The sequence below is a fragment of the Elephas maximus genome, chromosome 5, assembly GCF_024166365.1.
Source record: "Elephas maximus indicus isolate mEleMax1 chromosome 5, mEleMax1 primary haplotype, whole genome shotgun sequence".
In the NCBI taxonomy this organism is placed as follows: domain Eukaryota; kingdom Metazoa; phylum Chordata; class Mammalia; order Proboscidea; family Elephantidae; genus Elephas; species Elephas maximus.
Window position 1 is genome coordinate 136,364,221 of NC_064823.1, and position 509,092 is coordinate 136,873,312.

At 41.2% G+C, this 509,092-nt stretch overlaps 2 protein-coding genes across 7 annotated transcripts; one reads left to right on the top strand and one right to left on the bottom strand.

Annotated features, from left to right (window-relative positions):
* Positions 1–75,220: 75,220 nt before the first annotated feature.
* Positions 75,221–85,335, top strand: CCKAR (cholecystokinin A receptor). The gene is made up of 5 exons (XM_049886409.1): positions 75,221–75,393; positions 76,062–76,313; positions 79,854–80,115; positions 83,459–83,586; positions 84,803–85,335. The coding sequence occupies exons 1-5, from the start codon at positions 75,282–75,284 to the stop codon at positions 85,333–85,335; spliced, it is 1,287 nt and encodes a 428-aa protein (XP_049742366.1). The 5' UTR covers positions 75,221–75,281.
* Positions 85,336–151,761: 66,426 nt separating this feature from the next.
* Positions 151,762–429,097, bottom strand: RBPJ (recombination signal binding protein for immunoglobulin kappa J region). 6 transcript variants are annotated; one of them, XM_049886406.1, is made up of 12 exons: positions 428,982–429,097; positions 225,185–225,362; positions 190,036–190,074; positions 180,600–180,695; positions 173,669–173,834; positions 163,889–164,063; positions 159,038–159,175; positions 158,770–158,882; positions 156,638–156,778; positions 155,420–155,575; positions 154,954–155,057; positions 151,762–154,777 (listed from the first exon to the last, which is right to left on the bottom strand). In XM_049886406.1, the coding sequence occupies exons 2-12, from the start codon at positions 225,199–225,201 to the stop codon at positions 154,462–154,464; spliced, it is 1,461 nt and encodes a 486-aa protein (XP_049742363.1). In that variant the 5' UTR covers positions 225,202–225,362; positions 428,982–429,097; the 3' UTR covers positions 151,762–154,461. The 6 variants fall into 6 exon arrangements, with proteins under 6 accessions (XP_049742363.1, XP_049742362.1, XP_049742360.1 ...); XM_049886405.1 differs by lacking the exon at positions 428,982–429,097 and adding an exon at positions 271,014–271,064; XM_049886403.1 differs by lacking the exon at positions 225,185–225,362.
* Between the last annotated feature and the right edge of the window lie 79,995 nt (positions 429,098–509,092).

Here is a 509,092-nt window from a genome sequence, read left to right on the forward strand (position 1 = left end):
GTGTTACCACGATGCTGGAAGCTATGTCACTGGTATTTCAAATACCAGCAGGGTCTCACCCATGTTAGACAGGTTTCAGCAGAGCTTTCAGACTAAGACAGACTAGGAAGAAAGGTCTGGAGATCTCCTTCCAGTAATTAGTTGATGAAAACCCTATGGATCACAACAGTATGTTGTTTGGTATAGTGCTGGAAGATAAACCTCTAGGTTGGAAGCCCGTTGCCATTGAGCTCTTTCTGATTTATGGCGACTCTATGTGTGTAGAGTACAATTGCACTCCATAGAGTTTGTTTGTTTGTTTGTTTTTTAATAATTTATTTTATTTTTGTTGTTGTTGAGAACATACACAACAGAACATACATCAATTCAACAATTTCTATATGTACAGTTCAGTGACATTGATTACATTCTTCGAGTTGTGCAACCATTTTCACCTTCCTTTTCTGAGTTGTTCCTCCCCCATTAATATAAACTCACTGGTCCCTAAGTTTCCTATCTAATCTTTTGAGTTGCCATTGTCAATTTGATCTCATAGATAGATCTTGAAAGATCATAACATTCAAGGCAGATGTTCTTTACTAGTTAAGCTAAACTGTTGTCTGGTTTGAGAAGACTTCAGTGCATATTTTTTATTTAAGATCTAAAAATTATCCCAGGGCAATAGTTTCAGGGGTTCACCCAGTCTCTGTGACTCCAGAAAATCCATATTTCACAAGGTTTTGAAATTCTGTTTTGCGTTTTCCCCCCTTTGATCAGGATTCTTCTATAGAATCTTTGATCAAAATATTAAGTAACAGTAGCCAGGAACCATCCAGTTCTTCTGGTCTCATGGCAAAGGGGGCAGTTGTTTATGGAGGCCATTAGCCTCACATGCCATCTCTGCATCCTATTCCTGACGCTTCTTCTCCCACTGTTGGTCCCGGGGCTTCAAACTGGTTCATTCTCAGGTGATGCTAATGCTGCTCGTTAGGGACCAATTCTGAGATCACTAGTAGAGCAGTGGTTCTCAAAATTTATACATAAGAAACTCCTGGGTATCTTGTTAAACTATAGATTCTGATTCAGTATATCTGGGGTAGAAATGCAATTCTCAGCAGGGGGTTGAACCTAAAGTACTGGTTCGAAGCCCTGGTTGCTCCAGGCAAATAGAGACCAATAGTACCTTGGATGGTCGCTTGCAAGATTTTAAGACCCCAGGCACTACACAATGAACTATGAGGTAGAACAGAAATACTAAGCACCATATTAGGTCAATTAATTGGGATGTCCCATGAAACCATGGCCCTAAACTTCCAAACCAGGAAACCAAGTTCCAAGAGGTGTTTAGTTGTACCCAAGTAGCCTCAGCAGCTTTTTTATTTTTCTTTTGTCATTGTTGTAAATATATCTATCGCCCAACTTTTACTAATTCAACTTTTTACAGATGTACCACTTATTGACAGCAATTACATTAATCGCCTGTGCAATCCTACCCTTAATGTGATCTTTCCATCACTGTAAACCAAAGCTCACTATTCCATAAGCAATAGCCCTCCCTAACCACCTCCCTTTCACCCCCAGTAACCACTAATAAACTTTGGTGTCTACACATTTTTTATATAAGCAAGGTCTTACAATATTTCTTCTTTCATGATTTACTTATTTCAGTCACCCTAATGTCTTCAAGCTCCATCCATATTGTAGCATGTATCAAGACTTCATTTCTCTTACTGACTGAATAGTATACCATTATAAGTATGTATCACATTTTGTTTATCCATTTGTTTGTCGATGGGCATTTAGGTTGTTTCCACCTTTTGGCTACTGTGAATAGTGCTGCAATGAACATTGGTGTACAAGTCTGAGTCTCTGCTTTCAAGTCTTTTGAGTATATACCTAAGAGTGGAATTGCTAAATCATATGGTTGTTCTATTTTTAGTTTTTTGAGGAACCGTCACACTATTTTCCACAACGGATATACCATTTTACATTCCCACCAACAATAGATAAGGGCTCCAATTTCCCCACATCCTTGCCAATGTTTGTTTTCTACTGTTTTTTTTTTTAATTGTAGCTGCCCTAGTAGGAGTGAAATGGTATCTCATTGTGGTTTTGATTTGTAACTTTGTGACTCCTAATGATGTTGAGCATCTTTTCCTGTGTTTGGTGGCCATTTGAACGTCCCCTTTGGTGAAATATCTATTCAAGTCCTTTGCCCATTTTTTGATTGGGTTATTTGTCTTTTTGTTGTTAAGTCATCAAAGTTTTACATATATTTCAGCTATTAGACTGTTACTGGGTTATGGTTTCTGAAGATATTCTCCCAGTCAGTATGTTACCTTTTCACTTTTTTGATAAAGTCTTTTGATGAACAAAAGTTTTTAATTTTCATGAGGTAGAAGATGCCATAGAGTTTTCAAGGCTGTGACCTTTCAGAAGCAAATCTCCACGGCCTTCTTTTGAGGTATCTCTGAGTGGACTCAAATCACCAACTCTTCAACTTAGTAGTTGAGCACTTAACCTAGGTTGGAAGGCACTCAAAATATACGTGGCCACAACTATAGACTTGAGCATACCAACAATTATGAAGATGGTGCAACATTTTGCTCTGTTACATAGAACATCGCCCTAAGTCGAAGCTGACTCAATGGCAGCTAACAACAACAACCACAATTTACATTTGGAGTCTGGGAGAGAATGTGTTAGGTTTTCTGACCTCTGCAGTACAGAAGACACACTAGAAGGAGATTGGAAGGGGCGCTGACTGCCAGTCCACCATATCCACCATAGAGGAGTAAGACAAGACTCTGCCCTGGCAGAGTTTGCTCTAGAAGGAGAAGAGATTATAAACACACAAGTAGAGTAGCAGGTGCTAATTGCACAACAAAAGCATGTAGAGATTATGATGAAAGAACAGCACAGGATGCAATCGACACTTTGATGATGAGTTACATGAGCCTGTGTGGAGCTCATAAGTGAAAATCCTAATCCTTACTAATTTTTATTTTCCATTCCCCAAGGTAGGGTTCTAGTGTAAACTCACAATCCCAGTGGTGAGGAAAAGGGATGGTAAAAAATGTTACCTGCAGATGGTTGCTGACATTCTGCTCAAACCTCTACTCTCAACTTCAGGAACAACCTGTCTGCTGTTGGATACTGGCAGGGAGGTATCATAGATTGAATTATGTCCCCCCAAAATATGTGTCAACTTGGCTAGGCCGTGATTCCCAGTATTGTGTAATTGTCTACTATTTTGTTATCTAATGTGATTTTCCTATGTGCTGTAAATCCTACTTCTATGATGTAAATGAGGCAGGATTAGAGGCAGTTATGTTAATGAGGCAGGGCTCAATCTACAAGATTAGGTCATGTCTTAAATCAATCTCTTTTGAGATATAAAAGAGGGAATTGGGCAGAGAGATAGGAGGACCTCATACTACCAAGAAAACAGCATCAGAAACAGAGCATGTCCTGTGGACCTGAGGTTCCTGTGAGGAAAATTTCCTAGACCAGAGGAAGATTGATGACAAGGACTTTCCACCAAGGCAGACAGAGAGAGAAAGACTTCCCCTAGAGTTGTTGACCTGAGTTTGGACTTCTAGCCTCCTAGACTGTGAAAGAATAAATTTGTCTCGGTTAAAACCATCCACTTGTGGTATTTCTGTTATAGCAACACTTGATAACTAAGACAGGAGGCAAGAGAGCTTTGCTCAATAGCTCCTTTTTTATTAATTTAAAATATATAATAAAAGGTAACCATTTTGAACACTCACTAAGAACCAGGTAACCTGCTAAATGCTTTACGTGTAGATCTCCTTTAAGCCTCAGCTCAGTATTATCTGCCCTTTACAGATGAGGAGATTAAGTCTTTGTTGTTGTTACTGTCATTAATTGCTCTGGAATCTACTCCAACTCACTGCAAGCTTATATATTACAAAAGGAAACCTTGTCTGGTCATGCACCATTCTCAAAATCTTTGGTGTGTTTGAGCCCATTGTTGTGGCTGTTGTGTCAATCCCTCTCATGGCGGGCTTCTTTCATTTTTACTGACCCTCTTCTTTATCAAACATGATGTCATTTTCTAGTGATTGTTCCCTACTGATGACATGTCCAAAGTAAGCAAGACAAAATCTCTCCATCCCAACTTCTAAGGAGCTGTACTTCCTCCAAGGCTGTTTTGTTCATTCTTTTAGAAGTCTAATGTATATTTAATATTCTTTGCCAACATCACAATTCGAATGTGTCAATTCTTCTTCTATCTTCCTTTTTCATTGTCCAGCTTTCATATGCATATAAAGCAATTGAAAAGACCATGGCTTGGTCATCAAAATGACAACTTTGCTTTTTAGTTCTAAACCCTGGTGGCGTGGTGGTTAACAGTTCAGCTGCTAACCAAAAAGGTAGGCAGTTGAAATCCACCAGGCACTCCCTGGAAACCATATGAGGCGGTTCTACTCTTCCCTCTAGGGTAACTGAGTTTTTGGGTTTTTTTGCAAAAGATTTTCCCAATGAAATATGTCATTTGATTTCTTGACTGCTGCTTCCATGGCCATTGTTTAAAACTTGTTATTGTTGTTGTAAAGTACTATCAAGTCGATTTTCAACTCATAGAGACCCCATGTGACAGAGTAGAACTGTCCCATAGGATTCTCCAGGCCGCTATCTTTCTGGGAGCAGACTGTCAGGTCTTTTCTCCCGAGGAACCACTGAGTGGGTTCTGTTACCACCTTCTGGTTATCAGTTGAGCACTTAACAACTGCATCACCAGAGGTTCTCATGACTTACTGGAGATCTAACTGCAGCAAACAAGAGAATCAGGATTTGGATCCCGGCTGTTTCTAACGTCTGAGTTCTTACCTGTGGTATCAGGAAGATCAAGATCCTCTGTCTTTCTGACCCATCCGAGATTCTAGCTCCTAAGTACATGGAGAATCACAACACTGCTGGTAAAACCTTTCAACCAACATCTTACCTTTTTTATCTGAAACTTATTTTTGTCTTATTGCCTTTTGAAATTTTACCTGTAAGACCATTTGAAGCTAATTTGAATCTTGGTACACTTTCAGTCATCCAGCTGTGCATGTTTTATACAGTCTTGTTTTTTGGCTATTCCTAGCTTTTTCCAATTTCTTCATTAGTTTTCTAGAGGAATTTCTTTCCATGTATCCTTTGCATGGCCACTTGGAACTTAACTTTCATTTCAGAGGGGGGAAAAAAAACCAATTGCTGTCGAGTTGATCCTGACTCATGGTACCCTCGTGTGTGTCAGAACAGAACTGTGCTCCATAGGGTTTTCAATGGCTGGATTTGGGGAAGCAGAATGGCAGTCCTTTTTTTCCAAGGTGCTTCTGGATGGACTTGAACCTACGACCTTTCAGTTAGCAGCTGAGAATATTAACCATTTGCATTACCCAGAGAAGGATCAAAGTAAAGCCATGTGCTTTAGCCTTTCAGATATTCACTTAACAAATACTTCTTGGGTGTTTTTCACATACCAGGCTCTGCCTAGACACTGGGGATTCAGCACCAAACAGCACCATCAAGGACTCTGCTCTTATTGTGTTTACATTCCGTGATGGAAATGACAGTAAGCACATAACCAAATTAAAAAAAAAAAAAAACAAGATAGTTTAGTTAATCATGGTTGTTTCAAACAAAACATGGTGACAGGGTAGAGGTCTCTGATATGTGGATTGGATGGTGAGGTGGTGATATTCAGCAAAGCTGGCCCAGGCTACTTAGCCTTTGACATCAAATTATGTTCTCCATCCAAGTAAGCAATACGTATTTAAAGATGGTTCTTGCCTGGTCACGTGAACAGACACAGAGCCAAGGAAAGGAAGCCCAAGCTGCTGGTGATTAGGGGTGTCGAGGCTACAACCAGCAAAGATTCAGAAGACTGATGAGTAGATATGGATAAGAACAGTCTTTTCTCATTTGGTACCGTCTCTGCTTTAGTATGTTTTTTTCTCCCCTATTTTCTGGGCACCAGGGATATCTTTGTTAAATTTCCAGATGTATGAGAGTGAATCCTTAAAACTCCAAGTTATGTGTGGATGTTCTTCCCATTAGTAGTAATCAGTGGAACTCAGGGCCATGTGTTCCAGACCCTGCTGTTACATTGAAAATTTTTGAATGATTGTTTTGATGAGTATTTACATTTAAAATGCACCTCATTATGCCCTCAATATGCTGGCTTCTGATTACAAGCTGCAGCTGAACTGCTTCAGTCCTTTCTTTTACATGATCCTTTCAACTGATTTTTGATGATATGAGTTGTACTATTTCATCTCCAACTAAGCTATGTTTACTCATTAATCATCAAAATCTGTGGCTTAAATTTCCAATTACATTCTGGATAGAAACAAATTGTTCCTTGATGACAATACAGGCTTGAGTTTGACTGGGTCTCTCATTGTAAATCCTGAATGACAAAAAATTCAGGCAGTCATATGATATATGCAAACATCTATATATTTGTCATTATGGAGCCAAAACACCCAGACAATTGGCTGTTGCTGTTTTTTCTCCATTTTCCTCCAGAGGATTCAGTACAGACGTAGCCAAGGAAATCTTTGAATCTTAAATGCTCAATTTTCATGGCAGACTAGAAATTTCTACAACCAACGTGAGTCATCAGGCTTTTCTCAGAAAGAACAGCTACTCCAACAACCCAGACCTCAATTTTGCTAATCCATTTTCTTTAGGAATTCTTTGACCTTAATTTTGAATGTAACCTTTACTCTTTAAAATGAGTTTCTGAGGTTTAAACATGAAATGGAAATATTGAACGAAGAAAACCTAAAACAAGTAAATAATTAGGATTTTTATAGCTTTAGCACTCAGTCCAGCATTCTCCTTCCTTTTAAGGCCAAGCAAAACAAAAGAGAAGCAAGTGGAAAAATCAAACCCTTGGAGAATAATGTACCATCTGACAACATGTCCGGTGATCTCATGAAGCCTGGGAAAAGCACTGCTAAGACTTTTCTCTTCTTCCAGATTTGGATTTACTCCAAAGGAATCATGCCAGTTGACACTCTCTAAGTTTGAAGTAAAGGAGATAAGTGCCTTTGCTGGAGCCACCAGACGCTTCTGAGCTTGTTGTGAAATGGTGCCATGTAGTCTGATGGATGGAGACCTGGCATAGAATCAGGGATCCAGGTTCTCATTTAGCTACTCACTTGGTATGCAGTTCACTGAGTCTCAGTATCTTACCTAAAAAACATGATATGGCTACACAAGATGATCTCTAAAGATCCTTCATCCAAAATTTATCATGGTACAGAGCCAACAAGGAGTCCAGTGTCTCAACAATGCTGCGTTTTAAGGAGATATTTGGTAATATGATGAAAGAATCAAGTATTAAAGAGAATCTGTTGACTTTTCTAGTATTTCACTAGGTATTAAATTTCATGAATATACAAAGAATTATTACATAGATTAATATTAGTAACGATGATTAAGCCAGGGACAAAAGGCAATGACTATAGTAGGTCAAAATAACACATTATATACTCTGGAATGGTAACACCTCTTACTGTCCAGCTGTAGTTCAATTAGATTTACAGAACAACAAGAAAATTAAAAAAACGAAAAACATAGTGCACCAGGGCTGTATCTAAATACCAACAATACATTTCAAGAGATTTCAAACATTCTCTCAATCAACTAGATATTTAATCCTCACGTTGTCAGTCTTCTCAATTATTAAAGCATTAGATCTCATGATTCCATAATCAAAATGACTTAAACTTTCTTGTCCTCAGTTTTCTTCTCTGTAAAATAAGGGGTTTGGGCAAAATAACTCTAGTATATTCTCAACCTCTAAAATTCTGAAAGTCTGGATTTTTGAATAGTTTGAAAATCTGGACTCTAATTAATTAAATTCAACCAATCTGAAGAATCTATGTTATCAGCTTTGCATACATAGAGCGATTTTCTGTCTTTGCATAAATAAGCTTCTATTAAGCTCAGGAATATCTTGCCAGCAAGCAAAACAGTTTCATTTTAGGGTTATCAAGGACACTTTATGTTCTATGCCCTTCCTTCCCTTCTGCATTCCCCCCAAAAAGCCCTCTCCTGCTTCTTGACTTTATAGAATAAGAGATTCACCTTTTTAACTTAAGACTTTATCTTCTGGTGAGCTACAAATGAATCTGGGAAGGTCACCCATTAAACAGTTTCAGTCATTTTTACCTTTGTTTGAATGAATTTTTTCTTTTTCAATTTGACCCTGTCTTGTCATAAAGGGTCACTGGGTTGTCATAAAGGATTTGAAGCTGCTTGCTGGGAATCAGTTCAGCAGATGCATTTCTGAAATCAGATTTGATGAAAGCCCATGGGAATGAGAGGAGAACTCAGGAAGGAGAGTGCCACCAACCCCGAAAGCTCTATGTAAGTTGCAAAATGTTGTAAAAACATTAGAGATCACCATTAATAACAGGGAGGCTGATTGCTTAAAGATAAACCATGTCCATTTCCCAATATTTCAGCGTCCACTATTTCAATGGGTCAGGTCATTCTCCAGGCTTCTTATGGGGCTTAATGTTCCTCGTCTAATTCTTTGGATACATTATTAGAAAAAGAAATTTATTTGTAATTTACTTTTTACCTCGCTCATGTTGCTTTCCTATTTCCTCAATAGCACAAAATTCCGTTAGCTACAGTGCTGTCTGGGACCACTATTTGCACAGTCTCATAATCTCTCCTATTTCCTGGAAATGCAAAGAACCATTTTCTGTCTTTGCTCAAATAGATGTCTATTAAGCTCAGGAAAGACAACATGACTTTAATTTGAAATGTCTCTCAACGTGGCCAGACCTGATTGCAGCAAAATGGATAGTTCTGTCATTATCAGCAAAGAAAAACCATAGATCATTTTCAAAGATACAAGTTTTAGCCAAACACAAGAAATTCAAGAGACATTTGCCAATTGTACTATTTTGTTATTGTTGTTAGGTGTTGTCGAGTTGGTTCTGACTCATAGTGACCCTATGGACAACAGAACAAAATGCTGCCCAGTCCTGTGACGTTCTTACAATCGTTGCTATGTTTGAGACTATTGTTGCAGCCACTGTGTCAATCCACCTTGTTGAGGGTCTGCCTCTATTTCGCTGACCATCTACCAAGAACAATGCCCTTCTCCAGGGACTGGTCTTGCCTGATAACATGTCCAAAGTATGTGAGATGAGGTCTCACCATCCTCGCTTCTAAGGAGCGTTCTGGCTGTACTACCAAAACAGATTGGCTCATTCTTCTGGCAGCCTATGGCATATTCAATATTTTTTGCCAACACCATAATTTAAATGCATCAGTTGTACTATACAGATAACCTTTTTTTTTAGGACTCGAAGATAACATGTTCTTAAGAGAAGAGGAGGAGAGAAAAAGAAAGTGTTCGATCCTAAGGATTATGCTGAAACTCCCACCTTACTACAAGATACCAACCCAAGGAGATCCCACCCAGTCAGAGGAAGCTGGCTTCTTGGGGTATGTTGTCTAAGCCAACCTATTAAAGTCTAATCTTGAACATAAAATGAAACTATTAACACTTTTACCATTATGTAACTATTGGCCTGAATCAGTTCTCTCCAAACAGGTTGTGCAATACCTCAGGGTTCTGACTTACGGCGACCCCATGTGTGTCAGGGTAGAACTGTGCTCCATAGGTTTTTCAGTGGCTGGTTTTTCAGAAATAGATTGCCAGGCCTTCCTTCTGAGGCACTTCTGGGTGGACTCGAACCTCCAAATTTTCTGATAGCATCCAAGTGTGTTAACCACTTGCATGATTGAAGGACTTCAAAGGTGAACATTAAACATCTGATTTTTATGTATTTATCTTACAAAGATAAAATTAAGCTTTAGTGATATTTGGTTTAAGGGCTGCTGGCACTCAAGCCACGTATCTGGGAGCCATGTTGCACACTTCGTGGGAGGTGCCCTGAGGGAAGAGTGTGAGTTTCGTGGAAACTTCAAGCATTTCCCTCTCAGCAGTTCGAGACATACCTACCTGGGCCAGGGGAAGTGGATTTACAGATTGTGTCCTCATGGTTCAATTGATCTACCCTCACAAAGCAGACAAGTGCCTTAAGAAGATGTTTGCAAAGGAAAAGTAGATGAACTATATAGTACTGATATAAGAGCACAACACAAAATGTAAGAGCACAAATGCAACAAAGAAAAGCTGCTATTTTGCAACCCCTGGAACAAGCCCTTTGCCAACCACATGACAAAATAAAAATGCTACACAAACAATGGCATGGCTAGAAATTGGCCAAAATTACTTGATAATATCAATAAGTCTATTTGAAGTAAGGGCTTTACATCCAGTCTTATTAATGATGACTCTCCCCTTAAATATATCTTGTGATCAGAATGTTAGTTATTGATAATATGGAGGCATTACAATTTACAGAACCCAGAAAAAATCCAGCAAACAGAACACAAAATACTCCTACTACTCTTCCAGTAATATTTAAAGCCATGTGATATCAGTCTAGTACTGTACATTTAGATAAATATTTCTTTCTTAAGATGGAAAACAAACAAGTCACACACTACTGAGAAAATACTTGTTATTCTCAGTGTGGCGAAAATGGCTGAAACTATACACTAAAAACAAAATGGGTACAAGCAAATACAAACAAATACACATACATCAGCCACAAATACTGTTGGAAGATATACAAAAAATGTGGCTACAAAATTGACCAAATCAGTATTAGCACAAGTTAAACAGGGGAGTTTGTTATCCTGTTGGAAGAAGACACAGGTGTTGCTGACTGATGCACTTCACTTGACAGGGTTTGTGAGGTTCCATGTTGGTAATGCACACAGAGAAAACCTTTTGATGTGTGCATGTGAACCTCTATGAGAAGGTGTCCAGAAGACCAACACTGTCAATAATGATTGACTTCCATTTAAAAAAACGAAAAATGACATTTTCATTAAATGTGTTAGTGTAACTTCTGATGGGGACTTTGATAGAAATAAATAAAAAGATTCTGAGAAAGTCTGCAAAGATAGCACCTGCTGTGGTAGAATTTATACAATATGATTTAGCAAGAAGAGGAGGAACCACAAAAATCTTTGGAGCCTGTGATGGACTGAATTATTGGTTCTAATTCTTTGTTCTTCTGCTAGGAAGTTATACATCTACACTGTTGGCATGGAGTCATGGTGAGGAGAGTGTTCTTCCCACCTTTGACTTTGAGCTTGGCATGGAACTTCTTTGACCAATAAGATGTTAGAGGCAGAGGCTTACAACATGTTTGCCAATTTGGTTGGCCCTGCTCATTTCTGCTGTTGCATGAAAAGAATATGTCCTGGGTTTCTGCTGCCCCATCAGTCTGGGCTTGGAATAAGACTCACTCAGCAGGAGGGTAAGAATGGTTGTACAACTTGAAGAATGTAATCAATCTCACTGAATTATATGTGTAGAAATTGTTGAATTGGTGTATGTTATGCTGTACATATTCTCAACAATAACAAAAAATAAAATAAATTAAAACAGACAAACAAAAATGTCTTCAGGATGCTTCTGAATTCATTCCATGAAGCCAGGAAAACCCTGATACCAAAACCAGGCAAAGACACCAAAAAAGAAAGAAAAGAAAATTACAGACCAATATCTCTCATGAATATAAATGCAAAATTCTCAACAAAATTCTAGCCAATAGAATTCAACATCATATCAAAAAGATAATACACCACAACCAAGAAGTATTCATACCAGGTATGCAAAGATGGTTCAACATTAGAAAATCAATCAATGTAATCCACCACACAAATAAAAGGAAAGAAAATCGCCACATGATCATCTCAATTGATGCAGACCAGGCACTGAACAAAGCCCAACATCTATTCCTGATAAAAAAAACTCTCAATAAAATAGGTATACAAGGGAAATTTCTCAACATAGTAAAGGGCATCTATGCAAAACCAATGGCCAACACCATTCTTAATGCAGAAAGCCTGAAAACATTCCCCTTGAGAACAGGAACAAGACAAGGATATCCTTTATTACCACTCCTGTTTAACATTCTGCTGAAAGTCCTAGCTAGAGCAATAAGGCAAGAAACAGAAATAAGGGGCATTCAATTGATAACAAAAAAGTTAAACTGTCCCTATTTGTGGATGATATGATACTATACATAGAAAACTCAAAAGACTCCTCAAGAAAACTACTGCAACTAATAGAAAGATTCAGCAGAGTAGCAGGATACAAGATAAACAAAAAAATCAGTTGGATTCCTATACACCAATAAAGGGAATGATGAAAAGGAAATCAGGAAAACAATACCATTTATAATAGCCCTTACAAAAATAAAATAGGAATAAATCTAACCAGGGATGTAAAAGACCTGTACAAAGAAAACTACAAAACATCACTGCAAGACACCAAAAGAGATCTATATAACTGGAAAAACATAACATGCTCATGGTTAGGCAGGCTCAACATTGTGAAAATGTCAATACTACTCAAAGTGATTTACAAATACAATGAGATCCCAATCCAAATACCAACAACATTCTTTAAAGAGATGGGAAAACTAATCATTAACTTCGTATGGAAAGGGAGGAAGCCCTGTATAACCAAAGCACTATTGAAGAAGAAAAATAAAGTAGGAGGACTCACACCACCTGACCTCAGAACCTACTGTACAGCTACACTGCTTGAAATAGCCTGCTACTGGTACAATGACAGTTGCATTGACCAATGGAACAGAATTGAGAACCTAGACGTAAATCCATCTACCTACGGTCACCTAATCTTTGACAGGTGCTCAAAGTCCATCAAATGGGGAAAAGACAGTCTTTTTAACAAATGGTGCTGGCAAAACTGGATGTCCATCTGCAAAACAAATGAAACAGGACCCATACCTCACACCATATACAAAGACTAATTCAAATGGATTAAAGACCTAAATATAAAGCCAAAAACTATGAAGGTCATAGAAGAAAACATAGGATCAACACTAGAGGCCCTACTACATGGCATTAACAAGATACAAACCATAACCAATAGCTCACAAACTCCAGAAGATAAGCTAGATAACTGGAATCTTCTAAAAATTCAACACTTATGCTCATCAAAAGACTTCACCTGTTTACAATAGCAAAAAGCTGGAAGCAACCAAGGGGTCCATCAACGGATGAATGGTTTAATAAATTGTGGTATATTCACACAATGGAATACTATGCATCGATAAAGAACTGTGACGAATCTGTGAAACATTTCATAACATGGAGGAACCTGGAAGGCATTATAAATGCTGAGCGAAATTAGTCAGAGGCAAAAGGACAAATATTGTATAAGACCACTATTATAAGATCTTCAGAAATACTATAAACTGAGAAGAACACATACTTTTGGGGTTACGAGGCGGGGAGGGAGGGGGGTGGGAGAGGGTTTTTTACTGATTAGTTAGTAGATAAGAACTACTTTAGGTGAAGGGAAGAACAATACCCAATACACGGAAGGTCAGCTCAACTGGACTGAACTAAAAGCAAAGAAGTTTCCGGGATAAACTGAATGCTTCGAAGGTCAGTGGAGCAAGGGCGGGGGTTTGGGGACCATGGTTTAAGGGGACTTCTAAGTCAATTGGCAAAATAATTCTATTATGAAAACATTCTGCATCCCACTTTGAAATGTGGCGTCTGGGGTCTTAAATGCTAACAAGCGGCCATCTAAGATGCATCAATTGGTCTCAACCCTCCTGGATCAAAGGAGAATGAAGAACACCAACATCACATGATAACTAAGAGCCCAAGAGACAGAAAGGGCCACATGAACCAGAGACTTACATCATCCTGAGACCAGAAGAACTAGATGGTGCCCAGCCACAACCGATGACTGTCCTGACAGGGAGCACAACAGAGAACCCCTGAGGGAGCAGGAGATCAGTGGGATGCAGACCCCAAATTCTCATAAAAAGACCATACTTAATGGTCTGACTGAGACTAGAGGAATCCCGGCGGTCATGGTCCCCAAACCTTCTGTTGGCCCAGGACAGAAACCATTCCCGAAGACAACTCATCAGACATGGAAGGGACTGGACAATGGGTTGGAGAGAGATGCTGATGAAGAATGAGCTACTTGTATCAGGTGGACACTTGAGACTGTGTTGGCATCTCCTGTCTGGAGGGAGGATGGGAGGGTAGAGAGGGTTGGAAGCTGGCAAAATTGTCACAGAAGGAGAGACTGGAAGGGCTGACTCATTAGGGGGAGAGCAAGTGGGACTATGGAGTAAGGTGTATATAAACTTATATGCGACAGTTTGACTTGATTTGTAAACGCTCACTTGAAGCTCAATAAAAATTAAAAAAAAAAAAAAAAGACTTCACCAAGAGTTAAAAAAAAAAAAAAACTACAGACTGGAAAAAAATTTGGCTATTACAAATCAGACAAAGGTCTAATCTCTAAAATCTACGAGAAAATCCAACGGCTCTACAACAAAAGACAAATAATCCAGTTAAAAAATGAGCAAAGGATATGAACAGACAACTCACCAAAGAAGACCTTAAAGCAGCCAACAGGCACATGAGGAAACGCTTGGCATCACCAGCCATTAGAGAAATGCAAATCAAAACCGCGATGAGATACCATCTCTCCCCAGCATCACTGGCACAAATCAAAAAAGCAGAAAATAACAAATGTGAGAGAGGCCGTAGGGAGATCAGAACTCTTATGCCCTGCTGGTGGGAATGCAAAATGATACGACCGTTTTGGAAAACGTTATGGCGCTTCCTTGGAAGCTAGAAATAGAAATACCGTATGATCCAGCAATCCCACTCCTAGGAATATATCCTAGGGAAATAAAAGTCATCACATGAATAGACATATGCACACCCATGTTCACTGCAGCATTATTCAAAATAGCAAGAAGATGGAAACAGCCTAGATGACCATCAACAGATGAATGAATAAAAAAACTATGGTACTTACATACAATGGAGTATTACCCAGCAATAAAGAACAATGATGAATCTGTGAAGCACCTTATAACAAGGATAAATCTGGAGGGCATTATGCTGAGCGAAATAAGTCAATCACAAAAGGACAAATATTGTATGAGACCACTATATAAAAACCCCTGAGAAGGTTTATACGCAAAAAAAAACAATCTTTGATGGTTGTCAGGGAGGGGAAGGGTGGGGATGGAAGAACACTAAATAGACAACAGATAAGTGGTAACTCTGGTGAGGGGTAAGACAGTACACAGTGCTGGGGAAGTCAGCACTACTTGTACAAGGCCGGGTCATGGAAGCTCCATAGACACGTCCAAACTCCCTGACGGATGGAATTGCTGGGCTGAGGGCTGTGGGGACCATGGTCTCTGGGAACGTCTAGCTCAAAAAGAAAATGCTTTACGTTCTACTTTAGTGAGCAGTGTCTGGGGTCTTAAAAGCCTGTGAGTGGCCATCTAGGGTACTCCACTGGTCTCACTACTTAGGGAGCAAGGAATAATGAAGAAAACTAAAGATACAAGGGAAAGATTAGTCCAAAGGACTAGTGGACCACGTCTATCACAGCCTCCATCAGACTGAGTCCAGTACAGCTAAACGGTGCCCGGCTACCACCACTGACTGCTCTGACAGGGATCACAATAAAGGGCCCTGGGCAGAGCTGGAGAAAAACGTAGAACAAAATTCTTTTTTTTTTTTTTAAATTCTAACTCAGAAAGAAAGACCAAACTTGCTGGGCCAACAGAGATTGGAGAAACCGTGAGAGTATGGCCTCCAGACACCCTTTCAGCTCAGTAATGAAGTCACTCCTTAGGTTCACCCTTCAGCCAAAGATTAGACAGGCCCATATAACAAAACGAGACTAAAGAGGTGCACCAGCCCAGGGGCAAGGGCTAGAGGGCAGGAGGGAGCAGACAAGCTGGTAATAGGGAACCCAAGGCTGAGAAGCAAGAGTATTGGCATGTCATGGGTTTGTTAACCAATGTCATAAAACAATACATTTACTGTTTGATGAGAAACTAGTTTGTTCTGTAAACCTTCATCTAAAGTACAATTTTTAAAAAATGTACAAAAAAAGTAAATTAGGGCAATAATAGCAACATACCTCTCATAGAGTTGCAAGCATTAAATGACTTAATTCATGTAAACTCCTTTATAGTGTTATAGGAATTGCTCGATACATTTTAGTTACTACTATGAATTCAAATTATATGTTCTCTAAATTTATTCATTTCTGTGGATTCAAATTTCATTCTTTAATTCCACAAACTTTTAAAAATTTAAAGTTCTTTTTGACTATATATTAAAAAAAAAAAAAAAAAAGATTATTTTACCAATAGGGATGGCACCATCAGGATAGTTTCAAGTCCACTCACCTTAAAATGCCTTTTTTGTTACATCTGTGAGTTCACATCTATGCCCTTCTTCACCAACGTTTTTATTTCTTCCTCTGTACCTTGTTCTGCACCTGGAGAGATCCTGATTCAATTGATCTGAAGAGCGTCCAAAGCATGGTTATTTTTTTCATGAGCTCACAGCTGCCCTGCTCACTGTTACAGTCTCCAGATTCCAGTAAAAGAGTTTGCATTCTTTTGCATAGTGAAAGATCTCATCACTCATTTCTCCCACCACAGGCGAATCCCAATTTATGACCTATAACAAAACAAATAACAAGCAGATGCTTTGAAATTATTCATTTTTCTTAAAGACTTCAAACATCCCAGTCAAATTCTTAGACCAGGCCCATGGCCAAGTACTCAGGCTTTTTGTAAGGAGGCAGCTTTTCCTACCCAGCAGTTTAATGGGACACAAGGGGTTATGGTGGGTTAGGGGGAGGGCAAATTCTATCTCTCTTTCAGAACAAACCTAGCGGGGATGTGACTTATTTTTACTTATATTTTTATTCTTCTTTGAGTCACTGCAATAAACACTGCCACCTCCCCAGTTTTGTTGAAACTTTGTCGTAACTTAGCTTGAGTAATGCTTGTTGAGCTAAATCTCCCTTCTCAGCCTCATCTGTTTAGTTTATTATCTCTTCTTTCTCTTGCCCTGCTTGATTTAAGCCTTTCTCAAGACTCAGTCCTTGGCCCTTGTTTTGCTTCCTTACACAATCCCTCAGAGGTTACTTATGATCAGATCTTTAGCAATTACATCCGTCCTTTATTCTAAATATTATTCTTGGTGCTGAGGATGCAATGGAGAGTTTAAATCAACCCCTAACTAAGAGGGCTCATTAGACTTATCAGTGAAGACAACCTGTCTTAGTCATCTAGTGCTGCTGTAACAGAAATACCACAAGTGGCTTTAACAAAACCAAACCCAGTGCTGTCAAGTTGATTCCAACTCCTAGCAACTCTATAGGACAGAGTAGAACTGCCCATAGAGTTTCCATGGAGCACCTGGTGAGTTAGAACTGCTGACCCTTTGGTTAGCAACCATAGCACTTAACCACTATACCACCAGGGTTTCCAGATTTAACAAAGAGAAGTTTATTCCCTCACAGTCCAGTAGGCTAGAAGTCCACATGCAGGGTGCCAGCTCTCTCTGTTGGCTCCGGAGGAAGGTCCTTGTGATGCATCAGTTTTCCTTTGGTCTGGAAGCATCTCAGTGCAGGAAACTTAGGTCCAAAGGATGTGCTCTGCTCCTGGCACTGCTTTCTTGGTGATATGAGGTCTCCATGTCTCTGTGCTCACTTCTCTCTTTTATATCTCAAAAGAGATTGGCTTAAGACACTACCTAATCTTGTGGACCTCACCAATGTAACTGTCGCTAATCCATCTTATTACATCATAATGATAGGATTTACAACATACAGGGAAATCACATTAGAAGATAAAATGGTAGACAATCATACAAGGGAATCATGACCTAGTCAAGCTGACAGATATTTAGGTGGGGGGGGGGGACACAATTCAACCTATGATACCACCTTATTCAAAAAAAGGCATGGTCCCAAGTGTATAAATGCAAAATTGCCTTGAAGAAAGGGATGGAACTCTGAAAGATAGGAGATTAGAGAAGCTCTGATATTTGAGCTGGAGTCTGAAGGATGAGTAGGTGAAAGAGTGTGCAAAGGTCTTGGGACCTCCCATCTGGTTTGTGAACTCCTTGAAGAGAAACACTGGATATCCAAACTTCAGCATCAAGCTCACTTCAGAAGCTGAGCAAATATCTACTGATAGGTTAATTATAAGATTTGTTCGAAATAAGATTTCTGAGGTTTCTTACTTTTATGTTTAAATTTATTTCTGAGATTTTGTCTGTTGTTTTTGCCAGGCCAGCATATCTCCCCTGAGCAGAGGAACCTCTTGTCCCCCTCTGATAGTGTGATACTGATAGATCTGCTGGTCACAGTACCCCCACCCCTCAGCCACTCCCCTGTGGAATGGCCCCGGTCTCCCATTTACCTGGCCACAAAAGCACTTTGAAGGTGGGAAAGTGATCAGGTTGAGCCAAATGCAGCCCTTCTCTGGGGAGTTTCCATCTAAAGTTGAAGGAAAGAGAGGTGAAGAATGTAAACCTGGAGTTTCTGGTGACTCTCTTCCCTCTTACATGGAGAAAGCTCATCTTTACCAAGCGAGGATAAACAAAGAGGCCAGAAAATATGACAGACAGGCAATGTAGAGTCTTGGCTCATTGGGGTCCAGTATGAATGTGAGATGCCCCTGGAGCTGCCCTGATTACTGCAAGACTCATTTTACTTTTCTGAACTACTCCAGTTACAGGAACCACAATTAGCTTTACATAAATTGGAGTTAAAATTCTGACTCCTGCAACTGATAGAGTCCTGACTAGTACAAGCTGGCTTAACTCCTATTCACATATTTTTTTTTTGGGGGGGGGGGGGGAGGGTGTATAGCAGAGTTCCTGGGTGGTGCAAACGGCTAAGCATCGGGTTACTAACCAAAAGATGGGTGGTTCAAGCCCACCTAAAGACACCTCAGAAGACCTGGTGATATACTTCCAAAAGGTCACAGCCTTGAAAACCCTATGGAGCACAGTTCTACTCTGCATACATGGGGTCACCAGGAGTTGGAATTGACTCAACAGCAGCTGGTTTGGTTTTGGGTTTTGGAATTTGTCTTTAATGAATATGAAATTTGGTTGCTATTATTTATTATGCATAAAATTAAATGCTACACCATGGGAGATATAGAGCTGAAAAAGAAGTGACTGTTACTGCCATAACGTTCACAATCAGTAGGAGAAATAGTCAATAAATCATTATAATACAGTATGACAGGAGCAACAACAAAATTATATACTGAATACAGTAATTTTACTATTACATTGTAATTGCAATTTCATCTTGTCATTTATAATTTGTGGAGAACAAATACTTAGATGGCAACTAACAATAACGGTACTTTGAAGGCATTTGACTCTGATCTATCAATACTCCAAATGTGTAGAAGGGATACAACTTTTTAAATCTTACAATTAGCCTTTCTTATTCTATTGTATTTCCATTCCTAATGTCAAACCAGGAAGCCAATCAGTATGCCTTTTTCTTAGACTCTGAGTAAAATTTGTTTTAGAGAAGGAAGGTGTAGGAAACACATTGTTTCAACTTTTCCCTTCTTTTGCAATGAGTAGACTGGCTTTTATACTTTTGTCATACATTGTTGCTGTTTTTGTTATTAGCTGCCATTGAATAAACCCCTGACTCATGACAGTTCCTTACACAACAGAATAAAACGCTATGTGGCCCTGTTCCATCCCATGATGGGTTGTGGATCAGACCATTGCAATCCATAGCATTTTCATTGGCTGATTTTAGAAAGTAGATAGCCAGACTTTTTTTCCTAGTCTGTCTTAGTCTGAAAGCTCCGCTGACACCTGTTCAACATCATAGCAACACATAAACTTCCATGGACAGATGGATGGTAGGTGCACATAAAGTACATTGGCCAGGAATGGAACCTGGGTCTCCCTCATGCAAGGTGAGAATTCTACCACTGAACCGCCACTACCCTCCTCTTCATGCGTTGCCATCCTTTTAAACCATTTTCCTTGGGTCCTTCTCTAGTTGTCTCCAATCCTTTCTAAAATTGACATAATGCTCTACTTCAGGGTAAGACAATACTTACCATCTTGCTTGTGATTGCCCTGTAGATATACTCAGTGCCAGGCTGGATGTGGCCAAGAGCACTGAGGCAGAACAGAGGAGTCCTGAAGAGCTGCCAAAAACAACAACAATCCTATTGCCATCAGGTTAATTCCAATTCATGGCAACCCCATGAGTTACAGAGTAAAACTGCTCCACAAGGTTTTCTTGGCTGCAATCTTTACAGAATCAGATCACCAGGCCTTTCTTCCACAGCACCACGGGGAGGCTTCAATGCACCAACCTTAAAGGTAGTAGTGGAGCACAAACCGTTAGGACCTCCCAAGGACATGAAGAACTGTATTTTGTCTCTTGTAGCCTGTGTGGTCTGGGGCAAGATACTAATATCTGTGAGTCTCAGTTTTCTTATCAGTTAAATGGGCATGATAATACTGCCTACCTTATGGATTCCACAGTGCCTGTCCTAGTCATCTAGTGCTGCTATAAGAGAAATACCACAAGTGGATGGATTTAACAAGCAGAAGTTTATTCTCTCACAGTCTAGTAGGCTAGAAGTCCAAATTTAGGGCATCAGCTCCAGGGGAAGGCTCTCTCTGTCAGCTCTGGAGGAAGGTCCTTGTCATCAATACTGTCCTGGACTAGGAGTTCTCTGCGCAGGAACCCTAGGTCCAAAGGACATACCCTGCTCCTGGTGCTGCTTCCTTGGTGGTATGAGGTCCCCCTGTCTCTCTGCTCCCTTCTCTCTTTTGTATCTCAAAAGAGATTGGCTCAAGACTCTATCCAATTTTGTAGATTGAGTCCTGCCTCATTAACATAAGACTGCTGCCTATCCCACTTCATTAACATCATAAAGGTAGGACTTACATCACTTAGGAAAACCACATCAGATGGCAAAATGGCAGACGATCACGCAATACTGGGAATCATCGCCTAGCCAAATTGATACACATATTTTTTGGGGACAAAATTCATGACAGTGCCTGTTTAATAACACATGTCCAACAAACGCCAGCTGCTATCTTTATATAAGATTAGCTCCAGCTTTTGTTCCACAAAGATGCCATGCGTCTATTTGTCCTTGTGACCATCAAAACTTTCCCAACCTGAGACATTGCAATTTGTTTTCCACACATACACACACAAAAAAACATCTCCCTTGTTCCTTGTTCAGAGCTTTAATTTTTATTTTTGATGGATTATTTTCTCTTTGGTAAAGGTGACTTTGAATTATATTTATTTTCCCCAATGTGTTAACAGGGCTCAGTGGAGTAATCAACAAGCAGTATAAACATGCTTTAAAATGTTTTCATCCACATAATAAGAACTAAATCATTTTGAGCACTAACTCATAGAGTACCAATCAGAATAATTCTCCAGGGTGACTTTCAGCCACCTGTCAGTCTACTTGTACCACATCTTCTTGACTTAATGAGGAAAATCATTATCATCATCAGATTTTTATTAACTGCCTGAAGCAGTGCTAAGGAGGGAGATAGTAGGAGAGATGGAGAGAAACAGAAAGACCTGGTGTTGCTTCTCTAGGAGCTTGCAGAAAGACGGAGACAGACATTGGGGATATTACACTTTGATAGACCATATAGGTAGCAAGGAATAAAACAAAACATCCTCCAAATGGATATTTGGCCGATGGAGTATGTTCATCAAAAACAGGCAAGGATCTCAATCAAGGAACTTGAATTCAAGAATAACGTATTGAACTGCCTTTTAAAATGAAAGCCAAGTTTGAGGATATTCACTTCAAGGTACTGTTCACACCAAACCCTGTTTTAGGTCTGCAGTTCGAATCCACCAGGTACTCCTTGGAAAACATATGGGGCAGTTCTACTCTGTCCTATAGGGTTGCTATAAGTCAGAACCAACTAGATGGCACCTAACAACAACAACAAGATAATGAAAAGGTCTTGGGTGATTTTAATTACAAGATTGGCCCTATAGTATTAGCCTGAATATCCAACCCAGGATAATATTAAAATTATCATATTCTTATCCTATTTAAGGCTCTTCTCCCAACCACAGGTTGGATGTCAGCAGTTGAGGAGGGAACTTGGCTGGCTGCTTCTTATTTCCCTTCCTGCCCCTCTCCTTCCCACACCAAATGGGCCTCTGATTTTTGCAGGGCTGAAGGAGTGGGTGAGGTGAGGGTAAGGAGACAGAAAAGGCCATAGCTGTTTGGCATAGATCTAATCCGGCAATGGTGCCCTATAGGGGTCAGAATGCATTAGTCAGACTTCCATTAACTGTAATAACAAATCAAATCAGTTGTCATCAGGTTGATTCCAGCTCATAGCAACCCCATCACATGGGTGTCAAAGTAGAACTATGACCCTTAGGGTTTTCAATGGCTGTGGCCTTCTTAGGGTTACTATGAGTAGGAGTCGACTGGACTGCAAAGGGTTTGCTTTTGGTTTGGACCTTTCAGTGACTGAGGTGCCTCTGGTTGAAAGTGAACCTCTAAGCTTTTGTTTAGCAGCTGAGCATACTAACTGTTTGTACCACAACCTCCAAATTAGAATGACTTAGCAATGAAAGCTTATCTCTCTCATACGGCAGGCAACATGGATCAGGGTTTCAATGTGCATTTGTATTTTGAGTTGGGTGGTGGTAGTAGTGCTCTCTACAGTCATTCAAAGCCCCCACTTCCTTCAGCTTATGGTTTCCCTATTTTCTAGGACCTCATCCTGCCCTGCCCTTGGTAGGAAAAGAGAGAAAGTACGGAGGATTCATGGGAGGTATTTCAGGTCCCTACCCACACTCCATTGGCTGTAACCTAGTCACATGGTCCCACCAAACTGCAAGGGCATCTGGGAAATATGACCTAACTTTATGTCTGGGAGTTGGAATGTGTAGTTTTGTCTCCACTCACTGTAAGGAGATTCTCCAAGCTGATTCTTTCTCTTGTGGGGTGCTTTCAGGTGTGAATGACCCGTGCTTACCTTGCTTACTGGGTCTTCCTCCCTGTCAGGGATTGTAAATTTGAAAAAGGCTTTGCTTATGAAGGAAAGTGCTATGGGTTTGGGAGATGGACAGACGCCAGCCATACCTAGAAGCAGAATCTTTGATGTGGTGAAAAATTATAAAATTGTTCACTACAGGTGACCTGGTAAGCAAGGTAAGCACTGTGTTTGCCTTGTCTATTGGATAATCTGCCCCTAGGTGCTTTCATGAATTCCCTAGAGATGTTCCGTATGATTCCATCCTTAGCCCCTCCTCTGACTGTTGTTGCTGTTGTTAGATGCCATTGAGTCAGTTCCAACTCATAGGGACCCTATGTACAACAGAACGAAACACTGCCCCATCCTGCACCATCCTCACAATCATTGTTATGCTTGAGCCCATTGTTGTGGCCACTGTGTCAGTTTCAAATAACTTTCCAGCTCACATGACCCTCGTATATAAAAATTTAGTATAGGTGCAGCGTATAGCCCATTGTGAAAGTTAAAAATGGGGCAGAAGGGAAAACTTAGAATTCTGGACACAGGTCTTCTTTTCCTGACACTGCCGAAATAGCCTATTTTGTGCTTTTCCTTTACTTCCAAGAGAGATTTTCCTCATGAATTATAGAGCTAAAGGTGCAGGGAAGCTTGAGTCTCCATTTAAAGACCTACAGATGCATTGAATCAAGATTGTTAAAAGGACTGCTCTGGTTTGTAGCAAGTAGTCTGTAGTCCCAGCATTTTGCAAAGTCCTTGTCTCAGAGAAGACACTAAAAAAATTGGTTAAATATAATTTGTTCTAAAAATAGCCAACAGAGAATAAGAATACCTTTATGCATTTTTTTTTATGCATATGTTTCTGAAAGAAATGTGTGGACTTGGGTAATAAGTCTTCAAATGTTTTTAAAGGATTAATAGAATAGAGGTTAGAGTTTGCTTATATAGATATCAAAGACATAACTGTTGTTGTTAGGTGCCGTCGAGTCGATTCTGACTCATAGGCGACTCTACGTACAACAGAAAGAAGCACTGCCCAGTCCTGTGCCATTCTCACAACCCTTGTTATGCTTGATTCCATCATTTCAGCCACCATGTCAATCCATCTTGTTGAGGGTCTTCTTTTTTGCTGACCCTGTACGAAGCATGATATCCTTCTTCAGGGACTGGTCCCTTCTGATAACACGTCCAAAGTATGTGAGACATAGTTTCACCATCCTTGCTGCTGAGGAGCATTCTGGCTGCACTTCTTCCAAGACAGATTTGTTCATTCTTTGGCAGTCCATGGTATAGTCAATATTCTTTGCCAACACCACAATACAAAGGAGTTAGTTCTTCTTTGGTCTTCCTTATTCATTGTCTAGTTTTCACATGCATATGAGGTGACTGAAAACGCCATGACTTCAGTCAGGCAGACCTTAGACTTCAAGGTGACATCTTTGCTTTTCAACACTTTAAAGAGGTCTTTTGCAGGAGATTTGCCCAAGGCAATGTGTCTTTTGATTTCTTGGCTGCTGCTTCCATGGGTGTTGATTGTGGATCCAAGTAAAATGAAATCCTTGACAACTTCAGTCTTTTCTGCATTTATCATGATGTCATTTATTAGTCTAGTTGTGAGGTTTCTTGTTTTCTTTATAATTCTTCTTAAGCCTGTGGGCACTGGCCATCCACTCCCTCTGTTAGGGTCACATCACCTCTCCAGAGAGTCCTCTTGGGTGGGGTCCAAGGTAATCCCAAGATGAATCCTCCCAATTTGGCCTCTAATTTGTCCCCAGGAAGCAGCTGTGTGCCCATCAGTGAAGTACAGTTTACTCCTAGCATGGGCTTTGTTACCCAGATGCCTGACTGGAGAATTTTCCAGAAGTGGGTCAAATATAAATCCCCGTGTCTTCCGACTCCGGGGGACACATACCAAGCCCTCTTGAAACTTCCCGCGTTTGGCTTGAGGTAGAGAGGCAATATCCTTCTCTCAGCCCTCATTGAAGGAAGACAAAACGCACAGCATAAGACAACACTCTCTAAAGAAGACCCTCTCTCTTGACTCTTCAAGATCATCCATTTTGGGGTCAGAAGACAGGTTTTTCTGGCCAGACTTACTGGTCTGACAGAGACTGGAGAAATTCCGAGAGTATGGCCCCCAGACACCCTTTTAACTCAGTACTGAGTCATTCCTGAGGTTCACCCTTTAGCCAAAAGTTAGACAGGCCCATAAAACAAACAATAACACATGTACTTCAACCATGTACGTGAAACTGAATGAGCATACCAGCCCAGGGGCAAGGATGACAAGGCAGGAGGAGACAGGAAATCTGGACGAACGGAAGTGGGGAACCCAAGGTCCAAAAAGGGAGAGTGTTGACACGTCACGGGGTTGGCAACCAATGTTACAAAACAATAAGTGTATTAATTGTTAAATGAGGAACTAATTTGCTTGGTAAACTTTCATCTAAAGCACAATTAAAAAAAGAAGAGGAAGATAGTTTTTTTGCATAGATGATATGGCTTCTTGCTTTGGAATGGGGAGGCTCTCGATACATTGTCTTGGTTATGGTGAATTTGGCATGAAAAAGTTGTTGTTGTTGTGTGTACTTTTAATCTAGTCAGATTTGTCATTCTTTTGACGGTGCATCAAAAAAAATAATAAAACATTCTTCTCCCTGAGTGGTACAAATGGTTAAATCCTTGGGTTGCTAATTAAAAGTTTGGTGGTTCACCTCCATCCAGAGGTGCCTTATAAGAAAGCCCTGGGGATCTACTTCAGAAAAACCATTCATCGAAAGCCTATGAAGCCCAGTTTTACTTGGACACATATGAGGTCACCATAAGTCAGAAGTGACCCGGACTGCAACTTGTTGGGTTTTTTATTCTACTCCTTGTCTTAGAAATTTTGTTTCTCCTTCCAGCTCCTTCATTACTAACTGAGTGGCTAGGGGCAAGCTGTGTAATATGTCAGACAGCCTAAACGCCCAACGAAAAAGATCTTTTGCCTTCATTGCATTCTAGAATGACAATGACCAGCCTATTTCCAGACTGCAAAAAATAAATAAATAAAGGTAAATAAGCAAGGTGACAGTTTTAAACTCATGTTCGTAATTGGTAAATGGCTTTGAAGACTGGCCCCAACAAGAGAATGAATTTGCTAGATATCTAACCCGAACTTTCCCATTCATGTTCCCCTGTTACTCTGTAGGCAGAGTGCAGCTTATTTAAGGTAAACTAAGAGCTCCCAGGAGCCCTGGTGGTGTGGTGGTTTAGAGCTCGGCTGCTAACCAAAAGGTCGGCAGTTCAAATCCACCACCTACTCCTCAGAAACCCTATGGGGCAGTTCTACTCTGTCCTATTGGGTCACTATAAGTCGAAATCGACTTGACGGTGATGGGCTCCCAACAAAAATGAGGTTTAAATTTTACTTTAATTGAGCCACCTTCAAACCTAGTCCTGTATAAACATGGGCTAAATTGTAAAAGCCACTGACTGCTCCCTTGGAAATTCTTTTCTGACTATAAGGTGCCCTGGGGAGACTGATAATATGTTCTGAAACAAAGAAAATATATCCAGCTTGAATTGGGCAATCAGGTTCCTTGTCGGTGTTTGTATAACATTTAGCCCTGATATAACCAGAGAGTCCTGTCAAGTTTTCATACTCGAGGGCAGTGAAATGGGTGGTTCTGACTCATTGCCAAGCCAGCCCCTGGCACGTGTACTTAACATAACAGAACTGAGAGCCAAGCCTGTAACCTGCTGAGTGGTTTCTGTCACGTTGTTTTCTGCACAAAACATCTCTTTTCATTGGGAAGCTGGATGTGTTTGGAAAATGGTATCGCAGATAATTTTAGAGGCCAGTGATGGAAATACCAGCTATTTCAGATTTTATTGGCTTTAATCAAGCTTCTACCATGTGTTGGAGTGTGTACCAGGGCCCAGTAAGTAGATTCCCTCTCCCCAGCCTCAATTCAGGACTAATTAGAAATAAGACAAAGGAATCAGGCAGATTGGGTTGACCAGTAGCAGTGGCCGTGTCAGCGTAGAACTGTGCCCCATAGGATTTGCACCTTTTTTCTAGTATGCCTCTGAGCAGACTAGAACTGCCATCCTTTTGGTTAGCAGCCCAGTGTGTTAACTCTGCACCACCCAGGAACTCCTATGGTAGAAAAACGCTAACATATCTGCAGCCAAGTGGATTTCCTAATTCTGAACCACGGAATTAGACAGAAGCACCTTCTCAGCCCCAGACATCACTGAACCACCTCTTGCCTTCCCCCCTTAATGGCATAAGCCTGTAAAATTTAGAGCACACAAAGCAAAGAGAAAGGGAAGGTAGCTGAGCCTACCAGTCAGATATATTTTGTGTGTGCTCCTGGATGGAATGTGTGGACAGACAGGGAGAGGCCAGTTTCCTCAATCAGTGGAGGGAAGCAGCCAGGGTGGGGAAGAAGCATTCCCAGAATTGTGGCAGGACACAAGATGACACCTGAAGTTTTTGAGCAGATACACTGGCTACCCACCCCTACTTCCCAGTCCCACCAATGGTTGAGCCTAGTAGGCATCTCAGCATGAGAATCCTCCACACGGTGCCCCGGTGTAACCTGACAAGTATGGGTCCTGCCTGGTGCGACCCCTCGAATCAACTGAGAGACGCTAGGCCTTTGAAAAAGAGAAAGTAGACTTTATTGCAACCTAATCAAGCCAGGAGCTGAGAGTCTAAGTCTCCAGTCAAGCTCCCCGAGGTTGGGGATTCTAGGAGAGTTATAGGATTTGGGATAGGGAATTTACTCGTTATTCATAAAGTTTCTGAGAATAGGTGGGCAATTTCCCAAACTAATTAACATGTATGGGGGTGGGGTGGGCATGCAATATGGCTACTAGGGGTGCAATATAGCAACTGGGGGCGTGTGTTTTTTGGGGGGCATGTTACAAGAAGTTTATCTAAGGACAGCTTTGAGGCTTATTGCTCATGTCCGAATGGAGGGGGGCCGGCGGTGGGTAATGAAGCCATCTTGAGCAGAAGAGCAGTAAGATGGCCTTGGGCTGTTACACGGAATGCCTTATGAGGAACTTCACAGAGCCTGGGTATGCCGGGAAAAGGGGGAAGGAATAGTTAACCGTGTCGGTTATACCAGGCAACCACCGTCACTTGCTGGGAGCTGACTTGTTAAGAGGGAGCTCTTTCTATCCAGGTGCTGGGTGCTTTAACTTACATTATCTTTCAATCTTCCCAGCAACCTCCCTGCAGTCTGTGTGAGAAGGCTCCATGTTATTGAGATCTATGTTATCTCCCAAAATATGTGTGGAAGCCCTGTACTTGTAAATAGGAGCTGTTTGGAGGCAGGGGTTTTCTTTTGTTACGTTACAATGTCATACCAGAGTAGGGTGGGTCTTCTACCTAATCACTTCTGTTGTTATTGTTGTTAGTTGCCATGGCTCAGATTCATGACTTTATGTACAGGTAGATCTAACTGGGTCTCAGTTTGCTCATAAATAAAATGGTGACAACAATAGCACTTCTGATATGGGGTTACTGTGAAGGTTTAACGAGTAGATTCATACAAAATACTTGACGTAGCGCATGCTCTGTGAAGAGTGTGCAATGACTTAGCAAGAATCATATAATAATAATAGCTATGGTAATAATAAAGTAACTTTGTTAATTGTTAATAATCAGAACAATTTGGCTATGGAGCATTAGCTTCTGGCCCCCATGTTCCTGATTACAGAAGTTAAACCCTGCCCTTAGTAAGAGTTTCAGTAACAGCTGAAGGTTTGGCCAGTATTGTAGGCATTACTGCAGGCCACCAGGGCTCCATTTGGTCCCTGAGCCTTAGCCCTTTCTCTGATACAAGTGAACTAGAAAGCTTTTATTTCAGACTCTCTAAATGTCTGTTGTAGGGCGTGGTTAATTTGCTTTGATGGAGGTCAGGGAGATGTAATTTCTTCTCATAGTTTGTGAGGCTGCCAATGGAAAGTGTTAAAATGATGAAAGTTTTGGAAAATAGGATCTAGGGAAAAAGACCAACAAAATTCGTGTAATTTTCTTCAAAGAAAGAGGAAGAAACATCATAATTGCCTTCAAATAGGTGGAGGAACCATCTGGAATGGCTGTGAGTAGCTACTCTTTCTACCGATTAAGGGCAAATGGATTGAGCTGGGTGTATAGCAAAGGTTGTTACTGCAATAGAAACTTCTGGGGCAGCCCATGAGTCTTAATAACGAGTTACTAATGAGTCTTCAGCTTCTTTTCTTTTTCTTGGCTTCCTTGTTTCTATTGACAGTAAGAGCAATACATGCTTATATTTTTAAAATGTCAAAAAAATACAGAAAAGTGTGAAGGAAAAAGGTAAACTTCACCTGTAATCCCATTGCTCAGAGATAACCACCTTGATATTCTGAAGAATAGTCAGTCTTCCAGAACTTTTTTTTTATACATTTGCTCTTACAGGGGATCCTTGAAAAAAAGCCCCAAATTATATCTGATATCCTTGGCAGTCCCTGGAGAAGGACATCATGCTTGGCAGAGGACAGGGTCAGCGGAAAAGAGGAAGACCCTCAACAAGGTGGATTGACACAGTGGCTGCAACAATGGGCTCAAGCATAACAACGATTGTAAAGATGGTGCAGGACCGGGCAGTGTTTCGTTCTGTTGTGCATAGGGTCGCTATGAGTCGGAACCGACTCAATGGCACCTAACAACAACAACAACAATCCTTGGCATGACATTGTAATTCTGTTTCCTTCTCACAGAACACATGAAGTTCTTAAGCAAGGTATGCCTACCAAAGCCCTGCCTACCTTCCTCTAATAAAGAAAATAAGTGTAATCCACAAGACCCTAATTTAAAGTTCCTACTTAGCAACCTTGTCTATTTGCTCTTCTAATAAGTATTTTTCTCCTTAAATTGGGGAGAAACTTACTTCTTTTCATCCCAAATAAGGAAAAAGGAAGTTTTAACTGGATTTTTCCATCAGCCCCAGTTGCTACCCTGGGACAGAACTACCTTTCCATCTGCTGGTGGTCACCTGAGTCAGTCACAGAAGGTCACAGCTGGGAGTTGGCACCCAACTTTTCATCCTCAATCCAAGAATATCAACTACCCATTTCAAGATAATGGAGAAATATTAGTTTCCCATCTTCAGGCAAGGGTTGGAACAGTGTGGGGAACATAATCATAATAGCTAACACTTGTGTTGTTGTTATGTGCTGTCAAGTCAATTCCAACTCATAGTCACCCTATAGGACAGAGTAGAACTGTCCCATAGGGTTTCCAAGGCTGTAATATTTATGGGAGCAGATCGTCAAGTCTTTTCTCCCATAGAGCAACTGCTGGGTTTGAACAAGCTGACCTTTCTGCCACTAGCCACAGGGTTCCTTAGCTAATACTTATGTAGTATTTATTACGTGCTAGGTACTGCTCTACAAACTTTAGGCATAAGCTTATTGAACCCCTCCAAATACGAAAGGTAGAAAATATCATCCTCATTTTACAAATGAGCAAACAGAGGCCCAGAGGGGTTAAGGAGCTTGCCCAAGACCACAAAGCCAGTAAGTAGTAGAGCTGAGCTTTGAACCAAAGTAGTCTGGCTACAGAGTCTATGCACACAACCATTAAGCTAACAGCCTCTCAAATAGCATCTAAATATTCTTTGGGCATTGTATTTATAGAGAATAGAAAGCTTGAGAAATTCAGGTATAAAAGGCATATGAAATCTTTAAGTCTTGAAGATTTTTTATCTGAACAGTAAAAGAGAAGAAGCGCAGAATATGAGGGGAGGTGGAAAGAATTCAAGCAACAGAATTAGAAGGACTTAGGGGTGAATCTTGGTGCCGCCACTTCTAAGCTACATTACTTTGGAAACATTACCCCCTATCTCTAAGCCTCAGTTTGCTCATAGACCAAATAAGTTTAATAATACCTGTGTCCTAGGGTTGTTGACAAGATGAGATACTGCCTAGGCACCCATACCTTGTGCTGTGTCTTCTTAAACTCTGGCTCCTGTGTAACCATGTGCAATCACACTAACTGCTTGCTACTCACCCACATGCAGAACTCACATTTCTTTTAGTGTTCCCCCAAAGAATCCACCTGCACGGAAGTAAAGAGTGCAGACTTTACTGAAGGTGATGTAGGGGAAATGAGGACGGGCTTTGCATGACTTAATGCCTCCCTTCCCAACTCCCCTTCTCTGCTAAACTACCATAGGAATGGATGAGATATGAGTGGGGTAATGCTTTAAGATCTCCCCTTCTTTCTCTCTTTCTTTTTTGCTCCAACTCTATACAGCTCTCAGCCTTCGGCTCCCTCTTTCTCCTTCCAAATTTTTACCCAAAAAACTCCATCAAACATTTATTACCTTATTATTTTGACTCTAAGCCAACTCTGAATTGTAAACTCACATATGCAAACTTGACACACAGCTCAGCAAAGGGTTCTCCAGTTATTTTATCAAAAAGTGGTATCAGGACCTACTTAATTTGGTTGTCTGTTGCTGTTTCACAAACCATCCCAAAATTTACTGCCTTAAATTATTATCTCTTTCAAAATTCTATGGATTGACTGGGCTCAGCCAGGAGGTTCTTCTGTTCCACATGGTGTCCCCTGGGCTTCAATTGTTAGGATGCTGGAATGTCCAAGATAGTTTACTTACTTCTCTGGCAGTTGTTACTGGCTCTCTTATGGGAGCTCAACTGCAGCAACTCATTTCTCCATGTGGCCTCTCTACTTGCTTGGGCTTTTCATAACATGGAAACTGGGTTCCAGGAGGGAGCATTCCAAGTACTTGAAAGCAGAAGCTGTAGATCTTGTAAGGCATAGCCTTGGAAGTTCCACAGTTAAAACTTCCAGCACTTTCTACTGATTAAAGCTGCAAAGCCGGCTGACAATTGCTTTTTTCTGGCAACATGAAATATATTGCCTTTGGATTTCCTGTCAGATTTAAAATGTATCATGTAGATAATAAGAAACAATCTACAAAAGAAGGAAAGAGGATTTAAGTGGAGGAGTGGCAGAGAATTTACAGCCATCTTTAACTCATCACACCCACCATCTTGAATGTTGTTAGGTGCCATCGAGTTGATTCTGACTCATAGAAGCCCCATGCAACAAGTAGAACTGCCCCCATAGGATTTACTAGGCTGTAAAAAAAAATTTTTTTTTTTTTTTTAATCTTTAAGGGAGCAGATCACCAAATCTTTTTCCCATGGAGCCCTGGGTGGGTTTGAACCACAAATGTTTCAGTTAGCAGCCAAGAGTTTAACTGTTGCACTACCAGGGTTCCTTCTACAGACCCCACTGCTGCTTAAAGGCATATAACTCATCTTGAATAACAGCTATAAGTAACAAAATTTTTCTTCCATTACTTACTCAAAAAAAAAAAAAAAAACTCAAAGTGCTCACCATATATGTACCAGACTGAAGTTTTCTGATACTTTCTAAGTTTCTTGCAATGAAATGTGCATGTTGGTAGGTTACAGTGGTGGGAATGCAAAGGATGGAAAGTACTAGCTGGGAATAAACCCTAATTTTCATATCTGCATTAGAATCTCTCTTTTGCTCAATCTTAGGTCATAAACTCCAAAGCAGTTAAGATCACGATTATCAGATGGCCCTTCTTTACCTCCTCCCCATTTATGGGAGATGGCCCATCCCTTTTTTTTTTTTTTTTTCATTCACCCTAGAGTGGGACAGAGTGGCTGAGAGATCCCTACATCTGCCCTGCTTGCAAGCACAGAACCACCTGAATCATACCCATCAGCAAATCTCTGTGCCCATGCCCTGATTTCCCCTCTTTTTTTCATTTGTAAATTGCTATTATCATCTAGGAAACCCTGGTGGTGTAGTGGTTAAGTGCTACAGCTGCTAACCTAAAGGTTGGCAGTTCAAATCCATCAGGCGCTCCTTGAAAACTCTTTGGGGCAGAGAGGGTCGCCGTGAGTCAGAATTGATTCGATGGCAATGGGTTTTTTTTTTTTTTTTTTGGTTATTATCATCTAAATGATGCATTTTCAATCAGACAGAAAATCAAAAGGCAATATATTTTATGTTGCCAGTAAAAAGCAATTGTCAGACTCTGGCTAACCACGAGAGCTGAGTTTAAACGTTCCCCAGTAGCAGTAATGAAAAGGAATAAAGAGAATTCTTTTTAAGTGGCCCATGTCTGCCTCCATTTTATCAAAAATACATTCAGCAATAGCCTTGTAATTAGAGCTGAGGGAGCTGGAGGAAAGATCTACAGTGACCTAAGTCATTCTTCCTCCTAATTAAGTGAATCTCCTAAGTCTAGACACAGATTAACTTATATTTCTCTAAAAGACAGAAAGTAATTTGGACAATAAAAATAATTAAACTTTCCAAATATGTAAGAGCAATTCTAAAGAGACTGGGAAAAACAAAAGCCTCTTCTGTGGAAATATAAATAATCTTCTGGAGCAGAATAGAGCTGGGTTTTAGAAAACTCTGAGAGGACTGAAATACCTCCATTTTGGACCCCAAGTTGTGAGATCTCCAATGTCCCAATGTGTTTTATTCAGTTGGCTTTGGCTTTATGCATGTGCAGATTTTAAAGGGGGCAAATGACATCATGGGGTGATCAGTTAAATTGTTCATGTTTTGCGTGACTTCAGAGGGATTGGACTTTTAAATAGTTGAATCTATTGATCTAGTCCTTTGTGATTTCTTTGACTCAGAAAGTCCTTCCTCATCCCAAGATTGGTTCAATATTTGTCTATATTTTCTTCTAGTCCTTTGAGGGTTCCCTTATTTTACAGTTAACTCTACCTCTTCAATTCCTAAAAATTGTTTCAAAGCGTTGTTGTTGTTAGCTCGTTGTCAGCTGCCATAGAGTCAACTCTGACTCGTGATGACCTTATGCACGATAGAAAAAAACATTGCTCAGTTCAGCATGTTTGAGGCCATTGTTGCAGCTATTGTGCCAATCCATTTCACTGAGGGTCTCCCGTGCCCTTGTTGGCCTTCTACTTCACCAAACATGATGTCCTCATCTAGCAATCGATCCTCCCTGATGACATGTCCAAAGCAAGCAAGTTGGACAATGTTCTTATGATCCATAAGGTTTTCAATGGCTAATATTCAGAAGTAGATCACCAGCCCTTTCTTCCTAGTCTGTCTTAGTCTGAAAGATCCACTGAAACCTCTCCATTGTGAATGACCCTGCAGATATTTGAAATGCTGGTGGCATAGCTTCCAACATCATTAAAACATTAAAAATCATTAAAGCATTGTAGGGGACATTTATTATGTTTTTGGTTGACCAGCAACTTTGGTGCATCTTTTCTCCATAGTAGAAGCCAGAAACTGGATATCCCAGCATGTGACCTAGGCTCCACCAATCAGAAAGCTCCACATGAAATAATCAATTTAGAAAACAGTGATAAGCAGAAGTAGGTGTCTCCAGAAATCCATTCTGGGGAGGGTGGTTGTACAGGCCTCAGATTTCAGAGCCGGTGATGGTAGAGGTTCTGTTGGTACCTACCACTCTTCGTCTGATTACATAGTGAGGTCTAGGGGTTCCTATCTCATCATGATTCTGTCAGGGAGCAGTAGGGTACCTACTAGAGCTGGCCTGTGCTGTAATCTGGGCATTGTTCCTGGTTACATAGTCTCCATGGCTGATTCCTGGCCTCTTAGAGAGTCTTAGGGCTAAACGATATCCTTTAATAATTTTTTAAAATAATATTTGATTGTGTTTTCAGTGAAAATTTACACAGCAAAGTACGTTCACATTTGACAGTTTCTATATAAATTGTGGAAACTGTGATGGTGTAGTAGTTAAGAGCTACAGCTGCTAACCGAAAGGTCAACAGTTCAGATCCACCAGGCTCTCCTTGGAAACTCTATGGGGCAGTTCTACTCTGTCCTATAGGGTCGCTGTGAGTCGGAATCAACTCCATGGCAGTGGGTTTGGCTTTTTCTTTTTTTTTTTTTTAAATACAAATTGTTGGCTGATTTATACTTTTCACATATGTTGATTTCTCTTTAATTGCATTCTGCTTGTTCTGTGTCCAGTGCTCTAGTTTCCCTGCTCCATTATCATCTCATCTTTGCTTGAGAGTAATTATTGACTTTTGGTCTCATATAGGTGGTTTTTTAACGGAGCACTGCACTCATGGGAAATATCCTTTATTTTGTGTGCCAATCTGTTATTTTGCTAAATATGCCTTAATAATTTCATAATTTCTTTTTTTGCTTAAACTGGGTAGTTTTTTCTTGCCTGCAACCAAGAGCACCAATTGATGCAAATATGCTGTGAAGTAAAATTTGACCTTAATTGTTTTTTCCCAAATAACTAATCAATTGCCCCTTGTGAATTGCTGAATAATGCTAATAACCTATCCCTCCCCCTTTCCAATGAGCTTGAAACGCCATCTTATTTTCTTAAGTACGCCGAGGTCTGTTTCTGGGCTCTCAATTGTGTTTGACTGCTCAGCGGCCAGTTAAGTCGTCTGGAAAAGAAAGGGAAGCAGACAATCACAAATCTTGTTCTGGACTGTGGTGGTGAATCTCTGCTTTCTGATTCCACCTACAGGTAATTGTGTTCTTGCCTTGACTGCTATTCATATCCTTTACAGTAATGTGATTTTTACATTCTGAGTCATTACTCTAATTTTTTTCCTTAAACAAAGCCAACTGTGGAGATGCCTAACCCACTCCATACTTGTGCTAAGCAAACATCCTGATGGAAATTAGAGACACCTGTTAGTTATTCAGCTGTTTGGGGCTAGCAAATAAAAATTTGGGTGACGAACAAAATTTTCCCATTTCATTGTGTAGAAGAGGTGTAGACAGCGCTCTCTCTTCTTTCCCTGGTAGGGAGGAAATTAAGCAACAAGTATATTTAACCAGTAATGCTATGATAAAAGGAGCCTGATCGTACAATGGTTAACCATTCATCTGCTAACCAAAAGGTTGGAGGTTTGAAGCCACCCAGCAGCTCCATGGGAGAAAGACTTGGTGATCTGCTTCCATAAAGATTACAGCCAAGAAAACTCTGTGGGGCAGTTCTACTCTGTGACATGGGGCTGCTATGAATCGGATTCAACTCAATGGCACCTAATGACAACAACAACAAAGACCTTATGATAAAGTGGATGATGATCAGGGGCTTCTTGTTCCCACTGCCTCATTCTCCACTTTAACCAGGTGCTCTCGCATAAACTCCCACAAGCCTCAGGCTAGAGATGTAGAGTCTTAATGTGGGCATCATAAGAACCAGGTTCAAATCCCAGTTCTACCACTAACTAGCTGTGCAACCTAGGGGCAGCAGGCTCTGTGTGCAGGACAAGAGCTATAGCAGTGCCTAGAGTAGAAAAGACACATCAAAGACTAGAGTCTGGTGAGGTCAGTGCCTGATTCCTGCACTCTGATCTGGACGCTTGAGAGCCCAAGCCAGCCATGGGTCAGCGCAGATGGCTAAATGAAGGCAGCAAGAAATGCAACCCATCACAAAGGGATAAGGCAAGAGGGAGAAGGAGGAGGTCAGCAGGACTAACAGGAAGGACAAAGATACTTGGAGAAGTATAAACATAGTTAACTGACTTGTCTGTCAGTTTGTCATACTGTGGTGGCCACTGGTATTTCAAATACCAGCAGGGTCACTTATAGTGGTCAGGTTTCAGTGGAGCTTCCAGACTATGACAAACTAGGAAGAAGGGCCTGGAAATCTACTCTGAAAATTAGCCAGTGAAAACCCTATGGATAACACTATCAGTCTTGGAGGAAACACATTCAAAATGCTCCTAAGAAGCAAGGATGGAGAGGCTTTGTCTTGCTTACTTTGGACATGTCATCAGGAAAGACCGAATTCTACAAAAGAACATCATATTTGGTGAAGCAGAGGGTCAGCAAAACTGAGAGAACCCCTCCATGAGAAGGGCTGGCACAATAGCTGCAACAACGGGCTCAAACATACCAACAATTTAAGGATGGCACAGGACCAGGCAATGTTTCATTCTGTGTACATAAGTCAAAGCCTGCTTGATGGCAAGTAACAACAATAGCAAAGGGCAAAGGAAGGCTGGCCAGAGGGAGCAGTTTTGTTATGGCTCTAGTCATCTATGCTGCCTGCCTGCTTCCCTGAAAGCCAAGCCTGCATGATCTGGGTTGGGTGGCAGCTTCCCCGGATCCAGGCCAGCCAAGTCTCTCATTCCTATGCAGTTATGGAGTTGATGCTGACCAGGCAGTCAGCTCACATCCACCAGCAGCTAGAGTCTGGAATTTGTTTGCAGGACAGGTGTCTGGTGCGCCTGGGAAAGCTCTGGCCCACCAGGCCAGCTTCTGGTCATAGCCTTCTCTATACTTGCTCCATTCAGGTGTTATGGATTGAATTGTATCCCGCCCAAAATATGTGTCAGCTTGGCTAGGCCATGATTCCCAGTATTGTGTGGTTGTCCTCCATTTTATGATTTGATGTAATTTTCCCATGTGTTGTAAATCTCTGCCTGTGGCTAATAAGGCTAGATTAGGTTATGTTAAAGAGGATTAGGGTAGGATGAAGGACCCTTACTCAGGTCATATCCCTGATCTGGTGTAACGGGAGTTTCCCTGGAGTGTGGTCTGCATCACCTTTTATTTTACAAGAGATAGAAGGAGAGAGAAGTGAGCAGAGAGATAGGGGGACCTCTTACCACCAAGAAGGAAGTGCTGGGAGCAGAGCATGTCCTTTGGACCAGGGGGTCCCTGTGCTGAGAAACTCCTAGACTGGAGGAAGATTGATGACAAGGACCTTCCCCCAGAGCTGAGAGAGAAAGAAAGGCTTCCTCTGGTACTGGCACCCTGAATTCGGACTTCTAGCCTCCTATACTGTGAGAGAATAAGTTTGTTTTTTAAAGCCATCCACTAGTGGTACTTCTGTTATAGCAGCACTAGATGACTAAGGCATCAGGTTAGGCCTTCTGCATCACCTCCATGATTTTCATTAGGGTTACCCACTTGGAACTTGACCCCTGCTTGTCTGCTGAAGCTAGACCTTCTGGCCTATGTGTTCCACCACTGCTTGGGGTCCTGCTCTAGATTGGACATCTTCATTTTGCTACTAACATACATTTGCCCTCTTCTGGTTTTTCTCTGAAGAAACAACTAACTCCTCCTTCATTCTTTGTCCTTATTCCATGAGTGAACTTAACTCTACCCCAGCTCTAGAGTGGGCATGTGACTTGGAGTTGGCCAAACAGGCATTATATTTCCCTGACCATACTAATGAGTAAAGGAATGGGCAAGTCACCCAACCAGAGCCAATGATATATAATTAGGCTTCTTCCAGGACCTTCTGGAGAGGGGTGCACACTCTTCTCTGCTGGTTATAAACCTGGGAGAATGTGGGTTTGGAGCTGCTGGCAGCCATCTTGCCACCAAGTAAAGCCTAAGAATAAAGCAAATATACAGCACAGTAGAGCTTAGAGATGGGGGAAACTGGATTGTACTGACATCATTTGAATCTCGGGATCAAGTCATATTTAAAACCAATATATTCTCGGACATTTCTGTTTCATGAGACAATAAATTCCCTGTTTTGCTTAAGGCAATTTGAGTCTGTTTTTATTTCTTGAAACCCAGAATCCTGATGAATACTTGGGTCTTCTTCACCCCTTAGTTATCTAGCACTGCTATAACAGAAATACCACAAGAGGATGGCTTCAACAAACAGAAGTTTATTCTCTCACAGTTTAGTAGGCTAGAAGTCCAAATACAAGGCACCAGCTCCAGGGAAAGGCTTTCTTTCTCTGTTGGCTCTGGAGGAAGGTCTTTGTCATCAATCTTTGCCTAGACTAGGAGCTCATCCACACCGGAAACCCAGGTCCAAAGGATGTGCTTTGCTCCCAGCACTGCTTTCTTGGTGGTATTAAGTCCTCCAGTCTCTCTGCTCACTTCTCTCTTTGATACCTCAAAAGAGATTGGCTTAAATTGTAGATTAATCTTATGGATTGAGTTTACATAACTGCCGCTTATCCCATCTCATTAACATCATAGAGATAGGATTGACAACACATGGGAAAATAACATCAGATGACAAAATGGTGGATAATCACACAATACTGGGAATCACGGCCCAGCCAAGTTGACAGATATTTTGGGGGACACAATTCAACCCATGACAACCCCCAAATCAGCCTTGCCAATGTCTTGCTTCTGAGGTCAATAATGCCTACAGTTTTTTTTGTGCGTGTGATTGGGCCTCTCCTCTGGATCCCAATGTCACTTGTGATTGCCTTGATGTGGCGGACGTCCGTCCGTTACTTTTGACTGCCTAGAATTTGTATATCTCACCCTGTCTATTCAGAGGGTTCCCTCTCTCCGATCCCTGGTCAGTTATTCCAGCTACAGCATGATACAAAGATGCAGGACAGTATTCATAGCAGCAGGGCAAAGTTGAGTCCAGTAGCCACAGTGGCAGTGGTAGCCCAACTGGAAAGTTCCTAAGTAGTTCCTGGCAGTGTTTTCTGTACTGTTTCCAGCTTGTTCTCTAAACATGTCATCATGTCTGTCTGAAACATAATATTCTTCTAATGACTTCCTTTTTTGCCCAAGTTTGTCAAAATTAGTTTTTGTTGCTTGCGATCAACAACCCTGATGAAGTACTTCCCATACAAAATTTAATGTCACAATGGCTCTCTGGATACTAAATTTTATATGGAAAATGAAGGAGTTCAAGAAGAAGCAAGCTAGAACAGAGATAAGCAATGTTTTTCTCCTGAATGAAATACCACTTGAAACTGAACCCAGAAATTCATACTGCTCACTGGGGGCCCACATCTAAGATAGCTTAATGAGTCAATGAGAGCGATCTCCTTAATGAGCGCCTTAATCTCAATAAGCTTCACTCTCCCTGTCTGAAAAGTAGGGATAAGACTGTGAACCTTGCAAGGTTTACGGTTTTGTGAGACCTGAATCTCCCACTAGATTGTATGAGCAGCCATTATGACTTTCCTGTTTACTGTTGTATCCTTCACCCAAGTAATGTTTAGAACTTGGTAGGTGCTGTGTAGATATTTCCTGAATAAGTTTATAAGACACTTAATTGGCCCTCTATAGGAAATAGCTATTACAATACAAGGCTATTAGGTCCATCCAGTTCAGCCCCAGGATTATCATTCAAGTGTGGTGGATATCTGTTCTTTCTTTCTTTCTTTTTTTTTTTTGTTGTTGCCATCAAATTGATTCTGACTCAGGATGGCCCCATGTATTACAGAGTAGAAGTGCTCCATAGGGTTTTCTTGGCTGTAATATTTATGGAAGCAAATCACTAGGACTTTCTTCCACAGCATCGCTGAGTGGGTTTGAACCACCAACCTTTCATTAGCAGTTGAGTGCAAACCATTTGTACCACCCAGGGACCTTGGTGAATATTTAAGGTAAGGATAGCTTCCAAGAAAAATTCCTAGTTTAGAGGTAGGGCATCAAAAGAGTCAAACCTTCTCTTTGGGTTTTCTAAACAACTATGATATAAGTGATTATATTAGTTAGGACACGAAAATTTAGCTGCTGTAACAACAACCTAAAAAAAAAAATCAACTTAAAAAAAACATTCTTTTCTAACTCATGCGAAGTCTTATACAAGTCAAATGACTCTACTGGACAGGTTACCTTCAAAAGTTACTCAAGATCCAAGCTCCTTCCATCATGTGACTCCATCATCTTTGGAGACCTTAGCTTCTCGCAATGAAGCTGGAAAGCAAAACATCATTGAGGATGATATAGGATGTTTTTTTGAGACTTGGAATGGCGCCTATCACTTCTTCTTACATCTCACTGCCCAGAACTCATCACATGACCCCAGTGTACCTACAAGGGAAGTTAGGGAATAAAGTCTTTCCACGTGCCCAGGAAAGGTACATTGGATTGGTAAACAGCTATTTAGTCTCAGCCAGAGTGGTTTTTCAGCATAAAGAATCCTTGATCTGAAAAGGAACCATCCCAGGAGTATGGAACTGAGTGAAAAAAGATGCTCAACAAACTGCCAAAGGGACAGAGGGTGACAGGAGGTAGGATGAGCCAGCAACTTACAATGGAGGACAATCCAAGATCACACTGACCGAATGTATTGTTGTTGTTGTTATTAGGTGCCATTGAGTTGGTTCTGACTCGTAGTGACGCTATTTACAACAGAATGAAACACTGCCCAGTCCTGCACTATCCTCATAACCATTGCTATGCTTGAGCCCATTGTTGCAGACAATGTGTCAACCCATCTCGTTGAGGGTCTTCCTCTTTTTTGGTGAACCTCTACTTTACCAAGCATGATGTACTTCTCCAGGGACCGGTCCCTCTGACAACATGTCCAAAGTACGTGAGACGAAGTCTCACCATCCTCACTTCCAAGGAGCACCCGGGCTATACTTCATCGAAGACAGATTTGCTCATTCTGACATTCCATGGTGTATGGTTAATATACTAATGTATTACCAGAATGTAATTTTTAAAATTCAGTGAAATTAAAACAATTATAAACATTGACCAACAGCCTATGCTGAATATTCTTTTTGGGTGGTATGTCTATGAAAATTTCCAGAATAGATAAAGTATTATTATGTTTTAGGTTTGTTTTTGTTTTTTCCAACTCTTTGAGCATGGGAAGTCCCTTATGTTACCCGATTAGGGTCCGTGCCCTGCAGCAGTTGAGCCAATGAAACATATTCCACGTCAGAAAGAGTGAAAAAGTTTATTAAGGAGATGTATACATCACTGGGGACCCGGCAGAAAGACAGGCTGTCTCTTTGGAGTCCCAAAGAGCACTTTCACATTAGAGCTTGTATAGAATCCTACAAGGTTTACAGGTGTCTTTGTAGTCCCCTGCCAGACATTTCTTTATTAGGCTAAAGATATACATATCTGTTACTTGGGCTCCAACTTTCCTGTGGCGGTTGTATGCCACAGGCATTCCAGACAGAACAAAAGGTTATTTGCATCAGTTTAAAACAAAGAACAAAGTCATTAACATTTAGTCAAAACAAAGTCATTAACAAAGGTATGTGAAGGAGGCAGGCAGAGGAAGAACAACTTATAGATTTATCATGGTATGTTAAGCTATCAGTTGTCCGTTTTGAAAAAGGAGAAAACATGCTGGGTGGTATTGGAGTCACACTTATGAGGGATAACTTGGATATAAGCAAAGTTCCTCAGCATAGAAGCCAGAGGGTCAAGAGAGGGAAATAGCAATGATTTTAGGGAAAGCTGATTTCAGATTCTTAGTAGGTGTATGATAGAAAAATGTAAGAAGAAGATGAGTCAGAAATTACCACTATTGCCTAGTGCCTGTTTGTGCTGCAATGTTGTTAGGTGCCGTTGAGTCTATTCCAACTCATAGCAACTTTATGTACAACACAACAAAACACTGCCTGGTCCTGCGCCATCCTTAACAATCATTGCTATGCTTGAGCCCTTTATTGCAGACATTGTGTCAACCCATCTCTTTGAGGGTTTTCCTCTCTTTCTCTGACATTCTACCAAGTACGATGTCCTTCACCAGGGAATGGTCCCTCCTGATAACATGTCCAAAGTATGCATGATGAAGTTTCACCCTCTTCACTTCTACGGAGCATTCTGGCTGTACTTCTTCCAAGAACAGAGGTTCACTCTCAAAGGCTTCATGATGTCTTTCTAGGGCAGAAATGCTCACTGCTGGTGTGGCACTTGGGACCAATATGCCCCCTGCCTGAGCAGCTCTTGGGGCAGGAATGCCCCCTGCTGATGCAGCTTTTGAACAGTTCTTCTCTTGCTCATGACAGCTCTTGTCCTATTCTTCTCTGAGCTCAGCATCTTAGCTCTGCTCCACTCTGCTGCCATTGTCGGGGTCTGCTGGTTGTCTCCACTGTTTCTGGCACCATTGCTGCCAATCCACAACCCTTGTGTTATAGCTGTCTTACCCAGGTCTGGGAGGATTTCCGGTGCAGGGCTTCTATGTCCCAATGGATGGACTTGTCAATTCCTCTCAGCTCTCAGCCAAGAAGCTCCAAAATCTCTGTTTTGGCCCTTCATATAGGGCATTTCTTGTCAATTTCAAGGCAAGGCTCAAAGTCCAATCTATCCCTCTAGCTGGATTGGAACAACCAACTCAAGCCTTGTCAATTACTGGGGCACACTGAGAAAAAGTAACAAACCTTCAAATTGCTTAAAGCTTACCGGAAATGTCAACCAACTCAGGAAATTCCCGTCCAAGTTGTTCTTTTCCACAAACCCAGGACAAAAAGGCCACATAAAGGAATCCATTACATTACTTATTCAATCTTTTTACTGAGCAAATAATCTGAGAAGCCAGGCTATATGAAAAAGAACAGGGCGTCAGGATTGGAGGAAGACTCATTAACAACCTGCAATATGCGGATGACACAAACTTGTTTGCTGAAAGTGAAGAGGACTTGATGCATCTACTGATGAAGGCCAAAAACTACAGCCTTTGGTATGGATGACACCTCAACATAAAGAAAACAAAAATCCTCACAACTGGACCAATAAACAATACCATGATAAATGGAGAAAAGATTGAATTTATCAAGAATTTCATTTTATTTGAATCCACAATCAACATCCATGGAAGCAGCAGTCAAGAAAACAAACGATTTATTGCATTGATTAAACCTTCTGCAAAAGACCTCTTTAAAGTGTTAAAAAGCAAAGCTGTCACTATGAGGACTACAGTGCACCTGACCCAAGCCATGGTATTTTCAATAGCCTCACACGCATGTGAAAGCTGGATAATGAATAAGGAAGACCGAAGAACTGATGCCTTTGAATTATGGTGTTGGCGAAGATTGCTGAATCTACCATGGACTTCCAGAAGAACGAACAAATCTGTTCTGGAAGATGTACAGTCAGAATGCTCCTTAGAAACAAGGATGGCCAGACTTATGTCTTACATACTTTGGACATGTTATCAGGACGGACCATTCCCTGGAGAAGGACATCATACTTGTCAAGTAGAGAGTCAGTGAAAAAGAAGAAGACCCTCAACAAGATGGATTGACACAGTGGCTGCAACAATGGGCTCAGGCAATAACAACGAGTGTAAGGATGGCACGGGACCGGCAGTGTTTCGTTCTGTTGTACATAAAGTCACTGTGAGTCGGAACAGAGTCGAAGGCACGTGACAAAAACAACAAGTCTTATTTATTGTTTTTTTTTTTTTAATGTAGGTAAAAGAAAACTTACCCACAAAGGAAGCACACAGCACATGATAGGTGCACATATTTGAAAGCACCTAGAAATGTGCCATTTATATTGAACCAGACAGTCTACTATGTGCTTGGCATGGCTTATGTCATTTAACCATAACAACAACATTATGGGATTGATGCTATTATTGTTCGTATTTTCCAGAGGAGGAAAGCAAGGTCGAGAAAGATTCAGTAACTTGCCCAAAGCCACACAGCTAAAAAGCAGTGTAGCTGGGATTTGAACCCAAGCAGTCTGATTCCTGTGCTTTTAACTTTGCATTGCTTATAATGCATACTTCTGGAACATAGGTATATTACAATGGTGGTTCAAAAATATGCAAATATATTACTGCTGGAACAGAACAGGGAATCAGAAATTTATTTCAGAGAGATTTAGGAAATATGATTAAGGAGGGATTTCAAATCAGATAAATAAGAGTGAATTGCTATTCAATAAATTGTGTTAGAACAATTGGCTACCAACTTAGAAAATTTACTTAAATTCCTACTTCATACTATATGGAAAGAAAAACAAATGCTAAAAAAAAGTACTAAAAAAATAGAAAAGTCAATTATTGTGGAAGATTTTCTTAAAGATGGAGTGAAACTAAGAAGGCCATTATACCAGGAAAAATTGACAAATTCGACTGCATAAAAATGGGGAAAATCTTTTTCGAAAATTATAGTTAAATGGCAAATCACAGATCATAATAATATAAAGCTTCTACGAAATCCATTTAAAAACTCAATTCAATAGAAACATGGCCAAAAGATACATCAAGGCAATTCACTGACAAAGAAGTAATGGTTAATAAATATCAGATAGGCCCAAACTCCTAGTAAAAGGCATAAATTTAAAATAGCAACAAGATGCTATGTTCCACCTGTTGCCAGGCAAATAAGTAAAAAATTGACTACCTCCAGTGTTGGCAAGCGTGTTGAGAAATAGGCACTCTCATACATTTTGGTGGCAGTAAAAACCAATAAAGCCTTTTTGGAACATCATTTGGCAGCATCTATCAAAAATATGGAGCCCTGGTGGTATGGTGGTTAAGAGCTAGGGCTGCTAACAAAAGGTTGGTGGTTCAAATCCACCAGCTGCTCCTTGGAAGCCCTATGAGGCAGTTCTACTCTGACCTGTAGGCTCGCTACCAGTTGGAATCAACTCAGCGGCAGCAGATTTGGTTTCAGTTTCTTTTATCAAAAACAGAAGGAGCCCTGGTGGCACAGTGGCTAAGCACTTGGCTGCTTTCTCCACTGGGAGAGAGATGTGGCAGTCACCTACCATAAAGGTTACAGTCTTGGAAACCATTTGGGGCAGTTCTACTCTGTCCTGTAGAGTTGCTATGAGTCGGAATCTATTTTACGACAATGGGTTTGGTTTCGTATCAAAAATATGTGTTTAATCCTATGACCCAGAAATTCCACTTGTGTAAATTGAACCTTCATAAATACTAGTGCCAGTATGTAAAGAAACGTGTATGTGATATTTATAGCATCACCGTTTATAATTATAGAAAATACACAATTTAAATACCCATCAGTTAGAGAATGGTTAAAGAAATTATGATATAATGAGACAATGAATGATTATGTAGCCTTTAGAAAGAATGATCTGGAAAGTATCTATCATATATACTCTTAAGTAAAAATAATGACCATTGCAGAACAGTTTAAAATAGTCCCAATGGAGTAGAATTTGAGAATGAGGGAGAGGAATATTTTCTTTTTGTGAATATGTTCTGTTTTATTTTTTCCAAAGAGCATGTTTAAAACTATTTTTTTTAAAGACCTGGAAAGATTCGAATATAAATTGCTATCGCTAATTGTTTCTGGAGAGTTGGGCTGGGAAAAGTAAGTTAATATAGGGTGGGATTATGTTTTCAATTTTACATTCTGTATTGTTTGAAGTGTTCACTGTAAGCATTATTACTTTTGTAATTAAAAGCATCTTAGAGAACAAAAACTTAAAAAAAAATAAAAAGCAAAAAAGTACCCGTAAGGTCAGCAGCTTTTACTGGTTTTCTTTCATCTCTGTCTCTACAAATAGAGAGAATGGTTGCGGGTATTTAGAAGCTGAACATACTTAGATGAACCAGGCTTGATGGCATTTATTCTAAGGTACTCAGGGAATGGGAAGGTATTACTGCAAAGCCATTAACTATTCTTTTTTAGTTCTTCGGGAGGATAAAGGAAGCCCTTGAAAAATGAGAAAAGGTCAGTATCCTACTTAAAATGAGAAAAGGCTGACCTTGGGTCTCACAGGCTGGGAATTTTTAACTGTTTTATCATTGGAAAGATATTAGAGATCTTTAACAAGTACAAAAACCGCTGCTGGGAAGGGCCTGAGGGTCTAGCAGGGGAAAGGAGGTGGCAGGGAAGGGAGTAACATCATAATAAAATGTCCCCTTAGGCTTTCCAGTCACACTCAGATGGGTGGAGCTGCTAGTCCTCTGAAGGTGGCTCTGAGAAGGGTCAAACAACTGGTCTTGGAGACAGGTGAGCTGGGTCACGTCAGCTCTGCCGCTTATGGCCATGTACAGGTATGACCAGGACGTAGCAGCAGAAACCCGGCTCCCCTGGCTTAAGGCAGAAGTAGAGCTTCTTGGCTGTCACAACCAAAACTTCTAGCTGCATCCAGGTTATAAAGAAGCTGACTCTCTGCTGCTTGGCATTTTTCTGCATCAACTCCATTTTCAGTCTACTCTTTTCTCCTGTGGCCCCTCCTCAAGTTTCGTGTTCAACTAAAAGAAGTTCCTCTCCAGGTCACTCCCAAGATGAGCTTTGGTTGGTTCTAGAGAGTCACTGACCAATTCAGTGGTGTTCAGATGGTGTCTCACTCTAATATCCACTTCTGGAACCAATGGTCAAACTCAGCTTCCAAAGCACCTCATACCCTAAGAGTGGGAAAACCCATTGCTGTTGAGTCGATTTCGACTCAGAGTAGAACTGTCCCACCCCATAGGTTTCCCAAGGCTGTAATCTTTAGGGAAGCAGACTGACTGCCACATCTTTCTCCTACAGAGCGGCTGGTGGGATCAAACCCACAAACTTTTGGTTAGCAGCCGAGCACTTAACCACTGTGCCACCAGGGCTCCTGAGAGTGGGGAACTTGATTCCAATAAATAAAGGCATAGTATCAGAAAAGGGGGATGCTAACAAACAGCAAATGTCCACTACAATCACATTAGGAAAATCACCAAAAATAACTAAGCCTCAATTTCCTGCTTGTAAAATGGTGGTAAAATGCTCATCTCGTGAAACTCTTGAGAGGATTAAAGTAATGCGCATGAAAGCACTTGTGATTCACAAAGTACTATTCAAATATAAGACATTAACATTGCTATTGCCCTTGACTGACAAGAAGAAAAATCCAAGTGAGCAAAGAAAAAAAAAAAAAAAAAGGAGACAGACATGGATCCAGAAAAAAGTCATGTCATTCACAAAGGACATGAACGTGCAGTGGAAAAATGAACCGGAGTGTCTTAGACCGGGTGTTCTAGAGAAGCAAAACCTGTGAAGTGTATACACATATAGAGAGAGAGATTTAGATCAAGGATCTAAATTGATTGAATTGTGTCCCACCAAAATATGTGTCAACTTGGGTAGGCCAGGATTCTCAGTATTGTTTGACTGTCCACCGTTTTGTCATCTGATATGATTTTCCTGTGTGTTGTAAATCCTACTTCTATGATGTTAATGAGGCAGGATTAGAGGCAGTTATATTAACGAGGCAGGACTTAATCTACAAGATTAGGTTGTGTATTAAATCAATCTCTTTTGAGATATAGATGAGAGAAGCGAGCAGATAGACAAGGGGATCTCATACCGCCAAGAAACAAGAGCCAGGAGAATGGCACGTTCTTTGGACCCGGGCTCCCTGCACTGAGAAGCTCCTAGTCCAGGGGAAGATTGATGACAAAGACCTTCCCCGAAAGCCAAGAGAAGGAGAAAACTTTCTCCTGGAGCTGGCACCCTGAATTTGGACTTCTAGCCTCCTAAACGGAGGAAATAAATTTCTCTTTGTTAAAGCCATCCACTTCTGATATAGCAGCACTAGATAACTAAGACAAGAGGTAACATAACAAATTGTTTAAGAATTATTCCTGACTTTGGCAGAGAAATTATCTGCAGGCTGGGAACAAGGGATATCTCAGCATCCTTAGATGAAGCCGGGGGTGTGGAAGAGCAGCAGCAAACAGTGGTGGGAACTCAGAACAAGCTCTAATGACAGACTTCGGTGCCGTTTTGTAGACAAGAAAAATGCTGATCTCTTTTCTCAAATAAAGGCTTATTCTGCCTGCCAGTGTTCACTGGCTCCCTGAACAGCCTTGGGCCGGCACTACACACAATCAGAGAGATAAAGGCATTAAAGTTTGTTTTATGGGAAGCAAACATTTACTCAACACTTAACTTGTTAATGGTTTCATGGGCAGGGTAATTAAATAATGCTCCCTTCTCCAGAGAGAGTAGGGCTTTTTCACTCCAGTGGTAGAATGGTGCCTCAGTTAGAATGGCAGCTTGGAAGGCAGAGCCCTGGGGTTTAAATCTCACCTCTGCCCATTCCTACCTGTTGAGGATTTCATTTTACTTGAATCCACAATCAATGCCCATGGAAGCAGCAATGAAGAAATCAAATGATGTAGTGCATTGGGCAAATCTGTTGTCAAAGACCTCTTTAAAGAGTTAAAAAGCAAAGATGTCACTTTGAGGACTAAGGTGCTCCTGACCCAGTAACCTAATAGGTATTCAAAAGTTGAACAATGAATAAGGAAGATGAAGAAGAATTGATGCATTTGAATTATGGCGTCGGCGAAGAATACTGAATATGTAATGGACTCCCAGAAGAATGAACAAGCCTGTCTTGGAAGAAGTACAGCCAGAAGGCTCCTTGGAAATGGGGATGGCGAGACTTTGTCTCACATACTTTGGACATGTTATCAGGAGGGATCAGTTCCTGAAGAAGGACATCAGTTGGTAAAGTAGAGGGTCAGCGAAAAAGAGGAAGATCTTCAATGAGATGGATGGACACCGTAGCCGCAACAATGAGTTCAAGCATAATGAGTGTGAGGATGGCGCAGGACCTCACAATATTTCATTCTGTTGTGCATAGGGTTGATATGAGTTGAGACTGATTTGATGGCACCTAACAACAACAACAATACCAAAAGGTAGATGCTATTGACATTTTACATATTACCCAAATAAAATAGAGCCACCTTAAAAGAAGCACAAATATGACCTGTTGGCTTTTAAAGCAACGTAAATTTTTACTGAAGGTCTTATAGAGGTGGAAGCAGGACGGGGAAGGCAGTGAACCTGGTGGCAAAGAAGGAACCACACATTGCACAACCCACTGCCAATGCTTTATTCATAACTCAAAATCCCACTCATCAAAGAGTCACCCGTCTCATCTCCTGTCCTCCCTCTCCATAAAGCCCAACTCTCAGCCACCTCACACTTCTCTCTTCTCTACTCCCACATCTTTTCCTCCCTTGTAGTAGGTAGTCCAATATCTTTCTTCTTTCTTTTTCCAAGGAATTATTCATTTTTACACCATATGTTAAATTAGTTTCAGGTGAATGGTAGTATAATCCCAAATTCTTATGTTTATTCTGGTTTAAATATAAGTCCTGCAGGTCTTTCCAGAGGACCTGGGCCCTTTATTCCTATTTGCCTCAGTTTTGTACTTGCTTCTCTACATGGTTTCTGACTGAAACAAACATTTCCCTTACAGTCCACAAATCCCTTTCCTGATTTTTTTTTCTACCACTTAAGTTAATGGTGACTCTACCAGTTGCCGTCAACTCAACTCTGACTCATGGCGACCCCCTGTGCGTTAGAGCAGAACCATGCTCCATAGGGTTTTCAAGGCTGATTTTTCAGAAGCCGACTGCTAGGCCTTCCTTTAAAGGTACCTCTGGGTAGATTCGCACCACCAACCTTGGTTAGCAGCCAAGTGTATTAATCGTTTGCACCACCTAGGGACCCCATGACTCTACTACTCACTCTGAAATCACCAGACTCTTTCGATCTCCTCCTACATCTTCCTTTTTACTCTCAACATCAGAAATTGGTGGTTCCTCACTGTGTAACAGGACTTCTGTCATCCTAACTCTTCAGTTTACAGTGATTAGTTTTTCAATACCTCCTTGGAGCCATTTAGAATAGATTCATAACCTCATCCCTTTTAAAAAGAAGTCACTTACAATTCCTGTAGCCCACAGTATTAAAAGACGAAGCCTTTAAATACAAATGTGATAGCTTCTCCTTACAATAATGAAGTTACCTCTGTGCTTATAGCAGTAGGGGTAAAGGCCTATTCTACACCAAGACCACATTCCTAAATATCCTTTGCTGTTTGGCTTTATATTTATACCAATAAACCAAAAAGAAAACAAACCCATTGCTGTCGAGTCAACTTCAACTCATAGCGACTCTACAGGACAGAGTACAACTGTTACGTGTGGTTTCCAAGGAGCAGCTGGTGGATTCGAACTGCCAACCTTTTGGTTAGCAGGCAAACTCTTAACCACTGTGCCACTCGGTCCCATATACCAATAAAACCAAAAACCAAACCCATTGGCATTGAGTTGACTCTGACTCATAGTGGCCCTGAGGACAGAGTAGAACTGTCCCATAGTTTCTAAGAAGTGCCTGGTGGATTCAAATGGCCGACCTTTTGGCTAGTAGCCGTAGCTCTTAACCACAACTCTACCAGGGTTTCCAGCCATATACCAATAGTTACTGTGAAATAGTAATGCAAACCATGTATTTACACAGGCTAATGGATTTCTTCAAACTTCTGCTTTGTGACCTGTGTGTTCAAATTATTCACTTTATTAATCACTCCATGATTCAGATTTCTCCCCAGTAAGAATTCTCTGCTTCTCAGTAAGTTTGAGCAATGACAAAAGACATTGCGGACTTCAGAGGTTTCCCTCTGCTGTGAATGTTTCAGTGTTAAAACAAGGAATTTACACTCACTTTAAGTTTTGTTTATTCCACAGCATGAATTATCTGATACGATTAAGGAGTGAATATAAGGTGTTCCCACATTCCTTATGTGTTTACCAGAACCAAAACCTTTTGCCGTCAAGTCGATTCTGACTCGTATTTACACTGTAGGACAGAGTAGAACTGCCCCACAGGATTACTAAGGCTGTAAGCTTTACAGAAGCAGACTGCCACATCTTTCTCCTGCACAACCTGGTGAATTCGAACAGCTGACCTTTTGGTTAGCAGCTGAAAACTTAACTACCGCGCCACTACGAATTACTTGATGTCTAATAAAGACTTCTCTGTATTCATTATTCACACAAACTTTCTCTCCAGTGCAAAGTCTATAATGCTGATGGATGCGGGAGTTCTCGGCTTAAAAAACTTCCTACAACCATTACATTCATAGGACTTTTCTCCAACATGAGTTCTCTCATATTAGGTAAGGCTGGAGTCACGGCCGAAGGCCTTGCCATAGTCATTTTATTCATAGATTCTATCTTCATTATTAATTCTTTTTTATCCCATAAGGTCTTAACATTTGCTAAAAGCCTTTCTACTCCCATTATATTCACAGGCTTGATTCACAGTATGAATTCTCCAATAGAGTGTAAACATGGAACATTGGCTAAAAGTCTTTTCAGATTTATTAAATTCATAGCATTTTCCCCCATCCCTTAACACTGAGTGAGGTGAGAGTCATGGCTAAAGAATTCCCTACATGCATACAGGTTTTTATTCCATTATGAATTCTGTGATGCTGGTAAATTTTTGCTTATTGGCAAAGGTCTTCCCATAATCCTTACTCTCACAGGATTTTCCCCTAGCATGAAATTACTGATTTTAAGCAAAAGAATTAAAAGCCTGTCATGGATTGAATTGTGTCCCCCCAAAATATGTGTCAACTTGGCTAGGCCATGATTCTTGGTTTTCTGTGGTTCTCCTCCATTTTATGATTGTAATTTTATGTTAAAGGGGATTAGGGTGGGATTGTAACACCCTTACTAAGGTCACATCCCCATTCCAATATAAAGGGACTTTCCCTGCAGTGTGGCCTGCACCACCTTTTATCTTACAAGAGATAAAAGGAAAGAGAAGCATGTAGAGAGTGGGGAACCCGTACTACCAAGATAGCAGTGCCTGGAGCAGAGTGTGTCCTTTGGACCCATGGTTCCTGTGCTTAGATGCTCCCAGACCAAGGAAAGACTGACGAATCACAAGGACCTTCCTCCAGAGCCGACAGAGAGAGAAAGCCTTCCCCTGGAGCCAGCGCCCTGAATTAGGATTTCTAGCCTACTGGACTGTGAGAGAATAAACTTCTCTTTGTTAAGCCATTCACTTGTGGTATTTTTGTTATAGCAGCACTAGATGACCAAGATAAAGCCTTTTCAGATTCACTACATTTCAAGGTTTTCCTTCTTACATAGGTGAGTTTAAGTTTTATCATGTTTCTTTTAAAACTTTGACTGTATGAATGATCTTGGTGCCTTGTGTGTGTGTGGAAAAGGTAAGAAGGAACTGCAGATGAAAACATCCCCCAGACTTGTTATACTTATATTCTTTTCCCAGGAGAAATTTTGTTATGGCTTACTTTGTGCTCAAATTGATCATCCCCTTCCCATTTACTTTTTCAAACAAAATTATCTTAAATTATGTTTTGCAAGTTTTTTCTATCATTAACTTCTTGGATCATTCTTGATTGAAAAGCCCAACTCTAGAGTTCACCTCTTTACCAGAGAACCACGTTGGCCAATGTTTCCCTCTTTGTCTGAGGCTAGCTTTAGAGAATGTACTTCTAGTGGGACACAAAATCAGAGCTGAAAAATCACAATGACAGTGGCCATAAACCCCACAGCCATAACGATTCATAGGGTAAGGCTATGTTTGCATCATCTTCTGAGGCAGCCATGGGAGTGTGCCTCTGTAATCTCCTTTTAAGAGAGAACCTACCATGAGAAATATAGTAGCTGACAGTCTCCAGTGACTTCACCTTCAGAATCCACTCAATGACTGAACACAGTGGCGTTACTGGAGTCTAGCCATTCCTGCCCAATAGGTGACTCCTTCAAAGGGCAACATTTGCCCTGGGCCTCCACATCAGCTCATCGTTAGTTGCTGTTGGGTCAGCCTCTACTCATGGTGATCTTATGTACAACAGAATGAAACGTTGCCCAGTCCTGCACCATCTTCATGATTGTTGGTATGCTCAAGCCCATTATGGTCATTGTACCTTTTGAGTGTCTTCCAATCTAGGAGGCTCACCTTCTAGCACTATATCAGACAATATTCTGTTGTGATCCATAGGATTTTCACATAACGGTTTTCAGAAGTAGATCGTCATGCCTTTCTTCCTAGACTGTCTTAGTCTGGAAGTTCCACTGAAACCTGTCCAGCATAGGTGACCCTGCTGGTATTTGAAATGCTGGTGGCATCACTTCCAACATTATAGAAACATGCAAGCCACCACAGTATGGCAAACTGGCAGATGTGTGGTGGCCACATCAGCTTAGCCAAAACTTTTTCAGAGCAATACTGCATACTAAAGCTCTTCTTATCCAATCCTCCTTCCTTCCCTCTCTTTCTTCACAGATGTCAGACCTTCCTCCTCCTCCGCCTCCTCCTCCCTTTTATCCTATAAGCATTTCCCCAGTAAGTCTTCTGTACTTTTAATTCCATCTTGGTATCTGCTTCTTGGAAGAACCAAACTGACACATCTCCTAAGGCCCAACTCCAAAGCTCCCATGTCTTTGTATTTTGCTTTGAAAAGGGCTCCCACTTGCCCTTTTCACCTCCCCAGTCCCCCTCGATATCTTCTTAAGTAGTGTCATCTGGCCTTTCTTGGTTTCTTTAATTCTTTTCCCCACCCCTCACCCTTGTGAAACCCATTCAAATCACAATAATTGATCAAGCAGGCAAAGAATCCTTGCTCATTTCAGATGTGTTATATTGTGTGTGTGTGTGTTGAGCACTGCAAATATTCATAATGCATTTTCTTCTTCCTCTATCACATGAAGATAAGGAACCCAAGACTAAAAAAGGTGAAGTAACTTGGCCAAGGCCACATGCTGAGCTTTCAATTCCAGGTCTTGGTAACTAAAAAGCCTATGATATTTCAAGAAAACCATGCACACCATATGTGCATGAGTGTATTTGTTGAGAGCCCAGTGAGTGTTTACTCTAAGATGCAAATGCACCTGGAGAAGGAGGAGGGGAGAATCATATAAAGGCTCTATTTGCTAGGGCAAAATGGTAAATGTCGTGTTATATATAATTTACAGCAACAACAACAAAAAAGAGGCTAAAGTTGCTACCTCCTTAGCCATGAGACCAGAATAACTGGATGGTACCCACTACCATTACTGAACATTTTGATGAAGGAATCAGTAGTTGAATTCTGATCAAAATGGGGAAACTGTGGAATAGATTTTCAAATTCTTACAGAGTACAGACTTACTGGACCTATTGAGACTGGAGGAACCATCAAATTTATCACTCTGAGAAAACCTTCAAACCAGGAACCAAAATTATCCCCTGAATCCATCCTTAAACCAAACAAAACAGTTTAGCTAAATTAGTAAAGAATGTTCACTACGACCATTATACTCTTTTAAAGAATTATCTATATGAGATCGAATTGTCAACAATAACTCTAAAGCATAGATGAGAATTTTAGGGGGTAGTGAGTCTAAGTCAATGTTAGGGAAACAACATGGGTGAGAATAGGGAGAATGGTGACACAACCTGATGAATGTAACCAATGATATTTGTCTTAGTTATCTACTGCTGTTATAACAAAAATACCACAAGCAGATAGCTTTAACAGAGATTTAATCTCTAACAGTCTAGTAGACCAGAAGTCTGAATTCCGAGCGCCATCACTGGGGAAGGCTTTCTCTCTTGCTGTCAGCTCCAAAGGAAGGTACTAATTGACAGTCTTCGCCTGGTCTAGGAAATTCTTCTTGCAGGAACCCTGGGTGCAAGGGGGATGCACTCTGCTCCCAGTTCTGCTTTCTTAATGATATGAGGTCCACCTGTCTCTCTGCTGGCTTCTCTTTTATATCTCAAAAGAGACTGGTTTAAAACACAACCTAATCTTGTAGATTGTGTCCTGCCTCATTAACATACCTGCCACTAATCCCACCCCAACAACACAGAGAAAGGATTTACAATGGGAAAATCACATCAGATGACAAAATGGTGAATGATCACACAATACTGGGATTCATGGCCTAGCCAAGTAGACACAATTTTGGGGGACACAATTCAATCCATGACAGTATTGAACTGTACATGCAGAAATTGATGAATGTGTTCTGCTATGTATATCTTCACCAATATTTAAAAAAAAAAAAAAGACTTCGTATGAGAAACTGAGGATCCCCCCTGGGAAAAAACTTTTCCTTAGCTAGAGTCAGGTGCACAGATGTGATCCAAGTTTAACAGGGTCAGAATGGAGGGAGAGTCTGTGACCAGCATGGGATCCCATGGTCACTCCCATAGGCTGCCGTCTGGCCCAGCCCCCAGAGATTTATGCCTGAGTCCTGGGATGAAGGAATTATAATAAGCTGGCTTTCAAAAAGATTAAAACACCCAGTGTTAGCATATCCAGTTTTAATAAAGCAAAGAAGAAAAACATCCAGAGCACAGACCCAGGGTGGAAAATGTTAATCCCAAATAAAGCCCCTTTCAATGCAGCCAGGAGCAAGTGGAGGCTGGCATAGTCAGAAGAGTCAGTTCCTGCAAGGAAGGGAAATTGCCAATAGACAGGAGCTGGAGGAGGGCAAAGGGGATAAAGAGGTAAATATTCAAGGGAGCTGCTGCCCACCACCCCTAAGGTGCTAGCGTGACAAAGGTTAGGCCCTAGAATATTCAGCGCCCTATAAAAACCCCTCTATGCTCTCTCTAAGAGACAAGAATCATTCCATACCACTGTTTTCCTCCTGTTTCTTTTGTTTTTCTCATTTAAAAGGGAAGTTGTTTGGAGAGCTTTGTCTTTGAATGCAATCCCCAGCTTGGCGTGGTGACTAGTGAGCAGAGTGTGTTCAGTAAGTGAATGAAAGCTTTTCTATTTAATAAAAATAACAGAGGCACACGCACATTCTAGATGATTTGGAAATTAAAGGAAAGACGAGACCACTCCCATCTCCCAAGTTCCTCCACTAAAGAAAAGTAAAATTTCCCAGTGTGTTTTAAGATCTGTGCATATACTTCTACTTCATGGCTGAACTTATCCTTCAGATTCTATATTGATTTTTTTATTGCAGTAAAAATATACATAACACAACATCTGGCAATACTACATATTTCACATGTACAATTCAGTGACAGCAACTACATGAGCCATGTTGTACAAACAGATTTTATATCGATTGTTAAAAAGAGTCAGCTCCTTGAACCAAGACAATGCCCTTAAAGATCTTTGGGTGATCCAGTAAATTGCTGCTAGGTTTGCCTTGGTCCCTGTATTTTCCCTTCTTTCCCAACATCTTCCTAACTCAGGCCCCCTTTTCTTACCACTGTCTCTAATTCAGTGGGTCCAAGCATTGATGGCTAGGAAGAAAATGTTAGAAGTTCTATTTCTATATTTCAGCCTTTACACACTCCCACAAAATTTATAAATAAATGAATAGGCCCATAAGCGGGGTATATGCTCAAAATTTTTTACTAATGGGGAACAGGTGAAAAAAAACTGGATGCCTTTTTATTTTCTCATGTTTCAAACTTTCCAGATTCTGTAAGGATATTCATTCTTTTTCGTTTTTTCATTCACCAAATATTTATTGAGCGCCTGCTCTGTGCTACCACTGTTCCAGGCATGGGAATACATCAGTTGGGTTCACAAATTCCTTGTCCTCATAGAATTTACTGGGAGAAATGTTGTTGTTAGCTGCTATCAAGTTGGCTCCAACTCAAGATGACCCCATGTACAGCAGAACAAAACATTGTCTGGTCCTGCTGCATCTTCATGGTGGTTGGCATGCTCCTGTGTATTTTCAGTACATTCCAACCTAGGAAGCTCATCTTCCAGCACTATATTAGACAATATTCTTTTGTGATCCATAGGGTTTCCATTGGCCAATTTTCAGAAATAGATCACCAGGCCTTTCTTCCTAGTCTGTCTTAGTCTGGAAGCTCTGCTGAAACCTGTCCACCATGGGTGTCCCTGCTGGTGTTTGAAATATTGGTGGCATCATTTCAATGAACAGACAGATGGGTGGTAGGAGAAATAGATAGTAAAAAAAGGAATATTCAAAGATGTTATATAGTGAAAGGTACAATTTAAAAAAATGAAGCAGGCCAAGGGGCTAAGTTGGCAGGAGATGCTGTTTTAGATTGGGTGATTAGAGAAGGCCTCTCAGAGAAGACAGTTTTTAAGCACGAGTTTTAAACAGAGTGAGGGAGGGAGCCAAGCAAGTCCAATACAGACTACTATAACAAAGGGACCCTACAATGCAGCTGCCAAAACAAGATAGACATTTATTTCTCTCTCATCTAACAGACAAAATATAAGTAATCCAGGGCTGGTACGACAAGGACATGGAATCTTTCTCTGGTGGATCTACCATCCCCTAGAGCAGGGCTTGGCAAACTATGGCCCACTCAAGGGCTAAATACAGTCAACTGCCTATTCTTGTAAATAAAGCTTTATTGGAACGCTGCCATGCCCATCCATTTACATATCTTCTATGGCTTCCTTTATGCTCAGGCTGAGTTGAACATTTGGGACAGAGACAGTAAAGCTGAAAATCTTTTACAGAAAAAGTTTGGCAATCCCTGCTTTAGGTCATTGTTTGGAGAACACATGTGAAAATGTCACTTTTCCCTAGCAAGAAGTTAGCTTCGCTGAAGTTAGCTTCACCCAGCAAAGAGAGGCACAGGCCGTTTACCTGTCCTCAATTTGTAGAGGGTCATTCAGAGGGGCTGTGGAGTAAGAATGTTCTGTAGCCCCTTGCGATGGTTAAGATTGTGCGTCAACTTGGGCAGGCCATGATTCTCACTCTTCATATGTGATCATTCCCGTGATGGGACCTGCTATGAGTTGCCAATCAGTTGAAAGGGAATTTCCTAGGGGGTATGGCCTGTATCTGAATATAAGCAGGCATTCTGGCTTTTTACTCACTCTGGATCCCGAGGATGCCTCCTGTTCACCTGACCTCCGGTTTTGGAAACTTGAACCATCAGTTTATCTGCTAATCTCGGGATTCATTCAATCTTCACCAACCTGCCAATCTTGGGTTTGCCAGCCCCTGTGGCTATGTGATCGGGAGAAACCTCAATCCTGATCCGCGGACTTGGGATGTTCCAGCCTCTACAATAACATGAGCCGTTTCTTTGATATAAATCTCTTGATATGTATATTTATACGCATTACTGGTTTTGCTTCTCTAGAGAATCCAGCCTAAGACACCCCTGTATTAGTTTCCCTGGGCTGCCATAATATATTACCACAAATTGTGTGGCTTAACACAACAGAAATTTATTCTGTCACAATTCTAGAGGCTAGAAGTCCGAATTCAGGGAGTCAGAAGGGCCATGTTCTCTCTGAAGGCACTAGAAAAGATCCCTCTTTGTCTCTCCCAGCTTCTGGTAACACCAGGCATTCCTTGGCTTGTGGCAGCATGGCTCCAGTCTCTGCTTCCATCTTCACAGGGCTGCCTTCCTCTGTGTCTGTGTGTCTCTCCATGATTCTTCTCTTTTTATAAGGGCACCACTCATATTGGAGTAGGGTCCAGCCTTCTCCAGTATGACCTCGTGTTAACTGATTTCACCTACAAAGGTGCTATTTCCAAATAAAGCCACATTCACAGGTACCAGAGACTTGAACGTATCTTTTTGGGAGCACAAACCAACCCCTATGCCCTCATTCCCCTTCCCCCTGCCCTCCCATAATGGGATTTTGCCTCATAATCCTACTTGGTCACCATCCCCAGATACACCATCATCTTCCACATTGGCCCTTCCTCCTTACATCTCTCTGGTCTACAGCTCCACAGCGAAAAGTAGTGAGGCCTGAGCTGTGGACACAAAGGAGCTTCTGGAGTGCCGAGTCAGTTCAGAAAGGGCCATGGCTAGAAGGACTATCCGAGCTGTGAAGCCATGAGCAATTAACTTCCTGAAATGAAGAAATTTCAGCAGGCATGTCAGGGAGAGAGCCCCCCCACCAGCAGGGTAGGAGGGGACAGAGGGGACTGGTGGGGCAGTTCTCCTGGAACTACCATCTCCAGCAAGGAAACACCAGCAGATCTGGGGCCACATGGCCCTCCCAGCTCAGCTCACATGGACTGCTAATGTGGGCTGTGCTGACAGATCACGCCACTGCCCATGGGCCAAAGGCCCATTAGAAGAATGTGGATTTGCATGCTGTCAAAATTTCACAAAGAGAGAAAGACAAAAAGAGCCTCTTCTTTTCATCCCCTGTGTTTGTGAAATTTGACAAGAATGAAGCAACTCAAAAAACATAGTGATTTGTAGATATCCGACATACTCATATTTCATTGACGGGGCTGTGTTTAAACCCACAGATAAAATTTAAATAGCATGAGGCTTAAAATATTACATATAGATTATTCGAAGAGGCGGTAGGGCCTCTGCCAAATCTGGTTTTGGGTAGCAAGATTATTTTCCATCTTACAGCCTGTGTTATATCAGGATTCCTTGTCCTCCTCCCCTCATCTTGGTGTTGAATTAAAAAGAATACATAATTGGACACAAAGAAAGAAGGCACAATATGAGATGTCATTGTATTTGGGGTCTTATGGAGCCCCTGGGTGGCACAAATGGTTTATGCGCTTGGCTGCTAACCAAGAGGTTGGCAGTTCACGTCCACAAAGAGCTCCTCAGAACAAAGGCCTAGTGGTCTACTTCTAAAAAAAAAAAAAAAAAATCACCCATTGAAAACCTTACGGAGCACAGTTTTACTTTGACACACATGGGGCTGCCAGGAGTCGGAATGGACTTAAGGGCAACTGGTTAATCCTGCGCTGTGATGAATTACCTAGTATGGCCTTTCTGGCCGTGATCCTGTAACTCCCACCCAGGCGATTGGGCAGGGCTGTGCAAATAAGATAATTGTGGGATTGGTCAGTTTTGCCTTAAAAGAGAGCCAATTCCAGAGCAGAGAGAATAGCCTACCACCACCAAGGAAGGAGAGACCCGCAGGCTTCCAGGCCCATGGAGCAAGAAAGGTGAGTGCCTTTGAGCAGAGACAGAGGGCCAGGGAGAAGCCTACACCTGACCCACAAATCTGGGACTTGCCAGCCTCCACAACCACATGAGCCATTTCCTTTATACAGTTCTTGAGTTCCATGAGACGTTGCAGCAAATTAGGGAACCCAAAGACAGGAGGATAAGTACTGAGGGGAGAGGGAGTAGTTGATGTTAGAGATGACGGAGTGGTACAGCAGCTTGGAAAAGTTGGATTTTTTGGATGTCTTAGACCTCTACCTCATAGAAACCAGCTTTGTGCTGATCCTTATAAAAGAAATTATTCATTTAATTTCTATCTGAAAGCTCCTAGCTTTGTTCTCCCTCCTAATCACAACAATGTGAAAGTTTAGATAAAAGGAATCAGTTGTGGAAGGGGAGGCCTAGTAGGAACTCACAGGGAAAAGAAAGGAAGGGATGTGGATCACGCTGACCCATTTCTAAGAGCCAGGCACCGTACAAGTGAGCAAAGCAGCCTCAGGACATAGACAAGCACAGGATTTGGCACCTTCCTGGGAGTCCCCCAGATGCCAGCGCCCTCCTGGGTGTTCCACTTCCCCTACGCAAGACAGTCCTGAATGTGGTTTATGCTAAGGAGAAGATGACTGTTAAGAGCCCAGTGTGATCCCAATCCCAACCATCTACTTTTTTTTTTTTTAGTAGACTTTATTTTTTAGAGCAGTTTTAGATCTACAGAAAAATTGAGCGGAAAGTACACCATTCCCATATACTGCTTCCCCTTCACACACACAGTTTCTCTTATGATTAACATCTTGCATTCCTGTGGTACATTTGTTACAACTAATGAACCAATATTAATACATCATTATTAACTAAAGTCCATACTTTGCATTTGGGTTGACTCTTTGTGTTGTACAGCTCTGTGGGTCTTGACAAATGTATAATGTCACATGTCCACCTTTAGCGTGTCATGCAGAATAGTTTCACTGCCCTCAAAATGTGCTGTGTTTCGCCTATTCACCCCTCCCTCCTCCCTATAAACCCCTGGTAACTACTGATCTTTTTACTGCCTCTATAAAGTTTTGCATTTTCCAGAATGTCATATAGTTGGAATCATACCTTATACAGCTTTTCAGACTGGTTTCTTTCACGTAGTAATATGCATTCAAAGTTCCTCCCTGATTTTCCATAGCTTGATGTCTTAAACTGGGCTCTCTAGAGGAGCAAAGCCAGTGAGGCATATTATATATGCAAGTCCCAAATCCATGGGTTAGGCTCAGGCTGGAGGCTTCTCCTGACTCATGTGGTTTCAGGGGTTGATGAATCCAAAATTGACAAGTCAGAGGCAGGCTGCTGGCTCATGTCCCAAGAACTGGAGGTCGTAGGATGCAGGATCGAGGGAAAGAGCTTTGCCAGAACATCCATTGTATGGGTATGCCATGGTTTATCCATTTGCCTATTAAAGAACATCTTAGTTGGTTCCATTTTTTGGCAACTACGGGCAAAGTTGCTATAAACACTTATGTGCAGGTTTTTGTGAGACATAAGTTTTCAATTTATTTGGGTGAAACATCATTGCTGGATCAAATGGTAAGCCTATGTTTAGCTTTGAAACTGCCCACCTGTCTCCCAAAGTTGCTGTATCATTTTGCATTCCCACCAGGAATGAATGAGAGGTCCTGTTGCTCCACAACCTTGCCAGCATTTGGTGTTCCATCTAGTTTTGAACACAGATGAGATAGATTCATTGGAAATGCAGGCATTCAGAAACCAGGAGGGAGAGGCTTGGAGAGGATACATCTTCTAATACCCTTTAGGGAACATCCATCCATCCATCCATCCATCCACCCACCCACCCATTCACCCTCCTACCCACCCACCCCCCCCCACCCATCCATCCATCCATCCACTCATCCATCCATCCCTGCATGCATTCATGCTAGGCAAGCACTAAGAATGCACAGGCAGAAGGTAGAGTTTCTGTTCATGAGGAGTTTATCTAGTGGAGGAGACCAAGATATAGACACATGATTTAAATATGGTTTGATAGATGTATGTACATGGTGGGAAAGAGGTGCGTATGAGAGGAGACCAACTAAAACTGACTGGGAAGATCAAGGATGGCTTTGCCTCTAAGAGCCTCAGTTTCCTCACCTGGAAGTTCAGAGAAAATAGTTCTTCCTGCTCTACCTATTTTAGAGGCTTGAAGGGAGAATCAGGTTCACGAAAAAGGTCTATGACTTGTCACGCATATTCATACAGAAGGGCTTATGATCATTCAGATTCAGAAAGAGCTATTTGGTCTCTCAGAACAAATGGATATTTTTAAGAACAATGGTTTTGTAGGTAATATTAAGGGGAAGAGAGGGCAGGAAGTCTCTGCATCTTCCCAGGCTGAGGCTATTATAAAAAATGTTTTTATAAAATTTGCTTTAAAAGTTTTTTCAGTGAAAACAGGATTTTACATCTATTACAGGCTTTCTCCGGCTGTGCTAACAATTTGATTTCCACAACATTGACTGGAAGAGAAAAATAAAACAGACCTATTGTAGAAGTTATAGACTAAAAGCAGATGTGATGTTTTTCTACTACTCACCCCAAAAGACCTTTTGGGTTTCATTTTTGTTTTCCCACAGAAAGTACATCTATAACCAATGGGTAGAAGTTGAGGTTGAGCATTATTTTAGCTCATACATGAAAGAATCTTTTACAAATTAGCAATGGATAATAATCACCATCACTTTTGAACATTTATCATATGGCAGACACTGGGTCCAGCATTTTATAGTCAATATCTTACTTAATCCTAACAACCCTATAGTAGGTACTTGTGTAGTAAAGAATTTGGCCTTACCCAAAGAGAAAGTCTGGAATGTTATACCTAATAGGAGTGTCTTTATTTGCCTAAGAGTCTTGGGTCACACTGGATAGCCTAACAATGTGATTCAGGGAGAGAGGGTTGGCCATACCCATGTAGTCTTAGGGAGGGAGCTAGCCAGGCTAGAAAGACCAGCAATATAACTTAGGGTGGAGGCTTTGGGTCATGCAGTATCAGTCAACCTGGAGGCTGAGATCAACCACATGGGCAATCAATCATGCTTACATACGAAACCCCAATAAAAATTCTGAACACTGAGTCTCAAATGAGCTTCCTTGGTTGGCAATCCTCTGTGCTTATAGTCACATGTCAATACTAAGAGAGTAACACATTCCAACTCCATGGGGAGAGGACAATGGAAGCTCTGAGTTTGGAGCCCTCCTGGATTCTTTACTATATAACTCTTCCTTTGGGTGATCTTAATCTGTATCCTTTTTTCTGTAATAAACCGTAAGCATAATAGCTTTCAATGCGTTCTGTGAGTCTTTCTAGAGAATTAATGAACCCAACGGTCATTCTGGGAACCCTCTTCCTGACCTTATAGTTGGTGTCAGAAGTGGGGACTGTCTCGAAGACTGTGCACTCTACTATAGTTAGCTAAACTCTTGCAGTACATTTATACTTCCATTTTACTGATAAAGAATCTAAAGCTGAGAAGGATAAGTATTTATTCAAGTTGCCCAACAAGTCAACAGTAGTTCCAGGATTCCAACCCAGCTGTGTAAATTACAAAGGTAAGAGACAGAGAGAAAATATTGTAACATATATTGTAACACAGTTAATAAACGTTAACTATCATTTTTTTTATCAGAATATATTCAGAATATAGCAGCTCATAAATCAATGACAAAAAGAAAATGCATAGAAAAAATGAGCAAAAGAGGTGAGCAGGTGTTTCCTAAGAGAAAAAATGCAAATAATCAATAAAATACTAAAAGATTCTTAACATTGCTGGTAATCACAAAAGCAAAATAAACAATGAGATGCCATTTTTCATCCACTGGACCTGAGAAAATTGGAAATATCAATAAGATAATGGTTGACTGTGAATAAATAGGGATCTTGTACATTTAGGAAACACAAATTGGCAAGGCCGTTTTGCAGGAAAATTTGGTGCCGTCTTTTTTATTCTAAAACATGAACATATTCTATGACCAGGAAATTTCAGAGTTTAGGTGTCTCTTCTAGAGAAACGCCAGCTCACGTTGTTTGACAAGGTTGTACAAAAGGGTTCTCTGCAGCATTGTGGGCAACAGAAAAATTCTGGACTCAATCTAAAGCTTCTTAGTAGGAAAATGATAGCGTGGAACGTTATGGAATACCCACAGTAGTTTAAAAGTGTACGGCAGATCTGCACGGGCTGAAAAATCTCTATGATGATTCTTAAGTGAAAAAAGCAAGTTGCAGGGGAAAAAAAGATTCTCTGTATACTGCGAAATAGCAAATGGACAGGCAGAGTGGATCCCTATATATTGTGGACGGCAAGAAGAAAAAACGAATCATTTTTAGAGGAAATACAACCAGAAAGGATGTTCCTTAGTAAAGTTGCTGGCAAGACTCCAGCTTGCTTAGTTTGGATATGTCGTCAGGAAACTAGAAAAGGACATCATGGTTGGTAAATTAAAGGGTCAGGGAAAAAAGGGAAACCCTCAATGAGGTGGATTGACACAAGAGCCACAGCAATGGGCCCAGACATGTCAACAATCATCAAGACGGAGTAGGACCGGGCAACTTTTCATTCTGTTCTACATAAGGTCGCCATGAGTCAGAGCTGACTCGATGACAGCTAACGACAACTGAATTTTGAATCCAAGCTCTTATTACTGACAGGCGTAGAAGCTGCATTTTTTAAATCCTTAAATCTGACGTTTCCCCCTTTAATTTATCGGGACATGAGGGGGCTGAGATCAGGAGTTTCATTCTGGTCCTACTTTCTGTTATAATTAGGCCAGATCAGCATAATGGTGCTTAAACATTTCAGGGCATTTGGGTTTCCAATTGCTTTCATTTTTAGTCCAGTTAATGGATTCAGGAGTTGTTACAATCTCAAAATAGCAAACGGACACGTAGGATGGATCAGATGTCAGCCAGGCACAACTCTCTGAAAGTTTCCCGGAAAAGCCATTGCTGTCTTGCACCCACACCTCAGGATTTTAGTGACCTGCGGCTAGGCAGCAGGATCATCCTAGCGTAACTGGAGCGTGTGACTGAGAGCTGGTCACGGTGATAATGTAGTAGGGCATTTGGCTGGCTGAGCTGGGACACAGACCACTACCCCAGATAGGCTCATCCATCTGTTTGCATCCACTGCTAGTCCAGGGGGGCTTTTGTCATTTAACACTGGGAGGAGAAAGGCATTTAGGTGGAGAAGCACAGCAGGAGAGCTGGGAGACAGGGGACTCTGGCAGCGTGGAGGCATATGGTGGGCCTTCAGGCTGGATTTGAGGGCTAGAGCTGATGGGACTGTTTTACTGTTGGGACTGTGTTTTTAAACATTCCTTCTTTCCCCTTGTATTCCTGTATTTGTTTGTTTCTGTCATCCTAGACCCCCATGTGTCTGTCAGTTTGTCGTACTGTGGGGGCTTGCATGTTGCTGTGATGCTGGAAGCTATGCCACTGGGGTTCAGATACCAGCAGGGTCACCTTGAAGACTAAGGTGCGCCTGACCCAAGCCATGGCATTTTCAATCGCATCATATGCATGTGAAAGCTTGACAATGAATAAGGAAGACTGAAGAAGAATTGATGCCTTTGAATTGTGTTGTTGGCGAAGAATATTGAATGTACCATGGATTGCCAAAAGAACAAACAAATCTGTCTTGGAAGAAGTACAACCAGAATGCTCCTTAGAGGCAAGGATGGCGAGACTGCATCTTACATACTTTGGACATGTAGTCAGGAGGGGCCAGTCCCTGGAAAAGGACATCATGCTTCATAGAGTAGAGGGTCAGAGAAAGAGAGGATGACCCTCAACGAGATGCATTGACACAGTGGCTACAACAACGAGCTCAAGCATAACAACGATTGTAAAGATGGTGCAGGACCGGGCAGTGCTTCATTCTGTAGTGCATAGGGTCGCTATGAGTCAGAACTGACTTGATGGCACCTAACAACAACATCATCCTAGAGTGCGCCTTCTGTCTTTCAAGATCCTTTCCAAATGTTCATTCATTCAGTTCAATTAGTAAATATTTACTGAGAATCTTCTGTGTTCAGTGCACTGTCGTACAGGTCGGAGATACAATGGTGGGCAGAAATTGACATGGTTTTGGCTCCTCGGTCTTTCTTCTATCATAAGTCTTTCCAAAGTCTTCCCCAATAAGACATGATTTGTTTCACCTTGCAACTTCCTTAACAGGTTGTTTATATCTTTCTTATTGCAAGTCTAACTATTGGTATCTGTCTACTTATTTTATTCATTCTATCATATTATAAAGGAGCCCTGGTTAAAGCTCTCGGCTACTGACTGAAGGTCAGTGGTTCAAACCCACCCAGAGGCTCCATGGGAGAAAAGACCTGGTGATCTGCTCCAGGACAACCACGCACTATTGGGAATCATGGCCCAGGCGAATTGATACACACATTTTTGGGGGGACATAATTCAATCCATGACAAACCCTATGGGGAAATTCTACTCTGTCCTATAGGGTCATTATGAGTCAGAATCGACTCAACAGCACACAACATTCCCATGTAAGGGGAGAAGGGAAGCAATCTCTTACACCCTTCAGTTAACAATACTTTGTAAATTCAACATGATCATCATCTCTTTAAATAGAGGTTCTATCAAGTGATAAGAAAAGCATTAAGACAATAAATACCCTGTCTGGAATGTTCTCCCAGATAGTCACAAGGCTCATTCCTTCATTTCATTCAGATCTCTACTCAAATATCACCACCTCTAAAAGGCCTTCTCTGATCACCCATCATCTCTATGCCCTAACCCTCCCTAGCACTTACCACTATCTATCTGACATGATACTGTATTTGTTTATTGTATGGGGCTGTTCTACTCTGTCGTATAGGGTCACTATGAGTCAGAATAGACTCAAGAGCATACAACTATAACAAAAAAATACACACATATATATAGAGAGAGAGAGATTTACTTCAAGGAATTGGCTTGCATGACTAGGGGGGGGCTGTTGAGTTCAAACTCCATAGGTCAGGCAACAGGCTGGAGATTTCTATAGACTTGTGTTCCAAGATCCATAGGTCAGGCAATATGAAAAGTGCAGAGTAAAGTTCTGCCAAAACATCTGAAGTCTGGAGGCAGAATATGCTGTAGGGAAACTCCCTTTTCAACCCATTGATTGATTACATTACATTAGATTACATTATGGAACAGGTAAATTCATTACAATTTACATTAGATTACAGTATGGAATAGCAACTAGTCTAGTGTTTGGCCAAACAACTGGGAACCATAGCCTAGCCAAGTTGACACATAAAACTGACCATTACACACATTGAGATGTATAATGCCCCAGCAGGCTTCTCAGGTAAGTATTTTTATTGTTAACCCATTTTACAGGTGAAGAAATGAACAGTCAGAGAGGAAAAATTACTTGCTCAAAGTCCAGCCTCAGCTTGCTAAGGGACAGCCTTGTCAGATTGACTTGGCACTTGTCTTCTTCTGTAGCAAGGAAGAAAAACTAAACCAGTTGCTGTTCAGTCAATTCCGACTCATGACGACCCAGTGTGTGCAGAGAATAACTGATCCATAGGGTTTTCATGGCTGTGACTTGCAGAAGCAGAATCCCCAGGCCTATCTTCCAAGGTGCCCCTGCGTCGGTTGGAACTGCTGAACTGCCAACACTTCGGTTGTTTTTGTTGTTGTTAGGTGCCATCTGGTCAGTTCCAATTCATAGCAACTCTATGTACAACAGAATGAAACACTGCCCCAGTCCTGTGCTGTCCTCACAATTGTTATGCTTGAGCCCACCGTTGCAGCCACTTTGTCAATCCATTTGGTTGAGGGTCTTCATCTTCTTTTGCTGACCCTCTACTTTACCAAGCATAATGTCCTTTTCCAGGGACAGATCCCTCCTGATAACATGTCCAAAGTATGTGAGACAAAGTCTCACCATCCTTGCTTCTAAGGAACATTCTGGCTGTATTTCTTCCAAGACAGACTTGTTCATTCTTTTGTCAGCCCATGGTACATTCAACATTCTTCCCTAACACCACAGTTCCTCAAGGCATCACTTCTTCTTTGGTCTGCCTTATTCATTGTCCAGCTCTAATATGCGTATGAGGCAATTGAAAATACCATGGTTTGGGTCAGGTGCCCCTTAGTCCCTCAGTTAGTGGTCAAGAAATTGGTCATTTGTGTCACCCATGGACTCTATAACAAGGAGTGGGGTTTTGTTTATTGGAAAGGATCCACTATGATTTCTCAGGGAAGTGAGAGAAGGACTTCGGGGAGCCTGCACACTGTCATCTGTGGGGAGCAAGAGCTCACCAGGACATACCAAGCATCCATCCTCCCCAGGGTAAACCAGCTTGGCCATTGATGGTGAGGAGGGGAAACAAAAGTCCCAGATCATCACTTCTAGAAGCCTGAAAAGAAGAAAAAGTGAAAAACCCTAGCAGGTAGCAGTCTGGGCAAGCTTGGGAAATAAGGGTGAGAAATAGGCATTTAGAGAGCAACGTTTTTTGCAGCAGAATGGGGGGAAATTATAGGGAAACAGCAAGAGAATTTGGAGAAATGTCAGCCTGTCCTATAAATCGGGTCTCACACAACACTCACTTACCTGTTAACCACTTCCAGCTTCTGGACTGTATTTCTCTGAAAGTGACACAAAGTTGAGAATAAATCATGAGGGGCCCTGAGATTTACTCGTGTTATATTTATACTTCCTTATTTTTTTTTATTTAAACAAAATTTGTAATAAGCACATGATTAATGTCACAACCAGAAAAAATTACATATGAATCTTTTAAGTGTTTTAGAACAGTTGTGCTTTAAGACTGAGAATTCTTTTTATGACTATAAAAAAATAATTTAATATGGAAAAAATACATAAATAAATAAAAGACAGAGAATGGTTTCGAGAGCAGCTAACCATTTCTTTCTCAGGAACCCACTGAGATGGCGCGTTTTCTTTCTTTCTAGGGCAGTATTTGGCAGACAGGAGTTCCTGGAAGGTGCAAACAGTTAACATACTTGGCTGCTAACTGAAACGTTGGCAGTAGGAGTCCACCCAGAGGTGCCTGGGAAGAAAGGTCTGGTGATTTACTTCCAAAAAATCAACCATTGAAAACGCTACTCTGATACACATGAGTTAGAATTGACTAGATGTCAACTGGTTTTATTTGGCAGAGAAGAGAGTCCTCAAGGCCCAAAGGGTTGCAGGAAGCTCCTGAGCTTATACCCTGCCCTGTACTGTGTGTCTTCGGGGCTGAAGAGGTGTGGGAGTGTTGAAATGTTAAATCATACTAACTCAATTTAGTAATTTAGCAAATTTTCAGCCATTTGTCTGAAACTGTGCCCAGGGCAAAGGATAGGGCTCAAAGATGAGAGGGCACCTCCCTTTCACCCAGCATACCTATCACCCATTCCCTTGCTTGTCTCCCACTGCAGACTGAGAATTTCATGACAATCAGAATTCCATGTACTTTGCTCATGACTTCTCTGCAGCACCTAGCACAGTGCCTGGCACATAGGGGACAGTCAATAATATGTGTTGAGGAATGAAGCAAGGAAGACACCCTGGAAAGTTGTCAGTCTTTCCCCTCTGATGCCCTAAATTCCCTCCCATTGGAATTCCCTATTTCAGTTTAACTCATAACACAGCTCAAAAACTCAGAGTGAAGAATCCGGAGTTGGCCGGGGTGGGGGAGGGGGGGAATGTAATAGAGTCATAAATATTTATAATGAGCAAAGAAACATTGGCACCCCTAATTTTTCATTCTTTATTCATTCACATTACCAAGCACCTACTATTTGCCAGACATTGTCCTGGAGGTATTGTTGTTATTAATTACACTGTTCTGGAGGTGTTGTTATTAATTGCCATCGAGTCAGCTCTGACTCATTGTGACCTTGTGTATAACAGAATGAAACATTGTCCAGCCCTGTGCCACATTCATATTTGATATGTTTAAGCCCATTGTTGAGGTTATTATGTCAATCTGTCTCATTGAGAGTTTTTCTCATTTTCACTGACCCTCTACTTTACCAAACATGATGTTCTTTTCTAGTGATTGGTCTTTCCTGATGACATGTCCAAAGTGAGCAAGACAAAGTCTCTCCATCCTCATTTCTAAGGAGCATTCTGGTTGTATTTCTTCTAAGACTTATTTGTTCACTCTTCTGGCAGTCCATGGTATATTCAATATTCTTTGCCAACACCACAATTTAAATATATCAATTCTTCTTCTGCCTTCTTTTTTCATTGTCCAGCTTTTGCATGCATATGAGGGTCCTGGTGATACAAACCCTTAATATGGCCATGATAACCAACAACAACAAAAAAACCTGTTGCCATTGAGTTGATTCCGACTCATAGCGACCCTGTAGGACAGAGTAGAACTGCCCCATAGGGTTTCCTAGGCTGTAAATCTTTTGGAAGCAGGCTGCCACGTCTTTCACCCATGGAGCAGCTGGTGGGTTTAAACCATCAGCTTTTCAGTTAGCAGCCTACTGCTTAACCATTGCACCACCAGGGCTATTCATGGCCATGATAAGGTGGATAAATAGAACATTCCTAGAATTAATTTTACTAGTAGTATTTACACTAAATTATCATCTGAGTCTTATATTCCAGGCACTGTTCTAAGTGCTTTCCATGTATTACTTTGTTTGATCCTCACAACTCTATGAAGTAGGTAGCATTATTTATCCCCATTTTACAGATCAGCAAACTGAGACTCAGAAGGCTAAATAATTTGCTCACCATTCTGCAGCTGGCCAGTGGTGAAGACTAGGCTCAGGTTCCCACAGTCTGTACTTGGGCTCTTAATGGCTCCCGTGAAGCTTCCTGACAGAAGACCCTGAGATCACTGATCTCAGAACCACTACGGCTGCTGGATAAAAACTCAGATTCCTGGGTCTCAGGCTGAAGTTCCAGAATCTCTGGGAGGGGAGCCTGGAAATCCCCATTTTTTTACCCGCTACTCTGAGTGACATAGTGGTTAAGAGCTACGGCTGCTAACCAAAAGGTCAGCAGTTCAAAACCACCAGGTGCTCCTTGGAAACCCTATAGGGCAGTTCTGCTCTGTCCTTTAGGGTCGCTATGAGTCTATAAGCCGGAATCGACTTGAAGGCAATGGGTTTGGTTTTTTTACTCTGAGTGAGTCAGATATCCACTTAGATTTGTAAAATCCAGCACTCAATTACGTTGCCTCCTTGTGAGTTTATAAAGTCTCTAACACTTCCCTTCCTGCCAACCAATGAACAAGAAGAAAATGAAAAGACAAAGCAGGGAGGAAGGAAGGAAAGAACTTGTCCCAAATTGGGCTCTGTTTTGGTTCAGGGAGGGGACACCTTGAGTCCTCTGCCCTTCGGGCTCCTGGACCTGCAGCTGCAGAGCTCCTCTCAGTGATATCAGAGCAGCTGCTGATGGGATGGGGATGGATGAACTATGGCTGGTGATGTCTGCCCAGCTGTAGCAGTTTAAGCAGCCAGCTGCTGGGAACAGCAAACCCATTGCTACTGAGTCAGTTCCAGCTCATGGCAACCCCATGTGTTCCGTAGGGTTTTCTTGGCTGTAATCTTTATGAAAACAGAATCTCCAGGCCTTTCTTCCGTGGCAGTGGCATCACCAGGGGGATGTGGACCACACCAGGTGACACTGTCAGAGGCGGTGACACCAAGATGACTCTCTATAAATTTTTTTGTGCAACGTTTTAGCAGAAATTTTTTATTTTTTATAAAAATATCCCTGTAGTTAGTCATAACAACAAAAACATTTTTGCATAAACCCAGATTACATGCATCAATATACCTAATATACCTACAAAGCTAAAATTCTCGGCTAATTTACTTTTTGAACATTCTAATGTGCTCCAAGGAGCCTGGTGCTGCAGTGGTTAAAGTGCTCATCTGTGAACCGAAAGATCAGCAGTTGGAACCCATCAGCCACTCCACGGGAGAAAGATGTGGTAGACTGACTCCGTAAAGATTTACAGATGTGGAAACCCTATGGAGCAGTTCTACTCTGTCCCATAAGGTCGCTACCAGTCAGAGTTGACCGGATGGTAATGGGTTTTTTTTTTCTTCATTATTATCCAATCACAATGACTCTTCAAATCACATGACTTCATCTGCACGCTCTACAAGCGAGTGCTGTTGTTTCTGTTCCTGCTGGTGTTACTATAGTCATTGATTTTGTCAAATTTTCTGGCGTTTTAGCTACACTATCATCGTAATTAGTATTTGTGAATCTCTATCAATAACTTTTTGATAATAGTCATTAAAGGAAAAGGAGAAAAAAAAGGTTTCTGCTCAGTTACTAATAACGTTGTAAATAATAACATTGTAATTCAATACAGAAAGATTTTACAAAACAATTTTGTTGTTAGTATTCATATAATCTAAGAAATATTACATTTAAGCAACTTACAACTATATCGTGCACTATTCTATGATTAGAATTGATAATAAATATTACTAAGGATTCTGTATGGCCCAGTATTGGAGGGCCACAGTGTGGGGGTGGGGGGATACCATGAGTTATGGCACTGGGTGACACCAACCCTAGTGATGCCACTGTCCCATGGTGCCACTGGGTGGGTTCAAACCACCAACCTTTAGGTTAGTTGTTGTTAGGTGCCATCAAGTTGGCTCAGACTCATTGCACCACTCAAGGACCTACTGGGAACAGCAAGCAGTAGGGTGAAATGTAGCTGGACCCAGAGGTCAAAACTTGAATGTGTACCTCTACCCAAATCAGGACAAATGCTGGAGTAGGTTGGCTTCTAGTGGACAGGGTCTGTAGTCTGTCGGACCGGGAAGATTCACACAACAGGAGGCGTGGCAGGAAGAGGGGAGTAGACACAAGTGTCCCAGCTCCAAACAGACTACACGATCCTGGAAGAACCACAAAATGTCTCTTGCTGCTTCCAAACAGGCCAAGAACATTTCCACCTCAAGATGGGGCTTGCTGGGCCTGCAGTAGAGGTTAGGAGACCTATAGGCTGGTCCTCACCAGAAAATCACCTGGCCACTCTGGGTCTCAGTTATCTCATGAATAAAATGAAAATAATCATTATTATTAGACAGCTATTAATACTATGGAGTTCCTGGGTGGTGCAAATCATTTACATGTTCAACTGCAAACTGAAAGGTTGGAGACTGAAGTCCTCCCAGAGATGCCAAAAAAAAAAAACCCACCCATTGGAAACCCTATGGAACACAGTTCTACTCTGACACGAACGGATGGGGTGGCCACGAGTCAGAGTCAACTTCATGGCAACTCTTTTTTTGTTTTGTTTTATTAGTATTATTGTCTATGATTTAGCCCTGGTGGTGCAGTGATTAAGAGCTCAGCTGCTAACCAAAAGGTCAGCAGTTCAAATCCACCAGCTTGCCTTGGAAACCCTATGGGGCCATTCTACTCTGTCCTATGGGCTTGTTTTAAGTCAGAATCAACTCAACAGCAAACGGTTTGGTTTTGTTTTTGTTTTAATGATTTATTGAATTAAAGAACACCCAGGATTATGGACAAGGAAGAAATTGACGTGGCTGAGACCCTGATTTGGAATTTTAGCCTCTAGAACTGTGAAAAAATCAATTTTCCACCTTTAAAGCCACCCATGTGTGGTATTTGTGTTACAGCAGCACTAGGAAACTAAGCAACCCTTCATCACACCTCCCGGCTTTTCTCCCTTCTTAGCACTTAGCACTGTCTGAAATGGTTTTGCTCGTTATTTGCTTATGTGCTTATTGGCTCTCTCCAAGGCCCTCCTCCTTGCCCCTGCTTCATGGCAGAAAGAACTCAGCCAGTCTTGTTCACCTTTGTATCTCCTGTGCCTAGAAAAGTGCCCGGAAAATGGCCCTCGGCTAATATACTACAAAGGAATGCACGGACGAATAAATGAATGAATGAAAAAAATCTTACCAACTTTCTTGCAGTAAGGATCCAAGAGCCCCTATTCAAAAGCACCCCCTCTCCTTCCTCATTAACAAAGGCGGAGACCACGGGAATAACACTGTGGTTGGTAGCAACCACCAGCCAGCAGCTATATCCACACACGCTGCTGGGCATGGCTCCAAAGCTAAAAGGCACTAATTGCTTTTATATAAGGAGGTAGAAACACAGCTCCTCGATGTCCTTCCGTCCTTACAGTCTGCATTATCGTATCTGTTACTGTGTTAATTGTTCCTGTCTCACGCAGCCAGTTTGGGCTTTACTCTGGATATGGCTAGAATGGTGACAGGTTCCTATACAGGAAAGAGAGGTACAATGGAAGTGTGTGTGTGTGCATTTGCACGTGTGTGTATGCCTATGTGTGTACACATGGGTCCCTGTATCTGTGCATGTGTGTCCGTGTATGTGTGCATGAATGTGTCCATGTGTTTGTGCATTCATGTATCCATACATGCATGTGTTCATGCACGCATGTCTGTGTATGTGTGCACATGGGTCCCTGTGAGTGTCCATGCATGTGTGTTTCCGTGTGTCTGTGTCCATGTGTGTGTTTGTCCATGCATGTATCCACATGTGTATACACGTGTTTCCCTGTGTACATGTGTGTCCATGCGTGCATACGTACACATATGTGTGGCCATGCGTGTGTTCGTTTATGTGTGTGTGGAGTGTGTAAAAGCAGCTACACGCTGTAAAGGGTTAACTTGTAGTCGGGTTGCCTGTGCTCAGGGCCTTAAGATTGGCCCGGGAATGGGAGGGACTGGCCTGGAAGGTGGCGTGGGCTTGGCTTGCCATTAGCTGCCTCTCCCACGACAGGAGCACAAATGCCTGCCCAGCTGGACTGAGTATAGTGATCTGAAGGCGCCCATAGGAATGGCTGCAAAAGCCCACACCTGGAAATCACTCCCTCCCTGCCCCTCCACGGCCAGTTTCACATGGGAGCGTCTCAGGCCATTGGAGGAATGAGCCGAGAGTCAGCACTTCTGTAGCTCGCCAGCACTTGGTGGGAGGCAGCAGGCAAGGATGGATGTGGTTGACAGCTTTCTTGTGAATGGAAGCAACATCACCCCTCCCTGTGAACTCGGACTTGAAAATGAAACCCTTTTCTGCCTGGATCAGCCCCATTCTTCCAAAGGTAGGTGTCAGCCACTGATATTTTAATTCAGAAAACTAAGAAGTGGAGGGAGAAATCAGCAAAGAAAAGGCTGATAAAGAAAATCTAACAAAGTCATTCTAAAACAAGGCTGGGTAAAGTTACTGGTTCAGAAGTTTGGATGAGAGATCACAAAGCAGAGCAGAGCCAGAGATTCTTATTGTTCTCCACAGAAGAGGTGGGAATGACCGTGTAGCACTGGGGCGGAGCGGGGGGGAACAAAGGCCATGGGTTGACGAGTTGAAGTGTAGCAAGAAGGAAGTACAGGTGTCAAAGCCTGAAGTTACAAGCATGACAGAAAGGGTGCTGTCACAATCTAGCAGGTGCCTTTTCTTGGAGGAAACCCAGTGTGAAGAAGTGATTAAAGCGAAATAATGCTTAGCAGCTAGGAAAGAAAGCAATCGCTCTTCACTTGAGAAGCTTTGTTCTTAAGAAAAAGTGGCTGCCCAAGTGATCCTTTAATAAACCAACCTTTAGTATTGACTGGATTCACTCTATGCTTGTCCTACTTTGTTTCTGCAAAATGTCAGCACAGGCAGACTTGGGCTTGGTGATACATGCACTTCTGGGGGGAATTGGCAGGAAAGAACTAACTGCTAAGTCTTTAACATTCCCTGTCCTCACCTCCGTCCCTCCGTTCCTCTTTGCAGAGTGGCAGCCGGCGGTGCAGATTCTCTTGTATTCCTTGATATTCCTGCTCAGCGTGCTGGGAAACACACTGGTCATCACGGTGCTGATTCGGAACAAGAGGATGAGGACAGTCACCAACATCTTCCTGCTCTCCCTGGCTGTCAGCGACCTCATGCTTTGCCTCTTCTGCATGCCGTTTAACCTCATCCCCAACCTTCTCAAGGATTTCATCTTCGGCAGCGCTGTTTGCAAGACCACCACCTACTTCATGGGTAAGTGGCAGTCGGTGACTATTTCCGGAGTTGGACCCTGACCCCGCTCAGCCACAAACCTTCCCAAGCCCCTGACGGTCACAGCAGAGGAGCCATGCCTAGTGTTAAAATCCAGAACATCTGGCTGTGTGGGGCTGTGTGCAAGGATGTCTGTGCTGGCTCTCTGGCAGGCCAGTCTTCACATGTTCCCAGATGCTTTCTGGAAGCCAGTTTCTGCATGCCACACATGGATGAACCTTGGAAACCTCATATTGAGTAAAATAAGTCAGCCGCAAAAGGACAAATACTGTATGATCTCACTTAATAAAACAAGCAAATATACAGAAATCAAAGATTACTAGTGGCTACCTGGGGTGGCAGGGTAGGGGACAGGGGGAATTTTTACTTAGAGGGTGCTGAGTTTATGTTGACGGTGGTGGAATGGTTACACAATAGGAAGAATGTAGTCAATGTCGCTGAATTATGAGTGCAGAAATTGATGAATTGGCGAATGTTTTCTTGTGTATATTTTCACCAACTAAGAAAAAGAGTCTCTTTCTAAGACTGAAATAAGTAGGTATGAAAACACAGAAGAGGTTCGTTTTGCTTGCCTTCTGTTTGAAGGGAAGAGGAGCTCAAAAGTGATGTCGAGCAGCTCTGTCCCTTTCTGGAAACCATTGGTTGTCTACTCATTTCTACTCAAGTCATGGCTTTTGGGGTGGTGGGGGTGGTAGAGGAGGGCTGCCTGCTGTGTTGCTCTTGTTTTCTAGAAACAGGGGCGATTTGAAAACCAGTTTAAATATTCTCCAAGTTCCCTTCTCAGGACTCGCTTTCCAGATTGCTCTTCTGAGGGCTTGGACCACCTCAGACAGAGTGAGAGAGGCTTCTTTCCACCCCAGATGAGGAGTTGCATTCGCTCCTGGGGGCTGTGGGCGACTGAGCTGACCCTTGATTGGGTGAGATATGTGCAGCTCTGCCTGTGCCCATCAAAATGATGACAACCACAGAAATCACAAGCACTGATATTTTTCAGTACTTTTTATGCACCAGATAGTATACTAAGTGCCTTTACCCCCATGATCTTATTTGATTCTCAAGCATCCTATGAAGTAAGTACAGTTCTTTCTCCCAACTCACCGGAAGGAACAGAGGCACAGAGAGGCGAGTAATGTGTCCAAGAACACACAGGTGGTAGGTGACAGAGCTGGGATTGGAAGCCAGCTCAGTTAGTCCCTACAGTGGGAGTACACTGCCTCAGTTTACCTGCTGCTGTGGTTCTCCTGAGGCTGAACAGAAGCACATTGCTTGGTCCCCTCTGTCCACCCAATTGCCTTGTCCCTTGTCCATACTGAGAACTAGTTGGGGTGTGGGGAAGGTGGGAAATGAGGAGGTAGCTGTTTTTGTTTTGACCTAAGCCTTACAAAACATGCAGAGATGAGCTGGGCTAGGGTGGTCTTCAGAGACTGGAAACCTTTAAAAGCCTTTATTTTTCCCATTCGTGGAAGTGGGAGCAGGCACTGACAAAATGATGATGAATTACAGACCCGCGGGCCAGCGACAAATAGCCAGAACGTGTCGATCTGTGTCGATGTCCTCTGAAAATAGCAAAGGACTTACAAATGAAAAGGGGGCATTGTTAAATAATAAGGCAATAATAGTAACTAGCGTTGCACAGTGCTTTATGCTTTCCAGGCCCTTCAATACATACCTTACGGTAATATAATTTAAGAACCTTAACCAGAGTATGTGAGAGGAGATGTAAACCATGTGCTGATGTGACTGCCCAGTATGGTAAATGGGCTAAATGGCAAGTAAATTCTTCATTTTAAAACAGTTAATTTTATGTTATGTGAATTTCACCCCAATTAAAAAAGAATTATTTTAAACAGCCAAAAAGAAAAGCAAGGTAATTCTGCAAGTGTTTGCAATGCAATAATGATTTTATTGAATTTCTGATTCCAATGATTTAGACTCTTTCCTCAGTTTTGTGGTCTCCTTAATACTATTGCTAGCAGCTAACATTCATTAAACCCCTAACATGTGTCAAAAAAAAAAAAAAAAAAGAACGCTCGCCTGAAAGGAGTTTATAGTTACAGCGTGCCCATTACACAGATTTGGCTCTCTGAGGAGTTTTGGGCTATGCTTTCTAATCTAAACCTCACCGACTCCTTAGGGTAAAATCCCAGTAAAATGCAGAGAACCTGCCCTACATAAAAAAAATATGTGGTTTTATTTAATGATTTTGGAGCCACAGACTCCTCCAAAACTCCTTTTAAAAAGCTATGGAGACTCTCCCCGGGCGGAGGGGGGTGGATTTCTGCTCATCATTTCAGAAGATTAATTTATATCCATAAACATAGTGAGAATCTAAGGACGCCAGGCTAAGGACCTCTGCTCCCAAACTTATCCTTTGCTGTTGTAAGGTGCCATCGAGTCAGTTCCAACGCATAGCAACCTTACGTATAACAGAACGAAACTTTGCCCAATCCTGAACCATCCTCATAATCATTGCTAAGTTTGAGGCCATTATTGAGATCAGTCCTAAAGAAATTATGGTAAGAGATAATCAGAAGAATGAACAGAGTTAAACAGAGTTAAAAGGAATTTTAAGGTGATAAAACATTATTGTAATTATACACATAATACAAAAATTAGGAAATATTTAAGCTTTTTGACTAAAACCAAAAAAAAAAAAAAAAAAATCAAACCCATTGCTGTCAAGTTGATTCCAAGGAGTGCCTGGTGGATTCAAACTGCCAACCTTCTGGTTAACAGCTATAGCAGGGTTTCCAAGCTCTTCAACTAGACCTCAGTAAATCTCTCAAAGTAAGGTTTGTCTTTCCCACTCTAACAATGACCCATGCTCACTCTACAAAATACAGAAAAGCAGAAAGAATAAGAAGGAAGACCCTTACTGTCCCCTACCACCCACCCAGAGAGAAGCCTTTATTGACAATTGGAGTGCTTCTCCTTTGTCTTTTCTTACTGCGTGTGTGTGTGTGTGTGTTTAAACAAACTACATTTGGGAATTTAGAATTTTTCACTGTTGACAACAGTCTGTACTAGAAATTTTCATTAAGACTCTTAATACTTTCAGCTCAGATCCCAGCGACCTTTCAAGATCACAGACGCCTTTAAAATCTTAGGTTGGTAAGATAAACTTAACTATGGAGATCATGTTCAAAATTAGAGCTTTTCTCCAGGTTTCCCGACACATCTTCTGCGGGATAGGAGCATATTTCGTCCCCTCGGTAATTAATTAATGAGCACCTTTTCTGCCTCAGCAGGAGTTAGGTTGTAATCAAAGCTCAATAAACTTATCTAAAAGTTGGCAATGGGATATATTTGCAAATGCGTTGCTTTAGCTGCCTTAAATCCATTTTGGAACACAGCTGGGACTAAATCATTTTTCAAATAATACCCATACACTATTTATTTCTTTACCCGCTGAGAGTTTTCCTTTGATACCAAACCTGCCCAGATCAGATATGCTTAAGCTGGTGTGCAAATAAACATTGGATTTCACAGCTGACATTATCGGCTTCTTTGTTCCTTTCCCAGGCACCTCTGTGAGTGTATCCACCTTTAATCTGGTCGCCATATCTCTGGAGAGATACGGTGCGATTTGCAAACCCTTGCAGTCCCGGGTCTGGCAGACAAAGTCCCATGCCTTGAAGGTGATTGCCGCTACCTGGTGTCTCTCCTTTACCATCATGACTCCGTACCCAATTTATAGCAACTTGGTGCCTTTTACCAAAAATAACAACCAGACAGCGAACATGTGCCGCTTTCTGCTACCAAATGATGCTATGCAGCAGTCCTGGTAAGGCTACATAGTGGTTTTTTGTTATGTTTAATATATATATATGATTTGATATAATTCTTTCAGTATTATGAAAAGCTGAAATGTATTGCCCAGGGTGGCTTTAGGATCAGCTTCTAGGAGATTTTTTGAGGAAAGGTCAGCGTAACCTCTTCCTAGGATAATAGTTGTCTTAGCTACCCAGTGCTGTTGTAACAGAAATACCTCAAATGGGTGGCTTTAATGAAGAGAAATTTGTTTCCTCACAGTAAAGCAGGCTAGAAGTCCAAATTCAGGGCATCAGCTCCAGGGGAAGGCTTTCGCTCTCTGATGGCCTTCTCATCAATCTTTCCTGGGACTAGAAGCTTCTCTGCACAGGAACCCTGGGTCCAGAGGGCACGCTCTGGTTCAGGCACTGCTTTCTTGGTGGTATGAGGTTCCCCTGTCTCTCTGCTCGTTTCTCTCTTTTATATCTCAAGAGATTGCCTCAAAACACAATCCAACCTTGTAGATTGAGTCCTGCCTCATTAACACAACTGCCGCCCATCCTCCCTCATTAACATTACACAGGCAGGATTTACAACAGGTAGGAAAATCACACAATACCAGGAATCATGGCCCAGCCAAATGGACACGCACATTTTGGGGGGGGGGGCATAATTCAATCTACAACAATAGTGATAGCAAACACTTTGAGAGCTCCGTTCTAAATGCCATACATATATTCACTCATTTAACACTCTCAAAACTGTAGGGTAAGAACTGGTTGCCAGTGAATCAACTCCAATGTGTCAGCGTAGAACTGTGCCCCATAGGATTTTCAAAGGCTGATTTTTCAGAAGTAGATCACCACACCTTTCTTCCAAAGCACCTCTGGATGGACTCGAACCTCTAATCTTTTGGTTAGCAGCTGAGTGTGTTAGCCGTTTGAACCACCCACGTACTAATATTCTCTTCATTTTGCAGATGAGGAAACTGAGATAGAGAAAGGTTAAATAAGTTGCCCAAGGTCACATACCTTGTAAGTGGCAGAGTCTCTGTGCTTAACCACTGTGCAGAATACTTCCAAGTGATCACATGGGGATTTGGGCTAGATGACCTGGAGGGCCACAATTTTTTTTTTTAATTTTTATTGTGCTTTAAGTGGAAGTCCACAAACCAAGTCAGTCTCTCATATAAAACCTTATATATACTTTGCCATATACTCCCAGTTGCCCCCAATGAGACAGCACACTCCTTCTCTCCACCCTGTGCCTCCGTGTCCATTCAGCCAGCCCCTGTCCCCATCGGCCCCCACATCTCCCCTCCAGACAGGAGCTGCCCAGACAGTCCCATGAGTCCAACCGATCCAAGAAGCCCACTCCTCATCGGCATCACTTCTTATCCCATAGTCCAGTCCAATGCCTGTCCAAAGAGTTAGCTTCGAGAACGGTTCCTATCTTGGGCTAACAGAAGGTCTGGGGACCATGACCTCCAGGATCCCTCTGGCCTCAGTCAGACCATTAAGTCTGGTCTTTTTACTAGAATTTGGGGTCTGCATCCCAAGGCTCTGGAAAGCCACAATTTTCTAGAGAACTGACAATAGAATAGAGATGAATCCAAGTTCACATGATTTTTCTTAGAGCTGCAGCTGTGGTACTTACATGGAGCACTTTACCAGAAATAAAAAAGTAAGAGTCTAATACCTATTTCTTTGCTTACTAGCTGGGTGACCTTGGGTAAATTCACATAACCTCTCTGAGCTTCAAGTTCTTTATCTATAAAAGGAATTAACAACATGTATTTTTTATGTACCTCATTGGGTGGCTCTAAGTTTCACATGACATCATGTGTATGAAAATATCATTAAATATCTTTAAAAAAAAAAAAAGGCTATACAAACTCAAGGCATTATGTTTAATAATTCCAAGGAAGTTTTAGAAGCAGGGAGCTAGACATTCAGAAATGACTCAAAACTGAGATAATCTCTGCTTTCTTTGCCTTGCTCCTTTCCTTTCAGCCAAGGAACACACACACAAGAACTATATTGCATATGAGAGGGACATTTCCATGACTTGAAAAGGAATCCTATCAAAATATGTTCAACTGAAATGAGCAATGGCCCAGGCACCGTAAGCCTCTGACAATTTTATGGCCTAATCGTGCAACCTAACACATGCCAGACTGCTAAAGTGATTTCAGAGCCAGACTCCTAATGGAGGAGCCTGCAATTCTTCAGGACTCAAACATGTTTAGAGAAAACATAGCTCTGCCCCTCTAGGCACTGTAGAATGGGTCTGCTACTGTGCCAACTTCAAGGGGTTGTGGGGAATGGAGGCCTATGAGAATTTTTGAACTGTTCATGGGTCAGAAACAGCAAGAATGCAATATTCTACAAAACCAAGGAAGTGTTCCCTCATCCCTACCTAAGCATTTGGTTACTCTGTTGTTCTAAAGTTGACAAGTGGTATGTCCTAGAATCATGCTACTTGGGCTCTGTTATGGATTGAATTGTGTCCCCCAAAAATATGTGTTGTAAATCCTAACCTCTACGCCTACAGTTATAATACCATTTGGGAATGGGTTGTCTTTGTTATGTTAATGAGGAAGGATTAGTATAAGGTGTGTCTTGAGTCAAACTCTTTTGAAATATAAAAGAGAATAAACAAGGAGAGATGGGGGAAGATTGATACCAAGCCACATGGAGATCTCCAAGGAACTAGGAAACAAGATGAAGAGACAAGGATCTTCCCCCAGAGCCAACAGAGACAGAAAGCCTTCCCCTAGAGCTTGCTGTGTGAATTCGGACTTCTAGCCTCCTAAACTGAGAAAATAAATTTGTTTGTTAAAGCCACCCACTTGTAGTATTTCTGTTATAGCAGCACTAGATAACTAAGACAGGTTCGGATCCCACCTCAGCCACTTGCTAGCTGTGTGACTTTGGACAAGTTAGTTAAACTCTTTGGCTTTCAGTTTCCTTATCTGTAAAGTAAGTAGTATGATAATAGACCCTACCTAAAAAGTTATTGTGGGAACTAATGAAGTAATATACAGAAAATGCTTAGCCTACTGTCAGCACATATAACAAGCCCTCAATGAATGTAAGCTCTTATTTTTAGTATTTAGACTTGTTTCCGAAACAGAATTACAACCACCAAATTTTTCCAATTTAATTCGTTTTTTATAAGAGGCTTTACCTGAAAAAAGAAAATGAGTAAACAACTTCTAGTTACGGAAACCCCAGAGATGGAATTCCCCAAAATATTAAATACTAGTAAATAATGTGTTCGCCCAGATCTGTTAAAGATGAACCCTACTCATTCCTTCCCATTTGAATTTGAAAGACTGGTGTTGCTGGTTATTGAATTTATTTGTATTTTATTAGGCACACATTCCTGTTACTCATCCTCTTTCTTATTCCTGGAATTGTGATGATGGTGGCGTATGGATTAATCTCTTTGGAACTCTACCAAGGTATAAAATTTGATGCTAGCCAGAAGAAATCCGCTAAAGGTAACTATCTTTCAGCTGTATGCTTACGCCAAAAGATGATAAGGCTTGTTTTCTATAACTTAAATATACCCACTCAGAGTATATAAAAAGTACATTGAATATTTTTCAAAATATTCTTGTGATGCCCTGTTGCATAATGTCCAATCAAGAGGCCCAGTGTCTCTATTTCCTCATCTGCAAAATGGGAAAATAACACCTCCCAAAAGGTTCTGCGGAGAACAAAATGAGATATTATCCATTTAACCTAGTTATAAACTGAGAGCCCATATGTCCCAGACTTTCTGTAATATTGCATTAAAATATACATCCTTCAACAACCAAAGCTAATTGTAACTCTTGTCTTGTGTCTCTCCAAAGACATTATTTATAACCCGGCTTACTTATAATCCAGCCCAGCCTTTATCACCTTTTCCTCCATCTTCTATCCCCTTCTCTTTCATACTGTGGTTGTTACAAAGCCTCACTCCTTCATTCATTGCAATGCGCTATTTGCTAAAGCAGAAGCCCTGGTAGCTCAGTGGTTAAGAGCTACAGCTGCTAACCAAAAGGTCAGCAGTTCAAATCTACCAGCTGCTGCTTGGAAACCCTATGGGGCAGTTACCCTGTCCTATAGGGTTGCTGTGAGTCGGAATCAACTTGAAGGCAACAGGCTATTCACTAAAACTTTCCGTTGTTAGCATAACTTCTCCCCTTCTCATTCCATGCCATTGTTCAACTCTTTACTGTCTAGATAACTTGGCCTCTCTAGCTTCTCTTATTTTTTTCATTATCCAGATTCCTCACAGTAAAAGCAGTCTAAAGGCTTACCAGGCAAGCAGGAACCTCCCAGCTGGGGGCCAGAGAAAGGCAGAAGAAGAGTAGAAACACTCGTTCTTTAATACTTTTTGATCCTTTTAATTTACATGGATAGAAATTTTTTTTTTTTTTTTTTTGACTCATAGTGACCCAGGACAGAGTAACTGCCCCCATAGAGTTTCTGAGGAGCGCCTGGTGGATTTCAACTGCCCTCTTAGCCACTATGCCACCAGGGTTTCCTTTTCACTTTTAGTAGCTTTCCATTTGAAGGAAAGGACTAGCATAAATCAATACTTTCCCAGATCAGTGTAGGTCCAAGGTTGCCTGCCCTGTTCTTCATGTCAAGCCTGGTCTGGTCCCCTTGATGGAGGGGCGGGGGGGGCTCCATGCCTTTAATAAGCGATGTCGCTTGCCCACCCAGAAAGGAAGCTCAGCACCGGCAGCAGTGGCAGATACGAAGATAGCGACGGGTGTTACCTGCAGAAGTCCAAGCACCCCAGGAAGCTGGAGCTGCAGCAGCTGTCCACCTGCAGCAGCGGCAGGGTCAGCCGCATCAGGAGCAGCAGCTCCGCAGCCAACCTGATGGCCAAGAAGCGGGTGATCCGCATGCTCATCGTCATCGTGGTCCTCTTTTTCCTGTGCTGGATGCCCATCTTCAGCGCCAACACCTGGCGGGCGTATGACACAGCTTCTGCTGAGCGCCGCCTCTCGGGGACCCCCATTTCCTTCATCCTCCTGCTCTCCTACACGTCTTCTTGTGTCAACCCCATCATCTACTGCTTCATGAACAAAAGGTTCCGCCTCGGCTTCATGGCCACCTTCCCCTGCTGCCCCAACCCTGGTCCCGCAGGAGTGAGAGGAGACGTGGGGGAGGAGGAGGAAGGTAGGACCACGGGGGCCTCTCTGTCCAGGTACTCGTACAGTCACGTGAGTGCTTCTGCCCCGCCCCCCTGAGCTGTCCTGGGGCCCTCCACTGCAGAAGGAAGGAGTGGGAGCTGGGGGAGGAAGAAGAGGAGGAGGAATAGAAGAAAAAAGCAGGAGGGGGAGAAGAAGGGAAGCAGTGAAGGAGAAGGAAGGCTCCATTTCCAGGTGGAGGGATTTATTGTGCTTTTCCTCCATCATCTGGGTTCCAGAAGGGGAGCCCCTCTAGGGTAGGGCCATGACTTGGTTTTTAGGCAGTTGCAAGGCAGGCAATTTCCAATAGCATTAGCCATCAGAAGAACCTGAGCAGGCCAGTTAGGAGACGCCAACAGGGCTCATGCTGGAAATGTAATTGCCAAGCTCATGTTCCAATTGGAGACGTGGACCCTATTGAGCTTTAGAGGATTCTGGAACATTCAAGGTGGGTATTCACTCCCCATAGTGATGCATTTCTATGCTCTGCTTCTTCTGCTGGTGTAGGATTGTGGAGGCTCTCTGCCTCGGGGGAGCCGGCCATTCTTTCATGTACATACTGTAGCCACCCACCTCGTTGTGACCACAAAAAGGAAACTAAAGTGAAACTTCTGGCCATTTTCTGTAGTATGAGAACAGCCTGACTTTTTCTTCTTGAGGTCAGTCATGGACATCCAGTGACAAGGTTATGCTGTCCTCAGAACAGCACAAGAAATGTTGTCTGAAAGATGGAAATTGGAACTTATACTTCTAACAAGAAAAAAGAATAGGAGGCAAATAGCTGCATAGAATGTTATCTTAACGTGAGAAAGTACCAGAAAGGGCTTAGAAATGTTTTTTCCACTTAAATTATGTGTGTATATTGCTTAACTCCTCCTTTAAATGATGATATTAAACCCCGTGGCTTCTGTCCCTCAACTTAATTTCTTGTGCTCACGTGGCACTTCCTCCTTTTCCAGAAAGACCTTCAGGTACAAAGGAGATTTGCAAGTTATATGTACCTGGCCAAGCGTGGAAATACGTATAGTCAGGTCCAGAATAAAAACTGGCCAACTTGGACCCAGTCAACATACAGTGTTTGAATGTCAAAGCTGGCTATGTCTTTAGATACAATCTGTGTAATTTGTATTAACAGTACATGTGTAAACCGAATATATAAGTATGTTCTGTTCTTTATAAGTATACTTGTTGATGTGTTTAAAAAAAAAATGGATATTGGAATTCAGCAAGTTTTATCATTTTTTATTCCTTCACAACAGATGGTGTTGTGTTGCAAAACTAGTGTTGTTATCTCTCTAATTTAAAAATTTTAATTTTAAATAGGATATGAGCTATATATTTAGATTCCAGAAAGCACATTTCTAGACGAGTATGTGTCAGTCTGGTCTACTAGCACAGCTTTCTTTTGTCTAGAGCAATGTAATCCTATTTGCTTAAAGAAATTAACACAGACATTTTTGAGAGAGAAAAGTTTGCATGCTAGAGTAGGAAGGAAGGAAGGAACAAATGAACTAAGAAGGAAGGAATAGGGAGGGAGAGAGGGAGAAAAGGAAGGAAGGAAGCTCATCATAGCTTTCATGCCCCCAAGCATCTGAGAAGTGAACTTTCCTTTTTCTTGTTTTCAAGGCACTGTGATGGTCCATTAATCCAAGCCATGCACTTTGTGTGGCACACAAGGGCCAGTGATTCCAACTGTTGGGAAAAAAAATTGGATGTGGAAAAGGGGCAAAGGACAGGGAGTGTCAAGAAGTAATCATGAGTAGGGGAAGGGATGTTTGATTCTAGCAAGATGTATCACCATTTTGTTTTTTAGGGGGGGAAGTGGTCATGGGCTGAGAAGAAATTATTGAAGGCATGACTTTATTATAAAGGCCTGTCAAGCTAGATGTTAGTTTTTCTGTTTTTCATATTCAATTTAATTACATCTATAATTAGCTATGTCAAAGGTTTCAAGGTAATACTTCAACCAGCTAAAACATGCACTGCTAAAATGGTAACAATAAAAGGTGTAAGAAATAAACATGTCAAAAGAAAAAAGGAATAAAGTGTCTCCAGTACTTGAGTAAATCCTACAAGATCTATTTATTTTCCTGACTGAATATAAGCTTTCCATAGCATATATATGAAATAAATTACACTCCATATTATTGGGAACCTCTGGTACGTTAACCTTAAAATAGGTTGCCAGATTTAGCAAACAAAAATACAGGATGCCCACTTAAATTTTGATTTCAGATTAACAACTAATATATTTTTAGTATAAAACCAACCAACCAAACCCATTGCCATGGAGTTGATTCCCTCATAGCGACCCTATAGGACAGAGTAGAACTGCCCCATAGAGTTTCCAAGGAGCGCGTGGTGGGTTAGAACCACCAACCTTTTGGTTAGCAGACACTGCTCTTAACCACTATGCTACCAGGGTTTCCTTTTAAGTATAAGTATGTATGAAATAGTGCATGGGGCATACTTATAATGAAAATCTATTTGTTGTTTATCTAAATTTCAATCCTGTGGTTTTTGTTTTGTTTTTCTGGCAACCCTACTTAAAAATCATTTTTAAAAGTGTATAAAATTATAAATAAGATTTCCCAGATTTGGAGCAGTAAAATGCCTATTCACTGAATTTATTGGAGGCTCTTTCACAAATGGGCTTTTTCTTTTTTTTTTTTTTTAAGAAGAAAACAGCTATTAACTTTCATCATCTGTGCTTGACCATTGGGAATGATACCATCAACAGCTTGATTTTACTCTTACCAAAAAAAAAAAAATTTCTTTTTAACATAAGCTATTCTATTTTTTTTTTTTTTATTCTAAGTACTCTGTTGAGTCAACTGCCTTTATTTCATGCTAAGGTGGCTTGCTAATTTGAATTTGAAATAAAGTGGCCTGTAGAGTCCAGAACAGAAAATAAATTCATGAAGTTTCTGGTATTTTTCTAGTGTCTTCTGGTAGCTTCCACTCATCACCAGAGTGGTAAATTAGAACTTGAGCACTGGAATGAAGGGTGTATCTTTGACTTTTAATTAAACCCTGTGTCTCAATGGCTTCTGTGCCCTGGTTACCATGGTAATCTCTCATAATAACCTTGTATTGGTGAATAAGTAGTGTCTGTGTTTATGTGGTTCAGATACACATGTTTGTGTATACTTAACAATTGCCCCCTCCACCCAGTTAAAATGTAATCTTCAGGAGACAAGTGACAATAGCTGCTGAGTCTCCGTTGTATCTCTGTCCAGCGTTTGCCCAGCATTCTGCATACTGTGGGTGCTCGGTAAATGTTGGGACTGGCTTCCGCTGTACCTTCTATTCTGTGTTTTAGGGGAGGCTGTCTTTCAACCACGGCAGCGATTCTCAATAGGGGAGGCACACTCTTGGAGGAGGGGAATGGTATCGAAATTTCTAGGGGGCTTTTTCCAACTTGGGCCCCCTGGATGATACAAATGTTAACTCACTCGACTGCTAACCTAAAGGTTGGAGGTTCGAGTTCAACCAGAGGTGACTGAGAAGACAGACCTGGGGATCTACTTCTGATAAATTAGCCCTTGAAAACCCTGCGGGGCATAGTTCCACTCTGACACACATACACACATGGGGTTGCCGTGAGCAGGAATACGCTTAGCTGCAAGTTTGTTTTTTTTTTTTTTTTTTTCCCAACTCTGTGTATATCCCTTCCCCAAGATTCTGATGTGTGAGCCTCCTCTGTCAGCACTTCTTCTCCTTCTCACCTCTGGAGATGGGCAGTTTGCATGTCATCAGAGATGTTGCTAACGGAAGGTGCTGTGCCTGTGAGCAGTGTTAAGACACAGAGAAAAAGGGTGGAGACCCACTGGTCTTCAGCTTCCCTAGCCTTAGCTCCTCCCTGTCATCATTCCCTTTAAGGAGAACAGTAAAAAAAATCACCACACTTCTAACTCATGCTAAAGTACCCAACTCACTCATTGTTGCTGTTGCTGTTGGGTGTCATGGAGCTGATTTCGACTCATAGTGACCCCATGTGACAGAGTAGAACTGCCCCATGGGGTTTTCTAGGCTGTAATCTTCATGAGGGAGTCCTGGTGGCACAGTGGTTTAAGAGCTCGGCTGCTAACCAAAACGTGAGCAGTTTGAATCCACCAGCCGCCCCTTCAAATCGCATGGCGCAGTTGTACTCCGTCCTATAGGGCCGCTATGAGTTGGAATTGACTGGACAGCAACAGGTTTGGTTTTTTTGTTTGCTTTTTGTTGTTAATCTTTACAGCAGCAGATCGGAAACCCTGGTGGCATAGCCGTTAAGAGCTACGGCTGCTAACCAAAAGGTTGGCAGTTCAAATCCACCAGGCACTCCTTGGAAGCCATGTGGTGCAGTTCTACTCTGTCCTATAGGATCACTAGGAGTTGGAATCAATTCAACAGCAGTGGGTTTTTAGTGGTGGTGATGGGGAGCAGATCACCAGGTCTTCCTCTCATGGACCTGCTAGGTGGGTTCAAACTGCCACCCTTTCAGTTAGCAGTCAAGCACTTAACCGTTGTGCCACCAGGGCTCCTTACTCATTCATTAGAGCTGATAAATATTATCAAAGCCCACTTGACCCCTCAGCTGCGCTTTCTCCCCCTCTATTTACTCTCCTGCAGGGTCCCTCTGGGAGCCCTTCTGGGCCACCCTTGCCCACCATTACATCTACCAACTTCCAGCCCCTAACTCTCAGCCCTTCACATGGTGCTTCCCTCCCTCTGCTCCCTTGGACTGGACGTTTCTGACCTCTCTGGCTTCTTGGACCACTCTCAGCTGGAACAGAGATTCCAGGTTTCCTGAACTTCCCAGAGCCAGCTGTACAACTCCATGCATTCTAACTCCATGCCCCACCCAGGTCTTGGAAGTCCAGTGTGGGAGGAATTTTAGAGCCTTCATCATGCCCAAGAAGAGAGGTCACACAAGTATAAATTATATAGCCTATGGGGTCACTATGGTTGGAAATGACTTGCTGGCAACGGGTTTAGGTTTTTTTGCTTTTGGTAGCATTGTTCATAGCACATAACCCCAAACCCATTGCCATGAAGTCAGTTCCACTCACAGCAACCCTATAGAACAGAGTAGAACTGCCCCATAGGGTTTCCAAGGAGTGGCTTGTGGATTCAAACTGCCAGCTTTTTGGCTAGCAGCCATAGCTCTTAATCACTACGCCAGCAGGGCTCCCTTATAGCACATAAAAGGTGCTCAATAAATATCTGTGGGATGAATGAATGCATGAGTGGAGTTGTTCCTAAACGCTAGTCCTTTCTTGGCCACTTTGAGAAGGGCACACCATTCCTCCAGGGGCATCCCAAGCAGAGTGCACAGTAATGCTCGATAAAAGGTGCCGTTGACTGGGCATACCCATTCTGTTTCCAGTCGTCCACGCTGTAGGTGGTGTCCAGCAAATCTCGTTTTCAAGTGCCCTGACAGTTTTCAAAAACCCTCCTCTGTGGGTACAGAGTCTATCTTCTGGATGGAAAGTCCAGAAACCTATGTCCCAATCTTAGCACAGCCCGTAACTTGCTGTGTGGCCCCAGAAAGTCACACTCCCTCTCTGGGTATGTTTCCTCATGTGTAAAAGCAGAGGTTGCTGCTCCCACTCCGATAGTGTGTGACTCTGTGGGTCAGAATTTGCTAAGTTCTTTTTTTTTTTTATTAGCCCCCACTCTCCCTTAATGCCGTGAGCTTCCCATTGACTTCGCAGTCCAAGAAGCTCCCCGACACCCAAGCTCATAACTGCCTCTGAGGTAGGCTTGACCTTCAGGGCACCTCTGAGGAAGGCTGCCAGGGCTGAGGAAGAAAAGGGCCCAGAGAAGAATGTGTGAACTCCCAGCCTCTTCTAGGTCACATCAGCCCAGAGCAACCTGTAGAAGGCTGGTCTTTGAAACACGAATGAAATGTAGGCATAAAAATCTACTCAAAAAAGAAATTTATACTAGGATTGAGAGCAGTACCAACAGTTATTAAAGGCCTGCTATTTTTTATTTTATGTGTGTCTATCTGTCTTAAAAGAAGTACAGCCAGAATGCTCCTTAGAAGCAAGGGTGGTGAGACTTTGTCTTATGTACTTTGGGCATGTAGTCAGGAGGGGCCAGTTCCTGGAAAAGGACATCCTGCTTCATAGAGTAGAGGGTCAGAGAAAGAGAGGATGACCCTCAACGAGATGCACTGACACAGTGGCTACAACAGTGGGCTCAAGCATAACAACGATTGTGAGGATGGCACAGGACCAGACAGTGTTTCCTTCTGTTGTACAGAACTGACTCGACAGCACCTAACGACAACAACACATGTGACAGAACTCTTTCCTTCCATGTGGAAGGCTAGAGTTAGATTCCTGGCCAATGCACTCCACGTGCAAACGCCACCTGTCAGTCAGTAGAGGCTTGCATGTTGTTACGATGCTGAACAGGTTTCAGGGGAGCTTTCAGATTCAAATGGACTAGAAGAAAAGCCTGGTGAATATCACATATAAGTACTGTGCTCCTCTAAAAAATCGCCTGTATAAGGCCAAAGGGTCAGGAATTACTTTAAAACAAAGATGAGAATGTAAAGGGGCAGGGAAACTATATTAATGGAAACAGAACAACCAGAATGGAAACAATGAGAACTTTCACACCTTGTGAAGAATGTAACCAATGTCACTGAACAACTTGTGTAGAAATTGTTGAATGGGAACTTAAACTGCTGTATAAACCTTTACCAAAAACACAATAAAATATTATTTTAAAAAGACCTGGTGGCAAAAGGACAAATATTGTATAAGACCACTATTATAAGATCTTCAGAAATAGTATAAACTGAGAAGAACACATACTTTTGTGGTTACGAGGAGGGGAGGGAGGGAGGGTGGGAGAGGGTTATTTACTGATTAGTTAGTAGAAAAGAACTACTTTAGGTGAAGGGAAGGACAATACGCAATACACGGAAGGTCAGCTCAACTGGACTGGACCAAAAGCAAAGAGGTTTCCGGGTTAAACTGAATGCTTCGAAGGTCAGCGGAGCAAGGGCGGGGGTTTGGGGACTATGGCTTAAGAGGACTTCTAAGTCAATTGGCAAAATAATTCTATTATGAAAACATTCTGCATCCCACTTTGAAATGTGGCGTCTGGGGTCTTAAATGCTAACAAGCAGCCATCTAAGCTGCATCAATTGGTCTCAACCCTCCTGGATCAAAGGAGAATGAAGAACACCAAGCTCACACGATAACTATGAGCCCAAGAGACGGAAAGGGCCACATGAACCAGAGACTTACATCATCCTGAGACCAGAAGAACTAGATGGTTCCCAGCTACAACCGATGACTGCCCTACAGAGAATCCCTGAGGGAGCAGGGGAGCAGTGGGATGCAGACCCCAAATTCTCATAAGACCAGACTTAATGGTCTGACTGAGACTAGAAGGACCCCAGTGGTCATGGCCCCCAGACCTTCTGTTGCTCCAGGACAGGAACCACTCCTGAAGCCAACTCTTCAGACATGGATTGGACTGGACGATGGGTTGGAGAGGGATGCTGGTGAGGAGTGAGCTTCTTGGATCAGGTGGACACTTGAGACTACGTTGGCATCTCCTGCCTGGAGGGGAGATGAGAGGGTGGAGGGGGTTAGAAGCTGGCAAAAAGGACATGAAAAGAGAGAGTGGAGGGAGAGAGCAGGCTGTCTCATTAGGGGGAGAGTAACTGGGAGTGTATAGCAAGGTGTATATGGGTTTTTGTGTGAGAGACTGATTTGATTTGTAAACTTTCACTTAAAGCACAATAAAAATTATTTAAAAAAAAATAGCCTGTATGAGGCCTTATTGTCCACATTTCACAGGTGGAGGACATTGAGGTTCAGAGGGGGTGGTAACTTGTCCAAGGTCAAACAGCTAGTAAATGACAGGCAGGCTCTGCCCGCATTCCCATCGACCACCTGCAGTTAGGATTTAGGTGCCATTTATTAGTCTAAATAATCAATAGCTGGCTATTTTGTTTCCTGCCATGCTTTGCAGACCCTCTTCCTTGTGCCCTAACAACCCTAAGGATGAGAAATTCCTGCCTCTGCTGCCCTTGCACCTCCCCCAGGATGTCACGTCTTTCCTCTGAGCTCCTTGAATGTGGAGGGTTTGAAGGTATATTTTTGAACTTGTGTCCTGGACACTTCTATCCCTCTGTTTATTTTTAGAAGGAGGATAACACATCTTGCCATCTCACAGGAAAGCCGAGAGATAGTATCAGTAAAGGAACTTTTGTCTCTTTGGCTAATTATCAGTGGTATTGTTTTTTTTTTATTGAGGTGGACCTACTTTCTCAGAATCTTCATGTTGTTATCTGGTGCAGTCGAGTCGATTTTCAACTCATAGAAACCACATGTGACAGAGTAGAGCTGCTCTATGCAGTTTGCTAGGGTGTAACCTTTAGGGGAGGAGATTGCCAGGTCTTTCTCCCATGAAGCCACTGGGTGGGTTCAAACCGTTAACCTTTCAGTTAGCAGCCCAGCACTTCATCATTGTGCCACCAGGGCTCCTTAGAATCATCCTAGAAGAAACATACAGACCAACTTATCTACCAGCCTGCAAAGTAAAGCTTCCTGGTTTCCCTCCACCTGTTACCATCTTGTCAAGTCCCTCTTCCCCAGTGAAATATGCAGATTATAGTTACCCACAGGGCACAACTGGGATACCTGGGTATCCCCCACAACCTCAAACTCATCGTATCTGAAATGGGGTTAAGTGTCATACCCCAAGCCACTCCTGCTTCTAGTTCCCTCTGCCTGCTCCCAGACTCTCAAGCTCAAAATTGGTTCATCTTTTTGAAAAGATACTGTCAGGAAGTTGCTACCATCTATCTGTCAGCTTGCATGTTGCTATGATGCTGGAAGCTATGCCACTGGTATTTCAAATGCCAGCAGGATCACCCATAGTGGACAGGTTTCAGCAGAGCTTTCAGACTAAGACAGACCAGGAAAAAAAAAAAAGCCTGGAAATCTACTTACAAAACAGCCAATGACAACCCTGTGGATCACAACAGAATATTTTCTGATACACTAGTGGAAAATGAGCACCCCCCCCCCCGCCTCCGCCCAGGTTGGAAGGCACTCAAAATACATAGTGGCCACAACAATGGACTGGAGCACACCAATGGTCATGAAGATGGAGCAGGACTGGACAAAGTTTCGTTTTGTCGTACTTGGGGTTGCCACGAGTCAAAGCTGACTTGATAACGACCAACAACAACATCAAGAAATGGTCAAGAACAAGGACTTTGGATTCAGAAAGGCTTGGATTCATATCCCAGGCCCAACACTTACTAGCTGTGTGATATCAGGCAAATTACTCAACCCCCGAGCCTTGGTTTCCTCATCTGTAGTAGTCACCTCGTACGGTTTTTTGTGAGAATTTAATGGAAACATTTATGTAACAGGATATTAAAGGGACTTCTCCAGACTCAGAATTATCGAAGTGGACAGGAATACATGTTGTCCAACGTTCTAAAGAAAGAGACTAGATGCAATCCCATGATGCTAAGAGATAGTGGAAACCTATTCAACAACATATTCCTTCACCTTTCTCCTGCCCCTATAAATGTAAAGAAAAAAATCATTGCCGTCGAGTCAATTCTGACTCACAGCTACCCCATGTGTTACAGAACGGAACTGCTCCATAGAGTTTTCTTGCCTGTAATCTTTATGGAAACAGATCACCAAGCTTTTCTTCCAAGGTACCACTGGGTGGATTCAACCCACCAACATTTAATAGCCCAGCACAAACCCTTTGTGCAACCCAGTGACCTCCATAACATAAAGGAAAGAAAGAGAGGTTTTCTTCGAAGAGGATCATCAGCTGAATAGGCAGGAAATTCTGTGCCATTTTCCCCTTCCCTCATCATGGAAGCAAGCAAAGGAAAACTTCCAGAAATGTTTGGGGAAGGAGGAATTTTTTGTCAGGATGGAAAACTGATACCTCGTCCTTCCTTCCATGGGACCTGACCAATGGTTTGTTTCTTGTCTCACATGTTGAAAAGTGTTAAGACGCTGACTGAAGCAGATTTCCAATGATGAAGAGACAAGGTATATGGTTTCATGGACCAGGCAGATGCCGCATGAAGTAGCCAGGCCCGGTCATCCTGGGGCACAAAGAGGCCATGTGAAATGTACCACTAGAGCAGGAGCTGACTGGACTCAGAAGAGCTCAGCTAGAGGATGCATCACCCATATTGTAAAAAAAAAAAAAAAAAAAAAAAAAAAATTTTTTTTATTGTAAAACCATGCAATACTGGAGCCCCCCACAGTGTATACGTATAGGAGGGTGAGGGTCTCTGAAAAACCTACAAAATAGCCCCACAAGAGAAAGATCCAATATTCACACATCTGCCATGACAAGGGTCACTGGACCACTGAAGAAGAACCATAAACCGTGTCAGTTTTTCCCTTACCATTCAGCTCTCCTCTCATTTTCTAGAGAGGGACATAGAGCGAGGAAGAGAGAAAAGGAAGACCACCACCTTCTTCTCCACTGCAGGTGTCTCACCTGGGGCCTGACTGACATACAGGAAAGGAGAAAAGCTTCAAGCTGGGTGTGAAATGATAGGTTCAATATAGACGGTACTGAATGGAGCCCTGGTGGTGCAATGATTAAGCGCTGGGCTGCTAAACCAAAGGTTGGCAGTTCAAACTCACCAGCAGCTCCACAGGAAGAAAGATCCGGTGATTTGTAAAGATTACAGCCTGGGAAACCCTATGGGGCAGTTCTACTCTGCCTTATATGGTTGCTGTGAGTCAGAATCAACTCGATGGCACATAACAACTCAACAAAAAATACCTACAGGTAAAGTTGTTCTAATGAAAAGAGATGAAAAAGGTGGGAAAAAGATGGGAAAAGCTATGGAACCTGCTAGAGATAACATGGCAGGGAGGGAGAATACCTGACAAACAGGGATTGGAGACATAATATAGATTGGAGACATAGGTAGGAGAAAAACAAAGCTATTTCTTTATCATTCCAAACCTTTCAATAAACCAGTTGCTTATGAAGAGTGTCTGACAAACAGTAGGCGCTGAATGAATGCTAGCTATCATAAGCAATATCTAAGACACCTCTTTCAGTTATTAGCCCAGTCCTGCTATTTTCAATTTCTGTTGAGAAAATCCTCATAAAATTACCTTCGTAACCTATCACCCAGAAAGTCACAGTAGCTGTTCAGTAGGCCTCCCAAACCCCAATTCTCTCTTCCCTCCAATTTACCTAACTCTCTGGTATCAAACTGGTGTTTCCAATATAAGACTTTAATCATCTCACTCCCGGTCCAGCAATTCTCAATGGCTTTCCATTGCCTAGAAGCCCACCTTCCTTCACCTGGCATCAAGGTCCCCAGCTATTGGGAGTCAAGCTTCCTTTCCAAACTTCTGTCCTTACTGGTCAGTTTCCTCTTCTTTTCAGAACTGGATGGTCTGCTGTTCCCCCAGGCACCTCCTTGCACTCATGCCTCCCTCAGTTTGGGATGTCCTCCTCTCTTTAGCTCTTCCTGATAAAATCCTAACATTCCTTAGGCTCACCTCGCATGTTATCTTCCCCATAAAACCTACAAAATCCTCTACAGGAAAGAATTTTCCCCCTTCTGAACTCTCATAAGACTGTATTTGTATACTTCTGGTGGTCCACCCAAAAGCTTATCCCCCCCGCCACCCTACCCCTTCTTATTTGGTAATGGAACCCCAGGACATTCAGATACTGATGACATTGTGTTCAAGGAAAGTGTGTACAGCTCAAAGGGATAAATCATAATGGATCTGTGCTAGACATGATAATCTCATTTCCTTTTGCCAGTGATTGGTTAAGGGGTAAGTTTGTGCCCAGTTCTAGCCAATGGTGTTTAACAACATACCCCAAAATTTTATAAAAGCCCTAATTTTCAACATGGCTACTGATATCCATGGTATAAATATTCCCACTATAGCCCAAGTTACCAGTGTGATGTCATTGAACGTGGAGTTGGGAAGAAATGTGCAGTAGCATACCCTTTCACAGTATTTCCACCATATCCATTAAAAACCCATTGCCATCAAGTCAATTCTGACTCATAGCAACCCTATAGGACAGAGTAGAGCTGCCCCATAGAGTTTCCAAGGAGCACCTGGTGGATTTGAACTGCCGACCCTTTGATTAGCAGCCGTAGCATTTCCACCATACAGATACAATAAATGTAAATAACCCCAAAGCATACCTAGTAGTTGTTGTTGTTATGTGCCATTGAGTCGGTTCCTACCCATAGTGACCCTATAGGGCTGGGTAGAACTGCCCCATAGGCTTTCTAAGCAGCTGGTGGATTTGAACTGCCAACATTTTGGTTAGCAGCTGAGCTCTTAACCATTGCACCCACCAGGGCTTCACCTAGTAGTACACGTAGTAAAATAACTAGGAAGTGATGCATTTTGAGTATTTGTTCCCAAGTTTCCTGAAAATTTAACAATTAGCCCTTGTAAGCCATTGCAAACCAACTCCAGCACACCACTGCTTGTAGGCAATGAAATATAAAGAGAAGTCTACTAGGGATTTCTGGGTTTTTTCATCAGTTTTTGTTGTTCTGTGCTTTGGTAGCAAACAACTCCTAAATTCTAGTGGCTTACAACAACAAAGGATTAATTTTTTGTCATGTTACTTGTGCTTTGCAGACTGAACATGACACTTGTCTATGTGTTTTCTTTACTCCAGGATCTTGGCTGAAGAAGCTATTCCCTCGGGGACAGGCTATTCTTGTGACTGAGCAAAATGGGTAATGGCAGAACCAGTGATACTTCTTAGCTTCTATCAGAAGAAGCACGCATCACTTCCTCTTACATTCCATTGGCCAAAGCAAGTCACATGGCCAAGCCAGATGTCAATGGGACAGGAAGTATAATTTTTCCACAGAAAGGAATGCCAGTGAGGGGTGCCAGAAAGGAGTATAAGTATTTTTGAACAAGTGATATGATCTACCACTCTGGAGAATAATTTCTTGAAAGATAAAAGGGTGCAACATGCCAGAAGACTGGCTGATCCCTTCCTTCTTTCCTGGAGGTGATTGCAGCAGCCCCCTTACACTATGATAGGAAGACCAAGGGAGCCATAGAGAGGCCCACTCAGAGGCTGATATTGAACTGATCAGCCCCGAGTCAGCCTACCTCTGGGCTTCCTGTTGACAGAGTAAATCCCTATTGCTTAAACTCATTGTATTCTCTTATCTGCAACTGAAGATGTTTTTGCTTGTTTTAATTTATTTTATTTTTTGTTGTTGTTGAGAATATGTACAGCAGAGCATACACCAATTCAACAATTTCTACATATATAATTCAGTGAGATCGATTACACTCTTCAAGTTGTACAACCATTCTCACCCTCCTTTTCCAAATTTCTCCTCCCCCATTAACATAAACTCATTGCCCTCTAAGTTTCCTATAATATTCTGAGTTACTGTTGTCAATCTGATCCCACATAGGTAGTTCTTAAAAGAGTGTAATGTTTAAGGCAGGCATTCTTTACTAATTAAGCTAAATGGTTATTTGGTTTAAAGAAGACTTCAGAGGATATTTTTGGTTTAAGGTTTAAAGATTATCTCAGGGCAATAATTTCAGGGGTTCCTCCAACCTCGAGGGCTCCAGAAATTCTGAATTCCATGAGAATTTGAAATTCTGTTCTGAACTTTCCCCCTTTTGATCAAGATCTTCTATGGAATCTTTGAGCAAAATGTTCTGCAACAGAAGACATTTTACCTGACATAGTCTCAGCGTGATTTTCCACACTGCAGTGCCCAGTTCAGCTCATGACACTTTAAATGCTCAACAATTATTACCTAAAGGAAGGGTGTGTTGAATGAAAGAGTGAATGAATTCTTTATTTTTGCCCATGTCTTGAACTAGATTAATTTAATCTCCTATTGGATTATACTTCCCTTAAGAGCAGAGACTATCTTGGTCATCTCTATTCGAATCACCTGTTCTTCCTGATTGTGCCTACACAGTGAGTTGTACATGAAGCTGTTCAAAACACCTTTGATGAATGAACCGTTTATCTATAAAACAAAGTCTTTGAGCTAGATTAGTGGTTTTCAAATTTTCTTAACATGTTGTTAGTTGCTGTCAAGTTGATTCTGACTTTTGGCGACCCCATGTGTACAGACTGGAACTGCTCCATAGGATTTTCAAGTCTGCGATCTTCAGAAAGCAGATAGCCAAGCCTGTCTTCTGAGGTGCCTCTGGTTGGGTTCATATTACCAGTCTTTCAGCTAGTAGTCAATGCTTAACCATTCAGGGACTCTTCTTTTTTAGCACAGGGAAACCTTTATTTTTTCTCCCAAGCAATTTTGCATGGAAGCCCAAACTGTAAAAGAGATAACTGCACAGCTGTTCAAGTTGAAGGGATGGGGACTTTGAGTGACTTCCTTGAAACCCTAGTGGAATCCCTTGGGTTCCATAGAATGAAGTTTGGAAACCAATGATTTACCCCCATTTCAGGACCAAAAATGTTATCCTAAGAAGCCCTGGTGGTGCAACAGTTAAGCACTCTGCTGCTAATGAAAAGTTGGGCAGTTCAAACCTACCAGCAGCTCCCCTGGAGAAAAGACCTGGAAATCTGCTTCCATAAAGATTTCAACCTAGGAAACCCTATGGAGCAGTTCTACTCTGTCATACAGGATCACTACAAATTGGAATCAACTCAGTGGCACAGAACAATAGCAATGTAATCCTAGGGGCTACACCATCAATCTGACTTGCATCAGGGTTAGCCGGTGATTCAATGAAGCCTCACATGTTTAGGAATTTAATGTACAGACTTGCTGTGCTCTTGGCTCTGTCGAGTGAGCAGGCTACTTTCTGATAGGCTCTCAATTGTAAACACCTTCATGCATCATTCACGCCCATTCTGGTGTTGCTACAAAGCTCTCCCTGCGTGCTGCCCAGGCTCCCTTGTATTTAGGTGGTACCACGTGTCTAGTTCTCGCCGGTGGAATACAAGAAAGCATATCTTTCCCATGTTTTTTTCTCATGTTTTGATTCAGGACAACATTCCTCTTGGCAGCTGAATTGTCTAGCTATCATAGCCACAAAAGGTGAAGAGCACAGTTCATTGACTCAGATCTTGGAGGAGACCTATCTCCTCCAAAAGCAGAAATTCCATCTTTGGACTTTTTGTGAAACATAATCTTCCGTCTAGTTAAAGATATTATACATTTTTGACATCACACCTTTCAATGATCATTAACTAATGCAAATATGTGTTTGATATTTAGAAATCAACATTCTCAAAAGAAATAAACCATTAACTTTCAAAAAAAAAGAAAATAGACTCTCCCTGTGTGGTTTCCTGCCAGAAACACATTGGGCCCAGTGTGTGTCACCTGAGGGCTGGAGGGCTGTTCCCTCTCCAACAACCAGGGCAACTCCATGTCCCCAGCGTAGGAGTCAACCTTTCCCGGCTGGTCAGTCCAGGCAGTCATCACGGGGCTCCTCAATTCAGCTGGTGTGACTGCAGTTTTCAATCTTCCTAACTAAAAATAAAGGCTCCCTGAGATAATCTTTAAACTTCAAACCAAAAATATTCCTTGAAGCCTTCTTTAAACCAAACAATGTTGTCACTGTTGTATGTCATCAAGTCAGTTCTGACTCATAGTGACCCTCTAGGACAGAGTAAAACTACCCCATAGGGTTTCCTACACTGCAATCTTTATGGGAACAGATCGCCAGATCTTTCTCCCAAGGAGCTGCTGGGTGGATTTGAACTGGCTACCTGTTGGTTAGCAGCCAAGTGCTTTAACCATTGTACTACCAGGGCTCCTTAACCAAACAATAATTTCGCTTAATTAGTAAAGAATGTCTGCCTTGAGAATTGTGCTCTTTTAAGAACTAGCTAATTGACAACAGCAACTGGAAAGATTAGAAGGGAAACTTAGGGGGCAGTGAGTTTATGTTAATGGGGGAGGAACAATTTGGAAAAGAAGGGTGAGAAAGGTTGTACAACCTGAATGTAATCAATGTCACTGAATTGTACTGTTAGAAATTATTGAACAGGTGTATGTTCTGCGGTTATATTCTCAACAATAACAAAAGATAAATGAAATGAATAAATAAATAAAAGCTCCAACCTGGACTCTATGCCCCGGTTGGAGGACTTTGATTTCTTAGCTCCCCAATCTCCCCTGGGACAATTGACTCACTCTGGCCTAGGTCTACCCCAACCTCCCGGCATTTTGGTACCTCGGCCCTGGTGGAAGTCTTCCGAAGGCCCCTCCCACTGGGCTTTTTGTGACATTCACTTAGCCTATCAGCAAGACCTTTCCCCAAGCTTTGCACAGTCAGGGCCTCTGTTGCTAGTTCATACAACTCACATTCGTTTCCTGGAGAGGAAGGAGCGCCATGTTCCCACGGAGGCCCTGTGGTGAAGACTACAGAGACTTCCCCCTTGGACCACATCATTAGCTGTGCTGTCAGGAGAACCTGGTACAGTACTTCCTGCATGACTCCCCACCCTGAAGGGGTGAGGGCTCAAAGGCCCATTCTCATACCTAAAAGTCAGGACCAGCTCCAGCTGGTCAGAGAAGATGGGGCCTCAGAAATACTACTTTATGTGGCCCCAGCCCAGCTGGAACCTCTGAGAACTCAAGCTGAATTCTCACACCTGCTCCTAGATCTCTTCTCTCTCAACTGCTTCTGTCCTTCTCCCTCAGTCTCTGATTACGGTTACATCCCTCAAACCCAGAAGCAGCAGCTGCACTCAGCAAATAGCAAGTCAGGTGGCAAATAAACAAAATGGGCAAGTGGGAACTCAAATAACAGCTAAGGAGGTTTCAGCCCAGGCTGAAAAATTCTCCAGGGTTGGAGCCAACTGATCCCAAGACCTAATTCAGCAGGTGTTTTCTTGGGTGCCTTCCAGGTGTAGGGTTGCCAGAGAAAATACAAGATGCTGGTTAAATTTGAATTTCAGTTAAACCATGAATAATATTTAGTACAAGCGTGACCTGTGCAAGATTGTATTTCTGTTATGGCCACCCTATCCAGGGATTGTCTGAGAGGTAGGTGCAGTGGGTGCAGAGAAGCAAGGTCAGGCAATAGACTGAGAGATGAGAAATCAAACATAATCAAGGGCTACATGGTAGGCTGTGCACAGAAGACATGGCTGTCACATTGCAGGTGCTGAACCAATTTGGAAAGAAATAGCAAGAGAAGGAAGGAAAGAGTGGGGGGCGGGGCAGCAAGGACAAGCAGAAAGAGAAAGAATAGTGTGGACCACTTTCATCAGGGACAAGTGGAATGTGAAAATAACATTGCCTGTCTCTCACCCCCACCATTTCGTGGCTTCTAGACAGAGCAGGAATTGTACCCTCATCATTGTTATTTCTGCAGAGATACCCAGGCACATACCCTGGGAGCAGAAGTGCTCAAAACACATCTGATTTTAAAGAAGGGATGTTGTTGTTAGGTGCCGTCAAGTTGATTCCTTCTCATAGCAACCCCATGTGACAGAGTAAAACTGCCCCATAGAGTTTTCTAGCCTATTATCTTTATGGGAGCAGATTGCCAGGTCTTTCTCCCACGGAGCCACTGGGTGGGTTCAGAATGCCAACATTTTGGTTAGCAGCGGAGCGTTTAACCATTGCACCACCAGGGCACCATCCTATAACTGATAAACACGTGTGAAGTGACCCTCACCCTGCTCTCTCATCAGCCTCCAAATGGTACACAAGTGGGTCCAGATGGGGAGTAGGGGGAGGTGCCAGGTCCTGCCCCCTGCCAGGCACTGCACAGTGTAGGTTTGCTCACACCATCTATCCCTCTGGGTGAGCTGGGTCCTGTTGATCCACAGGACCCAGCCTGGTATTAGGCACCCTGCTCTCCATTGTTGTGGTTTGCACTCAGCCACTAATAAAAAGGTTGGCAGTTCAAACCCACCCAGCAGCACCATGGAAGAAAGGCCTGGCTATCTGCTTCTCTAAAAATTACAGCAAAGAAAACCCCGTGGATCAGTTCTACTCTGTAACACATGGGGTCGCCACGAGTCAGAATGGACTCCACGGCAACAGGTTTTGTTTTGGTTTGCTCCTTCATTGTGAGCAGGAACCAGCACCAGCGGAGGAAGAAAAAAGCTGCTGCCGTTCTCGCAGCCCTTTGGGTTCCCATTCCTCTTGTTTACCCAAGTGGGTGCGTGTGAACCAGCTGCTGATAGACTGCAAGATCAAAGCCAAAGGTGAGCAGCTCTGCACATGCGCTCTGTGTGGCAGCCTGGGAAATGCATTTAGGCTTGTTGTTGTCAGTTTTGATCAGTCAATTTCTTATTTTTAGCTTGGCAATAACAAAATATACTTATCAACTATTAAAATAACCTTTATTATTAAATTTCCTCTGGGAAACATAATCTTATTAAGGTGAGTCTAGCTCCTGGTCCCATTTTTCTGTATTTTTAAGGGGGATTTTTGAGAAATTTGTGCATATCAGATAGCTGCTAGGTTTTTTTATGGATGAGTGTTGGCTTCCTAGAGTCCCTGGGTGGTGCAAACAGTGAATGTGCTTGGCTGCTAACCAAAAGGTTGGTGGTTTGAATCCTCCTGGAGGTGCCTTGGAAGAAAGGCCTGGCAATCTACTTCCAAACCTTTGAAAACTCCATGGAGCGGTGCCCAGCTACCATTACTGGACATTTTGATCAAAGATTCTATAGAAGAATCCTGACCAAAACAGAAAAATGCTAGACAGAGTTTCAAATTCTCATGGAATCCAGCCCTGAAATAATCTTTAAGCCTTAAACCAAAAATATTCCCTGAAGTCTCCCTCAAAGCAAACAATGAAAAACAAACTCATTGCCATTGAGCTGATTCCGACATAGCAACCCTATAGGACAGGGTAGAACTGCCTTAAAAGATTTCAAGGAGTGGCTGGTGGATTTGAATTGCCAACCTTTTAATTAGCAACTGAGCTCTTAACTACTGCGTCACCAGGGCTCCATACCAAACAATAGTTTAGCTTAATTAATAAAGAATATCTGCCTTGAGCATTGTGCTCTTTTAACATCCATCTCTATGGGATCAAACTGACAACAGTAATTTGAAAGATTAGATAGAATTTAGGGGTCAGTGAGTTTATGTTAATGGGGGAGAAACAACTCAGAAAAGGAGGGTGAGAATGGTTGTACAACTCCAAGAATGTAATCACTGTCACTGAGCTGTACACGTGGAAATTGTTGAATTGGTGTATGTTCTGCTATGTACATTCTCAACAACAAAAATAAAATAAGTATATATAAAAAAGAAAACCCTATGGCGTACAGTTCTACTCTGACACACACAGAATCATCGTGAGTTGGAATGGATTCGACGACAACTGGTTTTTTGATTGGCATCTCAGCATCTGAACCAAAAATACAAAGATCCAGAGAGGAAGATGAAATTCGATCACTGACATCTCAGGGGTGTAGTGAGGTGGGGGCTTCGTATCCCAGAGTTCAGGGAGGGTGATAGGAAGGGGAGGAGGGAAGGAGCAATGAGGAGAGTCCTTTGCAGACTCATACATTTATGGAATAAAATGAAGGTATATGAAGAGTAACATGACCTAAAGACCCTGAGTCCCAATATAGATTCATTGTTCTAAAACTGAAAGGGGTTAGTGCAATGCTAGACACGTTGTGGTGTTAATAAAGGTGGCCTTCAGCACCGAGGCTGCCTGTGGAAATTATTCTTCAGACACTATTCATTCCCTCCACGCTATACCACCTCCATAAGGGGTATATACTTCCTTGCCTCATACAAACCAAACCCAGTGCCGTCAAGTCGATCCCGACTCATAGCGACCCTATATCCCCCCCCAAAATAAAACCAAACCTGTTGCTGCCAAGTCGATTTTGACAAATGGTGACCCCATATGTTTCAGAGTAGAACTGCTCCATAGGGTTTTCTTACGAGTCAAAATCGACTGGACAGCAATTTTTTTGTTTGTTTTTTTAATCTTTACAGAAGCACATCACCAGCCCTTTCTTCTGTGGCACTTTTAGGTGGGTTTGAAGTGCCAACCTTTAAGTTAGTAGCCAATCACAAATCACTTATACCACCCAGCGACCCTGGCTCATAGATACTGGAATTGGCCTTGTGACTTGCTTTGGCCAAAAGAATGAGGGTAGAAGTGTCAGAGGGCAAGTTTTGACCCTATGCCTCAATTGGGACTGGATGTTCTACTCACTCCTCAGTTTGCAACTGGTCTAAGGAGGATGAAAGACACCTGGAGCCAATCTGGACCTTACCTGCAGTTTGGAGCCAAGCCCAGCAGATCCTAGCGTAGATCAGCTGAACCCAAACTGACCAATGAACACGTGAGCAAGAAACAAATACTAACACATGTTACTGACTTGTGGGTGGTTTGTTACACGGCAATACAAGAATAATAGCTGACTGATACGCTGCCCTTTCCTTGTTTCCTACTACTTCTCCCCATGTGCCCCCATGCTTTTCCTTCTGCCTTTCCCCTGTCAAAAGCTTCCAACCTAAACAGGCTGAGGTCAAGCCCTTGCCTCATCCATTTTCAAGCACAGACTTCCCTCTCCCAAACATATGCTTTTAAAGTCACATGTCTCTTTGCAGAAAGACATTGCTATTGCTGCTGTTGTTACTTGCTGTTGAGTTGATTGTGTTGCAAAATAGAATTGCTCCATAGGGCTTGCAAGGCTGTGACCTTTCAGAAGCAGATCACCAGGCCTGTCTTCTGAGGTGCCTCTAGGTAGATTTGAACCACCAACCTTCCAGCTAGTAGCTGAGCACTTAACTGTTTGTACCACCCAGGAAATCCTACTTTGCTATTAGGATATCAGAAATCAACAAGAAAGTGAGAAAGGCTGAGGAAATCTTTCTTGGGTTTCCTGATTTCACACTCATAGCAACCTAGGGTGAGGCAGACCCCAGCGTATAGCTTATTTTTCAGGAAGGCTCAAAATTCTGCAAGAGGAGCTCAGCAAAAGCCATGCATCTGTCCCATTCTATCATTTGCCCTGAGAAACTTAAGCATGTTAGCACTTGTAGCTGGATGTATGAGGGCTCTCCTCCTCCCCAGCCCTCTCTTAAAGTTTGGCCCAATCCCCAGTCCAAATGGCAATATGTGTTCAGGAAGATGATTAATGCTAGCAAAGGCTCCAGAGAATCTCTCAGGGCCCTTCTGTTTATTAAATATAAAAACCCATGTTTAAATGTAATGTCAAAGGTACCACACAGACTAACATGATCCAAGACAGACTGCTGGCCTTCACCTTCCATAACTAGATGTTCTTCAAGTTTTGACTTCTGGGCTTAAAGCCTCTAAAGACTTTCCGGGAAGGCTCAAATTACTCAAGGAAGGGGTCAGTGGAGGCCAACAAAGCCCACCCATTTCTTTCCATCATTCATTCTTAATGGCAGAGGCTGTGGCTTTCATGTTGGGGCACAGGACAGAGTCGGGTTAATATCATGTGCTATAAAGGAAGCTACTCCCTGACTGCCTGGCCTGAGCTATGTTCTCCTATAGCACCCGGACTTCTCATGGTCATTCATTCATTAATCCCTTTACTAAGTAGTTATTAACCATTTACTATATGCCAGGTGGAAGCTGTGGTGGTGTAGTGGTTAAGAGCAATGGCTGCTAACCAAAAGGTTGGTAGTTCCAATTCACCAGGCCCTCCTTGGAAACCTTAGGGGGCAGTTCTACCCTCTTTAGGGTCTCTATGAGTCAGAATTGACTCAACGGCAATGGGTTTTGATTTGGTATATGCCAGGCATAAAGAACCCTGGTGGCACAATGGTTAAGCGCTCAGCTGCTAACCAAAAGATCAGCAGTTCAAACCCACCAGTAGCTCCACAGGAGAGGAGACCAGGCAATCTGCTCCTGTAGAGATTACAGCTTAGGAAGCCCTATGGGGCAGTTCAACTTTGTCATATAGAGTCACTATGAGTCAGAATTGACTCAATGGCACACAACAACACATAAGCCAGGCATAGCTCCATAAACTGGAGAACAAGACAATGCCCCAGGTCTCCTGGCTTACACTCTGAAGGTGGAGAGATAGAAAACACACAAGTAAACAAGTGAGTGGATTGATAACAATGACTGTGAAGAAAATAAAACATGGGGTTATGGACTGAATTGTATCCCCACAAATATGTGTTGGAATCCTGAATTCTAAGCCTGTGAATGTACTCTTTTCTAATACCTTTCCATAATGTAATCCAATGTGATGTGATCAATCAGTTGAGGTCATACCAGTGCAGGGTGGGTCCTAAACCTAATCTCTTCTGAGTTATATAGACAGCAGATTAGACACAAACATATGTGGGCACTAACAAAGGAAAACAGATACCATGTGAGGATTGTCAAGAACCAAGGAAGGCCCAGGGCTACCAACAAGGTAGGAATTGACATGGCCTAGACGTTGATTTGGGCTTTTATCCTCCATAACTGTGAGAAAATAAATTTCCTCTCTTTCAAGCCACCCATGTGCAGTATTTGTGTTACAAAAACACTAGAAAACTAAGATCTAGGGCAATGTGATATCAGCACATAAAAGGGGCTGCACTGAAATCAAAACTCATCTTGGAAGAAGTACAGCCAGAATGCTCATTAGAAGCAAGAAAGGTGAGACCAATGTACAAAACAATTTGTGTATTAATTGTTCAATGAGAAACTAATTTGCTCTGTAAACTGTCATAGAAAGCACAATAATAAAAAAAAAAAAAAGGGATTTTTATTCTTGATGACTGTACCCATTTCGGGTTGCTCAGGAAGCTGGAATAAAAGCTTTTTTTTTTTTTTTTTAATATTTTAAATTTTTATTGTGGTGAATATACATAACAAAACATTTCAACCATTTTTACATGTACAATTAAATGATATTAACTACATTCACCATGCATCAATCGCCCCTGTCCATTTCCAAATTTTATCATCATCCTTAACGAAAAGTCTGCACCAAATCCATCCACCTGTAGTCACCTGATCTTCGACAAGGGCCCAAAGTCCATCAAATGAGGAAAAGACAGTCTTTTTAGTAAATGGTGCTCGCAAAACTGCATGTCCCTCTGCAAAAAAAAAAAAAAAAAAAAAATGAAACAGGACCCATACCTCACATCATATACAAAACTAGTTCAAAGTGGATCAAAGACCTAAATATAAAACCAAAAACTATAAAGATCACAAAAGAAAAAATAGGATCAACACTAGAGGCCCTATTACACGGCATTAACAGGATACAAACCATAACTAACAACACACAAACTCCAGAAGATAAGCAAGATAACTGGGATCTTCTAAAAATTGAAAGACTTCACCAAAATAGTAAAAAGAGAGCCTGCAGACTGGGGGAAAAAAATTGGCTATGACAAATCTGACAAAGGTCTAATCTCTAAAATCTGCAGGAAAATCCAACACCTCTACAACAAAAAGACAATCAAATTAAAAAATAGGCAAAGGACATGAACAGCTACTTCACCAAAGATGACATTCAAGTGGCTAACAGACACATGAGGAAATGCTTTCAATCACCAGCCATTAAAAAAAAAACCCCGTTGCCATCGAGTTGAATCTGACTCATAGCGACCCTATAGGACAGAGTAGAACTGCCCATTAGGGTTTCCAAGGAGCACCTGGTGGATTTGAACTGCCAACCTTTTGGTCAACAGCCGTGGCTCTTAACCACTACACCACCAGGGTTTCCAACCAGCCATTAGAGAAATGCAAATCAAAACTACAATGAGATACCATCTCACCCCAGCATTACTGGCATGAATCAAAAAAAAAAATAATAATAATAATAACAAATGTTGGAGAGGCTGCAGGGAGATTGGAACTCTTATGCACTGCTGGTGGGAATGCAAAATGGTACAATTATTTTGGAAAACAATATGGCGCTTCCTTAGAAAACTAAGAATAGAAATACCATATGATCCAGCAATCCCACTCCTAGGAATACATCCTAGAGAAATAAGAGCCATCACGTGAATAGACATACACACACCCATGTTCATTGCAGCATTGTTCACAACAGCAAAAAGATGGAAACAACTTAGATGCCAATCAACAGATGAATGGATAAACAAACTATGGTACATACACCCAATGGAGTACTACCAGACAATAAAGAACAATGATGAATCTGCAAAGCATCTCACACACATGGATGAATCTGGAGGGCATTATGCTGAATGAAATAAGTCAATCACAAAAGGACCAATATTGTATAAGACCACTACTATAAAACTCATGAAAAGGTATACACACAAAAAGAAATAATCTTTGATGGTTACGAGGGAAGGGAGGGGTGAGGATGGAAACACACTAAATATACAATAGGCAAGTGGTAACTTTGGTGAAGGGTAAGACAGTACACAATACTGGGGAAGTCAGCGCAACTTGTACAAGGCAAGGTCATGGAAGCTTCATAGACACATCCAAATTCCCTGAGGGACCAAATTACTGGGCTGAGGGCTCTGGGGACCATGGTCTCAGGGAACATCTAGCTCAACTGGCATAACATAGTTTATAAAGAAAATGTTCTACATTCTACTTTCATGAGTAGTGTCTGGGGTCTTAAAAGCTTGTGAGCAGACATCTAAGATACCCAACTGGTCTCACCCCATCTGGAGCAAGGGAAAATGAAGAAAACCAAAGACACAAGGGAAAAATTAGTCCAGAGGACTAATGGGCCACAACTACCACGGCCTCAACCAGACTGAGTCTAGCACAACTAGACGGTGCCCGGCTACCACCACTGGTTGCTCTGACAGGGATCACAGTAGAGGGTCCTGGACAGAGTGGTAGAAAAATAAAACCCAGTGCCATCGAGTCGATTCTGATTCATAGTGATCCTATAGGACAGAGTAGAACTGTCCCATAGAGTTTCCAAGGAGTGCCTGGAGGATTCAAACTGCTGACCCTTTGGTTAGCAGCCGTAGCACTTAACCACTACACCACCAGGGTTTCCGGTAGAAAAATGTAGAACAAAATTCTAACTCACAACAAAGACCAGACTTAATGGCCTGACAGAGACTGGAGAAACCCCGAGAGTATGGCCCCCGGATGCCCCGGCAGCTCAGTAATGAAGTCACTCCTGAGGTTAACCCTACAGCCAAAGATTAGACAGGCCCATAAAACAAAACAAGACTAAAGGGGCACACCAGCCCAGGGGCAAGTACAAAAAGGCAAGAGAAAACAGGAAAGCTGGTAAAAGGGAATCCAACGTTAAGAAGGGAGAGACTGGACATGTCATGGGGTTGGTAACCAATGTCACAAAACAATATGTATACTAACTGTTTAATGAGAAGCTAGTTTGTTCTGTAAATCTTCATCTAAAATACAATAATAAAATAAAATTTTAAAAAAGAATATTGTTTACCAAAAAAGCAGAATAAAAGGTATTGCGTGTAGAATAGTTACAACTCCACATAAAAAAAAAAAAAAAAACCTGTACCATTTAAGCAATACCCTTCCATTTCCCCCTCCCACTCGCCCCAGGTAATCACTGCTGAGCTTTGGCCTCTACGCATTCTGCATATGAAATCAGAGCATCTTGCCTACCGCCCTGTAATACCTCTGTTTTGCACCTCAGTACACCTGATTTTAAACATCATTGAGAGGCCGTTTGTATCAGGATGGTGGAGTCCCTGGATGGTGCAAAGGTTAATGCCCTGAGCTCACCCAGAGGAGCCTCAGAAGAAAGGCCTGGTGATTTACTTCCAAAAAACCATCCACTGAGGACCCTGTGGAACACAGATCTACTCTGATGCTCCTGGGTGGCCAGGCGTCAGAGCTGGCTCAGGGGCAACTGGTTACTGGTATCAGGATAAACTAAGCCAGTGTGCTAGAATGTCACTTACATGATGGCAGCGACCCTGTGCACCGTTACCCTACGTGGCACAAAGTGGGCATTCAATATTAGTTAATTATTTATTCTGGAGGCCTGGGGGCTGCTGGTGGCGTAGTGGTTAAGAGCTAGGAGTGCTAACCAAAAGGTCAGCAGCTCAAATTCGCAAGGCGCTCCTTGGAAACCCTATGGAGCAGCTCTAATCTGTCCTTTACGGTCACTATGAGTTGGAATCGACTCGACAGCAACGGGTTTGGATTTTTGGTCAATGGCTGCTAACCAAAAGGTTGGCAGTTTGAACCCATCTTTTTGAAACATGTGGCAGTCTGCTTCTGTAAAGATTTACAGCCTTGGAAACCCTATGGGGCAGTTCTACTCTGTCCTGTAGGGTCACTATGAGTTGGAATCGGCTCAGTGGCAGTGGGTTTGGGTTTTTTGAGTTTTGGTGACACAACATTTAAGCACTTGGCTGGTAACCAAAAGATCATTGGTTTGAACCCATCCAGAAGTACCATGGAAGAAAAGAACTGGTGATCTGCTTCCTTAAAGAGTATAGCCCAAGAAACCCTATGGGCAGTTCTACCCCTTCACATAGGGTCACCATGCGTGGGAATCGACTTGATGGCAGCTGAGGATAACAATTGTTTATTATCTTAACAAATGCCATAAAGTAGAGAGATGCAAACAGACTTTGAAAAGGTGCTGTCCATGACGAGGATTGTAGGCCATGTTTCAGTTCATGTTTGTATCTGGAGCTTTTTGCCTTTCAGCCTTCATTCACTGCACCAAGGCTAACATGCACAGTGTCATGCCATACTCAGGGCCAAGTTCAAACTTGCTGCCATCTACTGGCCAACACTTGACATTATCTTTGCCTGAATGTGTTTAAATTTCAACTAAACCCGTGTGAAACTTAAAACATTTGCAGAAAGTTGTGGAATCGTGGTCCTTTATGAAGACTTGACAGTCATATTTCATTTTCAAAAGAATGAACACAAACTAGTCTTTTGGATGAATAGCGTTCATAAAAGTTTAGATAAGAAATTGGAACTCAATGAAATGTCCAATGAATCCATCAAGTTAGACACTTGTTGGATAAATGTGCTGGTACCTCTGGGTTTTAAGGCTCTTCTTTCAGGGTCTGTGAGGTTTGGGAAGAGGCGGGTCAAGTCTGAAGGATGGAGAGCATCTCCTGAAGACACCCAGGTCCAGAACTTAGAGATTCAGAAAAGCCTGGAAGGTGTGGTTGTCCACTCAATAGGAGATGTCAGGAAGGCCACCTTCCCCAGGCCCCACCAAAAAGGTCGTGTGTGCGTGTGTGTGTGTGTGTGCGCGCGTGCTACATTTTTTATATATGCATCTGCAACTGTCGTGGAGAGTTGCTTACAGAGGAGAACAATAGATCCCTTCACTCAGCCTCCCCCTGGAGGACAGTCTGGCCAATAAGTCCAACTGCCCCAGAAAGAAAACAGACACATTCACCCATGCAAAGCAGCTTTTTTTATTATTATTTTATTGTAGTAAAATTTTATGTATCATATTTGCTAATGTAATGTTTTCAAGTGTACAGTTTACTAAAATCATGGTGTACAACCATCACCAGGAATCATTGCCAAATTTCCTATCACCACAAACAGAAACTGACTGCTTCCTAAACAACTCCCCTTTCTCCCTCCCTCCCTCCCTCCCACCCCTGGTACCACTAAAAAACTCTATCCATTTGTCTATTCTAGATATTTCAGTTAAGTGGGGGCATACAACGTGTGTCCCTCTGTGACTGACTAACTTCACTCAGCGCATTCTCAGCGTTCAGCCCTGTTGTAGAGTGGGTCAGGACTTCGTTTCTTTTTATGGCTGAGTAGTATCCCATTGTGTGCGTGTACCGCATTTTGTTTATCCGTCATCTGTTGATGGACCCATGCACAGCTTTAATTTCCACAATTCTGCCAAGACTTGATGTGGCCCAGGAACGGCCATCAGGAAGCAGATGGTTCTGGAATGGGCCCTGGTTTTCAGACACTGGGGCACCCACAGTCTGGTGCACAGCCCGGGGGTTCCATCAGAGCTGCCTCTGCCTCATAGAGCCACACAAAGCCCACTCTGGCCAGGCGCAGGCAGGCCCACTGTGTTGCAGTCCAGGAAATATTTTCTTTTCTTAAAAATAGATTAAAAGTCTCTGAGCACTAATGTTGTCCTTTGAAACAGGTGTGCGTGTGTGTGTGTGTGTGTAATTTAATAGTCACCTCTTGGACAAAATCTTATGACAGGGAGCCTCAAAGTCTCCCCACCTCCAAAGTGACCTGTTGAAGAGTCTCCTTAGAGCTCATTCACTATACAAATTCATTTTATAAGTATTTATAAAGCCTTTACAGACACTGTTCTAGGCTCTGGGATGCAATGATGAACAAGACTGGCAAGGGTTGCCTCCTTTTGGATCTTACCCTCCAGTGGGGGAGACAGGCAATAAACAAGTGGGCACATGAGCAGTATGTGTCACACAGAAAATAAAACAGAGAATGAGATAAACAGTAAACGAGCTAGGGGCCAGGGGGGAGAGTGGCTGGGGTGTCATTTTTGAGGCGATAGTATTTGAGCAGCCATGCACACAAGTGGAGAAGAGTGATCCAGGTGAAGGGAACGTGGGGAGGAAAGCCCAAAAGTGCAAAACTCTTGGCATGTTTGAGGAGCCAAAGGAAAGCACTTCACTTTGATCCCCATAAGGAGCCTAAGAAGTAGGTACTATTATTACCACCATTTTACAGATGAAGATACAGACGGTCGGAGAGGTTAAGGAACTTACCCAAGGTTTTACAGCTGACAAATAGCAGAGCCAGGCAAGGAAGCCAGGCAGTCTGACTGTGGCGTCCATGCTTTTAAAGTGTTTGAATTTTATTGTCTGATGAGAAACAAGTGTCATGTTTTACCTAGACTGGGGACAGGGAATGTGGAGAAGCAGGGAAAAGACCAAGCCTGGGTCTCATTGTCTGTCTCATCCTAGACCAAAGATTTCTTAAGAGCAGTGACAACGTCAATCTTGCATACTGTTCTCCCCAGCACTTAGCACTGAGCCTGGTAGGTTGCAGGTACTCAATAAATAACTGTTCGATGGTTATGTGGTATATCTTTTGGGACCTTATGTTTTAAGAGGTGTAAATTTTGACCTCTTAAGGTTTAAGGACGCTGGGTGGCACAAATGGATTGCTCTTGACTACTAACCTAAAAGATGGTAGTTCGAACACACCCAACACATTGTGGAAAAACGCCTGGTGATCCGCTCCCTTAGAGATTACAGCCTATGGGGCAATTCTACTCTGTAACAGAAAGGGTCACCTCGAGTCAGTATGGACTCAATGGCAACAGGTTTGGTTTTTGTTTGAGCCAAAAGGAACTTTCTTGACTTGGTAAGGGAAGGGTTTGGACCTAGATTTGACTGTTTCCCCAACTGGATTTGGGGCTTCTATAGCGATAGTGAACCCAGGGGGCTCGGGTGGCACAGTGGTTAAGAGCTCAGATGCTAATCAAAAGGTCGGTGGTTTGATCCCACCAGCAGCTCCATGGGAGAAAGATGTGGCAGTCCGCTCCTGTAAAGATTACAGCCTAGGAAACACTGTGGGGCAGTTCTACTCTGTCACACGGAGTAGCTATGAGTCTATGAAATCAACTTACCGGCACCCAACAATAACAGCATAGTGATCTCAGAGCTCGGCGTACTTCCATGTCTAGGGTTTCCACTGTATTTATTTCATTCTCAGACAGGATGGTTGCAGCAACTTTAGCTTCAAGTTCTCAACTTCACACCCAAGGGAAAGAGGAAGCCACTTTCACAGGGGCTCCTGCCAGAGTCCTGGGAATCACTCTGATTGGACCAGCTTAGGTCATGTTACCAGCCCTAAGCCAATCTTCTCAGGCAGGGAAATGCAGCACTTTGATTGGCTTAGACCTGGGTTATGTGCTCCAACCCAGATGTATGAATGAAGCCCCACACAGACCACAAGGATGGGATAGGAGGGAGGAGAGATTCCCAGTGAAAGTCTGAGGCTATTGAAAAGAAGGGGAAAGGATACTGGGAAAGGAATACAAGTGATCTATACTGTCAGAAAGACAGTGATGGTAAAAACAACAATAATAATGGCAAATATTTACAGAGGGATAACTTCTACTAGGTACTATTCAAAGCACTTTACAAAAATTAACACAATCTTCATAACAATGCTATGAATAGGTAGTGACATTAGTCCTCACTTTACAGATAAAGAAACAGAGGCACGGAGAGATTTAAGTAACTTGCCCAAGTTTACACCATCAAAAAATGGCAGAACCGGGAATCCAACCCAAGCATCTAGCTACAGAGTTTGCACTCGGAAATAAAACATATGCAAAAACTGCTGCAGAAGTCCAGGAGGAACAAATGAGTGGGCAGCATCCTGCAGCTGTAGGGGCAGTGGTGGTTCAGGGGTAGAATTCTCGCCTTCCATGCGGGAGACCCAGGTTCAAGTCCAGATTAGTGCGTCTCAGGTGCGGCCACCACCGGTCTTTCAGCAGAGGCTCGCATGTTGCTGCCGAACAGGTTTCAGCAGCACTTCCAGACATACGAGGAAGAAAGGCTTGGTGATCTACTTCTGAAAATCAGCCAATGAAAAACCCTACGGATCACAACGGTCCAATCCACAACCAATCACGGGGAGAGCACAGGGCCGGACAGTTTTCATTCCATCGTGTATGGGCTGGCCATGAGTCAGGGGCCGACCTGACAGCAGCTAACAGCAACAACATCCTGCAGCTACGAAAACGTCTTGCGGCTGATAGCCGGTGCCAAGCAGAGCTCCGACACAGAGAAAGTGCTCGCTGAATATTTGTCCCATGACTGACATGCTGGTTTCACCATGTGCACTTAATATCTTCAGGCTGCAAGTGCCTTCATTTCTCGGAAAATGCTTTGTACTGCTTCTGTAGTCCCCCCAGGACAGAGGTTTATCGTGGATGCTGGCGTGCTTTTCTCTTTGGGGGGGAAGAATAAGTGATGTTGATTGAAAGAAACATCCTGTCCTCCTAAGAGAGGATTCTTATTCTTTTATTTACCTTAGATTTTTACTCTGAACGGCAATTCCAGAAACTGCTTTTCTGGGAAAGCATGATAATATTTCCCGTCTCTGCTCTTTTGGGAAAGTTTCTTCAGAGACGGAGTCTGTGCCACTTGCCAAATATCGGACAAGGGCACCAGGTCCCACGTGCTGTAGATTCACAGGTCTAAGCAGTGAGGTTTCTGTCCTGAGGATGCGGTCAAGAAAAGTACCAAGTGGCTTCCCTTGGTCTGGAACCAGTCCCTTCTCTGGCCAGGGCATCGGCTGAGTACCAGGGGGGCATTGTTCAAGCTTGGAATTAGCAGCTCTGCTGGTTGGTGTTACTCCTTTAAGTAATCCCTCTGCTTGGTCTGCAGTCCTGGCTCATGCAGTTAATGTGCTCAGCTGCTAAAGGTTGGAGGTTCAAGTCCACTCAGAGGTACCTAGAAAGAAAGGCCTGGTGATCTACTTCTGAAAAACCAGGCATTGAGAACCCTGTGAAGCACGGTTCTACCTGGCACAGGTGAGGCTGCCGTGAGTAGGAACAGATGCCGGTGCTGAGTTTGAGCTGCACCACCTGGGATGAGAAAACGACACACTGCATTCATTCGTTCATTCACCCATTCGTTCACTTATTCATCATTTCACTGATATTTATTTGAGCACTTACCAAGCGCTAGTTACTGTTTCAGGGGCAGGAGATGTGAAAAGAGAAGGACTAAGATTCTTCTACCACACACTTGTCCCACAAGACACCTAGTTATTCTCATACAAAGCTGAGACTGGTACCAGACATAAACCAAATAATCACACAAATAACTGAGACTACAGGAAGCTCAGAGAGCATATAATGAGAGAGCTGGTGGCGTTAGGGTGGTAGTGACTGGGGAGGGCTCACGGAGAAAGTAATACTGAAGTCGAGCTCTGTAGAGTGGGCAGGAGTTCAAGGTGAAGTGGGTGAAGTGGTTTGAGGGGAAAGGCATTCTAGACAGAGGGAAGGGACACAGCGAAGGCTCAGTGGGTTGCAGGGAGAACAGGGAGCAGGGAAGAGGAACTGACAGAGGCCGGAGCCCTGGTGGTGCAACAGTTAAGCACTCACTGCTAACTGTAAGGTCAGCAGTTGGAACCCATCCGGTGGCTCTGTGGGACGAAGATCTGGTGATCTGCTTCTGCAAAGATTACAACCTAGGAGACCCTATGGGGCAGTTCTACTCTGTCAAATAGGGTCACTATGAGTCAAAATCGACTCGACAGCACACAAGAACAGTGTGGGGAGGAGCGGGGGAGGGATGAGATGAAGTAGAGACAAGCAAGAACTTGTAGGACTTTTGGGAATTCAGTCTCAACACTCCAGCATTGACAAACCAGTAGTGGATAATGGCTTTAAGGGAAAGAGATGTGATTGGAATTTTATTTTAGAAGGTCTCACTGGCTATTTTGTGGGGAACCGCTTTGAGACTAAACAGAGTACACTGGGGAGAATAGTTAAAATGATACTAGAGACAAACATGTAAGACATGACAGTGACTTGAACAGGAGTGATGGCCTTGGAAATGGTAGCAATGGACAAAGTCAAGAAATATCTAGGAAGCCTACAAGACAGCCATGTAACCAGTGCATATCCAGAAGCGTATTTTCTACTCACTTCCTTCCACCCAGGGCAAATGTAATACCTTCATAGGTCTTATTGTTGTTGTTAGCTGCCATCAAATTGCCCCTAACTCATGGTGACCCTATGCACAATGGAACAAAATCCTGTCTGGTCCTGTGCCTCCGTGTGATCAGTTGTGGATTGAACTGTTGTGATCTATAAAGTTTTCATTGGCTGATTTTTAAGAGTAGTTTGCTAGGTCTCTCTTCCTAGTCCATCTTAGTCTGGAATTTCCACCGCAAACCTGTTCAGCATCATAGGAACACACAAGCCTCCACTGACAGATGGGTGGTGGTGTGCATGAGGTGCCCTGGCTAAAAACGGAATCCAGGCTAACCCCCACACGGAAGGCGGGAATTCATTGAACCACCAATGATCCCCTTCATAGGTTCTAAAATCCTTAGCTGTCAAGTTCATTTGACTCATGACAACCCCACGTGTTAGGACTTGTATTTTTTTGAAGCCCGTTCCCCACATTCATATCAAATACATTGAAACGTATCCATACCCATATGTGATATTATGCATTTGTCAAAACCCGTAGGACTATCTAACACAAGAGTGAACCCAAGCGCAGTGGTGGTTCAATGATAGAGCTTCCATCTTCCATGCAGAAAAGCTGGCTTCAATTCCTGGCCAACGCATTTTAAGCACAGTCACCACTTGCCTTTCAGAGGAGGCTTGCATGTTGCTATGATGCTTAATAGGTTTAAGCAGAGCTTCCAGACTAAGAGAGACTAGGAAGAAAGACCTGGCCATCTACTTCTGAAAGCCAGCCAATGAAAACCCCATGGATCATAACAGTCCTATCCCATTGTGCATGGGGTCACCACGAGTCAGGGATCAACTGGATGGCAGCTAACAACAGCAACAAGGTAATCTATAGACGTTAGTTAATCATAAATAATGTATCAATATTGGTCCACCAATTGTAACAAATGTGGCACAGGAATGCAAGATGCTCCGAGGAGAAATCCGGTGCAGGGGGAAGGGCATGTGGGAACTCTCTGTTTTATTCACAACTTTTCTGTAAACCGAAAACTGCTCTAAAAAATAAAGACTATTTAAAAATATGTACCCACATCCCACATTAAATGTAGTTTGGTAATTTAAAATATTGAAACGATTTTTATAATTTTGCTTTTGAAATTACTTGGCTACATGGATATTTAAAATGTTCAATTTGCAAATGATTACAGTTTCCTGGCAATCATCAGGCATTCCTCAAATTGTTGCCAAGTGAGGAAATCTAAGCTACAAGTTGTTTTCAAATATAATAAAAATGTTTGAGTATTGCACTGAACTATTAGTAAAGTTGACAATGTAATATTTTGTAAACATTTTGCAGCAGACATCTCTTGTGGATTGCCTCACCTTCTCTAACCCGTTGCTATGGAGTCGGTTTCAACCCATGGCGGCCCGTGCTTTACATAATAGAACTGCTCCATAGGGTTTTCTTGGCTGTAATCTTTCCAGGAGCAGATCATCAGGTCTTTTTTCCTAAGCACTACTGGGTGGGTTCCAACCACCAATTTCCAGGTTAGTAAAAAAACAAAAAAGGTTAGTAGTCAACCGCAAACTGTTTGTGCCACACCAGGGACCTTCGCCTTCTCAAGGGCCCCTCTTTTACTTTAGCCCTTGTCGTAACAACCAACTGGTGCAAGTGGAACCTGACAGCACTCCACCTGAGCTGCACTGTTTATCTCTCGTTTTCTGGGGCTTCTCTGCTGCCTCTGCATGAGATGCCCATGGGAACCCCACTCAGTCATTTTGACGTATTTGCAAAATTGGAAATGAGTTAACACCCAAATGGAAATGCTCAACCAATGAGGAAAAAACTCCGTAGATAAAGTCTGCCCTCTTCTAGCCCTCAAAGGGAAATTCTGAATTGCATTCCGCATGGCTTTCAGAATGGAAAAATCTACTGTGAAGACAAATGAGACACCCTTCCTTTCCTCAAGGGCCTTACTGTCTAGTGGGAGAAGCAAACACATAAGTAAATGTGCTACTATTTGGTAAATCCAGCCACATAGCTTTGGCCAAGGGATGGGGTTGGCTGCTTTCCTTCTAACCTATGGTTAAGAGGTGCTGGCCTCTTAATTCTGAGTAGCATTCTGCTTGGCCCTCAGGATGGCTCCCCTGAAGGGTGGAACCTCACTTGCCCATGGCAGTGATCAGCTTGATTAACGCACCTCTACAATGGTTTTTCCTTCCTGTTTTTTTTTCTTTCTCTTTTTTTTTATTGTAAGATTTTCATTGTTATTGCCATCAAGTCAGCCCCAACTCATGGTAACCCAGATTCATGACAATCCCATGCACAATGGAACTAAACGCTCCATTGTGCATGGAACTGGAGACTCTGTAATCCCCATGACAGACTGAGGATGGAGCCAATGTGATGTATCCTTCTGTTCATTTGTACTTCGCTAGCTGATTTTTGGAAGTAGATCACCAGGCCTTTCTTCCTAGTCTGTCTTAGTCTGGATGCTCCACTAAAACCAGTTCAACAGCATAGCAACATGCAAACCTCCAGTGGCTGTATATGAAGTACACCGGCGGGGAATCAAACACTGGTCTCCTTCATGGAAGGCAAGAAGATCAGCAAAAATTTATTAAGCACTTGCTATGTCCCTGGTACTGTAAGCTAGGGAATTTACGTGGGGTAGGTACTATTATTATTCTCAGTTAACTAAATGAGGAAATTGGCCATGTAGAACTTCAGGAACTTCACTAGGTCCCATAACTAAGGGCTAAAAGGCCAACACCTCTTAATCATAAGTATGAAAGAAAGCTGCTCATCCACCACTTTGCTGAAGATCTGTTGCTGGATTTACCAAATAGTAGCACATTTATTTATGTGTTTGCTTCTCCCACTAGACTATAAACTCCCTGAGGGGAGAGTATTTTGTTTGTCTCTTTAGTAGATTTTTTCTGAGCCTAGTTCAGAGCCTGACACACAGTAGCTGTCCAAATATCATTTAACACTTCACCAAAGATGATACAAGCCAGTTGCCATCAAGTTGATTCTGACTCATGGTGACCCCATGTGTGTCAGAGTAGAACTCTACTCCATCAAGTTTTCAATGGATGAGTTTTCAGAAGTAAATCACCGTGGAGTCTTGACCCAGAGACTCACTCTTTTGTAATTTATTCATATGCCTAGTTGGCATGGATGTTTTAGCACTTCAAGAACCTTCACATTACTTCCCTGATATTTGAAATAAGAGGTAGGAAGAGCTAAGGGGAAGGCCATCATCTCTTAGACAAGATAGTAAATCAGAAGCAATGCCACGTCCCGTAAGAGTTAAAGGATACAGGGTAGTGGCCTCCGTCATACCACCATGGAATTAATCTAAATGACCATACAAAAATCTGGTGGATCATGGTAGACGACAGCGGACACTAACGTAGTTCTGCTGCTGTTCTTCTTAGTTTCCTAGTGCTGCTGTAACACAGACATCATAAGTGGGTGGCTTTAAAGAACATAAATTTATTTTCTCACAGTTCTGAAGGATAAAAGTCCAAATCAGGGTATCAGCTGTATTGATTCCTTCCTTGTAGGTAGTCCTGGGCATTCCTCGGTTCCTTGGCTTGTAGACGATCTTCACACGGCATCTGTTTTCCCCTGTGTGTGTCTCTGTGCCTGATCTTCTCTTCGTATGACTCCGAAGTGATTAGATTTAGAGCCCACCTCACTCAGGTATGATCTAATTAACATAACAAAGAAAACTTATTTCCAAGCAGGATTAAATCCACAGGTATAGGGGTTAAGATCCCAACACATATTTGGGGTGACACAATTTAATTATAGATTATAGACACAATTATAGATTAAATTGTGGCACCCCTTCTGATGTGCCAGCAAACTGCTTTTGATCCTCTTTGCTCATAAGAATTGAAAAATACACATTTACCAGATCAACACCTGCGTACCAAGTGCCAGAGGCTGTGTAAATCTGTTCAGTAAACATACCACACATGACACGGGACCTACGATTGAGGCTTTCAATTAAAGGACTCATTGCTGGCAAAAACGTGTGGCAATGGGTGCCCAACCATGGGATCCACGGTTGCTACCAGTTGCCCACATGGTGACCAGACCAACTCAATAATGCACACTTGGATTCGTTTTTCTTTCTTCTCTGCTTCCCAGAGTTTTTGCTCTTCCCAGTATCAACTTCTAACACTTAAGATCATTCTCTAAGAAAGCTATTTGCACACAAGCCATTTTCTTAGCCTCTGATTTCTGAGGGAATGCAGGCTGAGACAATTTCATTAACACTTTTAATGATTTCATTTTTACAGTTTCCTTTTTGTGTTTTTGAGCCAAAGTTCTTTTTTTCAGATATAAAACATTTTTATAGGCCTTGAAGGAGCCCTGGTGCACAGTGGTTAAGCATTCGAATGGCTGCTAACTGAATGGTCAGTAGTTTGAACCCACCATCTACTCCACCGGAGAAAGATGCGACAGTCTACTTCCGTAAAGATTACAGCCTCGGGAACTTGATGGGGGCAGTTCTACTCTGTCTTATAGAGTTGTAATGAGTCAGAATCAAATTGACAGCAATGGAGACAGGCCTTGAAAACCTCATAATGACTGTTTATTAATTGAATTGAGTCCCCCCAAAAGATGTGTTGAAATCCTAACCCCTAGTCCCTGTGAATGTGAACTTGTCTGGAAATAGTGTCTTATCAGTTATCGGTTATGTTAACATGAGGTCATGCTAGAATAGGGTAGCTTCTAATCCAATCTGAGTGCTGTCCTTATACAAGAGAACATACACAGAGAGACTCATAGGAGGAATACTGTGATGTGGAAATTCATCTACAAGCCAAGGAATACCAAAAAATGTCTGGAGCTACCAGAGGCTGGAAGAGAGAAGGGCCTCCTTCCCCTAGAGTGGAAAGAGAGAGCATGGCCTTGCTGATATCCTGAATTCAGACTCCTAGCCTCCAGAAGTATGGGACAATACATTTCTGTTCTTATAAGCTGCCCATTTTGTGGTATTTTGTTACAACAGCCTTAGGAAACCATTATAGTGCCTTATGGGTTCAAATACATCAAAGATCATGAAGATGGTTGTAGGACCAAGCAACCATCAACAGTGTAGATTTCATTCTGATATACAAAAGGTCAACAACACAAGTCAGAGCCAACTCTATAGCAATTAACAATTACAACTTGGATAAAAGAGCCTGCTCTCCCAACCAAGCCAAATAGGGTCCCTACCCTTGCTCAGTGCCTGAGAAGTCTCAGTTAGTGACTGGAGAATCAAGAGAACCGACCATTTTTTCTGTTTGAAAAGATGGTGAGGTCCAGGGCTGGTGAAGTGGAGAGGGAGAGACCTCTCCTGGAGATATCTGTGAGAGTAATGAGCACTGGTTATATAGGTGGTCAACAATCAAAAACCCAGAAGAAAACATGGACACAAGAAAAAGCAAAAGCCACACACACAAGCCAAGCCCAAGGGCAAACCGAGGCACAAGGGAACCACTTGAAAAAAAACCCTGAACATGAAGACCCAAATCCAAGACAGATCAGCTGGCCTCTGAAAATCCAGAGGGGAAGGGCACCAAGGCCTAAGCCCTCCTGCTGCCCATCCTAGGTTTAGGCAGCCTTCCAGGTGTGGCCCTTGAAGGTTGATAAGAAGGCAAGAGTCTCCAAGGGAGGCAGCACCCAATGGGAGTCCCATGGCCATGATTAACAAGCCCTTTATCAAGTTACAAGGGTCAAAAGGGCCATTCACCCTAGGTCTTGCCTTCACACACGGCCACAAATCAGATCTTTGACATTACTTCCACATAAGGCTATATCCTATCATTTTTTATTCTGAGTATGACAAATTAAAAAAAAAAAAACAAAAAAACACAATTTTGAGAACACTGTTTTGGCATTTCTTCACTTTTTTTTTTTTTTTTAGGTTTAGTGAAGTGCAATTTATATCCAATAAAAAGTCTTTTTTGGTGTATAGTTCTACGGTTTGACAAACATATATAGTTGTGTAACCATAACCACAATCAAGATATGGAATATTTCCATCACCCCCAAAAGTTCCCTCGAGCCCTTTTGTACTCAATCTTTTCCTGCTCTGTCATCTTTCCCTATAGTTTTGCCTTTTCCAGATCATATAGTGGGATCACAGAGGAAGTAGCCTTTTGTGCCTGGTTTCTTCATTTAGCATAATGCCCTTGAGATCCAACCAATTGTTGCATGTATCAAAAAAAAAAAAAAAAAAATTTTTTTTTTTTTTTTATCAATAGTTTGTTTCTGTTTGTTGTTGATTAACATTACATTGTATGGTGTATTAGTTTCCTGTGGCTGCTGTGACAAATTACCACAGACTTGGTGGCTTAACACAAGAGAACTTTATTCTCCCGCAGTTCTGGAGGCCAAATCTGAAATCAAGGTGTCAGCAAGGAATCTTGCTCCCTCCAGTAGATCTAGGTGACATCTGGTTCCTGGTCTCTTCCAGCTTCTGTTGACTGTAGGCATTCCTTAGCTAGTGGTTGCATCACTTCAGATCCTGACTCTGCCTTCACATGGCCTTCTCCTCTCTTCCCTGTGTGTCTTCTAATGGGTACTTGTCATTGGATTTAGGGTCCACCTGTATAATACAGGAATTATCTCAAGATCCTTAATTTAATTATATCTGTAAAGATCCTTTTTCCAAATAAGGTCACATTCACAGGTTTGAGAGATTGAACACATACCTATCGTTCAACCCACCACATTTGGACATACCACAATGTATTTATTCTTTTGCCAGTCGATAGACATTTAAGTTGTTTCCAGTTTGAGGACATTATAAATAAAGCTGTTATAAATATCTACACTTTGAGAGCTAAGGTGTGCCTATCCCAAGCCATGACATTTTTGATTGCCTCATATGCATCTGAAAGCTGGTCAATGAATAAGGAAGACTGAAGAAGAATTGATGTCTTTGAATTATAGTGTTGGTGAAGAATATTGAACATACCATGGTTTGCCAGGAGAATGAACAAAACTGTCTTGGAAGAAGTTCAGCCAGAATCCTCCCTGGAAGCAAGAGTGGACAGTCTTCCTTTCACATACTTTGGACATGTTATCAGAAGGGACCAGTCCCTGGAGAAGGACATCATGCTTGGTAAAGTAGAGGGTCAGCGAAAAAGAGGAAGACCCTTGACGAGATGCATTGGCACAGTGGCTGCATCAATGGGCTCAAACACAGCAACGATTGTGAGGATGACGTAGGACGGGCAGTGTTTCATTCTGTCGTAGGTGGGGTTGCTATGAGTCAGAACTGACTCGACGGCACCTAACAACAACATAAACATCCACAGGTCTTTGCATAGACATATGTTTTCATTTCTCTTGGATGAAAGAAATGGGATTATGAGGTCATTTCTTTATTTTGTAATGTATGAGGCACCTTGAAAGACAGAGTGCCCAGTCCCTCTGTCTACCTCCAACTGACCATGTCCCAGGGGCCCCATCACCCAGTTCTCACCTCACCTCTGCTATGCCCTGGCATCAGGCAAGCTCTGACCAGCTGTTCCTTCCCTGCTGCTCCTGCTCCCTGTCCCAGCATTCCTGCACTTCAAGGGCCAAGGGCAAGGGCCGAGAACAATTATATAAATGGGTTTTATAGAGGAAGTGCCTGTGGATGGAATGGAGACCGACTCTCATTTCCTGGGGCCTGCTGCCAGACTCCAGGCTCAGTCACAGCCATTCCTCTTTCTGTCACAGTCCCTGGCTCTTGTGTCCACAGCAACTTCGGGAAACAACAAAAGGCATGTGTCATGTTGCTGTGACTGCTCCACCCCAGCCATTCCACCCTAGTCACGCTGACGTGAAGTAAAACATCAAGACACACCCGGCTGGGATGCAATTTTGTAATCAACCTATAACTTGATTATCTCCAAAATAAATGAACAATCGATACTGCTGATCCCTGCCAACTCCCCTGCGAAGACAAGGGACTTGGGTTGAGCCTGGCTTGTGTTTGGCAACAAATGTCCTCCTGTTGGCTCAAAGGAGTCTTCTGTTTAGTGTCAATATTTGCTCTGAAACCCTTTTTTATTTTTTTCATTATTTGCTTCTGCTTGTCCTTGCCCTGTGTGGGGGCACCCGGATGCTGGGGCCTTTATACTCGAACCTGTTCCCGTATCTGTGAGATCCTGCACACCTGTGTGACCCTCAAAGGCTGACTTATCTCACGCTGGTAAGGACACCTTCAAACTCCAGGAGATGAAAGAGCCAATGAGATTGTTCAGAAAAACAGCTTGCTGTTGACCTCACCTCTTCCCCAGGGAAGCCTCTCTTCTAACCCTGCAGGTGAGAAGGTGCCTGCTGGGGGCCAATGAGTCTGACATAGACTCTACCTCCTGACTCAGAGGCCCTTTGAATTCTATGCCCTTGACCTTCTGGCTATGTTGCCAGCAGTTACCCAGCTTACCACTGGTCATACTGTATAGAATGTAGTTGGAAACCTTGCTTTGTCTTTTCACCTACAGGACCCATTCCTTCCACTAAAAAGACCATCTCAGGAAAGAGAAGGTCATTGCTTAGGGGGCACTGGGCTTGTTAAGAGTGATGGAAAAACTTGGAAAATGAATAGTGGTGATTAACACGTCTGCTCTTTTTCTCTCCTTGGCTTCCCTTGTTGATGCAGGAGCGAAACCATGGCATAAAGCAAACAGGAAGAGGGACTCAAGTTGACTAAGTTGGATGTCACTGGCAGCACTATGCAAAGCAGCTCAAAGACCCTTTGGAGAGCCTCCGACCTCATTCAGCTTATAATTTCCCCTACAAAAATGAAAGGCTATGCAGTGTAGTAGAAGGAGTCATTGGTTTTTCAGTGACAGAATTCTCGCCTTCCCTGCAGGAGACCCGGATTTGATTCTTGGCCAATGCACCTCATGTGCAGCCGCCACCCCTCTGTCAGTGGAGGCTTGCATGTTCATATGATGCTGAACAGGTTTCAGCAGAGCTTCCAGACTAAGATAGACCAGGAAAAAAAGCCTGGCAATCTATTTCCAAAATCAGCCAGTGAAAATCCTATGGAGCACAAAGATCCAACCAATCATGGCGATGGTGCAGGACTGGGGAGTGTTTCGTTCGGCTGTAACACCATAAGTCAGGAGCCAGCTTGAGAGCAGCTAAAAAACAACACATAGGGGTAGAAACACAGGTTTCTGAAATCAGGCAAATTTTGGTTTATATCCCAGTTCTGCTGCTTCCTAGCTGTGGAATCTTAGGTAAGTTACTCAAGGCACTGCTTTCTCATCTGTAATTAGAAATAAAAATACCTGCTACTAAAGCTTGATGCTCTGGAAGCCAAGTGCAAAGAGTGTTTCAAAAATGAGGGAATGATCAGCTGTGTCAAGTAAACAAATAAAAGACCCGGGTTAGCAATACTTCAAAGCAACACTATAATAGTCTGCATCTGGCTAGCAAAATACAGATTTGCAAATCTCTTTTCTTTCTTTTTTAACAGCTTTTTTAAAACATCTCCTATGCCATCCTCATAATCACCAGAATGCTCGAGTCCATTGTTGCCATCCAACCTAGGGGGCTCATATTGCAGCACTATATTGTTAAACGTTTGGCTACTAACCGGAAGATTGGTGGTTCAAACCCACCCAGAGGTGCCTCGGAAGAAAGGCCTGGCAATCTGCTTCTGAAAGGTCATAATCTTGAAAAACCTACAGAATGCAGTTCTACTCTGCACACACGAAGTCATCACGCGTCAGAATCAACTTGACAGAATGGGAAAGCCTCCTACACTCTGTTTTCTCAGATTTCTCAGTAAGAGATCATTACTGTTATGTTACTTATTTGACACTTACTGCAATGACCAGATCTGGGCCATGCACCATTCTTCTTTGTGCAACCCTATGTCCCCGCTGACATAGAAAAAGAGCATAACCACTGCCATCATACATTCAGTTCAAATTCTGATTACTAGCTCTATGACTTTGGACAAGCTGCCTAGGTTTCCTAAGTCTCAATTTCCTCATCTGTAAAATGGGCTAACAATGGTACAGCTTCATAGAGCTGCTGGGAAGACTAAATGATATGCTATATATAAAGTACTTGGGACCGCATCTATACAAAACCAGCATCCAACATCATTCTTAATGGAGAGATGCTGAAAACATTCTTCTTGAGAATAGGAACAAGGCAAGGTTGCCCTTTAACACTATTCCTATTTAAGACTGTGCTGCAAGTCCCAGCTACAGCAGTAAGGCAAGAAAAAGAAATAAAGGGCATCCAAATTGGTAATGAAGAAGTAAAACTGTCCTTATTTGTGGATGATATAATACTATACACAGAAAACCCAAAAGACTTCGTAAGACAACTACTGGTGCTAATAGAAAGACTCAGCAGAGTAGCAGGATACAAGATAAACATACAAAAATCAGTTGGCTTTCTAAACAGCAATAAAGAGAATGACAAAAAGGAAATCAGGAAAAGAATACATTTATAATAGCCCCTAAAAAAATAAAATACTTAGGAATAAAACTAGCCAGGGATGTAAAAGACCTATACAAAGAAAACTACAAAACACCACCACAAGAAACCAAAAGAGATCTACATAAATGGAAAGACATACCATGCTCATGGATAGGTAGACTCAACATTGTGAAAATGTCGATTCTACCCAAAGTAATCCACAAATGCAAAGCAATCTTGATCCAAATACCAACAGCATTCTTTAAAGAGATGAAAAAACTAATCATTAGCTTTATATAGAAAGGGAAGAGGCCCCAGATAAGTAAAGCACTATTGAAGAAGAAGAAAAAAGTGGAAAGACTCACACTACCTGACCTCAGAATCTACTATACAGCTACGGTACTCAAAACAGCCTGGTACTGGTACAATGAAAGGCACATTGACCAATGGAACAGACTTGAGAGCCCAGATGTAAATCTGTCCACCTACAGTCACCTGATCTTCGACGAAGGCCTAAAGCCCATCAAATGGGGAATGGTGCTGGCAAAAGTGGATGTCCATCTGCAAAAAAAATAAAACAGGACCCATACCTCACAGCATACACAGAAAGTAATTCAAAATGGATCAAAGACCTAAATATAAAACCCAAAACCATAAATATCATAGAAGAAAAAATAGGGTCAATGCTAGAGGCCGTAATACACAACATTAACAGGATACAAACCATAACTAACAATACACGAACACTGGGAAGATGAGATAGATAACTGAGATTTTCTAAAAATTGAACACTTATGCTCATCAAAAGACTTCACCAAAAGAGTAAAAAAAGAATCTACAGTCTGGGAAAAAATTTGTGTCTATATGACTAATTTACAAAGGTCTAATCACTAATTTTTTTTTTAATCACTAAAATCTACAGGAAAATCCAACACCTCTACAAGAAAGGCAAATAATCCAATTAAAAAATGGGCAAAAGATATGAACAGACACTTCACTAAAGAAGACCTTGAAGAGTCTAACAGACACATGAGGAATTGCTCAAAATCACTAGCCATTAGAGAATGCAAATCAAAACCACAATTAGATACCATTTCACCCCGACATTATTGGCATTAAAAAAAAAAAAAAAACCCAGAAAATAACAAATGTTGGAGATACTGCAGGAGACTGCACTGCTGGTGGGAATGTAGAATGGTACAACCATTTTGGAAAATGATACAATGCCTCCTTAAAAAGCTAGAAATAGAAATACCACATTATCCAGCAATCCCACTCCTAGGAATATGTCCTAGAGAAATAAAAGTCATCACACGAATAGACACATGCACGCTCATATTCATTGCAGCATTGTTCACAATAGCAAAAAAGGAACAACCTAGTCGCCCATCAACAGATGAATAGATAAACAAAGCATGGTACATACACACAATGGAATATCAACCCAAAACCCACAATGGAATACTACACAACGATAAAGAACAGCAATGAATCTGCAAAGCATCTCACAATATGGATGAATCTGGAGGGCATTATGCTGAGTGAAATAAAGCCAATCACAAAAGGACAAGTATTGTATGAGACCACTACTATAAAAACTCATCAAAAGGTTTACACACAGGTAGGGGGCGGAGCCAAGATGGTGGGCTAGGCAGACGCTACCTCGGATCCCTCTTACAACAAAGACACGGAAAAACAAGTGAATCGATCACATACATAACAATCTACGAACCCTGAACAACAAACACAGATTTAGAGACGGAGAATGAACTAATACGGGGAAGCAGCGATTGTTTCCAGAGCCTGGAGCCAGCGTACCAGTCAGGTACGGCACAAGCACAGAGAGCGGCTCCACCCCCCAAACTAACCCCGGGAGGGGGACCAGCCGGTTCCACGGGCGGCGTGGGACGCAGCCGGTAGGAGAAGTCCCCGGGAGGCAGTGACTGGTCTTGGAGCAGAAAGAGCAGCGTCCGAGCCGGGGAACCGTCCCGCAGGGATTTGGACTGGACGCAGGTACGGCATAAACATGGAGAGTTGCTCCACACCCCTGAACTAACCCCGGGAAGGGGACCAGCCGGGTCGCGCGGGCGGCGTGGGACGCAGCCGGTAGGAGAAGTCCCTGGGAGGCAGCGACTGGTATTGGAGCAGGGAGAACAGCGTCCCAGCCGGGACACTCGGTCACGGCACAAGCACGGGGACCTGCTCCACCCATCTGAACTAACCCCGGGAGGAGGCCCAACTGGTTCTCGGAGGCGGCACGGCCACGCGGCTGGAGGGACGAGAAGTCCCCGGGAGGCAGCGACTGATTGTGGAGTCGAGAGTGCACCGTCCCAGTAGGGGAGCCTTGACGCTGGACGTGGGGCTGGAAGCGGAGGATCTGACCGTGACTCCAGCAGGCCAGACCCCCCAGGGGCAATCTCCACACAGCCAGCACACATAGGCGACGCACCCCGCGGGAATCTCAGATATAATAGTCATTCCAAGCAAGACAAGCAACTCTGGCTATATTCTGAGGTGCTACTCTCCTATCTCTCTGTTCCCTCCCCCACCCTCCCCAGGTGGCTTCATTAACATCTGAATAGCCTGAGCCAGAGGGAGAACTCTGATAGGGATCTGACTGCATTTTTTTTTTAGCGGATTTTCTGGAAAAACTAGTTCCCCAGTGATGGCTCGGAGACAACAATCCATATCAAACCACTTAAAGAAGCAGACCATGACAGCTTCTCCAACCCCCCAAACAAAAGAATCAAAATCTTTCCCAAATGAAGATACAATCTTGGAATTATCAGATACAGAATATCAAAAACTAATTTACAGAATGCTTAATGATATCACAAATGAAATTAGGATAACTGCAGAAAAAGCCAAGGAACACACTGATAAAACTGTTAAAGAACTCAAAAAGATTATTCAAGAACATAGTGGAAAAATTAATAAGTTGCAAGAATCCATAGAGAGACAACATGTAGAAATCCAAAAGGTTAACAATAAAATTACAGAATTAGACAACGCACTAGGAAGTCAGAGGAGCAGACTTGAGCAATTAGAATGCAGACTGGGACATCTGGAGGACCAGGGAATTGACACCAATATAGCTGAAAAAAAATCAGATAAAAGAATTAAAAAAAATGAAGAAACCCTAAGAATTATGTGGGACTCTATCAAGAAGGATAACCTGCGGGTGATTGGAGTCCCAGAACAGGGAGAGGGGACAGAAAACACAGAGAAAATAGTTGAAGAACTCCTGACACAAAACTTCCCTGACATCATGAAAGACGAAAGGATATCTATCCAAGATGCTCATCGAACCCCATTTAAGATTGATACAAAAAGAAAAACACCAAGACATATTATCATCAAACTCACCAAAACCAAAGATAAACAGAAAATTTTAAAAGCAGCCAGGGAGAAAAGAAAGGTTTCCTTCAAGGGAGAATCAGTAAGAATATGTTCTGACTACTCAGCAGAAACCATGCAGGCAAGAAGGGAATGGGACGACATATACAGAACACTGAAGGAGAAAAACTGCCAGCCAAGGATCATACATCCAGCAAAACTCTCTCTGAAATATGAAGGCGAAATTAAGATATTTACAGACAAACACAAGTTTAGAGAATTTGCAAAAACCAAACCAAAGCTACAAGAAATACTAAAGGATATTGTTTGGTCAGAGAACCAATAATATCAGATATCAGCACAACACAAGGTCACAAAACAGAACGTCCTGATATCAACTCAAATAGGGAAATCACAAAAACAAACAAATTAAGATTAATTAAAAAAAAAATACACATAACAGGGAATCATGGAAGTCAATAGGTAAAAGATCACAATAATCAAAAAGAGGGCTAAATACAGGAGGCATTGAACTGCCATATGGAGAGTGATACAAGGCGATATAGAACAATACAAGTTAGGTTTTTACTTAGAAAAATAGGGGTAAATAATAAGGTAACCACAAAAAGGTATAACAACTCTATAACTCAAGATAAAAACCAAGAAAAACGTAACGACTCAACTAACATAAAGTCAAGCACTATGAAAATGAGGATCTCACAATTTACTAAGAAAAACGCCTCAGCACAAAAAAGTATGTGGAAAAATGAAATTGTCAACAACACACATGAAAAGGCATCAAAATGACAGCACTAAAAACTTATTTATCTATAATTACCCTGAATGTAAATGGACTAAATGCACCAATAAAGAGACAGAGAGTCACAGACTGGATAAAGAAACACGATCCATCTATATGCTGCCTACAAGAGACACGCCTTAGACTTAGAGACACAAATAAACTAAAACTCAAAGGATGGAAAAAAGTATATCAAGCAAACAATAAGCAAAAAAGAAGAGGAGTAGCAATATTAATTTCTGACAAAATAGACTTTAGACTTAAATCCACCACAAAGGATAAAGAAGGACACTATATAATGATAAAAGGGACAATTGATCAGGAAGACATAACCATATTAAATATTTATGCACCCAATGACAGGGCTGCAAGATACATAAATCAAATTTTAACAGAATTGAAAAGCGAGAGAGATACCTCCACAATTATAGTAGGAGACTTCAACACACCACTTTCGGAGAAGGACAGGACATCCAGTAAGAAGCTCAACAGAGACACGGAAGATCTAATTACAACAATCAACCAACTTGACCTCATTGACTTATACAGAACTCTCCACCCAACTGCTGCAAAATATACTTTTTTTTCTAACGCACATGGAACATTCTCTAGAATAGACCACATATTAGGTCATAAAACAAACCTTTGCAGAGTCCAAAACATCGAAATATTACAAAGCATCTTCTCAGACCACAAGGCAATAAAACTAGAGATCAATAACAGAAAAACTAGGGAAAAGAAATCAAATACTTGGAAAATGAACAATACCCTCCTGAAAAAAGACTGGGTTATAGAAGACATCAAGGAGGGAATAAGGAAATTCATAGAAAGCAACGAGAATGAAAATACTTCCTATCAAAACCTCTGGGACACAGCAAAAGCAGTGCTCAGAGGCCAATTTATATCGATAAATGCACACATACAAAAAGAAGAAAGAGCCAAAAGCAGAGAACTGTCCCTACAACTTGAACAAATAGAAAGTGAGCAACAAAAGAATCCATCAGGCACCAGAAGAAAACAAATAATAAAAATTAGAGCTGAACTAAATGAATTAGAGAACAGAAAAACAATTGAAAGAATTAACAAAGCCAAAAGCTGGTTCTTTGAAAAAATTAACAAAATTGATAAACCATTGGCTAGACTGACTAAAGAAATACAGGAAAGGAAACAAATAACCCAAATAAGAAATGAGAAGGACCACATCACAACAGAACCAAATGAAATTAAAAGAATCATTTCAGATTATTATGAAAAATTGTACTCTAACAAATTTGAAAACCTAGAAGAAATGGATGAATTCCTGGAAAAACACTACCTACCTAAACTAACACATTCAGAAGTAGAACAACTAAATAGACCCATAACAAAAAAAGAGATTGAAACGGTAATCAAAAAACTCCCAACAAAAAAAAGCCCTGGCCCGGACGGCTTCACTGCAGAGTTCTACCAAACTTTCAGAGAAGAGTTAACACCACTACTACTAAAGGTATTCCAAAGCATAGAAAATGACGGAATACTACCCAACTCATTCTATGAAGCCACCATCTCCCTGATACCAAAACCAGGTAAAGACATTACAAAAAAAGAAAATTATAGACCTATATCCCTCATGAACATTGATGCAAAAACCCTCAACAAAATTCTAGCCAATAGAATCCAACAACACATCAAAAAAATAATTCACCCTGATCAAGTGGGATTTATACCAGGTATGCAAGGCTGGTTTAATATCAGAAAAACCATTAATGTAATCCATCACATAAATAAAACAAAAGACAAAAGCCACATGATCTTATCAATTGATGCAGAAAAGGCATTTGACAAAGTCCAACACCCATTCATGATAAAAACTCTTACCAAAATAGGAATTGAAGGAAAATTCCTCAACATAATAAAGGGCATCTATGCAAAGCCAACAGCCAATATCACTCTAAATGGAGAGAACCTGAAAGCATTTCCCTTGAGAACGGGAACCAGACAAGGATGCCCTTTATCACCGCTCTTATTCAACATCGTGTTGGAAGTCTTAGCCAGGGCAATTAGGCTAGACAAAGAAATAAAAGGTATCCGGATTGGCAAGGAAGAAGTAAAGTTATCACTATTTGCAGATGACATGATTATATACACAGAAAACCCTAAGGAATCCTCCAGAAAACTACTGAAACTAATAGAAGAGTTTGGCAGAGTCTCAGGTTATAAAATAAACATACAAAAATCACTTGGATTCCTCTACATCAACAAAAAGAACACCGAAGAGGAAATCACCAAATCAATACCATTCACAGTAGCCCCCAAGAAGATAAGATACTTAGGAATAAATCTTACCAAGGATGTAAAAGACCTGTACAAAGAAAACTACAAAGCTCTACTACAAGAAATTCAAAAGGACATACTTAAGTGGAAAAACATACCCTGCTCATGGATAGGAAGGCTTAACATAGTAAAAATGTCTATTCTACCAAAAGCCATCTATACATTTAATGCACTTCCAACCCAAATTCCAATGTCATATTTTAAGGGGATAGAGAAACAAATCACCAATTTCATATGGAAGGGAAAGAAGCCCCGGATAAGCAAAGCACTACTGAAAAAGAAGAAGAAAGTGGGAGGCCTCACCTTACCTGACTTCAGAACCTATTATACAGCCACAGTAGTCAAAACAGCCTGGTATTGGTACAACAGACACATAGACCAATGGAACAGAATTGAGAACCCAGACATAGATCCATCCACGTATGAGCAGCTGATATTTGACAAAGGACCAGTGTCAATTAACTGGGGAAAAGATAGCCTTTTTAATAAATGGTGCTGGCATAACTGGATATCCCTTTGCAAAAAAATGAAACAGGACCCATACCTCACACCATGCACAAAAACTAACTCCAAGTGGATCAAAGACCTAAACATAAAGACTAAAATGATAAAGATCATGGAAGAAAAAATTGGGACAACCCTAGGAGCCCTAATACAAGGTATAAACAGAATACAAAACATTACCAAAAATGATGAAGAGAAACCCGATAACTGGGAGCGCCTAAAAATCAAACACCTATGCTCATCTAAAGACTTCTCCAAAAGAGTAAAAAGACTACCTACAGACTGGGAAAGAATTTTCAGCTATGACATCTCCGACCAGCGCCTGATCTCTAAAATCTACATGATTCTGTCAAAACTCAACCACAAAAACACAAACAACCCAATCAAGAAGTGGGCAAAGGATATGAACACACATTTCACTAAAGAAGATATTCAGGCAGCCAACAGATACATGAGAAAATGCTCTCGATCATTAGCCATTAGAGAAATGCAAATTAAAACTACGATGAGATTCCATCTCACACCAGCAAGGCTGGCATTAATCCAAAAAACACAAAATAATAAATGTTGGAGAGGCTGCGGAGAGATTGGAACTCTCATACACTGCTGGTGGGAATGTAAAATGGTACAACCACTTTGGAAATCTATCTGGCGTTATCTTAAACAGTTAGAAATAGAACTACCATACAACCCAGAAATCCCACTCCTAGGAATATACCCTAGAGATACAAGAGCCTTCATACAAACAGATACATGCACACCCATGTTTATTGCAGCTCTGTTTACAATAGCAAAAAGCTGGAAGCAACCAAGGTGTCCATCAACGGATGAATGGGTAAATAAATTGTGGTATATTCACACAATGGAATACTACGCATCGATAAAGAACAGTGACGAATCTGTGAAACATTTCATAACATGGAGGAACCTGGAAGGCATTATGCTGAGCGAAATGAGTCAGAGGCAAAAGGACAAATATTGTATAAGACCACTATTATAAGATCTTGAGAAATAGTAAACCTGAGAAGAACACATACTTTTGTGGTTACGAGGGGGGGAGGGAGGGAGGGTGGGAGAGGGTTTTTTATTGATTAATCAGTAGATAAGAACTGCTTTAGGTGAAGGGAAAGACAACACTCAATACATGGAAGGTCAGCTCAATTGGACTGGACCAAAAGCAAAGAAGTTTCCGGAATAAACTGAATGCTTCAAAGGTCAGCGGAGCAAGGGCGGGGGTTTGGGGACTATGGCTTAAGGGGACTTCTAAGTCAATTAGCATAATAAACTCTATTATGAAAACATTCTGCATCCCACTTCGAAGTGTGGCGTCTGGGGTCTTAAATGCTAACAAGCGGCCATCTAAGATGCATCAATTGGTCTCAACCCACCTGGAGCAAAGGAAAATGAAGAACACCAAGGCCACACGACAACTAAGAGCCCAAGAGACAGAAAGGGCCACATGAACCAGAGACCTACATCATCCTGAGACCAGAAGAACTAGTTGGTGCCCGGCCACAATCGATGACTGCCCTGACAGGGAGCACAGCAGAGGACCCCTGAGGGAACAGGAGATCAGTGGGATGCAGACCCCAAATTCTCATAAAAAGACCAAACTTAATGGTCTGACTGAAACTGGAGGAATCCCGGCGGCCATGCTCCCCAGACCTTCAGTTGACACAGGACAGGAACCATTCCCGAAGACAACTCATCAGAAATGAAAGGGACTGGTCAGCGGGTGGGAGAGACGCTGATGAAGAGTGAGTTAATTATATCAGGTGGACACTTGAGATTGTGTTGGCAACTCTTGTCTGGAGGGGGGGTTGGGAGGATAGAGAGAGAGGGAAGCCGGCAAAATTGTCAAGAAAGGAGAGACTGAAAGGGCTGACTCAAGAGGGGGAGAGCAAGTGGGAGTAGGGAGTGAGATGTATGTAAACTTATATGTGACAGACTGATTGGATTTGTAAACGTTCACTTGAAGCTTAATAAAAGTTATTAAAAAAAAAAGGTTTACACACAAAAAGAAACAATCTTTGATGGTTACGAGGGAGGGGAGGGGTGGGGACAGAAAAACACTAGACAATAGATAAGTCTATTATAAGTGGTAACTTTGGTGAAGGGTAAGACAGTAGAGAATACAGGGAAGCTAGCACAACTTGTCCAAGGCAAGGTCATGGAAGCTCCATAGACACATCCAAGCTCCCTGAGGGACCAAATTAGTTGTCCGAGGGCTCTGGGGACCATGGTCTCAGGGAACATCAAGCTCAATTGGCATAACATAGTTTATAAAGAAAATGTTCTATATTCTACTTTCATGAGAAGTGTCTGGGGTCTTAAAAGCTTGTGAGCAGCCATCTAAGATACTCTGCTGGTCTCACCCCATTGCGGGCAAGGGAGAATGAAGAAAACAAAAGACAAAAGGGAAAGATTAGTCCAAAGGACTAACAGACCACAACTACCACAGCCTCTACCAGACGGAGTCCAGCACAACTACGTGGTACCCAGCTATCACCAGTGACTGCTCCGACAGGGATCACAATTGAGGGTCTTGGACGGAGCTGGATAAAAATGTAGAACAAAATTCTAACTCACAAAAAAAAGACCAGACTTGCTGGCCTGACAGAGACCGGAGAAACCCTGAGAGTATGGCCCCCGGACACCCTTTTAGCTGAGTAATAAAGTCACTCCTGAGTTTCACCCTTCAGCCAAAGATTAGGCAGGCCCATAAATCAGGTGAGACTAAATAGGCACACCAGCCCAGGGGGATGGATGAGAAGGCAGGAAGGGACAGGAAAGGTGGTAATGGGGAACCGCCAGTCAAGAAGGGGAGAGTGTTGACATGTTGTGGGGTTGGCAACCAATGTCACAGAACAATATGTGTATTAATTGTTTAATGAGAAGCTGGTTTGCTCTGTAAACCTCCACTAAAAGTAGAATAAAAATTTAAAAAAGATTACAGCCTTGGTAACCTAGGGAGCAGTTCTATTCTCTCTTTCAGAGCCTCTACGAAACGAGTCAGAATAGACTCAATGGCAAAAGGTTCGGTTTTTTGTTTGTTTACTCATCTCATATCCCTGGGAGGTGCAAATGGCTAAGCACCAAGCTGCTAACTGAAATGTTGGAGGTTCAAGTCTACCCAGAGGCACCTTGAAAGAAAGCCTTGGTGATCTAATTCCAAAAAATCAGCTACTGAAAACCATACGGCGCTGAGTTCTACTCTGACACACGTGGGGTTGTCACGAATTGGAGTCACCTTGACAGAAAGTGGCTTGGTTTTGGGTTTATTCATTTCGTATCTGATATCCCATTCCCTATTGTTAGTTGCCATGGAGTCAGTTCCAACTCATGGCGACCCTATATGGGCAGAGTAGAACTGCTCCACAGGGTTTTCAAGGTTGTGACCTTTTGGAAACAGATCACCAGGCCTGTCTTCTGAGGCGCCTCTGGGTAGGTTCAAACTGCCAAACTTTCAGTTAGTCGTTGAGCACTTAACCGTTTGCCCCGCACAGTCACCTCCCATCCCCTAGAAGGACCTTTTGGTTTGTTTGTTTGTTTGCCTTTTTTCATTTAGATTTAAGATCACACCCAACCCAGTACTGACTCATAGCCACCCTATAGGACAGTGTAGAACTGCCCCATAGAGTTTCCAAGGAGCACCTGGTGGATTCGAACTGCCGACCCTTTGGTTAGCAGCTGTAGCACTTAACCACTACCCCACCAGGTTTTCCTTAAGATCACACAGAGGGTAAGAAAACAGGGCCTTCCCAGAGCCAGGCCAAGGAGCCCTGCTCACACAACATTTAAGCACTCGGCTGCAAGATTGGCTGTTCAAATCCACCCCGTGGCACTGTAGGAGAAAAGACTGGGTGATACGCTTCGGTAGAAATGATAGCCTAGAAAACCCTATGGGGCAGTTCTACTCTGATACGTGGGGTCGCTGTGAGCCGGGATCAAATCCGCGGCAGCCACCAGCAACAGCAGAGCCAAGCCACAGAAAGGTCACTTTGCAGATAAGCTGCCCAGCCGAAGAGAGGAGTATGACACTCACACAGCTCCGAGTGTTGTCTCAGTCTGCGCAAGCTCACTAGCGGAGACGCCATTCATCTCCTTTTCGTGATAATTTAGTCTCCTTGAATTTACAGAATTGCTCTCGTGGGTAAGAGACCCCAATTAAAAATGAGTAGTTTTTTTTTCAAACCAAAGATTTTTGAGACCCAGGAGTGGGTCAATGTTCCTCTAGCTTTTGGGTGCAGCAATTTCATCCTGGATGCGGCAAGGCTCTGGGGTTTAGACATCGTTCTGTAACCCAAGGCTCTGAGCAGCCTGACTATGGTATGCGGACGAACATCTCAATTTTTAGAAAGGCCATATCATCAGCCCCGTGACGAGGGCCTGACAAGCCTGTTTGTGATTTGGTACCTAAGGACTTCTGAAGTGTAAAAGGATATTTTAACTCTGTGCTTAAAAAACAATACGGCTAATTCTAAAACCGCTATTAGTGACTTAATCGTAGACTTGGAAGACAACAACGCTAGTTAAAAAAAATCACTTTTACGGAGTGAAGAAGCACGTTGCTCTTTTCGTCCATTACTCCCATTTCTGCGTGAGTACACAATAAAAAAAAAATAGGCCCTCGATATTTAAAGTGTGGTTTCTAGATCGCCAGCCTCTGCATCACCTGGGTGCTTATCAGAAATGCAGAATCTCAGGACACGCTCCCACTGGGAAGTGGTAGGATTCTCACCTTCCATGTGCAAGATCTGGGTTCAGTTCTCAGCCAATGCACCTATGCACGGCCACTACTCACCCCCGTCTGTCAGTGGAAGTTTGCGTGTTGCTACCATGTTGAGCAGGTTTCAGCGGAGCTTCCAGACTAAGATGGACTAGAAGAAAGGCCTGGCGATCTACGTCCAAAAATCAACCAATGGAAACCCTGTGGATCACCAGGTAACTGATCATGGGGATGGTGCAGGGCCAGGCAGCACGGCATTCCCCTGTGCATGGGGCTGCCATGAGTCAGAGCTGACTGAACAGCAGCTAACAACCACCACCACAAAGGGAACTAATATAGTCAGTGTTTGTCACTCGTCTGAACTTCTTCCTGATGAGCTTTCCAGGGCAGGAAGTTCTCTTACTCATTTCTTGGTCCGCTGCAGTTCACAGCACCACACTCTGCCTGATGAGCAGTGCACCCAGGGGTCACCTCAAGGTAGCTGGACACAGATCCACAGAAAGACAACTAGGACAAGCATACATTACCCAGCAAGCTTCATATGACATGTTATGTGCACGGTTACCCACGGCAATGAACAGCGAGGTACTCATTATGTTGACATTGTTGTTGGGTGCCTTCGAGTCGATTCCAACTCATGGTGACCCCATGTGACAGAGTAGAACTGCCCAAGAGGGTTTTCTAGGCTTTATAAGAGCAGATTGTCAGATCTTTCCCCCGTGGAGCTGCTGAGTGAATTCAAACTGACAATTTTCAATTAGCAGCCGAGTGCTTAACTGTTGCACCACTTGGGCTCCTGTACACATTATGGTGTTGTGGTTGTTGAGTTGGTTCCAACTCATAGCAATCCTACGTACAACAGAACAAAACCGTACCATGTCCTGCCCCACCCTCGAAATCGTTGGTATGTTTGAGATCATTGTTGCAGCCACTGAGTCAATCTGTCTTGTTGAGGGTCTTCCTCTTTTTTGCTGACCCTCTACTTTACTAAGGATGATGTCCTTCTCCAGGACTGGTCCCTCCTGATAGTATGCTCAAAGCATGTGAGACAAAGTCTCACTATCCTCGCTTCTAAGAAGCATTCTGGCTATACTTTCTCCAAGATACATTTGTTCTTCTGGCATTCCATGCTATATTCAATATTTTTTACCAATACCATAATTGAAGGCATCAATTCCTCTTCTGTCTTTCTTATTCGTATCCAGCTTTTGCATGCCTATAAGGCGATTGAAAATACCATGGCTTGGGTCAGCCGCACCTTAGTCCTCAAAGTGACATCTTTGTTTTTTAATACTTTAAAGAGGCCTTTTGCAACAGATTTGCCCAATGCAATACGTCACTTGATTTCTTGTCTGCAGCTTCCACGGGCATTGATTGTAAATCCAAGTAAAATGAAATCCTTGACAACTTCAATATTTTTTCCATTTATCATGATGTTGCTTATTGGTCCACTTTTGATAGAGACAATAAAAAGATCAGTGGTTGCCAGGGTTTCAGAGGGAAGGGAGAGGGATGAATACGTAGAAAACAGGTCGTATTTAGGGCAGTGAAGTCATTATGTATGATACTGTAATGGTAGACACACGACACATCCATCATTAGAATATGTCTTAGTCATCTAGTGCTGCTATAACAAAAATACCACGGTGGATGGCTTTAAGAAACAGAAATTTATTTTCTCACAGTTTAGGAGTCCAGAAGTCTGAACTCAGGGTGCTGGCTTTAGGAGAAGGCTCTCTCTTTCTATCCATTCTGGGGGGAAGGCACTTTTCTCTTTTCAGCTTCTCTTGCTAGGTTCCTAGGCGATCATGTGGTATGTATCTTCCAGTCCATTTGTGCTTGCTCACTTAATCTGCTCTATTATACCATGAAAAGAATTGCCTTAAGACACACCCTACACTGATACGGCCTTATTAACATAACAAAGAAACCCCATTCCCAAATGAGATTATAACCATAAAAAAAAAAAAAAGTAGTTATTTAAAAAAAAAAAAAAGAAACCAACCCACTGCCATCGAGTCAATTCCGACCCATAGCGACCCATAGGACAGAGTAGAACTGCCCCATAGGGTCTCCAAGAAGTGCCTGGGGGATTCGAACTGCCAACCTTTTGGTTAGCAGCCGTAGGTCTTAACCACTACACCACCAGGGTTTTCACCACAGTTATAGGGGACACAATTCACTCTATAACACAAGAGAAACTCTTAGAACCATACAACACAAAGAGTGAACCCTAAGGTAAACTATGCACTTTAGTTAATTATGTATCAATATTGCTTCTTCAATTGTAACAAATGTACCATAGGAATGCAAGGTGTTAATAAAAGGAGAAACAGTTTGTAAGGGGGAGAAGGAATATGGGAGCTCCTTGTATTTTCTGTGAAATTTTTCTATAAACCTCAAACTGCTCTAAAAAATAAAGTGCATTATAAAAAAAAAAATTACATACTCTAACCGGTTAACCAGTTGCCATCAAGTCAGTTCTGACTGATGGCAATTCTGAGTGTATCAGAGTAGAACTGTGCTCTGTAGGGTTTGGTTTTGTTTTGTTTTGCTCCACAGGATTTTCAATGGCTGCATTTTCCCAAGTAGATTGCCAGGATTTTCTTCTGAGGTCCCTCTGAATGGACTTGAACCTCTAACCTTTCCATGAGCAACTGAGTGCGTTAATCATTTGCACAATCCAGGGACTCCTCAGTACCTCTAAAAACCAAACCCCAAGCCCATTGCTGTCGAGTCAATTCCGACTCATAGTGACCCTATAGGTCACAGCAGAACTGCCCCATAGAGTTTCCAAGGAGCACCTGGTGGATTTGAACCGCCGACCTTTAGTTAGCAGCTGTAGCACTTAACCACTACGCCACCAGGGTTTCCAAACCTCTAGGACACAATAATTCTCACCCATATGCACCCCTGGAGGCTGCTAGGGTCTTTTGATAGTCAAATTCCATTTTTCTTTGGGTTCTATACAAACCCATTGCCAACGAGTCAATTCCGACTCATAGAGATGCTATAGAACAGAGTAGAGCTGCCCTACAGGGTTTCCAAGGCTGTAAGTCTTTACAAAAGCACACTGCCACATCTTTCTTCCGTGGAGCAGCTGGTGCGTTTGAACTGCCAACCTTTTGTTTAGCAGCTGAATTCTTTAAGCACTCCAAGTGGTATCTTCAGTTTGAGCCCTTTAATGGGCACAAAATCCATTAATACATATTTATTTTTGCTTAAAAAAAAAAAAAAAATTTTTTTTTTTTGGCTCTCTTAGCTGGAAGGGAAGCGCCAAGTAACCAGGGCTTTGTTTGATTTATTGCTGTATTCCCAGTGCCTGCCTGTGGTGGAACTGAATTAACAAATCCAGCAAACATTCATTAATGACCAGTAAAGCGTAGAGGCCAGGAATCTTATCTCCCCTGGAAGGTTCCTCAGCATGGAAAGACATATGAGGTGTGGAGAAAAACTGCTCCCTCGTCTTGGTTACCTACTGCTGCTGTAACAGAAATACAAACAGATGACTTTAAAAAACAAAGATTTATTTCCTCACAGTTCAGGAAGTTAGAAGTTCAAATGCAGAGTATGGCTCTAGGGGAAAGTCTTTGTTTATTTCAGCTTCTAGTAGCCAGGAATCCTTGGAGTTCTGGGCTTGTAGATTCAGCTGCCTCCATTGTCATCAGATAGTGTCTGTCTTTCCCTTGTGTCTGATCTGCTCTTTTTATAACTCGGACATGTCCTACACTGACATGGCCTCATTCACATAAAGAAAACCCCATTTCCAAATAGGATTACATCCACAAGCATAGGGGTCTGGACTCCAACACATATTTTTGGGGGGCGGGGGTGGTGGGACATGGCTCAATCCCTAACATCCCCTAATAGACATGGTTGGGAATTCTACCCATCTTATCCTGGTAACCTCTGTATTTATATAAAATTACATTACAGTCATTGCAGTGGTCCCCTATGCTTCCGTTACGTGGGATGACTTGTCCTTGATGACAGAGACCCAGTCTCCCAGCTCCATGCCTTCCATCAGGCCATCCTCCTGCACCACCAGTGTTTCTCTACGTTGAAAGTCTGGACCTCTTCACTCTGAGAGTTGAAATGTGACCTCTCCTAGGCTCCCCCTAGATGGAAGCACTAGCTCCCAGCTCTTATCTCTACTAACACAGGTCCAGTGGGCCTGAGTTTGAATCATCCCCATTTTGCCACTTAATAGCTATGGAACCTTATAAACCCTTCTTACCTTTCCTTAATATCTTAATCTGTAAAATTAGGATAATAAGTTAACAGAAACTCACTTAAGTTAACCCAAACACAGGAGGGACATTATGAGGATAATGGGTTCTCTCTTGGAACCCAAGGGCAGGAATACAGTTGAGCCTCAGGAAAGTGTTGAAATTAGGAATGCTGCCACTTTTCTATGCTTTTCCTTGGGTGTCTGTTTCATTCTTCTCCCTGCAAACTGGTTCACATGTCAAAATAAGTCCAAGGTGATCTCCCAGGTTTGCTTGCTTCCCAGTCACCTACAGAACCTGACAGAAGTCTCTCCAGTGGCCTTTAGTCTACCAGCTATACTGGTGCTGAAAGGTGGGATGACAAAAGCGGGATCATAATTCCTGAGGCTCAGTCTGTGGAAGAAGCATTTCTAGAGAACATTAGAAGGCTAAGGGAGATGGGAAGAGTTGCGAAAGTGTAGTTCATGACCTGACCACCCTTTTCAAAAGCTGCCCGCTATCTTGACTCATAGGAATTTAAGGAATAAGAAATATTTCATGGAAAGCCCTCAGCACATAGGAGATATTTAACAATGTTATGGACTGAATCATGACCCTCAAAAACGTGTTAAAATTCTAACCCCTGTACCTGTAAATACAACCCCGTTTGGAAATAGAGGTTTTCTTTTGTTATATTAATGAGGCCATACCAGAGTAGGGTGGGTCCTAAACCTAATCACTTCTGAGTTATAAAAAGACCTGAATAGACAAAGAGACACACACACAAGAAGAAGAAAAACAAAACAAAACAAAAACACATACGATGGAGACAAATGTATCTAAGAACAGCAAGGCCAAGGATTGCTGCCAGCTACTAACTAGAAACTGAAACAGGCGAGGAAGGACCTGCCCCTAGAGCCACAGCCTGAATTCAGACTTCTAGTCTCCTGAACAGAAAATAAACTTCTGTTCTTTAAAGCTACCCACTTGTGGTATTTATGTTACGGCAGCACTAGGTAACTAAGACAAACGATGTATGTTTTCTGACAGAATCTACTGTTTGTAGCCCTCTAGAGTGGCCACCTGACATCCATTTCCCCATCTTAGCAAGACCTCAATTTCCTTTATGGGGTATCTCTTTCCCTACTGGTTGTAAATCTAGGTACCTGCTTCTCAACACAGGAAACAAAGAGCCCCTGGAGGCTCCTTCTACCCAAGCCTTCCTCTAAAAGCACAGGGACAGACATGTGACCCAGGCTAGCACAGCCAGCTGTTCTCACCTGGAAAACTGAATCTGGAGCAAGTGATTCAAAGATGGAAGAGAAGGAATGCATCCCAGTGCTTGCTCCCTGAGGAAGCCACTTCTATGATACAGCTTCCTAGCCTGCAAAAGCTGCCTTCGTTATTTCAAAGCATATCTCCAGTTATCCCTTCAATTCTGTGAGTGCCCACTATTTTTAATAAATCTCCCTTTCCAAAGCTAACCAGCCTTGGCTTCTGACTTTTAAATCTCTAACTCCAATGCTGGTGATTATATTGATGGTGACAATGTATTTTTTTTTTATAATTTTTATTGTGCTTTAAGTGAAAGTTTACAAATCCAATCAGTCTCTCACACAAAAACCCATATACACCTTGCTACCCACTCCCAACTACTCTCCCACTAATGAGACAGCCTGCTCTCCCTCCCCTCTTTTCGTGTCCATTTCGCCAGCTTCTAACGCCCTCCACCCTCTCATCTCCCCTCCAGGCAGCAGAGGCCAACATAGTCTCAAGATGGTGACAATGTATTTTTAACATTTAGGCATATTAAATAAAACCAGCTGTATCACCGTTTTCTGGAAGAGACAAGCAAAATCACGCCTGAGCACTAAGATCACGTTGATCCTGGAAGGCCCAAACCAAAGTGTGAATCAAGCACTTGAAGCTCAGGTAGCTTTTAACTTAGAACAGATTCATCCTCACTTGAGTTTCAGATCAGCTGCCATGGAGGTGGGAGTGTCACTGAGAAAACCACATGGAAAGCAAAATGAAGGGTGAGGGTCTTTAGGGTAAGTAGAGAAAAATACCAGCTTTTCTTTTTAAAAAGGCAGCACTGATATAAGTGTTGCGTATTGGAAACACCTAGTTTCAAGTCCTAGCTTTGCCATTATCTAGCTAGGAGATCTTCAGCAAATTATTTACTCTGCCAGGTTCCTCATCCATAAACAAGAGACTGAGTAATACTGATTTCATGGGGTTATTGTGAAAGCTAAACAAGAACCCAAGAACACATCTAGCAGAGTGCTGGTATGTAGTAGGAACTCAGTGAATACTACTATCCTTTCTTCCCAGTTGAAGAAGCTGAGATCCACGGAGGATAAATGATTTTGCCCAAAATCCATCCAGTAAAACACTGCACACTGGGAGACAGATTTAGAACCCAGGATTCCTACCTTAAGGCTTTCACCACATAAATATCGCAGCTGTATCCCTGCCATCAATATACTAACTTTGACTACTTGCCAAATATGCTGTTTCCAGCTCTCAACGACCAGATCAGATACTAGTACCATCTATGCCCTCAGCTGTGAAGTCAACCCTACAAAGCAATGAATTAACATTGACTATTTTTATGAGGTCATTCTGCTATTGTCACTTAGAACGTAGGCTGCTAGAAGGTGCTAGGAACCCAGTGACCACTCCCTAGCCATACAGAGTGAGTATGAGCGTGGTGGCAGAGGAGAAAACATCTCCAGTGCACATATATGACCACGCAGCAAGTTGTTTCTCGTTAATATTTCACTTGAGAACAAAGACAGTGTGATTTACTCTTTGTTTTCAGGGCAGTTACATGAAAACCACACACAATTGATATAACACCACAGTAGGAATTGGCAGGCCTCAAATAATTATAAGGAAAATTAGTTTCTGCAACATTTCATCCTGTTGGCACACCTCTTGATAGTCTGATGTCCATCCGCCTGGTGGGACGGTGTGATATTACCTATCAAGGGACCACTCTCCTAATAGACGCCAAGGCACTTTATAGGGCTGGGTCATTTTCCTCGCTGCTTGGGGCAGTAAGGATCTCTGACCCTGTCTTCCTTTACCACAGATTCCTCCAACCACTACAAATTATACCTTCCTCATTCACAAAAGTGGAAAGCTACCAATATTCAAGCCACTGAAAATAACTCATAGGCAGTCAATCTAGTTCAGGGATATACATCATGACAAAAAAAACAACCAAGAGCCAAAATACACACTGAGGTTTTTTTTTTTTTAATTTCCAAGAAAACAAATCATAGCTATGAGCTCTGCTAACAAACGTAGTGCTGTAGGCAATGAACAAAGTCCTTTAATACCTATGTATTATTTATTTAAGTATGACTCATGAGTACTATCATATTTGGTCTATAATATGCTGGATATAATAAACAGTAAATTTAGCTACTTTGTCTTGTCTTTTTGCTTCTGGATGACACACCTGGGCCTTGCACTGTCTGGCACACAGCAGGTGCTCAGTGGATACTTGCAGGATGAATGCAGTCTGTTGATAAAAGCTGTCCTATTTCCTTTCTGCAGTTGACATGCACGAAGTGATCACGCTGGTTGTTCAACTACGATCAAAGTCACAACTATTTTTCTTCCAAACTTTCCATTCCATCAGCTAAAAATCCGAGTGTTGCATTAAGATTTGAGTTGTACACTAGCAAGCTGCCATCTAAGATGCATCAATTGGTCTCAACCCACCTGGAGCAAAGAAGAATGAAGAACACCAAACACACAAGGTAATTATGAGCCCAAGAGACAGAAAGGGCTACATAAACCTGAGACTACACATCAGCCTGAGACCAGAAGAACTAGATGGTGTCCAGCTACAACCGATAACTGCCCTGACAGGGAACACAACAGAGAATCCCTGAGGGAGCAGGAGAGCAGTGGGATGCAGACCTTAAATTCTCATAAAAAGACCAGACTTAATGGTCTGACTGAGACTAAAAGGACCCGGGAGGTCATAATCCCCAGACCTTCTGTTAGCCCAAGACAGGAACCATTCCCAAAGCCAACTCTTCAGACAGGGAATGGACTGGACTAAGGGATAGAAAATGATACTGGTGAGGAGTGAGCTTCTTGGATCAAGTAGACACATGACTATGTGGGCAGCTCCTGTCTGGAGGGGAGATGAGAGGGCAAAGGGGGTCAGAAGCGGGATAAATGGTCACAGGGAATACAGGGTGGAGAGAAGGAGTGTGCTGTCTCATTAGGGGCAGAGCAACTAGGAGTATATAGCAAGGTGTATATAAATTTTGGTATGAGACTGACTTGATTCATAAACTTTAACTTAGAGCACAATAAAATTTTTTTTTTTAAATTGAGTTGTAGTGAGATGCAGACCTCAAATTCTCATAAAAAGAGACTTAATGGTCTGACTGAGACTGGGGGGACCCCAGAGGTCATGGTCGCTGGACCCCCTGTTAGCTCAACTGGATCCATTCCCAAAGCCAATTCTTCAAATAGGGGTTGGAATGGACTATCAGACACAAAATGATACTGGTGAAGTGTGAGCTTCTTGGCTCAAGCAGACACATGAAACTTCGTGGGCAGCTCCTGTCTGGAGGCGAGATGAGGAGGCAGAGGGGGACAGGAGGAGCTGGCTGGTCATGATGGAGAGGAGTGTGCTGTCTCATTGGGGGAGAGCAGCTAGGAGTACACAGCAAGTTGTGTGTAAGTTTTTGTATGAAAGACTGACTTGATTTGTGAACTTCCACTTAAAGCACATTAAAAAAAAAAAAAAAAAAGGAATTGTGAGGGTTTAGGGAGCAGGCGTTCATGGAGTGAGAACGCCAGACTTGGTGCTGTGTGATGAGGGAGGAGAGAGGGAGCAAGCAGCATGGCAGGAAGAAAGGAGTTGTTCTAGGAAAAAAGGTGTCAAACACGGCTCAGGAAGCCATTGTGGGAATAAGCGGGTCACACTCCTTATTCCTTTATATGATGAGGTTGGGGGGTCGGGGAGTGTGGACTGCTAGTTTGGGATTTCAAAAAATAGCGACCCCCTCTCCCCAAGCCTTTGTCCAGCACCAGTAGAAACGTATCAATTCAGTAAAGGTGCAAGAAATGACCGGCTGATGTTAGCTTTTACTGAATGAGGAGAATCCAGTATAGGTGTATGGAGATAGAAAGCAGGCACTATAAGCAATATGCTAGAAAAGCCCTGATGCACTGAAACCTCAGCCTTGTTCTCCTTGTTAGGTGCGATGAGTTGATTCCGATCCACAGCGACCCTACTGACAGATAACTGCCCCACAGGGGTTCCTAGCTGTCATCTTTAAAGCAGATGACTGGGTCTTTTTCCTGCAGAGCCACTGGATGGGTCTGAACCACCAACCTTTCAGTCAGTGGTCAAGAGTTTAACTGTTGTGCCACCAGGGCTCCTGAATTAAAGCTCATACTTAAAAAAATTCACAGGTTATCATGTTTTAAAGTACCACCCCCCCCCAAAGCAAAGATTCTGCAAATTCCAAAATAGTCCGTTTGTGTTTAGTATGATTTTTCTTGTTGTAGTTAAACCTCCCTTTTCTGTATTAGAGTATATTGGTATTTTGATTACCCATAAACAAGATTAGTAACGTGACCTCGTACACGTATAACACGACAGTTCTAATTAAGCACTTATTGAACACCTGGAGCCAAGCATGTAAAACGACCTTAGCCTTTCCATAGTCTGTCTAGTCTTATAGGGTCTCCTAAGACCTCTGGCTTACAGGCCCACCTGTTGGCCTTCTGCTTTAGGTTCTAGCCTCTAGGTCAAGATGAATCACTTCATTTGTACTTTATATTTTTTTTATACCTCAGCTTAATCTCTCTCCTACAATGGTCTTCTAGGGCTAAGCTTATTTTTTTAAAGGGTTATCTTTTAGGGTTTCCTTTTTAATGTATTCTTGTCTGTCTTGTTTTGGAGGGGGGGGTGTCTTCCTTCTGTGATGACTCCCCACTTTGCTAGATGTAGAACCTGATGTAGTTTGCTCTCTGCATTTTTCTAACTGGTGACCAGCTAAGGGTTAGTTCAATGACCAAAATAAAAAATGAACACTATATTTAATATATCTTTGATAAGACAGATTTCAGAAAATGATCATGCACTATTTACAATAAGGAGTTGCATTATATATATAATATATGCTGTATGTTCTTTTGTACACCGGACCAAATGACAACCTAATATCGGAAAAGCAAGCTGTTGCTAAACAATATTCTCCATTTTGTTGAGATCAGTTTTAAATGATCCAGAATTGGGAGACAGCCCCTTGAGTGACACAGCCCTTTTCCCCATTCACATGGGAGGAAAAAAAACTCTCCACCACATCCCTCTTTAAAGCACTACTTGGTTTTTTAGTTAAAAACATTAAAAAGGAAATTAGCACAGCTATCATTTTACGTGATGTTGATGGCAAGGCAAGGCTGTAAACACACAAACCGTAATATGGAATTTAATTTTATCTTTATGAAGTATTCTGAAATCAAAGATGGTAATACATGCATCAGGCATATCCAACAAAAGACTTTTACAATGGTTTACATTTCATTTTTTATTTATTCCTTGAAACTGCCCATATTGCAGGTTTTTCATGGATGAAATAATGGGATTGAGCAGATTCTTTTTTTTTTTTTCTACAAAATTATGGTATAAATTTGCTCAATTTTCTATCTTATTGCTAATAAACCTTACAGGCGCACAGTTTGTAAAATAAACCCCTTAAGGACTGAATGCGTAGAGCATGCTGCAAGGTACAAGAAATAAGCTAAAAATGAGCATATAAACCTACATCTGAACCAACACAGTACTGAATGCTGGCAAACATTTATCACGACACGGGGAAAAATTAATAAAAGAAGATACAGTTCAGTCCTGAAAGGGTTAAATAGAAACCCTAATATATTATTGTTTCTAACCACCCATCCCACATTACAGTGCTTGAAAACAAAGTCAAAAGTCTGGCACAGAAAGTTACACACATTTGTTCAGTACTCATCAGAAACACAGCTGCTTTTGAAATCAAAAGTAAGTAACTTGGTTAATAATTGAATAGCACTTTGTTTCCAAGAGAAATCCCCTATGGATTACCTGGTTCAACATGAATAGCTAGTTAGGTTTGTTCTTAAAAACTGCACTGGAAATGTTCTGTGAGGGCACAGATGGTACCAGTTTCACTGGGGAAAAAAAAAACAAAAAACTACCCAGTTATTGCAAATAAGCCTGAGAAGTGAGAGTGACAGATATTTCACTAATTGATCATATATGGGGGTGCCTTTAGTCGCCACAGTTTAAGTCAGCAGCAGGATAAGTATTTTGCTAGTGTTCAACTCTGAAATCATTTAAAATATAAAGGGCATTCAAAGGCCTTAAGCTTGCCTTCCCAGGCTGCGTGATAAGTTCAGTGGGGCTAATACCAACTCGCTGGATCACAGGCTCGGCGTCCGTGTACTGAAGCGTTCACCACCCCGACAGTCTCCACGCCGGCAGGCAGCCAGCATCTCTAAGAAAGCCATTCCTGGGGAAGGGGACATGCTCTATCTCAGCTGGAGGGCAAGGCTCCTGTCAATTATACACCAAAAATGATTCACAAATCCATGAAAAGGATTTTTTTTTTTTAAGCAGCTGACCAAAAAAAAAAAAAACTACTGATGAAGGATAAACTACTACAGACAAGTCATCCCACTCTTTAGCCTGTCGTCTGTAGAACGGCATTTTATGAAACAGATGGGGAAAATGCCTGGGAGTACACTCTTGGACTTTAAAAAAAAAAAAAAAACACCAGGAAAGGGTTTACAGCCTAATACTTCAAAATTATTTAAAATTAAAAAAAAGATATAAACGTTAAACTAAGTTCATTTTCATAAAGCCACGAACTTGGAAAAATTACTCTGAGCTGCAAAGCTTGGTATGGAATAGCTTGTTCTTAAAAAGCATCTCATCTGTTATCGGTTAATTTAATTTCTTAACTAAATACCAAACCTAGGAAGTGGGGGAAATGTGCGGCCTGTTAAAAGTAAAGCAGCACTGGAAGTATTTTCACACTCTGAACAAAAGCACTGTGTAATGACTGCTTCTGTGACTAACAGAGAGAATTAACTACTACTCATAAATAAGCAAGTCTGCGAGTAAAAGCCAGTAAACAGGTAAAACGAAGATAAGGCCACAATGAGTTCTGCCCTTGATCACTGAAACAGGTTTAAGGTGTGAGGCAGGATTAGTTCACAAGAGAGAAGCTAGTGACCAGAGCAGATTTGAAAAGAGAAGGCTAAACCGTATACTGAAGCCTACGGGTGGTACTTAAAACGCTTGCAGTAAGAGAAAACCACAATCATCTTGATTTAACCACCTACCATGTTTCACAAATGAATTTCACCTTAAAAACAGGAAAAAGTTAAAGATATTAGAAACTGCATTACAGTGGCATAGTCGGAGCAAAACAGTGAATGACCAAGACAGCAAAGTGAAATTAAAGAGAGAGAGAGATGTACTTACAGACTTTTTTTTTTAAGTCTGTAAGATGGAAACATGACCAAAAGAGCCCAGGACACCAGAATGACAAATGTTCTGTATGCAAACACTGTGGGAAATTATGGTTTTTGCATCCATAAGGTACTTGTGGCTCCTGTTTTATGGGACAGTAAAAGCTTACCGCAATCTAGAGGTAGTTTTTACTCTAAGAAGGATGATTGTATTACTAGACTGTGTCCCACAACTAAACGTAACCCAGTAAGTCTGCTGGAATTTCTAAGAAACCAAACAAAGGCATCATCGAAGTGTAGGAACGGGAGCAATGTACAAATGGCAGGCTTGGCGTGCAAGGCCAACACACATCTGAATGCAACCAAGCCCTAACTGAACAGGAAAGAAATGTTCTCTGAATGGGAGGCAATTGTGGGAACTGAGAGCACAGGATTGGAGATGCTCAGTACTAGGGAGAGAAAACAAAACAGGACAGAGAGAAGTGGAGAGAGAAGTTACACTTGCATTTTTATAATCTTACAACTATCTGTTTCTAAAGTACTGTACTGTCTTCCAGCTATTTTAGTTCATCACCTAATAAAGGCATGTTTTAAGATTATAATGATGGTTTGGCCTAGGCTACAAAAAAAAAAAACAAAACAGTAAAGGTACTAAAAACATGCTTTTGCTGAGATTTTCCTCATTATACAATAGGGCATGATCTACCAATTGGTAGCAAATACTTCTCATGACATTTTTCCATATGCCAACAAGGCAGAAAACACCCTGCTGAAATGAAATCATTGGGAAGATTCCAAGGTCAAAACAAAATGTTTAACTTACACATAATACAAGTTATGTACAAGATCAGGAGAGAAAAAAAAATCCTGAACAAATCCTGGAACACAAACGCATTTGTGTATGGAAAAAGGGGAGAGAACCCTTCAAATACCAACAGGTTCTGTGCCATTAACTCATTAATGACTACATGGGCACATTTAATTTCATGTAAATGGTAGAACCTCTTGAATTACCACCATAAATACATTTAAAATAAAATAAAAAAAGGAAAACACAGAAATAACAACAGTGTCTGCAAATAGAGACTAAGTTAACATACATTGCATGTATTGCAGGCAAGGCAGAGGCATTTTTTAAAGCTTTTGCACAGACTTCATATAATCTTAAAAGAAAGTATGCAGGCCTTTACAAGAATGGACTTGCTGAAATCCAAACAATTTCAATTCATGAAAAGTCATAACTTCAGCTTAAAAAACCAAACCAAACAAAAAAATGGTTCCGACCTTAGATCAAAAAAACCTGGAAGAGTATGGTGATTAGATTAAACCAACATGGTCAGGCTTGGAACCTGAATGTACTTTAGAGCCTGAGCTCAAAGTGGGCGCAAGGGGAACAACCTATTTGGTAACAAAAGGTGTACTATATACTGTAATATAAAAAAGGTATGGTGAACATGTACCTTTTACTAAAGCTTATACAAGTTCCTTGGTCCATAAAAACTATGTTAGGTGTGTCTTCTAGTTTGCTTAACTTTTATTCCAGCCACATTTCTATTTCTTGCTCATTCAAACAAAACTGAAAAACCAACCAACCAAATAAAAACAGCTGAAAAACACTGATTTCCAATAGAGTTTTTACATTTTGATGTGTTTTTTTTTTGTTTGTTTTACTGTGGCTTCTGCATTTCAAATCAGCATTTGCAGGTAACAGGGTTTCTGAATAGTATCACCTGATATGAAAAGTTTTCCCAAGAAACCACAAAAGAGTGTTCATTTTTTCTCTTTCCTTTTTTTTGTCAACTTTTTGCAGAAACTCAAGTCAGGTTAAGTCCTAGCAAGAAGACGGTAGTTAGGACACCACTGTTGCTGTTGATGCTGTGACATTGGTGGAATTTGTGCTGACGTTTGTGTAACTTCCCTCGCTGTTTGTGTTTGATTCATTAGGTGGCACTTGGCTTGAATTGGCTCGAAGGATCGCTCCTGCTGCACTGCAGTGCGGCCGTGGCCCTGGTTCTGGCGTGTAGGTAAAGGTAAGGCTGGTGGAATAAATGATTCCATCATTACGGACCAAAGTTACTGGAACTTGGACTGGCTGCCGGACCCATCTCCAACCTTCTCGGAATGCAGAAATGTCTGGGACAACACAGAGCATACTCTCTCCACATCTAAGGAAGAAAAATGAGTAACTTAAAAGCACTTTAAAACTCAAGGTAAACTTTAGAAATGAGATGTAAAACAAGGCTGCTTAATACATTCTTATCATTGTCAGGATTCACCAAGAAATCTCCTGTGTCCACCCTCCTCAAAAACTCCAGATGATGTAAGCGGTTATATCAAGTACCTGTACATAGTTTCAGCTTCCACGTCCCCAAACCACACTCGTAAATTTGGAGTGAAATTCTGTCCTGTTAGTTCAAGCATGGCGACGTCTCCACCGCCATTCAACTGAAATTCAAAGAAAATCAGAACGACACTGAGAAAAAAAAGCGTTGCATTTTTTCCTTAAAGTACACAAGTCAGCTTCTGATACAACTATCATTTGCAAATAATGATATTAATTAAAATGATTCTTTCAAATGACAAAGCTCAAAACTCTCAAGGTTAGAAACCAAGTTAAGTTTTCTTATACCTTTAAGCATATGCCTCATATTTTCATTTCTTATCAACAAATGGTGTGTAACAAAATTCCCCAATCACAAGGATTTGGAGCAAAATCATAATTATTTGGGGGAAAAAATTATGCTAAAAGTCATAGCTGAGAGCAGCTGCAGAGAGCTAAAAGCCAACTTGTGAATCAGCGATCTCACCTGAAGACTTTCTACGACTGGCACAGGTGTGACTGGGGCAAGGACAGGGCCCATCCCCTCGTAAAACGTATACTCCGCCTTGTCTGTACTAATGATTGTCCAGGAAGCCCCATCATTGATCATCTCTTTATTTGGTTCTTTTGGGCATGGAGTGGCCTTGTGAAGAAAGAATGTTTAGAATTTGAGTTTTATATACCTGTAGTATAAGGGAATTTTAGCAAAGTAATATTCACGGGCAGAATTCAGTAATAATTTACAGAAACTTTCCAAAGCATGGTGCTTTGCCAATCCCTAAAAAAACTCAGGCAGAGTACGGAAACCCTCCGTAGAGCAGCTTTTGTTGTAACACACAGTATTTCTGTGACATCACAGTGAGTAACAGTGACCATCTGGAATAACCATTTAAGAGTACACCAGTAACTGAACAATTTCTTTAATAAAAGATCAGTATCTATGTCGTCACAGCTGTTTACAACTCTTTATGGTCCCCTAGGAAAGAGAGACTGGAAGGGCCTCATGCTTAGAGCACAGGTAGATATCTGCACTTTCAGCAGGAGAGAGCCAAGATGGGCACTGGCAGGCCCAGCCCTAAAGGCCCAGCCCAGGGGCTCAGCACACTCCTCAGAGCTGGGCTGAGAATGACTGTGTGTACTCATCTCTCTGGGACACACCTCCAGCTGCTCATAAAGGTTCCGCATAAGACTACAACTATCCTGCTGAAACATCAGCTCACGTCATGTGTCCTCAGGAAAGCCTTCTGAGAAAAATGTAGTTTAAAAATAGCTTTTGAAACACATCATCATTACAATCTTGGAAGACCCCAATGTGAATCTGATGAAAATTACGAACCTCCCCCAGAAAAATGCATGCATCTATACACAATGTTCGCACACAATCTCAGAAGATTCACTGACCATCCCAAATCTTGTTTTTTGATATTCTGAGGGGGGTAACTCTGTCCCCCAGGTTAAGAACCCCGAAACTGTTTCTCTGAGAACCTTTTCATTCCTAACTGTGAGTTCTTCCCTGAGGTTAAGATGTATGTCATCTTTGTCTGAGGACCACGGGTGTTAAGAATTCCTGGAGCTGAGATAAATACCTGAGTACAGCTCCACATATCTGGATACAATTAACATCAAATGAGAGTCTCATGTTTCTATAAGCTGCTAACTTAACAGTCTGCACATTGCAGATTTCGCCAGTAATTTACGAACTCACCTGAAACTGGATTATTCTTTCTTGGGAAAGGCACAAATACATTCTTTCTGTATCCTTAAGGTAAAATGCACATTTATGGAGCTGTGACACAGGGTCGTCTGCATCCAGTAAGGCGGTCTGCTTGTCAACCTTCCTAATTATCTGTATGTCAACAATTAAAAAATAAAAGATTATCCACATAAAGGTGAGGATTTTCATCTGTCGCTATCAAAGCACACAGAAAGTACACAGCACACAGTAACACATCACAGCTGGGCCGGACACTCTGCCTTTCTAACAAGCTCCCAGGTGAGGCTGCTGCTGCTCATCTACTTTGAGTTAACAAGGTTCAGATGAGCTTGCCAGTAACATACAATGACATACATCCCAGCATCAGAGAGAAAACTGGCAGCATGCTCACAATCTCTAGAAACCTACTGTGGATGTGCTAGGTGATGCAGGCACTTATTGAAAGGAAAAACTGGATTAATGAGTCAATTAGAATTAATGGCGTTTACTGAGCGAGAAGCTGTTCATGAAAAGAAAAGCATCCCCTCAAAAGAGCTTGTTTAAGCAGAGCTAGTACAGGGTTTTTAAAGGCAGTTGGAGAATTGCTGCTTAGGGAAGTTACAGTGATTGGATCTGGGCTATGGCCTTAATTGAAGGGAAGGCTTTATCTATAAGGTGGGGATCGTCCAGTCCTTGGTTTCACAGGTATACTTGTCTGGTAGGAGTTGGCTGTGTCCAACATGGGTGTCAGACATTTTTAACTGTCAAGTTGTTCTTTTCGGAAAGTCTGTAGTTATAATCAGAGCCACATAGCTTTGGGTGTTAAAAATACTAAAAGATTACTTTTGGGTAAGGCAGGCTACTGGTACTTTACATAAGACTGTAAGTATAAACCGTATTGAAAGCACTGGGTCTGTGTCCCAAGTAGTTCATATGTAAACTGCTGCTGTCCCGTTTGTTTTAGAGTGAGTGCGGGGTGGGAGCCTCTGAAACTGCTTCTGTAATACAAGCATTTCCTGCCAAAGCAAATAACATCATCAGAAGAGGGCGGCAGACAATGAATGAGATGAGAAGAACTCAAGGAAACGTTCGTGTGGTTTGGTTTTGGTGTTTGCTTCTGTCTTTCTTTCCACTGGTCCATTCTTCCTTCCCTACAGAGCTCTTATTATTATAATTTGCCCCAGTTTCAAGGTTTCATAAATTTAATATTACTACATTTCACATATTTTAGCTTATCGAGATAGGAGATAAAAATCACCTTGTGCAAGCATAACATAGAAAAATAAAAAAGAAAAATATAAAAACAAAGAAATGATGTGATATTTACTTAAATGGTTATATATCAATACCCACTCTCTGCTGAAACAGCCCCAGCAAATATAAGCCAAGGAAACATTTCAGCACAGAGTTAAAAATTAAGCATGTCTGGGAACAGTAATACTAAATGTTCTTCCACTCCCCTAACCCCCTTAACCTGACCTTCGATCAAATTTGCTCGTCAGTCACTGACCTTCACCTTTAATACAACTAAGCTATATCCTGTTCCAGAAAAGGGGGTGAGAAACACGGGGTGGAGAGGACCTGTCGTTTTTATTTTTACAGAGAACAGTCGTTTTTACAGTTTCAAGATCTTCCTAGTGAACCAAAAGCCCCGAACACCACACCTCCTTTCCAGAGTAAGAAATACAAATGTTATGTAATTTTTAATAAACCTATCTTCTTGTGGGAGAATAAGCTAATAAAAATTATGCATATATTTTTAAATGAATGAGAATTTCTATGCTTTTGGAAAGTTGGCCCTACACTCGGATATAGCAAGGGCCGTAGAAAATGGAATACATCGTATCTGCCTTGGTTAAGAAAGCATAATGTGATTTGTAGTGCCCTCTATCGAACATTTTTAGGTATACGTGCAAAAACGAAATAAACCACTATATTAGAAATAGTGTAACAGGAAGTTATTAAAAATACATTTGTAAAAATTGGTTAATTGCCTTAAAGCATTTCTAAGATAAGGTGGGATTTGTGTCAATTATAAATAGCAGTAATTATTGACTAATGCCTTGTTACATCTGAATGTGGCTTTCTTGCCGTAAGAATTAATTTTTAGTACTCAAATCACTAAAGCCAAAGGGGGGCCATACCAATCTTGGGAGTGCCATGCCAGTAACTGAACACACGAGCTTGACTGTCTGTCCATAGTGGATGTAGCCATCGCGGACCGTAAACTCTTCTCCTTCTGATTCGTCATCATCCACTGCAGGGGGCGGACAAAGAGATCAAATTATCGACCTTTTAGAAATCATCACCTATGTATGAAAATGACACAATCTAATATAGCCGCATGTTTTTATCAAAAAGTATTTAACAGTTTCACACCAAAAGCATCCAATGCACGTTTTTTGTACTCACAGAGATGAATGTAGAATGCTCCCCACTGCTGTGAGCTGGCATGGAAATTACCTCCTTCTACATGCAAGTATCTGGTACTAACTGTCTGGGATCGAAGTCTATTAAACAGAGCCACCTTCGTCCCCGACGCAATGCACACTGCAAAGAAAAAGCGGCTCCGATTCATACGGTGTTTTGGTTTTTGTGCAGGGAAGGGGGGAACCCAGAAAGAACTTTTAGTTAGCAAGTTATGATCACTGGTATTCTGTATTATAATTTACCAGAGTAATTGGTTCTATTCTTTATTTAAATAAAAAAATAAACAACCTTGAATTTTTTGCCCTTCCAAGAAAATACAGATGCAAAAATAAAATCAAGGAAACTTTTTCTGCCAAACTAAGGATATAAATTATGTCCTTAAAAGTGATTTTAAAATGAGAGCTACATAGTATGTTTAATGTAGTGCTGTTCATTAGAGGGAAAACTACTTTAAAAATTAAAGAAAAGGTGCAACATTTATTTATTTATAATTGTTCTTGTTAGCTGCCTTTAGTTGGCCCTCAACTCATGGCGACCCCATGTGTGAAAGAGCAGAACTCCTTCAGAGTTTTCTTGCCTGTAATCCCTGTGGAGCCACTGCGTAGGCTCAAACTGCCAACCTTTAGGTTAGCAGCTGATTACAAATGCTTGCACCTCCTAGGCTCCTTCTTTTAAAATTATTAGTTTATAATTAGATATATTATTGTTTATAATTAAATAAATTATAAGGCCAGTTACCTATTCAAATGAATGATATGTATCTAAGTTCACTGATAAGAAAATATCTCCCTGGAATATCACTGAATGAAAAAGCAAGCTACACTGCACTGTGTAGACTGTGGCTCCATTCAGGTAAACGTATAATTTTAGTAAGATTGCAGGTGTTTCTATGTGCTGGCATCCAATCATATGGAATATACGCACAGAGAAGGGTCCAGAAGGATGTTTACCAAAGTTGATAGTAATTGCCTCTAGATATTGTGATTCTAGAGAACTCTGCTTTCTTCTAAATACCTTTTAAGTATTGTACTACCTGAAGTTTCATGACAGAGCACATCTACAGAAGCAAGAAAACCACCTAAAAACAAACTATGTTCTCTGACATCAAGAAACTTATATTCAAATACAAAGTTAAAGAGGGCAAGTAAAGCCCTGTGATCTTATATTTGTCTTCAAAATATCAGTCTGAATGCATGATATGTTTCCTGATAAAAGAGCACACCACCCACCACCTGTGAAGCAGGCTTTGCCCTCCCTTCAACAAAAAATAAACCAAAAGAATAAACAACTTTAAAACTGATCAAGCTCCTAGATTAACTTCCAAGTTACAGAAGATGTATTAAACTGTACCAAGGGAATGCAATCAGCAAAATCCAGTATGTGGAAATCTCTTATGGCCAAATGACTCAGTCTACTCAGCCTTTTGAATAAATACAGTTCGAGTGTGTGTGAGTAAGAGAGAAGAATGAATTCACATATTCACGGTCATGTCAACAAAATACATATAATATGTGGTGGACTTTATTTGAATTTTCATTCAAACAAACATAAAAAATGGCATTTTTCAATACTGGCTGGATATTTGATGAAACTAAGAAATTATTTCCTTGTATCGTTGCATATATGTGATCTGATATTGTGATTATAGTAAAAATCAAGAGATGCTACCTTTCAGTGAAAACCAGAAATATTTACAGACAATACGATGTCTGAGATTTACAATAAACTAAACTGGGGAGGGGAGTGGGGTGAGATGGGGTACAGGTGACGATGAAACAAGACTAGCTTGAAGATCACTACTGAATTTCCAGTACACGCACAAGAGGTTTTATTTAATTATGCAGCTCTGTCTACTTGGGCATAATGTTTGAAATTTTCTATAATATAAAGTCAAAAATAATGACTCGATTAAAACATCCAACATATAAAAATCTATACATTCAAAAATAAACCAGAAAAAAAGAAACCAGTGTGTTCATAATAAAAGGAAACAATAATAATAAAAACCTAAAGCCTCATTGGTCACCTCTGAAGAATACTATAGTATCAACTTGTTATTCTGCAAATTAGTAAAAGAAAAAAATCAAGCATTTATCTTGCTTTTCTTGGCAGACTACATGTGAGGTAACCAAATAGCTGGTATGGCAATGGTCCCCTTTGTAGAAAAAATTCAGTTAACAAATGCAGAAGTTATGAATAAAAAAACCAGGAAATCACCATTTTATAGCCCTGAATGAAATAATGGATTTAAGCAGTCATCATCAATGGCAATTAAAACCATTAGAAGTTGCTAAAGAGCTTTACAATGGATGATTAGGTTAACAACGATTGAATTTACTGCTCAGTCTTAATAAGACAAAAAGAGGGATAACCAGCTATCATACCTTCTGATCGGATGCAAATGGATGTACTCAGTACCAGCTGGTTTTAAAAGTCTCTAGGTCTAATTACCAGTTTATGGAAAACACGAGACACAGGGGGAAAAAAGCGCACTAACACCATCAGAAAGTAATCAGCCAAATCCAGAATATGGAAACCCCACAGGAAAAATGACCCAGTTCTTTTCAACAAATAAATGAGACAGAAGGAAAAAAAAAAAAAAAGATGAGGGTGGGGAAGAAGAAAAACTATTACCGATTAAAACGTGTAGACCTTGTTTGGATCCAGGTTTAACCAAATCGATGATTAAAAAATCAACTTAAAAAGACATTTTGACACAATTTGATAAATATGTATATGGACTGGATAGTAAATTCACTGCTGTCAAGTCAATTCTGATTCATAATTGCCCTACAGGACAGAACAGGTCTGCCCCATAGGGTTTCCAAGGCTGTAATCTTTTGGAAGCAGACTGCCACACCTTTCTCCCCTGGAGTGGCTGGCTGGTGGGTTTGAACTGCTGCCCTGCCCTTTCAGTTAGCAGCCGACTGCTTTAACCACTACGCCACCTTTAAAGAACTACTGTTAACTTTGTTAGGTGTTTAACTATGTTTAAAAAGAAAAGTCAACCATAAGGGTCTAATGTCTAAAATACATACTTCCCATAATTTAACAACAAAAAGACAATCCAAAGAATGGGCAAAGGACTTAGACGTTTTGCTAAAGGGGATATTCAAACGGTCAATAAGCACATGAAAAGATGCTCAAAGTCAGTAGCCATTAAAAAACAAACTCATAGCGACCCTAAACCAGACCCTAAACCAAACCCACTGCTGTCGAGTCAATTCCGGCTCACAGTGACCCTATAGGGCAGGGTAGAACTGCCCCATAGGGTTTCCAAGGAGCACCTGGGGGATTCGAACTGCAGACCTTTTAGTTAGGAGCTGTAGCCCTTAATCATTACACTATCACTCAAAACTATTAAGTTACCACCTCACCCCCATTAGAATGGAAATAAAAAAACCCAGGAAAACAACAGGTGTTGAAGTTGTAGAGAAACAGGAACCCTCATCCATTGCTGAAGGGAATGTAAAACAGCACAAGCACTGTGGGGAACAGTTCAGTGATCGTACGACCCAGGTATTCTACTCTTAGGTAAATACCCAAGAGGCTCAGGTACATCGATGTTCACTACAGCACTACTCCTAACGGCCAAAATGTGGAAATAACCTGCATGTCCATCGACAGCAGAATAAATGAATAAAATGTGGTAGACACATACAATGGACTATTACTCAGCCATAAAGAGAAATGGAGTCCTGAATCATGACACAACACAGATGAACCTTGAAAACATTATCCTGAGCAAAATAAGTCAGTTACAAAAGGACAGTCTATGATCTCACTTACATGAAATAAGCAAACATACAGAAACCAAAGATTATTAATGGTTATCATGGTGGGAGGAAGGGGAAAAGAAGTTTTTGTTTGGGGGCATTGAGTTTATGTTAATGGTGGTGGAGTAATTTGGAAAAGGATAGTGAGACTGGTTGTACAACTTAAAGAATGTAATCAATGTCACTGAATTATACATGTAGAAATTGTTCAACTGGTGTATTTTTGTGTGTGTGTATACTTCCACCACAATTTTTAAAAAAAGTCAATACTACAAAAATTTTGGTTAATGATAAGTTGTCTGACATTCACATTAAAATATTCCAGCAATTGAAGGAGGTGGTAGTGGTAATGGAGATAATGAAAAAGAACAGGTGAAACATGTTGAGGCTGGGTAGATCATTACACTATACTACTTTCTCCCTTTGATGTACACTTGAAAGTTTATAAAAAGTTTTTTAAAAGGGGGAATGAAGCATATAGTTCAAACAGACTAGTATATTACATCTTTGATAGTCAAAAAATTTGCTGATGAGATCTACAAAACTGTGTTTAGGTTTCCAGGATGGCACTCCAAACACTAATTGACATAATAACAATGGTTTCTCAAAGTTATACTTTTGATTTTCTAGGAGAATCAATTCTTTGTGTAATGGGGGCTGTCTTGGACTGCATCACTGACCCAAGATACTCAATGCCAACAGCACCCCTTGTAGTCACTACGACTACAAAAGGGGAAAGAGGAAAGGGAGAAAAAAAAAAACCTCCCATTTTTCCAAATGCCCCTAGGGAGCAGCAGGAAACCAACTCTGGTTGAGAACTTCACTAGACCAGACGTCCCTTTTCAGTTTAAAAAAAAAAAATCTTTTTTAACAATAAAGCAGCAATAATGATTTAATGTGACATTTTCAGATGAAGGGGCACAAGTATATCAGTAAAGTATAAACTGGCAATCAAAAAAGCAATTTTTAATTAAAAACAATAGTTTAATTTTTCTTCTTAAATCATAATGGGAGTTGGGGCAAAAAAGAGAGAGAGAGAGAACTCAAGAATACGTACAGTCGGCGTTTTTCAAGGACTGCTTCTTTTTGGAAGGTTTGGAGATGACTTTTATCCGCTTGCTGAGGAACACACCAATGTCATCACTGTTGCCATAGAACATCTTTACAGACAGCATGAAGTGTTTTCTCTTGTCTGAATCAGATATGTACAATGTTTTGGCCGTGCAATAGTTCTGTGGAAGAAAAGCAAAGTTTAATAGCACCAAAGCCTTGTTGGCTGTGCACTTTCAACTCAGAATGGTCATGTCCAAGTTTGATCAGGTTCAACTGCAACAATTCTAATAGACAGCTAATAAATTCTGCTGTAAAAATTACTGAGTCTGATATCTGAAAATAAAGTCCAAACTCTCCCTTTTATCAAGTCTGTACAAGGTGATCCATTTTTACCCTGTCAAAAAGACCATTTTTGAAAATAGTCCCTTTTTATTATAAAGAGCTCTACATCTGTTTCACAGAATTCTCATTCAATGTTACAAAGCGGTACATTTTAAAAACAGAATTTTTCTTTCTGCAAAGAAAAGATACCAATAAGGCTATGAGAATTCAATCAAATTAAGTAAAAGATTTTTTTAACAGTGGTCCTTCTTAAAACAGTACATATGATGTTTTACTTTACACAGCTGACTACTACAGTAGCTACCTGTAAGTCTAAAGGAAACAATGCTAGTCTAACTGAATGAGTATAAAATACCTTAAGCCAGAAAAAGGGATTATATGAGTATGATTTAAAGAAACATTTAATTAAAAAAAAAATTTGAGCCCAAATTGCTGGCCTTTTGGTTAGCAGCTGAGCAGTTTAACCACTATGACACCACGGCTCTACTAGGATAATCTGAAGTGCTGCTATACCTCAACTGTAACAACTCTTAAAATTCTCCTACCCCTCCCCCACCCCCTGAATTAGGAAGGGGACTAAATTATTAACCTCCTTTTTCTAGATAGGGTAAAAAAGGCTCAAGGACAGCCTAAGTATTTATAATATCTGAATTTATCATACTTCATAAATCTTCAAAAGGAGAACAGTTTTTTTTTTTTCTTTTTTTTAAAAAGACCAATGCTCAACTTCAAATTCAGGCTAAACGAGTTTCTATGACTACCTCTGCTCTGTGTTCCTTTTTAAAAGCAGGGCAGGGAGGACAGAACAAGATGGCGAAATGAGTAGATGCTCGCATTTACTCCCCAGCAACTAACTCACTGAACAATGAATAAAATCAAGCACAGACTGAGATCTCAGAACGCTGGACAACAGCTGAGCTGTAACAGTCATGGTGAGTCTAGAAGCGAGGTGGAGGAGGAGCAGGGACAACAGAGAAGCTAGGAGAACCTACCTGCTAACATGGGGAGCATTCGCTCATCAAAGCCATTTTAGGACATCGCTGGGTCACACCCCAAACAGTTCCCAAACATTTTGGGAACACAGAAAGGGAGCTAATCTGAGGAAGCTGTAGCCCGATTTTTTAAGGCGGCACAAATTGGCCGCGGGAGTTCGCAGACTGTGCAATTGGGAGAGGACGAAGGGAGACTGGTGCCGTGAGAGTGCTGTTGAATCTCGCTGAGGCCTGAGATGGGTGGGCACTAGGTCCAGGAGGAAGTACAAGGGCAGCAGGGCAAGGGGAATATCTCAGACTGAGGACACAGAGGGAAAAGGTTGGTTCTCTGCACACAGCAGGATACGTTGGGCCAGCCTGTGCAGGGGGCTGATGAGGGAAAAACATACAGAGCCTCAGGTAAGTCTAGCCCCACTGCTTACTTCAGCATCTTAGACCAGTTAAACCTCCCTTCCAGAGATCAAGCATCCAGAACTCCTGAATAAGCACTGAATGAAAAAAAAAACCTAAGGATAAGATGCCCTCTAGTGGTTCTCAAGAGAAGATATCAAGCCCACTGCCTCAGGTTCAATTCTGAATCACAGGGACCCTGCAGGGCAGAAGGGAGCTGCCCCATGGGGTTCCCAGCGCTTTGAGTCTTTGCGGATAAGGGCTTCCAAGTCTTTCTTCTGCAGAGCGGCTGGTGGGTGCAGGCCCTGGCCTTTTCTGTTGGCAGCCAGGTGCTTGGCCTTTGCACTACCAGAGTGTTCAATCTGAAAATTTCCCCACAAAAACCAGAATACAAAATTTAAAGTAAAAAACAAGATAACACAAGTTCAACAACAACAACAACAACAAAACAGTAAAACACATGAAATCACAAGACCAGAAAGACTAAGCAAAAGCAAGAGATGAAGATGAGAAACTTTCTCCTATGGAGACCACACTGATGAACAGAATTGATCATTTTCAGACTATGGTGCTAAAAGTTTTTAAAGAAAGCAAAAAGCACACAGAAAACAAACCTAGCAGAGATCAGGAAACAAATGGAAGAACAAACAATATGAGAGACTCGACAATGAAACTGAAAACATCAAAAAAACAAAGAGCACTACTGGAACTAAAGAATAAAGCAATTGAGTTATAAAACACAGAAGAAACACTCAACAATAGAGTCGGACAGAAGATAGAATACATGAACTAGAAGACAAAATAACTGAACTTATCAAGTCTTTAGAGGAACAAGAAAAAAGAAGAAAGAAAAGCAAGCAAACTCAAAAGGAAATATAGGATTCATTAAGAAAACTAATATTAGAATTACTGGAATCCCGGAGCACCATGACAATAACAAAGGCATAGAAACAATCTTCAGAGATGATCAGAGAGAATTTCCCAGACCTAAAGAGAGAAAAAAAAAAAAAAAATTTTTTTTTTTTTTAAAAGAGAGAACCAAGCCATCCCGAATGAGAAGGGACACAAAAAGATCAACTCTGTACCATATCCTAATAAAATTCTCAAAAATCAAAGACAAGGAGAGACTTTTGAAAGTGTAAGAGAAAAATGCAGTATACATGTCAAGTGTCTTTCATAAGAATCAACATAGGTTTCTCCACAGGAATTCTAGAGGCCATAGGACAATACAATGACATATATAAGATACTGAGTGAAAACAACTGCCGATTAAGAATTCTTTACTCAGCAAAGTTGTCATTCAAAAACAAGGGAGAAATCAAGACATTCCCAAACAAACAGAAGCTCTAGAAATTCACCACTACCAGACCAGCTTTGTAAGTATTACTCAAGACAGTACTGTAAAAGCAAGGACAAGAGCACTATATTAATACTCGTATCTATTTTTTTTATACCTGAGGAAAAAATAAATAAGAGACAGAAAGAGATCTTCAAAAAATGCAACAACACAGGCAATCATAAGGAGCAAGTACGATATTTTCAGGAACTGAACTCAATAATTAAATCCCACAAACAATACAATGTCAAGTTTGTAAGAAATACGCACAAAGTAAATGTATCAAATGTAGGTCGTATATTGATGTTAATGGAGACACACCAACAGAAATGGGGGAGGGAAAAGCATGTCAGGAGATTTATTATGTTAAGGTTGTATGTTAACTGTTGTTCATGTTAAACACTATTACCATTTTAAGTTGTGTAAGAGAATATATGGAGTAACCACTAAGCAATCACCAAGAAAAAACATTCAGAAGGAAGAAAGCAAAAAGGCTCATCACAAAAAAGCAGCCAAATACAAACAAAAACAGAAAAATCAGAGTAAAAAAACAAAGATAAAAACACTTAAAAAACATACCAAAATGAAAGGTGGAGGCACTTCATTTTTAGTAATAACCTTAAAAGTAAATGGTCTAAATGACCCATGTAAAAGACAGAGAGCGGCAGAAGGGACAAAAAAACATGATCCATCCTTTTGCTGTCTACAAGAAACACACCTTACACATAAGGAACAGACTAATAATAAAAGGATGGAAAAAAAACATTCCATGCAACCAGTAAACAAAAAAGAACAGGGCGGCCATACTGTTATCAGATGAAACAGACGTTAAATCAAAATCTGTTACAAGAGATAAAGGACATTACAAATAATAAAAGGGTCAATCAAGCAAAAAGACATAACCATTATAAATATATATGCATCTAACAGCAATGCACCAAAATACGTGAAACAAATACTGACTAATATGCAAAGAGAAATAGACAACTCCACAATAATAGTAGGGGACGTAGACACGCCACTTTCAATTACAAAAATATCTAGAAATAAGATCACTAAGGACACTGGGAACTTAAATAAAAGCATAAGCCAATTGGGACTAACTGGCTTAACACTCCACCCAGCATCTTAACAATACACATTCTTCTGCAGCACACATGGATCATTTTCCACAATAGACCATATGCTAGGACACAAAAAGAGTCTCAACAAATTAAAAAAAAAAAAAAAAGATTGAAATCATACAAAGCATCTTCTCTGACCATAACAGCATCGTCATGGATTGAACTGTGTCCCCCAAAAATATGTGTATCAATTTGGCTATGCCATGATTCCCAGTATTTTGTGACTGTCCATCTGATATGATTTTCCTATGTGTTGTAAATTCTATCACTATGATGGATTAGCGGCAGTCATACTGATGAGACCTACAAGACTAGATTGTGTCTCAAGCCAATCTTTTTTCAGATATACATAAGAGAAGCGAGTAGAGACATGGGGGGCCTCATACCACCAAGAAAGCAGCACTGGGAGCAGAGTGCATCCTTTGGACCTGGAGTCCCTGAGCCTAAGAAGCTCCTCGGCCAGGGAAAGATTGGTGACAAGGACCTTCCTCCAGAGCCAACAGAGAAAGTCTTCCCCTGGAGCTGACACCCTAAATTTGGACTTATACCCTACTAGGCTGTGAGAGAATAAATTTCTCTTTGTGAAAGCCATCCACTTGTGGTAATTCTGTTATAGCAACACTAGATAATTAAGAACTAGAAATCATAAATAGGAAAACAAATAAATGCATGGAAACTAAATAACACACTACCTAAAATCAAACGAAAATGAAAACACTGTGTATCAAAACCTTTGGGACAAAAGCAGTACTCAGAGGTAAAGTCAAAGCAATAAATGCCTACATTAAAAAAAGAAGATCCCAAATCATTAACTTTAACCCCAAATCATTAACTTTTTCTGATAGCAAAAGCCACCAGAAAAAAAGGAAATAATGAAGATCAGTACAGAAATAAACATAATAAAAAAATAGAATCAACAAAACCAGAAATTGGTTCTTTAAAAGGGTCAATAGAACAGACAAACCACAGGCTAGATTGACCAAAAAAAAAAAAAAAAAAAACGAAATGAAATTGGTGACATTACAACCAATCCAACAGAGATAAAAAGATCATAACTGATTACTATGAAACATGGTACTCCAACAAATTTGGAAACCGAGATGAAATGGACAAATTACCTAGAAACACACTACCTATCCAAACCAACACAAACAGAGGTAGAAAATTTAAATAGACCCATTACAAAAGCAGAGATTGATCATTTAAAAAAAAAAAAAAAAAAAGCCCCCCCCCCCCCCCCGGCCAGGACCAAATGTCTACACTAGAGAATTCTACCAAACATTCAGAGGAGAGATGATACCAAGAAATAAGACAGACTTGAAGAACTGATGCTTCTGAATTATGGTACTGGCGAAAAATATTGAATACACCATTGACTGCCAGAAGAACAAACAAATCTGTCTTGGAAGAAGTACAGCCAGGGCCCTCCTTGGAAGTGAGGATGACAGGACTTCGTCTCATGTACCTTGGACATATTATCAGGAGGGACCAGTCCCTGGAAAAGGACATTATGGTTGGTAAGGTACAGGGTCAACAAAAAAGAGGAAGACCCTTGATGAGATGGATTGACACAGTAGCTGTAATGATTGGCTCAAGCATAACGATTGTGGGATGGCATAGGGCCGGACAGTGTTTTGTTCTGTTGTACACAGGGCCACTATGAGTTAGAGCCAACTTGATGGCACCTAACAACAACATGAAATTGTTCTGCAACATTAAGACGAGTCTATAAAAATGGGCATTAATGTACTAAAGTGGATAGTAACAGGGTGCAAAATGAAATGTGTGTCTAAATGAAAGTCATTACATTCCAATGGGAAAGCTTAAAAATGTTGAGATCACGTAATTTGAGTATTAACATTAACGGATACGATCTATATCAGAAAAGAGAAAATACTGAAATCCAGCATAAATGATAAGATAGAGAGGCCAACGGGAAAGAAAAAAGAGCACAGAAGGTTAGGTCATAAGACCTATACACTAAGGCTTTTGCTTTGTTTGGGAAAAAACAACACACACACATTTCCTTGGAAAAAAAAGGAATTATGTCCTTAATTGGAAACCCTGGTGGCGTAGTGCTTAAGAGCTATGGCTGCTAACCAAAAGGTCAGCGGTTCAAATCCACCAGGTGCTGCCTGGAAACTGTATGGGGCAGATCAATTCTGTCCTTCGGGTCGCTAGGTGTTGGAATTGACTCAACAGCAATGGGTTTTGTTTTTATGTCCCTAATTATAAAAATCATGCCTCAGATGTCTTTACCATAACTATTGTTTTTAAAGAACTATGTGGCTATTGAACACAAACTACTTGATTCCACAAGAAAAAAAGAGAAAAGCCAACAACTAATGAAGTATTAAGGCTTTAATAAGTTAACAGAAACTAAAATTACATTTGCTTTACCATACTAAAAAAGGCTAAATTAGCTAAAGGAATTCTAAAACAGAAAATCACACATAGTAATCTCTATATAAATTAATACGAAAATAGTTTAACTTAAAAACAATTCCTTGAAAACATGATCTTTAGAAAATAAAAACGACCCTGAAATGAATAGCAGGTTTAATGCTGTAAAAAGAATACTCTAAGTAGAAAACAAAACAATGCTAAAAAGAGAGCTGTGGAGGGTGTAATATTTTAAATTAAGAAAAACACAAGTGTGCTAATTAGGGAAATGATTATTTTATAATTTACTTAGCTGCAACTATGTAAGAAATAAAGTTGAGGAAAAGAATATTTAACCCATTATAAACATCATTAAATGAAATCTCAGGTCCACAATGTTACCAACATATAGTCAAATGTCATGACCATAAACTTAAAGGTCCAGCTAAATATACTAGAATTTTGTTGTAATGAATATTTAAAATAAGTTCAAATACCTAATAATACAAAACGAATAGCCTTCTTTTTCAAAAATGACTAAGTGTATCATCCAGTGAACACAGTGCTAAAAGAAAACAGTATTTCTTTAAATGAATGGAGGTAAAGTGAAGCAGACCAGAGCAAAGTGTCTCTTTCTGAAGCGCAGTAGGCCACTGTTTGGGATTTGGGTACTGCTGGCCCAAATACACCATGTTCTTATATTTCATGCTCCCAGCACTGATTAGGTTTTTCTTTCAACCTGGAATGTCTTCTACTGACTCTCAACAAGTCTTATTTTGTACAGATTTCTCTACAAGCATTTTTCATAAAAATGAATTATTAACATACAAGTTTTGTTCACAGATAGTACACAATCCTATCGGTAGGTGTTTTAAATACAGCTAATGCTGTAGCTTTCAGATATTCGTCCCTCTTCTGCCAATTTCTAGGGCTTGGGGAAAAGTGTATAATGGTAGAAGTGGAAGAAACATATAATGGAAGATAGCATTATATCTCTGTCCATGCTGAGGCAGCCTTACTAGGTCTCCTGGGTGATGCAGTGGTTAAGAGCTCAGCTGCTAACCAAAAGGTCAGCAGTGTGAACCCACCACCCACTCCCTGAAAACCCTCTAGGGCAGTCCTGCTGTCTATGGGGCAGACTCAAAGGGCAACAGGTTAGGTCTCCTGGGAAAGGCTAAGAGTGATGCTGCTGGTTGGTTGGTTTGGTATTATTGTTGTCAGCTGCCTGCAGGTTCAGTTCTGGTTCGAAGCCCTGCTGAAAATTTGCATTTCTAACAACTTCCCTCCTGAAAATCTGCTTGTCTAACAAGTTCCCAGGAAGTGATACATAAGAATCACCTGGAGATCTTGTTAAAATGTAGGTTCTGATTCAGTGTACCTGAGCAAATGCAAATTCTCAGGAGGGAACTTGTTAGCAAATTCTAAGCAGGGGTTAGAAGCCCTGGTTGCTGGTCAAGTAGATTCCAACTCATGGCCACCCCATGTGTGCAGAGTAGAACTGCTCCATAGGGCTTTCAAGGCTATGACCTTTTGGAAGCAGACTGCCAGGTCTGTCTTCTGAGGAGACTCTGGGTAGTTTCAAACTGCCAAACTTTTGGCTAGTACTCGAATGCTTAACTGTCTGTGCCATCCAGAGGACTCCCTGTTTAGTATTACCTCTCTTAGAAGTACTGGAAGCTAGAATTGGTTAAAGGCAGAAATGAAGTTTGATTAAAGCAGTTATATATACTGGTGACTCAAATCCCTGACTTCTTGATACTATCTGATCTATAACCTACTGCGGTGGAGTCGATTTCGACTCACAGCAACCTTAGGACAGAGTAGAGCTGCCCCAAAGGGTTTCCAAGGCTCTAATCTTTACAGAAACAGACTGCCGCATCTTTCTCCCTCGGAGCTGCTGGTGGGTTCAAACCACCAACCTTTCAGGCAACAGCCAAGCACTTTAACCACTGTGCCACCAGCGCTCTTATGTGATCTCATCATTACTAAAAGGCTAAGTGGAAAGCTCTAGGCCATATTAAATCTGGGACTTTGTATTTAACAGGAATATGAGACACACTAAACTCGACTCAATGGCAACAGGTTTAGTTTTGGCTTTTTAAAATGTGTTATGACCCATTCTACCAGGCCACTACTTAAATCTATATTTTTAACTCAAAGGTCATAATTTAGAAATATTTTTACTACTCTACTTTTAAAAAAAAAATTAAACAACCTTTATCATAATGTTTTATCCCAAACCTAAAACACAGCAAGTCTTACTGATAAAAACTAGATACAAACAACCAAATTTCAAGGAGGTTGATATTAAGGTCTCTTAGTACTCACTTGTTATCTGTAAAATGACTAAAACTGGATTTGGTAGTACAAATCTTCTAGAGCTTACCACCGTCAACAATTACCCTCCAACCCCTATCTCTAGTGCCAAGTAGAATAAAACAAACACTAAGCTACTTAAACAGAGATGTACTGAAGGAAGAAAAGTTTTTTGTTTTATTTTTTTAAAAATTCATGCTGTCATGGAGATCAAAACTAACCAGTTGTCAAATTTTATATCAGGAGAAAATAATAGTTAAATTCTAAGTGAATAAAGAACTATTTCTGAATATTGATGGTACAGATTAAAATAAAATTAGTAAAACTAGTTGATAAATGTATTTCCCCAGCAAATTAATCAAAGAAAATCCTCTAAAAGTTTGCATAAAGCTGTTTGTGGTCATTCTTGTCTAAAGCATAGTTCTGCTCCACCCTGAAGCTAAGGAAAACATTTATGATCCTTATAACCCAAGTAAATGCTTCTAAGGTTTTGTCTGTAGCTCTTTGCTTCTAGTGTGAGACTTAGAGTGGAGTAAAACATTAGTAAACTATGTATTTCATAAAAATTTGAGTATCATGCCTCTACCAGACAGAAATGAGCAATTTGTCTCCTCAATTTATTATTGGCTTCTATTAGAAATCTCAGATTCACAGCCTGCTAAAACTTTTAGCAAGCTGGGAAGCTTACTGCACGCCACGTTTAGATGTAAATAGCTTGAGCTGCTCCACAAATCCAAAAATCAGTGGCTATTTGAGAGGTATATTCCTGGTTCTGATTTATGTACTTAAGAAATTGCTATCAGTAGCTATTGGAAAAAAAAAAAAAAAAAAACACCACCATGAAAACTATAATTTGGTACCTAGTGTGCCTTTAGGGAAGACCCAGCATAGTCTTGATTTACCTTTCCTTCCAAGTTCAGCTGCTGCATTTCTTGGTCACTATTTCCTATTCCAATAAATGCACAAGGTTGAGACTCTTGTTCAGAACAACCATCGCGTTCCATTTGTTCTTTTTTTTTCTTCCATCCACTGCCCATAAGATACACACAAGGAGGAGGGCAAAAAAACCTGAAGATGAAAAAACCATGCAATTAGATTCAAGAAAGCACTAACCACACTGAAATGTACTAAGTTAGCACCTGATGAAAACTTTTGGTAAAACCTTCCGTAACGCAAATTATCACTTCCACAGCACAGAAATCAAGACTTCCACAAAGACTACATTTGTCCAGGTGAGCTTCACCTCGATTGGAGTTGTGCGTTCATCTGGACTAGACACTTTTTAAGAATAGAGGGCTTCTCTTTAAATATTCAATTATTCAGAGTATATACTACTGGAGTTCAGCAAATTAGAGCTTCTCTGCCATGCTGCAAAACATGATACATCACCACAGAATCTGCAGTTACTAATTAAGGTCTACTCAAAACAATGTTTTTATTAATATTGACATTATTGTGATTGATATTATGTTTAACTTTATTTAGTAGTTAACCTAGAAAGTAGCATTAGAGCAACGCACAAGTAGAAGTTTTCAAAATATTAATAAAACTAAGTAAAATTAAAAGCAAAATACAACACTGGACAATGAGCTCTACGAGAGTAGTGCCGTGGTCTATATGTCTTATATCCCAATCACCAGGTACACCGTGAATGACTGAGAAATATTTTATGCTAAAAGAACAATACACCGTATTCTTTTAACTCACAGACTACCAACAAGTTTGTTTTGCTAGTTGCCAACAACCACCCCCTCACAGATACTTCCCACCTAGAATGACTTCCTTATAATCTTCTCTTGGTCAATTAAAGATAATAACAAAACTCTTGTTTCAAAGTCTAGTTCAAACCCCATATTTTACGTGGTTCAGACCATCAAACCAGTCCTTATGTAGGGTGTAATTCCCTCTGTGCTCAATTATACACACTGACTTGTACATTCTTTGACATTTATGCCATGTCTCTCCAAGGGTGAGAATATACTTAGTCAATCCGTACAGGAATTTCAGAACACTTAACTGTGCTTGCGCAGAACCTGTACATAGACTAAGGGGCAGTCGTTTGAACACAGCAAGGGGATAGAGTACGGTTGAAAATCAGGAAAGGTGAGTGTCAGGGTTGTATCCTTTCACCATACTTATTCAATCTGTATGCTGAGCAAATAATCCAAGAAGTTGGACTATGTGAAGAAGAACGTGGCATCAGGACTGGAGGAAGGCTCGTTAACAATCTGCGATATGCAGATGATACAACTTTGTTTGCTAAGAGCAAAGAGGACTTGAAACACTTAGTGATGAAGATCAAAGGCTAATCAAAGACTACAGCCTTCAGTATGGATTACGCCTCAACATAAGGAAAACAAAAATTCTCACTGGAGCAATAAGCAGCATCATGATAAATGGAGAAAATACTGAAGTTGTCAAGGATTTCATTTTACTTAGATCCACAATCAACGCCCCTGGAGGCAGCAGTCCAGAAATCAAATGATGTACTGCGTTGGCCAAATCTGCTGCAATAGGTCTATTTAAAGTGTTTGAAAAAGAAACAAACAAACAAAGCAAAGATGTCACTTTGAGGACTAAGGTGTGCCTGACCAAGCCATGGTATTTTCAATCGCCTCATATGCATGCAAAAGAAAACTGAACAATGAATAAGGAAGGCCAAAAAAGAATTGACGCATTTGAAAGCTGGTGTTGGCAAAGAATACTGAATATGTACCATGGGCTGACAGAAGAATGAATAAGTTTCTCTTCGAAGAAGTACAGCCAGAATGCTCCTTAGAAGCAAGGATGACAAGGCTTCATCTCACATACTTTGGACATGTTATCAGGTGGGACTAGTCCCTGGAGAAGGACATCATGCTTGGTAATCTTGGCAAGGTAGAGGCTCAGAGAAAAAGAGGAAGACCCTCAACGAGATGCACAGACACAGTGGCTTCAACAATGGGCTTAAACATTGCAACAATCATGAGAATGGTGCAGGATCAGGCAGTGTTTCCTTCTGTTGTACATGGGGGTCACTATGAGTTGAAACTGACTTGAATGCACCTAACAACAACTCTCCAAGAGGGGCTGAAACTTCAAAGCTTATAGTAGTCAGGAGGGCCCTGGTGGCACAGTGGTTAAGCACTCGGCCACTAACCAAAAGGCCAGCAGTTTGAACCCACCAGCCATTCTGTGGGAGAAAAATGTGGCAGTCTGCTTCGGTAAAGATTTACAGCCTTGGAAGCTCTAAGGGACAGTTCTACTTCGTCTTTAGGGTTGCCATGAGCTGTAATCAACTCAATGACAATGGATTATAGATCAGATACGTAGTGAGAAGCCAGGGATTTGACCCACCAGTGTAATCTAACTGCTTTAATTAAACTTCATTACTGCTCTTAACCAATCCAGCTTCCAGCACTTCTAATGGACGTAATACCACACACACATGCACACACACACATTCCTGTCCTTGTGGAACTTACAGTCTAATACAAGAGAGAGACAAAAAAAGATAACTGAGTAAAATAATGCGTATACTCTGTTAGCTGATGGTAAGTGCTGAGTGAAAAAAAGTAAAGCAGGGAAGGGCTACTTGAAATGCAGAAGACCCAGAATTGACCAGGAAAAGCTTCCTTAAGAAGGTGACTTTCAGTGAAGAGACCTGGAGCCATGTGACTATCCGGGGTGAGAGTGTTTCAGCAGAGCGAACAGCAAGTGCAAAGGTTCTAGGGTAGGACCACAATCAGCTGTAGGAAAACAATACAATCGGCTGGAGTGGAGAGAAAGAGGCGAGGGCAATAGGAGATGAAGCCAGAGAGGTTAATGAGGAAGTAGACCAAATAGGCCCTGGGGGTCAAGCTGACTGAGGAGGACAGCCTCTGGAGTCTTCTCATTATTGATCTCAACCAACTGATACGAATCAGAATAGTTTTTGTGCCTGCATATTGGTACTGAAGCCACTGACATAAACGTCACCATCATAATGGGCCCAGTTCCAGGTCACTCCAAGTTTGGAGGGATGCCTGGATTAGCTGGCTACTTCTGCAGTTGGTTCAGTTCAAGTCTACACCAGGGATCTTTGTGGCCTCTAATGCTGGGAGCCACCCATGGCACAGACTCAAAACACCTAAGCTGGCATACTCTCAGGAGGTTGAGAAGGCATCAATTTTGGAAACTTGTCTCTTGTTGGAGCCCTGGCTGTGTAGTGGTTAAGTGCTACGGCTGCTAACCAAAGAGATCAGCAGTCCAAATCTACCAGCCGCTCCTTGGAAACCCTTTGGGGCAGTTCTACTCTGTCCTATAGGGTTGCTATAAGTTGGAATAGACTCAAGGGGAATGAGTTTGGGTTTTGTTTGTCTCCTGTTGGTATTAGTCAATTGGTATAAACCTATAGGTCAGAGTAGAACTGACCCAAAGAGTTTCCAAGGAATGGCTGGTAGATCGGAACTGCCGATGTTTTGGTTAGCAGCTGAGCTCTTAACCACTGCACCACCAGGGAAATTGGTATACTAGCTATAAAAATCAAAAAGCTGTGCTTTAGTATAGCGCACCAAATGTAGTAGTCAAATCTCTTATGAGCTATTTATAAAAAAGTACTTTTATTGCACATCTGAAAAATATAAAGAGGGCTAAAACTATAAAAGACTGAATGGTGCTTATTTTCTCAAGAATACTGTGAGATAAAAGAATGTAACTAACAGAGTATAAAATTAGACAGGCTAATGGGAAATTCTTTGCCACTCAAGACACTGACCCCTTGGTCTCTCTTCAAAGTGCTTTCCAGTCATATAGTAAATGTGAGAAAAACTTTTAAAAAGACTCTTCAACAGTCTGAGATAGCCTTATTTAAGTCGCAATACAAGAAAGCAGTAAATACAAAATAATCTAAATATTGAGGTTATTTCTGTGATGTGATGATGAACTTATATTTTAAACAACCCAATGAATCAAATTTTCATTTCCACACATTTAAATAATAATACAATAATCAAACAGAATATAAACATGCACTCCCAAAAAAGAATACAGACAAAAGAAAGGAAATTGAAGAAAGCGAGTATAAGGGGGAAAAAAAGGCCACCTAATTAAAGAAAAATTAAAATTCATCTTTATGATGGTGTGTAAAATGGATGATTTTTAAAATTTGGACAGTTGGTTGATATGTGCTTTTTTTTTTTTTTTAACTTTGTGCCACTCAGTGAAATTTGAATTTTGAGAAAGAACTATTCTCCACACATTTATTCTAGAGAAAGCCTGACAAATGAGTGGCCAGCTTAGAGTTTACCAGCTGCTAAGAAAGGGTGATACCCCTATTAAACAATGTTCCCTTTATTCTCACATCCCTCAACAGCTAGAACTGAGCAACTATGACAATGCTTTTCTCTGCCACTTGGTGGCGATGGGCACACATTTAAAATTCCATTCACTTCATAGTTGACACAGTATTTTCAAAGAAAGATTCAACAACTTTTTCCTCAAAATTTGAGATGAGGTCTGGAAAATAACTTACAGATTCAAAGAAGCCTTTTTATTCTGCCCAATATATAACATAAGTTAGGTTAGACAAAATCCAAATTCACAACTCCACCTTTGCAGAAAAAATATTACTCTGATAATTACTCACTTCAAAAGTACCATATTTAGGAACTTTTTGTTCACCACAGTTACTTCAATTAATATACATTCTCAGTATGACTTCAGAAACATAGTTTAACTGTCCAAATGACTTCCTTTAACTGTCTCAACAGCAGCACTATTGCCTTCACCCCTGCTTAATTATGTCCCTAAAGACAAAGTTAATGTTAATAATGTTTAATGGTATATTTCTATCTTTAATGGAAAATTTCCTCTATACAAAATAATCTTTTTAAGAAAAGGTTATTTTTTAACCTGTGAAGATCTTCTTTGATGAAACATTAAAACTAACCACAACTGCTGATGAGATGCCGGGTGGGTAATGCAAATACATGTTGGTTATTGGACACAAAAGTTAACATCAAGAACAATCTAAAATTCGAGGAAAAAAATTTCTGACCAAATATTTCTAGCATCATTCACTGGAGTTACATGCCAAGAGGAGATGGCCAGTGTGGTCATGCCTCCAGGTCACCCTCATGCTTTATGCCTTAGCAGCTCTTCAGAAAGGCCTGGACCTACATTAACAAGAAGGCTGGCGGCGCCTCTTCCTCTTTCCACTTGTCCCCACCGCAAGCATGAGTAAGGTGCCACATCTCTTCCTTCAGCCCAGGAAGAAACCTCAGCTGGGCTTGCTAGTGATCCAGGGAGCAGTCCCTTACTACTAATACTTTAAAAACCAAATTCAGTCACTTTAATGGGCTTCCTCAAGTTACCTTACTGCTACTGAATCTGCAGTATCAACTTCTTAAAACAAGGAGTCATGATCTTGATTGGTTTCTATGTTCCAAATCATTTTAAGTATTATATATTAACATTCAACTAAATAAACAGAAAAGGAAAGAAGATAATTAAATAATCTGTTATTGTAAAGAAAACTGTAGATAACAACTCTATCCCATAACTTAGCTCCAAATCAAATGATTAAGTTTATTAAAAGATAAAATAATCAGAAATTTAGTAAACTGAATAACTTAATAAACTTGCTCAATGTTTTTAAAGATAAAACTATCCATTAAATAGCTTCACCTTTTCAGCTCAGATTGAGATGAATTTAAGTAAGGGACTTCCTAATTTTCACCTAGCATTTAAATTAATTTTAATAACAGATTTACATTTCCCCTTCTCTTATACATATGCTAAGATACCCTTTATCTCAAACTCTCTAACATTCCAGTCGTTCCTTTCAGCCCAGTCCCCAAATATGAGTTGTCTGTTATTCCTTCGCCTACTTCAGTTTAGTGCCTTTCTAAATAATCCAAAACATCCTTCATCTTCCCCTACAAGCAGGCTATCCTTGACCATGGAGTGCTTAACCAAAAATACTGCTAGACTAAGGGTCAAGAAACTATTAACAAGTAAATTCCAGAACACAAATGAAAAAAAAAAAAAAAGGAACAACAAAAATTCTCAACTGTAAAAAAAAAAAAGTTTTTAATGCTGAAGTTTATAAGATACTGTGGGAAAATGCTAACTACAAGGATGACTGTGGTCACTGTGAGCCAGGGGGTTTGAACCACCAACCTTTTGGTTAACAGCTGGGTGTTTTAATCACTGCACCACTAGGGTACCTACCAGCTCTGCTCTGTCACTATGAGTAGAAAATCGACTCGGTGGCACCTAACAACAACAATAACCTGATTTATAGGCAATTTTTGCAGTGCCCACATCCAGCTGGCATGAGAGAGTACCAGACCACTTTTGCTGTTCCTTCTTAACAATCTCAACAGACAGGTCAAGGTAGAGAGGACCACAAGCTCGCTCTTTACAATTGCTCCCTACTTCAACTCAAAAAGGGCTCAGGCCAGTTTTAGGATCAGGGATTTGTTTCGTCTTTTGTTTTTTTTAATGGTATTTTGGGGGTCACATTTGTTAATAAAAGTACATTCCCTACCAAAAGGAAAGCTACTTTTTGAAGGAACTAATTTATCGTGGAACTATTCAGAGGACATCAGGCAGCCCCAAAGAAAAATGACAAATTATTTCCTTTTGTGAAATCTTAGCCAGACCATCTTTACTAAAGGCTCCTTCTGGCTTGAATATGCCCCAATTCATTTGGTTTTTCTTCTTCCACAGAGTCAAATCCACTATTTCATTTTGTGCTTGCAAATTAACCCAATTAATAGAAAGGATTCTCTGAGGTGCATATTAACCCATCATTTGCAAATCATGTGACAGCTACAACAGAACTATCTACCAGAAAGACAATAATCTTACCTCTTTTCATTTCCATATGACTTCTGTGCGACTTTTGCATGAAGAATAAGTACTGTTTGATCCCCTCGTTCTTTTAAATAATTTCGCATAGCTTCCCTAAAATCAAATATAAATATTCTTATTACAGGGGTGAAATTTTTGATGATAGTTTTTCTTTATTACTATTGTCAATTAAATTACCTGTAATGAGAGGAATGCTTATGAATATTTCTTAAACAAGCAAAACTAAAAATAACAACAAAGCAAAACAAACCCATGAATTAAATGGAAAGAGTACTATACAGTGGAGCAATAAACAGGGCTAATTTTTATGCTTTTTTGTTTTATAAAAGAAGAAATTGTCCTTCATTCTGTGGAATTTATGATTTAACACAGTGAACTCACAACTGCAACTTCTAGAATAACTATAATTACCATGTACACTATTAATTTGGCCTGAAACTGTCATTTAAAAATTAATGACATGCAATACTTTTGTACTTTAATAACTTAGTTACCCCCAACAATCTCTCCCTCGGCTATTAGGATCAGTGTTTTCATGAATACAAAAGCCATAATAAATCATTAAGTCGCCGGATTTATAGCATGATTCTAAAATGACAATTCCTACATAAGAACAAAAAGGGGCTATCATTTATATACAAATACACAACTACCCTTAAAGATGTTACTAAATACATAACAAAATTTAATAAAGGCTATTTGAAACTAGAAACCCTGGTGGTGTAGAGGTTAAGAGCTACAGCTGCTAACCAAAAGGTTGGCAGTTTGAATCCATCAGGTACTTCTTGGAAACCATATGGGGCAGTCTGACTCTGTCCTACAGGGTTGCTAAGAGTCGGAATTGACTCAACGCCAACGGGTTTGTTTTTTTTTTTTTTTTTTTGAAAATAGTAAAAAACTGAGTTAATTTTGGAAAAAACACAAAGTTAATTCTTCAAGTACACACTATTCCAATTCCTTATTTGTTATGCAAATTTCAATAGAAGTTCAATTTTTTTTAAGTATATTTACTCATCAAAATATTTTGCTAAGCAGTATTATCTATTACAAAGAAAGAAAGTTCTGTACAAATCAAACTATCACACTTCTGAACTGGGAGAATCCTAATTCTTGAGAAGCTTGCGTACCACAAAGTTAAAAACAAGGAGATTGAAAAACAATCGCCAAGGAATATTTTTAAAAAATTAAACGCTATTTTATTGATATTATAAATAAGACAATGAATGTACAGTATTAAGAGGACTGAAATGCAATAATAGCAAGTTATTAAATGTGGGTAATTCTAGACTAATGAGTCACAAAAGCGGCCAACCAGCAACCTAACAGGAAAAGTGCTAATGGAGAGCACCAAAGACTTGGGATTCCTCTATTAAAACTACAAACTAAACAGGGCAAGTAATATGATCTATGTTCATCCCTGTTAAGTAGTGTATATTTAATTATTGATCTTAAGAGACTGATTGACACACACACACATTCCAATCTCCTCACCATTCTATGGTACCAAGGATACAAAACTTGGTTCTAGGCCATCTCTGTCACTTACAAATTAAGTAGCTGGGGCAACTCATTTAACCTCTAGTTTCCATATGTGGAAACGGGAGATAAAAATGCCTACCTAACACAAGGTGGTTGTGGGATTAAATGATATCACCTAGCTGACAACTGTATTTACTAACCGAAAACCTGTTACTGTGCAAGGCACTGCAAGTAACACTGGGATTGAGAACTGATCCCTAACACTGAGAAAAAGAATGTTTGGAAACCTAACAACGAATTATAATGAAACACATAACCTAAATAGAAGTATGTACACAAAGCACAAATAGAAGAATGCCTATGTAAAGGGAGGGATGGAGACAAAGAAACACATGCTAGGAAAAGCTTCTCAGAAGAGCTAAATCCTGAAGGAAGAGGAGTAGACAGAGGAAGTGGGAGGAGGAAAGCATCAGGCATTCAAGGGTCGGGAAGCAGTGAGCAATCCTGCACATGGAAGATTCAGGCTGAAGAGTAAGGTTGTAACCCAACAGTGGCTAATACTTCTTGAGTATTTGCTATGTGCCAGGCCCTGTATTAAGCACTTTAAATGTATTATTTCACTTAATCCTCATAATCCAAAAAGGTTTTTGTCATCACTATTTTGAAGGACTCGCCCAAGGTCTCACACTAAGTGGCAGTCCGGAGTTGAAACAAATTCTGCAAGATCCTAAAGTGAGCCACGGCAGTGAATAAAATTGACAAGATGAGTGGAGACAGATTGTGAGAGGCCTGTCCAATGCTTTTAAAGTGGATATTTGCAAACCGAAAATACTATGTATAAAAGTGTAGGTGAATTCAAACATCACTTACAGTAGATTACAAACAGTGGTAGCAAGTAATAAACTCTCTAAGAGATCTGGAGAGACATAATGTTCAAAACAAATTCCATCTCTTAGTAAATTGGGAAAATACCATCGTTCAATTTTATCTGTCTCATTACAGAAAAACACCACATTATGGAACTTGAATTTTCAATCTATACTAGAGGCAATGAAAAACTTTTAAGTTTTTTAAACATATAATTAATTTTTCTTTTTAATTAGTTAATTCTAGTGGCAGGAGTCCCTCAGTGGCACAAGTGATTAAGTGCTCAACTACTAGGTGGTTCGAACCCACCCAGAGGCACCTGGAAAGACAGGCTGGCGATCTGCTTCCAAAAGCTCACAGCTTTGAAAACTCTATTGAGCACAGTTCTATTCTGACACACATGGGGTCACCATGAGTCAGAACCGACTCAAGGGCAACTAACAATTCTAGTGATTAGAATTAGCTAACTCTAGTGGCTAGAACCAAAAAAACTAAAACCTCTGCCGTTGATTCTGACTCACAGCAACACTATCGGACAAAGTAGAACCGCCCCATATGGTTTCCAAGGCTGTAAATCTTTATGGAAGCTGACTGTCATATCTTTCTTCCTTAGAGAAGCTGGTAGGTTCAAACCACCAAACTTTTGGTTAGCAGCTGAGCACTTAACCACTACGCAAAACATACATAAGACAAACTAACGAAAAGGCCAACAAGCTAAGAAGGATGTTAACAGAAGGTAGTAGAAAAAAAAAAGTAGAAGGGAAGGAGAAATCTTTATATCTTTTGTTTTGGGGAGGTGGGTATATATTACATAATAATATATGTAATTAAACAGCAAAGCACCTGGAATGACAGCCCATATATGAAGAACCACTAGATTAAGGGAAACCAAAAATATTCTAACAGTAAGATGCCAGACTCTTTGTCTTTTAAGAAACAATAGGGGAAATTTTATCATTGGAAAAACATGCTCTAGGTGCTGAATACTTACTAGTAGAATTACTAGGCTGTATTACTGAATCGTTAAAAAGGTTAAATCACAACGAATTTAAAGTTAATACATTTGTTGGAACAGTTACTCAATTTCTGAGAATAAGTTTTGAAGCATATTCTTTATTAATTTCATTTTTAATGATTCCTTAAAACTATAAAATATTCATTACAAATTGAAACCAATGAAAAATTATTTGGCGACTATCATGGAGCACTGGGAAAGTGGGAGATTTTGTTTTTATCAACATTTTTTATTTTATCAATAATTTTACTAATATTAAATCTTGGCAATGCCATTCTAACCTTGTTGACAACACATGTAAACAATCACTGTCTTTGGGATTTTTTGGGCTGTGCTTAAGCTTTTTAACTCTCAAAGTTTTTTTTTTACACTACAAACAAATTCAGAGAAAGAATGCCAAAATGAAGGAGAGTCGTGAATGGTAAAATAAGCTCTGGTGCTGTCTGTAACGAGCCGACTTTTGCTAGTTTCGCCACTGGGGGGAAGAGAAGTCTGCAATGAAGTCTGAGAAGCAGGATCAAGCAAGTGGGCAAACCTGGTCCCAACAATCAAGGCAAGAGAGAATTTAAGGGAAAACAGTGAATGGTATTAAATAATACAAAATACTCAAGTAAAATAAAGATTAAAAATTTGGCCGTTACTTAATCGGACAACATAGTAAGAATCCTTTCAGTAGAGGCCGTGGTGAGGAAAGGCACTGAAGCAAGCTGCAAAATCAATGGGAGGCAAGAAGTGCAATGAGGACAGACCAGGCTTCTAAACAATCTTGGCTGTTAATGGAAAAAAACGAGGGAAGAACTGGAATAGGGAAATAACTGAGGGCTAGGGTAGAAAAGTTTGTTTCTTGGTAGAATTTTTTTTTTTTTAATTTGAAAAAATGTTTTTATTCATAAAAAGATGATATGGTGCTTAGGTGTCAGGGTCCTTGCCTGAGACTGTTATGGGAGCTATCAGTCTCCAACCTCACTGCTGGTATAAACTTCGTTATTTTACTAACGTTCACAGACGGTAAAATGACTCCTTCATTAGCCCTAGCTCTTTTCTACAGAAACTCTCTCACCTAATCAATAACTGCATCTACTGAACTACAAAATTAATGGCGCAGAGGTTAAGAGTTCAACTGCTAACAAAAAGGTCGGCAGTTCAAATACACTAGCAGCTCCTTAGAAACCCTATGGGGCAGTTCTATGTTCTATACAGGGTCGCTATGAGTCAGAATTGACTCGATGGTAAAGGGTTTAATTTTTTTAAAAACAGCTTTTATTACTGGTGCTTTTTTAAGGCTTATGATAAGCTACAAAGAAACACAAATAAGAGAAAGTGAAGATACAGGACCAAAAAAACCTAGTAGCTATCAAATTGGGTGCCTTTTAAGTGGCTGAAGTACAGCACATGCGGAATTCTGAAAAATGAGTTTGGACAGACAGGGTGGTGTGAGATTTGGTCATGCCCAAAGTGCCGTGTTAATTAAGTGTGGATTTGATCCATAGATTAGTGTTTCTCGAAGTAAATTCCTCGGAGTAAAATCTTCCTTAGTAACACAGTTCTGAGGCCCAATACATGTGGAAAACACTACCTACCGTATCTTCCTCTAGGGCACAAATTACAATAGTTTTTAGGTAACAATGTTTTCCAGTATCCTTTAAATACATTATTCTGAAAACAGAACCCTTTGCTTCCTCACCACTTACACACACCCCTACCCACTGGTCCAAGGGGTAAGTGATGTAAACCACAGCAGGGGTGGGTGGCGGAGGGGAGAAAGTGTTTTGAGTTGGGAGCTAATCATGGCCAGCCCCACCTGCAGCAGGTGAGAAATAAAGCTGACCACAAAGATGGGAAGTCAAGTCCAGCCAATCATCCTTACCACCAGGCTCAGCCCCTGCACTTCTCAAACTGGACTGTTGCTGCAAATTCCAAATAAAAGTTCAAATTGAACATTTCTGTCTTACAGTAAAGAAACCTATATAACTTGGTTGACTCAAGTATTTCTAATTTCCCACACACACACTTGAAGAGAAATACCGCTATAGGCCAAGGGTCAGCAAAGCATGCCGGCTGCCTGTTTTTGCACTTCATGGAAGCTAAGACTTAGGCTTTCACGTTTTTAAAGGGTTGTAAAAAAGAAAGAAAGAAAATGCAACAGAGACAGTATGTAGCCCTCAAAGCCTACAACAATACTACTATTTGGCTCCTTACAGAAAACATTTGCTGACTCCTAGTAGTTAGGAGCCCTGGTGGTGCCACGGTTAATGCACTCAGCAGCCAATCAAAAGGTCCGCCATTTGACTCATCAGCCGTTCTGCAGGAGAAAGATGTGGCAGCCTGCTTCAGTAAAGATTTACAGCCTTGGAAACTCTGTGGGGCAGTTCTACTCTGTTCTATAGGATTATTATAAGATCGCTATGGTCAGTATCACCTTGGTGGCAGTAGGTTTAGTATTGAGTTGAATTGTGTCCCATCAAATTTCATTGTGCATCCAGAACCTAGGAATGTGACCTTATTTGGAAATAGGATCCTTGCAGTTATAACCCTTGCAGATGAGGTTATACTGGTTTAGGGTAGGCCCTAATCCAATGACTGGTGTCCTTAGAAGAGAGAAATTTAGATACACATGGGGGGAAAGCCACGTGATGACTGAAGCAGAGACTGGAATGTTTGTTGCATCTAAGTTAAGGACCCCAAGGATTGCCAGCAGCCAGCAGAAGCTAGGAAGAGGCCAGAAAGGATTCTTCTTCCCTAGATCCCTTGAAGGGAAGGTGGACAGGCTGACATCTCGATTTCAAGTACTAACCTCTAGAATAGGAGAGAAAAAAAATTTTGTTTCAAGCTACACAGTTTGTGGTACTTTGTTTATGGCAACCCTAGGAAACTAACAGGGGGTCCCTGGTGGCACAGTGGTTAAATGCTCAACTGCTAATCTAAGGGTTAGGCAGTTCAAACCTACCAGCCGCTCTGTGGAAGAAATATGTGGCAGTCTGCTTTTGTAAACATTACAGCCTTATAAACCCTATGGGGCAGTTCTCTGTCCTGTAGGGTCGCTATGAGTTGGAATTGGCCCAACGGCAGTGAGGATGGTTTTGATATATATATAATATACCAAAAACTCATTGCTGTCGAGTTGATTCTGACTCATAGCAACCCTACAGGACAGAGTAGAACTGTTCCATAGAGTTTCCAAGGAGCACCTGGTAGATGCAAACTGCTGGTCTTTTGGTTAGCAGTCATAGCACTTAACCACTACAGCACCAGGGTTTCCATATATATATATATATATATATATATAGTCACTATGAGTCAGAATCAACTTGATGGCAACAGGTTTCGTGGGTTGTGTGTGTATGTATCTATATCTATATATATCTGGTAATTGAAAATATATTTATATAGGCCTGTGAGACAAGCTATATGTTCTCAGCCTACTTGATCTGCAGTATTTATGCAATGTATTTTAAAAGAATTTTTTTTTTTTAATTTTGAAATAATTTCAGGCTTACAGAAAAGTTGCAAGAATAGCACAAAGAATTTTCAGTTATCTTTCACCCAAGCTGGAAACCCTGGTGGCGTAGTGGTTAAGTGCTATGTCTGCTAACCAAAGGGTCAGCAGTTTGAATCTGCCAGGTGCTCCTTAGAAACTCTATGGGGCAGTTCTACTCTGTCCAATAGCGTCGCTATGAGTTGGAATCAACTCGACGGCACTGGGTTTGGTTTTTGGTTTGGTTTACCCAAGCTGCCCAAACGTTAACATTTTACCATATTTGCATATTATGGTTTTTTAAACCATTAAGAATAAGTTATAGACATAATGCTCATTTCCCCCCCAAATACTTCAGTGTTTATTTCTTAAAAACAAGGACCTTTTCTTACACAATCACAAAATAATGATCACAGATATGTAAGAACACAGTGCTTGGTAAAGCAGAGGGTCAGTGAAAAAAGAGACAGACCCTCAACCAGATGGACTGACGCAGTGTCTACAATAATGTGCTTGTGGATTGTGAGGATGGGGCGGGACTGGGCAGTTTTTCGTTCTGTTGTACACAGGGTCACTATGAGTTGGAATAGAACTGATGGCACCTAACAACTCCACAAATTTTATTCGAATTTTGCCAACTGTCCCACTATTGTCTTTTGTGGGGGAGAAGTAGGTGAGAAACTACTGCCTGAAGGCCAAATTCGGATAGCCACTAGTTTTTGTAAACAAAGTTATCTGGAACAGAGCCATGGTCGTTCATTTACATATTGCCTACATCTGCTTTGAGGATACAAGAAAGAGCAGAGCTGAGTAATCACAGCAGACTCTGTGGCCCACAAAGTCTAATATATTTACTATCTGGCCCTTTATGGAAAAGGTTTATCAACCCTAGCTTTATAGCAAAAGGAAAAAAACTTCCCTGGCTCAGAACAATTTATATTTAATTGTCATGTCTCTTTATTCTCCCTTAATATGGAATGATTCCTCAGTCTTTGTCTTTCCTGACCTTAAGATTTCTGAGGAGTAAATGCTATTTATTTTGTTGAATGTCCCTTGTTTTGTGTGTTTTCCTCGTGATTAGATTTAGCTTATGCATTTTTGGCAAGAATACCACTAAACTGATATTGTGTCCTTCTCAGGATACACATGATACTGATTTGTCCGTTACTGGTGATGTTAATTTAGATCACATATTAAGGTGGTGTCCTGCCATGTTTCTTCACTGTAAAATCACTATATCTTCCCTTTATAATCCATACAAATTTTGTGATGATACTCTTTGAGGCTGTGTAAATATCTTGTTTCTCCTGAGACTTTAGACCAATAGTTTCAGCATCTGTTAATGGTTTTTGCCTGAAAAAATTATCACTTCGGTGGATGTCAAATAGTTGATTTGCTAATTCTACCATTCATTCTACATTTCTTAGATGGCACTCTTCTGTAAAGAAAAGCCACTTTCTCTCCCCTATTTATTGATTCATTTATTTATCTCAGAAAATACGTCTAAACTGTCATTTTATTCTATGGGTTTTAGTCCATAACTACCATTACTTATTTTAATAATCAAATTGCCCTACATTTGAGCAGTAGAAGCACCTTCAAACTGGCTCTTGTATCTTTCTGACATGTCCTCACCACTCTGAGTACAATAGCTTTTTTTTTTTTTTTTAAATAGCAGTAATTTAGAACAACCTAAATGGACATCAACTTGAAATTTAGATTTAAAGAGTGATCCGAAGTCAAACGAAAACCATGGAACCATTAGAGAGAACAAGGCAGAAGATGCTCTGTTAATTAGGGTTAAAACGTGCAGAACAACAGTAGTGTGTGATCCCAGTAGAGTTTAAAAAGAAAAAGACAGACATATGCTTATAAATGCATACAATTTTCTTGAAAAAGAAAAGAAATCATTAACAATGCAGGGTTAAAATTAACTCTGGGACTGGTGATGTGGAACTGTGTCTCTTTTTACTTTACAACCTCTGGCTGTTAGAAATTCTGCATCATTTTCAAGACTAACCATTTTATAATTTACATTTTTAAATCAAAATGTGTATTTAAAATTAATTTACATAATTAGAACTAGAACAAGTATACTGTCATTGAATATGAGTAAAATTTGAGTGTAGAAATTCTGCATCATTTTCAAGACTAACCATTTTATAATTTACATTTTTAAATCAAAATGTGTATTTAAAATTAATTTACATAATTAGAACTAGAACAAGTATACTGTCATTGAATATGAGTAAAATTTGAGTGTTTTTTTTTTTTAAATACTTTTCAAAAAAATATTCATTAAATATCTTTCAACTCTCACCTGTAATCAACAAATTGTGATTGGCTAAATGTAGCTAGATACAGAAAGCTTTTTTACATTTTAACCCTTGTTATAGTCCCCATATAATACTCAAGATTAATTTTTGAAAAGGTTTCATTTTCCCTTTTGAACTATATATCCTCTTATCCTGTATTTTTTTGGGGAGGGGGGAATGACGGAATAAACTTAAGAACAACTTATGTAGTTGTTTCTAAAATGAAAGGACCTACAGTCTAATAAAATGTTTGAGTGAAAGGGTAACTAATACAATGCTTACCTAGTGAGTCGTTTAGGTTGAGGCCGCTCACCAAATTTCCTGGAAAAAACAAGAAAAGAAAGAGAAAAAAAAAAAAAAACTAAATAAACTGTATGATATACTCTCCACAGTAAGGTTTTTAAGTACCATGAAGTCTCTTTTATGACTTACACTTCAACACTACTGAAGAAAAGTGAAAATAGAAATCCTCCAGTAAACATCTGTACCCAGAACTAACAAAATGTGTATCCTAAAATGGCTCTTAAACAAAACCTATACACCCTAAACAGGCCTTAAGTGCCCACTCTGAGCAAGTAGCACACTCATCAGATGAGAATGACAGGTAGCATCAAGAGATGTTTCTCAAATGACAAATAACTGAAGACCTCCAGTCTGACAGTCTACAGCCCTCAGAAAAAACCTCAGAGCCCAAGAGGTGGTGTGGAGCACATCTAGGCTTGACTGACAAACAAGTCATATTATTATTTTTTTTTAATTATGTGACCCAGACCTCAAATTCATCGTTCCAATTGAATAGGTATATTTTAAAACTGCTGGCTATGCAAACTACAAGGTCCCTCACAAGAAACCATTATTGGGACTAAATGAAAATCAATCTCCAAAAATGAAAATATTAAGTTTAAAGATTAAAACACAAAGTTTGCCATTACATGAAAAATTTGAGACAGTTAATGCTATCACATAAAAAGTCCAACCAGTCTCACAATGACAAGAATGAAAGCTTAGGCTGGTAAAATTTCGGCTGACTATCTCAGAGCAGATCAAATAAAGGATGTTACTGAGGCTGAGATTCCAAGCCCCATCTTACCAGTAAGTAGCTTATGGGACCTCAGCAACTTAATGAATATCTGCCTCAACTTATCCATCGGCATTTCGGCAGATAATTCCCTAAAGTCCCCCTCCCCACATGAATATTTCCTGATTTTTCAATTCAGCACGGTTTCTACGTGTGTACACACCTAAAGATGTAATTACATGACATAACAATTGTAATAACAAAACTTCACCATAAGGAAAACTCTTGTTCTGACCTATGCTGACCAAGAAGATGTCCGAGGGTTTATTATTTTACTCATTAACAAATATTTCTTGAATATTAATATAGATAAAACATATACTGGGTTCTATCAGAGATGCAAAGATACTCCCAAAAATCTGATTAAGGTGTATGACAAGCACCAAAAGAGAAGATGGTGGTGGCAAAGGCTATTAATGGCAGCAGGTAATGCCTATTAATAGCAGCAACTACTACTGACAGATGTCTATCATGTGTCACGTACTATGCTATACATTTTTATACATTATCCTATTTAATTCTTTTTTTTAATAGTTCTTATTGTGCTTTAAATGAAAGTTTACAAATCAAGTCAGTCTCTCACACAAAAACCCATATACACCTTGCTACACACTCCCAATTACTCTCCCCCTTAATGAGACAGCCCGCTCTCTCCCTCCACTCTGCTCTCTCCCTCCACTCTCTTCTCGTGTCCATCCTATTCAATTCTTATAAAATAATCTTATAAGGCACATGTTGGCTTCATTTTGAAGATGCCCAATGTCGCAAAATAAATTAAAAGGCATGCAGAGTTGAGATTTAAACCCAGATGTTAACTACTTAACTACAGTTCACAGCCCATCAAAAAAGAAACACGTTAAATGGACTAGTAAGAGATCCCGGCGCTCAATATTCAAATGTAAATTTTGTTCTCTGGCGCCCTAAAATTCATTCAAAATTAGATCAACAGCCAAACACTGACTACAATATCTTTGTCTCATTCTTTTTAGGAAGTAGCTCATCAGATTAAATCTACAATTACACAGCATGCTTGTGCAACATCATCCCTCCATCCTGCTCCCAGAAACAACAGGAGCAAGAGAGCTCAATACATTTGCCTGCTGAGCCTAGACAGCACTTTGCACAAAACAATGTGTTGCTCTACCTACCAGCCTAAGCGTTATTATCGTTGTAGGCCACTTAGTCAACTGTGACTCACAGAGACCACACGTGATAGAGGAGAACTGCCCCACAGGGCTTCCTACGTTGTAATCTTTACAGGAGCAGATGGCCAGTTCTCTCGGCTAATGAGTGTGAACCCTGACCTTTCGGTTATCAGCCAAGAGCTTAACCACTGTGCCACAAGGACTAGGAATTGCTTAAATATTAAAAAGATCACACTGCTTCTGTAGTACATAATAAAGCATATCCACCAACTGTTGTATGCAATCCCAATTCTTTAATGCATACGATATCACATTCCTTTTTACCTCATTAAAACTAGTGGTGACTAACTACTGGCGTGGGAAAGGAACAAGAAAGTGGTTTTCTGAGAAAATTCAAGATAGCATGTAGTAGGTTCACAATGCACAATTCTACAGGTCACAATACAACTAAATTCTAATTATTTAATAAATATTCATGTCATCGTTGTTAGGTGCTGTTGAGTCAATTCCAACTCACAGTGACCCTATAGGACAGAGTAGAACTGCCCCACAGGGTTTCCAAGGAGAGGCTGGTGGATTTGAACTGCCGACCTTTAGGTTAGCAGCTGAACTCTTAACCACTACTGATAGGTCTACGTGTACCCAAACTGTCAAGTTATACCTTTTCTGTACCAAGAGATTTCTGAGATTCTAATCTACTACATGCGCATCCTATACTTACCAAAATCCACTCTCCACTAATATAATGTGAAACTAATAAACATCAAGAATTATCTACTTTAAAAAAAAAAAACTACTACAACAAAGGCGGCCCACAGTTAAGCATTATAGCAATTGAATGAAACTCATGAATATAACAGCCAAAACAGCCACTTCTCAGCAGAATGAGAGCAGCAGCTATCAATTAAGGTACAAATTTTTATCTTTATTTGCACTCTATTTAAAAAAAAAAAAAAAGTTGCCTACTGACATGATCTAGGGTTTTTTTTTTATGTTGACAAGTGAACCAAAAATACATTGGACCAACCAGCCAACTTTTGACCACTCTTAAGCAAAACAGTTCTTCAGAATAGGTATATGGCGTATTAACAATGATTTTAAATAAAACCTAAATCCTTAAGAACCCTCAAGACCCTTTTCATTTCATAAAATACCTAAATTAACCCCCTGCTGCAACAACAAAAAAAATCGGTACCATTCAATTTATCTTTTTGATAATTATGTATTGTCAACATCTCATTTTCGTTTAAGTAGGTTTCTCAAATGTTATACATATTATATAAAATGTAGTTTCTTTTAAATGTAATCACCAATACTGGTGCACATTTAAAGAATAGAAATTAGGATTCTGGGCACTTTTTTTTTTTTTTTTTTAAAGAAACAAGCAAAGGTTAGCTAATGTATGTGATTATACCTTAACCCACACCTTTTTCTTCTTGCTCAGTACACTTGCCCCTTGGATTGAGTGGGAACAAAAAAATATAAACATCTACTTACCATCATTATCAGTAATGCTCATATAATACTATAGCTCAAAAGTGTACCTATGTCATAAGCGTATTTTGAACTAGCAAATCCGTTTTACTGTAACCCACTAGCTTTCCCCTTCTATGATAACAGTGATCTTACTGACCGAAGGATTTGTGCACTAATTAAGTAGTCAGCACTACTAGGAGAATGCAGCTAAATCTGATTTTACGTACCTGGAAGTGTGAGGATTTTAAAAAGTTGCAGCCCCATCATTAAACATGGTACTTCCTACCTGAAAATAGTGCCCACACCTATGAGGTCCCGCATATTCTCCAATCTATTAGGATTTCCAAATAAATAAAACACCTGTACACACAATACACTTATATACACGTACTTCCTTTTGCTCACATACAAGGTGCCACACTGTTTTCCTCCACAGCAGATATTTGCTTCTGTAATCACCAGTCTGTCAAAGGAAGTGTATGACCACAAATATATTGAGGATGAATGTGATACAAGTTACCAAAACTTTACCACCTTAACACCTTTTCTGGCTAAAAAAAAAAAAAAAATACTCCACATGAGAAAACCAAGTCAACAATCACAAAGGGGGGAAAACAACACAAGGAAAAACTTTTCTGAATATAGAACAATTTAATAATTGCTGCCACAAAACAAACAAACAAACAAACAGATCTAACTAGAAAATTGTCTAGTAACAATATGAGAACTTCAGTTAAAAAAAAAAAAGGCTTAGCCGGCTTGAAAAGCAAGCTCAAGTCAGGGAAAAAGCTTTCTGCCTTTGGGTTGTGGAACTAAGTAATTTTCTCTATTTTTCTACATTTCACAAATTTTCTGCTTAATGCAGAAACAATATTAAAATAACGAGTTTTCGTTTTTTCATTAAGACAAGAAACACTGATGAAGGATTTGCAGGTGAGAAGTAGAAATGCATAAAAAAAAAATCCAAACTCATAATTTAACCAAATTTTACACCAAATCTGCTGTAACAGTATATAAATTTTATACAGTTCAAAAGGACTGGGATTTCTGAGCCATAACGTAAGATAGTGAAATGAAGCAGCATCTGATTGAGGAAAAAAACAAGGAAATCTGATCTATACCCTCCAGGCATTTACCCACCAGTAGGAAGGAATAGGTAATATACATTATTACTGTATTCTTTGATAATACATAATATGAAAGCAAGTGGTAGTGGGGAACTGTATAGTAATTTACTCATGCATTAGAAAGGGCAACACGTAAAGTTCTGTCCTTGTCTCCAGAGCCACTCATTCACCAAATACTTATTGAACAGCTTAGTACGAGTCAAACACAGCTACAAGTACTTGGTATACATGAGTGAACAAAACACACAAATCCGTGCCCTTACAGAACTTACATACTATTAGGACAAATGGACAAAAATGTATGTTCAAAGATGTTCATTTATATAATCTATGAAACAAAAATATTAGAAGTAACTGCAATATGGTACCTCTTTTCTGCTCAAAACTGGACTGGTGAGGTATAACCAAGATCCCTGGCTACCATAAAAGACGAGCAAGGCATGATGCACACTCTCCTGGACGACCACATTTAATAAACATGCTTCTGTGAGAACATTCTATGGGGCAGACTGCAAGGACATTCCATGCTTGCAGCTGACCCCATCAAGTAGAGGAGCACTCTTATTATGTGTACTGGGTAGAGACATTTGAATAACAGCGCTTTCTTTATTTTTAAACTCCCTCTATTCTACCTTTTCTTTTTCAATTAAAAAAACTTAACAACAGTCTGCAAGCAGCTGTGTAAAAGAGCAGGAAGAGTGGAAAGATATCAACAGGAGCAACTGAAACCATTATCTCCAGCTACCCCTGCATCTGGATTTTGGGTTGTCTCCGATATCACTACCATATTGGGTTAAGACTGCCTACGCAAAAATCCACACTTGGGAAAGGACTTGCCTGAGTTAAATCTCCAGAAGTCATAAACCCCACTACCCAGATGGCGCAACTGAGTTACCAGAATGCTGGTATCCATTATCATCGCGTATGAAGACGTTACATGAAAAGTACGCACCTTAAAATCCACGGTCTCAAAAAGTGGGGGCAATCAGACTTTGGGCAATCTTCTCCAATTTCATGTATCAAGAGACTGAAATGGACACATTAGCATCAAATGCCTCTTAATATGATGCATTAAAAGAACTGACAAAATGCATAAACCTGAATTTAAACATGAGGAAACATGAGACAAACTCAAACTGAGGGACAGTGGACAAAATAAAGGAACTGTATTTTTTTAATATGTGAAAGTCAGGAAAGACAAACAAAAACCTGGAGGAACTGATTCAGATTAAAGGAAATTAAAGACACAACAAGTGAATGCAACATACAATCCAGAATTTATTTTTGCCATAAAAGGCATTATTTAGACAACTGACAGAAACAAGATTAAAATAATGAGATCTGTAGGTTAAATAACAGGATACCAATTTTAATTTCCTAGTTTTGATCACTGTACTGTGGCTATGTAAGAAGCTGTCCTTGTTTTTAGAAATACTATAGTATTTACAAATAAAAGGGTATCGTATCTTCTTACCGTCAAACGATCCCGAGAAAAAAGTACCTCTGTGTGTGTGCGCACATGTATGAATGAATGTATGCAGCTTTTATAATATTATATCAGAATAAAAAGGTCACACCAGAGAAGCACCCATCTCTTGATCAAGATGCTGGCCTGGCCCTGCTTACTGAGGAACCTGGTGGTGACAAACCTATCAAAACACATTCATGGGAAGTGGCACATAAGAGACTCTATGGCCAACTTCCTGGCATAGCTTTCCTGTCTGTAAGACAATGATTTAAGAATGTCTTGCTGTAGATTTAAAGTTTGATAATACCCAGGGTTGGTGTACAAGTGGGGAAACAACAAACTCTTATTCACCACGGGTGGAAGTTTAAGTCTCTGCAACATTTTTGGAAGACATTTTGGCAATGTCCATTATAATTCAAAATGTGCAGTGATTTGATCTAACAATTATAAATTCTTGAAATTATACAGATAGCCAATCTGGGACTATGCAAAAACATGCATACAAAAATGTTCAATAAAACACCACCTGTATTAACAAGAAAAATTAAAAATCCTAAAAAAAAAAAAAATTTTTTTTTTTTTAGTGCAAAATAAGGAACAGATTGCTAGTTACATAGCACCTTCCAGGTGTGCCTATACACACTCAAACAGGTATCCAGTTAGAATTAATTACGAATGATGAATGAGATAAACACTTTTATCCCCCTCACCATGTGCATATATAAACACATATACACACAACCTACACAAGTTATTAGTGATAATGGTGGTCCGCAGCAAATATTACATTTTGCTTCAGAATGCATTATATAATTTGACAGGTGTTTTTCTTTAGTAATTACCCTTGGCTTAGTAGTAAATAGGGGCCCCAGTGGAGCAGTGGTTACAGTGCTTGGCTGCACACTGAAAAAGGTAGGTGGTTCGAACTCACCTGCTGCTCCACGGGAGAAAGACGAGACAGTCTGCTTTAGTAAGGATTTACAGCCTTGAAAACCCTAGGGGGCAGTTCTACTCTGCCCTACAGGTTTGCTATGAGTTGGGATCAACTTGACAGCAATGGGTTTGGTTTGGTTTGGCTTTGGGTAGTGGCTAATAACAAAATGAAATTGCACTCTTTAGGCATTAACTGCAAGGTTCCGGGGGGGGGGGGGGGGAGGCGGGTTGCACCAGTCTACAAACCTAAACACTGGTGGATCAAGCCTACCCAATGGCACCATGGAAGAAAGGTCTGCCAATCTGCTTCCGTAGAGATCATAGCCAAGAAAACCCTATGGAAAAGTCCTACTCTGTAACACATGGGATTGCCTTGGGTCAAAATTGACTCGATGGCAGTAGTTTTGATTTTTTGGTTTATGCATTAACTGAAGGCCATTCAAGCACCAACTCTAGAATATAAAACCCAAACCAAACCTGCTGCCATCAAGTTGATTCCGACTCATAGCGATCCTACAAGCAACTTAAAAACAGACAGAGGCATATAGGTTAAGAACTCACAAAAAGAAAATATGTCTCAGTAAGCAAATTTCACTAGGTGAAGCATTTCAGAAAAACATGCCAGAGTCAAATAAAAGAACCACGTTAACATGCTAATGGAAAACCTACACTTCCATAAAGGGAAATACAATGCAACTTAAAGAACTTTAAAGAGTTTTGAGTCTTAACTGTTTCATTTTCTCTAATAACTCCAGATACATCCCTTGATTTTAGGAACTGCCTATACAAACGGGAGAGTTTAGTCACAGTTCCTTGATCTTCATGATTTAGTTTGTGTTCTGCTTCTGCCTCTCTTATCTCCTCACCAGATGGACGAAGGAAAGACGATCTGTGTAAGAGGTAAGGCAGTGTCAAGACCTGAAAAGCACCTTCTGATGAGAACACATACGAAGCTCTATGGTATGTACAAACCATGGGAGAGGTAGTCAAGATTTGTGGTAAATGAATGGTATCATGAACTAGGCTTTAATGAGAACTAGTGGTGTGACCTAGAACAAGCAAGTTACTTAGCCTCTCTGTATCTCAGTTTCTTCAACTGAAAACAGATTAAAGTTCTTCAACATAGTGTCCTTACAAGAATTAGAAAGATTCATAAATGTAAAGCATTTAAGAGTGCCTAGCACCAAGTAAGCACGCAATAAAATACCACTACTCCCTGGGTGGTGCAATAGTAAACATGCTCGGCTGCTATCTGAAAGGTTGATGGTTCAAGTCCACCAAAAGGTACCTCACAAGAAAGACTTGACAATCTGATTCCCAAAAATCAGCCCCTGAAAACCCTATGGAGCATAGCTCTAATCTGACACACACGGGTTGCCATCAGGTGGCATCAACTCGCCAACAACTGGTATTGGTACTCCTTCAAGGCTGGGTTACTGTATGATATTTACTCTAATGAATATGGTGAAACTAAAATGGACCAGTCAAACATGTATATATTCGTATTGCCTTTTGAAGTTTTGGAGCCCTGGTGGCGTAGTGGATGAGAGCTTGGCTGCTAACCAAAAGATCAGCAGTTTGAATTCACCAGCCGCTCCTTGGATACCCTGTGGAGCAGTTCTACTCTGTTATATGAGTCAGAATCAACTTGACAACAGGTTTGATTTCTGAAGTTTTAGTGTTGCCTTAAACTATGGCTTAGAAAGGGAGGACTATTGTAAAAATGGCACTGAGGCGGTGTCTGATCTCTTCCAATCCCACAAGGAGGAAGGAGAACCAAGTTCAGCAGCTCAAGGCTGACTCCGATGAGGTGGAGGCCAGGTAAGCCTCCTCTCTCTGCCATCTTTACCGGTTCTGACACCAATCATCCCTTCCACAGTACCTTCTACTGGGTTCGAGAATTCATTGCAATGGCCAGAAAGAACTCATAGGTCAGAATCGCAATTAATCGAGTTTAAAAGAACAGTTACAATTCAGGCTCAGGATACACTTCTTCCATCAGGACAGCCTCTCCCCAGCTGTGCTCGCAGGCATGCCTCTCCCTGGCCCTCAGGCCTCTGCCCAAAGGCACTCAGCTTTCTCTCTCCTAAGGCTGGTAAGCCCACCATGCTGTTTCCTGCTCCTGGGCCTCTCCTTCCTTGGAGGTGGTGGGCTCCTCCTCTCTGCTCTGGAATTGGTTCTCTTTTAAGGCAAAAACTGACCAATTCCCTTGCTAGGCCAAAATTACCCTATCACACAATCACCTGGGTGGGAGTTACAAGCTCATGGCTAGAAAGGCCATACACAAAAGTAATCACACCACAACTATGTTCAGGTCAGGTGGCAGCACTTGCCCAGTAACACAGTCAGAACAGACAACAAGTTGGTTGCCAAAACAAACAAAAAAGGATCTGAGGAATTTTAGTGTTATGTATGTATCTGTAGATAAATGGCCTCTACCACCATCAAGACAGAGATGCAGGAGGAAAGAGGCGGCATGGTGAAGTTTGTCCTAGAATCTATACCTCCCTGGAAGGGCAGTCCAGACATAACCTACAAGCAACTCAAGAAAGACTGTTTGGGACTGAACATCTTCCACGGAAAATCTACAAGGCAATCATGGAAAACTGACTTGGTACATACAAGATGAAGTCACATATTTTTCTTCCTTGTACTCTCCCTCCTATTTCTCACCCCCACCTCAAATCATGAGCTGTAAGGACTTTTTTCTCTCTAGAATATTTCTGCTGAGATGTTGAAGCTGTCAATGGCAGTTAATACTGAATCTCTGAAGGCTAAGTAGCCGATCACTTGAAAACCTGTTTCAGGAAGAAGTAAGCCTGATGTTGATCAGAAGAGTTCTTAACTTTCATCTTTAAAATGCTTTTTCGAAGCATAGTTGTGCTATTTAAAAAAAAAAAAAAAGGCCAGCAAAAGTAAAATATTTCTTTTCCTTACCTAAATTGAAATTTATAAGCCCATAAGGCACACCCATTCCTAACAGAATTTCTTAACCTGTGCTCCATGAGTTCTTCTCTTGAAAATATACACAACATTTAGTACATAGTACATTTGGGGAGACAGCCACTGTTCACTACAGATGAACAACAATGTTTGGCACTGGTACAGATCAGATCCTCTAGAAGTGACCATCAATGATCCGTAAAAGGAAGGCTTGGTTACAGAAAAGGTCAATAGTAGTTTCAGAGGGAAAAAAAAAATAAGTCACATCTCACAGGGTTTCTCAGAATAAGTTCTTGCCCCAAAAGGGTTAACAGCTTGGAAAAATAAGTAACTTTCATTTTAAAAAATAACTATATTAAGTCGAAGGACCTCCCAGATTTAAAGGTGGACTCTCTAGAGTCCTAATATCTTAGAGGCAAAATATAGAGTCCTAATATCTTAGAGGCAAGTACCTGGTGAGGAATCAAATGACAACTTTGGTGATAACAGGCCAATCATTATTCTAGTAAGCTCCCATCACATGGAAGGAAATATCGAGTAAAAATGAAATGTTTCCCTCCAAAGTTCGGTTCGATGGGCCTGTCCCTAAATCAATCCTGATTTAGCTTCTGGAATGGAATAACCTCAGTTGCAATATCATGCAATTAAGATGCTGCAGTAAGGCCCATGACTTTTCCTTAATAAAGTGCACCCGAGAAAAGCAGTGATATTGCTAGACCACAGCAACAGTTTAAAGTACATGCTTGCTGACTTGAGATTATTGTTGCTGATGAAGTTCAAAAGTAGTCAAAACGCCAGTACACAATACTGGGGAAGCCAGCACAACTTGTCCAAGGCAAGGTCATGGAAGCTCCACAGACACATCCAAACTCCCTGAGGGACAGAATTACTGGGCTGAGGGCTGGGGATCATGGTCTCAGGGAACATCTAGCTCAACTGGCATAACATAGTTTATAAAGAAAATGTTCTACATCCTACTTTAGTGTCTGGGGCCTTAAAAGCTCGTGTGCGGCCATCTAAGATTCTCCATGGGTCACATCCCACCTGGAGCAAGGGAGAATGAAGAAAACCAAAGACACAAGAGAAAGGTTAGTCCAAAGAACTAATGGACCGCAAGTACCACAGCCTCCATCAGACTAAGTCCAGCACAACTAGATGGTACCCAGCTACCACCAGTGACTGTTCAGACAGGGATCACAATAGAAGGTCCCAGACAGAACTAGAGAAAAATGTAGAACAAAATCTTAACCCCCAGCTCACACAAAAAAAGACTTACTGGTCTGACAGAGACTGGAGAAACCCTGAGCGTATGGCCCCTGGACTCCCTTTTAACTCAGTACTGAAGTCACTCCTGGGTTCACCCTTCAGTGAAAGATTAGACAGGCCTATAAAACAAAACGAGACTAAAGGGGCACACCAGCTCAGGGGCAAGGAAGAGAAGGTAGGAGAGAACAGGAAAGCCAGTAACAGGGAACTCAAAGTCGGAAAGAGGAGAGTGTTGACATACTGTTGGGGGATAGCAACCAATGTCACAAAATGATATGTGTATTATTAATTGTTTAATGAGAAACTAATTTGCTCTGTACACCGTCATCTAAAATACAATTTAAAAAATAAAAGTCAAAATGCTATACCCCCAGATAGGTACAAATAGGTACCAAAAGGCATGTACAAGAATGTTCAAAGCATCACTAGATATAAAATCCCGAAACTAGAAACATCAAGTGACCACTGACAAAGGATTGGATAAAGTGCAGTATAATCACATAATGAAATGCTATTAGCGACGAAGTGAACTACTGCTGTGCATGCTTCAATTTGGACTACACTCATAGACATAATGTTTAACAGAAGGAGCCAAACAAAACAAGTACAAAACTTATGGTCCTATTTGTTGTTATTTGTATGAAGTTCAAAACACAGGCAAAACTAAGAAATCTAGCCACAATCTGGCTAAATCTGTAGTGTCAGATGGGATACAAATTACCTTTGAGGAGAAGGGGTAGAGAAGCTAAAAGAAAGCCGGTAATGTTCTGTTTCTTTATCCGGGCGATTATGGTCAGGCATGTATATTAACTTGGTGAAAATTCACTGTACTGTACATTTATGATGTGTGTACTTTTCGGTGGGTATATTACGTACATATGTATGTATATATAATGTACGTGTAATATATGTGTATATATATATACACGTTTTCAGAATGCATGGCTGGTTTTCAAAAAAAATTCTTTATTGGACTTTTCATACTGTCTTCATACTTTAACGTCAAAATTTTAGAAGGCAGTGAATTCTAGTTCTCTGCTATAACATTCCAGAATGTGTGTATTTCATATTAAGAAAAGTTACATTATTAAGTCCTAAAATAATTGGTTCTCTTCCTTCTCCACCCAAATCCTACTTCACAGATTGCAACGATCTCTCCTTCATGTTGTTAGACAGAATATTAGGGTCATCCATGGTCCTCTGTATGGCAAAATCATGTCTGAAAAGCATTTAAAAATAAACATGCAATGTTACAGAAATATGCTAAACATGTACTAGGATTCAGAATATTCCTGCTGATTTAAAAATCTGCTTCTTTTGCCTGTTTCACATAAAACTGATAGAAAGAGAAACTAATTGTTCTATTAGCTTCTGACTCCTTTTTTCCTTTTCCCTTCATTCACCATTCAGCAAACATTTACATGCCTATAATGTGGCAGACACTGTATTAGACACTGGCAGCACACAGCAGTGAATAGGAAATGGTCCCCACGTACATACTACAATAGCAGCTACTGGAGGGCAGGCATTGGGCTTGGTACTTTGCATGCATCTCACTTCGTACCCACATCAATCTTATAGAGAAGATGCTATTATTATCTTCACAACACAGATGAGGAAACCGGCTTAGAAACTACCTTGCCCAGGTTCACATATTGCAAAGCTTGGTTCAAAATCTAAGTATAATGTTCATGATTTCCCACACACTCTGCATTTAATTGCAGTTAAATTCAGGATACTAAAATTTGAAGAGGGTGACCAAGGTATTGCATGTGGGGAAAATACAACAAATTATCTAAAAAGTCTTTAAAGAAAATGAATTTTTATGATAGGATTGTAAAGTGCACTAATTGAACCTAAAATGATCTCTGGTGTAGCATAAATTTGGTTTGCTTCAGCTGGAAGCGGGGAGGGGCAAAAACCTGAAAGAAAACCTTTCACTCCTCTGCTTATCCTTCAGCTAACGGCTTTGGCTAATAACTTCCATCAGTGTAAAATGTAAATTTTTCTTTCATCGCTAGGCATTAAGAAAATACTTTCCAAAGCTTTAAATACATAAAATTCAGAAAATCTAAAGACATTTGCTGTGGGGACCATACCTTGGCTATTGTTCACACACACACACACACACAGATGTACAGACAAACATGTGTGTGTGCATATACGTTATGTTGTTAATCTGTGAGCCCCTTTCCGTAACAAACTATAACTCTTGCATTTTCCTTGCACAAGGAGACTGCATTACAACTGCAGTGTGGACTACGTGTCCTGACTTAGTGTTTACATTGTCCACCATAATTCTGAATTAAAAAGACCACAAATCCACAAAGACGTTTTCGTCAGTTTAACGAAGAGGTTTTTCACTCTTTTTTCTGTTGGTAGAAATTACACAGACACAGTACCAGCTCAACCTTCATCAAACCATGTTTGGCCAATTTCTTTAACAGCCAAACCTCTGACACACAGCTTGGTATTCCAAAGTATTTGAATTCAACAGTGCATCTGTCTTTTTAGTTTCCTTTTAAATAAAGCAGACTAGATGATTTATGGAGAGGATAGCCAAAATAAAGTCTAACGCACAAAAGAAAGATTATGATTCAGGTTTTATAAAGCATTAAGCTATTTCAAAGAAGGCTATCCCCAAGGGGAAAAAAAGCAAAGGTGGCAATTCCTGTTTTTTTTAAATATGTAAAACAGGACATTATGGACATCTTACATATGAGTTAAAAGGGAAAATATTTGATAAACTAAAACAATAAAATGATCAGAATCAAAATTCCTAACTCCGGGATGGGGAAGAAGAGATTTCAAAAAGGCTTTATATACCACTAACACCACTACATGAATAAGAAAATGCCTTTTTCAAATGGACTGGAAAAGAAATAGGAGAGGGAAGGAGTGTGCTGTCTCATTAGGGGGACAGCAATTAGGAGTATATAGCAAGGTGTTTATAAATTTTTGTATGAGAGTCCGACTTGATTTGTAAACTTTCACTTAAAGCACAATAAAAATTTTTTTTAAAAATGCCTTTTTGCTTGAGCGTTAATATCCAAAAGAGTAAATTTCTTTAAAAGTAACTATAAATTATAACTTAACATTATAGCTTCCTGTTATCACGTGTCATATTATAATGATCAAACCTACATTTGCGGTAAAGTAAAAAACCACTCTGAAAAAGTGATCTTAACCACAATTCAAAGCTTCAAGAATGGCTTTCTGCCAAAGTGTATCTGAGCCATTAACCTGTCAGGATTCCTTCAGGGACTTCTAGGACCGAAAAAGCAGGCAGCTGCACAGCAACTGATACACGCTCGCTCACGCCTCACACGTGGTCATGGGGATCCGGAAAGGAAATAAACACCACAGGGGCACAGGAGATGATGGTGCAAGATCTGACCGCAAGCTGTCTTGCCTTGGATTAAAAAAAAACCGTTGCCGTGGAGTCGATTCTGACTCATAGCGACCCCATGTGTTACAGGCTGTAACTGCTCCATAGGGTTTTCTTGGCGATCACCTCCACTGAAACAGATCACCGAGCCTTTCTTCCATGGTGCCACTGGGTGGGTCCCAACTGCCAACCTTTAGGTTAATAGTTAAATACAAACTGTTTGTACCACCCAAGGACCTGGGATGGTACTACAGGCAGCTTGATAGCCTCAACAACCACCTGAGGAGCCCTGCTCAGCACAAGCTTAGGAAAGATTTGGAATTGAAGATGGCCAGATCACCAGGAAATGATTAAAAGTACAAATCATCAGAGAGCTTACAGTGGTGAAGTACTACAAAAGGAGAGAAACTTTGGGAGTTGAGTAGGGATAGCAATGAGGAAGACAATAATAGGGCTTCTAATACGTACAGCTGGGACCATTTATGCTATGTATTTATTTATGTACTTATTTGCCATTTTGCTATGATACGAATTTAAATTAAGCAAGCTACGATAGTGTTGTGTTAGAATGACTAGTTAGGCTAGCTAGTAAATTACTAGCTACCTAGTCAATTGTTCTACATCAAATTGTTTGACTAGAAAACAGAAGAGTTTTCCTTTAAAGACTAGCTCTACTGGAACAACTTAATTCGTAATACTCCTCTCACCAACCGCTAACCATGCATGTTTCCTAAACATATGTGAAACCCCTTCACTACAGTACTAGCATTATTGACCCTTCCCTTATTCTTGGTCTCCACCACAAGCAATTCGTTGACAAATTCTGTCAATTGTTATTTCCAGATTATCTTCTATATCTCCATTCCCTGATTCCATAAGGTTAGACAGCCTCTATTAGTGCCTACTCCTGCAGCCCCCTACCAAAAACCAAACCCGCTGTGGTCAAATCTATTCCAATTCATAGCGACCCTACAGGAAAGAGTAGAACTGTCTGTCGCATAAGTTTTCCAGGGAGTGGCTGGAGGATTTGAACCGTTGACCTTTCGGTTAACAGCCGAGCTCTTAACTACTGCACCACCAGGGCTTCGTAACCCCCTAAACTGGCTTCAAATAGCAGAGTAGATGAGTAGTTAGTATTATTTTGGAAAGGCATTTGCAAAGACATATCTCCTTTATATGCTCTCATTTAATTCTCGTTAACAACCCTAAGAAGCAGGCATTATTCCTAACTTAGAAGGGAAAACTGAAGTTCAAAGTCACAAGGTAGCAGTTTCCCCTACTTCTGATAACACATGGATCCCACTAAGGTTTGATGATAAGGAGAGCTAGATAAGTATATTAAGAAATCATAACTTGATGATCCTTGCAGTCTCAAAATAATGATATTTTTTCTAATTCACTTTCCCATTAAGCAAACTACTTGTTATCTCCCGAAATTTTATTTAATGTTTCAGAAACAGTTTCTTAACCCATAAACTATTCCTCAGCAAAGCAAAACTACTGAAAGAAATACTGTTGTAATCCAACTAGAGAAAGTGAAGCAATGCCCTAAGGTTAAAAAAGCCACGACAATCTGATTGTGATAACAGCTCTAAAGTTTAGTCAAATCCAGAGTTTTAAAAAAATTATAACTAAGTACCCTAACATTCTACCACCCATCTGTCAGTTTGTTATACTGTAGAGGCTTACACGTTGCTGTGATGCTGGAAGCTATGCCCCCAGTATTTCAAATGCCAGCGGGATCATCCACGGTGGACAGGTTTCAGTGGAGCTTCCAGACTAAGACTAGGAAAAAGGACGTGGCCGTCTACTTCTGAAAAAATTGGCCAGTGAAAACCTTGTGGATAGCAACAGTAAACTGATACAGTGCTGGAAAGGAAGATGAGTTCCTCAGGTTGGAAGGCACTTAAAATACTGCTGGGGAAAGCTGCCTCCTCAAAGTAGAGTCAACCTTAACGACTTGGAGGGAGTAATGCTTTCGGGACCTTCATTTGCTGATGTGGCATGACTCAAAATGAGAAGATACAGTTGCAAACATCCATTAGTAATTGGAATGTGCATGTAGGAATCAGGAATTTAGAAAAATTGGAAGTCATCAAAAATGAAATCGAACTATTAAAGATCAATATTCTAGACATTAGTGAGCTGAAATGGACCGGTACTGGCCATTTTGATTGGACACTCATATGGTCTACTATGCCAGGAATGACAAATTGAAGAGGAATGGCATCACATTTATCGTCAAATAGAACATTTCAAGATCTATCCTCAAGTACAATGCTGTCAGGGATAGGATAACATCAATTGCTTACAAGGAAGACCAGGTAATACAACTATTATTCAAATTTATGCACCAACCACTAAGGCCATAGAAAAAATGAAGAAATGAAGAATTTTACCAACTTCTGCAGTCTGCAATTGACCAAACATGCAATCAAGATGCATTGAAAATTAGTGGTAATTGGAATGTAAAAGCTGGAAACACGGAAGGATCAGTAGTTACAAAATGTGGCCTTGGAGATAGAAATGACACAGGAGATCGCATGACAGAATTTTGGACGACCAATGACTTCTTCATTGCAAACACCTTTTTTCAAGAACATAAACGGCAACTACACACGTGGACCTTGCCGATGGAATACTCAGGAATCAAATAGACAACATTTGTGAAAACAGACATTGGAGAAGCTCAATATTATCAGTCAGAATAAGACCAGGGGTCCACGGTGGGACAGACCATCAACTTCTCATACACAAATTCAAGATGAAGCTGAAGAAAATTAGAACAAGTCCACGAAAGCCAAAGTACAACCTTGAGTATACCCTACCTGAATTTAGAGAACATCTGAAGAATGGATTCGATGCGTTGAATACCAATGACCAAACACCAGACAAGTTGTGGAGTGATATCAAGGACATCACACATGAAGAAAGCTAGAGGCCCAAGCAGCCATCTAAGATGCTTCAATTGGTCTCAACCTACCTGGAGCAAGGAAGAATGAAGAACACCAAAGACAATTATGAGCCTAAGAGACAGAAAGGATGATATAAACCAGGGACTACATCAGCCTGAGACCAGAAATACTAGATGGTGGCCAGCCACAAGCAATGACTGCCCTGACAGGGAACACAACAGAGACCCCCTGAGTGAGCAGGAGAGCAGTGGGATGCAGACCTCAAATTCTCGTAAAAAGGCCAGATTTAATGGTCAAACCAGGCCTAGAAGGACCCTGGAGGCCATGGTCCCCAGACCTTCTGATGGCCCAAGACAGGAACCATTCCCAAAGCCAACTCTTCAGGCAGGGATTGGTCTGGAATATGGGATGGAAAATGATACTGGTGAAGAACAAGCTTCTTGGATCACGCAGACACATGAGACTATGTTGGCATTTCCCGTCTGGAGGGGAGATGAGAGGGCAGAGGGGGCCAGAAGCTACCAGAATGGACACGAGGAGAGAGAGTGGACAGAAGAACTGTGCTATCTCATTAGAGGGAGAGCAGTTAGGCGTATATAGCAAGGTATATGTAAATTTTTGTAAGAGAGACTGACCTGATTTGTAAGCTTTCACTTAAAGCACAATAAGAATTAATTTTTTTTAAAAAGAAAGCTAGAGGTCATAAAAAAGACAGGGAAGAAAGAAAAGACCAAAATGGATGTCAGAAGAGACTCAGAAACTTGCTCTTGAAAGCAGAGTAGCTAAAGTGAATGGAAGAAATGATGAAGTAAAAGAGCTGAACAGAAAATTTCAAAGGGCAGCTCAAGAAAACTAGGTAAAGTATTATAACAACATATGTAAAGACCTGGAGTAAGAAAACCAAACACGAAGAACATGCTCCGCATCTCTCAAGCTGAAATAACTGAAGAGAAAAAATCAAGCCTCGAATTGCAATACTGAAGGATTCTATGGGCAAAAAATTAAATAATGCAGGATGTATCAAAAGAAGATAGAAGGAATACACAGAATCACACTACCAAAATGAATTTCGTCGACATTCAACCATATCAGGAGGTAGCATATGATCAAGAACCGATGGTACTGAGGGAACAAATCCAAGCTGCACTGAAGGCATTGGCAAAAAACAAGGCTCCAGGAATTGACAGAATATTGACTGAGATGTTTCAACGAATGGATGCAATGCTAGACGTGCTCACTTGTCACAACTGGACCAGTAAGCAACATCATGATTAACAGAGAAAATACTGAAGTTGTCAATGATTTCATAAATCGATGCCCATGGAAGGAACAGTCAAGAGATCAAACAACGTATTGCATTGGGCAAATGTGCTGCAAAAGACCTCTTTAAAGTGTTAAAAAGCAAAGATACCACTTTGAGGACTAAGATGCACCTGGCCCAAGCAATGGTATTTTCAATAACCTCATATGCATGAGATAGCTGGACAACGAATAATGAAGACCAAAGAACTGATGCCTTTGAATTATGGTGTTGGCGAAGAACATTGAATATACCGTGGACTGCCAAAAGAACAAATCTGTCTTCAAAAAAGTACAGCCAGAATGCTCCTTACAAGGACTCTGTCTTACATATTTTGGACATGTTATCAAGAGGGATCAGTCCCTGGAGAAGGACATCACGCTTGGTAAAACAGAGGGTCAGAGGTGAAGAGGAAGGCCCTCAGTGAGAAGGACTGACACAGTGGCTGCAACAATGGGCTCGAACACAGCAATGGTTGTAAGGATGGCGCAAGGCTGGGCAGTGCTTCATTCTGTTGTGTATGGGGTCACTGTGAGTCACAATCGACTCAATAGCACCTAACACTACCACCACCCCCCTGGAAATGAAGAAAGCTCCAACCTGTTTCCATAATAAACTGGAGTTGCACAGGTTTTTTTTAGGCTATAATTTTTATGCTGGCCATATTTTTCAATCTTACATGTTTTTTTAAAGGCAGAACTGCATATTAGAAAAATATGGCTACCAATGTCATGAAATAAGTTGTGTATAAATGGCTGAACGGTAAACTAATTTGTTCTGCAAACTTTCACCTGAGCAACAAGAAAATGTTCAAAAAGAAAAGAAAAATATGGTCAAAGCTATAAGCTTGTACTGGTCACTTTAAAGTTTAAGTGTACAATGTTAACATCAAGTTTTCAAAACAGCCTGTAAACAGTAGGCATTCACTAAATGAATGACACATAAAATAGCAAGTCATCTGTTTAAAGGGGGAAAAACAAAGGCAAAGAAAACAAAAATTATGATGGAATCTTAGTTCTCAAACTATATAATTATTTAGAGCATCTATTTTAATTAAGAAGCTCTTTTTTTTTTTTTTTAGTGGAACAGTGGTTAAATGCTCAGCTGTTAACCAAAGTCAGAGGTTCGAACCCAACAGCCGCACCATGGGAGAAAGATGTGGCAGTCTGCTTCCATAAAGATTCGCAGCCTTGGAAACCCTATGGGGCAGCTCTAGTCTGTTGTACGGGGTCACTATGAGTCGGAATCAACTTTACAGCAACAGGTACTTTGAATTAAATAATGATTATGAGCAAACTGATCTGAAATGCCTAATAAGTTATATTCCATAGTGAATAAAAATATACTGCCCCTACCCCCAATGAGCTAATATTAACTTCGCAAATTTCGCAATTACGGAAATCAACTACCATGAAGTCGATTCCAACTCCCGGCAACCACAAGTGTGTGAGAAAAGAACCGAGTTCCACAGTGTTTTCAGTGGCTGATTTTTCAGCAGTAGATCACCAGGCCTTTCTTGCAAGATGTCTCTGACAGACACCAACCTTTCAGTTAACAGCCAAGCATGATAACCGTTTGCACAAGGAAAGTGGGACTTATTTTACCAAATTCAAATAGCTAAAATGATAAAGATTCATTTCTTCTCATCTTATGAAACCATATATATTTTTCCCAGGGAGAATGTCCTGCACGGATACAATGCTACAGATTACAGTTAACTGCTCAGCTGTAGCAGTGTTCCTTAATAAGACATATTGACACTTCATAAAACCGATAATCCACTTTTTGACAGACCCTATGAAGAAGTGGCATCAAAGTCTAAATGGGGCAATGAACACCTGAGGGAGGTCTTTAGGAAGAATTTATGTTCCTTCACGTAGTTCTGTTTAAGTCTAACACTAATTTTGATCAGATAACTTGCATATACCATTTACAGGTCCTCCAGCAATTTCATCCGGGCAATTCTTTATCACAATAACAATAATTGACTGCTAAGATAAGGCCTGTTATGTTTAAGCCAGTAATAAAGATTTTTTTAAAAAACTAATTGCCACTGAGTCAATTCCAGCTCATGACAACCTCATAATTCAGAGCAGAACCGAGCTCCATAGGGTTTTCAGTGGTTATGCTCTTTCAGAACCAGACTGCCAGGACTTTCTTCCAAGGCACCTCTGTGTGCATTCAAACTGTCAGTCTTTCCGTTAGTAGCTAAGCGCTTAACTGTTTGTGCCACCCAGGAACTACACTGCTTTTAAAATACCCAGCTCCTGGGTATGAAGGGACGTTTCAGACTGAAAAATGAAATCCTGAATTCTACATATAAATTTGAACTTTGGAATAAAAATCAAGGGTGAAGGGAGTCATTCTAGTTGTTAATTTTTTAATGCCTTAGTTCTAGTATTCCTCAAGAATTAACCTTATTGTTTGGCCTTGAGACTTAATAAATTCTTGATTCTGAAAGAGAAATACCACTTGTTCTGGGTCAGCCCTAATAACTTCTGGACAACCTTCTAGGACCTATGTTTTATGCTAATTTCATAGCACAGTCCTGAACGACCAGAATTTGTCAGCTCACCTCTCATTTAACCTGCCTGGTTCACTGGCTCAAAAGCACTGTTTACATATTATTCTAAAAAGGCAGAATGTAGAGTAAAATTTCTCAGAGAGAGACAGACAGACAGACACAAGGGGAGAGAGAGAGGGGAAACAAACACAAGTGCCCAAGAGAGCAATGAAAGGAGGCAGGGGTGTCGAAGTCACCAAGTACGAGAGAGACAAAAGAGCGATGGAGTGTCTAGTGGCCATAAAAGGGCAACTGTCCACCTCCTAACAAACCAAATGTGGTCAGTCCCAAATATGGAAATGTTTTAGTTCAAAGCGGAGCTTTTCTTCTGCGGAATATGAGCATAGATCACAATCAGTCTTTCCCTATAAATAATCTCACACTTGGATACCTACCCATTGTGAGAAAAATGTGTTAAGTTATTACATAAACTATTGCCAAGCTTTGCTCCCCAAAGTTCAAGTCTTCCTAACAGAAAAATATTACACTACAGCCTTTTCACAGTTATTCTAGAACTTTTGTCTCCACATCTGTAAAATAACCGAAAACAAAACTAAACCCATTGCCATCAAATTGATTCCGACTCATAGCGACCCTACAGGATAGAGCACACCTGCCAGATAGGGTTTCCAAGGCTGTGATCTTCATGGAAGCTGACTGCCACATCTCCCGCAGAGTGGCTAGTGGGTTTGAACCACTGACCTTTCAGTTAGCAGCCCAGCACTGGTGACTAGTTGTGAAGACTGGGGTAAAGCATTTGGAGAGGAATACCTTTTAAGTACTCCCCCTGCAAAAAGAAAACCAAACCCACTGTCCTTGAGTCAATTCTGACTCCTGGAAACCCTACAAGACACAGTAGAACTGCCCTGTAGGGTTTCCAAGGAACAGCTGGCGAATCCGAACTGCTGACCTTCTGGTTCACAGCCAAGCTCCTAAGCACTGTGACTCCAGGGCTACCTTGTAAGTTGAAAAACTTTTTGCCATTGAGTTGGTCCTGACTCACAGCAACCCTGTAAGTACCAAAAACCCCCTGCCGTCAAGTCAATTTCAACTCAGGGAACCTACAGGACAGAGTCGAACTGCCCCATAGGGCTTCCAAGGAGCGCCTGGTGGATTTGAACTTCTGACCTTTCGGTTAGCAGCCATAGCTATTAACCACTACGCCACCAGGGTTTCTCCTGTAGGGGCAGTACTCATTAAATATTAGCTTCTATGTATTAGCTATTACGCACTCAGATTTTCTCTGCCTTTAAGACTCACCAACCCTCAACTCACAAAAGAGCTCAGAGATGACAAAACTGTAGAAACTAAGATTATTCAAAAAATAAGATTACTTTTTTATATATACAGTCATTCTCTCCATTTGTAAGTTAAGAGGTTGGTAAATAAGAGAACGGCCTGTTCCGCAATGACTGGATAGGCACAGGTCTTAAAAACCTAGTAGTATCAAAAACTGGGTTCATCTATTGAACAAAAATTTACTATGTACCTGCTATGACTAGTCATAGCACAAGAGTTAACAGGAGTCAACAAAACAAATAAAATCTGTTTACTTTGAAGGTGTTGGGAGATGGGGAGGTTGAGGGGTAGAGCACGTATTGAAAACTGTCACCATGCAGAGAAAACAACAGCATCTATTTCATATGTGAATGTAATCACATTTTATATAAATTTATGTTACTGCCCCAGGGATAGAATTTCTCACTCGCAAGTTAGTTTTTCACAGAAATTTCAACAATAAATGAGTTCACAAAGCCAAATTTCACGCACATTTAATTAATCTAGCTATACAGCTGCTACCACAGCACTTCTATATGCCTTATCATTGCCACTGCCCATTGTAATGATAATGATCAACAAAAGCACTCAGTCAAAGCAAGTGCTTTGAAAAGGTTCTCTCTCCAAAGTTCCCCACCCCAATAATTCTCCTCCCCACTCTAACAGCTTCTCCCCAAGATTCTTTATAACAAATAATTAGAGGGAGGAGCAGGATGAGGAGGCAATTATCCTCCCTGACCATTATTTCAGTCATTATTTTTAAATATATTATGTTGACATGATAGTGTTAAAGCAGTACCCAATGGCTTATGGTGGTCCATGAAAGGCTTATCTTACTTGCCGCTCCCGTCACCCATCAGCAAACAGCCTCATACAGCTCACTGGCCCTAAAGTGTTAAGACCCAGCGACATCACTGATTAGGTCTCTGTACTGAAACCTGTATTTCCTATTTATGCAATCGTGTAGCATGTCAGAAAAAGAATGCATGCACATCGTTCCTGTTCATCTACATACTCTCCTCTCAATCCCCTAACAGTTTAGTACTCCAAATAAACTGACCTCGCTGCATTTTTCCAAAAGGAACGGATTACCTGATTTTCACTGGATTTACTGACATGGCATATTCTACTTTTAAGCTAGGATCTTAAGATGGTGCTATCAAGTATTCTTTAAATAGATTCCCCAGCTCCCACAGATATCTATAATAGTATTGTTTTTAAGTACCTAATGCCAACAACACTATCATTTGCTCAAAACATTAAAAAACTTTTATCTTCAGAATCTAAAACAACTTAGGGCAGGGCCAAGATGGCGGCGTAGTCAGCAGCTTCCTGTGGTCCCTCTTAATACAGAAGACTCAAAAAAACAAGTGAACTGATGATATAGGATAACCTATGAGCCCTGAGGTATCAGACTGAACAGCAGCAGGGGGAGAGAGCGGGAGAGACGGTTCAGATGCAGCAAGGAGTTGCCAGACCTGACCGGGCCAGCACTGGCACCGGCACCCTGTAGGCCGGACCGGCTGGCGCACAAGGGGTGAGGCAGGCAGTGGCACTTGGGGCGCGTTTTCCACATTGGGAGAAGCTGAGCAGCTGAGAGTCTGCTTAAGCCTCCAGAACCAGCGAAAAAAGGGCACTAAATTGGTGAAAGATAAGTGCCAACATCTAACCTTTCACACAGATCAAAAAGAAAAAAAAAACCCTTTTGGGAAGTACCTCTCTCCCACTTACCTGCCTCTCCCCACTCTGCTTCAGCTTCAGCATTTGCTGCTCTCCCTGGGCCAGAAGTAGGACCCATCACAGGCCCTCAGCCATTCTCCCAGCTTTGGGGAAGAAATAAATTAACAAACAGGAAAAAAATAATCTGCCAGTTTCCCTAAGCCCGGAACTCAGGGCAGGCACAGCCCCTTTGCCTCAGCACAGGCATAAGGGGTACATGGACTTTGAATGCCTTTCACACCTGCATAGACCTGTGTGGGCCCATTTCAACAGCGTAGACGCTCCTTAACACAGTATAACAGGGTATATACCTGAAGTCTATTTTCATCTGCATCAGCTGTAAGGGGGAGTGGCAGATTTGCGACATTTGACACCACCCTGCCCATTAAGCAAGCAGGGTCCTAACCTACCCACGGAAACCCTAGTGGTATAGTGGTTAAGCGCTACAGCTGCTATCCAAAAGGTCAGCAGTTTGAATCTACCAGGTGGCTCCTTGGAAACTCTATGGGGCAGTTCTACTCTGTTCTATAAGATCGCTATGAGTTGGAATCGACTCAACAGCAGTGCGTTTGGTTTTGGTTTAATCTACCCACATCAGGGGCCTGAGGACTGGTGGCTAAACCTACTCTACTGAGCCACCCAAGACAGAAGTCTAAGAATAACTGGTGACTCCCAGTCCTTACAGCCAACAGCATTGGGTGCCCACAGTCTGGCTGCAAAACTCACCTAAGCATTCTAGGGAACACAGACACGTCTTCCACCCAGACACTCAGGGGCAGCAGCCAGCCCCCAACCTTGATTGGCACATGACCCCCTGCTGCAGCCAGATACCTGTGCCTACTCCAATCACCCCTATCCATCTAGGACTGTAGGTGAGACCCTGCACCACACACTCAGTGACCGAAGACCTGGACATGTCAGCTGAATCCACACAAGAAAAGTACATGGACTCCTGGGCTCACACGCCTATTAACAGCTCTAGCCATCTGGAGACAGGGCATGAGAGCTTCAAAGACACCAATAATCAAACTAGCTCACAAGACTAGCCTCTTTAGGTATATCAAAACAAAACAAGAAGCTAGGACATAGTAAGCAAAAATAAAATGAATATAATAAGTTATTGATAGCTCAGAGACAATAGTCAATAACAAATCACATAAAGAGGCAGACCATGATGGCTTCAGTAAGCCACCAAAACAAAGAATTAAAAAACCTTCTGGAGGAAGGTAACTTCTTGGAATTACCAGAGGTAAAATTTAAAAGATTAAAATACAGAGTTCTTCAAGAGATCAGGAAGGAGACCAGGCAAAACACAGAACAAGCCAAGGATCACACAGATAAAGCAGTTGAAGAAATTAAAAAGGGTATTCAAGAACATAATGAAAAATTTAATAGGCTGCAAGAATCCATAGAGAGACAGCAAACAGAATCCAAAGATTAACAATAAAATTTCAAGAGTTAGACAACTCAAAAGAAAGTCACAGGAGCAGTACTGAGGCAATGGAAGTCAGAATTATTGAGATTGAAGATAAGGCACTTGACACCAACTTATCTGAGGGAAAATCAGATGAAATAATCTTAAAAAATGAAGAAACCCTAAGAATTATGTGGGTCTCTATCAAGAGGAATAACCTACGAGTGATTTGAGTACCAGGAATAACCTACGAGTGATTTGAGTACCAGGAATAACCTACGAGTGATTTGAGTACCAGAACAAGGAGGATAACAGAAAATACAGAAATTGTTGAAGATTTGTTGGCAGAAAACTTCCCTGATATTGTGAAAGATGAGAAGATATCTATCCAAGATGCTCACTGAATCCCACACAAGGCAGATCCCAAAAGAAAGTCACTAAGATATATTATAGTCAAACTGGCCAAAATCAAAGATAAGGAGAGAATTTTAAGAGCAGCTAGGGACAAATGAAAAGTCACCTACAAAGGAGAGTCAGTAAGACTAAGCTTGGACTACTCAGCAGAAATCATGCAGGCAAGAAGGCAAAAGGGATGACATATAAAGCCTTGAAGGAAAAAAAATGCCAACCAAGAATCATATATCCAGCAAAACTGTCTCTCAAATATGATGACAAAATTAGGGCATTTCCAGATAAAACAGAAGTTATGGGAACTTGCAAAAACCAAACCAAAATTACAAGAAATACTAAAGGAAGTACTCAGGTTAGAAAATCAATAACATCAGAGAACATCTCAAGACTATAACACAGGACAGAGCAACCACATATCAATCCAGATAAGGAAGTCACAAAAATAAATCAAAGCTAAAACACTGAAAATAGGGAAACAGAGATGTTAGTATGAAAAAGACAACATTAAAACAAAAAACAGGGACTAAATAATGTAGTCATAGATCTATCACATGGAGAGGAAGTCAAGGCAATATCAAGAAACAAAAGATTGGTTCAAACTTAGAAAACTACAGGTAAATATTAAGGTAACCAAAAAGGAAACCAACAATCCTACACATGAAAATAAAAAAAAAAAAAACAAGAAAAACAAAGACTCAGCAAATGCTAAATCAACAATGAAAACGATGAAAAGGTATTACATAAAGAAAAACGACTGAGCACAGAAAATTAAGTAGAAGAAAGAAACTTTCAACAACACAAAAAAAGATATATAGAAATGACAGGCACTAAACTCATACCTATCAATAATTACGCTGAGTGTAAATGTACCAGTAAAGAGACAGAGAGTGGCAGAATGGATTGAAAAACATGATCCATCTATATGCTGCCTGTAAGAGACACACCCTAGACTTAGAGACAGAAACTAAAACTCAAAGGATGGAAAAAGTATATCAAGCAAACAACAATAAAAAAAAAACCAGGAGTGACAATATTGATTTCTGACAAAATAGGCTTTAAAGCTAAATCCACCACAAAGAATAAGGAAGGATACTATATAATGATTAAAGGGTCAAAACACCAGGAGGACATAACCAAAATAAATATTTATGTATCCAAAGACAGGGCTCCAAAATACATAAAACAAACTCTAACAGAATTGAAAAGAGAAATAGCTCCACAATAACAGTAGAAGACTTCAACACACAACTTTCAGCAAAGGACAGAATCTAAAACATCTTTTCAAAATAGTCTCAAAGTGGCTAATTTTCATTCTTGGAGGATAATTCTGATTTCTTTTTAACAACCAAAAGTATACTGGAATCATACCTAATAATTAAAGCAGTAACTAAGCCATGCTCTTTCTTCTAATCCTTTATGTGAGGTAGGGATGCCACCTCTGGTCCAAATGAATTAAACTATACTATTGTTGTTGCAGGAGCCCTGGTGGCACAGTGGTTAAGGGCTTGGCTGTTAACCAAAGGGTCAGCAGTTCGAATTCACCAGCCACTCCTTGGAAACCCTGTAAGGCAGTTCTATGCTGTCCTATAGGGTCGCTATGAGTCAGAATCGACTCGACCGCAACGGGTTTGGGGTTTTTTTTTTTTTTTGGGGGGGTTGTTGTTCCTATGAGGTGATGTTGATTCCAACTCATAGCAACCCCACATGACAGAATACTACTGCTTCATAGGGTTTTCCTGGCTGTAATCTTTACAGAAGAAGATCGCTGGGTCTTTATCCCAGAGAATGGCTAGGTGGGTTTGAAACCAATCTTTCAGTTAGCAGCAGAGCACTTACAGTTTGTACCAGCAGGGCTCCTTAAACTATAACCAAACCCAAAAGCCTGTTGCTGTTGAGTCAACACCGACTCATAGCGACCCTGTAGGACAGAGCAGAACTTCCCCCATAGGGTTTCCAAGGCTGTAAATCTTTATGGAACCAAAATGCCACGTCTTTCTCCGATGTAGCAGCTAGTGGGTTTGAACCGTCAAGCCTTCAGATAGCAGCTGAGCCCTTAACCACTGCACCATTAGGGGTCCTTTTAAAATTATACTCCAGGGACATAGTTACAGAGGCTTCCTAGACATATCCAAACAACTTGTGGGATTGGCTTATTGGGTCAAAAGGCTTGGGACCATAGTCTCTGGAGGCAATTTAGTCAACTGCATAACAGGTCACAAAGATAGTGATCTATATCCACATTTGGTGAGTAGCACCTGGGGTCTTAAAAGCTTGTCAGCGGCCATCTAAGATACAACTATAGGTCTCTACTCCTATGGAGCAAAAGAGAATGGAGAAAATCAAAGGCTCAAAGAAGAAACTAGTCCATAGGTCTAAAAGCCCACACTACCACAACTTCTTCAAACCTAAGACCAGAACTAGATGGTACCCAGCTACCACTACCAAAACTGTTCTGACCTGGGACACACAGAAAGTCTTAGATAGAATGGAAGAAAAATGTAGAACAAAACTCATATTCCTAAAAAAGGCCAGATTTACTGAACCAGTACATAACAGAGGCTAGAGGAACTCCCAAGACTATTACCCTAAGACACCCTTTCAACTTGGAATTGAAGCTATTTCTACAGGTCACCCTTCAGTCAAATAACAGCTTGACTGATAAACAATATCACCTGTGAGTACTGTGCTCCCTTAAACAATTAACTCTATAAGACTAAACAGTCAACAGTTAACCAAAAGGCAAAGATGAGCTGGTGTCTTAGTTACCTAGTGCTGCTGTAACAGAAATACCACAAAGTGGATGACTTTAACAAACAGAAATTTATTCTCTCACAGTTTAGGAGGCTAGGAGTCTGGCCAGGAACCAATTCCAGGGAAGGTTTTCTCTCTCTGTTGACTCTGGATGAAGGTCCTTGTCATCAATCTTCCCCTGCTCTATGAGCTTCTCAGGCATAGGTACCCTGAGTCCAAAGGACGTGCTCTGCTCCCATCGCTATTTTCTTGGTGATATGAGGTCCCCCCGTCTCTCTGCTCTTCTCTCTTTTATATCTCAAAACACAATCCAATCTTGTAGATTGAGTCTTGCCTCATGAACATAACTGCCACTAATCCTATCTCATCAACGTCACAGAGACAGAATTTACAACACACAGGGAAATCACATCAGATGACAAGATGGTGGATAATCACACAATACCGGGACTCATGGCCTAGCAAAATTGATATGCATATTTTTGGAGGACGCAAATCAGTCCATGGCAGTTGGCAAGGAGGGGAAAGGAAGCTATTATCAATGGAAAAAGAACAGACTGGTAATAAGAATTCTGACACATTATAAAAATTGTAACCAATGGCATGAAACCATCTGTATAAAAATTTTTAAAGGGGAACCTAATTTCCTGTGTAAACTTTCATCTAAAACATAATAAAATATATTGAAAAAATAAATACACAGGCAAACACACTTAAAAAAAAAAACTATGCTCTAGGAGACAAACTTATCGAAAAAAAAAGAAGACAAGTTGCTATCATGTATAATGATAACCAAAGAAAAGGGACACAGCTTTGAAGAAACAAATGCCACAAAGTATCAGAATGAAACCTTCCGCTCTCCACAGGATAACTGCCATGAGGTGAAAAGCGGAGAGGTTGGAAGCTAGTAAATCTGACTGAGGGGAAAAAAGAATCAAGCCTCCTATGATGAAAAGCCAAGCAATGCTATTGAAGAGCAGGATAATCTGAGATGTGACAAGGGGCAGCCAGGGCTGGGAGAATTTTTGGTAAACACAGTAAAAGAAAAAAGGAATTCAGCTCTCCCATCCTCAGAATTAACAGGCTCTCATTCACTGCTTCTACCTTTGACAACATATGCCTGCACACATAAGCACAAAGATGAGCATCCACCATCTGGGTAGTTAGCCCACTGCTTAGTTCAGTTACTACTTTCTTTACTATAATTTCAAAACGTAATTTCTAAGGATCATATTCAATTCAGACCAGGAACTATGCAAGTTTAGCTCGATTTCTAAAGAACTGGCGTAAAAATATCAACTATGTTTATCTTTTACCCTCTTCTTTTGGCAAAGAATTCTTCCATTTTTCTACTCCCAAGTGTAGAAAACTAATGTACAAATTCCATTGCTATGAAACAATTTACCAGAAGTCTTCATCCCGTTATTGTTTTCTAGGGAGGAGGAAGCTGTATTTTAGATACAATCTACCGTCCTACTTTGAAGCCTTGTATATTTTAAAATATTCACCAGAAACTGTGATCATCCTCAATCAACCTATAGAGCATATATCTACTGTTGAGGAAATTGTGGCAGGTGCAGCCACTAATTCAAGAAAAATAAAATTTTAAATGTTATTGAAATCCTCACAAAAACAGAAGCTTTAACATTCGACTATCTTAAATATACTAAATATATCTGATTTATTCTTAATTTTTTCAACATTAAAGTTTACATTTACCTTCTGAATTAAAGAAACACCTATTACCTGAAAAGGTCCTAACGTATAAAGAATGGGAAAATGAATTGCGTGGGTTTTAGGGTGTACCATCAGGTTTTTGTTTTTTTAACTGAATAGGTCACTTTCATCAATGTAAATTAAAGAGTAAATTCCTCTACAACTAGGAAATATTGTAGAGGTTTTACTTTTCTGAACCTTTAAATACTTGTCAGGACAAACAAAACACATATACATTCATAAAATAACATAACAAAACACAAAGTTTCAGAGATAATTAATTGTTCCCTACCATCAGAGAGAAGACTATTCATCTCATAGTACTGTCTGAAAGCTTCTGTGGCTGAGGTCACTTTGGCCATACGGTTTTATATGACCGGGTTTCACAAGGTTTCTCAGTTGATCATTAATAGAACTTCTGTCTTTATAAATATCTAAGAGAGTAATTAGCCAACTTTTTTGTATGACAATTCACAGTAAGAAAAACATTTTACAGTGCTATCCAGTACAAATATATATCAACATATCACTGAAACAAAGTTTTAGAAACCTGCATTGTAAAATACATTCAAGTCATTTTTTTTTCCCTATTTTATTTAATTTTTTTAAAAAGGGGGAAGAGGGAGGAAGCAACTTATTAAATTGAACCCAGGATGGGCTGGCAATGGCAGTTTAAAACCACTGATCTAGGAGTTGATAAACACCATGTACACCAAGAGACAACAGCATACTAGATCAACCTACCTGATAAAAGAGCCTTGGCCAATGCCATTCAAAAGCTACTGCTGCTGCTGCTATGTTCTATTCTCTTTTTCTTTCCTACATATTCTCCTGTAATAACCTTTACTCCAAACAAAAAGGATAGTAGGGGACCCTTGAAGGTAATGGCGATACCAATAGAATCCACAGACAATAGCTTATCCTGGTCGCTTCTCAGCAAGAGAAAGCAATATAAAACTGGTTTCACTTTTTAGGGACATCTGTCACTATGAGAGACATACGTTAAGTAGAACAAAATTAGTATCAACCAATACACGTATGTTTATTTGTTTATATGTTTATTTCAGTGTTTACTTTTTTAAAATTGAAAAAAGTTTTATAAAATAATGTTTCTATTAGACAAAATTGAATAACTACTATTGATACAATACATTGTAATTTATTTATTTTCTATATTAATGCATGTTTTAATGCTGCTTAGAACCCACTAAACTGATTTCTGGACCCACTAATAAGGACTGATATCTCCAATTTCCAAAACACAACTTTAGAAAACAAAAATTAATCTAACAGGATAAGAGGTCCATAGATCAATTACCAGCCTCTTTTTTAAAAAGTGCCCTTGAGACAATTCCAACTCATGGAGAACTGTCAGAGTACAGCTGTGTTCCATAAGGTTTCCAGTGACTGATTTTTTAGAAGTAGGACGCCTAGGCTTTCTTCCTAGCTACCTCGGAGTGCTCTCGAACCTTTCGGTAAGCAGCCAAGCGCATTAACCGTTTGCACCACCCAGGGCCTTCTTCCACTGATGAGGAAAATCCCAAAGAACTAAAAACATGAATCAAATAGTGATTGCTTATTTAACTCTAGGAAGAAGAGTAAGAGAAGGTGTTAAGACCCAGGATAAGAGGAAATATACTAGCATCTCCCCCCCACCCCCAAAAGAGTCCTGATTTCTTACATTTAATAATCATCACCACTGTCAATCTAACACTGGCTTCCTATATGCCCAGCCCTGCACTAAGTGTGTGTATAATTATTTTTATATATTATTTATACTACATTTTTACATAGTACTTATAAGGGAGCCCTGGTGGCATAGTGGCTAAAGTGCTCAGCTGCTAACCGAAAGGCTGGCAGTTCAAATCCATCTGCCACAGGAGAAAGATGTGGTAGTCTGCTTCCATAGAGGTGGTTGTTGTTAGGGGCTATGCAGTCAGTAGTAACTCAGCATTTCCAGGTACAAAAGAATGAAACATTGCCTGGTCCTACACCGTCTCCATTGCTATGCTTGAGCCCACTGATGCAGCCACTGTTCAATCCATGTTACTAAGGGTCTTCCTCTTTTTCACTGACCCTTCTACTTTACCAAGAATGATGTTCTTCTCCAGGGACTGGTTCCTCCTGATAACATGGCCAGAATACTTAAAACCTCACCATCCTCATTTCTAATGAGCACTCTGGCTGTACTTCTTCCAAGACAGATTTGTTTGTTCTTCTGGCAGTCCATGGTATGTACATTCAATATTCTTTCCCAACACCATAATTCCAAGGCATCAATTCTTCTCTGGTCTTCCTTATTCACTGTCCAGCTTTGGTACGCATATGAAACAACTGAAAATACCATGGCTTGGGTCAGGTGTGCCTTAGTCCTCAAAGTGGGATTGTTTTTTTTAACACTTTACAAGAAGTTTTTGCAGCAGATTTGCCCAATGCAATACATCACTTGATTTCTTGACTGTTGCTTCCATGGGCATTGATTGTGGATGCAAGTAAAATGAAATCATTGACAACTTCGATCTTTTTCTCCATTTACCACGACGTTGCTTACTGGTCCAGCTGTGAGCATTTTTGTTTTCTCTATACTGAGGTGTAATCCATACTGAGGAAACCCTGGTGGTGTAGTGGTTAAGTGCTATGGCTGCTAACCAAAATGTCTGCGGTTCGAATCCACCAGGCACTCCTTGGAAACTCTTTGGGGTAGTTCTACTCTTGTCTTATAGAGTCACTATGAGTGAGTTGGAATCAACTCGATGGCAATGGGTTTTTTAATTCATACTGAAGGCTGGAGTCTTTAAACTTCATCGGTAAGTGCTTCAAGTCCTCCTCATTTTCAGCAAGCAAGGTTATGTCTTCTGCATACTGCAGGTTGTTTACAAGTCTTCCACCAATCCTGATGCTGCATTCTTTTTCATATAGTTCAGCTTTTCAGATTAAGTCCTGGAAACCCTATAGGGCAGTTCTACTCTGTCCTGAAGGGTCACTATGAGTCAGAATTGACTCAACAGCAGTGAGTTTTATGTAGTAGTTACAAAATAATTACGTACTTTATATTTTAATATATAAATGTATTTTTATGTATTATTTTCCCCCTTCCCGCCCCCACCCTGTCATTCTTACAGCCTGTCAAGGTGAAAGAATGTTCAATTTGAAACACAGGTTAGTTGACCCCAGAGTCTTAACTACTAAGCTATAAACTCTTCCAAATGGAACATGAGTTCTTCAACTCCTGCTGTACTTTGAATACTTTGTAAACTTAAAACAAAACAGACAGATGATCAAGGGCTACCCCAGAAAGAAACTTCAAAGTTGAAGTAGCAAGTATTATAGAGAAGTATATTCTGTAGACAGTATAGGAATCAACCACCATTTCTAATCCATTATTTCAAGGATCTTCTAGGGGGCAGGTGCCATTGGACATAAAATACCTGGTTGAGCTGATTGCCTTGGGAAATAAGCAGCTGAATTTACCCTGAAACTTGAATAGACTACTGTCATTATGGACTTGAATTTAATATAAAGCAGTTTTTTCTTACATTTAATAACTAAATTTCATTAAGGATTTAACTGTTGACATGCCACAAGGGTCCTTCTATTAAATTATCTATCCATTATTTAAACTCTCCCTTCTCAACATATTTTCTTTAATTACCTAAAAGATACAGAATTTGAAGCCTGATGCAACATAAATAAACTCAGCATTTTCCTTGAGTTGTTTCCCTTCTATACTCTTAGAAGTATTTAGTAGTGAGCACAGAGTACAAAATTTGGAGGTTTTCAAGGTTTCAAATTATTACAAAATGGTTTTGACTACATCACTCAAATTAAGTTTTATGAACACAAAAACCTTACAGATTTTTGATGGCTAAGTAGGTATTATAAAGCCTGGAATTACCATTACTAAAAAAAAAAAACCCACAAATAACAGGACTACATGCCACAAACACATGAATGATTAACTGCACACATATATATTGGTGAATAGACCACCAGCATGGTATTAATAAGGAATCACTCATTTTCCTCTCAGTGAAAACTTTTTTGTAAAAAAATAAAAACAAGAACAAACTATAAATGGCCCAAATTATTATTGTGTTCGGTCAAATTAATACCCCAACTGAAGAATTTATCTAGCTGTTTCCTGTTCAGACTACCATCAAATGATAGCACTGCAGAGAAACTAGTCCATGACGTAACCCAGAAAGATAATTACAGACTAACACATGAATAACCCCTAAACTATTTGGTTAAATTATAATCCCAATAAAAAATCTGAAGAAAATATTAAAACCTAAGGAATATATCTACTCAGGTGCCTTCTATAACCACATCTCAAAAAGAAAAAATGAAAAGATTTAATTATAAAGCTTGTGGTGTATCTGTGTGTGTGCATATATACATAAAACAATATTGCCATAAGTCAATAACCACATTTGCAATCTAAATATTATAGTGTCTTAAAAAATGCAGTAATTGTAGAATTGTAGCTGTTCATTCTATCCATGACCTTGGGGGTCATTAGGATATTTCTAAAGCATACCTTTTAATCCACGCCATGGTACTTCAAGAACATGTTAAGGTAAGCCACAGTTTCGAACACTTCGATGCACCTCAAAACACCTCAGCCAGTGTATCTGTATCATTCTCCTTTTGAGATCATAATGGCTCCGAAGAACTATAATGCTTCCATTTGAATGATAGTCTCATAATTTCAATAACTTAAAAAACAAAAACAAAAAATAGGTCTTAAGTGTTGGTATGTTAAACTACTGGTGCACTGTGTTAACTGCTGCCATGACCAAAAAAAAAAAAAAAAAAACAAGCTGAAGCTACTACTATGTAACACAGTCGTTTTCAATGTGAACTCTTGTATGAATGGGACGGAGTACATGCTTAATGGTCAGTGACAGCCCTTGCTTTACGGAGATCTTACTTTAGAAACCTCACAAATCTCTTTGCCCCACCTATTTCTTCAGCTTTCTTTTCGAAGAATGAAAATAAGTTACAAAAGGGTCTGAACACTTGGTAGGTATCAGGTCAGTATCCAAACGACCAACTACATCCTACTCTGTTAAATGAGAGCTGGGAATCACCAACACACCTGTATAAAAGTGGATTACGGCAGGGGTTCCTTCCAACAACGCTCCTCCTGGTGTTAATGTTACTAAATCATTTTCATTCCAGGAAAGCCATTAAAGTGAAAAGAGCTTCAGTTGCTAAAGTATACAGTGTGCATATAACCAAGTTTTACTGCCTCTCTGTGATTGCCTTGCCAGGTATCTATCTGTCCTTCCCTCCTCACCCTATTTCACCTTTCTTACATAAAAACATAAAAAATATTTAATTATTAAAATGATACGTTAGGTATACCTATGTACACATATATCATTTAAAATCTACGAAGAATTTACAGTGCTTTTGTTTCAAGTTTGATACTATGTAATTACAATAAAGAATATTTAAGCTACAGAAAGAAAGTAAAAGGAACTGATAACTTATCAAGAGATACACACACATTTACTGGCATAAAACAATTAAAAGTACTTTAGAGTAAGTGATTAGGAAACTTTTAATTAAAAAAAAGTTAGTCATAAAAAGGATTTTCAAGAAAAGAAAGCAGATGGGAAAGGTTCTGCTATACTCCAGGTATGTGGAACAGCTCACATAAAGGCCAACAGGCAAGGAATGGAAGTTTCCCAGTTTAGGGCTAAAAAAGAGCATGTGCTGCGGAGAAAGTGGAAACAATTTCCTATTTCACAGGGTAGAATCAACTGATGAAAACTTTCAAGTTCATTGTGAGAACATATACTTCTGAGATGTGGGTTTATTACAGCTTACGTGGAATCCAGGGTCCCTAGGTGGTATAAATGGTTTGCACTTGATTGCTAACCTAAAGGTTGGAGGTTTAAACAAACTCACCCAGCGGTACCGTGGAAAACAGGCCTGGTGATCTGCTTCCATTAAGATGACAACCAAGAAAACTCTAGACAGCAGTTTTACTCAGCAACACAAGGGGTCACCATGAGTTGGAATCAACTCAATGGCAACTAACAACAACAATAGGGAATGCAGATTATAAAATACAGATCACTATTCAGAAAGCTGATAACAGTGGCAGAAGTGTATCTAGGAAAGAGCTCTACCAGAGTAGATGGAAAGAAATGAAGAACAGAAACAAGGACCCTAGACCAACAGAATCCCTGCAGCCACAATCATCTTTCTTAACTGATCATTTGACCAGTTAGTGCAACATCCTGCCCCCTTCCCCATTCCTGCTTAAAACCACTAATGGCTCTATATACGTACAGCACCTCCTACAAGGACATTCACATAGCTTCCTAGACTCTGCTCCTCCAAGCAAATGTAACCTTCACACAACTATCAGGTTAACACTCTTGAAGCACAGCTCTACCCTTGCACAGAAACAATAATGTTAACCACTGGGAAATGAGGCAAGATATAAATACATTTTTCAATCTTTAGATGTCACTACTTCCTTTCATCAGTTTATCTAAAGCCTAGGGTTGAAGTATGTTCTCATAACTTCATTCAATTTTTAGAACCCATTTTACAGATGAGAAAACAGACTCTATGGTCATGACTTACCTAAGAAAACAGAGTAAAAAAAAAAAAAACTAGAACTCAAATCTAGATTTTCTAGCTGAAATTCCAGCATACTTTCTACCATAATCTGAGATTACTGGAGGAAGGCAATGGTGCTGGAGCTAAATTGACAGCATGCTGACAGCCATGCTAAGCAGTTTACATTATTTGACTTCATTCTGATCTACTATCCATTAAGACTGGTTGTCTCCTTTTACAGGTGAGGAGACTGAGGCACAGAGAGATTAAAGTAACCTGCCCAACATCAGACATAAGGGACTGAAAGTGGTGGGATATATTCAATCTTCCATCTGTCTAATTCTAAAACCCATCCTTATATGGCTACAACAATCTATCTCCCAGAAGAAATCAAGTCCAACACAGTTTATTTTTCAACCTGGCTGATACAGCAATAATTTTATAAATGCTTCTTAAACACAATCAATGTATAAAACTGTTTTTAACTATGTTTTAGCAAGAGACTACACATTTACTAAATAGCTACCAAAAAGGATCAGAATCATCGTCACCGAAATTAGAAACTCCACTTGATTCCAACAAATGAAATCCAGTACTTCCATCAAGTTATACATTTGAAGATCTTTTAAGGTTGGCTTGAATAGCTAGCAATTAGTAATCTAGGTTTTAGGTGATAAAAAAAAAATGAGCACGAGAGGTATTTTCCTTAACAGGGTGCAATGCCAAGTTTTCCCAATTTGATCCTGTTTCATGGACTGATAACCAGTCTTCTCCTCATGGGAAGAGAAACCATCTATCAGCTGAAGGAAGTGAAGCTACTCAGTCAGGTTATCAGTGATGATAAACATAGAAAAGCAGATGCACAGCCCTCTACAATGCTTCAAAGCATGATTAAACTGAAGGAGTAACAAAAAGCACTAGGAAAAAATTAAACAGGAGACTCCCAAGCAACTACAAGATCCATTCACAGTGCATTCCAAAACTAACTACAGAACTGACAAACTGAACTACTACGCCAATGTCTGATAATAAATTAGATGAATCCAACAAGAAACCGATTTAACACCATTTTTTTTTTAACTGCCAAAAGAAACAAAATCTTAGAGCACTACTATTACTATACTTGAGGGTTCAAAACTATGACAGTTAAGAAATTAAATGGTCATTTTTTTTTTTTTTAAAGTATCTTCAACAATAACAATATAACTCTTCTGTATAACTCATTTTGAAGGAGCCCTGATGGCACAGTGTGTGGTTAAGTGCTTGACTGCTAACTAATGGACTGAACCCACCAGCTGCTTCACAGGAGAAAGCTATGGCAGTCTGCTTCCGTAACAATTTACAGCCTTGGAAACACTATGGGGGCAGTTCTACTCTCTCCTATGGATAGGGTCGCTATGACTCTGAATCAACTCGAAACAATGGGTTTGGTTTTTTGGGTGTATTGTAATTCATTTTAAAAGCATTAACGGTCAAATACTGAACTATAATAGGAACATCCATCAGAAATTCTGATGCGCATCTACATATCTTTTAATTGAAAGAAATTTAAACAAGTTTTGTCATTTGGAAACTATCTTGTTATATTAATTACAAAATGCAATCAGTGAAGCACTCAGCTATTAATCGAAAGGTTGGTGACGCAAATCCGCCCAGAGGAATCTCAGAAGAAAGACCTGGCAATCAACTTCTGAAAGGCGCACAGTTCTACTCTGACACACATGGGTTGCCTGAGTTGGAGTCGACTCAATGTCAACTTGTTTGGTTTTTGGCTTACTATCAAAAGTATGAAATCTCAATATACTAGGAATTTCAACTCTAGTTTTGCCAATGCTAATTAATATTTCAAATCTTTAGAGCTAAACCTGGTTTTGAGTAATTTTCAAAGACTCTTTTCTAGAATTATGAACTATTTTGACTCCCACCTTGATGTTGTTGTTAGGTGCCTTCAGTTCCAACTGATGGAGACCCTGTGTGTAACAGAACGAAATGTTGCCCCATCCTGTGCAATCTTGACAAAAGTAGGTATGTTTGAGCCAACTAATACAGCCACTGTGTCAATCCATCTCACTGAGGGTCTTCCTTTTTTTCACTGACCCTCTACCAAGCATGATAACCTTCTCCAGGGATTGATCCCTCCTGATAACACGTCTGAAGTAGGTGGGAAAGTCTCGCCATCCTTGCTTCTAAGGAGCATTGTGGGCATACTTTCTCCAAGACAGATCTGCTCATTCTTCTGGCAGTCCACAGTATGTTCAATATTCTTTGCCAATACATAATTCAAATATGTCAATTCTTCTTCAGTCTTCTTTTTCCTTGTCCTTTCTCATTTAAACACTGAGGGTAGCAAGGAGGTCAAGGACCTAGGACTACAAAACTATAGGTACTTAGAAGGGAGGATGGTGAGACTTCATCTTACATACTTTTGACACTTTTAGAGATTGAATTATGTCCCCCAAAATGTATGTTAATTTGGCTAGGCCATGATTTCCAGTATTGTGTGGTTGTCCTTCATTTTCTGATCTGATGTTAATTTTCCTATGTGTCGTAAATCCCAACCTCTATGTTAATGAGGCAGGATTAGAGGCCATTATGTTAATGAGGCGGGACACAATGTTCAGGGTTATGTTGTATCTTCAATCTCTTTTAAGACATAAAAGAAGCGAGTGGAGAGAGAGGGGGACCTTATTACCAACAAGAAAGAAGAGCCAGGTGCAGAGTGCATCCTTTGGACCCGGGGGTCCCTGTAGTCAGAAGCTCCTAGAGCAGGGGAAGACTGATGACAAAACCTCCCCCAGAGCTAGTGCCCTGAATTTGGACTTCTAGTCTCCTAAACAGTGAGAGAATAAATTTCTGTTTGTTAAAACCATCCACCTATAAAAATTATTAAAAAAAAAAAAAAAAAAAAAAACCATCCTCCTGTGGTATTTCTGTTATAGCCGCAATAAACTAAGGCAGACATGTTATCGGGAGGGACCAGTCCCTGAAGAAAGTCATCACGCTTGGTAAAGTAGAGAGGCAGCAAAAAAGGGGAAGACTGTCAACAAGATGGACTGACACAGCGACTGCAACAATGGGCTCAAACACATGGCAACAATTGTGAAGATGGCGCAGGACTAGGCAGTGCTTCGTTCTGTTGTACACAGGGTCACTATGAGTCAGAACCAACTCAATGGCACCTAATAAAAACAATCCAAAAGACACTTATGACCTAGCAATTCTAAAAGATGGAACAGCTAATTTTACTTGGGGGGGAACTCCAAAAGTAAGCTCTCTTTTTGAAACATATATCCTAATTTTCAGAAACATTAATATAAGCTTCTTATCATCAAAGTGGAGCCCTGGTGGCGCAATGTTTAAGAGTTCAGTTTGAATCCACCAGCCATTCTTTGGAAACCCTATGGGGCAGTTCTACCCCGTCCTATAGGGTCACTATGAGTCAGAATCAACTCAACAGCAATGGGTATCATCAAAGTGCCTGATGATGGTGCTCTCAGAGTAGCAAAAATCCTCGGTTCAACCAGGGACAATAGTGCATTTCTTTTTCTCAAGAATTCTAGATGGCTCAGTATGGAAAGGTGTAACTTAAATATAAATATACACATCCATACATACACACACAAACTATCCTTTTTCAAATGGATTAGCATTAGCAAACTTGAAACAAACACACATACTGCTGTCACCTCCCTAGGACCCCAAAGCTAGAAAGGTGGGAAAAGGGGAGAGGCAAGTGCAAGAACAAGTGGTTCAAAAGGGCTGAATAAAGGATGTTAGGGAAGGAAAAACAGTAGTAAAGTAAGTAAGCTCATCAACACCAAGTATTTATTCAAAACAAGCTAATCAACAGAAGCTTCTTTCCTTCCTCGGATTTGAGAAGGTACCAAGTAAGCAATGCTAAAAAGCCTGACTCAAATTTACATCTACTTTTTTGGTATATATTTATAAATATGTTTACAGGTGAACTGAGTCTCTCCTTTAGCTTAGCTGCTTAGGTGAGTTCATTTATTCTTTAAAATAAAACTGTGATTTTTTTTTTTTTTTAAAAAGATTATGAGGTTATGAGTGATAAAGAATGTGCCAATCAAGCCGTGGATGTGGAATCAGGTCACACAATTAGAAATTTACTAGATGTGTAACTTCTGATAAGTCATAACTTCTGTGGCAACAATACCAGGATAGAGCTGCAACAGTAACGCTTCAAAGAGATATTGCAAAGCACAGAAAACAATGTCTGCCACAGGTGGCATAAATGCTTATTGACTCGGAAGGCACAATTTGGTAAATAGTTACCGCTAATGCTGCAATTCTAAAATCAAAATACTATAAATTCTTTTCCCAAGAATTTTTAATTTAATGTCCGAGAAATGTTTTAAGTTAAAAAAAAAAAAGTTTCCACTCTCATTTTTATTCTGATTTTGTGAATGATGATTCAATCTGAGGCTTTAATTCATGCCTTCAAGTATACTCCTTTCTCTTAAATTCATTAGTTTGACAGTGACTTGAACATCTACAGTTATGTTAGTCCTTTTTTAAGCACTGGAGATGTATCAGTGTTCAAAACTAGACAAAAATCTTTGCCTCCATAGGACTTAAACTGTAATTAAAATGTTAGATGGTCATAAATACTATGGAGAAAATCAGAGCAGGAAAGAATTGGAAAGACAGGGGCTGGGGCAAAATTTTAAATAAGCCCTCATAGAGGTGATATCTGAGTGAAGATATGAGGGAGGTGGTGAAAGGGAGGACTGCACATAGAAGGAATAAACGGTAGGGCCAAGGGCACTGAAACAGGAACATGTTTCAGTAATATAGCTAGGAAACCAGTGTGGCTAGAACACGGTGATCGCAAGAGAGAGCAGTAGGAAGGAGATTGTCTACGTGTGCACGTTCTTAGGGGCAGCATAGAACGTGTAGGTCTTGAGCTTTTTTAGCCCAGGTCTTGAGCTAAAGAAGATCTCCATCTGAGCAGAGGAAGAACAGGCTGACCTTGGATGCTTTGTTGAGGAAGATATTGACGAGGCAAAAAGCAGGAGAAACCAGTTGGGAGGCTAGTGCAACAATTCAGGTTAAAGATGAGGGTGGCTAAGATCAGGATAGAAGCAACAGAAGTGTTCAGAGGGGAAGAAATTTCGGATATATTCTGAAGACAAAACAAACAAGATTTTCTGGCACACTGGAAGCATAGTTGAAGAAAAAGGAGAGTAATGATGACTCCAAGGTTTCTAGCCTAAGCAGCCCAACAGACAGAGATGCTACTTAGCTGAGATGGGGAAGACTTCAGGAAAATTGGAGGAGGAGGTACCAGGTTCAGTTTTGAACATAATAAACTGGATATGCTGTGACAGTCTAACAGAATTTATTACGGTTTATTAGAACTTTCTGTAAAGAGTAGGGAATGCGACCAGTCAAAATTAGTCTACCTCACAGTCCTCGTATGCAGTAGATTTTTAAAATCCTGATGAGTTAAAAGTATATATTGCTCATTAAACAAGTGATATACATTTCATAAAATAGGGACGAGTGGGTTGCCATCAAGTAGATGATACCTGCCAACTGTCAAACTGACTCAAATCCAGATAACTTTGTGGCAGTAATTTTCTAATTTAATTAAAAATATGAACAATAAGGGGAGAATAGGTATATCAGGGTGGTTCCTTTTTAATTCATCATTACCCAAAAGGTTGGTAGCATGAACCCACCAGCCGCTTCATGGGAGGAAGATGTGGCAATCCGCTTCCATAAAGATTACAGCCTCGGAACCCCTATGGAGGAGTTCTACTATGTCCTATAGGGTCACTATTGAGTCAGACTTGACTACATGGCAAAGGTTTCTTTTAATATCACTTAAGTTATTTCATCATATACAGGGGCTGTTTTTTTTTTTTTTATTTACCGAATAATTCAATTTTGTTTAAAGCAGTTCTTCAGTATTCTCTGTTTTGGGCACTTCAGTACATAATTTGATAAGTACTACTTAATCCTCACAATAAACCAATGATTATAATTTTAAAATCCTAGGTCTTCTAAGTCCAGTTAACTTTGTACTACATCTTTGAGCGTTATGTCTACCACCAAGAGGATAAGCATTTCAGGACATTCTTCCAAGTCATGACATATGTGAATTGTACAATTTACAAACAGTTAAGGCCTCAGCTGCTAACTGAAGGTTTGGCAGTTCAAACTCACCTGCGAGAGAAAGATGTGCTCCCATAAAGATCACAGCCTAGAAAATCCTATGGAGCAGTTCTACTCTGTCACATGAGGTCACTCTAAGTAGGAATCGACTCGACGGCACCCAACAACGAGATCTTCTATAACATCCTTATGGTAATAAACACTTTTCTAACTGTGGATCTAAACATGAGTACAATGGTTTGTAGATTTATAAAACTCAGTTTTATTGTATTCACTCCAATAACCAGGCAGTTTATTCTCCAATCACTTAAAAAACAAACAAACCCAAACACAGCTGATGGAAAGACATCAGCAGTGGATGGTAACTTGTTTTTTTCCTTATGTTTTGGTATATTTTCTAAATGTTCCCCTTGTTTTACCCCAAACTTATTTCTCATTCTATTTTTATCTTCATAAATGGCACCACCTATCTACCCAAATATTCGATTTCAATACCTTGAGCTTTCTCCTTCCCACCCTTATTCATCAAGTCTTACAGACTGATTTTAACTGTGTAGCACTGCCTGTGTCTGATGCCTCCCTTTTATTTCTAATGTCAATGCCCTCGTTAAGATCTTCCTTGCAGCATACTATCTTTGTTACAGCCTCATAACCAATCTCCCATCCTCAAAAATCCAGCCGTCAAAAACAAAAAAAACTAGGCTTCACAATTGTTGCTAGCTATTATTCTCCTGAAGGAAAGCTCAGGTGTAAAACCTGTTCAAAAAGCCCTCATTGTCTATTCGTCTAAAGTTCTCAGCATTGCATTAAAAAAAATACTTTGCAAACTGGTCCAACTTACCTTTCTGGATTTATCTTCCACAAGCACCTCCTGCTTCCTATACTCTGCACAGATTCTTTGTTCACTCTTTCCTCACCATACCCTAGGCTCTCCTGCTCCATCCTTTACTCATACTTCTCTACCTGGACAGAATTCAATTCCTGTTGCAATTTATTCATCAATTCTCACTATCGTTATATATAGATGGGTGTTAAGTTAATATGGGCTTTTGGAGAACATATGACAGCATCAAGACTTAAACATATATATTCTTCCTACCAGCTATTTCACTTCTAAACATCTGTCCTGCAAAAATATACAGGTACACAAAGATGTTTACTACAGTGTTGTTCCTAAATTAAAGAAGCATCTAGTTACATGCCAAATGGGAGAGACTGCTACAGCTGGACTAAACAAAAAGCTAAGAAGCTTCCTGAATACAACCAAATGCTTTGAAGGCCACAGTAGCATGGACAGGAGTGGGGGGTCTACGGTTTCAGGGGACATCTAAGTCAACTGGCATAACAAAATGTATTAAGAAAATGTTCTGCACCCCACTTTGGTGAGTGGCACCTGGAGTCTTAAAAACTAGCAGGCAGCCATCTAGGATGTATCAATTTGGTCTCAACCCACCTGGAGCAAAGCAGAATGAAGAACACCAAACACACAAGGTAAATATGAGCCCATAAGAGCCCACGAGACAGAAAGGGCCACATAAACCATAGACTCCATAGCCTGAGACCGGAAGAACTAGATGGTGCCCAGCTACCACCAATGACTGCCCTGACAGAGAACACAACAGAGAAGCCCTGATGGAGCAGGAGAATAGTGGGATGCAGATCTCAAATTCTCATAAAAAGACTGGACTTAATGGTCTGACTAAAACTGGATGGACCTCAGATATCGTGGCCTCCAGACCCCCTGTTAGCCCAAGACTGGAACCATTCCCAAAGCCAACTCTTCAGACAGGGATTGGACTGGACTATAAGACAGAAATTGATACTGGTGAGGAGTGAGCTTCTCAGCTCAAGAAGACACAAGAGACTAAACAGGCAGCTCCTGCCTGGGGGTGAGATAAGAAGGCAGAGGGAGACAGGAACTGGTTGAATGGACACAAGGAATACAGGGTAGAGAGGAGGAGTGTGTTGTTACATTAGGGCGAGAGCAGCTAGGGTTACATACAAAGATGTATATAAGTTTTTGTATGAGACTGACTTGAATTGTAAACTTTCACTTAAAACACAATTTTTAAAAAGGGGAGATTGCTATATACATTCTGTCTGTATTATGGACATAGACTACCGCACAGAAGTCCAGAAAAAATATTCCTAAATATATAATGATACCAAACCAAAACCAAACCCAGTGCTGTCGAGTTGATTCTGACTCATAGCGACCCTATAGGACAGAGAAGAACTGACCCACAGAGTTTCCAAGGAGCGCCTGGAGGATTCGAACTGCCAACCCTTTCGTTGGCAGCCGCAGCACTTAACCACTACGCCACCAGGGTTTCCAAATATATAATGATAAGAAATCAAAAATTATTAAATAGCAAACACAATATGTAACATACTAATGAAATATGAGCCCACTGATCCTGAAAAAAAAGGGGGGGCCACTCAAACTATAAACATGTATTTATATATGGATCTAAATATGCAGAAAATGGTCTGGAAAAATATATTACAAAATTTTAATGGTGGTTACCACTAGGGCAGTGGGGGTGGGGGGGAGGTGGAACTGGAGACTTCTAAATTATAACAATGAATATAGGAATATTTTCATGTATTATTGTACAGCATTTCAAATGGATTACAAATAGGCAAGAAGAGACCAAACACACACATACTCGCTCTCACTCACTCCTGATCTATTTGGTCTGATCTGGTTCCTGCTTTATTTACCCAATGATACAGAACTTAACTGAATAGAGGTAGTGAAACAGAGAAGGGGACACAGCCTATCTTGGCACAGCATTACCTTGGTCCCAGATTCCCTAAGAGCACTCACAGCTGCCAGTGACACACCGCAGGTCCAGCTCCAGCAGAGTCGAGAAAGTAGCCACATTCTGACTAGGCCACTACCCAGACTTAACTTTCCAGTGGCTTTTTATTTTCTTCCATTTAAAGGAATGTTTACGAACACTGGGCACTCTTGGTTTTTGAACAAACTCATTTCCAACAAGAAACATATCCTGAGCAGCAGGAAGGGCAAAGGACGGAGTCAGTACCCCAGCATTTCTGAACAACATCTCCTGCCTCCAGATCGCCAGTGTCACTGAAGTTTACCTTCATTGAACATAATTAAGATTTAAAAATATGAGGGGAAGAAGGAATCCTACACGAAGCCTTGGCTAAAACAGCCAGAATGAATCTCTCTCTCTTCTGCACCCGGACAATGCTTTTGAAATGTCTCTATGGCAACCATCGTGTTCTTTCTTACATTAGAGTCAGTTGTGAGTTTACCTGCATTTCCCACAACAGCACAAACTACTAAGGACCAGACTGTCCTAATTCAGCTTTTGTGTAACTTAAGAGGTCCAAAGTTCTTGCCTGTAACAGGTTTTCCAAGAAATGTCTCCTGAATAGAATTTGCTAAATAGTTCAGAGTATGGTACAGAAAAGTTCACAAATGAAATGCATTGAAATTTGGAGTAAAAAAGCCAATAAGCAATACCAAAGTCAAATGAGAACAATCAATAACTTTTAAATGGTGTTCCATTTAAACATATTTGGTTAAATGATAGCTTTGAGTTGGAAGAGAGAAAATAACCTCAAAAACCACATCATAGGTACAGGCAGAAAAGTATAAGAACTTTTGTTGCTGCTGTTCGTTGCCATCGAGTCAATTTCAACTCATGGCGACCAACGTCCATCTCTATGGTATCCTAAAGTTTGTTTGTATTCACCTTTAGGAGCCATGGTGGCACAGCATTTAAGCATCCACTGCTAACCCAGAGGTCGGCAGTTCAAATCCACCAGTCGCTCCTGGGAAACCCTATGGGGCAGCTCTACTCTGTCCTATAGGGTCGCCATGAGTCGGAATTGACGGCAACAGGTTTATGGGTTACATCTTGAGAGTTACATCTCGAGAGTGTAAATACACTTATATCCATTGCCGTTGAGTAGATTCCAACTCACAGGGATCCTACAGGGCAGAGTAGAAGTGCCCCATAGGTTTCCAAGGAGTGGCTGGTGGATTTGAACTGCCGACTTTTTGGTTAGCAGCCGAGCTCTTAACCACTGCGCCACCAGAGCTCCAAATACAATTATAACTTCCACATATGCCTTGGAATTTTTTAAATCAGTTTACTGTCTAAAGTCTTGGGAAAAATGAAAATATAAACTTCTCACTTTTTTTGTATATGTTTTCCTTGTGACCTGTACTTGATGGTAAAAACCAAATCCTGATTTCTGGTATTTTGTATTTAAGTAAAATAAAGATGTTAAATAATTTGAAGACATTACGCTTGCTGAAGACAGTCCTTGGTGTTACATTTTATGTCATGATCTAAAAAATACTGTAAATTATAAATGGCAACTACAAATTAGAGCTAATATTTATTACAGCCAGCCTTCCACATTTGCGGGTTCTGCACCTGCAGTGTCAACCAAACATGGATTGAAAAAAATTTTTTAAGAAGACTTTCTTCTTGTCATTATTTGCTGAACAATACAACTATTTACACAGCATTTATATTGTAATAAGTACTACAAGTAATCTACAGATGACTTAAAGTATACGGAAGGAAGTGCATAGGTTATATAAAAATACTATGCCATTTTATATAAGGGATTTGAGTATCTTGCATTTTTGTATCTGCAGATGTCCTGGAACCAACCCCCTTCAGTACTGAGGGACGACTGTAGTAAATTCAGCGTGTAAATACTAAATACTTTAAATGTATCTCCTTATTTATTTACTACAAGTGTTGCTGCGTGCCACTGAGTTGTGTCTGGCTCATAGTGACCCTGCAGGACACAGTAGAATTGCCCCATAGGGTTTCCAAGGCTGTAATATTTATGGAAGCAGACTGCTACATCCTTCTGTTGCAGAGTGGCTGATGGGTTCAAATCGTTGACCTTTTGGTTAGCAGCTGGCCACTTAACCACTGCATCACCAGGGCTCCTTTTACTACAAGTAGGTACAATAATTACTCTGATTTTATAAATAAGAAAGACTTTTAGAAGTGAAGTAACTTGCAGCAAGACATTTAAGTGGCAGAGCCAGAATTCAAAGACTGGTTCCAAAGCCAATACACACACACACCTGTTGCCAACTATGTTTTACATGCTGTGAGTTTCTTCATAGGCAACTAGTAATAGAGAAATGATGTTGATGTAAAAGAATACATCTTAACTCACTGACAACTTTTTCTAGCATGTTAATGTTTTGAAGCAACCAGGAACAAGCTCTCAGTTAAAAAAACAAACACCTTAGCAATAGATGATCTTTAAGGAAAAAAGCTGAAAATCTACATTCTTGTCTGTAGTGGCTGATTTAGAGGTGTCAAGAACTGCTATCCTTAAAAAAAAAAAAAAAAAGCCATTGAGTTGACTCCAAGTCATGGAGTCATGGGGACCACATGTCTTTCAGAGTATAAGTACAAGCAGGGTCTTCAATGTCTGTGACCTTTCCAAAGTAAATTGCCAGACCTTTCTTCCGAGGTGCCTCTAGGTGGACTGGAACCTCCAACCTTTCCATTAGCAGCCCACCACTAACCATTTGCACAAACTAAGGATTCCTTATACTTTCCACTAGGTTAGCCTATCCAACAAAGTTGCCAGTACAGATGAAGTAGCTACAAAAACATTTTCTCCTGTATTAAAACAATAGATTAATGAAGATGGCTACACATTGCATTAGATTTTTAATTTTAATGAAAATAGTCTCCTAGAAGCACTGCCCTTCCAGGACCTACAATTACAAGGGACACCTCACGGTCCAGGGTTTAAGACACAAATGAAAGACTGGCTCTAATACAAGTGTGGTACGATGGCTCACTTTTATACGGCCTTTCTTGCCATGGTATTATAACTCCCGCCCAAGTGGTTGGGTGAGGCTATGCAAATAAGGTAATTATGGCCCACCAAGGGGGACTGGTCAGTTTTGCCATTCCATTAGGCTTAAAATGGGCAATCGCCGAGGCAAGAAGAGAGGATCTCACCATTAAAGAAGCCAGGAGTGGAGTGCGTCCTTCGGACCTGAGATGCCTGGGCTGAGACCCTCCTGGACCAAAGACACAGAGGCCTGTAATGCCGGACAAGTGTCAGAAGCAGCAGCAGAGAAACAGGAGCAGCACAGGCAGAAGACCAGCAGGAGACAGCGCAGTGGGACCATGATGCGAGAAAGCTGAGTGCTTTGGGGCAGAAGGCTTGCTGGTGGAGTAGGGTGTCTCTGGGCATTTGGTAGAGCTAGGTTTCTGACCCACTAAGCTAGAGCTGAGCACCCTCAGGCCAAGGTTTACTGGCAGCTCACGGTGCCTCGGGGTGCTTATCCACAGAGCTAAAAGAGCTTTGTTTAACAGAGGCCAAGGGCCAGACAGAGGCCAATCTGCCGCTGCAGGCACAGCTAAGAAGAGGCTGTTCTAATGGAAAAACTGTATCCTGAGCGTTCCCGACCTGAACTGTAACTTGTTACTTCCCTAATAAACCCCATAATCATGAGTGTTGTCTCTGAGATCTGTGTGGCCACTGCAATGAATCATCAAACTCGGCAGAGAGGTAAGCAGAGAGTGCTGTGGGGGGACAGGTGGTGTCAGAGAGGAGGCATATCTGACCTCTGCCTCAAGCATGGGAATCAGCCTTGGGCTGTTCATCTTGATTCTCCTTCTCCCTTGTGATGTTTAAGAGGTCCAATGCCGCTCCCATACCATATTTACAACAAGGTACAAATGCTAGTCTTTTTTTAAATTAAGATTGCTATTGTTTTTAGATATTAATTGAAAACGGAGTGTCATGGATTTTGAGTTGCCTGTCCCAACTCTTGTTTTTCCCATAGCATTGTTACCTTTACCGCATGATTTTGCCGAACTCAAGATCTGTCAAGGTAAATACAGGGTAGAAACTCCCATACAGATTGGGTAAAACAGTCATCATGAACCTTCAGTATGTATGCTGTCTGTATGCATACGGGTAGGACTTACTAGAAAGCCATAAAAAAAATTTGGATTTTTTGTTTGATTTTAAATGATACATGATAAACTTCAATTCTACAGAGAAAATGACAGTGTATTAAAACTACTACCATAGGACAAAGATAGGGAATCAAGATTATCGGTGCTTTCAGTTTCAAACAATTTAGATGCACAAAGGTGAACATCAACTCTTTGATGAAAGTAGAAATGAGAAGAAAACACACATACAAATCAAAGCAGGCTCTTGGAGCACTTCTGCTTTGAAGAGAATAATTGGAAAAATTGATACTATGGAGAGTGACCCTACTGAGTAATCTACTGTATAAATTAAGACAATATGGCCTAGCCAGCATACATATATACTTCCAAGTATATTAACACACTACCTAAGACAGAGACTCAGTATAGAAAGACAAACAGCTTACAAAGAAAACAGGCCATACAAAGCAGATATTGATAGCTATGGTTGTCCCATATCAACTGTTCATAAATCAGTCTCTACAAAATTCTCTCGTGATACCTGGAGACATAACCATGTGGTCAGAAAACAGCACAGTGGTTAAAGCACTTGGCAGCTAACCAAAAGATTGGTGGTTCGAATCCACCAGACACTCCGCGGAAGAATGATGTGGCAGTCTGCTTCCATAAAGATTATAGCCTTGGAAATCCTATGGTGCGGTTCTACTCTGTCCTATAAGATCGTTATGGCTTGGAATTAGACTCAACGGCAGCGGGTTTCCCCTTAGTCTTAATACTGGCCTTCATACCTGGCTAAATATCCTCAGTACTTATAAATGTTCCTCATGATTATACACAAATCTTTACAATGCACATTTAATGTTTAAGTCAAAAGAATGGGGGGAGGATTATGCATATTGGAATAAAGCAAAAAACTTTTTAAAGTTAACTAGGTAACTCAAAAGCAATGTATAAAAACATAGTTTACTCCAGGAAAGTTCTCTTCCTTCATAATTGCTTGGCTTGAGCAAATAAATTAGTTCATCTTCCCTAAGTATCACCGATTTAGAGTAAAACAGCTATTCAAAATCATGTTTTTCACTAATAAAAACCCAGAAGCCATGAAAGTATATCACTCTCTTGCACAACCTTCACCTCCCAATTTCATTCCCAAAACCTGTTTCCCTCATGGAATGATGACAAACCTGTAATTGCCATCGTTCGGGCCAAAAAACCACGTGCTTGCTTTGCCTCCTTTCTTTTCTTCACATACCACATCTAATCCCGGCACGCCCCACCTCTGGGCCTTCAGGTTTGCTGTTCCTAGTTGTGGAATGTATCTTAGGTGCACGTGCGTGCCTCACATCCTCTCGGAAACCTGGTGTCAACGTGGTCAAGAGCTAGGGCTGCTAACCAAAACGTCAGCAGTTCAAATCCACCAGGCGCTCCTTGGAAACTCTATGGGGCAGTTCTAATTCTGTCCAATAGGGTCACTCACTATAAGTCAGAATCAACTCAACAGCAACGGGTTCAAATCCGCTCTTACTTTAAGGTCCTTTGCTCAAATGCTGCCTTCTCAATGTAACTTTCCATAACCACTTTATCTTAAGTTACAACCTCTTCCTGACACTCCCTCTCCTGACATCAACTTTTTCTTCTAAAGCCCTTACCTCAAGAAAAGTGTTGTTTCTTGTCTTTCTTCCCCATTAAAATATAACCTCCACACAGGCACACGGTGTGCTTTCTTCACTCCTGTATCCTAGTGATTAGAATGTAGTTGATGCTCAAAAATACGTGAATACATGACTAGAGCTCAGCCTATATGTCAGATGATCACAACCAGGTGGAAGAACAGGCGGTCCACCATGTGAAGGGCTAGTAGCAGTGCCCTCACTGGCTGACTTGTTTTGGCATATCAATCTCCCTAAGTAGATTTACAGAAATTACCTAGTTTGGTTTGGTAAACTCAACTATCAAAAAAGAGATGGTGGCCTTAGGATACTTTCTGCAACAAAACAGGTATTGAAGATACTATTAATAATACAAGCACAGCGAATAAATAGCAGAAACGTACCTCCTTCTCCTGGTATTCCCTATAATAAGGCAGTCAAAATGAAGACTGAAATAACCAAATGGCTATTTAAAGATACAGATTTATATCTACTATCAACAATAACTTTACTCGAGTGTAAATTGTGCCCTAAAATATTAACAAATGACAGTATAAAGCCACCATAGTCAAGGCACAACTGAACAAAATGCTGCCCAGTCTCAGCTGCACATCAGACTGTTGTGCTACACAGGGCTTTTGCTGGCTGGTTTTCAGGCCTTTCTTCCTAGTTTGTTTTAGTTCCTCGTTTGTCTGGAAGCTCCGCCGAAACCTGTTCAACATCATAGCCCTCCACTGACAAGACAGGTGGTGGCTGCTCCGGACTGGAAGGTGAGAGCTCTACCACTGACTCACCAATGACTCCCCACCAACTGTCATACATAAAGTTAATTTTGTAAAAACAATACACCTTCATGAGATAGCAAATGACTGTAAAAAATCTTTAGTATCACATGGAGATTTGTTGTTTATTTCATGGCAAAACACCTAAAAGAGTTGCGAAACTTGACACGGTATTCATGTTTCTTACACGGAAGAAAGTCCCAAAACTGATTAATTTTCCTGTGATTACAAGCAGTTTCCACTAGTATGCTACCTAGCAGATATTTTGATAAAATTTAAAACATTTAAGTGTGACATTTAAACAATGGCTTTCTAGTTATAAAAATTACTTGATTTTTATCAAATAAACTTGGAGCTAGACCTTTGAATGACTTCATCACCAAGTATATTCAAACACATTGTTCTCATTAAAAAACATCTGTGAAGAGCTCTGCATCATTAACTATTAAAATCAACTTCAAAACTTTACCTCATCTTAATTACAATATACCCACTCCTCACATATCAACTCTCATTATCTGACATTTCACATTTACAACATTGGTAAAAAAAAATCTACTGTCTGACTACTTTGCACATTAATGAATACATCTGGCAATAACAAATGCTGAGGTGCAGGGCAAGAGTTAATGCAGGCTGTGATCCTTAAGGTTATGTCTCAACTTGGCTGTGCCATAATTCTCAGTGGTTTGGCAGTTATGTATGCTGTAGTCATCCTCAATTTTTGTGATCTGACATTGCTATCCTCCATTTTCATCTAATGCAGATTTTTGAATAATAACCTGGTCTTTGGAACCCACCCATTTTGGTAAGTGAGGAGTGGGTGTGGTTTCTGTATATTGCAAATTTCTATACCGGCAGTCCCCGGGTTACCAAAGTTCGACTATGGACAACTCACAGTCATGAACCAACCCCAATAAAGCCTATTATGTTAAAAATCCGAGGTAAATACAATGGTTCATGCTAACAAGTGGGTGCTACTATCTGACGCACATCATAACATTATTATTATTGTTGTTGTTGTATTATGTTAAAAATGTTTTAGTGAATCTGGAGGTTTTTTTAAATTATGTTTTTTATGCATAGAAAGGTACACCATATACGGTATACCAAGACAAACATTTGACTAACTGATGTTAGATATGAACCATACCTGTTCTGACTTATGTACAATTTCAACTTAAAGACAGACTTAGAACAGAACTCATTCATAATCTGGGGACTGCCTGTACATGTCATGTATATTAGTACAATACAATATTTCACAGTAATTTAATAAAACATGGTCATATATACTGGGGTACATGTTAACTTTTACTGATAAAAGCGAGCAATCAAGTCTTGAGACTATGACTTATAGCTCTGTGCTTGTAATATATGGATAAAAATTCCGAAGGTAAGCACTATTCTTTGGCTTCATAGGAGTTAACTAAATCCCTCTCTCAGTTAATCATTAGAGGGACCAAGCAAAAATATGAAAGCATTAAAACATAAATGTCACCCCCCTCCAGGAGACAAACAACATAGAAATGATGTTTTCCTGATTAAAATGATAGTGGATATCAAAAGACTCCGAAAAGTTAAAAGAATCAAAATCAATTAGTCTTAGTGAATCTACATTTCTCCCCTCCAATTAAAGCTCCTTTTAATGCTGGCTGTCCATCAAGACATGAAAAGCAGCAGAATGTCATGGAAAAGCACCAAGAGGGGTTTCAGGCTAGGTTTTATCCCCCTCCTCTTTGTTTTCCTTCCAATCATTTAAAAATGTCAAGCCTACTCCACCTGAAAAACTCCATCTGGACACCTAGCTAGGTCTTCACTCCCACTCCCCATGTTCAAAGGTTTTTCTTGAAAGAGTTGTCTACACTTCCTCACAACCAACTCCTCAACCCACTACCAGGCACATTATGGCTCTCACCAGTTCACCTAAATTGTTCTTGGCAAGGTCTCTGAAGTCCTAAATCTTATTTATCTTATCTGTCCTCTTTGCAGCATCTGACACAATTGACCATTTCCCCTCTATCTAGAAGTACTCTCCATTCCTAAATTCTTTAAATGTTGGTGCTTGTCAGATCTGTTCTTTGTTCCGTTCTATACTCTCTCTGATGAGATCTTGCCCACTCCCAAGATAAATTACCATTTAACAGTCATCAGAGTATGTATTTCCAACCCTGAACTCTCTCTTGACCTTCAGAAAGCATATATGTAACTGGCCACTGGATATCTTCATTTAGCTATCTCTTAAAAACCTCAAACTCAACCATGTTCGAAACCAATAACTTCTCCCCCAACACAGGCTTACTCCTCCCTCTTAGTGTGCCATTTGTCTGTGTCACTGCTCTCAACAAACTGCACCATCATTTTTCTGGTAACGTGTATAAAGTACCAGAAGATTTCCTTCTTGACAAATATTTCACAGCTCCAAAACTGAGCTATCTCTACCATAACTGTATTCACTCCTGTGACTTGCCCCAACCATTTATATTAAAGAAATAAATCCCTATCTTATCTTCCCAAAAGGCACCCTGTCATACTATATCTCAAAATGGCACTGGGCTACTTTCTGATGTGATTAAGAAATGGCCTCAAAGAACAGATTTAACATTTCTTGCTACTTAAACTATAGAGCAAATATAGCCTATAAATACAAAACTGTGCAACACTGGGCCCAAACAGAGCAACAATTGTGAAGATGGCACAGGACCAGGCAGCTTTCCTTCTGTTGTACACAGGGTCCCTATAAAATGGAACCGAATCAACAGCACCTAACAAAAACAATAATTGACTTTTTTTTTTTTTTGGAGTTTCAGAGGATAATTTCCATATGAGAAGGAAAACAGACACATTTTTAAAAAGGAAAGGTAATCCAACTAATAATAAATAAAATCTCCATGTAAGCTTCACATTAGATCTGAAAAAAAGACGTGATTTTGTAACTGTAAGCCTTAGCATCACTGTATTTAACGCAGGAAATTAGGTGCTGAGCTGAAAGCAGCAGTGTAACTGTGTTCTCCGAAAGCCTTCCTTGTACACAATAGAAACCTACCCTTAATCCTAACAAAACCTATCAGTGTCTCACTCAGTGACAGTAGTCATCTGACTAAGCAGAAATGTAAAGAGTAAAAGTTAAAAACTGAAGAGGTGGTTAAGGAATCCCTGAGAGTACAGCTGAGGCTGAAGAATATCCTAGAAAAGTAATAAAAAAGGAAAGTATCCATTACTAGATAATTCCCCTCATAAGAACAGACTACCTTCCCCAGGGACATGAAAACATTTTCAATTTAGGGGAAGTTCTCAAATTCACAAACTTAAGTCATTTTAATATCTACATATTCTGCTACCAGGTGTGATCTTTCAAAAGTATACTGGGTTCACGTGATTAGCAAATCATCCAACATAAACATGAACCTCAGCAGACACTGTCAGGGGCCAGTGCAAGAAAAGCCACCTGTTGGACGAAAATACTAATTCTACTTCCCTGGTGATTACAGCTATCAGTAACAACTGTAAAATCCCAAGAGAAGAAAAGAAATTTTAACCACTACAAAACTTTAATTATTCATATAAACTGGCCAAGAAATTAAAGTTAAATGTTACACAAAGGATCTCTAATCCACTAATACTTTTTGGCTAATTATTCCATCGGTGGCTTACATCTGCTCCGTTAAAATTTGGTTATGAATCAGAAGTAACTCAGTGGGAATTATTTTTAAAGCGACTATGGATAATAACTACAATCCAAAAAAATGTTATTTTTCATGTGCATAAAAATTCTCCTGAAAACACATCCTACACAATAAAATAGATGTTACTGTCAAAGTTAAACTCTTTTAACCACTTCGAAGAATGAGACAAAGTTAACAACAACAAAAAAAAAGCTAACTTTCACAACACATTCAACCTGGACTTTTAGAACATTCTCAATACTCAACACTCTACGGATCAGGAAGCACATTAAGCAGTGCCTTTAAAAAAAAAAATTGAAGCTATTATCAGGATTAAAATACACAAATAGTTCAAAAATGTGCAAATGTATACATACCCTATTGAATAGACTCGATGGCAACCGTTTTTTTTTTTTTTAATGCCTTCAGAAATACTGACCATAAATAATCCCAAGTATACAATGTTTCTGGTCCGGTATCCTCATTTGTGGGAGTCCTGGTGGCACAGTGGTTAAGTACTCGGCTCCCACAGAAAGGTCGGCAGTTCGAAACCACCAGCCACTCCACAGCAGAAAGATGTGCCGGTCTGTTCCGAAAAGATTTACAGCCTTGGAAACCCTATGGGGCAGCTCTCCTCTGCCCTATAGGGTTGCAATGAGTCGAAAATCGACTGGCCATCAATGGGATCCTCATTTGCGTGAGGACTGCGGTGGTTAGTGGCAGAATTCTCACCGCCATTAGGGAGCCGCAGGTTTGATTTCCAGCCAACACACCTCATGCACAGCCAGCACCTGGCTTGTCAGTGGAGGCTTCTGAGTTGCTATGATGCTGAGCGGGTTTCAGCGGAGCTTCCAGAATAAGACATACTAGGAAGAAAGCCCTGGTGATTTACTTCCGAAAATCAGCCAATGAAAACCCTATAAATCACTGGGGCCCCATCCACAACTGATCATGGGGATGCTGCAGGTGTCAGCAGTATTTCCTTCCATTCAGTCGCGCGTGGAGGTTGCCCTAAGTCAGGCCAGCTCCACAGCAACTAGTAACAACAATCCTCACTTGTTTCAACTATTGCTATTCCACCCTTCCTACTTTTCCTAAAATAAACATTTTCTGGAATTCTTTCAGTGTGATAAATTTAACTTCTAGCTATTATGACAGAAAATATGGTACCTCTTTTATTTTTTGTAGCTCAGCTCCCCATGTGGTCTTTAAAACTACTTTTCATAATTATAGTTAACTATTTAAACTGCTTGATAACAAATGAAAATCATATTTTAAAGTAAAAATGGGTATACGCATTGTGACCAATACCATGCATATGTATGAGCTAGTAATACCAGTAGAAGATATTGAGCCCCAAATAACCCAAAATACGGCCTTTAGTCTATCCCACCTAATTTCAGAGACCAACTCAAGAACAGATTTGAAGCGCTGAACACTAACGATCGAAGATCAGACGAGCTGTGGAAGGACATCATACGTTAAGAAAGCAAAAGGTCATTAAAAAGACATGAGAGAAATAAAAGATCAAAGCGGATGTAAGAAGAGACTCTGAAACTTGCTCTTGAACGCAGAACAGCTAAAGTGAATGGAAGAAATGAAGTAAAAGAAATGAACAGAAGATTTCAAAGGGCAGGACAAGGACACAAACTATTATAATAAAATGTGCAAAGACCTGGAGTTAGAAAACCAAAAGGGAAGAACATGCTCGGTATTTCTCAGGCTGAAAGAAATGAAAAAATTCAAGCTTCAAGTTGCCATATTGAAAGATTCTACAGGCGAAATATTGAACCATGCAGGAAGCATCAAAAGAAAAAAGGAATACACAAAGGCACTGTACCAATAACAACTGGTCGACGTTCAACCATTTCAGGAGGCAGCATGTGATCAAGAGCCAATGGTACCGAAGGAAGAAATCCAAGCTGCACTGAAGGCACTGGCAAAAAACAAGGGTCCAGGAACTGATGGAACACCAACTGAGATGTTTCAACAAATGGATGTGGCACTGGAGGCACTCACTTGTCTATGCCAAGAAATTTGGAAGATAGCTGTCTGGTCAGCCAGCTGGAAGAGATTCATATTTGTGCCCATTCCAAAGAAACATGATTCAACCGAATGAGGAAATTACCTAACAATATCGTTAATATCACACGCAAGCAAAATTTTGCTGAAGATCCTTCGAAAGTGGTTGCAGCAGTGTATTGACAGGAACTGCCAGAAATTTGAGCCAGATTCAGAAGAAGAGATGGAAGGAGGGATATCATTGCTGATGTCAGATGGATTTTGCTGAAAGCAGTGAATACCAGAAAGATGTTTACCTGTGTTTTACCGACTATGTAGAAGCATTCCGCTGCGTGGGTCATAACAAATTATGGAAAACACTGTGAAGAATGGGAATTTCAAAACACTTAATTGTGCTCATGCAGAACCTGTCGGAACAGGACAAAGGGATACTGCATGGTTTAAAGTCAGGAAAGGTATGCGTCAGGGTTTTATCCTTTCACCATACTTATTTCAATGTGAATGCTGAGCAAATAATCCAAGAAACTGGACTATATGAAGAAGAATGGGGCATGAGGATTATAGAAAGATTCATTAATGACCTGTGATATGCAGATGACCCAGCCTCACTTGTTGAAAGCAAAGAGGACATGAAGCACTTATATATGAAAATCAAAGACTACAGCCTTCAGTATAAATTACACCTCAACATACGGAAAACAAAAATTCTTACAACTGGACCAATATTCAACATTATGATAAATGCAGAATGTCATGGATTTCATTTTACTTGGATCCACAATCAACGCCCACGGAAGCAACAGTCAAGAAATCAAACTATATATTGCACTGGGCAAATCTGCTGCAGAAGTTCTCTTTAAAGTGTTAAAAAGCAAAGAGGTCACTTTGAGGACTGAGGTGTGCCTGACTCAAGCCATATTTTCAAGTGATTCATATGTATACAAAAGAAAGCTGCACAATGAATAAGGAAGATTGAAGGACTGATGTCTTTGGATTACGGTCTTGGTGAAGAATACTACGCATACCATGGACTGTCAGAAGAACAAACAAGTCTGTCTTGGAAGAAGTGCAGCCAGAATGCTCATTAGAAGCGAGGATGGCAAGACTCTATCTCACATAATTTGGACATGTTATGAGGAGGGACCAGTCCCTGGAGAAGGGTATCACGCTTGTTACAGGGTCAGCGAAAGAGGAAAACCCTCAATAAGACAGATTGACAAAGCGGCTGCTGACAATGGACTTAAGCATAGCAATGATTGTCAGGATGGCACAAAGCTAGGCAGTGTGTTTTGTTCTGTTGCACACAGGGTTGCTGTGAGTCGTAACAGACTCGATGGCACCTAATAGGTAAAGCATCTTCGTAAGTGCTATCCCACACAATAGTTGCTGGTAGCAAAAATATATGATGATGGAAAACGTGTTACAAAACATCTTAAAATTAAAATTTGCATTTACACGTATGCAAGTAGTAAGTTTAGAGAAAAAAAATCATCAGAACAGTCATGCAGACTGGGAGAACTAGATGGTGCCCAGCTACCACCGGTGACTGCCCTGAAAGGGAACACAACAATGAATCCCTGATGGAGTAGAACAGTGTGATCCAGATCTCAAATTTTCGTAAAAAGACTTAAGGGTCTGAATGAGACTGCAGGGACCCAGAGGTCACGGTCCCCAGACCCTTTGTTAGCCCAAGGCTGGAAACATTTCCGAGGCCAACTCTTCAGATAGGGATTGCACTGGACTATAAGATGGAAAATAATACTAGTGAGGAGTGAGCTTCTTGGTTCAAGTAGACACGTGAGACTATGTGGGCAGCTCCTGTCTGGACTGGAGATGAGAAGGCAGAGGAGCACAGGAGCTGGCTGAATGGGCACCAGGAATACAGGGCAGAGAGGAGGAGTGTGCTGTCTTCTTAGGTGGAGAGCAGCTAGGAGAACGTAGCAAGGTGTGTATAAGTTTTTGTATGAGAGACTGACTTGATTTATAAACTTTCACTTAAAGCACAATAAAAAAGAAGAAGAAACAGTCATGTAAAACTATACCAAATCCCTTCACAGTCATAAGAAGGAGCAGGGCAGCAAAACTGACTGCTTCAAAGATTATCAGAATAGAAATACTCTCTGTTTATACCATCCTAACTCACCCCCCTCAAAAACATTTGCCCTTAGGGATGCACAAATAAGAAACACAGAATTCATTGCAACGGTGCCTACAATTTATAAGCAGCCTTTCATTGCTCCAGAAAGACTCATCATTGTAGATGCTCATCAGTTTTTAAGCCACATCCACAGCTGCTGGCTTAGTTAGAAAAACAAAATTTGACAGCAAAGACTTTAAAATGACATAGAAAAGTTTTGCATAAAATTACTCCAGCTAATAGAAAGAATAAGTGTGCCCAAAATTTAAGAGTCTTTCGTGATTCTTAATAGTAATAGCCAAATAAAAAACAAAAACCAAACCCATTGCTGAGCTGATTCTGACCCACAGCGATCCTACTGGACGGGGTTCCAAGGCAGTAATCTCTGTGGAAGCAGACCGCTACATCTTTCTCCCTTGGAGTAACTGGTGGGTTTAAACTGACAACCTGGTGGCTACGGTCATTTTTTTTTTTTTTTTTTTTTGATACATATAATACCGTGTTCAACATCTAGATTAAACATTTATCATTTACACTGTGGAAAGTGAAGCAGAGCTATCACCAAATTAGTTAGTAGTGAACAGAACATGTTTCATGATCACCAGCCTGTGTTCTTTCCACAAGTTTTCTTCTAAAATTTTACCCTGAAATCCAGGGACAAAAATCCCACATAAACCCATCGCATTCTCTGTTCACTTTCACCCACCTGCCTCTCATCTATACTCTGCCTGGACTGAGGAGAAATGCTCTTCTAGGAACAAGCACAGCCAATCACGCGTAGTGACAGATGATAAGAGTGACGAGACAGGATGTCCAGCAGCATGATCACATACTAGATTACACACCACTGTAAGATGTTTTATACTACAAAAATGACACTGGAATTAGAATCTCTTGAGCCATGGGTTTGAATTCCATCTTTCCCACCAGCTAGCAGGTGAAATCGGTCAAATTTCTGTAAAAAGGTTAACACTACCTTCTTCATCAGATTATAAAAAAATAAAATAAAACCTGTTGCCGTTGAGTTGATTCCAACTCAAAGTGACCCTACGGGACAAAGCAGAACTGCCTCACAGGGTTTCCAAGGCTGTAATCTTTATAGAAGCAGACACCCACATCTTTTTCCTGCAGAGTAGCTGGTGGGTTCAAACTGCCAACCTTTTGTTTGGCAGCGGAGCACTTAACAGGAACCATTGCACCACCAGGGCTCCTTTCATCAGATTATGGTGAGGTATAAGAGCAACAACAGACCTCAAGGATACCGGATACCATATTCAGGTAACAGATTATATATTCAAAACATGTTGGCACACTTCATTCATTTATTAACAAATACTTAGTAAGTACACTATGCACCAAGCACTATATTAACGGTTTTGTTAGAAGATACCACATGCAACTGAAGGGGGGAGGCAGAACAGGGAAGGAGCACAGAATGTGAATAAAAAGTAAGTGATATTATGATTTGTTTTTTTGGTACCTTTTTAATCAGAAGGAGAAAAAATGTATTTATAGCATTCTGAAAGGAAAAAACTGCCAGTGTTCAATATTACAGGTGTTAAATCCATTCATTAAAATAAAGAAAAAAGGCTCACTTGGATTTCTAAAGTAATCGTGTCTTTTCCTCTCTCAGTGCCTAAGAAACCAAACATGAGCATGACACGAGAAAAATTAACTTCAAGTCTGGAAGAATGCTCACCCCACTGTAAATAGTGCATATTTCTGGGAGTTGAGATCTAGCTAGGTAGAAGGGCTATCTTACTCACTTCATATTGGTTTAGTTTACAATTAACATGTAGTTATCTGATGATCCAAAAACCCACTGCCATCAAGTCTATTCTGACTTACAGCGACCCTATCTAAAAAAACTCAACAGGATTTTAGGAAGATCGTGGCAGCGGCAGAGTTTTTCAATCTCTCCCACATAAAAGACAGAGCTACTAGATAGCAAAACCAAAATCCACAGAAACCATTTGTAACAAAACTAGGTCACAGGTATCCCCACAACCCTAAAAACACTAGCAGGTGGGGTAACCACCAACAGTCATACACTTAAGAAAGCAATGGGGTGAAGGACGGAGGGGCAGTGGTGCCTGCCAAGTAGAGAACTCCAAAAGGCCAATAGGCATTCCCTGAAAAGTTAAGGACTAATTTCAGAACAGCACCTGAAACAGGGAGTTTGGCCCTCTCCAACAGCAGGTGAGGGGTAAACACAATTACCTGCACTCTATGGAATGAAGAGCTCGAACAGTCTAGCCTGCAGACCTCTCAAAGCTGGCCTGCCAGGACTCCGTTATAAGAAAGGAACCCAGAAGAGGAGAAACTGCTGGAAGTGGAATTAAAATTGAACAAGACAGGGGTATGAAAGAGGAAGGGAAATGATAAGTTCAAAACAAGAAAAAAAAAGGAGCTCTGTGAAGCTGAGAAGGAAAAAAAGCAGATCTACCATTTTCTACCACTTTTATGAGTAGTTCATTTATTCAAACATTTGTTTAAAATGCCTATAATGTGCCTGAAACTGTACTAAGAAATAGGGTCACACGGGATGAATAAAACATTTTTTTCCTCGAGTCATATAGCATTCTCAATATAGGGGAAGTCAGCACATCGTGACCAAGGCGAAGTCATAGAAGTTTCCTAGACACATCCACACGCCTCGAGGGACCGAGTTGTTAGGGCTGAGTGCTGGGGAACATAGTCTCAGGGGACATCTAGGTTGTCTTGGTCATCTAGTGCTGCTATAACAGAAATACAAGTAGATGGCTTTAACAAAGACAAGTTTATTTCTTCACAGTGAAGTAGGCTAAAAGTCCAAACTCAGGGCATCAGCTCCAGGGGAAGGCTTTCTCTCTGTCGGCCTTATCAACAATCTTTTCCCAGATTAGGAACCACACAGGGACAAACTGGGTCCAAAGGTCCTGTTCTGCTCCATGCCCTGCTTTCTCAGTGGTATGAGGTCTCCAACTCTCTGCTTGCTTCCCTTTGCTTTTATCTCTTGGAAGATAAAAGGTGGTGCGGGCCATACCCCAGGGAAACTCCCTTTACATCGGATCAGGGATACGACCTTAGTAAGGGTGTTACAATCCCACCCTAATCCTCTTTAACATAAAATTACAATCACAAAATCGAAGACACCACACAACACTAAGAATCATGGCCCAGCCAAATTGATATACGCATTTTGGGGGGGACATAATTCAATCCATGACATAGGTCAACTGGCATAACATAGTTCATAAAGAAAATGTTCTATATCCCACTTTGGTGAGTAGCATCTGGGGTCTTAAAGCTTGCAATTGGCCATCTAAGATATCTATTGGTCCCATCTCATCCAGACCAAAGGAGAATGAGGAAAATAAAACACATGGAAAATATCAGCCCAAAGGAATAAAGGACCACCTGAACACAGACTCCACCAGCCAGAGCCCAGAAGAACTAGATGGTGCCCGGTTACCACTACCTACCACTCTGACAGGGATCACAATGGACAGTCCCTGACAGAGCAGGAGAAAATTGTGGAATAAAATTCAAATCCACAAAAAAAGACCAGACTTACTGGTCTGACAGAGACTAGGGAAACCCCCAAGACTATGGTCCTCAGACATGCTACTAACTCAGAACCGAAGCCACTTCGGAAGCCCGCTTTTCAGACAAAGATTAGACAGGCCTATAAAACAAACAATAACACATGTGAGGAACGTGTTTCTTAGTTCAATCAAATATATGAGACCAAATGGACAACTCCTGCCCAAAAGCAAGACAAGAAGGCAAGAAGGGACAGGAAAGCTGGACGAACGGACACAAGGAACCCGGAGTGTCAAGGAAAAGGAGGGAAAGTGCTGTCACATTGAGATCGCAATTGATGTCACAAAACAATATGTGTATAAATTTTTGAAAAAGAAACTAACGTGAACTGTGAAGTTTCACCTAAAACAAAATACAGTTTTTTTAAAAACTCTTATAGTATAGCAGAAGGGACAGCTGAAGAGGAGATTCGTCCCTTCAGTAAAAAAGATATTAAAAAATGCAATGTATGAGTTGGAATCGACTCCACGGCAACGTTTTGTTTTTTTTTCGGGGGGGGGGTTAGCATTAGTGTAATTAGGCATGAATAAAAGTGCTATGGAACAAAAGACAGAACAGTCATGACGATAATCCTCTCAGAAGTTCTCGCTCAGGGGTTTCAGCACCCTTCAACAGAGGTGTTTAGAAATGGCGGTGACACCTCCGTTCTCTGCTTTTGGGTGACCCCCTCTCTTTTTACATTTCTTTTGGTTGTCACAATGGTGGGGGGTATTGGCATTTAATGCCTGAGTCAGAGTTGCATCCTGTAACTGGCAAAAAAAACTTCAGCACCTTATTTAGAAATACGTCTTCTTCGCCACTACTGCACTAACATCAGCTACATAACAGGTGGTGGTGCTATGCTTAAGCACTCAGCTGCTAACCAAAGGGATAGCTGTTTGAACTCATTCAGTGGCTCCCTATGGAAAAGGAAAAAAACTATGGGATAGTTCTACTCCGTCCTGTAAGATTGCTGTGAGTTGGAATTGACTCAACGGCAGCTAACAACAACAATAAATTTTTACTGAGTAGATAAAATAGAAGAGGTCACTCACTGCAAAGGGACAAAGAAAAGTACAAAGTCAAGAGGGAGAAATTTCACCTGTCAGGATATAAGACCTGCAAAGACAGCCTAAGGCAAGACTATATGACAAACTAAGCTGTTCAGGTTTTATGTACGTGACAAGATCATGCTAACAGAGGCTCTAGAGAACAAGGGGGAGGCATGACTGATTTTGTTTTAGGGAGAGAATCATGGTGGTAAGGTCACCAACTTTAGACTCGGATACTCATGGCAAAGAGACATTATGAGGCTGTGACAACAGTCCAAGTGTGAGATGAAGCAGGTCTAGAGAAGAAGGCAACAGACAGAAAGGGAAAGATTTGGTCATTAACAAGATAAGAAAAAATGACAGGGGGAAGAATGAGGAAGGTACTGAAGTTAATAATTACCTGTAGAGGCTAGCCTATTTCAACAGTTTTCAAGCCAATTTTCTTTTTTATAATAATTTTTATTGACCTTTAAGTGAACGTTTACAAATCAAGTCAGTCTGTCACATATAAGCTTATATACACCTTACTCCTTATTCCCGCTTACTCTCCCCCTAGTTAGTCAGCCCTTCCAGTCTCTCCTTTCGTGACAATTTTGTCAGTTTATAACCCTCTCTACCCTCCTATCTCCCCTCCAGACAGGAGATGCCAACACAGTCTCAAGTGTCCACCTGATACAAGTAGCTCACTCTTCATCAGCATCTCTCTCCTACCCATTGTCCAGTCCCTTCCATGTCTGATGACGTGTCTTCGGGAATGGTTCCTGTCCTGGGCCAACAGAAGGTTTGGGGACCATGACCGCCGGGATTCCTCTAGTCTCAGTCAGACCATTAAGTATGGTCTTTTTGTGAGAATTTGGGGTCTGCATCCCACTGATCTCCTGCTCCCTCAGGGGTTCTTTGTTGTGCTCCCTGTCAGGGCAGTCATCGGTTGTGGCGGGGCACCATCTAGTTCTTCTGGTCTCAGGATGATGAAAGTCTCTGGTTCATGTGGCCCTTTCTGTCTCTTGGGCTCATAGTTACCGTGTGACCTTGGTGTTCTTCTTTCTCCTTTGATCCAGGTGGGTTGAGACCAACTGATGCATCTTAGATGGCTGCTTGTTAGCATTTAAGACCCCAGACGCCACATTTCAAAGTGGGATGCAGAATGTTTTCATAATAGAATTATTTTGCCAATTGACTTAGAAGTCCCCTTAAGCCATAGTCCCCAAACCCCCGCCCTTGCTCCACTGACCTTTGAAGCATTCAGTTTAACCCGTAAACTTCTTTGCTTTTGGTCCAGTCCAGTTGAGCTGACCTTCCACGTATTAAGTATTGTCCTTCCCTTCACCTAAAGTAGTTCTTATCTACTAACTAATCAGTAAATAACCCTCTCCCACCCCTCCTCGTAACCACAAAAGTATGTGTTCTTCTCAGTTTATACTATTTCTCAAGATCTTATAATAGCGGTCTTATACAATATTTGTCCTTTTGCCTCTGACTAATTTCACTCAGCATAATGCCTTCCAGGTTCCTCCATCTCATGAAATGTTTCACCGATTCGTCACTGTTCTTCATCGATCCGTAGTATTACATTGTGTGAATATATCACAATTTTTTTAACCATTCATCCGTTGATGGACACCTTGGTTCCTTCCAGCTTTTTGCTATTGTAAACAGAGCTGCAATAAACATGGGTGTGCACAAATCTGTTCGTGTGAAGGTTCTTATTTCTCTAGGGTATATTCCGAGGAGTGGGATTTCTGGGTTGTATGGTAGTTTTGTTTCTAACTTTTTAAGAAAACGCCAGATAGATTTCCAAAGTGGTTGTACCATTTTACATTCCCACCAGCAGTGTATAAGAGTTCCAGTCTCTCCGCAGCCTCTCCAACATTTATTATTTTGTGTTTTTTGAATTTATGCCAGCCTTGTTGGAGTGAGATGGAATCTCATCGTAGTTGTAATTTGCATTTCTCTAATGGCTAATGATCGAGAGCATTTTCTCATGTATCTGTTGGCTGCCTGAATATCTTCTTTAGTGAAGTGCGTGTTCATATCCTTTGCCTACTTCTTGATTGGGTTGTTTGTCTTTTTGTGGTTGAGTTTTAACAAAATCCTATAGATTTTAGAGATCAGGCGTTGGTCGGAGATGTCATAGCTGAAAATTCTTTCCCAATCTGTAAGTGGTCTTTTTACTCTTTTGGTGAAGTCTTTAGATGAGCATAGGTCTTTGATTTTTAGGAGCTCCCAGTTATCTGGTTTCTCTTCGTCATTTTTGGTAACGTTTTGTATTCTGTTTATGCCCTGTATTAGGGCTCCTAAAGTTGTCCCTACTTTTTCTCCCATGATGTTTATCGTTTTAGTCTTTATGTTTAGGTCTTTGATCCACTTGGAGTTAGTTTTTGTGCATGGTGTGAGGTATGGGTCTTGTTTCATTTTTTTGCAAATGGATATCCAGTTATGCCAGCACCATTTGTTAAAAAGACTATCTTTTCCCCAATTAACTGACACTGGGCCTTTGTCAAATATCAGCTGCTTATATGGGGATGGATTTATATCTGGGTTCTCAATTCTGTTCCATTGGTCTATGGGCCTGTTGTTGTACCAGTACCAGGCTGTTTTGACTAATGTGGCTGTATAATAGGTTCTAAAATCAGGTAAAGTGAGGCCTCCTACTTTCTTTTTCTTTTTCAGTAATGCTTTACTTATCCAAGGCTTCTTTCCCTTCCATATGAAGTTGGTGATTTGTTTCTCCATCATATAAAAAAATGTCATTGGAATTTGGATCGGAAGCGCATTGTATGTATAGATGGCTTTTGGTAGAATAGACATTTTTACTATGTTAAGTCTTCCTATCCATGAGCAAGGTATGTTTTTCCACTTAAGTAGGTCCTTCTTAGTTTCTTGTAGTAGTACTTTGTAGTTTTCTTTGTATAGGTCTTTTACATCTTTGGTAAGATTTATTCCTAAGTATTTTATCTTCTTGGGGACTACTGTGAATGGTATTGATTTGGTTATTTCCTCTTCGACGTTCTTTTTGTTGATGTAGAGGAATCCAAGTGATTTTTGTATGTTTATCTTATAACTTGAGACTCTGTCAAACTCTTGTATTAGTTTCAGTAGTTTTCTGGAGGATTCCTTAGGGTTTTCTGTGTATAAGATCATGTCATCTGCAAATAGAGATAATTTTACTTCCTCCTTACCAATCTGGATACCCTTTATTTCTTTGTCTAGCCTAATTGCTCTGGCTAGGACTTCAAGTACGATGTTGAATAACAGCGGTGATAAAGGGCATCCTTGTCTGGTTCCCGTTCTCAAGGGAAATGCTTTCAGGCTCTCTCCATTTAGAGTGATGTTGGCTGTTGGCTTTGTATAGATGCCCTTTATTATGTTGAGGAATTTTCCTTCAATTCCTATTTTGCTGAGAGTTTTTATCATAAATGGGTGTTGGACTTTATCAAATGCCTTTTCTGCATCAATTGATAGGATCATGTGGCTTTTGTCTTTTGTTTTATTTATATGGTGGAGTACATTAATGGTTTTTCTAATATTAAACCAGCCTTGCATACCTGGTATAAGTCCCACTTGGTCGTGGTGGATTATTTTTTTGATATGTTGTTTCAAGCCAATTTTATAAAATGGTATAATAAATTCAGGTGGTGGGAAGAACAAGTTTGGGAAAACATCAAGTTTGGTGGGCCTGCAGAACAACCTGAAGGAGTTTTAGAAATGTGGATTTAAACATAGAAGCTAATGATACAAAGTCAAAGAACAGATAAGGAGAGAAAGACAAAGACTAAAAACCATAATATTCAAGACTACAGGAAGAGTAAGCAGCAAAAAACAAAACAAAACAAAACGATGAAATGTTTAAGAGTTAGTGTCTGGTTAGTCAAGAATAAAGACATACTGGGTTGGGTCGATAAAAACAAATGATGCAGAAAAAATAAACAAACATCTGATGACTGAAATGAAGTTTTAGAATCTGGTGAAAGGAGATTATTTATTGTTGGCCTGGAATAAACACCAGATTTTAACATGTAACACAAATGGGAATATGAAAATGAAACAAATTAAGTGATGAATGGGAGGTAAGGGAACAAATCAACCTTAAGTGATTCTTACAGACCAGGCCTAGTCTTGCAGATCCTCCCAAGAACTCTGAGAGATGTTCATTTTACAAATGGGGACACTTAAATTAGAACAAAATTAAGAAATTTGTCCAAGGCCATACAGTATGTTTTAAGAATAATTAAAAGATCTGAAAACTGGTCTGCAGGCAAAAAAGAAATAAGACGATAGAAAAAAACTGAAAATATGACGCAGAGGAGGAAGATTAACTGATGGGGCAATATCCCAAGAATGCCTGGCAAGATAATTATTTTAAAAATTAAACAGAAAGTTTTAAAGATAAATCATACTACTTCAGAGAACCTTGTGAGTTCAAAAACTAGTCTAATCAAGTTTAGCTCTGAGTACATTCTTAAAAAATAGATTTAAAGGTTTATCTTAAAGTCTAATCTCTTTTTCCCATAGGGCCTTGAATAAGATTTGTTTAATCTGGGACTGTCTTGTCCCCTAATGGTGAGCTTGGAAGCTTCCGGGAAAATATTTAAGTGGGGAGACAAGCAAAAACTTTATCAGTAAGGAGTAGTGAATACCTGGCAAAGGTAGAGCAAAACTGTGGGAACCTGAGTAAGCTTCTAAAGCCCTGAGCCTCAGACTCCTTACCTATAAAATGAAGATAGCCACCTCCCTCACAATGTAGTTATGGATAAAATGAAAACAGTAATATTCAAGGAAATGTCAATTCTCTAATCTCTTTAATATTATGTTTGCTAAACTGTTTAACATTTTTAACACAGAATGTTAGCATTTCCATTAAAAGAAAAAACGTTGGAAGAATATATTCCCAACTGTTACCGATAATTATTTCCTAGTGTAAGACTGTAAGGACTCACTCACATGTTTGTTACTTTTGAATTTCTTATAAAACAATCAAGATGATTATATACAGATAAGACAGAAAAACATTCATATCAAGATACTCATTTCCCTGAAACAATTATGAAAACAAGCAAAAAGTTTTCAATGTTCAAGAATAAAAAAATTAAGTCAAATGCATACCTAAACTGCCATGTAAATTTAAGTTTAAATTCTAATGTAATTTAAAATGTATTTAATATACCACCTGACAACTTTCAGGAGGTGTAGCTATGAAAATGTAGGCTTAGAGTAAAAAACATACGACTAACCCTGTAAGTAAAATGTCCATTAACACTCTACATATTGGAAGGGAACGCCAGGAAGAAGAATGGCTTAATTACCAATAATTGTGAAACAGCCTTTGAAAACCACAGCTAAACAGGTTTTTTTAAAAAAAACAAAACAAAACAGTACAATAGCAAAGCAGCAACTCGCACTGACTCATAAAAAAAACTCATACCATCCATTTAATCAAATAGTGGCACTCATGATTATAAGCTGTAAATAAATCACTAAATACTATCACTGCTATCTTTGTGTCTTAGTCATCTAGTGCTGCTATTACAGAAATACCACAAGTTGATGGCTTTAACAAACAGAAATTTATTTCTTCGCAGTAAAAAAAAAAAAAAAAAACCTGTTGCCATCAAGTTGATTCCAACTCATAGGGACCCTGTAGGACAAAGTAGAACTGCCCCCGTAGAGTTTCCTAGGAGCACCTGGTGGATTCGAGCTGCCGACCTTTTGGTTAACAGCTGTAGCACTTAACCACTACACCACAAGGTTTTCCTTCACAGTAAAGTAGGCTAAAGTCCTAATTCAGGGCCTCAACTCCAGGAGAGGAGGCTCTCTCTCAGTTGGCTTTCTCATCGATCTTCCCCTGGACTAGGAGGTCCTCTGTGCAGGAACCCCGGGTCCAAAGGACGCACTGTGCTCCTGGCACTGGTTTCTTGGTGGTATGAGGTCCCCAATTCTCTGCTTGCTTCCCTTTTCTTTTATCTCTTTAAAGATAAAAGGTGGTGCAGGCCATATCCCAGGGAAACTCCCTTTACACTGGATCAGGGAGGTGACCCGAGTAAGGATGGTGTTACAATCCCACCATAATCCACATAACGCAAAATTACAATCACAAAATGGAGAACAACCACAGAATACTGGGAATTATGGCCTAGCCAAGTTGATACACACATTTTTGGGGGGACATAACTCAATCCATGATACTTTGGAATGCTCAAATAGATTTAGTTCATTTCCATGACATTTGGATACGTACTGATGACAGAGACAAGAGATTTAATGAATTTCATGGTCAGAAAGTAATACTATCTTGGCATAAACACTACAAAAATAACTGCATGTATATCAAGTTCATAAACCAGCCCATCTTTCAGTATAAAATTCTAAGTTGTGGCCTCTTTCCTGTATGAGAGCCTTCTTTTTTTCTCACTTTCCTCCTCTGTCCTTCCAGGGGCTTTGGGTACAGCCAGGTGCTATTTACTGGAAGTAAAACAAAAAAAAACCAAACCCATTGCCATTAAGTCGATTCCAATTCATTGTGACCCCTTTAGGACAAAGAGTATAGCTGCCCCATAGAGTTTCCAAGGAGTGCCTGGTAGATTCGAACTGCCGACCTTTTGGTTAGCAGCTGTAGCACTTAACCACTAAACCACCAGAGTTTAGTGGAAGTAGTAAGACTAAAAAGGTAGGGAGGCAAGAAGCAAAGAGACTGGAGTGTGTCAGGAGTAACTGTACCCAACCAGTTCTTGAGTAGGAACAACTAAAGCAGAGTGGGTAAGGGGGTGATCAGTAAGGACAATCACGTTCTCAAAGAGGCCGCTGTGGCCAGTTAGAAATATAAGATATAGAACATAAGCAATATCGAAAACAGGAAAGGAGGAAAAAACAAGCAGCCTCAGAACTGACTAAAGCAACTCTGGCAGCAGCACTCCACCAACCACGCTTGGGAGCTGAGAGATTTGTATTCTAAGTCCACATAAATAGAAAGGAGGACAATTTAAAAAATAAGTACATAAAATAAAAAGCATGTAATATTAAAAGGGAGCTGAGTGGTGTAAACAGAAAAGAGTACAAGGACCAGAGTAAATCTGCCTCCCCACCAAAAAAAGCAAACGTAAGACCTTGTCCCAACTCAGTCACTGGATGAGCCTCAAACGTTAGCCAACTATAAATTATGCAACATGTCTGTGCCTACATTTCTTTGCCTTTAAAATGGTTTCTTTATCTTTAGAACATATGATTAGCAAGGTCTTTCCCAGTTCCGAAATTTCCTGAATTTAATGCATTTATTACATAACACTTGTCACATAAGATGCAGTTATCATCCTATGATGTTATTCCACAACAGGGAGAATATAATATACCAGAATATAAATAATATAAAATCATAACCCAGTATGAGTACAGACCACACTTGGTCATCATCTTTCATTAAACCCTCTAAAAAAAAAAAAATTCCCATAGTCTCCTTCTTTAAAGCAATCCACACAGCTTAAAACAAAAAAACACCACCTAAAATCTAATGGCCACGCTTCACTTCAAGCACATTCAGCCATGGGGAATTTGGTCACTTGTGAATTTCAGTTTCTCCCTTCAGCTTCTTTCTACAGGATATACCCTAATTCTATTACTTGATATACGCTTCACACTACTTCAAAAGTACAGACCAGAAATGGCAGAAAGCTGAACATAATCGAGAGGATCAGTTTATATGCGGGTTATAGCTAGGAAAACCAGCCACCACTTGATGTCATGCTTACTATTTAGACAAGTGCCACCTAGTGGCAAGTGTTAAATATTAAATCCATTCAAGTCATAATTCAATCATCAAGTAGCATTCTGGCATATAGTAGTTGTTCATACTTATGCAAGCTAAGTAAGATATTGTTCTGGCCCCTTCTGAGGCTATCTATCTATACAGACAGGCAGATAAGATTAGAGACATATAATCAAAAAAAAAAAAAAAGAAACCATTGCCGTCTAGTCGATTCTGACTCATAGCAACCCTACAGGACAGAGTAGAACTGCTGCATCTTTCTCTTGCAGAGCGGCTTGTGGGTTTGAGACTCCAAACTGTCAGTTAGCAGTTGCCAAGTGCTTAACCACTGCATCATCAAGGTTCCTTTGATAATCAACAGATACATTTAAATAACTGCAAAATTTTGTTAAACCATACAGCAGAGAGATGCTACAATAAGTATTCAACATTTATTAACAACTTAAAATTTTGGTGGGTTCTCTTAAACCTGCTCACCTCACTCACCCTCTCCCATTTCTAACTGCTTTATCATGGAGGAGACCTGGTAGTGCAGTGGTTAAAACACTCGGCTGCTAACCAAAAGGTCGCGGTTCGAACTCCACGGGATAAAGATGTCGCAGTCTGCTTCTGAAAAGATTTACAGCCTTGGAAACCCTATGGGGCAGTTCTACTCTGTCCTATAGTGTCACTATGAGTCAAAATCAACTCCGATGGCAGCAAATTTTTTTGGTTTATTAATACTTTATCAAACCAGTTTTCAGCTGTTCAGTTTTTTTTCCCACCTTCCTCTACCCCCCATCTTATCCTTTAAATTCTACTTCAGAAAAGGGGAAAAGGATACCTATTTGAGCATCTACAACACCTAAAACTTAACTAAGCATTTTCTATCCCTTATTTAATCCTTACATCAGTATCATGAAGTATTATATCCCCCACTTTTTAGACTAAGAAAAAGACTTGGATTAAATGACATGCTCATACCCACAGATCAATTTTAGTGATACTACCATGGTAAGAACATGAATTCCAAAGCCCCCTATAACACCCCGCTTCAAAAAGAGCTGCTTTGCCTTTCCATTCCCGGGACAACCACCAGTCTCAGACCTTGGTCATCTTTCTCTAATGGTGTTCACCAACTCCAATCTATTTTACATTTACATTCAGTCTCATCTCTTCGAAAACCTTCAAGGCACCTACCCCTGTGTCACTGAATGATATTTGAATCCTTAGCTTAGCACTCAAGGTTCTCCAAAACACCCTAAACCATTTTCCCAGCTTTATTTCCCACGCTCTCTATCAGTGCTCACTTCTTCTAGGAAATCTCCTCCAATTAGAGATAATCACCCATATCTCTGTGTTCCCAGCAACACTATACATCTGTTACAGCACTTACCATAATCTCCCTTATTACAATTATCTGTGTACTTTTCACTAAATCATGAGATTCACCAGATCATTTCTTAGCTATTTTTATATGACCAACACATAGCAGTGCCTTGTATCTATGGAGTGCTAAACAGTTGTTGCTTTAATAAATATCTTTTTATTAAAACAATAATAAAAGCAGAGCCATTAAACCAATGTTATAATCCTCATTTCCCTTAGGCTTTCCTTCCCGTCTCAGGACCTCACTGTCTCTGCTTACTCTAGTTAGGTGTATGGATCAAGAGCTTTACACTGAGCTACATGATTTTATGCACGAAAAGTTACTTTGTCACACTCAGACCAAAAGTCAAAGGGTAGAAACAGAACGTTTGCAAAATAAGGCAAGATCTTAGTGGGTCTGCTGTTTTTCAAAAAGAAGCAAGTACTTCTGTTCCAATTATGCAAACAAGCCTAAAGCTAGTACGTTCTGGAATAAATTCAGTGAGGTAAAAAATAAGTTGCTTATAATACTTCTAAAAAAACCAAATCAACATGTAGTAAGCAGCTAATGTTGCAGCTACATAACACAATCTTTACCATGCTAATAAAGAATAATATGGTTTTATAAAGTAACAAACATTTTTCCTGGTTATATAAACTTTTTATGAGAAACCATTCTTATTCATTTACAGCTGTTTTTTATCCAACTTACAATGCACAAATAAACATTAGCTCTAAAATAAAGTTAAAACTATTGAATACGGACAAAGAAATGTGTGGTGGAATTTAAAAGGCAAGGGTCGACTGGATTTTCTAGCGTATCGCACCTCACATCCAACAGAGGCAGCACTTTCACTGCAAGGGTTTTGCAACTTTGCAACACTGCCTAAGTAACAGTGTTTTTTTATTTTTATTTTTTTGGAAAAAAGTGTAAGCAGTCCTGCAACTGCCATGAACATCAACAATGTGACTAAAAGGCTGTCATGCTTATTCCTATGGATAGTCCCAACACAACAAACCTACGCCAGTATTAATCCAGACAGGTCATAATTACCACCACTTTCACAAATCAAGCTAGAGTCCCTCCGATGCCTGCTTCTCCCCACTAGTAAGCTTGATATATCCAAGAAATACATTACCCCTTTTGGACTACCAGGATTATCGTTTCATTCTCTGAAGCAGAAGTAGGCCTAACGAAGTGTAAGCGACACCATGATGCTGTGGGACATCCAGAACTGTGTGTGCCTGAGAGATGGTAGCAGTCTGGCATTCAACATTCCTACATTGTTACGGCCGTCCAAGCAGCAGTGAGAGCAATAAGAAGTAGACCCCCAAAAGTTGGGGGTGACTCAATGACAACATTTGTGGTTAAGAAGTAATTTACCAAATATATCTGCTCAAAATGCCGAAGCACGTATTTCAAGGCTTGCGGTCCCGTGCACTAAATACGCTGCTGCCTTCCTGTAACATGACCCACAAGCCACACACTGCAGTATAAGGAGTCCACTCTGAACCCTGCCCATGAAAGATTCCCAGAAGAAACTGATTGTTAAAATATTTGCATAGGGTGCTTTACTATTTACAAATCACTTTCACATACACTGTTTCATTTGGTCTTTATAATTTCACCTTACTTGATAGTCACGACATGCCTGGCAGGTAAGTACAACAAGATTAATATTCCCTATTTTATAAAGGCAGACTTAAAGCTTGAAGAAACTGTTGTTGTTGTTAGGTGCCTTCGAGTCAGTTCCAACTCATAGCGACCCTACGTACCACAGAACCATCCTCACAATGGTTGCTATGCTTGAGCCCACTGTTGCAGCCACTGTGTCAATCCACCTTGTTGAGGGTCTTCCTCTTTTTTGCTGACCTTCTACTTTACCAAGCATGATGTCCTTCTCCAGGGACTGATCCTTCCTGATGACATGTCCAAAGTAGGTGAGACAGAGTCCTTGCTTCTAAGGAGCATTCTGGCTGTCCTTCTGAGACAGAAACAGTTGTGGAGGGCCCTACATACCATGCTAGCTAACATGTTTCAGGACTTCTATGTGCCAAACATCCTACTAAATGTTTTCATGCATTATCTCATCTAATCCTTACAACAACCCTTTGAGCTAGGGATAATTATCTTACAAGTGATGGAAGAGGCAAGAAGAGGTCACATAACTTGCAATGTTAACAGAGGTTTTAAATCGCAGAGACAGAATCAGGATCCGGTTCCTAAATGTGAGCTATGAGTTCCAATGTGCCATTTCTCTTAATGAAGGCTGCTAGGGGGAGCCACTAGAAGGTTTTAAACCTGGGACTGAAGTGATCAGATATGCTCTTTAGAAACATTGCTGGGCAGCTATGTGGAAGCTGGGTGAAGGGGGTGAGCCTGAAAGCAGAAAGTTAGGAGGCTGTCAATGTGTCCGCAGTATTCCAGGTGAGCAATGATGAAGAGTATGATATACAGCAGTGAGGATGAAGGAGATGGAATCAAGAGATTTTTCAAGAGAAAAGTGTCAGTTCTTGATGATTAAATGTAAAGGGTTAGTGTGACAGAAGAATCCAAAATTCTGGCTTGAGGAACTAGCTAGGACATGATACCACTTACCAGGAATTGAGAATCAACAGGTTTCCTTCACTCAATAAACATTTAGTGTCTCCCAAATGCAAAAGACTTTCCTGAGGCCTAGATTCAAGTCTGAAAACATAGTCCTGGTTGTTTAGAAAATATTCTTGAAAGCAAAGGACAAAGCATTAAAAAAAATTAGGTGTAGTTAGTCATTACTATTAACAGACTTGGCCTAGAGTCCAGTGCAAACATTTTATGCTACCATTTTTTAAAAATATTACTACATGCAGAAAACAAATCAAGAAAGGCATCCCATAATTTACAATGTTATTACATTTGTGTTTGACAGATTTTTAAGCACACACACGCCCCCAAAAATAAATAAGAGCCAAACCCGTTGCCATCAAGTCGATTCTGACCTATAGCAGCCCTACAGGACAGAGTAGAATTGCCCCAGAGTTTCCAAGGAGCACCTGGTGGATTCGAACTGCCAACCTTTTGATTAGCAGTTGTAGCTCTTAACCACTACGCCACCAGAGTTTCCACACACATACTATATCACCCTGTAATTTGTTTTACTTGTCCCTCTCCCTCAAGTTCACAGGAAAAAAAAAAAAGTATGTTTTATTGACCAAACTATAACACACATTTTTTTTATTCCACTATCGCCACTGTAACTTGCCAAGAACTGAGTAGTTCATAACCTCCTACCTGACTCCCTGTAAAATATGACCTACTTTACATTAGCTTATTGCAGTAACAATTCCTAAACCTTATAACCACACCTTTTATCCAAGGATGCACTTTGTAAATCGTTAGTAGGCAGCAATCCTGTGCAGATATAACAAGTATTACAATTCCCATTCTATTACATGTTAGGAAACTGGCACAGGGGAAGGGAAGCATAGGCAGTCCCCAGGTCACAAAAGCCTGACTTACAGACTTCCCTACCACCACACCCCCACTGTTATATTAAAAATTAGAGGTACATACAATGATTTTTAATAACAAACAAATGCTACTTTGCCACAGGTGTAAAAACATTATTACTATTATTATTACTATACTATCATGTTAAAGATGTTTCAGTGTACCTGAAAGTATTTCTTTAATGTTTTTTATGCACAGAAAAGTACACTATGTACTATATCCTAAGGCAAGCAATTGACAGATTAAATATGTATCATACCTAACTGTTCCAACTTATGTACAAATTCGACTTAAAGACAGACTTAAGAACGGAACTCATTTGTAATCCAGGGACTGCCTGTAACTTGGAAATAATCACAAAGCCAGATGCCAAAAATAACAACGTTTAGTCAATTCATGAGAAAACACTGCCCCTAGTTGAAATAACATGAAGTTTAGTATTAGAAGGAAGCAAAATAAAAATAATGTTTTGAATCCAAGTCCTATGTCTTATTTTTAAAATGACCAAACACCAGAATTATGATATGTAAGACGGCACTGGGTTTGGGGTTTAAAAACTCTCAAACAAAATTTTTTTCTAATATCCTACCCATTCAGGGTTAGAAAGATTATTTAACGAGTTACATCTGGCAGGAGTGGCTTTTTACTCAAACCATTTTTTTTTTAATCTTAGCCGCTTAAAAGACAATAATAGACTGATACAGAGCAACAGGTAACTTTGTAACAAACGCAACTGCTTAAATTCAAATGCCTAAAAGCGCACATCTGAATGTTCTGAAAATACTGCAAGTGAACTGCTTATATTTTTCCCCGAAATATATTCCCCGCAGACTTATCTGCAATATGCATGAACAATAAGTTAAAAAATTTAACAATCAATACTCAGAATATAACTTTCCCAACCACTATTCAACCTGTATACTTCTAAATGTGCTATTCCGGATATAATTTAATAAAGGCACTTCTTATTTTGGTCATGAGATAAAGGTCTTACATCAAGAAACAGTATACGATTTAGAAACAGAATACACAAGTCTTAATTGAAAAAACTTTATAAGATGTTTGCGTGATCATTCTCACGTGTAGAAATCAAGGCAAATGCCTTACATTATTACATGATATTTACATTTTGCTTACAGTCAGAGTCAACAGTGTGTGCTCAAGATTTACCTTCAAAAGCCTGATGATGCACTATTTAAGGACAAATAAGGGAAACAAGTAGTAATTCCACTCATGGAACCCAAACCGCAAATTTTCACAAAACCTCATGTGTCAATCATGAAACTATGCTTTTTCCATTAATTAATTCAACTACTAATCCCAATCAAAGTCTTCAGACAAAAAATATGCTTTCTAATGTACCAATCAATATTTGCATATCAGATCTTGTAAATCTCCTATCAATAGCACTTTACGGGGGCTTTAGTTTACAAATGAAATCACTGCCTCAAAATGATTTTATGGTTACCACATCTTCTAAAAGTACTGACCAACTAGTGGGGGAGGAGGAAACTCTTAACCATTATATTCTGTGCAGTAATCCTGGTAAGTCTAACATTTCATAGTCCAAACACCAGAATAACTCAGGCCATTAAAATGCCACCGCCCCCACACACAACTCCATAACAACAACAATTTAGAACAATCTAATAGTATTTAGGAAGTGAATGTAACTGCCTTTAAGGTGACTTTATTTCAGGCTACTCCTTATGTATCTTTTAATCACATCTGATTTGACATAGTCCACAAAGACCGAAGAAGCATTATTCACCAGCTAGAAACTGCACTCTTAAGCGTTTTCCTCATTTCAACCCCAAAGGACAGGAGAGTTGTCACAAATCTACAGAGCAAAAGCAAACAAGTGTAATTTATATCTAATAATCAACAATAACAAAAAAAAAACTAAAATATGTGTATCAAATCAATTCCCAAGCAGAATGCCTCCCTTTTCCTTACAAAGGAGTTATTGGCAAAATAACTAGACTCTAGATCTAGATTCTAAAGAATACTGAAATTCTCCATCTCAACATTCACAAGTTTTAACATCAAAATTCACCTAACTCCTACTCGCACACCAAATGAATATACAATGTGGGTATCCGAAACGAGTCTCAAATAATATGTCTCCCTCTAAACGTACTACAATAGCCTTCGCCCAACCACAGGTAACCAGATGCAAAGCTACAGACAGCTGCCCTTGGCCCAGACCGTCAGAAACCAAGAGGTGGGGGCAACAACCACCAAGAGACCCTATCTTTTTCCAGGGCTACTGTTTCCAAGCAAAACAATCACGGGCCCAGAGGGACAGCGAAGAAAACTGGAGACGCCGTAACCCCAAGAGAAAGGGGTGCGGGGGAGAGGAGGGATGCCGAGAAAGAAACGAAATATCTTCGCGCATCATTCAGATCCACAAAAACAACAAACCGTAGGATTTGCACGTAGAAACACCAGATGGAGTCCCCGGGACTGAGACAGTTGAGGAGACAGACACCATGGGTAGCGGATAAATGACCGAAGGGGGGGGTGCCGAACGAAGAAAAGCAGCCACTGGATGGGGGAGACAAAGCCTATGGGGGTGATCAAGGACCAAACAGAAAGGCTGGAGAAGAAACGAATGAGAAAAACAATGGAAGAAAAATTAAAAGACAAAAATTTGCTACCTGGGCTGTGCCAGGTCACTGGGCTGCCGAGCAGAGGGGGGCAAAACAAAGGGGCACGAGAGGAAGGGCAGCGGAGGAGAGGAGATGGGAGAAGGGATGCGGGGCGCGACGGGTCAGACAAAGCGCCCAAGGCGGTGAAACAAAGAGCTGGGGGTAGAAAATCGCGGGGGGCAGCGAGTAAAGACAAAGCGCCCGGGACCGGAGCACCCGGCGGGCGAGGAGGCGACGGCGGCCGGGAGGAACAAAGCTGCGCGGGGCCGGGAGGCAGGGCCCGCGGGCGGCGCCAGCCGCACGGGCGGCGCGCGGCGGACACAGCGCCCGAGGGCCCCGCGCGCTCGGCAGCACTCACGCCCGCACCCGCCGGCCTCCCAGTCGCCGCCGCCCGCCCTCTCGCGCTGGAGCCCGAGCCACGGCGGCGCAGAGTGGACAGCGCACGGCCACACGCCGCCACCGCGCTCGGCGCACGCGACACCGCCCCCGCTGCCCCCCGACACCGAGCGCACCGCGGCCCCCGAACCCGCCGCCCGCCGCCGGCTGCGAGACGGCCGCAACTTTCCCCGTGCCCAGCGCTCAGATTCCCTCAGACTTACCCTGTCACAACAGGCGCCATCTTCCACAAACTCTCGCCAAAACTCCAACCCTCGCGAGATTCCCCCCGACGCCTTCCCTGGTCCCTCTCCCCCGCCCTTCCCTTTTTCCTCACTCCTCGAGTCCACCCAGCCCCCTCGCTCTTCTTCCCCTCGCAGCCGCCGCGAAGAGCCAGACGCCTCGCGCCGCCTGCCGAGTAGGGGATCCTGCTTGCTGCCGTCCCTGGAAACCTACCCAAGCGATGGAGCATGCGCAGGCGGCTGCCCCGCGGGCGAGCCCTCCGTGTGGTCCATGGGGAGCGCTCCGGTTATCCGGGTTTTGGGACGCACCCTGAGGGACGTACGTGGAGACTGAGGAAAACTGGAGGGGATTACAACTGGGACGGGGAATGGAGGGGTCAGGGGGCGGGGCCAAGGGGAAGGGAGGAGGGGTCCTGGGAAAATCTGCCGCGTTCCACAGGCCTAGATGAAACACCTCCTCAAATGGGTGTTTTCCAAGTAGCTTCCCGCTCACTCTGGGTTCCCAGCCTCTTTCATTCATTCAAACGTTCATTGGACGCCTCCTTTATGCTGGTCTCAGCGTTAGATGCTGGAGCTACTAAAACGCCTGGGCTTAGGGCGAGTGGCATACGAGGAACCTTCTTCATTCATTCGACACCCAGACTAATGGGAGACGAACGTTACAACATGGTCCGACCCTACAGAGCTCTGCACACGGAAAACTTTTGCAGTTGAGCCCTGTCGCCTTAGCTTCTTTCTCCTTGGGTGCGAAATGAGGCCAGGTCAAGGCCTCTGGCAAAGGCATCCACCTCACACGCACACGCCAGAATGTCGAGTAGTTTTCTCCAGAAGTGAAAACTATGATGGAATTGAGAGCCGCCACCACCCAGCCCGGCCAGAGGGCCGGCTCAAAGCTGGCTGCCGTCGGCGTGAGCAGCAGCCGTGAGTGACCCCAGGTCAATAGGGGGCCGACTCTGCACAGAGCACCGGGCCTCCCCGGGGCCTGGCACAGCCAAAGACCCCACCGCTGCCTGACACGTACTTCAAGGGGTTTAAATCCGGACGACTCCCCCTAAGCCAACTTGGCGGGTCTGGGCATTTAATAGAAAGGTGCAGGGCCTGGACCCCGCCCGCCCTCCCTGCCGCCCTCCTACCCCACCCTCGCCCTTTCCTTTCCTAGAGATTCCCAGATCCTGCTCTGCCTCCCGCAGGGAACCCCAAAACCCGGAGAACTGGAATCCTCCGGCCGAAACCTGCTGAAGGCGCTGCAGGATTGGCGCGGCACACGCGAGAGGCAGTGCGCATGTGCCCAATGCAGGCAGTTCAGTCTCACGCTACACCTCCTTCCCACCGCCTTCCACTACTCCGCTCAGACACAACACGGGCCGTGGGAAATTTCCTAAACCTCGCGAGAACGCGCCCTCTGTTGCCTATGCTTGAGCCCCAAATCTCGCGGAGCGCAGGCTGGACAGGTGTTTGTCTTTTGCCGCTCCGGGCGCTGTTCGTGCCGCGCGTGCCCGGGCGGCTGGCGGCGAGCGCAGGTGGGGTGGGAAGGGAGCGGCTCGCCGCGGAGGCGGGGCAGGTGGGCGCGTGGCAGGCCGCGCAGGGCGGAGAGCGGCTGGGTGGGAGGCCCGACGTCTCGCACACACTTGCAGGTTCCTTGACTCTGCATGCAATAAAGGGTGGGGGCATGGGGCCTCTTAGGGAAGAAGAGGAAACAAGGAGTTTAGGAACTGCTCTCGGTGCAGAGGGATAAGAGGTCAGACTACAGGGCAGGAGGAACCCCAGGCCGATCTCCCGGGGAGGTTTCCTGTCTCCTTTCACGAGTCTGGTACTTTCCTACAACGTGTTAGACACTGCGGTCCCCGCCTCCGGAGCTGACGGACAGCCCCCAGTGTCGGATTTGAGTCATACCTCTGAGTCACCTAGCCGGGCCTCCACTTCACTTGCATTAAAACAAGTCTGGATTCTCATCTACCCTGGGGCTTGTGAGTTAGGTAGAAAAAAATAAATACATGTTGCTCTCTGCGCTCTCTCATTGTTGCTTTGTATAGATTCTGCTTCCCATTCAAGGACACGATTTTTCTTTTTTTTTAGATCATCCCCTCCTCAATCTCTTCCTAGCCTTTTGAAATAGTCCCTATATATCAGTTTCTGTTCTTTTTTTTTCTTCCTCCCCACTAATATGACATAATTTTGGTTTTGCTTTCCTTCCCCTTTCCATGTTTTTTGTTGAAAGACTCATTCCATTTTAGGTATCCTTTCGTCAGATCCCTTAGTGACCACTGTTTTAAGTCCGTCCCTTTCTTTTGGATTTTTTATTTTGTTCAGTGAGTTCCTGATTGCGTTTCTCAGTCAGGCTCACTTCAGACTGGCCTTAGTATGGTTTCTGTACCAGCCTAGCCTAGCCTACCATTGTCCAGGAACTGGTGTCTTGCTGGGAACATATTGTTGGCCAGCAAATGTAGAATTGAATTTTGATTCCTGGAGGACAGTGAGCCCTCTAGCAGGAGCTCAAGTTCTGCTGGTTGTATAATGGTGTTATAGGAGAAAACACATAATAAAGTTGAGTAAAGTAAAAAGAAAGTTTTATTTGGCATATATTCAAAAAGGCAAAAGTGGGAAGTGGACAAGCATGCTGCCGGAGCTACTGTCTGCCCCAAACCAAGGAAATATAGAACAGACAAAGGTGGGAAAAGGGACAAGCATACTACCACAGCCATGTCTGCCCAAGTCCAAAGAACATTACAGAGTCGTTAGTATATATTAACACTATAAATGGACAAAACCATTGAAAGCTTCACCTTTTTACAGATTGGCTAGAAACTATGATCCGACATTTTGAATTGTCCCTCTCAACAATCATTGGTACAGGTTTCAGTAAAGACGGTAAGGAAGGTCTTCACTGGTCCAACAAATTTTCTCTTCACTAAATGCTAATAGAAAAAGATAAGAGTGGAACGTCTTTTGTGTTCTGGCTTAAGTGAAAGATTCCCTAGAAGATCTTTTCCAAGATTATCTGTTGTCTTTATACCTCAGGGTTCAGTTGATGTGTCCTTGTGAGTCCTTGTGGGCCCAGCTGCAGCTGGGTCACATTCTCTATGCTCAAGGATAGGGAATAATGACTCCAATATTATTTCCTAGATCAATGGGCAGGAAATTAAATTTTTGTTTGTGCTGTTTTCATGGTTGTTAGGGGTGTGTGTGTGTGTGTGTGTGTTGTACTTGCCTGTATCTTTTGATTACATAGGGTCTCTATGAGTCAGAATTGACAGCAATGGGTTTTTGTTATTATATATTTAACACAGAAGAAGAAAAAATACAAAAGAATTTAATATAATATCTCAAAGTAAGTCTGATTTGAAAGAGAATAGCTCAGGAGGAGGACAATGACCTTTGGGCACATATTCCTTGGAGCCTTCCTTTCATGAAGCCATTTCCATTTTGGTCTAGTCCAGGCCACTGATCTGTTTTGGAACCATGGCCATCTGAGAGCTTCAGCATCCTTGGAAAATAATGGTAACCGTAAGTCTAATCACAATTCCTTAGGGTAAAGTCTAATCAGAACTTCAACCTAAAACTCTGCTCTAAAACATGGTCAGTCTATAGTCTTCGCCCATCTCAGTAAATGCCAACTCCATCCTTCCACATACTTAAGCCAAGAAGCTTGGTATGTTCTTGTGTTTTTTTTTTTTTTTTTTTTCATACACCTAACCTCCAGTCTCACAGAAAATCATGCTGGTTCCATGTTCAAAATATAGGCACAACCCAAGCACTTTCCCACCTCCATGGCTACCAGCCTGGTCCAAGCCATCTCATTCTCACCTGAATTCAGGAAGTCTCCAAACTGCTCCCCTTTCTTCCATTCTTGCCTCCCCATAGCCTCTTCTCACAGAGTACTCAGAGTGGCCCTGTGCTCAGAAGGTTCCAATGCTTTCCTCATTTCACTAAGAGGTACTTCAAGATCTGGCCTGCTACCAAAAGCCCCTGACCTCTGACCTCACCTTCTCCTCTTCTCCCCCTTGCTCACTGAACTGTGACCCTGTGGCTTTCTTGCTGTTCTTGGGACACAGGAACACACTCTCAACTCTAGGCCTTTGCTCTTTCCAAAATGTTTGTCCCTCAGACACCTTATGGCTTATTCCCTCACTGCCTTTACTGCAAATGTCACCTTGTCTCAGTGAGACCTTCCCTGACCACCCTTCAAAAAAGTGACTCCCTGTACTCCACATCTTACCTATTCCATTATTTTTCGCATGGAATTTATAAACTAACACACCATATATCCTACTTGTGTATTGTGTTTACTGTCTTCTGCTATTGTGTAATCTTACTGAGGGCAGGGATTTTTATCTCTTTTGTTCAGTGTTCAAGCCTTGGCCACAAGAGCAATGCTAGGCATCATAGTAGGTACTCGGTATTTGTGGAATGAATTGGGTGTCTTCCCCTTTAGGGCAAAGTAGAAATGATTCCGAAGACTCACTAAGCCTTCTAACATTCAAGACAATATTGGGTATGACCACTGATAAGTGCCCCAGTACCAGCCTGCCTGAGGAGGGGGAAGAAGTCTACAGTACCACCTGTGTTAACTTGATGCAAAAATGAAAGTTCTTATCTACAGATTAGACCTGTAGAACAGTAGATGAGGCCACATTTACTTTAAGGGTTTCCTTTACTCTCCATCTTAGCACCTCAGGAAAGAAAACACTGTTGGCAGGATATATAAAAACAAGCATTCTTATAGGTTGCTAGCGAAGTGAAAATTGGTATAACGTTTATCGAAAGCATTTTGGCGAAATATATCACTACCTTCTAATCCTACAATTCTGTTTCTAGAAATTTATCCTACAAATACGCTCACATATGCAGCATCAAATGTGGTAGAAAATATTAGTAACCTTCTAAATGTCCATAAGGAGATGCCTTTTTTTTTTTTTTAATCATGATATATTCATAGAGTGGAATAGTATGTATCTATTAATAAGCAGAGGTTTTTTTAAGTGTATTTATGTGGAAGGCTCTCAAAGGTATACTAAATTTAAAAAGCAAGGTGCAAAACAGTGATAGATAAATGTACAGTTACTTGCTGTGTGTGTCTAAAATGGCTCTGGAAGGACTGACTAAGAACTGTAGTAGTGACTGTATTCCTATAAAGGACTCAGTGGCTGGAGGACAGAGATGAAGAGGTGTCTGTCTGCTGTCTTGGATCTTTTGAACTTTGTACCATGTGTGGGTATTGCCTATTTAGAATATAAATCATTAAAAAAAGGAGTGCGAGAAGAAAAAAAAAAAAAAAGAGACCAAATTGTTTCTTTTCTTCCACTTCCTAATAGAATTATTTTCTAATGAAAGGTAAGTAGATGGTCCACCATCTCAGTAAAATTAAGAACCACAGACCTGCTATCTTAGCACCATACCACAGTCTTTTGTTAACACTGCACTCATTGTCCATTCAAACAGCACGTTTTGAGTACCTGCCATAACGTGTCAGACATCATCTTTAGTGGTTTACAAAGTTGAGTAATGCAAAGATTATGACTTCAGGAGCCTCCCTGGCTAACAGAAGACCCATCCCACTTGTAGTGTAATTCCGTGCTGGGATAGAGATACGTGTTTAATGGCATTGGGGGTCCAATGGAAGAAGCACCTAACTCTTGCCTGATGCAGCCAGGAAGACTTCACAGAGATGACTTTTGAGCTGACTGTTGACAGAGTAGGAGTTCAGAAGAGAAGAAGAGGAGGAGGAAGCATGGCAAGCACAGGAAACAGCAATGTTCAGGCTGTGAGGTGTGAAAGTGCATCTTGTGTTTAGGGGAACTCCAGGTGGGGTTTTAGTGCATGTTGAAGAGGGGCAGGCATCCTAAACAGGATCACAAGGAAGACTTGGTAGAACTGTGATCCCCAGAAGTGAGTGTGCATCAGAATTGCCTAGGTCCCAACTCCCTGCATCTCTACAGGGGTACATCTGGGGTGAAGCCCAGGAACAGGTATTTGGAGCAGTCTGCTTAGGGATCCTGATACAAATTGTTCATGCACCACAATTTGAGAACCTCTGTTGTAGGAGATGGGTGCAACCTTTCTTCAGGGGTTTTAGTTTGAAAGCATACATTATGGCATATTTTACAGTTTCTTTCTTTAAATCAATAAATGAAACACTTTTAAAAATAAATGAAATATGTAAATATTAAAAGGGTTGAGTGTGGGAGCTCCTGAGAATGTATCAAATGCGTATGTGACAGAAGACATGGCCCGCAGACTCTCCGTTAACCCAGAACTAAAACCATTCCCAAAGCCATCTCCTCAAAGAATAGACTGGACTATAAGACATAAAATGATACTCGCGAAGAGTGTGCTTCTTAGTTCAAGTAGACACACAAGACTTAATAGGCAGCTGTTGTCCAGGTGAGATGAGAAGGCAGAAAGGGTCAGTAGCGGGTTGAATGGACACGTGAAATCCAGGGTGAAAAGGAGGAATGTGCGATCATATTATAAGGATAGCAACTAGGGTCACATAACATTGTGTGTATAAGTTTTTGCATGAGAAACTAACTTGAGCTGTAAACTTTCACCTAAAGCATAACCAAAAAAAAAGGGGGGGGGGGTCATGTGAAGCACTTAGACTCAATCAGCTAAGCATGCCCACGAGGGGGTCATTGTATTTTGCTGTGTTGTTTTAAACACAGTGATACATTTTAACGTTACTTTTATTCTAAGTTACATTACCTCATAAGAAAGAGGCACACGAAAACATGGAGAATTTTAGTAGATGCCCTCATGTTGATATTGCAATGAAAGACACAAGCTATCTAGAGCCACATTGCCTCGGTTCAGACTGTGGGACCTTAGGAAGGTTATTCAACCTGTCAGTACTTCAGTTTCATTACCCATAAAATGAAGATAACAAATAATACGTAATTCATGGGGCTATTGTGAGGATTAAAGACAAAAATTGCCATAGAGTCAGTTTTGACTCGTGGCTTCCCCATTTGTTATAGAGGAGAACTGCTACATAGGGCTTTCTTGGCTGCAATCTTTAGGAAAGCAGATTGCTAAGCCTTTCTTCTGTGACACCGCTGGGTGGGTTCAAATCACCAACCTTCAAGTTAGTGGACAAGCGCAAACCATTTGCGCCACCAGGGACCGTATTGTGAGGATTAGAAGAGTTTATTATGTCAAAGCACATAATGTTTGCTATACTAGTGTTGGTTTTTATTGTTATTATTATTCAACAAATCTGTAAGTTGCACTGACCTAATCAAAATTCTTGTAGAACATGCCAAAATGTCTCTAACATTTCAAAAATCAGTGTGAAAAAGACCAAATATAGTGATGATTTTATCCAGATTGGTGTTAACTCACTCCTTTATCATATTAAAAAAACCACTGCTGTCGAGTCAATTCCGACTCACAGGGACCCTATAGGACAGAGTAGAACTGCCCCATAGAGTTTCCAAGGAATGCCTGGAGGATTTGAACTGCCGACTTCTTGGTTAGCAGCGGTAGCACTTAACCACTACACCACCAGGGTTTCCAATACCACTGTCATAATAATGCTACTGTCAAAAACGACAATAGCATTATTATTATTTAATCTCCAAGAGGTTCACATGTTCATAGAGGTTGGGAAAGCTGTTGTGGATGGCTGTCGAGAGCCTGTGACGAATGAGAAGCAGGTTTGACGCAATCAGGTAATGGTGAAGTGGCTCTGCTGGTGCCACCCTGATAACCCATGTTAGAGACTAGGAGCCTCTTACTCTGCAGATGTTTAATTCATAGCTTTTCCGTCATCTTTATGCCTCCCTTGCATTTGTAATATAATCCCTATCATTTTCTACTGTGTGTTAATCAAGGTTAATAAAACATATAGGAGATTGAAAGAGTGTCTAGAAGGTTTCCACTAGACTATACAATTCTATAAGGAAAATAAGCTCTAACTCCAGGATTGAAAAAAAATAGAACTCTGACAATGAGTCACAGAGGGCGCTTAAGGAGAACTTGAGAAACAAAAATAAATATTCATCCTTTCCTCTCCCATTGTGTTTGATTTTCACAGGATTCTGTGACTTTTGTGTGTGTGTGTGCGCAGGCTGGAGTTAAGCTTTGCTTAGCTTAGCTTGCTAACGTGTGGGGCAGTTCAAGAAGGTGAAGCAAGAAAAAATGTGCCGTTTGCCTTAGTGATGTGAAGGGAATCAAATGCATATTCGGTGAGAAGAACGTGTACAAATCTAGTAATTTGTCAGAAGTTTTCATAGTGAATGCAAATGGAAGAAAATGCTTCCATGTGCAATTGATATATTTTGTTCTTTTTATAACATAAACAAGATAAAACCAGTTAACACTATCTGTGCAAGAAATGACAACACCATAAACCAAAAAAAAAAAAAAATACCAAACCCGGTGCTGTCCAGTCGATTCTGACTCACAGCAACCCTATAGGACAGAGTAGAACTGCCCCATGGAGTTTCCAAGGAACGCCTGGCGGGTTTGAACTGCTGACCCTTTGGTTAGCAGCCATAGCACTTAACCACTAAGCCACCAGGGTTTCTGACAACACCATATGAATCATAAAATCCAGTTGTCTGTATAGAAAAGAATATATTTAAATTTTTATTTCCTAAACTTTCCCCTTTGTCAGAGGTTTTTTTGTTCTGTTTAAACCAATGTGGAGCACCATAGTTTTAAAAAAAAAGCTGGGACCACCAATGACTGCCCTGACAGGGAACAAAACAGAGAATTCCTGATGGAGCAGGAGAAAAGTGGGATACAGACCTCAGATTCTAGTAAAAAGACCAGACTTAATGGTCTGAATGAGACCGGAGCAACCCCAAAGGTCATGGTCCCTGGACTCTCTGTTAGCCCAAAACTAAAACCATTCTCAAAGCCAACTCTTCAAAGATTAGTCTGGACTATAAGACATAAAATGATACTGGTGAGGAATGTGCTTCTTAGCTCAAGTAGACACATGAAGAGTATGTGGGTAGCTTCTGTCTGGAGGCAAGATGAGAAGGGAGAGCAAGACAGGAGCTGGTTGAATGGACACAGAAAATACAGGGTGGAGAGAAGGAGTGTGCTGTCACATTGTAGGGAGAGCAACTAGGGTCACAAAACAATGTGTGCATATGTTTATGTCTGAGAAACTGACTTGAATCGTAAACTTTCACTTAAAGCACAATTAAAAATAAAAGCTGCAGAATGAAGGACATAGCATTGGACCATTGACTCCTACCTTTATCACTAACCAGCTGGCTAACTTTGGGCAAGTTAAGCTTTCCTCATTGTAAATGGGGAATATAGAATCTATTGCATAGATAGAATCTTATTTTGAGAGTTAAATGAGATTATTACATGAAATTACTGGGTACATGGCAGGCACTCACCTTCATTTTCCCTTTCCATTAGATGGACTAATACCATCTACCTTACGGGCTTATTGCAAGGGTCAAATTAGATTATTATGTGGGCAATTAAATGGAAAGAATTATCTTTAAATTATCTTCAAATTTATCTTTTAATATTGGTTGGCACATTTATTTTTTTGAATTTGACTGTGTTTGTATAGCAAAATATCCCTATACTTTCTCCTCCATTCTTTGTTATTGTTAACTTTGTGCACAAATAGCCTTTATCATCTTTCAAAGAAAGCTTTACCAGAAAGGTTTCATTCTTTGTATCTGTGTTGCTTTGTGCCATAGATAGTGTAATGATAAGCATTAACATGTAGTTATGACCTTTGTGGCTAGCACTCTTGCCCAAAATAGAAAAAGACTAAGGACTAAGAAAATCAACTTTGGAACCAGTCTGTTCAAGCACTGACAAATACTGAGAGACATTGAACAATTCCCTTCTTGTGAAATATCTAACTCTGCCAAAGCCAGCTGACTAAACTTTAATGCCCTTGAACATCATAATCAAAGTTCCACATTATCACGTTTAGTAATTACCATTATGTTCATATGTTAATATTTTTAATTTTCATTAAATTTGTAATTGTCATTATATAAACAGGTGGGAATTAAAATAAGGTTCTTGTGAAATTAACGCTGGGGAAAAAGTATCTTTCTAAGATATTTCTACTTAAGCTATTAGTAAACATTAAGTACAGACTTAACTTTATGCAATGGATATGTCTGAAAAGTTTCATGTCAATTTCATAATGCTATATTTACTTTTTTTAATGCAATAGAGAGACTTTCTATCTAAAAGTCCTTAAAGACTTTGTGTTAGACATTATAACTACTATTATCCTGTATGTAGTTTTTTGCTATTTAACTTGTTGTTTAACTATAGTCTATCATGGTTAGTATCCTGTGGAAGGTAAAATAAATTATATTAAGGTGTTATGAATGCCCCACTAGTGGAAAAAAACATTTCTCAAGATCTTAACTACAAATCACCTCCCATCTAAGTACCCTGGAGAGACTTGAAAATTTACGCATGCTTGTTTTTTCCTTCCAACTTTCCAAACACTTGGCCTAAATTCTACCCTCAGAATTGCTTTTGACTTCAGTAAGCGTTATAAACTATGGTCTGGGAGAAGCATTTGGCTCCTACTTTTCAAGTCTAAAGTTCTCCAGAAATGTTCTTATGAAATCCCAATCTGATTTTCATCACACAGCTTTACCTACATAGCATCATATTTTCCTTCACCAGCAAACACTAAGTATTTTATTTTTAACTAGCACAGCTATATCTGTATTTGCATGGTACTTTCCAAGTTTCCAAAATAGGCAGCAAATCTCAGAATCTAGGCAGAAAAAAAGTACTTAAACACTGAAAGATAACTTCTGAAAAACAGTTTACATACAGAAGTATTTGGGTTTATGAAGTGTGTTTTTGAAAAGTTGTAGATCAATCTAACATGCACTAAAACAACTTTCTATTTAAAGGTATGCCGTTATATATAATTTGTGAAGTCATAATAAATCTGATTCTCAGCCTACACTGTCCCAAACCTTCTCCCAGACATCATCTCAGTCAATCTTTAGGATAATGCCTCTGGTAGGTACATTTGTCCTTGAAGTTTATGGATGAGGCTCAGAGAAGTCAAATGGCTTGTATATGTCATTTTCCCATAAGTGGGTGATTCTCATATTTATGGTTGTCCATGAGTTCATTCTTTCTTTCTTTCTTTTTTGCCATGGAAATTTAAATCACTTTTACTCTTACAACCTGACAGCATATTTTGTATCAAGTACTTAGAGTTTCAGATTATAAATTTACTGAATTATTTTCAAAAGTATAAATGCTAGGAAATGTAAAAATATTTATTTTTAAATAACTGTAAATCAGCAATATAAACTAGTAACAGTGAGTGACTAAAGACAGGTAGCCAAGGCAAGGGGAAGAAACAATACACTTTTGGATTTTTTGACATGTATATTATTTTTAAAAAGATAAGTTACCAGACAAAGACATCACAAGAAAAGAAAACTGCAGACTAATGCCTCTTATAAATTAACCAAAAACCGGTTGCCTTTGAGTGATTCCAACTCATAGCGACCCCTTAGGACAGAGCAGGACTGCCCCATAGGGTTTCCAAGGAGTGGCTAATGGATTCGAACTGCCGACCTATTGTTCAGCAGCCAAACTATTGTTTAGCAGCTGTAGCTCTTAACCACTACGCCAGCAGGGTTTCTAAATACAGACACAAAAATCCCCAATAAAATACTAGTAAATACACGACAAATTAGGAATAAAAGGGATTTCCTCAGCCTGATGAAAGGTATCTACAAAATAACTCACATATAACATCGTGTTTAAAGGTAGAAGACTTGAATTCTTTTCCCCTGACATCAGAAATAAGATGAAGATTTCCACCCTCACCACTTCTGTTCAACACTGTACTGGAGGTTCTAGCCAGGGCAAGTAGGCAAGAAAACTAAATAAAAGTCATGGCAAGGAGAGGTAAAACTGCCTGTATTTGGAGATGACATGATCTTATATACAGAAAATCCTAAGGAACACACACACACACACACACACACACAGGACTACCAGGAATAATAAATAGTTTCAGCAGTGTTGCAGGTTACAAGATAAATATGCAAAAATCCATTGTATTTCTATACACTCACAATGAATGAGCAGAAAAGTAAATTAACAAAACAGCAGTCAAAATAAAGCAGCAGCTGTTGATACTATGTAGGTACATCTAAGCACCTGAAGGGATTAGTTTTCTTGGCTCAAAGATTTACAGTCATGGTTTTGTGGGTCTACCCAGTCAATTGGCCTAATGTCTTTAGAGTTTCTGTTCTATTGCCTAGTTCAGTAAGTAGTGTATGGAGTCTGAAAAGCTTGCAAATGACCACCTAAGACACAAGGATTGGTTTTCTATTCACCCGGAGCAACAGAGGAAAAAGTAGGCCCAGGAATCAGAGAAGGAAATTGTCTGAAGGTCTATATCCATCCATGAACTACTGTCCCCTTTGCCCCAAGACCAGAAAAAAACAGATGTTGCCTCGTCACCATTACTGAATGTTTTGGTTGAGGAGCTGGATCCTGATCAAAAGGAGTAAAACTGTGGAACAGAACTTCATAGTTTCATGGAAACCAGATTTACTCCATCCACTGAGACCAAGTGAAACCCTGAATCTATTGCCTGGAAATAATTTTCAAACCTTGAACTGAAACTATTCCATGAAGTCATTTTTTAACTAAAAAACAATTTAGCTCAATTAACAAAGAATGTTTGCCTTCACCATTGTACTCTTTTAAAGAATTATCTATATGAGATCAAATTGACAGCAGTAACCCCAAAACACAGATGAGAACAGCCAAAACAATATTGAAAAAAGAACAAAGTTGGAGGACTTACACTTCCCCATTTCAAAATTTATTATAAAGCTACAGTAATCAAGACATGAGGACAGACATAGAGATCAATGGAATAGAATTGAGAGTCCAGAAGTAAACCCTCACATTTACGGTCCAAAAAAACATTGGGGTAGATCTTTGTGAAGCTGGATTGGGCAACGATTTCTTAGTAAGGACACCAAACGCACAAGCAACGAAAGAAAAGAAAAAAAGAGATACATTAGACTTCATCAAAATTAAAAATTTTTCTACTTCAAAGGACACTATCAAGAAAGTAAAAAGATAACCCACAGAATAGAAGAAAATATTTGCAAATTATGTATACAAATAATAAGGGTCTAGACTCCAGGATATATATATATATAAAAAGTCTTACAACTGAATAATTAAAAAAGCCTAATAACCCAATTAAAAAAAAAAGATGAAATAAGATAAACAGACATTTCTCTAGAAAAGATATACAAATGGCCAATAAGCAAATGTAAGAAAAAAATACTCAACATCGTTATCCATTAAGGAAATGCAAATCAAAATCACAAGGAAAGCTATAATAAAAAACACAATAACAAGCACTGAAAAGGATGTGGAGAAATTAAAACTCTCATACTTAAGTAAAAGTGGCATATCCATGCAATGGAATATTTTTTGGCCATAAAAAGGAATGAAGTACTGATACATGCTACATCATGAATAAACTTTAAAAACATTATCCTAAGTGATGGGAGTTGCAGAGGCCCCATGTTGTAAGATTCCACTTATATAAAATACCCAGAACAGGCAAATCTCTACAGACAGAAAGTAGATTAGTGGTTGCCTAGAGCTAGGGGGCTGGGGAGTAGAGCTCATAGCAATTACTAAGGAACTTCAGGAAAGCCACACGATGCAGGGGCATCAGATCTTAGTTCTTACCAACTGGGTAAACTTGGGCAGAAGGCAGTAGTGGTTCAGGGGTAGAATTCTCACCTTCAATGTGGGAGACCTAGGTTCAACTCCTGAGCAATGCACCTTAAGCACAGCCAGCCACCACCCATCTGTCAATGGAGGCTTGCTTGTTGCTATGATGCTGAGAAGTTTCTGTAGAGCTTCCAGACTAAGATAGACTAGGAAGAAAGGCCTGGCAATCTACTTCCAAAAATCAGCCAATGAAAATTCACAGGTCCTAGCCTGTTGTGCATGGAGTTTCCATGACTCCACGGCAGCTCGCAACAACCTTGGGCATGTTTCTTAACTTCTGGGATCCTTAGTTTCCTCCTTTTCAAAAAGAGGGTATTAATGTCACTTCATATATTTGTGGAGCCCTGGTGGCGCAGTGGTTAAGAGCTATGAGCTACCGCTGCTAACCAAAAGGTCAGCAGTTCCAATCTACGAGCCGCTCCTTGGAATCCCTGTGGGGCAATTCTACTTTTTCCTGTAGGGTTGCTGAGTCGGAATTGACTCAATGGCAATGGGTTAGTGCTTGGAGATGAGCTCCTTAGGTTGGAAGGTAGTCAAAATATACAATGGCTGCAACAATGAACTTGAGCATACCAACCATAGTGAATATGGTGCAGGACCAGGCAACTTTTTATTCTCTAGTACATAGGATCACCATGAGTTAGCGCTAACTAGGGGGCAACTAACAACAAGAGGAAATAATGATACAAGCTATAAAAAAAATTCAACAGAGCATGGTGGGTTGGAGGGGAAGGGAGAGGCCAACTTCACTCAGGTCAATTGCCCTCTTAACAGAAATTTCCTTTTCGTTGTACCTAAACTGCCCAAAGTACTTTATTCTGTGTTTCTTGAAGAAAGATTTTCAAGCAATACAAGTGAAAAGCAGCAACATTTATGATTTTAAGTTCACTACGTAGGTATCTGCAGACCGTGGTGGCGTAGTGGTTAAGAGCTATGGCAGTTAACCAAGAGGTCAGCAATTCGAATCCACCAAGCATTCCTTGGAAACCATATGGGGCTGTTCTACTCTGCCCTATAGGTTGGTGAGTCGGAATTGACTCGTCGGCAGTGGGTTTGGTTTGGTTTTTGTTTTACGTAGGTGTCTGAAACCCTGGCGGCATAGTGGTTAAGAAGTTGTGGGCTAACCAAAAGGTCAGCAGTATGTACCCACCAGGCACTCCTTGGAAACTCTATGGGGCAGTTCTACTCTGTTTTATGGGGTCACTATGAGTCGAACTCCATGGCAGTGGGTTTAGTTTGGTTTTATGTAGATATCAAAGTCTTTCTGAAGCATAGACCTGATACCAAACCCATTGCCACGGATTCCATTCCTACCCATTGTGACCCTATAGGACAGAGTAGAATTGCCCCATAGGGTTTCCAAGGCTGTAATCTTCACAGAAACAGACTGCCACATCTTTCTCCTGCAGAGCGGCTTCTAGAATCGCCCACCTTTGGGTTAGCAGCCGAGTTTTTTAACACGAGCTACCAGTACTCCTAAAACCTAACCAAACCAAACTCATTGCCTTCCAGTCCATTTTGACAACTACGCCCAAAACGGAGTCGCTTGTGCTGAGCCCCAAGTCAGCAAACCAAAACCTAAGTTTCTATTTCATGTAAATACCTCCCTCTCCCAGAAGTGGAAATCCAAGTCCATCAACTCTACAGAAATGGAAACCTAAGCTAGCCAATCAGGACTTGGTTGACCATTTAATTAACTTGGTTCAAAAATTTTCCTTGTTCCCCAAATAAGGAGAGAAAATACTTGCCAGACAATTCAAAATTCTCCACTGTATCTGCCTTGTTTCTTGTTCATCTGCCCTTATAAAAATACAAAAAAGCCTCTCCACCCATACCGCACTTCAGAACTCTTGTCTGACTTTCAGACTAAACGTTCCCCGGTTCACGAACTTAAAAATGAAGTTAATAAATTCATATCCAAATTTAATATGCTGAAAATTTCGTTTTTAACAGACTTGAATATTTCTACCTTTCTTTGGTAAAGTCTGTGTGGGAAGTGGAAAGTGATGAGCATTCAAATTGGGAGTGCTAATAATAAACAGGCAATATCTCACACCACCTTTTGAGGTGTATAATCCCCTCCACCATCACCCACCCACACACAGCAATGTGAGCTGGGCATTTTTATCCCTATTTTATAGGTGAAGGAAACCCTGGTGGTAATAGTGGTTAAGAGCTACAGCTGCTAACCAGAAGGTCAGCAGGTCGAATCCACCAGGTGCTTCTTGGAAACCCTACAGGGCAGTTCTACTCTGTCTTCTAGGGTCGCTATGAATCAGAACCGGCTGGACTGCAACGGGTTTGGTTTTGGTTTTATAGGTGAAGGAAGTGAGGCTGCCAAAAAGTTCGAGTGATTTGCTTAAGGACACCCAGGTCAGAAGTGGACAAACCTGATTTGAAGCCACCCTTCTGCTTTGAATCAAGAAGTCTTTTATACCAGTTAACCGGCCGTTTTACACTATTCCTGCTCTTCAAAAAACCTTGTTTCTTCATTAAGAGGTTTTTTTTAATTTTTTTTTTTTTACTGTGAAAGAAATTGGGGTACGTTGAGGAGGTTTGGCATAAATGTTTCAAGATCTTTAAAAATCACAATATAATTACTTAACTTTCCCCTTCATTTTGCCTGTGAAGTCACATTTTATCAAAGCCAATATTCAGAGGTAATTATCTGTTTGAAATGACAGGGATGACTAAATTATTTTAAAAGCAGTCTTATCTATCTTTTCTGAGAACTAGATTGTTGTTGGCCAGAAAAATACGATTCCTGTTTGTGTGTTATAAACTTAGTATAAATTGTATGCAGAGAATCTTATGCCTTTGTTCCTCCCAGTGAAATGATACCTTTTCATGATGATTAAAAGCAAAACAGCCTAAAATGTTATATGGTTATATATATGCTACACAAAAATTTCTCAGAATGGTGTATTAAAACCAGAACTGAAACATGACAGTGGTGGTAAATTTACTTACATTCAATTATTTATGGGCAGAAAAATCTTAGATACCAAAGGTGCTTGCAGCTCTATACCGTATGTTAACAATGATATTAAAATTAGCATGGCATTTAGGGTGAACCCTTTTGATAACGATCTTCTTCTAACATTCTTTTCAGGGGGTTTAGGTAAGTTCATGAATTAGTAGACCCCTTGAAGTTCACTGAGGTGTTAAATGAGAAATATATAAGATATTATCATATTAAAGTTTGCTAAGGAAAATTATTTTGAAATATGCCTGATTTCCAACTTCTTGGTTGATGCTGCGTTCCTCTCCCCTGTCCCCAAGTCTTTTATCTTTGAAGTATAAAGTTCTCATTTCCCTCATTACTTTTTTGGAGTTCTCCTCGTTCATTTTTTTTTTGTAAACGTGATATTTCTGTAGTGCAAGTTGCATATCTTAAGAAACTAATACAGTTTTAGCTGATACACCTTTTCCTTATAGAAGACCAGATTTTAATTTCCTCTAAAACAGTTGGTCTTAATCCTACTTAAATTAGTTTTGTGGATTGGTTTATTCTTTAAGACGCATTTTAGGATACTAATTTGCTTTTCAATAACTCTGCTGGTCTCCCTGCCTTTAGAATTTGCGTTTGCCTGACTTGATGAAGTGATTTTGTCCCTTATTGTCTTCTCCACCCACCCCCTACCCTCAATCAGCCTGCACTGTTAATAATAGCAAACTAATGTGTTAAGGAACAGGCTTGTCAAGCACACTGCTTTGAACTTGAGTTTTATAGGAATTTAGAAGCCAGAATGTTTCCTCAAATTATGGTTACAATGAACAAACATTAGTTATTAAGAAGATCCTTTTAAAATCTCGTCTTCCTCTTCATTTACTGTAAAGGGCTTAGATTTCTTCTGCAGGCACACAACTAATGTGGAATCCAGCTTTGCACGTCTTGTGCAAATCCTCTGTAGGGTTTGTAAAACTGCAACCCATAATCCCCTCTTGAAAAAGCACACTGATTATTTGTGCTTATGCTAGTTCAAATATTACAATAGTTTCTGGATTTTTGCCACATTCCTCTCTAGATAGTCATTTGGGAGACTTTGTTTCTAATGTGTATCTTGAATGAAATTTTAAAATTCTAAGACCACAGGATGTAGGATTCAATTGTGGGTTAAACTTAATTTTGCATTTTGTTTCAAAGAAACCCTACTTAGATTAAGACAATAGCAAACATTAAAGAGAAAATGAGAGAAGATATGTTTTTTCCAAGGATTAGTGTTTGAAAGACTATGAGAGAAAGCTTGCTGTTTCCAAGGATTAGGGAATGTTTTCAAAATGGCCTATAGCATTCATTTGGTTTGGGTGAATTAGAACATTGAGTTGTTTTATACGAATCAAGAGAAACATTTCCTTGGTGAGAATCAAGAGAAACATTTCCTTGGTGATCATGCTAATTGTGATTTTAAAACCAGAGACAAAACCCTGAAATTAAATAGCAGTTTCCTCCTCTGCCCCTGCACCCACGACCAAAAAAAAAAAACCCAATGGTTAAGTTCATAGGGATAAACAGTACAATAGCAAATTGTTTCTTTATATTTTAGGCAGCATTAAAAATATAAAAGCTCCCCTGGGACGCTTTTCCTTTAATAAGTTCAGTTTTCTCCCCCATGTTATTTGTTTATTTTAGAAGCAGATGCTCCTTAAAGGGCCAAAATAGGGGCTTTGTTTGTTTGTTTTAATGTAAATTTAGGCTTCTGGCATCTGATTACAACTTCAGGAAGTTTTGTAACTTTACAAATGATAAACTTAATAAACGAGTGTATTTCGCTTTAGTTGGGTTTTGCTCTGGCTATTTAGCTCATTGCCACTTAAATATATTCTTTTTCATCCTGCACTGCTTATAAAAATGATAACAGACAGTGAACACAATACGCAACACATGCAAGGAAAGGCCAGCATCATCTATCAACAGTCTCATTCACTGTAAACTGATGGATTTCTCCTCAAGATATTTCAGTTTACATTCTCTCTGTAAATCACATGCGCACACGCACACACACCAGTACTTTCTATGATATAACTTTTCTGGAATTCCATAAACACAGGATTTGCAACACGAGTTAACCACTTGAAAATAAGCAGACAGTTGCCCACAGAACACATCTTACATTTGGGCGTCTGTGTATGCCAAGAGAGTGATCCCTCTGAGTCTCTGCCTGAATAATAACAGCATCTTGAAAGCACCACTGCTATTTAAAATGGGTGCTGCTTGTTAACAGCATGTAGAATGAATTATGGCCTCTGTATTAAGCTCACTATTGTTGACCTTGATCTTCAGGGAGGCTGTGGTAGGTAAAAAGTAGCCAATTGAAAATGTAAAGCTCTGTATTTGGCACAAAGGAAAATATTCTACTTAGAAAAAAAAATAGAATATGAGTGTTAAAATATAATCATTTGTTATTCATCAAGCTAAAGAATAATATATTGTAATAGCTCATATGTAGCAATCATCTTAAAACTTTTATGAAACGGAGTGGAGAATAAATGAGTAAATAAACGCCTTAAGTGTTGCCCTTTTTTGGCTAAAGCACTTGGCTGATAATGAGCCCAATTGTTATTGCCTTAATGCAGGGACGCCATCCACAGCTTTATTCTCAGCCCCTACATTCAACAGCAGAATCTGGGGCCTAAGCTGAGCCCCACCCACCTAATGCAGAAAAATAAAGAGAGCATTGTTAAAGGTGGGTAGGTAGGACGGAGACTAACAGCCTGTGTTCCTATAGTTATAGTGGATGATCACTGCACCAAATATCGGCAACTTTCTTGTTCTACGGAAGAAGTGACATCAGAGAGCTCTGCTAGAACTGGTGATGACAGAAACTGCCAGTTGAAGGAGTCAGATGACTTCTCTAAACTCTGCCCAGGACGGGTCCCAGGAATCTGTCCAAGAATCCTTCCAAGAATCTTCACTGGTGGCAGAGGGAGTGCTTTCTCTCCTTTGCGCCTTCATGGACTGATTTGGGCTCATTAATTCAGGTGCTATCAGAGCAGTTCTTTCTAAGTGGGAAGAATCTGCTTTTGAAATCACTGATATAGAATGAGCATTGCAGGAATGAAGTTACTATGGTCACACAGTTATTCAATTCCCCTAATTTCACCCCTGGGGTAACTCTTGTTGCTAGGTGCCATTGAGTCCGTTCCGATTCATAGTGACCCTGTGCACAGCAGAATGGAACACTGCCCGGTCCTGTGCTATCCTCACAATTGTTGCCGTGCTTGAGCCCATTGTTGCAGCCATTGTGTCAACCCTACAGCATCAAAACCTGAGTGTGAATGCAGTAGAAATTTTCAGTTCAGGGAACTGAAGGAACTGCTAAGGAGTCTTCTTCTTTCCTGAAACAACCTCCAATCATATGATTATTGGACCAGCAGAGACCAAGGTGCCACAATTCTATTAGTGAGGCCTGACATCTATCGCCTGTCCTCTAAGCCCCCAATCAGCCTTCTGATGGATGCAGCAGGGCCAATGGGGGAGGAGGAATGGCTCTCCAGCAAGCTTGCTTTTTTGATCAGAACAGTTCTGAAAATTGGGTGTCATAGGGAAAGGAGTGTCTTTGAAATCCCTACATATTCTTTTACCTCTTCTACCACAGTTAGTGTTTTTTCTCTCTCATCTCATCAGTGTTTTGGTCCAGCACTCCATCACCTCAGATTTTTAGAGCCAAACTCTGCTTACTAAAACGGCAACTAACTAGCCAGGTAAAGCAACTCAAATTGTGAATGGGAGAGAGAAAGCACCTTTCTTCCACAACACACTTCTGTGGGCACACACGTGCACATGCACACACACACACAACACACACATTTTTATTCCTGGAAAGCAGCCACACTTGTCATCTCAACCAAGAAGTCATACTGATGAAGGAAATGTTAGCTTCGTGGAAAAGGAGAAAAGTGACCTTGTTATTCCTTGCTCAAATATTTTGAATTATTCATAGCTCCTCACCCAAAAGTCCAAAGTTAGCCTAGAGAAAATGCCTAGGGAGTATCATTCCTAGAAAGGGTATAGTTTACTGACCAGGGAAACACCCACCCAGGTGCTTTATGAGTCATCCTTGAGTCCTCTCTTTCCGTCAAGTGTTTCCAATTCATTGGCAAGGCCAGTTGGTTCTGTCTGCAAACTATGCCCCACATCTAACAATTTTCACCATCTCCCCTACTATGTCTTAGTCCAAGACATCATCTTCCCTCTCCAGCCATTGCTGCCAAGCTGACTCTGACTCATGGCAACCCCACTTGTTTCAGAGTACAACTGCTTACAGGCTTTTCAGTGGCTGTAATTTTACGGAAGCCGATTACCAGGTCTTTTTTCTGTGGCACTGCTGGATGGATTCAAACCATCAACCTTTAGGCTGAGTGCAAACCCTTTTCATCACCTTCCCTCCCTCGAGGTATCTGTGTTATCTTCCCTGCTTCTGTCTACTTCTACCTGACACCCCTCCCCCATCTCCTACAAACCATTCTCCACTGGACAACCTGAGTGATCTTTTAAAAATGTAAATCTGAGGATGGTTCCCTTTTAAATTTAAAACTTGCTATTATTTTCATTATTCCTCAAGCAATTTGACATCATAATTAGCACTGAGAATCTTTTAACAAATAGGCTGTGTGCTGTCTTACAGGAAACAGAATTTGAGAGCTGAGGACACCACCCTCCAGATCCAAGAGATGGAGTGGGTGGGGGCTGCTACCAAAGGGTAGAAAACTGGCAAAGCCCTGGGATCCTGCAACAAAGGGAGAAAGAATGCTGGGTGTTGACTAGGGCCTGAGGAGGGGTAAAAGGACCCCCAAATGGCCATTGAGGCTCCTTAAGGTGTGGCTTCTTCCCGCCGCCTCTCCAGCCTTTTCTCTCACTCTCACTCCCTCCCTGTGTTCTATGCTCCAGGCCAACTGAAATATCTTTCATTCCTGAGCGCAATCTCCTCTCTCCAACCTGCTTTCCTTGCCACCTGTTTCTACTCTGCTTAGAAGGATCTCATCAGCTTCTCTTCCTGGTGAATTCCATTCTTAAAACTCCCCAAAATAGATTTACTCCCAAACCAAAAAAAAAAAAAAAACACAACAAACCAAATCTATTGCCGTTGAGTGAATTCTGGCTCCTAGCGACCCTATAGAACAGAGTAGAACTGCCCCATGGGGTTTCCTATGAGCTGCTGGTGGATTTGAATTCTCGACCTTTTGGTTAGCAACCATAGCTCTTAATCACTGTCCCACCAGGACTCTAGATTTTCCCCAGCACAACTTAATTTTTTTTCTCTTGCTCTGAAGTTTGTACAATTGTTAAGCCTATTGTTCTACTCTAAATGACAGCTTCATGATAACATCTTTTAGTAGTATCCCAACTTTTGAAGTTTCCTGTATGTCATGAAAATAAGATAGGCAATTATTTAACATACAAAAGGGTACACAGAACAATGTCCTGTCAATGGTGCAGACGTTAACCATAGGCCAAAAGAGAGTCTAAATATACCAGTCCTTCCAACAAGTAGCTTCTCTATACCGATGGCTTCTTTTTCTGGATTGTTCCATAAAGATTAACACTCATATTTCTTTACTTCCCCATACATATTAATTTTATCTCTCTGCGACACTTCTCAACCAGGTATTGTAGAAATATAGGCAATAAATGGAAAGCAAGGCCTTATAACCCAAAACTAGACCAGTTGCCATTGTGTTGACTCTGACTCGTGGCAACCCAGTGTATAGCAGAGTCGAACTGCACTCCATAGAGTTTTCATGGCTGTGACCTTTCCGATGCAAATCAGCAGGTCTTCTGAGGCTACACTGGGTGGATTCAAACCTCCAATCTTTCTGTTAGTAGCCCAGCGCTTACCTGCTGGTACCACCTAGGGTCTCCAAGGCCTTATAAGTAGAAACCTTTGCTCAGGGCAAATAAACAGTGTTCAAGGAGATTGCTTTTATTTTTTCAATGAAAGATTGCTTTCAAATCTGTCTACCTCTTTGGAGGCAGACCTGTTTAAAAAAGAAATAGAAGTATTAATTTTTGGGTATTTAACTTACAATCCTATTCTGGAAAGGGGTTTCCCATTAATAAATAGAAATGTTTCTAAAGTACTGTAACATCTAATTAAAAAGCACTAAGTCATCTACTTTTGAAGGAATATTTAAGGTGTATTTTTCAATTAACTGGAAAGATCCTAACAGAATTGGAATGCTTGAGAGAAGGCACGTCACTGCTGGAGCTAAACTTGAGTTCTTTTATGGCAGAACTAGACAGCTGGTTGCACCTGCCTTAACTTTTTTTTCAGGCTAAAGTTATCTACTCCAGGATCCTATGTCATGTGGTATAAAGCTTTGGTTTCAATTAGTCACTAACACAGGAGCTTGGATATATTTGAAATTCCTTTGGGCTAAAAATTGGCCAAGGCTTTTTGACAGAATTGCTTCTCATACCGAGGCCAGGGTGGGTTGGCTCTCCATGGGGGCAAAAATGGTATTGGCCTCTTATCCTTAATGTCATAGAATGATAGTATTTAGGCCCAAAAAGCGATTTTGAGCTCATGGGATCCAGCTTATTTTACATTCTTCTATGACATTATGTTTGCATTCCTTATTCCACTTCAGCAGATCTCCAAAGCCCCTAGTTTAATTTACAATATAAAATATTCATCCTTTAAGTGCCTGATGGATGCTGTCAAGACAAGTAAATAAGATTCAACAACGCATTCAAGCACTCTCACTTACTACTCCTCAGACTTGAGACAGCTCCACAAATTAACCATCAATTCATGTGTACGCTCCAAATTCTATCCCTTAACTCTGTAAAGTTAGAGAGCAAGGTTCCTGGTCCCACATTTCCTGAACCTCTTGCTCAGATGTATCCACCAACTTAAAGACAACCAAAAACCAAAACAAAAACCAAACTCATTGCCTTTGAGTTGACTCCAACTCATAGCGACCCTATAGGACAGACAAGAACTGCCCCATAAAATTTCTAAGGAGCACCTGGTAGATTGGAACTACCAACATTTTGGTTAGCATCCATAGCACTTAGCCACTACACCACCAGAGTTTCCACTTAAAGACAAGGTATGGTAAAAATATTCTTCTACCGACCATCTATGTTTACATAGAATTGGTAGGAGAATTTTTTTTGCACAAGCATGATTGACAATATTGATCACGATGTCAAGTGGTGTTATTATCTCTACATGGATCAATCTGATAAATTCCTTCTTGAATTTAGTTTCAGGCAATGTATGCTCTCTCTTGTCAGAAAGTGAAACCTCAGTAGCTTGTCAGGTTTCTCTTTTCACCTTCGCTGCCAGGAAAATATGAAGGAAGTTTACTGCCCAGTGCTGTAATCTGATCAACTCTGGTGCCTAAAAGTATTTACTCCTTCTCCTTTTTTTCTTTAATGTGTTATTTGTAAAGTACCTCAAGTGATTTTAGAAGTATTTGAGTTGACAATAAAAATTTTAATTAATAAAGTAAAAAAAGAAAAAAAAACAGTTGGGAAGTCAGGAAGAAACAAACTTCTAATGAATCTTGCCTGTGCAAAAGTTTTTAGGCCAATTCTCTAATTTGAAGGGTGGTGAAGAAATCTTGTGATTTGTATCAGAAAACCTGGGCTAAATTCCCAGCTATACAACTTGCTGAAAAACCTTACAAACCTTCTAACCTCCATTTCATCTTTTCTAAAAAGGAGATATTAACACCATTGCCCAGTCGGATTATTATGAGAACCAAAGGAAAAAACATGGGGAAATTCTTTCTAAACAATGAGTCATTCTAAAAACACAATTTGTTATAAATTCTATACTTTCTCTCACAGTCCTGGCCCACTCTAGTTTAACCAATACATGATGTCTGTGGTGTTTTTTGGTTTTGTTTTTTAAAAAATTTTATTGTGTTTTAGGTGACAGCTTACACAGCCAATTAGATTCCCACTCAACAATTTATACACAGATTGTTCTGTGACATTGGTTACAATCCCAGTAATGTGTCAGTACTCAGGCTTTCCACCTCACCTGCTCCCCTCCCCCGCTTTTCCATCCATGCAGCTTCCCTGCCCCTCCTTGCCTTCTCATCTTTGCTTTTGTGTAAATGTTAACCTTTTGGTCTCTTATAGTTGATTGTTTAAAGGGGCACATCCCTTACAGGTGTTACTGTTTATTTTATAGGCCAATCTATTATTTGGGTGAAAGGTGATCTCCAGAAGCAGCTTCAATTCCATGTTAAAAGGGTATCTTAGGGCAATAGTCTTTGGGGTGCCTCTAGTATCTACCAGTCTCTGGTCTTTTTTTTTATGAATATGAGTTTTATTCTACACTTTTCTCCCATAAATGGGACCTTCTGTTGTATCCCTGGTCAAAACAGTCAGTAGTGGTAGCTGGGCACCATCTAGTTCTTCTGGTCTCAGGCTATAAGAGGCTGTGGTTTGCATGAGTCATTAGTCCTATGGACTAATTTCTTCCTTGAGTCTTTGATTTCCTTCACTCTCCTTTGCTCCGTAAGAGAAGAGATCAATAGTTGTATTTTAGATGGTTGCTCGCAAGCTTTTAAGACCTCAGACGCTACTCACCAAACTAGGATGTACATAGGGGCAGATTATACAATAAGCAAGGTAAGCATGGCCTTGCTTGTGCTTACTTACTAATCTAAAGTGAAACCCATGTGAAATTGTTCACTACAGGTTAGTGCTTACCTTGCTTACTGGGTCATCCACCCCTGCCAAGGATTGTAAATTTGAAAAAAGGCTTTGATTCTGTAGGAAGGTGCTGTAGGGTTGGGAGGGAGACAGATGCCAGGCATATCCAGAAGCAAAATTTTTTTTTTTTTTTTAATTTTACAGTGTTTTAGGTGAAAGTTTACAGCATAAATTAATTTCTCATTCAAAAATCTGTGCAAAAATTGTTTTGTGACATTGGTTGCAATCTTCACAACGTGTCAGCACTCTCCTCTTTTCCCTTTACATCCCGGGTTCCCTAAGTGTCCATTTGTCCAGGTTTCCTGTCCCTCCCTGCCTTCTCGTCTTTGCTTTTGGGCAGATGTTGCCCATTTAGTCTCGAATGCTTGATTGAACTAAGAAGCATGTTTCTCAGATGTGTTATTGTTTGTTTTATATAGGCCTGTCTAATCTTTTGCTGAAAGACAAACTTCGGGAATAGCTTCAGTTCTGAGTTAGCAGGGTACCTGGGGGCCATAGTCTTGGGGGTTCTTCCAGTGTCTATTAGACCAGCAAGTCTGGTCTGTTTTTGTGAATTTGAATTTTGTTCTACGTTTTTCTCCCACTCTGTTTGGAACGTTCTACTGCGATCCCTTGTCAGAGTGGTCTGTGGTGGTAGCAGGGGCACCATCTAGTTCTTCTGGGCTCAGGCTAGTGGAGTTCGTGATTTGTGTTATCTATTAGTCCTTTGGACTGATATTTTCCATGTGTTTTTGGTTTTCTTAGAAGCAAAATCTTTGATGTGGTGAAAAAATGTGAAATGGTTTGCTACAGATTACTAAGTAATTATTGGATAATCCACCCCTGGATGTAGAACATTATCTTTATGAACTAAGTTGTCCCACAAGTGTGTGCAGTGGTTTTAAAATCAGTTGACAAATTTTTTGATGCTCTCCCTTTTAATAAGTGGTGCCTAATTCCTCTCTCCTTGAGTGTGGGCTGTGTTTAGTAATTCCTTTCTAGGGAATAGAATGTGGCAGAAGCAATAGTGTGTGATTTGTGACACTAGGGTATAAAAAGCACAGTTCCTTCCTCTTTGTTCTCTCTTAGATCATTCATTGCAGGTGAGGCAGCTGCCATATCATGAAGACATTCAAGCAGTCTTATAGGGAGGTCCATGTTGCAAGGAACTGAAGCCTCCTGCCAAGAGCCTTGTGAGTGAGCCATCTCAGAAGTAGATCCTTCAGCTCCAGTCAAGTTTTCATATGACTACAGGCCCAGCCAACATCTTAACCATAGCCTCTTGAGAGACCCCGAACCAGAAGCACCCAGCTAAGCCACTTTGAATTCCAAACCCGCAGAAACTGTGTGAGATAATAAATGATTATTCTTGATTTAACCAGTGGTTGTTGAATTAATTCTTACTCATGGTGACTCCATGTGTGTCAGAGTAGAATTGTGCTCCATAGGGCTTCCAGTGGCTGATTATTCAGAAGTAGATAGCCAGGACTTTCTTCCGAGGCATCTCTGGGTGAACGCAAACCTCCAAGTTTTCAGTTCGCAGCCAAGCATGTTAACCATTTGCACCACTCAGGGACTCCATTCTTAATTTAAGCCCCTAAATTTTGGGCGTAATTTGTTACATAGCAATAAATAACTGATAAGCTGCCCATGGTTACCTATCCATCCTTTTAGAGAACACTACCGAGGATAAAGAGCAGGCCCTATTCTTTCCTGTGTTATTATTAAAAGAAATTTAAGTAGTACCCAAATATCTTAGAATCATTTAGTTGGAAATAGCCAGCGAAGTCATGTGGTGCAATTCCCTCATTTTGCAGAGAAGCAGAGAGGTTAAACGAGCTCCCCAAGGACATTTGAATGAATGGCAAAATGTGTGCAAGAACCTTCCCTTTCCCTTCTTTTCTTTTTTTAATTAATGACCAAAAAATCTCTTTTATTTTTGAGCAGAGATCTAAGAACAATGGAATGATTCAAAACTGATACTCATTTTCTTTCTGCTATACCATGCTCTTTCCTTTGTCTTTTTTTTTTTGCCTCAAAATGTGCCAAGCAGTAGTTTTTGGTTTATAACTTCATTTTTACAAAAGAAAGGGTGCCCCTCAGGCAAGGAAATTGCACAAGATGAATAAATTTTTATGTGAACTCCTGCTGTTTGCAAGATGGATGTGTGGAATCAAAAAAGAATACGCTTAAACTCGGCCCTCAAGGTTCTCACAGCCTTGTAGCTAATGTTCTAGGTGTATTCGGAACAATGAATTATGGGATATGGGAGGACAGAGCCCTGGTGGTGCAGTGGTTAAAGTGCTCAGTTGCTAACCTAAACATTATCAGTTTAAACCCACCAGGTACTCCACAGGAGAAAGATGTGACAGTCTGCTTCTGTAAAGATTTATAACCTTGGAAGCTCTATGGAGCAGTTCTTCTGTCTTATAGGGTCATTGAGTTAGAATAGACTTGGTAGCAACGTGTTAATGGTTTTGGAGGACAGAGAGATCACACATGGCAATGGGGGATAGAAAATTACGTTCTACCAAAAACCCTTGATGCATGTTCTATAACCACTCTCCCAGAGTGATATCTATGTCCCTGCGTAGTGTAAACGGTTTGTGCTTGTCTTCTAACTGAAAGGCTGGTGGTTCATATCTTCCCAGCAGTACCACAGAAGAAAGGCCCGGTGATCTGCTTCCATAAAGATTACAGCCAAGAAAATCCTACGGAGCAGCTCTACTCTGTAACACATGGAGTCACTATGAGTCGGAATCAACTTGATAGCAATGGACACAGTGATATCTAAAGCCAGTTTTCTGAATTAATATGCTAGAATGAAAAAAATATTTTAATGATTCTTAGAAAAACCCGGACATATACTCTTAATGGGTCATTTTATTCACTTATTCAACAAACTACTCTTGCTTATCAGGCAATGTGCTGAACTCTGAACATACCCACAATTATTTATATTCAGACAGGATGACTCCACTATTTCTACGTAGGAGATGATTAAGAAAGTAGCAACCTGGTTGGAAAATGGTGCTGAGGACTTGTGAGTTTGCATTTGGTAATCTGAAATTTTAACATAGGGGTTTGGTGTGGAACGACCCTTGAAGCTGCCACTATACATAGACACTGTTGATAATAATGCTTGTTTTTTTTTTTTTTTTTTTTTTGCAACAAATCATACCCTTTGCAATCTCTTTTCAGACTATGGAAAGAACTAGGCTGTAATATTTGTTCTGCTAAATTTCGTGGCGGGGAGCTTGGATAAGACTTTCTGAAATGACAGAGGAGGTCTTACCAACATTGGCTGTAGATAGAGCTTTTGCTATACTGGGCATAGGTGGAATGGAATAGGGCAGGGAGAATAAATGTTTATTATTGTTTTAAGCTGTTACCTTTTGGGTAATTTGTTATGCAGGCTAGGTAACTGAAGCAAAGTGGCAGGTACTATTAGTTGCAGGTCACCAAGGCCAGGGTACCACCATGGGGATGGTAATGGAAGGATGGGGTAAGTCTAGCACAGTTGTCTGGGGCTGGGGCTGCTATGCAGAAATATAGAAATGCCTTTCCAGAGTCTAGAACTGTTATATATGTTTGAAGGATCATTTTTTTTTGTTGTTCTCTTTCAGTGGACACACAATATTGTATTTGAACTGACGAATAGATAGAAAAGCAATCAAACAAAAACTAATAAACCAGATTCTCTGTTGTTTCTTTTTTTTTTTTTTTATGTCGAGCACTTTTTAATATGCTTACTGGCCATTTGTATAACTTTTTTTTGAGAAATGTCTCTTTAAGTCCTTTGCACATTTTTCTTTTTTATTATACTTTAGATGAAGGTTTACAGGACAAACTAGTTTCTCATCAAACAGTTAGTACACATATTGTTTTATGACATTGGTTAACAACCCCATGACACGTCAACACTCTCCCTTGTGAACCTTGGGTTCCCTATTACCAGCTTTCCTATTCCCTCCTGCCTTCTAGTCCTTGCCCCTGGGCTGGTGTGCCCCGTTAGTCTTGTTTTGTTCCATGGGCCTGTTCAACCTTTGGCTGAAGGGTGAACCTCAGGAGTGGTTTCATTACTGAGCTGAAAGGGTGACCGGAGTCCATACTCTCAGGGTTTCTCCAATCTCTGTCAGGCCAGCAAGTCTGGTCTTTCTTTTTGAGTTAGAATTTTTTCTACATTTTTCTCCAGCTCTGTCTGGGGACCCTCTATTGTGATCTTGAAGGCACATTTAAGTTTAACCCATTCTAGGGCTGAAAACCACACAATAGGCTTTCCTATCACAAACAAAAGAACAGTTAGCGGTGATTTGGATCAGAAAAGATGCTTTGGAGTACTCTCAGTTTCTAATCAAATAATTGTTAGTCAGTTGTGAAACTAAAGTGGGGGCTGAAGAATCAGAATTACAGTAAAGGGTTAGTAAGTGGAAGACAACCTTTAAGCATCTGTTAAGGAAAATATTATAGTTTATTATAATGAATCAGAGTGTGGTCAGTAGATTGTCTTTTTGCATCCTTTATTTTTTTTCCTCTTATAGCACATAAAAGAATAAAATAAGTACTATTAAGGACTTCTCAGTTTATGCACTTTCATAATCCTTACCATATTTGATCCTCTAAATTTGAAGATCATGATTAATTCAGATTTTTTGAGGAAATGGAGACTTGGATGTTAGGTGACCTGCCCAATATCATTTGGCTCCAACTTTAATCTTTTGGGTGCCTTACCAAACGTGAAAAATCATTGTATTATAAAGTGTACTTAAATGTATTCAGTGGGCAAAAATGGACAATCAGCAACTTCTTGCTCCTTTTACTTTAAAAAATCCCACGAAATTATTTTTAATTAAAAAACAAGATTCTGATTAAGAAACAAAGGGTCGATATTTTCCTTGTGTCAACTAAATATTTCCCTCTATTACAATGAAAACTAAAGTGTAAAAAACTGTAACATCTTGTCATCAAGTCAAGACCCCCTAGGACAGAGTAGAACGGCCCCATAGAGTTTCTAAGGAGTACCTGGTGGGTTCAAACTGCCAACCTTTTGGTTAGCAGCTATAGCACTTAACCACTATACCACTGGGGTTTCCACGTACAACGAAAACTATTACTACATAAATCAAACTCATTTGATATGCCATAATTAAAATTTCCTAGATGTGAAATTAAACTCTCATCAGTTTATTTTGTTTTTTATCAGATGATTCTTTTTATTTTCCATGTTCCTGTATTTAAGACTGAACTAGAAATTAAAACTCAAGTGTAATCTCATAGTAGGGAGCTTGGGTGGTACAAGCAGTTTGCAATAGGCTGCTAACCTAAAGGTTGGCGGTTCAAACCTCCTCCGCAGCTCCTCAGAAGAAAAGCTTGGCAAACTGTTTCTGTAAAGATTATAACCAAGAAAACTCTACTCTGTAACACATCCAGTCATCATGAGTTGGGGGCCCACTTGATCACAGCTAACAATAACCAAGTCAGGAAATGCATATGTCAGGGTTGTATCCTTTCACCATACGTATTCAATCTGTATGCCGAGCAAATAATCTGAGAAGCTGGACTATATGAAGAGAAATGGGGTGTCAGGATTGGAGGAAGACTCATTAACAACCTGCAATATGTAGATGACACAACCTTGCTTGCTGAAAGTGAAGAGGACTTGAAGCACTTACTGATGAAGATCAAAGATTACAGCCTCCAATATGGATTACTCCTCAACATAAAGCATACAAAAATCCTCACAACTGGACCCGTACGCAGCATCATGATAAATGGAGAAAAGATTAAAGTTGTCAAGGATTTCATTTTACTTGGATCCACAATCAACTTTCGCTGAAGCAGCAGTCAGGAAATCAAACGATGCATTGCATTGGGCAAATCTGCTGCAAAAGACCTCTTTAAAGTGTTCAAAAGCAAAGATGTCACCTTGGAGACTAAGGTGCACCTGACCCAAACCATGGTGTTTTCAATCACCTCGTATGAATGCGAAAGCTGGGCGATGAGTAAGGAAGACCAAAGAAGAATTGACGCCTTTGAATTACGGTGCTGACAAAGAATATTGAATATACCATGGACTGCCAAAAGAATGAATGAATCTGTCTTGGAAGAAATACAGCCAGAATGCTCCTTAGAAGCAAGGATGGCGAGACTTTGTCTCACATACTTTGGACATGCTATCAGGTGGAATTAATCCCTGGAGAAGGACATCAGGCTTCGTAAAGTAGAGGGTCATCAAAAAAGAGGAAGACCCTCAACGGGATGAATTGACACAGTGGCCACAACAATGGGCTCAAGCATAACCACGATTGTGAGAATGGCACAGGACCAGGCAGTGCTTCGGTCTGTTGTGCATAGAGTTGCTATGAGTCAGAACTGACTAGAAGACACCTGACAACAACAACAACAAATCTCAAGGTAGCATGGGGGTTTTGACAAGGTGTTGGCAATTTGTCCCAGAAAAAATAAATGCATCAGACACAAACACGTTCCTATTCAAGGATTTATCCCTCTCGGTGGCCTGATTCTATTGTCCACAGCAAAATTCCTTTTTAGATGATTCATAGCAAGATTTACATTAGCAAAAAGAAAAGGAGGATTAAGGATGAAAGTAATTATTTATATCTCATAGAATCCTTTGAAAATTTGATAAAACTGTGACCTTATCCCTAAATAAACATATATATGCACATGTCCACATATATTTTGTATGAAAATTGGGAGGGGAGGTTCTTCCCTGATTGAGATAATTCGGAAAGGATGAAGGGCTTTCTTTGAAAGAGCTCCATTACTCAGTTAGAAAAAGTACGTTAATTAGAACAAAGAGGTTTTAAGGAACAACTTTACAAGACCAGGACTAAGCCAAGAAAAAAAACCCTGTTGCTGTGAAGTTGATTCCAACCCATAGCGACCATATAGGACAGGGTAGAACTGCCCCCATTGGGTTTCCAAGGAGCACCTCATGGATTCCAACTGGCAACATTTTGGTTAGCAGCCATAGCTCTTAACCACTAAATCACCAGAGTTTCTAAGGCCAAGACTTGGAAACTCTGGTTTAACTGAGATTAACAAATTGGTTTAGCCGTTCTCCCTGCCCAGGCATCTTTGTAAATTTAGAACTTCAATGCCTCGGATTATTTAGATTTAGCCAGTGTAAGACAAGACAAAGGATAGTTGAAGACAAGACAGAGGGTAATATCACCCTTTTAATTTGCTTATTTCAAAAATAAATACACGTCATGTTTATATTATTTTTTCTTTGGCCACTGAAAGAAATCCACAAAACATAAACCTTCTTCAAATGCTGAATATTTTATAACTACAATAATAAACAAACCAGGGAAAATTTTAGAGATCATGTAGTATAGTGGTTTCAAACTCTTTAAGCAGTAGGACTCTCAAGCAGTACCCTAAATCATAACAGATTAAAATAGCATTATAGTATAAATTGTTTTTTATATGTTAAAATTAAAAGAAAATTTTATTATAATGTTTTTCCAAGAGGCTGATTTTGTTTAATGCAAAGATTTAGAAAGAGAATTTAATGGAAAACAATTACAGTCAAATCATCCGATTTGTTTCTATATTTTGTTTTGGTTACTCATCAAGAATATTCTGATTTGAACAGAAATGTAGTTGCAAACAGTAATAGTTCTCAGCCAGTCACTTTCAGCCTCAAGATACTCTTCAAGTAAACAAAGATGGAAGGAAATAATTTGTGTTCAGAAATCTACATTAAAAACTGGCTAGCATATGTAAAGTCACCAATTTATTTAAAATTTAGCATATAGCTCATGTGACTGTACATTTACTTTTTTAAAAAATTTATTTTGTTGCTGTTGTTGAGACTATACACAGCAAAGCAGACACCAATTCAACCGATTCTACATGTGCAATTCAGGGAAATTGATTACACTCTTCGAGCTGTGCAATCATTCTCGCCCTCTTCTGACTTATTACTCCCCCATTAAAATAAATTCACTGCCCTTAAGTTTACTATCTAATCTTTCAAGTTGCTGTTGTCACTTTGATCCTATATAGGTAGTTCTTAAAAGAGCGTAAAGAATGCTCAAGGCAGACATTTTTTACTAGTTCAGTTAAACTTTGTTTGGTTTTAAGAAAACTTAAGGGGACATATTTAGTTGAAAGTTTAAAGATAATCTCAGGGCAATAACTTCAGGGGTTCATCCAGCCTCATGGCTCCAGAAAGTCTGGAGTCCATGAGAATTTGAAATGCTGTTCTGCATTTTCTTCCTTTTGATCAGGATTCTTCTACAGAATCTTTGATCAAAATGTTCAGTAATTGTAACTAGGCACCATCCTGTTCTCCTGGTCTCAAGGCAAAGAAGGCAGTTGTTCCTGAAGGCAATTAGCCACAAATTCCAAATCCTCCTCCTCTTCCTCACTCTCCTTCCTCTATGGCTCCAGGTCCATCTAAGGTGTGACAACTGGTCTCTCTCTATATATATTTTTTTTATAGAGAGACCAGTTGTCACACCTTAGATGGCCACTAGCAAGCTTTTAAAACTCTAGGCACTATGCAATGAACTAAGAGGTAGAACTGTACATTTGCTTTTAATAACTGAGTTTTCAACAGTTGGAAATGAAATTTGAATCAAATATTTGCAAAGTTCCCAAAGCACCTTAATGTTGTTGTTGTGTGCTATCTTTTCGATTCCGACTCATAGCAGCCCCATGTGACAGAGTACAACTGCCCCATAGAATTTCCTATGCTATAGGAGCAGATTGCCACATCTTTCTCCTGTGGAGCAACTGGTGGGTTTGAACTGCTGACCTTTTGGTTAGCAGCCGAGGGCTTAACCATTGTACCAGCAGGGCTCCCTTACAGAGCAGTTTAAAAAATAAGTATGCATATCCCCACACCATATATGAAAGTTAACTCAGAATGGATTAGTGACCTAAATATAAGAACTAAAACCACAAACTGTTAGAAGAAAGCATAGAGATAAGGCCTCAGGGCCTTGTTTTTGGCAATGAGTTCTTAGATATGACACCAGAAGTGTGAGCAACAAAAGACAGAATAGCTAAATTGGACTTGGTCAAAATTAAAAAATGCTTGTATTGAAAGAGTCATCAAGAAAGTGAGAAGATAATCTACAAAACGTGAGAAAATATTCAGTAACTATATATTTAATAGGGTTCCATAACTAGAATATAAAAGGAACCACACCTCAACAGTAGGAGAAAGATGTGGCAGTCACCTCCCATAAAGATTTACAGCCTTGGAAACACTATGGGGCAGTTCTATTCCATCGTATAGGGTCACTATGAGTTGGAATCGACTTGATGGCAGTGGGTTTGGTTTACACCTCAACAACAAAAAGACAGACAATGTAATTAAAAAATAGGCAAAGGGCTTGATCAGACCCTTTTTCAAAGAAGATATACAAATGGCCATAAGCATATGAAAAGATACTCAGCATCGTTAGTCATCAGGGAAATTAAAATCAAAACCACAAGGAGATACCACTTCACCCCCACTAGGATGGCTAGGATTAGAAAACCAGAAAACAGCAAGCGTTGGTGAGGACATAGAGAAATTGGAGCCCTTGTGCATTACTGGAGGGAATATAAAATGGTATAGCCACTGCGGAAAACAGTTTGGTGGCTCCACAAAAAGTTAAACATAGAATTATCCTTTGACTAGCAGTTCTACTCCTAGGTATACATGCCAAAAGACTTGAAAGCAGGGACTCAGACAGATGTTTGTTCTCTGCAGTATTACTCACAATAACCAAATGGTGGAAACAACCCAATTGTCCATCTACAGATGAATGGCGGGGGACAAAGAACTCGATTTGGCTCTTTGTGTCTGGTCTCTGAAAACAGCGTGAGCGATTTAAGTGTGCTTTGTCTTTCTAAAATAGGCAGGCAGGTAGGGGCTACACAGGCCCCACACCTTGAGAACTTACTTCTGGGAGGGAGGGGTCATGATGCAGCCAATTGTGCATATTCATTACTCATGCATATTAATCAATCATGCATATTCATTGAATCCCAATGACTAGGGGACCACGGTCCTTGGAGCTCTCTGGGGCCTTCTGGATCAGTGAGAACATCCAAGCACGGGAGAGGGAACGGCACGTCCGTGGGGACAATGGAAGCCTCATGCTGCCTATGATCCCAGACCCTGCCTGATGCTTTGCTTTACTTGTATACTTTCTGGTGATAATAAAGGGGTAACAATAAGTGTAGATAAGAGTCTCCATGAATTTCCTGAGCTGTTCTCCAGAAGTAAAGCCACTGGGACAATGAGGCAGCAGAGGCTGGCAAGACAGAGTTGAATTGTGTAAAACCAGCTCTAGAGAAAGGCTGCAGGAGCAGTTGATGAAGAATAGAGTCCTTCTAGCTTGTGACCTAGTCCCAGGAGACTAGAGAGAGAAGCCAGCTGGTCTGAAGTGCAGGGAGTTGTATAGATTCCTGTACCTGTGGCTGCTCCCCAATGACCTGGCCTCAAGTAGCCAGGCCTAGTCAGGAATGAGGTCTGATCTAACTCTGGATGGTTAGGATCTTAAAGAGGAATTGCCGTGGAAGCAACTGGAGACAAGGAATGAAAATGTGGGAAGGTGAGGCCTGGATCCTCTTCAAGCTAGGAATTGGATTCAAGCTGATCCTTGCCACACAGTTAGTGATAAAGGTGGGGTTGGCCCACCTGACCCCCCCCTTTTTTTATTAACTTTTATTGAGGTTCAAGTGAACGTTTACAAATCAAGTCAAACTGTCACATATAAGTTTATACATCTTACTCCGTACTCCCACTTGCTCTCCCCCTAATGAGTCAGCCCTTCCAGTCTCTCCTTTCGTGACAATTTTGCCAGCTTCCCACTCTCTCTATCCTCCCATCCCCCCTCCAGACAGGAGATGCCAACACAGTCTCAAGTGTCGACCTGATACAAATAGCTCACTCTTCATCAGCATCTCTCTCCTACCCACTGTCCAGTCCCTTCCATGTCTGATGAGTTGTCCTCGGGAATGGTTCCTGTCCTGGGCCAACAGAAGGTTTGGGGACCATGACCGCCGGGATTCCTCTAGTCTCAGTCAGACCATTAAGTATGGTCTTTTTGTGAGAATTTGGGGTCTGCATCCTGCTCCCTCAGGGGTTCTCTGTTGTGCTCCCTGTCAGGGCAGTCATCGGTTGTGGCCAGGCACCAACTAGTTCTTCTGCCACCTGACCCCTTTTATAGTGCAGTTTGTAACATCTTCCTCACAAATGGGTAAACTAAACGCAGTATATACATATGATGGAATGTCATTCAGGTATAAAGAGAAACAAAGTTCTGAGACATGGTGCCACATGGATGAACCTTGAAAACATGCTGAGGGAAATAAGTCAGAACCAAAAGGACAAATAGTGTATGATCCCACTGACATTAAATATCTAGAATAAGCAAATACGTAGAGACAAAAGCTCACTAGTGGTTATCACGGGCTGAGGGGAGGGGGGATGGGCTGTCACTGCTTAAGGGGTACTGAGTTTCTGTCTGGGGTGATGAAAATGACTTAGAAATAGTAGTGATGGCTTCACAGCATGATTAATGTAATTAACATCACTGAATTGTACAATTAAAAATGGTTAAAACAGCAAAATTTTTGTTATGTATATTTTACCTCATACAATTAAATTAAAAAAGTATGGTCCCTTCAGTTATCTGAAGCACAGAAATTTAACTGACCTGGACAAGTGCCACTGTCCCTGATTAGGCCAGGTCTGGAACAGGGTTGGGAGGCTCCTGGCCACCAAACTGTGCTGATTTTTCTATTCTACTTTTTTTTTTTTACCCTGCCATCCTGAATAGCAACACCTCTTTCTGATTTTAGTGTCTTACGTGACTATTTCAACTTCACTCGCAAAAACCCTTTCACCTCCCTACATGAAAATGAGAAATTAAAATGTGGCTTGCAAAAACCTGTTGCCTTCTTGGAAGGATTTACTAAAATTCAGCACTGTTTGTCTAGTCTAATCTTAGAATCATCCTATTAAAAGCAAGTCGCCACTGGAGGCATTGATGTAAATGTTTCAAACGTCAAACAGAGCAATCTGCTATGTAAAACTTGTCTTCTGTAGGCAGCCCCTCTATATGCTTGGCTAGGTTCTGGTCGCTATTGGCTCTTACCTCCCCCTTCACTCTTCTGTTCAATAGGCTTTAATTTCTTTTTTTTTTTTTAATTGATAACTACTAGGCATGACATTTATTACAGATGAATAGTTAACATGTACTGAGCACCTACTATGTGCCAGGCACTGTGCTGAGCACTTTACATGTATTACCTCATTTAGTTCTCAACATAAGCCTATGAAGTTGTTCATAGCTGCTGTCCAGGTGGCTACTGGCTCATGGCGACCCCATGCAAAACAGAAAGAAATGCTGCTGGACTCTTCTCCCTGCATTGGTCGGGAATCGAACCTGGGTCTCCCCCACGGAAAGTGAGAATTCTACCACTGATCCAATGCTCCTAATGCTATGAAGTAGCTACTATTATTATCTCCACTTCAGAAATGAGGAAACTGAGAGAGAGCTAAGGTCACACAGGAGCGCAACTAACCTGCTTCCAAGGTGGTACGCTTAACCAGCATGCACGGCAGCCTCCGTAGAGCCTTAATGCTACAGTGGATCTTATACACCGATCACTTGGTCAAAACTTCCTGATGTCTGCCAGATGTCATGTGGGTGGGGCTCCCAAGGAAGGACACTACAAAATTTGGTCACTTCTATCTCAAATCATCTGAAGGCCAGTTAAAAAAAAAACAAATCAAACCAAACCCGTTCCCGTCAAGTCAATCCTGGATAATAGGAACACTATAGGACAGAGTAGAACTGCTCCATAGGGTTTCCAAGGAGCAGCTGGTGGAGCCCACCAGGGCTCCAAAGAGCGATTAGTTGAATTGAATTTTCTCTTTACAAAACCTCTTTCAGGAAAAATTGTCCAAGACTGGGAAATAGGCAAAAATGATTCTTGGGTGTCGTTTCAGTTGCGTTCTGGGTGTTGTTTATCAGGCCCTGTGAGAATTACCTGATTCTATATTCTGTCCTATAGGGCCGCTATGAGTCGGAATCGACTTGACGGCACTGGGTTTGGTTTTTTGGTTTTATAAGGGTATGCCCCTGGGGTTGTTTGACTTACTTTGTTGTTGTTAGCTGCTCTGCAGTTGGCTACTGGCTCATGGCGACCCCATGCACAACTGAAGCCAACGCTGCCTGGTCCTTGACTTACTAGGCTATTTTATAACTCTGTAGGGGTAGAGGTTAAGTTGTCGAAAACTTAACAATGCAGTCATATCCTGTCTACAGTAATGCAAATGATTCTTGTGGAAATGCAAATAAATTTTATCTGACAGAGATAAAACTCATTTCCACCCTGTAGAAAAGACAGACCAAAACTTTACATTTTGTTGCTCTATAAAATATTAACCAACTTTTGCATCTATTAGTTAATTAATAAACCCTGGTGTTACAGTGGTTAAGATTTTGGCTGCTAACCAAGAGGTTAGCAGTTTGAATCTACCAGTCCCTCCTTGGAAACCGTATGGGGCAGTTTTACTCCGTCCTTATAGGGTCGCTATGAGTTGGAATTGACTTGACGGCAACAAGTTTGTTTTTTTGGTTTTTAGTAAACTAATTCCAAGATTCCAGGTTGCCTACGATTATGTTGGTTCCTCAAATTTTCCCTCAAATTGGTTTTAATGTCTTTCTGGTTCCCTCACGAATTAGCACATATTCCTTTTATATTTGTATGAGAGCCTTGATTTTACATTTTTGAAAATTATACTTTGGCACTCTATACTTAGTTGAAAAACTGAAGATGAGTGTGAACCATATACGATAAAGTAACTAGAAAGCAAAGGCAGCAAAGAGCATGTCAAGGGGCAGAATCACTGAAGAGCTCCTAATTGGAAAGGCAATGTCATCACTATACCACACACAGTGTTTAGCACATTTGCTGCGGTTAGTTGCCACTGGGTTGGCTACGACTCATAACAGAAAGAAGTTTTGCCTGGTCCTGTGCCATCTTCATGATCACTGATATGTTTGAGTCCATTGTTGTGTCTATTGTGTAGTGTCTTTCAAACTAGGGGCTCATCTTCCAGCACTATATCAGACAATATTCTGATGTGATCCATAAGATTTCCATTGGCTAATTTTTGGAAGTAGGCCACCAGGCCTTTCTTCTTGGTTTGTCTTAGTCTGAAAGCTCTGCTGAAACCTGTTCTTCATGGGTGACCCTGTTGGTATTTAAAATTCTGGTGGCATAGCTTCCAGGATCACAATAACACAAAAGCTACCACAGTATGACAAACAGACAGACCAGTGGTAGGCTTAACACATACTAGGTGCTCAATAAATATTCAGCAAATTAGATAGCTTAGAAAACTATACATATATAGTTGTATTAGCACAATATATGTGTATATTAGCACAAATTGCTAAATGCTTGACTACTACCAGAAAGGTTGGCAGTTCAAACCCACCCAGAGGCACCTCGGGAGACAGGCCTGGTGATCTGTATCCCAAAGGTCACAGCCTTGGAAACTCTATGGAGCAAGTCTACCCTGCACACATTGGGTCACCATGAGTTGTAATTGACTCGACGGCAACTATCAACAAGAACATACACACATATATACATATGCGGCTAGAAGAAAGAACATGAACACACCATGCAAAAATTAGCTTGTAAGGATGACATGGTTGCTAAAGAATCTAATTTTTTTTAAAGCATGATGGAAACCTATGGGGAAAAGTAATACATTTAAAAACAGTAATGGTGCCAGCAAAATCCTTCCTCAGGGCTTTTGGGGCTAGAGAAGGTCAGGAGGACATTTCCCTCAAGAAAAATATGAGCCTATGAGTACAAACTAAGCCTCTCCCTCTGCTAATGTTTGCTTCCTTGTCTCCAATTGCCACCCTGTTATCAGCCATTGAGTGGGCCCCAGACTCAATGGCTACCCCGTGCACAATGGGATAGGGCAGTTGTGATCCATAGTGTTTTGGCTTTAATCCTGCAAAGGAGACAAACAGGCCCCCTCTTTGCTGTAATGCTGCAGGCCTTTCACACCTTGCTCCTCACAAATTGGATTTTCATGATGCTGCTGCCCTGGCCTTCTTGAGTACCTGCAACTTGGCCAGGTTGGCACTTTCCCTACACAGCTCTCAAGGGCAACGCACAAGGGCTGCAGATGTATTGGAGAACCCAGTCCACGGTCCTCAGGCTTGAGCCTACCCTTGGTCTCAAGAGAGGAGAGAAGCTCTAGTTGGGTGGGGGAAAGGGGGATTCCTAAATCATAAACTAATGAATTCCATAAATGCTGTACTTTTCGTGAGCGCTAGTGTAGGAGGTGGGGATCCAGCCTGCCTTTCATATTTTTGGCTTTTTCATTTATAGAAAACTATGGGGCCAGTTGATTCTATGCCAGCAAAGACAGACTAAAACCAAAAAACCAAACCCGTTGCTGCCTAGTCCGTTCTGACTCATAGCAACCTTGCAGGACAGAGCAGAAACACACCATAAGGTTTCCAAGGCTGTAAATCTATGGAAGCAGACTGCCACATCTTTCTCCCATGGAGTGGCTGGGTTCAAACTTCCAACCTTTCAGTTAGCAGCCAAGCACTTAATCACTGTGTCATGAGGGCTTCTTTTTTAAAAGACAGAATATGAACTAGGAAAAAAAAAAATTCAATTCTAATTTCATACTTCGAGGAAAAGAAAGACATTATTTAACCTTGGCCTTGCTGAAAGGCAAACAGAAGATTTCTTTGCTAAATAGCCTTTCTCTGAAGATAAACCAGTTGCCTCATGGCAACTTCTTGCATGTCAGAGTAGAACTGTGCTCCATAAGGTTTTCATTGGCTGATTTTTCAGAAGTAGATCTCAAGGCCTTTCTTCCAAGGTGCCTCTGGTAGGACTTGAACCTCTAAACTTTTGGTTAGCAGCTGAGTGTGTTAGCCATCTGCACCACTCAGGGACTCCTCTTTGAACACATAGGGACACTAAATCTAATGCTTTAAGTTTGCCTATTTGAAGTTTTTTCTTAACGCAGTACGTACTCAATTAAACATTCAAAGTCACTACTGTAGGTCTGATGCCATAGTGAAGCAAAGACTTTGTTTTTTTCCCCTCTCATTTAAATGATACTAAGTGTTTCAGTTTGCAGGACTGCTGACCAAAAGGTAGTGGTTCAAATCCACGCCGTGGCATCACGGAAGATAGACCTGGGAATCTGTTCCCATTAAGAATACATCTAAGAAAACCCTATGGAGCAGTTCTACTCTCCAGACATGGGGCCACCATGAGTTGGAATCAACTCAACAGGCAACTAACAACAACAGTAAGTGTTTCACATACAGCATTTAACAAGCAAGCCCAAGGAAATTGAAAAGTAATCAACAGAGACAAGATTCCATTGGGTTAACAACAGAGCAAGTGCAAAGCTGGAGCCCCGGGTGACTTCAGATTTCCCCCTAGACTGCATTTTACTAGACTTCTGGGGATTGTGTCGTTTCAGGAAGTAATTTCACCAGAACTTATAGCATTCACCCTCGCATCCACCCTGCCTTGCCCAAGCAAGAACTCACAGTCCCCAGAACTCATCAACATCCCACAATTTCCAAAGCTTTGCCTTAGTCACCTTAAGGAAGTATTTTAAATCAGACTTTAAAAGTCAACATTTTAAATTTGCGACAGCTTCAAAGATAGTGTGTCACTCATCATTTCTTTTTTGAGCCATAAAAACAGCATGGTTTGGTGAGGAGGTGACAATTGTGATATGTCAAGTCACTTCCTGCCTGGGTGGTTTTCCTCCAGACCACTGACTTGACATGTTGCTGAACCACAGGGCAAGTCACGTAGTCTTTCTGGATTTTAATTTCTTCTTCCGGAATTGTTAATGCTTGTTCCCTTCCTACCCCACCGAGCTGTTGGGGTAAGTAGGATCATAGAATGCTAGGTCCCACCTTTTCATTTGCTTCATGAGATTCAGAGCCTTGCCTAAAGCCCACAGTCAACAAGTGGCAGAACTGGGATTTGAATCCAGGTCTTGCATATTTTAACTGAATCTACTTAGGATGCCAAATTACCAGTGTTTGTCCCAAACAGAAGTCAAGGAGTTGCTACACAGTGGAGAGAGCACAGCTATTGATTTAGATACCCCTGAGGTTGTCTGCCATTTTTTCTTTTTGTAACCTTGGCTAAGTTATGTGACCACTCTGTGCCTCAGTTTCCTCACTTATGGAATATCGGCAATGACATCTAACTCACTAGATTATTGGAAATGTTAAATGACAATGTGGTCAATTAACCATCACATAACGCTATCGATCTTACTCCATGCCTTCTAACCCTCTACCCTCAGCCCTGGGACTTTAGAAAGATCCATTGATAGAAAACTATATCTTCCCATATATTCTTGCTGGCTTCTGAAATTCCTCAAATTTGTTCAAAAAAACCAAACCCATTGCCGTCGGGTTGATTCCAACTCATAGCAACCCTATAGGACAAAGTAGAACTGCCCCATAGAGTTTCCAAGGAGCAGCTGGTGGATTCCAACTGCCAAGCTTTTGGTTAACAGTTGTAGCTCTTAACCACTGCGTCACCAGGGCTCCAATCATTCAGTATTCAACAAATATGCATGGAGCATCAACTCTGTGCCAGGCACTGTTCTAGGTGCTAGGGATGCAACAGTGAACACAGCAGCCCAAATTCCTGCCTCCTTGAAGTTTCCAGGGTGTATGTAGGGGTCAAGCAGGTGGCAGAAGATAATAAATAACTAAAATGTATGTGCCAAGTATGTTACCAGTGCCAGTCGCTGTCAAGTCAACTCTGACTCACTGTGATCCCCTGCGTGTCTGTAGGAGAGCAGGGTTTTCAACGGCTGATTCTTCAGAAGTGGATCAGCACACCTTTCTTCTGAGGTCTACCTGGGTGGACTTGAACCTCCAACCTTTCAGTTAGCAGCCGAGTGTGCTATTTGCACCACCCAGGGACTTCACAAAGTGTGTTAGGTAGTGACAAATGTTATGGGAGAAAATAAACCAGAGAACAGGGTAGACTTGGATAGATCAGAGGTCTCTACTTGGGGTCAAGAGAGGTCTTGCTGAGTAGGCGGGATCTAAGCAAAGACTTTTGAAGAGGGTGAAGAAAAAACTCTTTTCCCCAAAACCAGAGATGACACCTCCAGGAGAACCAAACATTGACCTAAGCAAATTCCCAGAAAGGTGTAAATGGAGGCGGCTGGGTCTTTTGGCCGCAATCTTCTAGAAGAGGGAAGAACCATTGGAGTACCAACTTCTGAGAGGGTGGTTGCAAGGGACATTGGGAAAGGATGTGGCCACCACTGATAAACACAAACTGCCCACTTCCCCACTTCTCCCTGAAAGCTGAGGCTCAGGGGACAGCAGTTGTGTCAAATAGTCTCCTGGTCCAGCCTCAAGGTTTTTCTAAAGTCTGGGAAGGCGTGTGTCCCTGGGTACAAATGCTCAACAGCTTGGTTCTTCTCTGGGACATTTTAATATATGCGTCCCTTCTCTTAGATTCCAGAGTGGACTTGGAAATCTACACCTCTCTCCACTGCCAGCTTTCTTTCCTATCCTTGCTGCCTGCCAAGACCAGGTGGCCTGCCACTTGGAGGCATCTTGCCCTGCCAGAGGTTGCCAGCCAGTTTTGGAAAACAGGGAGCTTGGAAAAAAAAGTCACTTGGATTTTATAAAGTGGTAACTACTGTGGGACTTGATGTAATTAAACCTAAATGCCATTTTTCCTCCCAAAGCCCTGGGGTGAGGTAACAGTTCTCTTTAAAGTCAACTCAGGAAATTTTACCCAAGAAAAAGAAGATGCGGGTGCTTGCCAAATCAGGAAATGTGAATTAACTGACGAAGGCTACTGAGAAGAAGGGAAGTGGGAGAGAGCAAAAAGTAGTCCTACAAATGAGTGAACTTGGGAAATTCAGGCCAATTTGCATTTCTAGCAAGTTCCATTGGTTGAACCTTTCTTTTTATTGTGGGTCACTTTGCAAACCTTGGAGGGAATGAACATCCCAAGCTTAATACCATCTTCATGCAAGGCAAACCTAAAGTATTAACAGGGATTCCAGCCTCTGTAATATAAACATTCACCTCGAGCATGGAAACTCCTGCTCTCAGACCTTGCTTGAGTTCCCTGTTTCACGCCACAAATCTAACCGCAGGTTTCTGCGCCATGTATGGCTTTAAACAATGAATACATTATGTAGCGCAAAGAGAACTTTCCTGAACCGCACCTCCCCTCCACTGGTAATAGACCTACCTCATGATTTCATACATGATTGGCACACCCTAAATACAGAGAGAAGAAAACACTATTTTTAAGAAGGTGTTCGGGACCCAAGAAGAATGAATCACTTTGGAAAAAATGAAGGCAAAATGCAAGTTCATCTGTCACTAAATCTCTAGTGAGTTAAAAAAAAAAAAAAAAAAATTGCTTTCTTGCTTTCTCTTTCCTGCAAATATCTCTTGTTTTGAGGTAAGAACAGAAGTCAAAGGTCTGAAATAGGAAGAACTTTGTCCGAAGAATTTTTGCCCTAAACTGTTTTTTTTCTTCCCTATTGATTTTTCTACCTAAATTCCAGACCCGCTCCTAGTGGGGGATGACCTAGTCAGGAGGAACTTTAAGAATGAGACAGGCGACCCAAGGCATTAGCTCCACAGAAATCTGGAAGCTATTGCAAAAGCGCATGTGTGTGCATGTGTGAGAGCCCGTATGCATGTGAGTATGGGCAAATGCTTGCCTGTGTGTGTGTGTGTGTGTGTACAGGAGCATGTCGTGTGCTAGTGACACTACGCAGAATGAAGGAAAGAACATCTTAGTTTATACATTAAAGTCCCCCTGGCTTCCACACAGAAGGTTAGCGGTGAGATGAAAACAATCTAGTACCCAAGGTGCTTGTTAAAAAAAAAAATCTCTATGGTCTTACCCTCAAAGATTCTGAGTCAGTAGCCCAGGTTAGAACCAGGAATCTGCACTTCCACTGACACATTCGCAATTTCATATGTTGAGCCAGACTTTTTCAGGTTCAACGCAATATTTCAGTTAACTCCTTAGTGAGTGCATTGCTTCCTTATGAAGGCCTGGCTTCTTAAATATAGATGTCAGTTGCCTCGATGTAATTTGGGATGCCAGTTTTCACTACTGTTTTTCTCTTTCCTCAGGCATTCCACCCCTTTTCCTGCACCTTCACTTCCTTTCTGAGCATTCTCCTTCGCTCTTCCTCTTCTTTCTTAGCTTAGTTCTTTTCCCAGTTGCCTTCTAGTTGATTCCAATTCATGGTGACCCCCTGTGTATCAGAGTTGAACTGTGCTCCACAGGCTTTTCAATGGCTGACTTTTCAGAAGTAGGTTGCCAGGTCTTTCTTCTGAGATGCCTCTGGGAAGACTCGAATTGACAACTTTTCAGTTGCCAGCCAAGCGATTAACACTTTGTGCCACCCAGGGACTCGAGTATAGTTCTAAATGCCATTTAGTGAATTCCACTAAATTTAGCTGTGCAGTGGTTAAGAGCTCGGATCCTAACCAAAAGGTTGGCAGTTTGAATCCACCAGCCACTCCTTGGAAACTCTATGGGGCAGTTCTACTCTGTCCTATAGGGTCCCTATGAGTTGGAATTGACTCGATAGCAATGGGTTGTTTGGTTGGGATTACAGAAATGAATTCAGACACAGTCCTCGGCCTGAAGAAGCTGAAAATCTGGTTGGGGAGACAGGCCAAACAGATGATTTCAATTGCAGTAGCTGCTGCAGTGGGTCGTGGAACTCAGAGGGAAGGGCATTTGGGAAAGTGCTGTGAACAGTACCGGGTGTGAGAGTTTTCTAGTTCCCTAAAGTACGAATACAATGGCAAATCCTGGCCCAAGCATCCCAGTTCCGCCCTCCCCACATCAAATCAAAGTACATGTTTTTGCTAATTGTCAGTTTACCAGGAGATCAGCTCAAGAAGCCAGATACCAAAGGAAGAGCAAAATTGACTACAAGCTCTAATTATAAAATGATATGGTGTCCAACATGTCCAGGGATTGAACACAGGTTTGTCAAGTTAATATACAAAATCTGTTCTGCACAGATTTTCTAAATTAAAACTTTTATTTTTCCCACTGGTGCATGTTGTTGTGTAATGTCAAGGTGATTCCTATATGACAAAGTAAAATTGCCCCATAGGGTCTCCTAGGCTGTTGGGTGGGTTCGAACCACCCACCTTTCAGTGAGAACTTAATTTTGCACCACCAGGGCCCTTAGGAAGGTAGATAGAGCAGAAGAATTAGGGGATAGCTATTTCTCCCCCTAGGAAGAATGGCCTGGCAATCTACTGCCGGAAATCAGCCGATGAGAACCCTATGGATCACAATGGTCCATCTGCCACATGTCATGACGGTGGCACAGGACTGGACAGTGTTTCATTGTGTTGTGCATGCGTGGGGTTGTCACGAGTCAGGCCAACTTAAAGGCAGCGAACGAGAACATTTTTCCCCCACCTACCACCCCACCCCAAGTGCAGCCCTGTTTGACCTTGGACTAGACACTTTCTGGTTTTTGGTTTCCAACTTGTAAAGTAGGCATAAAAAGTACCTTTGCCCCAAGCTGCCTGATGATGGTGTCGAGAAGATTTATGCACCAATTCTGGCAAAACTACCTGAGTCGCTGAAGGAGCAAATAATATGTGTGCCTTAATTGAGGAGAAGAAGCTAAGGATCCGCATTTTATTTCAGTGTACTCCTGCTAGCTAATTACAAAACAGATTCATTAAGGCTTGGGCCCAAAGAAACAACCCAAAGCATGAAAGAGACCAAAGAGAATTACATCATTTCCTCTGTATCTTCCCTAAGGGTATGCTGGTATTGGGGAGAATGACTCAGGCCATTGAAATGAAGCAAAAACAGCCCAACTTCCAATACTGATTATTTTGGATCAGAACCTTACACAGAAGAGGAGGATTTTTTTTGGGGGGGGGGAGGTGAAAAATAACTCAGTGAGGCAAACAAAGAGCATAATTCTCTAACCGAGATGAAAATAAAGCAGAGAGGGAAGTTTAAGCTAAATTATTAACATGTGCTGTCTTTTTCTTCACCCTTCCTTTTCAGAATCAAAACAACTTAGCAGAGCTTACCAAACCAAATTTTAGAAAATTTAGATTTGGTAAAATTCTTGGAATAGAGGCATTGGTTTAAAAGCTTACACTTATTTATTTTTTCTATTAAGATACTTTTTTGTTGTGGTAAATAGGCAGTATTATTTTTTAGTTCATTATTATAAAAATGTCAGATGTAATTGGGCAGATGAATTCAGTTGGAAAGTCTTTTATTAGGACTTCTGCAAGTAGCTGTTACACTTAAACGCTTATATTGAAATTGTGAAGTTTCCTGCCATGTGAATGCCTCATTAAATTCATTCCTTTCGCCTCCTGCAATAAGATGCACTTGGAAATCTATTGTCCTTGCTCAGGTGATGATACAAATGCTGACATTTACATACGAATATGCACTGCTTCTTTCTTTCTGTTAGTCGAATACACCCAGAGCAACCCAGGAATGATTCTTGGGCAGCATCCATAGCAAATTCCTAAATCAGGAGTCTGTTATTCTGGCTGCTGAATTGCATTTACACTGGGAGGCTGGACCCAGGACAAGCTTTGTCTCGGCTCCAAGCCCAACCCCCTCCAGACGCCAAGATTCTGGGGCACACACAAGCAAATATGACTTGGGGAAAATCAGGCCCTCTTCTCTTTTACAGCTTGGATTTAGAGAGCCATCAAGCTCTACGGAGCCCAGGGAAGAAAGGCAAAGTGAATGTTGGGCTTCTGTTCACCCCATCTCCTGCTCTCACTTGAAATTGAAAGAAGCGAGACAATTTATTGACCATCTGCGTCATCAGAAAGTGCTAACATTTGGGTTTAAAAAGTAAATGGTCTTAAAAACTTAATCTTCTAGAAGAAAAGAACCTCTTTGGAATAAGATGAAGACTAAGAGGTTCAGATTATAAGAAGAAATTAGGAAAACTTTTTCAATAATTCATACTTCTACCTTTAGAAACATTTAACCTGGAAATTGTGGTATTTCCACTACTGAAGTTTTTAGAAAGAGACATCCAATCTTTTCGGAAGTTGAACTCATTGGCTCACCACTCTCCCCCTCCTAAATGTCGTTCATTCATCCACCTCTCCCTCCATCCACCAATCGAGCCACCCATCAGCACAGTTTCCAGGATGTAGACTATGTACTAAAAAATCTGTTAAATGCTGGGAACACTAAAGGGAATAAGATGTGGCAGGACAGTCTGCTGGGGGAGAAAGACTTGATCACTTAAGGCAAACAGTACAGTAGGCAGAGGGTCACTGGAGCCCAGGGAAGGGACACCAACAATATTTTGGGGGTAAGGGGCTTCCCCAAGAAAGTGACATCTCAGTTAGACCTAAAGGCACTAAGCAGTTAGCTATTAGAAGGGCTTGGTGCTTTTCGAGGAAGTGTCAGTGTTTCAGGGAGGCTGGGTTGTGGAGAAGTAGCTCCTAATAATGAGCAATTACATATTTAGGTTTACTTGTTACATCAACTTGCCCAGTGCCTACATCAGCTTAGCCTACCATAAACCGATATTTGTTGTGAAAGCAAGGCACAGGGTACAATGAAAGAGTACAATTGGGGGACCTAACATTAAAAAAAAAAAAAAAATTTTTTTTTTTTTTTTTTTAACATAATCTGGGGAAGGGGAGTTAGGAAGGTTTAGTTGTGGAGTACTAAGGATGAGTAGGAGTTAATTAGAGATGAGTAGAAGTGGACAGTTCAAACAATACTCAACAGGTAAACTCCATGGGGCCAGATAACTGGACATGTAGCTGAAGAAGAAATTAAAGATGACATCCAGGATTCTGCTTTGAGAAACAGGATGGATGATGGTGCTGGTATAGAGCAGACAAGAGGAACCAAATTTTGGGGAGAAGATGATGAGATCTGTTTTGGACATGTTCAAAGTGTGTGGTATTTGAAGACCACACTAGAGGTGTTGGAATTACAGTTCTGAAGCTCAGAAGAGAGGCATTAAGTGGCACATGGAGTTTGGACAGTCATCCGCCTACGAATAATAATTGAAACAAGGGAAATGGAGCAGATGACTGGAGAAGATTACGTAAAGCCAGGAAAGCAGAGAGTCAAGGATGGACTCTCAAGGTATGTCAACAAAAGGGATGCATCTAGAAAGAGGAGTAGCAGAGTTTTTTTTTTTTTTTACATTCTGCCAATTTACAGATTATTGTTACAGGGGAGTCTGCAAAGAAGGCTCAGAGCAGTAGGAAGAAAACTGGGCAAGAAAGGTATCTTAAAAGCCAAGGGAAAAGGTGTCACATGTCTATTTTTACTTTTTAGTTGAAAAAAAAAAAGGAAGCTACAATTAATTTTTCTCTGAGAATTTTACATAATGGGACAGATTCTGTGTCAACTTTGGTTTTTTGGATGGTCATAAGACATTGCTAGGTTAGACAGTCATTTGGAGCCCTGGTGACTTAGTGGTTAAGAGCTTGGCTGCTAGCCAAAAGGTCGGCAGTTGGAATCCATCAGCCACCCCTTGGAAACCCTATGGGGCAGTTCTGCTCTGTCTTACGAGTCAGAATTGACTTGACGGCAACGGATTGAAAGCTCTGATTTAAAATGGTTGAAAAGTTCTTACACAATGGCAAAGAATTTATACACATGGTATAGAATTTTGCCTAAAATTATCCAAAATGCACATAATTTCAGACTTATAGCATTGTTATACCACATATTTGGTCCTGGTCAAGCATTCAGTATCATTAGGGTGCTATTTGGATCTACACCAACATTAGAATAAAGCAGAAGGTGGAAGTAACTTTAAAAATACAATAAAAGATTCCACTGGTACAAGAAAAGTATAATTTGGACTCTAAGTTCCTTTCTTTGTGGTTTTCTCTTTTCCCTTTGATTCTGCAAAGTTGTTAAAAACTGATTTAGCATGGAATAATTTTAATAACAACAAAAAAGAATCTGACCACTTCCCTCTCTTCTTCTCCTTTATCCCCTATTTATTTTTCTCAGTTCTCTTACCTTTGACCAAGGGATGGAGCCTTCCTCATTTCTTCTCTACTTCCTGAAGCTCAAATTAGCTCTTCTGGTTGACATAAAGCATTTTATTGAGGAGACTAGAAACTTGCTTTTCTGCCTTTGTCTTCTGGTCTTGTCCCCCCTTTTAAAACCTCTCCTCTTCTTTCCTGTTTATCCGTTTATCTCAGCCTTCCACTGGATGTGCCATTTATTCTACCTTGTGCTTCTCATCCATTGTTTTCCTGTTCGTTTTGAACTTTGCCAGTCTCCTCTTACTTCTGCCTTTACATAGTTTCTTTCTTTTGCTTCTGTGCCGTGTTCTTTTTCCTCTGGTTTAGTGCCATCACAAATTAGTGCAATAATTTCCTCAATTCCCAGGTGGTGTGTTTTAACTTCATCACCTAAAAGTAGGTACGATGATGCCTCTTCCTGCACACCCTTCCCATTTTTTAAAAAATACCTTTTATATGCATGATACTGTTTTAGATGGTTTAGGGACTAAGACACTTGATTCTTTTCCTATGCCCTCAAGAAGTTTACCACAAACCAGTAAACAGTTGTACAATTTCCTAAAAGTAATTATGCAGTCCCTATGTGACTTAAGGAAACCCTGGTGGCGTAGTGGTTAAGAGCGTGGCTGCCAACCAAAAGGTCTGCAGTTCGAATCCAACAGGCATTCCTTGGGAATCATATGGGGCAGTTCTACTCTGTCCTATAGGGTTGTTATGAGTCGGAATAGACTCAATGACAACCGGCTTGGTTTTTTTAAAGCCCCTTGGAAGAAAGCCCTGGTAATCTACTTCCAAAAAATCAGCCATTGAAAACCTTATAGAGCACATGTCTCCTCTGACATATATGGGGTTGCCATGAGTTGGAGTGGACTTTATGGCAACTGGTTAAAAGTAATTATAAAAAAGTGTCACACACGGATAGCACAGACAATGAGCAATGGTGAGTTCAAACAAAGGAGGAGTTGGTGGATTTGGGAAATCAGGGAAGGCTTCAGAGAAAACGAGAAGAGCCTTGAGGATTTGCATTTTCTGGTTGGACAGAGACAGAGCCCCAGGGAAGGATACAGGAGTAAGAGAGTGGCATTTCAATGAGAAGCACTTTAAAAACACAAAATAGTCTCAACTGCAAGGTTTTATTATTTTCATACCCTTGTAAGTCAGCGCCATCAACAAAGCTACTTCAAAACCTTTCATTAATTTGACCCTTCTGAAATGGTGGATTTACAAGTAAGAGCTACTTTTTTGAATCCTTAGTCAATAAAATTTTTGACAATAAAATAAAAGACTTTTGACAGATATTAAAGTGGAGGATCAAGAGCATTTTAAAAAGTTTATGGCGTCCAATTCTGAGCATGCCATAGCTAAAAATGAAACTCTAACTAGCCAAAGTCTACAACGGGAGAATAGTTAGCAGTGACCTCCCCCACCCCTTTTTTTGTTTTTGTTTCTACTCTTTAGGAGACTTGGTCTCGTATACTTTGGACATGTTATCAGGAGGAACCAGTCCCTGGAGAAGGACATCATGCTGGGTAAAGAAAATGCTCAGCGAAAAAGGCGAAGACCGTCAATGAGATGGATCCACACACTAGCTGCAACAATGGGTTCAACCATAAGGATTATGAGGACGGCACAGGACTGGGCAGTGTTTCTTTCTGTTGTACATAGGGTAGCTTGCCGGATGGCACCTAACAACAACAACAACCCTTAAGGTCAATCTTTTTTCCAGCAAGAGCTTTTGTCCTGATAAGGGCCATTAGCACATGAAAGAGGATTTGTATTCGTACTAGATGAGCCACAAAAAGCAGCTGTTGTATTCAGTTCCCTTCTAAGCATAGGTACCTCCTTTGTTCTATATTATCCGGCTACCTTGGACACAGGTAATGGACCCAAAGGTGTTCCTCTCGGGGATGAGGGTAGCCATCTATAGACTGTGAGATGACCTGGTGTGAAAGCTCCGCCCAGTGGAGCGCCATCTACTGGATGGTAACCCATGCACCCAATCTGATCCTCTCTTTTTCATGACATTTCATTGTGAGCCCTACAGAAAAGAACATGGGTCAAAAATAAAGAGATGGAGAAAAACAGAGGTCCAGAGCAGAGACAGTAGGAGACGAGGAGTATACAGAAGAGTGGTCAATTGGTAGTAAGCAGGTTCAAAGAGAGGAGACCAGCAAAGAATCTGAGTCTTGGCCTTGGTGGACAACTAGAACTGCTGTTGAATGATTAGAGTTACTGTTGCAACCTGAAGAAAAATGAAAGATGCTCCTTAAGGCCTGTCTGTGTGGCCACTGAGAGTGTTTCCTGTGCTTTCTTAGTTCACCCAGGTAATCTTATGACAAATTCCTTCACTAATGTACATAACTTGAGCATGTCTTTGCTCCTTCTCATTGAAAGAATCTGGTTTACATAATAATTTAGGGATTATGTTTTCATACGAGGCTGCCATGAGCAGAAAACACATATTCGTGAACATAGCCATAACCTGCCGAAGTTTAGCCATTACGTATGTCATAATCAAATCCTAGATTGTCCAGGTTGCAGATGGTCCTGGGCCCAACCTTCTTCTCTTTTTGCTTCCTCTATCTTTAAATGTCTCTACTACCAGCTACTACCGGGAAGGCAGGTGGATGAAGGGAAAATATAAATCCAATCAACTACTTGTTATTTCTTGTAACAGTTTGGTGATGGGAACGAAAAACTAATGAGTAGTTGGTACAGCACAGAGAGGCAGCATAAGCATTGGTTTAAGGGTGTGCCTTTGAGTTTGAACTTGGACATGATTCTTCTTTATGACTCAGTTTCTTCACGTGTAAAATAGGAATGAAAATAGCACCTCCTTTATAGATTGCTGTGAGGATTAAATGACTTAATGGATGCAAAATGCTCTGAAGAGTGCCTGGCACACAATAACTTAAGTATTAGTGACGTTAATTTACATTGTTACCTACCTCACAGAAGTAGTGTGGGCATTAAATAGTACAACACCAGTAACACACGTAGTGCCGTGCCTGACATGTGAACTCAGAAAATACTAGCATTTACTGTAACAATAACATAACAATGAATGCTGTAATTCCTAGCTCCTCAGTTATTGGAGTGATCATTTTATATTCCACACTACCTTGTCTGGAACTGGGTTGGCACATATGACTGAAAGTTGCAAGTAGCTATAGTTACTAATAAGGCAGTGTGGTGTGTTGAGAAAAGTATGGTGCCATCAAGTTTAGCTCCACCTCCGGCACTAATGAATTATGACCTTGGACTGATCATTTGATCCCTGAGTTTCAATTTCCTCATTTGGTAAAGGAAGGCCTCTGTGTTCTTCCAGCTCACAATGCTGTGATTCTAAGTCTTCATGTGGTTTTGAACTTTAAAATCTGGTTTGTGGATAAGGATTTAAAAGGAAATTAAAATCTGCCCTTGCAAGTAATACTGACTTCAATTCTTCCAGCCATGGGAGAAATCTCCTTTTTCATTTCTTGAGAACATTTTTCATAAGATCTGAAATCAGGGAATATATAAGTTCAAGTGTCTAATGCTGCTTTCTAATCATTACTATATTGTTTTTTAACGTACATTTCTGACATATTATAAACTAAATGACTAAAAGTCAAGCATACACAAGTGTAGTCACTTTAAGTAGGTATGGACTAGAAAGAGTAATTTAAAAATTGTCTCCAGCAGAATCCCAAAATTAGTATGACTGTCTTCTATTATCTTTAGGGACTTTATTAAATTCAGAAATTTGATGACATTGTTACCAAGCCTGTCAGCTATACTCTGATTTCTCTAGAAACATTATGCTAGTTAAAGTCTCCGCAGCTTCTTTTTTTTTTTTTTTTCTTTTCAAAAGTCAGGAATCCTTTTATTCCGTTTTTACTTCCAAAGGCAGGCAGGGTGGAGCTGTGGCTTGGCAGAGGAGGGTATGGTTTCGATGGGGTTGGCCAGGCAAAGGAAAGTAAACACTACAACATGTGGTGTGATGACAGTTCAGTGTCTAGAGGCCATACGTCCTTGGAGCTCTGTGTTTATGTATTAAATATCTCCAACTGGTTTAGAACCATTAGTGAATCCAAGAGCTTGCTGCTTAGAGAGACACAGAGAGAGAAATGCTGCTTAGGTATGAACCGTGGAAATATAAAACAAGAAGAGCCCTTAAAGGTCATCTAGTCCAACATTCTAACTAACCATAAGGAAAACTGAGGCCTCAAGGGGTTCAGTACTTGCCAGAGATTACTCAGCTACTCGGTAACCAAGCCAGGACTAGAAGGTAGGTGATTTCTGAAGCTGGGTATGGATTCATTCATTCAAGCAATGTTATTGAAAGCCTTTTATGTGCTAGGCATCATATTATGCACTGATTGTGTTATGAATTGAATTGTGTGCCTCCCAAATATGTGTTGAAATCCTAACCCCTATGCTTGTGGATACAATCCCGTTCAGGAACAGGATTTTCTTTGTTATGTTAATGAATCCATATCAATGTACAGTATGTCTTAGGCCAATCACTTTTGAGATATAAAAAGAGCTGATTAGGCACAGGAGCAAGCAAGCAAAAGGTAGGGGGGAAGATATATGCCACATGAAGACTGCCAAGGAACGCAAGAGAAGCTGAGAAAAGGATATTCCCCCAGAGTGGACACAGAGAACCTTCCCCTAGAATTTGGATGCCTAGGGGAGTGGGGTTTTTTAGCCTTGACATAGTGGCTGCAACAACAGGCTCAAACATAACAACAATTGTTAACACTGCACAGGACCGGGCACTGTTTCATTCTGTTGTACAGAGTCTCTATGAAACACCTAACAACAAGCCTTCTAAACTGTGAGAAAACAAATTTCTGTTTGTTAAAGCCAAGCACTTGTGGAACGTCTGTTACAGCAGCACTAAGAAACTAAGACAGAGTGGCAAAACACTCCTGCAACTTGCATTCTAGGGAAAAAGATGCTATAGCATAAGCTAGTTACCAAATATGTGGTAAAAAATAAAATCAAGGTATTATGTGTTTAAAGAAAATAAAGACAGAATGCTTGACAGAGATGATGACATGTGTGGGGAGGGAAAACTTCTCTGAGAAGTTAGCAGAGTGACCCGTTCCGGAAGCAGCCATGCAAAGATTGAGGGACTGAGCATTCTAGGCAGAAGACATGGTGAACGCTAAGACGCTAAAGCAGGGATGCACTTGGAGTATTTGAAGAAAGAAGGCCATGAAGCCGAAGCACAGTGGACAAGGGGGTGAGTGGCTTAAGTGGAGATGGGAGAGGGAGGCATGGGCCAGATCAGGAGCTCTCTATGCCTCACAGTCAAGGATTGGATTTATCCTACGTGCAATGGAAGCCATTGGAGAGTGTTAAACAGGCAGTGAACTGATTTGATTTACATTTAAGAAAGACCACTGTGATCTATTGTGTGGAAAATGGATTGAAAGGTGCTACAGTGAAAGCGGGGAGCCCAGCTAGGAAGCAGGATGCTGTGGTTTCGATGAGGGTGGCTGCAGTAGAGGTGGGAGAAGTGAAGAGATACTGGTACTCAGAGAAGACATATTGGGTATGTTCTCAACCTTGTTACTCAATGTTCTTGTTACTAATAAAGGAAAAGCTGGAATTTGTAAGTAAAGCAAAATTCCTAAACCTTTAAAAACAATTATCATCATTGTGCATCAATGTTGTTTTAGGTCGTGTCCTGGGTGGTGCAAATAGTTAAGCACTTGGCTACTAACTGAAAGGTTGCCAGTTCAAATCCACCTTGAGGCATCTCGGAAGAAAGGCCTGGCGATCTGCTTCTGTAAAGATTATGGCCAAGAAAACCCTATGAACCAGTTCTACTCTGTAACACATGGGTGGCCATCAGTTGGAATCCACTCGACAATGGCAATGGGTTATAATAGCATCAGAAAGGACTACTTTAATCATATGTGTAATATTCGGTTGCCTGTTTTTAGTTGTTGTTAGGTGCCGTCGAGTCAGTTCCGACTCATAGCGACCCTATGCACAACAGAATGAAACACTGCCCGGTCCTGAGCCATCCTTACAATCATTGTTATGCTTGAGCTCATTGTTGCAGCCACTGTGTCAATCCACCTCATTGAGGGTCTTCCTCTTTTTCTGCTGACCCTGTACTCTGCCAAGCATGATGTCCTTTTCCAGGGACTGATCCCTCCTGACAACATGTCCAAAGTATGTAAGACGCGGTCTTGCCATCCTCGCTTCTAAAGAGCATTCTGGTTGTACTTCTTCCAAGACAGATTTGTTTGTTCTTTTGGCAGTCCATGGTATATTCAATATTCTTCGCCAACACCACAATTCTGAGCCGTCAATTCTTCTTGGGTCTTCCTTATTCTTTGTCCAGCTTTCACATGCATATGATGCAACTGAAAATACCATGGCTTGGGTCAGGCACAACTTAGTCTTCAAGGTGACGTCTTTGCTCTTCAACACTTTAAAGAGGTCCTTTGCAGCAGATTTACCCAGTGCAATGTGTCTTTTGATTTCTTGACTGTTGCTTCCATGGCTGTTCATTGTGGATCCAAGTAAAAAGAAATCCTTGACAACTACAATCTTTTCTCCATTTATCATGATGTTGCTCATTGTTCCAGTTGTGAGGATTTTTGTTTTCTTTATGTTGAGGTGCAATTCATAGTGAAGGCTGTGGTCTTTGATTGTCATTAGTAAGTGCTTCAAGTCCTCTTCACTTTCAGCAAGCAAGTGAGTCATCTGCACAACGCAGGTTGTTAAGGAGTCTTCCTCCAGTCCTGATGCCTGGTTCTTCGTATAGTCCAGCTTCTCAGATTATTTGCTCAGTACACAGATTAAATAGGTATGGTGAAAGAATACAACCTTGATGCACACCTTTCCTGCCTGTAAACCAGTCAGTATCCCCTTGTTCTGTCCGAACAACTGCCTCTTGATCTATGTAAATGTTCCTCATGAGCACAGTTAAGTGTTCTGGAATTCCCATTCTTCCCAATGTTATCTATAATTTGTTGTGATCCACACAGTCGAATGCCTTTGCACAGCCAGTAAAACACAGGTAAACATCCTTCTGGTATTCTCTGCTTTCAGCCGGGATCCATCTGACATCAGCAATGATATCCCTGGTTCCACATCCTCTTCTGAAACTGGCCTGAATTTCTGGCAGTTCCCTGTCGATATACTGCTGCAGCATTTTTTGAATGATCTTCAGCAAAATTTTGCTTGCGTGTGATATTAGTGGTATTGTTCTATAATTTCCACATTCACTTGGATCTCCTTTCTTGGGAATAGGCATAAATATGGATCTCTTCCAGTGAGTTGGCCAGGGAGCTGTCTTCCATATTTCTTGGCATAGACGAGTGAGCACCTCCAGCACTGCATTTGTTTGTTGAAACATCTCAGTTGATATTCCATCAATTCCTGGAGCCTTGTTTTTCACCCATGACTTCAGAGCAGCTTGGAATTCTTCCTTCAGTACCATCGGTTCCTGATCATATGCCACCCTTTGAAATGGTTGAACATGGACTAATTCTTTTGGTATAATGACTATAATGACTTCCATCTTCTTTTAATGCTTCCTGCATCGTTTAATATTTTCCCCATAGAATCCTTCACTATTGCAACTCGAGGCTTGAATTTTTTCTTCAGTTCTTTCAGCCTGAGAAACACCGAGTGTGTTCTTCCCTTTTGGTTTTCTATTTCCAGCTTTTTGCACATGTCATTGTAATACTTTACTTTGTCTTCTTGAGCTGGTCTTCGAAATCTTCTGTTCAGTTCTTTTACTTCATCAGTTCTTCCTTCTGCTTTAGCTGCTGGACATCCGAGAGCAAGTTTCAGAGTCTCCTCTGACATCCATCTTGGTCTTTTCTTTCTTTCCTGTCTTTTCAATGACCTCTTGCTTTCTTCATGGATGATGTCCTTGATGTCATTCTACAACTCGTCTGGTCTTCTATCACTAGTGTTCAATGCATCAAATCTATTCTTCAGATGGTCTCTAAATTCAGGTGGGATATACTCAAGGTCATATTTTGGCTCTGGTGGACTTGCTCTGATTTTCTTCAGTTTCAGCTTGAACTTGCATATGAGCAATTGATGGTCTGTTCCACAGTCGGCCCCTGGCCTTGTTCTGACTGATGATATTGAGCTTTTCCATCATCTCTTTCCACAGATGTAGTCAATTTGATTTCTGTGTGTTCCATCTGGCGAGGTACATGTGTATAGTCGCCATTTATGTTGATGAAAGAAGGTATTTGCAATGAAGAAGTCATTGGTCTTGCAAAATTCTCTCATTTGATCTCCGGCGTTGTTTCTATCACCAAGGCCGTAATTTCCAACTACTGATCCTTCTTCTTTGTTTCCAACTTTCACATTCCAATCGCCAGTAATTATCAATGCATATTGATTGCATGTTTGATCAATTTCAGACTGTAGCAGCTGATAAAAATCTCCTATTTCCTCATCTTTGGCCCTCGTGGTTGATTCATAAATTTGAATAACAGTCATATTAACTGGTCTTCCTTGTAGACATATGGATATTATCCTTTCACTGACAGTGTTGTACTTCCAGATAGATCTTGAAATGTTCTTTTTGATGATGAATGCAATACCATTCCTCTTCAAGTTGTCATTCCCAGCATAGTAGACTATATGATTGTCCAATTCAAAATGGCCAATACCAGTCCATTTCAGCTCACTAATGCCTAGGATATCAACGTTTATGCATTCTATTTCATTTTTGACAATTTCCAGTTTTGCTAGATTCATACTTCATACATTCCAGGTTCTGATTATTAATGGATGTTTGCAACTGTTTCTTCTCATTTTGAGTCACGCAACATCAGCAAATGAAGGTTCTGAAAGCTTTACTCCATCCATGTCATTAAGGTTGACTCTACTTTGAGGAGGCAGATCTTCCCCAGTCATCTTTTGAGTACCTTCCAACCTGGGGGGGTTCATGTTCCAGCACTATATCAGAGAATGTTTCACTGCTATTCATAAGGTTTTCACTGGCTAATGTTTTTCAGAGGTTTACTGCTGGGTCCTTCTTCCTAGTTCGGTTGCCTAGTTTAGAATATTTTCCCCAAGTGTAGAAGAGGCTTTAAGCATCACATAATGATCCTGGAACACGCCAAAAACCTACAGCTTAAGTGTCCCTGTAATGTCAGTGGCTGTCATTGAATACCACTAATATGCTCCAGATGCTTTAACTATGTTAAATACAGTCCTTATAGCAAATATGCACAATTTGCATTATTATCAATCCTCAAACTGTGAAGAGACAGCAGTGGCTTATAAATGGTACAGCCAGGTCAGAAAGCAAAACTAATCTAGTTCCTAGGCCCTCAGTCTTTCTAATATGGTCTTTTTTTTTTCTTTTTAGGAATCATTCATTCTCTGACTTTGGAGTAGAAAAACGCTTATATATGAATTCACTATCAAGTCCAAAAACAGATGTTCTCCAGCTAGCCAAAGACCTATTTGGCTGTTAATGATGACATTTTTTCCACCATGATGAACCTGGTCTGGGCATTCTACATCTAGCTAACTGCTAGGCTGGTATTTCTCAAACTTGAGTAATGTATGGAAATCTTTGATAAGTGATATTGATTTTTAATTTATTTTTCAAAGAATGTGACTTTGAAATATGCGAACATAAAATTAGCTATAAATACTTTTTAAATTAAAAAGTTTTTTAAAAAATTTATGTTATTGTTGCTGTTGTTGAGAATATACACAGCAGAACGAACACCAATTCAACTATCCCTACATGTACAATTCAATGACATTGATTACGTTCTTCAAGTTGTGCAACTATTCTCACCCTCCTTCTCCGAATTGTTCCTCTCCATTCACATAAACTCACTGCCCCCTAAGCTTCCTATCTAATCTTTTGAATTGCTGTTGTCAGTTTGATTCCATATAAATAGTTCTTAAACTACCACCACTGACTGCTCTGACAGGGATTACAATAGAGGGCCCCAGACAGAGCTGGAGAAAAATGTAGAAGAAAATTCTATCTCGCAAAAAAATTAGACTTACTGGCTTGACAAGAGACTGGAGAAACCCTGACAGTATGGCCCCCGGGTACCTTTTTATCTCAGTAATGGAGTCGCTCCTGAAGTTCACCCTTCAGCCAAAGATTAGACAGGCCATAAAACAAAACAAGACTAAAGGGGCATACCAGCCCAGGGGCAAGGACTAGAAGGCAGAGGGGACAGGAAAGCTGCTAATAGGGAACCCAAGGTCGAGAAGGGAGAGTGTCAACATGTCCTGCGATTGGTAACCAATGTCATAAAACAATATGTGTACTAACTCTTTAATGAGAAGCTAGTTTGCTCTGTAAACCTTCATCTAAAAAGTACAATAATAAATAAATAAAAATAAAATAAATAGTTCTTAAAAGAGCACAATACTCAAGTCAGACATTTCTTACTAGTTCAGCTAAACTATTGTTAGATTTAAAAAAGACTTCAGGGGATATTTTTGATTTAAGATTTAAAGATTATCTCAGGGCAATAGTTTTGGGGGTTCATCCAGCCTCTGTTCCTATGGAAAGTCTGGAGTCCATAAGAATTTTCAAAATCTGTTCTACATTTCTCTCCTTTTGATGAGAATTCCGTAATAGAATCTTTGATAAAAACATTGAGTAATGGTAGCAGGGCACCATTCAGTTCTTCTGGTCTCATGATAAATGAGGCAATCATTCATAGAGGCAATTAGCCATACATTCCGTATCCTCCACCTGTTCCTGACTCTTCTTCTCCCCCTGTTGCTCCAGATAAATGCTGAACAGTTGTTGTGCCTGGGACGGTGGCTTGCAGACTTTTAAAACGTCAGGCACTACGCAACTAACTAGGAGGTAGATTAGAGGTGCTAAACATGATACTAGACCAATTAACTGAGATGTCCGGTGAAACCATGACACCCAAACCAAGAAACCAGACTCCTTGAGATAGCTATAAACTCTTTTTTTTTTTTTTTTTGCTATAACCTCTTTATAGTTTTAATTTTTACATTGGCAGTGATAAACCTTAAAACAAATTTATAAACTACATTCAAATAAAACAATTAAAACCTATAGAAATTGCATGATTCACATCATCGTGGACTTTCTGAAAGTCAGTAGATGCCCTCACTGTGAGTACTTACACTACTGACTGTACTACCCTGGTGGTGTAGTGGTTAAGAGCAGTTTTACTCTGTCCTATAGGGTCGCTATGAGTCGGAAGCAACTGGACGGCAATGGGTTTTTTTTTTTTTTTGTATACCACTGACTACACCCACAGATACTTTTGATTTAGCTTTTTCTACTATGATGATTCAGTTCTGCCACCGTCTTTCTTTATTTAAATTACTTAAAAACCTTCACTCCTACAGTACACCAGGATGTCATTTGGCCTGATTTTGGAGCAAACATATTAGGTTTGCCTTTATTCTTTTCATGTTACCCTTTGACTTGGCATTATCACATCATGGGTGTTGACTGCAGATCCAAGTAAAATGAAATCCTTGACAACTTCAATCTTTTCTCCTGTTTATCATGATGTTGCTTATTGGTCCAGTTGTGAGGATTTTTGTTCTCTTTATGTTGAGGTGTAATCCATACTGAGAGCTGTAGTCTTTGATCTTCATCATAATGCTGCAAGTCCTCTTTGCTTTCAGCAAGCAAGGTTGTGTCATCTGCATAACGCAGGTTGTTACTGAGTCTTCCTCCAATCCTGATGCCCCGTTCTTCTTCATATACTCTAGCTTCTTGCATTATTTGCTCAGCATACAGACTGAATAAGTGTGGTGAAAGAATAAAACCCTGAAGCACACCTTTCCTGATTTTAAACCATGCAGTGCCCTCTTGTTCTGTTTGAACAACTGCCTTTTAGTCTGTGTAGAAGTCCTGAAAGCCTTACTCCATCCACATCATTAAGGTCAACTCTACTTTGAGGGGAAACTTTGGTGGTGTAGTGGTTAAGGGCTACGGCTGCTAACCAAAAGGTCGGCAGTTCAAATCCACCAGTCACCTCTTGGAAACTGCATGGGGCAGTTCTACTGTGTCCTTGTAGGGTCGCTGTGAGTCAGAATCAACCTGACGGCAATGGGTTTGGGTTTGGTTTTGGTTTTTTTGCTACTTTGAGGAGGCAGCTCTTCCCCAGCAGTATTCTGAGTGCCTTCCAACCTGAGGGGCTCATCTTCCAGCACTACATCAGACAATATTCTGCTGCTATCCATAAAGTTTTCAATTTTTTCAGAAGTAGATCACCAGGTTCTTTTTCCTAGTCTATCTTAGTCTGGAAGCTGTGCTGAAAATTGTCTACCATGATTGACCCCGCTGGTGTTCGAAATACCGGTGGCATAGCTTCCAGCATCACAGCAACATGCAAGCCACCACAGCAGGACAAACTGACAGACAAGTGGTGGATATAAATATATACACATATATGTATTATACACATATATTTGTAAGTCAGTAGCATATCTAGGGTATTGCATTGGCCCTGGGCACGTGGAAGCAATGAGCAATTTTTATTAACTCATTAAGGCCCAACATCCTTCCTTAAGCATGGTAATGTGCTGATTAAAAGATTAAAGATCTTGACTTCTATTTTTGAGCTGACAGTATGGTAAAGTGATTGAAAAGTGAAGAGGGGTGTCAGATATTCGGACAGGGGTACAATTTCAGTGCTTGCCAGAGGCGCCATTTTCCGTAGATAAGTCGCTGGCTGTACTGGGTTAATAGAAACTGCTCAGTGGTGCTATGTGCCCAGGGCCGGTGCAATACCTGCCACATCCCAGTTATCCCTTTTTTAAAGTCAGAAAATTACCTCTAAGATATGTACTAAATTGTTAAGAATGATCATCTCTGCCCTGGTTGTGCAGTGGTTAACAGCTACAGCTGTTAACCAAAAGGTCAGTAGTTCGAATCCACCAGCTGCTCCTTGGAAACTCTATGGAGCAGTTCTATTCTGCCTATACTATCATTATGAGTTGGAATTGACTCAACAGCAATGGGTTTTTACTGCAATATTTTAGAATTTTTGTAGTGGGTATGATTTAATTTTGCAACAAAAAATAACTTTCACTTAACCTCATTAGCCATCAGGGAAATACAAATTAAAACTATAATGTCATACCATTACACATCCACCAGAATGGCTAGCATGTAAAAGACAACACTAATGGTTGGCAAAGATGAAGAGCAACTGAAATTCTTGTATGAGGTTAATAACCTCCCCCATTGTGTTTGAGTTGATTCCGACTCACAGCGGCCCTATAGGACAGAGTAGAACTGCCCCCATAGGGTTTCTAAGGAGCGCCTGGTGGATTCAAACTGCCGATCTTCTGGTTAGCAGCTGTAGCTCTTAACCACTATGCCACCAAGGTTTCCGTAATGTTAATAGGAGTGTAAATTGGTACAACCACTTGGAAAACATTTAGTAGTGCCTATCAAAGCTGAACATACTAATAATTGTGACTCAGCAATTCCATTCCTTGGCAAGTACCCTGCAGAAATACTTATGTATGTCATCCAAAGACTCACACTAAAATGTTCGTAGCGTCACTATTCATAATAGTTTCAAACCAGAAGCAGCCTAAATGTCCATCAACAATAGAACGAATAAGAAAATTGGTACATTCGCATAATAGAATATTATATGGCAGTGAGAATAAACAAATTACTGCCACATGCAACAAAATGGAGGAATCTCGGAAACAGAATGTTGAGCAAAAGAAGTCAGATACAAAAAAGTACTTACTGTATGACTTCATTTATACAACATTTAAAAGTAGGTAAAGGTAATCTTTGTTATTTTATGATTACCCTTGAGAGGAAATAGTGGTTGGGAGGGGACGCAAGAGAGACTTCTGGAAAACAGGTAATGTTCTTTCTTGTTCTCAGGCCTGGTTATATGGGGGTAATAATTTGTTGAACTGTATGATTTGTGCACTTCTGTATGTATAGTTCAATAAAAAGTTTACCAAAAAAAAAAAAAAAAGGCTTTTTAAAAGGTCACCTAGTTCCCCTGAAGTCTTCTTTAAACAAACAGTAGATTCCAATAAAAACCAATGCCGTCAAGTCGATTCCGACTCATAGAAACGCTATAGGCCAAAGTAGAACTGCCCCATAGATTAGCTTAATTAATAAAGAATTGTCTGCCTTAAGCATCATGCTATTTATATGGGATGAGGTTGCCAACAGCAACTGGAAAGATCAGACAGGAAGCTTAGGGGGCAGTGAATGTATGTTAATGGGGGAGGAACAATTGGAAATGAAAGATTAGAATGGTTGCACAACTTGAACTACGTTATTAATGTCCCTGAATTTTGTATGTAGAAATTGTTGACAGTGTATGCTTAGCTGTGTGTTTCCAACAACAAAGTCACCTAGTTCAGTATTAGACTTTGCCCCTTTTTCGCTGGCTTTTGAGATGCTATTACTTTTCTCTCTCCTTGTCTATTCATTCAACAGATACTTTTTGAACACCACCTGCATACAGCATTGTGCTAGGCAAAGGACTCCACCATACCATAGGAAAATGATAACTCAGTATTCGAAAACATGAAAACTTTGTTCTAGAAGCTGTTTGTCGATACTTTCTATTAATTGTCAAGATTCTTTTCTATCAGAACTTCAGATTCCCTCTTTGGTTTCTGCATAAAACTGTTTTGACATAGTGGTCATCTCCCAGCTGGTGTTTTTGGCACTGGCCCAAGAATATCCTGCCTTCTGAAGATCTCTGGTCTCTTTTTCTCCCCAGCTGTTCCTAATCTTTGAACTCTTAATTTGCCATCTTGAATATATCAGATTCTTCCTGGCTCCTCTCTCCTATCATTTCTTTAAGAATTTAAGGAATGAAAAATTTCTTCAAGTCTCTATTTCTCTCCTGTGGAGACTCAGACTTACTCCTCTTTCAGGGCATTACTCACTATTGTACCTTCTAAATATAATTGTCATGGTATCCTAAAGGAGTATAGCTTACTTCCTATTTTGTAATAAAATCTACATTGGCTACAAAAATTTTAAAATCAAATATGATTTAAATAACATGTACATGACTATCACCACTATTATTCAGCAGTCTTTGGGAGGTTATAACTATATAAGAAAAATAAGTGTGAATTTTAAATTCTAGAAAAGAAAAGGCAAAGTTATTTTTATTTGCATTCAGTTGTATGCCTAGATCCTAAAAGACTCGATTAAAAATATTAGGACTAAAAAAATAATTGGCAGAGTGACTGGGTATAAGATAAATACTTTTTAAAAATCAATGACTTCTCTTTATATTAGTAATAATGAGTTAGCAGGGTTGTGTTCTTTCACCTTACTTATTTAATATGCTGGCCAAATAATCCAAAAAGTTGGGCTATATGAAGAAGTAAAGAATTGGAGGAAAACTCATTAGCAAGCTGAGATATGCAGATGAAACAACCTTGCTTGCTGAAAGTGAAGATGACTTGAAGCATTTACTGATGAAGGTAAAACACTATAGTCTTCTGTGTGGATTACACCTGAACACGAAGAAAACAAAAATCATTACAACTGGTCCAATAAATAACATCATGAGAAATGGCAAAGAAATTGAGGTTGTCAAGGATTTTTTCTTTTTGTTTTTTTGGATCAAGAATCAACGCCCATGGGAGCAGCAGTCAAGAAATCAAATGACGTACTGCATTGGGCAAATATGCTGCAAAAGACCTCTTTAAAGTGTCAAAAGGTAAAGATGTCACTTTGATGACTAAAGCATGCCTGACCCAAGCCGTGGTATTTTCAATCTTCTTATATGCATGTGAAAGCTGGACAATGAAAAAGGGGGACTGAAGAAGAATTGAGGTATTCACGCAGTGGTGTTGGTCAAGAATATTGAATATAGTGTGGACTGCCAGAGGAATGAACAAATCTATTTCAGAGAAAGTACAGCCAGGTTGCTCCTTAGAAGCAAGGATGATGAAACATTATCTCATTTACTTGGGGCATGTTATCAGAAGGGACCAATCTCTGGAGAAAGAGATCGTGCTTGATAAGGCACAGGGTCAGCGAAAAAAGACGGAGACCCTCAAAGAGATGGATTGACACAATGGCTGTAACAATGGACTCATACTTAACAACAATTGTGAGGATGGCACAGGACTGGGCAATAGTTCATTCTGTTACAAGTAAGATCGCTATGAGTCAGAGCTGACTCAATGACACCTAACAACAATAACAAAACAACGAACAATCTGAAAATGAAATTAAGAAAATATATTTGTAATAGCACCAAAAGGATAAAATGCTTAGGAATAAATTTTACAAAAGGAGTATAAGATTTGTACACCGAAAACTACAAAACATAACTGAAAAAAATTAAAGATCTAAGCACTCTGTATGCAAATAACACACGCTTTCTGTGTTTGTTTGCTGGCTGTGCTCTCCTCCCACAAGGAACTTTTGTAAGTGCACTATGCTCATTTTTTTTTACAGCAACATGTAGAGTAAGATTGGCATGGCAGCACTTGTAAGGGTGCCTTGAGTGGGGAGGGCACAGCCAGCAAACAAGCACAGGGGGTTCACCTTATTTGCATAAAAACACAGTAAATGGAAAGACCCCCATGTTCACGGATTGGAAGACTTAATGTTGTTAAAATGATTGATCTACTGATCCAATGCAATTCCCATCAAAATCACACGTTGTTTCTTTGCAGAAATTGACAAAATGATCCCAAAAGTCACAGGAACATGTAGGAGACCTCGAACAGCCAAAACAATCTTGAAAAAGAACAAAGTTGGAGGACTCACACTTCCTCACTTCAAAACCAAGCAGCAGGAATCAAGACTGCGTGGCACTAGCATAAAGATAGATATATAGATCAATAGAATAGAATTGAGAAGTGGAGAAATAAACTCTCACATTTACATCAATGGATTGTCAAGACAATTCATTGGGGAAAGAACAGTCTTTTCAACAAACAGTACTGGAACAAAAGAATATTTACGTGCAAAAGAATGAAGTTGACCCATACCTTACACCATATACAAAAATTAACTCAAAATGGATCAAAGACATAAATGTAAGACCTAAAGGTATACATTTTTTATGAGAAAACTTGGGGGTAAATCTTTGTGATCTTGGATTTGGCAAAACACCAAAATCTCAAGCAACAATAACCAAAAAAAACAGATCAACTGGACTTCGTCAAAATTAAAAATGTTTGTGTTTCAAAGGACACTATCAAGAAAGTGAAAAGGAAACCCCCAGACTTGGTGATAATACTTATAAAACCATATATTTGATAATGGTCTAGTATTCAGAATACAGGCAATCCCCGATAACAAATGAGTTCCCTTCCTAAATCTGTCTCTAAGTCGAATTTGTACATAAGCCAGAACAGTTAGGTATGGTTTGTGTTTAACATCAGTTAGTCAAATGTGTGTCTTAGTATACAGTATATAGTGTACCTTTTCATGCATAAGAAACATTAAAGGAACACTTCCAGATATACTAAAATATCTTTAACATAATAATACAGTAATAATAATAATATTTTGATGTACATCTCAAAGTAGCACCTGTTTGTTATTATGAATCATCGTACTTACCTTGAATTTTTAACATAATAGGTTTTACAGGGGTTGGTTTATAACTATGGATTGCATGTAGGTGGAGTGTTCGTAACCCAAAGATTGACTGTTTATTAAGAATTCTTACCCATCTCATTGCTGTTGAGTTGATTTTGACTCATAGCAACCCTATAGGACAGAGTAAAACTGCCCCATAGGGTTTCCAAGGAGTGGCTGTTGGACTTGAATTGCCGATCTTTTGATTAGCAGCCAAGCTCTTAATCAATGCACCACCAGGGCTCCAAAAAGCCAGATCAACCAATTTAAAAGTGGGTAAGGGATTTGAATAGACATTTCCCCAAAGAAAACATATAAATGACCAGTAAGCACAGGAAAAGATGTTCAACATCTTTATCCATTAGAGAAATACAAATCAAAACAACAATGAGATACCACTTCCCACCCACTAGGATGACTGTAATAAAAAAGACAGATCATAAGTGCTGGCGAGGACGGGGAGTAATTGGAACCCTTGTAAACACTGCTAGAAATGTAAAATGGTGCAACCACTTTTGAAAAGAGTTTTGTAGTTGCTCAAAAAGTTCAAGATCAAGTCAACACATCACCTAGTGATTCCACTCCTAGGTGTATACCCAAGAGAAATGAAAACATGTTCACGTGAAAGTTCATAGCAACATTATTCATAATAGACAAAAAATGGAAACAACCCAAGTATCCACCAACAGATGAATGGATAAACAAAAATGTGGCATATCCAAATTGTGGAATATTATTCAGCCATAAAAATCAGTGAAGTGCTGATATATGTTACAACATGAAAGAACCTTGAAAACATTCTGCTAAGCCAAAGAAGCCAGATACAAAAGGCCGAATATTGTATGATTCTATTTACAGGAAATGTTTAGAATAGGAAATCCATAGAGACAGAAAGTAGCTTAATGGTTGCCAGGAGTTGGAAAGAGTGGGCAATGTACAGTGACTGCTGATGGGTATAGGATTTCTTTTTTGGGGTGATGAAAATATTCTGGAATTATTGGTGATGGCCGTACAACTTTGTGAATAGAGGTAAACCTTGGGTTACAAATGTCCAACTTATGTACAACCCATAGTTATGAGCCAACCCTGTAAAGCCTATTATATTAAAAATTTGAGGTACACACAGTGGTTCGTAATAACAAATGGGCATCGCGCATCAAACCATTATTATTATTACTATTACTGATTTATTACGTTAAAGACGTTTTAGTGCATCTGAAAGTGTTTCTTTAATGTTGTTTATGCATGGAAAGGTACACTATGTATTATATACTAATACACATTTGACTAACTGGTGTTAGATACAAACCATGCCTAACCGTTCTGACTTACGTACAAATTCATCTTAAAGACAGATTTAGGAACGGAAGTCGTTTGTAATCTGGCGACTGCCCGTATTCTAAAAACCACTGAATTGTAAGCTTTAAAAGAGTGATGAATTTTTATGGAATGTGAATTATATTTTAATAAAAAAATTATTGAGGTCCCTAAAGAGCTCTTGTTTATGTGAGATATTCACTATATTAGCAATTAAAACTGAGAGATTTAAAAATGTTTATTATTTATTTTAAAATATTATTAAAAATTAAAATTGATAAAAATTAAAAATATCAGTAGTTATTTATTAATTTATTTAAAATAGCAATAATAAATATACTACATTTAACATAAATAATACATTTTAGCAAAAAAACATATTTTCTAAAACATATTTAGCAACAAGGTTGACTTTTTTAACATTTTTTGAAATCCCTTTAATATATGACTTAATAGAAGACAATTGGATCTCCTGTTTTTTTCTGCATTCATTTTGGGTTCAATTTTATGAAGAAAATTCAGTCCTAGACAAATATATTGTTAGAAAATAAAGAAGTATTTTAATTATGTTTTAAGGTAATTATGGATATTCTCCTTTAATCTCTTAAATGTTAGTTGCCATGTGGAATCTGAAACCATAATAATGGCTTTCATACTGCAAACTTTAAAATCCATTGGCTTACCTTGCACTTTGAATGCATCTTTTACCTATGTATGATTTTGTAGCATCATGCTTTGTCATTTGGAAAATATTTGTTCACTAAGTTCGAATAGAACAAGGGGACACTGCGTGGTTTAAAGTTAGGACAGGTGTGTGTCAGGGCTGCATTTTTTCACCATACTTATTCAGTCTGTATACTGAGGAAATAACCCGAGAAACTGGACTATATGAAGAAGAATGCAGCATCAGGATTGGAGGAAGACTCATTAACAACCTGCGAAATGCAGATGACACAACATTGCTTGCTGTAAGTCAAGAGGACTTGAAGCACTTACTGATAAAGTTCAAAGACTACAGCCTTCGGTATGGATTACACCTCAACATAAAGAGAATAAAAATCCTCACAAGTGAACCAATAAGCAACATCATGATAAACGGAGAAAAGATTGAAGTTGTCAAGGATTTCATTTTACTTGGATCCACCATCAACTCCCATGGAAGCAGCAGTCAAGAAATCAAAGGATGCATTGCACTGGGCAAATCTGCCACAAAAGACCTCTTTAAAGTGTTAAAAAGCCAAGATGTCACTTTAAGAACTAAGGTACAAGCCATGGTGTTTTCAATCACCTGATATGCATGTGAAAGCTGGACAACAAATACAGAAGATCGAAGAAGAAGAATTGACACCTTTGAGTTATGGTGTGAGTGAAGAATGTTGAATATACCATGGACTGCCAAAAGAACAAACAAATCTGTCTTGAGAGAAGTACAGACAGAATACTCCTTAGAAGTAGGGGTGGCAAGACTTCATCTCACATACTTTGAACATGTTATCAGGAGGGACCAGTCCTTGGAGAAGGACATCATGCTCGGTAAAGTAGAGGGTCAGTGAAAGAGAAGAAGACCCTCAAAGAGATGGATTGACATAGTGTCTGCAACAATGGGCTCAAGCATAATGATTGTGGGGAAGGCGAAGGACTGGGCAGTGTTTTGTTCTGTTGTACATAGGGTCGCTAAGGGTCAGAACTGTCTCAACGTCACCTAACAACAAGAACTTATATGGTGGTGCAGTAGTTAAGAGCTCAGCTGCTAACTGAACAATCAGCAGCTCAAGTCCACTAGCTGCTCCTTGGAAACCCTATGGGGACAGTTCTACTTTGTCCTAGAGGGTGGCCATGAGTTGAGTCAACTCGATGGCAATGGGTTTGGTTTGGTTTTTCTTCTGTGAAGCTGCTGAATGGGTCTGAACCACCTACCCCTGGGTTAACAGCCAACTGCAAATCACTTACTAAATTATATAGACCTAAATGTTGATACATTTCAATTCAATTAAAAAAAAAAAAAAGACATCCGTTAATATCAACATCAGCCTCACTAGAAAGTACTTAAGTTCTCTTGAAAGCTGAAATTCTATCATTGGCAACAAATCCAGTCAGTTGTTTTCATTAAAGTGACAGACTATCTCCTCTTCCTCATCAGCTAGAGTTTCTACTGGGGCTCACAAGATCTCCTTGTACCACACAAAGGCAGCCTGTGGGACCCCAACCTACTCACTCCTTCTTGTGAAAACTTCAAGGAAAAAACCAAGAAAATAACAACTAGGGTCCCACGTTAAACCTAGAAAGTAGCAGTATGGGCTCAACAGATGTTTATGGAATCTGAATGATCATTAGGCTTTTCACCTTGTGAAGAGGTCCAAGAACCCCTTCCTAAGGCAGAGCCCATTCCAACGGGCTCTATCTCATTAAAGCAAAACAAAACAGTTGCCATCAAGTAGATTATGACTCATGGTGATCCCATGTGCATTAGAGTAGAGCTATCCTTCACAGGGTTTTCAATGGTTGTGTTCTTTCAGAAGTAGATTGCCAGGCCTTTCTTCTGAGGTACCTCTGGGTGGATTCAAGCTGAAGGCCTTTCAGTTAGTGGCTGAGCCCTTAACTGTTTGTGCCACCATCTACTGCTGCATATGCTTTTTAAATGTGCATATGTCCCCTTTTCTACTTGAGTATAATTATGTCTTGGTTATTTTTCACCATACTCACAGCAACAAGTAAGGAGACTTTCTTCATTTCCCCAAAGTTTCACTCTGTACAGACAGATACTCTCTTTCTCCAAATGTGTTGTATTAACTGTACTGGCTACAACTGCTCCGGAAATGAATCCTGGAATTCTTGGTTGGCATTTGCTTTTCCTACAGTCCTGGGTCACTTTGAGCAAAGTTTATGCATCTTTCCTTGATTACATTGTGCCTAAAGTGTTAACCCCCTTTAGCAGTCACAGCTCAGATTTCCTCAATGAGACTCTTGTGTGCTTGACAATGTAACTATTTACTTGCAAAGTCACTGCCATTGACATTTGTGCTGCTCAACACAAAGTGTTACCAGTGCTTTCTTTATGTCACTGCTTCTCTTCAGTAACCAAGAAAGGCTAAACAAAGTCCAAATAACTGCTTACTCAGAAAGAAATCTCAGATTGTTCCTTAAACCTGTTCCAGGCAACGGATGCAGACTTTTGAATGATCTGGAAAATATGAAAAGCACTTGGCTGGGTTACAAAACCCAAACTGATCTGCGGTGATGGCAAAAACAGAAATAGGAACTCAACAATAAAAACAAATTTCTGTACGACTGATTGTGGCTCTACTGGCTCGAGAGGAAGGAGGTCTCAGAAGTTACGCTATTATCTGGATAGCTTTTGCAGGGGGACAGGGCAGTGTAGGGAAACAGGGCTTTGCTTCATGAGCTGTCCCTCAATTGTTGGCTGATTGATTGAAAAAGGCAAATGGGGCGGCTCTGCCCTTGCCAAGTGTTTTATTCAGCCTGGGCCCTCGCAGTGTGCCTGGAGTGTTGATTCTCTGTGGTCCTCACCTGCTGCTTTGTTCTAATAAAGCTGGCGTCTTTCAGCTGCCACCACTCACTCCTCCAAGCCGTTGTCCCGGCTGTCCTAAGTGTGTAAACCTTGCCACCCCCATCTGCCCAGCCACCTGCCTCCTTGTCTTTAAATATCCCCTTAAGACCCTACCACTTCTGGGAATGTCTCTGAATGATGGCCACCCCCTTGCCTTCCACTGCCGGCATAGTTCTCTCCCACACACCACTCTGAAAATCGCTGCATCTCCTTTTTGTTGATTGTGTGTGTCACAACAGAGGGGCAAGCACAAGCACCCTGAGCCAGGTCGGCTAGGGTTCATTGGTTGATGTTGATAACTCACAAGACTCAATTATTCAGTGAGGTGATGTGACAGCACAGAAAGCTCTGGAGTCTGGCCATGCTACCTCTCTGAACTTCAGTACCTCAGACAGTATTATCAGCTACCTGGTTGGGGCTAGAATGATCCAATATATTAAAAGTTCAGGCAGATGCTAGGTGCTGGATTTTTGGAAGTTCCCTTCCCTTCCAATTCCTCCTTCAGCACCAGGCCTCACTTTGGTGGTGAGGAAAACAGAAGGTTAGCCCAGCCAGCAATCTGTCATTCCCATCCTAGAGGGAATTAGCTCATCAGGATCCATTCCTAACTGGCAGAAGACTGAGGAGGCAGGCTTTTTGCTTGGAGAGCAAAGGCCAGGAAGACATCATTTTTCAGTATGGGTTACTTCGGGAGCAGGCAGGCCTGGATGGGTGCCCCAGGAGAGTTTGGGAACAGCTAGAGGGCACCCTGAGAGCCGGGAGAAGGGAGTAGTGGGGCCCAGCAAATGCAAGTGGAAGGAACTCTTTTCACAATTTACCTAAGGCTGGGTGGGTCTAGAACCAAATCACAGCAACAAAGGTCACAATTATGCAAAGCATCACCTCGAATATCTGCTGCTTCAGTTTCAGCCACAAGGGGCTAAGAAAAAAAAGAAAGGAGGCAGCAATTCTATTGGAAGTTTTTTTTAAATTCACTTAGTGGCGAAAGTCCTTGGCCCCAGGTATAAATACCTCCAGAGACCCACAAAAACCAATTAAGGGCCTTGCTCAAGGCCACATAGCTAAAAAGAGGCCAAGTTTGGCCTAGAACCCTAAACTTTTGTTGTAATCATTATATTTGATCAAATCAATGAGTTTTGGCTTGTAAAGCACGTATATCATGTGTTTCAAGAAGCTTTTTGTCATTGACATTGCCAAAGGTTACTTATTTTGAATTTTTTCAGTACTAACATGTAGTCTGAAATGCATAATTAAATACTTTATAAGCAAGTTTTTTTTTTTTTTAATACCTACTATGTGCCAGACACTCTACTAGCTGTTAGGGATTTGGCAATGAAGAATATGCAAAGCAGCTTGTTCTTATGAAGGTTACAGTCCATGGTGAGGGCCTTGGAAGATAGATGATCAACAACATTATATAATAAGTTAAAAAAAGGTGATGGAGAAAAGTAAAAGGGGAAGAGAAATAGAGACAGGGTTTGTGGGTTGGGGGGGTGTAATTTTTACGGAGTGATCTCACTGAGAAGGTGACGTTAGAGCAAAAACTTGGAGTAGGAGTGAGCCATGTGTTTATCTGGGGAGAGAGCATACCACTAATTTATATATTACTAGGGAATTGTTCTCTTGTTCTTTCATGCTTGCAATTTTATTATTATTCCGCCCCCTACTAAATCGTCAAGAGTGTGTATTTCATCTTCTGCTTCCTTTGGCTCTAAGTGCCTTCGGCCGAATGCTATTTGTACCACAAGCTCTTAATAAATGCTTGTTGAATATTTTGGTTAAAGTAATTTTCTCACTATTGCCCTTTTTAGGCAAGAAATGAAGGGAAACTGCCGTAGCGCAGTACTCTGTCCAATAGTCTAAATGACTTAGAATGTACAAACCAATATTTAGCTCAACTATCCAACATTCTGGGTTAGTATTCTTTGCCTTCCCTAAACATTACATCTAAAAATATTTGGAAAAGTCTTGGCTTCTCCTAAATTCAAAACAGGAAAGCCCCCATAGCCTCTAAGCTGTGTTTATTCACCTCCAAACCCCAAACTGAAATCCACCATGATGATTTTGTAATTATGATCTCTTTGTGCAATGAGCTCTGACATTTCTTGAAAGTGGTTTCCTCCCTCAGCTAGAGACATCCTGTTATTCTTAATAATACCCAGTGCCACCTAAATGTTAAGGTGTCTTGAATTCAAAAGGATAGAATCATTTATGGTGCCCACCCAACCCAGTTGGAATTTAGTCTCTTGCGTTTTTGCAAAAAGAAGCACTTCGTGGAAACTCTTTCCAATTTCCTTTAGAATAGGGTTCTTAGCTTCCGTGTCAATGAGATCCTGGCCTTGTTGGATTTCCCCATTTTCCACAAGGGCACATAACATGTGCTTATTTATTTGCTCTAATTTTTTGTTTTGAAGAGACAGATGGAAAATGAAAAATAGTTGTAACAATGATGAAGATTCTAATGATGCCAATGATAATGACATTGGGGAATATTTCATAGCAAAGCAAAGCAAATTCAGAAGACAACCTCAACAGCTGAACCACCGAGCTAACATTGCGCACATGGAGACAAGGCAATGTCTCATGAAACTGAAGGGGCTGGAGAATCAGGGTATAATTAATTCTCTAAAGAATAACTGAATGTAGCCCCAAATGGGGAAGAAAAACTTATTCTAAGAGACGGATCAGATGACAGCTAATATGACAGTCAAATGTGTAATAGAAGAAGTTACTATTTTGACACCTGTGGGTTATGTCAAAATATATAAAAATGTCTTTAAGAACGGATACTAAGATAACACGGGCATAACTCATGTTTTTTCCTCAGTATATCAATTTATAGCCCCACATAGTCTCTCATCAACAGTCAGTCTTCAAATGTGTGTACTAATGCTTCATTCACTGTCTGGAGAAATAAAAATCCAATCAAGCATCCGCTACCCTGAATAGTCATCATTTCGGAATATCAGATAGATATCTTAATTCTTTCCACAGCGCACACGACAGAATTAGAACATTTAGAGAAAACGAAAAGCAGCTGCTTGTCTGTGAGACCTTGGGCAAGTTACTTAACTTTCTGGACTTCACTTCTGCTGACACAATGGTGTTATTGTTAGTTGTAGTCAAGTTGGTTCCGACTGATGGCGACCCCATGTGTGCAGAGTAGAACTGTTCCATAGGTGACCTAGGCCTGTCTTTGGAGTTGCCCCTGGGTGGGTTTGAACCTCTAACCTTTGGGCTAGTAGTGGAGTTCTTAACCATGGGTGCAACCCAAGGACTTTGACTATAAAGTTGTGTTGTTGTTAGGTGCCATAGAGTTGATTTTTGACTCACAGCGACCCCACGTGACAGAGTAGAACTTCCCTGTAGGGTTTTCTTGGCTGTAATCTTTATGGGAGCAGATCACCAGGTCTTTCCCTCATGGAGCTGCTGGGTGAGTTCGAACTCCCAATCTTTCAGTTAGCAGCTGAGGGCCTAACCATTGTGCCACCAGAGCTTCTTTGACTATAATACAGGGATATTACTACAAAACTTAGTGCTTGGAAACATAAATCACAATAGCCAACTTATACCAGATGCGAGGCGTTCTTTTAAACTTTTACATGTATTAATTAATCTAATATTCATAACAATCCTATGACATAAGTATCAAAATTCACAGGTGAAGGAACTCAGCACCAAGAGATCCAAATATTTTGCTCACTGCTGTCCAAACTGCTGGAAATGGCTGCAGAGGCCGTGTACCTACAGCCAGTTTAAATTGTTTCTGTAATGATGGCGGTGAAGCATAGAGTAAGTGCTCAATAAATGGTTCAAATTATTGCTGTTGTTATGAGGGAGAAGATGCATCATTCCTGGCACTTAAGCAGATTCAGCTCCGATTTACTTCCCCCAGAACTGATAAAACAGAAATTTTGAAAGCAATTGGATCAGGCACAAATCTACTTCCTAGATTTAAAATTGGGCTGAACTGACTGGCCATCTCAGTCAAAAAAATGACTCTGTTTAGTGAAAATAGCAGTTCAAGCTAATTGTTTGGCTAAATCAGCTGTTTAGTTCCATTTAAAGTAATCAACCTGTCAGCTCTGTGAGGCTCCAGGCTTTCTCCTACGGTTTTGTGGTTCTTTTGGGTATAAGATGGAGTTAAAATACTGATCTTGGTCCTTCAATCAATTAATGGACTTTGTAAACAGGTCACATCATAGAAGGGGCTGTTTTTTACACCTATGCATTTTTATGTTCAGAATCCATTGCTCTTGCTGATGTTTACAAAGCCCACATATATATTGTCATGTTGGATAATATGGAGCCCTGGGAGGGGTTTATTCCTGCCACCATCTCTGGGTGAGGTGATTAAAACAGCTGTCTAGTGAAGCACTTTACTCAAGGTGTCAAAATATATTGGTGGAGATATTTCATTATACTTCATTACAAGCTATCAGAATCCAAAAACTTATGCTTATCTTTTTGAATTTTACTACGAATGAGTTTTGTATGCCACTTTGATACTGAACAAACGTTCTGAAAGCTAATGACTATTCGAGGAAAAAAAATGAAATGAACTCTACTTGTAAGAAAATAAAATTATACATCAGAACTAAAAACATTTGATGAAATAAGGGGATTTATATAGCTCATGGATTATGTGTGGGCTGTAGTGTTAGAACCAACACTCATTTGACTAAGTCAAATTCAAATCCTGGCTCTGCCAATTACTCCCTATGTGTCCATGAACATGTTACTAACCTCCCCATACCTCTGTTTCTTTGTCTATTGAATAGGTATAAAAAGAGTACCTACCTTATAGGGTTATTCTGAGGATTAAATGAGTTAAAACATGTAAAGCACTGAGAACACCGTCCAGTACCTACTGTACACCATAAAACTGTTAACTGGTACTATTATTATAAGTAATAGTAGTAGCAGGAGGAGGAAGCGTACATTTGTGTAGTGTATAATGAAAGCATAAGTTTGCCTAAATTATGGTATCTAGTAATGTAGGAAGGAGCCCTGGTGGTGCAGTGGTTAAGCGCTCAGCTGCTAACCAGAAGGTCCGTGGTTTCAACCCACCACCTGCTCTGCTGGAGAAAGACGTGGCAGTCTGCTTCTGTAAAGATTTACAGCCTTGGAAGCCCTATAAGGGCAGTTCTATTCTGTCCTCTAGGGTCGCTATGAGTTGGAATCTACTCAATAGCAATGGTTTTTTTTTTTTTTTTCCAATAATGTGGTACTAAAAAAACCCCCCAAATTAGACGACAGAGTAGAACTGTCCCAAAGAGTTTCCAAGGAACGCCTGGTGGATTCAAACTGCCAACCTTTTGGTTAGCAGCCACAACTCTTAACCACTACACCACCAGGGTTTCTGAAGGTAAGGACGAGAGAAGCAAAATGTCAGTCAACCTGCGGACTAGGAAACATTTTCTAATTAAAAAAAAAAAAACGGTTGCGATCAAGTCACTTTACATGGGGGCAATTTTGGATTTTAGAGGTAACTCCAAACTAATTAAAAAATTATTTTATTAGGTACATACTCATGTGGAACTAGTTCCTAAAACTATATAAAGGTATGCCATTTGTGTTTCAAACTAAATCAAACCAAGGTCAGGGGAGGTGTTGTATGTACCAACTATACACTTGTAAAAAACATGGAAAACCCCTAAATAAAACACGCAAGGAACCGATAACAGTTGGTTGCCTCTGGGGAGGAGAAAAAAGGAATGGAGTTAGTGGGAGGTTTACTTTTCACTCTATACCCTTTTGTACTATTTGAATTTTTTTTTTTTTTTTTAAATTCAACATGTGCTTCTGTTATGAATTGAATTGTTTCTCCTCAAAATATGTTTTGGAGTCCTGACCCCATATTTGTGGATGTAACCTTATTTGGAAATTCTTTTTGTTGTTGTTGTTATGAGGCCATATCAGTATAAGGTGGGTCCTGAATCTGATCACTTCCGAGTGATATAAGGAACAGCATAAACAAACAGTCAAGAGAGCACAAACTTTTCACTTCATTATGCTGTGAAGGAACCCTAAAAATCTAGGCGCCTGGCATAAGGAGAGGTTCCTGCCAAAGATGTAGGCTGGACTCCATTTTTGCTGTTTTGCCCATTCTGAGCTGACTCTCAGAAGTCTGCTAGCCAGAATGCCTCAGGAAGCTTTCAAGTCTCCTCCCCTCTCCCTTCTTCTCACAGCATGTTCCCAGGAAGGGTATTCACTCAAGCAGGCCACCCGCAAATATCCATAGATTAACAAGAAGCTGAGAGACTCAAACTCTGTGATTAACAAAACAATGCTGAAGGGAGCTTGCAATTGTCTAAAAACCAAAACCAAACCTGTTGCCGTCCAGTCAATTCTGAGGTATAGCAACCCTAGAGGACAGAGTAGAACTGCCCCATAGGGTTTCCAAGGAGCAGCTGTTGGATTTGAACCACCGACCTATTGGTTAGTAGCCGAGCTCTTAACTACTGTGCCACCAGGGCTTCTGCAATTGTCTGGTGCCTATTAAATCATGATTTTGGAAATGTCAACCAATCAGAATTTTTTTCCTTGTAAGTTCCTGGGTTTTTCTGTACTTAAAAACTCTTGTGAAAAAAATCCTTTCACTGGAGTGACTTTGTGAATCCTCATGAAGTGTTACTCGATCCGGGTCGCTTTTTCCTTCAATAAATCTCTTTGCTTTAATTTTAATGTAAGCTCCAGCTTGCTCTCTGACAACCCACTGCCCACCCACTGTCGTCGAAAATACAATCATACAAATAGGAAGACAGAAGGACATGTAACGGCTGACAGGAAGCCCAGGAACCCCAGGGTTATAGAAGCTGAGACAATTATCTTCCCTCAGAGGGAGAGAGACTTCCCTTAGAGTCAGCACCCTGAATTTGGACTTTTAGCTCCTGAAGATAAATTTCTGCTCTTTGAAGCCACCCACTTCTGGTATTTCTGTTACAACAGCACTATAGATAACCAAAACAGCATCTTAAAAAAGTAATAAAGAAATCACTATTGCTGTGACAAACTGCCCCACATCTTAAGTTACAAGAAAAAGTCCTGTCATCTATGATGAATTCTTTTGAAGGATTTAATCGACTCGACGGCACTGGGTTTGTTTTTTTGGTTTGTTTGTATGTTCAGAGAAGGAGTTCTGGTGGCACAACAGCTAAGGTCTCAGCTGTTAACCAAAAGGTTCTTGGTTCTAACCCACCATGGGAGAAACACCTGGCTATCTGCTCCTGTAAAGATTACAGCCTGTGGCCAGGACACTGTGGCTCCTTGTGCCCTTTCCTGTGGTGTTAGTGGAGTCCTGAGCTTAGAGGCTGCTCATAACAAATGAGTAGCCTGTTGGGTGACTTCATCTGGTTGGGGTACATGGAAAAGACACTGTTTAACAATGGCAATCCGTGAAATATGTGAGGCGAAACCAGCATTACACGAGGTCTTTTTTTAATTGGAGTGAATTCAAGTAATATAAAATTAACCATTTTAAAGTGAACAATTCCTTGGCTTTTAATACATTGACAATGTTATGTAACTATCAACCTCTGTCTGCTTCCAAAACGTTTCATTCACCCCAGAAGGACCCCTGTAGATCTGTAATCAGTAAGCAGTTAATCCCCATTCCTCTTCTCTGCTACCCCTGGCAACTGCCAATCTGCTTTTGTCTCTATGAATTTACCTCTTCTGGATAGGTGAAAAAAAAAAAAAAAAAAATTTTTTTTTTTTTTTGGATAGGTAAATATGTGACCCTTTGTGTCTGGCTTCTTTCACTAAGCAGAGTGTTTTTGAGGTTCATCCATTTTACAATGTATATCATATAAGAACTTAAAAACAAAATAAAGTAAAATTTTATTTTTTTTTATCATATGAGAACTTCATTTCATTTTATGGCTGCATAATATTTTCTTGTATGTATATACCATAATTTATTTATCCATTCATGTGTTGATGGATTGTTTCTACCTTTTGCCTGTTGTGAACTATTAGAGGCCTTTGAGTCGATTCCGACTCGTGGAGACCCCATATGTACAGAGTAGAACTGCTCCACAGGGTTTTCAAGGCTGTGACCTTTTGGAAGCAGATTGCCATGTCTGTCTTCTGAGGCATCTCTGGTGGGGGGTGGGGTTCCAACTGCCAACATTTTGGCTAGTAGTAGAGTGCTTAACCCTTTGAGCCACCCAGGGATTAATGCTGCTATAATTCAAACATACATCATGAGGGCTTTTCCATTCATTTCACAAAAACCAGAAAAAAAAACCCCTGCTGCTATCGAGTAGATTCTGACTCATAGTGACCCTAGAGGACAGAGTAGAACTGCCCATAGGGTTTCCAAGGAACACCTGGTGGATTCAAACTGCTGACCTTTTGGCCGTAGCTCTTAACTACTATGCCACCTGGGTTTCCATCTTACAGGAGGCGGTCAAGAGTGTGGTTTTTAAAGTCAGACTACTGGGTTTCTAAACCTGGCTCCATGTTTTATATTGATTATCTTACTTTATCCTATTCTTTTTATCCTACTGCCATTACCCTACAATTATGCTCATGCAATATTGGTGCTATTATTAATCCATTCTTAATAGATGAGAAAACTGAAGCTTGATTTAGGAAATAATATTGAAATTAGTATTCCCTGTCCTTGAGCATAGAGAATGCGGCCCAGCTGGAGCTGGGCTCCAAGGACTCACAAGGATACATCATCTGAGCCCTGAGATAAAGACAATAGCTAGGATAATCTTGGAACATATCTTATAGGGAAGAAAAATATCTTTTAGGGAAACTTAAACATAAGTCAATCAAACAGAACACAAAAGGCGTTCCACTGTTATCTTTTTCTGTTAGCATTTAGTGAATAGAAAATTGTTGGACTAATGAAGACCTTCCTGACTGTTGTTATTGAAACCTGTACCAATAAATTACTAAGAAAGATGATTTAAAATGTAGAATCACATTGATCTAGCAGCTTTTAGCCAGTTAGTGAAAAGGTGAAGGTTTCAAGGATTCTACCCATTCTGTGACATTAATATACACTGATGATTCTGGAAGGTTCCTTGGATTTGGGTAGACATTAGCTCTGGCAGCATGGTTGTCAGCCTCCCACTTTTACCTTTTTGAATATATGCCGAATAAAACTTTCTTTTCGTTTTACTACACTTTGTGATTTTTTTTCCCCCTACAGAGTAAAACACTGTGATGCAGTGGAATAAAGTTGGAAAGGTTATGGTTGATAAGTACTCCTGGGGTAATCCGTGGGTGGTTAAAATGGTTAACGCTCTTGGCCGATAACCGAAAGGTTGGTGGTTTGAGTCCACCAAGAGGGGCTTGGCAATCTGCTTTTGAAAAATCAGCCACTGAAAACCCTACGGAGCACAGCTCTACACTTGGGGTTTTAGTAGACTTGAGGGCAGCTAGTTCAAGTACTTCTGGGGATGAGACAATGGGGATGGGAGCAGTTTCTTCAAACCGTCAAGAGTAGCTCTGGCCCAGTGGGGGAGGGGGCTGCTGAGTCTTCAACACAAAGACACAAAAAGGTGGGCACCTTTGGGAATCTTCCACCATTTCTCCATTGTGCCACGGGTCAGCCCTATAGGCCAGATCACACTGACCCACTAAACATGGTTTTCTCTCACTCTCCTCGGCCACCTTCGGTTTTCACTGTTCCCAGCTCTACCAAAGAGGAGACTTGGATGGCCATGAATACCCGTAGAACTTTCCACCACATTCAGGAAAATCTACCCAAAAGGAAAGAGAAGAGAGGACAGAGTTGATTAAATTTCTTTTAGGCTCCCTGCCTGATTCTCCATCCCGCTGCCTAACTTGTTTTAATTTCTTCTGAGGAAGCCCATGGGTATATGCTGATTTGCTTGGCTACAGTCATGGGTACTTTTTAGAAAAACAAAGCCAAGAAGAGCTGTAAGGCTCCCGTGACTCCAGACATCAGCCAATAGTTGTTTTATTAAGTGCTGACTCCCCCTGTGGAGCTGAGTTAATGGAGGTGAGAAAAAAAAGTCAGGGCCAAAACAAGGAGTTATTCAGATGTAGGATTCAAGACATAAAGGTAACAGAGAGTTTCTGTACCGAGCCCTGCGGGCCCAAGATCTACATGAATGAAAGGCTAGGGCTTGTTCTGCATCTACCCCACTCAGCTATTCATAGAAACCCAGCGAGAGGGAAAAGACCTATTACTCAGGGTCTCCATGCCTAGCCAGCTCAAGATTATTCCCTGTGGGACAGTTCCTCGTACTTTGTCCAATTTCATTTGAAAATCTGAGTTTTTACCTAGAATTTTGTCGATTAGTCACACGTTGTGTTCTTGGGTGTTGTTTTTCTTCCCTGGCTTTCTAAAAAAGGGATTACAGAGACTTAAAAACAAGATACAGATCAGAAAATACAGGCCTGAATTAAGGATCTTGCTAAACGTGGAACAAGATACGAATTGGAAAGGGAACTGAAAGGGGTTTAAATCACAACTTTCGGAACAGAAAATTGCTCTTTGTGACAAATACTTGTGGCAATGAAGTCGAGGTGTGCAGTTGACTAACATTCTTACACTGGAGAGACTCCTTGTGTGTCTAAATGTGAGTGTGAGCTTGAGCGCGTGCGTGCGTGTAATTGCGTGCTTGGGTGTATATTTTGAGAAGAATAGCCCAAACAGAAAGAGACAGTCTGCAAAGCAGCAACCAGGGAAAATGGCAAAACAAGGAGGGAAGGATAAAGTAGCCAAACCAAGAGTCTGCTGCAGAAATTACAACCAGATTGCCTTTGAAAAGCAAATAAGCTCCAGCAAGTAAACCCCTGTGGCAGATTCCCTTTCACAAGTGTACCTGGGAGACAATGTCCAGACCCCCCTCCCAGAAGAAAGGCGCATGGTTAAGGGGAGAGGACAGGAGTGGGGCTGAGGCCATGTGCTCCCCTGAACTTGCAGGACGGAGAAGCCCTGAGCTGGTCCCCGAGGGGCCCCGGCCCAGTGGCTTGCTCATCACGCTGGGACTAACACAGGGGCAAGAACGGCCAGTGAGGCCTGAAAACAAGTAGCAATTCAGGAAACACAGAAACCAGAGATGCAGAAGAGAATTCTGTGGAGACATTTGGGAATGAGGAACGTCTAACCCAGCCCGAGAGGGGCTAGGCCGGCAGGGAGACGGGGAGCAAATGTGCTGATATCTGACATGTGTCAGCAGGGCTCAGGCGCTCCGTGACCAAAGCAAAGGCTGCTTTTCATTTGTGGGTTTCCACATTCCAAACGGCACACTCCCGGAGACTCCTCGGAATGAGGTGGACATATGGCCACACACCCTGGGCCTGCTGCTTCAGATGTTCTGAAACAGCGGCAGTTCCAAATGCAAAGGTATACATAAATACGGATAGATTGTGCAGGACTCAACTCAGCTCAGGGTGGACATGGCATGAATTCAGCCTTGCTTAGATCCCAATATAGCCTCTCCTCTTGGGCCAGTTCTGTGAACTGAATGAATATTAATAATTACCATCATTTCATCAAAACATTTGCCATTGAGTCGATTCCAGCTCATGGCGACCCCGTGTGTTATAGAGTAGAACTGTTCTCTGTAGGGTTTTCTTTTCTTTTTTTGGCTCCGTAGGACTTTTGGTGGTTGGTGTTTCAGAAGTAGATCACCAGGCCTATATTCTGAGGTGCTTCTGGGTAGACTTGAACCTCCAGTCTTTCAGTTAGTAGTCCAGTGCATTGACTGCACCACCCAGGGACTCCAATCATAGCTAATATTTATTGTTGCTTACCGTGTGCCAGAGTGCCTAGGAGGCACAAATGGTTAAGCATTTGGCTACTAACCAAAAGGTTGGCAGTTTGAACCCATCCGGAGGCTCCTCGAAAGAGAGCCCTGGTGATCTACTTCTTAAAGGTCACAGCCTTGACAACTGTACAGCGTGCAGCTCCACTCTGCACACATGGTGTCACCATGAGTTGGATTGACTCGATGGCGACTGGTTTACCATATGCCAAGCTCACTATTTGTCTTTTCTTACTGAATCTTCTCAACCACCCTGTGAGGTAGCCATTAGTATCATCCACCCCCATTTTACATAGATACTGGGCAACTAGCCAAGTTGCCATAGCTAAGAAGAGGCAGAGGTGGGATCTAAAGGCAGGTCCCGCTGTCTCCTGAGTCCACTTAATCACCCTGCCCAGAGGACTGAGGTCCTGAACTCTGTTAGTTAAGAAATTACCCAAGTCTTTGCAACGGAAAAGGATACAGGAAAGGACTCAAATCTAATTACGTGGCTGCCAATCGTGCAGGATTCGACCATCAGGAGATTCAAATGAAAAGTTTTTATTTTTCTGATGTTGCTACATCATTCTCTACTCTGTTTTCTTGAGTCAGGGAGAAATTATCAGCAAACAGGTGAGTACCTGGAAGTGAAACAAAGAGCCACTGGCAGGGCTTGGCTTGCAGTCGGTGGGGGTTCATCCACCTCTGCCGGCTCTTGTGCCTCTCTACAGCCTGACAGGGAGAGGTGGCATTTGGAAAGACACACAAAGGCCTTGCCACATCCTGGAGCTCCTTCCCTGACACGAAGGATTCATCATCAAATACATTTAAATTATGTTCGGCCTAGTTTTCTTCTTAAACCAGTTTTACGGCACGCATTCTAATTCTGAGAAAATTGGACTGCCATGTATGGTGTCCATGGCAACCTTCCCTTAAACAGAATATTAAATCAACCAACCCACTCTGCACCTCTGACCTTCAAGATAAGTGGAATTTACCACAACAAACAGGCACATGTTAGCACTTTTTTTCACGGCCATTTCAGGAATTCTACGCCTATAAGATTGTAGGAAGAATCTTATCAGGTCACGTGTAACCCCACTTGGGTGACGCCCATCACATAGCCATTCTGAGCCTCAGTTTCCTCATGAGGAGTGCAGAAATTGGGTGGTTAGTTCAGAGTAGAGGGTCCTCTAATTGCTCCTCACCTCTAATTTTCATTGGATTGATCCATATTTCTTATTCTTTTTTTTTTTTTGGCCTTACTTAGTGATATGGAAGTTGAAAACACTCTACTTCTATTTTACTAGTGTTTGCCTTTGATTAAGAAAAAATATTTTATTGGTATTTTTGGTGAAAGTATATACAGCAAAACAGGTTCCCACTCAGCAATTTCTACACATAATGTTCAGTGACATTTGTTACATTCTTCATATTGTGTCAACAGTCTCATTATTTCCGTTCTAGTTGTTCTATTGCCAGTAACTTAGTCTCACTGCCCCCCAACCTTCTCATCCAGCCCTTGATTTTTCTCCTTTTCCTTTTTATTGTGATTTAGGTGAAAGTGTACAGAGCAAAATTGTTTCTCATTAAACAGTTAATACACAAATTGTTTTGTGACATTGGTTGCCAGCGCAACGATGTGTCAACACTCTCCCTGAGCCCTTGATTTTTTTAAGCAAACATATTTAAACCTATATTTTTCTACAACAATAAAGACTTCATCAGTAGCCATAAGTAATGCTGCTTTTCTACCACAAAGGAATTCATACTTTTACTTCTACTTTGCCCCACATCAGCTACCTCCAACCCAGATTTCATTAACATTTTGGCTCCAGATGGGTACTAAATTTTGTTTTTTTTTGTACCTCTTATAGTTGACTAGTTTTTTTTTTTACTTATTTTTTCTTGATATTTTGACAAATCTTTCTTCATAATCCCATTGCCATCAATTATTTAGACTTAATTTTATGTTTCACTGGTTTCTTTGCTCCTCACTGTTCCTTATATACATGTCTTCCCTTCATTGGATTCTTTGTCCTGGCTCTAACTTTTCTAGGACTTTCTTTGGGGCTGAGTGAACACAGCTAGATCAGATCAGACAGGAATTCCTTTTATAATTGGAGTTCCAATTCCAGGCTTCTAACTCTAACACCCTGGTGACTGTCTCTGGAAAATCAGATTGCCCTGCTTGGGGTACATTCAGCAAGCATTTATTAAGCACCTATGACACGCTACCACTACGATTCAAGAGAAACTTATGTCATGTGGATTCTGCCACCAAGAATGTTTTATTCTATTTCGATTGAAGAGTCTGTAGAAGAATCCTGACCAAGAAAAGGGGGGAAATGCAGAACAGTTTCAATTCTCATGAAATCCAGAATTTCCGGAGCCATGGAGGCTGGATGAACCCCCAAAATTATTGCCCTGAGATAATCTTTAAATCTCAAACAAAAAATATCCCCTGAAGTCTTCTTTAAACCAAACAATTGTTTAGCTTAACTAGTAAAGAATTGAGCATTGTACTCTTTTAAGATCTGTCTATATGGGATCAAATTGACAACAGCAACTTGAAAGATTAGGTAGGAAACTTAGGGAGCAGTGAGCTTATGTTAATGGAGGGGGGACAATTTGGAAAAGGAGGCTGAGAATGGTTGCACAACTTGAAGAATGTAATCAATGTCACTGAATTGTAAATGTAGAAATTGTTGAATTGGTGTATGTTCTGCTGTGTGTACTCTCAACAACAATAACTAAGATAACGTTTTGTTCTCAGTAGTGTGGGTGGGGGTAGAGGTGGGAACAGACGGGGTGGTGTTAACTGGTGTCAACACATTCCCTCTGAATCATAAAACAAAGGAGATCTATTTAAAGATAATTTTTTGTTTTCAGGTAATACTAATAAAATTAATGTTTCCCTTGTTGTTCTTGGAATGGCATTCCCTTCCTTTATTACCTGGAAATCTCTTACTACTTACTTTTCAAGACCCTTCTCAGATATAACCTCCCTTGTAAAGGTTTTCCCCAAACCCCCAGGCAAAATTGGCAGTTCCCTTCTCCAAGCATCCGTACACTGTACTCATATCTCTGTTACAGTCCTTGACACAGTGGATGCACACTGTTGTCTTGTCTGTGACCTCCTTAGAGTCAGGGAGTGTGTCTTATTCACCTTTGTATGCCCAGCCTTTCATTATGCCCATCATATGGTTGTCTGTCAGTGTGTAACCCATATAAAAATCAGCACACCCTGTGGTCCCTAGTTCATGGAGTGTCTGTCAGAGAAACATATCCACCACCAAAACTTAATTAAAGTATTATAATTCTTACTTAGTCTCTTGAGGAAACATCAAAGGATTATATTCTTTCTTTATGCACAGTAAAATCTCGTAGAAGTGTTTCTCCTCAACTCTACCACTTTCAGTAGCCTCCAAAAGGACGGCAGCTTTACAATCATTCATTTTTTGCTTTTTTCCATTTGTTAATTCATCTATTGGGAATCTGCTAGGTGTCAGGTACTCTTTTTAATACTATTTACTCCAAAATGTTTTCTCTTTATTACTGTCACTTTTCAAATCTCAAACTTCTTTCCAGACACCTAACCACGAAACCTTGCTGTCCCTCTCCTCCCACCCTCTGTGGTCTTTATTCTAAAGATCAGCTTAGCCCTTCTGGCCTCTCTAGTTTTCACTCTTGGTCCATTAGCAGGGTTCTCCTTGAGAAATGATAGTCTAGAAACTGAGCAAACTAGAACTCTTCCCCCTTAGAAGCTAGAAGGAAGGGGAAGATCGTGAATAATAATTATATTAATAATATTTGTCCCTGTTACAAATTAATGCATACATATGCAAACAAAAATAACAATGAATCAGGGCAAACATATGGTGAGTTCTAAATAAATGATGCAATCAGTAGATGCTATAGAATTAAGGGGCAAAGTATGTGTTTGGGCTCCAGATGAATTTCCTCATAGTGAGTGATCTAACTGCTGCAGTGCAGTGAAATAAACACTGAACTTTAGGCCAGGGGAGCTCAGCTCCTGACTCTGCCCCTGAGTAGTGGGTGGGTCATCTGGAATAAGGGACTTAACTCTTTGAGCTTCTAGTTTCTCATCTCTAAGATCCAAAACTCAAGCCTGTTGTTGTCATGTCGATTCTGACTCATAGCGACCCTTTAGGACAGAGTAGAACTGCCTCAGAGGGTTTCCAAGGAGCGACTGGTGGATTCAAACTGCTGACCTTCTGGTTAGCAGCCAAGCTCCTAACCACTGTACCACCAAGGTTCACATCTCTAAGATGGGAATGATTATATTAGCAAGGCCTCTCTCCAAGGTGCTCAGAGGTTTTAAGACCTAATGGAGGCCTGGTCTTTCAGTAAGGTCCCTGGGTGGTGCAAATAGTTCAGCTACTAACCTAAGGCCACCCAGCTGCTCTGCAGAGAAAAGGTCTGGCAATCTGATTTTGTAAAGATTACAGCCAAGAAAGCCTTATGAAGCATTTCTACCCTATAACACATGGAGTTCTCATGAGTCAGGATGGACAGCAATTGGCTTTTGGTTTTTATGGTCCTTCAGTGCTCAGGTAAAAAATGTTCAGTTTGAACCTTTTTGTTCTAAATTCTTTATGTGCTGGACCCAGTGAAAGGCAGGGGATAGTTTGGACCAGAGTCCAAGGCCTGTAGCATGACAAAGTAACCTAAGCCTATAGCATATAAGCTCTCTAAGGCAGTGATTTTTTTGTCTCTTTCTATCATGACATATCCCAAATGTCTGTAATAACACCTGGCACATTGCAAGAGCTCAATAAATATTTGTTCAATTAAAAAAAAAAAAGCTCAAAAAGCAATGTAAGATGTGTGTCAAAGCTTTGAAACTTAGGTCTTAAATGTTGTTGATGAGAATGACTGTTGGTGCAGGCTTTTGAAGGGGCAATTAGGCAGAATCTATGCAAATTTAAAATGCTCACGTACACCTTTGCAGGTAAAATAGAAATGCTTACCCTCCAGTTAATCAGTTAAATATTATTACGACCAATCTGCATATTATGTAAGCCTGCATATTATAGCTATTCTTTTAATAAAGTGTTTTAATAAAGAGTTCTTGGGTGGTACAAATTGTTAATACACTTAGCTGCTAACTGAAAGGTTAGAGGTTCAAGTCCACCCAGAGGCACCTCAGAAGAAAGGCCTGGCAATCTATTTCTGAAAGGTCACACCCATTGGGAACCCTATGGAGCACAGTTCTACTCTGATACACGTAGGGTTGCCATCAGTCAGAGTCAGCTCGGCAGCAACCGGGTATCCTTGACTGAGCATGTACAAAGGGGAACACAGTGGCTGAGAGCACAGGCTCTGAAGCCAACTGTCTGGATTTAAACCTGGGCTCTGCCAAATACCAGCTGGTATGTCCTGGGCCAAGTTCCTTAACCTCTCTGTGTCATTGTCTGCACACCATGGGTAGTAACAGCACCCACCTACCTCATAGGGTTGTTAAGAGTATGAAATGGGCTTACAAATGTAAACGCTTTGAACAATACCTGCTATACAAACAGCTATGCACACTTGTCATTCCTGAGGCCTTTGGATGCTCACCACAACCCTTTCTGTAGCTGAAGCTTAGAGAAGTAAAGAAGACTAGGAGCAGTTAGATGAGGAAGTGGACTTGAACTGTTGTCTGTCTACTGCAGCGCTTGTGGTCTTAACCGTCTCACTGCCTAGCAACAATAGATAGTGTCAAACATATTCTCCTTGGCTTACAAAGTGTCTTTATCCCGCCCCGTATTTTCCAAGTACTCTGTTCTGATTCTCGCCACAACTATCATCTCTGAGGCTAAGAAAACGTAAACATTATCATCCCTGGATAATCTTGCTTCCACTAAAAAGGTGCCCAAGACCTTCATCTGGTGAGGTAACAAGGTATCCGGAAGGTCCTCTTCCTAAACTGGGCTCTCTCAGCCTGGCCCCAAAGCCTGAAATCCCACCGTTAGATACCAGTACCAGTTGCCGTCAAGTGGATTTTAACTCATGGCAACCATGTGTGTCAGAGAGAACTGTGCACCATAGGATTGTCAATGACTGATTTTTGGGAAGTAGATCACCGAGCATTTCTTCTGAGGTGCCTCTGTGTGGACTCAAACCTCCAGCCTTTCGGTTAGCAGCCAAGCACGTTAACTGTTTGCACCACTCAGGGACTCCACCATTAGATAATCCTTTTCTTATTTCTCCTTTGATTCATTTTTCTTTTAAAGTTACATCATCTAACTGTATCACTTCCATCTTTGAAAAATGCTTTAAATCCTTTTTGGGATAAAGTGGGCTATAAATACATTCATTACCTTTTAAGCTGGGGTTGGGGGATGAATGAACTCTGAAAGAGGCTTAGGCCAGGCATCTGCCTCAGGCCTGTATCTGAAGCTGTCTGGTGGCTGGCTTGTGGGGCCAGAAGGGGGAGAAGGGGCGGTGAAGAGAGGCCCGGTAATTAATTTCTCATCAATGTGGAAGCCTGTTTCTTGTTAGGGCTTTGGCTCCATGAGGGCAGCTCCATGCTCCTGGCCCCGCCTCACCCCCTACATACCCTTTCAGGCTCTGAGAACGCGGCCATGGCTTGACTTTCCTGATGTGAAGGGAGTTAATCGACAGGCAGTTATTGCATGGCCGCCGTGTGCAGAGATGGGACTGGGGACCATAGCTAGAGGGGACGGGGGTGTGGCAGGGGCAAAACGAAAGGCTCAGCCCTCAGGGGCTTGCCTTCCTGTGACAGTGACAGTGACAGCGGCAGCATGGCCAGAGGGTCAGTCATTAGCCAGCAGGCCCACCATGGCCGGAGTTACAGCACTTTTTAAATTCACAGGTGTGTTCTGGCGAGATGTTTGTCCGTTAGTGATTTTAGGATTATGCGCCCTTGTGTGGGGAAGAAGGTCACTATGAGTCGGAACCAAGTCAATAGCAATGGGTTTGGGTTTTGGTGCATGTGCAGGGACAGGATGTGAACAGGACTGTGCGTTTGGTCCCCAGTGTCAGCCTGGGTGCCTCCCGGGGAATTTCCTCAGGCAGCCACGGCTTTGGAATGGACTTTCAGTTCTGTCATTAGAGTCATCTGCTCAGTTCTCCCTTGGTTATGTCACTGAGAATCTGTCTGCAGTTGTTTCCCCATTCGCAACAGACAGCCTGTGTTTGAACATGGCCATGGGCCACCACTGGGTGGGAGCTGGGGGCCTGGATGGCCACTGCATGGAGTGTCCCAATCCAACCCCTCATTTGAACAAAGACAAAACTGAGACTCAGACAGGACCCTGGGCATGTTGCTTAAAGTCACACAAGTAGAAAGAACCTGAAGTGGGACTTGGACCTTCTGATTTCAGGGCCTGCGGTAAATCGATATGGCTTCCATCCAGATAGTTTCAGCTATTCTTTAATGCAGTGAAGGAGTCCCTGGGTGGTACAAATAGTTAACGTGCTTCGCTGCTAACTGAAAGGTTGGAGGGTCGAGTCCACTTGGAGGGGCCTTGGAAAAAAGGCCTGGCGACCTGCTTCTGAAAAATCAGCATTGAAAACTCTATGATACTCTGACACATAGGACCACACGTGGGGTTGCCAAGAGTTGGAGTAGAACTCAAGGGCAATTTTTTTTCCCCCTATAGGATGGAAATACCCCTGTTCTGATTTATTTTATCTCTTTTCCTTCCCCAAACCTTTGAGCAAAGATATGCTCATCCACGGGTATTTACTGAACACATCTGCTTGAGAAATGCTACGAAGACGCAGAGATCCAGGCTTTGTTCCCATAAAGAACTGGAGTGGGAGAGATGAGACCATCCGATGAGACAAGGACAGACCAAACCCACATCTGACCCTGAGGACAGCCACAGAGCGAGCTGAATCATGGGAAGAGGGGGTGATTTGGAAGTTTTGTATCCTAGTGGAAGGAACTGGGTGAAAATACCAAATACTTGGTTTGTATTTTTGTTGGTTTTTCCAACTGGGCACATTTTCCACCCAGTTCTACTTTAACACTCAGTATAAATGACACTGCCAGGAGAGAAAGGATGCTCTACCTTTAAGTCAGGAAGCCCACCCCTCAGTTCTGAGTAGAGGGGGTCACGTAGCCCTCATCCCTGGGCACTGCCTCCTCACAACCTTCCACGTTCCTAGGCTTTCAGATTCCTAGATATAATCACTGGGCTTTCGGGGTCCTCTTGGGTCCATCCAGCACTGGGAGGTTGGCTAAAATAGCTCAGACCATAAAAATACCAGAATGAAAATACACGTAACTATTGCACATCCATGCATTCCAAGCAGAGGCTATGAAAACCTCCAAATTACACCAAGGCTGCCCTTCAAGGCCACAAGAGTGCACAGCTGAATGGAAAAGGAAGGGATGTTTTCAGGGTGAGTTCAGCACCAATCAGTATAAGCTTTCATTTGTCCTAAAAAAATCTTCTCCAAGCCTCTCAGAATAATTTATAAGGTTGACTCCCTTACTAAATGGCTTTACCAGGCCACAAAAAGGCTTGGTCTTTACATATTGCCTTTTTTGATACGACTAATCATCTCTCTCTGGTTGGGAGATACAAGGTTTGGTCAAATTCGGTGGTTCTGTCCTATTCATTCTACCTCGAGACTCTTCTGTTACCCAGTCTAGTCCAAACCACCACCATGTATCACCTAAACGCCAACAAGTATTTCAACTGCTCTGTCTCCTTCGGGCAGTTCTACTCTGTCCTATAGGGTCACTATGAGTCGGAATCGACTCGATGGCACTGGCTTTTTTGGGGGGGTCTACATCCAGTTTTTTTCTTTTGCATCTATTCTCCACAAAGCACAAGCCTATTTATCTCAATTGCACACCTGGTCATGAACCTCCCCTGTTTAAAATCCTCTAGAGTCTCCCCTGAGCCCAGGTCATGCAGTGGTTAAGTGTTCTGCGGCTAACCAAAAGGTTGGCAGTTCGAATTCAACAGCCACTCCTTGGAAACCCTATGGGGCAGCTCTACTCCTTCCTGTAGGGTTGCCATGAGTCGGAATCCACTCGACGGCAACAGGTAGTGTCTCCCCACGGAGCCCTGTTGGCGCAGTGATTAAGAGCTTGGCTGCTAACCAAAAGGCTGGCAGTTCAAAACCATCAGCTGCTTCTTGGGAACCCTATGGGATAGTTCTACTCTGTCCTATAGCGTTGCCATGAGTCGAAATCGACTCTATGGCAACAGGCTTGGGCTTGGGGTTAGTAGCTCCCCACTGTCCCCCAATCCAAACATCTTCCCAGAGCTTCCAAGAGGCCTATGTGAGGGCCCCTGTCCAACCTCACTGGCTTTATCTTACACCATGTCTAACTTGGTTCACATCCTTAGATGCTCTACATTCTCTCCTCAAGGTCTTCAAACCTGTCAGCTCTACTGCCCTGATGTCTTTCCTCTGTCCTTCTTCACCCTTCACTCTGCTGGCTTATACTCATCCTTAAGTATCAGTCGCAGTATCTTGTGAAAAGAGGGAGCAACTCTCTTCTTCACTGTCGTACCTCTGGTGCTCAGTAGCCATTCAGCACTGAGGAGGCGACAAAAAACTCTCTCTCGAATGAAAAAAATTGAGGAGACAGGCAAGACGATAAGGGGCATTGGAGAGGGTGGGAACGGGGAGATGAGTTAAGAGGAGCTAAAGGTTCATACTTGCTGTCAAGCTGATTCTGATTCTGATTCCTGGCAACCCCCTGTGTCAGAGTAGAATGTTGCTCCATATGGTTTTCACTGGCTGTTTTTTCAGGAAATAGATTGCCAGGCCTTTCTTCTGATGTGCCTCTGGGTGGACTCAAACCTTCAACGTTTCGATTAGCAGGAGAACGTGTTAATCATTTGTGTCACCCAGGGACTCCATTGCCCGTCTGCCAGTTTTTTGAACTGTGGTAGCTTGCATGTTGGTATAATGCTAGAAGCTATGTCACCAGCATTTTAAATACAGAGTCATCCACAGTGGACAGGCTTCAGCAGAATTTCCAGACTAAGACGGACTAGAAAGAAAGGTCTGACAATCTACTCCTGAAAATTAGCCAGCAAAAACCTATGGATCACAACAGAACATTGTCCGACTACTTGTTTTGGACATATCATCAGGAGAGATAATCACTTGAGGAGGACATCGTATTTGGTGAAGTAGAGAGCCGGGGAAAGCAAGGGAGAACCTCAGTGAGATGGATTTGGCATTATATCTGTAACGACGGACTCCGACATGCTGGCAACTAGGAGAACGACACAGGACTGGGCAAAGGTCCATTCCGTTGTGCATAAAGTTGCCATGAATCAAGGCTGACGCGATGGCAGCTAACAACAACAAGGTTAACAATTTCCAGACACCCAATTTATGGGTGTTGTTCTCCTCTGAGATGAAGAGACCCCCAGATTGTGTGATTTCCAGCACTCCAATATGTCTCCTATTATCTCAGGAGGTGATGCAAAATCTCTGAAATTCTCGTAGCAAAATTAGGTTTAATTTGCTTTAAATAAGTAGTTGTATATTTCAAAACACATTTCAATCAATGAGCAATGAATCTGAACGTCTATGAGAGACACCTCAAACTTAATACCAGTTAAATAGACTCTTGACTTTCCCTCTTAAATCTGTCTTTTCCGGTCTTTCCATCTTGGCAAATGACACCACTGTCCACTCCTTTGTGCAAGCCTGAGACCTGAGTGACATCTTTATTTTCTCTCTTGCCACCATCCCACCCACATCAGCAAGTCTTTTTAATCCTATTTTCAGAGCACATCTCTAGTTGGTCTATTTCTCTTCCTCTCTAAGTTCTAGCCACAGTCATCTCATACCTGAAGTTCTACAATGGTCTTGCCACTGGGTTCAGAGCTTCCTCTCTTGCTCTCTTACAACCAAATCTTCACCAAACAGCCAGAGCTCCTTTTCCAGGCATAAATCTGATCCTGACAATCTTCTGTTTGAAATCTTCCAACTGCTTTTCATTACATGTATTAAAAAAAAAGATTCTAAACCTATTATCACAGCCTCCCTGGCCATAATTGATCTAGCTCCTGCCTACCTTTCCATTCTCATCTGTACCACTCTTCCATGCCCACTGTGCCCCAGCCTTACCTATCATCTTCCTATTTTTCTAACACTTTAATCTCATTCCTGGCTCAGGGCATTTGCAATTGTTGTATCCTCTGCCAGGAATGCTCTCTTATGAGCTGGCTCCTTCTCATTTTCTAATGCCAGGCTTCACCTCAGAAAGGCCTTCCCTGAGTACCCTATCTAAAAAGTAAAAAATAGTCCCATTCCTTATCTATTACATTGCATCCTTATAATTTCCTCTGTAGGGGAGATCACAAGATGAGTGAGGGTGTAATTATTTGATCACTTATTTATTGTCTACCCTAACAGAAGGTAAGGATCTCCGGTGATGCAGCAGTTAAGCACTTGGTTGCAAACAGAAAGGTTGGCAATTCAAACACACCCAGTGGCTTTTTGGGAGAAAGACCTGGCAACCTGCTCCCATAAAGATTACAGCCTAGAAAACCCTGTGAGGCAGTTCAGCTCTGTCACATGGGGTCACTATGAGTTGAAATCGACTCGATGGCACCTAACAACAACAATAACAACAATGGAAAGTAAGTTTTTTTTAGGACAGAGACTTCGTCCATCTTGCTCTGATTGCTGGATTCATTGCACTAAGAAAGGTGCTTGGCTCAGCCATAAAGAGAAATGCAGTCCTGATGCATATCATGACATGAGCGATCCTTGAAAACATCATGCTGTGTGAAATAAGTCAGCTGCAAAAGAACAAATATTGTATGAACTCACTTGTATGAAATAAGCAACTATATAGAAATCAGAGATTATTAGTGGTTACCAGGGATGGGATGATGAGGGTAAGGGGGGGGGCTTGCTTAGGGGGCATTGGGTTTATGTTAATAGTGGTAGAATGATTTGGAAAAGAATAATGAGAATGGTTGCACAACTTGAAGAATATAATCAATGTCGCTGAGCTATACACAGAAATTGTTGAGATGGCATATGTTTTGTTATGTATATTTTCACCACAACAACACCCCCCCCCCAAAAAAGAAAGAAAGGTATTTAGAGCAAAGCTTCTCAATAAATAACCCCTATCAGATAGTTGGGAACCTTGGTGTCTTAGTGGTTAAGAGCTCGGTTATTAACCAAAAGGTCAGCAGTTTGAATCCACCAGCCACTCCTTGGAACCCCTATGGGGCCGTTCTACTCTGTCCTATAGCGTCGCTATGAGTTGGAACTGACTCAATGGCAACAGGCTTGGCATTAGATAGCTGCATGACTTTGTTAATATTTTAAAGACCACTGAATCGTATACTTTAAAAGGGTGAATTTATGGTATATGAATTATAGCTCAACATAAATAAATAAATAATCCCTGTATGAATGTATTCTTTCTGGGACCCAGTTCCCAGACTTCCTAATTTCACAGAGGTTTACTGACTGTACGGCACTGTCTTTGGATTTTTAACATTTCTGAGAATCTGATGAACATTTTCTTCCAGAAAAATGTCCATAGGCACACAAGTACATGCACACACACTCAGGCAGACAGTACATTCAAGGGTTCACATACACCTTGAGCAATCTATGGACCAAAGTAAGAATTCCTGGGCCAGGGGATCTCACCAAAGACTCTTCTAGTTCTGAAAATGAGGGAAGTCCATTCACTTGTGCTCTATAAAGCACTGTGGGATCTATGGGGAAAGTAAAGTATTTTGCCTCTATTTCCAAGGAGCTTACCTGGAAAGAAAAAAAATCATATAATACAAAATTAATTGGGAAAGTTCAAGCAGTTCAGAGAAAGATTTCATTCAGGCTCTTGGGTAGAAGAGGAGGCATTGGCGGTGTTTCAGTGGTAGAATTCTCGCCCTTGATGTGAAAGACCCAGGTTTGATTCCCAGACAATGAATGTACTTCATTCGCAGCCATCATCCCTTTGTCAGTGGAGGCTTTTGTGTTGCTATGATGCTGCACAGGTTTCAGCAGGGCTCCCAGACTAAGAGGGACTAGGAAGAAAGGCCTGGCGATCTACTTCTAAAAATTAGCCATTGAAAACCCTTTAGATCACAATGGTCCGACCCATAAATGATCATGGAGATGGCGCAGGACAAGGCAGTGTTTTGTTCTGTCCTGTATGGGGTCACCATGAGTTGGGGGCCCACTCAATAGCAACTAGCAACAATAGCTTGGGTAGAAAGGACCCATAGCTAGGTTTTCCAACAGCATACTGATAAAAGAGGCAGACATATGCAGAAGGACAGGGAGAACAAACAAGCTGGCATAGTCTGAAAACCAATATAGCAATAAGAAGTAGGTTTTTCCATAATAAATTCAACAAAAAATCTCATTGGTATTTGAAGTGAAGAGAATTTTCTATTATCTTCCTCTAAAAAGTAATGTCATATCGCTTCTTTCAAAACATGCTAACAATGGTTTTTAATGAATGGAAATGATTTTGAGTCAATGTAGTTGCTTTCTGTTGCTCTCTGTCCCTAGGCAGGCCTCATCAGTCAAGTTGTGAACAAGCCAGTTTCTGCATACAGATAAAGCCTTAACCTCCTCTTTCCATGTCCCCCAACTTACATACCAGATAGAAATCCTCTTAAAAAGAGGTTTAATACTGAGGAGGGGATGGCCCAGGTGGTGGTGGGGGAATGCCTCTGGAGGAAGTGATCTTTGTAAATTCAAAGAAGATTATATTCCTAGCTTTTGAACCCTGTGGAACTCCCAGAACTGTATTGAGGGTTATCTCCTCCCTCTAAAATGACTGTGCCCATTTCTTATCTGATTAAGAATACTTTAGGAACTCCGAATGAAAAGCTAAAGTAGAAGGCCTTTCCAGAAAATAGGCTAGAAGTAAAGCCAATCCAACTATTGTTTTGAGTTCTGACAGTGTGAGTTATCATGTGCATTTAGATTAGAAAGATAATTGCCCTCAAAAACGCTTTCTCTCGATTAGTCCAAAGGACCAATGGACCACATCTACCTCGGTCTTCACAAGACTGAGCCCAGTACAACCAGATGGTGCCTGGCTACCACCATTGACTCCTCTGACAGGGATCAAGATAGAGGGTCCCAGAAAGAGCTGGAGGAAAATGTAGAACAAAATTCTAACTCAAAAAGAAAGATCAGACTTACTGCCCTGACAGTCTGGAGAAACCCTGAGAGTATGGCATTCAGACACCCTTTCAGCTCAGTATTGAAGTCATTCCTGAGGTTCACCCTTCAGCCAAAAATTGGACAGGCTCATAAAACTAAACGAGATTAAAGGGGCACATCAGCTCTGGGGCAAGGACTAGAAGGCAGCAGGGGATAGGAAAGCTGGTAATAGGGAACCTGAGGTTGAGAAGGAAGAGTATTGACATGTTGTGGGGTTGTTAACCAATGTCATAAAACAATATATGTACTGTTTAGTGAGAAACTAGTTTGTTCTGTAAACCTGCACCTAAAGTACAATTAAAAAAAAAAGAAGAAAAAATGCTTTCTCTTCCCTGCAACATGACCATAAGTTAAGAGCAAAACCTAGCTCCCCACCCTAAGGAAAATGACATGAGCAGTAAAGGGGTATAGGTGATAGGAAAAGAATGGGAGGAAGGAAGAGGGAAGGAAGACAGGAGATAGAAGGTAACTTGGTTGTTTGGTTGACTTAAGGGTGTAGATTTTAATTTTTTAATTCTATCAATTTAAATATAAAACCTTTTCTACAACATGACCCTGGAATGACTAGGTGAGCCATTGCTACCCTGTTAAGGTTTGTATTTCACATTATCATTTAACCAGTTGCCGTTGATTAGATTCCAACTCACGGCAACCCCGTGAGTGTCAGAGTAGAACTGTGTTTCATAGGTTTTTCAGTGGCTGATTTTTTATTAGTAGATTATCAGGCCTTTCTTCAGAGGCATCTCTGGGTAAATTGGAATCTCTAAACCTTAGGTTATCAGCAGAGTGTGTTGACCCTTTGCACCACCCAGGAACTCTGACATTATCACACACAAGCCAACATTCTTAATAGATTAGGCAAAACTAGATATAATCCCACACTAAGCAAGCCTTTGTTGAGACAGAAAATAAAAAGTCATCACATCCAGCAAAGATCATATTTTAGGAGGATAAACTGTGGTGTCTGGAGCCAGCTTGCACTAGTTCAATAGACCTGATTGTTAAATTTTCAGGAATTTTGCAAGCCAGTTGACATCATGCTGGTAGGTTGACATAGGACATAGTGAAAATATTTATACCAGGGCAAACACTACAAATCAACCCTCTGTCTCTCTCTTTTTTTTTCATCCTGGAGTGCTGTTTGTTAAACATTTACCAACACACATCTTTATTTATGAATAGTTAAAATTTAACTGCAACAAAACAAAAAAAAAGCATCTTTATCTAGTCAATCTGGAACAAGCTCCAATACTTCTTAAGAAACACCTGAGAATTTATCTTAAAGATTGTCATTCAAGTAATCAGCAAATATTGACCAACTACCTTGTCTTTGCCACTCTACGTTGGTGCTGAGGAGCCAATGAAGGCAGAGAATCTAGATCCTGGTCTTAGAGTGTTTTATAATTTGTTTGGGAAGACAGGATGGGTACACATGGAATAATTAAGTACAAGTACAAACAGGGATGGATCACCCAATAGGCAAGGTACACAAGGCTTACTTGTGCTTACTTACTAATCTGCAGTGCACAATGTCACCTGTTTTTATGTGGTGAAAGACAGGTGATATTGTATGTTATAGGTTAGTAAGTAAACACAAGTAAGCCCGTGTGTGCCTTGCTTACTGGTTAATCCGTCCCTGAATACAAAGCAAAGTATAATTACATGTTAAGTCGTTTTGTGAAGACTCTGAGTGCAGCAAGAGTTTAGAGAAGGGAGAGATCACAGGGTGGTTAAAAGTAAGAAAGAAAATTGTGCAAATTATGGTCTCCTGCTTATTCAAAGGAGTAACAGATAAACCAGCTTCACCCCAATGGGATATTTGGCTTGTAGCAAAGGGGTCTTCCGATAATTAAAAAATTGTTTGAGTTCGTCTTCCTCTTACTTTAAATTGTATCACTCTTGAAGTTATTATTAGCACAGAGAGACCATTGTTCTTTGAAATAGATGGTGACATCTCGGGCAGTGTGGCTATTCTTGTCTTCCCAGCCAGTTGATCAATGGACCAGCCTTCTTTTCTGTCCTGTACTGCCCTTGGGCCCAGGGCTGAAGCTACCATTTGAGGAGGCTGTTTATGTTTGAATGACCTGAGTTTGAATGCAAACTCTGCCATTTGTTACTGGTGTGACCTTAGGCAAATTATTCAACCTCTCTGTGCCTCAATTATCTCATTTGTAAAATGGGGAAAATAGCAGTGTTTATCTCATTGGGGGAGCAAGCCTCTGGGGGGGCGCAAATGGCTACTCGCTGTGCTACTACTAATCAAAAGGTCGACGATTCATATGCATCCAGAGTTGCCTCGAAAGAAAGGCCTGGTAATCTTCTGAAAGAACACACATGTTGAAAACCGTATGAAGAACAGCTCTACTCTGAAACACACCGTGTTGCCATGAGTTGGAATCAAATCGATAGTAACTTTTTTTTTTAAATCTCATTGTTATCTTTTGAGGATTAAAATGGATTAATTCATATAAAGCACTTAGAAAGCCACTGGGCATGTAGTAAGTACTATATTATTTATTACTACTAGCCTTATTCCGCTGAGCCTGAAGCCAGCCTGCCATGTGGGTCGTATGACCTTGTGCAAGTCACTTTTTGTTTTGCAACCCCGGTTTCCTCATCTATAGGACTAGAATTATAACCTCGGCCCACCCTACAGGGTCATCGTGAGGACTGTAGAAAATTATGGCCACCAAAGTTCTTGGCAAACTGTAAAGCTCTGTACAAATAGGATCGGTCGGTGCTGTCATGAGAAGTTTCTGCTCAAAATTAGCCTCTGGGTTCCTGGCTCCACGACAGCTCAAGGAGCTTGGTGTATTGCTATGGCTTCCCCAAATCAATCCTGTGTCTCTCCAGCACTTTTCCTGCTTGTCTTTTCTGAAAGAACATCGTATACATTTATTCAAAGCATCTCCTCTAAAGATTGTTGTTGTTAGTTGCCTTGAGTTGATTCTGACTCTTGGCGACCCCATGGGTGCGGAGTAGAACTGCTCCATAGAATTTTTAAGGCTGTGACCTTTTGGAAGCAAATCATCAGGACTGTCTCCCAAGGTGCCTCTGGGTGGGTTCAAACCACCAACTTTTCAGCTAGTAGTAGAGCGCTTAGATGTTTGTGCCACCCAGGGACTCTGTCTAAAAGATTTATTCATTGTTTATGGAATGAACATGTTTATGCTTCCCTTCCATTAGAGCATAAACTCCTGAGTGCAGGGGCTTCTTGTCTGTTTTATTCACTGATGTATCCTAAGTGCTTCAACAAGAACCTGGCAAGTGCTAGGAGCTCAATACACCCCGGGGGCAGGAATGGATGCTCAGTTTCATCTTTACCTCACATTTTCTCTAAACTGAAATGTGAACTGAGAGCTATTGCCAAGAGACTAGATCAGTATACCCACTGTCGTCAAGTCAGCTCTGACTCATAGAGACCCTATAGGATGGAGTAGAACTGCCCCATAGGGTTTCCAAGGCTGTAATCTTTATGGAAGCAGACTGCCACATCTTTCTCCTGCAGAATGGCTTGTGGGTTCCAACTATTAATCTTTTGGTTAGCAGTCAAGTGCTTAACCACTGTACCACCAGGGCTCCTTCAGTAAACTGTAAACCCAATGCTGTCGAGTCAGTTCTGACTCATAGTGACCCTATAGAACAGGGTAGAACTGCCCCATAGAGTTTCTAAGGCTGTAAATCTTTTTTCTATCTATCTGTCTGTCTGTCTATTTATTTATTTAAAAATAATATTTTATTGAGTTTTTGGTATAAATTTACATAGCAAGTTAGGTTCCCATTTGTAAATTTCCATGCAAATTGTTCAGTGACATTTGTTACATTTCTCACAATTTGCCAACATTCTCTTTAATTGTGTTGTTTGTTCCATTTCCAGTACTCTAGTTTCCCTGCCCCCTTATCATCTCTGTTTTTGAGTGATCGTTGACCTTTTGATTTCATACAGATGGTTTTTAAGTAGAGCACCAGTCTCATAGGTAATATCATTTATTTTGTGTGCCACTCTGTTATTTCACTAAATGATGACCTCAGGGGATTGTGGCTTGTGTAGACTTGTTACTTCTCTGAGCTTTGGTTACCTTCTTACCATTTTGCTCCTGGCAAGTAGAGACCAGTAGTTAGGTCTTAGATGGCCGCTTGCAAATTTTTAAGACCCCAGATGCTACTAACTTCACTAGGATGCTGACCATGATTTTTGTGAGTTGACTGAGTTATCCCATGAGACTAAGGTCCTAAACTTTCAAACCCAGAGAACCAATCTTGGAAGGTGTTTGTTTGTATCTGAGGAGTACCTGTATTAACATCGTCAATGAATGTATGTAAGGCTGTGCATCTTTTCGAAGGCAGATTTCCACATCTTTCTCCCATGGAGTGGCTGGTACGTTTGAACAACTAACCTTTCAGTTAACAGCTGAGTGCTTAACCACTGTACCACCAGGGCTCCTTTGGTCTACTCTAGGGGTCCCCAAACTCATTAATTAATCCTTCAATTAGTTAACACTTAGCACTGTAAGGATGCAAGCTGCTTTGCTAGGTCTTCTGAGGGGTGGGCAGATTGGGAGAAAATTTGGCCTCTGCTAACATTTTTTTTTTAAGAAGTTTTACATCTTGGGGAAACCCTGGTGGCGTAGTGGTTAAGTGCTACAGCTGCCGACCAAAAGGTCGGCAGTTCGAATCCCCCAGGTGCTCCTTGGAAACTCTATGGGGCAGTTCTACTCTGTCCTATAGGGTCGCTATGAGTCGAAATCGACTCGATGGCACTGGGTTTCTGGGTTTACATCTTGGGAGCTCATAAACATAAATCTCATTATTATTCCAGCCTGGAGCCACATCCTAAGCTTGGCTTGCTCATCATGTGACACCAGCTCCCAGAAGCGGGCACTTGTGTGGATCTAGGAGAACCATGCAGAACTGTTTCACAGACCACCATCTGCTCACCATTTATTTGCTAAGATTTTCCATTTCAGAATCTGACGTGAACCACAGAACCTCACTCTAAGGGGCTTAGTAAAGACTCTATCATTTCCACATTAAAAAAGAGGGTGGGTGGGAAGAGAGAGGGCTGCTTGACTCTAAACCTGGAAAAAGCTGAGTTGGTTTATGGAATTCTGCAGGTGGGTAGCCCTGGAGCAGAAAAGCAAACCTGAGTCATCTGTGCGCTTGACATTCCATGGATTTCAGGACAGGTACAAAGATTTAGGGGCCTTTTACCTATATATTTAATATCATCCTCCTTTAAAAAAAACTACAAGAATTCAGAGCAAAAGTGACCAAAAAAATGTTTCCTTGGCTATGTTTCTTATAGTGACTCTGAAAATCCATGAAGGAGGAAAACTGGCCAGGAATTTTTTTTTTTTTTGAAGGTGCAAAAGCCTCTCATTTTTTATAGTTTTGAAAATCCTTGGAGTTTAACTTTGAACTTGAACCAAGAAAAATTATATCTTATAAACAATGGCATTTTGTTGATTGGATGAAGGACTAGATCAATATTGGTCTTGGCAACCCTTTTTGGCTGCAGTTGCCTACAGAAATATGTTGGTTGTGGTGCTAAAAAATTATGTCAGTTCCTCACCATGTGCCTCTTTTTCTTGGAGTTTTGCCTGAGAATTAATTTCCAAAGATACTTCCAGAAGTTAACCTAGAGCTCGGCCTCTGCTACAAAGGAAGTTACTCATAAACTCTGGGAAGCTGCCTGACACGGTGAGCTTCTGGGAGGGGCAGAGGAAGAAATCTCGACCTTTGGAGAAAGGGAATCACCTGGAGGGACTCCTAATGACACGAGAACGGTCCCATTCCCCCTCACTATTTATTAGGTTTTTTAACTTAGACTTATGACTCTAGTAGGGGGAGGGATCCAAACTAAACAAAAATAAAGCAACCTCAGAAAACGAAAAACCATTGCTTTGAAAGAAAATCATATTGCAGCCCCCAAGGACTGTCTATGTTAGAATGTCCTAAATCTTTTCTTCTTTGGGGGGTGGTGGTGGTTGAAGGTCCTGAGTGGCACAAATGGTTTGCCCTAAGGGTTGTCGGTTCAAACCTACCCAGCGGAGCCTTGGAATAAAGGCCTGGCCATCAGATTCTGAAAAGTCACAGGCAAGAAAACCCTACGGAGCAGTTTTGCTCTGTAACAAATGGCGTTGCCCTGAGTCAGAATTGACTTAATGGCAACAGGTTTTTTTTCCGGGTTGGTGGTTGGGATGTAAGAGAGCTTTTAGTATTTTATTTTAGACTATCATATTAGCAATTTACTTTGGCCATAAGGTATCTGTGCCACATGTTTACCCATATGTATATTTTTAAAAATTATATGCGTGTATCTTATCTACCCTACTCAGTTCAGTGAATGAGTTATTTATCCCTATTCTTCGTAACTTTGGTCTTGATTTTCACTTGTAAGTGTAATAACTGGAAGAATGCTGGACTTTGAAGGTGGTGGTGGCAGTAAGAAAAGCTAAAAATGAATCCCATAGCGGTCCGAGAGTGTGACTACAGCTTGTTGCCCCAGGAAGGCAGTCTACCCTGGGTTTTGCCCACTGTGAAGAGATTGATGCAATGTCCTATACAGTGCTGTACATTAACAGTTGGCAGTGAAAGATGGTAAGGGGCCAGAGTTGTCCCCATGCCCCTTCTCCTTGCTAAGGTTCAGAGCACACCAGCCACTGCATAAGAAAGATGGGGCCAAGATTTGCCTTTGTTCCTTTGAGGGCCTTCTAGTTGACCGCTCTCCTTGTGCTCCTAGTGGCCCATGGGCATCCTAGGTCTTCCCCTAAACACCTCCTCCATCCCTAAGTTGTCACTCAGAGACCAGAGACATCTCCTTCCATCCACGTGGCCCCTGGCTCCGAGGCCAGGACCTTGGCACATACATTTGGAAAAGTGGCCAACTCCACAATTACCAGATGCTCACAGTCTTCTGACTGGTGTCTCGGGTGAAATGAGTGCAGGGGTTGGGGCTATTCTCAACAGAAGTGGGAGAGGACATGCCAAGGCACATAGTAAAAAAGCATATAGCTACTATTGGTTGAGTACTTACTGTCTACCATGCATTGTGCCAAACATTTTGCATCCTTTATTTTATTTATCCTCCTTAGTATAGTGGTGACTATCCCCGCCTGTCGCACAGGGGACCGGGGTTTGATTCTCATACAGAGAGGATCATGCTATATTTTTTTTTTTTTGGAAGCCTGGTGTTGTAGTGATTAAGAGCTATGGCTGCTAACTGAAAGGTCAGCAGTTCAAATCCATCAGGTGCTCCTTGGAAAACCCATGGGGCAGTTCTACTCTGTCCTATAGGGTCACTATAAGTCAGAATCAACTGGACGGCAACAGGTTTTTTTTAATTTAATTTTATTTAATCCTAACATGTAAGAGACCCAGGTTTGATTCCTGGCCAATGCAGCACCTCAAGTACAGTCACCACCCGTCCGTCAGTGGAGGACTGTGTGTTGCTCTGATACTGAACAGGTTTCAGGGGAGCTTCTAGGCTAAGACAGACTAGGAAGAAAAGCCTGGTAATCTACTTCCAAAAACCTGCCAGTGAAGACCCTATGGACACAAGAGGTATGATCTGCAACCAATCATGAAGACTGGGCAGTGTTTTCATCAGTTGTGTATGGTGTTGTCGTGAGTAGGGGGCCTACTATACAGCGGCTAACAGCAGCTACCATTATATGAGAGCAGCACTATTTTCTGGATGAGAAGGTCGAGGCCTGACATCTCAGAGTTAGTGCTGGAAATTGTTCCCGGGTAAGTCTCCCTGCAAAGCCATATCACTTGTACTTGGACACAACAGTGGGTCTCACCCAGGTCATCTCACCCCTCTGTGCTACCTCTTTGCAAGGCAACATCTGCTAGGGTCCCCACCAGCAGTCCCATTCCCTGGGGATGACTGAGAAGAGCCACTGTCCATAAGTACATTGGGTAATTAACTGCACAAATACCTGGTCTGCATCTACTTGCTGGCAAGGAGCAGCAGGGCCTCTTTCTGCCAGTCATTCCCTGAACTCTTATAGCCTTTCCTGAGCAGAGCATTCAGGGACACTTCCTTAGGTCTTGTCTTCAAATATTACCACCTCTTGCATGGGTGTGAGAACTATTTCCTCAGCTAGATTCATCTTTGAACACAGGAATTTTGCCTTCAATTTCTTCCACAAAAAAAAAAAATCCTAGGTCTTTGAGCCAGAAAGAGTCTTTAGAAATCACCTGGTCAACTTTCAGTTAAAGGAGGTAGACCAGAAGCCCAGGGAAATTCAGCAACATGGTGGAGGCTGCACAGCCAGGGAGAGGCCACTTTAGGACCAAAGCTTTCTTGACTGGGTGGCAATAAGTCCTGGTCCAACTAATCCATTCAGGCAGAGTGAGGCGAAGGGAGGCGGTGAAGCAATTACTGAAAGGCCAGCCTCAGCAGCACCATCCCTACTGGGCCCCCACCCCTTGTTAAGATGAAGCAGTCTGAGCAGATGGTGGGGGTGCTTGCCACCCCAACCTGCTCCTCAGCATGTTGCCTGTGTGGTCAGCAATGCCCGTGACAGAGAAGCACTGCTGGGTTGGGCCTTACCCCGTCACTGTCCAGTGGATTCTGACTCAGAGCCGCCCTACAGGACAGAGTAGAACTGCCCCTGTAGGGTTTCCAAGTCTGTAACCTTTATGGGAACTGGTGGGTTCAAATTTCCGACCTTTCATTTAGCAGCCCAGCAATAACCCACTGCGCAACCAGGGTTCAGTTTGGGCCTGGCTTTAGAAGAAAAGAAATCCAAGTCTCATTTTGGGCTGGGTGAGTCCCACAGGTACCCCCGGACTCCCAACCATGGGTCTGCTCAGGGCACAGGCCTCCCCTGACCAGCCTCCAGATCCTTCACGTTCCCAGGCCACACACACCCTTGCTCGGCTCATGCCTGCCCACAGATCCAGCTCACCTTTCCTGGCCTGAAAACATTCAGAACACCTGTAGTGCTCCCCATGGGGGCTCCTACCCTGGCCAGCCTATGCCCAGGAAGTGGGGGTGGGCCGGGGTTGGTACGGTGGGTGAATGTGGGTGGGAGTGGGCGGAGGTGGGTGGGAGTGGGGGTGGGTGGGTGGGGTAGGTGGGCGTGCACCCATCCTGGATGTCATGCCTGCTCCTGGGGGGTGGGTGGACAGAGGGATGGCAAGCTGGTGGTGGGACCCCAGCCTGGGAGGTGGTAGGGAAGCAGGAAAACCCCAGAGAGCTGAACCTAGAGGAGCTCCTTGCCTGGCTGGGTCTCTTCCTCCGCCCTTCTTCAGCAACCTGAGGCCCTGGACAGAGCTGACTTCAGGTCCAGGAGGCCATTGGAGGAATTGGGATTGGGTATGGAAAAGCCTTGCAGGTTTGAATATGCATGGTTTTTGGAAATGATTCATTTATCAATTAACACTATTGTCATTTCAGGCACCCCCCTACCCCCCAGTCCCTGGGTGGTGCAAAAATAGTTAAGTGCTCGGCTACTAGTTGAAAAGTTGGCAGTTAGAACCCACCTAGAGGTGTGGGGGTAGACAGGCTTAGTAATCTGCTTCTGAAAGGTCACGACCTTGAAAACCCTATGGAGCAGTTCTACTCTGCACACATGGGGTGCCAGGAGTTGGAATGGACTGGACAGCAACTAACGACAGCAACCTCTCCCCTCCAAGCCAACTTTTTATGAAGAATAATAGATACTTTCATTGGGCATATGATTCAAACTTGAAACTGTGCTTGGTTTGTAGTTACCTTTGTCTTATTTAGTGTTTATACACGGCAAATAAGGAGCCCTGGTGGTGCAGCGATTAAGTGCTTGGCTGCTAACGGAAAGATTGGTGGCTCAACTCACCAGCTGCTCCCTGGGAGAAGAAAGACGAGGCAGTGTGCTTCTGTAAAGACTTACAGCCTTGGAAACCCTATGGGGCAGTTCCACTCTGTCCTATAGGGTCTCTGTGATTTGGAATTCAACTGAACGGCAGTGGAATGGATGGACATGCTAAGCATTCAGTCAGTGTTCAATAATTAACCCAGCCCAGTGCCGTCGAGTCGATTCTGACTCATAGCAACTACATAGTAATTATTCAGTGTATAAATTTAATTTATTTCTCACAGCAACCCTACAGTTATCCCCAGTTGATAGGAGACAGAAGCTCTTAAAGATTTAACCATTTACCCAAGTCGCACAGCTGCAGAGGGACACAGCCTGGGTCCGAGGTGGGTGAGCTTGGAAATTCATCTCCCGAATGCGTGCCCTTTTACTACAATCAGTATGTCAAGATCTGCAAGTACAGCCAATCTCTCCCCAGTGCTAAGTTTTTTTTAATATAAAATCTTACTCTACCTGCATATCAGGGTGGTTTAATGACAAATTACGTTGTAAGTTTCTCTGTTTGCATGTTCTCTCCACTCTTTCTCACTATCTTACCATGTGGTGCGATTAATTACTTTTGTGTGTGGCTTTCTAGCCATGGTCTTGTGACTCCCACCCAGGTGATTGGGTGAGGTTGTGCAAATAAGATAATTGTGACCCACCAAGGGGATTGGTCAGTTTTGCCTTAAAAGAGAGCCAATTCCAGAGCAGAGAGGAGAGCCCACCACCACCAGAGAAACAGAGACTGGCAGCAGAGACCCGTAGGAGAAGACACACCACGCTTCCAACCTACAGAGTGAGAAAGCTGAGTGCCTTTGGGTAGAGACTGAGAAACAGGGAGAAGTCTATGCCTGGCCCATGAATTTGGGGCTTGACCGCCTCTACAACCACATGAGCCATTTCCTTTACATGGTTCTTGAGTTCTGTGAGAAGTTGCAGCGAATTAGGGAACCCAAAGACAGGAGGGAGAGTACTGAGATGAGAGGGATAGTTGATGTTAGAGATGATGGAGTGATACAGCAGCTTGGAAAAGTCAGACATTTGGGACAACTTCAACCTTCACCTCAAAGGAACAAGATTTGTGCTGATCCTTGTAAAAGAAATCATTGGTTTATACTCTCTGTCCCTCTGGCAAGGCACCAGCTCTCTATCTCTCCTTTCCTCCCCCTCTCTTTCCTTCCATCCCTCCTCCCTCCTTCCTTCTCTTTCTTCTTTTTTGTGGTGTGGGATTCCTAAGAAAGAAAAAAAAAAAAATCATCTCCTCCTTCATAACTCACCTTCCTTTTGAAAAGAGACCAACATTTTACAAAAGTAATAGCAAACACATACTGTGCTAGGCACTTATCATGCATTAACTCATTCAACCCTCCCAGCAGACCTATAAGGAAGAGACTCTTATTACCATCCCTGTTTTGCAGATGAAGAAACAAAGGCAAAGAGAGGTTAAGAAATTTGCCCTAGATCACACAACTGTTCAGTGACCAGGATTTGGACACAGGAAGTTTGGCTCCAAAGTCTATTAATCGCTATACTATACCGCCTCTCAGGGTCCTCCTTTGCTCTGGCGGAGAAGGAGACAGTGTGTGTGTGTGTGTGTGTGTGTGTGTGTGTGTGTGCTTGAGAAGTAGTGATGAAGTTATAGTCTGTAAGACATGGAGGAGGTCCAGAGTGGGGTGGACAGATTCTGTGAGTGGTAGAGACCTATGCCCTGTGTCAATGCTGAACCCTTAAGGGGCACAATGTTGCTTGGGGATGGCTGTTTGGAAAGCTTGGAAGGCTGAGAATGAAGGGCAGTGACTCTGGGAACCCTGACAAAGGTCAGAGAGGGAGAGGCGGCTGGCGGCCACCACCTTCACATGGGCTTCAAAGGCCAGGACAAAGGTAGCAGCAGTGGCAATGGACCATCATTCATTCACCCAACAGCGGGAGTCTTCAGCCTTAACCAGGTCCTGTTTAGAAGCGGAGGTTAGAGCAGTGAACGAAGTGGACAGAAGTCTCTTCTGTCACGGAGCTTACGTTTTTAGATATGGGACACTGACAATATTGACATAAATACATTTTTGATGGATCATGCTAAGCCCAGGAAGAACAATAAAGCTGAGAAGAAGACAGAGAAAGACAGGGATGTGGGGATAATATTTTATGTAGGCTGGTTAGACAAGGTCTCCATGAGAAGCTCACATTTGGGTAAAGACAAAAAGGAGGTGAGGGAATGAGCTATGTGGGTATTTGGGAAATTGTATTCCTGGCAGAGGGAGCTATATCATGTAAATACTTGCGGGTCACTGTAAAGTCTTTGGATTTGACTCTGAGTGTGATGAGAAGCTATTGGGAAGCTCTGGGCAGAGAAGTGATGTAATCTTGCTTTTGATTTAAAAGGATCACTCTGATTGTTGTGTGTAGCAAAGATTTGGGGGATAAGATGGAAGTAAGGAGACCCTTTATTGCAATAATCCAGGCAAAGATATTGATGGTGGCTTGGACTGGTATCAGTGGAGGTGGTAGGGAATTGTCTTTCTAAGGAAGAGACAACCAGGTTTACTGATGAATTGAATGCGGGATTAAAAATAGGAAAGAGAGAGAGAGAGAAGAGGGAAGTCAAGAACGATTCCAATCTATACATCAATGTTCATTGCCGTACTTTTCACAATGGCCAAAATATGGAAGTAACCGAAATGTTCACCAACAGATGAATGGATAAACAAAATGTGGTACATATATAAACAATGGAATATTAATTACTCAACCATAAAAAGAAATGAAGTCCTGATGCATGCCACTACATGGATGAACTTTGAAAACATTATGCTGAGCGAAATAAGTCAGTTGCAAAAGGACAAATGTTCTCTGATCTCACTTTTATGAAATAAGGGAATATATAAAAATAAAAAATTATTTTTGGCTACCGGGGTGGACACCTTCCCACCCCCCCCAAAAAAAAACCAAAACAAACAAACCCTGAACCCTGATGACACAGTAGTTAAAAGCATGGCTGCTAACCAAAAGCTCAGCAGTTGGAACCCACCAACTGCTCCTTGGAAACTGTATGGGGCAGTTCTACTCTGACCTACAGGGTCATTATGAGCGGGAATTGAATCGATGGCAACAGGTTTAGTTTTTGGGGGGTTTGCCAGGGAGGGAGGGGAAAATGGGGAATATGTTGATGGTGGTGGAATAATTTGGAAAAGTATAGCGATAATGGTTGTACAACTTGAAGAATATAATCAGTATCACTGAATTGTACATGTAGAAACATTGAATGGGCATATGTTTTCTTGTGTATATTCTCACTATGATAAAAAGAAAAGAATCGCTTCAAGATTTTTAGCCTGAGCAAATAGTAGAATGGGGTTGTCATTTATTGAGATTGGAAAGAATGAGGATGGAGCTGGATTGGGGTGGAGGGGAGAGGAAAGGTGAGGAGTTCAGTTATGGAAATGCTAAATTTCCATGTCTATTGGACATCTAAGTGGAGATGTCAAGTAAGAAGTCAGCTATAGGGGTCTAGAGTTGAAGGGAAGAGTTGGAGCTGGGGATTCCTTTGAAAATGATCACTGTAGATAGGTAATATTGACAGGCACGAACTCATTCAAAGAATGAATAAAGACAGAGAAGAGGTCTAAAGGTAGAGGTCTGGGATACCCCAATTTTTGTGTTAGAGAAGATGAGAAGTAACCATCAAAGATACTGAGAAGAAGTGAGCAGAAAGTGGGAAAAAAACCCAAAAGTTTTTTAGGAAAAGGAAGAAACCAACCATGTCCAATGCTGCTGATGGTTTGAGTAAGATGAAGACTGAAAAATTGCCATTGGATTTTGTAACTGGCTGCTTAAGGGCATCATTAAGGCGTTGGAGGGAGGACCGGTAACCTCCCCCAAATTTCTGGCCTGAGTTTCTTGTGTGACTCAGGGTGTAAGAATAAACCATAGAACATTTCTGGAATTTGGCAACTCTTGACCATTTTGAGTTTGGGGCATGAAGTAGGTTTAATTTGGTTTAGAACATTAAAGAAATATTCCAGGGTGTCACAGAGCAGCCTGTATCTGTTGCATTGAGATTTACCTCAGTGTACCTACCTTTTGTTTCCAGGATATGTGAATTGTAGGTCATGCCTGTTTGGGTAGAAATGGGAGGCCGAGGTAAAGGCAGAGGAAGGGTGGAGGTTGCTGCAATGAGGCTGTGGGAGTAATAATGGAAAATGAGGTCAAAGCCCACCTGGTCCTTGTACTCACCCTGATGTGGGAGGAACCTGTAAAGGGAGGTCAATGACTTGTTTTTGGTAAAAAGCTATCATAACAGAGTAAAGCTCATTAACTTTGAATGCCATTGAGGGGAATTAAGAAATACCTACTTAGCTATGTCACCCAGTTAAATGAAAGTTACACCATCCTTTTTCCATCTCTAACATCTCAATTATGCCTCAAGTTTGGGACCACAATTAAAACCAGGAGGACAGACACCAGAAGCAAAACCAGTCAACAAGCCTGAGTCATAAAATCAGAAGAGCATTGAACATTTGGTTAGAAAACCCGGATGTGAGGAAAGGGAAACTATTATGTGCATTATCTGCAACAAAGTAACACAAATACCCAAAGTTCTACTTTTCTTTTTTGGGAATTGCAGACTAGGGGAGACCCTGAAAAGTCTCTTAAGAAGGGATGGTAAATGGAAATTCATTCATTTGTTCATTCAGTTTGGTTTTGGGACATCATCCATGTGCCAGGCGGTATGCTAAATGCTAGGACTACATCAGACAAGGTGGATGTGATCTTGGCCCTCGAACTACTTACAATCTTATTACAAGGTACAGCTGAGTAAATAGGTGATTACAGCCCAGCATGATAATACTGTAGTAGTGGAAGTGAGATGCTAAAGGTCATAGAGGAAGGGCACCTGATCAGACTTAGAGAGTGAAGTAAGGTTTTTGAGATGAAGCAATGCCTAAGCCAAGGCCTGAAGATGAGGCGAATTGAGTGATGGTGTGGGCACCTATTATATGGGAGGAGAGAGAGTACAGTAAGCACTGGGTTTGATTGGCTAGGTGCAAATCTGGGCTCTGGTACTAGCTGTGGACCTTGGTGGAGTTAGTTTATCTTTCTATGCCTCAATTTCCTTATGGGATATTAATACTACCTATTTGAAGAACTTAGTAGGAAGATTAATTAAGGCATTTCAAGCAAGGCACCTGACCATACTGAGTGCTTAATCAGTGTTCAAACCCGCTGCCGGCGAGTCAATTCTGACTCATAATGACCTTATAGGACAGAGTAGAATGGCCCCACAGGGTTTCCTTTTGGTTAGCAGCCAAGTGCTTTAACCGCTGCTCTACAAGGCTCCTTTAATCAGTGTTAGGTATTGCAATCATGAGGTTAAGTTGGGTAAAATGTCAGTGATATCTTTTTTGTGTAAAGTTTTGTTTCATAATTGAGAATGTGTATTTCTAAGAAAAAATATATTCCTAAGGTCTTTACTGGGGCCCTGGTGGTGCAGTGGCTAAGAGCTAAGGTTGCTAGCCAAAAGGTCGGCTGTTCGAATCTACCAGCCACCTCTTGGAAACCCTATGGGACAGTTCTACTCTGTCTTATAGGGCCACTATGAGTTGAAATCAACTAGATGGCGAGGGGTTTTGATGGATAAGGTCTTTGGTAACTTCATCCAAAACCTTATTTTCCATTAAGTTTTTTTTAAGTCTCCTTTAAGTTCCTTTACGGTTTTAAGTTTCTTAATGGCAAATGTGCCTACCGCCAAGCTTTCAGGCTCTGCCCTTTGAGGTGGAGAAGGGATGACAGAGGAGCAAATGGGAGCCGTCAGAATCTGATGTGGAAAGATTGCTAAAGGGTACATGGGGCCATTCCCAGTTACTGCAGCTTAACCACAAACGTTTATGAGAGACGAGCTAGTGGACTTGCCATGACTCAATGGTACTGGCCAGGTTTTATTTTAAGAACTTTTTTTAATTGAGATATAACTCAAATTCACTCTCTGAAAGTGTTCACTTCAGTAGTTTTTAGTATTTTCACAAGGTCTTGCAACCATGACAACTATCCCATGCCAGAATATTTTTATCACCCCCCAAAGAAACGGCTTTACAGCTTTTTGAAAGGCGCAAGCCTGTGGCAGGGTTACTGATACAAAATCAAGTATCTGCGACCAAGAAATTTATAAACAACACCATATCTGAACTGTGAAGTTCATGTCTGGGGATTTTCTGCCTCCTTGCTCTCTTGTAGGTTCACTTTGGACCTTCCATGGCTACTGATCTAGAAGAATCGTCACACAACAGCACTGTCCTATGTCCCATTCTGATGTGTATATATATATTCAATTCTTATTATTTGCAGTGGTTATGTTCTGTAAAGTCACTGAGAACACTGAATTAGCAAATATTAAACCATTGCTTCTAGGGAGTGTACGAGGTTGGCTTAGACTCTTGTAGACTCTGGTCACAATATTTCTTTTTTAATTTTATTGCGCTATAGGTAAATGTTTGCATCTTAAGTTAGTTTCTCATTCAAACATTTATACAGATATTGTTTTGTGACATCAGTTGCAATCCCTGCAATGTGACAATACTCTCCCCCTTTCTACTCCGGGTTCCCCGTGTCCATTCGTCCAGTTTTCCTGTCCCTTCTGCCTTCTCATCTTGCTTTTGGGCAAAGTTGCCCATTTGGTCTCGTATATTTGATTGAACTAAGAAGCATGTTCCTCACATGTATTATTGTTTGTTTTATAGACCTGTCTAATCTTTGTCTGAAAAGTGAGCTTCGGGAGTGGCTTCAGTTCTGAGTTAGCAGGGTGTCTGGGGGCCATAGTCTCAGGGGTTCCTCCAGTCTCTGTCAGACTGGTAAGTAGTTACAACATTTTTAGGTTTTTTTTTTTTTATTGAACTTTAGGTGAAGGTTTACAGAACAAACTAGTTTCTCATCAAACAGTTAGTACACACATTGTTGTATGACATTGGTTAACAACCCCATGACATGTCAACACTCTCCCTTCTCAACCCTGGGTTCCCTATTACCAGCTTTCCTGTTCCCTCCTACCTGCCCCAGGGGTAGTAGTTACAACGTTTTCTTCAACTGATCAATACGTAACCTTGTTTTATGTATGTTTCTATTTAAAGACACCTTATTTTCTAAATATCAATGACTCATTAAAATTAAACTTATGGTCAATAGCACTATAACTCGTGCTTGAACAAAGCGCATCTAACATACGTGTTTTCTCCACGAGGCACATCGCAGTTTTTTGTGCCCAGGAACACTAGACAGCACTTCAGCACTGTGCTTGGAGGCCCATTTCACACAGTGCAATCACCAAGAAAAAAAAAGCAAAAAAAAAAAAAAAAATGGCATTAAACAGGTTGTGAAAAGGACACTTGTTTAAACTACAGAGTAGTAAGCACAAGTAAGCCTGTGGGTGTCTTGCTTATTGGGAAATCCGTCCCTGCGTATATACAATATTCTTGCCTTCCTCTTAGCGGACAGCTATTGTCCAGCAGTTAACTTGCTCCCTTATTAGCCTTCTCTTCCCTCACCCTCTCTACCCGCACATACCTGAGCAGGAGAATCACATCAACAGTAACCTTGGCTTCCTTTTCCCCATACCGTGGACATCTTCCCTTGGGTGTCTCATAGGACCTTCAACTAAACTTCCCAAAATGGAACTGATTATCTTCCACCCCAAACCAGCTCCTCTCTGAGGGTCTTTTGTCTCGGTGAAGGGGTGAATGTGACAGTCATCTAATCAGTTACCCCAATGGAAAGCAGGCATCATTTGTGACTGCTTCCTCTCTGTGTCGCCCTATAATCACCACCAGGATACCAGCTGCCGTTGAGACAACCCCATGTGTGTCAGAGTAGAACTTTCTTGTAGGGTTTTTAATGGCTGATTTTTTTTGGAAGTAGATCACTAGGGCTTTCTATAGGGGCACCCCTGGGTAGACTTGAACCTCCAACCTTTAGTAGCTGAGTGCGTTAACCATTTGTACCACGCAGGGACTCCTCCTCTTTCCCGTTCTCCACATTTTCTGAAATGCAAATCTGATTATGTTACATCCCAGCTTAAAACCCTTCTGTGGCTCTCAGTTGCTGTCAGGATAAAGTCCAAATTCCTTAACTTGGTCTGCAAGGCCCTGGCTGATCTGGCTTTCACCCACCACTGGAGCCTTCTCTCTTTCCACTCTCTGATCTCCCCAGTGCAGGCCTCATTCCCACTTGTGGATCATTGCACTGTTTCTCACCTAGGTATCTTGCATTCTGACCTTACAAATACTGTTGCCTTTCCCCTGGGATACTCTTCCTGCCCTCTCGCCACTTGTCCCCAAGCCCCTTAGTCTGGCTGATCCCTACTCAAACTTTTGGTCTCAGCTGAAATGTCCTGCGAAGTCTTCCTTGGATTCATCCTGTGTGCTCCCAGGGTATTGAGCACTTCCCCTCCCACAACGTGGAGGATCACACTATGTACTCGTCTACAGGCCCACTAGAACGTCCATCGTTATATCCTCCGGGCCTCGACAGTGCCTGGAACGTATGGGTGACCATCAATATTTGATGAGTAAATGAATGAAGGCAGCTCCAGCTCCCGGCCAAGCATGGAGGGAGGGGAATTTCTTGGTTCTAGTCCTTGATCTTCCCTTTGAGAGCTCCCTGGATCCCTCCATATGCACTTCTGTTGATAGCAGCTTGACATCCTAACCCTCCCTTTGGGCCCTTGAAGATCCCAAGATCTTATGGTTTAAAAACCACAAGAATCATTCCCTAGTGGTAGAATTTCTGATTTTATGAAAGCCAACACAGGAGCAAATTTGAAGGACAGAGATTTTTTACTGTTTATCTCAAATCATTCTGTATAGCTGATTTCCTACTCCTGGATCTGAACTTGGCCACATTTCTCCCTATTAAGAATTTTATAGGCTATGATACAGTAGATTATCATCAGACAGGCTTCAGTTTGAACCCTAGCTGTGCCATTTATAAGCTGTGTGACCTTAGTAAGAAGCTGAGTGTACTCATCTGTAAAATGGGTATAATCATTCATTTAACAACTGTTTATTGAGAATCCACTATAAGAGAGACAGAATAGCATTATGGTTAAAAACCCAGAATCTAGTGGCCTGGATTTGCATCCTGACTCCACAGTTCTCTAGCTGTAGTAGAATGGACAAGTTATTTGTTTTCTTTGTGCCTCGGTTTCATCGTCTGGAAAATGGGGATAGTAGTTCCTCCACCAAAAGGTTGTCTTAAGAAAAAATTGAGTTAATGTATGAAAATAGAGCAGTCTTGGGCACGAGATAAATACTACCTATTATTATTATTATATATTTTTTTGGTTAATGCACTTTGCTGCTCACTGAAAGATTGGAGGCTCGAGTCTACCCAAAACCACCTAGGAAGGAAGCCCTGACAGTCAACTTCTCCAAACTCAGCCATTGAAAATCCTGCGGAGCACAGTTCTAGTCTTACACGCTTCGAGCTGCCGTGAGTTGGAACTGACTCAACAGTAACTGGTTTGGTTATTGGTTTTATTATTCTTATGTTTTGTTTGAGTTAATGTATTTGAAAATATTTAAAACAGCATCTGGTATAAGATGCTGTTGTTGTTAGAGCTGCCGCTGAGTCAATTCTGACTTATGGTAACCCCGTGTGTGCAGAGTAGAACTGCTCCATCGGGTTTTCAAGACTGTGACCTTTCAGAAGCAGATTGCCAGGTCTATCTTCTGAGGAGCCTCTGGGTAAGTTTGAACTGCCAACCATTCCGTTAATAGTCAAGAGCTTAACTGTTTGCACTACCCAGGGACTCCTGGCATAAGATAAGTGTTACCTATAAGGATTATTATTTGCCATTATGTCCCAGGTACCATTCTAGAAACCGGAGATAGAACAATGAACTGAACAAAGTTATTTCCCTCATGGAGTTTATAATTTAGTGTGGGAAACAGACATTAAATAAGTAAAAAAAATAGTAGATAAAGTCCACCTCACCGTGTTGTAGTGAAATTGTTGTTAAGTGCCGTCGAGTCAATTCTGACTCATAGAGACCCTAAAGGGCAGGGTAGAATTGCCCCATAGGGTTCCCTAGGCTGTAATCTTTATAGGAGCAGATTGCTAGGTCTTTTCTCCCATGAAGCAGCTGGCAGGTTTGAACCATCAGCCTTTTGGTTAGCAGTCATCATTATGCCACCAGGGCTCCTTGTAGTCAAAATTACATGAGATAATATATGTAAAGTGACTGGTGCAGTTTGAACCTGACTCATAATGGGCACTTAATACATGTTAACTCTCTTCTCCTCTTATCACCGCTCCTCTTTTGTTCCCCTCTTCCTCCCACTCTTTTTCTGCTCCTTTTTCTCTCTTCACAGTGAAGCCAGTTAGAGGACAGGTAGCTTCTGGCCCAGGAGGAGCCCATGCCCATCAGCCCAGGAGGCAGGAGGAGCAGCCCACGCCAGGCCTTGAAAGCTGGCAGCAATTTCTGAAGCAGGTATTTTCTCTCTGGCCTCTTTAGAGGAAATATGAATCATCTGATGTTTAGCTTCCATTTCCTGGGAGGCTGCAGGCCCAGGAAATCTGTGGTTTGAGCATCAGTGTGGAGATCAAATGAAATGGCTACTGGTGGTGCAGCGTGTGGCTAGGACCACCGACAAGCATCTCTTGAGCCAAATGACTCATCTTGAGCTGGCTCCTCAGCCCTCTTTCTCCTGATTGCATTCTACTCATGAAATGAGTATCATTTCCTGGCCCAGGGTGACTCTTCCTTAGCTATGCCAGTGGGTAGAGCATATCTGGGCCAGGCTGGGGCGGGGGGCAGGGGTCCAGTCTGTGCTATTATCCACTTTGCTATTTATCTCCAAGATGGAAAGGAGGCCTAGTGACACTGACCAGTTATAACTGGCCCAGCAAATGAGTGGCAGCGGTGAAAAAGCTTCTCCTGATTCCTCCACCCCCACATGATGCTGTTTCCCTAATTGCTGAGTAGATCCACAGCAACCAGTCTCATGACAAGCAAACCACTCCTTTAACTATAACCTTTCCAATCCTCACCTCTGGATAAAGCGCCCTTATTTGGAGTCCCTGGGTGGTGCAAACGATTAGTTAATGTGCTCAGCTGCTAACTGAAAGGTTAGAGACTCAAGTCCACCAGAGGTGCCTCGAAAGAAAGTCCTGATGATTTACCTCTGAAAAGTCAGCCATTGAGAATGCTACGGAGTGCAGTTCTACTCTGACACACACGGGGTCACCATAAGTATGGATTGACTTGATGACAACTGGTTTTTCTGGTATACTCCAGTATGAGGGCTATGGTGATTCAGTGGAAGAATTCTCCACTTCCATAAGGGAGACTTGGGTTCAATTCCCAGCCAATGCACTCCATATGCAGCCAATGCCTGTCAGTGGAGGCTTGCATGTTGCTATGACACTGAACAGGTTTCAGCAGATCTTCCAGACTAAGACAGATTAGAAAGAAAGGTCAGTCTCATGATCTACTTCTGAAAACCAGCCAATGAAAACCCTATGGATCAAAATGGTCCAGTCCTCAACTGATCATGGACATGGTGCAGGACCAGGTGGTGTGTCGTTCCCTTGTGCATGGGGGAACATGAGTCAGGGGTCACTGGACAGCAGCTAACAACAACAACAAATACTCCAGTATAATGAAACAATCAAGACCATCTCTTTGAGTTTTTTTGAAAGGAGAGTTAGTCAATTGTTAGAAAAACAAAGAGATGGATAGGGATGGCAACTGTTATGACAAGAACATTCATGAAGTGTTTCCGTTTCATTCTTCCCTTTGGGCCATGATTCTCTCCCAAACATTCCTGAGCCAAGGAAGTCCTCATGAGCATTAATTTAGAAATGAAGTAAGAAGGGCCCTCCAACAGGAGAGTTGTACTTATTCTATGCAGGCTCCTCTCCAGGATGCCCATTCTGGCACCAGGAAGAAGAACACTGTAACAAAGATTAGCAGCGCAGTGGAAAGAACACGGGGAATACTGAAGCAAATATGGCAAAATGATGACATCTGTTTAACCTCAGAGGTGGGAATGTGAATGTCTGCAATATTATTTTGTACTTTTTGAAATACTTCATATTAAAAAAAAAAAGGCACAGAATTTGAAGCTGGAACATCTGAGCTCAGATTTCACTTCCTTTTACGGGTCACCAACTTCTTGATGTCCTCGTTTATAAAATGTGGTTTATTATGATGCTCAAGCAAGATAATATATTTAAACTCACTCAAATATATTTAAAGCATTTGGTAAATTCTCAATCATTATACAACTCTATGAGTCGGAATTGACTCGACGGCAATAGGTTTTTTTTTTTTGGTTGTTGAGAATATACACAGCAGAACAAATACCAATTTAACAATTTCTACATGTACAATGCAGTGACACTGATTACATTCTTCAAGCCGTGCAGCCTTTGTCACCCTCCTTTTCTGAATTGTTACTCCCCCATTACCATAAACTCTCTGCCCCCTAAGTTTTCTATCTAGTCTTTCGAGCTGCTGTTGTCAATTTGATCCCATATAAATAGTTCTTAAAAGAGCACAATATTCTGCATCCCACTTTGGAGAGTGGCGTCTGGGGTCTTAAACGCTAGCAAGCGGCCATCTAAGATGCATCAATTGGTCTCAACCTACCTGGTGCAAGGAAGAATGAAGAACACCAAAGACACAAGGTAACTATGAGCCTAAGAGACAGAAGAGACCACATTAACCAGAGACTACATCAGTCTGAGACCAGAAGAACTAGATGGTGCCCAGCCACAACTGATGACTGCCCTGACAGGGAACATAACAGAGAACCCCTGAGGAAGCAAGAGAGCAGTGGGATGCAGACCCCAAATTCTCATAAAAAGACCAGACTTAATGGTCAGACTGGAACTAGAGGGACACTGGAGGTCATGGTTCCCAGACCTTTTGTTAGCCCAAGACAGGAACCATTCCTGGGGCCAACTCTTCAGACAGGGATTGGATTAGAATATGGGATGGAAAGTGGTACTGGGGAAGAACGGGCTTCTTGGATCAAGTAGACACATGAGACTGTATTGGCATCTCCCGTCTGGAGGGGAGATGAGAGGGCAGAGCCAAAAGCTGCCCGAATGGACACAAGGAGAGTGGAGGAAAGGAGTGTGCGGCCTCATTAGGGGGAGAGCAATTAGGAGTGTATAGCAAGGTGTGTGTAAATTTTTGTATGACAGACTGACTTGATTTGTGAACTTTCACTTAAAGTACAATAAAAATTAATTTTTTAAAAAGCACAACATCCAAATGTTATTATTGATAGTAAAGACAACAATAATGGGTGGCTTTTCTATGTAGTGAATGCCCCTCACTAAAAGAGTTCAAGTGGAGAATGAACTCAGGCATTCCAGGATACCTGAGATATGAATGAGGATTCCTGCATTATTGTTTTGTGGGGAGGTTGGACTGGTGATGTATTGACACGTTTTCCAGCTTTGAGATTCCATGATGGTCTAGACCAGGGCTGAAAACTCAAAGACCCAGGCCATAAAAAACAGAATACAAAATTGAGTAAAGTGGGTAAAACTTGGGAATGGAGGGTTAAGGCATTGTCGGAGGCTGTGGAAACCTGGAGGCATGTCTCATTTAAAGGAGGCAGTTGCTGATCTTTGACAAAGGGTCGAAATCCATTCACTGAAGGAAGAAACAGTCTCTTTAACAGATGGTACTCGCAAAACTGGATATCCATTTCAGAAAAATGATACAGGGTCCATACCTCACACCACGCACAAAAGCTGCCTCAAAATGTTAAAGCTAAAACTGTAACGTGCCTGGGAGATAACATAGGGACAAAACTATGGAACCTAATTTTCAGCACAATAGCCTGTCAAGTACAACAAAAAATGCACAAACATCAGAAGATAAATTAGATAACTGGGACCTCCTAAAAACTAAATACTTACGCTCATCAAAAAACCCTACCAAGAGAAAAAGAGAACCTACAATCTGGGAAAAAAAATCTTTGTCAATGACATATACAATAAATGTCTAAGCTCTAAAATATATAGAAAACTTCAACAATAAAAAGACAAACAATTCAATAAAAAAAAAAAATGGGCAAAGGGCTTGAACAGACACTTCACCAAAGAGGACATTCAAGTGGTCAACAGATACATGAAAAGATGCTCGTGATCAATTGCCATTAGAGAAACGCAACTCAAAACTACAGTGAGATACCATCTCATCCCTGCAAAAATTGCACTGATTAAAAAGGCAGAAAACAACAAATGCTGGTGAGGTTGTGGGGAAATTGGAACTCTTAAACATTGCCGGTGGGTTTACGAAATGGTACAACCACTATGAAAACAGTATGGTGCTTCCTAAAAAAATCTAGAAATAGAAATACCTTATAATCCAGCAATTCCAGTCCTTATATCCAAGAGATATAAGAGCAGTGACTGAAGTAGACATATGCACACCCATGTTCATTGCAGCATTATTCACCACACCAAAAAGATGGAGACAACCTAAGTGCCCATCGAATAATGAATGTATAAACAAATTGTGGTACATGCATACAAAGGAATACTATGCAAGTATAAAGAATAATGAGGAGTTTGTGAAACGTAACATGGATGAATCTGGAGAACATTACGTTGAGTGAAATAAGTCAATCACAAAAGGACAAATTTTGTATGGTCCCACTATTATGAAAAGTCAAGAATAGATACACATATCGAAAGCAATGCTCTTTGACTGTTACCAGGGTTGGGAGGGAGAGGGAAGCGGAATCACTGTGTAGGTAGTAGACACTTGTTATTTTTGGTGATGGGAAAGACAATATCCAACATGGCTGAAGTCAGCACAACATGACCAAGGTAAATAAAGACACTAAGAAGTACACAAGAAAAAGACACGGTCTGGGTAAATGTTATAACATACAGAAATTTTCAACAACAGTAACGACAACCAAAAAATATGTGTGTGGTTATATAGGTAGATATGTGTGCACATATGTGCATGGGAAGACATATACAAGTAAATGCACATGCATGCATAGGTGTATCTGTAGGCATATGTACATACACATTTGTGTGTGCTGCACATGTATCCATATATATAACAAAGCACATAGTGGGTACAGTTATGGGAGCTTCCTAGAAGTATCCAAACAACTTGTGGGATTGGTTAACTGGCTTAAAAGGCTTAGGATCATAGTCTCGGGGGACAATTTAATCAGTTGGCATAACATAGTTCATAAAGATAATGTTCTACATCCTAGTTTGGTGAGTAGCATCTCAGGTCTTAAAAGTTTGCAAGCAGCCATCTAAGATACAACTATTGCCCTCTCTTCCTATGAAGCAAAAGAGAATGAAGGTAATCGAAGGCTGGAAGAAGAAACTAGTCTCCAGGACTATCAGCCTATATGAACCACAGCCTCTTCTAACCTGAGACCAGAAGAGCTAGATGGTGCACGGCTACAACTACCAGCCATTCTGACCGGGGACACATTAGAAGGTCCTAGATAGAATGGGAGAAAAATGTAGAACAAAAGTCAAATTCCCCAAAAGGCCAGAGCTACTGGACTCATAGAACCAGAGGAATCCCCAAGACTATTGCCCCCAAATATCCTTTGAACTTGGAACTGGAGCTATTTCTGGAGGTTACCTTTCAACCAAATAATAAATTGGCTTATAAAATAAACAATATCACCCATGAGTAATGTGCTCCCTTAAACAATCAACTATATGAGACCAAACGGTCAGCATTTACCCAAGAGCAAAGATGAAAAGGCAAAGAGGGGAAGGGAAGGTAGATTAATGGAAACAGAACAAATAGAATGGAAATAATAAGAATGCTGACAAATTGTGAAAATTGTAACCAATGTCATGGAATAATTGGTATAAAAATTGTTAAGTGGGAACCTGATTTGCCTTGAAAACTTTCACTTAAAACACAATAAAATATTATTAAAAAAAAATAAAGGTGGCAGTCACTACTGAGATATGGCCAACTATTGCTGCAATTCCCCAGGCACGTGGGCCCACCGTTACCAGATACACATATCCACATGCGTACATACGCAGCCTTTGGTATGGATTACCCCTCAATATAAAGAAAACAAAATCCTCAGAACTGGACCAATAAGCAACATCATGATAAAAAGAAAAAATAATGAAGTTGTCAAGGATTTCGTTTTTTTTGGATCCACAATCAATGCCCACGAAAGCAGCAGTCAAGAATTCAAAAAACGCATTACACTGGGTAAACCTGCTGCAAAAGACCACTTAAAAGTGTTAAAAAGCAAAGATGTCACTTTGAGGACTCAGGTGCACCTAATCTAAGCCAGGGTATTTTCAATTGTCTCATATGCATATGACAGTTGAACGATGAATAAGGAAGGCTGAAGAAGAATTGTTGACTTTGAATTGTGGTGTTGGCAAAAAAATATTGAATATATCATGGACTGCCAGAAGAATGAACAAATCTGTTTTGGAAGAAGTACAGCCTGAATGCTCCTTAGAAGCAAGGGTGGTGAGACTTTGTCTTACGTACTTTGGGCATGTAGTCAGGAGGGACCAGTTCCTAGAGAAGGACATAATGCTTTTTAAAGTAGAGGGTCACTGAAAAAGAGGAAGACCCTCAAGAAGAAAGATTGACGCAGTGGCTGCAAGCATGGCCTCAAATATAGCACTGATTGTGAGGATGGCACAGGACCGGGCAGTGTTTCGTTCTGTTGTATGTAGGGTTGCTATGACTGGGAACCGGCTTGATGGACCCTAACAACGACATATATGTATATATGTGTGTGTGCCAGTATATGTGTGTGTGCATGCTTGGGTGTATTTGTATGTGTATGTGTGTTTATAGATATACAGGTACATACATATATGGACATATATATACACATACACAGATACCAAACCCATTGTTGTCGAGTCGATTCTGACTCATAGTGACCCTATAGGACAGAATAGAACAGCCCCATAGGGTTTCCAAGGAGCAACTGGTGGATTCGAACTGCCAACCTTCTGGTTAGCTGCTGTAGCTCTTAACCACTGCCCTGCCAGGACTCCCATAACACATGGGTGCATATATATATATATATATATATATATATATATATATATATATATATTTAAACAATTCAAAGGTTTTTAGTATATTCAGAGTTGTGCAACCATTGCCACAACAAACTTTAGAACATTTTCTTTACCCCCAAAAGAATCTCCGTACACATTAGCAATCACTCCCTGTTCCTCCTTTCCTTCTACCTGAAGCAAACACTAATCTACTTTCTGTCTCTATAGATTTACCTGTGCTGGACATTTCATATGAATGGTATCTTACAACATAGGGCATCTGTGACCCACTTCTTTTCTTTAGCATTCATCCATGTAGCATCTACCAGTGCTTCGTTCCTTTTTATGACTGTATAATAGTCCACCATATGGATATGCCACATTTATCCATTTGTCAATTAATAAACATTTGTTCCCTCTCCCTTTTGCTGTTATGGATAATGCTGCCATGAATATTCATGTACAAGTTTTGTGTGGACCAGAGTTTTCATTTCTTTTGGGTATATACCTAGAAGTGGAAATACTAGATTGCCAGATATTTCAACATTTCAACAGAACCGGCTATCTCTGCGTGCATGTGTTGTGTCTGTGAAATCTTCCAATTTTAACATATTGACTCAACTTAAAAAAAATCATGAGGGTCATACACCAAATGTGTCCCAGGCCCATTTTTCAAAGTTTGACGTAGACCTTAGTCTCTTATCTGCGAACGGGGAGAAGTGAACTGGCTGACCCCCATGGATCCTTTTAGCTTTAAATCTCCACTTTCTTAACATTTTTATCAAACTCCCATATAAACATGCATTCATTTTTAAAACAAAACCCATTTTTCTTTCCCTAGAGATTTACATTTAATTAAAAAAAATTTTATGGTGGTAAATATATATGTACAAATTGTCTGCCTTTTCAGTATTCTTTACATGTACAATTCAGTGACATTTATTAATTTATTATGTTGGTCAACCATCACTATTATCTGTTTCCAAATTTTCCCATCACTCTTAACAGAAACTCAGAGTTACCTAAGCAGTGAATTCCCCTTTTCTCCTCCCTCCCAGCCACCCCTGGTAAGCACTAGTAAACTTTGGTCTCTATATACTTCCCTATCCTGGATATTTCATAAAAGTGGAATCATACAATACTTGCCCTTTCCCAAGAGATTTTGAGGTGATTTACAATAGAAACCTGATAGGCCAGTTTAAAATCAGTTCGGAAAAAAGAACTCATAATTGTGTCAGAAACCTGAGCTGACAGGGTCGATCGTTGTTATTATTAGGTGCCATTGAGTCGGTTCCAACTCACAGCGACCCTATAGGACAGAGTACAGCTGCCCTATAGGGTTTCCGGGGAGCAGCTGGTGGATTTGAACTACCTGCATTTTGGTTAGTAGCTGAGCTCTTAACCACTACGCCACCAGGGCTTTGACAGGATCGGTAAGAGCCTTAAAAAAACTTGTCTACCTCCTTGGTAGATGCCTGCATAATTATGGTTCAGAAGGTATAAAAAGCAAGGGCAATAGACATATCTTGAGACCATTGATGGTAGATGTTCATTCAAGAAGACTTTTTTTGGTGCTTCCACTGTTTACTCAGAGATGAAAGACATGATCCCTGCTCTGAGGTGCTCATGTTCTCACATGGAAGACACACAAATCCACACAATTAGAACCCAGTACACCAAATGCAAAGGTAACTTTGGTAGCTCAGAACAAAAGCACCTCAAATATTCCCAAGTGTGGTTGTGGTGGGTGGGGGCTACAGGCTCAGCAAAAATGTCCTGGGGGTGGCTGCTGGGCTGAGATGAGCTGGCATTTATCATCATGGTGTGTTGGTAAAACCTAGTGCTCTGAAGTCGTGTGGCCCAGCAGCTTCATCACTAACTAGCCGTACGGCACTGAGCAAGTTATTTCAACTTAATGACCCTAGATTCGTCATCTGTCAATGGGGACAAAGTAGTGCTGGTTTTATAGCTTTTTTTTTTTTTTTTTTTAAATAAATTATAGTCCTTAGTACAGTTCCTGGCATTCTGTAAGTGCTCTATAGATTTTACCTACCACCTGTCTTGTCAGTTTGTCATACTGTGGTGGCTTGTGTGTTGCTATGATGCTGAAAGCTATGCCACTGGTATTTCAAATAACAGCAGGGTCACCCACGGTGGACAGGTTTCAGTGGAGCTTCCAGACTAAGGCAGACGAGGAAGAAAGGCGTGGTGATTTACCTCAGAAAATTAGCTAAAGAAACCCTATGGATCGTAACTGAATATTGTCTAATATCGTACTGGAAAATGAGCCCCTTAGATTGGAAGGAGGCACAGTGGTTAAGAGTTATGGTGAGCTACAGCTGCTAACCAAATGTCAGCAGTTCAAATCCACCAGCTGCTCCTTGGAAACCCTATGGGGCAATTCTCCTTTGTCTTATAGGGTCACTATGAACCAGAATCGACTAGACGGCAACGTGTTTTGGTTTTAAGTTGGAAGGCACTCAAAATATACAGTAGCTACAACAATGGACTCAACCATACCGGTGATCATGAAGATGCAAGAGGACCAGGCAATATTTTGTTCTGATGTACGTGGGGTTGCCATGAGTTGGAGCCGACTCAGGGTCAACTAACAGCAAAACCTTAGTGCTTTCTCATCTGGGCTAAACGTGTGTGTGTGTATTGTAGGGAAGGTTTTATGGGCTAAGACTGGAACCTCTGGGGTTGTTTCTTACATAGGGGTGCAAATAGTACCAGATTCGTGGGAGTGAGTGTTGTAGTGTCAACTATCCAGTAGATAAGGCCAAGGTCAAAAGCCAGAGAACAAAGTTTGATAGGTCGGTATCAAGCTAGGAAACTGCAGATAGATGATGTAGGAAATGATGGCTCAAGGGTAAACAGGATGGACGTTCTGGACAAACACCTGTGTGTCTTTCAAATGCTGTTACCTGTGTTTTTTCAGGTGATGTTGGGACAATTGGATGTATTATAGAGCTAGGGAAGGAGTGGACAGAATTAGTTGGAAAAAGAAATGAGTGCTGCTCTAGGTAAAGGAAGCAGAATGTGCAGGGACCAGAGGCTTGTTCTGTTCTAGAACAATGACCAGCGTGGTAGGTGTGGGAGAGCAATGCCAGGTGAGGCTGGGGAGGCAATGCACAGGGGCCAGGTCTCAGGGGCTCCGGAGCTCAGGCTAAGCTGCCTGTTCTTCGTTTTGAGCATAATAGGGGATAAGGAAGGAATTTAAGGACAGAAATGACGTTGTCAGATTTCTGGATTAAAAAGCTTACCCTGGCTGCTTTGAGGAGCCTGAGATGTCGGATGACAACCCGAGACCAGCAATTGTGATTATGTAAGAGTATAGCATGCACTTACATTAAGCACAGAGTAATAGTTACATGATTTATTACACTAGCCATTATAATAATGCCAATGTTCTGGCACAAGTTAAATGGCAGAGTCAGGGCTTGAACCCAATGGAAAATGTTCAGGAAGGGAAAATTTTGAAAAGTCCTCAAATAAAAAAATTGACACTGAAACAAAGAAGACGGGGAAATTTCATAAAAGGAACCATCAGAGTCAACTGCGTAAAAGTAAAAAGGAGAAAGAGCCTCCGTGGATAATCTTTACTTATTCCAAAACTGAGACAAGAGGCACCTTCATTTTCAATACGGAAGGAAGAACGTGTTTGTTGCTTCTTAGCCACTCTCAAATGTATTTCCTGACTTGATCTGGGCAGCAAGTTGCTGTGATCAGCTTGTATAAAGTGGTTTGTGAATGCTCACACCCTTCTCTGATCAATGCCTTTATCAGGGTTTTGGTGGTGGTATTAGTTTCCTATTGCTATGGTAACAGGTTACCACAGACTTAGTGGCTGAAAACAACACAAATCTATTATTTTACTGTTCTGTAGGTCAGAAGGTTGAAATGGTTGTGACTAGACTAAAATCAAGATATCGGCAGGGCTGTGTTCCCTCTGGAGGCTCTAGGGGAGAATCTGTTTCCTTGACTTTTCTAGCTTTTAGAGGTTGCCCACATGCCTTGGCTTGTGGCCCCCTCCTCCATCTTTAAAGCCAGCGATTGCATCACTCAGGTGTCTGTTTCTGGTATTGTCTCTTCTCTAACTCCAACCCTCCTGCCTTCTTCTCTCACTTGCAAGGAATCTTATGATTATGTTGGGTCCACCTGGATAATCTAGGCTACTTTCCCATGTCAAGATCCTTAATTGTAACTGCAAAGCCTGTTGTTCCACACATCATGGATTGAATTGTGTCTCCCCCCAAAATATGTGTCAACTTGGTTAGGCCATGTGTGGTTGTCCTCCATTTTGTGATTTTCCTATGTTTTAGAAATCATCATCTCTGCCTGTGGTTAAAGAGGATTAAGGTGGGATGTAACACCCTCATTCAGGCCACATTCCTGATCCAATGCAAAAGGATTTTCCCTGGGGTGTGGCCTGCACCACCTTTTATCTCTCAAGAGATAAAAGGAAAGGGAAGCAAGCGGAGAGTTGGGGACCTCATACCACCAAGAAAGCAGCACCAGGAGCAGAGCATGTCCTTTGGATATGGGATTCCTGCACCTGAGAAGGTCCTTGACCAGGAGAAGATTGAGGACAAGGACCTTCCTTCAGAGACAATAGAGAGAGAAAGCCTTCCCCTGGAGCCGACGCCCTGAATTTGGACTTGTAACCTACTAGAATGTGAGAAAGTAAATTTCTCTTTGTTAAAGCCATCCACTTGTGGTATTTCTGTTATGGCAGCACTAGATAACTAAGAAACTATGTAAGATAACTTATTCCCAGGTTCCAAGGATTAGCATGTGGCTATCTTTGAAGAACCATTACTCTGCTACCACAGTGGTCATGCTTATTATGGAATGGAAATAACCAGAAATGGACTCATGCGCCAGTGAGGCACTGTATGGGGTGGTTAAACCTGGGCTCTGGGCCAGGTGCCTGGGTTTGAACACTGCTTCTCTCAACTGCCAGCCCTGGGGCTGCTGGGCCTCCATTTCCTCATCTGACCTTGGGGACATAAATCAACCGACTTAATAAAGTTGCTGTGAAGACCAAATGTGTTAGTACATGTCCATAACTTTGAACCATGCCTGGCTCATAGTGAGTGTTCATTAAATATTAGCCATTATTATCTGACAGATGAGTATCAGGTAATCTTTTTTTCCCCTTTGGCTGAATTTGATTATTAATGGCAACATCTGTGTTGCGTGTGTGTGTGTGTATTGAGAAAATCCACATGGTTAGGTCCTTGGATGAATATCACCATATTATGTTAAGTGAAATAAGCCAGACATGAACACATGCTATATGGCTCCATTTACAAAACTTAGAGAATGGGAAAAACAAATGTATGCTGTTAGAAGTCAGAGTGGAAGTACGCAGAAAAGTGTTAACATAGTAAGCCTGAGACTGGTATTCTTAGCAAGGCCTGCTTGCAAGTTTGGGCCTTTACTGGCATCTGGGAAGTTGGCTTCCAGACTGTTCCCAGTCAACAGTTAACTGAAGAGGGTGGTTCACTGCCCCTAGACTGTTTATGTCAACAATATGGTTAATGTTGGAACCTGATTTTCTTCTGGAAGTCTGGAATTTTGGTATGTGCTAAGCAGAGGGTTCCTATGTGACCAGCACCTAATAAAATCTTGGGCGAGGAGTCTCTAATGAGCTTCCCTGGTAGACAACATTCCACACATGTAGTCACTATTTGATGCTGGAGGAATTGAGCGCATCCTGTGTGATTCTACACACATACACACAAAGGACCCCGGTGGTGCAGCAGTTAAGTGCTCTGTTGCTAACAAAAAGGTCTGCGGCTCAAACCCACCAGCCATTCTTTGGGAGAAAGATGTGGCAGTCTGCTTCCATAAAGACCACAGTCTTGGAAACCCAGTTCTACTTTGCCCAATAGGGTTGCTATGACTCATAACTGAGTTGATGGCGATGAGTTTGGTTTTTTGGTTAATGGTCTTTGCAAGTCCCTGGGTGGTGCAAATAGTTAATGTGCTTGGCTGCTAACCTAAATGTTGGAGGTTTGAGTCCACCCAGAGGCACATGGGAAGAAAGGCTGGTGATCTACTTCTGAAAAATCAGCCATTGAAAATCCCATGGAGCACAGTCCTACTCTGACACACGTGGGGTGGCCTTGAATTGGAACTGACTCCCTAGCAACAGGTGAATGGTCTTTAAACTTGCTGAAGATTGTCCAGGAAGTCTTTGGGTGAGGATAGTTTTAAGAGCCCACTTTCTGCATGTTTGTGCGGTTTCTCCTTTCCTACCTAAGCTTTTGCAATAACCTTTCTCTCACTATACAAAAGAAGGGCAGACACCTTCACCTGTTCCAAATCACACCAGGGTGCATTGCTCCAGGATGTGAAAGCCTCCAAACTCAGGCAAAATTTAAGCCATTGTCTTAGTTTCCTAGTGCTGCTGTGACAGGAATACCACCAGTGGGTGTCTTAAAGAACAGAAATTTATTTTGTCACAGTTCTGGAGGCTAAAGTCTAAATCAGAGTCTCAGCTGTGTCATTTCCCTCCTTGTTGATAACCCTGGGAGGTCCTCAGTTTGTTGGAGATCCTCACATGGCATCTGTTTTCCCTGTGTGTGTGTCTCTGTGTCTAATCTGCTTGAAGTGATTAGATTTAGAACCCACCCGACTGGGTATGACTTAAATAACAAAGAAACCCTTATTTCCAAACAGGGTTATATTCACAGGTATTGGGGTTAGGATTCCAACACCTATTTTGGGGGGGGGACATAGGTCCATCCATAATAGTTATCATCTAGGGGAAGCCTCATGTTTTACTAATCAAAGCCCCATAAATCTGTCTAGGGCACATCTTTTCCCTTCTTCTACATTTTCCATAAGGGCCTGGCTTTGCCTTAGAACTCAGGAATTTTGGTCTGTGATGGGATGCTCTAAATTAAGATAAATTGTAGAATGCAGGGGCGGGGGTATTGTCATATCTTGTAAACTAGTATTACTGTCAGACAATGTCCTGCTCTTGAGGAGGTTTCTATAAGAGCAAAGCAAAGAAAGCAGCAAATACCAAGAGTAGCTTGTTTCCATATGCTTTAAGTCCAACAATTCTTTTCGGCTATTCACAATACTGGTCTCTAGGGTGTGTCATTAGCTGGAAAGGAAAACATCTGATTATAGCTGTGACTATACAGACTGATTAACGATGCTGACACTTACAAATGTATCTGCAGTATTTTCTGGGACTACCAAGATTTCCATGATACATTGATAAAACCTGCAGAGAGAAATTTTAGGTGACGTCTTTTAGACTTTGTGTGTACTCTTCCAGGAAGTAGTTAGAATGGGTTTTATCAAATCGTATGTTTTCTTGCTCTTATTAACAAATACTCCTTTATTTGATACACTCTGGACTGATTAATTTTTGCTCTATACCGATACAGTTTTTTTTTTTCTGATTAAATAACTTCATTAAACAGAAAAGTTTGAGCATGAGGGTTAATGAAATTAATGAAGTTATTTCTCACTTATTTTTCTATTTTTTAATTGTTGTGAAACTATATTTAACACATCTCTTAATTCAACATTTTTTAGGTGTACGATTTAGTGACCTCAATGACATTAATCAAGTTGTACAACTATCAACCATAGTAGTTGCCAAATCCTCCATTACCACAAACAGAAACTCACTGCTTCCTAAATAAACGAACTCTTTACCCTTTACCCTTCCCTCCTCCCCCGGTAACCACTAATTAACTTTGGTCTCCACACATTTGCCTATTTCATTTTTAAGCATAACTTTTATTTAATTATCCCCAAAGCCACACATCAGAGTTAGATGCATAGGTCACACAGCTTAAGTAAAGGATATTGTGTCTTTTATCATATTTCTGACATCATAAAGAGCTTATAATTTTAGCAACAGAGTATGTCATTTTATTGCAAATCAAGTAATGAGAAACAGCACTGTTACCCTGCTTTTGTACTTATTATAATTACGAAATTCGTTATATTAGATCTACATCAATGTAAACTTGGCTGCTCTTTGGTAATCTATTTTATATGATGCATTGCATAATTTAATTCTCAGTGGTTTTTATAATATTCTTCAAAATGAATATTAAGACGTTTAGTTAAATTGAAAGATAAAACCATACTCGTAATGATAAGCAATACATCGAATTTGGCTGATTGGCTTGGCAAGTAGGTCATACGATGGAACATTTTTCGTAAATTGAATAAGCCAAACCTGCAGCTTCAAGATTCTGACAAAATTTTATTTAAGGCAGACAACAAGATAAAAGCGTTAATAAGAATTTTATTATAAAAGATGCAGAGAAGTAAATATTTTGACTTTCTCAATTATTGCTGAGGCTGTATAAGATTTAACACGGTGCCTTTAAGTGAAAGGATAATAGGTAAAAATGATAGCTATTTAAAAAACTTTTGGGGATGCTTCACAGGATGAGACACTAATAAAGGAGAAATAGAACTTTCTCAAGTCAGATGGCTCCCAATTATTTCCTTCAACAGTACTGGAGGAAGACCTAATCGAAGTGATAGACCCCTTAGGATTACTTTGTGTTTGGGGAATATAATCCAGCATGAGCTGGAAGAATTAAATATCAGTGCTTTAACAAAACTCGCTCCCTCCATCTACTTACTTATGTGAACAAAAGTTCTCAGTGCTCACACCCAAGGAAAAGAAAAGCAGGGATAAAAATAACTCTAAACCCCATCTTCTTCTGGTGGTAAGCCCATTAACTCGTTGGGGGGAAAATCTCCATTCATCTCTGTGAGATACGTTTAAAAAATTACTTTTAGTATCATAATTACATACCAAAAGTGAAAACATACTTATTTTGTTTTGATCAATTATGTAGTACTAATAATTTGTGATCCTTCAATCCAGAAGAATTTTTTTCTTCACTTTCAGAGCCTCAATGGTTAGGAGAACATGTTATATTCACCTATATGTGGTACAGAGAAGCACAATAGGGTGATCAATGAAAGGTTTTTATGTACGAAAATATACGAGGATGAACTTCTGAGAGGGACGGGAAACAGAAAGAGCAGTTCAAGGAGACAGAAGAACAATGTACAATCTCTGTCAAAAAAATGTTTGTTTACGCATTTTTAAAAAATGGATGATGGCGATTGGCAAATCGCTAGGGTGATGTTGTTAGTACCTATTGATTCTGACTCATGGCAACACCGTGTGTTTCCGGGTGGAACTGCTCCGTAGGATTTGGAGGTCGATCACCAGGCCTTACTTCCAAGGTACCTCTGGATGGTTTTGAACCACCAACGTTATAGTTAGTAGTCATGCACTTAATCGCTTATGCCAGCTAAGGTGTTACTAGGATGCTAAGTCTATGGGATTCATTTAAAATAGTGACTGTTTTATTTTCAGATGTCAAGTTTTATAAAACATTGGGAATCTTTTGTAATTATTTAATCTTAGACACGGTAAATTGAAGTTTAAGTAAATTAAATTAAGTTTGGATAAATTAAAAGCATGTGAGGAGGTATAGTTTTTCAAAATTCTTTTTTAGAGAGTGGTAGAATAAATATTTTTGAAGTCCACTGACTCCGTTTCTGAGAGTGGACATCAGCAGATTTGTGGAAGCAAATGACCAGGCCTTGCCCCTGCATCTCACTGGCCCATTTCTGGACTTAGAAGGACTGCTCAGCCTGACCTCAGGGTGCCCTATTAGACTCACTTAGCAGGAAAAATGGTCAGAACTGTAGGGCCATTGCACAGGTCAGCCAACATCGCTCTTCAGATTACTTTGCTCACTTCTGTCTGTCATACATGACTATTTTATCAAACACATATATAGCACTCGCTATGTACCTGGGTGGCACAAACTGTGCTTGACTACTAACTGAAAGGTTGGCGGTTCGAGTCCATCCAGAGGTACCTCAGAAGAAAGACTTGGAAATCTGCTTCTGAAAAGTTACAGCCTTGAAAACCCTATGGAACAGTTCTACTCTGCACACATGGGGTCGCCATGAGTTGAAGTGGACTCGGTAGCAACTAATAACAACAATTGTACGAGGCGGTGTTCTAACTGCTTTGCAGGTATTAACTCTTCTAATTCTCATAAAAACCCTAGGAGCTATTCAGAGTAGCCAAGAGGTGGAAACAACCCAAACGTCCATCAAGAGATGAATGGATAAAAACGTGGTATGTCCATATGATGGGATATTATTCAGTCATAAAGAGAAATGAAGCTCTGAGACAGACTACAACATGGATGGACCTTGAAAACATGCAGAGTGGAAAAAGCCAGACACAAAAGGACAAATACTGTATGACTTCACATATATGAACTATCTAGAAAAGGCAAATGCATAGACACCAAATTTTATTCATGGCTAAAAAAAAAAAAAAATTTTTTTTTTTTTAGCCACAAATAAACGGGGTCAGGGAGGGGGAATGATTGCTTAAGGGGCACCGAGTCTCAGTTAAAATCTGGAAATGGGGATTGTTGATGCTTGCACAACGTGGTGAATGTAATTAATGTCACTAGACTGTACACCTGGGAACCCTGGCAGCATAGCGGTTATGTGCTATGGCTGCTAACCAAGAGGTCGGCAGTTCAAATCTACCAGGTCCTCCTTGGAAACTCTATGGGGGGAGTTCTACTCTGTCCTATAGGGTCGCTTTGAGTTGGAATCGACTCCACGGCAGTGGGTGGGTGGTGTGGTGGGTAAATTGTACACCTAAAGAGGTTGAAATGGTAAATATTTTTAAACATATGTATATTATCATAATGAAAAAAATTATATGAAGTAGGTACTGTGATGATCCCCATTTTACATATGAGGAAACTGAGGCACAGAGATTAAGTAAATTGCTGAAGATCACACAGCTAATAAATGGTGAAACTAAGTCTTCTTATAGGAATGTCTCTTTTTAAAAGAAAGAGAGCAGAAAGGGATGATTCTCTTCTCTGTACTGAGTCCGTACCTCATCAGACTTCTTTCCTTCCACCACGCCCTGGCAGTCCATGTTCCTATTTTACACCCAACACTTGCCTGGTTTACAACTGGATTGGGTTTGCCCGTAGGGATCCTAACACTCCAATATTGGGATGCAGATGGAAATAGAATTTCAATGACCCGTTTATTGACACTGGCTGTTAGAGTCGAGAATCATCATATAAATGTCTTATTCAGAAGCCTGAGACTGAGATGGAGAAGGCTGGGTAATTAGTATTGCAGGTCAGAGTAAGACGCCTCAGAAAGCATTCAACCATCCCAAGAAATGATTTTTCCTGGCCTCCTCCATATGGCCTCGTAACTCCAGTTTCAGATGTTTGGAGTGGGCAAAGTGCTCTTAGGGTTTCCTTTAGGGCAGTGAGGAAAACAAATTACCCTGAGAGCGTCGTCGTTGATTAGATAAACGGTTTGTCTGCCGTCTCCTGCCGCTGTCTTCCAAACCCTTCTATCCAGCTTGCCCTTTGACACTGGCAGAGGGTGGCAAAAGATATTGCTGGAACTTTCAGGGTGAAAAATACCTTAGGAAGCTTGCCACTTTGCAAAAGGACAAGGCTTTAAAGCTATGGGCTTCTCCCCCAAAAAACAAGCAAACTCCCCCTGCAAAAATCCAATATTTAACTATCTAAAAAGAAGTCCTGGATTTATAGATAGACTAGTATCTAATACTGTGCTATCTGGAAAATTATTATGTACTTTTGGGCAACTCTGGGACTTTTCAATGTCCTTAATATTATATAGGTTGCTTCAGAGATAGGAGTCAATCCCCACATCCTGAACTTGGCCTCTGCACCCCCACCTGGAATGGCGACAAAAGCACCGTGGGCTACGATCCTGGTAAGAAGAACGTTGGGATCAGCCAGTTCCTACCCAACCACTGACCAGCCTTAAATCTCTTAGAACAATTTCCCAAAACCTCAGCCCTCCCCACACCCCCTAAGGATTAAATTCTCTTCTACTTGTCTGAGCTATTGGAAGCATCAAGAGATGGAACTGATGGGAAAAACAAACTTTAAGAATTAAAAAAAAGCTATGTCAGCATAGTGGTACAAACGGTTCACACACTTGGCTGCTAACCAAAATGTTGAAGGTTCAAATCAACCTGGAGGGACCTCAGAAGAAAGGCCTGGAGATCTACTTCCAAAAAATCAGCCACTGAAAACCCTGTGGAACACAGTTCTACTCTGTCACACAAGGGGCAGCCATGAGTTGGAATCGACTGGACAACAGCCTTTCTTTTTTAATGCCAGTGTGAGGAACGTATATCCTTTGCTAGAAAAGGATATCATGTTTGCTAAAGTGGAGGGTCAGTGAAGACGAGGCGAACCCTCCGTGAGATGGATTGACACAGTAGCCACAACAATGGACTCAACAGTACCAACAATTGTGAAGACGGTGAGGGACTGGGCAGTGTTTCGTTCTGTTATACGTAAGGTTGCCCTGAGTTGGAGCTGACTTGATGGCAACTAATAACATCGTCAAAGCTGTATCAGTGGTACTGGAGATCTTCATCTGAGTGTCACGGGCAGTTACTAACCCAAACCTGTGTTCTGACCCTTCCCTGTCCCCTGCCCTGTTGTTGTTGTTGTTAGGTGCCGTCGAGTTGGCTCTGAAGCACAGAGACCCCATGCAAAACAGAACGAAACACTGCCCGGTCCTGCGCCATCCTTACAATCGTTGTTATGCTTGAGCCCATTGTTGCAGCCACTGTGTCAGTCCACCTCGTTGAGGGTCTTCCTCTTTTCCGCTGACCCTGTACTCTGCCAAGCATGATGTCCTTCTCCAGGGACTGATCCCTCCTGACTACATATCCAAAGTACAGTCTTGGCTTCCTTGCCTCTAAGGAGCGTTCTGGTTGTGCTTCTTCCAAGACAGATTTATTCTTTCTTTTGGCAACGGGTTTTTTTTTTTGGCAGTCCATGGTACTGGTATATTCAATATTCTTCGCCAACACCACAGTTCAAAGGCATCAATTCTCATTTGGTCTTCCTTATTCATTGTCCAGCTTTCACATGCATATGATGTGATTGAAAATACCATGGCTTGGGTCAGGCGCACTTTAGTCTTCAAGGTGAGATCTTTGCTCTTCAATACTTTAAAGAGATCCTTTGCAGCAGATTTACCCAATGCAATGTGTCTTTTGATTTCTTGACTGTTGCTTCCATGGCTGTTCATTGTGGATCCAAGTAAAATGAAATCCTTGACAACTTCAATCTTTTCTCCATTTATCATGATGTTGCTCATTGGTCCAGTTGTGAGGATTTTTGTTTTCTTTATGTTGAGGTGCGATTCATACTTAAGGCTGTGGTCTTTGATCTTCATTAGAAAGTGCTCAAGTCCTCTTCACTTTCAGCAAGCAAGGTTGTGTCATCTGCATAATGCAGGTTGATAATGAGTCTTCCTCCAATCCTGATGCCCGTTCTTCTTCATATTGTCCAGCTTCTCAGATTATTTGCTCAGCATATAGATAGATTGAATAGGTATGGTGAAAGAATATAACCCTGACACACACCTTTCCTGACTTTAAACCAATCAGTATCTCCTTGTTCTGTCCAAACAACTGCCTCTTGATCTACATAAAGGTTTCTCATGAGCACAATTAAGTGTTCTGGAATTCCCATTCTTCCCAATGTTATCCATAATTTGTTATGATCCACACAGTCGAATGCCTTTGCATAGTCAATAAAACACAGGCAAACATCCTTCTGGTATTCTCCGCTTTCAGCCAGGATCCATCTGACATCAGCAATGATATCCCTGGTTCTATGTCCTCTTCTGAAACCAGCCTGAATTTCTGGCAGTTCCCTGTCAGTATACTGCTGCAGCCGCTTTTGAATGATCTTCAGCAAAATTTTGCTTGCATGTGATATTAATGATATTGTTCTATAATTTCCACATTCGGTTGGATCGCCTTTCTTGGGAATAGGCATAAATATGGATCTCTTCCAGTCAGTTGGCCAGGAAGCTGTCTTCCATATTTCTTGGCATAGATGAGTGAGCACCTCCAGCGCTGCATCTGTTTGTTGAAACATCTCAATTGATATTCCATTAATTTCTGGAGCCTTGTTTTTCACCAATGCCTTCAGATCAGCTTGGACTTCCTCCTTCAGTACCATGGGTTCCTGATCATATGCTACCTCTTGACATGGTTGAACATTGAGTAATTCTTTTCGGTATAATGACTCTGTGTATTCCTTCCATCTTCTTTTGATGCTTCCTGTGTCATTTAATATTTTCCCCATAGAGTCCTTCACTGTTGCAACTTGAGGCTTGAATTTTTTCTTCAGTTCTTTCAGCTTTAGAAATGCTGAACCAGTTCTTCTCTTTTGATTTTCCATCTCCAGCTCTTTGCACATGTAATTATAATACTTTCCTTTGTCTTCTCTAGCCACCCTTTGAAATCTTCTGTTCAGTTCTTTTACTTCATCAATTCTTCCTTTTGCTTTAGGTGCTCGACCTTCGAGAGCAAGTTTCAGAGTCTCCTCTAACATCCATCTTGGTCTTTTCTTTCTTTCCTGTCTTTTCAATGACCTCTTGCTTTCTTCATGGATGATGTCCTTGATGTCATTCCACAACTCGTCCTGTCTTCGGTCACCAGTGTTCAAGGCATCAAATCTGTTCTTCAGAAGGTCTCTAAATTCAGGTGGCATAAATCAAGGCCATATTTTGGTTCTCGTGGACTTGCTCTGATTTTCTTTAGTTTCAGCTTGAACTTGCATGTGAGCAATTGATGGTCTGTTCCACAGTCGGCCCCTGGCCTAGTTCTGACCGATGATATTGAGCTTTTCCATCATCTCTTTCCACAGATGTAGTCAATTTAATTTCCATCTGGCGAGGTCCATGTGTATAGTCACTGTTTATGTTGGTGAAAGAATGTATTTGCCATGAAGCAGTCGTCGGTCTTGCAAAATTCTATCATTTGATCTCCAGCATCATTTCTATCACCAAGGCCATATCTTCCAACTACTGATCCTTCTTCTTTGTTTCTGACTTTCACGTTGAAATCACCAGTAATTATCAATGCATCTTGATTGCGTGTTCGAGCAATTTCAGACTGCAGCAGCTGATAATGCCATACCACTCCTCTTCGAGCTGTCACTCCCAGCGTAGTAAACTATATGATTTTCCAATTCAAAATGGCCAATACCAGTCCATCTCAGCTCACTAATGCCTAGGATGTCGATGTTTATGGGTTCCATTTCATTTTTGACTGTTTCTAATTTTCCTAGTTTCATACTTCGTACATTCCAGGTTCTGATTATTAATGGATGTTTTCAGCTGTTCCTTCTCATTTTGAGTCGTGCCACATCAGCAAATAAAGGTCCCGGAAGCTTTACTCCATCCATGTCATTAAGGTCGACTCCACTTTGAGGAGGCAGCTCTTCCCCAGTCATCTTTTGAGTGCCTTCCAACCTGGGGGGCTCATCTTCCAGCACTATATCAGACAATGTTTCTCTGCTATGCATAAGGTTTTCACTGGCTAATAGTTTTCAGAAGTAGACTGCCGGGTCCTTCATGGTCTGTCTTAGTCTGGAAGCTCAGCTGATACCTGTCCTCTGTGGGTGACCCTGCTGGTATCTGAATACCGGTGGCATAGCTTCCAGCATCGCAGCAACTTGCAAGCCCCCACAGTATGACAAAGTGACAGACACGTGGGGGTCCCCCTGCCCTGCATGGAAAAATTGAATAATGGAAAGCTAGGAGAGTAAAAAAAAAAAAAAAATTTTTTTTTAGGAGAGTGAGGGGAGGGGAGGGGAGAGGAGAGAGGACAATATTTGTGATCTCAGGGTAAGATGAGGGATGGAGTAGCAGTGTTGGGTATAAGAGAATTTTAGAAGAGAGAAACAAAAGTTTTAAGTGTTGCCTGCGGGGGGGCTGGGGGTGGGAGGCGGTTATGACTTGGATCCTCTTTAATTTTGTTTCAAAAAATACAAATCACCCTGGATACACTTTCAGCTCAGTAATGAAATCAATCCTTCAGCCAAAGATTGGATAAGCCCATAAAACAAAATGAGACTAAAGGGACACACCAGCTCTGGGGCAAGGGCGAGAAGGCTGGAGGGGACAGGAAACCTGGTAATAGGGAACCCAAGGAAGGGAGAGTATTGACATGTCATGGGGTTGTTAACCAATGTCATAAAACAATATGTGTACTCTTTTAATGAGAAACTAGTTTGTTCCATAAACCTTCATCTAAAGTACAATAAAAAAAATGCAAATCAGAGGTTACATTAAAAAAATTTCTTTGGCCATTTGGACAGTGTTTCTTTGGACATGATCTTATTCCCACACTGGACCCCCGATGTAGAGTTACACTGATCAAGAGCTGCCGGAAATTCAGGAGAGAAACCTTAGCAATAAAAAACTTAAGTACACATTTTCCACGGATAAGTTTTTAGGGCCCTACTGCAGAGATGGTTAGGCTCTTTTTGTACTGGGGAAAACTCTGCAAAATGCTAATTTCTGCTTATTATATAGGGCACCTATCATTTATAAGGGGGCAGTCGTGGTTCAGTGGTGGAATTCTCTCCTTCCAGGCAGGAGACCCAGATTTGATTCCTGGTCAGTGCACCTCAGGCGCAGACACCACCCATCTGTCAGTGGAGGCGTGCGTGTTGCTCTGACGCTGGACAGGCTTCAAGGGAGTTCCCAGATTAAGGTGGACGAGGAAAAAAGCCATGGCTATCGACTTCCAAAAATCAGCCAGTGAAAACCCTATGGTTCACAATGGTTTGCTCCTCAACTGATCAGAGGGATGGCACAGGGCTAGGTAATGTTTCCTTCCACTGTGCGTGGGGTCTCCAAGTGAGTGGGGGAGCTGACTTAAAGGCAACTAAAAATGGCAATAACAGTTTACCAAGTACTTCACACCGGTTATCTCATTTGAGCCTCACCACAACCCTGCAGTGTAGGCAAGGAACAAAGGTGTAAAATGCTTAAATGTCTTGTTTAAGGTCCCCATCTAATAAGTGGTGAAGGCAGCATGTAAACTCAGGGCTTTGGACTCTTAATCCATTGGTCTTTCTGTGCCACCGTGACGCCCATCTCCTGCCATCACTGGAAACATCCATGGTTCACAGTGACCACAAATAGGTCTCATTCCTTAGCAGGGCATTTAGTACTGAGGACTTTCGTGACTCTGTGTCCAGCCCACTATCTTACTTCATCAGAACTTCTTTTTTTAACCCACTCTCCACCCCCATTATCTCACCTCCATTCCTTTGATGATCACCTCCTTCCTGTTTCTACAGGTTGAACTCTTACTTGGCCTTGAAGGCCCAGATCAAATACCACTGTCTTCCTGACCTTCCCATTGGCATCTTGTAATCTCTTACCTAAGGTGTACACATGGCCTCTGGAGGCAGATGACCTGGGTTTTAAATTCTGGTTCTGCTTTTTATGACCTGTGTGACCTTGGGCAAGTTATTAACTTCTCTAAGCCTCATTCTCTCTCTGTGTGACGAACATGACAATAGTAGCAGTCCACCTAAGTTGAGAAGAATAAGTAAGATAATGTGTGTAAAGGCCATAGAGAGTGTCACTCTTCCCCAGGCTTCATAAGTATCCAATGTACACAATTTATAGTAAAACCTTCGAAAGCCAGAACCTATGTAAGGTGAAAACCTGTCAGAGAAGGAAAACTCCAGTATTTTCCATAAAAACAAGTGATAGAAAAGTGGTAAGACTGCACCCAGTGAAAGGCAGAAAACTTTTGAGACCTGGAAAAACAGGCAGCCCCGTTGAGTTCTGGCTTTCACAGTTTTCACTGTAATTTACCATTATTCACATTTTCTTATTAACATTCAAGAATTCTTATTCTCACTTAAGTCTTTCTCATTTCTTAAGGCTTTCACAATGTTTTATGTGTACCAATCTAAAAGCGCTTGAACCTCTTAACAAAAAAAGAATTTTTCAAAATTCTGGCTGTAGAAGTAATGCATGCTCATTGCAACAATTTCATTAAAAAACAGAAAAAACAAAGAGAAAAAAAAAATTTATACTCCCACGTTCCAGGGACAGATGTTAATATTTTAGTATATCTCTTTTCATACTTTTTCTAGGTGTAAACACACATGGTTTTGAAACAAAAATATGATCATATTAAACATTCTGCTTTGTAAAGTGCTGCTTCATACGTGGTAGATACATGTCAATACGAACAATACAGTCTGAGCCAGAGATTCACACTGGTGACTGGTCCCAATCCAGCCTATAGGTTCGTTTTGTTGTTGACACAGTATTAAAAAAAATTCAGCCAACATTGAAATCAATCAGGATACTTCAAATAAAAATCTCCTGCTTTGGAATGAAGCTTTAGGTACACTGGAGCCTGCGTTCCAGGAAGCCAGTTACTGGCTAGAATTGAGTAGGGGCTGCTTCAAGGGTAGTCACCAAACCCTCAGCTCTTGTCTTCCTCCTGGCAAGCTTGACTCTATGCTGCATTCCTGGCCCATGTAGGTCCCTGGTCTCCATTGCCATTCTTAATGGACAAGCAGTATTTTCTTGTTATAGCTAATTGTGAACACTGCTACCCACCTCAGAGAGAATGAGCAACTTGAAGGTAAGGCTTTATTTTTTAACCTTTAGAATTTCCATGCTTCCCACTTGTTGTTGCTGGTTGCCATCGATAGGCCCCTAACCCATGGTGACCCCGTGCACAACAGAATGAAATTCTTCCCCGTCCTGTGCCACCCTCATGACTGATTGGAAATCTGATCATTGTGATCTACAGGGTTTTCACTGGTTTATTTTTGGAAGTAGATTGCCATGCTTTTCTTTCTCGTCTGGAAACTGTGCTGAAATCTGTTCAGCATCATAGCAACATGCAAGCCTCCACTGACAGGCGGTGGCTGCACATGAGGTGTATTGACTGGAAATCAAACCTAGGCCTCTTGCCTGGAAGGTGAGAATTCTACCACTGAGCCACCAATACCTCAGACCAGTAGCCACTGAGTCGATTCCGATTCATGGAGACCCCATGTTTATCAGAGTAGAATTGTGTTTCACAGGGTTTTCAATGGCGGATTTTTCAAAGAAGTAGATTGCCAGGCCTTTCTTCCAAGGACCCTCTGGGTAGACTTGAACCTCCAACCTTTCAGTTAGCAGCTAAATGCCTTAACCATTTGTACCATCTACAGACTTCATGCTTTCCACTTACTAAACTTTTAATAATTATGCTACATAAATACTGGAATGAATGAAATCTTTTGTGACATTTCACATATTCACATAATTCTTGAAGCATATGGAGAGTTCTGGGCCCCACCAGAGCCTCGGGCCTCTTCTGTTCCTTGCAGTGTCGGGGCCCAAAGGGAGGTGTCATCCACACTTGTAGCTTTGGAGGTCTGACATCTTTCTTTCCAGAGGAGCCTTAAAAGCTTTCAAAAGGCAATACACAGTAATCACCTCTCTTCCCATCAAAATGCAGCCTGTTCTCAAGAGGAAGATGATAGCTCTTGAATAACACCGCTAAACCTTTCAAAACTTCTGAAACTGGAAGAAAGTAAAAGAGAAAGGGAGTCTGTTGTCAGCCAGCAGTGGTTGTGCTTGTTTTTTATTTCTCTTCCCTGTCTTCTAAGCCCCAGAAGTATCTTCTAAGGAGGCGCCATGGAGTGGACTGCGTGGGTCCCTGATGGGTGTTGGTGCTCCAAATTAGAAGCTGGATTTCAGGGACAGCTGGCAGGTTCCCTTGCTGCCTCACCCTGCATACACCCTGCAGAATGCACGTGAGCCCAACCACAAGATGGGAGGCGGCCCCTCTAATCCTACACCCGGGCCTTGACTTCCTAAACCTGATCCTCCAAAATTTGGACTTATATAACTTATTTGCTTATTTTTAAGCCAGCCTTGTCCAAGTTGAGAACACTTAAAACTCCCTCTTGGAGGAAATTTGGAGCCCAACATTATCATTAACTAAATCAGCCAGCAATGGTTCTTTAAAAATACCAAACAGCACAGTTCTGAAGACTTTTATCGTCATGTTCCCAGCGGAATTACATCCTGTGGTGGTTTCTTTGAAAATTGTTCTTGGGATTTTGTGTGTGTGTCTCTCTTTCACGAACTAGGGCCTGCATCTAATGGGGGCTGAGATTTCCTGCTGTGTAGAAGCCCTTCCATTTGGCATGGGACCACTGCATGCTCATTCTATAATCAGCCCCAGTGGTACGCATGCTGGTTCAGTTGGTGGGGTCTCTGGAAGACATAACCCTCTTTGTTGTTGTTAGCTGTTGTTCAGTTGGCTCCTGACTCATAGTGACCCCATGCACAACTGAACATTATGCTGCCCAGTCCTCCGCCATTCTCACAATCAGTTTCAGAGCAGACTTTTGTGATCCATAGGGTTTTTACTGGCTGATTTTCAGAAGTAAATCACCAGGCCTTTCTTCCTAGTCTATCTTAATCTGGAAGCTCCACTGAAGCAAATTCAGCATGATAACCACACACAAGCCTCCACTGGCAGACGGCGTGGTAGCTGCACCATGAGGTGTTTTGGTCTGGAACTGAACCCAGGTCTCCCTCAGCAAGGTAGGGGTGGGAGTGTTGAGTTTTACCACTGAACCACCAATGCCTCAGTGTTCTTGGCAGAGTGTGGTAAAACAGAAAACATGATAAAACACATACCTTTGGGTCAGAGCAGGTGCCATTTTATATTAGATTCTAGACATGAGGGGACAGGTGGCGAGGGTCTCATAAAAATGTGTGTGAAGAAGGAGTTTACTGATGTGCTATTTCTATTAGGGAAAATACTGGAAAGAGAATAGCTAAATAAATTGTGGCCATTTTTTATGCATCCATTGAAGATTCATTTAAGCCATAAAGTTTCTTTGAAGAGCCTTTAATGATATAGGGAAGTGTTTATGATTTGTTAGGTGGAAAAAAGTGGAATACGAAGTCATGTATAAAGTATGAGGCCAACTATGGCCATGATATGTACAGAGACACTTGGGAAATACACCACAATTTTAGGAGAGGTTATAATCTCTGCCTGATAGGATTTTGACTAGTTTTTATTGCTTCTTTTATACTTTTCAGCATTTTAAAACTCTTCTATAATAGCATTTATTACTTGAATAAACTAAAATGATGATAAGGTAGCTGACTGTCCCAGTGGTGGCAGATTTGGATCCATTTGTCTTTAGATAATATTCTCCTTTGGAGTCCCTGGGTGGTACAAATAGTTAAGGCACTCAGCTGCTAGTCAAAAAGTTGAAAGTTGAGTCTACCCAGAGGCACCTCAGAAGAAAGGCCTGGCCATCTATTTCCAAAAAATCAGCCATTGACAACCCTGAGGAGCACAGTTCTATTCCGACAGGTATGGGCTTGCTATGAGTTGAATAGCAACTAGTTACCATTCTCCTTGGTCCTCACTACTCTCCACCCTTCCTTGGTCCCTGCAGTGAAGACCTGGAGGAAAAAGTCAGAATTGAAGATGAGGGGGATAAGATATTTCCTTCTGCACAGGGCCACAGCAATTTCACTCAGGGCCTGGAGGCTGAGGCAGTTGGGGATGGAGAAGTCTGGTTCTCAAGGGTGTTTGTTCTCTGTCTTCAAGTACAGTTTGTGGATGTCTGCGAATTGCACGCACCCAGTTCAGATTCTCGTAGGCAGAGCAGACAACTACGTGCCAGAGTAGAACTGTGCACCACAGAGCTTTCAATGACTGATGTTTTGGACGTCGATCTCCAGGGCTTTCTTCTGAGGTGCCCCTGGGTGGACTTGAACCCCCAACCTTTCCGTTAGCAGCCTGGAGTGTTAACCCTTTGCACCACCCAGGAACTCCATGGGCGAATTCATGGAGATTCACAAATCTATGAAGGAAAGCAGACCAAAGGGAACTTCACATCTATGGATTCATTCCACCTTCAGGCAAGAAAGGGTGCTCTCCGTAAGACTTCACTTCCCTTTTCTCATCACCACAGCCTCTGCTCCCATAAAACAATGACAACGCAAGTGCAGACAGAGAGCTTCAAGTTCTGGTTCAAGCAAGGTGACTGGGCTGTACACCCTGAGCTTTGAAGGTTGTCAGGCCAAGAAAGGCCTGGTTTACTCCCTGGGCCAGCCAATCTCTCCAGTCCTGTGGGTTTCCTCCATCTGTTAAATGGATGTAATGCGACTCAAAGCTTTGCTTGGAACCATGTCCCATGAGTTCATTTACCAATTTCTATTCATGTGGGGTAAAGTGCTCCCTCCCGGTGCTGAAAGGTAGTGTTGAAGGGAAACTTGAGCTGGGAGTGAGGAAGAAATCTTTTCTTAAGAATGTTTAGAGGACAGGAGCAGAGTCTTTTTGCTACTGAGTATGGTGACAGTTCAATTCAATTACACCCACCAACAGTTCAACGAGTGATTATTTACTTCAGGAGCGAGACAGCCTAGAGTCCCTCCAGGCTCCGGAGACAATGCCTCAGTTTCTACCATTATCATTAATTTATCCCTTTAGCTTAAGCTTGGAACCCTGTGTTGTGTTGGGGAACCAGCACTAAGGCTTAGGACAGGTTACTTAATCTCCCTAAGTCTCATTTTCTCCACCTTTTGAATAAGAATAATAGGGTTACCAGATTTAGCAAATTAAATTACAGGGCATGTAGTCAGGTTTACATTTCTGATAAACAATAAATAATTAAAAAAAAAAATCTCATGCAATATTTAAGACATTCTTAATACTAAAAAATTTTATTGTTTAACTGCTGTCCAAAATTTAACTGGACGTTTGCATTTTATCTGGCAATCCTATTTTAAAAAAAAATTTTTTAATTTTTGGTGAAAACTTGCACAACAAAACGTACACTAATTCAACAGTTTCTACACGGACAGGTCAATGCCATTGGTTACATCCATCACATTGCGTCGGCATTCTCACTGTCTCTATCCATATTGTTTCCCCACCATGGACTTTTACTCTCTGTGCCCCTTAAAATTCTCGTCAGTACTTTAGAGCAACTGTTGTCAGTTTGATCTCACACAGATAGTTCTTTAAAAGTGCACAGTGTTCAAGGCCAACATTCTTTATTAATTGAAACAAACTGTTGTTTTGTTTACAGATGACTTCATGGGTTAGTTTCAGTTCAACATTAAAAGATTATTTCAGGGCAATAAATTTGGGGTTCCCCCAGTCTCAATGGATCCAGTAAGTTTGGTTTCCACAGGAATTTGATGTTCTGTTCTATATTTTTCCTCCTTTTGATCAGGAGCCATCTATTGAGTCTTTGATCAAAACATGGCAACCCTATTCTTGAGGCTCAGTGAAGGAATTTACCTGAAAGTCCTTGTACCTGAATCAATGGGTGCTCTTTCCTCTGTACCTTCCTTATCCCAGAGTGGGCCCCACAGGGTGGTTTATCACTTCCATGTTAGGGGGAATGAAGACCCTGTGATCAGGCTGGTGAAGAGAAGGTGAGGATGCTCAGGTGGGGTGGGGGCATTTCCATGGGAGGTGTAACAGAGCAGTGGACGCATCAGTGGACTTAGTTAAACCTCTGCTTAACGGACATCACAAAAACCAAACAAACCAGTTGCTGTCAAGTTGATTCTGACTCATGACCGCCCCATGTGTGTCAGAGTAGAACTACTCCATAGATTTTCAGTGGCCATGGTCTTTCAGAGGTAGATTGCCAGGACTTTCTTCTGAGGTACCTCGGGTGGATTCAAACCTTCAGCCATTTGGTTAGCAACCAAGCACTTAACCATTTGTGCCATCCTGGAACTCCTAATTAACAGACATCTTTAAAGGCCCTAGCAAATAGATTTCCTGTTTCCTGTGTGTCTTTTGCACACTCCATTTGCCTGAGGCAAGCCTGTCAGTGGGGTGACATTGCAGATTCAGGAGAAGCCTGGGTGGGAACACTGATCCCAGGGAAATCCTGACCAGGCATGACCATTCTGGTAGCTTCAAAGGCCAACTGCTGGGAGTGTTAGACAGAGGGACTTTCCTGGAGGCTGTTTTTACAAAAAGGGGTAAAGGTGACTGGGTGCCCCAGAGACCTTGCCGCAACGTGGGGGAAGGCCGGGTGTGAGACCACGCAGGCCTGTCTTTCTGCTCCCTTTCCACATCTGCTCCTCGTGGCCTCCCCGAAACTCAACCCCACCCCCTTCCACCGCCCCAGCTCTGGGAGCTGAGACCAACAGGTGGCAGCCTGACTCTCTGGCCTTTGTGTGCATCCACGCTGCTCAGGCCTCCCCAGAAGCTCAGGGTCTAATTTTCTTCCTCTGAGCATCTGAATTCCAGGCGGTGAGGAGCTCAGCTGTCGCTGGCTTCAGGGAGTTTTCCACCAGGATTGAAATCAGGGCCAAGAAACCTTGGGCCTGTAGAGGCGTTCTTTTCTGCAGTTCAGATGTAGGTCCCCTTTAGTGCAGGCATTAGAAAATAGCTCTTTTACTTCAGAGTCAAAGGTGAAGGTTCTGAATTTTATTACAGCGAGAAAAGACATGTGAGAGACCATCACTTGCCGCATTTCCTAATCTTTGTCACGATTTTTCCCACGTTCTTTTACCATCAGAGTATTATTTATTTAATAGTTTTCTTTACGTTAATTCACTTTCTAATTTTTTTTTTTTTTTTTTTTAAGAATTCTAAGCAATTGTTATTGTTAGTTGCTGGTAAGTAGATTCCAACTTGTGGCAATAATCCTAATTGATAATAGCTATGAAATCTAGGGTTTGATATATATTTTTCTAATATTTGAAAGGGAGCCCCTGGGTTTCACAGTAGGTTAAATGCTTAGCTACTAGTCGAAGGGTTGATGGTTTGAACCCACCCACAGGCACCTCAGAAGACAGGACTTGCAATCTTCTTCCAGAAGGCCACAGCCTTGAAAACCCTATGGAGTTGCTCTACTTTGTACACGTGAGGTCACCACGAGTCAGGATCGACTTGATAACAACTAACAACATATCGACAACAACAACAAAAAACCCACTAAAAACCAAACCGGTAGCCATCGAGTCTGTCCCAACTCATAGCAACCCTGTAGGACAGGGCAGAGCTGCCAAGGTGTGGCTAGTGGATCTGAACTACCAACCTTTACGTTGGCAGCTGAACACTTAACCACTGAGCCACCAGGGCTCCAACACTATAACAATGATATTTGAAGATAAGTATACGCTATTAAAATTTTAAAAACCTCACCGTGTGTGTGGAATTATTGGAAGCCAGTGATTCCTACCTTACCATCCAGTTAAGAATAGCCAAATTTAAATGAGAAGTTTACCCCATGTCAGACACTGTGCTAAGCACATTGCATGCATTAGATAGCTCTTTTAGTCCTCTATAAGAAGCCCCATTTTACAGACAAGGAAACTGAGATGCAGAGTGGTAAGTCAGTCATATCACTAGTTAGTGAGTGACAACCAGATTCAAACCGGAGCATTTTGAGTTCAGAATTCATATAACCTTTTCTCTCTAACCTCTTGGGGAAAAAACAGCCCAAAACCACAGGTATTGATACCACCACTTGCCAGGAAAAAAGCAGGCAAGCGTCCTGCTGAAGAATGAGTTCATTCAGTTCTAAATGGTATGTCCTTCCAGTAACTTCTAACGTATTGCATGCAATTCCCAACATGCAGAGGGGTTAGATTCCAAAAGTTCATTTAAAAGCAATTTCCCCATCTCCTTCCCCAGCTCTCTCTGTGGCCCTTTGTACGCACCTTGCTATTGCACCCATCATGTTGTCTTTTGTTACTTTACACATCTTTCTGCTCCACAGGGCTCTGGGCTGCTCAGAAGCAGGGACCTTGCCTTACTTATTTTGATATTCCCAGTATCTAACACAGTGCCTCCCATCGAGGCATGAGTATATACACGGTGGATTAAATTCCAGGTCATTTGACTGGAACTCAGCATGCATTTCCCCAAAGAATTGCATTACATATGCTAGTGGAAGGGTTAGGTTTCCCACCAGCCCACAAAAGTTTATTGAATCTATCTTGAGGCCTACCAAGAGTACTAATAAGTTATCTGGAACTGTGGATGGGACAAGGGGTAGGAGGAAAAAATGAAATCTTCCTCCCCATTTCCTGGGTGTAGGATCAGTTCCTGGGTGGCACAAACAGTTAAGCATTCAATGACTAAATGAAAGGTTGGCAGTTCGAACCCACCCAGCAGTGCTTCGGAAGAACGTCCTGGTGATCTCCTTCCAAAAGATCACAGCCTTGGAAACCCTTGGAGCAGTTCTTCTCTGTACACGTGGGATCACCATAAGCCGTAATGGACTTGATGCAACTAACAGCAACAACAGGATCAGATAAAGATGAAATTTCACATAGGCCATACTTGTCTTTTGTTCCCTCCAAACTGCACTTTTTCCTACCTGTTCCACCTACAGGCATTGACATCTAAAGTCTCATACTGATTCTGATGTGATCATACATCCAGGCGCTCTCTTCTCTTTCCCCAAACTTACCTGTCTTCTTCCCTGGTCAGAACTTCTCTTTTGTTACTGCAGCTGAGCTCAGTTGATTATCAGTAGGAAAATAACCTGATCAAATTAGTTTGGCTGAAGGGGGACATTGGTGCTTCAGTGGTGGAATTCCTGCCTTCCGTGTGGGAGACCAAGGTTTGATTGAGGCCAACGAACCTCCTGTACAGCCACCACCCACCTGTCAGTGGAGGCCTCTCTGTTGCTGTGATGCTGAAGAGGTTTCAGCGAAGCTTTTGACTAAGACAGACTAAGAAGAAAGGCCTGGCAATCTATTTCCAAAAATCAACAATGAAAACCTTATGGATCACAATGGTTCAATTCGAAGATGGCACAGGACCAGGAAGCATTTTGTTCTGTGGTGCATGGGGACACCACGAGTTAGGGGCTAACAACAACAGCAATTTGTGAATAAACCAAAAAAACCAAACCTAGTGCCCTCGAGTCGATTCCGACTCATAGCAACCCTATAGGACAGAGTAGAGCTGCCCCACAGAGTTTCATGGAGAGCCTGGCGGATTCGAACTGCTGATCTCTTGGTTAGCAGTCCTAGCACTTAACCGCTATGCCACCAGGGTTTCCAATTTGTGAATGACTGCCCCTAATATTCCATTAGCATGTGACTATAGCACAGCGGTTAAGATCATGAGACCGGGAAACAGATAGACCTGGATTTGATTCCTGGTTCTACCTCTGATGTATATGGCCTATAGAGAGTAATCTAATTTCTCTAAGTTCTCTCATCTATATAATGGGCATAAAGGCAGTAATAAGGAGAGCTAATACTTCTATAATGCTTATCAGTGTTACACAGTAGGTGCCATTTTAAGGTCTTTTTATTTATTGATTCACTGTATCTTCACAACAACAGCCTATGAGGTAGGTTCTCGTGTTGTTGACTATAAAGAACCGTGATGCTTGAAAGAGGTTTCTAATGGTAAATTAATAATTTATTATGTATTCTCTGCTTTCCTGCTTCCAAAATGGATTTGAGGCAAGAATATGACATTGATACAATTTCTGGCAGTATGGAGGGAAGGCCTAGTCATTCTGGGAGATTTTTCAGGACAAAGAGAGAGGGTGACCCTGTAAGTTAATGCGTGGCTGAAAACTTCTCCTGAGAGTCCATTCCCTCATGTGATTCCTGTTTCCACAGCTTCTTCCTGTCCTTGGCCCTCTGAACTCACCGAATCTGCAAGTGGTCCAAGTTTTTTTCTTTTCCCTTTTTTTAATTTTTTTCACACAGCCCATGGCAGCTGCAGGGTGGTAGGGGCGGGAGGATAGCGGCAGCTGCCTGTATGTGTGGGACCTCTGTAGTCTTCCTTTGTGAGTCAGGGGCTGCCTGTATATATATCACAGGCCACCACCTGGCACGACATTTAGTTCCATCGATGTTGTTTAAATGTTTTCTGGATGATATCATGAATGCATAAGGATGGAAGAACTTCAGGATGTTGATTTCCAGCCCTTCACTGCCCTCCAGCCCTACATGGAAACATTCTGGGGCAGTTTTAGCCTCTGGTTTAGCACTCGCCTTCTGGATTTGCTCTCAAGTCCCTCCCGTTTGCCAGGTGCAGAGATTTTAAAGCCAATGTATATATACGTTGGAACAGAAGTTAATAGCATAGTCATGGAAATCCCTGAGCTTGCCCCCGGCAGGAGGCAGATGGCAGGCTTGAGCCTGGCCCCCTCATGCTGGGTGTCCTTGTGATTAAGTGACTTCATTTCCCTGGGCCTCAGTTTCCTCTTCTGTCAAGCAAGGGGCTTGAAGGTTCTCTCTGGTCCCTGCTGGGCTTTAAGGCTCTCCGATTCTCTGATTCACTACCCAGGACAGATGACGGCTGAGTCTTTCTGACACCGTTCCAGTTGTGGACATGACTGTTACAAACCTCTTCAAATGTTTTCTCATCCTTAAAACTGAGAATATTTCTTTTATGCTAGCTATACATTTCTTCTTGCAATTTGAGATCTTTTTTTTTTTCTTTCAGTTGTTGTTATCCTTCAGATTTCTGAAAAGATTGATAGAATTCTACCCTGTATCCCTATTATAGGAGTCCCTGGATGGCTCAAACAGTTAAGTGCTGGACGATTACTAGCTGTGAGGTTGGCGGTTCAAACTCACCCAGAGGCACCTCGGAGGACAGCCCTGGTTATCTGCTTTCGAAAGTTCACAGACTTGAAAACCCCTACTCTGCAGACTTCTGGAATCAACTTGATGGAAACTAACAACAACAACATTCCTATTACAAGTCTCTGGATGGTGCAAAGGGTTAACACACTTGGCTGCTGAATAAAAGGTTGGCAGTTCATGTCCACCCAGAGGTGCCTTGGAAGAAAGACCTGGTGATCTATTTCCAAAAAAATCAGCCATTGAAAACCCTATGGAGTACAGTTCTACTCTGACCCATGTGGGGTCACCGCGATTTGGAGTCAAGTTGAAAGCAACAGGTTATACTATTACATCGATGACTTACACACGCAATGACATATCTATGTTTGAACTAAGATGATTCGTTTTCAAAGACTTAGTAGCAATGATATTTCATTTTTATGTGGTAATTATATTTAAGAAATATTTCACATTAATATTTCACCATTACATTTGAGGAGCCCTGGTGGCACAGTGGTTAAGAGTTTGGCTGCTAACCAAAAGGTTGGCAGTACGAATCTACCAGTCACTTCTTGGAAACCCTATGCGGCAGTTCTACTCTGTCCTGCAGGGTTGCTATGAGTTGGAATCGACTTGATAGCAATGGGTTTGGTTTATTTGGTATTATTACATTTGAAACTCAAAATAAAAATGGGAAGGGAAGTTATACTCATTTTTACATGCGAAGAGATCCTGGAAGAATGAGTCTAAATCCTTTCAACAATATCTCATAGTCACTAAATGGAAGAGTCAAGAACCAAGCCGAGGTCTTTTACTTTTTCTTTTAAAGAGAAAAACATCATTATTCTTTTCTTTACTATACAGAACATCTCATACAATATTGAGCTTTCCTTTAGTCTTTTCACCAACAACTCATGCAGTTCATGGAAATCACTTTTTTTTTTTAATATTATTGATTTTTATTGTGCTTTAAGTGAAAGTTTACAAATCAAGTCAGTCTGTCATACAAAAAAATTTATATACACCTTGCTATATATTCCTAATTTGTCTCCCCCTAAATTTTTTTTAAATGAGACAGCACCCTCCTTCCCTCCACTCTCTATTTTCGTGTCCATTCGGCCAGCTTCTGACCTCTCTCTGCCCTCTCATCTCCCCTCCAGACAGGAGATGCCAACATAGTCTCATGTGTCTACTTGATCCAAGAAGCTCATTCTTCATCAGTATCATCTTCCTTTTTCTTACAGGACATTTCCCAAAGTGTTTTTCATGGAACCCTAACCTTATAAGATCCTTCTTTTAAAAAAAAGGACAGGCCAAGGTCTTTTGACTCTAAGTCTAGAGCTCAGGGCATGAGATTAATGCTAACTACCACTACCATCACCACCACCACCCAAACCAACAGCCGCTACCTCTGATTGAGTCTCTGCTCTGTCCTGGAAACCTTATTAGGTGCTCTGCAAAGAGCGTCACTGATCTTTGAGACAACCGTACAAGGGAAATTTTACTATGCTCAGCTTAGAGACGGAAAAAATGAAAGGTTGGAGAGATTAAGTAGTTGCCCAATGGTGAATATGAGCTGAAGGCAGAATCTGAACTCAAGCCCATTCTTTTGACAATGCTGTCTCTCACTTAAATATTCCGTCACCTAAAAAGAGATCTGACAGAATAAATTTTCAGAATTTTTCAGGGTCACATGAATCATTGCTTCGTGAAAGTACAGTTAACTGAAATGACTGGTTGTCGACTCCAATTCAGTCAATTCACGCCTCACTCAGCTGCCCCTAAGTTTTTCTGCCATGCATCATTCTGCTTCTTGGACTTTCCTTTCTAAATTTTATTTTCTATTCTTTCAAATTCCCGTCCCCCCCACCGCCTCCCCAGGTCCTTCTAAAATGTCTGTATTTCAAGTTTAAGAGATGAGTACTTAAAATAAGTGTGGTAGCCTTATGAGATCTCCAATAACGGCCAGAAGAAGAATGAGATTCTAACTTACCTCCTTCTTCCTAAATCCAGATTATATGTCCCAGGATCATTTTATATTTAGTCATAAATCATTAGGGTCCCTGTGACCCCAGGCATTCTTCTGACCATTTTTGCCTAGCTAACCCTTGCCCATTTTGCAACTGCATCCTAACTTCATCTATGGGGTGGGGATAAGGATTCCTGTTCTGTCCATCTCTCATAGCTTTAGTGATGTTTAGTCGAACAATGTTTAGGAAAAGAGCACTTCGAAAGTATAAAGAACAAGGAACACAGAGAATTGGCACATATTTAGCTTTGGATCCAGAAAAACCTAAGCTGCAGAAATGGAGCTGAAACATCAAGATTGCTCAAGGAGGCTGAGATTTGGATGTCTAACTATTTATGTATTGATCATCTATAATATACGATAATTATCCAAATAATTTATTTTATCATTAAATTATTTTAAAAGAGAGGATTTTTGTGCATTACAGACTAATGGAAAGGTTGGTTGTAAAATATATTGGTACCATCTATGCTCTTTGGAGACCTCTCTGATTTCCTCGCTGTTGGACTCCTCGCTGCTCGCCCCCAAACCCCTGGTATTGATACGAGCCCTGCTTTAGCTTACTATTACAGAAGTATGTTTGAGACATTATTCCACCAGGCATGCTGTGGACGCTCAGTAAATATTTGTCAAGTGATTGCATGCATGTAACAATGAGTTTATGGACAATGCTTGTGGTGTATGTGGATTTGTGACTGTTTTGCCATAACTCTGTTCCCCAACCCCTGCACTGGGGGTCAGAGCTCAGGGCTTGGAAACCACTTACATTGTTTTCCAAATACCCAGTGTACAACTGATACTCAATAATTGTGTATTGAACATATAAATGAGTGAATGAACATATGGATGGATAGATGAGTGTTACTCTTGTCTCCCAATTAGTTTACAATCTTTGAGGATAACAATTATGCTGTAGGCCCTTCTGTGTCCCCAGTAGAGCCCATCATTGTGCTGAGAGAAAACTGTCTACTTTCAAATAAACTAACTTGATTAGTATCACCTCCTAGAAAATTCAAGAAACTCTGGTGGCTCAATGGGGAAGCATTAGGCTGCTAATTGAAAGGTTGGCGGTTCAAACCCACCTAGTGGCTCTGCAGAAGAAAGACCTCGTGATCTGCTCCTATAAAGATACCAGCCTAGGAAACCCTGTGGGAGCAGTCCCTTTTCCACATGGGGCCACTATGAATTGAAATCTACTCAATGGCACCTAACGACCAGCAAATACATTTCTGTAGGAGCTGATTCAAAAAAGGAAATAACTAAAATTTAAAATACCCAGAGGAAATAGAGATGTCTTTGGGTCCAGAAAACTCTTTATGTTTCTCTCCAAGGGTAAGAAAAGGAGAGTATGAAGTTAGAAAATCACAGGAGATGTAAAAGGGCCGAAGAAAGAAGCAGTGTTGTTGGCCCCAAGAAATGAGAAGAACTTCTAGTGAGTGGGAGATACACCTTATCCTTTGAAGCCGGGGTTCAGTCTTCTGCTGAGTAATCTCTATGCCTCATCGGTGAGAAGGCAATGTAACCAGAACACTCTAGTGTGGAGATTGAAAATGGAAAAGGAGATGTTAACTCATTAAACCTTGAGGCAGCTATGGCCAAAGCAATCTACTAAGTGTTCACAAATCACGAAGTAAAGCGTATAAATATTTTTATGGGCAAGGCAACATAGATAATCTACTAGAGCATTCGCTTACCTTAACATCGCTGGATACAGCAATCCAATCATCTTGGAGAGAAACTCAGTATAGGGTCGGCTTGGAGACTGGAGAGTCAGAAAGCTGTAGGAAGAGCTAACCTCTTCCACCCCAGTCTGGCGGCCACCTCGCCTTGCAACAAAGGAAGTGAAAGTGTCAAGATGAAGAGAAAGAAATTAAACATTCTCTCTCATGTTTCAGAGAAAAAAAATGCAGACATGAACTTTTTTTTTTCAACTGGGGTAGAGAGTTTGGAAATGCTTTGATTCTCGAGGATTTTTGAGGATTTATTTTTCTGTTCACCTGTCAAATGGCCATATGCTCAGAAAAGGTGACCCTAACCCCAGCTATAAAGACAGACGGGAAATAATCGTCCTTGTTTCTTGCTTTTCCTCAGATTATCCTGAAACTCTGAGGCCTGATTTTTATATGAGAGCAGCCTCGGGAACAAATTACTAAGGACAAAAGGAGATCCATGGTGCTACCGCTACTTTAGTTCAATTTGATTTTCTTTTATGGTTAGTTGCTACCTTACTATTCCTGATCTCACTTCTTTTCTCTTGAACGGAAATTTTCGAATGAATATTGGATTCTTCAATCTTAGAAGGGGGCTCTGGTGGCGCAGTGGTTAATAGCTTGGCTGCTAACCAAAAGGTCGGCAGTTCAAATCCACCAGCTGCTCCTTGGAACCCTGTGGGGCAGTTTTACTCTGTCCTATGGGGTCGCTATGAGTTGGAATTGACTCAATGGCAATGGGTTTTTTAATCTTAAAAGAGGTCTTCCCCATCATTCAGTCCAGATTCCTAGTTAGATAACTCTGAAAGCCGAGGTCCAGTGACTCACCTACAGCACCATGTCATGGGTCGTGCTAGCCTGTATTCCCCATGGTGGTCGTACTCCCTACGGTGCAACAGTCCCAAACTTAACACCTGGAACAGATGTTCAGCCAGGCACAACAGAGCTGTCAGCTTCTTAATCTCCCTGTCCTTCTTCAGCCCGACGTGCACCAGCCTAATAGGGCACTATACCTGGAGTGAGCAGCCTGGGCGGGAATCTGCTGGCATCGTCTCGATTGTATTCATTTGTTCACCTGCTGAATGACTGTGTGCTCAGAAAAGGTGACCCTAACACCGGCTCACTAAAGTGGGGGGTGGGGTGCATCTTCATTACTCTAAACAAGCATGTATCGAATTCTGGGCACTTCGCCCAGGATTGATTTCGACTCACGGCAACCCCATGTGATCAAGAAGGACCGTCCAATAGGACTTTCTAGGCTGTAATCTTTATTAGGGGGCAGATTTTCAGGCTTTTCTTCTGTAGAGCTACTGAGTGGGTTTGAACTGCTGACCTTTTGGTTGGCTGCCGATCACTGAACTGTTGTGCCACCAGGGCTCCTGGTATAGTACTACTAGTTGCTAAAACATTGAAATGCTTCTGCACTGGTTGGTAAATAGATGTTGCTCACCTTCGCTCTCCCCTGCCCCAGGACTCTTGTTCTGAACACCCCGATGCACCAGCGTCTAAAGGGTTAATGTCTAGCTAACTGGGGACCCACAGGACCCTGGCTCTAGGCCTCCTGCTTTGTTCGCCCAGTGCCCTGGCCCTTGTGTCTGTTAAATATTTTGTTGAATATCTCCCCTACATGTGACTCAATTCTGGGGACAGTTGACAGCATTAACTGTTCCATCCGTCCTCTTAAGGATGGTGGTCCTGGTGACAGTGGGCAGAGTCCAGGGTTGGGGTATAGCTGCAATGTTTGTGTCCACAGTGGCAGACCAAATGGTGTTTTTGCCAGGCCACTTCTGTGGTGTGATTCTGGGCATAAACTCTAAGCCTTAGAGTGCACAAGCCTTTCAGGGAATTCAAACAAAAAACCCAGTGCTGTTGAGTCGATTCTGATTCATAGCGACCCCATAGGACAGAGTAGAACTACCCCATCGAGTTTCCAAGGAGTGCCTGGTGGAGTTGAACTGCTGACGTCTGAGTTAGCAGATGTGGCTCTTAACCACTACCCCCCAGGGCTTCCAAAACCACACCCACTGCCTTCGAGTGGATCCCGACTCATAGCAACCCTATAGGACAGAGTAGAATTGCCCCATACAGTTTCCAAGGACCAGCTGGTGGATTCAAACTGCCGACTTTGGTAAGTAGCCTTAGCTCTTAATCACTACACCACCAGGGTTTTCAGGGGATACAACCTTTTAATGGAGTCCCTGGGTGGTGCAAATGGCTAAGTGCTCAGCTATTAGCTGAAAGGTTGGCTGTTTGAACCCACCCGGAGGTTCTACTCTGCACACATGGGGCCACCAAGTGTTACTCAATGGCAACTAAGAACAACATTTTTTTTTTTTGTTTACAATTCAAGACAAAGTTTTTTTGTTTTTTTAATACTTATTATTGTGCTTTAAGTGAAAGTTATAAATCAAGTGAGTCTGTCACATATAAGCTTATATACACCTTACTACATACTCCCATTTACTCTCCCGCTAATGGGTCAGCCCGCTCCCTTCTTCCAGTCTCTTCTTTCATGACCGTTTTGCCAGTTTCTTTTTTTTTTAACCCTCTCTACCCTCCCATCTCCCCTCCAGACAGGAGATGCCAATACAGTCTCAAGTGTCCACCTGATACAAGTAGCTCACTCTTCATCAGCATCTCTCTCCAACCCATCGTCCAGTCCCTTCCATGTCTGATGAGTAGCCTTCGGGAATGGTTCCTGTCCTGGGCAAACAGAAGGGTTGGGGACCATGACCACCGGGATTCCTCTAGTCTCAGTCAGACCATTAAGTCTGGTCTTTTTATGAGAATTTGGGGTCTGCATCCCACTGTTCTCCTGCTCCCTCAGGAGTTTTCTGTTGTGTTCCCTGTCAGGGCAGTCATCGGTTGTGGCCGGGCACCATCTAGTTAAGAACAACATTTTAATAAACCCCTTTTCTGTTTAAATCAGTTAGCTTTTGCATGTGACATACCACCCAACACTTAAGTGGTATAAAACGATAAACACTTATCTAGCAATGGGCATCAGTCTGGTGTTGGCTCAGCTGGGCTAACCCACGCGTCCATAGTCAGCTGCTGGGTTGGCTGGAGCTGCCTGTTACGGGATGGCCTCAGCTGGATGGTCTTAAATCCTCCAGTAGGCTAACCCAAGCTCAACCACACAGTGGTGGTAGGGCTTCAAGGGAGAGTGAGTGGAAGTGTGCAGACCGCTGGAGGCCAAGGCTCAGACTCAGACAATGTCATGTCTGCTGCATTCTGTTGGCCAATGCAGTCACAAGCCCAGTCCAGATTCAAGGGCTGGAGAAACAGGCCCTGCTTCTTGATAGTATGAACCTGGCTACGGGAAGGGGAGAAACTGAGGGCACCTTATTTTAGGGTTGACTGGAGCTGGTGGATCTGGGGTTTTAGGGTTATATCAGCCTACCATGTACCCTAACTAATAATCAGTTGTAATTGACTTGACTCTGACACATGGTGACCCCATGTGTGTCCAGTAGAACTATGCTTCATAGAGTTTTCAAATGCTGATTTTTCAGAAGTAGATCACCAGGCCTTTCTTCTGAGGTGCCTTTTGGTGGACTCATAACTCCAACTTTGGGTTAGCAGTCAAGCACATTAACCATTTGCATCCCCAGGAACCCTCATCTTAACGAATGTTGCTGTTGTAAGATGCTGTTGAGTCGATTCTGGCTCATAGCCATCCTGTGGGCAACAGAATGAAACACTGTCTGGTTCTGAGCCATCCTCATAACCATTGCTATGTTTGAGTCCTTTGTTGCAGCCAGTGTGTCAATCCATCTCATTGAGGGTCTTCCTCTTTTTCACTGACCCTCTACTTTAGCGAGCATGATGTCCTTCACCAGGGACTGGTTCCTCCTGATAACGGGTCCAGAGTACATAAAATGAAGTCTTGCTATCCTCGCTTCTAAGGTGCATTCTGGCTGTACTGCATCCAAGACAGATTTGTTCGTTCTTCTGGGAGTCCTTGGTATATTCAATATTCTTCGCCAACAGCATAATTCAAAGGCATCAATTCTTCTTTGGTCTTCTTTATTAATTGCCCAGCTTTTGCATGCGTATGAGGTGATTGAAAATACCATGGCTTGGGTCAGGCACCTTAGTTCTTAAAGTGACATCTTGGCTTTTTAACACTTTAAGAGGTCTTTTGCAATGGATTTGCCCAATGCAATATGTCATTTGATTCCTTGACTGCTGCTTTTATGGGTGTTGATTGTGGATCCAAGTAAAATGAAATCCTTGACAACCTCAATATTTTCTCCTTTAATCATGATGTAGATTATCGGTCCAGTCGTGAGGATTTTTATTTTCTTTATCTTGAGGTGCAATCCATACTGAAGGCTGTGGTCTTTGATCTTCATCAGTAAGGGCTTCAAGGCCTCTTCACTGTTAGTAAGCAATGTGGTGTTATTTGTATATTGTAGGTTGTTAACGAGCCTTCCTCCAATCTTGGTGCCCTGTTCTTCTTCATATAATCCAGCTTCTTGGATTATTTGCTCAGCATACAGATTGAATAAGTATGGTGAAAGGATATAACCCTGATGCACACCTTTCTTGATTTTGTTTTTTCTCTTGAGGATTTATTGGATATTTTGATTTTTTTTTAGATGAAGGTTTATAGAGCAAATTAGTTTCTCACTAAACGATTAACACACATACTGTCTTGTGACATTGGTTGCCAACTCCACAATGTGTCAAAACTCTCTTCTTCTCTACCTTGGGTTCCCCTTTACTAGCTTTCCTGCCCCCTCCTGCCTTCTAGTCCTTGCCCTTGGTTTGGTGTGACTATTCAGTCTCGTTTTGTTTTATGGACCTGTCTAATCTTTGGCTGAAGGGTGAACCTCAGGAGTGACTTCAGTACTGAGTTAAAAGGGTGTCCGGGGACCAAACTGCTTAGGTTTTTCCAGTCTCTGTCAGATCAGTAAGCCTGGTCTTCTTTTTTTGAGTTAGAATTTTGTTCTACATTTTTCTCCAGCTCTGTCTGAGACCCTCTATTGTGTGTCAGAGCAGTCAGTGGTGGTAGCCAGGCACCAACTAGTTATATTGGACTCAGTCTGGTGGAGCTATGGTAGTTGTCCATTAGTCCTTTGGACTGATCTTTCCCTTGTGTCTTTGGTTTTCTTCATTATTCCTTATTCTAGATGGTGTGGGACCAGTGGAATATCTTACATGGCTACTCAAAGCTTTTAAGACCCCACACTCTACTTACCAAAGTAGGATGTAGAACATTTTCTTTATAAACTATGTTATGCTAATTGAGCTAGATGTTCCCTGAGACTATGGTTCCCAGCTCTCAGCTCAGCAATCTGGTCTCTCAGGGAGTTTAGATGCATCTATGAAGCTACCATGACCTACCTTTCCTGATTTTAAACCACACAGTATCCCCTTGTTCTGTTTGATCGACTGCTTTTTGGTCTAGTACAGGCTCTACCTGAGCACAATTACATGTTCTGAAATTTCCATTCTTCTCAATATTGTTCATAATTTGCTATATGATCCATCCAGTCAAATGCCTTTGCATAGTCAATAAAGCACAGGTAAACATCTTTCTGGTATTCTCTGCTTTCAGCCATGACCCATCTGACATCAGCAATGATATCCCTGATTCCTCGTCCTCGACTGAATCTGGCTTGATTTTCTGATTGTTCCTGTCAATGTACTGCTGCAACCGCTTTTGAATGATCTTCAGCAAAATTTTAATTGCATATAATATTAATGATATTTTTCCATAATTTCTGCATTCTGTTGGGTCATTTTTCTTTGGAATGCTCAGAAATATGGATCTCTTCTGTCAGCTAGCCAGGTAGCTGTCTTCCAAAGTTCTTGGCATAGATGAATGAGTACTTCCAATATTGGATCTCTTTGTCTAAACATCTCAATTGGTATTTCAGCTCCTGGAGCTTTGTTTTTTGCCAATGCCTGCAGTGCAGATTGGATTTCTTCCTTCTATACCACCAGTTTTTGATCATATGGTACCTTCTGAAATGGTTGAACATCGATCAATTCTTTTTGGTACAGTGATCCTCTGTATTCCTTCCATCTTCTTTTGATGCTTCCTGCATCATTCAATGTTTTGCCCATAAAAAAATCCACTGCTGTGAAATCAATTGTGACTTATAGTGACCCTATAGGACAGAGTAGAACTGCCCATAGTGTTTCCAAGGCTGTAATCATTACAGAAGCTGACCACCACATTTTTCTCCCTCAGAGCAGCTGACGGGTTTGATTCCTTGACCTTTTAGTTAGCAGCTAAGCGCTTTAACCATTGTGCCACCAGGGCTCCTATTTTGCACATTAAGAAAACAAACTCATTGCCATCGATTTGATTCCAATGCTTAGTGTCCCTATAGGACAGAATAAAACTGTCCCATAGGGTTTCTATGGCCGCAAATCTTTTGGGAAGCAGACTGCCACATCTTTGTTCCCATGGAATTCTTCAGTATTGCAACTGGGGGCTTGAATTTTTTTCTTCAGTTCTTGCAGCTCGAGAAATGCCAAACCTGTTCGTCACTTTTGGTTTTCTAACTGCAGGTCTTTGCACATGTCATTATAACACTTTACTTTGTTTTCCTGAGCTGCCCTTTGAAATCTTCTGTTCAGCTCTTTTACTTCAATTCTTCCATTTGCCTTAGGTACTATGCATTCAAGAGCAAGTTTCAGAGTCTCTTCTGACATACATTTTGTTCTTTCTTTCCTGTCTTTTTAATGACCTCTTACTTTCTTTATGTATGATGTCCTTGATATCATCTTACAACTTGTCGAATCTTCAGTCATTGGCATTCAATGCATTGAATCTGTTCTTGAGATGGTCTCTAAATTCAGGTGAGATATACGCAAGGTCATACTTTGGCTCTTGCGAACTTGTTTCAATTTTCTTCAGCTGCTACTTAAACTTGCATTGGAGCAATTGATGGTCTGTTCCACACTTGGCCCCTGGTCTTGTTCTGGCTGATGATATTGAACTTCTCCATCTTCTCTTTGCACAGATACATTCGATTTGATTCATGTGTATTTCATCCAGTGAAGTCTACTTTTAGTTGCTGTTTATGTTATTGAGAAAAGATATTTGCAATGAATAAGTATTTGGTCTTACGAAATTGTTTTATGTGACTTCCGGCATCATTTGCATCACCAAGGCCATATTTTCCACCTAATGATCCTTTCTCTTTGTTTCCAACTTTCTCATTCCAATTGCTGGTAATGATCAATGCATCTTGATTGTATATTTGATCAGTTTTGGACTGCAGAAGTTGGTAAAAGTTTTATTTCTTTATCTTTGGCGTTAGTGGTTGGTGCGTAAATTTGAATAATAGTCATATGTGCCGGTTTTCCTTGTAGGCATATGGAATTATCCTATCACTGACAGCATTGTACATCTGATTGGATCTTGAAATGTTCTTTTTGACAATGAATGCGACGCCACTCCTCTTCAATTTGTTATTGTAAGCCATGTGAATATCCAATTCAAAAAGACCAATACCAATCCATTTCAGCTCACTAATGTCTAGGATATCGATTTTTAAGTGTTCCATTTCATCGTTGACAACTACCAATATTCCTAGATTCATATTTTGTATGTTCTATGTTCCAATTATTAATGGATATTTGCAGCTGTTTCTTCTCATTTTGGGTTGTGCCATATCAGCAAATGAAGGTTCCAAGAGCTTTACTCCATCCACATCATCATCATTAAGGTCAACTCTACTTTGAGGGGGCAGGTCTTCCCCAGTTGTATTTTGAGTGCTTTCCAACCTGAGGGACTCATCTGGCACTATATCAGACAATGTTTTCCTGCTATTCATAAGGTTTTCACTGGCCAATTTTTTAAGAAGTAGATTGCTGGATTCTTCTTCCTAGTCTGTCTTAGTTTGGAAGCTTTGCTGAAACCTGTCCACCATGGGTGGACCTGCTGGTATTTGAAATATCGGTGGCATAGCTTTCACCACCATGGTATCAGGCAAGCCACTACAGTATGACAGACTGACAGACGAATGGTGGACCCTAACTAGTACCATACTGCTTTTCTTTCTTGAAGATTCATGGAGCACTTTAAGCACTAATGGATTCTGCAGTAAAGACATCTGTTTATTTAATGAGGGAATTCCTCTTTTTGGTGGAATGCTTACTGATAGCTGGTGACACATTTTGGGAAATGTTTCTCACAAAGGCAATCCTAGGGTAAATTTGCCCTTTGGGAAATTCTGGAACAAACTCATTTGGGAGGTGTCATGGACTGAATTATGTCCCCCGCAAAACGTGTGTATTAATTGGGCTGGGCCCTGATTCCCAGTATTATGTGATTTTCCTATAGTTGTAAATCCTGCCCCTAAGATGTTAATGAGGGAGGATGGGTGTCAGTTGTGTTAGTGAGGCAGGACTCAACCTACAGGATTGGATTATGTCTTGAGGCAATCTCTTGAGATACAAAAGGTAGATGCAAGCAGAGAGACAGGGAGACCTCAAACCACAAAGCGGCACCAGGAGCAGAGCTCATCCTTTGGACCCGGGGTCCCTGTGCCTGAGAAGCTTCTCAACCATGGGAGCCCTGGAGTTGACGCCCTGAATTTGGACTTTTAGCCTACTGTACTGTGAGGAAATAAGTTTCTCTTTGTTAAAGCCAAATACTTGTGGTATTTCTGTTACAGCAGCACTAGATGACTAAGACAGTAGGTGAGGAAACTGTGGTATTATTTCTAATGACTGCTTATAAATGGCACGACGCCATTGATCTTCCTCCAAAAAACTCAGCTGCATTGCTTTCTCTTTGGGGAAGCAGCTAGGTTGTGGGAAAAGCAGATTGGGCAACACAAAACCTGGGTTTGAATAAAAACTCTTGTGACTTTGGATATACTTCTTTACTTCCTGGCCTTGTTTCTTCATTTGTAAAACGGGACTATCTATCCCTGCTTTATAGGGTCATTTAAATTCTTTATATAAACATACCTGACAAGTAAGTATCTTCTTCCTCCCTTCTTGATCGTCTCTACCATTTACATGTAGTTACTGTCAGGTTCTCACAAACCTTATAACAAAGAAGTTCATCCTGAGGTTTCCTCTACACCCTACCCTCTCTCCCAAGTAAAAAATAAAAGCCAAGATCAGTTAGAAGAATGCTTTTCCTTATGTTATCTGTATTCTGAAAGAGGCCAAAGTAAAAAAGACAGAGATTAAGTAAGTCTTCTTAAAAGTCACAAGAAAAAATCATTAGATCCATTTTGGGCTGCGGAATACTCAGGAAGAGACGTGAGTTTTAGTTCCTCATCTTTCAAGGCATCTGAGTGGCTTTAGGCAAGTAGTGAAGAGTCAGACCTGCTGTGGGTTTTCCTGGTAGAGCCCAGGATGACACATAGTCGTAGAATTCAAGTTAACTAGAAACAATTCAAAGTCCCCTGACTAGGCAGAACTCTCCTGGTTACCAGGTCTGCAAATCAAGAGAAAAAGAAGGCAGAACCTTGAGCTGGGAGGACTTCTATGTTAGAGATTCCAGGAGGGTAGAGTTCGTGTCTTACCTTCACTCTTTCTTCCTTTGCAGAAGCCAGTATGTTGCACCATGCATGTTATGGATTGAATTGTGTCCTCCAAAAATATGTGTTGGAACACTAATCTCTATACCTATGGATGTAATACCACATGGGAATAGAGGGTTTTTTTTGTTACATTAATGAGGTCTTATCAGTGTAGAGTGTGTCTTAAGCCAATTATGCTTGAGATATAAATGGAGCAGATTAACACAGAAGAAAGCAAGCACAAATGAGGGAAAGATAGATGCCACATGGAGATTGCCAAGGAACCGAGTAGCACTGGGGTTACGGAAGATGAGACTATTACCTTCCCCAGAGCAACAGAGAGCACCTTCCCCCAGAGCTGGCACCCTGAATTTGGACTTCTAACCTCCGAAACTGTGAGAAAATAAAATTCTGTACCCACCTGTGGTACTTCTGTTACAGCAGCACTAGATAGTTAAGACAGTGCAGAAGGAGAGCTAAAACTTACTTACTGGCTACTCTTTACTCATTTGAAGGGTCAGACTCTTTGAAGGAGTCTAAGGGTTTTGTTCGTTAAGAATATTTTGGGTAAAAGCAACAGAAACCAGCCTGATGTATCTCAAGGGAAATGGAATTTAAAGGACACCAGAGAAGGTCATCAAATCTGAGGAACTGTAGAAAAACCAGGCCTGGAGACTTCAGTAATAAGAGTCCATGGGCCATCCATTTGAAGTGCAGCACTGATGTAAGATGGAATATGATTGGCCCAGCCTCAAAAAAGACCTGTCTTTTGACAAATCTACTATGGCCAAGGTAACTTGGCTGTTGGGAGCCCACACCTATGACTCAGGAGATTGTGCCTAGAGACTGGGGATTTATTATGAACCTGGCAGCCACCCACAGAACTGCCTATTACACGTGCATCGGTTACCTTGTATGCATAGCAAATCACTCTAAAACTGACTTATAGCAACAGCCATTTTATTTGCTCATCATTCTGTGGGTTAGTTTGGACTGGCCTCAGCTGAGTGGTTTATTTGTTGTTTTTTTCAGGGGGTCATTGTTATGGTTGCAGCTATCTGGTCACTCAGTGGGGTTTGGATGGTTTAAAATGGCTTCACTCAACATGCCTGGGAGTAAGTGCTTGTTATACAGCTGGGACATCCTGTTGATAACACCAAGTCACTTCTTATCCTCCAGTAGGCTAACCTGAGCTTCTTCACCTGGTGGTATTAGGGCAGCAAGAGGGGGAAAGCCCCAATGGGCTTCTGGATACGTTACATTAGCTATTGTCCCGTTGGTCAAAGTGAATTACACAGCCAACTCTAGGTGTTGGGAAATAGACTCTATCTCTCAATGGCAGGAGAGGCAAAATCGTATTGCAAAAGGGGATGCATACAGGGACTGAAGACATTTATTTCTGGCAATCCAGCTTACCTCATATTGGCCTCCATCTCCAAGTATTCCTTAAAGTAGTGCAATTAATTTTTTAAAAAATTTTCATTTTCCCCTGAAAAGTAAATATGTCGCTTAGAGTGAAAGATTTAGCTTTAATTAGGAATTTCGACCCTACATTTTTCTGAGTAAATCTGAGGTGTAAGAATAGCAAAAGAAATGGGATATGTCCTTAGTCTGATGCTAGGAACTCAATCCAATTGGTTTTTAATATGCTATCCTTGCTCAGTTGATAGTCATAATACCAGATAGCCAACTTGACCCTCCATTAACAGCAACAACATTTATTTCTTGAGTATTTACTGTACACTAGGTGTTTTTTGTACATTATTTCTAATTTTTGCAATACTCTGAAGTACGAATTATTGTTCATTCCCATGTATGGTTGAGGAACTGCAGCCCATAGGTTAAACTTCCTCCCTCCATTACATGTCAAAGACAGAATTTGGGCCTGGTTTTGTCTGACTGCCATGCCTTTGGGTTCTTTCCACTGCCTCTGTCTGACTCTCCCTGATATTTGTTTCTCTGCAGAAGAGATATGGATTAGATGGGTAAAATGGAAAAGAAGCACACACAATGCTCTCTCCTCAACTTGATTGATCTTGTGAATGGAGAGCGTTTCAGTGTACCAATAGCCAAATGAAACTTCTCTCCTCTGCACCTTCATTGAAGAAAACTAGAAGTTTCTTATCTCTGATCTTCAACTTCCCACTATGGAGGGAGTTGCATGTTTGAAAAGTCTTCCTTACTGTTACCCTCCAAAGAAAAAGGTGAGGAGCCTGGTGATCTGGAGGGTATGGACCTGAGGTCGAGTCTTCGGTTCGTTGGCTCTACACCTCAGCCATGAAGAACTGGAGGGCTGAGAACCTGAGACAAATATGGGACTGGTTCAATCTTCTTCCAGTCGCCGCTGAGTCAATGCTGACTCATGGTGACCCCGTATGTGTCAGAGTAAAACTGTACTCCATAGGGTTTTCAATGGCTAATTTTTCAGAAGCAGATCACCAGACTTTTCTTCCAAGGAACTTCTGGGTGGACTGGAACCTCCAAGCTTTCAGCAGCCGTTGCCTTAACTATTTGCACCACCCAGGTCTACTGGCCACTTAAGAAAATATTTTAGTATTTGCAAGAGTAAGTTGGAAATGGTTACAATGTGTATTTTTCATTTAGTGATTGGAGTAAATACATATGCACGCAATCTCTCACTTCCAAAAAGATTGGGATCCAAATGTTTGTTGGAAGTTGTGAGTTTGGAACTTGGTTTGCGTTTTCCTCTGGAAACTATATTCCAAAGAATAATTAGTTTTCAAGACCAGTCTGTGGCTTGTTTAACTCTTAACGTTCTCCAAGCCTGGCCCTGTTTTCAAGCCACCCAATATCCATTTCCAAACCACATTCACATGGAAAGGATGTGTGCCCAGGTTCAAAGCAGGTTGCAAAACACATCCACCCAGGACTGCAATGGCTCCCGTGGCTTGAGGGGAAGGAGAGGTTGAGAGCAAAGGGGAAGAGCAAGCAGAAGAGCAGTTAGGTCCACACGATGTTTTTCTGGCAAATTCTCAAGTAACTTTTATTGAACACCTACTATGTGCCAGGCCCTGCACCGGGCAATTGTCAAAATGATCCTGTCTTCTCCCCCAGTAACCAGTGAGGTAGGTACCATTGTCCCATTTTACAGATGAAGAAAGGGAAGCAATTTGCACAAAGCTCCAAAGTCAGAACTTGAACTCAGGTCTGCATTGCAAAGTCTTTGTTCTTTCAAATCTCCATGCTGCCGTTGGCTGTACAGAGCGAAAGGTATCATTTTGTACCTTCATTTGTCCACTAGCAAGAAAGAAGGTAGAAACTCTGAGTCACTACCTGAGCTGGAGCTCTGAGCTGAGGAAGGAGTAAAGTATGAGTGGCGGAGTGGCTAGGAGGCTCTCAGTACTTCCACCCCCTTCATCCAGGCACAGGGTGTTCATTAGGTGATGGCTCATAAATCAGGACTTGATTTTATAAGCACATCTGCTTTGCTTGTCTGAACACTCAACCCTGAGAAATTAGGGATACCAAACTGCTGCACCAGCTGACAGTATGACAGTGATCGACAAATTCCTGTTCTTTTCAGGTTCTCAAGCTCTGTGTCCTCAAGAAGTGAACAAGGATACAGCATGGATTAGTGATTAAGAGCTTGGAATGTGGACTCAGAATGACCTGGGTTTAAATCCTGGATCTGCTTCTTATGAGCTGTGTAAGCTGGGATGCCCTTAATTGAAAAAATGGGATAAGAATGATCTATGCAAGGTATGGGGTCATTTTGAGGGTTAATTAAGGTACATGTGGACAATACTTAGCATAGTTAATGCACTCGGTAAACAGTCATTAAATGCTGAGAAGAGCTATTCTGTCTCTACCTTGTACTAGCTATGAGATCTCATACAAGCTTACCAGTCAGGAGGTGCTAGGCTATTCTGCTGTAACAAGAATCTGAAAACTGGCTTACAGCTCAGTGGAGATACAGTGCTTACTCACATTGCGTGTCCATTGTGGATTGGCTGAAGTTTAGCTTCTCCTCTGCCCCTCTCTGGGACCCAAGGTAGCCTCTATCTGGAACATTGATAGTCTGTGTGACAGATGGAAAAGAAAGATGGTAAACTGAGCTGGAAGATACATGTCACTTCTGTCCACATTTCATTGAAGTGGGTCGCTAGGCTTTTCTTCATTGGCCAACACATCAGTCAATACAAATCATGTGGCCACTCCTGAGTGCAACAGTGGAGGGGTGAATAATCCTCCCACAGAAAGGGGCACTGAAAGGAAAAAATGATAATATTTTATTGTATAATCATATAATTTACCAGCTATTTATCCTGAATCCTCTCTCTCTAAAAAGTGTCTGGCAAGCAGCAGGCATTCTTGAATAAGAATATTGTTACTGTTCTCACAAGTGTTCTTGGGGCCCTTTCTGCTCCCAGTTTGGCCTTAAGAGGTGTCAGACCCCAAAAGTCCAATCGTGCTGTGCTTAACTCCACGTCTGGAGAGACTAAGCTCTACCACATATTTGTTGCTAAATCACAGAATTGCTCACTTGAACTGGTCGCCAAGCTACCTTTTCCAGAGAGGAGAAGAGGAAAAACTTACTTGCAAAGAAAAAGAGAAGATTCCTCTTGGCCAGGCTGAGGCTTCTTTTGGAGACTGGCCACAATAAACAGAGATTTATAAAAATGAGGATACCCCAAACTGAGCGCAAAATTGAATTCCAGGAGATCAGCGGGGTGGAGTGGAAGGGCAGGGGCTATGCGTCAGAGGGCGGTCACTTAGCAGCAGTGTGGTCTGAAACAAGCTCCTGAACCTCTCTGTGCCTCAGTTTCCTAGTCTGTAAAAGGGTGGAGGAGTGACAGTGGGGATAAAAACTACCTCAGAGAGTGGGGACGACAGTGAAATGTGATAATAAACATTATCTCTTAAGCAAATTGAACAGAAATATAATCATATATAGAATATATGCTGATTATAACAATAATTTGGTATTAAACATGAAAGTGGCTGTCAGGTCGTGAAAACACGGAACTTATTTCCCTGTTGTTGGAGATCTTCAAAGAGTCACAAAGGAGAAGAACTTATATTATTGAGGTTTTCAATTTGCTGGCAATCATTTTATGCTATAATTTAGTATTAGTCACTGCTGACTAAGTTTTTTCTCCAGAAAATTAGATGGAGAGTGCCAATACAAAGACCCAACACGGTCTCCTGGAAAAAAACAAAACGTACCAAGTCTTGAGGCAGGATTGAGAGATCAAAGGCCAGGTGGGCTGCTTGCTTTGTTGCTTGGGCGCCATTTGGTATCATTTCCGTATTCCACTCAGTCAGTGTTGCTCAACTTCCACTCTCTCCATCATCAAAAAGTATTTTTAGTCCCTTCGTTACAGTAAATCTTTGGCATTGTTCTCAGGGCTGGTCAGATGAGGGAACAGGAGTTTTCCACTATTGGTTTGTCTGTAAATAAGGACTAGCAAACCATCTTTATGTCTCGGGGGGCATATTTACTGTGTCCGAAGCTGCACTTCATATTTGACCATTGGAGGGGACCAGAGCAAAGGTGCAAGGAGCTATTTCACTAGGGTCTTAGTTCCCTAGTACTGCCGTAACAGAAACAGCACAAGTGGGTGTCTCTCACAAACAGAAATTTATTTTCTCACAGTTTAGGAGGCTAGAAGTTCGAATACGGGGTGAAGTCTCTTTGTCAGCTCTGGGGGAAAATCCTTGGCTCCCTTTCTCTAGTGTTCGTCTTGGTGCTCGTTGTGCTTGCTTGTTTCTGTACCTAATCTGCTCTTTTTATATCTCAAAAGTGGCTAAGTTTAAGACAGCCCCAACACTAATATGGCTGTATTAACATAACAGAGGAAACCGTTTCCCAAATGGAGTTCTACCTAGAAGCATATGGGTCAGGATTTATGACACATTTTTGGGGGAACACAATTCAATCTATGACAACTAGTATAACCTTAACTCAGACATGCACCAAGTGGGTGGTTTCCTAGGAACTTTTCCCTCACCCGCAAAGGCTGGGGTACAGGTAGGTGTCTTATCTGGGTTCCTGTCATCATCATTTTCCTTGTCCCTGTTATTTACTTAATAAACAATCATAGAGTGCTTGTTCTGTACCAGCCATGGTTCTAAGTACTTTAAGTGCGTTAACTCAAGTCATTGCCACATCAATGCTATGAGGTAGGTACTTCTAGGAATCCCCTTTCCTAGTTGGGGAAATTGAGACACAGAGAGGTTAAAAAGCTTCCGTAACGCTGTGCACCTAGTACCATCAATGTCTTTGAAGTGTCTGGCATGTAGTCAGTATTCTATAAAACCAAACCAAAACCCACTGCCACTGAGTTGATTCCAACTCATAGCGACCCTACATGATACAGTAGAACTGCCCCATAAGGTTTCCAAGCAGCGGCTGGTGGATTTGAACAGCAGACCTTTAGGTGGACAGCTAAGTTCTTAACCACCGCACCACAAGTGTTTGTTAAATAAATACGCTGATGGTTAACATGCTTGGCTGCTGACCAAAAGGTTGGAGGTTCGAATCCACCCAGTGGCTCCTTGGAAGAAAGGCCTGGGGTTTGACTTCCAAAAAAATTAGCTGTTGAAAGCCCAATGGAGAACAGTTTTGCTCTGACACACATGGGGTCGCCCTGAGTGGAAATTGACTCTATAGCAACTAGTGCTTGTTTTTTTATCTAGCACATTTCTGAAATGCTAAGGGACTTGAAGCACTTACTGATGAAGATCAAAGACTATACCTTTAGTATGAATTACACTCAACATAAAGAAAACAAAAATCCTCACAACTAGACCAATAAGCAACATCATGGAAAACGGAGAAAATATTGAAGTTATGAAGGACTTCATTTTACTTGGGTCCACAATCAATGCCCTTGGAAGCAGCAGTCAAGAAATTAAATGATGCATTGCATTGGGCAAATCTGCTGCAAAAGATCTCTTTAAAATGTTGAAAAGCAAAGATGTCACTTTAAGGACTAAGGTGCTCCTGATCCAAGCCATAGTGTTTTCAATCTCCTCATATGCATGCAAAAGCTGGACAATGAATAAGGAATTCCGAAGAAAAATTGATGCCTTTGAATTATGGTGTTGGCGAAGAATATTGAATAGACCATGGACTTCCGAAAGAACAAACAAATCTGTCTTGGAAGAAGTATACCCGGAATGCTCCTTAGTAGCAAAGATGGCGAGACTTTGCCTTATATACTTTGGACTTGTGCTAAGGAGGCATCAGTTCCTGGAGGACATCATGCTGGTAAAGTAGAGGGTCAGTGAAAAAAAGGAAGACCCTCAGGCAACTGGATTGACACAGTGGCTGCAACAATGGGCCCAAGCATAGCAATGAATGTGAGGATGGCACATGACTGGGCAGCATTTCGTTCTGTTGTACGTAGGGTCTCTGTGAGTAGGAATCAACTTGATGGCATCTAACAATAACAACAAGGGGCTGAGCACATTTGCACAGCCTGGGAGTCAGAAGACCTGTTTACCAGCCCTGGCACGGCCTCTACCTTGCACTGGGTCCTTGGCCAGATTGTGATTTTCACTTGGGGGATGTGCCCAATGATTGGGTAGGCTTCCGGATGCCAATGTCATTGGTTCTGGAACATGTGGAGTCCCTAAGTGGGCTAAATGGTTAACATGTTTGACTGCTAACCAAATGACTGGAGATTCGTCTACCCAGAAAAACCTTGAAAGAAAGGCCTGGTGACCTAATTCCAAAAAATCAGCCATTGAAAGCCCTATGGAACACAGTTCTACCCTGATACACACGGGGCCGCCATGGGTCAGTAAACTCAACATCAACTGGTTATTGGACTCATGACAAGAAGTGCAATTGTAGGGAATATGGGTGGAGAATTTACAGTTGACATCCAATGTTTAGGAAGAGCCTCTGGGGTGAAGGTCTGTTTTTGCCATGGGAGAGTTTTTCCCTACGAAATTCAGAAATCCATCTGATAAAGAAAAGGAGGCTCATTTCAGAGACATGTGTTTCACTAGAACCTAATAGCCAGAGGTGGTGATAACATCAGAGGCACAGTTCAGGGGCATAGACAGTGGAGTTTGAGGGTGGGAGAGTTAAAATACTAACTTCGACCTTATTTACGGTGCCAGGAAACATAAACTCTGTCTCTTCAGGGTCTTGAGGAAGAACTACCTGGAAAAGGTTGGTGAGATTGGCAAATACGGCAGGAAAGTGGGGAAAGAGGTCACTGAGGGAGAGATCAGCTATCAGAGTAACAAAGATGCCAATTCCCCATCACTGATTTCTTGAGGGTAACATTAATTATTACCAATACCTACAATAGAGCTGCCATAGAGTCCATCCAGCTCTTCTGTCATAACCTCACTTGACCAGAGCCAGGGCAGAGGTTAATTGCCCTAGTCTGACAGGGCCATTAGAGGCTCAGAGAGGTTAAGTGACTTGCCTACCTTCTGGAAGTCAGGGTGTTATGTGAACCTCGGACTCTGAGTCTATAATCCAGGCTCCTTCTCAGATGTCCACAGATTTACATGCTGTGAACTTTTCCATTTCCCTTCTGACTTTGGAAAAACTGCTCTCTTTTCCTGCCTAGGCCTGACTCTACAAATATCTTCCCTTCCTGAAGCATTTCCACGGTGTGGCCCAATGAGGAGAATGTGTCCTTCATTCTTCTTGTTTCCAAGGCCGAACTTCCACTTCAGGCCCAGGAAGAAGACACATGGAAGAAAGGTTCTGCCCCTTTCCACTCTTCCTTCTTTCTCCCTAGAAAGAGAAGAGTGACTTTCTCTGATTATTGAGATTGAGGAAGGGTCTTCTCATGGGTGGCCAAGCAGCCTTCCATTGCTCTCTTCCAGAGCGGCCTGGCCCAGGGAAGCAGGGATCCTTGGCTCTCCCATCTTCTGGAAGATGGTTTGTTCCAAGGTCTTCGTTCAGGAGAAGGTATTTGGGAACCCAACAGGGTCTTTGAGAAAAGCTTCTCCATTTTCCAGACATTTTCTACGAGAAACAACACTGATCTTTTCACTATTTCTAACTGAGCCCTTTTTCTCTCTCTCATTTGAATCTGAACCCAGAGAGCCACGATAGCAGATACTTCAGTTTCTACATTGGATAGCATTCTTCTTTTCTTGGGATACCATTGTGTGTGTGTATGTGCATCTTACCCCTCATTTTTAATAGTACTCTTTAAGGAATATGAAACTATATTGAATTTCTGTGCCCTGCCCATAATACTAATTTAGTGATTGATTTAATCAGCCACCTTCTGATGGGTACTTGCAGTGTGCCTGGCTCTGTCCAAGGAGCCAGGGATACAAAGATGAAAAGGCCTATTCCCTTCTCTTGAGGATCTATGGATGGGGTCGCAAGACAAACAGCAAATAAGCAAATACAAAACACTGCACTGGTAGTCTCAGTGGAGTTACACAGAGTGCAGCAGAAGTGTATGTCAGGGGTCAGCAAAGAGTGGGGAGGTGGGAGGTCCTTGTGGAAGAGGGAACTTTGAGCTGGGAGGTGAAAGATGACTGGGAGTTGTTCAGGTAGCCATGTGAAGAGGGGCACCCTGTCAAATGGAGAGGTATGTGCAAAGTCTTGGAGACACATGGGATTATAGGGTGCCCAGGAGCCACCAGTAATTCTCCATGGCTAGAGTTGGAGTGCCAGGTGAGCAGTGTCTGGGGGCTGGAGATTAAGGTTGCTGCCACTTCACCAAGCTCTTTTGTAGCCTGGTAAGAATCTTGAGGAGCCCTGGTGGCACGGTGGCTAAGAGCTTGGCTGCTAACCAAAAAGGTCGGCAGTTCGAATCTACTAGCCACTCCTTGGAAATTCTATGGGGCAGTTCTGCTTTGTCCAGTAGGGTCTCTATGAGTCATAATTGACTCCACTGCAATGGGTTTTTAAAGATTTTGAACTTTATCTTGTAGGCCAGTGTTTTCCAAACTTCTTTGAAGATAAACATTACTTGGTAGACACTTATCTTAGTGCTGTTATAATACAAATACCACAAGTGGGTGGCTTTAAAGAACAGACATTTATTTTCTCAACGTTTTGGAGGCTAAAAACCCAAATCAGTGTCTTGGGTATGTCTACTCCTTTTGTGAACCTCTCTCCTAGTTTCTAGTATCTGCCAGTGCTCCTTGATGTTCCTTTGCTTGTAGATGACCCTCACGTGTAGCCTTGTAGACTGTCTTCCTCCTGTGTGTGTGTGTTTGTTTTTTATAAGTCAGAAGTGATTAGGTATAGGATCCACCCTACACCAGTATGACCTCAACTGATGGACTGATTCTATTACATTAGATTACGTTGTGGAAGTTAATCTGCTCTACTCAAGGCCAATTGATTTAGTCACATGTAACTACTCCATGACAGCAACCAGATTAGTGTTTGGCCAAATAGTTGGGAACCATAGCCTAGCCAAGCTGATACATAAGATTAGTAATCACAGGACTTATTAAAAATTTGGATGCTCTACACTTACTCCAGAAGTCCAGGGAGGGGCCTAGGATCTATTTAATAAAACCTGGTGATTTTTATAATCAGGCACATTTTGTAAACACTGTTGAGCTATGGGCTTTTGAGCAAAGGAGTAGAGTGGTGAGAATTTTCATAAAGTCAGTCTGGTGCATAGAAGATGCATTGGAGGCAAACTGGCAAAACTGAAGGTCTAGAGACAGATGAGGAGGCTGTTTGTCTACACGTGAGATGATGATAGTCTGATGAAGAGAGAGGCAGTAGGGACTGGAGATGAAGAGAAGGGTTTGGCTAATAGTAATGTAGCAAGGTCCCAGACTCACCCATCCCACACTTAGATGAGCAAAGAAACTGTGTCTTTTTACATTAGATAACTTACATAATCTTTCCTATTCGTTTCCTACCCCTCTGTGTAGCACAAAAGCTAAATTTAGATTAATAAATTTTGTATGATTCCCCAAAACTCTGTTACCAAACCTGGGGGACTCTGTCCTCTTATCTTTTCCAGCAGAATTAACCATGCCTTTTCCTGAAAAAAAAAAAAAAAAAGACTTTCTTGCTTCCTCTGATACCACATTCCGTAACACTTGTCTGCCGTAGTCATTGGCCACACCATCTCTGTTGGATTGGCTGGCTTGTCCTCCCCCACTTGACCTCTGGCTTCTGAAGAATGTCTTGGATTCAGTTTTCTTTTCTATGTGAACATCCTGTCTTGGAGACCTCACTAGGCTTTTGCCTTAAATACTATCTAAATGCTTATGCTTTCTATACCTATCTCTCCATCACTGACATCTGCCAAGGCACTCCTGATTCATAGCCAACTGCATAGTTGACATCTCTTTGGGTACAGCTAAGGAACTTCTTGTGTCCACAACAGAACTGCTGATTCTTCATCTCTTGACCAGCTCATCTCAGTCTCTCTATCTTGGTAAAAGTTGCTATTATTTCCCTAGTTGCTCAAGTAAAAATCTGTTGATTTTCTTTGATTCTACTCTCTCTCCCTTAAATTCCATATCGAATCGATCAGGAAGTCCTGTAGATGACTTCCAAAAACTCCTCTTTTCTCCACGTCCTGTACCAATGGCTCTCAAACTTTAGTGTACATCACAATCACCTGGGTGGCTATTAAACAAAATTGCTGGGCTTCACCCCCCAAAATTTTGATTCAGTAAATTCAGAGTAGGACCTGAAATTTGCATTTCTAACGAAGTTTCCACATGATGTTGATGCTGTTGGTCATGGGCCAAACTTTGAGAACTACTCTCCTATAATTCATTGTCAGCCTATCAAGTCTCCTTATCCCTCACCTGAATGACTGCAATAGTATCCTGACTGGGATCCATATTTTTACTCTCCCTCCATTTCATGGATTTTTGTCATGTTTTATGACTTCCTAGCAATTTTCAAAAACATTTGGAAAAATCCCAGCCTTGTGGATTAAAATCTAGAAAACGCAAATCCCCAGCTTTCTTCACAGCTAAGATGTAAGCTCGTGACCTAGACTCTGCCATGAGACTTGCTTGGGAGACTTTGACTCAGTGGTGAACTGCTTGAAAAAGGAAGGTCTGTGCAAAATTCTTCTGTTTTTTTTGGTGGTGGAGGGCAGAAGGGGTGACTGGCTTTGGGGGCAACAGGATTGTCAAGGTTGAGTTCCAGATCCAGAAATATCACCAAAAAGGTATCAGTAGTGGTGATTCCCTCCCTGTGGTTTTAGGAATTGTACCTGGATGCTTGACCTTGAGTCTTGTTTTTCAGCCTCTCTAACAAATCTGTGCTCTGTCCAATATCCTTTTTAAATAAAGTAATTTTTGCTAAACCAGCTAGAGTCAATTTTTTTATTTGCATTAAGAACTCTGAGTGATACACCCTTTTAGAATCCACTTTTTTGTAGATTAGAGATCAGGCACTTCCTTGATTCAAATTACACTTGAGTAGGGACTACCCCTCACCTTAGCTCACAAAGCTGTCTAGTAGGAGATGTCTTCCTACTACTTCTGCCTCTTCTCGTAACCCTCTCCTCATTGCCCACTCTGACCGAGCATCATCCACCATCTTTCATTTCTTCAGACATGACAAGCTTGTACCCATCTTAGGGACTTTGTACTAGCTGTTGTTTCTACCTGGAAGGTGCTGCCTTCTTCACATGACTGACTTATTTGTCATTTAGAGCTCAGATTACTCAATCTAAATGACATCTCTACAGAGAACTCTTTTCTGATTACACAATCTAATATGGCCATCAAGTCACTGCCTGTCATAGCACAGTTGTTTGATCTTCAGTGAATTGCCTTGGCACCTCTGTTGAAAATCATTTGATCATAAATATAAAGGCAAACATACATATTCATTTCTGGACTCTCAATCCCATTTCATTGATCTATTTGCTTTTGTATCATTTGTCTTTTTAATCCTTCTGGAATTGATTTTGGTTCATGGTATGAGTTTAAGACTGAAATGGTGTTTTTTCCTCCTTAAAATGGCTGACAAATGTCCCATTGTTTATTAAATAATCCTTCCCTTTTCTGTTGACTTGTTACTCTTATTAAATGGTGACGAGACAATTTTATTAAAAATCTCCTTATTTCTCAGACTCATCCACATTTATCCCGATCCCATATTTTAGAAGCTCCCAATTTTGTTTAACAGATGAGAAAAATCTTTTCCATCTCATAAAAGCTTACGTTGGCAAATACGAAAAGGACATTGACATGTTAGAATAATAAACACACAATAGATATTTGCATTGGAAGTCAAAAAGGGCTCATGTATTTGAGGAGCAGTAACTGAAACGAAGAGACTCTCAGGAGAGTTTCGTGTTTACGTTGGGTGGAGTTGTGGACACTTAATCTCAAAGTCACCCAAGCCCTGCCCAGATTGTTCCCACCTGTTGGCCGGACATTGTCTTAATCTTCTGGAGGTGGTTGTGGGATTTTTAAACACCAAATGAAATGCCATGAGAAACTCCACCTGCTCCAACACAGTTTAAAAGTACGATGCTTTTCTTAACGAAGACACCCAAGGTATATTTGTAAAATTTCCTGTCTACCCAAAGACGGGAGGAACAGCTTGTATGACAGGTGATCCAATTAAGGTTCAATTGGTCCTTATAGGCTGGGAAGCACCATTGAAACCAAGACGAAATGAAACTCAGAGAAACGTAAATGACTGCATTTAGCCTCAAAAAATCTACGCCAGGATGAGAGAGGCTTGATGAAAATAACTTGAGTTTTAGATGCCTGAGAACTCAGCAGAGTTGTGTTGACTTAGCCCTGCTTTGTTTGCAAGGAACAGAGATGTACATTAGACTAAACACAAGCAAAGAGACCAGGGACAACAGGGAAGCGAGGGAGACAGGAACTAATTTCTACTACTCCACAACCAGGCTTCCCCAGGCTGAAGTACTTGTCAGTACCTGGATGGTCAGTACCTGGAGGGTCGGTACCTGGAGGGTCAGTACCTGGATGGTCAGTACCTGGATGGTCAGTACCTGGTATATACAATGGAACTGCATCTTAGCCCTGGTGGCGCAGTGGTTAAGAGCTTGGCTGCTAACCAAAAAGTTGGCAGTTTGAATCCATCAGCCACTCCTTGGAAACCATACGGGAGAGTTCTACTCTGTCCTACAGAGTTGCTATGAGTCGGAATCGACTTGATGGCAATGGGTTGGCTTTGTTTTCTTGAAGGCAAAAATAACAACAATAAAACATAACACAACAAAATAAAAACCCAAAATTTGAGTTCCAAATTGACCTAAGTCACCAGGAACTGAGCTCTTAGTAGCTTAGCCTAAGAATTAACTTTCTCTCTTTTTTTTGCACTGTAGCTATGACCACCCTTTCCCTTGGGGCTTGGAAGACAAGGCCTACTTTGGAAGAAGGGGGTTTTAGAGATAAATGAAAAGATTCCTTCTTTCTCTCCGTAAAGAAATTAGAACAAATAACTCACTGGCGATTTTACTTAAATCTTGAGCTAAACACTTGACTGCTAGCCAAAAGGTTGGCGATTTGAGTCCACCCTGATACACGTAAGAAGAAAGGCCTGGCGATCTGCTTCTGAAAGGTCACAGCCTTGAAAGCCCTATGGAGCACCATTCTACTCGGCACACTTGGAGTCACCAGGAGTCAGAATGGACTCAATGGACAGCTAACAACAATGAAGGTATGGAAGTGAATTTATTAAAAATTCAAACTGCATGAGAATTTTATGGATACCCTATATATTACAGTTTTGTAACACTGAAAGTTTAAAGCATAATACAAAGTTTATCATTTCATCATATATTTTCCTACAATAGTGACTTTTGCATCTTTTCCTCTGTGAACAATTCTTTTTTTTTTTTTTTTTTGTGAAACTTTAATGGTTACCTATTGCTGCGGAACAAACCACCACAAAACTTCATGGCTTGCAAAAACAATTGTTGATTCATTCACAATTCTGCAGTTTTGACAGGCTCAGCAGGGACAACTCATCTCTGTGCCACATGAGGTTGGCTGGATTGACTCTACTGGGGTTGGAAGATTCACTTTCAAGGTGGCTTCACTTACACAGGACACAAATAGCACAGGGCCCTGCAAGCCATGCATTGCAAGGACTTTGGCTTTTACCCTGAGTGAGATGGGAAACCCCTGGAGGGTTTTCAGTACGGTGGTGGCACAATATGACTTATGGGATTACGAGATGACTCTGACTGCTGTGTTGAGAATAAACTGAAAGGGTGAGTGGGTGGGTGGTTGGGTGGTTGTCAAAGGTGGAAGCAGACAGACCAGGTAGGAGGCTATTGGGATAACTCAGGTGAGAGAGAATGGTAGCTTGGGCCAATGAAGTAACAGGGGAGATGATAAAATGTGATGGGTTTGGATTAATCTTCATCTAGGGCTTTTTCTACTTCTTTTATGGCACTATGTGACAAGCAAATTTTTCTGAAGTTAATTTTGGTGTAAAGCTTGAGGTAAACATCAAACAGACAAATATTTCTTGAACACCTTTTCTTCACTCGTGGTTTCAGAGTGCAAGAAACCATTGGATACTTAAGAGGTGTCCAGAGGTTTGACCTGAACAGTTAGCTTAGGTAACAGCTGAGCACTTACTAGTAAATATCCTTGTCCTATGATTGTTGTTATTGTTAGCTGCCATCGAGTTGGCCCTGACTTGTGGTGACTCCATGTACAACCGAACTAAACACTGGCCAGTCCAGTGCTATTCTTATGATCATCTAGGGATTAGACAGTTGTGATCCATAAAGTTTTCATTGGTTGACTTTCACAAGTAGATCACCAGGCCTTTCTTAGTCCATCTTAGTCTGGGAGCTCTGCTGAAATCTATTTAGCATCAGAGCAACAAGCAAGTCCCCACCGACAGATGGGTGATGGCCGTGTATAAAGGTGCAATGGCCAGGTCTAGAACCAGGGTCTCCGCATGGAAGGTAAGAATTCAACCACTGAACCACCACTGGCTCCTTGTCCTGTGATACCGGATGTAAAACATACGGACACGTTGCAATTTAGATGTCTTCACCATAAAGCTAGTTCTTCCCCAGCCAGTTGTCTCCCAACTTGAGTGCACTCCCACAATGGGCAGAAACTATCCTAATCATCTCTTTGAACCACCACCTTCCCCTCAATGCAGGTTAACTTAATCGAGTCCCATAATCCCCTACTCTGGGCAGAGAGCTGCGAAGTGGGATTCCTAAGAATAGTTCCAATTCTTGGAGGCCTCTGAGTGCTGGCATACCATCCTGGGCTCCTTTTGGCTTTTCTCTTCTCTCTTTTTCTCCCTTCTGAGAGCCCCAGCGTTCTGCAGCTGTTCCGTCAGCTGCCAGCTGAGCAGAACAAAAGATGCGACTTGGTGAATATTCACATCTGCACTTCACAAAAGCAAACAGTACAGATGCCCTTAGCAACGGGGCTCTCCTGCTCTGGGCAGGGGAAATGTGCCCTGAAGGAGGAAGTTCCCCTTCTCAGAGCTGACAGAGCCACTTAGCCATGGCAAGGAACATCATGAAACAGAACATTAAACTTTGATGAACTGCAAAGCCTCGCAGGTTTAAGCTGCAAGTCAACAGAGATGTTCTAATCTATATAAACACTCCACATGCAAATTCCAGGCACAGCTTTGGGCCTTATTTGGATGGCGTTTTGGACTGCCTCCCTCAGGAGAGCAGGCCATGCAGACAAAAAGAGATGGTGTGGTTTTCTCATTAAGTCTCGGATTGGGAGCACTCCTTGGGGTTGACCAGTTCCTGTATTCTGGCATGTTCTTCAGCCTGGCTTCTCTGGGTTCTACATCCACAGCTTTTTCTCCCACTCTCAGGAGAGCATCTGTAAGTCACGGAGTCCCTCCCTGTCCCGGGCCTGCCATTGCTTTCTCTCTCTCTTAAAAGGCTTTTAGCCCAGAGCCTGGCACTGGGTCAGACAGACCGGAGTTTGACTGTGAGAACGATTGCTTCTTAGGTAGGGAAATTCACTCATTAGTAATCAATTGCAAGAATTACTTAACTGTGGACCAGGCATATTCTTCTAGGTCTTATCCTTTCATTTAATTCTCACAACAACCCAGATACGTACTATTATTTGCCTTGTTTTACAGGAGAGGTGATTGAGGCCCCGGGAGGTTAAGTAAATTGCCCTGGGGCACATGGGTGGTGAGTGGTGAAGCCAGGATTTGCTCCAGGCTGTCTTAGTCCAGAGTGTATTCTTAACCACCCTGCTACAACCTGCCCAGCTCTCGTCTTGGAATGGAAAGAGGAGCTGAACCGCTTAGAGATGTTAACTGCTGTGGCGTCGGCCCCTGACTCATGGCAACCCCACGTACAACAGAGCAGAATGCTGCCCAGTCCTTCGCCATCCCATGATCCATTGGGGATTTGACCATTGTGATTCATAGGCTGATTTTTGGAAGCAGATCACCAGGACTTTCTTCCTAGTCTGCTTAGCCTGGAAACGCCTCTGAAACCCGTTTAGCATCATAGCAAAATGCAAGCCTCCACTGACAGATGGGTGGTGGCTGTGCATGAGGTGCATTGGCCTGGAACTGAGCCCAGGCCTCCCACAGGCAAGGCGGAACCATTTCTGCCCCCATAATTCTCTTCTGAGGTCCTCAAATACAGCAAAATTTATTATGTGTGGAAGGGGCTAGCCTTCAACTTCCGTTTGGGCATTTGCCTCTCCGTGTGCCTCTATTTCTGGCTCTGGGGGTGGCACTTGACCCAGACCTAGCCAATCAGAACTTGGGTGATGGTCACATGACCAAGTCAGGCCAATTAGAAGTAATGAAATTTGATTGGACACTGAGCCTTCAAGGAAGTGGACTTGCTCTCTTCTGACTAACAGTGAACGAGGGCGGAAGTAGTCCTTGATGCTGTTGGCAGCCATTTTGTAACCGGGAACGGAGAGCCTGTCTGAGAACAGAGTCAGCACATGAAGTAGAGCCAAATGGAGGGAGAGTGACAACAGATTCTGACTTCATCCCTGGAACATCTGAACCAAGCTATGCACTCTGCAGTTATGTGCGCTCATAAAATCTCATTTTTGCTGATGTCAGTTTGGGCCGTTTTACCGTTGTTTGTAACCAAAAGAATCTTAATGGCTATATTAAGCCTTCAGTAAATTTGTGGTTCATGCCACAGTGTGGGCTGTAACAGACAATTGAGGAGGCCTCTGTGTCCCTGGTGCCGCAACGGTTAAGCACTTGATTGCTAACCACAAGGTTGTCGGTTTGAACCCGCCCAGGGGCTCCATGGGAAAAAAGGCTTGGTGATTTGCTCTTGTAAAGATTACAGCCTAGACAACTCCATGGGGCAGTTCTACTCTGTCACATGGGTTCGCTATGAGCCTGAATCGACCTGACTACACCCAACAATAACTGTGTCCTTACTGGCGTTGGGGAGAGCTGCAGCAGCCTGGGGGAGATGGATTGAGGCCATGATAAAAGAATGAACCAACTCTTATGCAACATTTACCAAGGACTATTTTGAGAGCTTTTATCCATATTAAGGAAACCCTGGTGGCATAGTGGTTAAGTACTATAGCTGCTAAGCAAAAAGGTCGGCAGTTAGAATCCACCAGGCACTCCTTGGAAACTCTGTCCTATAGGGTGGCTATGAGTTGGAATCAACTCGACGGCAATGGGTTTATCCATATTAGTTAATTTAAGTTACCATTATCATCACTTTAAGATGGGAACCAAAGACACGGAAAGGTTAGAGAGCATATCCAAGATCACACAGCTACTAAATGAAGAGTCAGGTTACAAATGCAGCCGCCTGGCTCCTGGGCATGTGCTTAGACACTCTCTCCTACAGCATTCTCTCATGACCTACAGCAGGGGAACAGAGACTCCAAGCCGATTCACGGGACACAGGCGCATTCTTGCAGAAATCACCCTTTTTCAAAATTTATTTCTACTTTCATTTTTAACAATGAAATACAAAAACACAAATGAAAATTCAAGGGCATTTGGTTAAGGAAACTCCGAATCACGCAAGGAAGGACAAAAACTCCCACAGCTTTGGATTTTCCTTACATCCTTCAGTCTTACTGGTTAACCCACATCTCAGAGAGGAACAGAAAACGAAGGGCCGGACACAGGCACAGACTTGGCCCAACCTCGTTCAGTGCCATTGCTTTCTAGGCTCCATTCAGCTTTGTTGGTCCCTGCTTCATTCTCCAGGCTCTGCTCTATCCAGACACTGTTGGTGGCACCTGCGTGACTCTAAGGGAGCCTTACCTACCTCTGGCAGAAAGGCTTTGGCCAGCCCTGTGGTGACTCAGCTTCTCTGAGGCTCTCAGAGTGGAATATGAGGAATGGCTTTCGTCCCCCGCTGCAGACCTAGGGCCCAGCTCAGAGCCTGGTCTGTAGGTGCTAGGTGTTGAATGATCAGAGAGGGGTGAGGTTTGGGCTCTTGCTTGGCCCACTGCCCCTACCCCACCCCACCCTCCCCACAGAATCCCAGTTTACCTTATCCTTGGTAACCTAGAAGCTGCTTGGTATTTAGACACTGTACTAAACACTTAGCATGGTGCTGTCTCATTTATCCCTTAAAACAACTGTGTTGTTAGCTGCCTAACTCATGGTGGCTATGACTCATAGCAGCTTCATGTACAATAGGATTAGGCAATGGCTATCAGGATTTTCAATGGTTGATTTTCGAAAGTAGATCGCCAGTCCTTTCTTCCTGCTCTGTCTTCGTCTGAAAGCTCCACTGAAACCTGTTCAGCATCACAGAGAAGCTCAAGCCTCCACTGACAGATGGGTGGTGACTGTGTGTGAGGTATGTTGGCCAGAAATTGAACACAGGTCTCCCACATAGAAGGCAAGAATTCTACCGTAGACCCAACATTGCCCTCAAAACAACCTTATAAGGGAGAAAATGTTATTACTCCCATTACGATCAAGTCAATTCTGACTCATACCAGCCCTATAGGACACAGTAGAACTGCCCCATAGGGTTCCCAAGGAGCAGCTGGTGGATTCGAACTGCCTACCTTTTGGTTAGCAGCTATAGCTCTTAACCACTGCACCACCAGGGCCAGAATGCTCCTTAGAAGCAAAGATGATGAGACTTCGTTTCCTGTACTTTGGACATGTTATCAGGAGGGACCAGCCCCTGGAGAAGGACATCATGCTTGGTAAAGTAGAGGGTCAGTGAAAAAGAGGAAGACCCTCAATGAGATGGATTGACACAGTGGCTGCAACAATGGGCTCACAGATAGTAACAATTGTGATGATGGCGCAGGACCAGGCAGGTTTCATTCTGTTGTACGTAGGGTCACTATGAGTAGGAACCGACTTGACAGCATCTAATAACAACTACATTATTACTCCCATTTCCCAGATGTGAAATCTTCAAGAGGTGAAGTGACTTTTCTGAGGGCACTCACGTGGCACGTGTTACAGCTGGAGATTGGGGGCTGGGACTCTGCCTTTCGTGGACACACACTTGGGTAGTGAGCCCTCTCTAACTCCCTCTGCTGCAGTTGCCTGAGTTGCCCCTGAGCTGGCCTGACCCTTTGAATGTCTTGGCTGTTAACTGTTTCTCCATCCCCCAGGCTCACCTTCCTCTCCCATTTTGGGTTTAGAGCATCTCAGGTGATCCTAGATTCTCCAGCTTCTTGCCTGACACTTAAAGGAACCACTAAGCTTTGTTCCTGGTCTCAGATCCTCCTACCAGAAGAAGCTGTGCTATGTGCTTGAGGTCTTGCACTGTGTCTCCCAGATCAGCAAGTATGGTCCTCAGGCCTCATCCCATCCTGTCCCTAGAGGCAAAATTGGGGCACAGGAGAGTAGGAGGAAGAGCGACTGCTTATAGGTGCTCTCCTTGTGTCTAAAAAATGGCGTGCAGTGTTCCAGATGGTCATTAACATGAGTTGGCCTCTGCCACCACCCTGGGGCTCATCCTGAGCATAACGGTGTGCTCTGCTGGAAAGGCTCAGGATTCCAGAGCTGTGATATTTCCTTGGCTGTGTGGGAATTAGCATCCCCAGCCAACTCTTGATTATCTGTGGGATAAGAGGGAGGATGGACCGTTGACATCTCCAAATACCTCTGGAACTTATTCTGGCCAACAGCTCCACACCCCCTCTGTTGGACTGCCTTTCAGAGCAGCTACCAAGACGTTAAATCTGCTGGCTTGCTTTCATATCTTCTCATTTCTTCCCTCCTCTGCCTTTTCTCTCCATATGAAAGAGGCCCCCTGCATTGGACAAGGAGAAGGAGCAGAAGCAAGAGGACTGATGAAGCAGAGTCCTCTGTGTTGTAAGTAACAACAACAACAACAAAAAAAACCCAACTCAAACTGGCTTACATAGTAGAAGGGATCTATTTGCTTGCATAACTAAAAAGTTTGATGTTGGGATGACGTCAGGTAAGGTTTGTTCCAACAAGTAACTGATGCCACCAAAGGCCTTATTTCTCTCCTTCTGCCTTCCATAATGTGAACTTCCCTCTTAGGTGCCACGTAGTGATCCCCTGACAGCCCCAGGTCCTTGCCTCTGGTAGAAAATAGCTATAATGGTGTCAGACTTCACATTCTTAAACCACATTGTCTTGGGCATTTATGTCTTCTGGTAGCTCCTACACATGTTTGAGGAGTCACACCTTTTCATTAGCTCACACTGGGTTACATGCTCTTCCCCAAACCAACCATTGTGTCCAGGAGGAAGGTATATTCTTATTGACTTAAGCCAGGTAGGGCCTATCCCTTTCTGGAGGTATAGGTAATGTCAATCTCATACAACACACATGACTGAGACTAGGGAGGGCTGAATTTCCCAAGAGGAAACCAGAATACTATTAGCAAGAGAAGGGGACTAGATGCTGGGGAGGCAACAGCCCAATGCCCATCGTGTTCGGTGGATCCATAGGCCATGATGACAGCACCCAGGTGATAGTTATGCCTAACTGTGGAATGGAGCACACAATTTACAAAGCCTTCTGTCTTAGTTTCCTAGTGTTGCCATAACAGAAATACCACAAGTGGGTGCTTTAAAGAACAGAAATTTATTTTCTCAAGGTTCAGGAGGCTAATAGTCAAAATTCAGGGTGCCGGGGCTCTAGGGAAAAACTTTCTGTCTCTGTCAGCTCTGGGGGAAGAACCTTGTCTCTTTCAACGTTCCTTTATTTCTTGAAGATCTTCATGTGGCATGGTATCTATTTTCTGCCATTTGTGCTTTCTTGTCTCTCTGTCTATACCGTTCTTTATATTACTCCGAAGTGATTAGGTTTAGAACACACCCTACATAAGTATGGCCACATTAACATAACAAAGAAAACTCTACTCCCAAATAAGATTACATCCACAGGTATAGAGATTAGGATTCCAACACATATTTTGGGGGACACAATTCAATCCATAGCACCCTTTCCAAAACATTCCTTCTCTTTTTTCCTTTTGTAGATCCTCAGGTAGACCTGTGCACCACCTACAATGGTCATGTATTATTTTTCTGAATAAAGCAAGAAAGTTTGGATTGGTAGAGTGACTTGCTCAAAGTCCCCCAGCCATGAGTGGCTGGACATGGACTTGAACCCATGCTGTTTCTCTCCATCCCACTCCAGTAGACAGTTAGCAGCTGGCAGAATCTGGTGATGTAAAAATGGCATAGCAGAGTCATCTGACCTCCTCTAATTTCACAAGGGGGAAGGAAAATCAAGATCAACAGCTCAAGGCTGATTCCCATGAAGTGGAGGTCAGACATGCCTCTTATTCTCCAACCTTTTTGCCAACTCCAACACCAACTGTACCTCCCACAGCACTCTCTACTTCTTTGCTGGGTTCAATAGTTTGTTGCAATGGCCACACAGAACTCACAGACCATACTCACAGTTATGGGGTGTACTAGGGAAGTAATAGGTCACAATTTAGATTCAGGAATACTCAGGATATAGTTCTTCAATCATGACAGCCTCTTTTCAGCTGTGCCTGCAGGCAGGTCCCTCTCTGGCCCTTGGCCCCTTGACCTGGCCTTTGACCTGCTCAGGTAAGTGTTACAAAGCTCTTTTAACTCTGCCAGTAGGTGCCCAGAGGCACCCCACTCTGCCGGCAAGCCTCCTGCCCAAAGGCACTCTCAGTCTGTGGGCCGGGAAGCCCACCGTGCTGTCCCCTGCCAGTCTACTGACTCTGCTGCTGCTATTTCTCTGGCACTGCTTCTCTCCGTCTTCAGTGTTACAGCTCTCTCGTTTGGTCTCCTCAGTGCTGGGATCCTGGGTTGAGAAGATGTGCTCCACTCCTGGCTCTTCTTTCTTGGTAGTGGCGAGATCCTCTCCTCCCACCTCTGGGATGGCTCCTATTAAGCCTAGTAGAATGGCAAGACTGACCAATCTCTTCGTTAGGGCTCCAAGTGCCTTATTTGCATAGTCCCACCCAGTTATTTGGTGGGTGTTACAAAGACTATGTCTAGAAGGGCCATATTAGGTAATTCACTATACCACACATGAGCACAGTGAACACTATCACTGGCTACATCCTGGAGATGGATTTTATTGGAACAAAGAAAGAAGTTAGAGGTCTATGGTCTGTTAATTCAGACACAAATGTGGACCAGGTAGACAGGGGGTAGGATCAGCAGACAGTCTAGAATGGAGATGATGGATTAGGACACAAGCACAAAAGTCAGGGGCTGATCTCCCCAATTTCTGTAAGATGCATTAATGGGAAAGGCTCCCAGAGGATTGAGAGAGGAAAGAGACAAGTAAGGAGAATTCCAAGCCTGTACCTTCTCTCTTTTTTTTTTTTTTTTACGTTCTCTGGAAGTTGTCAATGATTTCATTCTACTTGGATCAAGAATCAATGTCTATGGAAGTAACAGTCAAGAAATCAAAGGACATATTGTATTGGGAAAATCTACTCCAAAAGAACTCTTTAAAGAATTAAAAAGCAAAGATGTCACTTTGAGAATGAAGTTGAGCCTGACCCAAGTCATGGACTTTCAATGGCCTTATATGAGTGGGAAAGCTGGACAATGAAAAAGGAAGATGGAAGAATTAATACATTTGAGTTGTGGGATTGGTGAAGAATATTCAATGGACTGCCAGAATAACTAACAAATCAGTTTCAGAGGAAGTACATCAGAATGCTCCTTAGAAGTGAGAATGGCAAGACTTTGCCTTGCTTACTTTGGATACCTCATCAGGAAAGACCAATTGCTAGAAAAGGACATCATGCCTGCTAAAGTAGAGGGTCAGTGAAAATGAAGGAAACCCTCCATGAGATGGATAGACATAATAGCTACAACAGTGGGTTAAACATACCAACAATTATTAGGATGGCACAGGACTGGACAGTGGTTTGTTCTGTTAGACATACGGTCACCATGAGTCAGAGCTGACTCAATGGCAACCAACAACAACACCTTCTCTGGAAGCACTGGCACCTGGTTGACCCACCCAACCCTGCAGGCACTACCTTTTGTACTACCTGCATCTCCAATTGCTCCCCAGGGAAATTGCATCTCGGCAAACTAATGGTGAAGCCTTGGAAGGCAGGGGCTCTTATGTTTCTCCGTTGTCTCCCATTTGTCAGACTTTTGCCTGAAAGATAGCCTTCTAATTCTAGAAATGACCCCTGAAGATGTTCACATGACAGAAAGTAAAGTATAGGGCTGGGGGTCAGAAGTACTTGGGGTTGAGTTTCAGATCCACCGCTTATTGGCTGTGTGACCGTGAGCAAATGACTTTATATTTCTGAGCTTGAGTTTTCTTATGTATAAAATGGGTAAATAGTCCCAGCGCTTTTTAGGGTCATTGGGACAAGGCAAATAAAGAAGTTAGACATGCTAAAAGCTCAATGAATACGTGAATATATGACAAGTACTGAAAGTAGTGCTTGACAAAAGATGTGGAGTAGAAAAATGTTATCAATTATGATGATGATGATGAAGATTATGATGTTTCTAAGTGCACATTCCACTACCCATCTGTCAGTTTGCCATACTGTAATGCCTGGCATGATCCTGTGATAATGTAAGCTATACCACTGGTATTTAAAATACCAGTAAAGTCATCCATGTTGGACAGATTTCAGCAGAGCTTCCAGACTAAGGCAGACCAGGAAGAAAGGCCCGATGATCTACTTCTGAAAATTAGCCAATGAAAACACAATAGATGGATCACAATAGAACACTGTCTGACTAGCTTGCTTTGGACACTTTATAAGGGGGGATCAACTGCTGGAGGAGGACATTATGTTTGGTGAAAGAGAGTGTGAAGGAGACCCTCAGTGAGATGGACTGGCACAATAGCCACAATAAGGTACTCAGCATGATGGCAATCATGAAGATGACTGGGCAGCATTTCTTTCTGTTGTACATAAGGTTGCCATGAGTCATAGTTGACTGGTCAGTAGCCATCCATCCATCCATCCATCCATCCATCCATCCATCCATCCATCCATCCATCCATCCATCCATCCATCCATCCATCCATCCATCCATCCATCCCATCCATCCCATCCATCCATCCATCCATCCCATCCATCCCATCCATCCCATCCATCCCATCCATCCCATCCATCCATCCACCCATCCACCCATCCATCCATCCACCCACCCGTCTGTCTGTCTATCTATCACATCCATCGTGCCCGTTATGACTGATTTCCTTTCCCATCTAAGTAATTTAACTTTTTGACAGGCCTGGTCATTGCCTGAATACTGAGGTATGCCCTGGGGGAGAAGGCTGTTTCATCCAATGTCTACAGCCTCTGAGCCTGTTACTTCCCCCATAGCCTTCTCCTTCTGGGACACTTTAGAGGAGGACTTTCCTCTAATTTCCTCACCATGGCAGCAGTGTGGAGGTGTGGGTGTGAGAGCCCTCAACAAAGAAGAGATTCTGAGGCGGACTTGGATCCTCTCCTTCCCCAGGTCCAGAAGTGGCATGGGTGGCAGTGTGGGGGAGGGGAGGTACGGTTACACAGAGTGGGTAGAGGTGAGAGAGGAGGACCAGGGAGGCTGGCTATCTCCCCTGGGAAAGATGAGATTCTTTCAGCTTCCTGGATTATGAAGCTGAGTCCATGTTTTAGCTTCCTCTTCAAGCTGAGTTGCAGAGTATGGCCCTGGAGGAGACATGCCCACCACACCTGGGGCTGGCCTCCTCAGGTCCTATTGCTTTATGGTCCTCCGCCAGAGGCTGATGCAGCTTTCCCCTGTGAACAGTGAAGAACATGCTGCCATGAGCTATCAATGAACTACGGTGAGGCTCGCTCTTCACATCTGAATTTAGCTCCTCTTTCTTAAGTAAGGAGCAGGGCCTCTTAGGTTTCTGCCAAAGAGGACTGAGGGAGGAGCATATCAGGAAAAGCCCAGAGGAGGTGAGCTGGAAGAGCCTCGGACTTGAGGTCAGGTGACCTGAATTGAAACCTCTTCTGCTCGCAACATTTATGACTTTAGGGAAATTGCAGAATTCACCTGAGCCTCGGTTTCCTCAGCTGAAAATGGGAATTGCCAATATTTTCATTATCTGTCTTGCAGGATTGTTGGGTTTAAATCCCATGTCCACTACTTCCTCTTGGAGAAAGCCCCAAATAGTCCTCAGCTCCCTCATCTGTAAAATGGGGTGCAATATCTCCTTCAAAACATCGTGTTGAGGATTAAATGAGGTGCTGCAAGTTGCTCAACACAAAGTAACCAAAAAAAAAAAAAAAAGAAGCCCACAAACCTGTTGCCATGGTGATTCCGTGCACAATGGAATAAAATGCTGACTGTTCCACCCCAACGATCGGTTGCAGATCGGATTGTTGTGATCCATAAGATTTTCGTCAGCTGATTCCTGGAAGTAGATTGCCAGACCTTTCTTCCTACCTGTCTTAGTCTGGAACCTCCACTGAAACCTGTTCAGCATCATAGCAACATGCAAGCCTCCACTGACAGATGGGTGGTGGCTGTGCATGAAGTATATTGGTGGGAAATTGAACCCGGATCTCCAGCATGGGAGGCGATAATTCTGCCACTGAGCCACCTAGTGTAGAGTAATAAGTCTCTTGAACTCTAGGGTCCCGTTTTTTCATTTGTAAAATGGGTGGTGTAAATACATCCAATTCCCAAGGTTGTGATGAGGATCCAATGATCACATGGAAGTGAAAACAATATGTGAAAGGGCTATACACGCTCTGGAAATATTCATCATTGCTAGACTTGCCAGTACAAGTGCAAGGAAATGGTTTGATCAGAGAGGTCACCTCAGGGCAGGCATCTCTGGGGGGCCCCAGGTGGGAAAGAGGTGGGAGGGTTCAGATGCCATTGGGATTGGGACCCCAGAGCTACCAATAATAATGGTAAAAGGGAGATAGAGCTACCAATAATGATGGTAAAACCCACCTGTGCCGGAGCATTGCAGAAGGAATTTGGATGTGCAGAAACGGGCTTTTTGGTTGAGATAGGGGTCTTTGGGATGCTGCAGCTTCCGCTTTTTAAGTAAGGACCCCACCCTAACATCAGAACTGGGGATTAAAGGGTATTTTTGAGAAGCAGGGAGGGGTGGAAAACAGATCCCAGAAAGAGATGTTTATTATTCCCCAAAGACAGTGTCTTGTTTTGTTTTAACGCAGTATTTTGCTCAAAATTTTTGCTTCTAAGACCTTGAGGCTGAGATAAGTTTCTTCTTATCTCAAGGGCTCACTGGAACAAAAAGGCTGTGTGGCTCTGAGTCAGGGAGAGGTGGAGGGCAGGCTGAGGGCAGATGGTCAGGGTGGCTCCTAGCCTGTGCAGCCAGGGGCGGGGCCTCTGCCTTGCTGTGTTGGGCAGGTGGCCCACACAAAAGTGCTGTGTTGAGGGGCAGGTGCCAAGAGCAGTGAAGAAGGGAAAGCAGGTGGGCATAGCCCATGGTTGATCCCACACAAACTAGGCTTCAGATACAAGAGATTTGGAGAAGATTCAGACTGGCCTGATGCTGGAGAGGAACTGTGTTTACTGAGTTTCTCAAACTGGGCTTCAGGGGTCCTTGAGTTTCCACAGATGAATCCTGGGGTCCATAGATTCTTTTAGAATGTTTAAATTTTGGGTTTCCATATTGATGGCAACCTATAAACCAAATAATTAATCTAAGCATGTTCTGGGCCATCTGGATTACTGGCCTTCAAACTTTTTTTGGCAGCCACCCACAGAAGAAATTCATTTTACACAGTGACCTCATTTCCAGACACTCATATTCATGCACACATAGAGCTGACATTCAGCCAGGTTATACCAGGGCAGCTGTACCAGTTGTAAAAATACTAAAATACTTCGAGCCAATTGGTAAATAGCTCTGAGCCTCTGAAGGGCCACCAACTCCTGCCTCCCTTGCTTTCTTGGTGCCTCCTCTGGAATCCCCCAGGCTCCCCAGAACACAACACCCAGCAGGGGTACAGGGAGTGGTGCTGTTAGGTGTCGTAGAGTCGATTCCAACTCAGAGTTACCCCACGTACAACCGAATGAAACGTTGCCTGGTCCAGCGCCATCCTCACTTCGTTGCTTTGTTTGAGCCCATCGTTGCAGCCACTGTGTCAGTCCAGCTACTTGAGGGTCTTCCTCTCTTTTGCTGACCCTCTACTTTACCAAGCATGATGTCCTTCTCCAGAGAATTGTCCCTCCTGCTAATATGTCCAAAGTATGTGAGACAAAGTCTTGCCATCCTTACTTCTAAGGAGCATTCTGGCTGTACTTCTTCTAACACAGATTTGTTCATTCCTCTGGCAGTCTGTGGTGTATTCAGTATTCTTCGCTAACACCATAAGTCAAAGCCATCCGTTCTTCTTCGGTCTGCCTTATTGATGCTTTTGCGTGTGTATAAGGTGATTGAAAAGACCAGGGCTTGGGCTAGGTGCACCTTAGTCATCAAAGTGACATCTTTAAAAATAACATTCTAAAGAGGTTTTTAGCAGAAGATTTGCCCAATGCAATGCATTGTTTGGTTTCTTGACTGCTGCTTCTATGGATGTTGATTGTGGATCCAAGTGAAACATAGGGGGAGTGGAGAAGTGTATTAGCTTCCTGTGGCTGCTGTAACCAATTACTGCAAACTGCATGGCTTAAAACAATGGAAATTTGGTCTCTCATAGTTCTGGAGGCTAGAAATAAAAGATCAGTTTCAGTGAGCTGAAATCAAGGTGTCAGAAGGGCCACACTCCCTCCAGAAGCCCTAGGAGAGAATCCTTCCTTGACTTTTCCAGTTTCTCGTGGCTGTTGGCATTCCTTGGCCACATCACTCCAATCTTTGCCTCTGTACACCCGCTCCTCACTTATCAAAATACTTGGGCTCCAAAGACCAAGTCACTGTGTGAAAATCAGCATTACGCAAAAAACGGAGGATGACCACATCAGATCACAGAATATTATGTGGGACACCTATATCCCTCTGAACCTCAGAGGTGGAAAATGTAGGTGGGTGCCATATGTCTCACTGGTCATGAAAGGGTTACTGCCAGATGTACGTCAAGAATGTGCAAAATAGTTGGATAGTAGATTTTTTTACTATTTTCATAAATGTGAGATGTAGGGTAATAATGAGATAGTCGATAAGTGAGGAGTAGGTGTAGTTGCGTTGCCTTTTCCTCTTCTGTCTGTGTCAACTCTCCTTTGCCTTTCTCTTTCAAGGATTCTTGTGATTGCAGTTAAGGCCCACTCAGATAATCCAGGATAATCACTCCATCTCAAGATCCTTAATTTAATCACATCTGCAAAGACCCTTTTTCCTTATAAGGTAACATTTACAGGTTCCAGGGAATAGGACCTGATGTCTTTGGAGACCAGTGAGTAGGCTTCCAGGATTCTGCACCAGAAGTAGTGCCAATATCCACTGGGATTGGACCCTCCTGTGTGTGTGTGTATATGTGTGTGTATGGAACTATTTTCTGTATACAATACTTATTCTGACACTATACAGTACACTTTGGTATTTTCTCTTCTATTCTATATCATTTTTAAAAAGTCCTTGTTTCAATCCATAAAATTGATTTTATCATTCACTATTAAGTTTTTTTTTTTTTATTAAGTTTTTATTAAGTTGTGGGAGCCCTGGTGGCACAGTGGTTAAGAACTTGGCTGCTAACCAAAAAGACGGCAGCTCAAATCCATCAACTGCTCCTTGGAAACCCTATGAAGCAGTTCTACTCTGTCCCGTTGGGTGGCTATGAGTTGGAATCAACTTGACGGCAACAGGTTTTTTTTTGTTTTTTAATTGGGTTGTGAGCCAGTTGGAAAAACACTGTGACCACCTTCTAACCTAGTAACCCAGTGCCTCAAGATTCCACTGCTTGTGCTTGTGTCTTTATTACAATGGCACCAAGCGGAAATTATCGAGGACTAATGAGGAAAGAGCAGAGGGAGTTTTAATATGTTAATGATGTTTATGATTAGGGAAGGTCAGTTGGCATGCTGAACAGATGAAGACTTGACAGTAGTTTGGATGGCAGAAAGGGATGGGAGAATGAGTCTTTATACAGCGCACCATGGCATGAGCATCCCAGACTCGAGGGAACCCGTGCCGTGGCAGTCCATACAACAGACACCTTCTGTGCAGCAATTTAATTTCAGTCATTTAAAATAGCATTGTCTGCCACATGAAATTAATATTGCTAGTTACGATTTTGTGGTTTTGTTTGTACTTCATTTGAAGATTGTTTTAGTTGATAACTTATATGAGAGCTGTAAACCTAAGGAATTTTTTTTAAAACTTAGCTTTATATTTGTACAAAGGAGTTCCTGGGAGGTGCAAATCGTTACACTCAGCTACTAACTGAAAGTGGTGATTCGAATTCCCCCAGAGGTGCCTTGGAAGAAAGGCCTGGTAATCTTCAAAAAAATCAGCCTTTGAAAACACCACGAAGCACAGTTCTACACTGACACACATGGGGTCGTCATGAGTAGGAATCAGTTCAATGCAACGAACAACAAAAATAACATATCACTTAAGTTTAAGAAATACTGGTCTATTGCAGGGAGTGTAATGAGATCCATAAATGTAAAAATACAGAGATAGATGTGATGTTGGGAAAAAAGAACAGGAACAGCGGCAGGAATTGCTACTGCAGGTGTTTTCAGCAGAAGGCCTTAAGCTTGAGAAATAGGGATTGAATCCAGACAGAGGAAACCAGAGAAGCAGCTTCAGCGAGCATGCTTCTAGAGATATCCCTATGAAGAGAAAAAGTTGACAAAACCAGGTGGACAAGAATGGAAAATGACACAAATGGACCAAGACGGAGATTTGTCTCCAATCACTCATAGTTTGAAAATTTAACCACTCCTTAGGAAGAAGGATGGGCATTAAGCATACTTATGTTACCTATGTTTTGGTGAGACATAACTTACCTGCTCATGGCCACCCCGTGTGCACAGAGCAGAACTGCTCCATAGAGTTTTCAAGTCGGTCACCTCTCAGAAGCAGATCACCAAGCCTGTCTTCCAAGGTGCTTCTGGGTGGGTTCAAACCACCAACTTTTTGGCTAGTAGTCAAGCACTTAGCCAATTGAGCTACACGGGGACTCACCTTGAGCCAGAACTGACTTGACAGCAACTAACAACAACGATTTTACCTGTTCAGAAAGGCAGAGATATGTACAACCTGTGCATTTGCTTTGATTCTTTAAAAATAGCTTCTCGATGTTAAAAACAAACAAAAAACAACCCAGGCGATGGCCAAAGTAGGAACACTTCATCCCAGACAGGCCATCTTGAGGTCATCACCTTGAGGCCAGGTAGGGGGCACCCGTGAGTAGATGGGCTGGGCTGCCACTACATAGATGTTGCTTTCTCGGTAGGCTCCAATTGGAGATGACACTGATTGGGGTATTGCTAGATAACCCAGTCTGATAATACCATCATCAGACCTATACTTTAAGAGTTGGGAAGAAGAGTAAGTTCATAAAAACCCAACCTCTTGGTATTTCGAATGAGAAACATGAGGTCCCAAAGGTAAGTTACTTAGTCAAAGTCACCATGCCATTCATGATAGAGCAAAGACTTGAACCAAGGGGCCCTGACTTCTAGTTCAGAGCTCTTCCCATGTCTATTCTAATTCCATTTTACTTAACATTTTTACTTTAGAAAACCCGTTGCTGTCAAGTTGACTTCTATTCATGGTGACTTCATGTACGTCAGAGTAGAACTGTGTTCCACAGGGTTTTCAGTGGTTGATTTTCAGAAAAGAATCACCAGGTCTTTCTTTTGAGGTGCCTCTGGGTGGGCTTGAACCTCTAACCTTTCAGTTAGCAGCCAACCATGTTAACCTTTTGCACCATCCAGGTGCTCCATACTTTAGAAAATGTCCATTGAATGCTTGTACAACATCAAGGTGTAGTCTCTTTGAAGTGCTTGTAGAGTACTGTTACGGATTGAATTGTGTCCCCCCAAAATATCTGTGAACATGGCTGGGCAATGAGTCCCAGTATGGTGTGATTTCCCCCATTTTGTCATCTGATGTGATTTTCCTATGTGCTGTAAATCCTCTCTCTATGATGTTGATGAGATGGGACTAGTGGCAGTCATGTCAATGAGGCAGGACTCAATCTGCAAGGTCAGATTGTGTTTTAAGCCAATCTCTTTTGAGACATAAAAGAGAGGAGCAAGCAGAGAGACAGTGGGACCTCATACCACCAAAAAAGAAGCAACGGGAGTATAACACATCCTTAGGACCTAGGGTCCCTACACTGAGAAGCTCCATAGCCCGGGGAAGACTGATGACAAGGGCTTTCCCCCAGAGCCGACAGAGAGAGAAAGCCTACCCCTGGAGTTGGCACTCTGAATTTGGACTTCTAGCTGATTAGACTGTGGGAGAATAAACTCTTTGTTAAAGCCATCCATTTGAGGTACTTCTGTTATAGCAGCACTAGATAACTGAGACAGGTACATATATTTAAGTATATAATTTTTGGATACAAATATTCTTTTGCCCCTTTGAAATGTCTCACAACAGGGCAGAATGGAAAAATCACTTGACTGGGGGAGCAGAACATTTAGTCGAAGTCCTGAATCTACCACTCACTTGTTACTAATTCACTGACCTTCTCTGAGCCTCTGTTTCCTCACCTCTAAAATGAGGTGACAACACTTGCCTTGACTCCTTCATAGGACTAGTATGAGGATGAATTGAGACAACGTACGTGAAAGAACTTAGTGTTAATAAGTTTGTAGGTCATTTGCAGACACATCATCTCATAAAACACCAGTTCAATTGACAGAATACAGGCTAATACAGCACTTGAGATGGAGGGAACTGACTGGGATCAAATTTACTTATGAGGTATGTGATTTCAGGCAGAGCTATTCAACTTCTTTTGCGCCTTTATTTCCTCAAATAGGGATAATGATAAAACTAAACCCGTTGCTGCTGAGTTGATTCTGACTCATGGTGACCCCATGTGTTGCAGAGCGAACTGCTCCACAGGATTTTCTTGGCTATAATCTTTTTTTTTTCATTTTTTGTATACATTTTTTTTTTGTTAACTTTTATTGAGCTTCAAGTGAACGTTTACAAATCAAGTCAGACTGTCACATATAAGTTTATATACACCTTACTCCGTACTCCCACTTGCTCTCCCCCTAATGAGTCAGCCCTTCCAGTCTCTCCTTTCGTGACAATTTTGCCAGCTTCCAACTCTCTCTATCCTCCCATCCCCCCTCCAGACGGGAGATGCCAACACAGTCTCAAGTGACCACTTGATATAATTAGCTCACTCCTCATCAGCATCTCTCTCCTACCCACTGTCCAGTCCCTTTCATGTCTGATGAGTTGTCTTCGGGGATGGTTCCTGTTCTGGGCCAACAGAAGGTTTGGGGACCATGACTGCCGGGATTCCTCTAGTCTCAGTCCGACCATTAAGTCTGGTCTTTTTATGAGAATTTGGGGTCTGCATCCCACTGATCGCCTGCTCCCTCAGGGGTTCTCTGTTGTGCTCCCTGTCAGGGCAGTCATTGATTGTGGCCGGGCACCAACTAGTTTTTCTGGTCTCAGGATGATGTAGGTCTCTGGTTCATGTGGCCCTTTCTGTCTCTTGGGCTCTTAGTTGTCGTGTGACCTTGGTGTTCTTCATTCTCCTTTGCTCCAGGTGGGTTGAGACCAATTGCTGCATCTTAGATGGCCGCTTGTTAGCATTTAAGACCCCAGACGCCACATTTCAAAGTGGGATGCAGAATGTTTTCATAATAGAATTATTTTGCCAATTGACTTAGAAGTCCCCTTAAACCATGGTCCCCAAACCCCCGCCCTTGCTCCGCTGACCTTTGAAGCATTCATTTTATCCCGGAAACTTCTTTGCTTTTGGTCCAGTCCAGTTGAGCTGACCTTCCATGTATTGAGTGTTGTCCTTCCCTTCACCTAAAGCAGTTCTTATCTACTAATTAATCAGTAAAAAACCCTCTCCCACCCTCCCCCACCCCATAACCACCAAAGTATGTGTTCTTCTCAGTTTATACTATTTCTCAAGATCTTATAATAGTGGTCTTATACAATATTTGTCCTTTTCCCTCTGACTCATTTCGCTCAGCATAATGCCTTCCAGGTTCCTCCATGTTATGAAATGTTTGACAGATTCATCACTGTTCTTTATCGATATGTAGTATTCCATTGTGTGAATATACCACAATTTATTTACCCATTCATCCGTTGATGGACACCTTGGTTGCTTCCAGCTTTTTGCTATTGTAAACAGAGCTGCAATAAACGTGGGTGTGCATATATCTGTTCGTGTGAAGGCTCTTATTTCTCTAGGGTATATTCTGAGGAGTGGGAGGCTATAATCTTTATGGAAGCAGATCACGAGATCTTTCTCCTCGGTGCTGCTGGGTAGGTTCAAACTACCAATCTTTTGAGTAGTTGTTGAGTGAAAACTGTTGGTGGGACCTAGGGACCTAGGAATAATAACAGTGTCTACCTTACAGGGTATTTGTGAAGATTGTTGTTTTTGTTAGGTGCTGTCAAGTTGATTTCGACTCATAGTGACCCCATGTATTACAGACTAGAACTGCTCCAGAGAGTTTTCTTAGCTGTAACCTTTAAGGAAATAGGTTGCCAGGTCTTTCTCCCATGGAGTTGCTGGGTGTATTTGAACCACTAACCTTTTGGTTAGCAGCTGACTGCTTAATCATTGTGCCACCAGGGTGTGATGTGAGGACTGCATGAGTTAATTTCTGTAAGCTGCTGTTTGGCATATAATAGGTCCTGAATAAATGTTAGCTATTATTACTATGATTTCATTTTACTTGGATCCACAATCAACATCCATGGAAGCAACAGTCAAGAAATCAAACGATGCATTACATTGGGTAAATCTGCTACAAAAGACCTCTTTAAAGTTTAAAAAAGCAAATATGTCACCTTGAAGACTAAAGTGTGCCTGATGTAAGCCATGGTGTTTTCAATCACCTTGTATGTGCGCGAGAGCTGAACAATGAATAAGGAAGACCAAAGAAGAATTGATGCCTTCGAATTGTGGCGTTGACAAAGAATATTGAGTATACCATGGACTGCCAAAAGAATGAACGAATCCATCTTGGAAGAAGTACAACCAGAATGCTCCTTAGATGCAAAGATGGCGAGACTATGTCACATATTTTGGGAAATGTTATCAGGAGCGATCAGTCCCTGGAGGAGGACATTATGTTTGGTGAAGTAGAGAGTCAGTGAAAAAGAGGAAGACCCTCAAGGAGACGGATTGACACAGTGGCTGCAGCAATGGGCTCAAGCATAACAATTGTGAGGATGGTGCAGGGCCTGGCCATGTTTTTCTTCTGTTGTAAATGGGATTGCTATGAGTTGAAATTGACTCAACAGCAGTGGGTTTTTTTGTTGTTGTTATTATTATCTTGAAAACTTGCTGATGGTGACATCTTTTTGTTGTTTTAGAGGCCTTATTTATTGTTGTATTTGTGTGACGGTTTAGAAGTCCACAAACTTTAGCTCTGCTGGAAGCTAGATGGAGCCTCTGCACTTACCTCTCCTGGAATCCTTCCATCCTTAGCACCAAGTTAAAAGCAGCAGAACCACCCCTCTGTTGTCCAGAGCTGCCTTTCAGAGCCAAATTGGCGACTAGATCCACCAGCCTGCCCCCACACCCCCACGAGGCCCAGCTGACATCTGTGGAAGTCTTGCCTGCGTGCAGAGGGACCAGATTTTATATTGACCTGGCTGCTGCTGTTGCCTGAAGGGCAGCAGGGGCCCCAGGCCATACCGCCCCTTGCAAGGATCTTGGCAGAGCACACAAGTCAAACAGGATCAGGGCGGGGCATGGCTTAGCTCCAAGAACCCACTGGCATCAGCTCATGAAGGGTGGGAACAGGGAGTGCCCCAGATGATTCAGTGGGTGGCATGCTTCCCTCTGGGCAGCTGCCAAAAATGCCTCCCAGGCACCTGATTAAGAGGCAGGCAGAACATGGGGTGGCGGAAAGGCCAGCCTCTGTAGGGCCACTTCAGTGTCTCTCACACCTCTTTACACATGTGGTTCTCTCTGCCTGGGATGTCTTCCTCTACCTGCCTACTGGGGAAAATCTTACTCCTAGCTCAACCTTCAAGTCCTAATTCAAGTCTGTGTGAAACATTTCCAGGCTCTACTACATGTTTCGTACAGAACACACACACCAAAAAAACAGTTACTGTCAATCGAGTCAACTCTGAATCATGGTGGCCCCATGTGTGTCAGAATAGAAAAGCACTCCATAGGGTTTTCAGTGGCTGATTTTTCGTAAGTAGAACACCAGGCCTGTCTCCCTAATCCATCTTATTCTGAAAGCTTTGCTGAAACCTGTTCAGCATCACAACAACATGATAAAACAAGCACGACTCCACTGACAGATGGGGGGTGGCTATGCTGGAGGTGCTTTGGCAGGGAATTGAACCCCTGTCTCCTGCATGTATGGAGAGAATCCTACCACTGAAGCATCACTGCCCTCTCCCCCTCACTGGTAATCTTAAGGGGGCAGGGGGAATAAATTTATTGGAATGGTACTAAGGATTGTAAAAATAAAAGGAAGACTGTAAGACCAGGGTTGGAAATGGACAGGAACCAGAGGGCTGGGCCTCAGCATGGCCTGCCACTAACAAAACATCGCAATGGCTGTAATCTCCAGCCATACCCAAGGCTCTTACAACACTATCAAGATCGCAAGTTCTAGGAGAGTATCTGATTGGCTGAAGCTAAGTCATATGCCCACTTGGAATGAGAAAGGGAGAAGGAGGCTCTGGCTCTTTTGACTTCGGTAGTGGGAGACAGCACTTCTTCCACCATCCCAAACAAACTATGGGGAATTCTCCGAAAGGGGGAGTGAGATGCTAGAAGGAAGTCGGGGGTCAGGAGCTGGAGGCCAAAAAACAACATATGCCCACTGCAGTGTTGGTCTCCCTCCTAGGCCGAGAGCTCTTATAAGGCCAAGACTATGAATTTTCATCTTTGTATCCCAAGAGCCTAGTGCCTGGCACTTAAACTTCTCCCCAAAAACCAACCAACAAACAAACAAAAACCAGTTGCCTTTGAGTCATTTCTGACTCACGGTGACCCCATACGTGTCAGAGTAGAGCTGGGCTCTACAGCATTTTCAACGGCTGATTTTTTGGAAGTAGATTGCCAGACCTTTATTCCAAGACACCTTTGGGTGGACTCCAACCTCTAATCTTTCAAATAGCAGCTGAGCACATTAACCGTTTGTACTACCCAGAAACTCCAGTGCCTGGCACTTAACAGGGACTTAACAGATTTTTAAAAAAAATTTCTGTTTAGATGATCTCTTCCATTCAAGGAATCAAAACACATCTGGAAATACTGGTACCTGCTCCTTCAGGCTTGTCTGTCAGTTTGTCATGCTGTGGTGATGCCGGAAGCTATGCCACCAGTATTTCAAATACCAGCAGGGTCACCCATGGTGGACAGGTTTCAGAGGAGCTTCCAGACTAAGACAGATTTACTTCTGAAAAAACTGGCCAGTGAAAACCTTATAAATAGCAGAGGAACGTTGTCTGATATAATGCTGGAAGATGAGCCCCTCAAGTTGGACAGCACTCAAAATACAACTGGGGAAGAGCTACCTCCTCAAAGTAGAGTCGACCTTAATGACGTGAGTGAAGTCAAGGTTTTGGGACCTTCGTTTGCTGATGTGGCACAACTCAAAATGAGAAAAAACAGCTGCAAACATCCCTTAATAATTGAAACGTAGAATGTGTAAAGTATGAATCTAGGAAAATTGGAAGTCATCAACAATGAAATGGAATTCATAAACATCGATATTCTAGGCATTAGCGAGCTGAAATGGACTGGTATTGGCTATTTTGAATTGGACAATCATTTGGTCTACTATGGTGGAAATGGCAAATTGAAGAGGAATGCGTTCATTGTCCAAAAGAACACTTCAGGATCTATCCTGAAGTACCACGCTGTCAGTGATAGGATAATATCCACATGTCTACAAGGAAGACCAGTTAATATGACTATTATTCAAATTTATATACCAACAAGTAATGCAACAGCTAAGGACTTGGCTGCTAAACAAAAGTTGGTGGTTTGAACCCCCAGCAGCGCTGTGGGAGAAAAGGCCTGGTGATCTGCTTCCTTAAAGATGACAGCCTAGAAAACCCTATGGGCAGTTCTACTCATCGAATGGTATTACTATAAGTTGGATTCTATTCCACGGCACCCACCAACAACAGCCTTTCAGTTAGTAGCCAAGTGCTTAACTGTTCGTGCCATCCAGGGACTCCTACCTCAAAGCAGTTGCGTCGAGGAACATTTAAGCAGCCTGTTAATCAGAGGTTACAGGGATACATTCAAGTTTTCCTGAGTCAGGGGGTTAGAAAATCAACCACTGTACTCCCAGGCTGGCTCACCTCCTTATTACCAAAATGGGAGGCCCACTGCTCAGAGCTACAGGGTGTCCTGTGGAGCTCCAGCTCCTTCAGATAATGCCCCATGCAGGCTCTCCGCCTTTTTCTTATGCTACCTCTTCTTTCTCTTTCTGGATTCCTCAATTCTTTTAACTCTTCTCTTCCAATCTAAGTCTTAGCCTGATCACCACACCCCACTCTATGGAACATACTGTACTTCTCTCAGAATTCTCCAAGTCTCTGGTCTTCTTTTGTGTCTTGTAAGTTGTCCAGCTTCTGGAACCTGCGGTACTCAAAGGCATGGCCTTTGCTGCCATTTCTCCTGCTAGTGCAGAAAAGACTTGAACTTAGAGTCCTGAGCAGTAAGGGCTGGAGGCGTTTCCCACTCCGGATGACATTTCACTTTGTTCCAAGCGTTTAAACACTCACACGCTTCATTCACTGCGAAAACTAGTTCCCTGCTGACAAACCTCAAGTTTAGAGAACAGAGTCCTGCCACTCCTCATAACATAACTTTCACTATTTACCCTTAAAGGGCATTTATCCACCTTCTGACTCTGAGTCATAGCACAAAACTTACTGTATTAATTTTACAATGAAGGCACCTGGTCCAGTCACTTCTTCTTCCTGGGTTTCTTACCAGGCATTGTGGGTAGCCGGTGGGAGGTGAAAGAACTGGTTAAGAGGACTGTCCTTACACACACACACGTTAAAGAAAATCAGGAGGAACATTATAACAAAAACAGCTAATTGTGCTCCCCTGTATCAGTTCTCCTCCTTTTCTATAGTAAAAAAAAAAACCCCAAAACCCTAATTTTTAGCTGCCCACATGCTGCCTAGAATATAGTCTACATTTTTTAGCCCCTCTTGCAGCTAAGTGTAGTCATATGACTAAGTTCTGGCCAATGGGTTGTGAATGGAAGTGATGTGTGTAACTCCTGGGGGCCACCACTAAAGGTAAGGGATGTGCCTTCTCTCTCCATTTTCCCATGGCCCTTTCCTGCTGGCTGGATTGTGGGCATGGTAGTAAGTCATCTCAGGCCATGTGCATGAGGATGACATCCTAGGGGTAGCAGAGCAACAAGATAGAAGGAACCTGGGTCTCTAACACATTGCTGTTGCTATAGCAGCCCTGAGCTGTTTATGCTTGAATTGTTCCTGACTGCCTGCTCCTGACAGTCCTGAGTTCCATGCACTTATAGTCTATGTGAGCAGCTGAGGGAGCCCTGGCAGTACAGTTGTTAAAGCACTTGTCTGCTACCTGAAAAGTTGGCAGTTTGAACACACCAGGATGTGGCAGTCTGCTTTGGTAAAGATTTATAGCCTTGGAAATCCTATAGGCAGTACTACTTTGTCCTGTAGTGTTGCTATGAGTCGGAATTGACTCTACGGCAGAGGGTTTGGTTTGGGTGAGTTCCAGCAACTGATCCTGTATTCTAGGGATCAATAAACTATGGCATACAGCCCAAATCCAGCCCTCCATCTGCTTTTGTAGATAAAATTTTATTGGAACACAGCCACACTCATTCATTTTTGTGTTGTCTATGGCTGCTTTCACTCTATAATGGCAAGGTTGAGTGATTGCAAAATAGACCATCTGGCTCTCAAAGCCTAAAATATTTTTTATCTGACCCTTTTCAGTAAAAGTTTGCCAGCTCTTGCTATAACCTATCAATGCATGTGTATACCAAAATAATAATTGTAGTTACCTCAGGATATTTTACTGTCTCCTTGTGTTTCTCTATATTTTCCAAATTTATTATAATAAATATGTTTTATATTTATTCTCTCAAAAGTCCCAATAAATGTTAATTTAAAATATTTAAGTTCTACTTAATGTGAAGAACTCTTTTGATCATTCTACCCTTCAAAAATCTTTGCCTGAAATGGAGTGAATTTTCTCCAGACTCCACTATATTTGAATGTACAATACTTGCATTTTTTATTGTCATTCTCTTCCCTGATGGAAATTTTTGAAGGACTTGTCAGCTCTTAAAGAAATATTGAATTTAGTGTTAATATTTGGTAGAACGCTTCTGATTACTTATAATCAAAATTTGACTTAATGGGGATAATTTATCATCTTTTGTTATTGGGCTGTCCAAGGGTTGGGGTAACTTCAGATATGGCTTGATCTAGGGCTCAAACAATATTGCCAGAGCTCTATCTTTCTCTCCATCTCTTGGCTCTGCTTCTCTCTAATTTTTTTTTTTTTAAAGTCCTTAAGCAGACTTTTTGTGCCCTGAAAATATAGCTGCTGGAAGGCTGGAGCTTACACCCTTCTGGCTAATAACCCAAAATGTGTCCATATATCAAATTTCATAGATGATTCTGATTGACCTTGCTTGGGTCAGTGTTTATGCCTAAGCCAATCATTGTGTCCAGTAGAAGGAAGTAATTTGATTGGCCACCTAGGAGGCCCAAGTCAACAATGGAATGGATTTCTTTCAGGAAAGAGTGGTTTTATTACCTCCAAGTGGAGAAAGCCGGTGAAAAACAATGATGTCCTTACCACCTGACTCAGAGTTCTTGTATGCAGTTTTGATTGCTTCTGGGCTTGTGATATTACATTCATTTTAAGGCTAATGTGCATCCCCCTTGTCTGCTTGGGATGTTAAATATTTATTGTATAAATTACCATACCAAGCTCGGCACATCACAAGCCATATGCGAACCCTGAATTCTTCTGTTTTTTTTTTTATTTTTCCAGAGACCATAGTTTATGGAGTCTAACTGCCTGGTTGAAAACTGAAATGTAGGCAACAGCCAGATTTCTCCAGCTAACCAGTTGCCATTGAGTCAGAGTAGAGCTGTGCTTCATAGGGTTTCAATGGCTAATTTTATGGAAGTAGATTACCAGACCTTTCTTTTGAGGCACTTCTGGGTAAATTGGAACCACCAACCTTTCGGTTAGTAGTGGAGCGCTTAACCATTTGCACCACCCAGGGACTTTTTCTCCCAATAGCAGAAAAGTAAAAAAGCAATCTTATGCAGTTGTGGATAAATTATTGTATAAGGAGTTAGACAATTTTTTAAATGAGTGGTCATGAATATCTTACTTACTATTCCAAGTCTCAGTTTACTATTCTGTAAAGTGAGGATCCTAGGGTTGCTTTCTCATGATTGTTCTGAGGATTAAATCTCTCTCCTGCCAGATGGCTCCTTTCTGAGCTTTCAATTATTTGGGCACAAACTGGTCTCTGCTTTTTTGGCTCTCATGTTACTGACAGCCCACAGAGGAACAGTTGGCAGGGGAAAATTTCTTGATGAAGTAAAAATCAGAGGTTGGAAAAGCAAGATAGCAACTGGCTTCAGAGCCATCACATTATTAGATTAAATCCTTGCTTGTGCCCACAGAGCTTGATACTTTAGATAAGTGCTTGGAATCTATCATTCTGGGTAGATTGTGAAGGTACTCCCAGAAGGAAGTCAGTCATTTTGTGAAGTTACTGTGTCAGTTACTACCTACTTTTGAAGATGGCAGTTTTTTTCCTTTCTTTCTTTCTTGTTTACTCATGTTCATTCATCTCCTTCTAATCACATAGGGGCTAGGGGAGAAGAATAGCTGGAAGATCTTAGGAATTCAAAATTATATTTTTGGTACTTAAACCAAGCATGCTTGCCAGACCTCAATCTCTCCAGGCCTCAACTGCCTCATCTATAAAGTTGGAAGAAAGGTCTTGAATCACCTATTGCATTAAGAAGTTCATGTATGGCCATTAAGAGACATTGGAATGAGCCAGAAGTTTCAAACAAGATGGTATTAAGCAATAAGGTGCCAAGGTCAGGATGAAGGCAAACATACCTCAGAAATTCAACAGGATATTTGTTGTCTGGACTGGAGCCTCCAAACTGTATGAAAGGCCATAAACATTTAGGCATTTCACCAATGTGCTCTAGGGTAAGACAGAGATAACAAAATCTATCTCTGAAGAAAAAAACAGAGGCACAGAGAAAACAATTTCATGTACTGTGGGAGGTTCTTCTAGATAGTTAAAAACAAAGACTCAATTGGCTCAGGTAATGGGAGTTTATTGCAGGGGTGCTTAGCTTTAGTAAGTGTTATGGGTTGAATTGTGTCCCCCCAAAATATGTGATTTTAATTCTAACCTCTATGCCTGTGGTTACAATCCCATTTCGGGATGAGTTGCCTTTGTCATGTTAATGAGTCAGGATTTGTGTAGGGTGCATCTTGAGTCAGTCTCTTTTTTTTTTTTTGCAGCTTCGCAGCATGTTTATTTTTTATTTATTTATTTATTTTTAATAACTTTTATTAAGCTTCAAGTGAACGTTTACAAATCCAATCAGTCTGTCACATATAAGTTTACATACATCTCACTCCCTACTCCCACTTGCTCTCCCCCTCTTGAGTCAGCCCTTTCAGTCTCTCCTTTCTTGACAATTTTGCCGGCTTCCCTCTCTCTCTATCCTCCCATCCCCCCTCCAGACAAGAGTTGCCAACACAATCTCAGGTGTCCACCTGATATAATTAGCTCACTCTTCATCACCGTCTCTCTCCCACCCGCTGACCAGTCCCTTTCATTTCTGATGACTTGTCTTCGGGGATGGTTCCTGTCCTGTGTTAACTGAAGGTCTGGGGAGCATGGCCGCCGGGATTCCTCTAGTCTCAGTCAGACCATTAAGTTTGGTCTTTTTATGAGAATTTGGGGTCTGTATCCCACTGATCTCCTGCTCCCTCAGGGGTCCTCTGCTGTGCTCCCTGTCAGGGCAGTCATCGATTGTGGCCGGGCACCAACTAGTTCTTCTGGTCTCAGGATGATGTAGGTCTCTGGTTCATGTGGCCCTTTCTGTCTCTTGGGCTCTTAGTTGTCGTGTGGCCTTGGTGTTCTTCATTTTCCTTTGCTCCAGGTGGTGGTTTTTTTTTTTTTTTCCAGGTGGGTTGAGACCAATTGCTGCATCTTAGATGGCCGCTTGTTAGTATTTAAGACCCCAGACGCCACATTTCAAAGTGGGATGCAGAATGATTTCATAATAGAATTATTTTGCCAATTGACTTAGAAGTCCCCGCAAACCATGTTCCCCAGACCCCCGCACTTGCTCCGCTGACCTTTGAAGCATTCATTTTATCCCGGAAACTTCTTTGCTTTTGGTCCAGTCCAATTGAGCTGACCTTCCATGTATTGAGTGTTGTCTTTCCCTTCACCTAAAGCAGTTCTTATCTACTGATTAATCAATAAAAAACCCTCTCCCACCCTCCCTCCCTCCCCCCCTCGTAACCACAAAAGTATGTGTTCTTCTCAGGTTTACTATTTCTCAAGATCTTATAATAGTGGTCTTCTACAATATTTGTCCTTTTGCCTCTGACTCATTTCGCTCAGCATAATGCCTTCCAGGTTCCTCCATGTTATGAAATGTTTCGGAGATTCGTCACTGTTCTTTATCGATGCGTAGTATTCCATTGTGTGAATATACCACAATTTATTTACCCATTCATCCGTTGATGGACACCTTGGTTGCTTCCAACTTTTTGCTATTGTAAACAGAGCTGCAATAAACATGGGTGTGCATGTATCTGTTTGTATGAAGGCTCTTGTATCTCTAGGGTATATTCCTAGGAGTGGGATTTCTGGGTTGTATGGTAGTTCTATTTCTAAATGTTTAAGATAACGCCAGATAGATTTCCAAAGTGGTTGTACCATTTTACATTCCCACCAGCAGTGTATGAGAGTTCCAATCTCTCCGCAGCCTCTCCAACATTTATTATTTTGTGTTTTTTGGATTAATGCCAGCCGTGCTGGTGTGAGATGGAATCTCATCATAGTTTTAATTTGCATTTCTCTAATGGCTAATGATCGAGAGCATTTTCTCATGTATCTGTTGGCTGCCTGAATATCTTCTTTAGTGAAATGTGTGTTCATATCCTTTGCCCACTTCTTGATTGGGTTGTTTGTCTTTTTGTGGTTGAGTTTTGACAGAATCATGTAGATTTTAGAGATCAGGCGCTGGTCGGAGATGTCATAGCTGAAAATTCTTTCCCAGTCTGTAGGTGGTCTTTTTACTCTTTTGGAGAAGTCTTTAGATGAGCATAGGTGTTTGATTTTTAGGAGCTCCCAGTTATCTGGTTTCTCTTCATCATTTTTGGTAATGTTTTGTATTCTGTTTATACCTTGTATTAGGGCTCCTAGGGTTGTCCCAATTTTTTCTTCCATGATCTTTATCGTTTTAGTCTTTATGTTTAGGTCTTTGATCCACTTGGAGTTAGTTTTTGTGCATGGTGTGAGGTATGGGTCCTGTTTCATTTTTTTGCAAAGGGATATCCAGTTATGCCAGCACCATTTGTTAAAAAGGCTATCTTTTCCCCAGTTAATTGACACTGGTCCTTTGTCAAATATCAGGTGCTCATACGTGGATGGATCTATGTCTGGGTTCTCAATTCTGTTCCATTGGTCTATGTGTCTGTTGTTGTACCAATACCAGGCTGTTTTGACTACTGTGGCTGTATAATAGGTTCTGAAGTCAGGTAAGGTGAGGCCTCCCACTTTCTTCTTCTTTTTCAGTAGTGCTTTGCTTATCCGGGGCTTCTTTCCCTTCCATATGAAATTGGTGATTTGTTTCTCTATCCCCTTAAAATATGACATTGGAATTTGGATCGGAAGTGCGTTAAATGTATAGATGGCTTTTGGTAGAATAGACATTTTTACTATGTTAAGTCTTCCTATCCATGAGCAGGGTATGTTTTTCCACTTAAGTATGTCCTTTTGAATTTCTTGTAGTAGAGCTTTGTAGTTTTCTTTGTACAGGTCTTTTACATCCTTGGTAAGATTTATTCCTAAGTATCTTATCTTCTTGGGGGCTACTGTGAATGGTATTGATTTGGTGATTTCCTCTTCGGTGTTCTTTTTGTTGATGTAGAGGAATCCAAGTGATTTTTGTATGTTTATTTTATAACCTGAGACTCTGCCAAACTCTTCTATTAGTTTCAGTAGTTTTCTGGAGGATTCCTTAGGGTTTTCTGTGTATATAATCATGTCATCTGCAAATAGTGATAACTTTACTTCTTCCTTGCCAATCCGGATACCCTTTATTTCTTTGTCTAGCCTAATTGCCCTGGCTAAGACTTCCAACACAATGTTGAATAAGAGCGGTGATAAAGGGCATCCTTGTCTGGTTCCCGTTCTCAAGGGAAATGCTTTCAGGTTCTCTCCATTTAGAGTGATATTGGCTGTTGGCTTTGCATAGATGCCCTTTATTATGTTGAGGAATTTTCCTTCAATTCCTATTTTGGTAAGAGTTTTTATCATGAATGGGTGTTGGACTTTGTCAAATGCCTTTTCTGCATCAATTGATAAGATCATGTGGTTTTTGTCTTTTGTTTTATTTATGTGATGGATTACATTAATGGTTTTTCTGATATTAAACCAGCCTTGCATACCCGGTATAAATCCCACTTGATCAGGGTGAATTATTTTCTTGATGTGTTGTTGGATTCTATTGGCTAGAATTTTGTTGAGGGTTTTTGCATCAATGTTCATGAGGGATATAGGTCTATAATTTTCTTTTTTTGTAATGTCTTTACCTGGTTTTGGTATCAGGGAGGTGGTGGCTTCATAGAATGAGTTGGGTAGTATTCCGTCATTTTCTACGCTTTGGAATACCTTTAGTAGTAGTGGTGTTAACTCTTCTCTGAAAGTTTGGTAGAACTCTGCAGTGAAGCCGTCCGGGCCAGGGCTTTTTTTTGTTGGGAGTTTTTTGATTACCGTTTCAATCTCTTTTTTTGTTATGGGTCTATTTAGTTGTTCTACTTCTGAATGTGTTAGTTTAGGTAGGTAGTGTTTTTCCAGGAATTCATCCATTTCTTCTAGGTTTTCAAATTTGTTAGAGTACAATTTTTCATAATAATCTGAAATGATTCTTTTAATTTCATTTGGTTCTGTTGTGATGTGGTCCTTCTCATTTCTTATTCGGGTTATTTGTTTCCTTTCCTGTATTTCTTTAGTCAGTCTAGCCAATCGTTTATCAATTTTGTTAATTTTTTCAAAGAACCAGCTTTTGGCTTTGTTAATTCTTTCAATTGTTTTTCTGTTCTCTAATTCATTTAGTTCAGCTCTAATTTTTATTATTTGTTTTCTTCTGGTGCCTGATGGGTTCTTTTGTTGCTCACTTTCTATTTGTTCAAGTTGTCGGGACAGTTCTCTGCTTTTGGCTCTTTCTTCTTTTTGTATGTGTGCATTTATTGATATAAATTGGCCTCTGAGCACTGCTTTTGCTGTGTCCCAGAGGTTTTGATAGGAAGTATTTTCATTCTCGTTGCTTTCTATGAATTTCCTTATTCCCTCCTTAATGTCTTCTATAACCCAGTCTTTTTTCAGGAGGGTGTTGTTCATTTTCCAAGTATTTGATTTCTTTTCCCTAGTTTTTCTGTTATTGATCTCTAGTTTTATTGCCTTGTGGTCTGAGAAGATGCTTTGTAATATTTCGATGTTTTGGACTCTGCAAAGGTTTGTTTTATGACCTAATATGTGGTCTATTCTAGAGAATGTTCCATGTGCGCTAGAAAAAAAAGTATATTTTGCAGCAGTTGGGTGGAGAGTTCTGTATATGTCAATGAGGTCAAGTTGGTTGATTGTTGTAATTAGATCTTCCGTGTCTCTGTTGAGCTTCTTACTGGATGTCCTGTCCTTCTCCGAAAGTGGTGTGTTGAAGTCTCCTACTATAATTGTGGAGGTATCTATCTCGCTTTTCAATTCTGTTAAAATTTGATTTATGTATCTTGCAGCCCTGTCATTGGGTGCATAAATATTTAATATGGTTATGTCTTCCTGATCAATTGTCCCTTTTATCATTATATAGTGTCCTTCTTTATCCTTTGTGGTGGATTGAAGTCTAAAGTCTATTTTGTCAGAAATTAATATTGCTACTCCTCTTCTTTTTTGCTTATTGTTTGCTTGATATACTTTTTTCCATCCTTTGAGTTTTAGTTTGTTTGTGTCTCTAAGTCCAAGGTGTGTCTCTTGTAGGCAGCATATAGATGGATCGTGTTTCTTTATCCAGTCTGTGACTCTCTGTCTCTTTATTGGTGCATTTAGTCCATTTACATTCAGGTTAATTATAGATAAATAAGTTTTTAGTGCTGTCATTTTGATGCCTTTTCATGTGTGTTGTTGACAATTTCATTTTTCCACATACTTTTTTGTGCTGAGGCGTTTTTCTTAGTAAATTGTGAGATCCTCATTTTCATAGTGCTTGACTTTATGTTAGTTGAGTCGTTACGTTTTTCTTGGTTTTTATCTTGAGTTATAGAGTTGTTATACCTTTTTGTGGTTACCTTATTATTTACCCCTATTTTTCTAAGTAAAAACCTAACTTGTATTGTTCTATATCGCCTTGTATCACTCTCCATATGGCAGTTCAATGCCTCCTGTATTTAGTCCCTCTTTTTGATTATTGTGATCTTTTACCTATTGACTTCCATGATTCCCTGTTATGTGTATTTTTTTTTTAATTAATCTTAATTTGTTTTTGTGATTTCCCTATTTGAGTTGATATCAGGACGTTCTGTTTTGTGACCTTGTGTTGTGCTGATATCTGATATTATTGGTTCTCTGACCAAACAATATCCTTTAGTATTTCTTGTAGCTTTGGTTAGGTTTTTGCAAATTCTCTAAACTTGTGTTTGTCTGTAAATATCTTAATTTCGCCTTCATATTTCAGAGAGAGTTTTGCTGGATATATGATCCTTGGCTGGCAGTTTTTCTCCTTCAGTGTTCTGTATATATGTCTTCCCATTCCCTTCTTGCCTGCATGGTTTCTGCTGAGTAGTCAGAACATATGCTTACTGATTCTCCCTTGAAAGAAACCTTTCTTTTCTCCCTGGCTGCTTTTAAAATTTTCTGTTTATCTTTGGTTTTGGTGAGTTTGATGATAATATGTCTTGGTGTTTTTCTTTTTGTATCAATCTTAAATGGGGTTCGATGAGCATCTTGGATAGATATCCTTTCGTCTTTCATAATGTCAGGGAAGTTTTCTGTCAGGAGTTCTTCAACTATTTTCTCTGTGTTTTCTGTCCCCCCTCCCTGTTCTGGGACTCCAATCACCCGCAGGTTATCCTTCTTGATAGAGTCCCACATGATTCTTAGGGTTTCTTCATTTTTTAAATTCTTTTATCTGATTTTTTTTCAGCTATGTTGGTGTTGATTCCCTGGTCCTCCAGATGTCCCAGTCTGCATTCTAATTGCTCGAGTCTGCTCCTCTGACTTCCTAGTTCATTGACTAATTCTGTTATTTTATTGTTAATCTTTTGGATTTCTACATGTTTTCAATCTATGGATTCTTGCAACTTATTAATTTTTCCAGTATGTTCTTGAATAATCTTTTTGAGTTCTTCAACAGTTTTATCAGTGTGTTCCTTGGCTTTTTCTGCAGTTATCCTAACTTCATTTGTGATATCATTAAGCATTCTGTAAATTAGTTTTTGATATTCTGTATCTGATAATTCCAAGATTGTATCTTCATTTGGGAAAGATTTTGATTCTTTTGTTTGGGGGGTTGGAGAAACTGTCATGGTCTGCTTCTTTAAGTGGTTTGATATGGATTGCTGTCTCCGAGCCATCACTGGGAAACTAGTTTTTCCAGAAAATCCGCTGCGTCCAGTCCAAATCCCTGTGGGACAGTTCCCCGGCTCAGACGCTGCTCTTTCTGCTCCAATACCAGTCACTGCCTCCCGGGGACTTCTCCTACCGGCTGCGTCCCACGCCGCCCGTGGAACCGGCTGGTCCCCCTCCCGGGGTTAGTTCAGGGGGGTGGAGCCACTCTCTGTGCTTGTGCCGTACCTGACTGGTACGCTGGCTCCAGGCTCTGGAAACAATCGCTGCTTCCCCGTATTAGTTCGTTCTCCGTCTCTAAATCTGTGTTTGTTGTTCAGGGTTCGTAGATTGTTATGTATGTGATCAATTCACTTGTTTTTCCGTATCTTTGTTGTAAGAGGGATCCGAGGTAGCATCTGCCTAGTCCGCCATCTTGGCTCCGCCTCTTGAGTCAGTCTCTTTTGAGATATAAAAGAGATACAACAAGTAATCAGAGAAGAGAGTGGGTAAAATAGATGCCAAAACACACGGAGATCTCCAAGGAACCAGGAAGCAGAAGCTGAAGAGACAAGGACCTTCCTCCCGAGCCAATGGAGAGAAAGCCTTCCCCTAGAGCCAGCACTCTGAATTCAGACTTACAGCCTTCTAAAATATGAGAAAATAATTTTCTGTTTGTTAAAGCCATCACTTGTGGAATTTTTGTTATAGCAGCGCTAGATAACTTAAACAGAATTTGGTACTGGGAGAGTGGGGTGCTGCTGTAACAGATACCTAAAATGTGGAAGTGGTTCTGGAATTGGGTGGTGGATAGAGGCTAGAGGAATTTTAAGGTGCTTTTTTTTTTTTTTTTTTTTTAATAGTGAAAACCAGGCTCTTCTTGGAAACTCTATGGGGCAGTTCTAGTCTGTTCCTATAGGGTCACTATGAGTTGGACCCGGCTCGAAGGCAATGGATTTTTTTTGAATAGTAAAAGGCTTGGAATTCAAAAGTTGGGAACAAAGAAGGACAGGTAGTTGGAAAATATGGCCATGGTGATAGAAACAATGCCAGAGATCAAATGACAGAATTTTGCAAGACTAGCAACTTCATTGCAAATACCTTTTTTCACCAACATAAATGGTGACTATACACATGGACTTCGCCAGATAGAATACACAGGAATCAAATTGACTACATCTGTGGAAAGAGGCCATGGAAAAGCTGAATATTATCAATAGAACAAGGCCAGAGGCCAACTGTGGAACAGACCATCAATTGCTCATATGCAAGTTCAACCCGAAACTGAAGAAAGTCAGAGCAAGTCCACAAGAGCCAAAATACAACCTTAAGTATATCCCACCTGAATTTAGAGACTGTCTCAAGAATAGGTTTGATGCATCGAACACTAACGACCGAAGACCAGACGAATTGTGGAAGGACATCATACATGAAGAAAGCAAGAGGTCATTGAAAAGACAGGAAAGAAAGAAAAGACCAAAATAGATATCAGAGGAGACTCTGAAACTTGCTCTCGAACATCAAGCAGCTAAAAGAAAAGGAAGAAATGATGAAATGAACAGAAGATTTAAAAGGCCGGCTTGAGAAGACAAAGTACAGTAGTATAATGATATGTGCAAAGAACTGGAGGTAGAAAACCAAGAGGGAAGAACGTACTTGGTGTTTCTCAAACTGAAAGAACTGAAGAAAAAATCCAAGTCTTGAGCTGCAATAGTGAAGGATTCTATGGGGAAAATATTAAATGACGCAGACGGAAGGAATACACAGAGTCATTATAACAAAAAGAATTAGTTGACTTCAACCATTTCAAGAGGTATCATAAGATCAGGAACCAACAGTACTGAAGGAAGAAGTCCAAGCTGTACTGAAGGCTTTGGTGAAAAACAAGGCTCCAGGAATTGATGGAACATCAGTTGAGGTGTTTCAACAAACGGATGCAGTGCTTGAAGTGCTCACTTGTCTATGCCTAGAAATATGGAAGACAGCTTCCTGGCCAACTGACTGGAAGAGATCCATATTTATGCCTATTCCCAAGAAAGGTGACCCAACCAAATGCGGAAATTATAGAACTATGTCATTAATATCACACACAGCAAAATTTTGCTGAAGATCATTCAAAAGCGGCTGCAGCAGTGTATTGACAGGGAACTGCCAGAAATTCAGGCCGGATTCAGAACCAGGGATATCACTGCTGATGTCAGATGGATCCTGGCTGAAAGCAGAGAATACCAGAAGGATGTTTACCTGTATTTTATTGACTATGCAAAGGCATTCGACTGTGTGGATCATAATAAGTTATGGATAACATTGCAAAGAATTGGAATTCCAGAACACTTAATTGTGCTCATGAGGAACCTGTACATAGATCAAGAGGCAATTTTTCGGACAGAACAAGGGGCTACTGAGTGGTTTAAAGTCAGGAAAGGTGTGTGTCAGGGTTGTATCCTTTCACCACACCTATTCAATGTGTATGTTGAGCAAATAATCTGAGAAGCTGGGCTATATGAAGAAGTACGGGGCATCAGGATTGTTAAGACTCCTTAACAACCTGCATTATGCAGATGATACAACCTTGCTTGCTGAAAGTGAAGAGGACTTGAAGCACTTACTAATGAAAATCAAAGACCACAGCCTTCAGTAAGGATTATACCTCAACATAAAGAAAACAAAAATCCTCACGACTGGAACAATAAGCAACATCATGATAAACAGAGAAAAGATTGAAGTTGTCAAGGATTTCATTTGACTTGGATACATAATCAACATCCATGGAAGCAGCAGTCAAGAAATCAAAAGATGCATTTTATTGGGCAAATCTGCTGCAAAGTTCCTCTTTAAAGTGTTGAAAAGCAAAGATGTCATCTTGAAGATGAAGGCGTGCCTGACCCAAACCATGGTATTTTCAGTCTCATTATATACATGTGAAAGCTGGACAATGAATAAGGAAGACTGAAGAAGAATTGGCGCCTTTGAATTGTGGTGTTGGTGAAGAATATAGAATATATCTTGGACTGCCAAAAGAATGAACAAATCTGTCTTGGAAGAAGTACAACCAGAATGGTCCTTGGAAACAAGGATGGCAAGATTGTGTCTTACATACTTTGGACATGTTGTCAGGAGAAGTCAATCTCTGGAGAAGGACATCGTACTTGGTAAAGTACAGGGTCAGCAGAAAAGAGGAAGACCCTCAACGAGGTGGATTGACACAGTGGCTGCGACAATGGGCTCAAGCATAACAATGACTGTAAGGATGGTGCAGGACTGGGCAGTGTGCGTAGGGTTGTTTTGAGTAGGAACTGACTCAACGGCACCTAACAACAGCAATAGTAAAAGCCTAGATTGCCTTGAAGAGACTGATGATAGATTTTTGGATGTCAAAGGCAATTCTAGTGAAGGCTCAGAAGGAAGTGAGGAGAGCTGTAGAGAAAGCCTCTATCATTAGAGAATACATATGGTGCCAGCAACAGAATGTTGCTAGAAATGTGAACATTAAATGCGGTTCTGGTGAAGCTTTAAAAGAGCATGATGAAAACGTGATTGGACAATGGAGGAAGGGCAATGCTTTTTATGCAGTGGCAAAGAACTTATTTGAATTATGTTCAAATGTTTAGTGAAGGTAGAACTTGTAAGTGGTGAACTTGGATGTTTGATGAGATTTCTAAGCAAGATCTTAAAGGGGCCGTGTGATTTCTCTTTGCTGCTTATAGTAAAATGCTAGAGGAAAGAGATGGCCTTAAAAATGAACTATGCAGAAGAAAAATAAAACTTTAAGATTCGGAAAATTCTGTTGTACAAACTAAGGACACATGTCCTGGAATGTTCACCAAGTATGTGGCTACACAATATTTTGTTAAAGAGATTAAGCCTATGACTGATGGATCTAACCAACTACCACAGCAGAAAACCCATCAGCTTAGACTGAAGCGAACAGAGTAAGAACAACAGGAAAGAATGCTGTCAGCTTCTTGGGATTCTGCAGGCAGGAAGCAGGTCAAAGGAGCAGGATCTGTTGTCCTCCAAGAAAAGAACCATCCCTGGAACAGCTCAGAGATCACCAGAATTGTTGGAAGGAGCACATGAGGTAGGGTCGTCTCAGTTTCAAAGCATGGGGCCATGGTCTCCTGGATCTCAAATAGTGGGACCACAGCCTCCTAGGTTTGAAAGAGTTGGATCTTTACAAACTTGGTTCCAGAGTGTGGGGCTGCTGTTAAGGTGTGCCAGGGGATGGGGCCACTGCCCAAAGCTGAGGGGCGGGGTTGCCATGCCCAAGGGGAATAAGAACAGGGCGTGCTGGGGCTGAGGGGGTAGGGTTGCCACGCACAGGGACTAGGAGAATGAGGCTGCCTAAAGCTGCAGGAGCAGAGTTGCCATCCCAGAGGACCTGGAAGGTAGAGCTGAAGCCCAGGGCCAAGGGGCCTCCACCCAGAATCCAGAGGGCACGGCCAACACTCAGAGACTGGAGGGCAGGGCCATTGACCATATGATGTCAGAGATCATAGGATTATTTTCAAGCCTCGAGAGCTAATGTAAATTGCTCTGCTGCATTTTGGACTTGCTTGATGCCCATTATCCCTTCTTTCCTTCTAATTTCTCCCATTTGTAATGGAAATGTCTACTTTGTGCCTGTTTCACCATTGTACTTTGGAAATAGATAACTTGTAATCTAGATTTTACAGGTTCAAAGATGAAGAGGAATTTTGTGCCAGGACGGAGTATGCCTACAGCCTCGCCTACAGTTGATTTAGATGATTCAGAAGTTGAAATTTTGAACTTGGAGTTGATATAAAACTTTTGGGATGATGTGATGGGGTAAATATGTTTTGCATGTGGCAAGGACATGAATTTTGGGTGGCCAAAGGGTGGAATGTTATGAACTGAATTTTGTCCCCCCAAAATATGTGTTTTAAATCCTAACCTTTATGCCTGTGGTTACAATCTCATTTGGAAATGAGTTGTCTTTGTTACGTTAATGAAGCAGGATTAGTGTTAGGTAAATCTTGAGTCAATCTCTTTGAGATATAAGAGATTAAACAAGTGAGCAGAGGAGAGATGGGGTAAGATAGATGCCAAGACATATGGAGATCTCCAAGGAACCAAGTACCAGAAGCTGAAGAGATAAGAATCTTTCTCCAGAACTGACAGTGCAACAGTGTCTTCCCCTAGAGCTGGCACTCTGAATTCAGACATCTAGCCTCCTAAAATGTGAGAAAATAATTTTCTGTCTGTTAAAGCCATTCACTTGTGGTATTTTTGTTATAGGAGCATTAGATAACTAAGACAGCAAGAAAGAACTAAAAGTCATCATCAGCTGAAAAGCCAGCCCTGTGGAGATCCGAAAAGTGTTCAGGACATCACACCATTCCACATCCCAGCAGCAACTTTAGTGGTTCATCTCTCTGGTGACTCAGCTTTCTTCTTTGTTGCTACTAGATTGAGTCTGCACCTATTATTCCTGCTGACTTCCTACTTTCTCTACTTTTTGCTTGACCTCATGATTCTTGCTCACTCATGGCTTCTGCCTCATGGTGTCTGTTTACTGGCATCTCTGGTAGCTGCTTCTTCTTTTAAAATTTTATTGTGGTGAAATCCAAAACATTTGTCATTTTCTGGTGGCTTCTTAGCTTCTCTCAAATTCTAGTTCTTCCAACTGCTCTCTTACTTTCTATGTAGCTTAAACTTAAATTTTCCTGGAAGGAGAACCTGCCTATAAAGCTGATGCCTTTGGCTCAGGCACAAGCCCCTGTTCAATCATTTGTAATCAGGATGATGGGATCTTATGATCCAAAGAATGCTATTTTATATATAAGCTATGAAGAAAAAGGTCTATGTAACTCTCAGGCATTTTAAGGCTTCATGGCATGTCCAGTACATGAACATATATATTTTTAATTCCTGGTTTGTAAAAGATTTGAGGCTGTCACAGAGATAAAACCACTGTAACAATCAAAGTGATCCATGCCATATAAGAGATGCTAAGAAGTTCTGTGGAAAGTCAGAGAAAGCTGATTTTCAACTGGTGATTTAGAAAGACTTTGTGGGCAAAGTGAAAATAAAATCGAGTATTGAAGGATGGATAGAATTTTGATAGGAAAGAAGGAGGAAGATAGTACATTCTAAACAGAGAGAACAGTGTAAAGAAAACACAGGCATCGAAAATTTGGGGGGAATTGGTGACTCACTCAGTTTGGGTGGGTTGGAGGCTCTCTTAAGAGGAGTGAAGAGGGAGCTAAATATAAAAATTTTAAATGTCAAGCTAAGGAGCCTGGATTTTACCTATTGGGTTAGCATTGTAAGAATCACTGAAGATTTCCAATCTGGGTATTGAAAGGATTGGAGCTGTTCTCAGGAAGAGCATGTAGTGGGCTGAGGAGGGAAACAGTGGAAGACAAGGAGGTTATTATTGCCACTCTAGGGTGTGTCAGAGAAAACAAGATGAGACAATGTATGTGGAATACCTGTCAGGGGCAGAAAATAAGAGTTTATAGTTACAGAGAGTTTACTATGTGCAGCTATGTGCTATGGGCTTTTCTCACAATATTTTATTTAGTCTCACAATGATATTATAAGGTATAATGCACTTGACTGTTAACTGAAAGATTGGAGTGTAAAGTGCACCCAGAGGAGGAAAGGTTTGGTGATTTGGTTCCCGAAAAACCAGCTGTCGAAATCCATGAAGCACAGTTCTAGTCTGACACATGTGGAGTCACCATGAGTTGGAATGAAGTTCATGGCAACTGGGTCTGGGTATTATTTTTTTTTTATAGACCATGGAACTGAGTCTCAGATTCATGTAGTAACCAGTTAAAGATCTCATGTTTAGTGAGTGATAGAATTTGAACCTATATCTGGAGGATCCCACAAGCCATGCTCTTTTGCTTTCTCTGGACTGCCTACTGAAGGTAGAGTCATGAGGTTGGTGATTGACTTAATGGAGAGGGTAAGAAAGAGTGAGGTGTAAAAGACGGTTTCACACTTTCAAGAGTGTGTGATGGGGAGTGTGGAAGTGCTGTGGACAGGCAGAGAAATTAGAAGATGGAGCATGTTTTTGTTGGGAGTTGGAAGGGTGGAGGAAATTTTGGGAGATGAGTAAGGTCATGAGTTTATTTTTGACCTTTTCTCCAAAGTACATGAATAAGCCTCAGAGTAAACACAGCTCAAGCGGCAGTGGAAATTAAAGGACACAAAGAGGCCAGGAGACTCAGTGATAGAAAAGTGGATCAGTTAATTACTCCATTCTTTCCTCTCATATTCAGACTGGCATGAATGACCACTCCATTCCCAGAGCCTCTGCTGCATTGTCCTACTAACCTGCTTGATCTTCCACACCTGCCTGTAGGTATTAAACAATGTCAAAGTGTGGGCTCAGCCTACTCACTCTTCTAGAGAATAGACCTCCCTAAGGCCCTAGGGAGGAGGTGGCAGCCATATTTGATACCACATGATCCCACAGAATTGGCCACAGCTGGCTGGAGAGTAGTATGGGGCAGTTCTACTCTGTCCTATAGGGTTGCTATGAGTCTGAATCGACTCGACGGCACTGGGTTTTTTCTTGGTGGCTGGAGAGTAACAAAAAAATGGGTTGACCAGTAATCCTTACCCCAGCTGGTGGATGATCAATGCTGAAGGATGAAATTTTTTTCCAAACATGTTCTTTAGTTCCTCACATAAATAAACATCTGGTAGACCCATGTCTGTAATTATCCAGACCTGCTTAACCACTGACTAAATAAATCATTGTTTTAAAGGTAGGTCTGAACCCTTGTGAGCTCTGTTCATCACTCTATCTTCCGGGCCCAGTACAGTGCCTGTCACATTGTAGCAATCAGTAAATATATATTGATGAATGAATATTTGAATCTTAGCAGTGGACATGACTTTGGCTCAAACAAGGTGTCTTAGACTGGGTTCTTTGCAGAAGAAAAAACAGTGAATATATATATATATATATATGTATATATATATATATATATATATTTGTGGGGTCTTGGTGGTGTAGCGGTTGGCAAAATGTTGGCAATTCAAATCTACCAGCTGCTCCTTGGAAACCATATGGGGCAGTTCTACTTTGTCCTAATAGGTCTCTATGAGTTGGAATTGACTTGACGGCAACGTTTTTTTTTTAAATACACACACACACATTTATGTATATAGAATAGTTTGGGTTTCAGCGTTGCATCTATTTGCTGAAATGTCTCAGTTGCTATTCCATCAATTCCTATAGTCTTGTTTTTTGACAATGCCTTCAGTGCAGCTTGGACTTCTTCCTTTAGTACCATTGATTCTTGATCGTATGCAACCTCTTGAAATGGTTGAACATTGACCAATTCTTTTTGGTATAGTAACTCTGAGTATTCCTTCCACCTTCTTTTAATGCTTCCTGCATCATTCAATTTTTTGCCTATTAGAGTACTTCAATTTTGCAGCTTGAGGCTTGAAGTTTTTCTTCAGTTCTTTCAGCTGGAGAAAAGCTGAGTGTGTTCTTCCCTTTTGGTTTTCTAACTCTAAGTCTTTGCACATTTCATTATAATACTTTACTTCGTCTTCTCGAGCCACCCTTTGGAATTATCTGTTCAGCTCTTTTATTTCATCATTTCTTCCATTTGTTTTAGCTGCTCTTTATTCAAGAGCAAGTTTCAGAGTCTCTTCTGACATTCATTCTTGTCTTTTCTGTTTTTTTAGTGACCTTCTGCTTTTTTCCTGTATGATGCCCTTGATGTCATCACACAACTTGTCTGATCTTTGGTCAGCAGTGTTCAGTGTGTCAAATCTGTTCTTGAGATAGGCTCTAAATTAAGGCAGGATATTCTCAAGGTCATACTTTGGCTCTCAGGGACTTGTTTTATTTTCCACAGCTTAAACTTGAACTTGTATACGAGTAACTGATTATCTCTCCTGCATTTGGCCCCTGGTCTTGTTCTGACTGATGATACTGAGCTTCTCCATCGTCTCTTTCCACAGATGTAGTCAATTTGATTCCTATGTATTCCACCTGGCGAGGTCCATGTGTGTAGTCGCCATTTATGTTGTTGAAAACAGGTATTTGCAATGAAGAAGTCGTTGGACTTGAAAAATTCTATCATGCAGTCTCCTGCATTGTTCCATAACCAAGGCCATATTTTCCAACTACTGACCCTTCTTTATTTCCAACTTTCGCATTCCAATCACCAGCAATTATCAATGCATCTTGATTGCATGTTTGATCAACTTCAGACTGCAGAAGTTGGTAAGTACTCTATCCACACCATTAAGGTTGACTCTAATTTGAGGAGGCAGCTCTTTCCCAGTCGTCTTTTGAGTGCCTTCCAATCTGAGGAGCTCATTTTCTGGTACTATATGAGACAATGTTCTGCTACTATTCATAAGGTTTTAACTGGCCATTTTTTTTTAGAAGTAGATTGCTAGGTCCTTTTTCCTAGTCTATCTTAGTCTGGAAGCTCTGCTGAAACATGTTCACCATGGGTGACCCCACTGGTATTTGAAATACCAGTGGCATAGCTTCCAGCATCACAGCAACACGCAAGCCACCACAGTATGACAAACTGACAGAAGAGTGGTGGATTGTATCTTTACTATACTGCTAATTGCTTTATTTTATTACAGTAATTATGTCTACATCTGCATCCTTTAATAATAATTATAACCATTAATAATTGCTAGGCAATTTTCCTAATGAACTATGTGTCTTGACTCAGTACTTTTTCACACCAATGCCAGGTATTAGATACTCTTCTTATCTGCATTTTAAGGATGCATATAAGGTCTTACATTTTAAGGAAATGTATGCAGGGAAGTTAATTCTTTTGTCCAAGGCCTACAAAGTTAGTTAAGTGGAGGAGCCCAGTTTTGGCCCAAAAGTCTCTGCCCAAAACACTTTATGCTATCCTGCCCTGTGGGAATGGATGGTAAATTCTATGAAGCCAATCTGATTCACCTGTTACTCTAGTGCTTGACACCTAGTGACATTGCTGTTCTTCGCTGACACTGAGTTGGGCCCCACCTCAGGGTGACCCTATGCAGAATGAGATTTGACCGTTGTGATCAGGGTTTTCATTGACTGATATTTCAAAGTAGATTTTCATGCCTTTCTTCCTAGCTTTTCTTAGTCTGGAAGCTCTGCTGAAACCTTTTCAACATCATAGCAACACACAAGCCTCTACTGGCAGACAAGTGGTGGCTACACTTGAGGAGAATTGGATGGGAATCCAACCTCGGTCTCCTGCATGGGAGGTGAGAATTCTACCAATGAGCCACCACTGCCTTCTGACACCTGGTTGTTGGTCAGTAAATATGTGTGATTTTGAATTGAATTGTCTTTTCCCAACTTGACCAACATGGGCTATAATATGTCACATCATATATTACATAATATGTATTATGGAGGGGTTTTTTTTTGGTCTTGTTAGGAAAGTGTGTGTTCAGGGAAAATTGTGGAGACTGTTAGAATTTGGGCTCCCAAAGGGAGGTAATGTGGATTATCTGGGATCAGGAAAAACAGGGCAGGATGGGTGGATTACAGGGATGTGTGCACACTGTTTGGTGATAATGTGGGAGTAGGCATGTAGATGTTTGAGGGTCCAGGTAATGGGGCAGCCACATGGAGCAGGAGTGCTGTGAATGGTTCTCTCCGTTCGGAAGACCAGATTGTTCTGTACAGCAATGTTGATAGTCCTCCACTTAACAAAATCAACTTTCTCACCTCTCTTAACATCAGTGGCTGCCACAAATTTAAAATCCAGTTTTGTGGGCCCTGTATATGACTTTTCCTCTAAAAATGGCCGTGGCTTCCAATTTGAGGCATGTCAAGGTTCTCAGTTAGAATCTAAGTTACTTTCACCATAGGATTTACCTAGCCCTTGGATGGTAAAAAAAAAAAAAATTTTTTTTTTTTTGGATGGTACGAACAGTTAATCTGTATCTTAGTTATCTAATGCTGTTAAAACAGAAATACCAGAAGTGGATGGCTTTAACAAAGAGAATTTCACTTTCTCACAGTAATGTAGGCTAAAAGTCCAAATTCAGGGCACCAGATCCAGGGGAAGGCTTTGTCTCTCTGTCAGCTCTGGGGGAAAGTCCTTGTCCTCAATCTTCCCATGGTTGAGGAGCTTCTCAGGCGCAGGGACCCCGGGTCCAAAGGATGCGCTTTGCTCCGGTGCTGCATTCTTGATGGCATGAGATCCTCCCTCTCTGCTAGCTTCCCTTTCCTTTTATCCCTTGAGAGATAGAAGGTGGTACAGGCTACACCCCAGGGAAACTCCCTTTACATTGGATCGAGGATATGACCTGATAAGGGTGTTACAATCCCACCCTAATCCTTTTAACATAAAATTACAATCACAAAATGGAGGATCACCACAGAATACTGGGAATCATGGACTAACCAAGTTGATACACACATTTTTGGGGGGACATAATTCAATCTATGACAATATGCTTGGCTGCTAACCAAAAGGTTGAAGGTTTAAATTCTCTTAGAGACACCTCAGGAGAAAAGCCTGGCAACGTACTTCCAAAAAATCAGCCATTGTAAACCCTGTAGAGCAGTTTTACTCTGACACACATGGGGTCACCATGAGTTGGAATCAACTTGACAGCAAATGTTTTTTTTCAGAGAGCTTGTAAGGAGGTACTTTTGTGGTATATTCCCTTGCCACCTACTGTGACAGAACTCATCCTTAGAGAAGAGAGAATCTAGGCCCCATATGTGGTCCACAGCAGGTGTCTCAGGTTATAGTCTAGCTGCCTGTCTTTCAGTTTTCTCTCTGGTCCAGCCACAGGGTTGCCTGTGAGGCTTACCAAAGAGCAGTTTCTTTGGAGCCTATGAGGCCTGGGGTCCCAAGACACATCTGCACTGGGACTCACATCACAGAGTATTACGCCAGGAAAGACAGAGGCATCTCCTCACCGATGGAGAAAGTGGAATGACTTTGAAATAGAATGAACCACTCAGACCTCAGCAGTTTGGGCAGCTGGGCAGTCTGTGACTTTGGTGGCAGCAGCCACAGGGCGTGATGACTTCAGCAATGGCAGGAGGTGAGTCAAACGGTGGCTTTACAGAACCATGCATGACTTGACCATCCCTTCACAATCTGTTTGCTGCACCTTCGTGGACATCGGAAACTTCTGCCATAGTTCTGTCTAGGAATCCAAGGACTACATAGGGAAAAAATGGTGGTTTCCGGGGTAGCTGAGAGGACAAGCCTATGGGCACACACCAGACCTCCCCAGAGGACTCCTAAAAGCTGTTGGGCGGACTGTGAAGGTGGAATAGTCTAAAACTCCTACAATAAAACCAAAACCAAACCCATTGCCTTCGGCAATTCCAACTCCTGGAGATCCCATGTGTGACCTCATGAGTTACAATGTAGAACCGAGCTCCATAGGGTTTTCTTGGCTATAAACTTTATGGAAGCAGATCGCCAAGTCTTTCTTCCATGGCACTGCTGGGTGGGTTCTAATGGCCATCCTTTTGGTTGGTAGCCGAGTGCTAACTGTTTACACTACCCAGAGGTCTGTGCTCCTACAACAGTAGGCTGGAAAAAAAAAAATTACAGAAATAGTGTGTGAACCTTTCGCCCTCTTGTCAATGCTTCCTAAGAGAAGGCTTAAGTACAGATTAAGAACAGGTAAGGTTTTCTTTTTCTGGTTTTTCACCCATACCTGGCATTCCCTGTAACAAGGACAAGCTACAGGCAGCAATGATAGAAAGGTTTACTGACTTCATCCCTGTCTATTTATTGGTTTGACAACCTGTCAGCTCAATGCAGACTCTTGCTTCCTGCACATGAGTCAGCCTATTAGAGCCTGTCAACAGGGGTGGATGTGTGATTTTAGCGCTGATAGCACCCACAGGAAATGTTGGATGGATGGATTTTATTGAATGAGAACTCGATGAAAAATTTGGAATCTTGAACTAAATACTAATTTTGGTATGGTTTTGTTTTGAAAAATTCAAGTCACGGTGCCTGTTTATTTTTAACAAGATGTTAAAAAGGGACTCTTTCCATTTTATAATTTTTGCAGAAGCCAAGAACAGTGCAGTGGATGACCAGTGCAGCCTCATCTGAAGCAAGGGCATGTTATGGATTGAATCGTGTCCCCCCAAGATGGGTGGCAACTTGGTTAGGCCACGATTCCCAGTACTGTGTGGTTGTCCTCCATTTTGTGATCTAATGTAATTTTCCGAAATGTTATAAACCCTAATCTCTATGATGTTAATGAGGCAGGAATAGAGGCTGTTACATTAACGAGGCAGGACTCAATCTACAAGATTAGGTTGTATCCTGAGTCAATCTCTTTTGAGATATAAAAGAGAGAAGGGAGCAGAGATGCATAGGACCTCATGCCACCAAGAAAGATGCACTGGGAGCAGAGAGTGTCCTTTGGACCTGGGGCCCCTGTGCTGAGGCTCCTAGATCAGGAGAAGATTGATGACAAGGATCTTCCCCCAGAGGTGACAGAGAAAGAAAGCCTTCCCCTGGAGCTGGGGACTGAATTCGAACTTCTAGCCTCCTAGACTGTGAGAGAATAAATTTCTGTTCGTTAAAGCCATCCGCTGTGGCATTTCTGTTACAGCAGTACTAGATGACTAAGACAGGGCTAGACCACCTATGCAGAACAAGCTAGAAAATCACAAAACTTGTCCTGTACGCTTTAGCCCATTGCCTTGCCTGAAATATAGAAGAAATAGGTGAGGAGGCCGGTGGAGAATAAGAATTCCTTGAGGTGCATTGTGGAGGTACTGGGGATTTCTATGCCCATTGTATGTGGTTGAGAAAGGGAGTGCAGTTCCTTCATCTTAAGCCAAGTAAAGGAAGCTCTTGGAGAGCTGTTTGCAGAGGTGAGTAAGTTTCTTGGAGCTTGAGGGTATAGGGATTTGTGTCTGACTCTCACCAATAAAACCCTAAAGGCCAGAGGCTGGGTAAATCTTCAGCCTGAAAGCAGAGTGAAGACAGGTGGTAGTATCTGAGCAAGCTGCACTGTTAGCAATATTGAACCCCTTGGATGTGACCCAGTTGGAAGGAAGTTAGCTTGGGATCATCTTCAAAGGGAGCTGGCCCAGTGACCTTCTGGAGGAATGTTGTGATCTATAGGGTTTTCACTGGCTGATTTTTCAAAAGTAGATCACCATACCTTTTTCCTAGACCATCTTAGTCTGGATGTTCTGCGGAAACCTCTTCAGCTTCATAGCAACACACAAGCCTTCACCAACAGATGGGTGGTGGCTGTGCTTGAGATATGTTGGCCAGGTATGGAAGCTGGCTCTCCCACATGAAATTTTACCACAATGGTAAATCCAAAAATCCAAACTCATTGTTGTCACGTCCATTCTGACTCATGATGACCCCACTTGGTTCAGAGTAGAAAAGTGCTCTGTAGAGTTTTCTTGATTGTAATTTTATGGAAGAAGACCACCAGGCCTTTCTTCTGTAGCACCACTGGGGTGGATTTAAACTGCCAACCTTTCGGTGAGTAGCCAAGAGCAAGTTGTTTGTGTCACCCAAGCACCCTACCATAATAATAGCTGGCTTTTATTGAGTACTTAGTATATTTCAGTCACTGCCCTAAACTCTTTATATATTTTCTCTTTTAATACTCCCATCAATCCTATGAGGTAGTTATTATTGTTATTCTCATTTTACAGATACAGAGTCAGGCAAAGAGAGACAAGGTAACCTGCATGATTTCACACAGCTGGTAAGTAGTGGAGTGATGAATTATATTCAGGCAGTCTGGCTCTGTGCCCTGGTAGTGCACTGGTTAAAGCAATCAACTGGTAACTGAAAGGTTGGCGGTTCCAAACTACCAGCAGCTCTGCACGAGAAAGATGTGGCAGCCTGCTTCCGTAGAGATTTACAGCCTCGGAAACCCTGTGGCATCGCTATGAGTCGGAATTGACTCAAAGGCAGTGGGTTTGGTTTTGGTTTTGGCTCTGTAGTGTAGGCTCCCAGCCACCATGCTCCACCAGAATGGGATGCACCAATGCTGAGTCAAAAGGAAAAAGGACCTGCTACTGGATTCTCAGTCTTTTAGGAATGATAGCAGGGGCAGTCTGCCTTCCACAGCCCTGTCTGCCATTGCCTATTGCTGCGTTTCTCCTCCCAGAACAATCACCCCTTCCATGTGAACTCTGAATGTCACCCCTAATCCCTCTTCTGGGACTTTGCTCCATATATACCCCCTCGCCTGTGCCTTCCCTGACTTAAGAGCTAGTGGCAGAGAATCTCTTAGGGGATAAGCTGTCTTGATGGGCCATTTTGCCTACACAAAGAGCCATCTGGGCAGACTAGGCTGGCTGAAGAGTAGGACAAAAATTTAAACTACTCGATAAAAGAAATAAGTAAGAATTTGCTGAGATTAGCTGGGGGAAGAGATGAGTTTTGAGTACATGGCAAGATGAAGCAGGAACCCAATTCTTTGAGGAGACTTTCACAAAAAGGACTCACGTTCAGCTTTGTGGTTTTCTTTAATAAATTATCATGTCCACACTGTTTCCCAATCCTTGAGTGAAGTTAGCTTCACACAGCTTTGAATTGGTGGCACTCTGGGAAGTGAAGAGTTTGGAGTGTTGTCCTGAGAGCAACGCCTTGGAGAATGGCACAGCTCTTCTGAAGGGTGGAACTTGAAGAAGAGATGGAGAATATAGTGGGAGCAGGAGCCAGAGAGAATCGGAAAAAATAAGTACACTTCTCCTTTCCAAAGCACTTTGGTATATTGGGAGGAAAGTTGGATTTACTAAACTGTGTGAGATAAAAGTTTGAGTCAGTTTTTACTAAATTCTTAAGGACGAGTTGACCCCAACAACAGAAGAACTTGGGGTTGTCCAGGGCTGAATCTCTCCCCTTGCTTTGTACTCTCAACTTCCTTTCTTACAGACCTTTCGACTCATCCTTGTCTTCTGCCTTCGTCTGACCCTCTTTCATTTAATATAGAATTTAATTTTTCCTCTGCTTTGACCTTGGCTCCCTTTCCTGGCTTCTGATTTTCTCTCCCCTTCACAACTCCTCAGTTCAATAATGATGTCCTGGATAAAAGTCTCCCTAGGTCAATGAGCTCCTGCTGTTTCCTACTCCACACTCACTCCTTGCCCAGTCTAACCCAGATTCCTGTGCAAAAACTGGGAACAATTTGGGGTTTCTATAGATGTAAGCGATAGGATGCGTGGGCTAGGGTTCAGGTGAAGAAAACAGAGCATACTTTAGTCAGATTAAAACCAAAAGGGATCTATTAAAGAGTAGTAAATGACTCACAGAATTATTGTGAAGGTTGAGTTTACAGGAACAACTCTGAAAGCCATATTGCAGAACAGGGACACAAAGGTTACTACTAAATCTTCTATAATCAAGAAACTGGCTCTAGAACCAAACCACCACCGCAACAATCAGGAAGGTAGTACAATGAAGAAACACAATCAGGGCACCAATACCATCAACAGGAATATGCCATGGCCAGGAAATCCCTGCTATTTGCCAGCTCTGGAACTTTGTCATGTCTGCTACCATCTGTACTTGAAAAATGGATGGCTTGTCCCCTGTCAATAGATCTCTATGAAGCTAGTGACTGGTTACCGGGACCATGCTAAATCCACCACAGTAGTGTTGTTTTTTTTTTTTAAGTGTTGCTGTAGAAAAACAGAAGCAGGAGAAGTACGGCATTCATTGTGCTATCCTCCTTTAAATATTCCACTAGTGATTGTAATCAGCCATACCTAAATCATATCCAGAACTCTAGCTGCAAGGGAGCCTGAGAAATGCTGTTTAGCTTTCCAACTTCTGCTGTACAGGTGGGCACACCGGATGAAAGGAAAAGAATGCTGTACTTTGATTAATCAGGTATACTGCAGAGGTTTAGCCTTGTTCTCCAATGGCTCTTCAAAATCTCTTTTCCAAATAGATTTATTGCCCACCTATTTTGACTGACAAAGGATAGTCTTATTTGTCTCATGGAAGAATGACTCATAATCGGACATCACTTATAATTGCATTGTAGCCTCTTCCAATTTGTTGGTGCACAGTAATTTAGTAATAGCTAAGGGTAGACAAGTAGCCTCCCTTCCCTCTGTGACATTAAGCCGTAGCACAGGTTTTTAAAAAAATTTTACTGTGCTTTAGGTAAAATTTACAGTGCAAACTAGTTTCTCATTCAAAAATTTATACACAAATTGTTTTGTGACATTGGTTGCAATTCTCACAACGTGTCAGTACTCTCCCCTTTCCTTTTACACCTCGGGTACCCTGTGTCCATTCATTCAGTTTTCTTGTCCCTTCCAGCCTTCTTGTCTTTGTTTTTGGGCAAGTGTTGCCCATTTGGTCCCGTATAATTGATTGAACTAAGAAGCACGTTCCTCACGTGTGTTATTGTTTCATTGCATAGGTTTGTTTGCAGTCTACAGTATAGATGGCATGGGGTCCACCAGGCAGATCTCTTTTCTGGAGCAGTACCAAAAGCAGAAAGGGTAAGCCCCTTCAGATTTCTTTTTCCCCTTAGAGAAATAAAAGAAACAAGAAGTCAAATCGTTGATACTTATTTTCAACACTATGTCTTAGTTATACTAGTCCATCTCTCTTACAGTTCAAAAAAGCATACGCTATATTTTCTCTTGAGTTTTCATTCCTTGAGTGATCTCCAGTTATGTCCAGCTGGTTCTAGTCATTAGTAGACTCTTCCCAAGATAGTCCGGTCCTACTAGAAACAGGAAATACTGGAAACCTCACTCAAAAATCAAGTCTATTTCTGGCCCAGTTTTTCCAGAGTTTTGATAAGCATCCAAATTTGTGGTGGTTTATTCAAATTGAGCTTCTGAGTCTCTTGAGATTCACCCCCTTACAGTTGGTAAGCCAACAGCCTGAAGGAAAAAAAAAATCTCACATTTTCTGGCTGATCCTTGGAAAAATGTCTGTCTTTTCTTTGCCAGGTTTACTAATTTACACGTTCCAAAGCTGAGGGCAACTGGTTGAAAGTGTAAAGATGATTTTGAACAACTGAACAATCTAACAATGAAAATTATTTGGATTACTTCAATACCAAATTGTTGTTGTTTATTGCCATTTAGTCAATTCCCACTCATGGCAACCCATGTGTGTCAGAGTAGGCTGTGCTCTATAGGATTTCCAAGGCTGTGATCTTTCGGAAGCAGATCACCAAGCCTGTCTTCTGAGGCACCTTTGGGTGGGTTCGAATCACCAACTTTTCAGTTAGTAGTTGAGCACTTGAACCATTTGCACCACCCAGGGACTCCATAATACCAAATTAGATCTTATTTATTCTTATTTAAGATTAAGAAATACATGAACTATAAAAAATTATAGGGGATTGAGCCTCAAAACCCAGTATTAAAATTTTTGATGAAAGTCAGGGATTAGATTGAAGAATCAAAGGACTTATGTTTAGAAGGGAACTTCAATATACCAATGTTCCTGATAGGTTATATTCAAGAGTCTGTGTTATTGCGGGTAATTGGGTGTTACTGTAAATATGGTTTCCTATCTCATCCAGTGTTAGAAAATACTTGGCAAAAAAACATGGACGAATTTGTTTAGAGTAAGACAATACTAACATTTATAATGAAAAAACATGACATGAAAATGTCCCTTTGTAATGATTTAGTGTTAATTCAAATCGTGGGACTTGTTAAGTGACCTTGTGCAAGTTACTTATTTCCTTGTCTATGTGTAGTCCAATTTTTTTTTCTATTCTCACCAACCTGTTGGTTAAACAGAGCTCAATTTAGAGTTATAATGTTATTTCACTAATTTATTCTATCTACCCACTGGTTTCCCATGCATCTGTCTCTTTGTCATACTGCAGTGGCTTTTGTATGGCTGTGATGCTAGAATCTACACCACTGATATTTCATATACCCGTGGAGTTACCTATGGTGGACAGATTTCAGGGGCACTTCAAGCTAAGATAGACTATGAAGAAGGAACTAGGGGTCAGCTTCTGAAAAAATTGGCCAGTGAAAACCTTAATAAAAGCAGTGGAACATTGTCTGATATAATGTCAGAAGATGAGCTCCTCAGGTTGGAAGACATTCAAAAGATGACTGGGGAAGAGCTGCCTCCTGAAAGTAGAGTCGACCTTAATGACATAGAAGGAATAAAGCTTTTAGGACCTTCATACACGGAGTGTATGAAGTATGAATCTAGGAATGTTAGAAGTTGTCAAAAAAGAAATGGACAGCATACAAATTGATATCCTAGGCAGTACTGGCCACTTTGAATCAGACAATCGTATGTTCTACTATGCCAGGAATGAAATTGAAGAGGAATGGCGTCGTGTTCATTATCAAAAAGAACATTTCAATATCTACCCTGAAGTACAACACTGTCAGTGATAGATTAATATCCATGCATCTACAAGGAAGACCAGTTAATATGACTATTATTCAAATTTATGCATCAACCACACAGGCCAAATGAGAAAATGGAAGATATTTATCAGCTTCTGCAGTCTGAAGTTGACCAAACATGCAATCAAGATGCATTGATAATTACTGGTGATTGGAATGTGAAAGTTGGAAACAAAGAAGAAAGATTGGTAGTTGGAAAATATGGCCTTGGTGACAGAAACGACACTGGAGATAGCATGATAGAATTTTGCAAGACCAGCTAATTTGTCATTGCAAATATCTTTTTTTAACAACATAAACGGTAACTATACACATGAACCTCGTCAGATGGAATACACAGGAATCAAAATGACTATGTCTGTCGAAAGACAAGATGGAAAAGCTCAATATCATCAGTCAGAACAAGGCCAGAGACTGACTGTGGAACAGACTATCAACTGCTCTTATGCAAGTTTAAGTTGAAGCTGAGGAAAATTAAAACAAGTCCGCAAAAGCCAAAACACCATCTTGGGTATATTCCACCTGAATTTAGAGACCATCTCAAGAATAGATCTGTTGCATTGAACTGTAATGACTGAATATCAGATGAGTTATGGTCTGAGATCAAAGAATCATATAGGAAGAAAGTAAAAGGTCATTAAAAAGACAGGAAAGAAAGAAAAGACCAAAATAGATGTCAGAAGAGACTCTGAAAGTTGCTTTTGAATACAGAGTAGCTAAAGTGAACTGAAGAAATGATGATGTAAAAGAGATGAACAGAAAATTTCAAAGGGCAGCTCGAGAAGACAAAGTAAAGTATTATAATGACATGTGCAAAGATCTGGAGTTAGAGAACCAAAAGGGAGGAACATGCTTGGCATTTCTCAAGGTAAAAGAACAGAAGAAAAATTCAAGCCTTGAGTTACAATATTGAAAACTGAAAAATATTGAAACAACACAGGAAGCATCAAAAGAAGATGGAAGGAACACACAGAGTCACTGTACCAAAAGGAATTGGTTGACATTCAACCATTTCAGAAGGCAGCATATGATGAAGAAACAGTGGTACTTAAGGGAGAAGTCCAAGCTGTGCTGAAAGGAATGACGAAAAATAAGGCTCAAGGAATTGACAGAATACCATTTGAGATGTTTCAACAAACCGATACAGTGCTGGAAGTACTTACTTATGCCAAGAAAGTTGGAAGACAGCTACCTGGTCAACCTACTGGAAGAGATTATTTCAGCCCATTCCAAAGAAAAGTGATCCAACAGAATGCAGAAACTGTTGAACAATATCATTAATATAACACAGAAGTAAAATTTTGCTGAAGATCACCCAGAACGGGTTGCAGCAGTACATTGACAGGGAACTGTCAGAAGTTCAAGCCAGATTCAGAAGAGGAAGTGGAACAAGGGATATCACTGCTGATATCAGATGGATCTTGGTTGAAAGCAGAGTACCAGAAAAATATTTACCTGTGTTTTATTGACTATGCAAAGACATTCAGCTCTGTGGATCTTAACAAATCATAAATGACATTGTGAAGCATGGGAATTCCAGAACACTTAATTGTGCTCATGAGGAGCCTGTACCTAGACCAAGAGGCAGTTGTTCAAATAGAACAAGTGGATACCATGTGGTTTAAAGTCAGGAAAGGCGTGAGTTAGACTTGTATCTTTTTACCTTACTTATTCAATCTGTATGCTGAGCAAATAACCCGAGAAGCTAGACTATATGAAGAAAGTGGCATTCGGATTGGAGGAAGATTCATTAACAACTTGCAATATGCAGATGACAGAACCTTGCTTGCTGAACACAAAGAGTAATTGAAGCACTTACTGATGAAGGTCAAAGACTGCAGCCTTCAGTATGGATTACACCTCAACAGAAAGAAAATGAAAATCCTCACAACTGGGCCAGTGAGCAACATCATGATAAACAGAGGAAAGATTGAAGTTGTCAAGGATTTCATTTCACTTGGATTAACAATCAACACCCATGGAAGCACCAGTAAGAAATA

What these genes read in the sequence shown, in the direction of transcription:
- CCKAR (XM_049886409.1), top strand. Translation starts at nt 75,282, where the DNA reads ATGGATGTGGTTGACAGCTTTCTTGTGAATGGAAGCAACATCACCCCT. An exon ending in GACCACCACCTACTTCATGG is followed by an intron (nt 76,314 to 79,853) that starts GTAAGTGGCAGT and finishes TTCCTTTCCCAG; the next exon opens with GCACCTCTGTGAGTGTATCC. An exon ending in GATGCTATGCAGCAGTCCTG is followed by an intron (nt 80,116 to 83,458) that starts GTAAGGCTACAT and finishes GTATTTTATTAG; the next exon opens with GCACACATTCCTGTTACTCA.
- RBPJ (XM_049886408.1), bottom strand. Translation starts at nt 271,304, where the DNA reads ATGGACCACACGGAGGGCTCGCCCGCGGGGCAGCCGCCTGCGCATGCT. An exon ending in AGCTGAACTTGGAAGGAAAG is followed by an intron (nt 164,064 to 173,668) that starts GTAAATCAAGAC and finishes TTTCTTCCACAG; the next exon opens with AACTATTGCACGGCCAAAAC. An exon ending in GAAGCTGAAACTATGTACAG is followed by an intron (nt 154,778 to 154,953) that starts GTACTTGATATA and finishes TTTCTTCCTTAG; the next exon opens with ATGTGGAGAGAGTATGCTCT.